The 455,343-nt window shown below is 43.0% G+C and overlaps 5 protein-coding genes, 5 long non-coding RNA genes, 1 other non-coding gene and 1 pseudogene across 39 annotated transcripts; 7 read left to right on the forward strand and 5 right to left on the reverse strand.

Moving 5' to 3' along the window:
* Positions 1 to 16,035: 16,035 nt before the first annotated feature.
* Positions 16,036 to 26,904, forward strand: SKOR1 (SKI family transcriptional corepressor 1). Of its 5 annotated transcripts, XM_084979193.1 has the most exons (10): positions 17,710 to 17,935; positions 18,449 to 19,257; positions 19,741 to 20,648; positions 21,698 to 21,788; positions 22,685 to 22,792; positions 23,275 to 23,346; positions 24,686 to 24,760; positions 24,989 to 25,063; positions 25,576 to 25,641; positions 26,127 to 26,904. In XM_084979193.1, exons 2-10 carry the CDS (start codon positions 18,459 to 18,461, stop codon positions 26,219 to 26,221), a joined length of 2,289 nt encoding a protein of 762 aa, XP_084835319.1. In that variant the 5' UTR covers positions 17,710 to 17,935; positions 18,449 to 18,458; the 3' UTR covers positions 26,222 to 26,904. The 5 variants fall into 5 exon arrangements, 4 of the variants coding, with proteins under 4 accessions (XP_084835306.1, XP_084835315.1, XP_084835319.1 ...); XM_084979180.1 differs by lacking the exon at positions 17,710 to 17,935 and adding an exon at positions 16,036 to 16,108 and having other exon boundaries at positions 18,449 to 20,648; XM_084979185.1 differs by lacking the exon at positions 17,710 to 17,935 and adding an exon at positions 18,043 to 18,055 and having other exon boundaries at positions 18,449 to 20,648.
* Positions 26,905 to 27,014: 110 nt separating this feature from the next.
* Positions 27,015 to 352,264, forward strand: PIAS1 (protein inhibitor of activated STAT 1). 10 transcript variants are annotated; one of them, XM_084979204.1, is made up of 18 exons: positions 27,015 to 27,047; positions 33,883 to 34,011; positions 103,799 to 103,935; positions 109,256 to 109,338; positions 117,727 to 117,805; positions 261,072 to 261,516; positions 298,304 to 298,388; positions 298,640 to 298,687; positions 301,974 to 302,064; positions 302,705 to 302,839; positions 309,898 to 310,003; positions 323,360 to 323,433; positions 335,494 to 335,654; positions 337,576 to 337,706; positions 338,433 to 338,613; positions 343,186 to 343,328; positions 347,304 to 347,341; positions 348,234 to 352,264. In XM_084979204.1, the coding sequence occupies exons 5-18, from the start codon at positions 117,800 to 117,802 to the stop codon at positions 348,525 to 348,527; spliced, it is 1,938 nt and encodes a 645-aa protein (XP_084835330.1). In that variant the 5' UTR covers positions 27,015 to 27,047; positions 33,883 to 34,011; positions 103,799 to 103,935; positions 109,256 to 109,338; positions 117,727 to 117,799; the 3' UTR covers positions 348,528 to 352,264. The 10 variants fall into 10 exon arrangements, with proteins under 10 accessions (XP_084835330.1, XP_084835335.1, XP_084835328.1 ...); XM_084979209.1 differs by lacking the exons at positions 27,015 to 27,047; positions 33,883 to 34,011 and adding an exon at positions 27,395 to 27,568; XM_084979216.1 differs by lacking the exons at positions 27,015 to 27,047; positions 33,883 to 34,011; positions 103,799 to 103,935 and adding an exon at positions 78,416 to 78,489.
* On the reverse strand, positions 31,585 to 31,691 carry LOC146406870 (U6 spliceosomal RNA). Its single transcript, XR_014832517.1, has one exon. It is a non-coding gene; the product is annotated as a U6 spliceosomal RNA (small nuclear RNA).
* Positions 260,567 to 260,720, reverse strand: LOC146406871 (U2 spliceosomal RNA; annotated as a pseudogene).
* Positions 264,101 to 271,170, reverse strand: LOC146406872 (uncharacterized). The gene is made up of 2 exons (XR_014817471.1): positions 271,114 to 271,170; positions 264,101 to 269,223 (listed from the first exon to the last, which is right to left on the reverse strand). It is a non-coding gene; the product is annotated as an uncharacterized LOC146406872 (long non-coding RNA).
* LOC146406873 (uncharacterized) lies at positions 272,341 to 277,135 on the forward strand. The gene is made up of 2 exons (XR_014817460.1): positions 272,341 to 273,522; positions 275,673 to 277,135. It is a non-coding gene; the product is annotated as an uncharacterized LOC146406873 (long non-coding RNA).
* Positions 281,167 to 286,214, forward strand: LOC146406874 (uncharacterized). The gene is made up of 2 exons (XR_014817450.1): positions 281,167 to 281,385; positions 281,939 to 286,214. It is a non-coding gene; the product is annotated as an uncharacterized LOC146406874 (long non-coding RNA).
* On the forward strand, positions 324,283 to 326,759 carry LOC146406875 (uncharacterized). Its single transcript, XR_014817445.1, has 2 exons — positions 324,283 to 325,957; positions 326,238 to 326,759. It is a non-coding gene; the product is annotated as an uncharacterized LOC146406875 (long non-coding RNA).
* Positions 352,265 to 352,315: 51 nt separating the features above from the next.
* Positions 352,316 to 356,396, forward strand: LOC146406876 (uncharacterized). Its single transcript, XR_014817449.1, has 4 exons — positions 352,316 to 352,411; positions 352,967 to 353,125; positions 354,353 to 354,440; positions 355,874 to 356,396. It is a non-coding gene; the product is annotated as an uncharacterized LOC146406876 (long non-coding RNA).
* Positions 354,605 to 364,812, reverse strand: CALML4 (calmodulin like 4). Its single transcript, NM_001244619.1, is given in 5 exon segments — positions 354,605 to 354,917; positions 357,820 to 358,008; positions 360,153 to 360,293; positions 364,460 to 364,490; positions 364,573 to 364,812. Coding segments are annotated over 5 exon segments (462 nt in total). The 5' UTR covers positions 364,576 to 364,812; the 3' UTR covers positions 354,605 to 354,819.
* Positions 364,813 to 372,915: 8,103 nt separating this feature from the next.
* On the reverse strand, positions 372,916 to 391,609 carry CLN6 (CLN6 transmembrane ER protein). 16 transcript variants are annotated; one of them, XR_014805255.1, is made up of 7 exons: positions 391,389 to 391,609; positions 383,832 to 383,946; positions 379,512 to 379,610; positions 378,074 to 378,342; positions 377,704 to 377,759; positions 376,059 to 376,181; positions 372,916 to 374,287 (listed from the first exon to the last, which is right to left on the reverse strand). XR_014805255.1 is itself a non-coding variant. In XM_084958679.1 (7 exons), the coding sequence occupies exons 2-7, from the start codon at positions 383,832 to 383,834 to the stop codon at positions 374,017 to 374,019; spliced, it is 741 nt and encodes a 246-aa protein (XP_084814805.1). In that variant the 5' UTR covers positions 383,835 to 383,946; positions 391,483 to 391,609; the 3' UTR covers positions 372,916 to 374,016.
* A 40,854-nt stretch (positions 391,610 to 432,463) lies between these two features.
* On the forward strand, positions 432,464 to 448,066 carry FEM1B (fem-1 homolog B). The gene is made up of 2 exons (XM_003121751.5): positions 432,464 to 433,363; positions 442,024 to 448,066. Exons 1-2 carry the CDS (start codon positions 433,116 to 433,118, stop codon positions 443,657 to 443,659), a joined length of 1,884 nt encoding a protein of 627 aa, XP_003121799.1. The 5' UTR covers positions 432,464 to 433,115; the 3' UTR covers positions 443,660 to 448,066.
* The last annotated feature ends 7,277 nt before the right edge of the window (positions 448,067 to 455,343 follow it).

A 455,343-nucleotide genomic window follows, 5' to 3' on the forward strand; every position in this document is an offset into this window, starting at 1 on the left:
ACGTGTGGAGTTACCTGGTGGCCTAGCAGTTAAGGATCCGCCATTGTCACTTCAGTGGCTCGAGTCACTGCTGTGGTGTAGATTCTATCCCTAGCCTGGGAACTTCCACATGCTGCAGGCGTGGCCAAAATAAAATAAGAATAAGGTAAAACTGCAGCCTGCCCACATCTGCTTGCTCCCTGGGACTCCTAATCCCCTTCCTGCACCATTGTCCTCCATTGCATTTCTTCCAAACCACTGATTGTATGCATTTATTTCTCTTCTAGCTCTTCCCTTCCCCTCCCCCACATTAGTATGTATGCTGCACAAGGGCAGAGATGCTGGTCTGTTTTCTTCACATGGTATCCCCCAGTGCCAAGAACAGAGCCTGGCCTCACAGGAGCCCAGTAAATGTATGTAGGGTAGTGGAAAGTGGTGGGGCTATGATTCCGATTGTTGCTTAGTGTCTTTGCCCACGAAGGGCTCAGCCTGTGAGAGGCATCCTTTTGCTTCCTGGAGCAGAGTCATCATGTTCTTGGTAACACTTTTCGAGGTGGTTCAGGTCTCCAGCTGCCCAAGGGCCTCAGGCAGTGTTCAACTCCTACTGAGCACCTGCCATGTCCCTGCAGCTGAGAAGATCACAGGACTGGATGAGGCCCGGGCCATCCAGGCTGCTACTTCCCTGGTCAGTGCTCAAGGCAGGGAGAGCTGCAGGGAGCATGTGCTGTGGACTTTTCAAGGAAGAGGCTCTCCCCAGAGGGGCCGGCCCAGCCCAGAACATGAACCAGCCACCATCTAGATATAAAGTCCATCCTTGCTTTCAGAAGATGCACCCAGGCAGCCTGTTATCCCCAAATCCCAAGCCAGGGAAGGGAAAACAGGCAGGAATCCCATGCCAGCACTGTGCTGAGGCCTTACTTTATCCATGTGTTTAATCTCTGCACTGATCACATAAGGTAGGTGGTGTTAATCTGCACATTTTACAGATGGAGAAACCAAAGCACAGAGAGGCTAAGAGACTCGCCCAAGGACACCAGCAAGTAAGTAGCAAACTACCATTTGGAACTCAGAGTTGCGCTCCTAGCTACAGCTCTAGAAGTCAGCTCCACGAGCACTGCTATCTACATGCCAGCGCCACACTTAACCTGTCCTCCAGAACAGAGTTTTCACATGAAATCTGCTGTGCAAAGATACTGGGTCAGTACCTTTGGAGGGGGCCTATGGATCTGCTCTGTGACCAGTACCCGCTGGCACCCCTCATAGAGGTGGAGTGCCCTCCAGTAGCACTGAGAACCCTTGGTTCCTCACCTGTAAAATGGGGCTAACACACCTGGCAGGTGGCTGAGAGGATTACCTGACAGCCTAGCTGTGTGTGAATGGCCGGAGGTGAGTGAGGTTCGCTGGGTGTGAAATCGAGGGACCATCAAGGCCACTTTCAGGATGCTTTTGGACAAAGCATGTCTCTACTGAATCTCAGTTTCCTCATCTGTAAATGTAGGGGTTGACCTCACTGAGTTCCTCCCAGCCCTGGTGTTGCAGAACAGGAATTCTCACCCTTTGGGGCCATGGACTCCCATGAGCATCCCATGGAAGAGACAGACTCTTGCCCCAGAATCACGTGCGCCCACCTGCACACACACACACAGTTGTCCACAACTTAGGGTTCATGGAACTCCTGAAACTAGACTCTAGGTCTAGAGCCCCAGCTTTGGAGCAGCCCCAAGGTCTAAGTTTCCCTTGGATTTGGTCTTCAAAAATCCCTGCAGCTGGTGGGCAGGCCCCTCTTTGGCCCATTTAGTCTCCATCCCCCTAGTCACCCTTGGCCACCCCCAAGGCCAAGTTCCCCTTGCCCTCAAGGGTCATGGAGGACTGAGACCTGGAACACAGAGGGGCAGAATGAGCTCTCCCCCCTGCCCAGAATGCCTCCTCACCCTGCCCATGCAGCCAACCCTCACTCCTCCCTTGAGGTTTCTCTCAAATGGCACCCTTTTCCCTTCTCTGGTACAGACTGTGAGCCCCCGGGGTCCATCACCCCAGGACGACTTGTGGAGGGTGTTCTGAGGTGAGATGGCTAGCAGGCTGAAAGGGTCAGGCCTGCAGGCCCTCTCCCCAGGGCTTTTCACTATCCTATTCTAATCTCTCACCCCAGCCCTAAGTGACACCCATTTGCCTTCTAACCAGAGTCTCCTGGAGACCAGACCCTATAGGATTCAGCCCTGGGCCTCTCAGACCTTCAGGGAAGCCTGGCGTTTCTGGGACAGGTCAGTCTTCATGGAGCCCCCAGGTCACACTGGGAGGTGGGCGTCACCCTGGCTTGGAGGCAAGGAGTCCCCTCAGCACTCAGCCCACTGGACCTTCCTTGTTCTGCCCTTTGATTTCCCTGTCTGGGAACAGGTTACAGGAACCCGGGGCTTTGGAAGTCAGAGGGCAATGGGGACAGAGAGGAAGAGTGGAACCCTTGTTCCCCACATGTGGTCAGACAATGGTCTTGTGGCCCAAAGCAATGTGACCCAGAGCCCAGCCCACTTAGGCCAGTGCAAGATGGACTGGACACTGTCACCAGCAGAGGAAGCTGCAGGTGCCCTGCCTGCAGGCCCAGAACCTGGGGCCTTGGTGCTCACACAGAACAGACCTGAATCTTTGGGGGAAGGCACATGCTTCCAGATCTCTGCTCATTTAGGGCTGAAGGCTAGGCCATAATCTCAGAATGAGGCCCTGGGCCTGCAGGCTGGCAGCTCACTAGACCCCTCAATCGCACAGGTTGGTTAGAAGGGGATGGTCAACTGCCTCCAGGTGGGGTGGAGGAGCCCAGAGGGGGCCGTGATGCTGCCTCAGAGACATCTTCCATCCCCACTGACTGCTGCCCAAATTCCCCATTGGAGCTTCATGCTTTAGCTAGCCTGGGCCCTATTAGGATGAAAGCCTCTGTTCACAGAGTAGGGGGGTGGGGAGGGAGAGCAGGCATCCTGGCATGGGGGAGGGAGGCAGTGCCAGGCCAGCTGGCAGAAGAGTGGGAGCAATGGGAACAGGAGGGCAAGTAGGGAGCCAGCACCCTTAGCCCACAGCGGCCTGGCAACCAGGGGATCCTGACTCCAAACTTGAGACCAGGTGGACTCCCAAAGACTGACCTGGACCAAGTCCCAACTCCCATTGAGGGGTTGGGGTACTTTTACTTCAAGTAGCCAGATATGGCTCAAGCCAACCGCAGGTAGGAGGCTGAGGCCAGGATCAGCTCTGAGGGGCATGTGGAGAAGGCCAAAAGCTATGGTGATGTGGGCTGGAGCTAGCAGGGAGCCTAGGCAGCCGAAGCAGTAAATGGCTCAGGACGTAGCCCCCAAGCCTGGTCCTTGTGTGTGCTGGCTGCTAGTACAGGGTGGGGTTGGTCACCAGCCCTCAGGTGCAGGACTGGATTTTGATGGCACTTCCTGGCTTTGTCACGGCAGAAGCCCTGATTGGCTGAAGCCCTGCTCTGATCCACCTGAGATGCCCATTACCCAAGAGGCTGGCAGGTAGGTACAGCTGGCAGTGGGTGCGCAAGGGGCACCCAGGTGGAGTCCCAGAGACAGCCCAGGCTGGCACAAGCCACTAAGATGGATTAAAAAGTGGACAGGGGAGCCAGCAGAGCCCAGGCCTCGTAATGACAAATTTTCTGCTGAACAACTACAAATATTCGCCGTGACTTTGGACAGAGTCTGAAAAAGACTTTGTTTCCTCCCTTGGCGGTATCATTTGTCTTGTTTTGAAGCCACGAGATTGCAGGCACGAACTTATAGACTAAAGTTTGTCTTAATTGCCGTGGTGTCACCACCTCTCTGGCAGATAACAGCACAATGAACGAGTCGATGGGGCTGAGCCCTCCAGGTCCTTCTTCTAAAGTGAGACAAATTTCCCTCCTTTGAGCCCAACAGTCCATCGGCAGCTCTGTCATTTATTTATCTCCCTAACAGTTTGCATTAACTTGCAGGGGATAAGAAGTCTCTCCTGCCCACAGACTTAGTTAAAAGCATCCAGTCGGGCTGTACTGCTGGTTCTCTGTAAGAATTTGCTTTATACCTCCCACCGCATTGGCGGGGGCAGGCAGCAGAGGCTGTGGTGGTAGGGAGAGCAATGGGGTTCACACTGAGAAAAACAGTGAGGGTGGCAGAATGGGAAAAGAGTGAGAAGGATACCCGGAGTTGCAGTGTTCAGATCACTTTTGTTCTGAGAAAGAAGAGAAACAGTACCATTTGCAGTATCAACTGGCTTGGCAAACCACCTGCAGGCTCACCTTAGCTGGTCCTCCCAGCACCCTGGCAAGGGCACAGTTGCCCCACCCCTGTGTCCCACTCCATGTTCCCATCACGGGGGCCGGGGTTGGGCGGGAGGTGATGCTCTACTCTCTGAATGAGCGGAGCTCTTTCTGCCTCTGAGCAATTGCACAGGCTATTCCCTCAGCCCCGGACACCTTTCCCTACCATCTGTTTTTCTCCTGCCCAGCTCCTACTCATCTTCCAAGGTTCACCTGAAATGCTCCGGGGAGGCCTTTTCTGACTCCCCATGTGACTCTCCATCATCTCCCTCCTGACCTCTCTGCCTTGTCCTCATGGGTTTTCTTGCTTCAGCTGTCTGCCTTGTTCCAGTGAAAGCCCCAGGAAGGCAGGAGCTAGGGCACTACTTGGCATCAAAAGATGCTCAAGAAATAATGGCTAAGGATTTCCATCATGGCGCAGCAGAAACGAATCCAACTAGGAACCAGGAGGTTGCGGGTTCAATCCCCAGCCTCGCTCAATGGGTTAAGGATCCGACATTGCCGTGAGGTGTGGTGTAGGTCACCAATGTGGCTTGTATCCTGCATTGCTGTGGCTGTGGCATAGGCCGGCAGTGACAGCTCCGATTTGACCCCTAGCCTGGGAACCTTCATATGCTGCAGGTGCAGCCCTAAAAAGAAAAAAAAGAAAAAGAAGTGGTTAAATAAATAGAGGGGAGGCTAGTGGGGCTTCAGAGAGCTTAGTGACCTGGCCTCCACTGGCCTGCCGTCTAGACACAAGTCCCCAGTAAATGCTGCGCAGCAATGGAGAGTGGGGCCTCTTTAATCTCCTCCTCCGCTGTTCTGCATTTTCCTAATATATTGCAACAAACATGCATTATTTTATAATAAAAAATAATGTGTTTTAAAGGTATTTTGAATCTCTTTGTCAGCAAGGCAGTGAGAGAGGCAGCATTCAGTGTGAGTCTTCTGATCTTCTGACACCCAAATCGATTCCTTCTTCCCCAACAGCCTCCAGGATCCTTTAGGCAGTCTGGTATGAGAAACAGCAGAACATAGCAATGAAAGGCATGGGCTTAGTCTCACACAGACCTGGGCCTGAATCCTGGCTCTTCCACTGACCTGCTGTGTGACCAAGGGCAGGATGCCTAACCTCTCTGGATGGGCCTAAGTTTTCTTGTTGGTAAAATGAGATAATGATAGTGTCCACCTAATGGGTTGGTGGTGTCATTACTGAATCATTCTGACCATGACATGCACAGAACTTTTCCAAAGGTTTCTTCTGCCTTCCTCCTGCAGGCAGCCCTGCCTCACACACAGACCCACACAGCCACTCCTCAATCCCTGTCTCCCCACTTTTTCATCTGGCCCCTGCCTTCCAGGTCTGGAGAAAGACAAAGGATGAGGATGTAAGACACATCACTGCCAGCAAGGGCCACTGCACAGTTGGTGAGAGGGCCTGACATGGGCCTTCTGGACTGTAATGGCAGTGCAAGTGGGTGGTGACACTGCCCCCCACCCCGCCCAGTGTGATCCTCAGCCCACACCCAGGCCTGCCTCAGCATCCCCAGGAGTTCTGTGCAGCTCGGCGCAATAGCTCCAGGTTCAGCCTTGGCCACACTCAATGGGGCAAAGCTCTGGATTCTGGGCAGTGGCTCTGGAGGCCAAGAGTGGGGACAGAAGCGCCCTCACCTGGATATACACGTGCTCTCATCCATGTGCTATAATCAAGTTCCACATACACACTCCTGCTCCCAGGGCCTCTTTTTTTGACAGACATCTGTAGTAGGCAGGATATACCAGCCCCCCAAAGATGTTCACACTGTGAAACTCAGAATCTGTGAATATATTATGTTGCAGGGTAAAGGAAAATTAAGTTTGCCATTCACCTGACCTTAAAGTTAGATGATTCTTGGAGTTCCCTTGTGGTGCAGCAGGTTAAGGATGTGGCACAGTCACTGGAGTGGCTTGGGTCTATCCCTGGCCTGGGAACCTCCACATGCCAAGTGAAAAAAAAAAAAAGTAAGATTGTGCTGGATTATTCAGGTCAGCCCAGTGTAATCACAAGCATTGTTTATAGTGGAAAAAGGAGGCAGGAGAGGAGAGGCAGGAAAAGATCTGAAGATGCTACACTGCTGACCTTGAAGACAGAGGAAGGAGCCAGGAGCCAAGGAAGCAGGAGGCCTCTAGAAGCTGAAAAGTGTAAGGAAACAGATTCTCCCTAGAGCCTCCACAAGGAATGCAGCCCCACTAAGGCCTTGGTTTTAGTCCAATGAGACCCATTTCCAACTTCTGACCTCCAGGATTATAAAAGAATATTTTTGTGTTGTTTTAAAATGATGTGGTAATTTTTTACAGCAGCAATAGGAAACTAATTCCTCTTCATTATCCAGGCCAGACTGCCCCAGTTGCCTTTGGAGTAGACCCTTCCATGTGTACATCCCTTTACAGTTTACAAAGTCCATATTCCAGGCCCCCATCCTCAGCTGCCCTCTGCACTTACCAGCCTATGCCCTCTCTCTCTCTGCTCCTCCCTCCCTCCCTCCCAGCACCTTGCATCCAGCACCCCCATATCCCATTCTCCAAGATCCAGGTCCCTCCTCCAGCTCCACTGCCCTCCCTTTCACCTCCCTCCCCAGCAGAGCTCAGAGCTCCGTCTCCTCGAACCCTGGAGGCTGACCCTTACAGGGCTTCATGACTAGGGACTCCCACAGGACCTCTCTGAATCCACAGCAGTGCCCAGCACAGACGCTGGAGACACTAACTCATCAGATACTCCCTTAGCATCCCCTGTGTTCCAGGAGCTATGGACCCACTCGGGATTGATGCAAGCTAGTCTCTGCACTCTCCACCTCAGTTTCCTTACCTGCAAAATAGGGATAATGATATTTACTTTGCAGCATGATTGTGAATATTAGAAATGCATTTACGACAAAACAGCTAGCAAAGTAAATAGTATAATAGATAATAAGAGATAGCTATTATTATTATAAGTACTACTTTTTAGCTGTAAGTCATGTAATTTCCTTATGATCTGTGGTGCCTATGGAGGTATAATTAAAAATATATATAAATGAAAAAAAAGCAAGATAAAGGGATAAAGAGAGACAGGATTGGGGCTGGGTTAGCAGCAGAAACATTGGGAGGAGGGTCACTTTCCTATTTCCACTGATACCAGCTAAGAGAACTAGAGGCCCCACTGCATGCCAGGCTCTGGGCTGGGACCTCTCATCTCAGTTAGTTCTCTCAAAATTCCCATGATGCCAGCCCACCCATTTCAAGATTGAGGAAGCTAAGATTCAGAGAGGTGGAGCGATTCACCCAAAGCCACACAGTCAAGAAATGGTAGCCATAAGATTTAAACCCAGACAGGTCAGAAGTGAAAGCTGTTTCCTCAGCAATAGCTGCCTCCCTGTAATTTGCAGACAGTGTTCTTTCAACACTCTCACTCCACTAAGATGAAACATGCCATAGTCACTTCATCCCAGGCCTAGTCGTAATAAAGGCCCATGTTGCATACATTAGAAGGCAGAGGAATTTCTGTTGTGACTTAGTGGTAATGAACCCAACTAGTATCCATGAGGTTGCAGCTTTGATTTCTGGCCCTGCCCAATGGGTTAATGATCCAGTGTTGGCATGAGCTGTGGTATAGGCCAACAGCTACAGCTCGATTCAATCCCTAGCCTGGGAACTTCCATGTGCTCAATAGGGGGAGGGGGAAAGCCTCAACAATATTTGCAGGGATGACTGGTTCCTGATTCCTGAGCAACGAGCTTCCGTTTACATCTGCAGAGGAAGGAGGCTGGCTGGGCCCCTTCTATGGGGAGGCCCCATCTCTCCTGAGGACAGGAAGATAGTCACTTCTCCAGACCAGAAAAGTCAGTGGGGGTGTGAGAACAGTTTAACGGGGAGAGGATAAACTTTTCAACCAATGGTGCTGGGATAACTGAATATCCACATGCAAAAGAATAAATCTGAATCGCTACCTCACATCATACACAAAAAATTAACTGTAAATGGACCATAAATCTCAATGTAGGAGCTAAAACTATAGAGGTCTTAGAAGAATATATAGGAGTAAATCTTATGAACTTGGGTTCAGTAAAGCCTTCTCTCTTGTGACACCAAATTACAAGCAACAAAAAAATAAATAAGTAAACTGGGCATCGTCAAAATTTAAAACTTTTGTGGAGTTCCCGTCGTGACGCAAAGGTTAACTAATCTGACTAGGAACTATGAGGTTGTGGGTTTGATCCCTGGCCTTGCTCAGTGGGTTAAGGATCCCGTGTTGTGGTGAGCTGTGGTGTAGGTTGCGGACACGGCTTGGGTCCCGCGTTGCTGTGGCTCTGGCGTAGGCCGGTGGCTACAGCTCCGATTCAACCCCTAGCCTGGGAATCTCCATATGCTGCGGGAGCGGCCCTAGAAAAGGAAAAAAATAAATAAATAAATAAAACCTTTGTGCTTCAGAAGACACCATTAGAAACTGAAAAGACAGTTCACAGGATGGGAGAAGACACTGGCAAATCATGCGTCTGATAAGAGACTTGCATGTAGATTATATAAACAGCTCTTTTGATTCAATAGTAGAAATACAAATAACCCAACTGAAAAAGAGGGCAAAGGATCTGAATAAACATTTCATGAAAGATGTACAAATGACTAAATAGTGCTTGAAAAGATGCTCAAAGTTGTTACTCATCAGAGAAACACAAGCCAAAACCCCAGGAAGATACCATTTCACACCCACTACGTGGTATAATAAAAGGATAGTTAATAAAAAGTGCTGTCAAGGATGTGGAGAATCAGAACCATCATACATTACTGGTGAGAATGTAAAATGGTGCAGTCCTTTGGAAAATCAGTCTGATGGTTCCTTAAAAAAATTAAACATAGAGTGATGGCCTGACAGTTCTACACCTAACTATATGCAAGAGAAGTTAAGAATCGCTACCACACAGAAACTTGTACATGCATGTTCATAATAGCCAACAAGTAGGAATACCCCAAATATCCATCACTGGATGAATAAACAAAATGTGGGATATCCATGCAATGGAATATTATTTGGCAATAAAAAGGAAGTACTGACATATGCTGCAACATGGATGAACCTTGAAAACATGCTCAGTGCCAGAAGTCAGACACAAAAGACCATATACTGTATGTTTCCCATTATATGAAAAGTCCAAAATAGGCAAATTTAGGCAGAAAGCAGGTTATTGATTGCCAGGATATGGAGTTTCTCTTTGGAGTGATGAAAATATGCTAAAATTGATAATTGTGATGGTGCACAACTCTTTGAATATATGAATATTTTTTTCCTTTTTTTTTCCTTTTTTTTTTTTTTTAGGGCTGCACCCACAGCATATGGAAGTTCCCAGGTTAGGGGTCCAATCGGAGCTACAGCTGCCAGCCTATACCACAGCAACCTGGGATCAAGCCAAGTCTGTGACCCACACCACAGCTCATGGCAATGCCAGATCCATAACCCACTGAGTGAGGCCAGGGATTGAACCCGCATCTTCATGGATACTAGTCAGATTCATTTTTGTTGAGCCACAATGGGAACTCCCAAATATATGAATACTTTAAATAGGTGAGTTGTATGTGTATTTCATCTCAATAAAGCTCAACCTGGTCCAGCAGACAGATTGGACTCCACCAACATTCAGGCCACTGCCCAGAATGGATCTGAGGCTGTCAGGGAAGAGGGAACACACAGATTTTGAGCACCTACTCTGTGCCATCTGCATTGTGCCAGGCTGGGCTATGGGGAGGATTTTCAGGAGTCTGAGAGTGAATCCCTGCCTTTAAATTGCACACCCAGGGCACTCAACCTAGTCCCAGACTTGGCTGTGTGCCATTTACCCAGCACCTTATTTAATCCTTATGATATCTCTGTGAGACCCAAGAAAGCCCTGATCTAGTAAGACCAGGAACTACTTTATAGGTGAGAATTTGGAGACTCAAACAGGGAATAACTGGGATTTGAACCCAAGCCTTGATGACTCCAGAGTCTGTTCTCTTTCCAGTCCCTCCTTCCACCATGCTGGGTGGAGGAGGCCCTGGGAAGGAAGCCCCTGCTATCAGGGAGCACTCAACAAGCCTGCCAGCTGCTCCCCACCAGCCTGCCACAACCCATTCCCTCCTCCTATGAGAACCGGCCTTTAGTTTTTGGAGGTTCTGCCTGAGTAGCCTTGCCTGGATCTGTGTGCAAAGGTAAGAATCCCAGGATCCCCTAGACATCACCAGGGAGCATGGAACCTTCGATTCTTTTTTTTTTTTTTTTTTTTTTTTTTGTCTTTTTGCCATTTCTTGGGCTGCTCCCGCAGCATATGGAGGTTCCCAGACCGGGGGTCTAATCGGAGCTGTAGCTGCTGGCCTGTGCCAGAGCCACAGCAGTGCAGATCTGAGCTGCATCTGCAACCTGCACCACAGCTCACGGCAACACTGGATCCTTAACCCACTGAGCAAGGCCAGGGATCGAACCAGCAACCTCATGGTTCCTAGTAGGATTCGTTAATGAATCCACCACGACGGGAACTCCGGAATCTTCAATTCCTGAAGAACCAGATTGGCCACTAAACACCAAGGGCACCATTCAATCACTATGGCCAGCAGGTCAGTTCACAGCCCTTCAGCACTCAAATGCTCACTTTTTAAAATTTCTTTATTTACTTTTCAGGTTTGCACGTGCGGCATATGGAAGTTCCCAGGCTAGGGGCTGGACTGGAGCTACAGCTGCTGGCCTACACCACAGCCACAGCAATGCAGGACTCGAGCCATGTCTGTGACCTACACCAGAGCTCATGGCATCACCAGATCCTCAACCCACTGAGTGTGGCCAGGGATGGAACCCGCATCTTCATGGATACTAGTTGCATTTGTTTCCACTGTGCCACAACAGGAACTCCCTCGCTCATTTAATAGACATACTGAGCACCTACTGGCACTAAACCCTGTTCTAGGCCCTGAGAATACAAAACCTGACAGTGGGAGAGACAGCAAATAGCCGCAAACAAATCAGGAAATATTAACCGGTGAACAATCCAATGATGAAAATAAAATTGCATGAAACAGAGAGGGATGAGGGTCCAGGCAAGCAGGCAGGCTTAGAGGAGGCCTGTGTAGTGTCCCCTGAGGCTTTGGAAAGGCAGGTGCTGGGAAGAGAAATCAAGATAGCCTGCTTTGTGGGATGGAAGTCCCTTGGGGCCACTGAATTTTCTCCCCTGTTTCCTTGAGTTTCTAAGAGCCCACAGAGTTTCCCCTGTGCTAAGGACCTTAGAAAGTAGCTTGGGGCTAAGCTGGGGCTGACAAGGGGGGCCCTGGGGGAGGGAAGACAACTGAAACCCAAACTAGACGTTTGGAGATGAAGGGGAGTCCTGGAGGTCACTGAGCTACTCACCCACCCTCTTTTACCAATACCTCTGCTCAGGCCCTAGAGGTTTCTGTGTCTGGTTGGTGCAAATAAGTTTGTCCTGAGCTCCCTTCTCAGTCCCTCCCAGCCTAACCTGCATCCGCAAGTACAGAGAGAGCCCTATGTGGGCAGAGCCAGACCCCAAGACCTTCAAACAATTCCAGAAAGACTCCTGGCTCTGCCCCTCACTCAAGCTTAAGCAACCTCAAGCAAGATTCTTCAAGTTACACACCCCCACCCCCACCTCTCACCCACTCGACCCCCTCCCCTCGGGGCTCCTAAAGACTGTTTGCCTGCAATGCTCTTGGGCCTCTAAGTCAGCCCCACACTCCTGCCAAGTGCTGGTCAGTGTGCCTGTCCTACAGATGCACATATTAAGTCCAAGTCAAGGTCCACCTTCACTTAAGTGATCAGGAGAAGACCAGATCTAAGCCGCGATTTTCTCCATCCTTCTGATGTCCCAGGAGCGAGGAGTCTATTGGGAGGAGCCCTGGCATGGCATCTGATCTTCAAGAGGCCTGTCTGGGGCTCCTCCAAGCCCCCACCCCTCCCAGAGTTTCCTATGGGCACCTGAGGTGAGGTGGGCACCCCTGAGTATCATCAGGCAGGCCCTGTGGGCCCCGCCTCCCCCCAGCGACCACACCTCTGCTTGCAGCCACGGCCAGCAGGCCCCGCCCAGCCACCTTCACTTGCTCGGCTGGGCCGCTGGGAACCGGGGCTAGGGTCTATCTGGCCATCGGATTAATATCCAGATATTAAGTAAACAATAAATTAGCAAAACTACAAGAAAATTTTACAGCCCTTTGCATTTGGCAATCATTGAGTGTTAATTAGAAATTCATTACAATTAAAACCCTGCCTAAACAGGGCCTGCGCGCCTTAATTACATCTGATTTTTAATTCAGAATACGTGTTTACACAGTAAGCGCTACGTACCCCATGATTATCCCCAATCCTCTTTATACTGTACTAATTATGTAAATTAAACCTAATTAACTGACGAAAACTGCCGTTAATTCAACTGGTAAAAGATATGTTCTTACAGAGGAGGCGCGGCCACCCAGCCCCAGCCCAAGCGGGAGCCAGAATCGGCTGGGGACGCCAGGCTGTGTGGACATGATCTGGCAACACGGAGGAAGCACGCCTGGCTGGGGTTGAAGGGGAGCATGCCAGGTGTGTCCCTGATCTGGAGTCCAGCTCTGCAATACTGATGCACCCGGGAGTGGGTTAAAGAGAGATTCTGGGCCAGTGAGGGTCAGGAAGGCCAAGGGTGTCAACTCCCGCGGGATCCCCAGGCTCTGGACTGGGCAAGGGACTCAGAGCCCCCTCTGAGCAAGAATGTTCCCATCCTCCCAGGTTTGAGTGTGAGTTCAAGTCCCAGAGCTGCCCCACCCTGGTTGCCTACATCTGAACAAGTGATCTGACTTTGCTAGGCTTGTTTCCTCCTCACGAAGTGTTGTGAGGGTGATCATAAAAGCTCTTGGTGAATGGCGCTGCTGCTGCACACTCCTTGTCTGCCTTTCACTAAGCGAGGCCCTCCAGGCAGCATGCAAATCACATTAGGGTCTGAGAGATCAGCCTGTATCCCTCATTGACCAAAGAACTTAGGTGGGTTGGCTTCTACCCCTTGACCCTCAGTTTCCTGCCTGTAAAATGGGAATAAGTTATCTCTACCTGTCCTCAGGACCGTCCTGAGAAAGGGCTCTGCAAACCATAATATGCTATTCGCCGTGATACTAACGAATCCGATGCTGGTCCAGAGCAGAGCCCAGGCCCAACCTCAAGACCCACTCGCTCTCTGGAGGTGACTGCCCCTCAAGCTAGTGACGCCCCCTCCTCAGCCTCTCTGCATGCGCCTTTAGTCCTTCTCCAGTTTAGACGCGGGTGGGTAGGCGGAGCTAGACCCAGGAGCAGGGAGCTGTCCTCAGCTTGGTGCTGAATGGAGACACCGGGGTGACCTTCCACGTCCCTGGTGGGGCAACCCGCGGAGGGAATTTTGTCTGAGAAGTCCCTGGAGCCCCGCCGCCAGGCTGCTGGGAATGCCCTAGGGGCCGGCATTGGAAGCGTTGCTGGCCCTCGCCGCTACAATAGAGGCTGGACAGGCAGGTCCTACTCAGGGGGACCCTCCCCATCTTCTTTTCACCCCTAACTCCCACAACCCCGGGGTCGTCCTGGCTTCGAGATCGTTGTCACCACCACACCGAATTCAGAGATGCCTCTTAAAAAAATCATTAGAAGGCTAAGAATAATTACCGAAGGAGATTGTAATTATGGGGTGGGGAGACCGGCGGAGGGAGGGGGATGAGCAGGTGGAGGCTGGGGATGGCTCTCGGACTGGGACGGAAATTAGGTTCCTGTTTTCCTTGGAGGGAAGTGGGGCAGGGGGCGGGTAGAGAGCGGTAGAGTTAGAAAGTGACAGAAACGAGCCTGAGAAAGACGCACTAATGATGGAGCCAGTTGTAGAGAGAGAAAAGGGGCTGAGCAGACTCTGAAAGAGAGAAAGGCAAGGGACTCCAAGAGAGAGAAAGTCGGGAACTGAAGAAGGGGAAAGAAAGAGCAAGAGCCCCTCTAGAAGACACTCTTCAGCAGAGACAGAGCCTTAAAACTTAGGGGGTAGTTTCATGGCCTCGGAAAACATGTTAGCTAAGGGGAGAAGGAGATGACAAACGAGTAGTCGGGCCTGGCCGCTCCCTCTCTCCAAGGGTAGGCCTGGGCGATCTGCTCGCATCCCAAGAGGCAGTTCCCAGGGTCCCTTGGAGTCCAGGGAGAAAAGAAAAGTGGAGGGAGAAGTGAAGGAGAAGGGGAGACGAACCCCAGAGGAGCTGGAGTGCAAAAGAGAAGAGAGCCTATAACCCCGAGCAAGAGGGAAAACGAGGGGGCGGGGGCGAGGGCGACCCTGCGCCGCTGGCCGCGGAAGATTTATGGCGCCGCCCGGGTTCCAAGGACGAGCTGCGCTCGCCGCTGCTGCCACTGTCGGTAGCCGCAGTGGCCGCTGCGCCCCCTGCCCCGGCGGCCTGCCGCGCCCCAGGCCATGACTGCCATTATTAACTTCTGTTTGATTAGGGTAATTGTTCAAACTTGGGCCGGACAGTATGATTAATTACAGTTTAATTAACGTGTCCATTAAAGACACGTAATGCCAGGGAGGGGTGGGTGCGAGGGGGCGCCCTGGTGCGGGTAAAGAGGGAGGGAGTGAGACTGGTAACTCAAATGAAGTAATGACGGAGATTGAGAGAGAGGAAGAGGACGAGACCCACTGAAGCAGTTGCGGGGGAGTGGAGGGGGGAATGTGAAGACAGAAATCTGCAGAGAAAAGAGAGGAGTGGCGAGACATGGAGCTCTGGGAAGAGAGACTATGCCAGGTGGCATCTGCAGCATCAGGGGCTAGACCCCCACCACGGAGAAACTAAGTTAACGGGAGAGCTGGAGAGTAGCCTAGTGGTCAGCTAGTAGTTGACCACAGGTATTTTCCAGTGATGACTTGGCTCTAAGCCTGGGCTTATTGGTGTTGATGAGGGAAGATTCAAGGCCCAGGAGCACCCCCCCAACCCAGTTCCTGAATCCACAGTTCTGGGAAGGAGGCAGGAGGTCGCCCCGCCCCACGGTGGAGTTGTCCTGACACCTCGCACCCAAGTCAGAAGCCGAGGGGAACTGGTTCTGCCCCTTCCCAGCTGCCATCTCTTGGTACCCCACACACTGATTCCTGCCCTGCTCCTCACGCTACTGGCTCCCTAGGGCCACCGCCCTGGCCCGAAGTGTAGTACCCATCCCTTTCCTCCTGAGCCTTCCTTAGCCCATTACCCGGCTTTCGTCTCGCTCCTGACTGCTTAGAGGGGAGCATTCGGGCCTTCCCACTTTGTTCTTGGGGGGCAAACTTTGTGGCCCTGGACTCTTCCTCCCTCCTGGCCCCGTTCGCGAGCTCAGGCCGCAGGTGCCGAGTGCTGGGCGCAGGTGTGTGGCCGCTTACCTGGGGCGCCCAGACCTGGGGGCTGCGGGGAGGCGGTGGACGCCGTGCGTGGCCCGAGGGCTAGCGGACCCCCGGAGGGCGCGAGTGACTGTGCAGGCGGTGGGTGTGGCGCTCCGGCTCGCAGCTGTCAGGCGCGCCTGCCCCGAGCTGGCCCCGCCACTCGGGCTGTGACCGCGTAGTGCCAGTCGCCGCGCCATGCGCTCCAGGCTTTGGCCTCCGCTCCGGGCCCGTCCGGAACCTCAGGGGTAACGGCGTAGGGCACACGTCTCTGCGCCCGGGGCCCTGGAGCCCGGCGCCTGCTGAGACCCGCGCCGCGCGGGAGGGGCCAGCGGGGCCGCGGGTTGTGAGCGCAGGGAGCCCGGGAGCGCGGCTGTGCGCGCGCGCGGGGAGGGGCCGCTCTGTCACCCGAAGAGCCCGGCGGATCCCGGACTCCCGCCCGCCGCTCCGCCCGCCGCGCACCTTCGCTCACCGCTCGCCCGGCTCCAGCCGCCGCCGCACGGTAAGTACCTGCGTGCGGTCGCCTGCTTCCCCTGTGTCCCATCTCCACAGCTTTTTTTTTTTCCTTTAGTTCCGATTTGGGTTCTTGGGTGGTTGTTTTTATTATTATACCCAAAGACTGTCACCTCACTCTCTGCGCTGCCTGTCTCCTGCCTTGTCACCCTCTCCAAGCTCACCATTCAAGCCCCAGGAGCCGGCGAGGGCTCCCTGAGCCGCCCTCGCTGCTGCTCCTTGTCGCGGCGCACAGCCTTTTGCCTAGGCTTTCCGCTCTGGTCCTCAAGATTCGGTTCCTTTCCTAGGACCCCCCTCCCTTCGTTTGGCTCCAGGGTCTGGAGCCCCCCGTCCACTCGGGAAAACCCGGCGAGGACTCCAGACCCTCAACGTGGGGAGGACCCGCTGGGCTCAGGGCGCTCCCTTCACTGCATGCGGGCAGGGCACACTTGCCGATTTCGGGGAACCAAGAAGACATCGTCATTTCCCAGAACCGCGGCGCCCCCCCCCCCCACCACTTCCCCAGCCTGCCTGAGAGCCCTTTGGGGCATTCGGGGCTTTTCTTGCTGACCCTTCAGCCAAGGAGTTAGGTCAGTGCTTTTTCCTCCTAAAATGTTAGGAGGGACTTTAACGCAAAAGGAGGGTCAACTAGTTTCAATTTGATCCACGGAGATAAAGATGAAACAGGCAGATAACAGATTAAATAGCTTGATTTAAGAAGGTATAAGGACAGATGGGAGAAAGAGGCGTGAGCTGGGAGAGACAGACACCTTAGGGACAGATAAGATCGACAGATGAGGGGCACCTAGACGGAGAGAGGGAGAGAGATGGACCCTCAGAAGATCTCAGTTTCCTTGGTGAGGCTTTTGAGGTCTGATCCCCTGTCGGGCTGGAGCTGCCCCTGTAAAAATGGATCTGCCTTTCCTGCCGAGTTTAGGGGAGGGGCCCTTAGGGTTGGCCTGCCTGGGCCGCAGGAGCGCCTTCAGCCATGGGGGTGGAGGGAGCCTTCCGTGTCTGATGACACGTGGCAGGGCTGGGTCACCTAGGGGGCCCCAAGCATCATCCTCGTGTCCTCCTGCTGTTGATGTCCCTGGACCTGGCTGCCTCCTAGCCTTGGCCAGAGAGTAAAGCTCAGGACCAGCAGTAACTTTTGACCTGGAGGCTTGTGGTAGCTTCAGAGACCAGCCAGGATTCCTTTCAGCCAAAATGAGTCAGGACAGCCCAGCATGAAGGATACTCAAAAAGATGACGCCCCCAAAAGAGGAAGCTCAGAGCCTGGAGAGACTGCTTTTGGCCTGGGTGGAAAAAGCATATTTGAAGGAGGAAAACTTAGGGAGTGGGTTGCTAGAAGCAAAGGAGAAGTGGCTTCTGAGAAACTTACTAAAGCCTCTCCATCCCACGTGCTGACCCAGAGGGAAACCAGTTTTAGTCTGGAACGCAGCTAAAAATGCAGAAAACGTGGTTAGGAATTGCCTGACCCTGATCCCATCGATGGCTGGAAAGAAAACGAATTATAGAAAACGGCTCCAGCCAGAATCTTTCTGCTCAACGAATGCAAAGCTCCGGGAGTGAGAGGAAAAGCTTGTGTTTGTGGAAGGCAGCGCTGTTTTCCTGGGGAGCCGGCTGGGCACGGAGCTGAGTGCATTGAGGGCAAGCCTGGGGCTGGAAGCTCGAGGCGTGCTTTGGAGAGAGCCGGGTTCAGCACCGTGAACAGCGGTCGTCTCTGCCTCTCCCCGCCTCCCTCACGGCCTCAAGACCCTCCTCCTTCTCCTTGCCTCCCCCCCGCCTCGGCCCCCCGCCCCCCCGCCCCGCGCCGTCCGCCCCCTGCTGTCTGGAGGTGGGCAGAGACCGCCCCTCCCCCCATTCCTCCTGGCGCTGCCCCCGCCCGCCCGCGTGCATGCGCGACTGAGCAGAGGGGCGGCCTGTCCCCGAAGTCCCGGCTTCAGCACCAGGGCGGGTAGGGCAGGCTGTGAGGGTGGCCGAAGGCGCACGGATTCGGGCGCCAGGAAGCGCGGGTTTGGCAATGGCTTTGCTGTGTGGCCTTGGGCAAGTCACTCTCCATCTCTGAGTCCCACTTCCTCCCCAATCTGAAAACCAGATCGGGTTCCTAGCTACCGGGGCATTCCAGAGGTCTCAATTACCCCTACTCCATCTCCAAACCTTGGGGGCTTTTGTTCCAGCGCCAGCACCCGTCTGAATAACAAAAGGCGCCCGTCCAGGGGGCGAATGAGCTTGGACTCCCCATTGCCAAGTTTCCCTGCGCGCCTCACTCGGCGCGCCCTCCTGGGCGGGCCGAGCCGCGTTGGCGCTGAAAATGGCTTATTGGCTCTCTGCTTTCTCTGTTTCGCAGGAGCGGCGGCATGGAGGCTCTCACCACTCAGCTGGGGCCGGGGCGCGAGGGCAGCTCCTCACCCAACTCCAAGCAGGAGCTGCAGCCCTACTCGGGCTCAAGCGCTCTCAAACCCAACCAAGTGGGCGAGACGTCGCTGTACGGTGTGCCTATCGTGTCTCTGGTCATCGATGGTCAGGAGCGCCTTTGCCTAGCACAGATCTCCAACACTCTCCTCAAGAACTACAGCTACAATGAGATCCACAACCGTCGCGTGGCCTTGGGCATCACGTGCGTGCAGTGCACGCCGGTGCAGCTGGAGATTCTGCGTCGGGCCGGGGCCATGCCCATCTCGTCGCGCCGCTGCGGCATGATCACGAAGCGCGAGGCCGAACGGCTGTGCAAGTCGTTCCTGGGCGAACACAAGCCACCCAAGCTACCTGAGAACTTCGCCTTCGATGTAGTGCACGAGTGCGCCTGGGGCTCGCGTGGCAGCTTCATCCCCGCGCGTTACAACAGCTCGCGTGCCAAGTGCATCAAATGCGGTTACTGCAGCATGTACTTCTCGCCCAACAAGTTCATCTTCCACTCGCACCGCACACCTGACGCCAAGTACACGCAGCCCGACGCAGCCAACTTTAACTCGTGGCGCCGACACCTCAAACTCAGTGACAAGTCGGCTACAGACGAACTGAGCCACGCTTGGGAGGACGTCAAGGCCATGTTCAATGGCGGCACCCGCAAACGGACCTTCTCGCTGCAAGGAGGCAGCGGCGGCGCTAACGGCGGGTCGGGTGGGCAGGGAAAGGGTGGTGCTGGCGGTGGCGGCAGTGGCGGCCCCGGTTGCGGCGCGGAAATGGCCCCAGGCCCGCCACCCCACAAAAGCCTGCGCTGTGGCGAAGATGAGGCCGCCGGACCTCCCGGGCCGCCTCCTCCTCATCCGCAGCGGGGACTTGGTCTGGCGGCGGGAGCCGGTGGCCCCGGGGGTCCTGGAGGGCCTGGTGGAGGCACCGGCGTACGCAGCTACCCGGTGATCCCGGTGCCCAGCAAGGGCTTTGGCCTCTTGCAGAAGCTGCCCCCGCCGCTTTTCCCTCATCCCTACAGCTTCCCCACCGCCTTCGGCCTCTGCCCCAAAAAGGACGACCCGGTGCTAGGCGCGGGCGAACCCAAGGGCGGCCCAGGCACAGGGAGCGGCGGGGGTGCCGGCACTGGCGCAGGCGCGGGCGGCCCAGGAACTGGCCACTTGCCCCCTGGGGCGGGGGCTGGCCCAGGCAGCGGCGCTATGTTCTGGGGTCACCAGCCCTCCGGGGCAGCCAAGGACGCGGCGGCCGTGGCAGCGGCGGCTGCAGCAGCCACTGTATATCCGACGTTTCCTATGTTCTGGCCGGCGGCAGGCAGCCTCCCGGTGCCGCCCTATCCAGCCGCGCAGAGCCAAGCCAAGGCCGTGGCGGCGGCTGTAGCGGCGGCGGCTGCAGCGGCCGCGGCGGCGGCCGGTGGTGGCGGCCCAGAGCCCCTGGACGGTGCCGAGCCGGCCAAGGAGGGCAGCCTAGTCGCAGAGGATCGCTGTCCAAGCGCTCTATCTCGCGGGCCACTGGACGAGGATGGCGCGGAAGACGCGCTGCCACCACCGCTAGCCCCATTGCCTCCCCCACCGCCGCCGCCCGCACGCAAAGGCTCCTACGTGTCGGCTTTCCGGCCGGTGGTCAAGGACGCCGAGAGCATCGCCAAGCTCTACGGTAGCGCTCGTGACGCGTACGGCGGTGGGCCAGCTCGTGGGCCGGGGCCAGGCGCAGGGTCTGGCGGCGGCTACGTGAGCCCGGACTTTCTGAGTGAGGGCAGCTCCAGCTACCACTCCGCCTCCCCCGACGTGGACACTGCCGACGAACCCGAGGTGGACGTTGAGTCTAACCGCTTCCCCGACGATGAGGGCACCCCGGATGAGGCCGAGCCCAGCGCGCCCGGCACAGGAGACGTCCCAGACGGCGACCAGCCTGCAGGGCCCCCTTCTGCCACCTCCTCGAGCGCCGACGGTCCCACAGACTCGCCTGACGGCGGCAGCCCTCACCCCCGGCGCCGCCCAGGGCTACTCCCAACCAGTCGATCTGCATTTGGGGACCCGGCTGCCGATGACATGGTGCGGAGATCCGAGAGGAGCTCGCCAAGCGGCGGCTATGAGCTGCGAGAGCCTTGCGGACCGCTGGGGGGCCCCGCGCCCGCCAAGGTGAGCCCCGCGCCTGCCCTGCTGGTGGCGCCTCCTCGCTTACCCCTCGGCAGTTCCGGGATGTGGAATAGGCCCTGGCCAGGTGAAGGACAGGAATTTTTTTCTGGGCGGGCGTTCAAGCAGTAGGCCCCGGCTACTTTGTGTAGGCCCTGTTTGGGAAGTGCGGTGGAGCTGGGCTCGCTGGGATCCTCGACTGAGGGTTTCGGAAGATGGGGGGCAGGGCAAGGTACTGTGTTTTTGTTGATGGGAGTTGGGAGAAGATGTGCGGAGACCGGCAGTCACATAGAGACAAATAAAATGGGTTTGGAAGAAAGGGCCCAAAAGCGCTCTCGAGCCCGGACAGGTAGCACGCCTGCCCGGATGAGGATCAGAGCACTGGGGAAGAAGAGCCGGTAAAGAGAGAAGAAGGCGGCCTCTCCCCAAAACCGAAGTACAGAGTGCTCGGAAACCTTTCTCCACCCCAACTCGTAATTTTCCGAATCTCTTTGAATTCCTTCCCTGGGAACCGCAGGGTTTGTTGACAGGAAGTTGAGACAGTGTGCGGGGCAGGAGAGGAGCTCTTCAGGTTGGCAGGGCTACGGGTGTTCGTGGTGGTTTGTGCAGCTGAGCCTGAATTCTTGGCCATTTGAAAATGGGTGAACACACCTGTACATTTCCATTCGGTCCATTAAAACACGAATCATTAGCCGGATGCGAAAGGCCTCATTTATGCCGGGGACTGGGCGCGGGTGGGTGAGAAGACGCCGAAAAAGAAGCTAGTAAAGAGGGTGGGGCGGCTTTGAGTGGCCCTTGGTTTGGGAGCCGCTTTGTGTTTCGGGTAATTTTCTCGAGGGCGCTAATAATTTCCGGGAAGCTATAGCTGTGAACCTGCCTCGGAGGGCGCAAGGCTGCGCTGCGTGCGTCACGGCCGCCCGGGGCGCTCGGGGCCCACTGGCAAGCGGATCTCCTTCCCGCCCTCATGTTTCCTCCCGGCCGCGGCGCAGGGCTGGGCCGCTCCCAGCCGCCTCCAAGCGACCCCTTAACCGCCTGTCATTTCTCGGCCGCCGCAGGTGTACGCGCCCGAGCGGGACGAGCACGTGAAGAGCGCGGCGGCGGCGCTGGGGCCCGCGGCCTCCTACCTCTGCACCCCCGAGGCCCACGGTAACGCCCCCAGCCGCCCTGCCAAGGTCATGGCCAATGTGATAGGGGGACCGCGGGCAGAGGGCCGGGGCCAGGGGAGGCTTGCGAGGGAAGCCGAGAGGAGGAAGGACAGAGGCAGAGTAAACGAGAGAAAGAGGGAGAGGGAAAGAAAAACTATGAAAGAAAAAAGAAGCTAAGCAAGGACTCCCAACAACTTGCCTCGTTTGGTTACTTAACAACAACAAACCGCCCTCTCCACCACATAGACACCGTTCATGCACACCTCATACACGGGGTTGAACCTTTGAAAAACCACGCCTGGTACCCTTTCAGGTCCTCTCAGTTATTCAGCAAATGTTTTGGCCCCGAGGTCTCCTGTGGTTGTTCGGGGTCCTGGCGGAGGGTGGGGCCGTTGGGCCGCAAGGTTGCGGATCGCCTAAGCGGGGTGGTGGCTGCAACCCAACGCGCTCGGGACCCAGTGGCTCTCAGAGAAGGGACCTCAGGCCTCGGAAATCCAGCAGGCCGAGCCCAGGAGGGTGTCTGCCCTGCTGCGGTCACCCCGCGGGTCGCCGCCTGGGCCGCGTTCTCGGCGCAGGTAGACGCAACGGCCACGCGCGCTCGCGGTGCCCCAGTATCTGCGCGCGATGTAGGTCGCTTGTCCCTGGTGGGCTCGGCTTCTCGTTTTGCTCTTTTCAGAGGGGCTGGGGAGGGGCCTAGAGCCGGAGAGGAGCAGATCGTGCGCGGGGAGGGGGGGGCAGCCCAAAGCCTGGGGGTGGGAGCCCAGGCGCACAGCCGGGAACCAGCGGCGGCCACGACGCTTTTAATTAGGGCTCCGGCGCCCCGACAGCGGCAGCTCTGGCCGTATCGGGGTCACGGTTTCTTTGCCTCTCCTTGAAACTCGGTTTATTGCCTTTAAGAGCCAGATAAGGAAGACAATCACTCGACCGCCGACGATTTGGAAACAAGGAAGTCTTATCCAGACCAAAGGAGTATCTCCCAGCCAAGTCCCGCAAATACAGACCGAGGTGAGTCCTAGGACTCTCGCGCACCACCCCCACCCGGGAGCTGAGGCCCAGGTTGCCCAGGTTTCCACCAGCTCCGGCTTGAGAGGAAAGCTTTCCATCAAGCCTAAGGGACTGGCAGATAAGTATTTCAAAAGTGTGGGCAAGGTTCAGGCCAGGTTCCCTGGGTTGCTTACCTCCTTGATGGGTTTGGGGCTCTTGCGGGTAAAGGAAGGAGGCTCACCGTCACCCACACAGAACAGGTCAAAGGGCACTTCCTGCCCTAAGATAGCCTATTTTTTCTTGGATCCACTCACTTCCAGTAGGTCGCTCTCTAAAATAATGGGTTGAACAGTGGGTAGTATTGGATGCCTATAAATGTCTCTGCTAAAGGCAGAGGGTCTGAAATAAGTTCCCAACTTAGCACAGCCCCCATAAAAGCTCACTTCTTCCCTCCCAAGGCCTCTCCCAGGACAAAACCCCTCTTACTTGCCCTTGTATCCCAGGTGAAGACGGGCTCACCCTAGATGTCACAGGAACTCAACTAGTGGAGAAAGATATCGAGAACCTGGCCAGAGGTGAGGTTAAATCTGTGGAATGGGGGTACACTGTGATGCGGAAGATGGGCCCTTCTTGTAGAGGGGCATTATTACTGTAGGAGTGAGTGTGAGAAGACAAGGCTCTTGGGGACTCAGTCTTCACTGAGCCAAAAGGATAATCCCCAGGACACACTATCCTGGCACTGGGGGGGGACCCCAGTTCCCAAGACTGGGCCTATCTGAATAGCCCAGTGAGAAAGAGAAATGTGTAAGAGTCCCCAGAATTTGATGCCCATGGACAGTCAGACAGGACAAGCTGTGTCCCTCAATCTCATGGGAAAACATGACTTTTTCTGAATAGTAACATTTCTAGGAGGTATTTACTTTAGGAGCATCAAGAGGCTGGTTCTCCCCCCCACCCCGGAATTATTGCATAACTGACTCCATCCCACCCTAAGTGTGGTGAGGATGGAGTTTGTGGAGTGGGATCTCTGGACTGCTGCTCAATCAACTGGAAGGGAAAGAGTGTGGCTTGAGGCCCAGAGAAAGGAACTTCTAACCTCACTTTTGCTCCTCTCTCTCTCCCCCACTTTTGTGTTTTCTGACCACCTGCTAGGGGAATATTTCTCAGAGAGCCTCCCCAGGTGAAGAACCCAAATACCAATCACTCCGTGGTTAGGGCAGCCCTCTGCCACTCCTTTGGAGCAGCTTTTGAGGGCACTTATAGAGCTTGCCACACCCAGTTGCCTCCCACTCTGTGTCCCCAGACCAGGCTAGGGCTTGGAAATTGGTGTGGGGAGGGAGAGAAGCTTTGGTGTTCCACTCTTCCTAGTTACAGATCTTACAGGCTATGCAATTACCTTCAAAATCCTTGGTGCTTTATATGAGGGCTCTTAGCATGGATTTGGGGTCTTGGGACTCTTTAAATAGTTAAAAAACAAAACTTTTGTAAATATATGTATTTTTCCAGGGTGGGGGGTCCAAGGCTTTGACCAGGCTTTCTCTGGTCTGGATCACAGAAGGGAGGGATTTATGTTGTCACTTGAAAGAGTAAACTGAGTCTTCCTAGGCCAGCCTCTATGCTTAGGGAGTTAGGAACAACTTAAAGCAGATACCATGCTGGTTGGCCCCTGGGGCCAGGGCCTGGAAGTCCAACAGGCATTCTACTATCCTGGGCAACCAATCCCCTAACCCCATTTCCTGCCCACATCCTTTGGATGCAAATGGGTAAAATGAGTATGGAGGGCCTCTACCATCAGGTCTCATCCTCCCCAACTCCCATCTCGGGTCTACCAGCCAGGGCAGGACCTGGGTGCCTTATGGGCCCCCTGAGTCCCACCAACCTCCTCCTTTACTTCCCACTCTCGCCCCTTCACAGACGAGTTACAAAAACTGCTCCTGGAGCAAATGGAGCTCCGCAAGAAGCTGGAGCGAGAATTTCAGAGCCTCAAAGGTACACCCATCCAGACCCACCCCACCTCATCGCCAGAGCCTTCTTCCCACACGCCCCCGGGACCCCAGTGCAGGCTGCAGCCGCAGCGCGAGCTGCGGGAGCCGCCCAACCCTCCTTTTGTGGGATTTCCCGCTAGGCCAAAGCTGGAGGGTTGGGGGTGGGGAGTGGGAAAATGGGGCCGAGGGAGGGGGCTGTGCGTAACAGCTCTCACTTAATCAATTTGCACAGATAATTTTCAGGATCAAATGAAGAGGGAATTGGCTTATCGAGAAGAAATGGTGCAACAGCTGCAAATTGTCAGAGGTAAGACGGGAGTCAGGTGAGCGCGTGCACGGGCCGTAACTGCCTCTCGTCTGGCGAGAGCCGCAATGTTGGCTCAGTCATTTGGATTTAAATTGAAGGTAATTTAACAATTATTTTTTTTATTTAATATCCTTTGTATACTCTGATTAGCCTCAGAATGGCAAGCGAGCCCAGCAAACGGCTTGCAGGCATCATTACATGGAGTGATTGAACTTCTTATCGCGGCAATTTCCATGGTTTCTAAATTAAAAATCGAGGCGTAAAATTACCTGGGAAGTAATGCCTAAGTTTGCTTTAATTTTGGTTAGATCCGTCTGCCTTTAAGCGCCATCCTAGGCCATTTCCTCCCTCCGCCAAGCTGCAGTTTGGAGCTTTGACGCCCCCTCCCTCGATCTCTGGGATTTGGTTCTGCCAGGGGCTGAGCGCTGAGAAGGGGGTGAGGCCCGGGCTGTGACCCCAGCGGGCCTTAAGGTGCTCTCATTTCCTCACTGGCTACTTCCCCTGTCTTCCAGACACTCTCTGTAACGAACTTGACCAAGAGCGGAAGGCGCGCTATGCCATTCAGCAGAAATTAAAAGGTGCGGAAGACAGGAACAAAGATAGCAGGGGTGTCAGGCGCTGGCTGTGCTGGCGAATGAATGAATGAACGAATACGTGGAGGGGCTATGGAGAGGGGAAGGCCAGGTCTACATGGATCAGAAGCTGAGAGGAGGGAAATAGGAATTGATTTTAATGGGGAAAAGGTCTAAAACGGTGGGATCGGGAGAAAGAGCCCCTCAAGCTCGGAGCTTTGGGGAAATCTGCCATCCGGCCCAAATCTGATCTTGGGCCGACTGACCTCCTAATTACTGTGCTCAGTTTCCTCTTCTGTAAAATGGGGCTATTGAACCAGGGCAGTGGTTCTGAATCGCCAGGTTCTCTCTACTACCTTCCCACCTTCTGATCCACTTGAGAACCCCTGAGCCTGAACCGGGTGGGTGGGACAGAGGAGGGGGTTGAGCATGGAAGGAGCGGGCGAGGAGAGGCGAGGCACCCAACACGGCCCTTCCAACTGTCTCTCCAGAAGCCCACGACGCCCTGCACCACTTCTCCTGCAAGATGTTGACGCCCCGGCACTGCACTGGCAACTGCTCCTTCAAGCCCCCGCTGTTGCCCTAGGGCCGGCCCGGCCGCGCCCTCGCGCCCTCAAGCCATGCTGCTCTCTTCCTGTAAATACCCGCGGCCGCGGCGGCCGAGAGCGAGATAACAAGCCATTTGGACCGGATCAATGTAAATACAGTCTCCTGCCCGCCCACTCTCCTCCCGGGCGCCCCCAGCCCCTTCTCCGTTTCCAAATGTATATACCACCTCGCCCCACGGATAAACTCCGGGGCATCGGACCTCATGGGGTTAACTGGACTAAAGGGCGTAAGAAAGGGGAGACCGGGGCCTCTCCCTTCCCTGTACAGCCCTGGAACCCCGATTGTGAATACAATGTAGCAACTTCGCTGGCTCCGCCCTCCCCGTCCCGTCCACTTCTGAAACTCTTATTCCTAATCACAAAGTGGCTATGTGCAATGGATATAAATGTACTGTGAGTCTCTTGGTTCAGTATTGGGTTCACTTTATTTATGCTGTAAGTTATTTTACTTCCTTCTCCTGGACCTAATTCCAGTCCCGTTTTACATTCCTCCTTGGGTTTTGCTCTGCCTATTTTTTTGTTGTAACCTCTTGATGTAACAGCACTTTAAAAAGGGCGACAACTGACTCACGAGATGGAGACCACCTTGAGCCTGATTGGGGAGACCACCCTGTATCCGTGACTTTTGTTTTTAATAATAAAAAAAAAATCTGTTACTTCCTGGGGCTGTGGAGATGGGAGTATGCTCTTGGGTAGGGGGGCGGGGGTGGTGGTGGAGGCGGGCTGAAGGCAGCGCTACAGGTGGGGCATGGGGACTGCAGCGCAGGTTCTGGGGCGCTTGGGCTGAGATCCGCGCTTGACCAGGTAGGCAGCAGCGAGCACCCTGATCTCTCCACCAGTCCTTTAGGCACACCCAGCTTGCCCTACAGACCACCCCGCCCCACGTTTAGGACCCTCCCTTGGGCCTTGTTCGGGAAAAGAGAATTACCGCAAGGTCTCTGACTCTTCCCTCGAACGTTCGCGGAGGCCCAGGGTTACTAGTGCCTATTTCCACGCCTACTCCACCGGGGAAGCCACCTCCAAGACCATCAGAGACGGAATTCGAGCCTTGCTGGGAATCCCAGGTTCAACCGGAACTACCAGGGGGCGTGGGCAACCTTGGGCCTGGCCCTGGAGCTCGGGGGCGGGGCGGGGGGGGCGAGGTACTTGGTGTGGGCCTGGACCCCGCAGGCCTGGAAAGGATGAGCGGTTCTCGCCGCTCGCGCGCAGATGCACTCGCGCTAGGCTCGCCGCTAACCCGAAGGGAGGGAACCCTGGTGGTTTCTGATGTTCCGTCCATTTTAGTCCCAGAGGATCTGTGGACGTCGAGGAGTCCAAGGAGGAAGGTGAGGTGAGCCGGCCTGGAGTTCGGGAGCGGGGCTTGGGGTGATGGCCTCCCTTCGGCCTCAGTTTCCACAACTCACCTGCTGCTTGAGCTACAAATAAAGAAGGGAAATTGGAGTGCGCTTTGTGGAGGGAGAGGAAAGTGTTTTGGATTGGGAAAACGCACAGTCCCGGGAATTATTCAGTCCTGGCTTCCAATTTCCCCTCCTTAGCTGACTAGCAGGGGTGCTGTGTCCTGCCCTAATTCTTCCTAGGCCTCTGTCCCGGCCTCTAAAACAATATTCAGGCCTCCGTCCCCAGCGGCGCGTGGACGCGCTCTGGGAGGAAGCAAGCACAGGGCAACGCTCCGCAGCTTGGACCCGCGCGCTGACGGCCCTGCCCTGCAACACTCCGGGGTTCTTTCTGAGCTTCTAGGCTGCCCTGGAGGCGGGCGTCCTGTGCCCCATTGCTGGGGAGAGCAGCTGGGGCCCGGGAGCCCTCGGCTGTGCGGGTGGGTAAGTTTCGTGTGGATCTTCCGGAAGGCCCTGGGCGGAGACAGCGAACAGAGGCGCTCGGGGCCTTCGTGAAGGGGCTCAGGTTGGGAGCCTCGCAGCGTGGTCGAGGCAGGAACTCGGGCCCCGGAGCATCCTGGGCTGGGGCTCGGAGCCCTCTTGTCCCAGGACATTCTGAGGGCTAGACCCAAACGCGACAAGAGATAATGGCGATGAGGGCGCCGGGTAAACTGTGAGATGTCGCCTTGGGGTGAAGTTGCTTCGGCATGCGCGACCTCCTGACAAAGACCTTTCAGGGAGCGGGAACGTTTCTTATGGGTGGAACCAACCAGATCAGTCCTTCACTGTACCAAGGGTGAAACTGAGGTCCAGAGAGAAAGAGACATGCGTCCCCAGGGCGTGCTAGAGGCGAGCGGACCCGGGATCGGGCGGCGAGCGGGGGATGAAGGATTGCACGCTCCTTTCCCCGCTGGGTGGAACCGCTTCTTTAGAAGCCGCACTTTTTCCCCCTGTAAAATGGGATCAACAGTTACTGCCAGGGCAGGAAGTTCCGTGGCTGCGGCCCACGCGGAGGACGCTGGCAAATATTCGTTTTCACCTTTCCTTTCCGATTCCCCCACACAAAGTGGGGGAAAGCGCCGTAAGCAGCTGGGGCCAGCCGGAAAGGGCGCCCCATCTGGACCGAAATTTCTGTGGACTGGAGGTGTAGGCGGATGCGACCCAGAAAGCTCTCGAAAAAACCCTCCTGGGCTCCGATTCCCTTCAGAAGTGGTTTGTTTTCCCCCCAAATGATTGGTATGGATGTAATTATCAATAATTATACGAATTATTGCTGATTGCGGGGCTCGTAGCTACTTTAATTAGTTTACCAGATTCTAATTAAGTTAAATGAAACATTAATAGGGAAAATATGCTTTTAAAAAAACCAAGATTTTTTAGAAGTCTATTTCTCGCCACAACGTTGCCACCTTGCGACACATTTTAGGCATTACAGCCAGCGTCCGAAGGCGACAGATCAGTGCGCTTGGTCTTGGGAGAAAAAGTGGGGCTTGAGGAATTGGGAGCCGACTGTGGGGCACAGGATGCCCTCCCGGCTGTTCTTTCCTGGTGATGGTTCCGCACCTCGACACCCACAGGAGGTAGGGTCCTGGAGTCGAGATCTGGGGGTAAGGAACCAGGTAAACATGTCTCTTCAACCTCCGACTCCTTTTTTAGCAAAGAAACTCCAGACCCCTGATGCGGAGATGCCCGTGGAGCAGGTGTTGTCTGTCTTCACCTGTCCCAGGAAATCCAGGGTGATAAACTGAGCCAAGCTGGAGAAGCAGGTGGAGACAGCATCCAGCTGCTTGATTTTTCACTCCCCTGGGAGAAACCAGTAGGTCGCTCCCCACCTCCCTTTCCTCTGCAAATCGGGGCAAACTGTCGGCAAAAAATACTTGGAAGACCTCTGGATTCCTGGGAGAAACCTCTGTGTCCCTGTGGCACTTGGTTCATGAAGCTGATAGGGTGCTCACCTCCCTGAGTTATCCTTGGTTGTGTGTTTCTATTTCCCATAAAACTGCAAGTACCTCAAGAATTAGAGCCAAATCTTTCTCTTCCTTGTGACTTCCAACACGGGGCCCATTGCATCACATGTACTCAACATGTCTAGATGAATGCATTCCAACTTTGTGGTTCATTTGGGTGCTGGAAATTCTGAGGGAAGGAATCCCTAGGTGCTTCTGGACAACAGCTACTGGGAAGCAATTAAGCTCATTTGCATAGTTAATTAAACACACACTTACTGCTCAGAAGATCCTTCATCAGTAGGATTAGTTTGGGAGGGGGTGGTGGGCAGATGTCATGTAAGGGATTGTCAACCTGAAGAGGAAAGCTCTTGCAACTGTATCCGGAAGAGAATGTTCCTTCCTCTCCCTCTAATTTTGCAAGGTCGCTGGGCACATAACTCTCCACCCACTCCCAGCTAACCTGATCTAAAGTATAGCCTTGGTCCTGTGCAAAAATGTGACTCCTGTCCTTGAATGCAAAATATCAACAAAAGCATGCTCTTTGCATTAATTCTAAGCAGCCTTATCTCCCACTCTACACCCCCAAAGAAGTAGTGTTTGGTTAACTCCATAGCCAGGTTTCCTAGGTCTCAGTCCCTTCTTTGCCATTGACTAGTTGTGTGACATTGGTTGGGTAAGTTTTTAAATATCATTATGCCTCAGTTTCCTCATCTATACCACGAGGAGAAAAAGATAACCTACTTCATAGAACTGAGCAGAGCTGAGAAAGTCAGCTAGGTCTTTGGTTTTATAGCCTGTGTCTTTCCTAATTTCTGCTCTGAGACAGGTTTTGCCAACAAGAAGGACCAAGAATGAGGAGTTTCTTTAGAAGGGGAGAGAGACAGACCAACGCTGGGCATCCCAGCAAGGGACCTTTATCGCTACTCACTCAATTGCTCAAGTGGCTTCTAAGGAACCAGGCATCTCTGGGGAAAGAAAGGAAAAAATCAAAGAGGTGTCATAGATCCCTGTTCTTGGCTGTTACCTGGAAAGGATCATTTCACCTCTACTGAAGACATCAGAAATAGATCCTGATGGAACACTGTTCCACAGCTCTGAGCACCCACAGGAAGGGGACACACTGCTGCCCTGGGGAGGCTCTGGGGCTCTGTGATCCTGCATCTGCCTTGACTGAGGTGACCACAGAGCCTGGGAGTGGGTTGGCGAGGCAACCGACTGGGCTCCCAGAGGGTGTAGAGACTTGGACTACCTGCATGCTCAGGCACCAGCAAAGCACATGCACCAATATTTTTCTATTGGAAAGAAATTGCTATCTCAAAAATCACTGACAAACATCACAGGAAATCTGAACTTCCTTTGCCCCCCTCCCCCGCCCCCCATCTTACCCATCAGGACTGTGCTTTTTTGCAACTGAATTACCTGGGGACAGGATCCCTGTCTTCTCAGGGTCTTTGCCTCTAAAGGTCTTTTCAGGCCTTGCTTTGGCTGTTTACTAATTACATGATCATGCCCAGGTGGCTCTACTCCTGTGACCTGGTGTCAGTAACACCCACAAGGCAGGGCTGTCAGGATTATTAAAAAGAGAAATCCGTGAAGGCCCTGGCACATGGTTGATGCTCAGTAAGGAGTGTGCAGGTATTATTATTTTAAATTCAGAGGCAGCATGAGGGGTCAGCATTGCTCCAAGTCCCTGGTATAGTATAACTTATGCTTATGGTAGCAGTAAGATTCTGTTTTGTTTTGGACGTGAAACGGATCAACTTTAGTGAGACCTTTTCCTTAAGTGTAAGGTAGAGTAGAACCCAGGATAGTGCAAAGGGAAGCAGAGGCAAGATTTGAGAGACTGAAGACTGGGGCCCAAGGGCTAGATGTAAATAGCACGACAAACTGATGAATCTGACTGCCCACACTTTTACTCCATGTCCGGTGACTATAGTTTCCTTTGTGTCAAAAAGTAATACCTGTATGTGAAAAGATTACATCGAGGTACAAACTCTACAACCAGGTAAACCCTAGGACAAAAATATGGAACGCTTCACGAATTTGCGTGTCATCCTTGCGCAGGGGCCATGCTAATCTTCTCTGTATCGTTCCAATTTTAGTATATGTGCTGCCGAAGCGAGCACGACGGCTGGGTCTTCTCAGAGGGTATATAAAGCCAAGAACATAAAAACTTTTTTGATTATGGTGACTATAGAAGAGTAATTTTTTTCAATTTAAAAGTATTCGAGGATTTATGACCTTCTATGTCACACATACTGTCATCATATCTTTGTGATTTTGGGAGAGTTAAGTAGAATTGTCTCTTTAACCTTCTTACATATTATATGCAAATGAAGGGACCATGGGAAATTGGCCCTCTGCCCGCCCGACCTCCGCGCGCCTTACTGTCACGCTCGGTCACGTGGTGCTCGTTCCCCTAGCGCTTCTCTCACTATTGCGGGTCTGCGAGCCCAGCGGTTGTCCCTGGAGTCCTCCTGGCGCGTGGCGGAGGGGGATGCGGCGGCGTATTGTACCCGGAACTACGCGGAGAAGCGTGTGCACTGCGCGAGTGGTTTTTGAGGGCCTGGGACCGTGGTGCCAATGAGGGCCCCACAGAAGTGGAGTCCGTGCCCCCGAAACGTTTGCGAACCGATGGTCAGGCTAGGACCCATAACCACCGCGAGGTCTGGAGCCACCGACCGCGAACCGGAAGAGGCTGGGCGGGGCGGCCTAGGGCTGCGGCTCCGGGCGCCGGTGTCCCGCTGCTTCCTCGGTGGGGGGTTGCCTATTGACCCACCCCGCGCTGGAGGCCAAGGGGAAGAGGGAGGGTGTCCACTCTGGGTTCCTGGCTTTGCTTAGAGTGACTTGGGAGTCGTGGCGCTTTGGGAAATGTCACCACTCTTTAATCTAGTCCCGGGGCAGGCACTTAACCTAATCGGTTTCCTCCCCCAACCCCCTCCGCGCCCCCCAGTTTGAAGGTTAGAAAACTGAGGCTCTAGTTGGTTAAATTATTAAGGCTAAAATGATCCTGCCAGTGGTGAAAGAAGTCGTGATATGGGTGCAAGTCTGCTTTCACGGTGGGATTCAAGAGAGAAAAGATGGGGGCCAAGAGTGTAGCCTGCCTTTTTCTTAAACAATATTCCCAAGACCTTAACAGTTCAGACTTTACTTCCTGCTTTCATTTTTTCACCAAATATCAAGGTCCTATGACGTGAGCGCTGAGGTTGCAGGGGTGATCGAGTGATTAGGGTTGCTGTGGTCATGGAGCTGCTTCTGTTCCAGCAAGGGGAGAGCATTCTCGGTCTTGAGACAGCTTGGAAGGAACATTTGGGACAGAGCCGTGGCTGGGGAATGAAGGCCTGCCACTTCAGTGGGTGGACAGGAGGGAGGGGACAGTCGAGCTGTGGCTTGATGGTGGGGATGCAGCCCTCAGAGGACAGGACAGATAGTACCAGTCAGAGGAAGACCTTGGGGCCACCTGAGTCAGTTTCACCCATCTGGGCTAGTCCTTCAGGGGTGGTCTAGGCTGAGCGCTGGCTCTTCACTGTGAACCTGACTCAGCCCCAGCCAGGGAGCACCTGGCCTGGCCTTTGGGGAATCTGGAGGACCAACTCCTTCCCCCTTTTCAGTGAAATGGAAATCAGGTGCAGGCAGCCCAACTTCTCATTTGACCTCTCTCTAAATAAGCAGCAAGCAAACACAAACCTCAGAATGCTAATATGGCCTTTATTGAGCGAAAAGAGCTAATTTGGGCAATGATGTTTCTCTCAGATTTACAAAAGGGAATTGCAAATAACTAAAAAGCGTATTAGCAATGATGGGAGATGATGCTAATCTTCAATTAGCATCCATGTTTTTATTCATTTATTTAGAAGGAGAGCCTTTTCGACACAGTTGATGTGCACACGTGTCACAGGGACAGGTACATCTCATGGGTTCATAAATGCCTTACTGCAGAAACCAGCAGGAGATGCACCAGGTTGTTCCTGGCTTCTGGCTACATGAGCATGTGTTATTTTGAGCCAGAGGTGGGGTTTTGTTTGTTCCGTTTGTTTTTTTCTAATTGAGCACTTGTGGAACAGAGAAGAGAGATCTGGATTTTAGTTCCCATTCCTCCCTGTGCCTGTCTTTGTGACCTTGGCCAACTCCTTGGACCTCTCTGGTCCTGTTTTATCTTCTGCAAAGTGAGGAAAGTGTCCTAGAGATGATGTCTAACTATTTCTGTCAGCTTTAACCTGCTGTGGTTTTTTTGTAACTAGGTAAATGAAGGACTTTTTCAAGGCTAAAATTAGCAAGCTGTTAACGTTCAACACTATTTTTTGTTTTCTTTATTAGAAGAGTAGAGCATGCTGGTCATCCTTGGGGCATAGGAGATCCCAGGAACAGTCCACAGGGGCAGTTGTGGACCTAGGGTCTGGGACCTGACACCTGCCCCTGAGCCCTGGAAGCCCAGGGAGGAGGAAGGTGAGTTGTGGGGAAGAGACAGTTGCTTTTTTTTTTTTTTTTTTAAAGTTACTACAGGAACTGTTTCTTAGCTACTGTGAATTTTTTCTTAGGTCCCCCCCACCACCTTTCTGAGCTACTATGGGCACTGTTTTCACCTAGAGGTTTTCTGTTCTTTGGGTTTGAGTTACCAAAGGCTGTGGTTAAAATGCAGTTACATTGCTGGGAAGGAACACCACGGGGACTCACTAACTCCTGCTCACTCAGCTTAGTATGACTCCTTGCCCTTTGTGATCAACACAAGCTCTTCTAATGTCCTATTTCATTTTAATGTCTCTGAGAGAGAAGCATGAGGGGGTTTCTAACTTCAGTTTTGCTGATGAGGAAAGCCTAGGCCTAGAGAGGTAAAGTGACACAGCTAATCAGTGACACGGGAATTTGCTCTCAGATCTCTCTGTCTTGGACTCTGACTCAAGAGTTAACTTTGCACCTAGAAGGAATATGAGAATACAATTTGAAGGATTCTGGAATGCTCTCTCAAATCTGGTGTGTGCTCTGAAAGAGGGTTCCAAAGGAATTGCCAAGTCCAAGTACAAAGTCGGCCGGCCTCTCTGTGGCTCTGTCAGTTTCTCTGTGGGACTCAGGGTTGGGGGTGTCTGACACCTCCTCTAAGTCCTCCCTCCTGGGATCCAGACATCACTCACTCCCCCAGGTTACACTGACGGGCAGCTGTGGAACAGAGTCAGTAAGGGGCCAAAGCGATGTCCCAGCAATAAGCCTCAGCTTCCTCCTCTCAAAAATGGAAGTAATGATTTCCCTGCCTGCCTTGCAGTTCCCAAGTCCCCATGAGGAATGCCACGGTAAAGTTTGGTATATTGTCTGCTCAGACACCCATTTGAGCCCCAGGCCGTTAAATGCTTCCCTCACCTGGTGAGCCAGGCCTTTGTGCATCAGGAACCAACCTACAAAATATGAGCGCCAAGATGAACCATCACAATGTATTAATATTTTCACACCACTTAACTCTCATTAAAATGTACTTTGCTGAATTTAATATGTGATTTCAAATGACACAACATATTAAGTGCTTAATATACTAGAAATTATGAAACTATTATAGTCAATGCCATATGAAATAATTAGACTGAATTAAACTTTCGCAGCCAAGTGAAGGAAAGGCTTCAACTTACAGCATCTTAAAGTAGCTTAAGCCACCACTGTAATCCCCCAAATAAATGTCCAGAAATTAGGGGCTTTAAGTAAAAACAGAAATTCAATCTGTACTTACAGTCAGCTCTTCTAGGCTCTGGTGATGAGGGGTGTTGTTGTCTTTGGGAGGTGTGGGCCCTGGGACCCACCCTAGGCTGAGTGTCAGGGTTGGGGCTTCTGCCGCCTCTCCCCAGGGCCTGGCGGGGGGATGACGCATGTGGCTGGAGTAAGGATTAAGGCCTTCTGCTGAAGTGACAGATTGGTTTTCTTTGAGCCCACTTAGCCTGTTGACAGGTTAAAAATGAAAACAAACTCACACTATTTAACATTTATCGAGTGCTTCCTTTATGCCAGTATTTTATATGCATTTTCTCATTTGATACTCATGATACACCCATGTTTATAAGGCACTGTTTTCAGATGAGGAAACTGAAGCTCAGATTAAGTGAGGCGTACAAGGCTTTCCTGTCCAAATTCACAAGGTTCACTCCTGCATCCCATGCAGCCTCCTCATTAATGTGTGTTAATGTGTGTGGTGTGTACACCACTTCCCTTTTTTTTTGCAGGGTGCGGGGGGCAGGGGGGGGAGGCGTCCCACTGCACATAGAGATCCTAGGCCAGGGATCAGATCTGAGCCACGGTTTTGACCTGAGGCAATGCTGGATCCTTTAACCCACTGTGCCAGGTTGTAGATCAAACCTGCATCCTGGTGCTGCAGAGATGCCGCTGATCCCATTGCACCACTGTGGGGACTCCCCCACTTCCCATTTTAATAATGATTCTGTGACCAAACACATTAACCTGTTATCTGACAGTGACTTATGACCCATATCTTTATTGCATTCCAGTCATGGGTTGTAAAAGCCATGACTTGAGAGTCTTACTCTGAATTGGATGCAGCCTGGCTAACTTAGGCAGGAAGTTCTCTGTGAGTCCTTGCTTCTAATTCCACTCAAAAAGATGAATTCATTACCCCTGAGTATCCTGATATTTGGCTATGTGTAGCTGTCACAAACAAGACAACTTCTTAGAGAGTAAAGAATACTTCGTTTCTTAGGGAGCACCTAATTTTAAAGCTATTCAAGACACCGTATCTCAATATTTCATATCAGCATGAAAATACTGGTCCTAGGGCTATTTGAAAAATAAAACTTTACATGTGGATATTTAAATATGTTATAATTTACTGACCAGCAAAAATGATTTTAATGGAAGCAGCAAAACTTAGCTCAAGCAAACATATTAATAATTAACCAGAAACATGTATTTTTCCATTAAGTGTCAGGATTGGGTGGTGCCTCATGTAGTGGAAAACCAAATAACAGTGGCTTTAAGATGACAGAGGTTATGGGAGTTCCCATTGTGGCACAATGGGTTAAGAACCTGACTGCAGCAGCTTAGGTTGCTGTGGAGGCATGAGTTTGATCCCTGCCTGGTGCGGTGGGTTAAGGTTCTATAGCTGTGGTGTAGGTCACAGCTGCAGCTCAGATTCAGTCCCTGGCTCAGGAACTTCCATATGACATGGGTACAGCCAACAAACAAACCAACAAAACCAACAGAGGTTAATTTCTCTCCTGTGTGGAACAGGTTGTCTTTCAAGGTCTGGTCTGATGGTGCCATTGTCACAGAGCCAGGTGAGATCTTTTACCCTTTAGGGCAACAAATCATGATCCAAGACAGCTGCACGAGCTCTGAGTTCCAGGCTTCAGGAAGGAGGAAGGTGGCAAAGGATGCACGTCACTGCCCCGAATAACATGGGTAACTAAAGGAAGAGAATGGCAGTGAACAGGCAATTAGCAGTCCTTGGCATATGACCTGGCCCTCAGGTAGCAGTCAGTAAATGCTCCTCAGCCATTGCTTTTCCTTTTTGTAGAGCATCAAGAAGGGGAAGGAATGTTCACTAACAGCATACAGGGTTTCAGGGTTCTTGCTGGATGTCCTGTGTGGACAATATAGCAGCAGGTCAGGAAGGAGGGGGTGCTGTGACTTGGGGTGAGGCTCTACCCATAAGCTGAAGTAAGAAGTTGAAGGAGGGAGTTCCTCTCATGGCTCAGTGGAAACGCATCTGACTAGTATCCATGAGGATGCAGGTTCAAACCCTGGCCTCACTCAGTGGGTTAAGGATCCGGCATTGCTGTGCTTGTGGTGTAGGCCAGTGGCTACAGCTCCAGTTCAATAGCTTGGGAACTTCCATATGCTCCATGGGTGCAGCCCTAAAAAGCAAAATAAACAAATAAAATTGAGGATAAACTTACCCTATGACTTAGTTGATCTGTTTCTGATTATATACCCTAAAGAAACTCATGCACACTTGCCCCAAGTTACAGGTAAAATATTGAAAGCAGCATTGTTGGTAATGACCTTCACACCGGACACAACTCAAGTGCTCAGTGACAGCAGAGGGGGTATATTCACTGTGGTATATTCGAGCAATAGATTACCACACAGCAACAAAAAGGAGTCAACTACAGCACATCCAGTGTTAGGCCCAATTCTACCTCCCCCACTCCCACCCAATTTTATTTTCCCACCCACCAAATTCATGTGTTGAAATCCTAATCCCCATCCTTCAGAGTGTGACCATATTTAGTTACATATGTAATTAAGTTAAAGCAAGGAGGTGGTATGGGTGAAACCCAATCCAGTGGAGCCGATGTTCTTATAGGAAGAGGAAATTTGGACAGAGACACATACAGAGCTGGTCCTTTGTTGTGGCAGCGAGCAAACGAATACAGTCAGCAACATGGATGAATCTTGCAAACATGATGTTGACAGAAAGTAGACACAACATGTACAAAGTTATACCATTTATATAAAGTTCAAAATAAGGCAAAACTAAACTATATTGTTTAGGGAGATGCATATAGATTGTAAAAAATGCTAAGGAAAACAAGGAAGGTTACCATGAATGACAAGAAATTGGAAAAGAACACATGAAGGCTTCTGGGACAGCAGCAAAATTTCATTCACTTCAGCACTGGTTACTCAGGTATTCTTCCTATAATTATTCATTAATTGAACCTTTGTGTGTTTATTTATTATAAACTCCCCAGTGTTTTTTTCTTTTTTTTTCTTTTTTTTAGGGCCGCAGCTGAGGCACATGGAGGTTCCCAGGCTAGGGGTCCAATTGGAGTTACAGCTGCCTGCCTACACCACAGCCACAGCAACTCAGGATCCGAGCTGCATCTGCGACCTACACCACAACTCACGGCAACGCTAGATCCTTAACCCACTGAGCAAGGCCAGGGATCGAACCTGCAACCTCATGGTTCCTAGTTGGATTCATTTCCAAGTGCCACGACAGGAACTCCGCCCCAGTGTTTATTTTCCTATTTTTTAATTTTTTGTATTTTCAAGGGCCACACCCCCGGCATATGGAGGTTCCCAGGTTAGGGGTCCAATTGGAGCTACAGCTGCTGTTTCACACCACAGCTCACAGCAACGCCGGATCCTTAACCCACTGATAGAGGCCAGGGATGGAACCTGCAACCTCATGGTTCCCAGTTTCCGCTGCGACAGGATGGGAACTCCCTAGTGTTTATTTTTAATAAAATGATGTAAAAACAAAGAGGCAGAGGGCGGGGAAGAGGGAGAGAAGGGGGAAGGTAGGAAAGAAAGCAAAAGAGCCCATGGGCTGACCTCTTACCAGGTGGGTTGGTCTGAGGGTCTGTGAAGGGAGAGTCTCAGGGTCAAGTGTGCCTCTGACTATTACCCCTGAGACTGGAATCTGGAGGAACTCTCTTCTGGAGACGTCTCTGGAATTTTGTAATCTAGGAAAGGCGCTGCACGTCTCTGAGGTTTATTTCTTCAGCTCTAGATGGGGAAGCCTCACTGAATCCTATAAAGGTCTCTGCTCAGATGTCCCCTCCTCCAAGAGTCCTTCCCAGACTACTTCCTGACAATGGCACCTCCTTCCATTCTTTTCCCCATTATTTTCTTCACAGTACTTAATACTGGTGGAAGGTGTTTGCCTCTGAAATTATGTCAAATATTTGTGCATGAGGAGCATGATTCTTGTTTACCATGGTATCCCCAGTGCCTAAAACAGTGTTTGGCACAGAGTAGGTGCTCAGTAAATATTTGCAGCATTACAAAGATGAGGTAACCTAATGCTCTGTGGTGTCTGGCTCTGAGGAGGCACTCAATAAATATGAGTTTTCCCCGTCCCTTTTTGCTGAGACACCCACCCGTGTTTCCTGGGGCTGGACTCAACCAGCCCCCTATCTCATTCCTACCTCCTCTCCAACCTGGGGCTGAGAAAACGCCCTAGACTTACCCCTCTGATCATTTAGGTAACAGAAACCTGGAAGTTCTCAGGGCTGGGATCTCCTGCACGAGGACCCCTCATCCTGGGCCCTGATGAGGGGATAGCAGGAGGGGGTGGGGCAGGAGCAGAAGCTGGAGGGGAAAAATAATCCTCTTACCCAGCAGGTTGGGCTAAGGGTCTGTAAGCACAACTGGCTGTGAACTGTCTGCTACCCACTGAACCCCATGTGATCCTTTTTCATCTGCCCTTCCCCCACAAGCCTTCCGAGTGTCACAGCTTCCCTGCTCCGGGAGGGGACCTTTCCCTCAAGGTGACTCAGCTGCCCCTGGACGACCAGGCTCTGAATGTTGGCGGCACCTTGGAAGTGTAGGGATGTTTCTGCGTTTAGACTTACATTGTGGGCTCGGAGCGAGGTCCCGCAGACTCGCCAGGAAGCCTTCTCTCATCCCTCCATCAGCGTGATTGGCCCCCTCCTCCCTGTCCCGGCCTTGCAGCTCCTATATTTAGCACTTATTTCCTTCTGCTCGTCTTAGACTTCGTTGTTTACTTGCTTGCCTTCCCGCCCCACCTCCGCAGGCCGTGGGCGCCTCCCCAGGGCAAGGGGCCCGGCCTCAGTCATTACTGTGCTCAGAGCACGCGGCGGAGCCCCAGATGTTCAACAGTTTTTACAAAGCATCTCCTATGAAAATAAGGGCTAACAAGCTTTTATACCTCAAATGGCCTTAAACAACTTTCCCTGATATCTCAGCTGCCAGCTTTCCAATTTAAAAGCTAATTAAGACATAGAAAAAGATGAAAACAGAACTTTTGAGAAAAAGTGGAAAAATGATTGGCAGTAGTCCAGGAGGAATTAGTGTGGCCCTGCCAGCGGGTATGGTCAGCAGCTGGTGCATGTTTTACCCTCTAAACTGGCCTAGAGGAGTTCCCTGTGGCTCAGCAGGTTAAGGATCTAGCATTGTCACTGCTGTGACCCATGTCCGGGGTTTGATCCCTGGCTTGGGAACTGCGTGCAGTAGGCCCGGTCAGAAAGAACAACAAAAAAACCCAAACTGGCTTAGAATGTTCAGGTAGGAGGTCAGAGACATGGCACCATAGGAGGAAGGCTTGACCCCCCACTGCTTGTGGGGGGGTTGCTCCAGCCAGAAAACTGGGCAAGTGCTCCCTATCACAAAGGTATGACCTCCTGAAGCGGTCACTTCTGTCGGCCCTGGGCCCCCCATTGGCCTGAGTCTGCCCAGGTGCACCTGGAGACCAGCGAGTAAAACCTATGGATCTGGGGCTGAGCCACACTGGGGACGAGTCCGCCTGGAAGGCTCTTCTGCCTAATGTGCAGATGCTACAAATGGAAAGGATGTACATTTAGCTCTATTTTATATACAGTAAATGGGTGCATTGTGGTAATGAAATTGTGCTTACTCAGTTGGAGGGTCTTTGACTTTTTTTTTTTTTTTTTTTGTCTTTTTGCTATTTCTTGGGCCGCTCCCGCGGCATATGGAGGTTCCCAGGCTAGGGGTTGAATCAGAGCTGTAGCCACCGGCCTACGCCAGAGCCATAGCAACGCGGGATCCGAGCCGTGTCTGCGACCTACACCACAGCTCACGGCAACGCCGGATCGTTAACCCACTGAGCAAGGGCAGGGACCGAACCCACAACCTCATGGTTTCTAGTCGGATTCGTTAACCACTGCGCCACGACGGGAACTCCTGACTTTTAATTTATATTGATTCTGGCAGGTTTGGTCTTATTTTCATGCTTGGGCTTTCTTTTCATGTTTTCATCTATGCTTTTTTGCTTTCTCTCTCTCTCTCTCTTTTGCTTTCTGTGATGTGTACAATTTATTTATTTTTACCTTCTGTGATTTGAAAAGTATACAGTTTATTGTTTTAATTCTGTTTATACCTTCAAGATTGTAAAAAGCTTTCTTGGACCCATGTTTCTCCAACTATCAAATTCAAGAAAAATCTATAAATTTTTGGAGTTCTCATCATGGTATAGCAGAAACGAATCTGACTAGGAACCATGAGGTTGTGGGTTTGATCCCTGGCCTTGCTCAGTGGGTTAAGGATCCAGCGTTGCTGTGAGCTATGGTGTAGGTTGCAGACCCAGCTAAGATCTGGCGTTGCTGTGGCTGTGGCATAGGCTGGTAGCCTGCACTTCCTTGCAATGTAGGGGCTGAGTTCTAAGGGCAAGCAGCCCCCAGAGGGAGAGCCAGATGGAAGCCACATGAGTTTGATGACTCACAAACCATTCAGGGAGTTCTCTTCATGGCTCAGCAGTTAATGAACCTGACTAGAATCCATGAAGATGCGGGTTCGATTGAAGATCCAGCTTTGCTGTGCGCTGTGGTGTAGGTCACAGATGTGGCTTGGATCCTGAGTTGCTGTGGCTGTGGTGTAGGCCAGTGGCTGTAGCTCTGATTCGACCCCTAGCCTGAGAACTTCCATATGCTGCAGGTTTGGCCCTGAAAAGCCAAAAAAAATAAAATCATTCACTGTCATCTTCTGCTATATCCTATTATAATAAAAGTCCACCCAGATGGAATGGAAGTGCATCAGTATCACTACATAAGACAAACGAGTGGGATGTTCACATATGTACATACATGTACATGAATATGTACATATCCACACACATTACATACATATATATGTTGGCATGGTCATATATGAAAATTACGATCAGCCACACTGCATTTCCTTAAAGTCTCCCCCCATTTTAAAAAGTTGTATTGAAGCATAGTTGATTTACAATGTTGTGATAATTTCTGCTGTACAACAAAGTGATATGGTTATACATCTACACACATCCATTCTTTTCCCATATAGGTTATCACAGAATATTGGTAGAGTTCCCTGTGCTATACAGCAGATCCTGGTTGACCATCCACATGGAGGTTCCCAGGGTAGGGGTTGAACCGGAGCTAAAGCTGCCAGCCTATACCACAGCCACAGCAACACCAGATCCCCGACCCACTGAGCAAGGCCAGGGATTGAACTTGAATCCTCTTGGATACTAGTTGCATTCATCTTTGCTGTGCCACAATGGGAACTCCCCCCACTTGTGTTTATGCTTAATTTAATTTTCATTACTCTAGGAGATGGATCTGAAAAGATGCTGCTGCAGTTTTTGTCAAAGTGTGTCCTGCCTACGTTTTCATCTAAGAGTTTTGTAGAATCTGGTCTTCCATTTAGGTCTTAATCCATTTTGAATTTATTTTTGTGTATGGTGTTAGAGAGTGTTCTAATTTCATTCTTTTATGTGTGGCTGTCCAGTTTTCCAGCACCACTTATTGAGGAGACTGTCTTTTCTCCATGTTATATTCTTGCTTCCTTTTTCATAGATTAGTTGACCGTAAGTGTGTGGATTTATTTCTGGGCTTTCTGTCTTCTTCCATTGACCTATATTTCTGTTTTTGTGCCAGAACCATACCGTTTTGATGACTGCATCTTTGTAGTATAGTCTGAAGTCAGGGAGCCTGATTCCTCCATCTTAGTTTTTCTTTCTCAGGATGGCTTTGGCCATACTTTTGCCTTTAAACTGGTTATACCATCCTTCTGGGTCCTAGGTTTATAATGAGTTAGAGAGTATTTTTGTGTTTTTTTTTTTTTTTTTTTTTTTGCTTTTAACGTTTTTTGTTGTTGTTGTTGTTGTTGTTGTTTTGTTGTTGTTGCTATTTCTTGGGCCGCTCCCGCGGCATATGGAGGTTCCCAGGCTAGGGGCTGAATCGGAGCTGTAGCCACCGGCCTACGCCAGAGCCACAGCAACGCAGGATCCGAGCCGCGTCTGCAACCTACACCACAGCTCACGGCAACGCCGGATCGTTAACCCACTGAGCAAGGGCAGGGATCGAACCCGCAACCTCATGGTTCCTAGTCGGATTCGTTAACCACTGCGCCACGACGGGAACTCCGTATTTTTGAATGCATTCAGTATGTTTCTATTTGAGTCATGATTGAAACATTTAAAAAATTTATCTTTCTTGAAAAATCGGGAAAAGGTGTATTCAGCCTTATCTATAACATAGCAGGCATGATTATGATGCTACTCTGGACAGCAGAATGCAAATATATATAGAGTATGATTAAAATTGAATTTAATATTCATAAGAAAAAGACAGTAGAAAAGATACACCAAAATATATTAGGCTGCTTGATATTTTTCTTTATTATATTTTCCCCAAATTTTAAAAGATGAATTATGCTATCTTTGTTACAGGAGTCCAGTGAGGCTCCAGTCTGAACCTTTGTTTTATTGATGGTGTAACAATGGTTTTATGGATTGCGAGGGGCTGGAGAGAGAGCCAGCCTGTTCTCTGCACAGCTCCTGGGGTCAGCAGTGAGTCCTGCTGGTGGGCAAGGGGGGCATATGACATAGTAATAACAATAATAAAATAATATTATTTAATTAATTATAATTAATTAATTATAACTGCTGTCCCTACCTCCAGAAATTGTACTAAGCAATATCTGATTTAACCCTCACAACAGCTCTTGGAAGTAAGTACTATCATTATTCCCATTTTGTGGATGAGGAACTGGGGGAGTGAGGACATATTGGAGGTCAGGTAACTTGCCCAACTCTTAAGTGGTGAAGCAGGAATTGAAACTCAGGCTGATGCCCTTGCTACCCTGCATCATGGGAGAGAGTTGAAAAGGAAGTCTTTGAATCCCTTTCTGAAAAATCACCCCCACTACTGAATCCAAGCCCTCAGAATCAGTTTATCCAGGAAACATCTACTGAACCTCCTCTATGTCCCAGGCACTGAGGACAAGGCCTGGCTAAGTCTTCAAGGAGCTCAGGAGCTAGGATGAGCCCAGAGATGGAAGCAAGAAGGGAGGGCACAAAGGAGGGGCACCCCTGAAGGAAAGGGAGAGTTGGGGGATGCTTCCCAGAGGAGGTGTCAGCCAACTTGAGTCTCAAAGGAGGGCAGCCTGGTAAAGGGGTTGAGGGGGCAGTAAGGGCATTCAGGGCAGAAGAATGGCCAGAGCAGAGGGGTAATAAAGATACACCAGAGAAGCACAGTAAAGACATGCATTCTAGAACTGCTGTCCCTACCTCCAGTACCCCACCTGTCCCCTTCCCTGGTTACCAGAAAGCCATTTTGTACAGTGGGATGGACACTGTTGATTGTCAAGGGTGGTACCTGAATTGCCAGGGTATTTGGACTAGAGTCAGATCACCCCTCCCTGAGGGCTAATGGATTAAGATACAGCTGGGAGAGTTCCTGTTGTGGCTCAGTGGGTTAAGAACCTGACCAGTATCCATAAGGATGTGATCTCTGGCCTCTCCCAGTGGGTTAAGGCTCCAGCATTGCCACAAGCTGTGGCCTAGGTTGCAGACATGGCTCAGATCTGTCATGGCTGCGGCTGTGGCGTAGGCCAGCAGCTGCAGCTCTTATTTGACCCCTAGCCTGGGAACCTCCATATGCCACAGGTGCAGCCCTAAAAAGCAAGCAAGCAAACAAACAAAACCACCAAAAAACAAAAAACAAACCCAAACTTTATTTATGGGCGTTCCCGTTGTGGCTCAGTGGGTTAAGAATCTGACGAGTATCCATGAGGATGTGGGTTCAATCTGTGGCCTCACTCAATGGGTTAAGGATGTAACATTGCCATGAGCTGTGGTGTAGGTCCCAGATGCGGCTCGGATACGATGTTGCTATGGCTGTAGCATAGGTTGGCAGCTGGAGATATGATTCAGCCCCTAGCCTGGGAACTTCCTATGCTGCAGGTGCAGCCCTAAAAAGAAAAAACAAAACAAACACCCCAAACTTTATTTATGGACACTGAAATTTGAATTTTATATAATTTCCATGTCTTGCTATATTCTTCTCCTTTCGGTGTTTTTCATATAAGAACATAAATGCCATTCTGAGCTCGCAGACCAAGCAGAAACAGGCTGCAAAGGGCCAGTTTTGGCCAACCGCTCTCACTCTCGTAGGGCGTGAACCCTCAGGCTAGGAAGGAAGGTCGTTGTCAAAGAGGCTGGGCAGCTGGGCCAGTGGGTCAGGGGTACTGCTGGGACCACAGTCCAGATTGTCACAGGGGAGTCCCCTTCTCTCCAGTCCTTTAGACTGCCCTCTTCAGTCAGCACCCTCCTGCAGACGAAGCCCAGGACCCACAAGAGGGCGCAAGTGCTTGGAGGGGATGACACTTCTAGCCTGGGTTTCCAAACTGTAGCCTCAGACCACCTGGATGCAGCTGCTCCTGATACTTCTACAGGCAGCTGCCCTGTCCCAGCCCCTGCCAGAAGCCAATCATTTAACCCCACCCACCCCACCCCACCCTGAACAATCAAGGGCCTGGCTGGGCTGCGTACCAGAGGCTGGGCCAATCGCAGGCAGAGCACTCGGTGATTTGGGGCCTGGCTTGAAAATACAGGCTGGCCATGGAGAAGTGTCTTAAAAGACCCAGAGGAAGCTGCAGTCAGTGGTGGGCTCTACAGCTGGAGGTTGGGTAGATTCAAGGGCTGGGGTGGCCACAAGGGGCCAGGTGCCAGTTGAAGTCATGGGAGAGGAGAGACTGTGGGTGAAGGAGGAGCTGGGCAGGAAGAGAAACAGAGTGGGGGCCATAGAGAGAGACAGATAGACAGCCTGGCTGAGAGACATGGTAGCCGAATCCCACAACTGCCCTGGGCCTTCCCGAGACTTGACCAGGGGACCTCACTGTATTTTCACAGCCTCCACCCTGCCTTTCTAGGGGTAAATCCCAACACTTTTCCTGGGTGAGTCCAGCAGGTCACTGATACGCTCCATCAGACCAAAAGCCATGACTGAGCAGGTCATTTCTGCTGCTGGCTCAGTTCCTCTCTTGCACAGTAACTTTATGATTTTATGCTTAGAGGGAACTTTAAACTGCAGGTTGGGGACTCTTTGTTGTTTCGTATCAGCAGGTTGGAATCTTGTCTCACTACTAAAATCCACAGATGCATGACCTGGGCCTCGCTATGCTCACCTCTTAAGTAGTCTGTGCCATTTATTATGAGAGCGTTGAGTTTTATCTGAGTCCTGTGCTCTTGAAAGGCAGGGAGGAATAAGAAACTCCCCACCTCCTTAAGTTCTGGGGAAACAGGACCTCCTTGCTCTCGCATATGCCAAGAAAACAACCCATGTACCTCCTTTGTTGCTATTCCCATGAGACTGGCTGATGACTCCCTGGTCACCTGCCTCTCTGAAACCTTAGGCGACTTCCTTTTCTTTAAGACATTTGGGGAGTTCCCATCGTGGCTCAGTGGTTAATGAATCCGACTAGGAACAATGAGGTTGAGGGTTCGATCCTGGCCTTGCTTAGTGGGGTAAGGATCCGGCGTTGCCATGAGCCATGGTGTAGGTTGCAGACGCAGCTCAGATCGGGTGTTGCTGTGGCTCTGGCGTGGGCCAGCAGCTACAGCTCCGATTAGACCCCTAGCCTGAGAATCTCCATATACCACGGGAGTGACCCTAGAAAAGACAAAAAAAAAAAAAACCCAAAAAACAACAAAAAAAAAACCCACCAGACATTTGGTGTTCATGCCCCTTCTCCCTATTCCAATAACTGGAATAAACTCTTCATTGCCTAGGGCTTTTTGCTTTAACGATTACCATAAATTGTAATCATCCACTGGGTGAGACATCTGGAGTCCCAGGTTCCAGTCCTGGTTCACCTAGGCCTGACCTCCCCTTTCCGGCACGTTTCAGTTTTGGTTGGAACTGGCTAAGGGCTCTTTAGTTTCAGGACGTGTGAATGGCAACTCAATCCCTACAGCCCACAGCCCCTGCGCGAGGAGGCGGGGCCTATCAAGCAGCTGTAACATGTGCACGCCGCCACCAGGGGGCGGCGGCTCCGCAGGAGAAGGCCCTCGCCTCTGCTCTGGCTCGCTCTTGCAGAGCCTTTAAAATCCACTTTGGAGGTGGACGCAAGGCAGCGTTTTGAGCCCTCTAGTGCTTTCCTCTGCTACACGCCGCTGCACTCTAGGCATTTGTTTTTTTGCTTCCACCTCCAGAGATTCCTCCTCCGCAGATGCCAGTCAGAAGACTCTCGAGTCAGCCCAAGCGGGGTTCACAAGTCAGTTTCGAGCTTCTAGGTTTCTAGAGCTTGCCTGGAGACCACGTCCCTTCCCTTCGCGCGGCCCTCCAGCCTCCTTTTCTACTTAAGTTGAAGAATCTCTCCGGCTGCAGGGAAATGGAGAGGCAGAAGGGAGGAGCCTGAAGAGGACTGATTTAGGGGCAGCACTTAACCAACCGGTCACAGCCGTCAGCATTTGTAGCATCGCGGTGTCCCCGTAAACTGGGCAAGGCAAGAGCTGTAACGGCCATCTGAAGGATGGGGAAACAGACTCTCAGAGAGCAAAAGTGGTTAGCCTCTGGTCACACAGCTAGTAAATGGCTTCTGCCAGAACGCAGTTCTCCAGGTCCTAAACCCGGAGCCCTTGGGGTGGGTGGCCAGGACCAGAGATGGTTCACCACTTGGAAAGGGGCCCTGGACATCCCTCAGGACAGAAACCAAAGTGCAGCCTCCCAAAAGGACCCAGATTAGCGAGTTTTAAGTATTGACATGGTAAGATGATCACGTTTGCTTTTTCAAGTGTATATGTCTACATTCGCAATGGAAAAGCAAATATAAATACCAAAGCCAAATACGAATTAAAGGCAAATATTAAACAGCCAGACTGTCCACAGTGGACTCTCTCTGTGGTTGGAATAGCAGTAGTGGGTGGAGAGTTTTCATTTTCTCTGTATTGTTCCGATTCTTCAGTCCTCACATATATAAACTAGAAAGGAGAAGAAAAATTCGATATTTCTGTTGGACAAAAAAAAATAATACCTCCTTGTTAAAGAGTTGGAAAATAAAAAAGAGCATGAAGAAAATAAAATTCATCAGTTACCCTTGTTCTTCTTCCCTGTAGACATTGATGTTTTTCTTTCTAACTGGTTTCTTTCTTTACCTAACATGAATAACAGTGTTAATTGCAGAAGAATGTTGTGAAGATTGAGTGAGAGGCTGTATATAATAGCTAACATTCCAGAAGCGTTAGCCATTTTTATATATAACAAAATCTGCCCCGTACTGTATGTATTTTTTATACGCTGCTGTTTTCACTTATAACGTTGTTTCCCATGTTGGCTCTTCTTTAAGAATATTTTTAGTGACTGCACAAAATTTCATTATATTTAAGTAAACTTTATTGAACCTATCCCTGAATGTTGAAACTTTAGATTGTTTCCAATTTTTGCTGTTAAAATAACAGTGAGATTAACATCTTTAAACATCTCTCCTTGTCAGCATTTCTGATTACTTCCTTAGATGGATTTCTGGAGGTAGGATTACTGGGACAAAGGGTGCAAATATTTTTCAGGCTTTTGATTCAGTTTACCAAAGTCCTTCCCAGAAAAATCTTGCCAGTTTACACTCCCACCTGCAGTGCGTGAGAATGCCTGTCCCAAAGCACACAAAGGAGGGATTTTTTGGGGATGGGTGAGATTCAATTATGTTGCTGGAATGAGGAGAAGGATCCCTGTGGGGAGGGAGGGTTTAAATTTCAAGAGAGGAGTTCCTGTCATGGCTCAGTGGAAATGAATCTGACTAGCATCCATGAGGATGCAGGTTCGATCCCTGGCCTCGCTCAGTGAGTTAAGGATCCAGTGTTGCCATGAGCTGTGGTGTAGGTCGCAGATGCGGATCAGATCTGACGTTGCTGTGGCTCTGGCGTAGGCTGGCAGCTACAGCTCTGATTAGACCCCTAGCCTGGGAACCTCCATATGCCACAGGTGCAGCCCTAAAAAGATTAATAAAGAAAAGAAAAGAAAATTTCAGGAGAGAGAGAGGACGTCTAAAGGACCAAGGTCCCTGGGAGAAAAGGATGGTGTTTTGAAGCACATTTATAGGAATTGTCTTAGATTTAAGAAGGGCCACCTCATTGTCAGAAAGAGCTGTGATTGGGTGTGGATAAACTGCCTGTAAGTGGGTAGGTGAGAGTCAAGATTGCTCAATAAAGTAGAGGCTGAGGAGTTCCCGTTGTGGTGTAGCAGAAACAAATCCCGGAGTTCCCGTTGTGGCGCGGTGGTTAACGAGTCCGACTAGGAACCATGGGGTTGCGGGTTCTATCCCTGGGGGTTGAGGATCCGGTGTTGCCGTGAACTGTGGTGTAGGTCGCAGAGGCGGCTCGGATCCCATGTTGCTGTGGCTGTGGCCTAGGCTGTAGGCTGCAGCTGCAGCTCTGATTCAACCCCTAGCCTGGGAACTTCTATATGCTGTGGGCATGGCCCTAAAAAGCAAAATGAAATAGAGACCGAGTCATCTATTCAAAGGTAAAAGGTGAGGAGTTCCCATTGTGGCTCAATGTGTTAAGAGCCCCACATTTGTCTGTGAGGATGCAGGTTCCATCCCTGGTCTCGCTTATTGGGTTAAGGATCTGGCATTGGGGCAAGCTGCAGCTTGGACCCTGCATTGCTGTGGCTGTGGCGTAGGCTGACAGCTGCAGCTCTGATTCAGCTCCTAGCCTGGGAACTTCCCTGTGCTATGGGTGTGACCCTAAAAAGAAAACAAACAAAAAACCCCCAAACAAGACAAAATAAAAAGAAACAACAGTAAAAGGTGAGGGCTAAGGAGGAGCCTCGAGGAAGGGCTAAGGGATTCTACCTTTTTACTCCCAGAGAGTAAAAAGTTGACAGTCTGATTGAAGCAGACAAGTTTGAGTGTGTGATGGTGCCATTCTTTTTTTTTCTTTTTTGGCCAAGGAGACATGCAGAGGCTTGATGTAGGATCCCCGTTCCCAGACCAGTGATTGAACCCTGGACCACAGCAGGGAAAGCACCAAATTCTAACCACTAGGCCACCAGGGAACTCCCTGATGGTACCGTTCTTGAGGGCTGTGTGTGCTTTACAGTGTGCAGGCACCTGGGGACAGAAAAAGTTGTACACTTATTAATTTAAACCAAGTCTTTCAAATCAGGTAGTAAACAGAAAAAAACAATGAGGCTGGAGGAGTCATAGTAGTAAAAGGTTTACAAACTTCTGGTGTTGTACCAAAATTTCAAGGAACAGTTAATTCCTATTTTCCAAAAAAAATTAGACATGAGCAAAAGCTGCCTAGGTCATTTTATGAGGCCAGTATAATCTTGGTTCCAAAATCAGTGAAAACAAAGCAATAATTGAAATGAATAGACTTGTTTCAGCTATACTGTAGATAAAAAAATCCTAAATAGGAGTTCCCGTTGTGGTGCAGTGGTTAACGAATCCTACTAGGAACCATGAGGTTGCGGGTTCGGTCCCTGCCCTTGCTCAGTGGGTTAACGATCTGGCATTGCCGTGAGCTGTGGTGTAGGTTGCAGAGCGGCTCGGATCCCACGTTGCTGTGGCTCTGGCATAGGCCGGTGGCTACAGCTCTGATTCGACCCCTAGCCTGGGAACCTCCATATGCCGCAGAAGCAGCCCAAAGAAATAGCAAAAAAAAAAACCTAAATAAAATAGCAGCTAACTAACCCAATCATATAACCCAGTTATATATTTTAAAAAATACATTTTGATCAAGTAGGATTTATCACAAGAAATTTCAGGTAGGCTCAATATCAGATATCTCTCCATTAATAAAGAACAAAAATCAGACAATTATCTCTATTGAAGAAAAAGCATTTTATTAAGTTCATTATTTATGATCCTGTAATAACTTAGCAAACTGGATGTAGGAGAGAAATTCTTTAAAAAAAATTTTTTTTAAATTATAGTTGATTTACAACATTCTGTCTATTATTGCTGTACAGCAAAGTGACCCAGTTATATATGTTCTTTTTCCCACATTATCCTCTATCATGTTCCATGATGGGTGATTAGATATAGTTCCCTGTGCTACACAGTAGGATCCCATTGCTTATCTACTCCAAATGCAATAATTTGCATCTACTAACCCCAAACTCCCAGTCCATTCCCCTCCCTCCTCCTCCCCCTTGGCAACCACAGATCTGTTCTCCAGGTCCATGAGTTTGTTTCTTTTCTGTAGATAAGTTCCTTTCTGCTCTATATTAGATTCTATATATAAGTGATATCATATGGTATTTGTCCTTCTCTTTCTGACTTAATTTAGTATGAGAGTCTCTAGTTCCATCCGTGATACTACAAATGGCATTATTTTGTTCTTTTTTATGGCTGAGAAGTATTCTACAGTGTACATGCACCACAACTTAATCCTTTCATCTGTCGATGGACATTTAATTTGTTTCTACATCTTGGCTATTGTGAGTAGTGCTGCTGTGAACATAGGGGTGCATGTATCTTTTTCAGTGAAAGTTTTGTATGGATATATGCCCAGGAGCTGGATCATCTGGTAGTTCTATATTTAGTTGTCTGAGATACCTCCATACTGTTTTCCATGGTGATTGTACCAATTTACATTCCCACCAAAAGGAGGGTTTCCTTTTCTCCACCCTCTCTTCAGCATTTGTTATTTGTAGACTTACTAATGATGGCCATTCTGACTGGTGCGAGGTGGTACCTCATGGTAGTTTTGATTTGCATTTCTCTAATAATTAGTGATGTTGAGCTTTTTTCATGTGCCTATTGGCCATCTGTATGTCTACTTTGGAGAAATGTCTATTCAGGTCTTCTACCTATTTTCAATTGTTTTTTTTTTTTTTTTCTTTTTTTGGTTTGTTTGTTTTTGCTGCTGAGTTGTACGAGTTGTTCATATATTTTGGAGATTAAGCCCTTGTTGGTTGCATCTTTTGAAACTATTTTATCCCATTCTGTCAGTTGTCTTTTTTTTTTTTTATGTTATCCTTTGCTGTGCAAAAGCTTTTAAGTTTGATTAGGTCCCATTGGTTTATTTTTGTTTTTATTTCTAGATGGGATAGTCTTAACTTGATAAAGGTAATATGTCAAAAACTTAAAGCAAACATATTTAATGAAGAGACTTTAAGTACATTCTTTTAAAGATCTGGAAAAAACAAAGAATCCAACGATACCATTGCCATTCAACATATACAATAATGGAAGATGTAGACAAAGCTATTGGGAAGAAAGAATAAGCAATAGATGGATTAGAAGAGGAGCTAAAACTATAATCATGTTAAATAGATAAAGAATATGTGATTTATATTATTATGTATACATTGTATATATATTGTGGGTGTGTATACATACACACACAAGGGAATACTATTCAGCCATAACCAAGAATGAAATAATGTCATTTGCAACAACATGGATTGACCTAGAAATGATCATACCAAGTGAAGTAAGTCAGACAGAGAAAGACAAATATCGGAGTTCCCATAGTGGCTCAGAGGAAACCAATCTGACTAGCATCCATGAGGGCTCAGGTTCAATCCCTGGCCTTGCTCAGTTGGTTAAGGATACAGCGTTGCCAGGAGCTATGGTGTAGGTTGAAGATGTGGCTCAGATTCCATGTTGCTGTGGCTGTGGTGTAGGCCGGTGGCTACAGCTAGCCTGGGAACCTCCATGTGGCACGGCTGCAGCCCTAAAAAGACCCCCCCACCCCCCCAAAGAAAGACAAATATCATGTGATATCACCTATGTGTGGAATCTAAAATATGATACAAACTTATTTACAGAAAAGAAACAGGAGTTCCCGTCGTGGCGCAGTGGTTAACAAATCCGACTAGGAACCATGAGGTTGCGGGTTCGGTCCCTGCCCTTGCTCAGTGGGTTAACGATCTGGCGTTGCCGTGAGCTGTGGTGTAGGTTGCAGAGGTGGCTCGGATCCTGCGTTGCTGTGGCTCTGGCGTAGGCCGGTGGCTACAGCTCCGATTCAGCCCCTAGCCTGGGAACCTCCATGTGCCGCAGGAGCGGCCCAAGAAATAGCAACAACAACAACAACAACAACAAAAGACAAAAAAAAAGAGAAAAGAAACAGACTCATAGACATAGAAAATAAACATATGGTTACCAAAGGGGGAAGAGGGTGGGGGAGGGATAAATTAGGTGTTTGGGATTAGCACATAAATGTAATATATATAAAACAGAGGCTTTTGGAGTTCCCATCGTAGCTCAGTGGTTAACGAATCTGACTGGGAACCATGGGGTTGAGTGTTCAATCCCTGGCCTTGCTCAATGGGTTAAGGATTTGGCATTGCTATGGGTTGTAGTATGGGTTGCAGATGTGGCTTGGATCCTGCATTGCTGTGGCCGTGGCTTAGGCCGGGGGCTACAGCTCCAATTCGACCCCTAGCCTGGGAACCTCCATATGCCGTGGGAGCGGCCCAAGAAATGGCAAAAAGACAAAATAAAATAAAATAAAACAAAAAATAATAAAATAAAATAGAGTCTTTCCCAGTGGCCTAGTGGTTAAGGATTTGGCATCGTCACTTCTGTAGCTTGGGTTTGATCCCTGACCCAGGAACTTCTGCATGCTGCAGGCATGGCCAAAAGAAAAAAATAAAAAAATAAAAAAAAAATTAAAAAGATAGGAGTTCCCGTCTTGGCTCAGTGGTTAACGAATCTGACTAGGAACTATGAAGTTTTGGGTTCGATCCCTGGCCTTGCTAAGTGGGTTAAGGATCCGGCATTGCCGTGAGCTGTGGTGTAGGTCACAGACATGGCTCAGATCTGGCGTTGCTGTGGCTGTGGTGTAGGCTGGCAGCTATAGCTCTGATTGGACCTCTAGCCAGGGAACCTCCATGTGCCACAAGTGTGGCCCTAAAAAGAAAAATAAACAAAACCAAACAAAAGAAACAAGATAAACAACAAGGTCTTACTGTATAGCACAGGGAACTATATTCAATATCCTATAATCAATCATAATGGAAAAGAATATGAAAATCTGAGAGCTCCTCTCATGGCTCAGCAGTAAAGAACTTGATTAGGATCCACGAGGATCATTCAGTGGGTAAAAGGATCTGGTGTTGCTGTGAACTGTGGTGTAGGTTACAGACTTGGCTCGGATCCAACTTTGCTGTGGCTGTGGTGTAGGCTGGCGGCTATAGCTCTGATTCAGCCCTAGCCTGGGAACCTCCATATGCTGCAGGTGTGGCTCTAAAAAGAAACGAAGAAAAAAGAAAGAAAATAAATAAAACTGATTCATATTGCTATACACCAGAAACTAAACAACAGTGTAAATCAACTATAATTAAAAAAAACCAAACAAACTCCAAACTATCATCATGTAAAGATAGTATTTTCTTTTTTTTTTTTTTAATCTTCTTAGGGCCACACCCACAGCATTTGGAGGTTCCCAGGCTAGGGGTCTAATCGGAGCTGTAGCCACCGGCCTATACCACAGCCACAGTAACTCAGCATCTGAGCCACTTCTTCGACCTACACCATAGCTCACGGCAACACCAGGTCCTTAACCCACTGAGCAAGGCCAGGGATCGAACCCGCAACCTCATGGTTAGTAGTGGGATTCATTTCCTCTGTGCCACAAGGCAAACTCCAAGATAATATTTTCACTCGTCTTGAAAAAAAAGAGAAGCAACAGATAGACTGTTAAAACTGTTAAGAGAATTCAGTAAAACCTCTAGATACAATATTGCCCCCCCCAAAAAAAAAACCCGTAAAATTTCTCTTCACCAGCAGTAACCAAATTCTACTTACGATAGCAACAGAAAAGCATGTACAATACCTAGGAATGAACTTAACTAAGAATGTCCAGGAAAACAATGGAGAAAACTATAAAATTCTAATAAAGCATGTAGAAATTAACCTGAATAAATTGAGAGAAATTATATGCTCTTGTATGAAATGACTTAATACTCTATAGGAGTCAGTTCTTTACTTTTTATTTTTATTTTTTATTTTATTTTTTTGCTTTTTAGGGCCACACCTGCGGCATATGGAATTCCCAGGCTAGGGGCCAAATTGGAACTGTGACTGCCAGCCTACACGAAAGCCACAGCAACACCAGATCCTTAACGCACTGAGTGAGGCCAGAGATTGAACTCGCCTGGATACTAGTCAGGCTTGTTTCTGCTGAGGCACAATGGGTACTCCCAGAAATCAGTTCTTTATTAATTAATTTATATATGCAATGAGATCCCAATAAAAATTCCAGGTATATTTTCCAGAACTTAATAAGCTCATTCTAAAATTGATGTGGATGAGCCAGATTAAGTCAGCCTTATGAAAGTAAAGAGCAGCATGCTACACAGCCAGGTTATAAGCCAGACAAAGCAAAACAAGAGTTCCCGTTGTAGTGCAGTGGAAGTGAATCTGACTAGGAACTATGAGGTTGCAGGTTCAATCCCTGGCCTCACGCCGTGGGTTAAGGATCTAACATTGCTGTGAGCTGTGGTGTAGGTCACGGATGTGGCTTGGATCTGGCATTGCTGTGGCTGTAGTGTAGGCTGGCAGCTGTAGCTCTGATTGAACCCCTAGCCTGGGAACCTCCATATGCTGTGGGCATAGCCCTAAAAAGCAACAAACAAACAAACAAACAACAACAACAAACAAAACAAAAAAAACCTCAGCAACATCCTTTTGCACAAAAACAGACCAATAGACCATGGAATAGAATAGAAAACTCAGAGTCAGACCATGAGTATATGGATGGGAGGAATCATACATCAATGAAGAAGGGGCAGTTTTAACCAGCTTGCTAGATGGAGAAAAACAAAATGGGATTCCTGCCTGATACCAAGTAGAAAAAGGACACTCTACATGACAAAAAACCTCAATGTGAAAAAATAAAACTCTAAAGTTGAGAGAAGAAAATATAAGAGTTCCTGTTGTGCTCAATGGGTTAAGAACCTGACTCGTGTCTGTGAGGATGAGGGTTTGAGCCCTAGCCTCGCTTAGGGGGTTAAGGATCTGGCATTGCCGTGAGCTGTGGCCCTATAAAGCAAAATGATACTAATTAATAAATTAAAAAATAAAAAATGAGACGGGACAAGTAACTCATGCAAACCTCAAAGCAAAAGAGAGACTTCCAGTTTCCAGTTGGGCAAATGAGAAGCTTGGAAGTCTCTGCTCTGTCCTAACAGGTAAAAAGCTGAACAAATTGAAAATAAACAAGTCTTCTTAGATCTGTCAGAGAAGCGAGGTCACAGGGTAAACTCATGGCTCCAAAAGTTGAGACACAGTAGGTGGATGGTCACAACTTACCAGAGTGGAAAGCCCTGGGTAGCCTCCCCGGGAACCCGCAGTAGGGGAGGCAAACCTCCACTTGGATTGGTGAATTGCTGAAAGCTCTGTGGGGACAAGTCTGAGATTTAAGAACTCTAGGGAGGCCCAGCCTCATAGGGGCACCTACATTTTTGTGAGTGTTACCTCCAGGAGCTCTACCAGGTTCTCACAGCAAATGTCAGAGAAAAATCAGGTCATGCTTCCAGCAGTGGGAAGAGAAAAAGTAACCATTTTGAAATATGTCAGAGGGTTCTTCTTAATGCCCCCAGAAAAAACTCTTTTTTTTTTTTTTTTCTTTTTGGTCTTGTAGGCCCCATCCGAAGCATATGGAGGTTCCCAGGCTAGGGATCCAGTTGGAGCTGTAGCCGCCAGCCTATACCACAGCCATAGCAACAACAGATCTGAGCCATGTCTGCGACCTACACCACAGCTCATGGCAACGCCGGATCCTTAACCCACTGAGCGAGGCCAGGGATCGAACCCCCATCCCCATGGATGCTAGTCAGGTTTGTTAACCACTGAGCCATGACGGGAACTCCCAGAAAGAACTCTTTTACCTGAGCATAACCTGCTGGGGTTTTAACAACGTGGGGAAAGGAAAATCCCCAACTCCAGCCAGCTCTAGCCATCCTGTTCCACTTAAGGGAGTGAAAACAAAACAAAACAAAAAACACCAAAAACCAGCTGAGAAGCACTTGCAAAGTTCACAGTCCAGAGGTACAGGCTCACTAAAGATTGAGACCTCATCATAGAATTATAGGACTCCCCTCTGCCTTCTACCATATGAATACAGGCCTATTTATTGCAGTTCCTTTTATCCAATATATCAGGCCTAGCTTTCAAAAAAAAAAAAAAAAAAAAAGAATTACAATGCATGCTCAAAAGTTAAAAACTCAGTTTGAAGAGACAGCAAGTACCAGAACCAGACTCAGGTCTGGCAGAGCTGTGGGAATTATCAGACTAGGTTTTAATGATTGGAGTTCCCATTGTGGTTCAATGGTAACAAACCCAACTAGTATCCATGAATTTCTGTTTGATAAAAAGTAATACCTCCTTGAGTTCCTGTCATGGCTCAGCAAAAATGAATCTGACTAGTATCCATGAAGATGTAGGTTCAATTCCTGACTCTCTCAGGGGGTTAAGGATCTGGCTTTGCTGTGGTGTAGGTTGCAGATGTGGCATTGCTAGGCTGTGGTGTAGGCCAACAGCTGCAGCTCCAATTTGACCCCTAGTCTGGGAACTTCCATATGCTGCAGGTGTGGCCCCCAAAAAAGGACAAAAAAAAATATAATACAGTACAATAAAATAACTATGATTAATATTCTAAGGGCACTTAGATGGATAAAGTAAACAACATGCAAGAACCGATGGACAACATCAGCAGAGAGATGGAAATTCTAAGAAAGAATTCTAAGAAAGAGATAAAAAACACTATAACAGAATGTGGCACAGCGGGTTAAGGATCTGGCATTGTCACTGCTGTTGCGTGGGTTCAATCCCTGGCCCGGCATGGCCAAAAAACAAAGATTCAAAAACACTGTAAGAGAAATGGATGCATGTGTTAGAAAAAAGAAAGATCTAAAATAAGTGATCTAAGCTTCCATCTTAGGAAACTAAAAAATGGAGAGCAAATTACATCCAAAGTAAGTGAAAGGTAGCAGGTCCTATAGAAAAATTGGCAAATTTTATCAACAAGCAATTTCTAAGTGTGGGAACCCAAACAGGCATATGAAGAGAATTAGTAAGAATTAAAACCATCAATGATGTTCAAAACAATAAGATATCCCCTTCCACTTATTTATTAATTTATTTATTTGGCTGGCAAAAATTGGAAAGCTGGAGAATGCCAAATTTTGGCAGTTACGTGGAGACATAGGCTCTTTCAAGTGCTGCTGGAGGGGATGCAGAGCAGTCAGCCTTTCTGGGGAGCAGTCCAGCACTAGGTAGACACATGTGTTAGATGCATAGCCTAGGACCCAGTAAATCCACTCCTGGCTGGAGAGCCCAAGCAAATGAGCTCACAGATACATTACAGGCTATGGATTAGAATGTTCACTGCTGTATCAGTTCTGAGAGTGGGCAGTCACAGATGTCCAATTGTCCATCTGCAGAGGGGTAAATGGGTAAAATGTGGAAACGCACACAATAGAGTGTTATGCACCAGTTAGAGAAGCAAGGGATTAGACGCATACATAGCATACAGAGCAATGTGAATGGACAGTAAAAACCAAGCTGAGTGACAAAAGTAACTAGCAGAATGAGATAAATAACTATTGCTATAAAGTACATGTGCATACATATACTATATATATATGTGTGTGTATATATATATATATATAGTTTTTGGTGGTTTTTTTTTTTTTTTTTTTTTTTTTGGTCTTTTTAGGGCTGCACTCACAGCATACGGAAGTCCCCAGGCTAGGGGTTGAATTGGAGCTATAGCTGCCAGCCTGTGCCACAGCCACAGCGATGCCACATCCAAGCTGCATCTGTGACCTACACCATAACTCCCTACAACGCTGGATCCTTAACCCACTGGGCAAGGCCAGGGATCGAACCCATGTCCTCATGGATACTAGTCAGGTTTGTTAACCACTGAACCACGACGGGAACTCCACTTGTGCATATTTTTGTAATTTACTGTGTATAGATTATCAATTTAAAAAATGCATACAAAGGAGTTCCCGTCGTGGCGCAGTGGTTAACGAATCTGACTAGGAACCATGAGGTTGCGGGTTCGGTCCCTGGGCTTGCTCAGTGGGTTAACGATCCGGCGTTGACGTGAGCTGTGGTGTAGGTTGCAGATGCGGCTCGGATCCCACGTTGCTGTGGCTCTGGCGTAGGCCGGTGGCTACAGCTCCGATTCAACCCCTAGCCTGGGAATCTCCATATGCCGCAGGAGCGGCCCAAGAAATAGCAGCAACAACAACAACAACAACAGACAAAAGACAAAAAAAAAAAAAAAATGCATACAAGGAGTTCCCATTGTGCCTCAGTGGGTTAAGAACCTGATATAGTGGGGATGAGTGTTCGATCGATCCCTGGCCTCGCTCAGGGGGCTAAGGATCCAGCATTGCTGCAAGCTGTGGTGTAGGTCGCAGATGCAGCTCAGATTTGGGGTTGCTGTGGCTGTGGTGTAGACCGGCAGCTGCAGTTCTGATTTGACCTCTTGCCTGGGAACTTACATGCTGCAGGTGTGGCCCTAAAAAGAAAAAGAAAAAAAAAAAAATGCATTCCAGGGGCAGGGGGAGGGATGAATAGGTGGACCCAGAGGCTTTTTAGGACACTGAAAATACTCTGTAATGATATCATAATGATGGCTACATGTCATTATTCATTTGTCAAAACCCACAGAATACACAGCACCAAGACTGAACCCTAATATAAACTATGGACTTGAGGTGATTATGATGTTTCTGCTGATTCATCAGCTGTAACAAGTGTACCCTCTGCTGGAGGATGTTGTTAACAGGGAAGGCTATGCCTGTGTGGGAGCAGGGGGTTTATGGGAAATCTCTCTACCTTCCTCTTTATTTTGCTGAGGACCTAAAACTGGGCAAATAGAAATAAAGTCTTTTTTAAAAAATAAATAGAAAATTAAAGAATGCATTTACAAAAGACCTGAAGTGGATCATAAACCTAAATCTAGGAGCTAAAACTATATAACTTCTGGAAGAAACCATAGGAGAAAGACTTTGATTAGGGGTTAGGCAAAGATTTTTTTTTTTAATGAGAAAAATAAAGCATGAATGGCAAAAGAACAAAATTGATACATTGAGCATCACCAAATTAAAAACATTGACTTTTTGAAAGACACTGTTAAAGGAGTTCCTGTTGTGGATCAGTGGGTTAAGAACCTGACATAGTAGTCGTGAGGATTCGGGTTTTATCCCTGACCTCCACCAATGCGCTAAGGATCTGGCATTGCTATGACTATGGCACAGGCTGGCAGCTGCAACTCCAATTTGACCCCTAGCCTGGGAACTTCTTCGTGTGGCCCTAAAAAAAGAAGAAGAAAAAAAAAAAGAGAGACACTGTTAAGAAAATGAAAAGGGAGAAGTTCCTTTGAGGCACAGTGGGTTTAGGGTATGGTGTTGCTGCAGCTGTGGCACAGGTCACAACTGTGGTCAGGGTTCTGTTTTTGGCCTGGGAACTTCTACATGCTGTGGGCTCAACCAAAATAGAGAAAGAAAAGAAAAGAAAAAAGAAAAGGAAAGAAAGAAAGAAAAGAAAAAGAAAGAAAGAAAGAAGAAAGGCAAGCCACAGCCTGGGAAAAATAGTTGCAAAACATATGCTAAAGGAGTTTGTGCCAGTCTTCAGTTTTTTGCTTCTCAGATCCAAATCCACCCTTCTTTGTCTGCTCTGTGATGAAAGAGTCGGGCTATACAAATATTTCATCTGTGACATTTGTTATAACGTCATGCCAGTAGAGGATGCTGGAAAGACAGTAGGGAGGAAGGAATTTTCTCCTTTGTTTCCCGTGTCCTTCGGAGCCCAGGTTCTCCTGTGCTGGGCTCCTGGAGGGTGACACTTTCACCATTGCCTGACTGCTGCAGAGGGCACCTTCCCCAGCTCTTAGTCTTGGTAGCAGGGCAACCAGAAAGGCCCAGTGTCTAGAAGCTGCCCTCAGCACCTTCTCCAAGTGATGCGCCACTGGTGAGGCATTTGACTGCGAACAGCTTCTTCAAGCATCCCTCAGGTGACTTTGGAGCAAGTTCCAAGGTATGGTACCTCCCTGTGGACGATTTATCCTATTCTCCCAAAGGGTCCTTTTCTTGTGTCCTCTGATGAGCCATGTAGGTGTCATCCCCACCGCCCAATGTACCACACTGTGCTCTGTCCAACAAGATCTGGAGCTTTTCCTTGGACACCCCATCTCAGCCCTACCAGTAGTGCTTGTCCCTGTATTTACTGTTCCTGTATTCATCAGAGTTCTCTAACTTTCAGGAGTTAATTCTCCATTAGTCCAATCTCCTGTTAATAATTCTCCTGAAGGGACTCTTACTGACACTGACCTATATTTAGAATATATAAAGAAAATTCACAACACAATAACAAGTCAGACACACAGGCTGCTTAAAAATGAAAAAAAGGGAGTTCCCGTGGTGGCACAACAGAAACGAATCTGACTAGGAACCATGAGGTTGCGGGTTCGATCCCTGGCATCACTTCATGGGTTGAGGGTCTGGCATTGCGTGGGCTGTGGTGTGGGTCACAGACGCAGCTCAGATCTGATGTTGCTGTGGCTGTGGCCAAGGCCGGCAGCTGTAGCTTTGATTGGACTCCTAGCCTGGGAAATTTCATGGGCTGTGGGTGTGACCATTAAAAAAAAAAAAAAGCAAAAAAAAATGAGCAAGAAAGACCTAAAGAGACACTTTACCAAATAAGATATAGGGATGGCAAATATGCACATAAAAAATCCTCAATATGATTAGTTATTAAGGAATTTTCAGAGATAGCCACTCTTAGGCACTGCTGATGGAATCCAAAATGGTGCTTCATTTTGGAATATAATTCCTTATAAGTTTACTTATACACTCATGTATAGACCTCATTCATTCAAACTCCTTAATGACAAATGATGTTGAGCATGTTTTATATGCTCATTTGCCATGTGTTTACTTTCTTCGGTAAAGTATCTGTTTAGAAGTTTTGCCTTTTTAAAAAAAAATTTTTTTAAAGCTTTTTAGGGCCGCGCTCATGTCATATGGAGTTTCCCAGGCTAGGGATCGAATCGCAGCTGCAGCTGCAGGCCTACGCCAGAGCCACAGCAATGCCAGATCCAAGCCACATCTGTGACCGACACCACAGCTCATGGCAACACAGGATCCTTAACCCACTGAGCGAGGCCAGGGATCAAATCTGCATGCTCATGGTTACTAGTCAGATTTATTTCTGTTGAGCCAAGACGGGAACTCCTTGGCTATTTTTAAGTTGGGGTGTTTGTTTTTTTTTTCCTCTTGAGTTTTATGAGTTCTTTATATGTTTTGGATACAAGTCCTTTATCAGATATGTGTTTTGTAAATATTTTCTCTTAGTCTGTGACCTTTTCATTCTCTTAACAGCAGAGCAAAAGGTTTTGATTTTAATAAAGTCTAATTTTTCCACTTTTTTTCCTTTTATGAATCATGGTTTTGGTATTGTATCTAAAAATTCATTGCTGGAGTTCCAGTCGTGGCTCAGTGGAAATGAACCTGACTAATATCCATGAGGTTGCGGGTTTGATCCCTGGCCTTGCTCAGTGGGTTAGGGATCCGGCACTACTCTGAGCTGTGGTGTAGGTTCAGACATAGCTTGAATCCCATGTTGCTATGGCAATGGTGTGGCTGTGGCTGTGGCTGGCAGCTCCAGGTCCGATTCAACCTCTGGGAACTTGGGGTCCTCCATATGCTGCGGGTGCGGCCCTAAAAAGACAACAACAACAAAAAATTAAAAAATAAAAATAAAATAAAAATTCTTTGCTAAACCCAAAGTTACCAAGATTTTCTCCTGTCTTCCTTTAGATATTTTATGGTTTTGCATTTACATTTAGGTCTATGATCCATTTTCAGTTAGTTTTTGTCAAAGGTATCAACTCTGTCTCTGGATTTTATTTTAATTTTTTGCATATGGATAGCCAGTTGTTTTAGCAGCATTTGTTGAAAAAACTTCTTTTTTTCCATTAAATTGTCTTTGCTCCATTGTCAAAAATTGATTGACTATTGAGGAATATAAACTGTATTTCAACAAAATAGACTCAAAGAGGAAAAAAATACATGCACTCAACAATTACATATTTTTTAAAAACAGAAACCAAAGTATACTTTAAACACGGTAGAATGATTGCTCAGGTATATGGGAGGATGTGTGTTATGGCTATAAAAAAGAGTGAGTGGGGAGTTCTCCTGTGGCACAGCGAGTTAAGGGTCTGGCGTTGTCACTGCAGGAGCTTGGGCTGCTGCTATGGTGCCGGTTTCATCCCTGGCCCAGGAACTTCCACATGTTAGGGTGCCAAAAAAAGAGAGAGAGAGAGAAGAAATGAACTGAACAAGTGAGGAATCTTGCACAGACCACTGATCATTTTGGTGGATTGATTATTGCTACTAAACTGTCCTCTCCTTCCTGGGCACTGGGTAACCCAGCTAGAAACTATATTTCTCATCCCTCTCTTGCTACTTGGTGTGACCATGTGACTAAACTCTCACCCTTGGGAGGTGAGTAGAGGTGACTGTATAACTTTCAGTTTCATATTATTTTTATTTTTTTCAAATTGGAGAAGATTTTTGAAGTCTTCTTGAAATTGAATTGAAGTATAATTGATTGACAATGTCATGTTTCAGGTGTACAGCACAGTGATATGAACATATATCTTTTTCAGATTCTTTTCCCTCATGGGTTATTATAAAATACTGAGTGTAGTTCCCTGTGCTATGTTGTAGGTTATCTGTTTCATATATAATAGTGTATTGCCTTTTTTGTCTGTTTTTCTTTCTCTCTCTCTTTTTTTTTTTTTTTTTTTTTTTTAGGGCCGTACCTGTGGCATATGGAAGTTCCCAGGCTAGGGGTCTAATTGGAGCTACTGCTGCCAGCCTACGCCACAGCAACGCCAGATCCAAGCCACGTCTTCCACCTACACCACAGCTCACGGCAACACCGGATCCTTAACCCAGTGAGCGAGGCCAGGAATTGAACCTACAGCTTCATGGTTCCTAGTCAGATTCGTTTTCACTGTGCCATGATCAGAACTCCTGTTTTATTTTCTTAGTGGCTGCACCTTCGGCATATGGAAGTTTCCAGGCTGGGCTTAAATCAGAGTTGCATCTACTGGCCTACACCAAAGCCAGGGCAACATGGGATCCAAGCCACATCTGCAACCTATGCCACAGCTTGCAGCAATGCTGGATCCTTAAACCACTAAGCAAGGCCAGGGATCAAACCCATATCCTCACAAAGACAACTGTTGGGTCTCTAACCTGCTGGGCCACAATGGGAACTCTCAATTGTGTATTTTGTTTTTGGTAATCTTGCTTGCATTTCATGTCTGTTTATGATTCTATTTATTTTTTCCCACCTTTTGTTATGCAGACTGTGGTTTTTTGTTTTTTGGTTTTTTTTTTTTTGCTTTTATCTTGCTGTGATTTGGGAGATAGAGATCCTATTTTTCAATTTTACTAGGGCTGAAGTTTCTTAAAATACTTTTTAATTTCAAAAAGACTCATACATCTTTATTATCAATCCTATTCAGCAATATATAACCTAACAAAAATATCAGTGTCTGCCTAAGAAATACATTCTTTGTACCTTAGCACACATACACTGCCTCCTTTTTTGGCATGGGGGTAGCATGGTAAGAGTCTTAGACTTGGTACAAAATAATTATGTAATTTATCACACACATTGATACTAAGTCTAGCTTTGATCTTCTTCAGTGACCCTTTTGAACTGTAGCTGATCTAATTATTAGTTTTATTAGAATCTTGGAGTTCCCGTCGTGGCACAGTGGAAACGAATCCGACTAGAAACCATGAGGTTGCATGTTCGATCCCTGGCCTTGTTCAGTGGGTTAAGGATCTGGCGTTGCCATGAGCTATGGTGTAGGTTGTAGACGTGGCTCAGATCCCTCATTGCTGTGGCTCTGGCATAGCTCCAATTGAACCCCTAGCCTTCCCCTCCTCCACATGCTGCAGGTGGGGCCCTAAAAAGACAAAAGAAAAAAAAATCTACTGATAATGTAATATCTTTCTTTTTTGTTTCTTAGCCTTTTTTACCCCAGTGATATACAAAATGAATGATATTCCCAGACAAAGCACATTTTCATGGGTGTCACCTGTTTTTGAGGAATATCAAATATCTTGTAGACAAGTAAAATAAACAGCCCCTCACATTTTTGGGGGGGCATGCTATTTATAAAAGCATTTACTATCCATATGAGTAGTAAAATAAGCCCTCTAAAGAACTTTTAAAAACCATGTGGAGTTTCTGCTGTGGCAGCGAGTTAAGAATCCGACTGCAGAATTTCTGTTAGCTATGGAAGTGAGGGTTGGATCCCTGGCCTGACACAATGGGTTAAAGGATCTGGCATTGCTGTACCTATGAGTTGGTCACAGCTGTGGCTTGGATTCAATCCCTGGCCAGTGAACTTCCATATGCCCGGAGTGCAGCCATAATAATAATAATAAAAAAAAAAGCCTTGTCATTTTATGAGGAAAAATGCATAAATATAACTTAATTTCTTTGTTACTCTTTTTAGGGATGCACCTGCAGCATATAGAAGTTTCCAGGCTAGGGGTCCAGTAGGAGCTACAGTTGCCAGCCTATGCCACAGCCACAGCAACGTGGGATCTGAGCTGCGTCTGTGACCTACACCACAGCTCATGGCTGGATTCTTAACCCACTGGGCAAGGCCAGGGTTGAACCTGTATCCTCATGGATACTAGTTGGGTTCATTACAACTGAGCCACAGGGGGAACTCCCTAACATAAATTTAAAACATGCAGCTTTATTTAAATTTTAAAATTTAATTTGTTTTTCAATAAATTTTATTTTCCCATCTTCACATTATAGATAATATTAGGAAATGAACAAATATGTGCTGTTGCAGAATAAACATGTGTTCATCTTATTTTAGTATTTAAAGTTATAGCAGAATTCAAATCTATAGATCAGTGTGACTGTGATTAGGACAAATCGCCCTTGCACCCTCAGTTTGTGATATGGTAACAGTTGCTGCCATACTGTTCCTAAGGAAAATGATCTTCCTGCCAGGCTCTTTCTTATGCCTTCTAGAAGGATGCAGCCTTCGTGTTAGATCCCTCTCCCCTGACTCCTTCCCTATTAAGAATTTATCGATGGATAAAATTAAGAATAAAATGAAAGTAAGTATAAGAATCAAGACTCACAGGCACCAAGATTGTTCATAATCCCCACAACTATTTGTGATGCCACTGTCAGGAGTAACTGCCACCAGCTGAGGTTAAGATGAGTTGTAGGTCATGTGCAGTTGTGCGGAGCTCACTGTACCAGCCATGTCTCTGCTTCTCAAGAAAATGCATTTTAGGAGTTCCCCTCGTGGCTCAGTGCTAACAGACCTGACTAGCATCCACGAGGACATGGGTTTGATCCCTGGCCTTACTTAGTGGGTTAAGGATCTGGCTTGCCTTGAGCTGTGGTGTAGGTTGCAGCTTGGATCCTGCATGGCTGTGGCTTTTGTGTAGGCTGGCAGCTGAGGCCGGCAGCTGAGGCCAGCAGCTGCAAATCTGATTCGACCCCTAGTCTGGGACTTTCCATATGCTGCAGGTTCAGCCCTAAAAAGACGAAAAAAAAAAAAGTGCATTTTAGGGAATTCCCTGGTGGCTCAACAGGTTAAGGATCCAGTGTTGTCACTGCTGTGACTGGGGTCGCTACTGAGGTATGGGTTTGATTGCTGGCCCTGGGGAATTTCTGCGTGCTGCAAGGGTGGCCCCCCCCCAAAAAAGAGAAAGAAAGTCCATTTTAGGGAGTTCTCTGGTGGTCTACTAGTTAGGACTCCCAGCATTTTCACTTGTCTGGGAACTGAGACCCCACATCAAGCCACTGCATACCACAGCAAAAAAGGGACAGGGCTTGTAATTTGAGAGGGAGAGTGCTTTATTATACTTAAGCGCACTCTGAGTTTTCACAGTTAATTAATTAGTTTCAAATTAGGAAATACTCCAGGCAATCAAAGAAATACGGTGAGTAATAAGACAAAGAACAGTATATTCTCCACCGAGCTTGAGAGAGAGAACATTAGAGAGACAATGAAAGCTCCTGCTGATTTAAAACAAAACAAAAACCCAAGCCAAACTTTTTTGCTTTTATGAAGTATCATATGCATCTACTAATTTATTTTTATGAATAAGCAATTTTCAAAATTCAGTTCTTGAACCACCCATTGTGATTCATTTATTGGGATGACATTGCCTCTGTTGATGTCACAACATGGTGTTACAATACTACAACTGCTGGACATTGTACTTCTTGAGCCATCAAATTCATAAATGAAACTGTGTCTTTTGACTTTATTCCTTGTAAAGTGTTTTTCCAATGCTTTTTCATTGAATATGTAAATGCCAATAACCAGTGTTCAAAAATATGAGACTAGGGTGTTCCCATTGTGGCTCAATGGGTTAATAACCCAACACAGTGTCCTTGAGGATAAGCATTTGATTCCTGGCTTCCTTCAGTGGGTCAAGGATCTGATGTTGCTGCAGGCTGTGGCATAGGTCGCAGATGTAGCTCGGATCTTGCATTGCTGTGGCTGTGACATAGACTCCAGCTGCAGCTCTGATTCAACCCCTAGCCTGGCAATTTCCATAGGCTGCAGGTGTAGCCCTAAAAAGAAACAAAGAAAGGAAGAAAATAGAAGACTAAATGAAAAGTAAATCTCTTGTCCTTCCCTATCCTCCAGTCACTCAGGACTTCTCCCAGAAGAGGAAGCTATGGGCACTATTTCTTGGGTATCCTTCTGGAAATATTCTATGCACTTAGTGAATTTTCAAGATATATATATATATATATATATATATCTGTCAAGCTGAATTAAACAGAAGGACTGCTATCCCCGCTTAACCAAGGAGGTCTTTATGTTTCTTATTAATGAGAAGTCTGCAGGCAGGCAGTCAGCCTAGGCAGCATCCTCACGGCATCATCAATGTCCTGCTATTTTCCATCTTTCCGCTCGTTCAAACTTAATGTGTGGTTTTGCTTTCTTGTTCATTGTCTCATGGTCACAAGTTGATTCTTCCTCCTTCACTCTCACATCTGTATTTCACTCATCAAGAAGAAGTAGGAAGAAAGAGGGGACAGTGATGCCTGTACTAAAGCAAAAACATTCCCAGAAGTCTCCAGATGGCTTCCATTTATATCTCGTTGGCCACAGTGTTGTCACATAGCCACTTGGAGGGAGTCTGGGAAGTGGAATATTTTTTCTGTGCCCATTGTCACTCTGAACAAAATGTCTCTTACTATATATAGAAGGGCAGCAAATAATTGCATATTATGTCCATCAATCCTACTTTGCTTTTTTCACTTAACTATGTGATTCAACATGCTTTTCCTCCTCAGAATACCAGTGTTCAGGGTCAGACTCATTTATCGATTTATTCATTCAACAAATAAGAATGTAGTTCTCACTGTGGTGCAGCAGGTTAAAGATCTGGCGTTGTCTCTGCGACGGCATGGGTTTGATCCCTAACCTAGCGCAGTGGGTTAAGGATCTGGCATTGTTACAGCTGTGGCATAGGTCGAAGCTGTGATTCGGATTAGATCCGTGGCCTGGGAACTTGCAATATACCACGGGGGCGGCTGAAAAAAGAATGAATTGCTCACTTATGTGGCAGAGACTTCTTCCACTATCTATTTATGCTGTTTTTAGAACCACTGGTTTTTAGATAGATATGAGCATCCTTTCAGTGAGATGTGGCCATGTGACTAAGTCCTGGCCTGTGGGATGAAAGCCCAAATGATACGTGCAATATCCAGGTCCTGCCTTTGAAGGGGACATGCGTGCCTTCTCCTTCCTCTTTTTCACTTCCTGCTGGTTACACTGCAGACTTCGTGGTATTCTGTCTTGCAGATGAGACGCTTTGTGTAACAGTAGTCAAATCTACATCTTAACTAATGCCTCTGTGAATGGGCCAGACACTGAGCTAGGGGCCCAGGATACAAAGGTAAATAAATAAATAGATAAAATTATAAACAAAATGAAATTGGAGTTCCCATTGTGGCGCAGTGGTTAATGAATCCGACTAGGAACCATGAGGTGGCGGGTTTGATCCCTGGTCTTGCTCAGTGGGTTAAGGATCTGGCATTGCTGTGAGATGTGGTGTAGGTCTCAGCCGTGGCTCAGATCTGGCGTTGCTGTGGCTGTGGCATAGGCCGGTGGCTACAGCTCCCATTAGACCCCTAGCCTGGGAACCTCCATATGCTGTGGGAGCGGCTCAAGAAAATGCAAAAAGACAAAAATAAATAAAGAAAAAATGAAATTCACTTCCTGCCTTTAAGGACCTCAAAATCTCATGGGGAAGACCAGTGAGTAAACAAATATCTTTGAAGTCATATGGTCAGCGCTGTACAAAGGCAAAGAACCTTTGGAGCCCATCAAATCCAGTTATCTCTCTCTCCCCCATCTCTCCATTCCTGCAGCTCCCTAGCCATTCAGCCATGTATTCACTTACCTATTTCTCCATAGATCAGTTCATTTACCATCCGCCCATTCATCCTTCCATTCGGTTATCACTCCCTCCCACATAGCTCATGTGGACCCTGCAGTTATTTATTTTTTTATAGAAAATCATGTAGAACCCACTGTGATGTATTTTTCTTAGACTCAAGTCAATCCAAATGGCACCTTTTACCAGTTTTAACAGATGGGTATGAAGATCATCACACACATGAAATAGAATGATGAAACATCATATTCAAAACCACATGATAAATGCTTATTTGTGCACATATTTATATTTCTGTAGATAATAAAAATTATATATTCATTAGACAGTCTTTTTCAAGCAGTCCCTCCCACTTCCCCTGAGTCAACTCAGATCATAGCCAACCCTGGGGAAATGCAGGGAGAGAGCAAGGACTAATTCAGTGTTTGCTATGATCATTTGTGATGCTGAAAAACTAAGGGCTATCCCTAGCTCTGCATTCCCCTTATTCTTGAGGGCTAGGCTGAGGTGGGTGACTGCCAAAGGAGGCAGCAGGCTGCGTTCACCTCCCGAGAGTGCAACTCATTCCCTCCCTCCTTTCTTTCTCACTTAGGTCATTTTTTAATTTTAATTTTATTTTTTATTTTATTTTCTTTTTTAGGGCCACACCTGTGGCATATGGAAGTTCCCAGGCTAGGGGTCCCATTGGAGCTGCAGCTGCCAGCCTATGCTACAGCCACAGCAATGCCAGATCTGAGCCGCATCTGAAACCTGCACCACAGTTCACAGCAACGCAGGATCCTTATCCCACTGAGCAAGGTCAGGGATCAAACCTGTGTCCTCATGGATACTAGTCAGGTTCATTACCGCTGAGCCACAATGGGAACCCCTCATTTGGGTCATGTAAACAAAATTTTAAAAATTCCTCTTAACAATTAAGAGAAAACCAAGGATGCTGAATATGGCAAGAACATAATCGAGGTATGGAATTTTCTGTTTCATTCCATAGAAATGAGAAAATAGGGCTGTTGTTAAGAAATAAAACAGTTCAGCAGTTCCTGCTGTGGCTCAGCAGGTTACCAACCCTACTAGCACCCATGAGGGTATGGGTTCAATCTCTGACCTTGCTTACTGGGTTAAGGATCTGGCATTGCTGAAAGCTGCAGTGTAGATGGCAGATGCGGCTCAGATCCAGTTTGCTGTGGTATAGACCCCTAGCCTGGGAACTTCCATATGCCATAGATGTGGCCCTAAAAAAGAAAAAAAAAATAGTTCACATACTGACCCCCTTAACAAATATTAAATGTTATTTGTCAAAAATGCTATAAATGTATTTGGTTAAAAACATTTAATATCAAACTTTAAAAAAATCACACTTAAACAGTTAAGTCTAATAATGAGCTGAACTGGGTGGGAGTGGGGGCGGTGAGTGCTTTGAGGAGAAGAGCACACTTGGGGGAAGGAAGGGAGGTAAGGGAGAAATTTTTCTTTCTGAAATCAAAAGAACCCTCGGACCTGTAGAAATCCCACTCTGTTCTTGGTGTTGGAGACAGCGTCAAAAATTCAGATCCCCTTTCACCTCCTGCTCAGGTAATGAGCTACCCAACTGCAAAGTCAAGCAGCAGAATGGGATGATCCTGCAAGAGATGTTACCAAGGAGATACATGACACCAAATCGCAATAAGTTTGTGTTCCTTCGAGGGGCCATGGTCACAGTGGGTTGGCAGGGCTGGGAAAGTGACCCCTCCCTCCTCTTCCCTTCCTTCCTCCCCGCCCCAGGCCCTGGGGGATACAGGAAGGAAGAAAACGGAGCAATCTCTACCCGCAAGGATCTCGAGCTCTAGTGGGACAGAACAGACAATAAACAATGTAAACATAATCAAGAGTATAGGATAGTGGTAAGTGCTATGGAAAGAATGAAACAGGGAAAAGGAATCAGGACTGTTGTCAGGGTGTAATTGAAATTTGGTGCTCAGGGAAGGCCCCACAAGGAAGACGACTTGAGGAAAAACTGAAGGTGAGGGAGGGAGCCACGCAGGTAATAGAAGAGCCTTCCAGGCTGAGGGAGCAGTTCCTCGGTGCCACCTGTGTGTCCACAGGACAACAGGAGCACTCCGTGGCTACCTGCCAAACCATCTTTGACAAACCTTTTGCACCTACTGAAGCTGATGACACTTAGGACTTGAACACAGGTTGGGACTTGAACCCACGTTTTTTAAATTAGAATCACTCGCCTGCTATCTGGATTTACAGAAGGTCAGGTTCTTTGTGCCTCAGTGCAGAAGGAATTCAGTGAGAGACAAAGTGATGGGTACGAAATAGATTTATTAAGATAGGATGCTTGTGAGTGATGCAAGCGGAAAGGCAAGGAGGCTGCCCTGAGAATTAGGTGGGCTACATTTTCCTAATCCAAGGCAAGTGGGGAGTGGGACAAGACCACCTCTTCCTCCTTTTCCTCCTTTGCATCCGATAACAGAGCATTTGACCCTATGTGGTCAAACTATTCAAATCAACCAAAGAGTGGTCCTTAAACTCCTGCCCTTGGTCCTAAGGATAATGATCCAAGGCATATCTCGTGCTTTTTATTGTGGTAAGCCTGCATCATTCTGATGGCTTTCTTAAGTGATTATTAACTTACAGTGATCTCCCAAAGTTCCCTAGGTTTCCTTCTCTTTCTATGGTCCCCTATTGGGACTTCTACAACTACCTGTGTAACTATCCTGCTCCATCCCTGTCACTACTACGAAGAATGAGAATGTTTCTTCCTTTCCCAAGAGGCAGTAGATGGAAAGTAACACGGTGGGGCAGGTGAAAGGGGGTTGCCTAGAAGCAACAGCAATATTTGCATTTTTTAAAAATATTTGCATTTTAAAAAGAAGCAGCCCCTTGGAGTTCCTGTCGTGGCTCAGCGGAAATGAATCTGACTGGGAATCATGAGGTTGTGGGTTCGATGCCTGGTCTCACTCAGTGGGTTAAGGATCCGGCGTTGCTGAGAGCGGTGGTGTAGATCGCAGATGTGGCTCAGATCTGGTATTGCTGTGGCTGTGGTGTAGGCTGGCAGCTACAGCTCTGATTTGACCCCTAGCCTGGGAACCTCCATATGCCTTGGGTGTGGCCTTAAAAAAAAAAAAAAAAAGAAAAAAGAAAAAGTAAAAGAAGCAGCCCCTTAAACAGGAGTGATTGAAGTTCAGTAATGACTTCCTAGTCAGTGCGTTGGAGGAATTGCATACAGAAGGCAACATAATGATAGGGCAGATGACCTGCCCTCTGTGGAGACTCTGGGTGGAGATCTTTTCACCAGTATTAGGCAGCAACAGGAGCAGCTCCCCAGCTGGTGTTAGACATCATTTGAAACTCATTAACTCTCCAAAGCTCCTTAGATTACCAGGCAAAGTTGCCTGTGGCAATGTTTAGAGAAGGAAGGACTGTCCTTCCAGGCTAGCCTGTATAATCATACTCTGCCTCCCTATAAACTACCACAAAGGAGGCTACATGCAGCTAAGCTTTGGGCTCTGGCTTCGCCATAAATGAGTTCCATCTCCTAGAACTGAAGCAACCACCCAGTGCCTCAGTTCTTTCATCCCTAAAATGGGAATAATAGTAGTGCACCTACCTCATAGGGTGTCCTGAAAATTACAGCCCTCAATTGGTTGTAACTTTCTTTACTCCGTGTTAATTATTATTAGTAGTAACACTTCCTCAGAATTGTTGCACAGATCACAATATGTCTAAATAAACAGATTTTAAGGGCCCCCTGAGCCTGGAAGTAGAGAGGCAGTATCTGTAGAGGTTAAGAGTATAGGGTATCTGCCTGACTGCCTGGATTTGCAGGATGGACACTTAGGAGCTGTGTGCCCTTGGACAAATTACTTAACCTCTCTGACCTTCTCTTTCCTCCTCTTTAAAGTGAAAATAGGAGTTCCTGTTGTGGCTCAGTGGAAATGAATCTGACTAGTATCCATGAGGACGCAGGTTCGATCCCTGGCCTTGCTCAGTGGGTTAAGGATCTGGCATTGCCATGAGCTGTGGTGTAGGTCGCAGATGTGGCTAAGATCTCGAGTGGCTGTGGCTGTGGCATAGGTCCGTGGCTACAGCTCCAAGAGGACCCCAAGTCTGGGAACCTCCATATACTGTGGGTGTGGCCCTACAAAGACAAAATAAATAAATAAATATTAAAAAAATTTAAAAATAAAGTGAAAATAATAGTGTACATTTCACTTACCTGGAAGGAGGCTGGGCCAGGCTTTCTACAGCCAGAGCATCTGTGCTGTGCAAAGAGAGTATTCATCTACTAATAGAATACTTACAAATACTAATACTTTAGAATACTAACAAGATAATTACATTATTATAGTAACAGCATCTATTTCAAAGTGTTGTAGTAGAATAAGCGCTTGCAGAGGGCTTTACATCGTAGAGGACTTTACAACAGTGCCCGGCAACAACTATGTGCCATTATCGTTATTATTACCCCCATTTTGTAGATGAGGAGATTGAGGACCAGAGAGGCGAAGAAACAGGACGCCAGGGGTATGCAGCTAGCCGCGCGTGCAGTGCAGGGCTGGCACTGCAATCCAGGGGTTCCGCCCGCTGTCCCGTAGCCGCCCAGCCCGGGAACTAAACGACTCCTCTCCCCGCCCTCCTCACCCCACCCAGGAAGGCACCCCGGGAATGGAAAGCTGGCCGCCTTCCAGTTCCCTGGGGCCCTGGAGCCCTGCCCCCGCTCCCCCCTCCCCCAGCCCCAGAACAAAGTACACTCCGCCGCGGGAACATTCCAGCCCTTGGAAGGCCAGGCGGGGCGGCGGCCGGGCCCCCGTAGCCTCGCAGGGCGTCTGCGGCCCCGGCCCGGCCCAGCCCCGAGGTGCCCCTGCCTGGCGCCCTCCCGGCCTCCGCGCCAGCCGAGTGTGCAGACGCAATTGCACCGGAGGAATTCTGCCTTCTTTTCCCCAACGGCTCGGACCCCAAACTGAAAAGGCGAGGGACGCGATGGGCGGAGCAGATGCCGAGCCGGGCGCTGGGCCCCGCGGGCACTGAGCGCGAGCGGCGTCCTTCGCGGCGCCAGCGCGGGGCAGAGCCGGCTCCGGGGCGCGTTGGGCCCCCCGGCCTCACAACATTACTTCTTTATAAGAAATTAACGCATGCTTTTGTTTAAAAAAAAAAAAAGGACAAGAAGAACCAGGAGAAAGCGCTCCATTAATCCTACCATTCTGAGACAACTGCTGTTAATTTGGTTATGATCTTGGAGACTTTTTTCTTCTTTTTTTGTCCTTGCAGACTTTTCTATGCACAAAAACACACGGATGTATATTGACATGAAAGGGATCATGCTGTTTGTTTTTAAAGTAATAGAGTTTGGTTTTTAGAGCAGTTTTAGGTTTACAGAAAATTGAGGCGAGAGTGCAGTTCCCCTGTCTCCCCTGTGCCCGCTCTCACAGTTTTCCACTATTAGTAACATCTTGTGTTAGTGTGGCACTTTTGTTCCAATTGATGGACCAAGATTGACACAGCGTTGTCATAAACTAAAGCCCACAGCTCAATTAAGGTTCGCTGTTTGTGCTGTGAAGTTCAAAGTTTTGATTAACGCACAAGGTCGTCTATCTACCATTATAGTATCACGCAGAATACCCTAAGTCCAGTGTCCCACCTACTCTTCCCTCCCCTGGGACCCCTTGTAGCCACTGATCTTTTTACTCTTTCTCTGCTTTTGCCTTTTCCAGTTTGCCATGTGCTTGGAGTCACACAGTAAGGAGAGTTTTCAGGCTAGCTTCTTTTACCAAAGAATATTCTTTTAGGCGTCCTTCGTGTCTTTTCATAGATTAATAGCTCATTTCTTTTTATCACTGAATACTATTCCATTATATGAATGTACCACTGTTTGTTTATCCACTCACCTCTGGAAGGACATCTTGGTTGCCTTCAGTTTGGGGCAGTTATAAATAGGCTGCTGTAAACATTCATCTGCAGGTTTATTATACTGCTGTCCAGCTTGCTTTTTTCAGTTATGAATGGCTTTTGGTGTTGTAAATATAGATGTATATCATCATTTTAACGACTACATGGGATTTATCACAGCTTACTTAACTACCTCCTTTTTTTTTTTTTTTTTAACTACCTCCTTTTTTGAACACAGAAATTTTTATCTCTGATTCTAGCTTCGTAAACTTGCCCTATTTGGTCTACACTTGACAGTATCTTGTAGTTAAGGCTTAAGTGCCTGAGTCCTGTGTTCAAGTCTCAGATACCCCAGATACTCAATAAGTGACCCAGGACCAAGTTTTTATTCCCTACAACTTACTTCTCTATGAAATTTGTGAAATGGAAATAGCAGTTGTACTTATTGTGAGGATGAAATGGGCTAATACGTGTAAAGTGTTTAGAACTGGGTGAATATAAACTCATACTAAAATTCAGCTCTTATATATATAAATTTTGTCTTTTTAGGGCTGCACTCAAGGCATATGAATGTTCCCAGTCTAGGGGTCGAATTGGACCTATAACTGTGAGTCTACACCACAGCCACAGCAATGCTGGATCCGGGCGGCGTCTTTGACCTACACCACAGCTCACGGCAACACTGAATTCTTAACCCACTGAGCAAGGCCAGGGATTGAACCTGTGTCCTCTCAGATGCTAGTCAGATTCATTTCCACTGAGCTGTGATGGGAACTCCTTATAATAATCTGTTACACACCTACTGTGTGTCCTGAACTAGGCATTATGGAGGTTTTCAAAGACTAAATCACATGTGTAATCTAACCCTCAGGGAACTTTGGTTCAGCTCCCACTGGGAGCATAATGCAAAGTATAGTTATTCTAATGCTTTATGTTGTTTTCTCTGTGCCATGTATTGTTCTAGAGCCTGGAAGAAAGCAGGGATGGCATTTGGACTGAGGTCTGGTTCTAACTACCGCACTGCCCTGTCTGTCTGTACATGTAATTCTGATACAAAATATTAAACAAGAAGGATCCTAGGAAAGTGAGGATGAAGAACTGTGAGAATTCAAGGGACCCAGTGATAGCCTCCAGCTGGACACACCAGGGAAAGCTTTATGTTAAAATCCATTCCCAGGAGTTCCCGTCCTGGCGCAGTGGTTAACAAATCCAACTAGGAACCATGAGGTTGCGGGTTCGATCCCTGGCCTTCCTCAGTGGGTTAAGGGTCCGGTGTTGCCGTGAGCTGTGGTGTAGGTCATAGACGAGGCTTGGATCTGGCGTTGCTGTGGCGTAGGCCGGTGCCTACAGCTCTGATTAGACCCCTAGCCTGGGAACCTCCTTTGCTGTGGGAGCGGCCCAAGAAATGGCAAAAAAAGACAAAGAAATAATAAAATAAAATAAAATCCATTCCCGGAGTTCTCGTCGTGGCTCAGAGGAAACAAATCTGACTAGCACCCATGAGGACAGATGTTCGACCCTAGCCTCACTCAGTGGGTTAAGGACCAGGTGTTGCCGTGAGCTGTGGGGTATGTAGATGGAAGACTCGGCTCAGATCTGGCATTGCTGTGGCTGTGGTATAGGTCGGCATCTACAGCTCTGATTTGACCCCTAGCCTGGGAACCTCCATATGCTATGGGTGCAGCCCTAAAAAGACCAAAAAAAAAAAGCAAACCAAAACAAAACAAAACAAAAACAACAACAATAACAAAATCCATTCCCTAAACATCTGAAGAGCTTATCTATATCAGGCCCAATCCCAAGCACTGGATGAATAAAGAGGCAAATAAAACCAGTGGGCAGTGTATAATCTGGTAGGAGAGACAGGGAACAAAGTCAACAAGCATCAAGTGACAGGTTGTGACACAAATCACAAAAGAAATACAGGCTGCCATATTGGATATGGGAGGGTATAGCCTTAGTCAGCGTGGTGCAGGAAGGCACCCCGAAGGAGGCAACTTTGAAACACTGGGAACTGTGGGGTGATGAACCAGCCACATGAGGATATTATGGCACCAAGAATGAGTAAAGGCCTGAAGGTAGAAGAATTTTGAATTTTGTAAGAAGCCAATGTGGGAGGGAGCAAGGGGACAATGGCTAAAGATAGGGTTGCAGAGTAGAAATGGACTGGTGTCTAAGAACTTTCCAGCTTGAACTCCTGAGAGCAGCTGGGCAGCCAAGAACAAGAACACCCATTCTGTGTGCACCTACTAAGGACTAGGCTCCATGATGGGCTGTTCATGCAGCACTGAATTCTACCAACAGCTTGCCTTACAGGTGAGGAGATGGAGGCTTGAGTTTTATTGCAGGTGAAAGATCAAACCTTTGAAGGGTTATAAGCAAGGAGGTAGCAAGTCTGGGTTGATAGAATAACAGGATCCAGGTGGCTGCTATGTGGGATGTGGTTTGCAGAGGAGGAACAGAGGGACCAGGGAGGAGACTCCTGGAGTCGGCCAGGTAAGAGAGGGAGAGTGGAGACTTGCCTGGTGTGATGCCTGTGGATGGGGAGTGAGCTGGATCAATTTGAGGCTTGAGGTGGAGAGCAGATGTTGATGGATTGGATTGTTAAGAGAAGGAAGGAAGCTGGTATATACTCATTTTAAATGATTCAAATAATTCAGGAGAGTAGAAAGAAGATAATTTCAAATTCTTTGAAATCCAACTTCCCAGAAAGAACAACTATTAACTTTTATTGGAACACCCTTCCAGACATCTTTCTATAACCAGCTAGAATAACTAAATGGGCTCTTTCAGTTGTAAAAAAAAAAAAAAATGCACTCAAGCTTACTTACCTAACAAGGATTTTGCTGTGAGGAATCAGGAGTGTCTCCTAGAACTGCCAGCCTGTCAGGCTTCATGGGACCTGGAAGTCGTGCAGAAAGCAGGAATTCAGGTTACTCTTTTTTTCTCTGCTTCTCTCTATCTGCCTGCTTTGGTCTTTCAGTGTTTTGGTGGACTGAAAGGCATATACCTGCCGTAGCTTCCTTCCCTGGCTTTGTATCTTTTCTTCCAAGTCAAGTATCTAACAAGGCTGGGCTGATATCACTCAGCCAGCAATCCCATTTTCTGGAAGAGGGACTGGGATCCAGTGCGTTAGCAATGAGATGGTTCATCCTTTATCCCCTGAAGAGAGGCCAAGGGTACAGATGCAGATAGGCTGTTTGGTGGTGGGAAGATGAGGTAGTTCCTCAGATTGCTTCTTTAATCTCAAGGAAATGAGTGAGGTTGTTGGCCAAGAGGTTGAGAGTAGAGTGGGAACAAGTATGGAAGCTTTCTTAAAAGATGAGGAGTTCCCGTCGTGGCACAGTGGTTAATGAATCCGACTAGGAACCGTGAGGTTTTGGGATCGATCCCTGGCCTTCCTCAGTGGGTTAAGGATCCGGCATTGCCGTGAACTGTGGTGTAGGTCGAAGATGCAGCTTGAATCCTGCGTTGCTGTGGCTCAGGCGTAGGCCAGTGGCTGCAGCTCTGATTCGACCCCTAGCCTAGGAACCTCCATATGCCGAGGGAGTGGCCCAAGAAAAGGAAAAAAAAAAAAAAGATAGGAAGAGATGAAATAGTTATCTCTGAAAGTGGGCCTGTGAATGTATGAAGATTAGTGCTGATGGCCCACCGGAGGTCATGAACTTGAGGAAATATTAGTGAGCTCAGTTGTGTTTTCCTCCAGCCACATCTAGCTGTGCAGGTGTGGGTATAGGGTGCGGGGAATTAGCTTTTACTTTTTTTTTCAGGACAATAAGATGAGGAAGAGGGGCAAGGAGTGGTTAAGTGATGGAAAGTGGAATCCAAAGGGATAATGAAGAAAGTAAGGAAATAGAGCAAAATGATGGGCAGTGAAGGTGTTGGAGAATCTCCTTGGGGTGGAAGAATTATTTGAGTCAGGATGTAATAAAAGAGCTGGAAAGATTGGAAGGAATGGCCAAGGAACAGGATGCTGGAAAGTGATTTTAAAGGTAGTTAAAGTATTGCTGACAGTCTGGCACGACTATGGCAGTGGGAGGAGGAGCTTGCAAGGAGGACAAGATAATTGGAGGTGAAAAAATGAAGAGCCTGGGTTACTAGCCTCTAACCTGACCTCTAGGGATTCTCACTTGGTGGTATCCACGAACCTTTTGCAGTCTCTCTCAGAGTCAATAGCGCTGACCCATGTAGCTAAAGATTGTGTATGACGTCCAAGGCCAGGGTTGTGAAAGACTTGTGGCTTCTGCCACCCTCTCTTTTGGGAGAAGCCAGCCACCCGTCAGTGTGCCCATGGGGTGTGGACCAGCCAATGCTAACTTGCCAGGCCTGTTTGTGAACCACTTTGGGAAGCCAGCCCTCCTGCCCCAGTCAGCCTTCAGATGACTGCAGATGGAATGCACATCATCAGAGACTCTGAACCAGAATCACTGGTCTAAGGTGCTGCTCATGGTTTTCAGTTTTGTGATAGATACTTTGTTACACAACAATAGATAAAGTGACACAGAACCCGAAAAGCTGGGATGTAGTGTGGGTCCTTGATGGTTGTTAGGTGAAGTCCCAGAGAATGGTTTAGATAGTAATGGTGGAGAAAGAGGCTGAGAGCCAAGCCCTAAAATCATCAAGGATTGAGGCAGAGTAGCAGGGAGGCTAGTAAAGACTTCGGCAGGCATAGAGGTGATATAGCCTAAGGATGATATAGCCTAAGGGCACTAACTTCAAGGGAACAGAGACTTGTGAGAAAAGGAAGGATAATTAGCCTGGAAAAGGCAAAGAAGAGCAGGGAGGATCTCACCCCCGCTTCTGGGCCTGTGTAGGTGGAAAATGAGCTGCTACATAAGACGGCTGCAAGAAAAGTAATGTACCCCAGCAGAACCTGATTTTAATGCAAGCAAGAAGGGGAAATGAATATTTGGAGAAGAGGTTGAGGATTTAGGACATTTTGCTGAGAGTGGGTTCCAGGGTCATAGTGGAAGAATGAGGCAAGGAGGGAGGTATTGGGTTAGATGAAGGGATGTGCACAAGAGTTTGAGTGATGATGGATAACCATCGATAGGTTTTGAATTTTTGTTGCTTTTTCAATTGAAAATCTATCATGTGATGATAAGATTCTTCTTTATCCTGTTCATACATTAAGTTTTAATCATTAATTTCTAAAAGTATACCAACCCTGCACTCTTGGGATAACACAGACTTTCAGATTATCTTTTGCATATATTTGTATATATTATTGAATTCATTTGGCTTTTACATTTTTTTTTTTTTTTTTTTGCCTTTTTAGGGCCACACCCACAGCAGATGGAGGTTCCCAGGCTAGGGGTGGGATCAGAGCTACAGCTGCAAGCCTACACCACAGCCACAGCAATGTGGGATCTGAACCGTGTCTGCAACCTACACCACAGCTCACTGCAATATAGGATCCTTAACCCACTGAGTGAGGCCAGGGATTGAACCCATGTCCTCATGGATATTAGTTGGGTTCAGTAACCAATGAGCCATGACGGGGAACTCCACTTTGCTCTTACTTTGGGGTTTTTTTCACAGCTGTGTTTGTTAGTTAGCTTGACCTATATTTTTCCTTTTCGTTTTTTTTTTTTTTTGTCCTTGTTAGGTTTTAGTAACGAAGTTATGCTGGGCTCGGAATTTGAGTTTGGGTATATTTCCTCTGTTCTATTCTTTGAAAGTGTATGTGTAATTGTGGTATTTCTATTTCTTAAATATTTGTTAGAATTTGCCAGTGAAGCCATCTGGGACTGGAGTTTTCTTTGTTGGAAGATTTAAATTGTAAATTAATTTTATTTAATATATAGAATATTATTCAGATTTTCTATTTCTTTTGTTGGTTTTTGTAAGTTGTAGTTTTCTAGGAACTTTCTCAACTCTTTTACATTTTTAATTTATTTGAAGACATCAAGTTTTTCATAATCTTGCTAATGTGCAGAGGATCCGTAGCAATGCACTTTTTTCATTACTAATATTATTCATGCCTTTTTTCTTGATCAATTTTGGGGCTTTTACATTTTATTAATGTTTTCACAGAATTGTCTTTTGTCTTTGATCAGTCTTTGTATTGTAAGTTTGCTTTTCGTTGCATTAATTTCTGCTCTTATTTTTATGGATTCCTTTATACTTTTAAAAATACAATTTGGGAGTTTCCACTGTGGCTCGGGGAAACAAATCCGACTAGTATCCATGAGGATGCATGTTCAACCACTAGCCTCGCTCAGTGGGTTAAGGATCTGGCATTGCCATGAGCTATGGTGTAGGTTGCAGATGCAGCTCGGATCCCACTTTCCTGTGGCTGTGGCATAGGCTGGCAGCTGTAGCTCCCATTCAACCCCTAGCCTGGAAACTTCCATATGCCATGGGTGTGGCCCTAATAAGCAGAAATAAATAAATAAAATAAAAATATATTTTGTTTAAACATAGAATTACCATATGACCCGGCACTCCACTTCTAAATATACCCAAGAGAAATAGAAACATATGTTCATGCAAAAATCTGTATTTAAATGTTGATACCAACATTTGCCATAATAGCCCTCAAATGGAAACAGCCCAAATACTGCTAACTGATAAGTGGAAAAATAAAATGTATCTCTATACTGTATTTATCTGCTTAGAGCTGCTAGACTGGTGGCTTAAACAACAGAAATTTATTGTCTCACAGTTCCGGAAGCTGCAGGACCAAGATCAAGACTTGGCAGTTTTGATTTCTCCAGATGCCTCTCTCTCTGTCTTGTAGAGGACTGTTATCTCAAATCTGAGATGAGTTCTCTTGAATTTTGTCTGAAAATGTTTTTGTTTCCTGTTCACTCTTGAAGAGTGTTTCTGCTACATGTAGTGTTTCAGCACTTTCATGGTATTATCATATTGTATTTTAGATACTGTATTCATTGTTTTGTTGAGATTTTGTATGTTGTATTACTCCTTTAAAGAACAGTTGTTTATTTTCTAAGATTTTCTTTGTGCTTGAATTTATGATTTGTCTAAGAGTGGTTTTCCTTTTTAAATCCTCTTTGGGGGAGTTCCCGTTGTGGCGCAGTGGTTAATGAATCCGACTAGGAACCATGAGGTTGCGGGTTCGATCCATGGCCTTACTCAGTGGGTTAAGGATCCGGTGTTGCCGTGAGCTGTGGTGTAGGTTGCAGACACGGCTCGGATCCCGTGTTGCTGTGGCTCTGGCGTAGGCTGGTAGCTACAGCTCTGATTAGACCCCTAGCCTGGGAACCTCCATATGCCACAGGAGCGGCCCTAGAAAAAGGCAAAAAGACAAAAAAATCAATCAATCAATCAATCAATCCTCTTTGGGGAGTTCCCCTCATGGCACAGTGGAAACAAATCCAACTAGGAACCATGAGGTTGTGGGTTCGATCCCTGGCCTTGCTCAGTGGGTTAGGGGTCTGGCATTACTGTGAGCTGTGGTGTAGGTCACAGACAGGCTCTGATCCTGCGTTGCTGTGGTTGTGATGTAGGCCGGTGGCTGTAGCTCTGATTCGACCCTCAGACTGGGAACCTCCATATGCCATGATTGTGGCCCTAAAAAGCTATAATAATAAATCCTCTTTGGGAATTGGTAGGAATTCTTTTATCTGTGACTTGGTATCTTTAATCAGTTTTGGAAAATTCTGAGCCATCATATCTTTTTTTTTTTTGCTTTTTATGGCTACACCCTCAGTATATGGAGGTTCCCACGCTAGGCGTTGAATTGGAGCTACAGCTGCTGGCCTACACCACAGCCACGCAAGATCCGAGCCCCCTGCACAAGGCCAGGGATCGAACCCACAGCCTCATGGATGCTGCTCAGATTCATTAACTGCTGAGCCACAATGGGAACTCCTGAGCCATCATATCTTACAGTATTTTTTCTGCATCATTTCCCTCTCTTTTACATATGGGACTCCAATTATACACATGCTAAGCCTTCTTAATGTATTGCTTGCTTTTACTTCCATATTTTATTTATTTTTGACTCCATGCAATCTGGATATTTCTTCAGGGTTTTCTGGCACATTAATTCTCTCCTCAGCTTTGTCTAATCTGCCATTAATTCCACATACTGTTTTTATTTGTCAGGGTATTTCTCATATCTAAAATTGCTATTTTTGTCGTCTTTAATGGATTCTACTACTTTGATGAAGTTCTGAGGGAACACAAAGAGTCACTCAGTACATTTTCAAGCAGGTAGACTCTTGCCCTAAGAATGGCTTTGGAACCAGGAGATCCAAAGGAAGAGCTGTTGGAATATGAACAGCTCTCTATTGACCAAAAAAGAGCTTCTTGGTTTATGGATGGAAGTTTCAAGGTGAGTAGACAGCATCTTGTAGGGAAGGCTGCTCCTCTGATTGAAGAATAAAACCAAATCTGCTCAGTGGTGTGACTTGCATGCTGTTTGCCCCCATGTTTGAGTTCCTACTGACTCATGGGCAATGGTCTGGTCATACAGTTAGGCAGAAGGACAATGGAAAACAGGCCTATGAAAGAGATGTCCATAGGGGTGCAGCCCTATGGAAACCACCTTGGGAATTTGAGCTGTGCATTAAAATAGGACATGTTGAAGTTCATGCTGTGGCACAACGGGATTGGCAGCATCTTTGGAGCACTGGGATGCAGGTTTGATCCCTGGGCTGGCACCATGGGTTAAGGATCCAGCATTGTGGCAGCTGTAGCTTAGATTACAACTGCAGCTCAGATCTGATCCCTTGCTCAGGAACTCCATATGCTGAGATGCAGCCAAAAAAAAAGTGTGAAATAGAACATGTTGATGTCCATCTTATTTATGCCTGGGTTGTCATTTATAAAGGTGACTGATGACGCTTAGAGATTAATGCCATTGAAAGATTTTTTTCACCTATATTTCTTGAGAGGAGGGGGCTTATTCTGCCATACAGGGCCACATAGAGCAGTGCCAGTGTTGGTCAGGTGGCAGAGAGGAGCAAAGGGAAGGCATAGGTCACAGCCTTTATTGGGATTTCTGTGTGAAATGCAAGGCAGGGCAACCAAAATGGGTTAGGATTGGCTGGTTTGAAAAGTTCCAGTACACTTGGAGCACTGGGGCTATCTCTAGTAGTCTGGTATCTGGTCCTGGGATGGTTTAGGACAGGAGAAATATTGGTTTGTTGTGTAAGAATAACATAATGAGGTGATTCAGGGGAGATGTAAACAACCTCTGCTGTTAGTTTGGCCTTGTGATTAATGGATGCCAAACAGACAAATACAGATTCTAAGAACACACAGTTAAAACACCATCAGAAGAACTCCCTTCCATGATCAGAAGGCCATTGTAGCCAGCAAGGAGATATCTTAGTGTGCTCCCTGGAGGTGGCCACCTAGGTCCATGAAAGAAATGGACACAGGAGATACAGCAATGCAGATATGGGCTGAATTTAGATTTATTTCTCTTGCACAAAGGTCAGTAGGAACTATTCCATCTACCAACAAGAGACAGAGCCTGCAAATACCTATGGAGAAGATTCCCTAGAGGGAAGACCCTGGACATAGCTGGCAACTGGGACTGATGCTGGTAGCACTGGGAAGCTACAAATGGGTTCTGACACTTATTCTGGACTGATAAGATGGTAATAATGATATTGATGGTCATTGTGTTGGGAAATTGAGTTAAAAGCCTCCTATCCCATACTGACTCCTCCAAACGTTATGCATATTCTTATTGGAATATTGTCTGTATGTTGTATAAATATTACACCAAATATAGATGCTTAGATAGGGTTGATTGGCTTTTGTTTGTTTGTTTGTTTGGCTGCACCTGCAGCATGCAGAAATTCCCAGGCCAGGGATCGAATCTGCGAATCTGCGAATCTGCGCCAGAGCAGTGACAATGTCAGATCTTTAACCTCCTGAGCCTCCAGGGAACTCCAAGGGTTGATTGTTTTGTTATACGGGAAACTTGACCAAAGACAAGGGCGTGGCCAGTGTTTATAAGAAAGAATCTGTCTGGTCTTTGTCCAGAGTTCCTGGCACAGAGCTTCTAAAACCCTTGGAATTTCCCAAGAGATCCGAATGTCTTCGTAAATTATGAGCCCTTGGATCACATCTGAGTTATGCTGATGAGATGACTCAGGGTGAGTCCTTAGATAGCCTCAGGTGAGGGCTGGTTCCAGCCTGTGATTTTAGCCTGACATTTCAACCTCCTGGGAGGGAATGGAGCCTGGAGATTGAGTTCAGACCTATGGCCGGTGATTGAATTGAGCTTGCCTACAGAATGAAACCCCAACAAAACCTGAGACACTGAGCTCCATAGCACTCCCCGGTTGCTGAGCACATCAGTGGGCCAGGATAGTAACATGCTCTGATTTCCATGTTCGAGGACTTCTCAAACCTTGCCCTATGTGTCTCTCTGCATTTGGCTGCTCTTATGTAATAAAACTGCAGTCCCAAGTATTGTACTTTCCTGACTTCTGTGAGTCATTCTAGTCAAATATTGAACCTGAGGGAGTCATGGGAATGCTTGAATTTGTAGCCAGTTAATCAGAAGTGCAAGCGGCCCTGGGGACCCCCCAAATGTGGCTGGTGTCTGAAGTGACGACAGTCTTGTTGGCAACTGGCTGTGGCCCTAAACCTTTGGGGATGGCTGCTAACTCCACGTTGTTGGCAATAGAATTTCATCTCAGTGCACTCGCTAAACAGATGCCAATTTTTATCCCTTGCCCCAAAGGCTGACACATATTCTGTTCAGCTTCTCAACCTCTCCAATGCCTTTTCTGGGCTCCTCTCTTGCCCACTGGGGAAAAGCAACTCTAAATCCTGAGCTTACCTTTCTAGGTATTCTTTTTCTGGATTTGACCCTCCAAGTTTTCTTCCAATCAGATGTCTTTCATGTTCCGTCCACATTTTCTAATTGTCCTCAGTTTGGTCTGTATACGCAGTTTATCCATGCATGGAAATAACAGATCAGTCTTTTCATAGACTTTTGTTCCTTGTGGCTAAATACACATCAACATAAAATGTATCATTTAAACCATTTTTCAAGTGTGCAGTTCAGTGGCATTTAGCACATTTGCAGTGGTGTTCAATCATCACCACTATCTAGTTCCAGAATATTTTCATCACCTTGAAAGGGAACCCCACATCCATTAATAGTCACTAACCATCGCCTCTCAGCCCAGCACCTGGCCACCACTCATCTGCTTTCTGTCTGTGGATTTGCCTATTCTAGACACTTCGCATAAATGGAATTGTATAACATGTAAGCCTTTTCTGTCTGGCTTCTGTCACTTAGCATGTTTTCAAGGTCATGGATTTTTTTTTTACATGCGGTGTTTTCTTTGTTTTTGAAATTTTCTGCAGTTACTGTTTTTGATTTCCTCTTTGACTCAGAAAGTATTTAGAAGACTATTTTATAATTTTATTCTCTTTATTATTCACTGGTCAGTTTCGGTGCACTGTAGTCAGAAAATATAACTGAATTTTTTTTTTTTTTGGTAAGTCATTTATTTTCTTTATGGCCTATCTATGCTATCAGATTTTGTAGAAGTTTCATGGGGGCTTGAGAATAAAATACGATGGAGTTCCTGCTGTGATGCATTGGGTTAATGATCCAGCTTGTTTCTGTGAAGATGCCAGTTCGATCCCTGGCCCGATGAAGTGGGTTAAGGATCTGGCATTGCCACGGCTGTGGCATAGATTACAGCTTGGCTCAGATTTGATTCCTGACCCAGGAACTTCCATATGCTTCAGGGCTGGTTGAAAAAGAATAAAATAAAATAGTCTCTATATTCAGGATATGTACATGCATATATTCTGTCCACCTATCTAAACAGGCTAGTCAGCTATCTCTCATCAATCTTATTAAATATACTATTCAAAATTTTTAAATCATAACATTTTTTGTCCATCTGATTTGCCATGATCTGAGAGAGATGAGTTAAAACACCTTATTACATTTTTATTTCTATACTTATTTCAGTATTACACTCTGTATATTAATCCTTACAATTGTTATTTATTTATTTAGGCTGTGCCTGCAGCATGTGGAAGTTCCTGGGCCAGGGATTGAACCCACACCATAGTGATTCAGGCCCATGCAATGACAATGCCAGATCCTTAACCTGCTGCACCACAGCAGAAACTTCATAATTGTTATATTTTTACTTTACGGATTTTAATATATTTATTATAGTGTTATTTATTATAGTGTCTCTTAGTTTGAATTCTGCTGCTATTAACAAAATTCTCACCTACTTTTTGTTTGTATTTACATGCAATATGTTTGTTCCTCCATTCATTTTAACCCTCCTGGGGTTTTTGTTTTAGGTAGATCTCTTGTTGATAATGTATAACTGTCTTGCATTTTCTTTAATACAGTGAATTTATGTTAGTTTTGTTCAACTCTTTATCAGGTTTGGTCTACTTCAGTCATATTGTGTGTTCTTTGCTTTATGCTTCAGTGTGTTCTGTTTTTATTTATTGCTTTCTAGAAATTTGGAAGTATTCAGACGGTTTTTAGTTCTACTGGCAGCAACCTTTGTAATTTTAATCAATTAATTAATTTGTTTTGTTTTTTGTCTTTTTAGGGCCGCACTCACGGCATATGGAGGTTCCCAGCCTAGGGGTCGAATCAGAGCTATAGCTGCCAGCCTACACCACGGCTCATGGCAATGCCGGATCCTTAACCCACTGAGTGAGGCCAGGGATTGAACCCACAACCACATGGTTCATAGTCGGGTTCGTTAACCACTGAGCCAAGACAGGAATGCCTGTAATTTTAAATAACATGTTTAACCAGTATTTCTCAATTTATTGTCTTCAGAAAAGAAACTATAATCTTTTCTCTCTCCTAAGAAAAACAAGAAGTCTGGTGACATAAACACTATTCCTTGCACCTGCTTTGAAAACCGTGTGGTAGGAGTTCCCATCATGGCTCAGCAGTAACAAACCCGACTAACATTCATAGAGATGCAGGTTCAATCCCTGGCCTTGTCAGTGGGTTCAGGATCTGGCATTGCCATGAGCTGTGGTATAGGTTGCAGATGCAGGTTGGATCCTGCGTTGCTGTGGCTGTGGTATAGCTTGGTGGCTACAGCTCTGATGTGACCCTCATCCTGGGACCTTCCATATGCCGCGGGTGCAGCCCTAAAAAGACAAAAAAACAAAAACAAAAAACTGTATGGCAATTCTTCAAAAAATTAAACAAAGAATTACTATATTACCCAGCCATCCCACTTCTGGGTATAGAAGTAAAAGCAGAAACTCTAACAGATGTTTGTACATTCATGTTCATAGCAGCATTATTCATAATAACCAAAAAGTAGAAGCAGGTGGAGTATCCATCAATGGATGAATGGATATACAAAATTTAGGATTTGAATGTCATTCAGCCTTAAAAATGAAGAAACTGACAGAAGGTACAACATGGACAAGACTAGGCAACATTATGCTAAATGAAAGAAGCCAATCACAAAAGGGCAAATACTGTATGATAATTCTTATATGAGATTCCTAAAGCAGTCAAGTACTTAGAGATGGGAAGTAGGGCAGTGGTTGCCAGAGACTAGAGGAAGAGCGAGGGGGACTAAGTGCTTAATGGGTGCAGAGTTTCAATAGGGAATATGAAAAAAGTTCTGAGAGTTCCCATTATGGCTCAGTGGAAATGAATCTGACTAGCATCCATGAACATGAAGGTTCGATCCCTCGCCTTGCTCAGCGAGTTAAGGATCTTGTGCTGCTGTGAGCTCTGGTGTAGGTCGAAGACACGGCTTGGATCTGGTGTAGCTGTGGCTATGGCGTAGGCCAGTGGCTACAGCTCTGATTGGACAGCTAGCCTGGGAACTTCCATATGCTGTGGGCTCGGCCCTAAAAAAAAAAAAAAAAAAGTTTTGGAGATGGATGGTGATGGTGATTGCACAACAATGTGACTATACTTAACACTGTAGAATTGTATATTTTAAAAATATTTATTTATCAGAGTTCTGGTTGTGGCACAATGGTTAACGAATCCGACTAGGAACCATGAGGTTGCAGGTTCAATCCCTGGTCTTGCTCATTGAGTTAAGGATCCGGCGTTGCCGTGAGCTGTGGTGTAGGTTGCAGACTCGGCTCAGATCCCACGTTGCTGTGGCTGTGGCGTAGGCTGGTGGCTACAGCTCTGATTCAACCCCTAGCCTGGGAACCTCCATATGCTGCAGGAGTGGCCCTAGAAAAGGCAAAAAGACAAAAAGACCAAAAAAAAAAATTTATTTATTTTGTCTTTTTAGGGCCACACCTGCGGCTCAGGCTAGAAACTGTAGCTGCAGCCTACACCACAGCCACAGCAAGTTGGGATCTGAGCCATGACCTAGACCATAGCTTTACAGCAATGCTGGATACTTTAACCCACTGAGCAAGGCCAAGGATTGAATCTGTATCCTCATGGATCCTAGTCTGGTTCATTAACCGCTGAGCCATGATGGGAACTCCTAGAAGTGTGTGTGTGTGTGTGTGTGTGTGTGTGTGTGTGTGTATGTATATATACATATATATCTATTTGTATATATTTGCTATTTTTAGGGCTGCAGGTGCAGCATGTGGAGGTTCCCAGACTAGGGGTCCAATAGAAGTTACAGCTGCCGGCCTACACCACAGCCACAGCAACACCAGATCCAAGCCGAGTCTGCGACCTACACCACAGCTCACGGCAATGCTGGATCCTTAACCCACTGAGCAAGGCCAGGGATTGAACCTGCAACCTCATGGTTCCTAGTTGGATTCATTTCTACTGAGCCACGATGGGAATGCCTAGAAGTATATATTTTAAAATGGTTAAAATGGGAGTTCCTGTTGTGGCTCAGCAGAAGGGATTCCAACTACTATCCATGAGGTTGCGTGTTCAATTCCTGGCCTTGCTCAGTAGGTTGGGGATCTGGCATTGCCGTGAGCTGTAGTGTGGTGTCAGACTCGGCTTGGATCTGGTGTTGCTGTGCCTCCTGTGGTTTAGGCTGGCAACTGTAGCTCTGATTTAACCCCTAGCCTGGGAAACTCCACAAGCCTTGGGTGCAGCCATATAAAAAAACAAAACAAAACAAAAAGGTAAATTCTATTTACATATATTTTACCAAAGAGAAACAAAAACAAACACTACTCCTTTCCTTCTAGTCCCTCCCACCTCCTTTTTAAATGAAAATTTGGGGATTTCTTACCCCATAAATTATCAACAACATTTTTCCCCCATGGTAACTATAATCATTGTATTATTTTTCTGGTAAATATAATAATTACAGTTGTATGTGCTTTAATTATATATTTAAATAGATGTACTATTCACCATCCCTCCTTTTATACCTCAATTTCCCTCTATGTAAATCCTTCCCCCCACCCTCCTTTGTAAGGCTGCACCTGTGGCGTATGGATGTTCCTGGGCTTGGGGTTGAATCAGAGCTGCAGCTGTTGGCCTACGCTACAGCCACAGCAATGCTGGATCCAAGCCACATCTGTGACCTATGTCGAAGCTGGTGGCAATGCTGCATCCTTAATACACCGAACAAGGCCAGGGATCAAAACCGAATCCACACAGAGACAACATTGGGTCCTTCTCCCCCTGAGCCACACTGGGAACTCCTACCCTCTATATATATATATTCTTTTTTTTTTTTTTTTTTTTGTCTTTTGTCCTTTTAGGGCTGCACCTGCAGCATATGGAGGTTCCCAGGCTAGGGGTCTAATCAGAGCTGCAGCTGCCAGCCTACGCCAGAGCCACAGCAACACCAGAGCCGAGCCACGTCTATGATCTACACCACAGCTCACGGCAATGCTGGATCCTTAATCCACTGAGTAAGGCCAGGGATCGAACCCACAACCTCATGGTTCCTAGTAGGATTCGTTTTCTACTCTATGCCTAGCCTCCCTTCCTTAGTCATCCAGCCTGAGGGCGGCTTCTGTTTCCATCAGGCCTGAGCAGCCTGTGCCTCCTCTTCCTTCCACATGGCCCTGCCTCCTGTCCCCTTTCTGTCTCCTTCCCTTTTACCCCTCCCCCCATCCCTGGACCTCACTATTCTCTTTCTTCCTCCCTTCTCCCTCTCCTTTTAGAGCTGGCTGACAGGCGAGTTTGTAGGCTGGCATATCAGGCTCCGCATCTGGTCTCTGGCTGCCCTGGTCCCTGGGTGGCCAAGAACACAGTATTCCTTTCTGCACTGCTCCATATACTGGCTGGTTTTCAGAACATGCAGCCCATTGCCCAGCCTCTCAGAAGCTCCGCCCCTGCCAGCAACCCGACAGAACTCAAAGTTCCAACCTATGCTTTCTTCCTATAGACAACCCGTTTATTTCCTACTCTGACATCTCGGAAGGGTGGGTGAGACTAAATCTCTTACATCAGTGTCTAGATGGAGCATTTGCAGGTTCAGGCCAAGACGTTATGAGTTGCATTTTTATTGCTTTCCCAATCCCTGTGTGCAGATTTTATTGTGCTAGGAGTTTAAAATGTAATAAACAAGAAGAAAAAAAATTTTTTTTAAGTCACTCTGGCTAAAGACTCCAGCCTAACAAAATCTTAACAGATCCTTGTAAGTCCTGTTGCTGGGGAGTATTTGTCCAACAGACCTGGAACAGTTTAAAAAAGGAGGAGTGGGGGTTTGGTTAACATGAAAGAAACACAAAGATTTTTCATCTGGCTCTCGGGGAGTCCAGAGCCACAGAGGGAACAAGAAAAGAAAGAGGGGATTGAGCATTTTTGCAAACAAATGATAAAACTGCCTTTTAAAGAAGGGGGGGCACCCCTTGTCCAAACAAGATTTTTGCCAGGGTAGGAAATCATTTCTGCAATTGTTTACAATGCTCAAGCAACCCGTCCAAAGTCAACATGGCCTGGGAGCGTTGCCCTGGAGCCTCCTGCTCTTTGCCAGCCGCCTGCCAGCTCGGGCTCAGCTATTTCTGGGACTTAGTTCCCTCCCTTGAAAAACAAACTGTGGCCCTCACTGTCATTCCCAATAAAACCCCCAGTTTTCTGCAGCCTTCATCATGTTTTCCAAAAGAGTTGTCCAGCTGGGGGCCTGGATGCTGGGTGTCTGAGAGCCAGAGATGGGAGAAGCCTTTCATTTGCAAGGTGCCAAGGTGGAAATTTCCATTGCCCTCCAAGATGGCTACACCTGTGGCCAAAGAAATCTAGCATGTCGCCAAAGAGGAGACCCTGGCCAATGGATGTCCTGAAATGTATACTCCTTCCTACAGTTTGTTCCACAAATCCACAGCAGAGTTTGCCTTTACTGAAAAGCGCTGTGATTACTAGTAATTACCTTGTACATCTGGCTAACACTTTCATGTACAAGAGACTTCTACTTCTGTCATCTTATTTGATCTCCACCATGAGAAAGACATTGTTAAACTCATTTAATTAATCCATCTAGGGAGTTCCCCTTGTGGCTCAGCAGGTTAAGAACCTGACATAGTCCCAGTGAGGTTAAGGGTTTGATCCCTGGCCTCACTCAGTGCGTTAAGGATCCAGCCTTATCATAAGGTGCAGCGTAGGTTGCCGGTGCGGCTTGGATCCCATGTTGCTGTGGCTGTGGCATAGGCCTGCAGCTAGAGTTCTGATTTGACCCCTAGCCGGGAAACTTCCATATGCCACAGATGTGGCCCTAAAAGGAAAAAAAAATTAATCTATTTGTTTCTTTGTTTTGTATTAATAATACAGTCTCGTGATGTGAAAATTTTAATGTGAAAATAAAGCCTCTCTTGCACTCTCTCCCCCATCCTGTGTCTACTTGCCCGTGGGTAACCACTGTTGTTCATTTCTTGTATGTCTTTCCTGAAAAGCTTTACGCATTTGTTAGCAACTTGGAGTGGTGCAAGGAAAGAGTGTTGTAACTGAGACAGAAGTATCCCAGGCACTAGTCCTAGCTCTGCCTCTGATCTGCTGTGTGACATTATGCATGCCACTCTCCCTCTCTGAACTTGTGTCACTTGTGAAAATGGGAAAACTGACAGCTAATGTTCCTGAGGCTTGTATGTGTTACATCTGTTGATTGACTTAAGTTCACCACAACCCTCTAAGGGAGTATTATTAGTCCCATTTTTTTCAATGAGAAAACTGAGACACAGAGAAATTAAATGACTTACCCATCTCATAGCTAATTCGAGGACAGCCTGTGTTTTAGGAAGCGAGGCAGTCTCACAGTAGAGCACATTACACTGCCACTCATTGATGGTATTGACAGTATTAATAATGGCTTGAGGCAGGAGGCTGAGTCCGAGGGGTTCCTCCCAAGTCTGATATCTACGGTTCTGTGTCCAGGTCCCGTGAAACTCCGGCCAGGCAGCTCTGACTCACGCAAACTCATTTAGATAGACAGCTGGCAAAGAGCTCCAGGCAGCAGGAAAAGGCTCAGGCACAAACCTGTGTCAGCCCAGTGTCTCCCTCTCTGGGAGGACAACTCCTTAAAGACAATTTTTTATAAATTTTCATCAAAATTACTAATGTACATAACTTAGTCAGCTAGTCAACCCCAACTATTTGGAGTCTTATAACAAAAAGATAGCATTCCAGAACAACCCCTTAACCCTTCTAGCTACTTTTTTATGTATTTATCTCTATTATTTGAAATCTGGGATTTCTGTAAAGGGCTGAAGTAAATGCTTTTAGCTTTGTGAACCATATGGTCTTTGTTGCAACTACTCAGCTCTCTTTGTAGTTAGAAAACAATGTAGGCAATATAGGTAAATGAGTAAGTATAGATATGTCCCAATACAAATTTATACACAAAACCAGATTTACTTGAAGTTCTCTTGTGGTGCAGTGGGTTAAGCTTTCAGCATTGTTACTGCAGCAGCTTGGGTCACTACTGTGGTGTGGGTTTGCTCCCCACTCTGGGAACTTCAACATACCATAGGTGTGGCCAAAAAATTTTATTCTATTTATAAAAACGAACTTGACATGTGGGCTATAGTTTGTTGACACCTGTTCTGATTGCTTAAACTTCTATTTCTTAATTTTCTTAATTTGTAATTTTAGGCAGCACCCATTGATTTTCTATTAGAGCAGATAAGAATGTACCTTCTCCAAAGTCATTTATCCTCCCAAGTCATCCTGATAGAGTTATGGCATAATTATCAGTTAAATCAACATTCAATGTTTGCATTATTATGACTGAGTAAATACTGTTCTCAGCTGAGTCAAATAGTATTATCATGTGACATTTCCTTCCTCAGACAGCTTTTGTTTTCACTTGGCATTAATAACTATCTCATTTTTTTTTATGTTTTTGTTTTTTTCTTTTTTTAATTGCATAGTTTCTTTGACCTTCAATACTCTCTCTCAGACAGTTTTCTAGTTGTGGTTAAACAGATAGCGTATCAGTGTTTTGTTTTGTTTTTTCCAGTGCCATTGTTTTACTGAAGTCCCTCCTCGAGCCCTCCAGCCCCCTGCCCCACTGTGGTCTGGGTACTCTCTGGGTTTGGGCTCAGTTCTTATCCTGGGAAGAAAGGAGAAATCTACTTGATCTCATTTCTGTGTTGGATCTCTTTTTTCCCAGATCTTATGTCTTCTTCTCTGAGTTACTGTCTCATTTTGCTGGAGCACATCCTCTCGTAACTTCCTGAGAAAATGGTACATGGGAGGTAAAATTTTGAAATTTGGTATAAATGAAAACATCTTTAATCTACCATCATTCTCAAATGATAGTTTTGCAGGGTGTAGAATTCTAGACTGGAAATCATTTTTTTCTCAATATTTTGGAGCATACAGGTTGTTAGAAGTCTGATACCTTTTCGTTACTCAGTTCCCTTTATGCAGTCTGTTTTTTCTTCTGTAGAACTTTTTACATTCTTCTCTCTATTCTTAATGTTCTGTAATTTCAGCATGATGTAACTTGGTGAGGCCTAACTTCTAGACATTGTGCCAGGCATTCTGTGGACCCTTTTAATTTGAAAATTCATGTCCTTTATTTCTGAGAAATTTCTTCATGATATTTCTTTCACAATTTCCTCTCCTCCATTTTCTCTTTTCTTTCTTTCTGAAACTCCAATTCATTGGCTTTTAGACCTCTTGGATTCATTCCTTAATTCATTTTTTTTCTGTTTTCTGCCTTTATCTTTTAAATTTATTTTTGCTGGAATTTCCTAGACTATAACTTCCAATCCTTCTATTTAAATTATTGTTGTTGTTGTCTTTTTAGGGCCGTACCTACGGCATATGGAGGTTCCCAGGCTAAGGGTCAAATCAGAGCTGCAGATCTACACCACAGCTCATAGCAACATTGGATCCTTAACCCACTGAGCAAGGCCAGGGATCAAACCTGTGTCCTCATAGATGCTAGTCAGATTCTTTTCTGCTGAGCCACGATGGGAACTCCTCCTCTAAGTTCTTACTTTCTGTTTGTTTTATTCTGTCTTTAATGTTGGAGGCTTTCTTCAACTTATCAGAAATCTTTGTCTATTCTGATTAAAGAGTAAGTCACTGAAAATTTTTCTGTATTTGTAGAGAAGTTGTCAGCTGGTGGGCTACAGCAAAGGGAATAGGTCAGAGAGAGTATTTTTTGGAGAAAATCCTTAAGTGTTATTATCAACCAGGCCTCTTACTTTTAGCCTTCTGCATTACCTGGTACCCTAGTGACTGAGTGTTTCCAGGTTTCTACAGGGTAAATTAGCTTGTGTCTCATGGTACCATCAATGTACAGTTTCTTTTTTATATCTATCTATCTATCTATCTATCTATCTATCTATCTATATTGATCTATATCGATCGATCTATCTATCTAACTATTTATTTTGCTTTTTAGGGCCACACCCATGGCACATGGAAATTCCCAGGCTAGGGATCAAATTGGAGATGCTGGCCACAGCCACAGCCACACCAGATCTGAGCTGGGTCTGCAACCTGCACCATAGCTCACTGCAACACTGGATTCCCAACCCACTGAGCAAGGCCAGGGATCGAACCCATATCCTCATGGATACTAGTCAGATTCGTTTCTCCTGCACCGCAACAGGAACACCAATGTACAATTTCTTAAGAGGTGGCTTCTTCTGCCCTGGTAAGACAGACTGGATCCCTGTATCGGCTTTTCATCCCCTTAACATATTGGTAACTCTTTCTCCTGATTGTTTCCATTCTTTATACTCTTGTCTTTGTGGGCCTAAAGTTTGCTCTTAACTGCAGTGCCCCCTAACTGGTCTCTTGCTCCCATCCTTGTCCCTTTAGACTCTATTTTCTATTGCTTTAGAGAGCAATCCTTTAAATGTGTAAGTCACAATACCAGAATGTGGACATGCCATAGCACATTGCCCTAACCTTTTTGATGGTCAAAACATCATAAAAAGGGGAGCGTGGGAGTTCCTGGTGGCTCAGCAGGCTAAGGATCCACCATTGTCCTTGCTGTGGCATGGGTTTAATCCCTGGCTACATGCTGCAGCCAAAAAAAGGCAGGGGGGTGGTGGTGGAGTGAGGAATGGGGTGAGAGACTGTCCTAGATTTAAAATATTTAGAAAACATACTAAAAAAATGCAGCGTCTGATCCTGCATTAAACAATCCAACGCATTTTGGAATAATTGGTGAAATTTGAATACAGGTATGAAAATCATTAATTTTGTCAGGAACAATCATGATATCATCATTGTGTAGGAAATGTCTTCATTTTCTGGAGATGCATATTTAATTATGAAATGTTACAATATCTGGACTTTCCATCATGGCTCAGCTGTTAACGAACCCAACTAGTATCCATGAGGACTTGGGTTTGATCCCTGGCCTCGCTCACCGGGTTAAGGATCCAGTGTTGCCGTGAGCTGTGGTGTAGTTCGCAGATGTGGCTCAGATCTGGCATTGCTGTGGCTCTGGTGTAGGCCAGTGGCTGCAGCTCCGATTCCACGCCTAGCCTGGGAACCTCCATATGCCACGGTGCCATGGGTGCGGCCCTAAAAAAAAAAAAAAAAAAAAAAAAAAAAAGACCTTTCCTGACCTTTTGTCTAAAATAACATTTCCCTTCTTTGCCATGGCATTTCCTGTTCCCCCTTTCCTGCTTTTGTTTATTCACACCCGCCTTTTTAAAAAGCATGCTAAAATGTACCTAAAGTGAAATTTACCATTTTAAAGCATACAATTTGGTGGCAGTAATTACATTCACATTGTTGTCAAACCATCACGACCATTGATCTCCAGAACTTTTTCGTCTTCCCCATCTGAAACTCTGTACCCATTAAACACTAACTCCTCATTCACCCCTCCCCCAACCCTCTCTCACCACCCTTCTACTTTCTATCTCTTTGAATTTGACTGCTGTAGATACCCATGTAAGTGGAATCATGCTGTGCTTGTTCTTTTATGTCTGGCTTATTTCACTTATCATAATTTCTTCAAGGTTCATCTATGTTGTAGCATGTGTCAGAATTTCATATCGCCTGGCAGAGCTTCTGTGCCTGCCCGCTTGCATCTCTCATACGCTTCCTATCTTAATAAATCTATTTCTTGCCTATCGCTTTGTCTCTCGCTGATTTCCTTCTGCACGGAGGCATGAAGCACCTGAACCTCAGTGATGATGTGGTCATCCCTGAAGGCATGATAGCAGACTTTGTCGCAGGCTTGGCCACCATCTCATTGGGATCCTGCCAGTAGCAATCAGGAAAAGCAGTTCAAGGAATAGTCCTGACAGCAGCCAGGTCAAGTACTCTCTTGCTGGATACCATGGAGGAGCTACTACTCCAAGAAAGAGGAAGAGGGAGTCTTTTCCCACACTCCACTTTTTCCTTGGATTATAAAAGTATAGCCCACCTAATCCTCGGGGCAGAGCCTCCTTGCCTGCTTGCTTGCATCTCTCACAAGTGTCCTATCCTAATAAATCTATTTCTTGCCTTTTTTTTTTTTGCTTTTTTGGGCCATACCCTCGGAGTATGGAAGTTCCCAGGCTAGGGGTTAAATCAGAGCTACAGCTGCCAGCCTGTGTCACAGCCACAGCAATGGCAGGATCTGCGCCATGTCTGCGACCTACACCACAGCTCATGACAATGCTGGATCCCCCACCCACTGAGCAAGGCCAGGTACTGAACCCACATCCTCATGGATACTAGTTGGATTTGTTTCTACTGTGCCACAACGGGAACTCCATGCATTTTGTCTATTTCTTTGTTCATTTGCTCATGATCATTATTGCCTCCCCTCCCAGTCCCTGCTGAGAGAGAAGGGTGCAAGAGCTCTGTCTGTTTTTCTTGTTCATCTAGAGCAGTGCCTGGGCACAAAGTAAGCATTCAGTAAATATTTGTAGAGTAATTTGCCTTCAGTTGTGGCAATTTCCTTTTTTTTTGCATAGAGCTGGACTTCTTCCCTGAGCATGACTTGTTCATTCAGCAAGCAATTTTTAGCTCCCACTATGCTGAACACTCTGGGGGATAGAGAGATAAGCCAGTGAAACCCATGTGGCTGGGAGGTTAAGAGTGATAGGGTAGATAACTATTTTCATGGTTTTTTTTCTGTTCACCACTTACTCCCATTTTTTTGATAATAACAATGAGATTTGCCTTTGGGGTATCTCCCTCCAATTCTCAATCTAATCTATGTGGTTCTTTTTTTTTTTTTTTTTTGTCTTTTTGGGGTTGCACCCATGGCATATGGAGGTTCCCAGGCTAGGGACTGAATCAGAGTTGCAGCTGCCGGCCTACACCACAGCCACAGCAATGCCAGATCTGAGCCTCGTCTGCGACCTACACCACAGCTCATGGCAATGCCGGATTCCTAACCCACTGAGTGAGGCCAGGGATCGAACCCACATCCTCATGCTTCCCTAGTCAGATTTGTTTCCGCTGTGCCATGACAGGAACTTCTCAATATATGTGGTTCTGATGGACCCATCTTACCCTCTGGCTTTAAGGAAACACAAGCAACCTAGGCCTGCCGGTAAGACCCAAGCCTGGGACTTTTGTTGTAATCACTGTGAAAAACGAAGCCATTCCACTGAGACTGTAGAACTGGGAGAAGATTAGCCTTGAGTTATGAAAACCCGTTGTATTAAAAGTTTATGTTTGAGGGAGTTCCCATCGGGGAGCAGTGGTTAACGAATCCGACTAGGAACCATGAGGTTGAGGGTTCGATCCCTGGTCTGGCTCAGTGGGTTAAGGATCTGGTGTTGCAGTGAGCTGTGCTGTAGGTTGCAGATGTGGCTTGGATCTGGCGTAGCTGTGGCTGTGGTGTAGGCCGGCGACTATAGCTCCAATTCGACCCCTAGCCTGGGAAGCTCCATATGCCTCTGGTGCGGCCCTAGAAAAGACAGAAAAAAAAAAAAAGTTTAAGAATGATAATGGCACAGGAGAAAACAGAATGAAGAAATGAACAAAATGAGGAGTTCTCTAGTGGCCTAGCATCTCTAGAATCTGGCATTGTCACTGCTGCGGGACAGTTTTGATCCCTGGCCCAGGAACTTCCACATGCTGTGAGCATGGCCAAATAAATAAAATAAAATGTTAGCTCTGTTTAAAAAAAGAGAGAGAGAGAGAGATGGACAAAATGAAACTAAGTCTTAATAACACTGATTTCCTGGATCCAGCCATGCCTGAAGGCAAAGATCTAGTTCCTGGGATTGTCAGCTTTGTGAGCCAATAATTTCTCAACCCCTTCCCACTTATTTGTTATTAGTCAAAGTAATTTGACTTGGGGAGTTCCCTTTGTGGCTTGATGGTTAACAAATCCAACTAGGATCCATCAGGGCATGGGTTCAATCCCTGTCCTCACTCAGTGGGTTAAGGATCCGGTGTTGCCCTGAGCTGTGGTGTGGGTCAAAGATGAGGCTCAGATCCAGTGTTGTTGTGGTTGTGGCGTGGGCTGGCACCTGTGGCTCCGATTCAACCTCCAGCCTAGGAACTTCCATATGCTGCAGATGTGGCCCTAAAAAAAAAGGAAAAAAAGAAAAGAAAAGGTAATTTGATTTGAATTGGATTTCTATTCCTGACTGTATGAGGGAGGTGGAAAAATGGGAAGTGGGTTGACTCTTGGGAAATGTGAAAGGAAATCCCTTCTGCAGAGGGAGGACCAGCTGCTTTCTGTGTTAGGAATCTCAGAACTGTTATCCAGGAAAAAGTAAAGGAGCTTGGGTGTTCACTCAAGGAAGAGAGGCCTCTGGGAGACAGGGCTATATCTTTAAATATGTAAAGAGCTATCATATGGGAGGGAAATTAGATTTACTTTAGATGATCAAAAGGGAATACCAGGAACAACAGATGAATGTTTTCAGGAAAATGATGTCAGTTGAGTTCAAAGAAAAAATTTCGAGGAGTTCCTGTCGTGGTGCAGTGGAAACGAATCTGACTGGGAACCATGAGGTGTCAGGTTTGATCCTTGCTCAGTGGGTTAAGGATCCGGTGTTACCGTGAGCTGTGGTGTAGGTCCCAGATGTGGCTCAGATCTGGCTTGGCTGTGGCTGTGCCATAGGCGGGCAGCTCTAGCTCTGATTCGAGTCCTAGCCTAGGAACCTCCATATGCCACAGGTGTGGCCCCAAAAAGAAAAAAAAACATAAAAAGAAAAAAATTTGAGATCTGAGGAGCAGCCCACAAGTGGTGAATTAGGAGAAAATGGGTCCAAGGGTGGGACGTATACAGTAAGAAAAAAGGGGAGCCCTGTATGGGTCTCATTCTAGACAATCCTTAAGTTCCATTTGGTCTGGAGCTGGGGACTCTACCTGTGGTGACTAATGCAGGCAGAGTAAGTTTGTCCTGGGACCCCACACCCTTCCTGAGGCAATGCAAAGGTCTATAAAGAGGCTGCAAAATGAAACAGGAGGGCAGTGAGCAGGGCAAACCTTTAAAAGAATGACATAGCTCTTGAGGACGAAACTGGTTGGAACCAACTAGGTCCAAGACGGTGGTTCAACTTCCAGTAGACCTGGAGCTTCATTACCTGATCATTGTTAATACATCAGCCTGCACAAGGACATGCCCACAGGTGCCGTGACAGTTCCAAGGCCAAAAAATGGGTGGTGGCACAATTCCTGGAAATTCCCGCCCCTTCCCCAAATAGTTGGAATAATCTTCTCACTAGCCTATGAAATTACCCAGCCCATAAAAACTGACCACTCCATATTTCAGGGCCACTGTCAAGCCTTTGGGGACAGACCATATTCAGTCTATGGAATGTATATGTTCCAGCTTTCACCTTCTGGGATGGCCCACACTCTATCTATCTCTATCGGTAAATTTACTTATTGGAGTTCCTGTCATGGCTCAGCAGAAACCAATTTGACCAGCACCCATGAGGACGCAGGTTTGATCCCTGGCCTTAGCTTAGTGGGTTAAGGATCCAGCGTTGCTGTGAGCTGTGGTGTAGGTCATAGATGTGGCTCGGATCCTGCATTGCTGTGGTTCTGGTGTAGGCTGGTGGCTACAGCTCTGATTCGACCCCTAGCCTGGGAACCTCCATATGCCACGGTTGCAGCCCTAAAAAGACAATAAATAAATAAATAAATTACTTATTACCTAACACTTTGCCTCTTGCTGAATTCCTTCTGTGCTGAGACATAAAGAACCTGAACTTCAGTAAGTCCTGAGCTTAGGTGTGTGATTTCAATTATAAGACGGTGGGTTCATGTTCTGTGGGTTCAAGTCCCAATCTGAGTTACCTGTCTCCCGTGGTCCCTCAGGCCTTGCTTTTGAACCAGTACCCAATGGTCAGAAGGTGTTTCTGGATAAGAAGAAAAGCTACAGTGTCATAGAAAATACATTTTTCTGGGGTTATTGTGATGTAATAGGAATAGTTTGGGCTTTGGAGTCAGACAGAACCAGGTTCAAACTCTGATTCTACTTTGGATCGGTCAGTCAATTTTCCAGAGTCTCCATTTCCTCATTTATAAAAGGAAGATGAAACTTTCTTTTTTTGAAAAAGGGGGGGGGGTTTCACACTCTGAGAAGTTCTCAGGCCAGGGTTCAAACCCGAGCCACAGTAGTGACAATTCCAGTTTCTTAATCACTAGGCCACTAGAGAACTCAATTTCTTAATGGGGTCTTTTTGTAAGCAGATAGGGTAGGGGGTTCCCAGAGTAAGAGAACTCTTTTTTTTTTTTTGGTTTTTAGGGCCACACCCGCGGCATATGGAGGTTCCCAGGCTAGGGGTCAAATCAGAGCTGTAGCTTTCTGCCTACACCATAGCCACAGCAACATGGGATCTGAGCCGTGTCTGCAACCTACACCACAGCTCATGGCAACGCCAGATCCTTACCCACTGAGCAAGGTCAGGGATCGAACCTGCATCCTCATGGCTGCTAGTTGTGTTCATTAATGGCTAAGCCATGATGGGAACTCCGTAAGAGGACTCTTACATTATGTTTCCTGATTTTGGCCTAAGCCATTTTGCGATCTAAGTCTGGCTACAATGCTTGTCCTTGAATAGGTCTCAGTAATTAATGATCTTAAGGGAACAAAAGAGTGTAGGAACACATGACTGTTATCAGGTAAGAGAACTATCAATAGCACAGATAATGTATCAGTTGTGGAGACTCCCAGTTCTCTTTCAAGGGTAAAGTTATCCTCAAGTTCAACCACCAGATCAACTAGAACCTAAGGGATGATGATGTTGACTTTTTTGACCCTTGTGACCTCAGTCAACCAAGGCTTGGACTCTGTTGAACTTTGCCCCAATTCTATGCTTAATTCATCTCTGCTCAAGCTCCTTCACGAATATGCATACATCTCCCAAGCCCCTTCATAAATATGCATGTACCCTTAGCTTAAAAATTCCCCAATTTTGTAGTTTGGGGAGACAGGGCTTTGGGAAAGCTCTCCAGTATTCTCCCTCCTAGGTGCAAGTAATAAAGTCTTCCTTTTCCTTATCTTTGGCTTGGTTATGTCTTTTGGCTCAACACTTACCAGGAGGTAAACCCAGTTTTCAGGTAACATTTTGAGGATAAAGATGATACTATTAGATACTCAGTACTCAGTATAGAGAATGGATGTAATTGGAAGAATGGAAAAATATTTAAATAATGATTGCTAGAAGACCAAAGGACCTTCAAAACCCAAAGGTGGCCTATACATAGTTGGTTTTTAGGTACAAGGAGGCTAGTGTGAGAGAGAGAGATATTTTAGGGGGAGGGTGTCTAAGAGAGTATCAAGAGTAGTTGGAGGTTTACAAAGCTTTGTGTGGGAGATTCTGCTTGTTGCCACCAAATCCATCTCCCTCTTTCCTGGGCACATAGCTAAATTGTATTTCCTTCCTTCCCTTGCGGTTAAGAGTAGCCATGTGGCCAAATTCTCCCCAGTGGAGTGGGAGTAGCATCTGGGGGGGTGGGGGGCTCAGGCCTTAAAATCATGGACATATTTCCTCCTCTTTTCTCTTCCTACCAGATGCAACCTAGATGTGGCTGGAAAACCAGCCTCAATCAGGCAAACAGCCTCCAGAGATGACAGAGCAACAACTTGGAGGGAACCTGGGTCTTGACAAACTGTGTGCAGCCTAGCTGCCAGCCATCATGGAGTATTATGTGAGTGAAAAATAAACTGTTTTGCTCTGTAAGCCATGGTTTTATCAGATCCCTTTAAGGCAGTTGAGCTTTGCCTTAATATCTGGACCATCTTTTTTTTTTTTTAGGGCTGTACCCACAGTATATGGAGGTTCCTAGGCTAGGAGTCGAACTGGAGCTGCAGCTGGTGACCTACACCACAGCCACAGCCACATAGGATCCTTAACCCACTGAGCAAGGCCAGGGATGGAAACTGTGTCCTCATGGATACTAGTCAGATTCGTTTCCACTGAGTCATGATGGGAACTCCAGGACCATCTTATGTAGGGCATCAATTTCTCAAAGTTGGTTTCCTTTCAATAAACAGAAGCAGTTGTGATATAGTGGGGAAAGCCCTCCACTCAAAGTAAGAAATTTGGCTGCATGGTGGAAATAGTTTGTGCTTTGCATTATAACTGGCAGAAATTTCCTTTTCTGAGACTAGTTTCCTCATCTGTGAAATAGCAAGCACAGAAGTATGAGGAGTATCAGAAAGTCTCATAAATTGCTAAATGTCATATAACCTTGAGGGTCTCTCAGCGGAGGGCACTAGACCTGCTCTATCTCAGCTGAGAGGCGAGGTGGGGTCATCTGAAGAAGGGCTGGGGAACAAAAGTGGTTGGAATCTGCTGCCTTGTCTCCTGGACCGATTGGTATGCCAGAGGCCAGTGGTGGAATGTATGGACTCCTAGTCAGCTAATCGTAAAAATATGCAGAATTATAGATACAGCGAGAGCCCGTGTAACACCTTACAAAGAACAGTCTGCAGAGGAGTGCTGCCCTGAAGAACAGCCACGGCCGTCATGAGGCTGCGTCTGAGATAAATACTGGAGTTTGGCTCTAAATGCCAACATCCTTAGCTAATCTAAGTAATGCATGAGCAGGAAGAATTTGGTGGCTGGGAGCCCAAGTGGAATTGTATAAAGAACTCTTAAGAGCAGCTGGTAACCTCGGAGGAGAAGGCCCAAGTGCATGATGGGAAATGTAACATTTAATCAAATCTGGGGGGAGAGGGGCTGCCGACAAGGTTGGGGAGGGGGGATGGGCTCTTGGCAAGAGGTAGGCTGCTAAGGGGCCTCTCTGGCAGGGTCTCCACCACACCACAGATGGTTTTTGTCTCTGTGGTTCATTTATTATGAGTGAGATGGGCCCTTTCCGAGTCAGGAGTCCCAGATTAGAAGGTCCACCATCCTCTTGTTAAAGAGGCCTGGAGGGGCTCAGCCAAAAGTTGGGGGAATAGATGTTTCTTTGATTGAGAAGGAAGGCAGCCACTTATCTCTGATGTGATGGCCCTGTGATTCTTTTTTTTTTTTTTTTTTTTTTGAACTGGAGAGTCCTAGAGATTATCTCATCCATTCCCCACCTCCCCCACTGCCATCTCCAACTCTCATTTTGGAGTAGGAAACTGGGGCCCAGAGTGGGGAAACACAGTTCTCAAGGTCACACAGGAGAGTTGGGGTCCTTGGAGATCATTTCATCCAATGCGAACCATCCCACTGGTCCCTTCCCTATTATTTTACTGACATGATACCAAGGTACAGAGAAAGTGACAAACTCAATTCTAGGGCAGAAGGGAGGGTAACTGCCAGGTTTTCTGGTCCAAGTGCAGGGGATTTTGACCACCACCATTCAGCATCTTCTCAGCTGAGAGTGATGGTTGTCAAAGGACCCTCTCTGATCTGGCTTCCTGGGTCTCCTGCTGTTAGCAGCTGGGGAAGGGGTCCCTGCAAGACAGAGTCCTCTGCTGCTCACACCAGGTCAGATGCCTGCCCTTAAACTATTCATCTGTGGCCAGAAGACAGGATAATTGCAGATGGTGGCAGATGATGGCAGCTCCTACTGCCATCAGGTGGATGGAGCAGGTGGAGAGAGCTAAGAGGAGATTGTTCCCAAGAGAAGAGGATGCTGATTAGTCAATTCCCATGGACACATGTTGCAGCCTCCTTGATCTCAACTCTCTTCATCTGTAAAATGGGGACAGTGATTATGCCACACCATACAGCTGTTTTGAAGAGTAAATTGCATAATATATGTGAAGTCCCTTTTATATAAGCACCTAGTACATTATTCTCTTATCCCTTTGTTTTTTTCATGAGTATTTCCATAATTAGAAGCTGTCACTTTTTTTTTTTTTTTTTATCTTTTTAGGGTCACACCCGGCAGCATATGCACATTCCCAGGCTAGGGGTCAAATCAGAGCCATAGCTGCCAGCCTACGTCACAACCACAGCAACGCCAGATCCGAACCACATCTGTGATCTACACCACAGTTTGTGGCAACACCGGATCCTTTAACCCACTGAGCAAGGCCAGGGATGTAACTGGCATCCTCATGGATACTAGCCAGTTCTTACCTCACTGAGCCACAATGGGAACTCCTGGAAGCTGTCACTTTAAATTCACTTTAAAAGAGAAAGTGAAGGTAATAACCCAACTAGTATCGATGAGGTTGCAGGTTTGATCTCTGGCCCCACTCAGTGGGCTAAGGATCTGGTGTTGCTATGAGCTGTGGTGTAGGTTGCAGACACGGCTCGGATCCCATGTTGCTGTGGCTGTGGCTGGAACTGCGGCTCTGATTAGACCCCTAGCCTGGGAACCTCCATATGCTGCCGATATGTCCCCCACCCCCACAAAAAAGAGAGAAAGTGAGTTTGGCCTTAAAACTTCAGTTTGAAGAAGGGGAGCAATGCGATCTAATATTTATATTTTATATTCTTTGGCCACACCTGCAGCATGTGGAAGTTCCTTGGGAAGAAGTCAAACCCGCACCATGGCAGGGGCCCAAGCCACTGCAGTGACAATGCAGGATCCTTAACCCGTTGTGACACAGGGCACTCTTTAATTTTTAATTTTTAAAGATCCCTCTGGTGGTTGGGTAGAAAACAATCAGGCAAGGAGGTGTGGGGGAAGCAGGGAGAACGGTTAGGAAGCTATCACAATAGTCCAGACAACAGATGCCTGTGGCCTAGTCCTGTGTAGGAGGAGTGAAGATGGAGAGAGAGAAATAAGACAGATTTGAGATATTTTGAAAGGAGAGTTGATAGCACTTAGAGGTCGGGAATAAGAGGCAGGCACAAATCAATAATAGCTCCCCAGTTTGAAGTTAGATTAATTGCTTTTTCAAAAACTTCATCTTAATTTTCTTTTTCCTGGGTGGTTTATTGATTGATTTTTTTTAAAAAAAATTGTGCTCACTTTTTTTTTTTTTTTTTTTTTGTCTTTTGTCTTTTTGTTGTTGTTGTTGTTATTGTTGCTATTTCTTGGGCGCTCCCGCGGCATATGGAGGTTCCCAGGCTAGGAGTTGAATCGGAGCTGTAGCCACCGGCCTACGCCAGAGCCACAGCAATGCGGGATCCGAGCCGCGTCTGCAACCTACACCACAGCTCACGGCAACGCCGGATCATTAACCCACTGAGCAAGGGCAGGGACCGAACCCGCAACCTCATGGTTCCTAGTCGGATTCGTTAACCACTGCGCCACGACGGGAACTCCCTGTGCTCACATTTTGAATAGTCAACAGTTTCCCATGATACAAAAATCAGGATATAAAATGTGTGCAGTGAAAAATTCTCCCTCTTCCAAGCAGGTCTTCTCCCTGGAAGGAACCCAAATTTAATGTATACAGAAGCAAATACACACACACACATATCACATATACATATGTATATATATATATACATATATATATATATGGACCACGCCCATACATAGGCATAATGGAAATATTTCTCCCTTTTAATGCAAATAAGCTACTCATTTTTCTGCACCTTGATTTTTCTACTTAAGAATACATCTTGGAAATTCCCGTCATGGCTTAGGGCTTAATGAACCCAACTAGGAACCATAAGGTTGTGGGTTCGATCCCTGGCCTCACTCAATGGGTTGAGGATCCAGCGTTGCCGTGAGCTATGGTGTAGGCCACAGGTGCGGTTTGGATCCCGAGTTGCTATGGCTCTGGCATAGGCCAGCAGCTATAGCTCCGATTAGACCCCTAGCCTGGGAACCTCCACATGCTGCGGGAGCAGCCCTAGAAAAGACAGACAAACAAACAAACAAACAAAACATCTTGAAGATTATCTCCATCCTAATTATCTACTGCTGTCTAAAAAATTACCTCAAGACTTAGTGGCTTGTGATGACAATATTACATCTCAGTTTCTGTAGGTTGGAAACCTGGGCACTGCTCAGTTGGGTCCTCTGCTCAGGGCCTCTCCCAGGCTGCCATCAAGGTGTCGACTGGGATCAGATGCCAAGCTCACTTGTAAGATTGTTGGTAGGATTCAATTCCTTGGGAGTTGCTGAACCCTTGGCTTAGTTCCCCTGAAGTCCTGGCCACATGACCACTCCAACAGGGCAGCTTACATCATCAAGATAGGCATGCTGCGAAGGAAGAGAGCAAGTTGGAAGTCCCTAGCTTTTAGAGCACAAGCTCCAAGTGACATCCATTACCTTTGCTGCATTCTACCTTTTGGAAGAAGGCATTAGGTCTGGTTGCTCCCTACCCCCACCCCAACCACCGCATGCATGCGCCCACACACAGGGAGGGGATTACTGCAAGCGTGTAAATCCTAGGGGGGTGGGGATCACTGGGAGCTGTTTCAGAAACTGTGTACCACAAGTCTCTCACAGCACAAAATAAAAAGCATGCTCAGTCTGTCCCAACTTTCCATCATATGGATGGGCCCTTGTCCCTTTAACCAGGCTCTGCCGATAGGCTGACAAGTTAATGTCTGTATGCCCACTGGTGAGGAAGCTCCTGAGAGCAGGGGTCTTGCATGTGTGGTGTGTGTAGCTGACACTCGGCTACTACTGTGCTCTTTGGGGTGTGTGGAGGGTGGAGAAAGTTTTCCGGTTCTGTCTTAAGAATGCACTGGACCGGAAAATGTTGCTTCTTCTTCATGGACCTGTGGGTGCTTTGAATGAATGTTTTGGAAGATTTGGGGAACTCCAACCCAGAGGGCTGCAAAAAACACATCTGAACATGCTTGTCACCTGGACAAGAAACTATGCAAAGGGACTATCAGCTGCGACCAGGCTGAACGTACATAATGTATACACGATATCCTGGACTGTCCTGATTTTGGGCTTTCCACATGTATTCCTGTAGTTGTCCTGCTGTTGGCAAAGAGCAAGGCCACAGCCTTAGGAGGGGGGTAAATTCCACTAAAGGAAAGTTCCTACTGCCAGTCATCCTGGGAGGAAGACTGCCCTGGGGCAGAAATTGAGAACTCAGGATGCAGGACTTTGGGAGAGGGCAGTTCCACTCTCTCTCTGTTTTAAGAAAGTTGCATCTGTTCTACAGGGAAAGATGTGGTCCACGCAAACCCCGGAGGTGGTGCTGGGTGGGGCCCTGCCATGTGGAAGAAATTGGGGCTGACCAGATAGGTGGCCCTCTGAGATCACCTGGGTACCAGCTGGGATCTGTGGGCTCTGAGAAAACACAGTCAAGGTCATGAGTATTTCTTTGTTTTACTCTTCTTCCATGGTCCCCTAAATTTTGGCAGCTCCTGCTGGAAGCAGTACCCGGTTTCTGTTACATATGATGCATTGAGAAAGGGCCGTGGTCATGCTTGGGGCTGAGTGGCTCAGAGGAGGCCAGTGGTGGGCACAGTGGTGGCAGCCACCGACAGAGGATGGCCATGCCCAGAGGGTGTGGGGACCACTGAAGAAGCTGGAGGGGAAGAACACGAAGGGTGAGGTCTGAGGCTGTGTAACCTGGCACTGAGGGGCTCTCCAAGATAGCTTGAAACACTCTGCACCGGCTGGGTTCCCGTCACAGCCGGTAAGGTTCAGAGTAAATTGTAATTTGAGTATTTAAAGGAAATAAGACAGTTTATTATCATTGGCTGGGGAAGTCTCAATGTTGTAGTGAAAGTAGATAATACTAATAATCTAGTGTGTCAACTTTTTTTTTTTTTTTGCTTTTTAGGGCCCTGCCTGCGGCATATGGAGGTTCCCAGGTTAGGGGTTCAATTGGAGCTGCAGCCACCGGCCTATGCCTCAGCCATAGCAACCAATGCAGGATCCAAGCCATGTCTGCAACCTACACCACAGCTCACAGCAACATCGGATCCCTAACCCACTGATCGAGGCCAGGAATTGAACTTGCTCATGGTTACTAGTTGGGAACTTCTAGTGTGTCAACATTTTAATAGAGCTTTTCCCTTTACAAAGCATTTTTACTAACTGATCTTCAAATAATCCTACAAAATAGGTAGAACAGGTATTAGATTAATTGTTCTTATTATTTAACAGGATGAGCCATGTGAAATCTCTGTATTTATCAGTCACATGTGGTTAAATATCAACTTACATGGTTCAGATGAATATTATTATAGGAACCATAACCTATAATTATTATTGAAAACAGTAATAATAGGTACCTTTTAAAAATTAATTAATTAATTTTTTGGCTGTACCTGTGACATGCAGCTACAGCTCCGATTAGACCCCTGGCCTGGGAACCTCCATATGCCGTGGGAGCGGCCCTAGAAAAGGCAAAAAGACAAAAAAAAAAAAAAAAAAAGCCATTACATGCCTGAAGATTGCTAAGCTCTTATCACATTTTCTCCCTTTCGGTTCTCACAAGAACTTGCTGAGATGGAACTCTAGGATGTAGCAGGGTTCCTCCTTGGCATTCCTTTAGGTCCATAAACCCCTTCCCAGCATCTGGGGATATTGGATACTGATGTCTCAGTGCTCCTTCCCTCACAGGGTCTTGTTCTGACTACAAGTCATTGCCTCCACAAAGAAGAGGCCCGGTCCCCAGGGCAGTGTGCAGCCAGGGACTGGTTGATATAGGGATGGCACGCCTTAGCCTCTTTGCCTCATTCTGCAACCCTCTGAAGGGCCGTCCCATCCCAGCTCAGAGCTTCCTGCAGGATCAGCTGAGGCCTCGGTTGCAACGACATTGGGATCAGCTTCTCCCTCTTTCCAGTCCTGTCCTCTCAATGTACCTCCCAAGAGCACTGCTTGATAAGTCTTCTGTAGACAATTCTGTCTCAGAGTCTGCTTTCAGGGAACCCAAACCAAGACAGTTTGGGCCAGAAGTGGTCCTAGGAAGCAGAAATGGGAATTTGAAGGAGAATCATTTGCCAGCCAGCCTTCAGTGAAGAGCCCCATTGCAGGTATAGAGTAACGTTAGTCCCTGGCATGCCATAGTTTCATGATTGTTAAAACTCACTTCTGGGAGTTCCCATTGTGGCTCAGTGGAAATGAAACCACTAGCATCCATGAGGATGCGGTTGATCCCTGGCCTCGCTCAGTAGGTTAAGGATCCGGCATTGCTGTGAGCTCTAGTGTAGGTCGAAGACATGTCTTAGATCCCACATTGCTATGGCTGTTGTGTAGGCCAGCAGTTGCAACTCCAATTCAATGCCTAGTCTGAGAACTTCCATATTCCACAAGTGCGACCCTAAAAAGAAAAAAAAAGCAAAACAGAATTCATTGCTGGTGGAGTTCCCATTGTGGCTCAGTAGGTTAAGGACCCTACGTTGTCTCTGTGAAGTTGCAATTTTGATCCCTGGCCTCAGTGGGTTACCGATCTGGAATTGCTACAAGCTGCAGCATAGTTTGCCCATGCAGCTCAGATCATGTTTTGCCATGACTGTGGCGTAGGCTACAGCTGCTGCCCTCATTTGACCCCTTGCTGGGGAACTTCCATATGTCGCAGGTGCAGCCTTAAAGAAAAGAAAATAAAAGAAAAAAACAACAACCAAAAACTCACTGCTGGTGAATTGGGTTGGGATATGGGTGTAAGGGGTCACACTAGCTGGTGCAATGTCTTTGGCAATTGAGGGAAGTAGTGAGATTTAGGACTGTGGAAATGAATGACTTTGCTGAGCCCATTGATTTGCTAACAAGGGGTAATGACAGTCTTTGAGAGAAAAATCACCCAGGCAAAGGCAAAAGTCAGAGGAACTCCTGGGCAACATTTGAAGAAATCCCACCTTCAGAGGGAGGACCAGGATTAAGACTTAATGGCAAGGAATTCCCTTCATAGCACAGTGGAAAGGAATCTGACTAGGAACCATGAGATTGTGGGTTCAATCCCTGACTTTGCTCAGCAGGTTAAGGATCTGGCGTTGCTGTGAGCTGTGGTGTAGGTTGCAGCCATGGCTCAGATCCTGCGTGGCTGTGGCTCTGGTGTAGGCTGGCGACTTCAGCTCCAATTGGACCCCTGGCCTGGGACCTCCATAAGCTGCAGGTGTGGCCCTAAAAAGACAAAAAAAAAAAAAAAAAAAAAAAGACTCAATGGCAAGGCAGGTAGAGCTTCTGAGGTGAAATTCCTAGTTCTGACAGGCCTTGTGTGTCAAGGTCAGAGCGCTATTACGAAAGGGGTGGGAACCGGAGACCTGGGTTGGCTATATATGAGTAAAGGCAGTTGTGAACCTTGACCTCTCAAATTCTTTTGAACCCACTGGGCATGCAGATGTGACTCACTTTTTGTTGGCAAATAATGGTTCCCCTTCTAGGAAGATTGCACATGGTTTCCAATGAGACAGGTGCCCTCTAAGTTAAAGCTCTTCTCCCTCAGAGCCTCCCTCCACCTCCTGTCTTGATGGACAACAAGAGCCAAATCCCAGCTGTGCTGGGCCTGCTAGGGGAGGAGAGGATTATACCCTAAAGGAGCTACAGGATCTGGCTCATACATAGGGGCATGAAGTGTGTGCAGAACTGAATTCTGAGGGGTCAGATCAAGAGGGAAGGAGGGCGAATTTGGCTGAGAGCAAGTGTTGATGCAGAAGCACTCTCCTGTGATAGGGATTTAGCATCTGGCCAGGAACCCAGAATGTGGTGCTAACACACTAACACACTTTAAAGATGCATTTTTTTTTTTTTTTTAATTTAGGGCTGCACCTGTGGCATACAGAGTTTCCCAGGCTAAGAGTCAAATTGTAGCTTTAGCTGCCAGCCTATGCTGTAGCCACAGCAATGTAGGATCTGAGCTGCATCTGTGACCACAGCTCATGCAACAATGGATTCCCGACCCACTGATTGAGGCCATGGATCCAACATGCGTCCTCATAGACCCTAGTTGTGTTCGTTACAGCTGAGCCACAATGGGAATTCCAAAGATGCATTTTAGAAGCTTTGGAAAAGCATGTGCACACGAGTGAAGTAGAAGTAACAGAGCTGCTAGGGCAGACAGTGGAGGAAGAGATCAAAAGGCTCAGAGGAGGGAGTTCCCATTCTGGCCCAGTGGAAACAAATCCGACTTGTATCCATGAGGACATGGGTTTGATCCCTGGCCCCACTCAGTAGGTTAAGGCTCCGGTGTGGCTGTGAGCTGTGGTGTAGGTCACAGACGAGGCTCCGATCTGGTGTTGCTGTGGCTGTGGCATAGCCTGGCAGCTGTATCTCTGAATTGACCCCTAATCTGGGAACTTCCACATGCCGCATGTTTGGCCCTAAAAAAAAAGGCAATAAACAAACAAGCAAATAAATAAATATTAAAACTTTGGGCTATGAGATTAAAAAAAAAAAAAAGGCTCAGAGGAGTGGACATGCCAGAATGTTTGCAGTACATGAGGCCAGAAAACCTACCAGCCACTCCTCTGGGAGGCCCTGGAGAATACCCTTTGTTGAAAGGGGTGGGAGGAGCTGGTGAGGGAGGGGCACAGGAGATGCCATTACAGAAGTGGGCTCTCAGATACCCATGGAGATTACAGAATCCAAGTTTAACAGAGGTCGGGTGGCAGTGCTTAACCTAGAACCCAGGTAGGCACAATTATGCAGAGAGCAGAAAATCCAAGTGGCAGTCGGGATGGCCTGACTGGCAGAGGCTGTGGAGATGGTTAATAGAACACAGTGTTCCCGGAGGCAAAATAGTGCGTGGCCAACAGTTGTGTTGCTTAATTTAGACAATCAAAAGAAATCAGGAGTTCCCGTCGTGGCACAGTGGTTAACGAATCCGACTAGGAACCATGAGGTTGCGGGTTCGGTCCCTGCCCTTGCTCAGTGGGTTAAGGATCCGGTGTTGCCGTGAGCTGTGGTGTAGGTTGCAGACGCGGCTCGGATCCCGAGGTGCTGTGGCTCTGGTGTAGGCCAGTGGCTACAGCTTCGATTAGACCCCTAGCCTGGGAATCTCCATATGCCGCGGGAGCAGCCCAAGAAATAGCAACAACAACAACAACAAAAAAAACAAAAAACAAAAAAACAAAAAAAAAAAGAAATCAAGGATGGATGATCAGGGGGTTGAAGGCAGCTGCCCCCAGTACAATGTCATGATTCCTTAACCTGATCCTGGGCCTGAGCCATTGATTAAAGGACATGCAACATCATGGCACAGGTATTCAGTGGTATCCCCCCTAGTCCTTTTCCAAGAGAATCCATGACCATTTACTTGTGTGACTGAGCGTGAGGAAGGGAGGAATAGCAGGACTTGGGAGAATTGCTGGTGATAGGGTCTGAATTGACACTGGCATCTGGTGACCGAAAATGCCATCATGCCCCCCATTAGACTGAGGGAGTGTGGGGGGCCTGGGAGTAATGGAGCCCTGGCCTTGCTCCAGCTCACAGTGAGGTCACGGGGCCCACTGTGGTTCTATATCTATTGGATGCACATGGGAATAGACACACTTGGTAGTTGGTAGAACTCCAACATTGGTTCTTGGACCTATGGACTAAGTAAGAGCTAGTGTGGTGAGGAAGGCCAGTGGAAGTCTCTAAAATGCTCCCTCTTGGGCCAGGATGGTAAGTCAAATACAGGACTGTCCCAGAGAGAGATGGCAGGAATTAGTGCCTCCCTCAACAATGAAAGAAAGCAGGGATGGTGGTCTCTGTCATGTTCCCATTTATGTCACTAGTTGGGCCCCTACAAAAACTGGGTAAAATGGCGGATGAGAGTAAACAAGCACAAACTGAAGCCCTAGCCACAGTTGTTGCTGTTGTGCTAAGTACGGGGTATTTGCTGCAGCAGAACAGCATGGCCTCCAGTGCATGGTGCATGCCCATTGATCTGGTTATTGCTTCATTTTCTCTCTCTCTCTCTTTCTTTCTTTCTTTCTTTCTTTCTTTCTTTCTTTCTTTCTTTCTTTCTTTCCTTCCTTCCTTCCTTCCTTCCTTCCTTCTCTTTCCTTCTTTCTTTCTCTTTCTTTCCTTCCTTCTTTCTTTTCTTTCTTTCCTTCCTTCTTTCATTTCCTTTCCTTCCCTCCCTCCCTCTCTCCCTCCTTCCTTCCTTCCTTTCCTTCTATCTCTCTCTCTTTAAGGCCACACCTGCGGCATATGGAGGTTCCCAGGCTAGGGGCCCAATTGGAGCTGCAGCCACTGACCTTTGCCACAGCCACAGCAATGCCAGATCTGAGCTGTGTCTGTGGCCTACACCACAGTTCACGGCAGTGCCAGATCCTTAACCCACTGAGCGAGGCCAGGGATTGAACCTGCATCCTCATAGATGCTAGTCAGGTTTTTAACCTGCTGAGCCACAACAGAAACTCACTTCATTTTCTATTCCTAGCAGAAAGGAGACTCAAAGCAATTCACATTCACATGGAGCAGAGGATGGGATACATTTGTGTCTTGTACCAGGACTGTGTTAACCCTCCCGACTTCTATCATAACGGAGTCTGAAGGGACCAGGACCATCTGGACATTCCACACAACATCACATTCATGCACCATATCAATGACCTCACGTTCATGAGGCCACATGAGTAAGAAGTGACAAGTATGATGCATTTAGGGCCTGACACATGAGTGAAGTGTATAGAGGTTGAGTGGCCTGGGGACATCCCCTCCAAAGTAAAGGATGTAAAGAACCCATGGTAGGACATTGCCAGCACAGAGGAGTCTGAGCCTCCAGGAAATGGTCCCCTACAGCTGCAGCTGATATCACAGGTAAACTCAGGGGCTAGTCATAGGGCACCACAGGTGTCTACTGTATCCCATTTACAGATGAGGCGACTAAGTCTCAGAGAGGTTAAATAAACTTCCCGAGAACACAGAGCTGCTAAGTGATGGATTTGGATTAAAATCTAGGTCTGCCTGACTACAAAACCCATCTTCTTTAATACCTGCATTGCACAGCTAAGGAGCCAGGGAACCGAAAGTGGCCTCTTGTTGCATTTTGGGCTCCCTGGGAAGCAGGCTCTGTGGCAGAGGTAGAGTGGCCTGTGGGAAATTGATTGGGAAGTTCTCTCAGGATTGACACCCCTGGGGGAGTGCTGAAGGCAGGACTGGGCCGAGAGAGAAGCTGGGCTGTGATGTGTCACTCCAGAGGCCTTGGGAGAGTCCCACAGGAGGTTCTGGAGCTGGGCTGGCTCTTCAAGTTTGTCCCTGCTGGCAAGTGGGGGCTGATGCTTTGTGCTCTTGCCTGGGGGCAGTCCTGGGGCTTGAGGGAGGTGGTCCTTTTCACCCAAGGGCAGTTCCCTCAAGGGACCCGGCTCAGGGTGACCAGCCTTCAGCACTTCCAGCTGCTGGGGGGAAGGATTGCCTCAGCCCTGCAGGGGGCGCACTAGGCTCTGGGCTCTAGCTAGTGGCTAAGCCGGAACCCGCTCGTAGGTCCTCTTACTCCAAACCTAACCAGGTTAGCCCTGTTTCTCCAGCTCCACCCTGGGTTCCCCATCTCAGGGTGCGTGACCAAGACCATGAGCTCCAGCTGGGGGTCGTTGATCAAAAGAACAGTATCCCAGGCAAACCTGGTCAGTCAGAGGGAGGAGGAGGTGTTAAAAAGGAATCTCATCTTCATCTAAGGAGAGAGGAGAAATTTCATTCACGTAAAAACATTGATGGAGGAGTTCCTGTCGTGGCTCAGTTGGTTAACGAATCCGACTAGGAACCATGAGGTTGTGAGTTCGATCCCTGGCCCTGCTCAGTGGGTTAAGGATATGGCGTTCCCGTGAGCTGTGGTGTAGGCCGCAGATGTGGCTCAGATCCCACATTGCTGTGGCTCTGGCGTAGGCCAGCGGCTATATCTCCGATTCGACCCGTAGCCTGGGAACATCCATATGCCATGGGAGCGGCCCTAAAAAAGACAAAAAGACCAAAAAAAAAAAAAAAAAAAAAAAAAATTGACAGAGGGGTTACTATATTCCAAGAAATGAGAAGAAAGTCACTGGAGCTCCCATCCTATGGAGCTTCCTTTCTCTGGAGGAGGACAAGGAGGAGGCCAGCTTGGGTCCTCCGGGGCTCCCAGCAGCCTTGTCTACTTGAAAGAAGGAGGAGCAAAATATATGTCTTGTCTTTTCATAAGATGCCTATGGGAAAATAATGCCCGGTCAGTTTCTCATCTGATTTTCTGCCATATGTAAGTAAGTAAGGAAAGGATGTTAACAGTGGCCATCTCTGGGAGGGAGTAAAAGGATAGAGTGGGGCAGGAAAGGAGAACTTTAATTCTCAATCTCTCTCTCTCTCTGCCCTTGCCCTCTAATCTCCCCATCTTTGCACCACCTCTTTATTGCCTGGGTGCCCGGGGTAGAGCTGCTATGCATGCAGGCACATATCTAAGGCAACCCTGTTTGCTCCTCATCTCTGGTTTCAGCTGGAATAGCAGGTATAGTTCCTCGACCCTGTCCCCTCTTGTTTCTTCAGTCTGTGGACTCCTCTGGCTGTCTGCTGAGAAGGGAAAAGCAGGTGCCTGGAGATCCCATGAAATGGGGCCCAGGTTGGCGGGGATGGGGAGGATGAAAGGGAGTCCTTCTACAGACTTTAATTTTTTACACTGTATAGTCCTGTGCTACTTGCATGTTTTAGAATGTGTGCTGTGTGGGTTGCATGTTTAGTGTTGCTGCTGTGAGTTGCTCCACTTGTTTATAGCTGTTTTGGGCATTGCAGGAAGAAGACTCTGGCAGACACACCAGGCCTAGCTCCAGACACCTCTAGGCCAGCACCTGCCTTTGGCCAGATTATGAAGGTAATCAGGCTGCCTACAGGAGCCCAGGCCTCTCTGTCTGGGCTTTCCCTCCATGGGCATGTCCTCTCCCCTCTCACCCTGAAACCCTTTCCCTTGAATGATTCTGATTGTGGGTCGTCCTGCTGAGGACAGAGTTCTCTCCAGATGGGCTTCCTCTTCCCTGGGGCTTTGTACTTTGTGCTGGGCTGTCTCGATGAGGGTGAAAGACTCTGTGTCCTGAGAAAGGAACACTCAGCAGCAGCTGGTGATCTGGTGATGGCAGACTCTCTCTAGAGAGGACCCATGAGTCCCTTGGGGAGAGCCTGGCTGGCTTTGGAGACAAGTCATGGATAACTTTTATTTATTTGCTCGCTTGTTGGTTTGTTTGAGGTATAGTTGATTTACAACACTGTGTCAGTTTCAGGTGTAGAGCATAGTGATTCAGTATTTTTATAGCTTATATTCTGTTATAGATTATTATAAGATAATGGATATAACTCCCTGTGCTATATAATATATCCTTGTTGCTTATCTATTTCATGTATAGTAAGCAACAAATATTCCTAATTTGTCCTGCCCCTCTACCCTCTCCCCTTTGGTAACCACAGATTTGTTTTCTATGTCTGCGAGACTCTTTCTGTTTTGTATAGAGATTCATTTCTATTACTTCTTAAATTCCACATATAAGCGATATCATATAGTCCTTGGCTTTCTCTTACTTCACTGATCACAATATTTTCTAGATCCATTGTTGTGAATAGCTTTGAATTGCTTCTGACCAGCAGACCGAGGCCCACCCTTCAGGTGACAGCACAGTTTTGCCTTAGTAATTGACTCATCTTTCATTTGATACAGTTTTGGTGGGACTGTCCATCGAGGGACCCTGTCATTCCTGGCCAGATGGACCATGTCACCCAAATTAGGCAAATTGGATACTCTGTCCTAGGAAGTTAAATTTTTTGAGGAGGTGATACAAAACCAGAAAATGTTTGGGGCCAATTCGTCCTAGTTCTGGTCATTACCCCCTGGTGTCTGCTTCCCAGATTCCTGGAACTGCCCTGCTGCGCATCCTTCTGGCTTCAGCTTTTCCTGGAGTTCTCTGTTTCCTCATGTCTTCCTATAAAGTCCTTTCTGGGTAAGTTACGCAGATTCAGTTTCTATTGCTTACCATCTAAGACCCTGGGCTAATGTGGCACCAATGTCACTTAGGTCTTTCAAGCCCCATTGCCTCCCCTAGCAATGGTTAAGGCCTCTCCATGTGTGTGCATATGTGGGGTCCTGCTGTATTTTATTTATGCTGTGGATGGAATGTGGGCAGTGGTCGAAGGAGGCCAGCCAGGTTGGGTGTTAGGAGCTAAGAGAGATGGTGAAGTCAGACAGATTCATCTCCTAGGTCCTTAACCAGACTGTCAGATTGGACTTGCACAGCCATGGGAGGAGGCTCATGGCAGATCCAGGAAGCGCATGAGGCCACAGGCTGAATACACTGTATCTTGTCAAAGTGCCAATGTGAAGATTTTACGGGCGTAGGGAGACATCGTAGAGTTTTGTTGTTGTTGTTGTTTTTAGTTTTAAAGAAAAAATATATATGTATTGGGCATAGGAATAAAATCTGCAGGAATTTTTATGAGAACACGAGTGTGTTCTAAGAAATTTCCTGCTGGCAGAGAGCCAATTCCATATGCGTATCTAAACCTCTTGGCAGTACATGTTCTTCTCTGCTGCTATAAAGGGTTCTTTGGTGGAAATTTAGAGAAACACAGACTAAAGGTGTTGGGAGCTTTGATTCAACTACACAGACTGTTCTAATCCAGGTCCCCTCCTCTGTCTAACCCTCAAATTCCTTTCAGGGTTAAGCTAGAAGTGGAGGCCTCACTGAGGCCTATTATCCCTGACATCTTTCCCAGACTCTCATTACTGCTGCCTTCTTAAAAATGGTCAAGCATGTTAAAAGTCCTTCACCAGGGAAATACAGCCTCATCTTCCTCAGGTAAATGCAAAAAGCTTAAAATCAGAGTGATGGGTCTTATAATGGAGAAGGAAATCAATAAAGAAGGCCCAAATCTCTCTTGTGCCTAAGATGCTAAATATATGGATTCCTATTACATTCTAGGCATTTCCCACAGTTAATCATTACCTCCATAAAGCAAAGATGGTGTTATTCTCAGGCTATCGATGAAGATACTAGAGCTCAGTGAGGTTGGGTCAGTAACCCAAAGCCACACAGCGAATAGGCCATTTTTCTGAAATACATTTTTTTTCATCCCTCTCCCCTTTTGAGAGTGTACTAATTAAATCTGCAAAACTTCAGCCCGGATGGGCTTATTGTCTGTTGCCTTCCTCATAAGAGGTAGGATGTGTCCTTACCCAAAGGACCCTGGCTTCCTGGGGCTGGGGTACTGGAGAGTGGCCCAGAGAGGAAGAGGGCGCCTGGAGGCAGTTCCTCCCATGACCCTGTACGGCAGAGTGGAAGATCATGGGCTTTGTGAACAAACAGAGCTGAGTCTGAGACTCCACTCTCCTACTTATCATAAGAGGGACAGGCCGAGGGTACAGAGCCAGAGAAACCCACCACCACCAGCCCACCACAGACTCCCTAGGTCACAGTTGGGTTCAAAATCCACCCTGTTCCTAGTGTCTCTGCCAAAAAAGAACAGTGGCTGCTACACCTCCCACAACATCTGACCAAGTGTCCTGCAGAATGTTACTGATTCCAGAGAAGCTGATGGCAAAGTGGCTGTGCATGGGGCTGACAGCCCAGTCCTGGCAGAATCTGCTCTCGTGACCTCATCCTGACCTGAACCGTCCTCCCTGCAGGTGCTCCGGCCCCTTCCCTGACCTTGCTGGCTGAGGATCCAGGACCAGTCCAGGGCAGAGCTACAGGGCAACCGTCCTTGACTCCTGGGCTGGAGTCCGAGGGGCTGACCGCTTCTTGCCAAGGTCCCTTTGGTGTCAAGGGTTTTGTCTCCCACCCCAGCTTTCCCAGAACATCCTGTTCAGCAGGGGCTGATAACACTGTGCTCAGGGCCCTGGGGCAGACGGTCCCATGTAGCTAGGCCCTGAACTCTCTGACCTGAGCATGGGACTCTGGCAGCTGGGGATCTGGGATCATGATACCCTCTGCACCGAGGAGTGAGAGTCAGCTACTTTATTGCCAAGTTGAAAGAATTTTTAAACTTCCTTTCCATTGTATGTTTCTTTTAAGGAAGAAATTCCATTATACATTGTAACACTGACCATTTTTATGCCGTGCAGAGTCTCAATGGGGACATTTCTGTCCCTCCAGGAACCACTAGGGTTTCCATTGCTGGATGGCAGGGGCCCTGTCATAGAGGCGTGGATACTTTGCCTGGAAAGGCCTTAGAGATGATCTGGTCCAGCCCAGAATGGAGAGAGTTTTTTCAAGAAGCCTTGGCCTGCGGGACCTGAGCTAATGCAATGCCCCACATAGAAAGGGGAGCTGGGTCTGTTGCTCAGCACTGCAGGTGCGCCCCCAGCACAAGGCTTTGCCCCTAGTTGGTTCTCAAAAAAAAAAAAAAAAAAAAGTGATAAAGGAAGGAATGAACAGATCAAGACCAAGCAAGCCTGGAGGCTGTTCTGCTTCAAGGTTGGACAGTTGCCTTGACTTTGCCTTGCCTCTCAAAGAGTCGCTTTGACTAGGGTTCAAGGCCAAACCAACTGCCTGGGTGGCAGCTAAGCTCTTCATGATGCCACCTGTGACTTTATCAGTTGGGGCTACATCTCGGCATCCCCATTCCCAAACACAGTGGCCTTTGCAGAGAAGATACACAGAGGAACTTTGCCCAGCAAAGGGGTTTGACGGATGGGTATGTGGACAGGACATGGCCCTCCTTGCAGGTTCCCCACCTAGAGATCATGGAGGTGGTTGTCCTCACTGGGATCTCCTTAAGCAGACCCTAAGTGCAGGGTTTGGTGGTAATTACTTATTTAGGAGATGATCCCAGGAAATCTAGGTGAGGGGTTGGGGAAGTGGAACAGGGAAGGCAGAAAAGTCACTCCTTTATTAAGGGGTATTGATGAGCAGGTTATTCCTCTGGGCTCCTGGAGACCCTCTGAAGGGTCAGGAAGCTGTTATCAATCAACAGCTATTCCTCACTGGGTGAGGTTTACATCATGGGCTCTTGATTTTCTGCACCCTCGGCCTTCCCTGTGCTTCTGTTGCTGGAGAGAGCCCTTGGGTAGAGAGAAGCAGGCTTTGACGTGGAAGGCCTGTGAATTCAGGGACTGGCCTTGGGGCTACAGGGAGGCCATTGGCAGCATCTGCTGGAGGGGCGTCTACACTGTCATCCCCACCTCCTCACCACCAGCCCAGGCTGTCTGCAGGTGCAGCGAGCCCAGAAGGCAACAAAACTATCTGATGGTTACAGCCTGAGTCTGAAATCCTGGCCTCATCCCAGCCACGCAACCATCTCCCCAAAGGCAATTCCAGAAGACCCCCCTGAGTTGATGGGCCCAGCTGCTCTGAGGGGCTGGTGGGTAAAGAAGATATAGCATTCTCTTCTCTTACGTTGCTGTGAGTCTTCAAAGATTAGGGAACTTGGGCAGTCGGTGAGGAATACACCCTAGAATTGTACTGTCAACTAGCCTGGCTGTCACTGTCCCTAATTCACTGAGTGGCCCTGACAAATCTTGTTCACTCATCTGGAGTCTCCTATGAGCTCATATAGGCCCTATAGGCTTGAGGCGGCTATTTTTAACCCTATTTTTTGGTTGAAACTGAGGTCTAGAGAAGGCTAGTGAGTTTCTTAAGGTCCTACAGCTGAACATGCCAGCACAAGGTCCTTATTTTGCTCTTCCTATTTAATATGAACCCTACCCTAGGGCCAGTCTTTTGTGAATAAGGTGAAGAAAATGGAGACAAGAAGACATGTTGAGTGATGTGGTGACACTCAGTCAAGGATAACCCATTACCTTTAAAAACATTTTAAAAAAAATTATGGCTGGGGATTTCCCATTGAGGCGCCATGGAAGTGAATCCAAATAGGAGCCATTAGGTTGTAGGTTCAATCCCTGGCCTCACTCAGTGGGTCAAGGATCGGGTGTTGCTGTGAGCTGTGGTGTAGGTCGAAGACATGGCCTGGATCTGGTGTTGCTGTGGCTATGGCATAGGCCGGCGGCTACAGCTCCAATTAGGCCCCTAGCCTGGGAACCTCCATATGCCGCGGGAGCGGCCCTAAAAAAGACAAAAAAAATTAAAAAAAAAAAACTATGGCTGCATCCACAGCATATGAAAGTTCCCGGGGAACTTCATATGGGCCAGGAATTGAACTTGAGCTACCTACACTGCGGCTATGGCAATGCTGGGTCCTTTAACTCACTGCGCCAGACTGGAGATTGAAACCGTGCCTCTGCAGCAACTCAATCCGCTGCAGCCAGTTCTTAACTCTCTGCACCACAGTGGGAACTCGTAAAAACATTGTTTTGAACCTTGGTGAAAACATTGGTTTTTCCATTCATATACTTATTCATGTGTTTCTACATAAAGCAGCATTGGGGAAGGCATCAAATATATACCAGGCATGGTGAAAGGCGTGGGGGATGAAGAGAGTTGAGAGTCCTTTGTGCCTGGGTGTGGGGGGTGTGCCTGAGACATTCGCTGAGATCAGAATCCCTCCCACCACATTCCCCACCACGTCTCCCCAGTCACAGGAACTTTGTAATCACATCCAGCCTGAGAGTTAACCAAACACAGCATTCCACCACCCTCTGCAACCTCTTTGTTTGATCTTCCCCCTGGAGACACAGGTCAGGAGGAAGAGAAGGGGGAGGGGAGGCAATCTGCAGGAGCGCGTGGGGAGCTTCCAGTGAATCGTCTTTTAATTCAGGAGCTGAAAACAAGATGCCCCTTTTCCGAGGCCTCCCTGAGTTAGCAATACCTTGCCTTAATGGAGCTCAGCCACAGAAACCCAGAGCACAGTCTGCTTAAAAGGTCACTAGTCCAACACGCTTGGTTTATAGAGCCCAGAAAGGGGCAGCAACGCCTTTGTTGTCACACAGCAGAAAGAAGCTTTGCTATAGGTGGCCACCCATGGCGCAAGATTTCAGAAGCCCCTAAGGAGGAGATTTCCACTTCAGGGGCTTCCCTAGCAGTTGCCAATGCCTAAGCTGCTTCCTAGTCCACCATCAGAGATCAGCCTAACCAGCAAATGCAGTGGGGAGGGAGCATGATAACAGAAACTCATTTACACTAGGGCATAGATGACTGATAGGCATGGATGACTGATAACATGGTTTTTGACACCAAGAGATGTAGGTAGGGGGGCCGGGGAGGGCAGATCAGAGGAGCACTGGATCCTGCAAAGGCAGGAGATGACGGGCTCGGTCTGGAGGGAGGAGGGCACAGAGCTAGGAGGCTTGAGACACCAAAGGGAAACTTAATACCTGCTTTGTAAGCCCTGGGTCCTGTGCCTGATTTTCTCTTTCCTCTGGGAAGGAAGCTGGGAGCTTTCTAAAGTGTCAGATCACTCTTCGAGTCTAATCCTATTGCCTTCTAGAGAGAATGTGTTTTAGATTTATTTTCAGGCTGCATCTAAAGGTATCAGCAGGGTCATTCATTTAAGCTACCTGAGTCTGGTGGAGGCCTCAGCTCTCAGGCACAGCACCACAGGCACAGCACCACTTCCTTCCTCCAGCCCTGTGGGAAATGAGGTATTTCTTAGGGTGAGCTTTCTGTTTTGTCTTGTTTTGTTTTTTTAATAATTTAAGCTCCCTGCTTTATGTATCTAATCTCTTCATATTTTCGATATGAACACAGGTCCAAGGGGCATTTTATATTCTCTGCCTGTGTTGTAATTGGTGTTCATAATTTAAATTTAATTTTTTTCTTTCTTTAGTGTTTTTAATTACTTAAGAAATACATACTCTTGGTAAGAGATTCAAAAAAAAAAAGAAAGAAAGAAAGTATGTGAAGTACCAAGTAAAACATCATTTTATCATCTTCTATTGCTAGAGGTAGCCACTCTTAGCACTTTGGTGTGTATCTTTTTTCCATTTTTGTTTTTCCTTTTTTTAAAAAAGCAAAACAAAACAAAACAAAACTGGATCATAGGCTTTAACAGCAGATCTCAAAGCATGTTCTTAGGAATTCCAAAACGTCCCTGAGACCATTTCAGAGGGTCCACAAGGCCAAAGCGGTTTTTGTCATTATGCTAAGGTATTATTTGCTCTCTTCACAGTTTTGACGTTTGCACTGATGCTGCAAAAGGCAAAAGTAGGTAAAACTGCTGGTGCCTTAGATTAAGGTGGTGGCAGCAAATTGTCCTAGTGGTCATTGCATCCTTTGCCACTACCCTCTGAATAACAGGAATGCTAGTTTCCTTAGAAATGCCCTTGATGAAGTAGTAAAGATGATTAATTTTATTAAGTTTCAACCCTAAAGTACCTGTGTAAGATTCTGTATGATGCAATAAGAAGTACACATGAAACACTTCAGCTGTTTCAAGGTACAGTGATGGTCTGGAGGAGTAGAATTTAGGCAATTGTTTGATTTGCAATCTGAATTCAATTGTTTGTTTGGGTTTCAGGGGGAGAAATTTTTTACTTGAAATAATGACTAATAAGCAAGCTATGGTGGGTCAGATTTGGGCATTTTTCAGACATTTTCTCAAAACTTAATGAACCTGTCACTTCAAGAAAATGGACAATGTTTATTACTAATAATGAGATTCAAACTTTCAAGCAAAAATTAGGATTTTTTTTTAACAAAAAAGCGATTATAAGCCACCTAGCTGTTCTCAAAGGGTGCTCTATGACTCGCATTTGTCATTGTGATCTGACAACTTGCCAACACTTAACGACTCTAGTGATGAGATTGGTGGTGATATTGACCACCAATGTGATTTTTGATATTGTTAATCAAATATGTCAATATATAAGACATCTATCTAACTCAGTGAACCAGTGTTGTTTAAATGACCAATGCGTGATGTCACAAAATCATGCATGGGTAAGAGAATCATTCAAAGTGGAAGACTGACCAATGGATTATAATGTAACAATGTAGGAAAAATTTATTGATACAGTTTCAGAATCCACACTGCAACTCACCTTTGAGAAGCCACCACTTGTAGAAGTTTGGTGATTTCCCCAAGAATATCTACAATGATCTGAAAAGGCTATTAAAACTATCCTCCCTTTTCCAACTACATATGAGTATGAGGCTGGATTTTCTCTCTGTACTTTATTTATTTTATTTTATTTTATTTTATTTTTTGTCTTTTTGCATTTTCTTGAGCACTCCCTCGGCATATGGAGGTTCCCAGGCTAGGGGGCCAATCGGAGCTGCAGCCACCTGCCTACCACACAGCCACAGAAACGTGGGATCTGAGCCACATCTGCAACCCACACCACAGCTCAAAGCAACGCCTGATCCTTAACCCACTGAGCAAGACCAGGGATGGAACCCGAAACCTCATGGTCCTAGTCAGATTCGTTAACTACTGCACCATGACAGGAACTCCTCTCCCTGTACTTTAATCAAAACACCATCTTATAAGTGATGGAACGTAGCAGATAGGAGAATCCAGCTGTCTTCTATTTAGCCAGATATTAAATACATTTGCAAAAATATGAGTTAATACCAGTCTTCTCACTAAATTATGCTTTGATATAGTACATTTTTATAGAGAGGGTGTGACTGACATAGACATGTAATGAGTTTATTGTTGTTATTTTAAGTAAATTAAGAAGTACATTGGAATTGCCGTCGTGGCTCAGTGGAAACACATCTGACTAGGAACCATGAGGTTTTGGATTCAATCCCTGGTCTTGCTCACTGGTTGAGGATCTGGCGTTGCTGTGGCTGTGGTGTAGGCCAGTGGCTACAGCTCCAGTTTGACCCCTAGCCTGGGAACTTCCATATGCCACAAGTGCGGCCCTAAAAAGAAAAAAAATCAAAAAGTACATTTTTAAAATGACTTAGAAAATTTTGAATATGGTAAATACCAATAGACATAACTTATACAACAAAAGCTCTTTGGGATCCTAATTAATTGTTAAGAGTATAAAGGAGTCCTGAGACCAAAAACATTGTGAACCGCAGCTCTACATATTGTTTCGTAAGTATCATTATTACATGGCAGTAAACAGAGGTCTAGGGGGCTCTTTATTCCTATCGCATGCTTTTTCATAATTTACTTAATCCTCCCCATACTGAGGCACATTTAAACGGATTATACTTTTTTCATTATTATTTTTAGTGGTCAATGTGTGTCTTTTGTACTTATATCTTACACTTTTGCAAGTATTTTCATAGGACAAATTCCTAGAACTGTTGAATCAAAGACCATGCACATGTAGAAAATTAATAGACACTTCAAAATTACATTCTTAAAAGATTGCATCATTTTAAACTTCTATCAAAAGTGTGCAAGAGTGCCCACTTTCTTGTCTTCTTAAATCAAATATTTTATATTTATTCTTTCCCTTCTTGTTTGACCATTTTGCCTGAGAAAGGATTAGAATGGGTTTACAATGCAAGTCAGAAAGAAGGATAATTTAACAAAAGCCAGGTAAGGGGTAAGCCTGTGGGGATGGGTTATACTAGAAATCTAGATAAATGGAAGATACTGTAGCTAAGCATTAAATTTTGCTCTGCCCTACTAGGCAACTAAGCCACAAAGAAGCATGGTGATTTATCTGTCTTGCCTTATCAGATAGCAGGAAGTCAATGAGAAGCCAAAGACAGAAAGATCTTTTCTTAAGATTCAAAGATTCATATGCTGAGTATATCTTCGCAGGGATTTTTTTTCCTTAATTATCTTAAAGTTTTTATTTTATTTTGCTGTGTTCTATTTTATTGAGTAGACAATATGTTTGTATGGTTTAAAAATCTAAATAATATTTAAAAGTACATGCTAATACTAAAAAGTGAGCAGTCTCACTTTCATTCCATCCCTGTTGACCCTGTTTCCCTTGTCTAAGAAGTAACCATTTTCATTTATCCTTTTAGTGGTTATGAGCAAATTAATACAAATATAAAGAGCTTTTTTTTACTTCTCTCCCTTTCATTCACAAAGAGTAACATCCTCTATACACTGGTTTACACTTCCTGCATATTGTTTTTTCACTTCACAATCTGTCCTGGAGATCATATGAGAGCAGTGTCCATTAAGATAGCCTATTGGCCACATACGGTTATTTAACTAAAATTCATAAAATTAAAATTTAATTCCTTGGCCAAACTAGCCACATTTCACAACCTCAATAATTGCATATGGTTAGAGGTTACCATATGCAATTATTGAGAGTAGAAGTTTCCCATCATACTAGAAAGTTAAATACAGCTAATGGATTCAACTGTACGGTTGTAATATAGTCAATGCTACCAGTTCTATATTGCTGGACATTTGGGTTGTTTGTACTATTTTTAGTGTCATAAACAGTGCCCTATTCTCACATGAAATTTTTTTTGAAGTTTTTAAAAAATTTGCTGTACAAAGAGCTGGCATTGTTTATTCACTGGGTGGGTATTTAGATGTCATGGGTAATCCATTCAAAGAAAACCACTTAGTCCCACTTGATGAAGCCTGTACCCTCTGTGTACTGATAGAAACTCCAGTGTCTCATAATGAAGCCATATTTACAAGATCAGACCGTGCTGGTTTGTGCAGACACAGCAAGAGTGAGAACCCTGGCTGAATTTTCCCAGGTGGCCCTAGTAATGCTGCTAGTGACCTAGCTTTGTTTTCAGGAGTACAAGGAGGCAAAAGGCACATGAATTTTCATAGAGGGGGCTCTGTAATAACAAAAAGCTTGGTAAGATAAGGATATCACACAAGGCAGTGATTTCTCTGCAGGGTGGAACCTCTCCTTTCATGGGTCTATCCAGTCCTTAGCTTTGCAGGCCTGGAAATGCTCAGGCCCGAGTCACTTTAGCAATACTTGTAAGACACTGATGGGCATCCAACTTTAGCAGTTGATATCAAGTGGAGGTGATTCTGTAGATTTACTGAAATCCTCATGCCTGTTGCCTTCCCCAGAAGGCATCTCTTACCTGGGGGAAATGGGTGATATTTCATCCAGACATGATCAGTTCCTGTCTTCAAACCAAGTATGACTCCCCTTCGGTCAGATAACTTGTATCCACTGGGTTTTCCATTCTCTGTACAGTATTACAACTCTGGGCCATCTTGTTTTTTTTAAGTTATTTATTTATTTATTTATGGCTTTTTAGGGCCACATCTGCAGCATATGGAGGTTCCCAGGCTGGGGGTTGAATCAGAGCTGTAGCTACCGGCCTATACCACAGCCATAGCAATGCCAGATCCAAGCTGCGTATCTGACCTACAACCCAGCTCACAGAAACGCCGGATCCTTAACCCGCTGAGCAAAGCCAGGGATCAGACCCACGTCCTCATGGATGCTAGTCAGATTTGTTAACCGCCGAGCCACAAGGGGAACTCCTGGGCCATCTTCTCATAGAAGCCTTGGACACCAGCCCTCTCCTGTTAACCTGCTCTTTCTTCAGACAGAGCACAGTATACTTGGGAGAGTTCACCTTGCTTGGTGATAGTCAAATTTCAGTATAAATCTTCCCGAAGCTCTTCAGGCAGATAACCACAATATCTTTGGTATTGTTATTATGACAGATGGTGTTTTTAGAATATGTTCACATATTCTTTAAGATTCTCAGTAAAAGACAAAACTTAATCCCTGCCACGTATCTGCTGCCCTCCACAAGTGTGGGCTGGGCTTTGCGACTTACGTCTAATGAATATCATATGGCGGAAGTGATGGTGTATAACTTGTGAGACTGGGTCATAAAAAGCACTGTGGTTCCCCCCTGCTTTGCTCCCTTGGATCACTCACTTTAGGAGAAGACAACTGTCAAGTCCGGAGGACACTCTACAGGTCTTGTGAGAGCTCCATGTGATGGGGAACCGAGGCCTCCTGCTGAAAGCCAGCTCTCACTTGCCAGTTAAGCAAGTGAGCTGTATAGGAAGTGAATCCTTCAGCCCCGATCAGGCTTTCAGAGGACTGCAGCCTTGGCCAACCTCTAGACAATCTCATAATAGACCCTGGGCAAGAACCACCCAGCAAGCTGTGCCTGACCCACAGAGACTGTGTGTAATAATAAAAGTTTATTAGTTTATACTGCTAAGTCCTGAGGTAATTTGTTAGCAATGACAGATAACTAATATATCCTAGATGACTGAGGTCACCTTTTTTTTTTTTTTTTTTCATTCTTATGAATTTCCTTCTCAGAAGGTAATCTTAACTTCTGTTCTACGGGAACACTGAAGGGCACTGTAGCCTGTGAAGTACCATTTCCCCAACTGCAAAAGGCAAACTGGTGTGAAGGGTGCAAAGCAGGGGCTCACATGGAAGGAGTTATTAATGTTGTTGCACTAGTGGCAGAAGCACTGGACGTCTTCTATTTGCCCCTCTATGTCCACCCCCTCATCTTTTCCCACTCTATTCTGTGCCCCAGGAAACTGACCTCCATAGACTACATCTCTTACACTCAGGCTTTTGGTAGATTTTGGCAAGTAGGAGAGACTGGAGATAAGAGGCCAGAGGGGAGTGAGGAGAGAGTATATTTCCTTGGTTTTCTCTCTGCCAGGTCACCATGGTTTGGCTTTGTGCCTCTAGCTAAGGCTACAGCTCCTGTCAGCGGACACACTCCATATACACTCACTGTCGTGGTAGGCGTCACCCCTTCCTCCCCTCTCCCCTCTAGGCCTAGGGATGGTAACTGCTCCCCAGGGTGCTGCACAGTCCCATGGTAGTTTCCCTAAACTCTGCCTTCATACTTTTATATATAGTTCATTTATAAACTCTCCTCACATCTCATAGAAACATCCTAAGTGACACATATAGCTTAGAAATGATGTAGAGGAGTTCCCATTGTGGCTCAGCAGTAATGAACCCTACTAGGATCCATGAGGTTGCAGGTCTGATCCCTGACCTTGCTCAGTGGGTCAAAGATCCAGTGTTGCTGTGAGCTGTGGTGTAGGTCGCAGACGAGGCTCAGATCCCATGTTGCTACAGCAGTGGGTAGGCCGGCAGCTGTAGCTCCGGATTTTTTTTTTTTTTTTTTTTTTTGTCTTTTGTCTTTTAGGGCTGCACCCGAGGCATATGGAGGTTCCCAGGCTAGGGATCAAATCAGAGCTGTAGTTGCTGGCCTACGCCACAACTCACAGCATCTCGGTATTCTTAATGAGGCCAGGGATTGAACCTTTGTCCTTGAGGATACTAGTCAGATTCATTTCCGCTGAGCCACGAGGGGAGCTCCTGTAGCTCTGATTTGACCCCTAGCCTGGGAACATCCATATGCTGCTAGTGTGGTCCTCAAAAGCAGAAGAAAAAGAAAGAAAGAAGGAAGGAAGGAAGGAAAGAAAGAAATAAGGAAGGACGAAAAGAAAGAAAGAAAGAAAAAAAGGAAAAAAGAAAGGAAAAGAAATGATGTAGAAATGTTAATTATGGCTGTTTTTAATAATAATCTTGGATTTAAAAAAATGATATAATCTGAAAGACTGTTTTGAATCCAAATAGATATTAGGTTGAGATTAGAAAGATCTCAAAAAAAATGGTTGTTCAGAATATCCCACATTGAATTCTCTGGCAAATGTCTACACTATGCCTGATGCCTGCACTAAGATCCCACAACTGGGCCCGCAGGTGACTGTGGTCAGTGGAGTGAACAGGTGATGACAGTTCAATAATTACAAAACTGAAGTTCTCAACCACTCAGTAGGGTCTTTAGAACCCAGCTTAACAATTCTGTGGCTCAAGTATTGTTCTGAATCTCAAGTGTTATTCACTGCTATAAAATAGGAGTGGACTGGCATTACCAAGGGTGCAAGTCTTGTCATTACACTATGTGGACCCATTCGGTAGCTTCTTGAGCTCTTATATCCCAGTTACACTTTTTTGTATTGTAGTTTGGGGCCTATGTCCTCACTAGAGGCCTTAAGAAACCCTGTCTTACTGCTTGGAAAATGATAAGTGTTGAAATGTTAGCAAATGTTGGTTGATGAGTAATGTTTGACTAATGACTATAAATGCTTTCTCATCTTCCATTTCTCCTCTTTGACATTAGCTACTTCTAATCTGCTATAAACAGCATAGCCAAATGTCAGACTTGTTGCAGTGGGTATGCTGCTGGAAGGAGTCAGTATTGGAAAGCTGCTTATTTTACTTCTGGGGTTTTAATGCCCACATGGAACTCTTTTTGAGGAAAGCTAGCTATGCGACCCTGCCACCAATGAGCTGAGCTGGGCAGCAAATCCAAGATTGATCAGCAGTCAATGAGACAACCTCCAAAGGACTCCAGTAACTAAATGAACCACTCAGACCCCCATTTCTTAGGAGGGTTTGAGTATGAGTCTCAAGAAGGCATCCCATGCCGAGGAGGCCTGGGAGGAGACAGGTATCTACAGATGTGCAGAGAGCAGAAGCCCCAAGGTAGAGCAAAGCTGTAGGAGTTGTAAATGCTGGCACAGAGAGTAGCTGTATTGCCTGATGGTGGAGCCCCAGAGTTAGGGCCAGTGGACCTTTAGGCAGTGCTCCAGGCTTCAGAGCTGCAGTAAATCCCCAACGACCCCTTATACCACATCCTGTACACCTTGAGGGCTATTTCAAGGAGAGAGAGCTGGTGCAGGGTAGGTGCTCCCATGTATGTGGTGGTCTGGGCTATTTCTGTCTGTTTATTTAGGAAGATAAACCTTGGAGACATAGGGAACTCAGACTCACTTTAACCAAAAGTATTGTTAATTGCTTGATTTTTTTTTTCTTAAGCATTTGATCTATGGAGCCTGGAATACCTATTAAAATTTACTCAAGAAGAGACATACTTTTGAGCTGAGGTCTGATTTTCCAATTCCTTTTTCTTGTATTTTGGGTCTGGCAGGAGCTTTATAGATTGCCTCCCAGGTGTGAGGACTAGCCAGTATGTAGTGCTTGTAAAGAATGAAATGAGCTTTGAAAAAAGCTAAACAAAATTCCTTTCCATGATGCTGTTGGCTCTAAGAATCCTACTCAGAGTATCAGTGTGACTTTTAGAGGCTCAAGTCAAGGTCATGAAATTCCTCTCCCTCCTCATCTCTGCTTTTTCAAGCTTTCAGCTACACCAACAACCACCCCAATTCTTCTTCTTCTTCTTTTTTTTTTTTTTTTTTGTCTTTTTGCTATTTCTTGGGCCACTCCGTCCGCATATGGAGGTTCCCAGGCTAGGGGTCCAATCGGAGCTGTAGCCACCGGCCTACGCCAGAGCCACAGCAACTCGGGATCCGAGCCGCGTCTGCGACCTACACCACAGCTCACGGCAACGCCGGATCGTTAACCCACTGAGCAAGGGCAGGGACCGAACCCGCAACCTCATGGTTCCTAGTCGGGTTCGTTAACCACTGCGCCACGACGGGAACTCCTCTTCTTTTTTTGCTTTTTAGGGCCACACCTTTGGCATATGGAGGTTCCCAGTCTAGGGGATTGAATCTGAGTTAGAGCCACCAGGCTATGCTATAGCAATGCCAGATCCGAGCCTCGTCTGCAACATACATCATAGCTCACCAGCAACACTGGATCCTTAACCCACTGAGAGAGACCAGGGATCAAACCTGCAACCTCAGGGTTTCCAGTCAGATTCATTTCCGCTGCACCACAATGGGAACTCCTACCACACCACTTCTTGCACTGCCTTCTCAGACTGTCTTGGCTCCTCCACCCTTGACTTTCTCCATGTTCTTCTGATACAATGTAATATTTTCCAGCACCAGACATTATTATGCAGTGTTAATAGATAAGGCACCCAAGGTGCTAGCATGAGGGACAGACCAGGCCTCAGTGAGGACATTCTTTGCCAGCTGTCACCTGGGAGTGGATGGAGAATATAGCACTTGGCTTAGGAAAGCCAGAAAACAAAGGCTTGCTACACAACCCAAAAAGAAATCCAGAAGCCATAAGGGGAAAATAAATACATTTGACTCCATAAAATATTTTAAATTTCTGAATGGCAAACAATGCCACAAATAAAGTCAGAAGGCAAAAGATAGATGGAGGAAAAATATCTGCAACCCATGTAACAGACAAAAGGTAAATGTCATTCCTATTAAAAGAGTGCTCTAGGAGTTCCTGTTGTGGCTCAAGGGTTAAGAACCCGACTAGAATCCATGAAGATGCAGGTTTGATACCTGGCCTCCCTCAGTGGGTTAAGGATCCCTCATTATAAGAGTTCTCATCGTGGCTCAGTGGTTAACGGGTTAACAAATCCTACTAGGAACCATGAGGATGCAGGTTTGATCCCTGGCCTCGCTCAGAGGGTTAAGGATCCGGCATTGCTGTGAGCTGTGGTGTAGGTTGCAGACGCGGATCAGATCTGGCATTGCTGTGGCTCTGGCGTAGGCTGGCGGCTACAGCTCTGATTCGATCTCTAGCCTGGGAATCTCCATATGCTGAGGGTGTGGCCCCAGAAAAGACAAAAAGACAAAAAACAAACAAACAAAAAGGATCCCACATTATTGTAAGCTGTAGTATAGATCACAGATGAAGTTTGGATCTGGTGTGGCTGTGGCTGTGGCATAGCTGCAACTCTGATTTGACCCCTAGCCTGGGAACTTCCATATGCTGCAAGTGTGGCCCTAAAAAGATTTTAAAAAAAAAAAAAAGGACAGAGAGAGAGTGCTTTGTAATTTAATAAGAAAAATAGAAAAGTGGGTTAAGGTTTGAACTGGCAATTCATAGAGAACAAAATACAAACCTCTAGAAGATGTAAAATGATGCTTGTTCAGAGAAAAGCAACAAAACAATGAGATATAATTTTTGGCCAACAGATTGGAAAAAAAGAAAAAGACAGTTAATACCCAGTAAGGAATGGCTGCACTCATATATTGCTCATGATATATTAAATGAAAAAAGCAAGTTAGCAAATTAAATAGATAGACAGCATGATTTAATTCCTCTGTATTAAAAAAGCAGAAAGAGGATCCAGTTAAACTCGAAGAAAATAATAAAGAGGGAGATACAGCAAATTGTTAATTTGGGAAGTGGAACAGCTCTTTGTACAGTTCGTTTTAAGCATTGCTGGGTTTTGTGTGGGTTTTTCTTTACGTGTTTTCACCAATTTTCAACCAAATTATAAAATGCAATATCACTTACAAAATATGACGTTGTAAGGGTGCTTGATTGATCTGTAATGTGTCTATATTGCTTTAGGTTCTGTGCTGGAATATTTTCACATAGTAGTTTATTTTATCCTCATAACCCCCTAGGAAAAACACTCTTAGAACAATTTTGCAAGTGAAGAAGATAGAACTTAAGTGTTGAGACTCTGTCTGTGGTCCTGGCTGATGCACAATTCAAATCAAGGATGAGGTCAACACCCAGTTTTTCATAAGGACTGAATCTAAAGCCTCCAATGTGATGAACCCCCTCTGAAGTACATGAATAGTCCTTAAAAACTGGGTCTCAATGTATCCTTCCCCAGCTGAGGTCAAATCCCCCTCCTTTTGACTTTTGATGTCCCAGCTTCATAGAATTGTCGTACTTCCCGGAGAGCCAGGGGAGGGTGAGTGAGGGTAGGGGTTTGAAGTCCCAAGCAATAGAAGGCAGCTTTGCTTCCCACCCACTCAATCCTGGATTAAGCAATACCAAACAGTAGTCCAGCTTGTCCACTGCCCACATTTTCAACACCACTTCCAACTCTTGCCACCTCTTTCTTAGGATAAGTTCCCAGCTGGGAAGTCCCCAGAAGCCCCCTTACACAAAGCCAGCAGCCCTTGCCCAGGCCCCCAGACCTCTGAGGAGTCCAAGTTTTTTTTGTTTGTTTGTTTTTGAGGAGTCTAAGTTTTTATATAGGGAAGGGGAGGCGGAGGAGTCTGTGCATGGCCACAGCTGCCAGGAGGAATTGGACCCAGGGGGGCCAGTGACATCTGAGAATGGAGGGGGTAAGAGTAGCAGAAAAGCCAGGAGTTCTGAAATGAGTCTTCATGGGTCACTTTAAAGGTGGGGGAGACCCTCCTGCATTGTTGGTGGGAATGTAAACTGGTACAGCCACTATGGAGAACAGTATGGAGGTACCTTAGGAATCTATACTTAGAACTACCATATGACCCAGCAAATCCCACTCTTGGGCATATATCCAGACAAAACTTTCCTTAAAAAAGACACATACACCCACATGTTCATTGCAGCACTGATCACAATAGCCAAGATACGGAACCAACCCAAATGTCCATCAACAGATTAGGAAGATGTGGTATATATACACAATGGAATACTACTCAGCCATAAAAAGAACAAAATAATGCTATTTCCAGCAACATGGATGGAACTAGAGACTCTCATCCTAAGTGAAGTAAGTCAGAAAGAGAAAGACAAATACCATATGATATCACTTATAACTGGAATCAAATATACAGCACAAATGAATCTTTCCACAGAAAAGAAAATCATAGACTTGGAGAATAGACTTGTGGCTGCCCGGCAGGGGTGGGAGGAGAGGGAGGGAGTGGGAGGGATTGGGAGCTTGGGGTTAACAGATGCAAACTATTGCTCTTGGAATGGATTTACAATGAGATACTGCTGTGTAGCATTGAGAACTATGTCTAGATACTTAGGTTGCAACACAACAATGGGAGGAAAAATTATGTATACATGTATGTGTAACTTGGTCCCCATGCTGTACAGTGGAAAATAAATAAATAAATAAATAAAAATAAAGGCAGGGAAGGTGGGGAGTTCTCTGGTGGCCTAGTGGGTTAAGGTTCTGGTGTTGTCACTGCTGCCTTGTGGGTTTGATCCCTGGCATGCCCCCCACCCCCCAACAAAGGCAAGGGAAAGAGAGGGCTTCTGGAGCAAAATAACCCTGGGGAATAAAGTAGTGCAGAAAATATAAAATACTGTGAAAGAGATAGCCCAGCACCTGAGACAGGCCCTGGGTTCACTCCTAAATGATTCCAGTATGTGTTTTATGTGTAAAGGCAGGTGCGGGACTGGGTAGAGGAGTCTCTAAGTTCTGTGGACTTGATTCAGGCATCAGGGTACCTGTTCCACCCTTTGAATCTCCCTTCCTACCAGCCTCCAGTCCTGGTGTGGGCCACTGTCCCAGCTTTGCTGGGGGATGGGCAGGTTACCTGAGATCAGTCAGTCAGTCCTGCCCACCAAGTCAGGTCTGCTTTCCTAGGGCAGGTAGCCCTCCTCAGCTCAGCTCGAGAACTTTGGGAAAGCCCCTGGGTGTTACCAGATCATGGACTTCAAATTTTTATTGCAACCCTCACCAAGAAATACATGTTATATCACAACTCATCACCTAGGTGCTCACTAGCACTTGTGCATGCGTTCACACACATACAAGTACAAATACACACATACATACACATATACTGAAAGTGAAGCTTCAACAAACAATACTTAATATTTACCTTAGGAGTTCCCATTGTGGTGCAGTGGAAATGAATCCAGCTAGGAACCCTGAGGTTGCAGGTTCGATCTCTGGCCTCGCTCAGTGGGTTAAGGATCTGGCGTTGCTATGAGCTGTGGTGTAGATCGTAGACGTGGCTTGGATCTGATGTTGCTGTGGCTGTGGTGTAGACTGGCAGCTGTATCTCCAGTTGGACCCCCTAGCCTGGGAACCTCCATATGCCATGTGTGTGGCCCTAAAAAGCAAAAAAAAAAAAAAAAAAAAAAAAAAAAAAAAAAAAAAAAATCCTTAATTATCTATGCTGTACTCTGATTGTTTTTTATTCTATTCTTTTTCACGTTTTGAAATAACTGCTCACAACTCATTCAGTTGTTAAGACCAGCAGTTCGATATACACTCAACGACAACCAAATTATGCAGGCATTTTGGAGAGAAAACCGTAGTTTGCCATGGCCATGTGTACTACAGGAGAAACCAGGATGAAGGGCAAATTGTGGCCCAAGGTCATCTCTTGGACCCTCCTCGGTGAGAGATTCTCAGTCCCCATAGGATTGACTGTATTAAGTCATATGGTAAAAGGGGCCACTATAATTCTAGAATAAAAATAAGATTAATTATTGAGGGCTTTCTACATGCCAGGCATTTTCTAAGCACTTTACTGCAATAAGTGCATTTAATCCTCATGACACCACCATGTAATAGGTAGTATTATTAATCCCTAGTGTCTAGACCATTTGAGAACCTACCCTCCAGGAAATAGCTAGGAAGTATGGATGCAGGAATCAAAGCCAGGCAGACAGGGTCCATAGCCCCCAACTCCTAAGCACCACAACCTATCCCCTCTCTACCCCAGACATTCTCCGGCCCTTTGCTACCGGTTCATTTTGTCATCTTTCAGAGAAAGTCATACAGTGCTGAGCTTAGCAGGCTCTGGATAAAATTCAGTGGACATAGACTAGACTTGGAGCTCTGGCGTAGTCACCAATCCAGAACCCCTGCATTCTGGTGGCCTCGGCTCACCATTCCTTCAACACAAATTTATGAAGCCTCAAACTCAGGATATAGGGCTAGAAGACATCTCAGAAACTATTCAGTTGCTTAGGGACTTTCATATGATGTAGAAGGGACAAAGGCACCCCCACCCCAGGACCTCCACTTTTATCTGTTTCAGATATGGAGTTTCTGCATAAGCTCCTACTTGAACAAAATCATTTTGCTGTTTAAACAAGTTTGTTTATGGAGAGGTGAGCAAACATTTTAGGAACCTTGCTTTCTTTTGGAAAGCAATTCATTGAACATTTATTATTGTGGTAAAATACACATAATATAAAATTTACCACTAGCAACAATTAGAACAGTCACAATGTTTTATAATATTCATTGCTATCTTGTCCCAGAATATTTTTATCACTCCAACTGTAGATCTCGTGCCCATCAAACACTCTCCATTAACCTCTCTCTCCCTTGTTCATGGCAACCACTCATGTACTTTCTCTGTCTCTGGATTTGCCTATTCTGGATACTTCATATAAATGAAATCATACAGCACATGGCCCTTTGTGTCTGGCTTCTTTCACTTAATACAGTGTTTTCCATGATGTAGTATGTATCAGTTCTTCATTCCTTTTTATGGCTAAATAATATTCCATTGAGGGATGTTTGAATTGTTTCCACATTTTGCCCATTGTGAATAATACTGCTAATGTCAGTTTTGTATAAGTTTTTGTTTGAACATATGTTTTCAATCCTTTGGGGTATATATCCAGGAGAGGAATAGCTGGTCATATGTTTAAGTTACTAAGGAACCCAAAGTGTTTCTATAGTGCCTATACCATTTTACATTTGCACCAATAATGTGAGTGTTTTGATTTTTCCATGTCCTTGCCAATGTCCTTGTTAACTTCTTCCATGTCCTTGTTAACTTCTATTTTAAAAAATTATGGCTATCCTAGTGGGTGTGAAGTCATATGTTATTGTGGTTTTGATGTGCATTTCCCTAATGACTAGTGATGTTGAGCGTCTTTTCATATTCTGATTGGCCACTGAGTATTTTCTTTAGAGAAATGTGTATTCAAGTCCTTTGCCTATTTTTTAATTGGGGTGTTTGTCTTTTTGTTGATGAGTTGTAGGGGTTTTTCATATATTCTAGAAAAAGTTCCTTACAGACATATGATTTGCAAATATTTTGCCTCATTTTGTGAGTTGTCATTACACTCTCTTGGTAGTGTTTTTAGATGTACAAAAGTTTTTAATGTTGCTGAAGTCCAATTCATCCATTTTGTTTTTTTATTCTTTGTGTTTTCAGTGTTTTTAAAAAGAAAAAAAAATATTGCCAATTCTGAGGTCATGGGGATTTTCCCCTATGCTTTTTAAGAAAATTTTTTTTAAATTTTAATTTTTTCCCCTTTGCTTTTTTTTTCTAAGAGTTTTATGCCTTTTAGCTCTTACATTTAGTTCTCTGATTCATTTTGAGTTTTTTTTTTTGGTCTTTTTTTTAAGGGCCGCACCCATGGCATATGGAGGTTCCCAGGCTAGGGGTCCAATTGGAGCTGTAGCTGAAGCCTGCATCACAGCCACAGCAACGCCAGGTCCAAGCCATGTCTGTGACCTGCACCACAGCTCATGGCAACACCATATCCTTAACCCACTGAGCGAGGCCAGGGAGCGAACCTGCAACCTCATGGTTCATAGTGAGATTCGTTAACCACTGAGCCACGACAGAAACTCCTATTTTATTTTTTAAATTAGAGTTAACTTACATTATTGTGCCTAGCAATATTTTTAATGTAAGTTTTACATCTCACTGGTTATATTTATTCCTAAATATTTTTTTAATTTTTTTTTTTTTTTTTTTTTTGTATTTTTAGGGCCACACCCACGGCATATGGAGATTGGCAGGCTAGGGGCCAAATTGGAGCTGTAGCTCCTGGCCTACACCACAGCTCACAGGAAGCCCGGATCCTTAATCCACTGAGCAAGGCCAGGGATCAAACCTGTGTCCTCATGAATGCTAGTCAGATTCATTTCTGCTGAGCCACAACAGGAACTTCCTAAATGTTTTTTTAAATTAATGGACTTTATGGGGACATTTAAATTTATAGAAAAAAATGAGCAGAAAGTAAGGAGATTTTTGATAGACCCTCTTTATTCTTTTTGAAACTATTGTAAATGGAATTTTTTTCTTCATTTCCATTTCTGGTTGTTAATTGCTAGTGTATAGAAATGCAACTGATTTTTGTGTATTGATCTTGTACCCTGCAACCTAGCTGCATTTATTAGGTCTAATTGCTATTAACATGTGACTGTCGCTCTAGCCCACACATCTTCTTTCACCCCTGTTTAATTGTTGAAGAATCTAAGTAGCTGGGACTTACTAAAGATTCTACTGCCTCTTATGGCTGAGCTTTCACCCAGTTTAGCACTCCAGTTCACCCCCATAATTGAACCCGGGATTTTTAACTGTAATACACAGACGTAAAATCTACTGAGTTTGTTCCACCAAGTCCCCTGTCCGTCCCTTCTAGTTCCCCAGTCTCTACCTCCCATTTGCCTCTTTTTAACCTTTATCAAGGGCCCTGCTAGACTATTGCCTTGACACTTGCTGTCAGCTCTGGCTGCCTGGTCATGAAAATAACTCTCAGTAAATGAAATCCGAGGACCCTTTACCCCCACCCTCCTACGTGGAGCAGAGAACTGCTGGGGGCACCCACTGCCTTTGTTGTCGCCCCTCTACCCACACCAGCCCCTGGCAACCCTGGTCTCCAAGGAGAGAGCCCTGGTCTCAGGCCTCCCCGAGCTCTGCAGGCACTGCCCTGGCAAGGTCAGACCCTTCGCCTGCAACACAATTTTTTTTAGCAGGCAAATTCAGCATGCAAACCCGGATTGTTTTAAGTTTATAGAAAAAATTAGCAGAAAGTGAGAAGATTTTTTTGGATAGACCCTCTTATTTTATCCTATTAGGGGGTCCATTTGGAATCTGGTTTTCATGCTCACAAAAAGGCAGCCTTAAAGATAGGCCAGACCCAGAGAAGCTGTGGACAGACAGAGGGGGTGGGAATGTGGCCTGGAGTTTGAGCGAGTGGGAGGGAGAAACTGCAGGCCCAGTGCCCTGCCCAGTTGCCTAGGTGATGCAGGGGGATGAGGGAGAAGTGGCAGAGTGGGCTGAATTGATTGATCCAAGCATCTCAGAGCTTAGCACCATCTCGTAGCATCCATCTCTGCTTCATCTCCCAATAGCTCAGCCTCGATAGGGATGCGAAGTCTTCCCCATGCTTTCACCCTGGCGCCGGGTGTTCTGTAGTTCATAGAGAAATAGAATGTAAGCCCTGGGAAAAGGTTTGCAGAGTCACCTGTCTCAGTAGTTTTCAAGCAGGTTTGTAGCCACAGATCCTTATTTCAAAGAAGTCTTATCCAGAACCCCAATATACAAACCAAGCGCACAGGGAGCTGCTCACCCAACCCAACCCTGTCCAGGACTCTAGGGTTGTGGCACCCAGAATGTGAAAATCTCTGCTCTGGGCCCTAACCCCCATAGAACAGATGGGAAAACTGAGGTGCCCAGATGGCCACTAACTTATTCAAGGATACCCAGTAAATGAGTTTGTGGCAGAACCAGGATAGGACATGGCCTCCCCAGAACCATGACGAAGCCAGCAGAAAGAAGCAGAACCCTTGCGGTAACAGGGGAAAAAACAGAGGGCACAAGCTGTTTTGGAGCCTAGAATTTCCAGATCTGCCAGCACAACGCAGGTCCTCAATTTTACAGAGGAGGAAGCTCAGGCCAGAGACAGGCAATGCCTTGTTAGTGGTGTGATCCTAAGAGGATAATATTCCCTTAGAGAGAAGATAAATTTGAGCACTTGGCTCCTTGGCTAGCTCAAGCAGTCTTTGATGAGATTCCGAGGTGCCAGATGGTGCAGGGGGAGGAGCACTGGCCTGGGAGTTTCATCCCCCTCGTTACAGACAAGCCCTGTGACCTTGGGAGATTTATTTTAAAGAGCCAGAAGGATCATCCCCTGGTTTATAAGAGGTCCAGAAGAGTAATAGGATTAAATGGTGCTTCAGAGTGGTTTATATTATTTCTAAATGTCAGGGCCTCATTTAGTGGGAAAGGGAGTCAGTACACTCCTCTGTAAAGACTGAATTTGACAGCAAGTTTTTTTAAAGGCTCTTTATTTTTATTTTCCATTTTCATGGCTAATTGTGAAGTAACACATGGCTATTCGAGAAAATGTATAAAGTACAGGAGAAAAAAAGCAGAAAGCAAAATCAGCCATAAACATGTCACTCAGAACAGTTGTTCAACATTGTTGTACATTTCCTTTCAGTCTTTTTTCTATGCTTTTTTCCTTATACAGAGTATATTATAATCTTAAAAATAATTTTATTTAATGATGAATAAAGCCATTCCTGTTACCTGGTACATCCTGTCTACCAAGAAAAAAATTACAAAGCATGCCAAAAAGCAAAGCAACAACAATAACAAAAAATACTTTGAGAAGACAAGGCAATCATCAGAACCAGACATGGCGGGAGTATTGGAATTGTCAGATTGGGAATTTAAAATAACTCTGATTGGTATGCTAAAGGCTCTAACAGATAAAAGTAGACAGCATGCAAGAACAGATGGGCAATGTGAGCAGAGAGATGGAAATCCTAAGAAATCTAAGAAAGAACCAAAAAGAAATGCTAGATTAAAACAACAACAACAACAACACACGTAACAGATGAATGCCTTTGATGTGCTCATTTGTAGACTGGACACAACTAAGGAAAGAATTTTTGAGCTTGAGGATATCTCAATAGAATCCTCAAAACCCAAAAAGCAAAGAAAACAAAGATTTTTTAAAAAATAGAACATCTGAGGTCTGTGGGGCCACTATATAAGGTATAATACCCTGTGTGTAATGGAAATACCTCAAGAAGAAACAGAAGAAATGTTTATAAAAATAATGACTGAGAATTTTCTCAAATTAATGTCAGATACTCAACTACAAAGTCAGGAAGCCTAAATATTTAAAAAGTGCATCATGGAGTTCCTGTCATGGCTCAGCAGGTTAAGAACCTAACTAGTATCCATGAGGATGTGGGTTCAATCCCTGGCGTTGCTCACTGGGTTAAAGATCCTGCATTGCCATGGACTGTGGTGTAGGTCACACATGTGGCTCAGATCCCATATTGCTGTGGCTGTGTCATAGGCTGGCAGCTCCAGCTCCAATTCGACCCCCAGCATGGGAACTTCCATATGCCAGGGGTGCAGACCTTAAAAATAAATTAAAAAATTAAAAAGTGACTTCTTGGCTTCTTAGTTTTAAATTACAGAAAATTAAAGATAAAGAAAAATCCCTGAAAGAAACCAGAGGAAAAAGACACTTAACTATAGCGGGGGGAAGGGGGGGAGGTAAGAATTATATCCCAGGAGTTCCTGTCATGGCTCAGTGGTAACAAACCTGACTAAAATTCATGAGGACACAGGTTCGATCCCTAGCCTCGCTCAGTGGGTTAAGGATCTGGTGTTGCTGTGAGCCATGCTGTAGGTCACAGACACAGCTCAGATCTGGCATTGCTATGGCTGTGGTGTAGGCCAGCGGCTACAGCTCTGATTCGACCCCTAGCCTGCAAACCTCCATATGCCTCGGGTATGGCCCTCAAAAAAGAAAAAAGTGGGTTAAGGAACAGGCTGAAGCTCTGATTTGACCCCTAGCCTGGGAATTGCATATGCTGTGGGTGCGGCCATAAAAAAGAGAGAAAAAAAGTCATAGAATTTGCATGTGACTTATGCATATCCTTCTGTATACTTTAAAGCATCCCTAGATTACTAATACCTAATACTATATAAATGGTATATAGATAGCTGTAAATACAATGTAAATGCTATGTAAATAGTTGCCAGGGAATGGCAAATTCAAGTTTTGCTTTTTGAAACTTTCTGGATTTTTTCCCCAAATAACTTCAATCCAAGGTTGGTTGATTTATAGATGTGGAACTCATGGATATGGAGGGCAAACTCTAGGTCAAAAACTCAGATGTACATTGGAAAAAAAAAAAAAGCTTGAAGAAGGAATAAGTGAAGGCCAAATAAAACTTGTTTTTCTTATTCTTTTTTTTTTTTTTTTTTTTTTGTCTTTTTAGGGCCACACCCATGGCATTTGGAGGTTCCCAGGCTAGGGGTCAAATCGGCCTATACCACAGCTCACAGCAATGCTGGATCCTTAACCCACTGAGTAAGACCAGGGATCGAACCCCTGTCCTCATGGATACTAGTAGGGTTTGTTAACCACTGAGCCACAACAGGAACTTCTTTTTCTTATTCTTAATTGATTTAACAGATAATAGTTTGCTTAAAATAGTAAGAGCTACAGTGTTTTTGATTCTGATGCTCATAATAATTGGAGATAAAAGCAATGATACAAGGGACAGAATGAAGGAATTAGGATATTTTGTTGTTATAAGGTTATACTATCTGTGAAGTGTTATAGTATTATTTGAAAATGGACTTAGATTAGTTGTAAATATATATTGCAAACTTTAGGAAAACCACTAAAAAAAGAATAACTGATTTGTTAAGAAAGGAGAGAAATGAAATTAGATAAAATGCTTAATTAAACCCACAAAAGGCAGAAAGAGTGAAAAACAAAAACATGGACAAAGAATAAAGGCAAGAAGTAGAAAACCAGTAAAAAATACGGTAGATTTTTAAACAACTATGTCAGTAATCACTTTGAATATCATTGGTCTAAATGCACCAATTAAAAGACAGATATTTTCTGAGTAAGTCAAGAAACATGACTCAACTATGTGTTGTTTACAAGAAACCCACTTTATTATTTTTTTTAAATTATTATTATTATTTTTTGTCTTTTGTCTTTTCAGGGCTGCACCCATGGCATATGCAGGGTCCCAGGCTAGGGGTCTAATCGGAGCTATAGCCGCCGGCTTACACCAGAGTCTCAGCAACTCAGGATCCGAGCCATGTCTTCCACCTGCATTACAGCTCACGGCAACGCCGGATCCTTAACCCACTGATGGAGGCCAGAGATCAAACCCGCAACCTCATGGTTCCTAGTCAGATTCGTTTCTGCAGCACCATGACGGGAACTCCAAAAAACCCACTTTAAATATAAAGACACATATAGATGAAAAATAAATAGATGGAGAAAATATACTATGCTGACGTTAGTGAAAAGAAAGCAGGAGTAGCTATATTAATTTCAGACAGAATTAACTTCAAGAGAGTTATCTGGGATAAAGAATGGCATTACATAATAATAAAGAGGTCAATTCTCCAAGAAGACATAACAAGTCTTGACATGTATGGGCCTAACAACAAAGTGTCAAACTACATGAGGCAAAAACTGATAGGACTGCAAGGAAAAGTAGATGAATCTACTATCTTAGAGATTTCAACTCTTCTCTGTCAGAAATGGACAGATTCTCAGGCACACAATCAGGACACAGTTGAACTCAACAATACCATCAATCAACCGGGTATTATCTATAGGCTACTTCAGCAACAGAAGAATAAACATTTTTCTTAATGTTCACATGGAATATTCACCAAGAAAAGAAGATGAGCAGTTTTCCCTCTTTATCTCTTGTCTGAAAGAGTTTTTATAAGATAGGGGGAGTTCCTGCTGTGGCTCAGTAGTAATGAACCTGACAGGTATCCGTGAGGATGCAGGTTTAATCCCTGGCCCTACTCCCTGGCTTAAGGATCTGGCATTGCCATGAGCTGTGGTGTAGGTCACAGACGTGGCACAGATCCTGCGTTGCTGTGGCTGTGGCATAGGCTGGCAGCTGCCACTCCGATTAGATCCCTAGTCCAGGAACTTCCATATGCCACACCTGCAGCCCTAAAAAGCAGGGGAAAAAAAAAAAAAAAAGGAATTATTGGTCCCCTTATGGTTTAGTAAAACTCTCCCATGGAACTACATGGATCAGAATTTTTTTAATGGGTAGATCTTTGACTATAATTTCAATTTCTTTTATGTTTGGTATTTTCTATTTTCCTGTTTTCCATTTCATCTGAGTTTCTTTTTTCTTTTTTCGCACAATGTGTATAGCAGTTTTTTTGTAAATTTTATAATCTATTCTGAGTCAATAGTTGGTAGTTTGACCATTTTGTCCATATATATAACATTAATTTTCACTCTCTTTGTTTCACTTGATCGAGTTCTTTAAGTCTTAGAAGAATCACTAATTAACTTTTCCCCTATTTTATTGCTTTCTACTGCAGTCTTTATGATTTTTCTTTTTCTTTTTTTTTTGTTTTTTTGTTTTTTTGCCTTTTCTAGGGCCACTTCCGGCGGCATATGGAGGTTCCCAGGCTAGGGGTCGAATCAGAGCTGTAGCTGTCGGACTACCCCACAGCCACAGCAATGCCGGACCCAAGCCACGTCTGCGACCTACACCATGGTTCATGGCAATCTTGGATCCTTAACCCACTGAGCAAGGCCAGGGATCGAACCTGCAACCTCATGGTTCCTAGTTGGATTCATTAACCACTGCACCACAATGGGAACTACTGTATGATTTTTGTTTTTTCAACTTTTTTTATATTTCATAGGTTTTTTCCAATTCTTTCTTCATGTTTCTTTTTAAAAATTTTATTTTTATTGAAGTATAGTTGATTTACAGTGTTTCATCAAATTCCGTTGAACAACACCACCTTCTTTTTCTCATACTATTGGCCATCATGTTCTATCCCAAGACTAATTTATTTATTTTTATTGGAAGCTGTGCTGGATTGACTAGTGTCTTCCAAAATTGATGTCTATCTAGAACCTATAAACATTACTTTATTTGGAAATAGGGTTTTAGCACATGTACCCAAGTTCAAATGAGGTCTTGCTGGGTTAGGATGAACCCTAAATCCAATATGACTGGTTTCCCTGTAAGAAAAGAGAAATCTTTCTCTGGATCCAAAGAGACACATAGGGAGAACACCATGTGATGATGGAGGGAGAGAGTGAAGTGTCCAAAGAGTGCCAAGGATTGCATGCAGGCACCAAAAGCTAGCAAGAAGCAAGGAAGTATCCTCCCTCCAGCCTTCAGAGAGAGCAAAGCCCAGCCAACACATTTATTTCAGTCGTATAAGCTACTAGAACTAATAAACAATAAACATATGTTGTTTTAAGCCACTTCATTTGTGGTAATTTTTTATGGCAGCCCTAATGCAAAAGCTAAGTTCATCCATCATTAGTCTTTCTTTTATAATAGTTTTATAATAATTGCTTCTCAGTCTATATATTTCCTTGAAAACTACTTTGCATCCCAAAGTAGTACTTCATTCAATTCTAATTTTATTATGATTTTCCTTCAACCCATTAATTATTTAGAACTGTGTTTTTAAGTTTCCAGTGGTATGCAGGTTTCTAGTCATCTTTACATTGCTGTTGACATCTAATTTTATTTCTGTGTTGTCAATAAATGTTTTGTATTACATCAGTTTAAAAATATTTTGGAGACTTACTGTGCAACCTAATAGTCAATTTTCGTAAATTTTTCATTTGTCTTTGAAAAGAACATACATTTTTCTTTTGGGTTCAGAGTTATCCACTAGGTTCACAGGTTATTAATTACTGTGTTGGAGACTGGCTAACTGATAAACAAACTTATTTCTACCTTCTTTCCTGGGCACACAACAAGGCTATCTTTCATGGCCTCTCTTGCAATTAGATGTGGCCATGTGACTGAATTTTGGCCAATGTGTCACTTCCAGGACTGGCTCACGTACAATTCTCCATTCTCTCTTTTACTATGTCTGCCTGCTAGGTCTCAACACTTAGGAGACCATGGAAGCCACATTTTGAAGTTAGCAGAGTATCTATCAGCTTGAATCCCTGAATGACTATGTGAAGCAGAGACCTTTTCTCAGTACCCCATGATCTAAGTTGAGACTGTACATGAAAGAGAAATAAATCTCTATTGTGTAAGGTTAAAATCCTGATATTTAAGGTTGTTTTTTGTTGTTGTTGTTATAGATGCTAACATGACCTAAATTGAAACATTTTTACTCTCATATACTCCATACCTTTATACTCTTTGTTTTACTTATTAATCAGATGTGAGGGATGTGTGTTAGAGTCTCTTAATATAAATATTGATTTATAAATTTCTCTTAGTAATTCTGTAAAATTTTCTTGTATATTTCACAGCTATGCTATTAGGTGCACACAATCTCTTAAGTATTATAAATGTTGAGTACATTTTCCTGTGTTTATTAACATTCATTTTTAATGCAGATATGTAATATATTTTTAAAAGAATTAATTAGGATCTATATCCTCATCCAAACAAGGCAGAAATGCTGAAAGAAACTTTTTTATTTTCCTTTACTTTTTGTGGGATATTTCTTCACACATTTACTTGGTTGACACCTGAAATTTAATTCCAAGTAGTTATTTTATAACTTTCCCGGGAAGTTCTTATGATTTCTTAAATTCTTTGTTCATTTTGGTCTTTGCATGACAGTTTCCTCTTGGGTTTACTTATTTTTTCCTTAACTGTAACACAACATTGAATTGGTTTTTGTTTAATTTTATTTCATTTTCAGAAGGGATCTGGAGAAGAGAGGTGAGTAAACCTTCTGAGTACCTTTTTGTGTGTGTGTCTTTTTAGGACTGTACCTGTGGCATATAGATGTTCCTAGGCTAGGGTTCAAATTAGAGCCCTAGCCACGGGCCTACATCACAGCCACAGCAATGCCAGATCCTTACCCACTGAGCGAGGCCAGGGATTGAACCCACATCCTCATGGGTACTAGTCAGGTTCTTCTGAACCACAACAGAACTCCCTGGAGTACTTTTTAATCCTCACATTTAAATAATAATTTGACTACTAAATACTAAATTCAAATGTCCTTATGGTTAGCATTTTGAAGATATTGAACCGATGTTGCCAAAAAGAAATCCAACTTCATTCTTTTGCAGTTGGTAAATCTGATTTTTTAAATGAACTTTTAATTTAGAATGTCTACTTTGTCCTTCATGTTCTGAAATTTCACTGTGATGAGTCCAAATGTGGGTTTAAACATTTTATTGGTACATGATGGACCCTTTCATTCTGAAGACTTACTTTTTAAGAAAATTCTGGTAATCTGTGGTAATAAGGCAATTATTTCCTTAAATATTCCTTTCTATGATCTCTTCTCTATATCTCTAAAACTCTTATTAGATAAATATTGACACTTCTCAGTCTATCCCCTATATTCTTAATTTTTCTCTTTACCCTCCATCTCTGTTATTTGTGCTGCATTTCAGAAGAATTCCTAGATCTCATCATCCAGCTCCCTGATTTACTCTTTAACTTTGTTTGCTATTAGCTCATCTATTTTTAATTTTAATACTTACATTTTATTACAAAATCTGTAATTGCTTCTTTTTAAATTTTTCTTAATTACAGTTGATTTACAATGTTCTGTCGATTTCTGCTGTACAGTAAAGTGGCCCAGTTATACATACATACATACATACATATATATATACACACATACATATATGTATACGTATATATATATACACACACACACACACACATTCTTTTTTGTCACATTATCCTCCACTGTCATCCATCACAAGTGATTAAATATAGTTCCCTGTGCTATACAGCAGGATCTCGTTGCTTATCCACTCCAAATGCTATAGTTTGCATCTATTAACCCCAAACTCCCAGTCTATCCCACTCCCTCTCCCTCCCCCTCGGCAACTACAACCTGTTGTCCAGGTCCATGAATTTGTTTCTTATTTGTAGAGAGGTTCATTTGTGCCATATATTAGATGTAGGTGATATCATATGGTATTTGTCTTTCTCTTTCTGACTTACTTCACCTAGTATGAGAGTCTCTAATTCCATCCATGATGCTGCAAATAGCATTATTATTATTATTATTTTGTCTTTTTAGGGCTGCACCTTCGGCATATGGAGGTTCCCAGGCTAGGGGTCGATCAGAGCTGTAGCTGCCAGCCTATGCCAGAGCCATAGCAACTCAGGATCTGAGCCACATCTGCGACCTACACCACAGCTCACAGCAATGCCAGTTCCTTATATTTTGCTTTTTTTTATGGCTGAGAAGTATCCCATTGTGTATATGTACCACATCTTCTTAATCCATTTATCTGTCAATGGACATTTAGGTTGTTTCCATGTCTTGGCTATTGTGAATAGTGCTACTATGAACGTAGGGTGCGTGTAACTTTTTCAATCAAAGTTTTGTCTGGATATATGCCCAGGAGAGGGATTGCTGGGTCATATGGTAGCTCTATATTTAGTTTTCTGAGGTACCCCCATACTGTTTCCACAGCGGTTGTACCACTTTACATTCCCACCAACAGTGTAGGAGGGTCCCCTTTTCTCCACACTCTCTTCCGCGTTTGTTATCTGTAGACTTACTAATGATAGCCATTCTGACTGGAGTGAAGTAGAACCTCCTTGCAGTTTTGATTTGTTCTTCTCTAATAATTAGTGATTTTGAGCATTTTTTAATGTGCCAGTTGGCCATCTGTATGTCTTCTTTGGAGAAATATCTATTTAGATCTTCTGCCCATTTTTCTTTCTTTTTTTTTTTTTTTTTTTTTTTTTGCTGTTGAGTTGCTTGTGTATTTTGGTGATTAGGCCCTTATCAGTTGCATTGTTTAAGAGTATTTTCTACCATTCCATAGGTTGTCTTTTTGTTTGTTTGTTTGTTTGTTTGTTGTGGTTTCCTTTGCTGTGCAAAGCTTGTAAGTTTGATTAGGTCCCATTGATTTATTTACTTTTATTTCTATTGCTTTGGGAGACTGACCTAAGAAAACATTTGTACAGTTGATGTCAGAGAATGTTTTGCCTAAATTCTAGTTTCATTGATTTATATGCTGCTGTCTAGTTTTCATAGCACCACCTGCTGAAGAGACTGTCTTTTTACCTTTTTATAGTCTTGCCTCCTTTGTCAAAGATTAATTGACCATAGGTGTCTGAGTTTATTTCTGGGTTGTCTCGTCTGTTCCATCAGTCTGTATGTCTGTTTTTGTATCAGTACCACACAGTCTTGATTACTGTAGCTTTGTAATATTGTCTGAAGTCTGGGAGAGTTATGCCTCCTGCTTGGTTTTTGTTCCTCAGGATTGCTTTGGCAATTCTGGGTCTTTTATGATTCCATATAAATTTTTGGATTGTTTGTTATAGTTCTGTGAAAAACGCCATGGGTAATTTGATGGGGATTGCATTGAATCTGTAGATTGCCTTGGGTAATATGGCCATTTTAATGATGTTAATTCTTCCCACACAGGAGCATGAAATATCTTTCCATTTCTTTGAATCCTCTTTAAATTTCCTTTATTAATGTTTTAGAGTTCTCAGGAGTTCACATCATGGGTCAGTGGAAATGAATCTGACTAGTGCCCATGAGGATGCAGGTTCAATCCCTGGCCTTGCTCAGTGGGTTAAGGATCCGTGTTGCTGTGAGCTGAGGTATAGGTCACAGGTGTGACTTGGATCCTGTGTTGCTGGGGCTGTGGTATAGGCCAGCAGCTACAGCTCTGATTTGACCCCTAGCCTAGGAACCTCCCTCCATATGCTGCTGGTGTGGCCCTAAAAAGCGCCCCCCCCAAAAAAAATAAAGTTTTATAGTTCTCAGCATATAAGTCTTTCATCTCCTTGGTCAGTTTTGCTGCTAGGTATTTAATTTTTGGGGTATGATTTTAAAAGGTATTGTATTTTTATGTTCTTTTTCTGATATTTCATTGTTAATATAAAGAAATGCAACTGATTTCTGAATGATAATTTTATATCCTTTTTCTTTGCTGAGTTCATTGATCTGTTTGAGTAGTTTTTGTGCAGAGTCCTTAGGATATTCCATATATGGTATCATGTCATCTGCATAGAATGACAATTTTACCTCTTCTCTTCCAATTTGGATACCCTTTATTTCTTTTGTTTGTCTTATTGCTGTGGCTAGGACTTCCAATACTGTGTTGAATAAAAGTGAGAGTGGGCATCCTTGTCTTGTTCCAGGTTTTAGTGGCAAGACTTTCAGCTTTTCTCCATTGAATATTATATTGGCTGGGTTTGTCTTAAATGGTTTTTATTACGTTGAGGTGTTCCCTCCATACCCACTTTGGTAAGAGTTTTTATCATGAATGAATGTTGGATTTTGTCAAATGCTTTTTCTGCATATATTGAGATGATCGTGTGGTTTTTGACTTTTGTTAATGTGGTGTATGACTCTGATTGATTTGCATATGTTGAACCATCCTTTTGAACTTTGGATGAATCCTACATGTTCGTGGTGTATCATCTTTTTTATATGTTGTTGGATTCGGTTGGCTGAAATTTTCTTGAGAATTTTTGTGTCTGTATTCATTAAAGATATTGGCCTATAGTTTCCTTTGGTAGTATCTTTGTCTGGTTTTGGTATTAGGGTGATGGTGGCTTCATAAAATGTCTTTGGGAGTGTTCTTTCTTCCCGAATCTTTTGGAAAAGTTTAAGAAAGGTTGGTATAAGATCTTTGTATATTTGGTAGAGTTTGCCTATGAAGCCATCTGATCCTGGACTTTTGCTTGTAGGGAATGCTTTTATTACATATTCAATTTTGTTTCTAGTGATCAGTCTGTTCAATTGATCTATTTCTTCTTGATTCAGTTTTAGCAGGCTGTAAGTCTCTAGAAAGTTGTCCATTTCTTCTAGGTCATCAAATTTCCTGGCATATGTTATGGTTTTTTTTATTTCTGCAGTATCCATTGAGAGTTCTCCTTTTTCATTTCTTATTTTGTTTGAATTCTTTCTCTCCTCTTCTTGGTGAGTCTGGCCAGAGGTTTGTCAATTTTGTTTACCCTTTCAAAGAACCAGCTCCTAGTTTTATTGATTTTTTTCTATTGTTTTTTGAATCTCTGCTTTATTGATTTCCTCCCTGATCTGTGTGTTTTCCTTCCTTCTGCTGACTTTAGGTTTTGTTTGTTCTTTTTCTTATTTTTTTAGGTGGTAGGTTAAGTTGTCAATTTGAGATTTTTCTTCTTTTTTGAGAAAGCCCTGTATTGCTCTGAACTTCCCTTTAAGCACTGCTTTTACGGCATTGCATTGATTTGTGTGTGTGTGTGTGTGTGTGTGTCTTTTTAGGGCTGCACCTGCAGGATATGGAGGTTGCCAGGCTAGAGGTCACATTGAAGCTATGGCTGCTGGCCTACGCCACAGCAATGCCAGATCCGAGCCATGTCTGCAACCTCCACCACAGCTCATGGCAACACCAGATCCTTAACCCACTGATCGGAGCCAAGGATCTAACCTTCGTTCTCATAGACACTAGTCAGATTCATTTCTGCTGAGCCATGGTGGGAACTCCCATCCCATAGATTTTGAATTGTGTTTTCATTATCATTTATCTCAAGATATTTTTTTAATTTCCCTTTTGATTTCCTCATTGACCCATTGGTTTTTTAGCAGCAATTGCTTCTTTTTTGCAACCAGCTCTTCTTGTTTCATAAATGAAATACTGTTTCTTATCTCTCTGAGGATTTATCATTACATTTATTTTAAAATCTATTAACTCTCTTTCCTCATTTGTGCATTTATCTGCTTGTCAGGCCTATGTTCCCTTTTTTATAATATTGCCCATCTCAAACAATTGGTGATTCTTGACTGTGTATGCATTTTTGCAGTTGCAGTGTCTGGTTAGCCTGACAGCTGCCTCTGGTTGAGCAGTTTGCTTGTTGAGAGGGGAAAACAGCTGCTAGAACTTGTACTCCACACTTCTTTGATGGGCAGGACCTGCTGCTGGGTGGAACCTCAGCAGCTGGTCTTCTGGGCTTAGATGTTTTTCATTCCTTCCAGACTTTAACAGCCACTCAGTACATGGCCCTTTCTCATTAATCTAATACTCTCCCCCAAAGCTCTTACATGTAGGCTACATGGAGAAATGCAAGGTCGGTGGGCCTGGCTGCTCCTGCCGCATTTCCCCAATTAATTCCTTTATCAATTTCCTCCTGGGAACTTTTTTTTTTTTTTTTTCAGTTTTCTCCCTTCACTTTGGGACATGGAATACTTTGTTAGCCTTCTCTCCTTTGGGGTAGCTCACTTCAGCTATTGCTGCTACTAATTTCCTTTCTAATTAAATCCTGCCTGCTTTCAGTCTCATGGAGATCCTTTACACCACTGGGCCATAAAGAAAGCCCCTTCTTGGAGTTCTCCTGTGGTGCAGCAGGTTAAGGATCTGGTGTGGGTTAGATCCCTGGGCTGGGAACTTTTATATGCTGCAGGTGCAGCACCCCCTCACCTCCAAAAAGCCCCTACTTGTTTTTGAACATATATCTTGTCCCCCTATCTTTTCTAAGGCTGGGTGTGGGCTCAGTCAGCTGTATATATATATGTAATTCTGTATTTTTCCACTTAATATTTTGTTAAAAACATATTATCAGATATGCCAGTATAAGTGTGTGTGTGTGTGTGTGTGTGTGTGTGTGTGTGTGTTTCCTAGCTGTGTCTGCTAACAGGGCCCAGAGGCAATGGTACTTTAGCAGTAAAGAGAATACTTGTCAAAATCCTGGTTTCTAAATATTATTAGCCACTAAAAGTAACTAAGTCTTCTTTGGAGAAATAACTAACCCTAGGACTGAGGCATGGACAGTACAAAATAAGCCTGGAACATCTTGTTGCATCAAATAGTATGGAAATGCCAGGAAAAATGATGAGGTTCTGGAGTTCCTGTCATGGCTAAGTGGAAATTAATCTGACTAGGAACATGAGGTTGCAGGTTTGATCCCTGCCCTTGCTCAGTTGGTTAAGGATCCAGTGTTGCTGTTAGCTGTGGTGTAGGTTGTAGACACAGCTTGGGTCTGGCGTTGCTCTGGCCATGGTGTAGGCCGGCAGCTGTAGCTCTGAGTAAACCCCTAGCTTGGGAACCTCAATATGCCGCAATTATGGCCCCAAAAACCAAAAAAGAAAAAAAAAAAGATGATATTCAATCAAAAGGATATAGGAGTCAGTGGAAGGGGTTCCCAATGGCCACATCTGGGACAAACTGAGCTTCAAAATAAATGATATAATAAATAATAACTCCTAAAATAATCCATGCTGATAAAATCCATGCTGATAAAAAAAGTGAATAAATATATAAATGGAGGAGAAGGAAAATTTCTTCCTTAGGCTAGAATTACAACCAGTAAAAAGAAAGGATTGATGGAATCAGAAAAAAATCACCATTTGGCAACCACCATAGTAAGAAATATTTCAAACAAATATCATCAACAGATTCTAAAACTAGTAGGTAAAATATTACAAGAAATAAGATATTTGCATAGTCTCAGAGTATCTCTCATAGATACTTACTAATTACAAAGGGAAGAGGAGTTAAGTTTACAGTGGAGAAACCTGACAGTCACCACCTTGACTGAGTAATTACTTCACCAGTAATGTGACAAGAAGCCACCATGTGCCTCTTAATTTGATAAGGACCACCGCCTCTGTCATGGTTCCAATAAAAATGCATGATCAGAATCTAATCATGAGGAAACATCAGATTAAACCCAGATTGAGGGACAGTCTGCAAAACAACTGACTTGTGCTGTTCAAAGTTACCAATTCATGAAAGATAAGAAAGGGGTGAGAAACTGTTCAGGATTAAAGGAGACCAAAGTGGCATGACAAGAATTCCCACCGTGGCTCAGCAGTTAACAAACCTAACTATCATCCGTGAGGACTTGGGTTCGATCCCTGGCCTCGCTCAGAGGGTTAAGGATCCAGCGTTGCCATGAGCTGTGGTATAGGTTGTAGACACGGCTCAGATCTGTTGTTGCTGTGGCTCTAGTGTAGACCAGTGGCTACAGCTCTCACTTGACCTCTAGCCTGGGAACCTCCATATGCCGCAGGTATGGCCCTAAAAAGACAAATAAATAAATAAATAATAAGGTGACATGTCAACCAAAGGCAAGATGTGATCCAAGGTTGTATCCTGAACCAGAAGAAACATTTTTCCCCTTTGGTATAAAGATCATTACTGGAGAGTTCCCTGGAGGTGCAGAAGGTTAAGGAACTGGCGTTGTCACTGCTGTACTTCAGGTTGGATCCCTGGCCCGGGAACTTCTGCATGCCACAGGTGTGACCAAAAATTTAAAAATTAAAAAAAAGAATGTTACTGGGACAACAGTGGAATGTTTATGTCTATGGATTAAGTGATGGTATCATATCATTTTATTTCCTAACTTTCTTTGCTTATTGTTATGTAAAAAAGTATTTTTAGAAAAAAATCACACTTAAGTATTTATGGATAAACACACACACACACATACACAAAAGCACATATTTTTATGCCATCAAGAGGTGAACACCCAGCGTAGGACCTGCATAATACTCCACTGGCTAGCTATGCTGTAATTTATTAATCATAACTTACATGCTGGACATTCTATTATTTCTGATTTTTCCCAATGATAGATAGTACTGAAGTGAACATGCTTATATTAAATACTCTGTCCACATTTCAGATTTCTTCCTTTGGATAAATCCATAAAAATATTCCTTACTGTCCAGGAGTATGAACCTTTTAAGATTCTTAATACATACTTGATTCAGATGAATTGGAATAACCCAATCATGTTCATGTATGTTCTTTTTTCTTTTTTTTTTTTTTTCATTTTTGGCTCCCTGTGGCATGTGGAGTTCCCAGGCCAGAGATCAGATCTGAGCTGCACTTTTGACGTAAGCCACAGCTGCAGCAACCCCTGATCCTTAACCCACTGTGCCAGGCCTAGGATTGAACCTTCGTCCCAGCATTCCCACGATGCCACTGATCCTGTTGTGCCACAGTGGGAGGTCCCATGTATGTTTTCACTCATTTAAACATTTTGCTAATTTAAGAAGGGAGAAGGGAATTATATGTCTTTCTTTCTTTCTTTTTTTTTCCTGGTTTATCCCTCATCCAGGAATCAAACCCATCCACAGCAGTGACAGTGCTGGATCCTTTAACTGCTAGGTCACCTGGGAACTCCAGTTTTATATATTTAAATGGGCATTTCCTTAATCTTTAAAAAGGATGTTTTTTTTCCCTCTAAGAAGTGTGGATTTTGTGTTGGTTCCTGGTTCCTGAAGGGATTCATGACAGTCATATATTTCTCCTGGGGGTAAGAATAGCAAAGCTGCTTGTAACTTCTAAGAAGTAATAAATAGTGATTACCATAGTAGAGCATGCAGTCAAATCATGTGTGACACAACCACATTACTACACAAGATTGAACTGACAATTTAGACTCCCAGAATGAAGAAACACTATCTCCAGGAAAGGGTGAAGAGTGGGTGACAGGAGGAGGAAATAATTTCCTTACCTGTTTGTTTACTTACCCACCTCTTTCCCTCTTCACATCCTCCCCACTCCTCCCTTCTAAATATATCCATGCATATGCCATCTACTGTGTGTATATGTATATACACACATAATATATACATTATAATAAAATGTTATGTATTATCATTATGAATATGATATAATCCATGATAATGTAATATACACATGACGTCACCAGGCATCAAGAAAATTCAGGGAGGTGAGGTCAGCTGTCTTTCCTCTGGGGACACACATTCTAGTGAAGGCAATAAGATACATGCCTCATGATTCCAAGCCAAGGAGGGGTTAAGCCTGGCCCCAGCATTCTTTATAGACCTTTTCATTGCCCACCAACCTGAGCTCTGCCTTTTCTATAAATCCCTCCTTGCTTTTCTTCCTCAGAGCCTCACTTACTTACTTACTTACCCATTGATCGAGGCCAGGGATTGAACCCACAACCTCATGGTTCCTAGTCGGATTCACTTACTTACTGCCTCTCAACTAACTAATCATCCTTCAGGGCTCACTCAGATGCCACCTCTTCCCAAAATCCTTCTCTGACTTCCCACTCTTAGATGCAGTGATATGTGGCTTCTTTCTGCACTCTGCCTGCTCCTGAGGCACCTGGCACTTTAGACTTGACACTGCAGCTGTTATTGCACTTGTCATAGGCCTCAATTAGGCTGTGAGCTCCTAAAGGGCAGGGCCTGGTCTGATGCCTCCCTGAATCCCTATGTCACCTGTCACAGCTCCTGGCATGGAGAGGGCATCAACCTCAGGGCAAGTGAAGGAATGGACACATCCATACCATATTCTTGAGTTTCACAGTTTCCCCACACCACCTGCGATGTGCACAATGTGTGTACGAGAGTGGGCTGTGTTACACCTCTGAGCGATAGCACACAAATTGGTCTCTGGGCAAGTTCCGAGAAGAAACTTCATTACCTTGTTTAATCCTTGCAAAGGTAATAAGAAATAGGTGTTATTGGAGTTCCCTTCATGGCTCAGCAGAAACAAATCCGACTAGAAACGATGAGGTTGTGGGTTCAATCCCTGGCCTTGATCAATGGGTTAGGGATCTAGTGTTGTGAGCTGTGGTAAAGGTGGCAGACGTGGCTCGGATCTGGCATTGCTGTGACTGTGGCGTAGGATGGCACAATTAGACCCCTAGTCTGGGAAACTTCATATGCCACAGGTGGGGCCCTAAAAAGCAGGGGGAAAAAGAAAAGCAAACCTGATTAGTATCCATGAAGATGTGGCTTTGATCCCTGGCCTCACTCAGTGGGTTAAGGATCCAGCATTGCTGTGGGCTGTGGTGTAGGTTGCAGACACAGCTCAGATCCCACATTGCTTGGCTGTAGCATAGGCTGGCAGCTGCAGCTATGATTTGACCCCTAGCCTGGGAACTTTCATATGCCTGGGTGTGGCCCTAAAAAGACACACACACACATACAAAAGATGTTATTGTTCCTATTTTCAAGATAAGAAAATATTGGCTCCAAAAAGTTGATATGAAGGAAAAGCCAAAATTGGAATTCAGGGAGTTCCCATCATGGCTCGGCAGTTAATAAATCTGACTAGCATCCATGAGGATGCAGGTTCAATCCCTGGCTTTGCTCAGTGGGTTAAGGATCCAGCGTTGCCATGAGCTGTGGTATAGGTCACAGACACCATTCAGATCCCATGTTACTGTGGCTATGGCATTGGCCAGCAGCTGTAGCTCCCATTCAACCCCTAGCCTGGGAACTTCCATATACCTTGAGTGTGGCCCTAAAAAGCAAAACAAACAAACAAACTGGAAATCAGATCCATGACTTAGGACTCCAGCTCTAGGAGGCCACCAAAGGCCTCTGCCTCATTTCATTTCCCACCATCGTGTCCTCCCTGCCGCGCCAAGGGATGCCCAGACACCCCACTGCTTGCCTTCTGTGGACCTATAGTTCTTTACACCTAATTCTCTATAACTGGCATCTCTTCTAGTGCTACCTTTCTTGGAAAAGTCTTCTTATTCTTCCACATCTACATCCAACTTCACCTTCTTTGCTCTCCCTGGTATTCTCAATCATAACTTCATTTGAATGCTTATCAGGACAGACTACTATTTTATATTTACACATCTCTTGTCCTCTCCGGATTCTGAATTTCATGAGAATCTGGATTTTATCTTATCTTTATACACCCAGAGCCTAGCACTGTGCCTGGCACATAATAGCTGCTCAAAAATTTGGGCTGAATGGATGTGGAAGATCTATGAGTCTGCCCTTGTTCTGCGTGGCAGAGAATATTCAATGATGTATGACGGTGTGATTTATAATTTCATTGAAAAGATAAGAAAGACACGTGGAGGCAAGTAGGAAACAAAATCTATGCAGCTGGATGGCAAACTGTGGTTTAAAGAGGGATGAGATCTTTGTGGCTGAGATGTCAGAGGAGAATTTAGGGATCTGAAACAGATGTGGGTATGGGACAAAGCCCTCCCCTCAGTGGGCTCCACAATACTTTTTATGCAATGGTGCTAGTTGGCCAAATAAGCTGAAGAAAGGCTGAGCAGAAGGAATACATTGATGCACAGAATGAATTTCTAAAAGATCATGGAATCTTAGACTTTCTAACTAGTAAAAAGGGTAATAAAAATTGTTCTGCCAAACAAAGGAGGGAAGAGAGGCCCAGAGAATTAACTCCTATTCATTGCAACCAATGTTCTTTTTGTAAAATTTGATTTGTTAGAAGCTCAGTGTATTTTTAAATGTTCAAAGTACCTTGATGTATGATTAGAATTTTAATAATTAATAACTTCAATATCTGATGATTGAGAGTTAAAATTTGATAAGCTATTTAATTTCTAAAGCTGATACCTCTATTTTCTCATCAAGTGAAATGTGATGGGATTACTCTCTGGGCAAGCACACCCTCCTTGATGTGTCATTGAGAAGGTCACTGATGGTCATAATTGTCTCTGCCTTAAGGTGCCATTGTCCAGCTGAGCCTTTCTTGAAACACTTTATTCTTGTCTAGAGTTTCTAAACCTGTCAATGTCAATTACTTTCACTCTTAAATTGACACACATTGTCACATGAAAACATAAAGCCCTTTTTGTGAAGAGATGGGAAACTATTATGGGTCCTTACCAAGACTATGAGAAAAAAGACACCCTCTACAAAGATAGGGTCATAGCAAGAAGAAGATTCACTCTGGATGGTTCACATGAAGGCATTAGATGGACAGGAATACTTAGAGAGACAGGAGCAGAATTCAGGGAACCAACAAGGGATGGTGGGGGTCCTCAGAGACTAGCATCTGAAAGAGGGAGAGAAGCCGCTTCCACCCTTAGATCTGAAGGGATCAAAGGAGTAAATAGTGTCACTAGAGCTCAGTATGAATTGGATCTGCAAGAAGGGACTGCCCATCAGGAGCAATAGCCATAAAGGGAGGCAGCCACTGCCAAGGACAGACCATCACAGCAGGGAGAGAGGGAGGGCAAAAAAAAAGATCTGACCCACATCTCTGCCTGTCCCCAGTTTCCTGCTAACCAGAAGTAAACTGGCCTGGGAGAAGCATCCACAGAGGTAGACTTTAGGGCACAGAGGAGGGCAGAGATGAGGCCTGGGTAGTGTGTGTGTGTGTGTGTTGCCAGGGAGTAGAGGAAGGCTAGCCAGTACACTCTTGGAGAGCCAAACTGGAAAAATCTACACATGATGGAAGCCATCAGCTTCTCTAAAGCAGCCCTTGATGGGTGACTGTAAGGGTTGAGTAGACCCAGGACTTCAGTTAAGGCACTTGATTAAAAATTGATTGCATTGTATCCAATTTGGGAGTCATAAGAACTCTCAGTAGGAGTATAGGCAGCTGGGGTGAGATCTCAGAGAACAGAATTTGACCACATGTCTCAACCCTGTCAGGGGAGAAGGTGGGCTCACTGTCAGCCCCCCTGCGAGCCTGCCCCCAAACAGAGATGGATGGATCAGACTGTCCTAGCTTAGTAACACCTGCTGTGAAACCACCTGCTCCAACCCATGGCTCTGGTTCAGAGTCTCCAAACAGCCTGCGTTTAGCATTTGACTTCCCATATAGCTTTTCCTCTGTAGAGAGAATGTGCTGATCAGCCCACAAAATGTTCTGATGCCCTTGACCATTATAGCTCATGCTAAATTAATAAACTGGCCTCTGGTGTATCTGGTGAACTTGGGAATTCTGAATCAGGGCTCTCTCTATAGTTCCCCACCACTTTTACTTCCATTCCCAGAACCCAGTCACACTCAGATTCAATAGCCAAGTGTCTGAAGCTCTACTTCAGAGGACAAGATTCTGGAATGAGGGCCTTGCCTCTCTGGACAACCAACCAACCTCATCAGATCATATCTTTACTTCAGCTCTCCAGCTGTGGTGAGCAGCTGATGGGCTACCCTCTACCTGCTTTCTCTCTCTCTCTTTTTTTTTTTGGTCTTTTTGAGGCCGCATTTTGTGTATCTTCCATGAACTTAATTGTCAGTGCTGTTCATTTGATACCAAAGAAAACCTGATAGAAGAAATACATTAAACACTAAGGAATAAGATTTTGCCAGATAAGGTTGAGCTTTTCAGGGCCATAAGCCATTGTCCTGTTTTAAGACTGTTTCACCACCAGAACCAATGTTCACCCTCTTGAGTGTGAAGAGAATGCTTGAGTTAGTCCAAGAGCATCATTTTATGGATTAGAAAGATACCGAGAGCTGGAGGAATAGTCACACAAGGGGATTAGGTAGAGCTGGAATGAAAACCAGCTTTTCAGATTCCAAGCCCAGGGCCCTTTTATGTCATCCAGGAACCTTGCTCACCAGTCAGTGTGAACTGGGTCCAGGTTCTGCCAGCCTTGATGCTCTTTGACTCTCAATTTTTATTGGGAGAAAAAAAAAAGTCTTCATTGTGCTATGGAATGTACCGTGATTATTAAGCTGTGTTACAGTTGCTCCCCAACCCAATTTCCACTGTGGCATATAAAAGCGGAGAGCTAATTATATGATAGTAATTACCTGGAAATTATATGTTTATTGGTTTTCCACTAGCAGATACTACTCTTTTCGAACTTCTCATTGCTCTGCTCAGCGACAGGAGTCACACTGTCTCTACCCCAAATGTGCCCTCCAATCCCATGATTAGCAGACTGTTTAAATGGAGCCACTGCTGGCAGCAGGGAGAGCCCCCAGGTAGGAAAGGGGGCACGTTGACTCCTTCCATGCGGGAGGTACCCGGAAGTCTCCATGGCCCATGTTCACGTGCATCTCACTTCTTGACAGGAGCCTTTAATCATACAGTGCTCAGCATCCTCCGGTCTAAATGAAGCACATTCCTATCTTTGCCCTTGGATACTGGGAATAGTATCCAATAGGAAAGGGCCGCATCTACCACCGGATATATTTATCTACCCTTCAATTACATGCCTTGGTTAATTGTCCCTTTTCTACCAGCTCTTCTTACGACAGAGATCCTGAGCCTTGCCTGTAATTATAGTGAGGAAATATTTCTACGAGCTTTTAAAGGGAAGCCTAAACTGGGTCAAAACATTGAAGTTGGATGGTCAGGGAGCAAGGCTCAATGTTGGCTTTACTCTGATGTGTTGGTTTCTTGGGGCTTTGAGCGTTTGCTGCCACTTGAGGGCCCTGGCCTGAGTTGCTACCATCAACATCTCATTTGACTGTTGTTATTATTACAATTTGGATTTTACAGTTGACATAGTATCTTTTTTTTTTTTTTTATCTTTTATCTTTTAGGGCTGCACCCAAGGCATATGGAGGTTCCCAGGCTAGGGGTCCAATCAGAGCTGTAGCCGCCGGCCTACTCCATAGCCACAGCAACATGGGATCTGAGCCTCATCTTCTACCTACACCACAGCTCACGGCAATGCCGGATCCTTAACCCACTGAGCAAGGCCAGAGATCGAACCTGCATGCTCATGGATGCAGTCAGGTTCACAAATTGCTGAGCCGGGACGGGAACTCCTACATGGTATCTTTTACTTGACTGTCTCACTTATCTTAAAAAGTGCTGAGAGAAAAAAAAATTGCTGAGAGCAGTTAGGTGACTTGCCTGTAGTTACTTGGCCATTAAAATGTATCTCCTTCCCATCTGGAAGGGCCAGAGGGCAAGCTGTGTCCAGCCCTCTTTATGCCTCAGTGTGGTTTAGGAGGCATCTTGCAGCACCAGTCACTCTGCATGTGTTTTCTGTTCATAGTAGGACTTCAGCACCTAGCACAGTACCCAACTCATGGTAGGACGGAGCAAGGGTTTATTGAGCAAGTGATTGCGTGTATCTAGCACAGGGATTTATAAGATTATTTTTAATATCTGGGTCATCTCCTTGTTCAGTACGTGCTCACCTCCATGCCTTTGCTGACAGTGCCTCCTTGGAACCCCTCTTTGTTTACCCAAATGTGGCCATCAGCTTTGCATTAATTCTACTAACTTAGAGACCTTCTTGGGGCCACGGACCCCCAGGGATCCCTTCCTATTCTGTACTTTTCCAGCCTTCCTCACCTAAATCTTCATTCCATTTGCTTAGCCTTGACCTGAAGTTGGAAATCAATTAATCACCTGCCTAACCACTTCATTTAACAGATGAAGAAAGAGGTCTGCAGAGGGAAACCGTTTTGCCCAAGCCTCAGATAGCCCAGGGAGTCAATGGCAAGGTTGAAACCTGAGTCCTTGTCTTTTGATTAGCCATTCAGTCTACCTTCCATTACACCAAACATAGGAAATAACTTTCATCACAATCGTCATCTTAGCTGAGGCTATGGTAGCTGTCCAGAGTGAGGGATTGAGATGGCTTGTGAGGGGGTAGCCTGCTTGGTGGGGAAAAGTGCTGAGATTGTCTAATCATGTCTGCCAAGCTGTGGGAGTGAGTGTGTGGGATGGAGAGTGGCTCACATTGCAACATTTGGGACCTCCAGTTAACCTGATCTCAATCTTCTATTGCAACTGATGCTGTTGGCTGCCCCAATTGATTCTGGGCAACTCCTTTTGCTCATGCTGAAAAAAAACCCCACAGTCTGAAGGCCGATGCCAGAGCCGGGTCAGGACCTATGTCCTGCTCAGCTGGTGACAGGGCTACAGTATTGCCTCTCCTTCCCCACCATCTTACCCCAACCCCAGAGGTGATTTCAAAGCTTTGTCCATGTGTGTGTATCATTAGAAGAGCAACCTTTAAGAGAAAAGCCGCTCCGTAATGGAATTTTAAAATGCCAACAGAGCCAAGGAAGCTTATCTGGAAGAAGGAAGGAGGGGTGAAGGAAAAGATCAAACTCACTATAGTCATAATATGCAGCACCAGCTCCACTGAGGGAGAAGCAGGTTTGCAAATTAGGGGACAATTAGGAAAATGTTTCTCTTCTTCCTTGTGGGTCCGGAAGAATAGTTGCAAACACAGATGCCTATAGAGGCAACACAGATAATAGAAATGAGTGCATTAGCTTGAGTGTAAGACACTAGGGAACAGAGGGGACTGTGGCTAATGGAGAGGGTATGGCCTACCTAAAGGAGTTCAAATTCTCAAATATTTTCAAAAACATAGCACTCGCCAAATAGTAGATGTTAGCAGATTTCATTTGGCTTTAGGGCTTTAGCCTGAAAACTGTCTATTAGAGATATGTGTATGTCTGCTCTAAAGTTACTAACTGGTTAAATCAGAAAAATAAAGAAGCCTACATGATAGTAACAAGGTAGTGGTAATGGGGGTTGGGGGTGTGGGAGCTCTAAAGGAGACTGATGAGGCCCTCCCAACCTCTGACTCTTTTATGGAACAGAATGTCATTACCGCTTGCGGTCTGTCCTGCTGACCCTCTGGCTATCATTCCAGACTGCATAACTCACACTTAAGGAACTGTACTGCTGGGGTGGGGAATGCTTTAAAGTGAGATCAAGTCCTGGTGTTTGAATGTGGCGTTTCCTAAAACAAGGGAGCAGATTTGCAAGGCAGAAGTAAAAAGGAAGGCGCTTTCTCAGAGAAGCCTGAAGCTGGGGCATAGGGTTAGGGACTGGCGGGGCTGAGCTGTGCCATATGACGGTTTCGAGGGCTTGTGGTACCCACAATCATACCTGGGATGACTTCTTGGCCCTAAACTTCTTAGTTTAACTTCTTGGCACTTGCTTGCAATCTATGAGGGGAAAATCATATTTAGCATGCATGCTTAAAATTCTTTCCATTGCTGCATTGAGATTGTCCCTAGTTACCCTGCTTCCCTAGTTGAGCCTCATGTGATGATGCCATAGAGAATAAAGGGAGGGGGCAGGATGGTGAGAGTGGCCCACCCCTCCCATCTGGAGCAGGCAACTTGCTCTCAAGGGGGCCATGAAAAGGTCCCAGGAGGTCCCAGGAGCTGTCCAAGAGGAGTGCATGATGCTGGAGGGGATCCCTGCCACTCACACCCCCTCTTTCCTAATGTGCCATGGAGGACTGTAACCCCCAAAAGGGGAAGCTGCTGACATTTGGAGCAACCTGCCCGATCTCCACCCAAATCCTCAGAAAGAGCCGGTGGTAATAAATGCTCCAGCAACCTCACAGGAGGGCTGGGTGACTCAGTACAGTGGAAACTGTAAAATGCTTAGGAAAATAGAGCCCTATAAATGCAAAGTATTATTATGAGCCCTCCCTTCCCACATGCTTTTCACTTTCATGAGATGTTTTCTTTAAGGCCCAGTCAGAGTGCTTTGAGTTATAAGATTTTTAAACTCAAGCAAACTGACAAGCAAGCATCCAGAGGAACCCCAGGCCCTTGGAAATAACAGCCCTCACATAGGCCTTGCCTCTCTTCCCTGGGAGGAGAGAGAGTATGGGCCAGTGGGAAGTGCATGGGCTGGGGCTACTGGCAAGTCTGGGTTTGAATGTTTTTTGCTTTTTAGGGCTGCACCTGTGTCATATGTAAGTTCCCAGGCTAGGGGTTAAATTAGAGCTGCAGCTGCCAGCCTAACAACACCAGATCTGGCAACACCAGATCCAAGTCATACGTGTGACCTACACCGCAGCTTGCGGCGACACTGGGTCCTTAACCCACTGAGGGAGGCCAAGGGCCAAACCCACATCCTCATGGATCCTAGTTGGGTTCTTAACACCATGAGCCACAACAGGAACTCCCTGGGTTTGAATCTTAACTTCATGAACGGTGGAACTTCCCCTCTCTGGGCCTCCATTTCCTCAGCTGTAGGATGGGTGGTAACACCTCCCTCACCAAGCTGCTGTGAAGCTAGTTGAAATAGTCCCTTAAACTTTGAGCAGCCTAAAATGGTGTTACAGGTAAATTTTTACACAGATGGGAGGGAAAGAATGGCTGTTGGATTCTCAGATGATGTTTGAACTTTCAGTACAATTCAGCTATTTCCTCAAAGAACAGACCAGGGACACATGAGCTGTGTCCCTAGTAAGATAACATTCTTTCATTATAGAAGATATATTAGGAGTTCCCATTGTGGTGCAGTGGTTAACGAATCCGACTAGGAACCATGAGGTTGCAGGTTTGATCCCTGGCCTTGCTCAGTGGGTTAAGGATCCAGCGTTGCCATGAGCTGTGGTGTAGGTTGCAGATGTGGCTTGGATCCTGTGTTGCTGTGGCTGTGGAGTAGGCCGGCAGCTACAGCTCCAATTTGACCCCTAGCCTGGGAACCTCCATATGCCATGGGAGTGGCCCAAGAAATGGCAAAAAGACAAAAAAAAAAAAAAAAGATATATTATTTGTCCCAAGGGGCCTGTGAAAACTGCCCCACCCCTGGATAGTTAGACTCTGAGGCTCTTGAGAGCCCGAGAGGCCAAAGGTCAAGGCCCAGGGAAATGGCCGCATCCCACAACTTGGGACAGTGGGACCACTTACCCTCCTGAGGCCCCTTGGGTATGGTCAGCAGGTACTGCTGCTGTGTGCCCACCTCTGTGCACTCTCTTAAGCAACGAATCCTTGTGACTGGAACATCTGCAGCCCTACTCAGCACAGAGGCAGTGATAGAGCAGCACACAGCTTGCATCCATTTCCTTGTGGCTTGTCCTCTGGGACACAGAAAAAAGCATGGCCACCACCAGCTTTCAGACAAACCCAGTAAGGCAATGAGAGCTCCTGAGTTCAGAACCACCCCTTCTTCATTGAAAAGAAGGTCTTCTCCATGGTTATAGGATGCATTTTAAGGCCTGAAGCCTGCACCCAAGGCTCCCCCCACATGGCTCAAGCCCTCTGGCTCAGGCTTATTGGTACACACAGCCCCTTTAGCCCAGAGCCCAGCTCCTCACACATTTCCTGCCTTTGCATTCATACTGCTTTCTTCCCCATTTCCACCAGCTCTATAGCTGCTTATTTGTCAGTGTCTCTGAGAAAACTTCTTTCCCCCCCAAAAGAGCAAGATATTCTCTTCACATCCTAAACCAGCAAACTTGGCTGATCCACCTGCACATCACACCCCTTACAAGCATGTAAAGCAATCAAAACAAAAGCACAGGAGTTCCCGTCATCGTGCGGTGGAAACGAATCTGACTAGGAACCATGAGGTTGCAGGTTCAATTCCTGGCCTTACTCAGTGTGTTAAGGATCCGGCGTTGCTGTGGCTGTGGCTGTGGCTGGCAGCTGTAGCTCCGATTAGACCCCTAGCCTGGGAACCTCCATATGCCATGGGTGCAGCCCTAAAAAGCCAATTAAAAAAAAAAAAAAACAGGCCCAGTGCAACTCCATCCTGTCCCTGGTGGGCCATCTGAATCTACTGGTTGCTTGATCCTGGAGAGGTCCCAGGGGAGAGATGGGGATAGAGAAGCAACAGGGAGCAGAGGAGGGGTACTCAGGCAATTATGGTCAATCTGCACCATCCCCCCTTCCCAGATCTGTGCTCCAGCACTGAGTGTTGCCTCTGAATCCTTTATCTTGTCCATCTCAGAACTTTCATTCTGTCTTGGGCCTTTGGCTTTCTGCTGGACCCTGGACTTGGTTCAACCTTCTGGTGGCTCAACTATCTGCAATGGGAATTCCCTGCCCCAGCCTCAGATTCTCAAGACCTCACCCTGGTTTCCACCTTCAAGGGAGGAGTCAGGCTTCTCCCTCCCCTTTGCTTCCCACCTTTTTTGATCTGGAACTTAGCACTTTATCTTGTAACTATTTGTTTATGACTGAGCCCCTCCCTGGACTGTGAGGGCTTTGAAAGCAGAAATATGACAGGGTGAGAGTTTATGTAGTGGTTCAGCAGAAACAAATAGTAACCACGAGGTTGTGGGTTCGATCCCTGGCCTCACTCAGTGGGTTAAGGATCCTGCGTTGCCATGAGCTGTGGTGTAGGTTGCAGATGAGGCTCAGATCTGGAATTGCTGTGGCTGTGGCGTAGGCCAGCGGCTGCAGCTGCGATTCGACCCCTAGCCTGGGAAACTCCATATGCCATGGAGTGGCCCTAAAAAGCAAAAACAAAACAAAACAAAACAAAAACTAAAAAAACATATGGCATGGTGGATGTTAAAACATATTTTTTTCCTTCAGAGTTTTTATTTTATGGAGATATGGTTGATTTACAATATTATATAAACCTCAGTTGTACAACACAGTGATTCACAATTTTTAAAGGTTATACTCCATTTATAGTGATTACAAAATATTGACTATATTTCCTATTTTATACAATATATCCTTGTAGCTTATTTATTTTATATATGATAGTTTGTACCTCTTAATCCCCTACCCTTTCTCCCTGCCTCTTCTCTCTCCCCACTGGTAACCACTAGTTTGTTCTCTATATTTGTGAGTCTGTTTCTTTTCTGTTACATTCACTGCTTTGTTTTATTTTTTAGACTCTGCATATAAGTTATATCATATGGTATTTGCCTTTCGTTGACTTATTATACTACCATAGAAGTATTACTGACACAATACTCTCCAAGTCCATCCATGTTGTTGCAAATGGCATAATTTCATTTTTTTTCTGACTGAATACTATTCCATTACATATATATATACACCACACCTTCTTTATCCATTCATCTATTGATAGACAGTTAGGTTGCTTCCATATCTTGGCTATGATAAATAATGCTGCTATGAACATTGGGGTGCATGTATCCTTCAAAACATATTCTTAAAATGAATACATAAATGAATCATGGCCAGTCTGATAATAATGCAAATGATATCTGAGCACAACGAACTACATAGGATCACTTTTCTCATCCATGACTTCCATTTCAAGCCTCCCAAGGAGGAAAAAGAATCTCTACCTGTCTGGCCCCACTTGGAGTCAAAAGGAATATTTTAGTTCTTTTCCCTGTATTTTTCTAATGTGACCACTTTCTTTAGGGTGTGTCCATCTTACTACCTACTGTTTGCATTTGGATGAAGTCTGCTGCTTGGTTATGCATTTTGAACTTCATCTTAAAGTGGTCGTGGCTCATTGTGATGGCTTCACATTTCATCTGTTGTGTTTCCTCTATTATTACTTTTCTATAGGTTGTGAGTTAGGATACTAAAGTCAAGATAAAATCACCCCAAGCCACTTGCAGCTCTGGGAAACTGGCACTGGGCTGTCCGAGGCTGGCTGGGTGCCATCAAGAGGAGGAAATGTTCTTCCATGTCACCAGCCTTAGGACTCCTAGTAACTTCTTGCCAAAATTTTAGGAAGATGATGATATACTGCCCTGGAGCTATCCTGTGTTTCTATAGGTGGGGAGTCTTTCAACAGCTATTTTGACTATAAATGCCTCTTATGTTTTTTCGCTGGATTAAGCCTGTAATTTGAGCTCCATATTGTGAAATACTGACATAGAGATAGTAATCACTGTTCGTAGTTGCGGTATCACTGTCATAATCATCAGCCACTCACACTAACTCAGTGTATGGAACCCCATTCAGGATATGCTCCTGAAAGAATAATTGGGGACTTTTAATCACCAAAATGTTCTTTTTGAGGGAATGAAAAGCAGGGAGAATGGGAAGAGCTGATGAAAAGCTGGTAGTTAATCACAATCTCTTCTTTTAAATATTTACTCTCTATCTCTTCATCTTTTTGATGGCAATTCAGATAAGAACTCAATTCAGATAATTCAGGGCATTTCAGGGTTTTTCTTGTTTGGTGGAGGAATTTGTCTATCTGGACTGGGCAAACTGAATTTCAACTTCTTAAGTATTGACAGGCTGTAGCCTTAAACATGTCTTTCCCCAATCAACTGACCATCAATCAACTATGCCTACTAAGCCCAGACTACGTGCCCAGACCTGTGTTTGGAAGGATACAGAGAGGAATAGGGCATTGTTTCTTCTTTCTCTTTATCAGTTTATATTCTAGTCAAATAGTTCTGGGTTCAAATCCTAGTTCTGTAACTTAGTAGCAAAGTGGAACTTTAACAAGTGATGTGATCATTCTGAGCTGCTGTTGTTATCATTATCCCATTTTGATAAACAAAAAAAAACAAAAACTAAAAAAACATATGGCATGGGAAGGGTGGAAAGCGTCCAGTGGAAAGGGTCCTAGGGCCCGGTGTGAAGGCCCTATTTTCAAGGCCATTACCTCGTGGTCACGTGAAAGCAGGATCATGGTGGCTAGCCTGCAGCAAAGGCTGTAAACTGGCTACCTGCGGGCCAAAGCCAGTCTCAGTTACTTCTAATTAGTTCTATGTGATGTAAAAAAAAAAAATAATAATAATAATAATAATGCAATCTGTTGTCAATGTTTAAGTATCAGAAGATATCCATAAAAGCTTGAATTAGAGGATTTTCTTAAAATTCAGAAGATTCTGATCTTTGACACTCAGATGGGATCACCGGAACTCACCTTCTTTGAATGGATCAAGGGCTGTCCTGATTGCTTGTGGTTTCCCACAGGGAGATGAGCTGTGGTGGAAAGGCCACCATTTAGATGAGATCCAATCAGAATCCAAAGCCAGGAATGATGAGCTAAAGCAGCAGGAGCCCTAAGGAGATCCCTGGGGAGAGCAAAGGCTTCCTTCATTCGTTTGTTCATTCATTCAACACATATTATTACTGAGGGCCTTAATGTGCAAGCTGCAGTGTTGGCCTTTAGAGGAAGAACATTTATTAAGAAGCTGCTTTGTGCCAGGCTCTAACATGAGACTGCAATACACTGGACAGGCTCCTACAACAAAAAGTTATCCATAAAATGTAACAGCAAGGTCAAGGTTGAGAAACTCTGAATTATAGGCATTAATGTAGATGAATATCATAAATACAATGTTGAGCACAGAAAGCATGTTGCAGAATACTATTTTTTTAAGTTCAAAGGCAAGAAACAAAAAGAATACATTGTTTAGGAATTCACACACACACACACATATATATATATATAGTAAAATTATACTGAAAGCAAGAGAAATAAAAACAACAATAAAATCAGTTTCTTTGGTGGGGAAACTTGGGGATGGGGTTGGAAAGGCATATGCAAGAAAATGCAGGGAGTTCCCTGGTGGTTAGTGGGTAGCACCTGATGCTTTTACCACTATGGCCCTGTTCAATCCCTGGTCTGGGAACTGAGATCCCACATCAACCCGGACACATTGCAGCCAAAAACATAAAATAAAATAAAAAAAATTTTAAATGCGATGCTATTGGAATGTTGTAAATCTTTTCTTTCTTTCTTTTTTTTTTTTTTAAAGACCTGCACTTGTGGTATATGAAGGTTCCCAGGCTAGGGGTCGAATCAGAGCTGTAGCTGCCGGCCTACACCACAGCCACAGCAACACAGGATCCAAGCTGCGTCTGCGACCTACACCACCGCTCACGGCAATGCCGGATCCTTAACCCACTGAGTGAGGTCAGGGATCAATCCGGTGACCTTGCGGTTACTAGTCAGATTCATTTCTGCTGCTCCACAGTGGGAATTCCCTGGAATGTTGTAATTCTTAAAGTGGGAGATGGGATCATGGTTATTAGTTTTATGCTTCATAACTTACATATACATTATATATATTCCTTTATGAGTATCAAATACTTCAAAATTAATGTATTAAAAACATAATTTTGGGGTTTTTTTGGTCTTTTTAGGGCCACACCTGTGGCATATGGAGGTTCCCAGGCTAGTGGTCCAATTGGTTCTGTAGCTGCCAGCCTACACCACAGCCACAGCAAAGCAGGATGTGAGCTGCGTCTGCGACCTACATCACCACTCACAGCAACGCCAGATTCTTAACCCACTGAAGGAAGCCAGGTACTAGTTGGGTTCGTTAATCACTGAGCCACAACAGGAACTCCAAAACATAGTTTATTTTTGAAAGAGTATGTACTATTCAGTTTACAGTGGTATGTCTAGGGATCAAGTTTATGGGGGACTTTCTCTTTCATTTCTAAATTGTTTTTATCCTTCATGTTTCATATGCAAATGTTTGTATTGGGAGGAAAACAATAAGGAAAGAAACAAGGAACAAATACATTGGAGTTTCTTCACCCACAAAGACCATGTTACAAAACCTCAGATGTACCTAAATGCAAATACTACCACCATGATTCATCAAACCCAAGATATCTCAATTATGAAATACATCCATCATTTTATGTATTGCTAACAGTGAACAACGGGAGTTCCCATTATGGCTCAGCAGTAATGAACCCAACTGGTATCCATGAGGATGTGGGTTACATCCCTGGCCTTGCTTGGTGGGTTAGGGATCTGGTGTTGCCATGAGTTGTGGTGTAGGTTGCAGATGAGGCTTGGATCTGGTATTGCTGTGGCTGTGGCATAGGACAGCAGCTGAAGCTCTGATTCGACCCCTAGCCTGGGAACTTCCATATGCCATGGATATGGCCCTAAAAAGACCAAAAAAAAAAAAAAAAAAAAGATGAACAACAAAAAATATTGCCAAATAAACTGCAACACAGTATTTATCCCTTAGATTTTCATCTTACACTTATTGAAAGAGCTCTCTCAGACTCATTTAGACACTCACTACATATAACTCATACATAAAAAGGGAAATATAGGCAAATAAATTGGCTAAGCTATTCCTGAAATACCTTCAGATTCCAAGGCTAACTCTCCTAGATTATTTTTTAACGGAGAGTGAGTGACGTCTGTGTTTTCCATACAATGGTGTTCTCTCTGCCATGAAGACATTAGTGATGCAATGTGTCCTCAAAGAGTGTCTGCGATTGTTACTGGGATTTTCTTCTAAGCCCTTGCCTCCCATTCTGTTAGTTAATCTTGCCAGAAAGTGCCAACAGAGGTTTTAGACAATAAGCAGGACTCATGGTTCTTCCCCAGATGTCTTTTAAATGGTTTGTTGATGGAGACATTGGCGGTTTGCAGCCATCTATGCAGGCCATAGGAAGTAACAACCAAGTTCACACATGTGTGGGTGGTGCCAACTGTACCATGACCCCTCTCTGGCCAATAACAATCTAAGATGGCTTTGATTGCCATAGGTGTCTCAGTTTCAGAGATGTTATAATGTGAAAGTGTACATATCAGAATTGATGAGTTACAGAAAAGCAAATGTTACCATCCCCCAAATGCTTCTCTATCCCAAAGTAGCAAATAATAAAAATTAAAAAAACTAAAGGGCAGAGGACTGCAGGCAGGTCACAGGCCTTCAAGGTCTCCTACAACAGGGTGTAGCAAGAAACAGTGTTGGCAGCAATCTTCTCTGGGTACTGGCCTTGAAAGGATGGGCTCTCTCTAGAGAAGCTAAAAACAAAAATAAAACCTTAGTTCTAAGGATCCCTCTGCTTTGTATTATGATGTTCTGACAATTCTAAACAATGTCCAAGATAAAATAATCCTCCCTGAAAACATATCTTTTGTTGGTCAAAGATCTAAATAACTGAAGCAGTTTATGCTTGAGTTTTAATTCTAAACCCATGAATATTCAAAATTGGTGTTATGATTACATATCCTTTAATAAACATTGTATTCTACATGGAAGTTAATTTGGAGAACTCCTAGTTCCACACTTGGCAGACTCAGCTACAAGTGTTCAGTTCAAAATCCATAATCATAAGCCTGCTTTGGATCCAGTTCAGGTTGCCAGCCCTTGTGGTACTACATCTTCCTGCATTCAAACAGCACATTTACAATAAATAGTGATAGCACAGTGCCTGTAAGAACTTGAGTTATTTCAGTTCTGTCATTCTATATCATGTACAGTTTTTGTGTTTAAAATATAAAACATTGGGCATTCCCATTGTGGCTCAGTGGGTTAAGAACCCAACTAGTATCCATGAGCATTCAGGTTCGATCCTTGGCCTCACTTAGGTTAAATGATTCCAGTGTTGCTGTGGCTGCAGTGCAGGATGGCAGCTGCAGCTCTGATTTGACCCCTAGCCTGGGAACTTCCATTTGCTATGGGTGTGGCCCTAAAAAAATAGAATAAAATAAAATATAAGACATTGAAACAGAGTAAGAAATGTGAGATGGAATATTTTAATGTAATAAGTAGAAATTTTAGTTCAATCCATGAATGAATTTAATAATTTTGAATGATACATTTTAAATGTAGTTATCTTTTTAAATTGTTAAGTATTTAAAGAACAAATCAAGAAAACAGAAACTGTAATGATATTTTTGATTACTAAAACAGATTGGTAAGTAGATGTAAGTTTTTTCTTCTTTAAAAAAAAAAGATACATTAATGTAATTAAGTATTGCTCATTTGTTTTTTCCCCTTTCATTGTATCATTTTTCCCTGACATAATTGTATATATGAAGTTTAATAGAAGAAAATTTTTATTGACTGCCTTTTTTCCTTTTTTCAACTCAATGAATTTTATTACATTTATAGTTGTAGAATGATCATCACAACCCAATTTTACAGCATTTCCATCCCAAACCCCCAGCCCATCCTCCCCGACGCCCAGTCTGTCTCCTTTGTAAACTGTTTTTCAAAGTCTGTGAGTCAGTATCTGTTCTGCAAAGAAGTTCATTGTATCCCTTTTTTTAGATTCTACATGTAAGTGATAGCATATGACATTGGTATCTCACTAACTTTACTTAGCATGATAATTTCTAGGTCCATCCATGTTGCTGCAAATGCCATTATTTCTTTCCTTTTAATGGCTTGATAATATTCCATTGTGTATACATACCACATATTCTTTACCTACTCCTATGTTGATGGACATTTAGGTTGTTTACATGTCTTGGCTATTTTATATAGTGCTGCAATGAACATTGGAGTACATGCATCTTTTTGAGTTAGGGTTTTCTCTGGATAGATATCCAGAAGTGTGATTGCTGGATCAAATGGGTAATTCTATTTTTAGTTTTCTGAAAACTTCCATACTGTTTTTCACAGTGGTTGCACCAATTTACATTCCCACCAACAGTGTAATAGAGTTCCTTTTTCCCCACACCCTGTCCAGCATTTATTGTTTATAGACTTTTGGATGATGGCCATTCTGGCTGATATAAGGTGGTACCTCATAGTAGTTTTGATTTGCATTTCTCTAATAATGAGTGATGTTGAACATCTTTTCATGTGTTTTTTGGCCACCTGTATATCTTCTTTGGAGAATTGTCTGTTTAGATCTTCTGCCCATTTTTTGATGGGGTCATTTGTTTTTCGGTATTGAGCTACCATCAATGAATTTGGCAAAGTCACAGGATACAAAATTAATACACATAAATTGACTGCATTTCTATACACTAACAACAAAAGATCAGAAAGAGAAATTAGGGAAACAATCCCATTTACCATCACATCAAAAAGAATAAAATACTTAGAAATAAACCTACCTAAAGAGACAAAAGACCTATACTCTGAAGACCGTAAGACACTGATGAAAAAAATCAGAGATGACACAAACAGATGGAAAGACATACCATGCTCTTGGATTGGAAGAATCAGTGTTATCAAAATGCTATACTACCCGAGGCAATCAACAGATTCAATGCAATCCTTATCAAATTACCAAGGACGTTTTTCACAGAACTAAAACAAAACATTTTAAAGTTTGTTTGGAAGCACAAAAGACCCAGAACAGCCAAAGCCATCTTGAGAAAGAAAAATGAAGCTGGAGGTATCAGGCTCCCTGACTTCAAACTATACTACAAAGCTATATTCATCAAAACTGTACAGTACTGGTACAAAAACAGAAATATAGATCAGTGGATAGAGATCCCAGAATTAAACCCACACACTTACAATCAACTAATCTATGACAAATGAGGCAAGAATATACAATGGAGAAAATATAGTCCCTTCGATAAGTGGTGCTGGGAAAACTGGACAGCTATATGTAAAAGAATGAAATTAGAACACTTCCTAATACCATACACAAAAATAAACTCAAAATGGATTAAAGACCTAAATATAAGACCAGATACTATAAAACACTTAGAGGAAAACATAGGCTGAACACTCTCTGATATAAACCACAGCTATGTCTTCTCAGATCCACCTCCTAGAGTAATGACAATAAAAACAAAAATAAACAAATGGGACCTAATTAAACTTAAAAGTTTCTGCAAAGCAAAGGAAACCCTAAATAAAATGAAGCGACAACACAGAATGGGAGGAAATATTTGCAAATAAAGTGACTGACAATGGTTTAATCTCCAAAATTTATGAATACCTCCTACAGTTCAATGACTGCCTTTTTTTTCCTGACCATTAATATTTGCTTTTTGGAGTTCCTGCTGTAGCTCAGGGGAAACAAATCTGACTAGTATCCTTGAGGATACAGGTTCAATCCCTGGCTTCACTCAGTGGGTTAAGGATCCAGGGTTGCCGTGAACTGTGGTGTAGGTTGCAGACTTGGTTTGGATCTGGTGTTGCTGTGGCTGTGGTATAGGCCAGCAGCTATAGCTCCAATTTGAACCTTAGCCTGGGAACCTCCATATGCCATGGCTGTGGGCCTAAAAAACAACAAAAAAAATTATTTAATTACTGTTATTGAAAAAAATTGTCAAATACAGGAGGGGAATGTTAAAAAGTGATCATATTTATCACAACTCAAAGGAGCCTAATGAGACACAGCTGCTAAGTGCAATAAGGTATCCTGAATGGGATCTTGGAACAGAAAAAAAAAAGATGTTAGATTAAAAACTAAGGAAATCTGAATAGAGACTTTAATAATAATGTATCAATAGTGGTTCATTGGAGTTTCTGCTGTGGCACAGTGGGTTAAGGATCCAACATTGCCACAGCTCTGGTGTAGGTCACAGCTGTGACTTGGATCTGATCCCTGGCCCAAGAACTTCCGTATGCCACAAGTGTGCCCAAAAAAAAAAAAAAAAAAAAAATTGTTTCATCATATGTAGCAAACACACTATAATAATGTAAAGTGCTAGTAATGGGAAAATGTTTGTGGAGTATACATGAACTCTCAATTTCTTTAAATCTGAAATCACTTTAAAATTAAAAGTTCCTCTGATGTAGGCTGGCAACTGTAGCTCCGATTAGACCCCTAGCCTGGGAACTTCCATATGCCTCTGGTGTGGCCCTAAAAAAAGGACAAAAGATAAAAAAAAAAAAAACAGAAAAAAAAACATCAGCACAAAAATAAAATGATCAGCTCCTGAGTCGGCTATGCTGGGTACAGCATTAAAGACAATCAAAACTTCTGTTACAGGGAGTTCCTGTAGTGGCACAGTGGAAACGAATATGACTTGTATCCATGAGGATGTGGGTTTGATTCCTGGCCTCAATCAGTGGGTTGGGGATCCGGCGTTGCCATGAGCGGTGGTGTAGGTCAAAGACGCAGATTGGATCCTGTGTTGCTGTGGCTGTGGTGTAGGCCAGCAGGTGTAGCTCTGAATTGACCCCTAGCCTGAAACGTCCATATTTTGTGGGTGCAGCCCTAAAAAGAAAAAAAAAAAAACTTCGGTTACAAAATCTGTCTGCCTTAGGGATCTTCTATGGTCACTTCCAAGGACCCTGTGTTTATATTTCTTTGTAGTTCCCCAAATCCCTCCTCTAGGCCATAATCCTTTTAGTTACAACTTGTTGTTTTCTCTAGTCCAGCTGCTACAGAGTGTGGTTTGTGGACCCTTGTTTTTTTAATTTAAAAAAAAATTATTGGAGGAGTTCCCATCATGGCACAGTAGAAATGCATCTGACTATTAACCATGAGGTTTCCGGTTCAATCCCTGGTCTTGCTCAGTGGGTTAAGGATCTAGCATTGCCGTGAGCTATGATGTAGGTCACAGATGTACTTGGATCCTGTGTTGCTGTGGCTGTGGTATAGGCTGGCAGCTGTAGCTGTGATTCGACCCCTAGCCTGGCACCCTCCATCTGCCAGGGGTGTGGCTCTAAAAAGAAAAAAAAAATTGGGGTATAGTTGACTAATACTGTTGTGTTGATTTCAGGTGTACAGCAAAATGATTCAGTTGTACATATACCTACATCCATTCTTTTTCAGATTCTTTTCCCCATGCAGGATATTGCAGAATATTGAGTAGATTTCCCTGTGCTATACAGCAGGTCCTTGTTAGTTATCTATTTTATATATAGTAGTGTGTGTATGTTATCCCAAGCTTCTCATTCATCCCTCCCCTCCACATTGCCCCTCTGGTAACCATAAGTTTGATTTTGAAAACTGTGAGTCTGTTTCTGTTTTGTAGGTAAGTTCATTTGTATTATTTATTTTACATTCCACACATAAGTGATATCATATGATATTTGTCTTTGGCTTACTTCACTTAGTATGATAACCTTTAGGTCCATCCATGTTGCTGCAAATGGTATTATTTCATTCCATTGTATGGCTGAATAATACTCCATTGTATATATGTACCACTTTTTCTTTGTCAGTGGACACTTAGGTTGTTTCCATGTCCTGGCTATTGTACATAGTGCTGTTATGAACAGTGGAGTGCATGTATCTTTTCAAATTACAGTTTTCTTTAGACATATGCCCAGGACTTGGATGCCTAGATCATAGGGTAGTTCTATATTTAGTTTTTTTGTTTGTTTGTTTTTTGTCTTTCTTTTTAGGGCTGTACCTGCGGCATATGGAGGTTCCCAGGCTAGGGGTCAAATCAGAGCTGCAGATCTAACACCACAGCTCACAGCAGCGTCGGATCCGAGCAGAATCTTCCACCTACACCACAGCTCACGGCAGCACTGGATTCTTTACCCACTGAGGGAGGTGAGGGGTTGAACCTGCGTCCTCATGGATGCCAGTCAGGTTCATTAACGACTGAGCCACGACGGGAACTACTATATTTAGTTTTCTGAGGAACCTTCATACTGTTCTCCATAGCACCAATTTACATTCCCACCAACAGTGTAGGAGGGTTTCCTTTTCTCCACGCTCTCTCTAGCATTTATTGTTTGTAGACTTTTTGATGATCCTTTTCTGTGCAAACGCTTTTAAGTTTAATTAGATCCCATTACTTTATTTTTGTTTTTATTTTCATTACTCTAGGAGGTGGATCAAAAAAAATATTGCTGCAATTTTTATCAAAGAGTGTTCTGCCTATGTTTTCCTCTAAGAGTTTTATAATATCTGGCCTTAACCTTAGATCTTTAATCAATTTTGAGTTTGTTTTTGTGTATAATGTTAGAGAATATTCTAATTTTATTCTTTTGCGTGTAGCTGTCCAGTTTTCCCAGCACCATTTATTGAAGAGACTGTCTTTTCTCCATTGCATATTCTTGCCTCCTTTGTCATAGATTACTTGAGCACAGGTGGGTGGGTTTATCTCTGGGATTTCTATCCCATTCCCTGATCTATACTTCTGTACCATATTATTTTGATTACTGTGGCTTTGTATAGTCTGAAGTCAAGGAGTCTGATTCCTCTAGTTTCATTTTTCTTTTTCAATATTGCTTTGGCTATGTAAAGTATTTTGTGTTTCCATACAAATTAAAATATTTTTTGTTCTGGGAGTTCCCATTGTGGCTCAGTGGTAACCGACTTGACTAATATCCATGAGGAGGCAGGTTCAGTCCCTCGCCTTGCTCAGCGGGTTAAGGATCTGGCATTGCCATGAGCTTTGGTGTAGGTTGCAGATGCATCTCAGATCTGGCATTGCTGTAGCTGTGGTGTAGGACAGCAGCTGCAGTTCTGATTACCCCACCACCACCACCACCACCAGCCTGGAAACCTCCATATGTCACAGGTGTGGCCCTAAAAAGATGAACAAAAAAAATTTTTTTGTTCTAATTCTGTGAAAAATGCCCTTGGTAATTTGATAGGTAATTGGTATGTACAGATTCAGTGCAATCCCTTGGGTAGTACAGTCATTTTGACAATATTGATTCTTCCAATCCAAGAACAAGGTATATCTTTCCATCTATTTGTGTCATCTTCAATTTCTTTCATCAGCATCTCATAGTTTTCAGATTAGAGGTCTTTTGCCTCCTTACATAGGTTTATTCCTAGGTCTGTTATTCTTTTTGATGCAGTGGTAAATGAGATTGTTTCCTTAATTTTTCTTTCTGATCTTTCATTGTTAGTGTATAATAATGAAAGAGATTTCTGTGCATTAATTTTGTACATGCAAATTTACTGAGTTCATTGATGAGCTCTAGTAGTTTTCTGGTAGCATCTTTAGGATTTTCTGTGTATAGTAGGATTTTCTTGTATTATGTCGTCTGCAAGCAAAGACAGCTTTACTTTTTCTTTTTCAACTTGGATTCCTTTTATTTCCTTTTGTTTTCTGATTACAGTGGCTAGGGCTCCCAAAACTATATTGAATAAAAGTGAGGATAGTGGACACTTTTGTCTTGTTCCTGATCTTAGCAGAAATGCTTTCATCTTTTCACTGTTGGGAATGATGTTAGCTGTGGGTTTGTCATTTATGGCCTTTATTATGTTGAGGTAGGTTTCCTTTATGCCCATTTTTTGAAGAGTTTTGATCATAAATGGGTGTTGAATTTTGTCAAAATTGTGGACCCCTGTTCATCCCCAAGACCATTCCAGGGAGTCTGTCAAAACCATTTTCATAATAATACCAAGGCATTATTGGCTTTTTTCCCCAAGGTTGACATTTGCACTGATAGTGCAAAAGCAATGATGTGATGGTGCAAAAGCGATGGTGGGAACAACTGCTGGTCCCTTAGCATGGATTAACACAGTGGCACCAAACTGATAAAATATCACCAAACTGATTTATCACCAAACCTGATAAAAGTTGCATTTTTCACCGCTCTGCACTCTCAGTTTGAAAAAAAAAGAAAAAAAAACCCCAGATTCACTTAAGAATGTCCTTAATGAAGCAGTAAAAGTATTACTTTTATTAAATCTTGACACTTGCATACCTGCCTTTTTAATGTCACCCTGTATGATGAAATGGAAAGCAAAGTAAAGCATTGCTACTAAATACTGAAGAACAATATTTGTCTCAAGGAGAAGTCAAGTTGTTTTGAGTTGCAAACTGAATTCTCTGAATTTCCCCTAAAACACCATAATTTTCTGGCCACACCTGAAGCATGCAGGAGTTCCCAGGCCAGAGATCAAAACTGTGACACAGCAATGACTCGAGCCACAGTAGTGACAACTCTGGATCCTTAATCCATTAAGCCACCAGGAAACTCCATGAAACACCATTTTAACTTGAATGAACTCAAGACTGACAAAGATGGTTACTGAAACTTGAATATTTGGCAGACAACCTCTTAAATATAAAGTAGTCAGTTACTTTAAGGAAAACAACTGATAGCACTTGTTGCCAATGATAAAATTCAAATTCTTAACTGAAAATGTGTCATTGCCATTGAGAACTTGACAGCTTACTGACACTTAAAAACTTTTCTGATAAGTTTAGTGGTGGTATTAACAAATGTGATTTTAAAAAATATTACATAATGAACTATGTCAATATTTGGAAGATCCATATAACTTAGCCTATATTTTCTAAATGACCAAAACATATTGTTCCAAAATCACACATGCGTAAGATGATCCATAAATGGATTTTAATATAATAGAGTAGGGAATGTTCATGATGTGTAATCCACATTGCAACTAAAATTTAAGAAACTATCATTTAATGTGTAGTAGGGTGGTAGCAGATAGAAACATTCACAATTACCTGAAAAGGCTTTTAAAATACCCCTCTCTTGGGATTTCCCTTTGTGGCTCAGTGGTTAACGAACCCAACTATGATCCAGGAGGATGTGGGTTCAATCCCTGGCCTTGCTCAGTGGGTTAAGGATAGGCGTTGCTGTGAGCTGAGGTGTAGGTTGCAGGCGCAACTTGGGTCCTGAATTGCTGTGGCTGTGGAGTAGGCCAAGGGCTGCAGCTCCAATTCAACACCTAAGCCTGGAAAGTTCCACATGCTGCAGGTTCGGCCCTAAAAAGCAAAAAATAAAATAAAATAAAATACTCCTCCCGGGAGTTCCTGTCGTGGCACAGTGGTTAACAAATCCGACTAGGAACCATGAGATTGCGGGTTCCATCCCTGCCCTTGCTCAGTGGGTGTTGCCGTGAGCTGTGATGTAGGTTGTAGATGCAGCTTGGATCCCGAGTTGCTGTGGCTCTGGCGTAGGCCAGTGGCTGCAGCTCTGATTCAACCCCTAGCCTGGGAACCTCCATATGCCGCGGGAGCAGCCCAAGAAAATGCAAAAAAAAAAAAAAAAAAATACTCCTCCCTTATCTGTTTGAATAACTGTGTGAGTCAGTGTCTTCTACCTGTACTTCAGCCAGTACATTTCGCAGGTTGAATGCAGAAGCAGATATGAAGATCCAGCTGTCTTCTGTTAGCCAGACATCGAAAGTGTTTGCAAATGCCACTTATCTCACCATTTTTTTGGTGTGGAAAATATATTTATTTTTCATAAATGATATTATTATGTTAACATGTAATGAGCTTGTTATTGCTATTTTTTAAAGAGTAAAACAATAAGTACTTACAATGTTCTCAGTTTTAATTTTTTGATACTGTATATATCAACAGAGCCCAAATAAACAAAAGTTCTTAGGATCCTTGATAATTTTTTAAAATTAAAAATTTTTTTTTTTTTTTTGCTTTTTAGGGTAGCACCCACGGCACATGGAGGTTCCCAGGCTAAGGCTCTAATTGGAGCTGTAGCTGCTGGCCTACACCAGAGCCACAGCAACGCCAGATCCGAGCCGCATCTGCAACCTACACCACAGCTCATGGCAAGGCCAGATCCTTAACCCACTGAGCGAGGCCAGGGATCGAACCTGCAACCTCATGGTTCCTAGTTGGATTAATTTCCGCTGCACCATGACGGGAACTCCAGGATCCTTGATAATTTCTAAAAGTGTAAAGAGATCCTAAAACCAAATGGTTTGAGAAGAGTTGCCCTGGTCTATGACAGATCTATTTCCTTTATCTCCTGTCCCATTTTCGTCTCTGGAAGAGTTCCATTTATTGAGTGCTTACCATGGGCAAACACTGGTTTAAAGTAGGATGAAAGAGTTATGAAATTCACAGGACTTGGCATCTCATTCTTTGACTCCTATCTCTACTTTCAGCTAATGTCTAAGTAGATTTTCTCCAAGTTACTTTCTTTCTCCTCCTTTCTTTGTACTCATTCATGTAGTAAATATTATAGAACACCCTTTAATAATAAATAAAATCAACTAATCAGTATCAAACCTTTGCCTGACTCAGACACTATACTTCATTTGAGTTGGTTATCTCATTTAGTCTTTCAACAACCGTATGAGGCAGGTATCATTCCCATTTTAGAGGTGAAAAATGAAAGGTTAAATGAGTGAAGCGAGTTGCTCAAGGTTATGCAGGAAGTAAGATGTTACAGAGTCAAGACGTGGCCCCAGGCCTCATAAGCTTCATATCTGGGTTTAGCCCCTATCTTACATGGACGTAAAATTGTGTGGGAAGGATATGAATATGTTGAAAAAACATAGTCTCTGTTGGGATTTCCCACTGTGGCTCAGCAGGTTGAGAACCCAACTAGTATCTATGAGGATGCAGGTTTGATCCCTGGCCTCACTCAGTGGGTTAAGGATCCAGTGTTGTTGTGAGCTGTGGTGTAGGTCACAAATGCAGCTTGGACCTGGTGTTGCTGTGGCTCGGACCTGGCAGCCTGCAGCTGCAGCTCTTATTTGACCCCTAGCCTGGGAACTTCCATATGCCTGGGTGCAGCCCTAAAAAGAAGGGGAAAAAAAAAAAAGATATAGTCTCTTGTTTAGGAGCTTATAGAATAGTATTGGGAGTTCCCGTCGTGGCGCAGTGGTTAACGAACCCGACTAGGAACCGTGAGGTTGCGGGTTCGGTCCCTGCCCTTGCTCAGTGGGTTAACGATCCGGCGTTGCCGTGAGCTGTGGTGTAGGTTGCAGACGCGGCTCGGATCCCGCGTTGCTGTGGCCCTGGCGTAGGCCGGTGGCTACAGCTCCGATTCGACCCCTAGCCTGGGAACCTCCATATGCCAAGGGAGCGGCCCAAAGAAATAGCAAAAAAAAAAAAAAAAAATAGTATTGAAGATTAAACAATTTTGTAAACATTTGGTATTTAAAAATTTATTTCTATCCTGTCTTGTTCAAGAAAAAAAAAATTTTTTTAAAGAGGTTTAGTGGGAGTTCCCTTTGTGGTTCAGCAGTTAATGAACCCAACTGGGATCCATGAGGGTGGAGATTCAGTCCTTGGCCTCGATCGGTGGGTTGGGGATCCGGTGTTGCTGTGAGCTGTGGTATAGATTGCAGACACGGCTCGGATCCCGAGTTGCTGTGGCTCTGGCGTAGGCCGGTGGCTATAGCTCTGATTCAGCCCCTAGTCTGGGAACTTCCATATGCCATGGGTGCTGCCCTAAAAAGCAAAACAAAAAAAGGTTTGGTGGTTTGTATTCATTTACTGTCTGATTCTCCCAAATATTTGGGAATGTTAATAACCCCTCTCTGAGGATTAACTATGTACTGAGCAGTTCATTGGGAGAAAAAAAAAAAAAAAAGGTGGCCTGCCACGTTTTGGGGGGAGGGGGTTGGTGGAAAGGCTCACAAATAGCTAAAACATCGGGGAGAATGAGATAAGTTCAACCAAAGAGGCACACCATCTAATGTGGGGACAGAGATTACTGGATGGAGAGAGAAAGTCTGATTGGGTACCTAGGCAAGGCTTCTTAGAAGAGGTGGCATCTGAAAGATAGGATGAATTGAGGCAGGAAGAGGTGGCAGAAAGTGGGAAATCTAGGCGGGCAGAAGGATCCGTGCAATTGCCAAAGCATGGCTTCTCTAGAAGCAGAGTGTATTAGAAATTAATATCTATAAAAGGAAGGGAGAGGCAGCAGGAAGGGCAGAGGAAGTAGAGGAATTGCAATGCAGACTTGACAAATCTTCAACCAATGAGGTGGGGAATTCTGCCAGGCACAGAGTCTGGCTGTGCTGTCCCGGGTCAGGTTGCAATGGCCAGACTTTTAGACCCCACCTCCCTTGGTTTCACTGTAGGGCAGCTATAGGCTGCCCTGGGGCATTACCACTGGTGAGGTGACCCTGCAGCTGAGGTGAAGTTGCTGGGTGAAAGTGACCTGATCAGAGCTCTTGTTTGGGACAACAGTCCTGTAGCAACTTGGCAGACAGATTCAAGGCCAAAGACATAAATTCATCCTTGGGTTGTTTGTCCAGCTGCTCTTCTCTGGGAATGGCCCTGTGCTGTCCTCATGGCAACATTGCTCCATCATGGGCAATCTTTGGCACAGTGGGATGCTGTCCCCAGCACACAGTTGAGTGGTCCCAGGGTAGAGGTAAGCCTACCTCTAATCAGAGTGTCTTGCATGGGAATTTGGAATTGAGCTTGAGAGATTCTCATCCCTAACTGGTGTGGTTTCTTGGAAGCAGATGTAAAACTATGGATCAATGGCCATGATTTCCTCCTTGAGGTCTGAGGAACAGGAGAAAAAAATGCATAGAGCAAAATCACCAAGGAGTTCATAGAAACAGGTAACAAATAAGCCTTGGTGATTTTTCTTGTCCATAACTCTAGCTTTTTTTTTGAGTTTCTGTAGGTTATCCTTGTAATCTTTTCATGGATTTTCCCGCCAATCTTTTTTCTTTTCTTTCTTTCTTTCTTTTTTTAAAACAGTCCATTTCCACTGTTGGCTCCATGAAGTCAAGAGGATTTTGGAGTTCCCGTCATGACACAACGGAAACGAACATGACTAGGAACCATGAGGTTGCAGGTTTGATCCCTGGCCTTGCTCAATGGGTTAAGGACCCAGCGTTGCCATGAGCTGTGGTGTAGGTCAGCGGCTATAGCTCCAAGTGGACCCCTAGCCTGGGAACCTCCATATGCTGTGGGTATGACTCTAAAAAGCAAAAAAAAAAAAAAAGAAAGAAAGAAAAGAAAAAAAAGTCAAGAGAATTTTAACAAGGGGGCCAGGGATGGGAACGAAAAGAGGATTACTTAGAGAACCATTTAGTTTGGCAGCAAACTGAGGGTGGGGGGGACAAAAAAGAGAGAGAAAAGGAAGAGCTTTGGCGCCTTTGTGACAGGGAGGATGGCAGCCCCAGAAACCAAAATAGGGACATCAAGGAGTTTTCCTATGGTGCAGTGAGTTAAGGATCCAACCTTGTCACTGCAGCAGCTTGGGTCACTGTTGTGGCGAGGGTTCAGTCCCTGGTCCAGGAACTTCCATATGCTGCAGGTGCAGACACAAATTTTAAAAATCAATCAATTAATTAATCAATCTTCCAAAATAGGAATGTCAAGAAGAAGAGCTGGCCTGGAGTGGGGCAGGGCCTGGGGTGTGTCTTGTGCTGGCAGGTACTCCATGTGCATCTCACTTTGCTCTGGCCTTTCTCCTGTCTAAACACCAACACTTCTAAACAAATGTCCTACCTGCCCTCTACTCCACCCACTCCCCAAATTTTCATAATTCCATTCTTGCATATCTAATCATCCAGCCCTTGCAACCCGAGTCTTCAATTCCATTTATTCCTTTTTTTAATTATTTATGCCCATAACATTCAACAGTAATTTGTCAAAAAACCACTGCCAGCCAGATACTGGGATACAAAGGGGATGAAAGAAGCATCCCTGGATCACAGACTAAGAGAACGACACACCAGGTGTGGCAGGATAATGCACAAAGACAGAAACATATACAAGTCATCAATGTATCGACTCATGCATTTTCACAGAGTAAACATATCCAAATCAAGAAAGAGAACAAACCAGAAGCCCATTGGGTCACCACCCCTTCTCAAGGACTCATCTACATTTGTAAAAGACCTCTCTTGCAGCAGCTCAAAAGCTGGGTCCAAGGGGTTGAAACTGAAGATGAAGAAATTTGTTCGAAGGCAACAGAAACGGTACATGCATGAGATGGTGAGGCCTGACTCAGGCTGGCAATGGCGGAAAGGAAAGGAAGGGTCAGATTTAAAGATTTGTGTATATGATGGAATTGACAACATCCTCTCTGCAGGAAGGTCTGCAGGATTGTGATCTGACCCTGAGAATTTTCAGTGGTTTCCCTTATAATTTAAAGGTACTCAAGACTTAAGAAGAAGCAAATGCCTCAATGCACTTCGGCTTTTAAAGGGAGTGCTTTGGTTCACTTTCTGGGTTATTAAACAACAAAGACTAAAGTGGACCTTGTAAAAAGAGACTACAGATACTTCCTGAGTATCTTCAGCCTGGAAGAGTCTTTTTGCAGGTTGGAACTGCTCACTGAGGCACACTGGCAAAGCTATGTGGCATGGACTCAAGCCGTTTAATTTTGCAAACACCCACACAATATTACAGGGGAAAAAATTTTAAAGCAATAAAAAAAAAAAAACAACGAATAATTGCTATACATGTGTCTGCAATCCTGACACAGTAATAACTTGCTTGTAAACACCTTCCTTAAAGAATTGGTTAATAGGATGCATAATACATGGCAAAGGAAATCATTTATCCCACAAAAGCTTTTTCTTTTTTTGTCTTTTTGCTATTTCTTGAGCCGCTCCCTCGGCATATGGAGGTTCCCAGGCTAGGGGTCCAATCGGAGCTACAACCTACACCAGCTCACGGAAACACTGGATCGTTAACCCACTGAGCAAGGGCAGGGACCGAACCCGCAACCTCATGGTTCCTAGTCGGATTCGTTAACCACTGCGCCACAACGGGAACTCCCACAAAGGCTTTTAAAATGGACCATTCATTTATTCTTCCTGTGAGGCTGGAATGATTCTAGAAGATTGGAGAGAGTCAAGTGACAACTTTCTAAGGATAGAGGGTAGAGTAGATGTCTAAGACATAGAAATGTTCCTTGACCATGGTTGTTTCCTCAGCAAAATGAAAGCACAGATTGAGACCTGTGGGGTTTTTTGTTTTGTTTTGTTTTTGGTCTTTTTAGGGCGGCACCCCCTGCATATGGAGATTCCCAGGCTAGGGGTTGAATCAGAGTTGTAGCTGCCCACCTACACCACAGCCACAGCAATATGGGATCCGAGCCACGTCTTCGACCTATACCACCACTCATGGCAACACCAGATCCTTAACCCACTGAGTGAGGCCAGGACTCAAACCCATGTTCTCGGGGACACTAGTCAGTTCGTTTCCTGTTGAGCCATGATAGGAACTCCAACCTGTGGGTTTTTGATTTTGATCTGTGGAGGTGGGTCCATGGACCTCTCTCTCAGCACCACTGTCTCCCCTGCTTTAACTAGAACCTCTCTGTTCTCACCTATTTAAATGTTTCTTTGTGAGATTTTGTTTGAAGAAGGATTGCAGAATGGAAATAGAGTTCAAAAACCTCTGGATGAGATAATCTCCAAGGTCCATTACAGATTTAAAATTCTAGGAATTTAGGGAGTTCTCGTCATGGTGCTGCAGATACGAATCCAACTAGGAACCATGAGGTTGCGGGTTCGATCCCTGGCCTCGCTCAGTGGGTTAAGGATCTGGCATTGCTGTGAGCTGTGGTGTGGATTGCAGACATGGCTTGGATCTGGCATTGCTGTAACTGTGGTGTAGGCTGGCAGGTGTAGCTCTGATTGGACCCCTGGCCTGGGAACCTCCATATGCCATGCAAATACAGCCCTAAAAAGAAAAAGGAAAAAAAACTAGGAATTTAGAATCCATCTAACATATGCCTGACTTGTGAAAGGTGCTGAAGGATAATGCAATCCCCATCTATATCTATAAGCAGGTAAGTTAGGGGATCCCCAGAGGAAGAGAAATAGGCATGGCTTTCTTGACATAAGAGAAGCCATTTTGGGTGCTAAATCATTTTGTGATCTAAGCCTGGCCACAATGCTCACCCTTGAACAGGTCTCAGTAATCATCAATCTTAAGGGAACAAAGGAATGCAGGAACAGAGAAAAAGCAAGCAAACAATAGTGCAGTGATAAAGCAGAGTCCTATTTCCTCCCCAAGGGACTTACACAATAGTATATCTTCAAGTTCTGTGGGAACTAAGGTCCCCAACCTGGTGGAGGATGAAATGATGATGTTGATTCTCCAGCCTTCAAACAACTAAAGCTTGGACTCTGTCGATCTTTGCCACATTTCTATGCTGGATTCTCTGCTCAAGCACCCTGATAAGGAGTTCCTATCGAGGCTCAGAGGAAACGAATCTGACTAGCATCCATGAGGATGCAGGTTTGATCCCTGGCCTCGCTCAGTGGGCTAAGGATCCGGCATTGCCATGAGCTGTGGTAAGCCAGCAGCTATAGCTCCGATGTGACCCATAGCCTGGGAACCTCCATATGCCAGAGGTATGGCCCTAAAAAAGCAAAAAAAAAAAAAAAAAAAAAAAAAAAGGCCTCTCATGAATATGCATGTACCCTTAGCTTAAAATTTCCCCAATTTTGCTGTTCAGGGAGAAAGTGCTTTGGGAAACATCCCTGACGTTCTTATTTGCTGCAAGAAATGATAAATCTTTCCTTCTCCTGATCTTTTGCTTAGTATCCCTTGGCACATACCCGCCAAGAGGTGAACTCCATTTTGGGGGTAACACTAGCATAAGGTGTGCATGTGAGTGTGTGGAAGGTGAAATAGTAATTTTTTTTTGGCCACGCCCATGGCATGTGGATATTCCCAGGCCAGGGATCGATCCCCAATTCCAGTATGTATAGTATTAATGATAGAAACATGATGGGGCCTAAGATGGAGGTATGAATCAAATGTTTGGGAGATGCTTTTGGAAGATTTTTAGAGAAAATAACATTTAAGTGAGTGTTAAGTAAAGAATAGGAGCTTACCAAGTCTAGAAAGAGGAGGGGAGTTACTGGAGGCAGAAACCAGTACGAGCAGAGTTATGGAGGCCACAAGAGGGTGCATGGTTGGCGAACTACAGTTAACTCATTCTGTTCCCAGCACCCCCAGGGAGAGTGACTAGAAGTGGCCAAGAGGCTGCTGAGGGACCAGCTGAAGAGAGTAGAGGCACTCCTCCCAAACTCCTAGATCCTGTGTACTCTTTTGGGGCTGTTGCTAGATTCTGCAAGAATAATAGGTTGTTTAACCATTGACGAGCCACTCCTTCCTTCTATTATTTTGCAATTCCACGAAGTTAAGTAAAAGAGGAATGTGTTGATAAGACAATGGTGAGTTCACAACAAAAGCTTAGAAAAGGGAGAGTCAGAGCTACCTACACTGGCAGTGCTGGCCCCACACTCCTTCTGGCAAAGAGGAGACCTGGACCAGGGATGTGACCTGCTCAGACCTGGCCAGGGCCAGGATTCTCCTCTATGCCAAATAGGTTGCTTCAACCTTCCAGGCTAAACACCTTTCAGAAAACTAGACTTTGTGTAGAACTCTGAAACTAGTTCCTCTGGGAGAAGAAAGTCTAGTCTTCCAGGGTTGAGAAGGCAGTCCATTTCTCCAAGACAGGGAAGGACTGAGTGTTGCAGAATAACGGATTCATGGGTGGTGAGCAACCACTGGCACATGGTGCCCCAGATTGAAGGTGACCCAGGGAAGCCAGACCCTAGGCACTGTAGCCTGGAAGTCTAGGTGAAAGATCTTAGTGACTTGCTTGAATCAAAGAAGACAAAGTTGCCTCAAAAACTGGGTAAATATTTATCTCAGCAGCGAGTGACCAAGATAGACCCAGAAGGGCTTTCCCCACCATTTCTGGCTTGTTGGAGCCTCCAGGGATTCTTGTATAGTTTGAGGAAAGAAGATCTTTGATAATAAACCACTCTCTGGAAAATGGAAGCTCAAGGTCAATTTCATTTGATTGAGAAAGATAATGAGATGCCATGATTCTTGCATCCAAATATTGTCGTACAAACGCTTGCCACTCTAATGGCTTTTCAGTGGGTATTAAGACACAATCAGACCTGTCTTTTGGAAAGATCACTCTGGTAAGTGCAAGAGGATGTTCTATAGGAGCAGGGACTGACTGTGGGGAGACCAGTCAAGAAGCAATTATGGAAGTCCAGGGAAGGGGTGATGGAGCTAGGAGAGTAGAGATGAGATTTGCAATGGGGTTGGGAGACATTTTAGAGGCAGAATTGACTGGTCTTTGGCAGCCAGTTTAAAATAACAAACGAAGTGGGAGTAGGTAAGGATGACACTAAAGCAGTGGTTTGTACCTTGGCTGTACATCAGAATCACCTGGGAATCTTTTAAGCCTCCCCTCCCCTGATGCCCAGGCCACACCTCACACCAATTAGACTGAATTGCTGCCTGTGGGACTCAGGTGCACGTACCTTCGAATGTAGCCAAGTTTGGGAGTCACTGTACTCAGAGTTCCACCTTAATAAATAGAGTGAATTGAGATGTATTAAATGAGATAGGGAACAAATAGTTCTTTGTGGTTAGGGTGTAAAATAGGCGAAGGGGGGGTGGAAGAGCAAGTTCAGACAGAAAATAATGAGTTTGGTTTCGGATGGGCTGACTGCAATTAATGACCTGTTGTCCTTAGGAGATGGCTGGGAGCTGGAACTTGGGGGTAGGGGGTGACAGCTTGGAAAGGGTGGGGCATCACTTCTTTTGAAAGAAGGATGGGTGAAATTGAGAATCACTTCCAGGGGGGATGAGAAAGTTCTGGCTTGGAAAAACAACCACATAAGAATGTATATGTCTGTGTGTGTTGTGTCAAGCGCTATCACTGAAGGGTTAGGTGACATTACTCTGTATTAGCTACTATATTAACCCAGGAGTAAACCTGTATGTGATTTTTTTTTTTTTTTTTTTTTTTGGTCTTTTCTAGGGCTGTGGCATATGGAGTTTCCTAGGCTAGGGGTCTAATCGGAGCTGTAGTCACCAGCCTATGCCACAGCCACAGCAATGCCAGATTCGAGCTGCGTCTTCGACCTACACCACAGCTCACAGCAACGCCAGATCCTTAACCCACTGAGGGAAGCAAGGGATTGAACCAGCAACCTCATGGTTCCTAGTCAGATTCGTTTACTACTAAGCCACAACGGGAACTCCAACCTGTATGTGATTTTGGCCAACATTCATCTTAATCTGTGTGTGCTAGAGCCAGCTTGTACCTGTTTGCAAAAACAGATGGTCAAATTTGCAGGAATTTCAGTTATTAAACAGCCATTATTAAAATTAAGTTGCTTAAATTGGAATATATTAAATACATTCTATTTAAAACAGAAGCGAGAAATGCTTATTTAATACTCATCACTTCCTAATTATTTTACTACATGTTACTGTTACTGATACTCTGGAGGTAATTTACATCTTTTGTACATGTTTCATTGAACCACTGTATAATAGTGAAACTGCACACTTCAGATGGGACTCGAACCCACAATCTTCTAACTGAAACTGCACAACTCATCTTAGGACTTAATGAAGCTTGGGGTTCTTTATGTCTTGGTGCAGAAGGAGTTGAACAAGAGGCAAAGTAATAGGTAAGAAGTAGATATATTGAGAGAGACACACTCCACAGGCAGTGTAGACCATCTCAGGAGGCAGAGGCCCCAGGATATGGGAGTGGTTAGTTTTTATGGGCTGGGAAATTTTATGGCCTAATGAGCAGGAGGACCATTCCTTCTCCAGGGAAGGGGTAGAGATTTCCAGGAATTGGGCCACCGTCCACTTTTTGCCCATTTATGGTTGGTCTCCAGCTTTCATGGCCCCTGTGGGTGTGTCATTTAGCATATGCAAATATATTACAGTGAATATATAATAAGGCTCAAGGTCCACTGCAAGTTGAATCTTCTACCATCTTGGGCCTAGTAGGTTCTAACTAGTTTATGTCGTATCCTCAACAACTACGTCATTCTTTTAAAAGTCATCCCCTGCCCCCTTCCCTCTCTTCTTGGTAGTATTCTTCTTCTAACTCTGTATGCTGTCTTAACATTGATAGCTTCAAATTGGCCATGAATGGAGTAGTTACACTTTGGAAATTGGAAAATGCTACAAATTAAGGCTGACCCTTCCCATCCCCCCACATATAAAGCCTGCTGTTAAACATTCACCAAGAAATCATTGACCTGAATCCACTGCGCAAGATTTTCTTGATAATGTCCTAGCATTGAATTGTATGTGCTCAAATTCCTATTGCAATTTATACTTGCCACAATATTGGCTGTGTATTAGTTTTGAATCTTTTGACTAAAAGATTAAGCCAAATTTGTAGTAGAATAAATATAATTGGTAATTAACAATTTGGCACTAGAATCCAGTTTATGCCAACTTAAGCAAAAAGGGGGATTTACCATGAGGATACAGAAAATTCTCATGGTATCTCAGTAAGTAGCCAAGTCTCAGAAAAGAACAGGGAATGTTGGCAGAACTTCTCTCTCATTTTTCATCCTCCCTTTCCTTTTTTCTAACTGCATTTTGGCTTTTTTTGTTCTACTGGCCATGTTGCAGAAATTTCTAGTCCCAGATACTGGGTTCATAAGTCCAGTCTATAAACCAGTCACACTGAAAATGGAATCTTAGTCTTGGTTCTAGATTCCCAGGGAAGGAGCTTATTGGCTCAGCTTGCTCCAGATGCCCAGCCCTGGGCCCACCAAACTGTCTTCTTATGTACAACACGGCTGAGGAAGCCAGACAGGAAAATACTCTGCATCTTTCTGTCCATTTTTTGCCTTAGGAGGAAATGCATCATTTGTACTCAAGAGTCCACTGGGTGTTGTAAAAGGTGACAGCTGTCCTGAGACCAGCCATCCAGAACATCATAGCAGACCTCATTGTTCTTACCTCCAACCTAAGATAAAACCAAGATATCACATATGTCTCTCATCTCTGCCAGAGAAGAATAGCTCCAGAGGGCATCGGGCAAACAAAGTACATTAGCCTAAGTGGCAATTTTTTTTTTTCTTTTTAGAGTCACACCCTCAGCATAGGGAGATTCCCAGGCTGGGGCTTCAATCAGAGCTGTGGCCACCGGCCTACATCACAGCCACAGCAACACAGGATCCCTCACCCACTGAGCCAGGCCAGGGATTGAACCTGTGTCCTCATGGATGCTAGTCAGATTCATTAACCGCTAAGCCACGACGGAACACCTTGCAATTTCTAATTTTAATGGCCCGGCTGCTTGCCATGGTATTGTGGGAGACATTTGAATCTAGTACTGTTTGCTATAAGACTGAATTTCCCCCCATCATTCACTGTGAAATGTCTGTAGCTGAACAGTCTAGTTGATATTTAGGACAGTTGTTTGGTTTAGGGCTTGGCTGATTTCTTAGTCCATTAACTTCTCATTGACCAGTTCAGGTACAAAAGACGAAGCCCGTATCTGTGGACTTAAACAAAAGCTAAGGTTAAGACAGGAATGATACACTGTTTACTGTCTTCCAACATTAGATTGTAAACAATTGAAAGCCAGGCTGTCTAGAATCTAGACTTTAGATTACCTTTACCATCTTATCAAGTCTTAAAATACTAGATTTTGATGTTTTTTTTTTAAGAGGAAACAAACTGCTCCCAATCCCTATAACTGACGAAACAGAAAACACCCCCAAGTTTGCGGTGAGCAGTAAGAATTTTTGCAGTTGATTCTGTCTCCACACTAGTCATGGGAATGTACATTATGTTGACCAATTACTCAGCAAATGTCTCTCGAGAACTTTCTTAGTCAAGCTGAAGAATTATCAAGTCCCTCGAGAAGGAACTGATGTTCTGCTCAGGGGTGGTTAGGGACTAGCTATGCTACGTTTAAACTATATCTGGATTACTAATTTTCAGAAAATCTGATTATAGTAAGACATATTTGGCACTGAAACTCTTGGGGCCATAAATGAGTCTTTTTTTGATGACCTAGCAGGCATATTTGTACCTTCTTTCATTTAACAGATTTTGAAACATTGAGTGTCTCTTATGACACTTGTGAGGCCTTGTTCTAGACCTTAGAAATAACAACGATAAATAAGACTGCCCCTGTTCTCCAGGAGGTTGCTAATTTAGTTGAAAAGGGGAGGCTGAAGGGGAGGAGGAGTAGGCTGATGGGCTGGTGAAGGGGGGACATTTCAGTACTAACAGAGCAACATACATGTAGGGGCTGCCCTGAGAAGGGGTGTGTCACCCAGACATTTGCGTGGGGCCTGGTCTAGGAAGGGCCTTCAGAAGTGGTGACATTTTGGGAGTTCCCGTCGTGGCGCAGTGGTTAACGAATCCAACTAGGAACCATGAGGCTTCTGGTTCGATCCCTGGCCTTGCTCAGTGGGTTAAGGATCCGGCGTTGCCGTGAGCTGTGGTATAGGTTGCAGACGTGGCAGATCCCGCCTTGCTATGGCTCTGGCGTAGGCTGGCAGCTACAGGTCCGATTTGACCCCTAGCCTGGGAACATCTATATGCCACGGGAAGCGACCCTAGAAAAGGCAAAAAGACACAAAAAAAATTTTTTTTAATACATAAAAAAATAAATAAATAAACAAGTGATGACATTTTATATGGAGACCGGATCAATAGGAGTTTGCAAGGGGAGGGGAGGGTGGAGTGAGATATTCCAGGAAGGGGGACAGGGGCTGAGATAGATGCTGGAGAGCTCAGCCTCCAGGACTGTAACTGCCCTTGAAGGGCGTGGTTATTACCTCTGAAAGGGCTAGTTGTTATTGTCCTTCCTGACATTATTCCTAAACCCAGATATTTATTATCGTATACTTCATCTCCATTATCTTCTTTTGTGCAGGAACCCTGTGATGTAGGTGTTGTGGCTCCATTTCACAGGTGAGGAGCCTAAGGCTGGGCATCATCACATGGCTCAGGAGTCTTAGGGAGTCTGGGGCTGTGCCAGCCTGAGCTCCTTCACCAACCACCCTCCCCCCAGCTGCCTCAGGAGGGGTCACCTGAAAGAGTACCTGGTCCGCACCCATGCCTCTGGTATCAGTCACTCCTCAGGGAGCTGATGGAGGTATTAAAGCACTGAATTTCAGCAATCCTGCGGCATAATTGGGGTGGGAGGGGTGTTAAGCCAACAGAAGTGGTCTTGAATACAGGCTCTGCCATGCATTAACAGCTGTGTAAATGTGGGCAAGTGACTTAACTGACTCCAAGGCTATCCTGCTGTGACTTGAAACTGAGTTCCCTGCTTCACTAGCATGGGCGGTGCCACACAGCACCAGAATCTCCCCCAGTGCCAAGATGGGTGTGAGCAGCAATGTGCTCCTATCAGACACATCATACCACTGAGACAACCATTGGCCCTGCCCACATGGTCCCTTTAGGCCCAGCAATTCTGTTATCTTTGTGCCACATTGGAGATTTGGGCATCTTTTGTGAGTCTCCTTATAATCACCCATCTTAGATGAAGCCAATAGCCATTCCTCCCTGGGGATTTGCTACCTCCCAGAAATAAGAACCAGGCTCCCTGTGGATCAGGGCCCTCCCCCCACCAAGGAACTCTATTTTTGCCCCTAAGCATTATCTATACCTGCAAATAGCCTTCTTCCTTTCTTTCCTTTGCAAAACCTCTAATTTTCCCTCCAGCTCATTGGGTTTTGGGAAAACAAAAGCCAAAGAGCTTTTCCTCCTTCTGCCTTCTGCTCTACTCAAACCTGTCTTAAGGTTTCAGAGTTCAGAGCTGACCCTCTGGTTGAACAGGAGGAAAAGAGAGGAGCAAATAAGAGGAGGGGGGGTGCTGACAACATATTAAAATCTTAAAATGTAAAATCTAGTTACATAGTCAAGAGATAACTGAGGTCGCTGAACTGTAGAAGTAGGGTGGAGATAGAAGGAGATAAATAAGGTCAAGAGATGTGGTAGAAGAGTCATTCATTTTTTGCCAACCAATTCAATGTGGGAGTCATGGAATGCACAGGTCAATCAAACAAGGTGGCGAGTAGGGAGTTCCCGTCATGGCTCAGTGGTTAACAAACCCAACTAGGATGCATAAGGATGTGGATTCGATCCCTGACCTTGCTCAGTGGGTTAAAGATCTGGCATTGTGTGAGCTGTGGTGTAGGCTGCAGACATGGCTCAGATCCTGCATTGCTGTAGCTGTGGTGTAGGCCAGCAGCTGCAACTCCGATTAGACCTCTAGCCTGGGAACCTCCATATACCGAAGGTGCAGCCCAAAAAAGATAAAAGACAAACAACAACAACAAAAAAACCCCAAGGTGATGAGTAGTTGTCATTTTAGGTTGACTTTGAGTTACCTGCAAGTAAATTCATTGATTTGTCATCTCTTGACTGTACTTACTCAAGTGAACATGGTAGAAATAAATATGGATGTTTTAGATAGATTAGGCTGGATCTTGGGTACATGAAGTTTCATCATATGATTTCTTTTGGGTATGTTTAAAATTTTACATACTAACGTTTGAAAAAATAAGTACATAAATCCATCTTAAAAGCAAATTTTTACAATCCATCAACTTGTATATTATGACCAGAAATATTTGAACTAATATTTCAGATTCAATGTGAACACTTTATTCTACTAGTTAGATGTTTTCCATAACCCTTAGTTCTGACCTAATGAATCAGTAAAATTTTAGAAGGTCTCTTGCTAAAGGATGAAACAAGCAGACCAAGAGAAGAAGAAGTGAGGGGAAAAAACCTACAATTCTAAGAAACCCTGTCTGTATTTTCTTAGAGGTGAAACTAAAGCCAAAAAGGAAAAGGAGATTATAGAACCTTAGTGTACTTGGCTGTACCCTCAACATCATGGGGTAATGGGGAGAGAAGGGGAGCCAGAGCCTGAGGGCATGGAGCTAGAGAGAATGACCCTGCCATCAGACTAGCCCCCAGGGGAGCTGGCAGCCATCCAAGACAGTGTCCAAAGGGACATGTGGTACTCAGAATCAGACAGGCGGAAGCACCTTTGTTCTGGGTCATCAGTTGATTCAGAACAAGACAGCAGCCAGAAGTCAGGTGTTTAGAGAATTTTGGCCAGTTCCTCAAAGAGAGAGGCTGATGAATGTGGGCAGAGTGTCCTGGTCACGTGGTCCCTCAGTCAAGGCAGGAAGTGGCAAGACAATGAGGACACAAGGCAGATGCCTGCTGATTGTGGTCCTAAGGCTCCTTCTGGTTGGAAGGAAAGGAAACAACTCAGGTTACTCAACTGCTTTTAAGAATGCATCGGGAAAGTGCTTTGAACCCTCTCAACATTTCTTCTCTCCTTTTCACTGTAGCTTGTGACTTCTGAAAGGTTTCTATGAGGACATGGGGTCTGCAATCTCATGCCTGTTGCTCACTGTCTTCTCTGAATGTGTCTGGGCTTCTGTTCTACTGTCTGCTTCCCCTTCTGGCTTAGAATTCCCAAGGAAAAGACTCTGAGGTGGATATTTGTACGTAGGAAGTTTATTGGGAAGAATTCCCAAGATTGACACCTATGAGGAGTAAGAGACAAGGGAGAGGTTGGACTTTGGTGCAATCCACACAAAGGCCTTAGCCAACCATATGGGAATTCTGAAGCTGGGATGGCCTTTCAGAGGTGCTTCAGACTGAGACAATGGAGCCAGGCCTTTGTACTCTCATAAGGTTTTAGATACGGGCTGCTCCTGGGGAAGGAGTACAATCTGGCTGAGGGCAAGTCTAGGAGAGAGGTGAGTTGTGAATAGCCAATAATACCTGCAGGGGGGAAAAATGAGTGCCTCAGTCCTAAAGGAGGGTATGTGGTGCCATATCACAGCATCCCCTATATCTTCTGTTTGACTGTCCCCAAAAGAGTAATTCTGGTGGGCCCACTGGTCCCTATGCTGCAGAGAAATTTCCTGTTTGTCAGAGTTCTCATGCCTGGCACTCTACAGACTGGGCTTTACCATCTATCTAATCATATGGGGCCATAGGTTGCAGAGCTACCTGGCTCAGAGCAAAACAGCTTTCTCAGAAGGGCCCTAAAGAATGGCATCTCATGCTTCCAGTGCGATGGGTGTTGGAGAAACTCCAAGGCCCAGAGGCCCCAACAAGTGTGCAGAAGATCACCTCATCCCAAACCCACCTGCCTGAAGGACCTGTGGAGGCTAATGCCCTCCCTATGTTGGTCAGTATTGGCCTGGAACCCGTGTGGAGTTGAGTCTGTACATTGTGGGCTTGATGGTCTCAAGGTGAGAGAGCCTAAGGAAGCATTCTAACTCCACAACTTACTACTTTTAAGCAAGTCATTGGCCCAATTTTAGTCAGTTGGTAAATACTTAGTTAGCACCTATGTGCCAGGAAATACGCCTCGCATCGGTGAGTCCCTCTCTGGGCCTCAAGTTCCTCTTCATAAAATAAGCGTGTTGGGAAGTTCCTGATGTGGCTCAGCTGTAGCAAGCCTGACCAGTATGCATGAGGACGCAGGTTCAATCCTGGCCCCACTTAGCATTGCTGTGAGCTGTGGCATAGGTAGGAGACGTGGCACGGATCCTGCATTGCTGTGACTGTGGTTTAGGCCAGTGGCTGCAGCTCCAATTCAACCCCTCGCCTGGGAACTTCCATATGCCTCACATGCAGGCCTAAAAAGCAAAAATAAAATAAAATAAGGGTGTCAGAATAGATGATCTAAACGGATTTAAATTGTGGCCATCTTCTCAGAAATAAAAATCTACGATACACTGTCTGCCAATGTCAGATTTGATGTTAAGCATGCCCCCAGAAAATCCAAGATGTACAACTTTGCTGGACACCTATAGATGGACTCCATTCCCGGCTCCCCACCTTTATTTGTTTTCCCCAGACATTCCACATAGAATGACTTGGTCCTCAGAACTAGGGGTGGGAGCTCTAAGAATTATATGGTCTCCTATCTTGCTTATCTTTAAAATCATTTAAGTGTTTACCCTTATTTTTTGCATTCTTTACAATTTAAACCATCTGAGTTTAAATAGTCCCAAACGCATTCCTCAAACACTCTTCTTTAAACAAAGCCACGCCGTGGTGATTACACAGCCAGGTCTGTTTCCAAACCCTTGAGACTTTATAACTGTTTTATCTTCAGGACAAGCATGCATACCTCCTAAGAGCTTTGCCTTTGGTCTTTCAGAGACTGGTGCCACAGCTGCACTTCTCTCTAGCACTGTCCATAGTAGTTCAGGCAGAACTAAAGTGGGGCCACTAGCCACTGCTACAGGTGCAGCCCTAAAAAGACACACACACAGGGAGTTCCCATCACGGCTCAGCAGTTAACGAACCCGAATAGTATCCATGAGGTTTCGGGTTTGATCAGTGGGTTAAGGATCCACATTGCCATGAGCTGTGGTGTAGGTTGCAGATGCTGCTCAGATCCCGAGTTGCTCTGGCTCTGGGGTAGGCTGACAGCTACAGCTCCGATTAGACCCCTAGCCTGGAAATCTTCATATGCTGAGTGTACGGCCCTAAAAAGACAAAAAGACCAAAAAGAGAAAAAAAAAAAAAAAAAAGAATAGAGCTGTATTAGGTGGATCAGGAGGACCCATATTAGAAAGGTACAGAGGGACCTTGAATTTTTGTCATTATTATTTTTTTCTTTTGTCTTTTTAGGTCCACATCTGCGGCATATGGAGGTTCCTAGGCTAGAGGTCAAATCAGAGCTGTAGCTGCTGGCCTATACCACAGCCACAGCAACATGGGATCTGAGCCGAATCTGCAACCTACACCACAGGTCATGGCAACACCAGATCCTTAACCCACTGAGCAAGGCCAGGGATCGAACCCATGTCCTCACGGATACTAGTCAGGTTCGTTAACCACTGAGCCGTGAAGAGAACGCCCCAGGCTTTGAATTTTAAATAGGTGAGCCAAGTGGTATCCCTGGGAAAGTGACATTTGAGTGAGATGGAAGCCATCAGGGTGTTTATAGTTTTTGTTAATCTGTGTTTTTTGGGCATGCCCATGGTTTACGGAAGTTCCCAGGCCAGGGATCAATCCCACCCAAGCCATAGCGGTGACCCAAGCTGCAGTGACAATGCCAGATCCTTAATCTGCTGTGCCACAAGATAACTCCTGTGTTTTTTTTTCTTAATATCCTTTTTAAAAAAAGGAAAAAAATTATTTTTTATTAAAAAACTTTTTGTGGAGCTCCCACTGTGGTGCAATGGGATTGGTGCCATCGCTGGAGCACTGGAACACAGGTTCAATTCCCCCCGCCCAGCACAGTGGGTTAAGGATCTGGTATTGCTGCAACTTTGGCTTAGGTTGCGACTAGGACCCAGATCTGATCCCTGGCCCGGGAACTCCATATGCCACCAGCAGCCAAAAATGAAAAGAAAAACTTTTTGTTATAAACAACTCAAAAAGTACATGTAGTACCCAGCGAAATTTTCCTTGTGTCCCTTATACTTATTATGCATGCTTCCTCAGAGGTTCTTATTTTTCTTTTTAATTTTTTAAAATTAAAGTATATTTTAAAAATTATAGTATAGTTGATTTACAGGAAAACTCCTGTTAATCTGTGTTGTAAAGTAGGGATTGGCAAACTTTTTCTATAAAGGGCCAGATAAATATTTTATCCTATGTTCGCCATGTAGTCTTTGTCACAACTACTCAAAAAATTGCTGCTCTGGTGTGGAGGTATAATGTGTGAAAATAAGTGTAACTTTGGTCCAACAAAACTCCGTTGTTGTGCACTTTGGAATTGTGTTTAATTTTCATGTGTCACAAAATATTATTCCTCTTTTGATTCCCCCCCCCCATCTTTTGAAAATATGAAAACTATTCTGAGCTTACGGGCTGTATTTGGCCTTACTGATTTGCTCACGGACAAGGAATGACAGGGTATAATTGAGCTTCTGCCAGAGCAGCCTGGCCGCTGTGTTGAGAAGAGATTGGAGGGAGAAGCACCGAGACAAATGGAGGTCATGGCTATCAGCTGGAGGAAAGGTGCTGCTGATCCTTGGACCAGCAAGGTCACGGCAGTTACATTCTCATTTATCCTCCACCATCCTTGGAAACAGATATTATAATGATCCTTCATGTATACTCAGGCTCTCACAGGTAAGTGACTTTCCTAAGGATACAATACACACACATGGTAGAGCTTAGATGTGAAGCCCAGTTCAACTGCAAACCATGGTTCTCAACAGTCACACCTCTATGGTCATGTCACGTGGACTGTATTATACCAAATTGCACACGAGAACACTGAGACTCCAAGAACTCAGGAAATTTGCCCGAGATCAAGTAGGTCTTAGTGATTCCAAAGCTATTACTCTTATTACTAACCGAGGCTATTTCTCAACCTAAAATGGGATTTTTGCCCACAAGGTGCTTCTATTCTAGGTGAGAGGATTCTTTTTTTTTTTTTTAATTTTATTTTTATGGCCACGCCCATGGCATTTGGAAGCTCCCAGGCCATGGGATCAAACTGGTGCCTCCAGAGTGATCTGAGCCACGCAGTCAGGCTCTTAACCCACTGTGCCACAGCAGGAAGTCCGAGAGGATCCTTTATATGAGTGCCTCTGAGGTGCCAATAAGGTGACCAGGGCATGCAGAGGAGGTGGAGTGACATTCACCTGGAGTGGGAGGAGGAAGGGATTGATGGAAATATTGCTGTTTGCCACAGATGTTAAAGAATAGCTAGCTCTTAGGCGATTCCTATTGCCATCAGGACTGCTTACCGTTTTTTTTCAGAGCTAGTTTGTTTCTTTTGCTTGTTGTTTGGGATGGGGAAAACAGTATCTTAGGAACAGTATTATTCCTCTGAGGTCATGTGAGAAAAAGCAGTGGGGCCCTTAAAATGCATCTCATTTTATATATATATATATAAAATAGAGAGAGAGAGACAGCAGCAGCAGTATATATCTCAATATTATATATATCATATATATAACTTTTAACAGGTAGAAGGAAATACAATTTTTAAATAAAAATTGCTCAAAGGGAGTTTCTTCTATGGCACAATGAGTTAAGAATCTGATTACAGTGGGTTAAGAATCTGACTGCAGTGGCTCAGGTTGCTGTGGACGAGCAGGTTCATTTACCAGCTGGCTGCAGTGGATTAAAGGATCTGACATTGCTGCAGCAACATCATAGATTGCAGCTGTGGCTTGGGTTCCAAATGCTGCAGGTGTGGCCATAAAATTTAAAAATAATTACTGGGAGTTCCCGTCGTGGTACAGCAGAAACGAATCCATCTGGGAACCATGAGGTTGAAGGTTTGATCGCTGGCCTTGCTCAGTGGGTTGGGGATCCACTGTTGCTCTGAGCTGTGGTGTAGGTCACAGACGTGGCTCAGATCCTGTGTTGCTGTGGCTGTGGTGTAGGCTGGCAGCTGTACCTCTGATGAGACCCCTAGCCTGGGAACCTTCATATGCCGTGGGTGTAGGCCCCCCATAAAAAAAAAATAAATAAAAACAATCACTCAAAATCTCATACCCTGAGATAACCGCTGTTCAATATATTAGAGTATGCCTGTGCATGTTTTTTCCATGTGTAAACACACCTTTCGAAAATGGGACTACAGGTATATATTGTTTTATAGTGAGATTTTTCCCACTTCACATATTTTAACCATTTTCCCACATGATAAAATGTGGAAATTTCATTCTATAAAGTCATTTGTAATGGTTGCAAAGTATTCCATCATTCACTTCCTCTGTAAATGGTAATTGAGCACCTGCTGTCTGAGAGGCCCTATCCTGGGCTCTTCGGATACATCAATCAACAAAAGTGAGAAAAATCCCCATCCTCATATAACTTACATTTTAGCAAGAGGAGACCCGATATTTTTAAAAAAAGAAATGTAGTAAGTAAATAAATATAGGGCCTTGTTGGCCATTGTAAGGATTTTTATATTTGCTGTGAGTGAAATGGGGAACCATTGCACTGCCTATTGTGTGAGTATGTAATTTATTCAACCAGTCCAGGCATTGGTTGAATATTTAGATTATTTCTAATATTTTGCTACTGTAAAGTACATATTTTTATATACAGATACACGAGAGACACTTTTTATTTATTGGATGTTTGATACTTTTATCATAAAAGTAATATATTCTAATTGTGACAAGTGAAACAATATGGAGATATATATAAAAATTTTAATTATCTCCTCACTATCCTCTTTCAGTTTCACTCTTCTGAGATAAAGTAAATCTATCAGGAAAATAGAAAATACATTGATATTTTAACAGAGATAATTTTATCTAGGATGGAGTTGATATGCTAGGCGTGTACTTAAGTGCAAAAGTTGGCCACATCTCATCCACAAGCTATTTTTGTAAATAAAGTTTTATTGGAACAGAGCCAGGCTCATTTTGTTTCTGTATCATCTATGGCTGTTGCCATGCTACAACATCAGGGTTGAGTAGTTTTGACAGATACAATATGGCCTGCAGAGCCTAAAATATTTACTGTCTGTCCTTCATAGCAAAAGTTTGCAAATCCCTGCTCCAGGGGATTGGAGTGGTAGGCAGAGTAATAGTCCCCAAAGAAGTCTACATCCTAGTCTAGGTAAACAGTTATTATGATACTTTACATGGCTAAAGGGACTTTGCAGGTATGGTAAGGTTTAGGATCTTTAGATGAAGGGAGTATCATGGATTATCAATGTGGATTCAATGTCATTGCAAGGGTCCTTACAAGGAATAGAGGGAGGCAGGAGAATCAGAGATTTGAAGATGCTATGATGCTGTCTGTGAAGGTGGAGGAAGGGGTCACAAACAAAAGAACCAAGGAAGCTTCTTTTGTTTTTGTTTTGTTTTTTTTGTCTTTTGTCTTTTGAGGGCCGAACTCGCAGCATGTGGAGGTTCCCAGGCTAGGGGTCTAATCGGAGCTTTAAACACCAGCCGACGCCACAGCCACAGCAACACTGGATCGGAGCCACATCTTCGACCTACACCACAGGTCACGGCAATGCGGGATCCCTAATCCACTGAGGGAGGCCGAAACCTCATGGTTCCCAATCAGATTTGCCTCCGTTGCGCCATGGCGGGAACTCCCGAAGGAAGCTTCTGGTAGCTGTAAATAGATTCTTTTCCAGCCCCTTCAGAAAGAATGATAGCTAGCTGACTCCTTGATTTTAACCCAGTGAAACCCCATTTTGGACTTCTGGCCTCCAGAACTATAAGATAAATTTATGTTACTTTGGAGTTCCCATTGTGGTGCAGCAGAAACAAATCTGACTAGGAACCATGAGGTTGTGAGTTCGATCCCTGGCCTCCCTCAGTGGGTTAAAGATCTGGCATTGCTGTGAGCTGTGGTGTAGGTTGCAGATGCAGCTAGGATCCTGAGTTGCCGTGGCTGTGGCGTAGGCTGGCAGCTGTAGCTCTGATTTGACCCCTAGCCTGAGAACCTCCATATGCCATGGATTCGGCCCTAAAATACAAAAAAAAATATGTTGTTTTAAGCTACTAAGATTGTGGAAATATATTAGAATAGCAGAAGCAAACTAATCCAATTGACTTAACAGGTACGAAAAGACTCAGGAGGCATGGGGGCATTGAGATAACAGAGAAACTGCAGGAAGTGGCTCACCACCCCCAGGACTGGGGAACCGAGGGAAGTGGCCAGGGTTATTTAAACTCAGAAACTGGGAGAAGAAGCCTTGTGGAGCTGGGACCCCGACCTGTGAGGAGTAGATACCAGAGTAACCATGCTCTACGGTGGCATCACTAAGCTCATTCTGGGGATGTGGAAAATACTGGAAATTGGAACCAGCTGTTGCTGCCAGAGTGAAAAAATTACTGGGGCCCCTCCAACAGGAAGAGAAAGCCATCAGAAGGCAAATAGGAAGTCCTTCCTCCAGCCTTCCTGTCTCCCTCCAGCATCCCTCATTAACAGAATGTAACAGACAGAAGCTGGCAAAGCAGAAGTGTGGTTTGTGTCAAGTCTCAGCTCTGGCATCACAAAGCAGAATTAAAGGTTTTTGACCTGAGACAATAGTCTGTAACAAGTACACAATGGTAATGATTTTGTCCGTATGTTACACACTTTTCTATATGCTCATACAGTGATCTGTCCCATGTATTACAGGATTTTCCGTTTTCTTTTTCTTTTTTTTTTAGGGCCCCACCCGTGGCATGTGGAAGTTCCCAGGCCAGGGGTCCAATCGGAACTACAGCTGTTGGCCTACACCACAGCCACAGCAACACAGGATCCGAGCTGCGTCTGAGACCTACACCACAGCTCAGGGCAACGCTGGATCCTTAACCCACTGAGCGAGACCAGGGATCGAACATGCAACCTCATGATTCCTAGTCAGATTCGTTGCCACTGTGCCACAACGGGAACTCCCCTCCCTTTTCTTAGAAAAAATGTGGTCATAGTATACACACTGTTTGGAAACTTGCTTGCTTCATTAAACTATATATCACGCACACCTTTCCAGGTAAGCTTACTAGAGCAATTTCACGTTTAAAAAGCTGCTCAGAGAGTTCCCGTTGTGGCTCAGCAGGTTAAGAATCTGACTGGTATCCACGAGGACGCAGATTTGATCCCTGGCCTTTCTTAGTGAGTTAAAGGATCCAGTGTTGCTGCAAGTTGAAATGTAGGTTGCAGACACCGCATGGATCTGGCGTTGCTGTGGCTGTGGCGTAGACTGACAGCTTCAGCTTCGATTCGACCCCTAGCCTGGGAACTTCCGTATGCTGTAAGTGCGGCCCTAAAAAGACCAAAAATAAATAAATAAATATTTGAAAAATTAAAAAGCTTCTCAGTGATATCTCATGGAAATGCCACAATTTATCCAGTCTCCCAATTTCAGTGATTGGTTAGTTTGGCATGTGACTCATTCCAGTCTGGGGTCCATTGGGGCTAAGGATGTAGCCAAACCTATGTAATCATGTGCCTGAGAGTATGAGGAGGGCAGTTCCTCCAAAAGAAAATCTATGTGCTTTGGGCAGAGGGAAAAAGAGTGCTGGAGAAGGAAACAACAGGAGTTCCCGTGGTGGCGCAGTGGTTAACGAATCAGACTAGGAACCATGAGGTTGCAGGTTCGGTCCCTGCCCTCGCTCAGTGGGTTAACAATCCGGCGTTGCCGTGAGCTGTGGTGTAGGTTGCAGATGCGGCTCGGATCCCGCGTTGCTGTGGCTCTAGCGTAGGCCAGTGGCTGCAGCTCTGATTCGACCCCTAGCCTGGGAACCTCCATATGCCGCGGGAGTGGCCCAAAGAAATAGCAAAAAGACAAAAAAAAAAAAAAAAAAAAAAAAAAAAAGGAAACAACAAATGTCTGCTACAACTTCCTCATATCTTTTGCCTATTGTCCCTGTTGTGTTGTTTTGTTATCAATTTATTGATGGTCTTTGAATATAGCTAACATTAGTTAATTCTTTATATATGTATTGCAGATGTTTTCCCATCATATGTTTTCTTTGTCTTTTACCATATAAAACTTAAAATTAGTATATAGTCCAATGCAGCTTTTTCTTTTTCTTTTTTTTTTTTTTCCAGGGCCATACCTGCGGCATGTGGCAGTTCCCAAGCTAGCAGTCCAATCGGAGCTATAGCCCCTGCCCTACGCCACAGCCACAGGAACGTGGGATCCAAGCCAAGTCTGTGACCTACACTATAACTCACACCAACGCCAGATCCCTGACCCACTGAGCAAGGCCAGGTATTGAACCCACGTCCTCATGGATACTAGTTGGATTCATTTCCACTGTGCCAATGTTGCTTTTTTCTTCTTCTTTTTCTTTTTTTCTTTTTTAAACTTTATGGCTGTGGCTTTCCTTTCCTGTTTAATGTTTTCTTCCTACAGAATTAAGTACTCTGGTCACTATACTGGTGAGGAGAGGTTAGAGGTACTGTGGCAACAAGAAAAAAAAAAGCCCTAAAATCTCAGTGGAATAGCTCAATAAAAGTATTTCTGCTTACAATACATTTTGGATTGGCAGAAATCTGTACGGGTTGTAGTCACTCAGGGGCCCATAGAGGCTGCGTGTTAGTTAAGATGTGCTTCTACAAACACAAACACAGAGGGAAGGAGAGGAAGAGGAAAGGATGAGTCAGCACTGGCTCTAAGAGCTTCTGCCCCAAAATGACATCCATGACTTCCTTTCATATTTTATTGACTAAATTCAGTCACACAGTCAGGATTAATTTCAAATGGAAAGGGGAAGTACAATTCTTCCATGTGTTTGGAAGAAAACCAAAATAATTGTGAACAGCCATGAGGACTACTATAATCCATATTTTAGCCACCCAATGCCTTTCCCACAATAAAAATCTTCTCACTCACCCTTTCTGAAGGGAGTCAACCCCCAAATCCCATTCTGCTTGGACTTTTATTCTCACATTTTAATCCATTCAGAGATTTAAGTGTAGACATAAGGTCAATAGCCTTGATCAGAATCTTACTATAAGATTGAGGGTTTTTGTTTTGCTTTGTTTTGTTTTTTTCTGTTTTATTTTGTTTTTTTGTTTTGACTATACCTGTGGTGTGTGGAAGTTCCCGGGCCAGGGACTGAAACCCACGCCACTACAGTAATAATGCCAGATCCTTAACCTGCTGCACCACAAGGGAACTCCTGTAAGACTGAATTTTCAATGTTTGATCTTTTATCTTATTTGTAATGAAAAGCACTCTGTCCTTCAACTCTGCAAATCTCTGAATTTCTGGACTCTCCTTTGTCTTTCATTCCTACTTGCAAACCACCCAGTCCCCCACCACCACCCAATAACTTGTCAAATATAGTCAAACCATACTGTTAATATTATGTTTTCTTTTTTTTTTTTTTTTTTGTCTTTTTGCTATTTCTTGGGCCGCTCCCGCGGCATATGGAGGTTCCCTGGCTAGGGGTCGAATCGGAGCTGTAGCCACCGGCCTACATCAGAGCCACAGCAACGCGGGATCCAAGCCACATCTGCAAACTACACCATAGCTCACAGCAACACTGGATCGCTAACCCACTGAGCAAGCGCAGGGACCGAACCCGCAACCTCATGGTTCCTAGTCGGATTCATTAACCACTGCGCCACGATGGGAACTCCAATATTATGTTTTCTAATTGCTTCTTCCAGAGCTACATGTTCATTAGATACATAAGCTACCTTCCAAATAATTTCAGGCAAACAATTTACCAAATATTTCACCATTGGGTAACATGACTCACCGTCCTTTTCACCGCCAATGACACTTTTTAGGTTTTTGTTCTGGTAGCATAATATTTTAGGGATTAGGTCAAAATAAAGTATGTTATGCTATAGTTACAAACTCCCAGATCTCGATCACTAAAAACAATAAAAGTTTTTGTCTTGCCTCTGCTACATGTCCAACATGGGTCAACAGGGCCATCTGTTCACTGAAGTCACTCAGGAACCTTAGCTGATGAAAGATCCACTTTGAGCATGTGCTTCCACAATTATCACAGCAGGGAGGTAGGGGGATATGGCACAGATCCATGGCTCTGCCTAGAAGTGACACATCTTCCTTCTCCTAACACTTGGGGTATTTGTGAACAAACTTAATGACTATCACAGGTTTGTTTTGTTTTGTTTTGGCTGTGCCCTGTATATGCATAAGTTCGCAGGCCAGGGATTGAACCCAAGCCACAGCAATGACAATGCCGGATCTTTAACGGGCTAAATCACCAGGGAACTCCTATCAGGGGTATTTTTGTTTTAAAGGTTTCTTGCCGTGAAATAGAATATAGGTGGCAGGAGTTCCCGTCGTGGCACAGTGGTTAACGAATCAGACTAGGAACCATGAGGTTGCAGGTTCGGTCCCTGCCCTTGCTCAGTGGGTTGACGATCCGGCGTTGCCGTGAGCTGTGGTGTAGGTTGCACATGCGGCTTGGATCCTGCATTGCTGTGGCTCTGGCGTAGGCCGGTGGCTACAGCTCCGGTTCGACCCCTAGCCTGGGAACCTCCATATGCCGCGGGAGCAGCCCAAAGAAATAGCAAAAAGACAAAAAAAAAAAAAAAAAAGAATATAGGTGGCAATAATAATCTGGTAGCAATAACAACCTCTCACTATCCACATCACTGGGTCTAGTTTTTTAACTCCAAGTAGGACTTTTGCTACTCTATTTTTGTGGTTCTGAGGGCAGGCCACCAGATTCTCAGCCCACCTTTAAAAATTTTTAATTTTGCTTTAAAGCTGAATAAAAATATCTAATCCTTAAGAATGAGTTCCTTTTTACTACATCACACTCACTTAAAATAACTCATAATTGGGATATCTCCTTATTCTTTCTTCCTTACCTGATATTTAGTTCTGCAATTCTGTTAAAAACTGAAAACCGGAGTTCCCGTCGTGGCGCAGTGGTTAACAAATCCGACTAGGAACCATGAGGTTGCGGGTTCGGTCCCTGGGCTTGCTCAGTGGGTTAACGATCCAGCGTTGCCGTGAGCTGTGGTGTAGGTTGCAGACGCGGCTCAGATCCCGCGTCGCTGTGGCTCTGGCGTAGGCCGGTGGCTACAGCTCCGATTAGACCCCTAGCCTGGGAACCTCCATATGCTGCGGGAGTGGCCCAAGAAATAGCAACAACAACAACAACAACAAGACAAAAGACAAAAAAAAAAAACAAAAAAAAAAACTGAAAACCGTGGTTAGTAATGTATTTTGCAAAAGGGTCAGTAAAGATAAAGTAAGTGTTTGTTTGTATTCAAAATGAAAAATCTTATTTTGTTTTTATTTAAAAATTTTAAATGGCCTTTAGTCCACAAAAATAGAGGATATTCATGAAGTTATGATGATCTGCTTTGTGGAATGGAAGAATGTTAGTGAGAGAGAAATGTGAACTGTTGTTTAGCAACTAAAAGGTTAATATAAATATCTGGGCATATTTGAGAAGTAGCAACATGAGGCAGCTTTCTAATATTTCATCCTGAAATTAGATCCAAGGTCTATCTTGAAGCTAGGCTCCCTAAATGCAGGTTTCTTAATCATTGGTTGAAAATGACTTGACAGAAATTATGTTGTGTTAAACATTACCGGGAGGATGGCTGCTGAAAACTCCTTGCGTGTAAAGAAACAGACCATTGAGAACTATGTCTAGATACTCGTGTTGCAACAGAACAAAGTGTAGGGAAAAAATAATGTATACATGTAAGGATAACTTGATCCCCTTGCTGTACAGTGGGAAAATAAAATAAAATAAAATAAAAAAGAAACAGACCAGACAGCAGGGAAGCAAGCAAAGGAAGCATTCATTCATTCATTCATTTATTAAGCTGGTATTCACTGAGTTCCTGTTACCTGTCGGGTTCTGTTCCCAGTACAGTGGAAAGTAAGGCAGATATAAACCCTGACCTCTTGGAGCTTACACTTAGGTATAAGTCAGCACCAAGTAGACAAACAGATAAAATAATTACACAATGTGATAACTACAGTGAAAAAAAAATGAACCAGAGAATGATGGCATCAGACAGGATTCTTGACTGCAAGCAAGAAAATCTACTTAGGTTAGAAAAAGAAAAAAAAAAGTTATCAGAAGATAACTGGGGGAGTTCCCATTGTGGCTCAGCAGTTAACCAACCCACCAGCATCTATGAGGACTCAGGTTCGGTCCCTGGCCTCGATCAGCAGGTTAAGGATCTGGCGTTGCCGTGAGCTTTGGTGTAGGTTGAAGACATGGCTTGGATCCACATTGCTATGGCTGGTGTAGGCTGGGGGCTATGGCTCCAATTGGACCCGTAGCCTGGGAACCTCCATATGCCACGGGTGCTGCCCTAAAAAGACAAAAAAAAAAAAAAAAAAAAAAAAAAAAAAAAAAAGAAGAAGAAGAAGAAGAAGAAGATAATTGGGAACTTTTAGGATCAAAGGGAGCCTGGACAAGTGGACTTGGAACATGAATCAAGAACCCTGAGAGATCCGGAAATGGGAAAGCAGGAACCACTGAGAAGGTGGTGCTACAGAAAGCTGTGCTTGCTGGGTCTCTGCCCTTATGTCTCTGTGTCTCTCCAGAGAACCAGAGGTTTTGCCTGAATAGGCTTGGTTCACACAATTGTTCCCCTAGCTGAACTGAAAAGCTATTCTTCCTCTGCTTCTGGCCTTGGTTTGGGTAGCTAGCTCTGAACACTCACTTCCCACCAAAATTTTCACTATGGGGAATTCCCTCTGTGAGGTCTACTTTACTGGATGTGGGTCAGCCAAAATTAGGGCAAATACTGACTAGAGGTGAAATACACTCTACTAACAGTACTGTCTTAGATATCTCAGAAAGAGTAACAATTAAGCTGAGCCAAACCCATTCTTTTGCTCTTCCCAGATTTGCCACACTGTGATTTTAACGAGTGTTTCCCTGATTCTCAGTGGGTTAAGATCTGGCATTGCCGTGAGCTGCAGTGTAGGTGGGAAGCTGCAGCTCTGATTTGACCCCTAGCCTGATGAAGTTGAGGATCTTTTTTATACATCTATTGGCCATTTGGAATATGCTCTTTAGTGAAGTGCCAATTCAACCATCTTGTCTGTTTTTGCTCTGTTGGGTTGTCTGCTTTTTGGTTGTTGTTGTTCAATTGCTTTGAAGAAGTTTTATAGACTTTTTGTATAATATTGTAAATGATTTCTTTTGTTGGATACATGTATTTCAAGTATGTTCTCCCACTAGTGGCTTGGGTTTTCTTTCTGTGTGTGTGTGTGTGTGTGTGTGTCTGTGTCTGTGTGTGTGTGTGTCTGTGTGTATGTCTTTTTAGGGCCATACCCTTGGCATATGAAGGTCCCCAGGCTAGGTGTCGAATTGGAGCTCTAGCTGCTGGCCTATGCCACAGCAACACCAGATCTGAGCCATGTTTGCAAACTATACCACAGCTCACGGCAATGCCAGATCCTTAACCCACTGAGCGAGGTCAGGGATCGAACCTGCTTCCTCAAGTTTACTAGTCAGATTCATTTCTGCTGAGCCAAGACAGGAATTCCAGAAATAGAACTGTTTATAGTATTCGTTTATAACCCTTTTTATTTTCATGAAGTTGATAACAATGTCCACTCTTTCAGTTTCTGATTTTGAGAGTTCCCATTGTGGCTCAGTAGTAACAAACCCTACTAGATTATAAGAAAGGAAGGTTCAATCCCTGGCCTCGATCAGTGGGTTAAGGATTTGGTGTTGCCATGAGCTGTGGTGTAGGCTGGCAGCTGCAGCTCCAATTTGATCCCTAGCCTGGGAACTTTCATATGCTGTGGGTGTGGTCCTAAAAAGAAAAAAAAAAATTCTGATTTTAATAATTTGAGTCTTTCTTTGTTTACCTTAGCCAATCTAAGATCTAAAGATTTGTCAATTTTGTTGATTTTCTCAAACAGCCACCTTTCAGTTTTGATGATTTTCTCTATTTTTCTGTTCTTTGTTTCCGTTATTTCCACTGTAATCATTATTTCTTTCCTTCAGCTATCTTTTGATTTAGTTTGCTCTTCTTTTTCTAATTTCTTAAGATGTACAATTAGATTATTGATTTAAAATCGTTTTCCTTTTTTGAATGTATCTCTTTATAGCTAAGTATGTTTTTTATTGCACCCCATAAATTTCAGTATGTTGTATTTTGTTTATATTTGTTACAAAGTATTTTGTAATTTCTCTTGTGGTTTATCCATATATAAGGTCTTTCTTTGCCTCCTAGAAACTTTCTTTTTTTTTTTTTTTTTTTGTCTTTTGTCTTTTGTTGTTGTTGTTGCTATTTCTTGGGCCGCTCCTGCAGCATATGGAGGTTCCCAGGCTAGGGGTTGAATCAGAGCTGTAGCCACCGGCCTACGCCAGAGCCACAGCAATGCAGGATCCGAGCCGCGTCTGCAACCTACACCACAGCTCACGGCAACACCGGATCGTTAACCCACTGAGCAAGCCCAGGGACCGAACCCGCAACCTCATGGTTCCTAGTCGGATTCGTTAACCACTGCGCCATGACGGGAACTCCTGCCTCTTAGAAACTTTCTTGACTTAAAATTTGTCTGATAATCATATAACCATTGCAAGTCCCTTTTTTGTTTGTTGGTTTTGTTTTGTTTTCCCAAGAAAGCAAAGTAAGGGTTATTTAAGTGATAACATGTACTCAAGAAGTGGGCAGTCTCAGGTGAGTAGCTGTAGCAAGTCTCTTTTGGTTATTATTTGTATAGAATATTTTTTCATCTTTTTACTTTCAACTACTTCGTGTCTTGTATCTAAAGAGTGTCTCTTACAGATAGTGTATAAATGAATCAGGTTTTAAAATACATTCTGATAATCTCTTTTAATTAATAAGAAAAGTCCCTTGGAGTTCCCTTGTGGTACATCAGGTTAAGGATCTGGTGTTGTCACTGCGGTGGCTTGGGTTGCTGCTGTGGTGTGGGTTTGATCCCTGGCAAGAAGAAGAAAGAAGGAGAAGGAGAAGGAAGAAGAGGAGGAGGAGGAGGAGGAGGAGGAGAAGAAGAAGAAGAAGGAGAGAGAGAGAGAGAAAGAAAGAAAGGAAAGAAGGAAGGAAAGAAGGAAGAAAGAAAAGGGGTTCTGGCTCAGCAGTAATGAACCTGACTAGTATCCATGAGGATGGTGTAGGTCCCAGGTGCAGCTCAGATCCTGCATTGCTGTGGCTATGGCTAGGCTGGCAGCTGCAGCTTCAATTCCACCCTAGCCTGGAAATCTCTATATGCCATGGCTGTTGCCCTAAAAAGAAAAAAAAAAGAAGAAGAAAGGAAAGACTTTCTTTTGCCATTTAACTATTTATCTTCTATATGATCTATATACTTTTTTTTTTAGGGTGGCATTTGCAGCACATGAAAGTTCCCAGGCTGGGGTCAGATTGCAGCTGCAGCTGCTGGGGATTGCTAACCCACTGAGTGAAGCCATGGGTTGAACCTACATCCTCATGGATATTAGTTGGTTTGCTACCACTGAGCCACGATGGGAACTCTGATTTATATACTTTTTATTCCTCAATTCCTTCACTGCTGCCTTAAATTTTTTTTGGTTGATTTTTGTGTAGTATTCTGCTTTAATTCTCTTCTTCTTTCCTTTTATGTACATATTTTAGTGATTTTTCAACCTAACCTGAATAGTACCAACTAAATTTCGATAATATACAAACACTCTTGTTCTCGTGTATCTCTATCCCTCCTTCTTTATGTCGTTATTGTCACAAATTGCATCTTTATACTTTATGTGCCCATTAACATAGATTTATATTTATTATTTTATGCATTTGTCTTTTACAGAGAAAAAAATTACAAACCAAAAGTACAGTATGATTGACTCATATTTATTTATGTTTGTTCCTTTACCAGTGTTCTTTCTTTATTCACATGTCTAAGTTATTGTTTACTGTGCTCTCACCCCAAAGGATTTCCTTTAGCATTTCTTCTAGGACAGATTCATTAGTAACAAACTCTCTTAGCTTTTATTCATCTTAGAATGTCTTATATTCTCCTTCATTCTTGAAGGATAGTTTTGCTGGATATAGTATTCTTGACAGTTTTTTTTTCTTTCTTTTAGCACTTTAAATATATTTCCCTTTTAAGTTAGAGCTTAAAACAAAAAACACCTTTCCTGGAGTTTCCTCATATTTCAGTGGGTTAAGGACCTTGTGTTGTCACTGCTCTGGCTCTGGTTACAGCTGTGATGCTTGGTGGATACAACCCCACAGGCCCAGGAACTTCTGCATGCTGTGGGCAAGGGCAAAACAAAAACAAAACAAACCAAAAAACCAAGCACATTTCCCAGTCTTTGCAGTTGACTCTGTGTGGTGGTATTCCTTTAATACTTAGCCAGGCCTTTTGAAATTCTTCCTCAGCCTTCACTTCCTGGTTGTGAAACAGAAGGAGAGGGGGCAGGGCACAACAAAAAAAAAAAATGACAGCCATTGAGAACCTGACAAAAACTGGTTAGTCCCAAGTTAGCAGAAGATTCAGTTTCCACTAGACCTTGAGGCTCATTATACCCTCATTGTAATACATTAGCAAACTAAATAATACTCCTACAGGTGACATGACATTTCAGAGGCTGGCCATAAAATACCAAAAAGTTGGCAGTGGCTCAGTTCCTGGAAATCTCCTCCCCTTCCCCAAAAATATTTGGGATAATCTCCCACTCATTAGCCTATGAAATTACCCAAGCCATAAAAACTTATCTTCCCATGTATTGGGGACTCTTGCCTTCTGAGATGGTCCACACTCTTTGGAGTGTGTTTCTCCCAGGGCTGCCCTCTCACCTTTTTTTTTTTTTTTTGCTTTTTAGGGCCACATCCTCGGCATATGGAGGTTCCCAGGTTGGGGGTCTAATCGGAGCTACAAGCTACCAGCCTACGCCACAGCCACACCAGATCTGAGCCGAGTCTGCAACCTACACCACAGCTCATGGCAACGCCGGATCCTTAACCCACTGAGAAAGGCCGGGGATCGAACCTACAACCTCATGGTTCCTAGTCGGATTTGTTTCTGCTGCGCCACGATGGGAACTTCTCTCTCGCCTTTTGAGATGGACCACATTCTGTCTGTGGAATGTATCTCCCACACTGCTCTAGCCTCCTGAGTTGGCCCACACTTGGTCTCTCTCAAATCTACTTCTTACCTATCACTTGGCTTCTTGCTGAATTTCTTCTGCATAGAGTCATCAGAACCTGATCTTCAGAATGTTATGAGACCAGGTGTGTGATTTTAATTAAAAAACAGTGGGTCGAAGGCCTAGTCTGAGTCTTGGCTGGATTAGAATCCCAGTCTGTAGAGTCAAGTCCTGGCCAGTGGGTTTGAATCCCAATCTGAAATGTGTGGTTTCAGTTGCACTGAACATTTAGATCAGCCAGTGGTAAAATCTTCGGGTCTTCTCTGGTCTTTCCTTAGCATGCATCTTGTCTCAGGCACATGCGTAACTTTCTAAATGCTTCCTCTATGCACAAACACTTTTGAATTTGAATGCTCTAATTTCTTAGCATGTTTATCTCCCCAGCTTTTACTTCCAGGATTTAGTCGTCTGTTGTATGTACCAGCTATAATCTTTGGGCTCAGGCAGGTGCAGTTTATTTGTTCACCTTACAGTGTTTTCAAGCAAAACCCACTGCTTTTCTGTTTTGGATTCACGGTTTGGCAAAAGACCAGTGCCTTGAAGTTAGCCTCCAAAACAGAACAGACAAACTCAATGATTACCAGGAATCAAGGTTCCATGATGGGAAGGTAGACTTCTATCTTTAAGACTGCTGCTGGAGTTCTGGTCATGGCACAGCAGAAATGAATCTGACTACGAACCATGAAGTTGTGGGTTCAATCCCTGGCCTTGCTCAGTGGGTTAAGGATCCAGCATTTCTGTGAGCTGTGGTGTTGGTCGCATACATGGCTTGGATCTGGCATTGCTATGACTGTGGCATAGGCTGGCAGCTGTAGCTCCGATTAGACTCCTAGCCTGGGAACCTCCATATGCTGCAGGTGCGGCCCTAGAAAAGACAAAAAAATTAAAATAATAAAAATAAATTAAAAAAAAAGTATCCCATGGTATAGATGTATCAGCTTATCTAGATGTTCACTCATTAAAGGATATTTGGGGAGTTCCTGTCATGGCTTAGCAGTTAACAAACCCGACTATTATCTATGAGGACATGGGTTAAGGATCCAGTGTTGCCATGTGCTGTGGTGTAGGTTGCAGACATGGCTCAGATCCCAAGTTGCTGTGGTTGTGGCTGTGGCTGGCAACTGTAGCTCTCATTCCACCCCTAGCCTGGGAACTCCCATGTGCCATGGGTGCGGCCCTAAAAAGACAAAAAAAAAAGTGATATTTGGATAGTTTCCAGTTTGGGTCTCTTATAAAGCTGCTATGAACATTCTTGTATAGTCTCCTGCATGAAAATAAGTCCTCATTTCCATGGGGAGAATTCCCAAAGATATAATTGTTATATTATATGATAAGTATATTTTTAATTTTCTTTATTTTCTTTTTAGTTTTCAAAGAAATCGCCAAACCCTTTTCCAAAGTGGCTATATGATTCCCACCAACAATATATATGTGATCCATAGCCAAGGAAACTGCCTAACTCAAGGTCATTGAGACGTACTCCAAAGTTTTCTTCTAAGAGTTTTATAGTTTTCATTTGTTTGCTTTTTGTGGCTGCACCCACAACGCATGGAAATTCCAGGGCCAGGGATTGAATCACAGCTGTGACCTATACCGTGACTGTGGCAACACTAGATCCTTTATCCCACTGTGCCAGGTAAGGGATCAAACCCATGCCTCCACAGTGACTGGAGCCACTGCAGTCAGCCTCTTAACCCACGGTGCCATAGTGGGAACTCCAAGTTTTATAGTTTTAACTCATATTTAGGTCTATGACTCATTTGAGGTTAATTTTTAAGTGTCAAGTGAGACCCACAATAGTTTTAAGGTCCCACAAAAAAATGTTTCAAATGTTTACAATCAGAAGAAAAAAATGAGTACATTCAGCTTGGATTACATTAGTTTTATACTGATGCAGATATAAACTATAATTTTTTAAAATTTTTTTCTAGAAGAAGGGACCTCTGAGATTACTTCTCACATCAAATATGTGGAGTCTTTCCACAACAATTTTCCAACACCAATTTGGCATCTAAAATTCAGTTTTGACAGTAACTACAAGAATAAGTTCAGACTCCATAATAAGTACTTAATCTCAATCTGAAGGTTTTATATACCACATATGAATTTCCTATAATTCCCTCTGTAGTTTTTTTTTTTTTTTTTTTTTTTTTTTGGTCTTTCTGTCTTGTCTTTTCTAGTGCTGCATACGGCATGTGGAGGTTCCTAGGCTAGGGATCTAATTGGAGCTGTAGCCACAGGCCTATGCCAGAGCCACAGCAACGCCAGATCCGAGCTGCATCTTTGACCTACACCACAGCTCATGGCAATGCCAGATCCTTAACCCACTGAGTGAGGCCAGGGATCAAACCCGCAACCTCATGGTTCCTAGTCGGATTCGTTAACCACTGAGCCATGATAGGAACTCCCCTCTTTAGTTGTGATAATTCACTGAAATGACAGAACTCAGGAAAACAGTTTACTTACCTTTGCCAGTTTATTACAGAGAAAATAACTCAGTTAACAGCCAAATGGGAGATGCAGAGAGCAAAGTACAGAGGGAGGGGCTGCAGAGCTTCCACACCCTCTCAGGCATCCTCCTAGTACTTCCCTATATTCCTTCACCTCTTTCTAATCTTGTCTGGTCTCCTGGAGACCAGCACCCATCCCAGGAGCCCCACCCTAAATCACCTCATTAACATAAATTCAGGTGTGGTAGAAAGGGGCTCATTATGATTAACAAAAGACAATCTTATCATTCAGGAAATAAGAGTTTTAGGAGCTCTGTGTCAGAAACCAGGGACAAGTCATCTTTGTTAATATACCGGAATCCCTAGAAGGCAAAAGTGCCTAGGGCCTCATTGCCTCATCAGTTGAGTAGTCTTCCTAGCAGTACATTTTTGAAATTGTGGCAGACTGCAGTTAGGGTGACAATAGTGAAAACAGTGAAATGGGCAGACCTGGGATATGTTTTAGAGGTAGGGTCAGCTGGACTGGCTGATGGGTTGGATATGAGAGGCTATTGAAAGAGTGAAACCAAGAATGAGTTCCAAGATTTTATCTTCAACAGGTGTGTGGATGATGATGCTATCCTCTGAGAATAGCGAAAGGAGCAGGATTGGGGATAAAATAAAGGCAGTTTTGCTATGATGAATGTGAGATGACTATGAGCCACGAAGGAGAGATATTAAGTAGCCAGAAGGATTTGTGAATCTGGCTTTTTGGTGGGGAGGTCTGAGCTGGACAGAAATCCAAGAGTCATGAGTTGGTAGACTTAAAGTCAAGGAGTTGCATGAGATTCACTTGGGAGGGAGTAAAATAGAAAAGAGGATAAGAACTGAGCCCTGGAGCACTACAACATTTAAATATTGAGCCAAAAAGGAGAAATCAAAGGATTTTGAAAAGGAAGCCAAAAGAGGGAATAAGAAAATCGAGACCATAAGATACTGAAGAAAGTTCGGAAGGGAAAGTGTTTCAAAAAAAGGAAGCTTGTCAACTGTTGGCAGTTCTGCTGAGAGGTCAATTTAGATAAGACTAGAGAATTGGCAATTGACTTTGGAAACCTGGGCATCATTAGTAATCTTGATAAGTGATCTAGGTGAGGGAATTCCAAGCTGGATCAGAGTTGGCTGAGAAGTGAATGTGAAGTGAGGAAGTGGGGAAACAAGCACTGTACAGAGCTCTTGAAAAACCTTTTTCAGAATTTATGCAGTGAGGAGAGCAGAGAAATTGAGCAGTTCTGATTTTGCAGTCATGAACGTTTGTTTTGGATGGGAGAAATTTCAGTATGTTTATATGCAGATAAAAGTAATTTAATAAGAAGTTCCCTTGTGGACAGTGGGTTAAGGATCCCAGTTGCCACAGCTCTAGCGGGGGTTTGACTCCTGGCCCAGGAACTTCCACGTGCCATGATGCAGCCAAAAAAAAAAAAAGGTAATCTAATAGAGAGGGCAGAAAAATAATGATGCTGGATGCTGGAGGCAGGGTAGAAGTAAAATCTTTAGGAATGTGGGAGAGAAAAAAAATCCAGATCCAGTAGAGGGATTGGCCTTCATAGTTGCAGGGACACTTCATTCATAATGACCCAAATGCTACTATGCCTATGTGTAGTTTTGGTAGTGAGAAGACAAGGGACTTAGTATTTGGTTTATTTTCCATCAGATATGAGACAAAGTTGAGCAGTAAAATGTGGAGTTTGGGAGGAGGAACAGGAGGCTTTTAGAAGAGAGGAAAAGGTGTGAAATAATTCTTTTATCATGTCTACTTAAATGGTTTAGTGGTGAAAGCCCTTCCAGTATTAAGCACATCTTCTCCCAACCCCGTTTTCTCTCACTGGACCGTTTGCTCATTTTTGGTATTCTTCGCCATTTGTAATTGTATCTTTATTGGTTAACTTGTCTGTTTCCTTCATTAGAGAACTACTGAAGGCAGAGACTTTATTGTTTTTAACTTCCCAACGTATATATATCAACATAGCCCCCAGAAACAGGGCTGGTACAATGTCACTAAATAATTATTTGTTAAAACAAAAAATGAATGAACGACTTCAGAATTTTGTCTTAGGGTAACTTCTTTTAAGTACTTGTTTGGGCAAGTCACTTTTCCCCTCTGAGTTTTTATATCTGAATATATATACCACAGGAATTGTAATCTCTTCCTTGCCTGCCTCACCGCGTCGTCATGAGGAGGATCTGAGCTAATGAACCTGGAAATGCTTCATCAAGTGATCCTTAAAGATAACGGATTGTTATTTTTAGCCCACGTGTAGCATCGCAGGTAGCAGGTGCTGAAAAGGACTTGCTGATTGGGGGAGAGGGGCATTATTGTTTCCTGAGACTGCAGGCAAAGAAGCTTTGCAGAATGGTTCCGCAGGCCGCGGAGGGGCGGGTTTCAGGCCAGCAGCCCTCTGTCTCTGGCCTTTCCCCTAAGGCGCTGGCCTGGCAAGGATGGGGGGCGGGGAAGCAGAGGGGGGGAGTAACTGTCAAACCTCCCCGCTTGGCGCCATTATTTAAATAGTACGTGGCTGTCTCGCAGCTGTACGTGCCCGGGGCGGGGCTGCGAGCACGGGGAGCGGGGCGGAGGCCGGGGGTGGGCGAGGGAGGTGGAGGGGCAAGAGGGGACGGACCGGGGCGGGGCCAGGCTGGCTAGAGGGGCGGGCCTAGCGGCGGCCCCCGACGAGATTCACTGCGCTTGCGCTGACAGACGCAAGATGGCGGACAGTGCGGAACTAAAGGTAAAGCGCAGCTCGAATTCACTTCTAATATTCGGCCGCGGAGACGGCGCGGCTGGTGCCAGGGGGAATGGGTCCGACCCTGGGGGGCCGCTCGAGCCTGACTCCATCCAGGCCTGGAGTTGTAGGGAGGAGCGGCGCGCCCGGCCCTGGCAGAGGGGGCCCGGCAGCGGCGGGCCGCGGGCCCCGGGTGCCTCGGGGGCGCTGACGGGTCGTCCCCGGCGTGTTATTGTTGTGGGCGCCTCTGGCGGGGGTGGCGGGGGAGGAGATCGGGAGTCGGGAGGTGGGGGCCGCGGCTGTCCTCGGGGCTCGGCTTCTTCACCTTCCAGTCAGCCTCCCCGCCCCCCGTGGGGAGCGGGGGCAGGGTGTTTGTGTAGGGGGGATTGGGAAAGCTCCTCGCCGCCGCTTCCTCTTCCTCCTTTGCAGTCCCGGGCTCCTGTCAGGCGCTCTCCCCAGACCCCCGGGAACTTGGCTCCGGCCGCCCCGCCCCTCCGTGGCTCCCTGCCGCCCCCGCCCGGGACTCGGCTCTCCCCGGCCGCCCGCCTGTCAGGAGGCGCTTGGGGTGCCCCACTGGTGGACAGCAAGATCCTGGGGGCTTAGGGGTGGGGATGTGGGGAGAAGCTCCGCTAAAGTTTAGTGAACCCCGGGCTGGCGTTGGGGTTCGACAGGGGGGTTAGCGGGGGAGTTTGTCGGGGCGGGACGGTACTCTTTCTGATTCTGGGCAGCGGCGGGGCTTTGGGGGTTGAAACCCCCTCGGAGGGTGTGTATTTGGAAGCAGTGGTAGGTGGTGGGAAGCAACTACTCCCCCTTCTTCCCTTTTGGCTGGTGTGGAGGGTGAGAGGAGCCTTCGGGGGTCTCTGCACACACCATGATGGCGATGCTATAGCTGATGGAGGTGAATGGTTCGTGTTTATATCCCCCCGTTGCCTTTTGTTTGTAGGGACATCTTGCTGGCCATGTTGATTTGAACGAAATTCTCCCCTCGTCCTACTTCAACTCCCAATAAATAGAACGTTCCTCCGTTCCTTTCAACTGTACCAGTTACTCACGCCTCGCGAAATTGGATGAAAGGGTGCCCCCTTTTCCCCGCTTTTTCTCCCACCCCAAGCTTCTTTACCTGATGATGGCTTCTTTACTGAAGCAGATACACCACTACACAAGCAGCTGGGGAAGGGGGGGTGGAACCCTCCTGATTGGATTGTGACAAATGGGGCCCCGCTTGAATAATTTTGCTTTAGTACCAATCAGTTTTTAACTAACGAGTATTATTTCGAGGCTGTGAACGCGATATTCCCTTCTCTGTGGCTTCCTGTGTGTGAACCGAGCAGCTGGTCGTATCTTGACCCAGAGAACTGACATCTCTGTCAGAATGGAGATGGGATATACAGTTGTAAATCTTTGGGGAGAGTTGTCGTTTTATAATTAATAAAAATTACTTAAAAATTATCTCTGTTACAATGAAACAACTTCCAGAACAACCAAACGTCAGGTTTGTCTCTGGAGTTTTCCAGTGGAAAGCTTCCCTGGGAAATCGTTTTCCACAATAATTTTTCACTGCTAACATTCCAAAATTTGTGTGTTTAAGCTCTGCTTTTGAGTGTCATTCTTTTTAAATTTACTTCTAATTGCAAATTAAGGGAGAGCAGATTGAATAGGGATGCTTTCATTTTTTCCAGTCACAAACTATTGACTGAAATGAAAAAAAAAAAAAAAGCCTCAGGGAATTTGAATATTTGGAGATAATTAACTCTTCAAATAAAAAAGTACGAAACTTTAAGATACATGTTTTCTATAGTTTTACTCTTAAAATGTAGTTGCTATGTTGCTCTGATCTTTGCCATCTAATGTTTATTTTGTTAGGAATCCTTTTGAATGATAACTAATCAGTTCTGTTATACGTGGACTGCAGAGTAAAGCTGAAAAGCCTGTGCTGGCTATGTTGTCACTCTTGATGGTGTCCAAAGAAACTGGTATGGAAAGCACATGCTGGGAGATTTCCTCCTTTGTTCTTTCTCATTTTAAGAAAGTGCCTTTGGGGATAGATCAGATCCCTGGTGTGAATCTTGTTAGGTAAAGTTTCTCTTTACAAAAATGAGCCTGCATCAGATAAACACTAAACACTGGGGGAAGGGGGGCATTATTTTTCTAAAATTGGTCTCCTTTTTCACTCTCTTCGAAATCTACTTGTTTTTCTAAAGGAGTTTTTTTTTCCCCTACTATTTTGTTCTGTTGTATAGTTTTTTTCAAATTATAATAACTACTCTAAACATACTGGTCAGGCATTGGGCACTGTGTGTGACTAGTACTTTGAGGAGCTGTGATAAATTGCTTGGAGCTGGGATAAATTGCTTAGCTAGTGATAGCTGTGTTAAACATTTTGTATATATTTAATTGTGGTTACATTTGCTGGGTTTCTGTTTTTGTTTTTAGAGGAGAAGATCTTAGAAATGCCTCTACCATAGTTATTTGAGAATATGTGTATGTAATTTTCTGTGCAGTGAGCTTTGGAAGGTATCCCTTTTGGAAATTATATTTTATGAGTGTTTTTTATTTATGGTTTTTGGAGGTAAATAGCATTTATTCCTAATAAGGAATGAAAAATCAGAGTAAGAATGAAGAAAAGCTCGGATTTTTCAAAGTTTTAGGTGAAAACACAATACTCCAAATTTCCAGCATGAGGCTTTGAGTAAATACAGTGACTTTTTATTATATAAATTTACAATCCGCATTTCATTTTGCTGTGGTTTGTATTCATGATTATTTTCCTCATGGCCCATTTTAGTGAGTCCTTTTAAATCTGTTAACAGATCTGCAAGATCAGATGTGGAAAATGGATAGACCTGTATCCCCTTTAGGAATAGTGCAAGTGGCAACACTTAAAGATATTGCCCATAAAATTAGATTGTGAGTAATACCTATCAAAAAATTCTCTGTACGCATTTGTTTATGAAAGGTTTAATTTTTCATTAGGGAAATACCCATAAATGACATTTGTAAGAGTGCGGAGAGTGAGCATTTTATTATTTTTAGGAACTTAAAAACAGGAGGGTGTGATGGCCGGATGATCTTGGAAGTTATCTAACAGCTTCATGTAGTTCTAAAGTACTTTTTAAAAAATTACAATTTTTTTTTTTTGCATTAAAACTCAAATTGAGTTATATTGCCATTTTTAGTCACAAGAGGAACAGTAGGAAGAAAGAATTCCATTATAATTTTAGTGGAGTAAGTAATGGAATTCAAGAAGAAGAAAAATCATATTTTAAAAATCATACTTTTAAAAGTAGTATCTATATAAGTTGCCAGTAAATTCTGTTGTCATATACTGCCTCTCTTTGTTCAAGAAATAGCCACTTAATTTTGACCTTTGTGGTGTAATTTGTCTGCTTTTATTTCAGATAGAAGCAAGTAAATGTGACAGTTTATTCATGGATTTGATTTGAATCTCCATAATTTGCTTTTCTCAAGTGCCATATTTGGATGGCTTTTTAGTCACCATTTTTTGAACAGTTTTAAAAACAATTTGTAGAACGCTTTAGTTTTTAAGTATTTCCTATAGTTGTTTTGAAATACCACCTTTCCTCTGCTGTTTTCTTCTGTGTGATTGTATTGTCTTTCTCTTCAAAGAGTCTCTTGTAATCCCTGTTGATTGCAGTAGTGCTTAGTGGTGAGTCCATAGCTGATTAACCTTGGGTTTCTCCTGGTTGAACTCCATCAACATGCTGCTAGGGTTCTTGCTGAGGCTTTTTAAAAGTTCAGTGTAATTTGTACCCTTTCTTGCTTGTAACTAAGGATAAGAAAAGGAAATGGCTTAGAGTTGTAGTAGGGGCTGGGAAGAATTATCTAAGTTTCTGAAAAACTGGGTGTTGATGAGATGTAGCCTTTAAAAACAAAACCCATTCAATACTGTTCAATTCTGTGAAGTTGATTGTAGTGTGTTCTGTAGTATTCTGTTCTGGCATTAAACACAAAAATTTTTTTTGAGTAATATCTTATGATTCATAATGTTCCATAATATATATGATTCAAAATAATATATTCGCAGTTCATAATGTATCACATTATCTCATTTGATTTTTCCAACAATTCTTTGAGGTAGGAAAGGCAGGTGATATCTCCCTTTTATCAATAAAGTAAGCCCAGAAAGGGTAAGTGACTAGCTCAAGGTCATACAAATAAAAGTGGCAGGGACTTCAGCCTAGGTCTTGTCATTTCAAAACCGTGTACTGTAGGCTTCTTTAAAGGTGCCCTGCCAGTCTTGGAGCCCTCTAGGGTTCCTTGCTCACAAAGAATTCTAGTAATGTTGTTGCTAATACTTTCCTTCTTGCTCTATGCCAGGGTATTTTTGGATATTCCTTGGACTTTTTGCAAGGAAGACTTTGGAGTTTGTTAGAATTATAGATGTTAATTCTGCAAATATCATTTTACTTATGAAAGTTTCAGAGAGTACTGAAAAGTAAGTAGAAAACTAAATAGCACCTGCAATCCCAGCACTTAGAAATAATCATAGTTGACATCTGGGTGTCTTGCCATTTAGACCTTCTCTCTGTAAGCAAATGCATATGTATATTCATCACAAAAAGAGATTATACTGTTTATTTGTAATCTTTTTTTTTTGCATTTTTTTTTTTTTTTTTTTTTTTTTTTTTATGACTGTACCCATGGCATATGGAAGTTCCCAGGGCACGGGTTTAATTCAAACTGCAGTTGAAGCAAGGGTGAATCCTTTAAACCATTGTGCTGGGCTGGCTCAAACCCACACCTCTGGGAGTTCCCATCTTGGCTCAGTGGTTAACAAATCCGACTAGGAACCATGAGGTTGCGGGTTCGATCCCTGGCCTTGCTCAGTGGGTTAAGGATCTGGCGTTGTAGTGAACTGTGGTGTAGGTTGCAGATGAGGCTCGGATCCCACGTTGCTGTGGCTCTGGTGTAGCCCATTGGCTACAGCTCCTATTCGACCCCTAGCCTGGGAACCTCCATAGGCCGTGGGTGCGGCCCTAGAAAAGGCAAAAAAAAAAAAAAGACAAACCCAAAACACAAAAAAACCCCCCACACCTCTGCAGCTAGCCAAACTGCTGCAGTCAGATTCTTAACCTACTTGCCACAGCAGGAACTCCCTGATTTTTTTTTTAATGCAGAAATTATTTATATTTTATTCAAATATCACTATTAGGGTATTCTGCCTACGATCTTCTAACCACAGTAGCAGCCTGTGAGGTATAACTTTAATGATTAACTTTCATTAGTAATTTTTTAGAACAATTGGAACATATAACACACACACCAAAAGTTTGATATTCTGAGTTGAAATTTACATTATTATATAATGTAATCTGCTGTTTTTGTAGCTGTCTTTCCAGATTAGTAAATATAGATCATTTGAAAGTTAACGTTAGGAGTTCCCATCATGGCTCAGCAGAAACAAATCTGACTTAGCATCCATGAGGATGCAGGTTGGATCCCTGGCCTCGCTCAGTGGGTTAAGGATCTGGCATTGTTATGGCTGTGGCATAGGCCAGCGGCTACAGCACCAATTCGACCCCTAGCCTGGGAGCCTCTATATGCCCTGGGTGCAGCCCCAGAAAGACAAAAAAAAAAAAAAAAGTTAACGTTTATTTTATTCAGCTAGTCCCCTATCATTGGACAATTAGATTACCTCCAATTTTTTTTTTTTTTTGCTATTTTAAGCAGTGTTTTGACAAACAGCCTGATAAAAAAGTTTGCAAAAATGTTTTATTCTAATTATATTTATTTGACAGACATTTTTTTGTGCTTCAGGGAACAGTGCAAATAGAATTTTGATTAGATGAGATGTTGTGATTGAAATAAGTAATTTTTGATTTGTTCATTGCCTGTACCTTTATTGTTTCTGTTTCTGTAAACCTGTCAGATAAGATTATTAAATGATGGTGAGATAGACTTTATAAAATATAAGTAAACATTGCTGCTGAATCAGAACATTTGATAAAGTATGAAGTAGATTATGAAATAGCATGTATAACTTATTTCAAATATGTTCAATTTGGAAATTATTGTAACCTAATATTTCAAGTTTATGTGTCTTATTTAGATGCCCACCTGTTTTTTTTTTTTTTTTTTTTTTGTCTTTTGTCTTTTGTCTTTTTGTTGTTGTTGTTGTTGTTGCTATTTCTTGGGCCCCTCCCGTGGCATATGGAGGTTCCCAGGCTAGGGGTTGAATCGGAGCTGTAGCCACCGGCCTACGCCAGAGCCACAGCAACGCTGGATCCGAGCCGCATCTGCAACCTACACCACAGCTCACGGCAACGCCGGATCGTTAACCCACTGAGCAAGGGGCAGGGACCGAACCCGCAACCTCATGGTTCCTAGTTGGATTCGTTAACCACTGCGCCACGACGGGAACTCCGCCCACCTGTTTTTAAACAGGTATTTTTTTAAAAAGGCAATGCTGAGCATTAGTATAAAGAAAGCACAAATGAGAATTTTTGCCATACCCATATTTTTAATCTCAAAGCAAAGTGTTGCCATAGTATAATATTGGTAGGTAACATTGTTTCAAGGAGGACCTTAGAGAAAGGAGGTTACATAGGCCAATGAAAACACTTTTCTATTTTAAGAACCTTTGTGGGTTAAATCAATAAATGCATATGTGAATTGAGTTAAGAATGGTATTTGTGGAGTTCTGTGGTGACACAGAGGGTTAAGGATCCAGCATTGTCACTGCTCTGCCTCAGAGTATACCTGTGGCGTGGGTTCACTCCCTAACCCCAGGACTTCTTCATGCCGCCGCCACAGCCTAAAAGAGAGAGAGAAATATTTGTGCAACATCTGAAAAGTTTTAAACTTTTAATTTGCTTTGTTTTATCCTCTTAATCTTTTTACTCATCATTTTTAACGTCTCTTCTCCTACCTTTTAATTTTAATTACATTTTCATTGTTTTGTTTCTTCTTGCCTGTACACTTTTACTTTGTTTTTATAATTGCCTTTTATTAAGAAGAAATGGCTGATGTAATTACGGATATGAAGTTGATCACTCTGTAAATTGATGTGTTAAATTTGGTCCTCACATAAATCTTTACCATTTATTTTATTTTATTTTATTTTTATTTTTATGGCTGCACCTGCAGCATATGCAAGTTCCCAGGCTAGGGGTTGGTTGAATCAGAGGTGCAGCTGAGGCCTACACAACAGCCACAGCAATGCTGGCTCCTTAACCACCTGAGCAAGGCCAGGGATTGAACCTGCATCCTCACAGAGATAATGTGGGGTCCCTAACCCACTGAGCAACCACAGGAACTCCAGTCTTCAGCATTTATGTAACAAATTGTGTCATTAGAATTTTATAGAAAATAGGTGATAGACAAATTTAAAAATACTTAGTTGTCCTTTACTGTCAATTTCAGGAATAGTACTAATTGCTGTGTACTTTTTGCTAGTCTTACTACAAAATGTTTGCAACAGTACTATTTCCCCTTCCATGTTAAAAATTGTGGAACTTGGAGTTCCTATTATGGCACAGCGGAAACAAATCCTAGGAACCATGAGGTTGTGGGTTCGATCCCTGGCCTCACTCAGTGGGTTAAGGATTCGGCTTAGATCCCACGTTGCTGTGGCTGTGGAGTAGGCTGGCAGCTGTAGCTCCAATTGGACCCTTAGCCTGGGAACCTCCATATGCCGAGAGAGCGGCCCTAAAAAAAAAAAAAAAAAAAATTAAAAAAAAAAAAAGTGGGACTCACATTCCTTTTTTCTTTTTTTTTTTTTTTTTTAAGGGCCGCACCCATGGCATATGGAAGTTTCCAGGTGAGGGGTCAAAACAAAGCTACAGCTGCCAGCCTGCACCACAGCCACAGCAACAAGGGATCCAAGCCATGTCTGCGACCCATACCACAACTCAAGGTAATCCTTAACCCATTGAGCGAGGCCAGGGTTCGAACCTGCATCCTCATGGATACTAGTCAGGTTTGTTACTGCTGAGCCACAATGGGAACTCCCAAATTTATTGCCTCTGATTCCCTTTACTATTGGTTTTAGGGTATCACATGAAAAAATAACTCCTGGATTCCTCCCTTCCCTCAGAATTCTCTGGTAAACCTTTATTCTTAGGCATGAACTTATAAAATTCATCTAAATGAAGAAATCACCTTTTCCTTCACTGCTTCACCTTAGATCAAGCAAAAAAAAACCAAACATAAACCCTTTGAATATTAATTAATAACTTTGAAATATCAATAACTCACAAGACTATTGTATATGTTCCTATTTTTAAAAAGTCACCTCTTTCTTACTTTTCCTGCTATTCCTTGCTTTCAGTTTACCCTTTGGTTGCCAAGTCAAATTTCCCAAAACTCCTTTCATTCTGTCACTTCATTGGCTTTCCATCGAAAACAGGATAAAGTCTTAGCTCTCAGTTTGGTATTCAAGATTTTCTGTAGTCTGACTGACCCCAGAACATTTTGTGTGTGTGATTTGTTTCCTCCATTATGCAGCAAAAGTCTTTAACTTAAAGCCAGAGCTATTAGTTTGCTTTTTGTTGTTGTTGTTGACTGGTATTCTGCTTTGTACACTGCTCTGTAATTCCCCATCCCTACTCTATGAACACCCTAGGTGCCTAAGATGTATTTGTCAAATGAACAAATTATGTTCAAGATTTCTTTCTGTTAGGGGGCAGAGTCTCATGTTTATATGACAGTCTAAATTGTGAATATTCTGAGGTAGTCATATCTTCACACTTTTCATCATGGCTGCTTCGTAGATGAATTTGAATAACATTAAATCCAGAATAATTAATGAAAGACTGTTTTAAGTTTGCCTTTTACATTTCTTTTAAGTTATATAGATAATATTGTAATGATAAGTAGCAGAGTAAAAATTTTATTTTATTATTTTTATTTTTTGCTTTTTAGGGCTGTACCTGCAACATATGGAGGTTCCCAGGCTAGGGGTCTAATCGGAGCTACAGCTGCCAGCCTATACCAGAGCCACAGCAACACCAGATCCAAGCCACATCTGCGACCTACGCCACGGCTCATGGCAATGCCAGATCCTTAACCCACTGCCCGAGGCTAGGGAAGGAACCCCCAACCTCATGGTTCCTAGTCGGATTTGTTTCTACTGCGCCCCGATGGGAACTCCCAGAGTAAAAATTTTAAAGTGGGATTAATCTTCTTAAAAAAGTTGTGTGACATCACCACAATTTCAGAACATTTTTTTTTTTATCCTCCCAAAGAAGTCTTGCACCCTTCAGCTATCACCCTCATTGCCCACAACTCCCTCCACCATTGGGCAAACACTAATCTACTTTCTTACCTGTAGATTTGCCTGCATTGAGCATTTTGTATAAATGGAATCATATAATATGTGGCCTTTTGTGTCTGACCTATTCATTATTCTTTGGACACTTCATTATATATGTCTGTATAACATTTATTGTATGTGTGTGTATATGTCTAGATTCAGAACTAGAGACAAAGACTAAACTCTTAAGTACTCATTAAAAGAATGCATACACATCACTATATATAATCATGCTATACTTACTAGACATAGTATCCTTTTTTTTTGTCTTTTTTTAGGGCTGCACCCATGGTGCGGCATATGGAGGTTCCCAGGCTAGGGGTCTAATCAGAGCTGTAGCTGCTCGCCTACACCACAGTTCACAGCAACGCCAGATCTTTAACCCACTGAGCAAGGCCAGGGATCGAACCTGCAACCTCATGGTTCCCAGTCGGATTCATTTCCGCTGTGCCACAACAGGAACTCCTAGACATAGTATCCTTTGACTTGCTTTTTTCACTTAACAATATGCTATATTTAAGCTCTTTCCATGACATGTCCCAAAATGAGATGGTCTCATTCTTTTTTACCATACAGGTATTTCTTATGTATGTTTATATAGGTTTACCTCTTAAATTCATCAGTGTCTATGTCAAAAAGTTCTTAACTTGTTTTGATGATTTTTTTATTTTTTTTTAAATTGTTACCACATTTAATGTATCCACTATAGTATTAATATTGGAGTTTTACTTAAAAATTGGAATTACATTTGTAACAGGTAAGGGTTGTTTGGTTTGAGGAGAAATGGAATGTAGACTCTTTATGGGTTTCTAGCAGTACACAGCCAAAGCAATTCATTTTGTATTTGGATTTCTGAATGTGAGCAAGCCTGTTTTTAGCTTCATGGCATAGTGCTTAAAATAGAATTTAAAGATGCTATCTTGTGCTTTATGGTGAATTTTAAGATTTTTCTTGCAGCCATGAAAGTTTAATCTTAAAATGTAAGATCTGAAAGATTTCAGGGTAAATATTTTTCTCATATATTAAAATCATCAATCTGGTCTATGGGCTTCTGTGATTTACCCAAGAAAGGGAAATGTAAAGGCTCCTAGCTCAGAGTCTGACTTATGATAGGTATTTGGTAATTATTTGTTTTTTTTATTCAGGAAGTACCAGAGTTCCTGTCGTGGCGCAGCAGAAACAAATCCAACTAGAAACCATGGGGTTGCAGGTTCGATCCCTTGCCTCACCCAGTGGGTTAAGGATCCAGCGTTGCCGTGAGCTGTGGTGTAGGTTGCAGATGCGGTTCGGATCTGGTGTTGCTGTGGCTGTGGTGTAGGCCATCGGCTACAGCTCTGATTAGACCCCTAGCCTGGGAACCTCCATATGTCACGGGTGTGGCACTAAAAAAAAAAAAAAGACAAAAGAAGTATCTTATTCTGTAATTAATTCTATGTTTGAGTTTCTGATTGTGTGAAATACCAGATTATCAGTGATTATCAGTATAATACCAGATTATATGTGTATTTATTTAAACACCCTTGTTACAATGGAATATGTAATAAAAAAATTTTGTGGGAGGTGGCTGCTCCTGAGGCATGTGGAAGTTCCCAGGCCAGGGATCATATCCATACCATAGCAGTAACCTGAGCCACTGCAGTGACAACACTGGATCTTTAACCCACTGAAGCACATGGGAACTCCAAAATGTGTTTTTCTTAATCATTCAAGTAATGCATCAGCTATTTCAGTGATTTTCAAAGTCTATTTCCCAAACTTCTGGTTATTCTCCAGACTTTGTGGGGATTCTCTAGATCAAAACTATTTTCTCAATAAAAGCCATGCGTTATTTGCCATATTGACATTTGCAAAATCAATGATGGGTAAAATTGCATGAATTAAGACAGTAGCACTAAACTGTACTAGTTTAGGACATCATTGTGCACTTGGAATTAATTTTTTTTTTTTTGTCTTTTTGCCATTTCTAGGGCCACTCCCATGCCATATGGAGGTTCCCAGGCTAGGGGTCCAATTGGAGCTGTAGCCACCAGCCTACGCCACAGCCACAGCAACACGAGATACGAGCTGCATCTGCAGCCTACACCGCAGCTCACGGCAATGCCGGATGCTTAACCCACTGAGCAAGGCCAGAAATCGAACCCTCAACCTCATGGTTCCCAGTCGGATTCATTAACCACTGAGCCACAACGGGAACTCCTGCACTTGGAATTAAAAGATAAATTCCAGGGAGTTCCTGTCATGGCTCAGTGGGTAATGAACCTGACCTAGTATTCATGAGGACTCGGGTTCACTCCCTGGCCTCACTCAGTGAGTTAAGGATCTTGTGTTGCTGTGAGCTGTGGTGTAGGTCACAGACTTGGCTCAGATCCTATGTTGCTGTGGCTGTGGTTCCCTAGCCAGGGAACCTCAATGTGCCACAAGTGTGGCCCTAAAAAGACAAAAAAATTAAAAAATAAAAATAAATTCTAGGCATTCCCACTGTGGCACAGTGGAAATTAATTGGACTAGTATCCATGAGGATGCAGGTTTGATCTCTGGCTTCAGTCAGTGGGTCAGGGATCAGACATTGCAGTGAGCTGTGGTGCAGGTCACAGATGCAGCTCTGCGTTGCTATGGCTGTGGCATAGGCCAGCAGCTACAGCTCCGATTCCTAGCTTGGGAACTTACCACATGCTGTGGGTGTGACCCTAAAAAGCAAAATAAATAAGTGAAATAAATTCTAGTTATACTTTTATTGATGAAGTAATGGAACTTATTTCTATTGTCTTACTCTATGTTTTAAATTTTATTTTGTGTAATGAAATGGAAAGTCTTGTAAACCACTTTTTACTAAATACAAAATCTGATGGTTAATTCAAGGAAAAGAACTAGTGCGGTTGTTTGAGTTGCATGCTGAACTAGCTAATTTTTTTAATGAAATACCATTTTTATTTGAAAGAATGGCTGACAAAGTATAGTTATAAAGACTTGTGTATTCGTTCCACAGACATTTTCTCAAAACTAAACCAGGAATTCCCTTTGTGGCTCAGCGATAACGAACCCAACTAGTATCCATGAGGATGTGGGTTCCATCACTGGTCTGGCTCAGTAAGAATCCAGTGTTGGAGTTCCCATTGTGGCTCAGTGGTTAATGAATCTGACTAGCATCCATAAGGATGCAGGTTCAATCCCTGGCCTTGCTCAGTGGATTAAGGCGTTGCTGTGAGCTGTAGTGTAGGTCACAGGCACCACTTGGATCCTGTGTTGCTGTGGCTGTGGCAGTGGCATAGGCCTGCAGCTACAGCTCTGATTCTACCCCTAACCTGGGAACTGCTGTATGCCTCGGGTGCAGCCCTAAAGCAAAAACAAACTAAACCGAGTGAGCCTGTTACTGCAAGACCAACTGTCAATATTTGTGAAAATAGAAATTTGGAAGACTTGTGTTTGCTATTTTAAGCTTGATAGGTCCCAATACTTGACTTATAAATAACCAATGCATAGTGTTACAAAAAGTCATGCATGTGTGCTCACTTCGGCAGCACATATCCGAAAAAAATTAAAAAAAAAAAAAAAAAAGTCATGCATGAGTAAAAGGATCCACTGAAAATGGAAGATAATCAATGGATTTCAATATATCAGAGTAGGAAATGTTCATTGATAGGTTTCAGATTCCATGTTGTAACAGCATTTAAGAAACTGCCACTTGTCGAGTTTTGGTGAAAAATCAAAAAATATCCACAGTTATCTGAAAAAGCTATTGAAATACTCCATTTTTCTTCCCACTACACATTTGCATGAGGTTGACTTTTCTTCATATACTTCAGTTAAAATAATGTGTATTGAATGCAAAAGTGGGTATGAAAATCAGGCTGTCTTTATTAATCTAGACATTAAAGAGATTTGCAAAAATGCAAAAGAATGTTTTGCTAATATTTTGTTTGAAATAGTTTTGTAAATTTAATATTTTGATTTTGTTAACAAGTAATTATTTTTAAATGACAGTAAGTCTAAAATATTTTAATAAAATCATATGGTAGTTAAAAAATTTTTATTATAGTTGATTTACAATGTTCTGTTAATTTCTGCTGTACAGTAAAGTGACCCAGTTATTTATATACATATATATATATTTTCTTTTTCTCACATTATCCTCCCTTATGTTTCATCACAAGTGATTAGATATAGTTCCCTGTGCTATACAGCAGAATCTCATTGCTTATTCACTTCAAATGCTATAGTTTGCATCTACTATCCCTGAACTCCCAGTCCATCCCACTCCCTCCTCCTCCTCCCCCTTGGCAACCACAGGTCTTTTCTCCACATCCCTGAGTTTGTTTCTTTTTGTAGATAGGTTCATTTTTGCCATATATTAGATTCCAGATATAAGAGATACCATGTGGTATTTGTCTTTCTGATTTACTTAATATGAGAGTCTCTAGGTCCATCCATGTTGCTGCAAATGGTATTATTTTGTTCTTTTTTATGACTGAGAAGTAATCCATTGTGTATATGTACCACATCCGAAGCCATTCATCTGTTGATGGACATTTAAGTTTTTATGTCTTGGCTATTGTGACTAGTGCTACTATGAACACAGAGGTGCATGTATCTTTTTGTATGGATATATGTCCAGAAGTTGGATTGCTGGGTCATATGGTAGTTCTATATATAGTTTTCTGAGGTACCTCCATAGTGTTTACCATAGTGATTGTACCACTTTACATTGCCACCAACAGTGTAGGAAGGTTCCCTTTTCTCCACACCCTCTCCAGCATTTGTAATTTGTAAATTTACTAATGATGGCCATTCTGACGGTGTGAAGTGGTACCTCATTGTAGTTTTGATTTGCATTTCTCTAATTAGTGATGTTGAGCTTTTTTGCATGTGCCAATTGGCTATCAGTGTATCTTTGGAGAAATGTCTCTTCAGGTCTTCTGCCCATTTTTCAATTGGGTTGAATGTTTTTTTGCTGTTGAGTTGTATGAGTTGTTTGTGTATTTTGGAGGTTAAGCCCTTGTCAGTTGCATCATTTGCCATTATTTTCTCCCATTCTGTAGGTTGTATTTTATTTTTTTTTTTAATGGTTTCCATTGCTGTGCAAAAGCTTTTAAGCTTGATTAGGCCCCATTGATTTATTTTGTTTTTTATTTCTATTGCTTTGGGAGACTGACCTAAGAAAACATTTGTACGGTTCATGTCAGAGAATGTTTTGACTACTAAAATTTTCTATTTTAACTTTTTTTTTCTTTACAATTTTAAAATTAAAGTAATATATACATAACTTAAACTTTACTATTATATCCATTTTTAAGTGTGTATGGTTCAGTTCTGCTAGGTATATTTACATTGTTATGCAGCCAATCTCCAGAACTTTTTTTTTTCCTTTTTTGCTTTTTAGGGCCTCAGGTATGGCATATGGAAGTTCCCTGGCGAGGGGTCGAATTGGAGCTACAGCTTCAGCAACACGGGATCCAAGCCAGGTGTCTGCAGCCTACACTACAGCTCATGGCAATGCTAGATCCTTAATCCATTGAGCAAGGCCAGAGATCAAACCTGCATCCTCATGGATACAAGTTGGACCCATTACCACTAAGCCACAACTGGAACTTCCCAGAACTTTTTACAAAATTAAAATTACATATTGACTAAACAGCAACACTAGTTTTAACTTCTAAAATAGAAAACAAGGGTAGATTTAATCAACAGAAATTGGGGAGGGGGGAATCCTTCCATTTTCAGAACTATAAAAGAGTTCAGAGAAGCCGAAACTTTGAGAACCTGAGCAGTCTTTTCTTCCCCCAGAACACTCTTTTTTTTTTTTTTTTTTGTCTTTTCTGGGGCCACTCCCGAGGCATATGGAGGTTCCCAGGCTAGGGGTTGAATCGGAGCTGTAGGCACTGGCCTACACCACAGCTCACAGCAACGCTGGATCCTTAACCCACTGAGGAAGGCCAGGGATCGAACTGGCAACCTCATGGTTCCCAGTCGGGTTCGTTAACCACTGTGCCACGACGGGAACTCCCAGAACACTTTTTATTGAGTCACAGTGTAAGAGTCTGTAGTTTCTTCTTATTTTTAGAGCTGCATCCATACAATATGAAAGTTCCCAGGCTAGAGGTCGAATTGGAGGTGTAGCTGCAGGCCTACACCACAACCACAGCAACTCGGGATCTGAGCTGCGTCTGTGGCTTACACTACAGCTTAAAGCAATGCCACATCCCTGACTCACTGAGCAAGGCCAGGGATTGAACCTTCATTCCTCATGGATACTAGTCAGATTCTTTTCCACTGCGCCACAAAGGGTGCTCCAAGAGTCTGTAGTTTAAAATGAGAATAATATCCCTTTCACCTTATTTATGGTATATTTTTATAATTTATAGATAATTAGTGATCCATTTACAAGGCAGGTTTGCTCAGCAGAGCTGTTTAATTGTATCCTGTGCCTCTGTGGTAAAAATACTAAGCAGTAATGGCTTGCATTGCATTATATAAATGTTCTCCAATACTTTGTCAGTAAGGGTGTAGGAATTATATATTTTTTTATTTTTTCAAGATTATGTTTCAACCCTTGATTACTTTTTTTTTTTTTTTAACGTCCTCACCCACAGCATATGGAAGTTCCCAGGCCCAGAGATTGAATCTGAGCCCCAGCTGCAGCAACGCCAGATCCTTTAACCCATTGTGCTGGGCCAGGGATCAAACCTGTACCCCCCACTGAGCTGAGCTGCTGCATTTGGATTCTTAACTGATTGTACCAAGGCAGGAACTTCTGTCCTTTTTTGGGGGGTAGTATGAGATGGCAATAGCTTGGATAAATGAAAAATTCACACAGATATATCCTAGTCTGATTTTAGCCAGTAATTTCCTCTTTAGCAGATCTTAATAGCTTTACCAAATATTTAAGGTGATTGATTTGCATTTGACCTGTTTTGCTTTCTTCCTTTCCCTGTTGTGGGATTAATAGAGATTATAAGAATGAATGCTTTTCACTTTCCACCTTTTTTTAGGGTTGTGTTTGAAAAACTTCGACCTTTATATTTCTCAAACATCTTTCTTCAAGGCGTCAAACTAAGACTGGGAAAGGAAGTTTTTTTTGTTTTTTTTGTTTTTTTTTGGTCGCAATTTATTCTAATATGTGATTTCAAAATAAAGTAGCATTTTAGAGGTGACAGATCTTTTTTTTTTTTAAAGCATCTTTTGTCTATATGCATCATTTTAGGATTGCTATTAGTTTTCAATCTTGAATTTAGACAGTAATGCCAGCTATAGTTCAGACTAATGGGGATGATGAACAATTAAAATTAATAACCCTTAATTTTAGGCTTTAAAAATTACTTCTTGGTATATGTGGCAAGTATTGTTCAATTTTTTCCAAGTGGCAACCCTGTTATGCCCAATGAAAAGAATATTAGATAAGATTCATTGGTAATTAGTAGCATTTGTGTTATAAATCAGATGGGTTATAACTACTGATTAGGTTAAGCTTTGATACTCATAAATTGATTGATAATTGTTTAGGACATATTTTCTTGTAGGTGAATACTGAGTTATTCTCTGGAAACTAGTGTTTTTTTTTTTTTTTTTTTTCTTTTGTTTTCTTAGGGTTGTACCCCTGGCATATGGAGGTTCCCAGGCTAGGGGTCAAACCAGAGCTGTAGCTGCCAGCCTATACCACAGCCATGGCAACTTGGGATCTGAGCCACATATGCGACCTACACCACAGCTCACAGCAACACCAGACCTTACCTCCCTGAGTGAGGCCAGGGATTGAACCTGAGTCCTCATGGATGCTAGCTGGGTTTGTTAACCCCTGAGCCACCTGAGCCATGACGGGAACTCCATGGGAACTACTGATTAACAGGTGATTCTGTTGAGGGTGGAGGGTAATCCTGAAGCTTTTGTTTTGCAAACAGACTTGTTTTATTTGTAGCTTTGGTAAAAGTGATGCATTTTTTTTTCAAACACATGTCATCATAACTGCATAATCCATTTGAAGGAACAAGGTTTGAGGGTGATAGTGTTTGTGTGTCTAAAGAGAGGCTGGTGTGATAGTTGCAGTGGGGATGCTGGGGATACTGTTGGAATTCAGAATTTGTCCTCTGTATGAAGGTAATTCCACAAATAAAGTTAATTAAAGGAAAAAGTGATATTGATAAGAAATGCAAGCTCTTATAAATTAGCTATGAATTTAGAGTATTTGAAGAAGTATATAATGCCTTATGAATATGAAAATTTTTTTATTTGATTTAAAAGTCAATATTTTCCCTTTTATAGTCTTAGTTTGTTAAAAACATGGTATTGAAGAAAATTTTACTTCTATATAGTTAGGCCTTTCCATGCACTCATTTATTTATTCAGTAAATATTTGTGCCTGGTGCTATATTAGTCAGTCAGTATACAAAGATAATTAAAACTTACTTCCTGATGGAAAAGAATTCATTGTGGTAGAGATGGATACATACTATCTTGCATCATGAATCTGCTTAAGGTGAATAATAGAGCCGTGTGTGATTGATCTGTATTTTTTACTTAACTTTTTTTTTTTAATTTTTTCTTAACTTTGAATCTCTACATTTCTGATATATTTAAGAAAATTACTTCTCAGTTTTCACATTTGAATGATTTAGATTAATAAAAAATTAGTTATCACTAACTTATTTTTTGAAAAACTTAGGTATTAAAGGCTTTTGTTCTGAGATATGTTTGTCTTTTTTTTTTTTTTTTTTTTTTTTTGTCTTTTGTCTTTTTTAGGGCTGCACTGGCAGCATATGGAGATTCCCAGGCTAGACGTCTAATCAGAGCTACAGCTGCCAGCCACAGCCACAGCCACAGCCACAGCCAGGCCAGATCCGAGCCTCATGTGCTGCCTACACCACAGCTCACGGCAACGCTGGATCCTTAACCCACTGAGCAAGGCCAGGGATCGAACCTACAACCTCGTGGTTCCTAGTCAGATTTGTTTCTGCTGCGCGATGAGGGGAACTCTGATTTCTGTTTGTCTTTTGTCCAGCTACCTGCCCCTTGCCCACAGCCCTTCTTGCTCCATGGTTTTTAAAATATATACTTCATTTTTAGATTATTTACCAACCTAAATTAAAGTAACCAAAATCTTTAGGAGCAAGAAGAGTTTAGATAAAGTTAACATTGAATTTTAATAATGATTTTAATGATTTTACTCAAAGCTAGTTAAATCTTTGACAAATCTTAGCTTTTTAGGAAATTTTCTTTAAAGACTAATTTTATCCCTTGAATAAACTCTAGACAGTTTGAGGTATGATATTACTTTTGAACATTTAGAACATTTTCTCTTCTGTACTTTTGCCTTGTAACATAAAGAGGTACAGGGTAAAGAGTGACATTTCTGTTCTTGAACCTTTACATAAGATTTGTTTGGAGGTTTTAGGATGTTTATTCCTAATGTGCTCAAACTTCATGATTTGGAAACTTTGGGAGGGGAGGTATTTTTTCAGTTATTGTGCTAATATGGTATCTGGTGGCCCAGTCTGGAAACACATGTCCTTAATTTCTGAGAAATTTCCTTATATTAATCCTTTAGTAATTTTCTTTCTTTCCTTTTCTCTGTTTTCTCTAGTCAGAGGAATGGACCTCTGCATTTAAAAAAAGAAAATCTATTATTGTCTTTTGCATTTTGTGCTTGTGAATTAATTTTAACTTTTTTATTCCTTTATTCTTTTTGTTCTTTTTAGGGAGGGAGTATGATAGATGTTTGTATATGGTCAGTTTGTATTTCACTAGTGGACATTCTAAACATTCTGCAAAGTTCATGATACAAACTATATGATAATCATTTTTAAATATTTCCAGTATAGAATTAGGATTTATATTGAGTGTTAGTAGAAATTGTGTTCTTTTCTGAGAGAAAGCCAGGTTCCTTTGTAAAAAAATAAATGTATATGGAATTCCCTGGTGATCTGTTGGTGAGGACTTAGCACTTTCACCAGTGCAGCCCAGATTCAGTCCCTTCTCTGGGAACCGAGATCCCACATCAAGCCACTGCATACTATGGCCAAAAAATAAAATAATATACAAAATAATATGTATAGCTTTATAGAAGAATGTATAACTTATAGATGACTAATAAAACAAACATCAAACTTAGAGTGTTCCAAAACTTTGAGGCTTTCTTTTGTGCACCCACATCCTGTCTCCTCCCCACTTCCTCCATGTAACTTTATTAATAGGTTACTTTTAAAATCAAAGGTAGTAGTGAAATACTAGTTTTGTATACTATTTTCTTGTGAGGTTGTTTTTAAGTTATTGCTCCTAATTAAACGTATATCACAGTCTTATAAGTTTCTAAATTTGATATGGCATTCTTTGAAGAGGAGGATTCTGTAGTGGAGAGGAAAGTTTTGGAGATCTTATTTTGAAAATATGCGTTAACTGTGGCAAATATACATGTCCATAGAATCTAGCAGTTATGCTCACTGATTTTCAGGAGAGAAAAGGGGGCTTAGGTTAATTGCCACAGTGATCCACACTTTTGTAAGTCTTGAAAAATGTCTAGATTTATCAGTATCTGGAAGTTCCCATTGTGGCTCAGCAGTAACAAACCCAGACTAGTATCCATGAGGATACAGGTTTGATATCTTGCCTCACTCAGTGGATTCAGGATCTGGTGTTGCTGTGAGCTGTGGTGTAGGTTGCAGATGGGCTCAGATCCTGAGTTGCTGTGGCTATTATGTAGGCCAGCAGCTGTAGCTCTGATTTGACCCCTAGCCTAGGAACTTCCGTATGCCACAAATGTGGCCCTAAATAGAAAAAAAAAGATTTATCTGTGTCTGTGGTGTAGTTAGTATGTGAAGAAGTTAAATATTAGAGTTATAAGAAATGTCTAGCTTTGTGGTAGAAGCATAAACCATTGTAAGCTATGTTTTACTTTCTATGATTTTTGTCATTTTGTTTGATATCTTTTTTTTTTTTTTTTTTTTTTTTTTTGGTCTTTTTGTCTTTTAGGGCTGCTCCTGCAGCATATGGAGGTTCCCAGGCTAGGGGTCCAATCAGAACTGTAGCCACTGGCCTATACCAGAGCCACAGCCACACAGGAACCGAGCCATGTTTTCAACCTACACCACAGCTCATGGCAGTGCGGGATCCTTAACCCACTGAGCGAGGCCAGGGATCGAACCCACGTCCTCATGGTTACTAGTCGGGTTTGTTACTGCTGAGCCATGAGGAGAACTCCCCTATGTTCAGTATTTCTGAACTACATACTTCCTCTACTTTCAAGTCTTGTCAAATCTTTCTTAATGTTATGCATTCCTTTCCTTTCTTGCTATCACCCTCGTTATTTCAGACTCTCATAGTTTCACGTTAGGTGTTAACAGTTTCTAAATTGGTCTTATCAGAAGTTCTCTGATGGTACAGTAGGGTTTGTCTCTGCTGTGGTTTAGGTTTGATCCCTGGCCCGGGAATGTCTGCGCGCTATGGATGTGGCCAAAAAAATTGCTCTCATATGTTAATTTCTCTTTTTCAATTTATTTACTCTTTAATCAGATTGAGTTTTTGATTATATGTCAGTCTCTTCCCATTGGTTGTAGAATTAAGAACAAACTTCAACTTACCTGTCCAAACTAAGTAAATTATTGCTTGAATACAGTAACATGCTAAGTAGGCACTGAGCAAAATTATATAATGTCCTTATTTGTGGGAGGTAATGTGTATAATTTCTGATAGGTTTGAAATACCAGTATGGCTTATAATAACTGAGATGCCAGAACATCATTACTCATATCCATTGACAGTGCATAAGACACAGTTTGTACAGACAGAGCTTAATTTGGTAGAGAATAGACAAGTAAACAGGGCTTCTCTACACTGTGGTTTATATAAGGGCTGTATTGACTTAAATTGGGGAGCACATAAGAACGTTGAAGTTAGCTAGAAAAAGGTTGAGATGAGAGAGAGAAGAGTTACCGAAAGAAGAGCATGTATATGAGAGTCCTGGAGGATGGAGAGCTAGTTTAGGGGGTTAATGGCAATGGCTAGACTGGATCATGAAGGATATCTTGGGCCATGTTAGGAAATTTGGCCTTTATCCTGAGTATAGTGGGTAATCATGAAAGATTTAAGCATGAGAATGACATGATCAGATTTATATTTTAGAGAGATCAGCAATGTGGAGAGTGACTTTAAGGAATAATACTGGAGACAGGGAGAACATTTGAGTTTCTTATAGACATCTAGGGAAGAAATCACAGTAGTCTGCATTAAAGTGGTAATAGGAACTTAGGTATTTTAAGGTGGTAGGATTCATATGACTTGGTAAATGTGAACAAAGGAGAAGTTGGTATAGAAGTTTCTGGTTTGGGGCAACTGGTTAAGTGGTTTGAGAGAAATTTGATTTGTTAGGTTTGGACATGTTGACCACTAGGACACGGGGTGCTTAGCAGATTTGATTTGTAATTCAGAAGATAAAGGCTAAACTGGAAATGAAGATTTGGGAATTAATAGCCTAGAAATGCCATTTTGGAAGTCATGAGGTGGAAAAGGTCACCCTGGAAGACTGGACTGAGTGAAAATAGAGTACATAATAGAGTGTGTAAAGGAACGGGGAATTAACTTCGTGGCTTGGTGAAAACGAATCTTGCTGGCATCCATGAGGATGCAGGTTCGATTCCTGCTCAGTGGGTTAAGGATCCAGCGTTGCCATGAGCTGTGGTGTAGGTCGCAGGCGCCACTCAGATCCCATGTTGCTCTGGCTGTGGTATAGGTCAGCAGCTACACCTCCGATTCACCCCTTAGCCTGGAAACTTCCATATACCGCAGGTGCAACCCTAAAAAGACTAAGGAACTTGCATAGTTGAGGCCTAGAATAATCTTTAAAAATACCCTTTAAAACATCTTCTGTGGATTTGCTTTAATATTTTTATGAGATTTCCACTTTTTTTTTCTTTTTTCTTTTCAGGGCCTCACCCATGGCATATTGAAGTTCCCAGGTTAGGGTCGAATTGGAGCTACAGCTGCTGGGCACAGCCACAAGGGATATGAGCTGCGTCTTCGACCTGCAACACAGCTTGTGGCAACTCTAGGTCCCCAACCCACTGAGCGAGGCCAGAGATCGAACCCGCATCTTCATGGATATTAGTTGGATTTGTTTCTGCTGTGCCACAACAGGAACTCCCAAACTGGGACACTTTTAGAGTAGAAGGAGGTGCTTTAATAATGTTGCTAGAACAGCAGGCATAAAATGAAAAATTTGAAGATCTTGTTCTTTTTTTCCAGAATTCTTTTTTTGTGAAGTGCTAAAAAATGAAATGACAATAGATTAGAGTGTTAGTAATAAAAAAGCGTCTTTTGGCCAAGTAAATTTGCAAAATGTTGGATGCAAAGTTAACATATTTCTTTCTGTGGGACTTTTTTTTTTTTGTGTGTGTGTCTTTTTGTTGTTGTTGTTGTTGCTATTTCTTGGGCCACTCCTGCGGCATATGGAGGTTCCCAGGCTAGGGGTTGAATCGGAGCTGTAGCCACCGGCCTACGCCAGAGCCACAGCAACGCGGGATCCAAGCCGCGTCTGCAACCTACACCACAGCTCACGGCAACGCCGGATCATTAACCCACTGAGCAAGGGCAGGGACCGAACCCGCAACCTCATGGTTCCTAGTCGGATTCGTTAACCACTGCGCCACGACGGGAACTCCTCTGGGACTTCTTAGGACCTTTAATGTGTTAATATTATTCGAGAAGGAAGGGCATGGTGGGGAATTACAGAATCTTGAATTTCCTGGACTTGTTTTTGTCACCGCACCTTGTTTCTCACAATGTCTTATGAACCTAGTTTGGAAAATGCTGATTTAGAGTATCCTATCATTTAAATTGGAGCTTTTCAATATGAAGCTCAATCTGATTGTTTCTTAGTTATAAGTTTTATTTGGGAATTGTGATTTGTCATGTTTAGGCAGCTAAGTTTATTAAAATAAGTAAATTTTGTAGTTAAAAAAATACAGAATTCCCATTGTGGTGCAGTTGGAATGAATGCAACTAGTATCCATGGAGATGTGGGTTTGATCCCTGGCCTTGCTCAGTGGGTTAAGGATCCAGCGTTGCCATGAACTGTGGTGTAGATTGCTGATGCAGCTCAGATCTGGTGTTGCTGTGGCTGTAGCATAAGCCCTCAGCTGTAGCTCCAATTCGACCCCTAGCCTGGGAACTTCCATATGCCACAGGTGTGGCCCTAAATAAAAGCAAAAAAATAAAAACAAAAATAAATACAACCTCAGTTACATTTCCCTGAAAAACATTGCAGTTTTGTTATTGGGGGAACTTTTAGGATTGAGTGCTAATTTAATGAACAGATTTTGGAAAGGGCCTTTCAGGAGTTCCTGCACAGTGGGTTAAGAATCTTACTGCAGTGGCTTGTGTTGCTACTGAGTTGCCGGTTCAATCCCCAATCTGGCACAATAGGTTAAAAGATTTGGTCTTGCCACAGCTGAAGTGTGGGTCACATCTGTGGCTCAGATTTAATCCCTGGCCCAGGAACTTCAATATGCTGTGGGTACGGCTATAAAATAAATTAAAAAAAAAAAAAAAAACTAAACACAAAAGCTGTTTCAATGTTATTTCTTCTAAACTAGGCAATACGCCTCCATTTATTTCTTCCTTTTTCTCGTTTTAGACTTCGAATGCAGTGATAGGTATTGTTTCTCCTTGGTCACAAAATCTGTCTCTATGTTTTTGATCCTCAAATGCTGACTTCTAGATTTAGGAAAGAAAGAAGTGAACTTCCTTTTTTTTTCTTTTTTTTGGTCTTTTTGCCTTTTCTAGGGCCGCTCCCACAGCATATGGAGGTTCCCAGACTAGGGGTCCAGTCGGAGCCATAGGCACCGGCCTATGCCAGAGCAACGCCAGATCCGAGCTACGTCTGCCACCTACACCACAGCTCACAGCAACGCTGGATCCTGAGCAAGGCCAGGGATCGAACCCTCAAGCTCATGGTTCCTAGTTGGATTTGTTAACCACTGTACCACAACGGGAGCTCCTGAACTTCCACTTGTAAGAATATTAGTTGCGTTGAGTATTTGGAGAAATGCTCTGGAATTTGATTAGTTATATGTTTAAGGAATGGCATTAAGTTTCTGCTTATTCTTCATGAGTATGATAAACTCATTTGTTTCTTTTAGGACAATTATAGTATATTTCTTTGTTTTATTGTCCTCTAGATGTAACAAACTTTTTTGGAAATATTTTTGTGCTTCGAAAAAAAAATTACACTTCGTTGACAGTAACTCTGGCATTGGCATTTTGCCTTTTTTGAGGGGGTGGGTGAGGGGTGGTTAATGTTTTGAATATATTAAAATAGATGCTGTTAGGTTTTTGACATCAGAGACTTGTTAAGTAGCCAATCTTGCCACTCGATAAATTTCAGGAAGAGCGTGTAGTATGTTTTCATGGTCTTCATCTTGAGATGTATTTTTATGTGCATTAATGAAATTTCTTAAAAGAGTATGAGCATTTTTTTTTTTTTTTGCTTTTTTCTCTCCATTTTTTTTTAAAAATATATATATATTTTTATTTTCCCACTGTACAGCTGTACAGCAAGGGGGTCAGGTTATCCTTACATGTAGTATGAGCATTTTTAAAAGCTTGCTTTTACTGTAGGGAGTTTCCGTTGTGGCTTAGCAGTGACGAATCCAACTAGGATCCAAGATGACGTGGGTTGACCCCTGGCCTTGTTTAGTGGGTTAAGGATCTAGCGTTGCCATGAGCCGAGATGTAGGTTGCACACTCAGCTCAGATCCCAAGTTGCTGTGGCTGTGGCATAGATCGACAGCTACAGCTCCGATTTGACCCCCAGCCTGGGAACTTCCATATACCTCCGTTTGGCCCTAAAAAAAAAAAAACAAAAAAAAAAACAAAAAAAACCAGAAAAACCACTTTGCTTGTAAATATCTGTCATACCAGTCTGTTCTGAAGATAATGATCTGTGTAAATTTCGTAGTGCATTAGCAGTTTTACTTTATGTAGAATAAAAGATGCTTTTGTTGTTTCTTTTACCCGTAATTTATAGAATAATCAGGTGAAAGTACTCTGTTCTGTGTAGAAAAGGAAGAGGTGTTATCATTAAATTGGTTTCTGATAGGATTTAAATGATTACTTAGGCAAGCTGTCACTGCAAGACTTGAACAACTTTTCCTGTTTCTTTCCTTTTTTACTATTTTTTTTTTTTTTAATATGTCTTCGTAGTTTGTGAGGAATCATACCCAGGGCTGTTAGAACATTTGTATGATGCACCCCAGTGTTCATAGCAGAACTTTTTACGATAGCCAAGACATGGAAACAACCTAAATGTCTATCAGCAGATGAACACACAGACACACACACACAGACACACACACACAGACACACACACACAGACACACACACACACACACACACACACAAAATAGAATACTACCCAGCCATAAAAAAAAGAATGAAATAATGCCATTTGCAGCAACATGGGTGAACCTAGAGGTTATCATACTAAGTGAATTAAGTCAGAAAGAGAAAGATAAATACCATATGATATCACTTGTATGTGAAATCTGAAATAACACAAATGAACTTATTTCTGAGACGAATAGACTTACAGACATTAGGAAACAAACTTACGGTTACCAGAGGGGAAAGAGGATGGGGAGGGGTAAATTAGGAGTTTGGAATTAACAGATACAGACTTCTGTATGTAAAATAGATGAACAGCAAGGTCTTATTGTATAACACAGGGGACTACTTACAATATGCAGTAGTAAACCATAATAGAAAAGAATATAGGAGTTCCCGTCGTGGCGCAGTGGTTAACGAATCCGACTAGGAACCATGAGGTTGCGGGTTCGGTCCCTGCCCTTGCTCAGTGGGTTAACGATCCGGCGTTGCCGTGAGCTGTGGTGTAGGTTGCAGACGCGGCTTGGATCCCGCGTTGCTGTGGCTCTGGCGTAGGCCGGTGGCTACAGCTCCGATTCAACCCCTAGCTTGGGAACCTCCATATGCCGAGGGAGCGGCCCAAGAAATAGCAACAACAACAACAACAAAAAAGACAAAAAAAAAAAAAAAAAAAAAAGAAAGAAAAGAATATAAGTAAAAAGAACATTTGTGTATATCTTTTTCTAAGCTTGTTTTTCTCTTAAATCTTAAGATTGAAATATGGTAAGCTTAATTGTTTTTCTTGTGCACCCTGGGCAGTGTTTATTGAATAATTACCTTAAGATTTGGGAATCGTGGGGAAAAGTAGTCATCTGAATCCTAAGTAGTTCAGTAATCTTATTTGTAACCTTAAACTTGATTGGAAGGGAATTTCTTATCATATGCCACTGGGCTCTATAGTCTTGACAGTTTTAAATCCCAAGTTTTAAGGGTATGAATATTTAAGAAGCAAAACTCTCAGATTTTGCAGGTGACACAAAACTGGGGAGAATATGTTAGAAGACAGAGTCAAGAGGAATTCATCATCATCAGCATCATTTCCTGGACACTTATTAGATGATATCTACTGTACTTAGAATAGGTGATGTGGAGAAAACTGTCCTTGAAAAGCTCAAAGTCTAGGAGAGGATATAGACTAGAAAATGAACTATTTACAACACTGATAAGTTCTATAGTGCAGGGTGCAATTCTTCAACAGGGTTTTGAAAAGCTGGAATGATGAACTTGGGGAAAAAAAGGAAAGTTTAACAGCATTAAATATATAAAGTTCTTTTTTTTTTTTGTCTTTTTGCTATTTCTTCGGCCGCTCCCGCGGCATATGGAGTTTCCCAGGCTAGGGGTCGAATCGGAGCTGTAGCTGCCAGCCTATGCCACAGCCACAGCAACTCGGGATCCAAGCCGTGTCTGCAACCTACACCATAGCTCACAGCAACGCCGGATCCTTAACCCACTGAGCAAGGGCAGGGACCGAACCCACAACCTCATGGTTCCTAGTCAGTTTCGTTAACCACTGCGCCACGACGGGAACTCCTAAAGTTCTATTTTTATCAATTTTTAATTTTTTTAAATTTCATTTTAATTTTTTTTGACCATGCCCATGGCATGCGGAATTGAACCCATACCACGGCAGTGACCCTAGTCACAGCAGTGACAACACCAGATCCTTAACCCACTAGGCCACCAGGGAACTCCTAAAGTTCTGTTTTTATTTTTTATTTTATTTTTTTAGGATTGCACCTGCAACATATGGAAGTTCCCAGATAGGGGTCAAATCTGAGCTGTAGCTGCCAGCCTACACCACAGCCACAGCAACTCTGGATCCAAGCCATAGCTCACAGCAAGACTAAATCTTTAGCCCACTGAGTGAGGCCAGGGATCGAACCTGCATCCTCATGGATACTAGTCAGGTGCTTAACTTGCTGAGCCACAACAGGAACTTGTAAAGTTCTTTTTGTTTTGGTCTTTTTAGGGCAGAATCTGTGGCATATGAAGGTTCCCAGGCTAGGGGTCAAATGGGAGCTGTAGCCGCCAGCCTACCCAGCTGCCACGGAAAAGCTGGATCAAAGCCACCTCTGCGACCTGCACCACAGCTCATGGCAATGCTGGATCCTTAACCACTGATCAAGGCCAGGGATTGAACTTGCATCCTCATGGATACTAGTCAGGTTCCTTTCCACTGAGCCACAGCAGGAACTCCTGACACTTAAATTTTTGAAAACATTGTTAATGGATTTCACTAACTATACAGGATTATATTTCCTTAATTATAGAGGAGTAGAAGAATGAGAATATTTTATTAAATAGAGTTAAATTGTTACAGTTTTTTTTGGGGGGCACACCTTTGGCATATGAAAGTTCCCAGGCTGGAGGTTGAATTGGAGCTGCACCTGCCGACCTATACCATGGCTCACGGCAACGCCAGATCCTTAACCCATGAGCAAGGCCGGGGATCGAACCCGCATCCTCATGAATATTAGTCAGGTTCATTACTACTGCTGAGCTACAACGAGAACTCCATGTTACAGAATTTTGAAATTTTAAGGAACCTTTGAGAATCTATCATTTTTTTTAAAAAATAGCACACCTCAGGAGTTCTGTTGTGCTGCAGCAGGAACAAATCTGACTAGTATCCAGGTTCTATCCCTGTCTTCTCTCAGTGGGTCGGGGATCTGTCATTGCCCTGAGCTGCAGTGTAGGTCACAGTCTTGGCTCAGATCTGATCCCGCATTGCTATGGCTGCTATGGCTGGAAGCTGCAGCTCTGATTCGACCCCTAACCTGGGAACTTCCATATATGCCATATGTGCAGCACTAAAATGTGAAAAAAAACCCACAAATACTTCATTTTTTATTTATTCATTTTTTGGCCACACTTGCAGCATGTGGAAGTTTCCAGGTGAGGGATCAAACCCATGCCATAGCAGCAACCTAAGCCACTGCAATGACGATGCCAGATCCTTAACCTACTTAGCCACAAGAGAACTCCCAAATTTGTCATTTTTGAAGTGAGAAAATAAAACCTGAAAGATTGAGGTTCAGTAAATTAGTGGGTAAGTCAGTACTAGATTCCAGATTGTGTGTATAGTAGTACTGTTTTATATTGTATTTTACCTAGCATATAGTAGGTATACAGTAACTTTTCTGAATTAATTTGATTACTTGTTTCTGTCTTTGAAGACTAGCCTATCTTTATATGTTCATTGTCCCTATATTCCTCTTTCAGCAACTCATTTAGGTTTCACTCATTGAGCCAAAAAAAAAAAAAAAAAAAAAAAAAAAAAAAAAAAACCAAACCAAACACATTTATTGAATCTCTCTGTGCAGAGCAGCTTTTATTTATTTATATATTTTGGCTTTTTTGAGGCCACACCCGTGGCATATGGAGATTCCCAGGCTAGGGGTTAAATTGAAGCTACAGCTGCCGGCCTACACCACAGCCACAGTAACGTGGGTTTGGAGCCGCATCTGAGACCTCTACCACAGCTCATGGCAGTGCCAGATCCTTAACCCACTGAGCGAGGCCAGGGGTCAAACCCACAACCTCATGGTTCCTGGTCAGATTCGTTTCCTCTATACCACAACAGGAACTCCCCAAAGCAGCTTTTAAAGTTATATCTTCCTACCTCTGTGTGAGAAGTTTGATACTGTGTTAGAATTTTAAACTCTGGAGTTCCCGTCGTGGCGCAGTGGTTAACAAATCCGACTAGGAACCATGAGGTTGCGGGTTCAGTCCCTGCCCTTGCTTAGTGGGTTAACGGTCTGGCGTTGCCGTGAGCTGTGGTGTAGGTTGCAGACGCGGCTCGGATCCTGCATTGCTGTGGCTCTGGCATATGCTGGCGGCTACAGCTCTGATTAGACCCCTAGCCTGGGAACCTCCATATGCCACGGGAGCAGCCCAAGAAATAACAAAAAAAAAAAAAAAAGAATTTTAAACTCTGAATTAACTTTTTTATTGTAAAAAGTATTTTATCTAAATTTTAAAAGGTTTTTTTAAATTCAGGTTTGTTATTTTTAGTCCTCAAGTTATTATCTAGAAGGAGCTTTTTGAAGGACATATCCATATGTTTTATAAAATGTAGTACATAAATGGGGATGATGTTTAAATTATCAAAAATCAAAGCCATGGTTTGCCATTTTAAGAGTGTTTATTCTTGGCTCGAAGGAGAATTGAATCTCCCTCTTTTATTTTGTGGGAGCTAAATGCTTCATTTGTGATGGAAGAGACAAGGAGAGGAGGAAGATAATTGGCTCGAGGAGTAGGCACTACAAGTCATTTTTCAGTCATCTTAATTGAGAAATAAATAAAAGATGAGAAATTGGGTGGAACAACATTATGGAGAAGTATGTAACTAGCTTGACTTGCTGCTTTAGTAGAAACTGTCTAACTAGGTTTTCTGGTTGAACTGGGCATTGTTGACCAATTGCTAGTCTAACAGCTGCTTATTAACTACTTCAAGTGGAGAGAATTAGAAATGACCCAAAAGTCAGTTCCATTGAATAAAGAATCTGACTCTGAAAATAATGAATAAAATATTTAATGTATGCACTAAGAGAATTTTTGATGATTACTTTTATGGGTAGAAAGCAAAAGTATAAATGAAATATTGTTAAATTTGTTTTGTCTATCTTTAGAATTCATTTTGGTTTACAGTTGGTTACAAATTGATGCTAGATAAAGGTTCATAATATAGAGTCTGCTTTATGACTAATCCTCTGAAATGCTGCAGTGGGATGTGTAAACAAGAGTAATCATGTGGTTCAACAGAAAGTACCTAATTCTTATTCATGATTTACATATGACCTTTGATTGAGACAATAAAATTGTCTCAGAAAGCACTCTGTCCTTAATACTTGTTAATATTGCTTGATTATTGTCTTGTATTTATCTTTCTCAGAATATGGTCCCTTCCTTACATGCATACACACGCATCTACATATGTGTCTTGATGTGTGTTTGTAAAATCTTACGTATCTGAGGAGGAGATTTAAGTTGAAATGTCTTCTTATTGAATGGCTAGAATCTCCTCTACTCTGCCCTGAGAACATTGAAAGGCAGCCAAATCAGGATTTTGGATAGAGGATCCCGCTCTGTCAAAAGTTATCAGATAAAAGGAAAAAAAGAAATCCTCAAGATAGCCAAGTTCCCAATCATCCTAGAATGAAATACTCTGGTCTGCTCACCCACATAGTTCATCTGATCATCTTTTTTTTTTTTTCTATCTCTTTTTTTTCTTTTTGACTGCACCCAGGGCATGTGGAAGTTCCCAGGCCAGGGATCAAACTCATGGAGTGGTTGTGGCCTGTGTCACAGCTGTGGCAATGCTGGATCTTTAATGAGCTGCGCCACAAAAGAACTTCCTGATCAACTTTTTAGTGTCTTACTCATAGATGTACAGCCAAGACATCCCTCTTATTCAAGGGAAGTCATCAAGAGCAAGAAAGGCAGAGACCAAAGCAAATAGCAAAAAAGAACTCAGAGATTACAGAGACAGTGCAGTCAGCTGAAGAAAACAACATCAAAAACCCAATTTATTTATATCCTCAAGAGAAAAAAAGATACTGCATTCATGAAAAATAAGAACAAAATGCAGAGGGAAAAGAAAAAGAAATACAGAGCAAACAAAAAAGAGCTCATTGGAATTAAAATTTTAATAGAAGAGTTAGAAGATAAAGTTGGGGAAACTTCTCAGAAAACAAAGCTAAAGATAACAGATGTAAATGCAAGAGGAAAAAGAAAATAGACCAGGAGTTCCCATCTAGTGCAGTGAAAGCAAATCGACTGGGAACCATGAGGTTGTGGGTTCGATCCCTGGCCTCGCTCAGTGGGTTAAGGCTCTGGCATTGCCCCGAGCTGTGGTGTAGGTAACAGACACAGCTCGGATCTGGCATTGCTGTGGCTGTGGTATAGGGAGGCAGCTGTAGCTTCGATTCTACTCCTAATCTGAGAACTTCCATGTGTGGCGCCTAAAGCAAACAATACAAAACAAAACAAACAAAACAAAACTTCCCGGAATTGAGGAACATACATCTCTAAATGTAAAAGATTAGCAATTATCAGTTCATACAATTAAAAAAAAAAAAAAACCTAATCCAGGATACAGTGTTGTAAAATTTTAGAACACGTGAAGAAAAGGTGACTGTGAAGGAATGGGGATCAGATTGTGCCAGGCGTACTAAGATGATGAGGAAAGGCCTTCAGAATTCTCAAAGAACATATTTTCCTGTTTGGAATTCTATACTGAGCCAAATTCAATTATTAAATATGGGTAAATGAAGATATTTTCAGACAATGCAAGGAATAAAAAAGGTGTATTTCCCATGCCTCCTTCTCAGGAAGCTACTGGAGAAAAAACCCCCGCTATAAAGAGGAAATCAAGAAAGGAGGAAGTGAGATCAAGGAAACAGGAGTCTAACATGAAGGCAGACAAGGGAATTCCCAAAATAAGTTAAACGGAAATTCTATGAACATAGTTTTGTACTGCGTCTAGAGAGTAAGCAGTCCAAATTGGTCATTTTTTTCCCTGACAGAGGGTTGTAAGAGGTATATTTTTATTTATTTATTTTTGTCTTTTTGCCTTTTCCAGGGCCGCTCCCACGGCATATGGAGGTTCCCAGGCTAGGGGTCTAATTGGAGCTGCAGCCACCAGCCTACGCCAGAGCCACAGCAACACCGGATCCTTAACCCACTGACCAAGACCAGGGATCGAACCCGAAACCTCATGGTTCCTAGTCGGATTCGATTAACCACTGCGCCACGATAGGAACTCCTGTAAGAGGTATATTTTTAAGAAATGCAGTGATTTACCTGAATATTTGAATATGTCGAGAGGAAAGTTATTCTTTTAGTAGTTTACAGATAAATTAGTAGTAGCATAGAAAACTAAGCAAATGCAGAAATGGTGCAGTTATTAACTAGAAGGAAAGCAAGCTCATACGTAAAAGGAACAGTAGTCAGGATGTACTTTTGGTATAGCTGTGAATATTATTTATAGCCATAGTAATAATTAAACACCAACAGTTGATTCAACCAGAAATTTTGATGGGAAAATGGAGGTAGAGGACATGTAATAGATCTAAATTTTTTTTTTTTTTTTTTTTCCTCTCCATTTTTGGCTGCCCTGTGATATACAGAGCTCCCAGGCCAGGAATCAGATCTGAGCCACAGTCACAACCTAAGCTGCAGTTGAAGTTACACGGGATACTTAACCCACTGTGCTGGACTGGGGATTGAACCTATGTCCTGGAGCTCCCAATATGCCACTTATCCCATTGTGCCACAGTGGGAGCTCCAGATCTAAATCACTCTTTTAGTAAGAGGTCATTTTTTTCCCTAAAAGTAAAAAATTCTAAATAGCTTTAAAAGATCTACTATATAGTGGAAATAGTGAAAAATGGCAGTAGAAATAGCTAAAAAGACTTGAAAGTGGATGCCTTAGATTTATGAAAAATGGGTAGGGCAGAGAAACATCTGTTTTCCTTTAAAACTATTTGACTTTTAAAACTGTGTGCATGTCCAGACCTGAAGAACAGACTTGTGGTTGGCCAAGGGGGAATGAGGAGGGAATAGGGTAGACTGGGAGATTGGGGTTAATAGATGCGAAGTATTACATTTAGAATAGATAGACAATAAGTTCCTACTGTATAGCACAGGGAACTATATCCAGACCGTGATGGAAAATAATATAAAAAAAGAATATATATGTTTATATATATATGCATGTCTGTGTGACTGAGTCACTTTGCTATACAGCAGAAATTGGCACAACTTTGTCATTCAACTATACTTTAATAAAAAATAATTTTTAAAAAACCATGTGCATATCTATCTGATTTAAAAGATTCATTTAAAAAAGATGCCCCTCAGGAGTTCCCATTGTGGTGCAGCAGAAACAAATCCGACTAATGTCCATAAGGATGCAGGTTTGATCCCTGGCCTCACTCACTGGGCCAGGGATCCCGTGTTGCGGTGGCTGTGGTGTAGGCAGGTAGCTGTACGTCCGAGTCAACCCCTAGCCTGGAAACTTCCATATGCCAAGGGTGTGGCCCTTAAAAAAAAAAAAAGGAGGGGGGCAGGAAAAAAAAGGTGCCCCTCATAGTGCTTTCTTTACAGAGTATACCTATTTCTCAGGCATTCTAAGTTCCCTAGGATCCTGAGAATTGTATCATTTGGGGATGTAGAGTTACCAGAATGCTATTTGAGGAGGCAGTGATTTCTAGTAGCAGTGGTTGATGTTATCCTTACTTATAAATATTCATTTTGTTGTAGTGCTAACAAATGGAGATTTGTAAACACATGAAAAATGAAAATATATTGCGTTTCAACATTTCAGATGTGTTTAGTTTTTCTCTGTGTTGTCAACACTTTACATTGTGAATTGACTGCTGTTCCATGCTTCCCTGAAGCTTTTTGGTTTAGTGATAACTTCAGATGTTTGTTTTTCCCGCTTTCTTTTGTTTGGTTTTTAAATACTGTATGCTTATTACGGTCCTTAAAAAAGTATGCAGCAGCTGCTCCGATAATAGTAGATAGCACTTCATCTTTCACTATACCTGATAATAAGGTGCAATGGTTAATTTGAATCCAGATGTTTTCTTTTATCTTAACCATCTTGATTGATTGATTGATTGATTTTGCCTTTTAGGCCTGCACTTGGAGCATATGGAAGTTCCCAGGCTATTGGTTGAATCAGAGCTGCAGCTGCCCATACCACAGCCACAGCAATGCAGGATCCAAGCTGCATCTGTGACCTGTGCTGCAGCTTGTGGCAATGCGGGATCCTTAACCCACTGAGCAAGGCCAGGGATCAAACCCGCAACCTCATGGATACTAGTCATTAACCAGTAATTGTTTTAAAAGCCGAAATGGGGAGTTCCCGTCATGACTTAGCAGAAATGAATCTGAGTAGCATCTATGAGGATGCAGGTTCAATCCCAGGCCTTGCTCAGTGGGTTATGGATCTGGTATTGCCATGAGCTGTGGTGTAGGTTGCAGATGTGCCTCAGGTCCTGCTGTGTCTGTGGCTGTGGCCTAGGCTGACAGCTGTAGCTCCGATTTGACCCCTAGCCCAGGAACCTCCATATGCCTTGGGTGTGGCCCTAAAAAGCCAAAAAAAGATAAAAATAAAAGCCAAAATGTTGAAGTTTGAGGTTGAGATGGAATGTTAAATAAATTGATCTTTTAAAAAGTTTTTCTGTTTCCTAGTTAAAAGGCATGTGGCTTGTTTTCTCTAAAAGACACTAGCAATGTAAAAGTACCACATTTGGAGTAGAATTAGTTGTGTAACATTCAACAAATTTTCTTCCTTCCTTGTCTTTTTAGGGCCACACCCTGGCATATGGAAGTTCCCAGATTAGGGGTCGAATTGGAGCTATAGCTGCCAGCCTATACCACAGCTCACGGCAACGCCACATCCTTAACCCACTGAGCAACGTGAGGGATTGAACTCACATCCTCATGGATATTACTTGGGTTTGTTACTGCTGAGCACTGACGTGACCTCCCACATTCAACAAATTTCTTAACCTTCCTAGGCCTCAGTTTTCCCATCTGTAAAATGAAGACAATACCTACCTCATAATTATGGTGATTAATTATGCATCCTGTGAGAGCAAAAACAAAAATTATACCTATGTCATTAACTTTTTTCTTCTGATCATCAAGGAAGAGATTTTATTTTATATGAATTGTCAATATGTTCTTCATAAAAAGAACAGTGATACATCTGTGCTGCATTTAAATCCTTATACCCAAAGAGTCAGGACAAAAGCTGCCTTAAGTTTACCGTAATTAATGAATTTCAGTTTTTGATTGTGTTTGACTTCGAAGAGTAGAGTTGAACTGAAATGGAAAAACATTCTTCTCTTTCTAAAAATTTACCTTATTTTCTCTTTAAAACAAAATGCATTTGACCATTGCCAACTTAAATTTGTTTTTAACCTATAATCTTTGAAACATAATTTGTGTTATTTCTCTAAGAGTAAAAGCTTACTTATTTTTTTTTGTTTTGTTGAATTACAGTACTTTTTATTGAATATAACTGAATTTATACGGAATTTTCGCCATAGTCACTCTCCACTCTAATTCCTGCTATAAAATACTGTAGGTTCAAGATTTCTACACATTTTTCTCATTTCTCTACTTAGTCTGGATTAACCCCTTATTGCCTACAGGATACAAATCTGTGTAAGTGAAGAGAAACACTACCCGACTTCACCCCTTTCTTAGCCTGTTTCTCAGTTCCTCACAAGGCTCCCTTTGGCAGGGTGGTCTCAACCTGAACCCTGCCCTGGCTGTCCACTTGAGCTTGTGCTACTGTCTCCACTCCTACTCCAAACTTCCTCCTGTTTCTTTAAACCACAGATCCTAAATCTGTTAAAATTCTCTGCCTTCACATGGACCGTCCATTCCTAGCAATCAAGCTAGATCTACATACTCCTGACTTTCCCAGTTCAACTCCCCTTAGCGTCACCACCCAGCTCATCCAGCTCATCTTCTGCTAGAGCACTCTTTCAAATTACACTGCAGTTTCCTAGAATGAAAGAAGTCTAGAGCAGGGTTCTCTTTGCAAATCCCATGAATGTGGGCACGTACAACTTAAGTGAAAATATACTTTCTAAATGGAGAAACAGTGATTTATGACTTTGCATCCAGGAGAAGCTTACTTATTAATACAGTGCCTGTATTGCTGAAATACCTGTTCCTTCTTAAATAAGTAATAAAAAAAAAAATCTTAAGAACTATTTTGTACTCTGAAGACAGTTTGGAGAGTAGGGAGAAGTTGATATCTTCTGACATTATAATCTCTGATGACATACTCTAAAAAGAGAAACATTTATAGGATTTGGGGTAGAATTTGTTTTTAAAGCCTATGTTATATCTTTGGATAAACATAAGATTTGGGTTTGCATTATAGTTATATGTATAGTTATCATTGTAGAATTCACCCCCACCCTTTCTTCTGGTGTGACTTTCTTATTTTGTTGATTCATTTATTGTCCAGGCATTTGATGAGTTACTTATCAGATGTACCATAGTGTTAGAATGCTGAAGATAACATGACATTGTACCATAGAGGACTTCAATCTGGTCACGGAATTATTTGTAAAAAGGAAAATTATAATATAGCAAGATAAGTGCTAAAATAAAGATAGGAAAAATGGCCAGTAAGAGTTGTGAGAAGAGAGTCATTTAGTTCTGCCAGGCTTAAGAAGCAAGGCTGACCAAAGCTGAGCTTCACAGAAATAAAGCATTTACCAGGCCATAGAAGGCAGGGGAATGGTTCATACTACTTTGATTAACCAACTATATTGCATATAAAGCTCTTTATACACTTGTTTTTCACACTGTTTTGTTTTTCTTAATTGTTTTATAATCTGAAAATAACTTCTAGATGATTGGCTTGGGATGAGTGTCATCTCAGGGAGTGCTGGTAAATTAGGGCAGCTTAGCTTTTGCGTTATGATATTTGGGATGTGGTGAGGGGATACAACAGTTGGGGAAATAGCAAGTGTTAATCTCATATGTGGCTTTCATCCTGACTCTTCCCTGTCAGTGGTGGTAAAGTCAGGATTCTGCTGTTAATACCTGTATGATCTTGGGTAAGCTGTTTCTTCCTTTGGATTTCATTTTCCTCAGCTTTATTTATTTATTTATTTATTTATCTATTTATTTATTTATTTTTGCTTTTTAGGGCCACATTGTGGTATATGAAAGTTCCCAGGCTAGGGGTCGAATCAGCTACAGCTGCTGGCTTACGCCACAGCCACAGCAACCCGGGATCTGAGCCACATCCGCGACCTACACCACAGCTCACAGCAGTTTCCTCAGCTTTAAAATGAGAGAATTGATGTAGGTGGGTATTTTCTGTTGGTAGTCTCTTAGTAATTGGGGAAAAAGGTGAAAGAGTGACCAAATAAGTTTGGAAACACAGAGTTAAAACTTAGAATTTCTTTACTACAGCCTTATATGTTATGGTGTTAAATTCCTGTACTTCTTAGCCTGGCTTTGCCAGTAGAGTGTCAATAATACGGTTTAGTGGGAAGATCATAGGCTTTAGAATTATACATATCTGGGTTTGAATCCTGATTGATATTTAGTATCAGTGTGGCCTTTGTTAAGTTGCTTAACTTTTCTTAACTAGTTTCTTCATATATAAAGCAGGAAGGATAATACCTGTGGAGTTGTAAAGATTTAATGACAACCCATATGAAAATATCAAATATATTTGGCATATAATGGGTCAAAAAAAGTATAGGTTAAACCTTATAAATTCTGAAGTTAGTGTTGGATGTAATATCTGATGTTATTTGTATCCTGCCTACATCTGATGTTTGAAGTAGACTGTTAATGTAATTCACATATACTTATTTAATTTTTCCCCAAGAAAATAAATGTTCTTGAGGGCTCATTACTTTTTGCCATCCGGAATACACTCAGCACTGTCCTGGAGACTTAGTAAGTGCTTGATAAATACCTGAGAATTTCATTGTAACAGTGGAATGAGGTGAGATGTGGTTCTACGTGGTGTATACTTTTACATCTTATATAACACTAGGTAGAAGTCGGTGAATTTTTGAATATTTATTATAAATTTCTTTAGCTGGAGTTCCTGTTCTTTGGCTCAGCAGTAATGAATCCGACTAGTATCCATTGAAGATGTGGGCCCAGTTTCTGGCCTTTGCTCAGAGGGATAAGGATCTGGCATTGCCCTGAGCTGTGGTTTAGGTTGCAGATGCTGCTTGGATCTATCTTTGTTGTGGTGTAGGCCAGCGGCTGCAGCTCTGATTTGCAGCTCTGCAGCCTTCCTAGTCTGTGAACTTCCATATGCCACAGGTGCAGCCCTAGAAAGAAAAAAATAATAGATTTTTTTGGTTACGTATATTAAATGGCTAAATTTTAAGTTTGAATATTCAGACTACTGTATATAGAACACACTTGATCTTAGCCAAAAGGCAGAGAAGCAATTACTATATATAGAATAGATGGTAATGGGGACCTACTGTATATAGCACAGGAGAATTTACTCTGTACTGTATGGTAACCTATCTGAGAAAAGAATTTGAAGAAGAATGGATGTATGTGTATGTATAACTGATTTACTTTGCTATATGCCTGAAATTAACATAACTTTCTAAGTCAACTATGTTCCAATAAAAATTTTTAAAATATTTTAAGTTTGAAATAACTAGAATTGACTGTAAATGAGCTGACCTTTAAGCAAACCATAAGGAGAAAGTATTTATTATAACACTTTGTTTAATGTTGTAAATTATATTATTGGAATACTAATGTTTTACATTTTGTTTTGTCTCTAAGCAAATGGTTATGAGCCTTAGAGTTTCTGAACTCCAAGTACTGTTGGGCTACGCCGGGAGAAACAAGCACGGACGCAAACACGAACTTCTCACAAAAGCCCTGCATTTGCTAAAGGCTGGCTGCAGTCCTGCTGTACAAATGAAAATTAAAGAACTCTATAGGCGGAGGTTCCCCCAGAAAATCATGACGCCTGCGGACTTGTCCATCCCCAGCGTACATTCAAGTCCTATGCCAGCAACTTTGTCTCCATCTACCATTCCACAGCTCACTTATGATGGTCACCCTGCATCATCACCGTTACTCCCTGTTTCTCTTTTGGGACCTAAACATGAACTGGAACTCCCACATCTTACATCAGCTCTTCACCCAGTCCATCCGGATATAAAACTTCAAAAATTACCATTTTATGATTTACTGGATGAACTGATAAAACCCACCAGTCTAGGTAAGATTATTCTATAATGGTTATTTGGTTACTTTTGGAGGAAATATTTTCTTTTTCGAGTTTGACCCAATTTATTATTCATAATGACAATTACATTTGGTAGTAGCATCCAGATGGTAATAAGGATCTTTCAATTTTATTTCTTTTTTTCACTTTTTTGGGGGGAATCTTTCAATTTTAGACAAAATCAAGAATGTAGAAGCTGTCTTTTAGACAGAAAAAAAGTATATTCAGGTCTGCAGTGATGATTGCTGACACAGTAAATGTTAAAAAGTTTTCAAGAATATAAAACTTGGAGTTCCCGTCGTGGCACAGTGGTTAATGAATCTGACTAGGAACCATGAGGTTGTGGGCTCGGATCCCACATTGCTGTGGCTCTGGCGTAGGACTGTGGCTGCAGCTCCAGTTCAACCCCTAGCTTGGGAACCTCCATATGCCGCTGGAGCGGCACTAGAAAAGGCAAAAAGACAAAAAAAAAAAAAAAATATATATATATATATATATATATATATATAAAACTTTTTAAAGTCTTAACATTTTAGATTGTTGATTAATATTTTACAATAACCCTTACAAATTAAATAAATTAAAACCCAGTAATTACTATCAGTCTCTGAATTCACTTTTTAATTTTCAAGGGTTGATGACATCTAAAGCAAATTACTCTTTTTGATTCTTTAAATGAGTAAATGGTTTTAATTATTATAAAAGGATATTTGAACCCTAATATATAGTATTTCAATTTCAGCTGACTTTTTCAAATGGATGTGTGTGCTTTGCAGGGGCACACATGATCATATTTATATAATACTAATGAATACTTGAAATTTCATGTACTGTGTTCTACCATTTGATTTGTGTCTAGAATATGCTGTTAATAATTCAATGTATTAACTTGAAATTTTAATTTATATAATTCTACCTTTATTTAGGGTAGAATAAAACTTACCCTATTGTGATCTCTGATACTTTTGGTGTAAAATATTTAAAATATCAGACTTCCAGATGCTGGTTTGTTATTATAAATCAGTGGTTGGCAAACTATGGTTGGCAAAGCAGATGCATCCTGCAGCCTTTTTTCTGTGGATCTGAGCTAAGTTGTTGTTGTTGTTTTTTAATATTCCTAAAGAGTTATAAACTAAAACGAAAACGAAGAATATGCAGCAGAGATCATGTATCTGCAAAAGCTAAAATATTTGTCTGATCCTTACAGAAAAAGTTTTCTGACCCCATTAACAGATCATTAAACATTTCAACTTGGGGGGTTGGTGAGTGTTGAATTTTTGAGAACATTTACAGAAGCTCTTTGAACTAGGAAATGTTTGTTTTAAATTATATCAAGTAGAATACCTGAATAAATTAACATTATAGGAGTCATTTTCAAACAACATGAATTTTATGTCACTTTTTTAAAATAGCCATTAATAAGAAAAATTAACACTTGTTGAGAATCTGTCCTAAGTTTTTAAAACCTATACATGCTCATTATAAAAAATGAAAGTGCTGAAGTCCCTTCCTCATTAGCAGTTTAATATCTATGCATATGTGAGCAAGTTATGTTTCCTGTTCTTAAGCAGGAATCGTATTAGACATAGTATTCTCTGACATGCTCTTTTTTTTTTTTTTGGCTTTACTAGTATAGACAGTTTTCCTTGTCTTATTCTTCATTTTTAATTGAAGGCCATATATACACAATTATATATATATATATATATATATATTCTAGCTCATTTCTTATTAAAGACTGTGTTCTTTTCTGTGTTCTAAATAAGTCCTCTATTAAAAGGCATATTTTTCTAGTTTTTCACTGCCAAAAACATGCTGTAGTCAACCTCATCTGAAATTTGAAAGAAAAAAAAGATGTTAGTGGCTTTTATTTGATTTGATTCCCAGCTCTCAAATTTTTCTTCTGGTCTTAATAATTAATGTATCCTGTTTTCAGTTTCACTAATGTAAATTTCAAGTACCAGTGTGAATAGATGATGTTTACATACATATCTAATTTTGTTATGAAAAGTAGAAATGCAAACTAGAAATACATTATGGTTATGTTTGATAATATTTTAAATAAAAATTGAGCATTTTAAATTTATTTCACAGAGGTACTTTTCTTGAATATATGTTATGTCTTCATTTCTAATTGTCTATACTTTTTTTAAATGCCTTTGTAGCTTAATATATCATAATTTATATCTTACATCTTGTTGTTTTAATACTTTAGGGTACTTTATCCTTTTGAAATTTTTAATGTGTAATAGTAATGGGAAAATATATCTGATTTCTCCCTAAACACATATTTGAAGTAGATAGTTCTTAAGAAATTATGTTATTAAAGCTGACAATAGTATTTGCTGTCTTTCTATAGTATTTTCCCTCTAATGACTATTTTCAGAGAATAGTCAATAAATTTTAAATAATTTTTCTTGCTTGGAGTTCCCTTTGTGGCACAGTGGTTAACGAATCCAACTAGGAACCATGAGGTTGCAGGTTCGATCCTTGGCCTTGCTCAGTGGGTTAAGGATCTGGCGTTGCCGTGAGCTGTGGTGTGGGTCACAGACGAGGCTCGGATCCCACGTTGCTGTGGCTCTGGTGTAGGCCGGTGGCTGTGGCTCTGATTGGACCCCTAGCCTGGGAACCTCATGCCGTAGGAAGCAGCCCTAGAAAAGGCCAAAAAAAAAAGACAAAAAATAATTTTTCTGTCTTTACTCCCAGCTGAAAACTTATAGACTGTTTCATGGGGTGTTTCTGAGTGACAGTTTAAAAACAATGTCGTAAAGTTTTGCCCATTCTTTATAACCAGTAAGTAAACCCTTGCATTTGCAAAATTGACACTGGGTTGAAGTATTAAAATACTTCCCACGAGATTTATTTAATTGGACTTTCTTTGTCTTGTCGAGCCTCATCATTTGCACATTCTGTATTTGTGAAGTCTGCTATCTCAAACTTATTTGTAAATCCAAAATCACTACTCAGAACAGTTCTATAGCTATTTATAGACATGCACAGAGCTGCAAAAGGTTTGAGATGGCTGATGTGTGCTTTCCCACACATGAACCTGTGGTTGAACTATGTGATTCTTGCCTTCTTGTTTTCAGCTCTCTTACCATAAACAAGTGTCCTCTTTGCATGTTACTTAATGCCACATTTTTTGCGTTTCTGTGCTTTTTGTTGGTGATTGCTTGGTCTAAAATGGCCCCAGGGTTTCACTGGTTAAGGACTCCGTGGTTAAGGACTTGGTGTTCTCACTGCTGTGGCTTGGGTTACTGCTGTGACTCAGATTTGATCCCTGGCACAAGAACATCCACATGCCGTGGGTGTGGCCAAAAAAATAAATAAATGACCCCCAAGCATAGTGCTAAAGTTTTGTCTAGTGTTCTTAAATGCAACAGAGCTGAGTTGTGCATTATGGAGAGAATACATGTATTAGATCAGTTTTGTTCAGGCATGAGTTACATTGCTGTTTGCTATGAACTTAGTGTTAATGAATCATCAGTATATATTAAATAAGGTGTCTTGAGACAGAAACACACATAAAACAAGATTAGATATTGATCAGTTGATGAAAATGTGACCAGAGGCTTGCAGGAACCTAATCCTGTATTTCCCCTAAGAGCAGTGGTTCAGTATTCACTAATTCATTGTTTGTGGTGACTTTATAGAACATAATTACCACAAATAATAAAAATTGACATTTAAAGTGTAATTGTATTTGAATACCAGTTTTCATGAATAAATCCATTGTTTGTGGTATACACACTAAATGAATAGGTAGGGTAGAGTTTTGCTTGGTGATATTGTAAATAGATTTCTGATTTCTCATTATTATCCTAAAATTAAGATAAAGGCAGACATTTTGGCTATCCATGAAAAGATCTACCAGAAAGTAATTTGTGGAAGTGTATTGATCCAGCGAATATTTGAGATGGAAATACTCACTGGATCTGGAAGAGATTGAGAAAAGAGTCTGAGTAATCTGCAGAGTTTAAGCTGAACATTTAAAAAAAAAATTTTTTTTTTTTTTTTTTTTTTTTTTTGCTTTGTTTTAAGGGCCACACCTTCAGTGAAATGGTAGTTGAATCGGAGCTGTAGCTGTCAGCCTACACTGTAGGTCATGGCAATGCTGGATCCTTAACCCACTGAGCGAGGCCAGGGATCCTCTTAGATACCAGTCCAGTTTGTTACCACTGAGCCACAAGGGGAACTCCTAGGATGAGCATAGGCCCTGTTAAATTAAAAATAATTGAAAAAAAGAATCTAAGATTTTTAACATTGTTAAAGGGCTGTCTCTGTACTTAACTAAATGAAGTGACTACTTCACAGAATTCAGTTTTCTAAAGGGTTACTTTTGCCGGTAGATTACTTGTTTTGAATCTAGGAAGATATTTTCAGACAAGTTAAATACCTTCCACCATTCTTTTTGTTTCTAAACATACAGATGTTTAAAATCATCACAAACTTTTAAGAGTTTAGTTATGACCTATTGCATAATAGCATAATTCATCACAATCACTTGAGTCCAGAATGTGATGGAATAAATTTAATTTTTTATTTTTTTCCCTCTTCTTTATCTTTTTTTTTTTCATCTCTTTAGGGCCACACCCGCGGCATATGTAGGTTCCCAGGCTTGGAGTCTAATTAGAGCTGTTGCTGCCGGCCTACGCCATAGCCACAGCAATGCCAGATCTAAGCCATGTCTGCGACCTACACCACAACTCATGGCGATGCCGGATCCTCAGCCCACCAAGCCAGGCCAGGGATCTAACCCAAAACCTCATAGTTCCTAGTCGGATTCGTTTCTGATGCGCCATGGCAGGAACTCCCATTTTATTTTTAAGAACTAGATTTAAACAGATTTTAAGATGTTCCAGTGTAAGCTGAATGTTTTTTATGTGTGATTCATGTTTCTAACTAAAATCAAAACAATGGTTTTGGTATTCCCCTGTAATATTATTAGATAATATTTATCCATCTTTATAATCATGTTGTTATTTCTTTAACTGTAAGTAATTTTAAGGTTTTTATTCATTTTGGAACACAAAGAGAAATCTTTTCATTGTCCGTAGTTAACTAGAAGAATTGGGAGATGAAGTGGAGTAGTTGTAATGTAAAATGCTTGATTTACTCAGTATTTTTGTCTCAGTATTAAAATTCTGTTTGTTCCCTGAGGCCATTTCTAATGTTTAAAACCTTTTCCATTAATCTTTCTAAGATGCCCCCCTTATATCTGACAGTTCTTACCCCCATCCAAATCAACTTGACTTTCTTTCATGCTCTTATAACATTTTATTGTTGTTAGTTCCTCAAAATGGTAGGACTCTGCTTGCTGTATTCATCTGTATATTCCCATAATAGATAGCTGTGAACCTGCTATGTGGTAGTTGTTCAGTAAACATTTATTATCTCTCCAATTTATTTAAATACAGTGTTGAAGAAGTAAGAGTCTGTTCTTACATTTTTGCAAATTATTTGGATGCTACAGACTTAGGAACTTGAAACACTGAGACATTTTAATTGATCATATGGATGTCATTCTTAAGTTTGTGATAAAACAAGTCACTTATTTTATCTGTTTTTTTTTTAAGTCTTGGAAGATGGCTTCTATTTAAATTTTAATGTTTGTCAAACAATCTTTTCCATTAAACACCACAAATTTCTCTGTTACGTATGTTTGATTTTCCTCACCTCAGTTACAGGTAGTTCTAATTTGATGTGAGTCAGTACCTGTATTTCCTATGGAAGTGTACTGGGTTTATATTCTCAGTATTTTAGAGAGCTAGATCAGTCTCTTTCCCTTTTTAAAGTAGAACATTTCTGTATGGAAAATTACAATTATTTTGGGCTTGGGAAGATGTATGAATAATTTATAGAAAAGATTTGAATAAAAAAATTGTAAATTTGGTTTTTTGCCTTAGGAAACAAGGCAGCAGATGCTTCAGCACTCCTAAATAGTTAAAATGATCCATCTTATTTTGTGCAGTGCGGGTAAGGTTTCTGCTACATCTTAATAACATTGGTTACCAGTGTTTTCTGCCAAGGGCTCCTCTGGCATTGGATTAGATTTCACAGTTTCCTTCTCCTCTCATTTTTTATAATTGAGTTTGCCTTCCTCCACATGCCTAATAGCCAATGCCTGGAGATCAGGTGATGCAAATTCAGGGACATAGGCTCTGATAAGTATTGGAAAGGGCATTCAAAGGTTTTATGATTCACTCTACTTTGCTTTTAGAAAATTTGCCTTCTAACAATTCAGCACAAACTGTGCTCCTCTCTACTTGAATTTTGGAAAATCAAACGCAGTAATTTTTTCTGTAGATGGGTTTCTTCCCTAGAAACTTCTCTTCCTAATTTGGCAGCACTGGTTTCTGATTTATGAGACAAAATCTAAGATTTACTTTTTTAATCTACATCCCTCTGTAGATAATCTGTCTTTGTATCTGGTGAATTTGATTTAATATTCTTATTATCATCTGTACAAGAGGCCAGAGGCCCGAAGAATCTGCTGTGTTTTTAATAAAAGAGGTCTGTGTTCTTGAGTGTTACCTTGGGAACTAAGATTGATGGACTTTGTTGTTGTTGGGAAGAAATCTTGACAGTAAAAATCAGTAAAGAATTGTTCTGTATAGTTGTAAAAATGACATTAAAGCATTTTAATTGTGAGATTAATAAGCCAGCCATTTAGGTTTAGAAGGAAGCAAGTACAGTTTCATAGAGAAATCCAATATAAAAGATTTTACTGGAATGAGATGTAAAGATCAAATATGTAGTATATGTCATGTTTGAAATACAGTATTTCAGAATTTGCTAATGAATTCTATACCACTTTGGCCCAGTCTCCCAAGCACAAATTGAGTTAGCATAACGATTTGAGATTAGCCAGCTGGAGAACTTGGTTGTGGTAATCATAGGATAGGTAAGATGGTGCAACAAAGGGAGAACCCATTTTTAGCATTCCATTTCTTTCCATTTTTTTTTTCTTTGGCTGCGCCTGTGGCATGCAGAAGTTCCCAGGCCAGGGATTGAACCTGCATCACAGCAGCAACCTGAGCCACATCAGTGACACCAGATCTTTAGCCCACTGAGCCACCAGGGAACTACCTTTTCCTCTTCCTTTTTCTTTTTTTTTTTTTTTTTTTTTTTTTTTGAAGAAAAATATTGTTGATTGATATCTGAGGGATTGGAAGGTAATTTTAAGCCATTCCCTTTTTTGAGCCTTACTATTTTGGTGTTGACAGTGCTTGCAGATGACCGCAATAGTTTTGAGCAGTAATTAGTCATTCTGGTTCTTTGGTACTACTGCTGCTAAATTTATGAACATTAAAATGTAAACAAGCTTTAGATGTGCCAAAGATGGGGATTTTTCAGTGTAAAAGAAGCTGGATGTTTAATGTAGTATTAGAATTAAATCACTTTGCAATAGGTAAAAATAAAAAGGCTGAATTATTATTATTATTATTATTTTTTGTCTTTTTGACTTTTCTAGGGCCGCACCCACGGCATATGGAGGTTCCCAGGCTAGGAGTCTAATCGGAGCTGTAGCCACTGGCCTCCGCCAGAGCCACAGCAACGCGGGATCTGAGTGGTGTCTGTGACCTACACCACAGCTCACGGCAACGCCGGATCGTTAACCCACTGAGGAAGGGCAGGGATCGAACCCGCAACCTCATGGTTCCTAGTCGGATTCATTAACCACTGTACCATGACGGGAAACTCCAAGGCTGAATTATTTTTTAAAAATACGTTAAGTCTGTCACCTCTACACAATCTGTACAGTTCTTAGAATTTTATTTCAGTGTTTATTTCGGTGCTATAGTTTATATATTTATATATATATAGTTTTATATATATGTGATATATATATTTTTTATTTTTTTTAGCCAAGGCATATAATGGCTTAGTGTGGGGTCTCAGTTTCCAGACCAGGGATTGAGCCCAGGCCACAGTGGTGAAAGTGGTGTTGAATCCTAACGACTAGACCACCAGGGAATTCTCCAGTGGTGTATTTTTCAATGTTTTATTTCTGCTCTTAAATTTTATCATTTTAATTTTAATATTATTATATAAGATATGAATTAGATGGGAAAATCACTTATCTATAAGTACTCATAGCATTTTATGCTTCTTTTCACCAGCTTTTCATGTAAGTTTAAATATAAAGTTACCAATTTGTTTACATGCAATTTAAGAAATCTCAAAGGAAATGATGGAGTTAATTACATGAAATTGTCAAACCCCTATACATCAGGGGGTTTTTTCAGTTTTTTTTTTTTTTTTTTTTTTTTTTTTTTTTTTTTTTTTTGCTTTTTTTTGTTTTCTTTTTGCTTTTTAGGGCTGCACCCGAGGCATATGGAGGTTCCCAGGCTAGGGGTCAAATCGGAACTACATCTGCCGGCCTATGCCACAGCAGTGCTGGATCCTTAACCCACTGAGCGAGGCCAGGGATCGAACCTGCAACCTCATGGTTACTAGTTGGATTCCTTTGTGCTTGCCACAACGGGAAAGCCTACATCAAGTTTTTTTAAAAGCCCAACTGTAAGAGTAAATACCAAATAAAAAATATTTGAATTAAACATAGAATTACAAGAAAGAATTTGCAAATCAAAATGGGGGAGGATACTAAAGACTATCCGGCAGTGTGTGAAAAGATAAGTTATTAAAGGGGAAATACTGGAGTTCCTGCTGTGGTGCAATGGGATTGGCGGCATCTCTGCAGCGCCAGGATGCGCGTTCGATTCCTGGCCCCTCACAGTGGGTTGAAGGATCTGGTGTTGCCACAGCTGTGGCATAGGTCACAAGTGTGACTCAGATCTGATCTATGGCCTGGGAGCTCCATGTGCTGCTAGGCAACAAAGAAAAGGTGTGTGCATGGGGGGCGGGGGTGGGACACTTACAACTAGGAAACATGAAAAGTACTCACTTTTACTAATTCCAAAGAAAATTCAAAGTAAGTCAACCATGAGATTTTTAAGTCTTGTCTATAGAGCTTATATTAAAATATATATGGGAGTTCCCCTCGTGGCACAGCAGAAACACATCCGACTAGGAACCATGGGGTTGTGGGTTCAATCCCTGGCCTCGCTCAGTGGGTTAGGGATCTGGCGTTGCCATGACCTGTGGTGTAGGCTGGCAGCAACAGCTCCGATTACGCCCCTAGCCTGGGAACCTCCATATGCCACCGGTGCGGCCCTAAAAAGACAAAAAAAAAAAAAAAAAAAAAAGTAGATCGGTTTGGACCTGTGTGAAATTTATAGTACATATGAGGAATTCTGATTTCTGATTTATCACTTCTAGATCTTAGTCACTAGATTTTTTTTAAAGTGTTAAAATTATAGACCCTTCATAACTCAATACTTAAATATTTTAAAGAAAAATTCATTTTTTTAGTCCAATCTAGATTTCAGGTTTTTGCTTAAATTCATTCTGTTGACTTGTATATGACCTGTATAAGTAGGTAATTTCAAAATCTCCCTGAAGGGTTCCCCTTGTGGATCTGGCGTTGTCATAAGCTGTGGTATATATAAGTCACAGACATGGCTCGGATCCTGTGGCTGTGGTATAGGCCGGCAGCTGCAGCACCGATTTGACCCCTAGCCTGGAAACTTCCATATGCTTTGGGTGCAGCCCTAAAAAGCAAAAAAAAAAAAAAAAAAAAAAAAAGTTATTGACAGAAGAAGCATTTTCCCTCATTGCATGGTAAGAGTTAAAATCTTAATAGATTGAATAATTATGGTTGTGAGAGAATTGCTGTCAGATGCAGAAAAATACATTTACTTTCCTTAGTGCTTTCAGATTATTTCGAAAGGTCTCTGTAGAATCCAAAAGCTAACAAACAAGTCATTCAACTCAAGGTAGGAAGGGTAGGGATAAGAAAGTCTGATGAATACATTGTGAATTGAGTTAAAACTCAACCAAGAGAGTGGAGCTATAATAATATTTAACATGTCAAATTGCAATTTCATCCATTTAGTAGATTAGGAAATTTGTATTTTCAAGTTCACCTAGGACCTGATTGTTAACTTCCTTTTTAATAGAAATAACAGATTATTCTTTAACAGATAACCTTGATGCCATAACATAAATTTCCTTTTTTTTTTTGATAGGCAAGAAATAGATTTGTTAAGGTAGGATGCTTGTGAGAGATGCAAGCAGGCAGGCCAGGAGGCTCTCTCTAACATAAATTTCTACTTAAGGTTGAAGTTTCTCTAGAATTCATCCCATATTACTTTTAGATAAAGTAAATCAGGTCATATGTTTGTATTTATCTTTTTTTTTGTATAATTTGCTTATGCTTGTGTGGATTATGGTGTACTTGTGAAGTCAATTTTTAAAGCCAAGATTGTATTTATGTAAGTGATTTTTTTTCCCCCTCAGGGTCGCACCCTTGGCATATTGGAGCTTCCCAGGCTAGGAGTTGAATCGGAACTACAGCTGCTGGCCTACACCACAGCCACAGCAACACCAGATTCGAGCCCAGTCTGTGACCTACACTACAGCTCAGGGCAACGCTGGATCCTTAACCCACTGAGTGAGGCCAGGGATTGAACCTGCATCCTTTTGAATGCTAGTCAGGTTCGTTAACCACTGAGCCACACCAGGAATGCTAAGTGATGATTTTTTAAAATACTGATTCTCTCCTTCCTACCATAAGATCTAGATTTGCTAAATCAGAAGACTATCTAGAGGAGAAAGATACTTTGTGTGACTAGAATTAAAATGCTGGCGCTTTTATTGCCTAATGAGTAATCTGTATCAGCCTTTCTAAGCCTATAGCTTTCTACTTTGCTCCCCAATCTAGCATTTCATCTCTAGCTTTTCCCCCATTATGCCTTTTTTTTTTTTTTTTTTTTTTTTGTCTTTTTCTCCTTTTTTTAGGGTCGCACCTGCGGCATGTGGAGGTTCCCAGGCTAGGGGTCTAATCGGAGCTGTAGCTACCAGCCTACACCATAGCCACAGCAACGCCAGATCCTTAACCCACTGAATGAGGCCAGGGATCGAACCTGAAACCTCATGGTAGTCGGATTCGTTTCTGCTGCGCCACCACAGGAACTCCCATTATGCTTTTAAAATATCTTCTGAAATGTGTTTTAATTTTATTTAAAATGAAATTATATTTCTTAGTGATAGTTTGTTATATCTCTTATTGTCCTACATATATTAGATTTTCAATATAAAATTCCGGGATAGACACTAATTTTTTTGACACATAAGAAATCACCTCACATAGTTAAACATTTTACCCTTAAAAAAAAAAAAAAAAAGAGGGTTACCAGTCTAATTCAGTTCTTCATTTGAGGGTCATTGTAAAGCATACTTCTGCTGTATGGCAAACTATACTTTAGATACTGACTCAATTAAAGGTAACACTTATTTTTCCAGTTGATTTTTTTATACTCTAGTTTGCATGTATACGCATTTGCATACATGAATATGTGTGTGTAAAAGAGTGCATTCATTTGCATCCACAGTTGGAGAGAGGAAGAGAAATAAGTGAGAATGTATAATTAGAGATATTAGACTATTTGCATCCCCCTTTTCTTCCCCATCAAGGCTAAAATGATGGTTAAACACCTGTCTCTGTGCCCATGAGGAAAATGACCTTTGCTTCTAGGCCTTCTGGATTTTCTGAATAGAGGGTCTTATGGTACAGGAAGGTGAACTTGAGCAGCAGGAAGAAAATATTCTCTTCTCTGTGTGCAAAACTGGCCCAGGCCAAATTTCAGCAGAAAGTTGTCTTTGGCTTTTTCCCATTTGTCTTTCTTCATGCTTCTCCCACTTCCTTCTGCCTTTTTCTTAAGTGTTGAGTGTCTTTAGCTCCTTACTGTGGTATTTTTTCCGGGCCTGCATATGTACTCCTTATTAATCTCCCACAAACCCCCTCCATTTTCTTGCTAATATTGTCTGTAAAATAACAATTTGATCTATAGAGTAAAGGGAATTGCGAGTTTTTTTTATTTGTTTTTTTCATGTGTTTTTGTTTGTTTGTTTGTTTTTGCTTTTTAGGGCCCACCTGTGGCATATGGAAGTTCCCAGGCTAGGGGTTGAATCAAAGCTACAGCTGCCAGCCTATACCACAGGCACAGCAACAGGCAATCCATGCCGCGTCTGCAACCTATACCACAGCTCAGGGCAGCGCCGGATTGCTAACCCACTGATCAAGGCCAGGGATCGAACCTGTATCCTCACGGATACTAGTTGGACACATTTCTGCTGCGCCACGATGGGAACTCCCGGGAGTTGGTTTTAAAAGTTAGTGTATTAGCCTGACTGCTGACAATTCCTGAAATTTTCTATCAGTTACAATAGTGTAGCATATTTAAATAGATACACAGCACAATAAGCTTTCCTCCAGCATTGGGTCAGATTGCTGTTTCTTTGGTTGAACACAGATGAAATTGGCTTATGTTGTGTGAAAAATCATTACTGGATCTTTAAAAGGTTAGCATTATAATCAGTATGGTGTGAGGTGCTCTTGTTAGGAGAGATGCAAAGAAACAGACTGACAAAGGGAATCACACTCTTCTCTTCACCTGGGACTGTGGTCAAACAGAATTTCTGGCATTACTTATGATTATTTGGCACCACAGTGAAAAGGTGGTTTTGAGCAAGGAGCTAAACCTAAAAAGCCCACTTTGTTGGCTTTCTTCTAGATCAAATTAATGAAATTAATCTTGATACTCATAATTTATTTTTCTATTTTTGAACCTTTCTGCTTAGGGTTGGGAATCCAGGATAGTAGTAGCTATTTGTACATGTTTACATATTTGTAATTTAGGTGTTTGTTAGGAATTATTCATTAACTTAAAACTATTTCCTTCTGATCACTGTTCACATCAAGTATGCTTGGGTATGGGCTCACTTGGCACCACATTCACCTCATGAGTCCTCTTAATCCTTATCAGAAGGAAATTCCATTTCTTCCTGTGGGAAAGTAAACATAGTCTGTAAGATTGAGTTCTCTTAAGCAGTATATTTCAAGAGTAATCAGTATTTACCTAAATGCCTAGAATTTTTAGTTCATCTATTATAAATATAAAATCAGTTATGGATAAATGTGGTTGAATTAATGATGTTTATATGAGAGAATAGTCTTTGGAGCCTTTTTTGAGTTCATGAATTTAGGTTGCTACTCAAATTTTAATATTTTAACACTTTATATTTCACTTGAGAAAGAAAGGATAGTGTAGAATGGATTTGAAAATGGCAGTTAAACTAAATCTAGATATAGTAGTTATGCATGATGACAAGTAAAGTACCCAGCATTTTTAAAGAAGAAAAAAAGTTCATGGTTAATACTTAATGGTTATATCAGCTAGAGAAAAGATACATAGAGAAAAAACTAAGTGCATTCACTGTGTTTCAGTCTATATTACCAGGCAGTTAATGAAACATTTTAAGTAATTTCCCTTTCTAGTCTAGAGTTGTAGTGTAGTTAGAAACTTCTAGCTGCTTTTATACAAGAACTCTTCTGTAAGAAAACTACTAGAAAATCAACTGTGAGGAACCGTTAGAACTAATTAATAGTTCAGCATGAGAGCTAATTGAAAGTTGCAGTGAAAAAAATCAGTGTTATTTTTGCTACAAATGATAGACAATCCACCTAAAACTGGCATGAATGTAAAAACTGATCTATTTATATAACCAAAGGATAAGAGTCTTCATGTGGAGCTCCATGAACATCACCATGATCCTTTTCTTGATCCTCTACTTCCCCTGCCAGCTTTTACCCCATTGCTTTTCTCCTCATTGTGGCAGGATTCCATGAACAAGTAGAAACAAGTGTGGTTTCTACCTCCATTTCCTCACTTTCCATTCTCCTGTAAGTAAACTCCAGCCATGCTTTTGTTCCAGTTACTCCACTGAAACTTCCCTTGTCAAGAAGAGCTGTGATACCAAAGCCCATGATCCCTACTCAGTCCCTAGTTTGCTAGTTCTGTTAGCATCTTTTAAAAAATTTTATTGGAGGAGTTCCCGTCGTGGCGCAGTGGTTAACGAATCCAACTAGGAACCATGAGGTTGCGGGTTCGGTCCCTGCCCTTGCTCAGTGGGTTAACAATCCAGCGTTGCCGTGAGCTGTGGTGTAGGTTGCAGACTTGGCTTGGATCCCGCGTTGCTGTGGCTCTGGCATAGGCCAGTGGCTACAGCTCCGATTTGACCCCTAGCCTGGGAACCTCCATATGCCGTGGGAGCGGCCCAAAGAAATAACAAAAAGACAAAAAAAAAAAAAATTTTTTTATTGGAATATAGTTGGTTTACAGTGTTGTATTAGCATCATGTTTACAGCAAAGTGGGCCAGTTACACATATACATATATTCATTCTCCCCCCTGTAGTTTATTACACAACAGAGTAAACCTCCATGCACTATACAATATAGCCTTGTTACCTATTTTTATATATAGTAGTTTGTGTTATGTTAATCCCATCCTCCTAATTTATCCCTCCCTGTTAGTAACATGTGACACAGTTAATCAGATTCTCCTACTTGCAACACTTTGTCGGTGTCCTTCAATCTCGCTGGTCATTTCTTCTTACACTTCTTTTGTTCCTCTTCTCCCAGACCTGTTTCTGTCTACATTTGCTTCCTCGGTGATTATATCTATTCTCAAGGCTTTTAATAGTAACTAAACATTAATAACCCTAAATTTATGTCTCTAGCCAAGTCCCCTCTGAGTTCCAACTGCCCATACATATGAATCACTACTCATATGTCTGTCTCAAACTTAATATGTCTAGGAGGGAAAATTTTTGTTCTTTCTTCTAAAACAAATTCTGCCTACAGTCATCATCTTGGTTAAGGGCATCTTCCATCTGTCTAGTTTTCAGGCTAAAATGTTTAAAGTCACCCTGGATCCTTTTCTGTTATTATGTCCCAGTCTAATTAGTTAAGAAAGTCTTTTTCACTTCACTCATAGCCTTCACTGCCACTACCCTGATCTGAGCCGCCACCACCTCTTCCCTGAATTATTATGTTGATCTCTGCTGTTACCTTTGTCTCCTTTACAATATTTTCAACTTAGCAGCTAGAGTGATTCTTTTGAATGATCCTTTTGATCATGTTACTTCTCAGTTTAAAACTCTCTGATGTCCTCTCCTGTGATTCAGAGTAAAATCCAAAACTGTTATGATTTAGCCCTCTGTTATTCATTGGATATCGTCATTTACCTAGTATTCTCTTTAACTTGGCTCTGACCATTCCTCAGATACACTGTATGCTCTTATCTTGGGGCTTTCTTGCCATTCCTCAGATACACTGTATGCTCTTATCTTGGGGCTTTGGCATGGACGTTTTCTTTACCTGGAATGTTCTTCCTAAGATAGTCACATGGCTGTCTCCTTTACTTCCTTCAAGTCAAGCTATTAATACGTTTATTTAATAAGACTTACCTAGACTACTCTATTTAAAATTTCACTTCATTCTTTCCAGTTCCTATTACTTTGTCTTGTGTTTTCCATAATGAATATCACTTTCTGACATTTATTGTATCATTTATTAACTTTCTTTTTCCCTTAGAATATAAGTGCCATAAAGGCATAGGTTTTGGTTTCTTCTTCACTGATTATCCTAAGCACTTGGAGTAATGTCTTATGCATGTTAGGTTCTCAATAAATATTTGTTGAACAAATGTTTGTATGACAAATCTGTTTCATGTTCTTTATTTTGTAACTGCTTCCTTGATGTTGGTCTCAATTTTTTAGGCATTCTGTAGTTCCCAGCAGTTCCTGGACTCCTTCCAGATTTAAACCTAGCCCCAAAGAGAAAAAGTCTTTGTCCCAGCATTTCCAGGAAAAGTCCTGAGGTTCACTATGATCGAACTACTTTAAATACCATGTCCAGCTCTTGACCAGTCAACCCTGCAAGAGAGTGCAATGCACTTTTCAGCCTAAACTTTGGTCATATGTTCCATTTTGAGGCTGGAAGTAAAGTCACAAACAAAAATGTCTATTGCAGCTGAATACAAGAAATGTCTATTAACTTATATACCACTTTTTAACAAAATCTGATCCTTGGATACTGGTTCCATGGGATGTTAGTAGGTACTCTTTGACCATGTTGCATTAAGGGTAGAAACTTAATTTAAATGAGCTTTATTGTTGCACAATTTCTCAGGGTTTTAAATATGATTATGTACTCTACGAGTCTCTAAGTGAGAGATGTTTTATGCTGCAACTTACCAAAATTCTTTGAACATAGAATCCCTTTCCCTTTAGAACATCTCATGGTGTTTTCTCATTGCCCATACTATAAAAAATATTATGTTTGCCAAGAACTAGTTACAAAATTGAAGGAAAATCTCATGCAAGAACAACCAAAAGAAAAAAATACAGAGGAATACTCATCAAATTTATAGGATTTCGGAGTTCCCTTGTGGCTCTGTAGATTAAGGACCTGGTGTTGTCACTGCTGTGGCTCTGGTTGCTGCAGTGGCTCAGGTTCAATCCCTGGCCCAAGGAATTTCCACATGCTACAAGTATAGCCAAAACAAACAAACAAACAAAAACAACAACAAAAAAACCCCAAGATTTAGGAGTTCCCGTCGTGGCGCAGTGGTTAACAAATCCGACTGGGAACCATGAGGTTGCGGGTTCGATCCCTGCCCTTGCTCAGTGGATTAATGATCCGGCGTTGCCGTGAGCTGTGGTGTAGGTTGCAGACGCGGCTCGGATCCCGCGTTGCTGTGGCCCTGGTGTAGGCCGGTGGCTACAGCTCCGATTGGACCCCTAGCCTGGGAATCTCCATATGCCGCGGGAGTGGCCCAAGAAATAGCAAAAAAACCAAAAAAAAAAAAAAAAAAAACCCAGGATTTATTTGAAGAAAAATTGTGTTTATGATACCCCTAAGAACTTGACTATATAGAAAGACACAGTTTTTAAAAGATGTCTATTCTCAATAAATTCAGCATAGTTGTAATTACAAATCAAATTTATTAGAGAGGGAGATGAAGGGGAGAGAAAGATGAAATGATTTTAAAGTTCCTTTGTGTGATAGGGTGGTTTTTTTTTTTAATACAAGGAAGGGTAGTACCTCATGCTACTTAAGAAAGGTTTATTGTAAGGCTATATAGAAATTAAAACCAGAATTAGAAAGTTATGGTTATGTACTTTGCCTGATTATGTGCATTCTCCTCCTCTATGGTACGTCTTTATCTTTCTAAGCATCTATTTTGTTTGCCTCTGGCTACAAAGAGCTCTTGGAGACCCTCTTTATGTTTCACACTCCAAATCCTAGAAGCTAGTTTGAATTGATTTTAGTTAATGTGTCGCTAATGGATGGATTCCTTCAGACACAGTCATTTTATGGGTTGCCCGGTAGATACACCCCTGGGAAAATTATGCTCCCTATTGCTATCAATGGCTGTTCAGTACAGAAACAGCCTAGAGCTGCTTCCCTGGTAGAAGGTGTGGGCTGGGAAGATTCAACTAGGAGGGGAAGTTGGTTGTGGTAGATAGCATGCCTAAAACACCCAGTATAAATTGGAAGAAAATATAGGAATTCTGAAAAAGAGGTATATGGCATAACACATATAAAGTCCGCTGTCTATATATGTGGCAAAGGTATAGTAATTGAAACTGTGGAATTAATGCCTGAATAAGCAGCTAATGAAGTGTAAATACAATTTTAAGATAACGTAAAAGTAAAATTTCTAATTAATGGTATGTATTAGATATTAAATTGTTCAGGAGTACCTAATTAACCTTTGGAAAGTAAGGTTCCTGCCTTGCAGCTTGTCAGAATAATAGCAAAATGGTTTGATGATTTAAATGGTTAAAAAATAAAACTAAAGTGATATCAGATATATAGGTTGCATTTAAATAAGTGCATAAATAATGTATTAAACTATATAAAAATATTTAAAAATTGGGGTTAGGAAGGAATTTTCCTTCAGGATAGAAAACATTAAGATTTCATTGTGAGAACTCAGATTTTTTTTTTATTACATTAAGTGACTAAATAAACCAAGGGAAAGTATTTATAATTTATGACCATATTATATATCTTTAATACATAAAAGACTGTTAGAAATAATTTCTCTGTGGTCAGGAGTGCTTAATCCTACCCAGCTATCAGACAGTGTGACCCTAATTTATACACTCTTCACACTTTGCTGAGTGACTGTTTCATTTAATCGTCTCACAATACACGGTTCTGTTACAAACAGCTGTTCTTCCTCTCTCTTTCCCACCATCATAAGTACCTTAAAGACACCCACCTGCAACTTTTCCCGTATGTTATATATCTTCTTCTGTGACTCTGAACGAATTCTTTGATTTCTGGACTAAGGCCAGTCCTTACACGTGTGTATTAGATCCCATTTGCTTGGTTATTCAAGGACGTTGCCTAGTAATTCTTCCTTTTCTCTCCTACATCATCTGTTTTTTGCCTATTTACCAGATCACTCCATTAATACACAATTTTATGCTGACTTCCCCATCTTAAAAAACAAACTACTTTTCTCCAAATTTCCCTCCAACTGTACCCACATTTCCCCATTTTCTTTTCCTTCACCACAAAATTCCTTGCCGGTTTTTGTTTGTTTGTTTGTTTGTTTTGTTTTTTTTCTTTTTGAAAGGGAATTTTTTTCTTTTTTTGTCTTTTTTGTCTTTTTTTTTTGTTGTTGCTGTTGTTGTTGCTATTTCTTGGGCCGCTCCCGCGGCATATGGAGGTTCCCAGGCTAGGAGTTGAATCGGAGCTGTAGCCACCGGCCTACACCAGAGCCACAGCAACGCGGGATCCGAGCCGCGTCTGCAACCTACACCACAGCTCATGGCAACGCTGGATCCTTAACCCACTGAGCAAGGGCAAGGACCGAACCCGCAACCTCATGGTTCTTAGTCGGATTCGTTAACCACTGCGCCACGACGGGAACTCCGGGAATTTATTTTTAATTAATTAATTAGTTAAATTACTCATTGAATTTCATTACATTTGTAGTTGTACAACAATCATTGCCAGGAGTGTTTTGATTCATTCTCTTACCTTCCTTTCTCTCATGAACCCTTTCCAAATAGGTTTTCACTTAACCCATGCCAAAAGAAACTGCTGTTGTCTAGGTCATCAGTGACCATTATGTCACTAAAAGCAATGGTTGGTTCTCAGTTTTGAAGCATCAAAAGAAAATATTAAAAGATGACTGATATAAGTAGAGTGACTCACAACACAAAGCCAATGAGGGTATGAAACGTAGGAGTTCCCATGTGTGGCACAGCAGAAACAAATCCGACTAGGAACCATGAGGTTTTGGGTTCTATCCCTGGCCTCCCTCATTGGGTCAAGGATCTGGCACTGCTGTGAGCTGTGGTATAGGTCGAAGAATCGGCTCAGATCCTGCATTGCTGTGGCACAGACCCACAGCTGTAGCTCTTATTGGACCCCTAACTTGAGAATCTCCATATGCCTCAGGTGTGGCCCTAAAAAGCGCCCTCCCCCCAAAAAAAGAGGAGGGGAGTATGAAAGGAGTCAACTTACAAAGTAGCCAAGAAATCCAAATTTAAGATAAGATGTTTTTCATCTATTGCCCAGTGTTGGCAAGGAACTCTGCAACTCTCATATACCATTTACTTATGCATGTGAATAACATTTCTGGAAGCAATTGGGCAACTTGTACAAAAGCTTTAGAAATGTATATATTTTGTGACCCTTCTATTCCTTTTCTAAGAGTATGTCCTAAGGAAATAAAGATCATACAAGTGTACACCCCCACCCCCGCCACCCAGGGAGAGAGGAAAAAATTCATCAAGACATAGTTTCTAAAAAGAAAATTTGGGAGTTCCCATTGTGGCTCAGTGGTTAATGAATCCGACTAGGAACCATGAGGTTGTGGGTTCAATCCCTGGCCTGGCTCAGTGTTTAATGAATCCGACTAGGAACCATGAGGTTGTGGGTTCAATCCCTGGCCTTGCTCAGTGGGTTAAGGATCCGGCATGGCCGTGAGCTGTGGTGTAGGTCACAGACAGGCTCGGATCTGGCGTTGCTGTGGCTCTGGCATAGGCGTGGCTACAGCTCCTATTCGATCCCTAGCCTGGGAACCTCCATATGCCACTGGAAGCGGCCCTAGAAAAGGCAAAGAGACAAACAGAAAAAAAGAAAAAAATTTGAAAAAAAAAACCTAAATGTCCAACAATGGAAGATTGGTTAAATTAAATTAAATTGCAGCATATCTGTGTAATAGAGTAATACCATGTAGCCACTTAAAATGATGACAGAGATAGGTTTATTTACATGAAAAGATTTATATATACACATACATATATATTTCTTTTTTGGCTTTTTAGGACCACACTAGTGGCATATGGAAGTTCCCAGGCTAAGGGTTGAATTGGAGCCGCAGCTGCAGGCCTACACCACAGCAACAAGGGATCCAGCCCCACCTGCAACCTACACCACAGGTCACTGCAACACCAGATAGAGACCCCACCCACTGAGTGAGGTCAGGGTTTGAACCCACCTCCTCGTGGTTACTAGTTGGATTTGGTTTTTTTTTTGTTTGTTTTTTTAATATATATATATTTTTTATTTTCCCACTGTAGAGCAAGGGGGTCAGGTTATCCTTACATGTATACATTACAATTACATTTTTTCCCCCACCCTTTCTTCTGTTGCAACATGAGTATCTAGACATAGTTCTCAATGCTATTCAGCAGGATCTCCTTGTAAATCTATTCCAAGTTGTGTCTGATAAGCCCAAGCTCCCGATCCCTCCCACTCCCTCCCCGTCCCATCAGGCAGCCACAAGTCTCTTCTCCAAGTCCATGATTTTCTTTTCTGAGGAGATGTTCATTCGTGCTGGATATTAGATTCCAGTTATAAGTGATATCATATGGTATTTGTCTTTGTCTTTCTGGCTCATTTCACTCAGGATGAGATTCTCTAGTTCCATCCATGTTGCTGCAAATGGCATTATGTCATTCTTTTTTTATGGCTGAGTAGTATTCCATTGTGTATATATACCACATCCTCCGAATCCAATCACTCTGTCGATGGACATTTAGGTTGTTTCCATGTCCTGGCTATTGTGAATAGTGCTGCAATGAACATGCGGGTGCATGTGTCTCTTTTAAGTAGAGTTTTGTCCGGATAGATGCCCAAGAGTGGGATTGCTGGGTCATATGGAAGTTCTATGTATAGATTTCTAAGGTATCTCCAAACTGTTCTCCATAGTGGCTGTACCAGTTTACATTCCCACCAACAGTGCAGGAGGGTTCCCTTTTCTCCACAGCCCCTCCAGCACTTGTTATTTGTGGATTTATTAATGATGGCCATTCTGACTGGTGTGAGGTGATATCTCATGGTAGTTTTGATTTGCATTTCTCTTATAATCAGCGATGTTGAGCATTTTTTCATGTGTTTGTTGGCCATCTGTATATCTTCTTTGGAGAAATGTCTATTCAGGTCTTTTGCCTATTTTTCCATTGATTGATTGGCTTTTTTGCTGTTGGGTTGTATAAGTTACTTATATATTCTAGAGATTAAGCCCTTATCAGTTGCATCATTTGAAACTATTTTCTCCCATTCTGTAAGTTGTCTTTTTGTTTTCTTTTGGATTTCCTTTGCTGTGCAAAAGCTTTTCAGTTTGATGAGGTCCCATGGGTTTATTTTTGCTCTAATTTCTATTGCTTTGGGAGACTGACCTGAGAAAATATTCATGATGTTGATGTCAGAGAGTGTTTTGCCTCTGTTTTCTTCTAGGAGTTTGATGGTGTCCTGTCATATATTTAAGTCTTTCAGCCATTTTGAGTTTATTTTTGTGCATGGTGTGAGGGTGTGTTCTAGTTTCATTGCTTTGCATGCAGCTGTCCAGGTTTCCCAGCAATGCTTGCTGAATAGACTTTCTTTTTCCCATTTGATGTTCTTGCCTCCCTTGTCAAAGATTAATTGACCATAGGTGTCAGGGTTTATTTCCGGATTCTCTATTCTGTTCCATTGGTCTGTCTGTCTGTTTTGATACCAGTACCACACTGTTTTGATGACTGTGGCTTTGTAGTAGTTCTTGAAGTCTGGGAGAGTGATGCCTCCTGCTTGGTTTTTGTTTCTCAGGATTGCTTTGGCGATTCTGGGTCTTTTGTTGTTCCATATAAATGTTTGGATTGTTTGTTCTAGTTCTGTGAAAAATGTCCTGGGTAATTTGATAGGGATTGCATTGAATCTGTAGATTGCTTTGGGTAGGATGGCCATTTTCACAATATTGATTTTCCCAATCCAGGAACATGGAATATCTTTCCATTTCTTTACATCTTCTTTGATTTCTTTGATTAAAGTTTTAGAGTTCTCGGCATATAGGTCCTTTACCTCCTTGGTCAGGTGTATTCTGAGGTATTTGATTTTGTGAGGTGCAATTTTAAAAGGTATCGTATTTTTGTATTCCTTTTCTAATGTTTCATTGCTGGTATACAGAAATGCAAAACTGACTTCTGAATGTTAATCTTATATCCTGCCACTTTGCTGAATTTATTAATCAGTTCAAGGAGTTTTGGGGTTGAGTCCTTAGGGTTTTCTATGTATAGTATCATGTCATCTGCATACAGTGACAGTTTGATCTCTTCTCTTCCTATATGGATGCCTTTTATTTCTTTTGTTTGTCTAATTGCTGTGGCTAGGACTTCCAAAACTATGTTGAAGAGCAGTGGTAAGAGTGGGCATCCCTGTCTTGTTCCAGATTTGAGTGAGAAGGCTTTCAGTTTTTCCCCATTGAGGATTATATTTGCTGTGGGTTTATCATAAATGGCTTTGATTATATTCAGGAATGTTCCCTCTATACCCAGTTTGGCGAGGGTCTTGATCATGAATGGATGTTGAACTTTGTCAAATGCTTTTTCTGCGTCTATTGAGATGATCATATGATTTTTGACTTTTTTTTTGTTAATGTGGTGTATGATGCTGATTGATTTGCGTATGTTGAACCATCCTTGTGAACCTGGGATGAACCCAACCTGGTCATGGTGTATAATTTTTTTGGTATGTTGTTGGATTCGGTTGGCTAAGATTTTGTTGAGAATTTTTGCATCTATATTCATCAATACTAGTTGGATTTGTTTCTGCTGTGTCACAGTGGGAACTCAGGCATGAAAAGATTTTTATTATACATTTTTTAGAGAAGTACTTATGTGTGTATTACACTCATTGATGTACATACACATGGAAGAATGTATATATACCAAAGTGTTTTTTAGCTGCTGTCATCAAGTAGCAGGTTTTTTTCTAACTTGGATTGGTTGTATTGCCAACAACAGAAAAAGAAGAAAATGAAAAATGTTTGTAAAAGAAAGAAAACTAACTTCCAATTATAGTCTGTTTCCTTTTTCTACTTTTTACATTTAAACATTGATCATCAGACTGAGTTCAAAGCTGGCTGGCTTGGTTTGACCCAGTCTTGTTTCTTAACTCCCCTGGACTTAAAATAGTCTGATTGCCTGCCAGCTGTGAAAGAATAGATAGGCCAGATAAAATATTTACCATACTTTTAGCTTTAAAGTTAGTCAGGAATCTGTATAGGCTCATTTGATTAATCGATCAGGAGACCAGCTAATATATCTGAGAAATTACAAAGACAAAATAAATAGAACAGGTAGAATTAAACTTCAGAGGAAAAAGATGATAAAAAGTATTGTAAGCTTAGTGAAAATGGATTTGTTAGTAACCTGACATTAGGATATGATAAAATGGAATAAGAGTCTTTTGCAGAGCTGGAGTCCAATAGAATTGCATGTTATGGTATTGCTTCCTGTTTCTTAGTATTGGTAATTTTGTTCTATATGAGTGGAAAAATTCATGTATGGCTTTTGTTTTACCCCAGAGAACTTTAGCCACATTTTATTGTGAAATAATTTGCCACCATGAGAATTAAAATCTAGCGATAGACTATTATAGCTGTATGTTTAATGTGTGTGTGAATTCTGTATAAGATATGTAAAACAAATTATTATAAAAACAGTGCAGGAGTTCCTGTTGTGGTTCAGCGGCTTAAGAATACGACTAGTATACATGAGGATGCAGATTCGATTCCTGGCCTCGATCGATGGGTTAAGGATCCTGCGATCTATGGGTTAAGGATCCTGCGTTGCTGTGAGCTGCAGTGTAGGTCGCAGAGGTAGCTCAGATCTGCTGTTGCTGTGGCCATGGCGTAGGCTAGCAGCTATAGCTCCCATTCAACCCCTAGCCTGGGAACTTCCATATGCTGCAGATGGGATCCTAAAAAAGCAAAAATAAATAAAAAATAGGTAAAGTTTTCTAAAAAAGCAGTACATACTCAATATGAAAATAAAGTTACAATGAAATCAGTTTTTGCTTTTTTGATCTTTCATGCATGTATATATGCACACATATAATTTTACTTATTGCTGTACATATCAAATTTATATCTTTTGCCCTTAACATTTATTTTGACTGTGCTCTCATATCATTATATATTGTTTACTTAAAATACTTCCTGTGTTGGAGTTCCTGTCGTGGCTCAATGGTTAACGAATCCCGACTAGGAACCATGAGGTTGCAGGTTTGATCCCTGGCCCTGCTCAGTGGGTTAAGGATCCGGTGTTGCTGTGAGCTGTGGTGTAGGTCACAGACACAGCTCGGATCCCATGTTGTTGTGGCTCTGGTGCAGGCCAGCACCTACAGCTCCTGTTAGACCCCCCAGCCTAAGAACCTCCATATGCCATGAAAGCGGCCCTAGAAAAGGCAAAAAAGACAAACAAACAAACAAACAAAAACCTTCCTGTGTTAAAGATAGGTAGTCAGAGCAATGTGAATTTGTTGATTTATTGGAGAAAACAAATTTTCTGCAACCTTCTGTTTTAGTGGAAGTTAGCAGCCTAATGATGAAATTATGTAATTCTAGCTGTGTTTTTAAATTTACCCAGGTTTTTGTTTGAATAAACGAAAATGCTTATTAAAGATTTTAACTGACATTTGTAGATAGGTACTTTAGTTTCAGTTTCCTCAAGACAGCAAAAAATATTCTGTAACAGAAAGATTACTATTTTTAGCTTTTCTTTCTGCTGGTGAGGTGGAATAGCGAATATTTTTAGAGCAGTTGAAAGTACAACCACTTATATTAGCTCAGTGTTTCTATCATCAGAATCTCAATAACCTTGTTTATTTCATGTATCTAGGTTTTTCCTTCCAATGTTTTTAGTTTATGTAATATACAACATGATTCTTCTTTCTCTTTTTAGTCTAGTTCATCTTTCTGTGGAACAATATGTTTTAAACAAAGGTGAACTTTTTAAAACCTTAGCTTTCTCTGCCCATCTTAGGTATTTTGAATGATAATTATATTCTGGTTATTATGGGCAATGCTTTTCTTTCTTACAGATGAAACATTAGTAATTAACACTTACGGCGTGGGGGGGTGATTATTGAAAAATCTTCTCCCATGAATACAATAAGCCCTTAATATTCACAAGAGATATCCTCCATGACCTTTGTAGATTTCCTTAATTATGAGTTCTACTAGAACATTTCATTCTTTCTTTCAATTGGACTATAGACTGTATGTGACTGTTTTTACCCTCATTGAGAGCTACTGACAAGTATACAACAATTCAGGCCTCATTGAGAGTCTCAATTATTACCCAGAGGATACTCATATTACATCCTCAAAACAGCTAATATTCTAACTCCCCGCCTAGAAAAATTTCAAATTACTGTACTTGGCAGAACGTTGGAGGCCTTCAAGATTGGCTATAATGATTCAAAACAGCATATTAATGAATTCACAATCTGAGATATTAATATGATTTCCTATTGCAAATGTGAAACAAATATATTTAAGTGTTAAAATCAATAACCATTCATACCTGAATCTCTTACAATCTGGCTTTTGTTCCACATTTTACTGCAACAGGTTCAGCCAAGATCATGTGTGACTTGCTAGTTATTAAATTTAATTCTTAATGAAACTAACCTCTGATCATTTAACACTGTCACTTTGAAATTCTCTCTTCTCTTGGTGTCAGGGACACCATTTCCTCCTGTTTTTCTTTCTGAATTTCTGGCTATTTTTTCCTTGATTGAGCCTTAAATATAGTACAAGTTCCTCAGGGTTCTACTGTTTACTTCCCCTCCCCATCTGCTTTTTTATTTTTGCTTGAGTGTGTGTGTATGTGCAGGCATGCATCATTTTGTTGTAGTTACTAATTTTTAAACAACTTTATCAAAATATCCTTGAGATACCATAAGCTGCATAAATTTGAAATCATCACCACCATAAAAATAATGAACATAACCATCACTCCCCAAAGTTTCCTCATCCCATTAGTAATCCCTCCCTGCTTCCCCCTCCGTTCACACCCAGACCTAGATTAGATGTATTTTCTGTCACTATAGATCACTTTGCATTTTCTAAAATTTTATGTAATGGAATCATGGAGTGTATACTTTTCTTTTTTTTTTTTTTTTTTGAGGAAGGCCAAGATCCCACTTACTTCGCTCAAGATTGTATTCTAAGATCTACCCATATTGTGTGTATTACCAGTTCATTCCTTTTTATTGCTGAGTGGTATTTCATTTTATTTATTTATTTATTTATTTTTTGTCTTTTTGCTATTTCTTGGGCCGCTCCCGCGGCATATGGAGATTCCGAGGCTAGGGGTCCAATCGGAGCTGTAGCCTCCAGCCTACACCAGAGCCACAGCAATGCAGGATCCGAGCCGCGTGTGCAACCTACACCACAGCTCACGGCAACGCCGGATCGTTAACCCACTGATCAAGGCCAGGGACCGAACCCGCAACCTCATGGTTCCTAGTCGGATTCGTCAACCACTGCGCCACGACGGGAACTCCATCATTTTATAGATATAACACTATTTATTCAATTACGCATTGATAGACATTTGAGTGGTTTCCAGTTTGGGGCTGTTGAGAACAAAGCTGCTGTGAAAATTTGGGCTTAAATCTTTGTATGGATATATGTTTATATTTTTCTTGGGTAAATTACTTAGGAATAGAATAAGTGGGTCAAATGATAGATACAGGTTTAACTTTGTAAGCATCTGCCAAATTGTTTAAACTGTTGGGCCATTTTATATTCTCACCTGCAGCGTATGAACTTTGCAGTTGCTCTACATCCCTGTCAACAATACTGTCATTTTAAAGATTTTAGACATTCTAATAGGTGTATATCTCATTTTGTTTTTAATTTTCATTTTCCACAGACTAAGGATGTTGAATATCTTTTAATGTACTTTTTTTGCCATCCATATACTTATCGTCTTTGATGAGGTGTTTGATCAGATCTGCTTGCCCATTTTATTTTATTTTATTTATTTTTTAGGGCCACACTCGTGATATATGGAGGTTCCCAGGCTAGGGGTCCAGTCGGAGCTACAGCTGCCAGCCTACACCACAGCCACAGCAACGCCCCATCTTCAACCCACTGAGGAAGGCCAGGAATCGAACCTGCAACCCCGTGATTCCTAGTCGGATTCGTTTCCACTGTGCCACGACAGGAACTCCAGATAATTTTTTTTGTTTTTCGTTTTTTAGGGCTGCACCCAAGGCATATGGAGGTTTCCAGCTAGGGGTCTAATCGGAGCTATAGCTGCTGGCCTACACCACAGCCAGAGCAATGCCAGATCCGAGCTGCGTCTGCGACCTACACCACAGCTCAGGACAACCCACTGAGAGAGTGGCAGGGATTGAACCCACAACCTCAAGGTTCCTAGTCAGATTCATTTCTGCTGCACCACGACAGGAACTCTGCCCATTTTAAATTGTGTTATGTTGTTTTCTTTTCATGTTAGTGACCTCTAAGTGTTCTTCATATATTCTGGCTACACGTCCTTTAATGGATATGTGATCTGTAAAAAAATTTTTTCCAGTCTGTGGCTTCTCTTTTCATTTTTTTTGTAAAATAGTATCTTCCTAAGAGCATAACTTATTAATTTAGATGAAGTCCAATTCGTCAGTTTTTAAAAAAGGATTGTGCTTTGGGGCCCTATCTGAAGAAATCTTTATCTGACCCAGGATTATAAAGATTTTCTTTTATGAGTTCTTTTAGATGTTTTGTAGCTTTAGGTTTTACATTAAGGCCTATGACAATTATTGTAGTAAGAAATAATATAAATAAAATTTGTCATTTTATTATTAAGTGTATAATTCAGTGCATTAATTACAATCAGGGTGTTGTGCAATGATTACCACTATTTCTGAATTTATATCATCCTAAATAACTTTGTACCCATTTGAGCAGTAACTTCCCATTTCCCCTTCCCTTCAGCCCCTAGGAACCCCTGATCTACTTTGTGTCTCTATGAATTTGCCTATTCTATATCTATAAGTTGACTCATAATATTTGCCCCTTTGTGTCTGCCTTATTTCACTTAGGATAGTGTTTTCAAAGTTCAAACATTTTGTAGCATGTATCAGAACTTCGTTCCTTTTTATTGCTGTATGAGATACCACATTTTGATTACCCTTCATCTGTTGATGGACGCTTGGGTTTCTTTTACCTTTTGGTTATTGTGAATAAAGCTGTTATGAACAATGGCATTGCAGGTATCTGTTTGAGTCCATGCTTTCAGTTCTTTGCAGTAGTATATACCTAGAAATGACATTGCCAAGACTAAATGATAATTCTGTATTTAACTCTTGGAGAAACTGCCAAATTGTTTTCCACAGCATCTGCCCCATTTTAATATTCCCATCCTCAGTGTGTGAAGGGTTCCAATTTCTCCATATCCTCACCAACTCTTATTATTTTCTGGTTTTTTTTGGAGGATTGTTTTTTTTTAATTATAGCCATCGTAGTCAATTTGAAATGGTTTTGGTTTTGTGTATGTGGTTTTGATGTGCATTTTTTATTTTAAAATTTTTTTAGGGCTGCACCCATGGCATATGTAGGTTCCCACGCTAGAGGTCAAATCAAAGTTGTAGGCACTGGCCTATACCACACCCTCAGCCACAGCATCTCAGGATCTGAGCCACATTGCAACCTACACCACAGCTCACAGCAACGCTGGATGCTTAACCCACTGAGCGAGGCCAGGGATTGAACCCGCAACCACATGGTTCCTAGTTGGATTCATTAACCACTGTGCCATGACGGGAGCTCCCTGCTGAGAGTTTTTTGAAATGAGGAATGGATGTTGAATTTTTGTCAGATGCATTTTCTACATCTAGTGAAATGACAACATGATATTTATTTTTTGGTTTGTTAATCTAGTTAGTGACTTGAGTGTTCAACCAACCCTGCATTTTTTAGATAAATCTCTCTGGTTCTGATGTATTATCTTTTCTTTTTAGGGCTGCGCCTGTGGCATATGGAGGTTCCCAGGCTAGGGGTCGAATTGGAACTGGAACTGCTGGCCTACATCACACCACGCCACAGCAACCCAGATCTGAGCCACGTCTTTGACCTACACTACAGCTCATGGCAGTGCCATATCCTTAATCCATTGAGAGAGGCCAGAGCTCGAACCTGTGTCCTCATGGATCCTAGTCAGATTCCTTTCCGCTGCACCACAACAGAAACTCCATATTATCCTTTGTATATATAGTTGGATTTGATTTGCTGAAGTTCTGTTAAAAATGTTTGTGTTTATACTCATAAGAGGTAACAGTTGGTAATTTTCTTTTATTGTCTTTGTCTTGTTTTGGTACTGGAGCAGTATTCTCATAGAAGGAGTTGAGTATTCCCTTTTTATTGGGGGAAGAGTTTGTCTAGAATTCGAATTACTTCTTTTTTAAATGTTTGGTAGAATTATTCAGTTTTTGGAAACAATTTATGTAGAATTGGTACCATTTCTTTCTTAAATATTTGGTAGAATTCCACAGAGAAGACATCTGGGACTAGACTTTTTTTTTTTCAGGAAAGATATTTAACTACAAATTTAAACATTAGGGTATATATAGGGCTATTGGAGTTATCTATTTCTTCGTGAATACACTTTGGTAGTTTTTGATTTTCAAGAAATTTGTCTTCTTTAAATTTTTCTTCTGCTTTTTAGGGCCACACCCACGGCATATGGAGGTTCCAGGCTAGGGGTCTAATCTGAGCTGTAGCTGCCGGCCTACAGCCATAGCCACAGCCACAGCAATGTCAGATCTGAGCCACCAGATCTGAGCCATGTCTGCAACCTACACCACAGCTCACGGCAACGCCGGATCCGTAAGCCACTAAGCGAGGCCAGGGATCGAACCCACAACCGTGTGGTTCCTAGTTGGATTGGTTTCCACTGCGCCACAACAGGAACGCCTTGTCCTTTTTTTCTGAGTTGTCAATTTTTTGGCAGAAAGGTGGTTATGACATTTCCCTGTATGCCCTCATTATTTATAAAATCTGTAGTGATGCCACCTCTTATTCCTTATTCCTATTTGTGTGCTTTTTTCTAATTAGTTTTGCTAGAAGTTTATCAGTTTTATTGATCTTCAAAAAGAAAGTAGCTTCTTGTGTTATTTTTTTCTCTTATGTTTTTGGTTACAGAGTATTCCATTATATGAAAGTTTATTCATTCATTCTGTCAATTGATATTTTGCATAAGAATAATCTTAATGGGAATTATGAGACTAATTTATATGATGAAAATAATAAAATGTTAAGGATAGGAGTAAATGGACACAGGTATGGTACTCCAGGATGGGAAAATTAAAGATGTAATGATATGAAGATGTCAGGTCCAAAATAATTCATGGGTTGGTTGTAATTCTACTCAGAATATTATTGGGCTTTGGGAATCATAGCAAAAGGACCCAGAAGTTCATCTAGATGATACAACATTTGAGTTGATACTAAAGTTCTGAAAAAAGAAGAATGAATGGAGAGACACCTAATAGAAGATATTAAAACATAGTGAAACTATAACAATTAAAAAATAGAGTGCTAGCACCAGAATAAAAGAGGCTAATGAGAAAATAGCCTGGAAATGGAACTTGTTGGATATAAGGATTTAATATATGATAAAGGAAGCACACATATCCATTGGAAAGAAGGATTATTTACAAATAGTGTTGCTATAACTGTAAGCAATTTGGAGAAACAAAAATTTAGATTTTTCTAAATATCACGTACTCAATTTCTAGATGGATTGATAATTACATAGAAATGACAAGCTAAGGAATTGAATTGTATAATGACTGAACCTAAGAAGGGAAACAATAAGAATTTATAAAGGAGTTGGCTGGCAGATTATACTGCATAAAACTTAACTTTTACATCATCCAAAAATATAACCAAAGTGAAAAAATAGACTGGGGGAAGTATTTGTGCCAAATTTCCAAGGGTTAATATTTTTATATATGAAACTCTTGTGCACATATAAAAATGGGCATAGGACAAGATTAGACAACTAAATAGGAAGTTCAAATAGGATTTTTTTTTTTTTTTTGTGGTGGTGGTTTGTCTTTTTTTAGGGCTGCACCCACGGCATATGGAGGTTCCCAGGCTAGGGTCAAATCAGAGCTATGGCTGCTGACCTACGCTACAGCCACAGCAATGCCAGATCCGAGCCACGTCTGCCACCTACATCACAGCTCACAGCAACGTTGGATCCTTAACCCACCAAGCAAGGCCAGGGATTGGACCCACAACCTCATGGTTCCTAGTTGGATTCATTTCTGCTGCACCATGACAGGAACTCCAGGAAAAAAAAAATTCTAAATGCAAATTAAACTACTAAGTAGTTACCCAGATCCACCCCTTAAATTAGCAACAACTCCCATGCAGGCCAGAGTAGGATGCAATTAGTAGATGCATACATTACTAATGGTCTTATATATAGTGTTACAAGCATTTGAAAACCATTCTGGTGATATGTCAAGATTCATTAAAAAGAATTTCCATACTTTTGACCTAGAAACTGACCAGGAAATAGATCCAAAGAAAATAATAATGCCCCCCCCAAGAAAAACAAACATATAAGTTCTTTTCACAGAGGTGTTTCAAATATTGAAAAATTAGAACCTAATGGCTAATCAAGGGAGTAATTATATTTTTCATATACCCCATAGATAGAATACAATGCATTAATTAAAATGTGGTAGTAGAGATTATAAATTTTTTAAAAGCAGGCTTTCAAATTATATATAATTCGATTGGAAAGAAATATGTAAAAATGGCAAGCAATTATGAGAGTATAGTGGGTAATTCTTTTCCTGTTTTCTATGATCTAATATAATGCTAGACTGCGTTAATAGAAGTATAACACCTAGATCAAAGAAGCTTCTATGTTATAAGAAGAGTGTAGGTTTTAGAAATGTATAGATCTGAGTCCCAGTTTTGCTTCTACCTAGTATGAGGCCGTACATAACTTTTGTGAACCTCAATTTCTAAATCTGAAAAAAGAGCATTACCCTTTCTGCCTGATTGTTGTGTGGATTAACAATAGTAGAAGGTAGTTGTTGATAAAAGTATTATTCTAGTCATATCACATCTAGAATAGTACACCAGTCAACATACAAGCAGTCATAAATTTCAGTGACAGACAGCAAAGATATATTTCTCACTTAATGTTACTTATTTAGCTGCAGGTTGGTTGTGCCTCTGCTGTATGGTCTCTTCAATCTAGAATCAAGGCAAACTGGGAAGAAAGATGTTAACCCAAGGATAGTTCTGAAATGTCTGCTTGGAAGTGGTACACTTCCGCTCATATTTCATTGACTAAGGCTAATATCAGGGGCACTGGGTCATAATCCTCCCATGGGGGTGGGCTAGTACAGAGGGCAGCAGATATCTGGAGAAATAGTATATGCTGTGACAGAATGTATTCAGTTCTGGCTTTCACTTTCCAAAAGAGTGATAATCAGGGATATGTCCAGAGGAGAAACATCAGAGGATGGTAAGTAATTCTGAAATCTTCCCTGAAATACAGTGGGAAGAGTCAATGGAGAGAGAGGAGCACATTAATGTTGTCTAACCTGAAGGTTGATTATGACCTGATATATGCTATATGACATCAGTGGGTAGGAGTTTTATAGCATTATATATTTTGATTCAGTGTAGGAGCCTAAGAGAAAGGGAGACAGAAAAGGAAATTGGTGCTTATTTTAAATACCTTACCACATTTATATTTAAAAGTAACCCTAAAAAGATTTTGTCTTTGTGTGTGTCTATGTTTAAATGTTGAAGAAAACAGACTTAGAGTGGTTAAGTACCTAAGGTCATATGGCAGATAAGTGGTAAACTAGTTTGGAATCCAGGTCTATGAGGTCTCATCAGTTCCCACTAAGCTTTGCTTTCCTGTTGTGCTGCAAACCTTCTTCTTCTTCTTCTTTTTTTTTTTTTTTAGAGCTGTACCTGAGGCACCTGGAGGTTCCCAGGCTAGGGGTCTGATCTGAGCTGTAGCTGACGGCCTACGCCGAGCCACATCTTCGACCTGAACCACAGTTCATGGCAATATTGGATCCTTAACCCACTGAGCAAGGCCAGGGATCAAACCTGCATCCTCATGGATACTTGTCAGATTCATTTCTGCTGAGCCACAGCAGGAACTCTTGTAAACCTTCTTAGAATTACATTGTTCATCACCAGTCATCTTCTGCCTGACAAGGTAATGACCACTCTTCTCCCATCTCTAAAAGGATTCAAAGTATAAAGGGAAGAATTGAAAGGAAAGTTGAACTCTATCTAGATCAGTGGTCTTCAGACTGACTGCAAAATAGATCGTTTTATCCCTTAGCAAAATAATTTAGCTTATACTATATATATGCTGTGTGTAGATATTAAACTATTATCCTAATGTATGTTATAAAACATACCAAAAATAGTTAAAAAAAGTTAAGATTTGACATAAAATTTTAGATGTTTTTGTCAATTAGGTTTTATGTGAAATCTCAACTTTTTATAACTTCTGTTTTATAGGTAGATGCTTTTTTCCCATTTATCTCTACAAATTGTCTTTGTACCCACTGAGAAGCATACCCTCAATTGACATTGGAGGTCATTGTTTTAGATGGTTTGTAAGACTCCTTTTTCAGTATGAAGATTCCATAATTCTGTTTGGCCTGAATTTTTCTGAAAGGGATAATGATAACTTAATTCACTTTTAGAAAAGTTTTTAAAATAATCTATTATCTAAGACCAAAATGTAATAAATTCATTGGTATTCATAGCAAATTAAACCTGAAAATCAAATAGCACAAAAGATGCATTTTCAGGTAAACAGTAATAACCCCATGAGCATTCCAATCTACTATATATAAAAGAGGATGTAAAAAGGGGTTCTATTAAGTAATAAACCTGATTTTTGTATGTGGCTCAAGAAACAGCTTCGTTATTTTAGCCATGTCTTCTCTGTCTAAATCTGCCTGTGTGTGTGTGCAAAACTTACTAGGCTTATATATTCTAAAAAGAATCTGAAATTTTGCCTACAGAAAAATTTTAATTTTAGTACTTGGGAAATTATTTTAGCACTGTTTTAGAACAGAGCCAGAACTCTAAATCACACTAAGCCTACTGGACTAAAAATTTTTTTACAGATATCTCCTTTAAGAAGCAAAGGTGTTACTTTCATTGCCTGACAGAGTTTGCTTTTCTACATTCTGGTCCTTGGTCATCTGCCTTTTTTGCCAGGTTGATATTTGATAATTAAAATAACTTTCTGGTTAAGAACTACTTCTTGGCAATAGTGTCTTTTAAGAAAAAATCCTTCCCAGTTGACAGAAAGCAGAAACACCAATATAGACTTTAAAAGATACTCCTATATTGACATGACATTGTAGATCACCAGTGCTCTTTTTCATTTCTTTCTCATAGTGAGACATTTGTAAAGCTTTCTTAGCAAGACATTTGTGTTTGGTGGTTGTTTTGAAGGAAGTGTTGCTTGCCAGTAAAAGATAGCCAAGTTGAGCTACTTTTTCTGCACAGGTTTAAGTGGTCCACAGGCAGGGAGTTCCTTGATAATAACTTTCAGTGATCCATTTGTACTGGAAAAGTACAGTTTAAATAATTTAATGTGGTATTTCTTAATTTTCAGTCTTTGTTTCACACTCTGGATCATTTGGGGGGGATTTTTTAATTAAAGTATAGTTGATTTATAATGTGCTAATTTCTGTTCTACAGCAAAGTGACTTAGTTATACACATATATGCATTCTTTTTTTAAAATATTCCTTTCCATGAATGTAGTTCTCTGTGCTATGCAATAGACCTTGTTGTTTATTCTCTCCATGTATAATAGTTTACATCTGCCAACCCCAAACTCCCACTCCATCCTACCCTCTTGGCACCCACAAGTATGTTCTCCTTGTCCATGAGTCTTTTTGTTTTGTAGATGAGTTCATTTGTGTTGTATTTTAGATTTCACATATAATTGATATCATACGGTATTTGTCTTTCTCTTTCTCTTATTTCACTTAGTATAATAACCTCTAGGTCCCTCCTTGTTGCTGCAAATGGTATTTTTTTCATTCTTTTTTATGGCGGAGTAGTATTCTATTGTATATATGTACCACATCTTCTTAATCCATTCATCTGTCAATGGACATTTAGGTTGTTTCCAAGTCTTGGCTATTGTGAATGAACAAGGAACATTGCATGAACTGCAGTGAACATTGGCATGCACGTATCCCTTTGAATCATTGCTTTGTCCAGGTGTATGTCCACAAGTGGGATTGCTATATCATGTGGTAATTACGTTTTTATTTCTCTGAGGAAGCTCCATACAGTTTTCCATAGTGGCTATACCAATTTACATTCCACCAATACTGTGGGAGTGTTCTTTATTCTCCAGAGCCTCTTCAGCATTTGTTATTTGTAGACTTTTTAATGATGGTCCATCTGACCAAAGTGAGGTAATACCTCATTGTAGTTTTTATTTGTATTTCTCTAATAGTTAGTGATGTTGAACATCTTTTCATATGCCTGCTGGCTTAATTTTCAGTCTTTTCTTCGTTTGGCAAACAGTTATTCAGTGCTTCTTTGTGCCAAGCACTAAAGAAACACCAGTGAACAAGAGGGATATTGACCACTGATTTTTTAAGATATATATAATGTGTATTAAAAGCCAATAGATCCAATAATTTTTTTTAAAGCCAATAGAACTATTGTTACTACTCACAACATCATTTTGTAGGAATCCCAGATCTATACTGACCTGTATTTTCCTGCCTCTTGCTTTTTTCTCTCTCCCTATCTCCACATTCCTCCTTCCCTTCTCTTTTTCTTAAAACTTTTCCCTCATTTGAGATAGTGACCACAGGCAAATTTTAAAGTCAAGCCATCTAAGCACTGGAGAAACTGTAAATGATATTTATTATGTAAAATTTGCATGGTATAGTTAGATGGGAGATGATAAAATTCTTAATTTACCTTAAAAATCAAATGTCATCTCATCTGTGCAGATCCTCCTACTATTAAGTAAAATTCACATCATGTTTTTATATGTGTGCTTTTTATTTTTACTTTTTTTTTTGTTTGTTTGTTTGTTTTGTTTGTTTGTTTGTCTTTTTGTCTTTTTGTCTTTTCTAGGGCCGCACCTCCAGCATATGGAGGTTCCCAGGCTAGAGGTCGAATCAGAGCTGTAGCCACCAGCCTACACACAGCTCACGGCAATGCCGGATCCTTAACCCACTGAGTGAGGGCAGGGATCAAACCCACAACCTCATGGTTCCTAGTCAGTTTCACTAACCACTGAGCCATGACAGGAGCTCCACAAGTGTGCTTTTTAGGTGCAAACATTTATATGATTAAATATTGGCACATTTCTTATTTTTCAGTGCCTTGTTATCTAAACTCTAGAATCTGTCCTAGTTAATTAAAGGCATGTGAATGGTTGGGGTTTTGGTTTTGGTTTGGGTTTTTTGCTGTTGTGTTTTCTGTTGATGAATTTGAAGGTAATTAAAAGTGTAATTATTTTCTTCTTTAGCATCAGACAACAGTCAGCGCTTTCGAGAAACCTGTTTTGCATTTGCCTTGACACCACAACAAGTGCAGCAAATCAGTAGTTCCATGTAAGTTGTCAAGTGTAACTTGAAGTTTGACCTTTGAATCCAGTTTTGTCTATAATAAGTGACTTTTTAAAACAGTGTATTGGGTATTAGTGTCATGCAAATATTAATATTATGTTACTATTATAGTGTTAGTTACCTTAAGAACAGTATCTCTGATAAATTTGAAATAGTTTCTGGAGTAACAGTGTCTTTGAATCAGCTTTCATGTGCTATCTTTAAAATAATTGTAGTTCTTACTCTGTCTTTTCTAGGGATATTTCTGGGACCAAATGTGACTTCACAGTGCAGGTCCAGTTAAGGTATAGTGTTGACTACAGGATATATATCCAAAGTTTAAAAGCTAACATTTCTTAAAAGATTTTTTTTTTTAACCTACCTAATTTTCAATAAGTATATTGAAAGTATTGGGTTTAGGCATTTGGGTGAGGGAAAACCTTTTCCTGTTATGAAATACCCTAATTATTATCCAATTTAGATTTTTATATTGCAGGTCATGTACCATATACTTAACCACATTCTTGATTTTTGTTGCCCTTGGTTGGTTTAGAAGCTCCAGCTAATGATATGTTTAAATATAGTGATCAGCTCTTCAGAAGTACCAAGTTTTATGAAAGCAAAGATCTTAACTGCATGAGTGGCAAACTACTGTACTATAGATAAGAAACTAGTACTTGAGTTAAGTTTACAGTGTCTTATGGATTAGCAAGAGCTAAAATAGCCTAATTTGCTTTGGTCTGTATTTTAAATAATTGATTTAAGTACTCTCTAATTTAGATTCCATGTGAGACATCTCTTCATAGTTTTGCAAAGACAAAAGGAAAATTTTCCAAGATGGTACTGCCCCATATTATTTCCTTTCTTAGCCCATTTCTTCTAAGAATATCTAAGAAATCTTTTATGTTAATATGTCTGTTTCTCTTGCTTATGTAAATCATCTTATGCTGTTCTTTTTACTCAGTGACTATCCTTGTGTAAACCTAAGTGCCCCACACTGTTCTTGTTACAGTAGTTGTTTTCCTCAACAAGCTGTTTTCCCCATATAGTGGGAAGGATCAAACAGATGGCCCAGTCTCAGTAATCAGATACTAAGTGGTATGTACAGATTATAAATACACTAGGAGATCAGGAAAGAGATTAAAGCACCAGCTCAGTGCCTCTGTGTAAAGCTCTGATGTAGGCTTTAAAATAGTGTGATGAAAACTGAGAAAGCAGAGGAGAGATTGCTTTGGGTCTTGGTTTTAGAAGGCACCAATAAAGGTGTTTCTATGTAAAAGGTACTTTACTCTGTCAGGGAAGACTATGATAATGACTGAATAAATGAAAGGACTAGAATCCTGGGAGCATATAACTACCTGCTATCCTAATCATAAGTCTTTTTCTAAAACATGAAAACAATTTGGTTAGAATTAGATATTTTCTCTATTAGATTTCTAATCTATTTTTATTTAATCTGTTTTCTCTCCCCACTCCCATGAACTCCTATATAGAAACTTTCTGCTCTTGTTCCCCTTTTTAAAAATCCTTTTTTCTCTTTGGTTTATTAGGGTGGTTTTGATTTTCACTTTTTGTTTAATCGAAAGTCAACTCGTCATATACATTATTCTTCTTCTGTAGGTTCAGGCAGCCAGGTCCATTTTTAAAATTTATCACTGCATTGGCATAATTGATTTAAAACTTTATGAGAGTTCCCATTGTGGCTTAGCAGCTTAAGGACTCGACACTGTCTTTGTGAGGATGCAGATTCAGTCCCAGACCTCGCTCAGTGTGGTTAAGGATGTGGTGTTGCTGCAAGCTATGGCGTAGCTCATAGATGCAGCTCAAACCCACTGTTGCCATGACTATGGTGTGGACAACAGCTGCAGCTCCACTGACCCCTAGCCTGAGACTTCCATGTGCTGTAGGTGCGGCCATTTAAAAACAACAACAACAACAAAAACCCAAAACTATGGCAGTCTCTTACTGTTGCACTGTAAAGAACTGGTCTGTAATAGAAGGTTTTGCTAGGGCTAGAGGTGATCCTATGAGCTTTGACATCTCTTTGCTAAGTACATTTTGAGGAAATCTTTTTAGATTAGTAAATCTCAACCTTTATATGGATCTTTAATCCCTTTGAAAATCTGATGGAGTATAGGTTGTTCCTCCTTAAAGATGATATACGTAGGTACCCATTAAATTTTACATAGCAAATTGTCCCATTTTGTGGACCTTCCCACACAGATTCCATGGCTGACAGATCAAGATGTTGAGAGAAGATGTTTGTACATGGTGACTTTCACAGAATTCAGAGATAGTATTGTTCTTAACATGTAACTCAAAGCTGCTGTGAACATTCTGTAAAGGTGGAATAATCCTCAGATTTATGTTAGTAATAAGGATGTAATTATTGAGTTGCAGGTTTGGTCCCTGGCCTTGCTCAGTGGGTTAAGGATCTGGTGTTGCTATGAGCTGTGGTGTAGGTTGCAGACACGGCTCTGATCCCACGTTGCTGTGGCTCTGGCGTAGGCCAATGGCTACAGCTCTGATTGGTAGGGCCTGGGAACCTCCATGTGCCATGGGAGCAGCTCAAGAAAATGCAAAAAAGACCAAAAAAAAAAAAAAAGTTGTTTTAAATAGCAGTTAGTAATTTATTTCTTGATCTATGAGTAGAATGAAAATTTACAAATTATTTGGCTGTCCTTGGTTTTCCCAAAAGCTCAAGCATTTAATTTAGAAATAAATGTTTTCATAAGTTTCTTTTTTCTTTTTGCCATTTCTTGGGCCGCTTCCACAGCATATGGAGGTTCCCAGGCTAGGGGTCGAATCAGAGCTGTAGCTGCCGGACTACCCCACAGCCACAGCAATGCCGGACCCAAGCCACGTCTGCGACCTACACCATGGTTCATGGCAACACTGGATCCTTAACCCACTGAGCAAGGCCAGGGATCGAACCCACAACCTCATGGTTCCTAGTCGGATTCCTTAACCACTGAGCCATGACAGGAACTCCTTCAGGAGTTTCTAAAATAGTATTCTAAATACATGTGGATATAATACAAATAATGTTATTGTTCAGTATCTTCAGTTTGCAGGGTATAATGGAGTATCTGGGTTTAGTGAAAAGAATTTGATCCTATAGGTGGTCTTTAGCATTTTCAGCTCAGAACCAGAAAAAAAATGCTTCATAGACAAATAAATTTGAGATGCGCCAAATATTTCCCTATTAAAAAGTTATAGTGCTTATTAGCCCCACTCTAGGAAGTTCTATATTAAGGAAACTTGATTTTTTGATTCAGAATTTCTTAAATTTATTCATAGAGCGCCTCCCCTTCCTCCCTTAAAAAAAAACAGGCTTAAATAAATGATTGGAAATATTATAAACTACTTGGTAGTTGTGACTACTGAAACTCTACAGTGACAGAATTATTTATTTTGAACCTGTTCAAAAATGTTTTTTCATCTTGCGAAATGTCTAGTTTTAATAGGTTTTTTTTTGTTTATTTGTTAATAAGTTTGTCCATCTCTAGATTAGCTATGGAACTGATAGCTCAAAAATATTAATAAGGCCATCTTTTAATAATGAAAATTAAACTTACCTTTATTGTTTAGGTTTTGTTTATCAGAAACCAGTTGTCCACAAGAAGATCACTTCCCACCCAATCTTTGTGTGAAAGTGAATACAAAACCTTGCAGCCTTCCAGTAAGTCCTAAAAGCTGTTTTTTAACTGCATTGACAGCATAGCTAGCAAATGTCATCACAGCTGTTGTTAATCATAGTTTTTCATTAAGAAAAACCTCTTTAGATATATATTCATGTGACTAAGTGAAACACTTGTATAATTAACAGCTGTGACATTAGCTATAGAGATAAAGTCTAGGACTTGGAGTTGGATGTGGTAGCTTTAGTGTTGTACTGAATTTTGGGAAGAAGAGATTATTTCAACAAAACCTCGGACATATTTGTGTGAATCTGGAAGCTTGTGGTAAAATAGAGATTTGAAGAATGCTGTGCCTTTAACAGAGGAATGGGGGTTGCTATTATTCATCTTTAAAATCGTTTTTAAATACTTACTCAACTCTTTTATGAATTCAGCTGGATTCTTAAATTTTAGAGAATTTTCAGTTCTATTGCCAATATTTTTCTCAGGCTTACTGTAAAGAAGCTATAGAGTTGTTTAGGGAAACATACAGGTAACTCTTCTAAATATTTACTTAGCTACTTTTAAATGAAAATACTCATATTTTCTAATATGTAGCTTGTAGGATTTTTTTTTTTAAGGAATGGAAGTTGAAATGACTGTGGAAATATTAAGTAAAAATAAATTGTATCTCATCCTTAGGGTTATCTTCCACCTACTAAAAATGGTGTGGAACCAAAGCGACCCAGCCGACCAATTAATATCACCTCACTTGTCCGATTGTCCACAACTGTACCAAACACCATTGTTGTTTCATGGACTGCAGAAATTGGGAGAGTAAGTAAATTTTTATTTCTATCAGATTTTTGTATTATAAGGAAGGGTTAATCTCCAGGGCTACCTGAACTTTATAAAGAAGTGATATTATAAAATGAGTTACAAAAGGATTTATTTTTGTCTCATAATGAATTTTCAAAATTTCTCTTTAAAAAAAAATGGGATCTTGGAGTTCCCCTCATGGCTCAGTGGTAACTAACCCAACGAGGATCCATGAGGATGCAGGTCCCATCCCTGGCCTTGCTCAGTGAGTTAAGGATCTGGCATTGCCGTGAGCTTTGGTGTAGGTCATAGACGTGGCTCAGATCTGGCATTGCTGTGGCTGTGGTGTAGGCCAGCAGCTGCAATTCCAATTCAACTCCCAGCCTGGGAACTTCCATGTGCCGCACCTGCTGCCCTGAAAAGACACACACATACACAAAAGGGATCTAAAAAAGGTATCTGGCAGTATCCAGTATTTTATAACCTGATAACTCAGTCATTTTCATAAACACCATCCTATGTCATTTTGTATTCATCTGTATGATTTTTAAATGGCTACATCATATTACAATATGAGTATCCGTAATTTAGCCTATTACCTAATGTTAACATTTATTTGGTTGATTCATTAATATTTCAAAGGACATTTTGAAGACTATCCTAGTAGTTAGAACTTTGCATACATACATGTTAATTTCCTTACAGCGAATACCCAGAAGTTGAATTGCTGCGTCAGAGTATGCAGAATTTAAAGAAATTTTGTGTACATTGGCAGATTGCCTTACCAGAAAATGTTGTACAAATTTATTCTCTGACTTTCAGTGTTTATTCACATGCCTGTTGACTGATAACACTGAGTTTTATTTTCTTTAACATCTCTACTAATTTTAATAGGTAAATAATGGTACCACATTGCTTTAATTATTACTCCTTTTATTATTACTGAGATTGAACATATTTGTGTTTGTGATTATTTACATTTTTAAATTATATCAATGTCTATTTCTCTAGTGCTGCTTTTAATTCTTATTGATTTATGAGTTCTTTATATATTGGTTTAACCCTCTTTCACATGTTACAAACTTGTTTCTAATTTGTTACCTCTTATTTTTATTTATATGATTATTTAATGTGTAGAAGGTTTAAATTATTATGGAGCCAAATCTTACTCAGTTTTGTTTCTCTGTAGTCTTTCCTCTCAACCCCCATCATGCTTAGGCAATCTGCCCTTCTCAGTCTTACATAAATATTTGTTTATATTTTTGTCTCTACTTTTCAGTTTTCTTATTTTACCTTTACATATTTAATCCATTGTAAATTTGTGTGTGGTAGGAAATAAAAATGTATTTTAATATTTCAAATAGCTAGTTCTAACACCATTAACTAAATAGATGCCAATTCAGAAACTACCATTAATATATATTTGATTTTCATTTATCTTAGGTACGTTTCAGAACTTTTTTATATTGTTTCTTAGCCTAGCATTCTTTTGCTGGCACAGTTTCAGAATGGTTTTCATTATTACAGTTTTTGATACGAGCTCATGTTATGTTCACTAACTCATAAGTACTATAGAGGAAAGGTATATGGTGGTTTTAAAGCATATTAAAGGACACTTTGAACCAGAGAAAGGTCAGGCAGGGTTTCCCTGAGGAAGTAATGACTGAGCTAGGAGCTGAGAGAAGGGTGGAAGGAATCAGTTAGGTGAAGTTCAGAGGAAAACAACCTTCAGAATAACCCACTGGCAGGAGTGAGCCTAGTTCTTTTTAAGAAAATGAAAGGGAACAAGTATGGGCTACAGCACATAGATTGGGGAAGAGCAGTATACAAGATGAGGCTAGTAGAGGGGTAAAAAAGGGCCAAACCATGCAGGCCCTTTGAGGTAATAATGTTAAGGATATATCTCTTTTTAAGCAAAAAGTTTATACGGCTATATTTCTCTTTAGCAAAGGCTACTCTTCAGAGTAATGAACAGCTTGAATGGAGGCCAAAATCCTGCAGAGAATTTACCTCTTACAATTGCTGAAGTATTAATGAGAGAAACAGTATATTAAAGTGGTGGCATTGAGGATGGAGGTCAGTAGGTAGATCTGTAGGACTAAGTGATAGATCAGAAGCAGGGCCTAAGAGAAAGGGAGAGATCAAGGATGACTCCTTGGTTTCTGGCTTGAGGGACAAAGTAAATGATGATATTGCTAACAAAGAGTAAACACTAAAAAAGGACTGAAATCAGGTGTGTTTTTGCTTTGCTTTGAAGGATGGAATATTAGAGGACTACATGAAGACAATCATGAGTTCAGTTTTGAAGTTTTTGAGTTAGAGATGCCTTGAGACATTCTGAATAGACAGTTAGGTTATCCAGGTTCAGAGGATAAGTTTAGGCTAGAGGAAAAAAATGTGAGCCATCTGCATATTGGTGGTTATTGGAGCCATAAAAGCAGGCTGACATTGTTTATAGAGAAAATATATTGAGTAGGGGAAAAAAGAGTGTTGAAGACTTATTCTTGAGGAACTATAACATTTAATACTGAATAGAAGGGAATGAACCTGCAGAGGACATGGGGAAGTAGTACTGGAGAGGTGGGGCAGAATGGAGGGTGGGTATGAGAATCCAGGGAAAGAGTTTCAAAAAAGGAGATGGTAAGCAATATTGAACAGATGTTGAAAAGTCAAGTATGTTGAAGCCTAAAAAAATACTTTTTGAGTTAGAAACTGAAGGTGACTTTAGCATGAGCTGTTTTGATGTCTGATGGGAGGAGAAGCCAGATTGTGACTAGGTGGAGGTGAGGCAGTAGAGTTAGTTGTAGATGTGTGGCTTTGCAAAGAGGTAAGTGTGAGCTGGAGGGAAATGTGAGATGAAAGTTGTTTGCTTTCATGGGAGAGTCTTAAATGTGTTGTCATCATCATCATAAAAGATGATGGCAGGTATCTTCTTCAGAGGAAGAGATAAAATATATACAAGAGAGAGAAAGGATAATCAATAGTTAATTGCATAGTAACTCACTATAGTTAGGAGGACTTCTTTATTAAATGGAAAAAAAAAAAGGACTGGATGAGTGAGTATGATTGGTACTGGAGAGATGAGTAAACTTTGATCTGCTGACTTCTCTTATGTCTGTGAGATAGGAAGTGAGATAAGTCTGCTATGAGTGAGAGAAGAAATGGGACCTCGAGGAAAGTGGAAATATTGGGAAAGTAATTACTGGGAGTAAGACATGTTCCCCCTGCATTATTTCCCCAAATCTTTCTGGGAATGTGAATGAGATTGCTTTTAAATTTGTATATCAACCTAGGATTAATTTATTTACAATATTTAATGTTCTTATTCCATGAATTGTATGTTTCTCCATTTATTAAAATCCTCTTTTATGTTCCTTAGTAATTTAATAGGTTTCTTCTTATAAATCTTTTTTATTGATTCCTCTTGTTTATTTTTATTACTGCTATTATAAATCTTTTTTCTATTACATTTTATGAAAAATATATTTATTGTTTGTTTACTTAAAAGCTAGTCATTGTTGAATATTCACTTAATACATAAATTCATGTATTGGTTCTGATAGCTTTTTAGTTTTTTTCTTGGTATTTCCAGAAAGGCAGTTTTGCATTTGAGATATATCATTATACAAATAATGATAATCTTAATTCTTATGCCATAATTTATTGTTCTTGTTCTCTACTGCTGTCTAAAACCTTCAGAACAGTGTTAAATAGTGTGAGTGCTAGTGGACTGCTTGACTTGTTCTTTATGTTAATGAGAATACAACTAGTGTCACAACATTAAATAATGTGATTGCTATTAATTTTTGATAAAATTTAATTACATCAATAACATATTCCCATGATCCTCCTTTTTACTGGATAGCTTTGAGAGAAATGGATTTCAAATTTTATCAAAATCCTTTTTTTTCATTTATTAAGCTTATTTTTTTTCCTTTACCTAATTAATATGTCACCATTAGGTTTATAAGATTCTTTAAAATGGTTCTTTTCTAGTGCACCTTTCCCCTTTTTGTCTTTTTGAAGAGAGTGTTGCACATGTTTTGGATTTAGTCTGTTTGTGATTAGTATAGCCTACCAGGGAAGTGTATAAACACCAGGATGTTTACAGTGAACTATGAAAGAAGTGTGAAACTGAAAGAGTAGAGAGGTGTGGTTGCTGATATATAGCACTGGGGGCGGGAGGGATAGGATATTCTTCCATGGGAGGCCTTCTGCATCTCAGGAAGAAAACAATATCTACAATGATTTGATTAGTCTACCAGGTGAGATCTTTGTGTAGACCCTGATCACAAGTTGGAGACCTTCTTTTTAAAGTAAAACATTGAAAGAAAATCAGTCTTTCTCTAAAGCCCAGAAGATAACTTATTAGATTAGTTTCTGATCACTAGTTTTAATTCAACTTGTGAAGATGCTCTGAATAATACATGTAGGATCTCTTACTGTTTGGGGGAATTAACGTCTATTATTAGTTACCATTGAGAAATGTTTGTATTATGTCTTCAAAGGAAGTAAATGGAAGAGCTGGTGCTAGCTAATGCTGTGGTTGTAATCATCTTAGACTATTTAATTATGAAATCAACACTTACACAATGTTATACATCCATTATAGCTCAATTTTTAAAATTATATATAAAAAGAGTTGGTACAGTGCTTGAAGGAAATAAGTGAACTATATTGAAACTTCTTATCTTACCTCAGGGTAATCACTGCATCTATCATTTATTAATCTGTCACTGTTTGTAGAGTTTTTTAGATACCAGTGTAAAGGGCACTTAATGAGTAGATCATATCTTAATAATGAAGAAAATGTCCAATGAACCTGATAGACAGTTTTGAATACTTCTTAAAAAGCGTTTGACAAAACATCAGTGTAATGCAAATCCAGTAGTTGGAGTTAGGAAGTACTTTGAAGGGTTAGGAATAATATGATATCATCTACCCAGAAGAGATACTATACCACTGTGAGGATGGGGAGAGGGGCTTGGTTTATGTGTCATACAATTTAATTCCATGTTATCGGTACAGTGGTGTTAGTTAACACCTGACCTTTTGCTGCTGCTGCTTCTTTTTGTTTCCCTTCTTTTCTTATCAGGTTACATGTTTCAACTAGAGTGAACATACCTTTTCACTGAACTTGTAGTTGTGGTTTTCTACTTATCTCTCCTTAGAAATTTATATAAAGCCTTAGGGTAATTCCTAATTCTGTAAATTCAAGCTGCCACTACAAATTTTACAGTGTTAATTAGCATTTCTCTAGTTTCTATCATACTTGAAACCTTAATCAAATTATAAAAGCGAATAAGGATTTTTTATTTCTAATAGAAGCCTTTTAGTTTTAAAATTAGATTGGTATGTTGTATGCTCTAAAATTTAGGCAAGTTTGGAGTTCCCGTTGTGGCTCAGCAGTAATGAACTGGAGTAGGATCCATGAGGATGCGAGTTCAATCCCTGGCCTTACTCATGGGTTAAGGATCTGGCATTGCCGTGAGCTGTGGTGTAGGTCACGGATCTGGCATTGCAATAGCTGTGGTGTGGGCCGGTAGCTGCAGTTCCGATTGGATCCCTAGCCTGGGAACCTCCATATGCTATGGGTTCGGCCTTAAAAAGCAAACAAACAAATAAATAAAATGTAGGCAAGTTTTAAGGTTACTTGTTCCTCATTAATAAATTGTGAAATTTATTAATGAAAGTAAATTAGCTTTTTTTGATACTTCATTTTCTTCCCAGAAAAAAATGTGTAGCTTAAGAACATGGATAGGTTTCTGAACTCTAAATGAAAATTTGGTCTTCCAGAGGGTAGTGTGGGATATGTTCTCTTGTTTCCATAAGGGAGGAATGCATTTTCCAAAATAACTCAGAGTTGGAATGTACATTCAGTTAGGTTATGGAGGGTCAAAGCAGGGAGTGTATGAAATCAGCTATAGAGAACTACAGTGGCCTTGGTCATTAGTCAGTTGTCCTGACATCTTACTTTTTTCCCTTGGTTTCTAGGGCCATTTTGTCACCACGCAGGTGCATGATCTTGAGCAGATTACATATATATTTTAAATTTAGAATTGAAACTTAAAAAATTTGGGGGTACCTCTATATCATCATACTTTCATTTGGAAATGTACTTACCCTACCTGTCTCTTATAGGCCTTCTTTGAGGTTTAAATAAAGTGGATAGTATATGTTAAGAGTGCATAGAAAACTATATATAGCTATAAGTAGAAGATGGCTGTAATTATTTTATCTTTTGCCTCTTTCCAAATCTCTTGATCTTCCTCTTGATTCCAACACCAAATGAAAAGTGAGCCTTCTCACTTAGATCTCTCTCTTAACCTTCATAAGCCTCAGACTTCTTTTCTTTCTCTTATCCAGTCATGTCCCGTTTACTTTGCCTTGGCTTGTTGACTAATTATTTTCTTTATCCCCTTTCTCCTACTACCATCTGTGGGTAGTCCTTCTGCTGGTAATGAATATTCATCTGTTCATTTGCCAAACCAGAAGCTTCCCTTTGAAAATGTTTAATATTCCCTCTGCTGGTTGTGATAATGGCCCAAGTAGGTAGGATCTTTTCAAGAACTAGTTAAAGGCATATAGAGAGATTAAATGATAAAAAATAGGATGCCAATCTAATTTGTAATTTTAAAAATAACTACTATTTTAGATATATGTTAGCTACCAAATATATTTTATGATGACTGACATCTTACTGGCCTTGGTTTTTATTTAGTTTTAAAATGTCCTTTTGTATAAGTGCCTAAAATTGATTTGCTTCAAGTGTAGGTAGTATAGAAGTCAGGTAATATACAAGTGGCTTTATTGTTTGCAAGTTGTAAAGTTAGGGCAAGTTCTTTTACTTCTCTACACTTCACTTTCCTCACTGATAAAAGTAGGATTACGTCAGCAGCTTTTTGATTAGGATTAAACGAATTCCTGTTCATGAAGACACCTAAAATAGTGCTTGGCACACAGTAGGTGTTTTAATAGGCATTAGTTCTCTTTCCCTATTATTGTGGGATTAAAATAGATGTACCTATTTACTTACATATGTTGTTTGTTTTCTACATCTTTTTTTTTTTTTCCAGAACTATTCCATGGCAGTATATCTTGTAAAACAATTGTCCTCAACAGTTCTTCTTCAGAGGTTACGAGCAAAGGGAATAAGGAATCCGGATCATTCTAGAGCTTTAAGTACGTATGATAACCTTATTTTATTTATGCAGCTGAACTATTTTGGTAAGGTTGAGAATAGTATTTTCTCAACTCAAGAAATTTTAGGGGTTTTTGGGGGGGGGGTTTTGTTTGTCTTTTGCTAGAGTTTGTCACAGTGGATGAAAACACTGAAAACTTTGTTTCGCAAGCTAAAGTAAATCAAAACTTAAGAATAGTTTTAATATCTTTGTTATGATCTATATTTCATAATTTATGTTTTACTGATCTTTAACTTTGTTAAGTCAGTACATGGACACTGAAGAATATTTTATCAGAGCGTCTTAGAAATAAGTAAGTGTTCAGGAATTGTAGGAGATGGGAAGAAAATCTAGGCATATATTTTACAATTTTTTTTTTATGTTTAAGTTTATCCAGGATATGTGATGACAGCATCCTTACATTAACAAAGTAAAAAGAGAGCCAGTGAGATGGCAGATATAGTAATGAAATAGGAGTTCCCATTGTGGCTCAGTGGAAATGAACCCGACTAGGAGCTATGAGGACTCAGGTTCGATCCCTGGCCTTATTCATTGTGTTAAGGATCGGCATTGCTGTGAGCTGTGGTCTGGGTTGCAGATGGGGCTCGGATCCTGCTTTGCTGTGGCTTTGGCGTGGGCCAGCAGCTATAGCTCCAGTTAGACCCATAGCCTGGGAATGTCCACATGCAGAGGGTGCAGTCCTATAAAGCAAAAAAAAAAAAAAAAAAAAAAGGTAGATTCTGCTTTTAATCAATTATGTGGCCTTAGACAAATCACTCTACTCCTCTAAATCTCTTTCTCCTCATCTATAACAAAAAATTTATACTACATGATATCTAAGACCCCTCTAAAATCTGGGCTCTTAGGTGTGAATAACTAGATGGTTCATTTTGTCGTGTTGAATTCGAGAGGTGTTAAGGTGCAAGTTGACTGTTCAGACTTCTGTGGATTATAAGGCCAGAGGCTGGTGACGTTTCCAAAGAGGTAAACTAAGTGCTTCCTTTATTCTCTGTGAGAGAGATTTTCATGGATGGATTTGGAAATGGGGCTGGGCACTTAGAGGACAAAGTTTTTACAGACCAGGGTTAAATAATTAGCTGTCCTTTAGGGATTTTTGATGTGAGTTGATTAATGAAGCTCAGTATTGGGTTTGTAGTTAGGAACACCAAGGTGGAAAGAAGCTAAAGTAAGGCCAGCTTTCCTCTCACTTGCCTTTGTGGCATGGCTTTTATCTTTTTTTCCAACTTGTTTTTATGCCAAAGATCCCACTGATACTGAATTTCAGTATACCCTTAAGAGTTCATTGAAGGATTTTTCTGTATTAAAAGGCTCTTTAATTTTTTTTTTTTTTCCTTTGGGCCCCACCCGCGGCATATGGAGGTTCCTCAGCTAGGGAACTAATCAAAGCTATAGCTGCCGGCCCACACCACAGCCACAGCAACACCAGATCTGAGCTGCGTCTGCGACCTACACCACAGCTCGTGGCAACGCCAGATCCTTAACCCACTGAGCGAGGCCAGGGATTGAACCCACAAACTCGTGGTTCCTAGTTGGATTCATTTCCGCTGTACCACGATGGGAACTCCTAAAAGGCTCTTTTAAAAATGCAAATGTTCTGGGTGAAGAGGAGCACATTAGTGGCTAATATCTCTGTGGGTATTCCTTGATATACAGTGGGGAGCTAGATTGACAGCACTGGTTTGGGGACCAGAGGGGTAGAAGCACCATTTGGCAAGGACAAGGAGATAATAGAAGATCCTGAAAGAAGAAAAAGGTCATTCATTCATTTGAAGGAGAGTGCAAGAGCAGGGTTATTCTTTTTTCACACTCTATTCCTAGTCATTCTACTGAGAACCTTCATATTTGCAACATAGTTTTAGAATGTCATGTAGTTAGAAAGTATTGTGGAATTATGTGGGCCAGTGTGGAAAAGTTCATACCAAGAAATAAAACTGATGAAGCTGTTATATTTAACAATAATAATAATAAAGCAGGCTGTCTTTGCTTGAGCTGTAAACTCTCTCCACCTGTAGCTGTAGCACCATCTGGAGGGAGAGTGAGAAGGTGAGCCTAGAATTGTTTTATTTTCTAAAGCAAACCACCAGTAGTCACTGTTAAGCAGCAAAAACTCCTTAATTCAGAAGCTATTTATTTCATCTCTAGTACAGTCTAGAGGTAGAGAGTAGTTGCAAATTGGGTAGGTTATTTGTGGCACTTTGTATCTGATCTTACTTATTGGCTTGGGGAACCAACAAAATGTTAATTTGGATCCTACCAATAAAATATTTGTCATAATTGACTGAAAAACAGATTGTTTGCCTTTATGCTATTCTTAAAGAAATAACTTTCCTGGTGTTCCCTCTATAATACAACAGGATCAGGGTTGTCTCTGCAGCACCAGGAAGCAGGTTGCATCCCTAGGGCCCAGCACAGTGGGTTAAAGGATTCTGCATTGGCCAGATTTGGCCTCTGGCCCAGAAAATCCATATACCATGGGGCAGCCAATGAAAAAAGAAAGACCTTTCCCACCAAATAATTATGCACTTGAAAGATTGTGTGAAACAACTTGACAGAAGAACATGCTGGCAGGCTTCTCAGGTTTTTTTTTTTTTTTTTTTTTTTTTTGTTAGGGCCACACCCATGGCATATGGAAGTTGTCAGGCTATGAGTTGTATCGGAGCTACAGCTGCCGGCCTACACCACAGCCTACACCACAGCCACAGCAACACGAGATCCGAGCCGTGTCTACAACCTACACCTCAGCTGATGGCAGTGCCACATCCTTAAGCCACTGAGCAAGGCCAGGGTTGGAACCCATATCCTCATGGATACAAGTTGGATTGTTTCCACTGCGCCACAACAGGAACTCCCCTCAAATTTTTTTTTTTTTTTTTTTTTCTTTTTAGAGCTGCATCCTCGGCATATGGAAATTCCCAGGTTAGGGGTCTAATCGCAGCTACAGCTGCTGGCCTATGCCACACCCACAGCTATAGCAACTCAGGATCCAAGCCATGTCTTCGACCTACACCACAGCTAATGGCAGCGCCTGATCTTTAACCCACTGAACGAGGCCAGGGATTGAACCCAAAAACGCATGGTTACTAGTTGGATTCTTTTATGCTGCGCCACAATGGGAACTCCTTAGATATTTTTGAAGAATCAAATTATCTACAAATATGTTCAGTGTTAAGTCATTCTTAATCTTATTAATAAAGTCTACTGGCAAAGTTTTATAGTCAAATCAGGTGCTGTTCTTGAAATAAAGTCAATAGTATTTATACTTTGCATAGAGAAATCCATTTTCTGATTCATTTGATTTAGTGGATTTTTGTACTATTGTTTCTGTCTTTGTGTAGAGGTATCCTTTCACAACTATCACAAAACAGTCCTTTACTAATTCTTGGTCAAGTTCCTGACTCTTCCCCCTCTTCCCTTTAGTAATCACATCAGATCTTGACCATGTTTAAACATTATTCCTCCTCCTCAACATACATTGTCAGTGTAAGAAAATTGTTACTACAATGTGTGACTTCTCCGGGGAGGGGGTTGGGGAGGGAGTGGGATGGATTGGGAATTTGTGGTTAATAGATGCAAACTCTTGCTTTTGGAATGGTTAAGCAATGAGATCCCTGCTGTATAGCACTGGGAACTATATCCATTCACTTACAATGGAGCATGATAATGTGAGAAAAAAGAATATATACGTGTATGTGTAGCTGGGTCATCTTGCTGTACAGTAGAAAACTGACAGAACGCTGTAAACCAGCTATAATGGAAAAAATAAAAATCATTATAAAATAAACAATACACTCTGTGCCTTCTCTAACTGCCCCTTTCTTCCTTAATCCTTTTTTTTTTTTTTTTTTTTTTTTGGCCTCTTAGGGCCGCACTTGTGCATATGGAAGTTCCCAGGCTAGGGATTGAATTGGAGCTGTAGCTGCCAGCATACCACAGCCACAGCATCATGGGAACCAAGCTGCATCTATGACCTATACCACAGTCACAGCAACGCAGGTTCTGAGCTGCAGTTGTGACCTATACTCTAGCTTATGGCAGCACCCACTGAGTGAGGCCAGGGATTGAACCCGAGTCCTTATATACTAGTCGGGTTCGTTACTGTTGAACTACCACAGGAACTCCCTTATTTCTTAATCTTAATGTCACGTAACTACTTTTCCACTTACCTTCATTTGTACCCATCCTTACTTACTCTCTTCAATATTCTTCTCATTCAAGAAATTATATTAAGAGTCTGCTATGTTCCAGGTACAGGAGAATATAGCATTAAACATAGCACACACTACCTCTTCATCCATCAGAAGTTTGCAGTTTGGTGGGAAAGACCAAATTAAATGATTTCATGAGTCATTAATGAATTATAGTTGTGACATGTCCTAAGGAAGAAAGACAGGGAGCTCTGAAGATAACAGCAGGAGGACATAGTCCTGTCTGGTGCTGTGATATTTAAGTTGAGACTGTAAGGATGAGGAGGAGTTAAGCCCGAACATGGAAGGGGGATATGCCAAGAGACAAGGCCATTTGAGTTGGAGTAGAGAGAACAAAGGGGGAAAGTGGCCAGAGAGATAACCACTCACCAGAGTTTATATAGGTGATAATAAAGATAGATGATAGAAGATCCATGGATTTTTAAGCAGAGTAGTATGATCAGATAAGGGCAATAAAAAATCACTTAGAAGACTGAATTGAAGGGGAGCTAGGCTGATGTAGTAAGGCCAGTTAGGAACCTATTATACAGATAAGAGATGATGGTGTCTTGAACTAAAGTAATGATGGAAATAGAGAGCAGTTGATGGCTTGAGAGGTGTCAAAGGGGAGAAATGGTGACTACACGTGGGGAGTAAAGAACCAGAAGTGAAGGAGGAGTAAGTTTCTTACTAGCCAACAGGTTACATGGTAGTGCCGTTTACTGAAATGGAAAACAGTGTTCAAAAGATCAGGTTGTAGGGGAACAATCACAGTGGACTTGGTATTTGAGACGTCTGTGAGGCATCCAGATGGAGATGCTCAGAAGTAGTATTATGTGACATGAGTGCTTCACTTATCTGCTCTCTGTCCTGTATTTTCAGTTCCTTCCTCTTTACAGGCTCTGTCAGCCTTCCCTGTCAAGTCTGTTTCATCCTTTAAAAAATACAAAACCAGGAGTTCCCGTCGTGGCGCAGTGGTTAACGAATCTGACTAGGAACCAGAGTTGCGGGTTCGATCCCTGCCCTTGCTCAGTGGGTCAACGATCCGGCGTTGCCGTGAGCTGTGGTGTAGGTCGCAGACGCGGCTCGGATCCCGAGTTGCCGTGGCTCTGGTGTAGGCCAGTGGCTACAGCTCCGATTGGACCCCCAGCCTGGGAACCTCCATATGCTGTGGGAACGGCCCAAGAAATGGTAAAAAGACAAAAAAAAAAAACAAAAAACAAAAACAAAACCAAACTACTCTAGAGCTGTGTTCCTCCTATGGTTCTCTTCCTAGTTTCTTCAAAAAGTGGTCTGTACTTCCCTTTCTACCTCCTCACTGCAACCCATTGTGAACTTTTAACTCCCATCGTTCCACTGAAACTGCTCTTGCAGATGTCACAAGTGGCAGTCTGCCACATTTAAAGTTTTGTCTTTTCAGTTTTCGTCTTAGGTATTTTTGCTACATTTCATATCAACTTTCTTCTTGAAATTCTCTTCTCTATTTTATCATAATCACTTACCTTCAATGGATTCTCTTAAGGGAAGCATCTTAAGTTTTTGTTTTCGCTGGGTTTTTTTCAATCTTTGGGCCACTTCTCTACATACTTTGCCTAGAGATAACCACATTCGCTCCTGTGGTTTAAATTAGCACCAGCTCCCAAATAGATGTTTCATCCCAGACCTTCGCCTGGATTCCAAAGGTAGATTCATGTAGCTAACTGTCTTCACTGAAACAAACCACTGGTTCCTCACATTCAAGTAGTTAAAACTGAACTCAAAAAGTTTCATCAGACATGTGCCCTAAATATTTCTCAGATCTATCCAGTTCTCTTTTTCCCTACCATCACTGCCTGCATTTAAGCTCCCATATGTTGCCTTTATTTTATTTTTGTATTACTCAATGAATTTATTACATTTATAGTTGTACAATGATCAATGATCATCACAACCCAATTTTATAACATTTCCGTCCCAAAATATGTTGCCTTTATTTTAAAAACCTATTCTTAAATGATAAATGCCTCTCCTTTCTTGGCCCCCCTCTTCATATCTCTCTTCTGGTACCAATCTAAGTGGTTAATACAGATCTAATCTTAACATTCCTTAGCAATCCATGGCCTCCCAATACCAGTGGAATAAAAATTCTACTTTTGGAGTTGCCGTTGTGGCTCAGTGGGTTAAGAACCCAACTAGTATTCATAAGGATGCCGGTTCGATTCCTGGCCTCACTCAGTGGGTTAAGGATCTGGTGTTGCTGTGGCTGTGGCATAGGCTGGCAGCTACAGCTCCAACTTGATCTCTTGCCTGGGAACTTCCATATGCTGCAGGTGTGGCCCTAAAAAACAGACAAAAGAAACTCCACCTTTGTTAGCAGGTCATCTTTCTGGTGTCACCTCTATATTCCAAAAGTAGTGAATTCTTTTCTTTCCCTCAGTGTTTTGCCAGTATTGTTCTCTATGCCTCAAAAGTTCCTGTTGCCTCTTTTTCCTAACTCTAGTTATCTTTCATGTTTTATCTTTTCTAGGAGGTATCTCAGAACCCCCAGAGTAGATACATTAATTTTTAGCTAGCTTCCATCAGAGTGTATTACAGATGATCTCACTAAGTGTCTTTGTTTTCTACTGGCCTATGAGTTCCTTTGGGCAGGAATTTAATCTTGATTCTTAGCACAGTGCCTGGCACATAGTAGATCATCAGACTTTTGTTAAGTAAACTGATGAGAAGAGGTCTTGAGTAAAAGATCAGGTTTCTGTGCTTCTATCTTCTTGCTCATAAGATGAAGTATTCTGTTTAGTATGTTAACTTATTTCCAGCCTAACATTGTAAAAAGGCTAGAAATTATTTTTATAAACCTAGTACAGGAGTTCCTTCTGTGGTGCAGTGGAATCAGTGGCATCTCTGGATCAATGGGATGCAGATTTGATCCCTGGCCTGGCACAGTGGGTTGAGGATCCAGCATTGCTGCAGCTGTGGTGTGGATTACAACTGCAGCTCAGAACTGATCCCTGGCCCGGGAATTCCATATGCCACAGGGCAGCCAAAAAAGGGGGGGAAAAAACTGAAACAAAACCCTAGAACACACCATCTAATAGAACAGTCTGTGATGATGGAAATGTTTTATATCTGCACTATCCTGTATGGTAGCCACCAGCACCATGTGTCTATTGAGCTCTTGAAATGTGGTAGTACAACTGGGAAACTGAATTTTAAACTTAATTAAATTTAAAGATAGCTGCATGTAACTAGTGGCTAACTCTCATAGTTCAGGACAATGGGGATTTTAAAAGATTAATTTTATTTTTATTTATTTGTTTGTCTTTTTTTTTTTTTTTTTCTTTTTTCTTTTCTGGGGCCGCTTCCCGCGGCATATGGAAGTTCCCAGGCTAGGAGTCGAATCGGAGTTGTAGCTGCCGGCCTACGCCAAAGCCACAGCAACACCGGATCTGAGCCGCATCTGCGACCTACACCACAGCTCACAGCAACGCCAGATCCTTAACCCACTGAGCAAGGCCAGGGATCGAACCCTCAACCTCATGGTTCCTAGTCAAATTCGTTAACCACTGCGCCAGGACGGGAACTCCAGAAAGATTAATTTTAAATGTGGCTAGCTGTTACTTTATTATAAGTCATGTAGTAAAATATTGTTACCACTGCAAGCTCACAATGACACAAGAGAACCTGAATACCTGGAAGACTTACCAGTTATTGGTTGTTGTAGCAGGTTGAATATTATATCTTGCTTTTATTCTTCATTCTCTGTCCCACAAAGGATGAATACTTTGCTTTTCCTCCATACTTTCTTGTAAAATTTAACATAATGATTCCCACCTCCTACCTTTCTTCTTTCTTTACTTTGGTTATATTTATTGAAGTAAAATTTTCAGTCAGTAAAAACTTACCTTCTTAAATGTACAGTTTGATGAGTTTGACAGGTATATACAATCATGAACCACATGCCACAATCAAAATATGTAACATTCTTCACCCCAGAAAAGTTCCCCTGTGGCCCTTTGCAGTCCGTCTCATCAGTTTACCCCCAGTTCTTGTAACCATTAATGTGATTTCTGTCTCTGTGGTTTTCCTTTTCCAGAATATCAGATGTTTGAAATCCCACAGCTTATAGCCTTTTGTTTCTAGTTTCTTTCATGTAGTATAATGCTTTTAGGTTCATCCATTTAGTTTGATCCTCTTTATTACTGAGTAGTGTTCCATTTATCTGTACTGTAATTTGTTTATTTATTTATCAGTTGATGGACATTTACGTTGTTTCCAGTTTTGCATTATCATGAATAAAGCTGCTAAAACTATTGCATTTTGCTTATGTATATCTCAGTTTTTATAAGTGCATAGTGCACATTCCATTTTTACATTCCCACCAAAAATATGTGAGATTTTGAGTAGTTCCCCATCCTCACTAGCAGTTGGTATCATCAGGATGCTTTGATTTTAGCTATTCTGGTCACTGTATAGATGATACATTATTGTGATTTTTCTTTTCTTCTGGCAGCACCTGTGGCATGCAGAAGTTCTGGGCCAGGGATCAACCCAAGCTTCAGCAGTAACAATGCTGAATCCTTAACTGCTTGGCCACCAGAGAATTCCCATTGTGGTTTGATTTGCATTTTTCTCATGACTAATGATGCTATGCATCTTTTCATGTGCTTATTTGCTACCTTTATAACTCCTTTGATGAAATATCTATTCAAATTTTTCTCCCATTTCATTAACAGTTTGCGCTTTTTGTGTACTATGATATCATTGCCTAACCCAAGGTGACAAATTTTTTTTTCCTAGAAGTTTTATTGTATTAGCTCTTTTATTTAGGTCTACAATTTAATTTTTATATATGACATAAAGTAAGCTAAGAGGTTCATTTTTTTTCCCAATGTAGATACCCAGTTGTTCCATAACATTTGTCAAAATTCTCATTTTTCCTCTTTTAAATACCTTGGCACCTTTGTCAAAAACCAGTTGGCCGTAGATATATGAGTTTATTTCTGGACTCCATTATTTTCCATTGACCTTTTTGTCTATCCTGTGACAATAACAGTCTTAATTATTGAAGCTTGATAGTAATTCTTGAAATCAGGTAGTCCTCCAACTTTGGTTTGTTTGTTTGTTTTAAGAATTACTTTGGGAGTTCCTGTTGTGGCTCAGCAGGTTACAAACCCAAGTAGTATCCATGAGTTTGTGGGTTTGATCCCTGGCCTCGCTCAGTGGATTAAGAATCTAGTGTTGCTGTCTGAGCTGTGGTGTAGGCCAGCAGCTGCAGCTCCAGTTTGACCCCTAGCCTGGGAACTTCCATACGCTGCACCTGCGGACCTCAAAAAACAAAAAGAAAAAAAAAAGTATTTAGGCTAAGTCAAAAAATTTTAAGTACAGTATATAAAAAGATAATACATAGTGATCAAATAGAATTTATTCCAGGAATACTAGGTTGATATGACATTCAAAAATTAATCAATATAATTCACCTTCTCAGCAAACTAAAAAAATCACATAATCATCTCCATAGATGCAGAAAAACCATTTGGTCAAATTCAATATCCATTACTCAGCCAAAGAGAGAGAAGGGAATTGCTTCAATGTATGTAATAAAGGGTATTTACAAAAAGCCTTTAGCTAATGTAGTTAAGGGTAAAAAGTTTCAATGCATCACCCCTAAGATTGGGAATAATGCAAGAATATCTGCTCTTTTTAAATTTATTTATTTACTTATTTGCTTTTTGAGGGCCACACCCACGGCATGTGGAGGTTCCCAGGCCAGTGGTCTAATCAGAGCTACAGCTGCTGGCCTATGCCACAGCCACAGCAACACCAGGTCTGTGACCCACACCACAGCTCACAGCAATGCCAGGTCCTTAACCCACTGAGCAAGGCCAGAGATTGAACCCACAACCTCATGCTTCCTAATCGTATTCATTTCTGCTGTGCCATGACTGGAACTCCTATTTATTTATTTTTATGGCTATACCCATGGCGTATCAAAGTTCCCAGGCCGGGGACTGAATATGAGCCACAGCTGCAGCTTATGCTACAGCTGCAGCAATGCCAGATCCTCTAACCCACTGGGGACCAAATGTGTGCCTCCACAGTGACCCAAGCCACTGCAGTTGGATTCTTAACCCTTTACGCTGCAGTAGGAACTCCAAGAATATCTGCTTTTAATACCTCTATTCAGCGTTGCCAATAGAGAACCTAGCTTGTCAAATAAAGACAATAATTATTATTCCTATCTAATCTGTATGCTTTTTTTTTTTTTGTCTCGCTGTGTTGGCTTGAGATCCTAGCCAACATAATGAGGCAAGAAAAAAGAAGCATACAGATTAGATAGGAGTAATAATTAATTTTTTTATTTGAAGGTGACCTCATTGTGTAGGAAAAATCCCAAGGAAAAAAAAAGCTATTATATCTAATGCGTGAATTTAGCAAGGTTGCAGAATACATGGTCCTTTTTTAACAACTATATTTCTACTAGTTGTGAACAATTAGAAATTGAAATTAAAAAAATAAGAATTTACCATATATCAAAAAATATGAAATACTTAGGGATATGTTACACCAAATATGTACAAGATTTGTATGTTAGAAACTATAAAATTGTTGAGAGAAATTAAAATAAGACCTAACTAATCGATCAGAACACTCAGTATTGTTATTGAAGATATGTCAGTTCTCTCCAAATAAATCTATAGATTAAATTCAATCTAATCAAGATCCTAAAATGTCAAAAGTATCTTTACATGAAAGAATTAAGATTGAGTCTATAATGGCAAAAGTGAAAGGCAAAGCTTTTTTTTTTTTTTTTAGTAAAATTGACAAGCTGATTCTAAAATAATTTCAGAAAATTCTTTCACTTCTGAAAGAAAATGAACATACAAATAACATTTTAAGTCGAAATTGGAGGTTCCATTGTGGCTCATAGGTAATGAACCCAACTAGGATCCATGAGGACGTGGGTTCGATTCCTGGCCTCTCTTGGTGGGTTAAGGATCCGGCATTGCTGTGAGCTGTAGATGCGGCTTGAATCTGGCATTGCTGTGGCTGTGGCATAAGCTGGCAGCTACAGCTCTCATTTGACCCCTAGCCTGGGAACTTACATATGCCCCAGGTGCGGCCCTTAAATTTAAAAAAAAAAGAGAGAGAGAGAGAGACATTTTAAGTCACAATAGCTGATGTTTATTGAGCATAATGTAAGGTTATTTTAAAGCATTTTTATGTATTAACTCATTTAATCCTTAAAATAATACTATGGGGTACTGTTATTTCCACTTACTAGATGGTGAGATTGAGGCACAGCAAAGTTAAATGACTAAGGCTGAATTCTAACCTAGGCTGGCTCTAGGTCCTGTATTCTGAACCACTACCTCCTGTTGCCTCTCCTCTTTCATTTCTATTTGAAATACTAACACTGAACTTTGTTTTACATAAAGCTGATACTGTGATCTATGGTATTGCTTGGTTTAAGTGGGAGTTTAAATAGACAAAGCCTAAAGTCAATTACTGTTCCCATTACTGTGTGTATGGTGGGTATTAGAGGGGTAGTTGGTGAAGACATGCTGAATGGTTAATAATCACATTAGCATTCTATTTACATTTTTGTTTTCTATGGCAATTGTTGGTCACCTGTAAAAAACTATTTATTAAATGTATCTTTATAAGAAAGGATTGATTAATATTGGGTCTGTGATGGCAAAAGCATACTTTTCATAATTTACATGTAATACTAATTCACGTAAGTGATGGGATATCTATTGTTTCCAAACTAAAACCCAAGGATTGTATGCCTTTTTACATATGATAAAATTTAAGATTTTGGAATTTCTAGGCGGTGAAATGACTTCTTAGTCTCTCATCAGAATCACATCTGGAGCTTTTTAAAAATGACCCACCCATTAGTGTCCCTCTTCTCCGTTCTGATTCAGTGGACAGTTGTAAGATAGTTCTGATGTGCATCTTAGTTGAGATCCACTAGTTTAGAACATCTAAGATTTGGACCATCTCAAAAAAAAATTTGTACTGTATAATCATCATATTTAATAAAGGCAGAATTCTTAATTCTTATAAATGGTTATCAGTTCAACAGATGTTTTCTCTGAAATCATTTTTCCTTATCCACCAATTTTTCCCTTCCTCTTCTCCCTCCCTCTTCCCCCCCCCCCCTTTCTTCCTTTCTACCTACCTACCTACCTACCAGTCTATCAACTACAACTATCAGGTCACATCCAGTTGTGCCTCAGCTCTGAAATTCTGTGATAGACTGTGCACAACTACTCAACTTGAGAGCACCCTCACCCATATAGACTTTTAAGTTACTTTGGAACAGTTTCTAAAGCTATTGGAATATTACATTAAGGCATTTTCGGTCTCACTTCTATGTTGAAGTTTAAAGTTCTGAGGTTTTGAGAAGTAACTTATCTCAGGTTTTCAGATGAGAAGTATAAAGTTAGAGTGACCGAGAGTTATAGAATGGCTTTAAAAGTAAAATTACCAGTGTGTCCTCTCTTAACAACAATAGGAAATTTGAACTGAGAAAACTTAGACTTAACTAGTCTGGGCTATTATTTTGCCAGAAGTAAAATTAAATTCAGAGAGAATTGATTTGCCCAAAGTAGCATAATTAGTTTATGGATAAGTAAATGTAAAACAAATAATTACATAGTAAAAAAGCAATTGAATGTTTATAATTTGAAAATAGAATTAATTTGTTTACAATGTTTTGTTACCTGAGCTTTGTAAAAGCTTGTGTTAGTTTTATAGTTACTTTCTTTTAAAGAATATTGTCATAGTTTAAAAGAAAGAAACCTTTATCCAGAATCTTAGGGTTATAAAAGAAAAAGAGTCTGCCATCAATTGAATATGTCAACCTGCTATAGAAATTTTCTTATATTAGTATAATACAGTTTTTGTTTCATGGGTGAGAAATAGGAAACTTAAAGGAAATGTGGTCAATCTATAGAGAGACCATTGTTTTCTTTCTTTTGCTTATTGTAGTGCTTATAAACTATATAATTGCTTTTATCTTTTCATTCAATTTATTGGAAAATACTCTGCAGATCATTTTTGAGTTCCTTTTTTTTTTAAGTTACTCATTTTAAGTTTCTTATTTTTTTCCTTTTGTTGCATCAGTGATGTCTTTAATAAACTTCTTCTGTTTGTTTGAATGTTAGTTAAAGAGAAATTGACTGCGGATCCAGACAGTGAAATAGCTACAACCAGCCTGAGGGTTTCTCTACTATGTCCAGTAAGTGTTAATACTTGCTCTCCAGACGGTTTAATGTATATTTTCTGTTTTAAGTATTTCCAGTATTTGAAAAATTCTGTTAACTTGAAACATGCCCATTTTTGTTAGAGTATATGAAAAGGGAAATACATTGTTATTTAGTCTTAAGATTTGAAATCTAAACAAATTTATGTCTGTAAAAATTTTCTACTCTAGGGGTTCCTGTCGTGGCACAGCGGAAACGAATCCGACTAGGAACCATGAGGTTGAGGGTTCGATCCCTGGCCTTGCCCAGTGGGTTAAGGATCCGGCCTTGCCGTGAGCTGTGGCGTAGGTTGCAGACATGGCTCGGATCTAGCGTTGCTGTGGCTGTGGCGTAGGCCGGCGGCAACAGCTCTGATTGGACCCCTAGCCTGAGAACCTCCATATGCTGCTAGTGCAGCCCTAAAGACAAAAAGAAAAAAAAAAATTTCTACTCCAACAAGTTAGACTTAAATATTGCTGTGGTTATTAATTGACTGTCTCTCAGACATAAGTGTAAAATCTCCAAATAAGGCATGTTTATTTTCTCAGTGTATTTATTAAAATTTCATTTTTAAAAATAGTATACCTCTGAATAAAAATTTGGCCATGATTGTTGACATATTCTTTTTTTTTTTTTTTTTCGTCTTTTCTAGGGCCGCACCCAAGGCATATGGAGGTTCCCGGGCTAGGGGTCCAGTCAGAGCTGTAGCTGCCGGCCTACGCCAGAGCCACAGCAACACCAGATCCGAGCCGCGTCTGCGAACTACACCACAGCTCACGGCAACGCCGGATCCTTAACCCACTGGGCAAGGCCAGGGATCGAACCTGCAACTTCATGGTTCCTAGTCGGATTTGTTAACCACTGAGCCACGATAGGAACTCCGACATATTCAATTTAATCATTTTTCCAATAGTGACTATATTATACCAATCCACCAATTAAAAACTTATTCTATTTAGCCTCAAGAGTTGAATTGGCTATGCATATAAAAATGAACTTTAAAAAAAAAAAAAAAAAGAGTTCCCATCATGGCTCAGTGGAAACGAATCTAACTAGCATCCATGAGGACACAGGTTTGATCCCTAGCCTCGCTCATTGGGTTAAGGATCTGGCATTGCCATGAACTGTGGAGTAGGTTGAAGATGTGGCTCAGATCTGACATTGCTGTGGATATGGTGTGGGCCAGCGGCTACAGCTTTGATGGGAACCTCCATATGCTTCGGGTGAGGCCCTAAAAGGACAAAAAATAAAATAAAAAATAAAAATGAACTAGAAATATTTTTAAACCAGAAAATGAGATCAGTTTCAATCATTTCTACAAAATATATATAAGGCCTAAGACATAGAAATCGATTAAAGTATGTGAAAAAGTTTCCAACCATGTGCTGTTAAGGTTTATTTCTTAACTAGTCTGATGTTAGGTCCACCAGTAGTAAGAATGGTGGTTGAATGATGCTTTCATACAAAAATATGTGAAAAACCAAAAGTAAATTATTTGATGTTTTGATTGCCTTTTCTATAGTTAATCAAATTAATTATATATAAGTTGGGAAGAAAGTATGAAAAATGAGAGGACACAGATGTTTCCTGATTTGCTGAGATTGTTCAGGCAAGCCTGATAGTGAAAGCTTTTAATATTGAAATCCTACTAACCTAAGGTGATGATGTTTTTTATTCTTAAAAATTTTAAGCAAAAATTAAATGTTATTTGTCTTATATTTTAGTATTTTATAATTATAAAACCTCAAGCACAATATGAAAAAGTCATTAGCTCATGAATTATTTTATAATATAGTATTTTGCATGGCTCTTTTTTAAAAAACTTTTATAGTGCATTATTAAACGTCTATAAATTACAGAGGGGGGGGACCCTGGTGATGTTAATAAAAACCACCAAATGTGTCCTTTTGTGTATATCCTTCTTTTTATTTCTTATTGTAGCCATTCTTTAGGGAAATTACTTTGATTCTAGACATTTTATGTTATTGTTTTAAATTTTGAAATTTTTTTTCCCCAATATATGATGCAATCATTGATAGAACTGAAAGGAGAAATATATGGCAGCACATCTATTCAGTACCCTACTTTCAGTTATGGATGGAATAATGAGACAGGCCAACAAGGAAGCAAAGGACTCAAGCAACACTATATACCGATTGGACCCAACAGACATATACAGAATACTACATCCAACAAAGCAGATTATATATTCATCTCAAGTATACATAGAACATTCCAAAAGAGAGCACATGTTAGGTCACAAAACAAGTCGTAACAAATTTAAGATTAAAATTACATAAAATATCTTTTCTGATCACAGTGGAATGAAACTAGAAATCAATAGCAGGAGGAAAAGAGGAAAATCCACAAATATGTGGAAATTAAACAACGCATTCTTAAACAACCAGTGGGTCAAAGAAGAAATCACAAGGGAATTTAGAACTTATCTGAAGACAAATGAAAATGAAATGCAGTATACCAAAACTTACAGAATGAAGCAGAAGCAGCAAGAACAGGGAAGTTTATAGCAGTAAGTGCTTATATTAAAAGAGAGATATTAAAATGGCAGCCTAAGAGTTCCCGTCATGGCTCAGTGGTTAATGAATCCAACTAGAAACCCTGAGGTTGTGGGTTCGATCCTGGCCTTGCTCAGTGGGTTAAGAATCCAGCATTGCTGTGAGCTCTGGTGTAGGTTGCATATGAGGCTTGGATCCCATGTTGCTATGGCCCTGGTGTAGGCCAGCGGCTACAGCTCCAATTCGACCCCTAGCCTGGGAACCTCCATATGCCACGGGAACAGCCCAAGAAATGGCAAAAAGACCAAAAAAATATATAAAAAAATAAAATGGCAACCTAATTTTTACACCTCAGGAAACGAGAAAAAAGAAAACAATCCCAAAGTCAGCAGAAGGAAATAATAAAAGATTAGAAGAGAGATAAATGAAATAGAGAGTAGAAAAACATTCCAAAAAAATCATGAGACCAAGAGTTGATTTTTTGACAAGATCAGCAAATTTGACAAACCCTTAGCTAGACCAAGAAAAAAAAAGAGGGGAGTTGTAACTCAGGGTTAAGAACACAACATAGTGTCCATGAGGATGCAGGTTTGATCCCTGGCCTCGCCCAGTTGGCTAAGGATCCAGTGTTGCCACAAGCTGTGGGGTAGATCTCAGACACAGCTTGAATCCATCATTGCCCAGCTATGGTATAGGCCTATAGCTGCAGCTCTAATTTTTCTAGCCTGGGAACTTCTATATGCTGCACATGCAGCCATAAAAAGAAAAACAAAAAGAAGAAAGAGGGAAGACTCAAATATCTAAAATTAGAAATGAAAGAGGAGACATTTTAACTTATGCCAAAGAAATAAAAGGATTATAAGAAACTACTATGCCAACAAATTGGATAATCTAGAAGAAATGGATGAATTCCTAGAAATCTGCAACTTACCAAGACTGAATCATGAAGAAATAAGAAATTAGTGAGAAGTTTAAAGCGGCAATGAAAAGGTCAGGTCTCTAGAGCTTTACTAGAGAATCCCACCAAACTTTTTTTTTTTGCTTGTTAGGGCTGTACCTGGGGCATACGAAGGTTCCCAAGCTAGGCATCATATCGGAGCTATAGCCGCCAGCCTACGCCACAGCCATAGCAATGCAGGATCCAAGCCACATCTGCAACTTATACCACAGTTCATGGCAATGCCAGATCCTTAACCCATTGAGCGAGGCCAGGGATTGAACTTAACAACCTCATGGTTACTAGTTGGATTTGTTTCTGCTGCACCACACTGGGAACTACCCCTACCAAACATTTAAAGAATTAACACCTTTTTAAAGCTCTTCCAAAGAATTGAAGACTATTCCCAAACTCATTCTGTGAGGCTAGCATTACTGACCCCAAAACAAAATGGGAAAAAAAAAAAAAACATGAAACCCCAGAAAACTGCATACTAATATCCCTGATAAATATTGATGCAAAACCCCTAAACAAAATACTAGCAAACTTAATCCACCAGCACATTAAAAAGATCATACACCAGACCAAGTAGGACTCATATCTGGAATATGAGGATGGTTCACAGAAAAATAAATCATTGTGATATACCACATTAACAGAATGAAGGACAAAAATCACATGATCTACTCAATCCATGATCTACTCAAAAACATTTGATAGAATTCAGCACTCTTTCATGATAAAAACACTCAGCATACTACGAGTGGAAGGAAACTTCCTTAGTATAGTAAAAGCTGTATATGAAAAGCTCACAGTAAACATCATCCTTAATATGTAAAGACTTGAAAGCTCTTCCTCTAAGGTCAAGAACAAGGCAGGGATGCCCACTCTCACCACTGCTGTTTGACATAGTACTGGAAAATCTAGCTACAGCAATTTAAGAAGAAAAAGTTTGGGAAAAAATTAAAATATCTGTTTCCAGATGTTAATGATATTTTATGTAGAAAACCTTAAAAATTCCATACACATACCAAAAAAAAAAAAAAAAAAAAAAACTATTAGAACTGAATTCACCAAAGTTGTAGGATACAAAATCAACAGTCAAAAATTAGTTGCACTTCTATACACTGACAGTGACCAAATTAAAAAGGAAATTAAGAACACAGTCCCATTTACTATAGCATCAAAAAGGATAAAATATTTAGGGAAAAACTCAACCAAGAAGATTGAAAACCATAAAATGTTACAAAAATAATTCAAAGAAGATAGAAATAAATGGAAAGATATCCCATAATTATGGATTAAAAGAGTTAATATTGTTAAATTGTTCATAGTATCCAAAATGATCTACAGATTCAGTGTAATTCCTATCAAATCCCAATAACATTTTTTGCAGAAATTGAAAAAAAAACTAAAATTTCTATGAAATCTCAAAGGACCCAGATTTCAAAACATGTTCCAAAGCAATAGTAATTAAGATGGTGTGGTACTGACATAAAGAAAGATGAGGAGTTCCCATTGTGGCGCAGCAGTTAACGAATCTGACTAGGAACCGTGAGGTTGCGGGTTTGGTCCCTGCCCTTGCTCAGTGGGTTAAGGATCCGGTGTTGCCATGAGCTGTGGTGTAGGTTGCAGACGTGTCTCGGATCCCGCGTTGCTGTGGCTCTGGCGTAGGCCGGTGGCTACAGCTCCCATTAGACCCCTAGTGTGGGAACCTCCATGTGCCGTGGAAGTGGCCCTAGAAAAGGCAAAAAGACAAAAAAAAAAAAGAGAGAAAGAGATGGTATGGACCAGTGGAACAAAATAGAGAACCCAGAAACAAAGTCTTGCATGTATGGTCACATGCCTTTTTATAGAAGTGCCAAGACTAATGAGGGAAAGACGGCCTCTTTAAATAAAATGGCACTGGGAAAACTGGATATTCACATGGAAAATAATGAAGTTGGACCCTTAGTATACAGTGTATGTAAGAATTATCTCAAAATAGATTAATGACCCAAAGTGTGTTATACTCCTAGAAGACATGGGAAGCGGGGGGAGTTTCACTTGAATTTGTCAAAAGCTTCTTGGATATGACACCAAAAGAAAGCACAGGTAACAAAAGCAAAAATAGAGAAAGGGGGTACACCAAACTTAAAAAAACTGTTAAAGGGAACAATTTAGCAGAGTGAAAAGACAACTCAGGTATGCAAGGACATAATTGAAAATTGTATAGCTGTTAAGAGGTAATTACTCAGAATATATAAGGAACTTTTATAACCCAACAACAACAGAAAAACCGCCTGATTAAAAATAGGCAAGAGGAGTTACCAGTGTGGCTCAGTGGGTTACAAACCTGACATAGTGTTGGCGAGGATGCAGGATTGATCCCTGGCTTCACATAGTGGGTTAAAGATCCAGTGTTGCCACAAGCTGTGGCATAGGTGACAGATTTAAAAAAAAAAAGTAGGCAAAAGGATTGAGTAGACATTTCTCCAAAGAAGATATACACAATGGCTAACAAAGCACATCAAAAGATGTTCAGCATCACTAATCATTAAGAAAATGCATATCAAAATCCCATGACCCATCACTTCATTCCTTTCAGAAGAAAAAGAAAACAAATGTCAGTGAGGATACCAGAGACACCGGAATACTTGTACACTCTTGGTGGGAATGTAAAATGCCGTAACCATTATGAAAAACAGTATGGAATTTAAAAATTAAAAATAGAATTTCCATATGATTCAGCAATTCCTCTAGGTATATATCCAAAAGAATTCAAAGCAAGATGTCAAATAATTTGTATACTCATGTTCATAGCATTATGCATAATAGCCAAAGGGTAGAAACAACCCAAATGTCCATTAAGAGATGAACAAATAAAATTAGGTATACATACATACAATAAAATATGTATGTAGCATTTGAAAAGAAGGAAATCCTATCCTATGCTACAACATGGTTAACTTCAAGAACGTTACAATAAGCAAAATAAGCTAGTCACACAACCATGAATACTATGTGATTCTACTCATGAAATAGTCAAAAATCATAGAAACAGGAAGTAGAAAGGTGGTTATCAAGGGCTAAGGAGAGGTGAATTAGTAGGTATAGAGTTTCAGTATTGCTGGATGAAAAAGTTCTAGAGATCTGTCAAACAACAGTGTGAATATATTCAGCATTACTCACTTACATCAAGATGGTTATGGTGGTAAATTTAACATCAAATTTTTTTTTACTACAATAAGAAATATTGCTGGGGGACGTGGGGTGGATTCTTAAGTAATTGGATAAATGTTATAACAGACTATGGTGTAAAGATAGGTGATGTTTTTTAGCATTTAGAAAAATGGTTCACAGAACAAGTAAATGGAGGATGGGAAAAAGAGGTTGTTTGGGGGGTTTTTTTTTTTTGTTCTTTTTTGGCTTTTTAGGGCCGTACCCACAGCATATGGAATTTCCCAGGCTAGGAGTCAAATCGGAGCTGTACCTGCTATTCTACACCACAGCCACAGCAATGAAGGATCCAAGCCACATCTTCAACCTACACTGCAGTTCATGGCAATGCTGGATGGATCATTAACCCATTGAGCAAGGCCATGGATCGAACCCATGTCTTCGTGGATACTAGTGGGATTCGTTAACCACTGAGCCACAATGGGAACTCCAGAGTTATAAAGGTGAGTGTTTACCATGCCCTCTTTTCTCCAAACATCTGTTCATCCACCCTCCCCCTCCCATTCCATTATAAAACACCAGTTTAAAGAATATGAGAGGAGTTCCCGTCATGGCGCAGTGGTTAACGAATCCGACTAGGAACCATGAGGTTGCCAGTTCAGTCCCTGCCCTTGCTCAGTGGGTTAAGGATCCGGCGTTGCCGTGAGCTGTGGTGTAGGTTGCAGATGCGGCTCGGATCCTGCGTTGCTGTGGCTCTGGCGTAGGCCGGGGGCTACAGCTCTGATTCGACCCCTAGCCTGGGAACCTCCATATGCCACAGGAATGGCCCAAGAAATGGCAAAAAGAAAAAAGGAAAAAAAAAAAGAACATGAAAAATTTAGCAAAGTGCATAAGCTTTATTATCCACTGAAATCATTGGAAGGAGTCTCGTTTTTCTGCGGTCTCACTTTTAAAATGTTTATAATTGGCTGCTATATGTGGTGTTTATTTAGATGAAGCATTTATTCATATAAATAAGCACAATATAAATCTTGATGTTTTATTTATAGAACTATTTTTGAATATCATAGTTAAGATGATCTTCTTTATTAGAAAATGTTAATCACATTTTGCTCCTCTTAATGGGCCACTTTAAAATTTTTCTTTCCATCTCCCTTCTTCTCATTTATTTATTTATTTGTTTATTTATGTCTTTTATGTGACTGTTCCCATGGCATATGGAAGTTCCCAGGCTAGGGGTTGAGTTGGAGCCGCAGCTGCCAGCCTACACCACAGCCACAACAATGCCAGATCAGAGCCACGTCTGAGAACTACACCACAGCTCACAGCAACTCTGGATCCTTAATCCACTGAGTGAGGCCAGGGATCAAACTTGCATCCTCATGGATGCTAGTCAGATTTGTTTCCGCTGAGCCACATGAAGTCCAAATAGTTTTGAAGGGTTTTTTGTTTGTTTGTTTTTTGTTTGTTTGTTTTCTTTTTAGGGCCATACTCAAAGCATGTAGAAGTTCCCAGGCTAGGAATTGAATCGGAGCTAACATTGCCAGCCTATGCCACAGCCACAGCAAGTAGGATCCAAGCCACATCTATGATGTACAGCACAGCTCATGGCAATGCAGGATCCTTAACCCACTGAGCAAGGCCAGGGATCAAACCTACATCCCTATGGATACTAGTCATACTCTTTTCCTCCGTGCCACAATGGAACTTCTTTTTCTCTTTAGTTTCAACAGTTTTAGCAGTTTATTTTAAATTGACTTATGCTTTCAAAATTCATATTACAGGAAAAACATACATATAATCCATAATTATTATACTTTGATGGATTTCTATTTGGCCAAAGGGACAATCCTTTTACAATTATTCTGGAACAGTAGGCAATATATTTTAGGTATGTTTTTACTCTAAAAAGTAAAACTTAGTAATGACAACTCATCTATATATCAAATTTATAGAATAATAAAAGAGATTTGTTCCTTTGAAATATGTAAATACGATGTCTGACTGTGCATTTGAATTGCCCTTGTGATATACACAGCTCAAAATAAATGAGTTTCTGTTGTTTATTTGCCATTTAGCTAAAGGCAATGAAAATAATTAAAAATGTTTTTGCTCTTTGGGAATTTTTTAGTTCTGATTTATTAAAAATAGAGCTAGAAAAATATTTGAGAAACCTGCTTAGTGAGATACTTCATACACCTGAGACACTTCCTAGACCTCTAAACTCACTTGGAGTTGATAGAAGGAAAACAACAAGATATTTGGAAATTTATTCATGAAATATTTATGATGATGATGATAGAAAAGTTGTGAAATTCTTAAAATCATACTATTCCTTTTTATAAAGAAAAAGTATATATATTACTGATGTTTTTAGGTTCCTTTTGGTACAAGCTGGTTTGAACTTATATATCTAGGTAGGGTATTTTTCTTGTAGTATCATCAGTTACTGTTATGTTATGGAAAGATTAGTGGCATTAGAAAACTACCTTGAGAGTTGTTTTCAAGGTGATTATTTGCAAATGATGCTTCTTTTCTGATACCAAGTTAGACAATTCAGTGTCCATTTGTAGATAAGTATTTAGAAGTTAGTGATTGTTTTTAAAAATCAGGAATATGAGGATTATCATATGACACTATTTTGTGATTCTTTGAAGCAAGGCATTTGTGTGACAGCTAATAAACTGCATTTTGAATTGAACTTTTCCTTTCTCATACCTGTTTGTAAATATCCTTCCTGTACCACTCATGTAGCAGTGTTCCATAAAAACTCTGTAGGTAAACTTGTCGGTGTGGCTTATCATAAATGTTTGAGAGTTGCTCTTTTCACCAAAAAAGATGTCACTGACAGCTGGGGATAATAGTACTGAAGGGATGTGAGATGACAGTCTTTGGAGAATAACTACTTTTGAGAGTATAAGTTTTATGGCCTATGGCTTGGATTCTGAAACAGTATTTCTAATTTTCTTATCCATTGTCTTCATGAACTATCAAAAGTAGCCCACTAGATTTGCAGTTACATTAAACCTTGTCTACAGTCACTATGTTTGTCTAGGATTTCTCTACTTAGTATTAAGGCAGTGGCAAGTATGCCTCCTCAGTAGGAATTTGCACTTCACAGATAAATTAAGGTCTTAATTTGACTTAAGATGTAAAAATTTAATTTAGCACCACTGTTTAGATCATTTGGCGAATGTTTTCAGACTAATGCAGCATGTCTTGGCTAATGGTAAATAGATGATTTTTCTGTTATAGGAGTTAGTGTGTGTGTGTGTGTCTTTTCATCAGGTACTTAGGGAAATCAAATCATGAAAATTGTATAGAAGTATAAAGTAATGAAGTTGTTGCATACTGTGTGAGCTCAGACTAGAAGACTGACTGAGCTGAGATTTGAGTGGGTCTCTTGCTCACTTACAGAGTGAGTTGAAGCAAATATGTTTCTGTACTTTATAATGTGGGACATATATTGAGCATTTACTGTGTGTCAGGCCTTGTGCAATAAATATAGTTTAGACCCCTCAATCTTGTAATAATAGTCTAGATGCTGTTTTTATTTTTTATCCCCATTTAGTAAAATTGAAGCTCAGAGAGACTAAATAACATCCAAGATTCACACCCTAAGTAGTAGGGCCAGGATTCCAACCTAGGTAGTCTAATTCCAGAACTCATACTTAGGGCTGCCTCATGAAGAGCTGCATACACCCTGCACGCTGTCCATGAATAGTGCCTCCTGGCACTGCTCAGTGTACACAGACAAAGACTGATGAATATGGAGTTCCCTTCGTGACTCAGTGGTTAATGAACCTGACTAGGATCCATGAGGATGTGGGTTCGATCCCTGGCCTTGCTCAGTGGGTTAAGGATCTGGTGTTGCTGTGGCCATGACTGTGGTGTAGGTCAGCAGTGTTAGCTCTGATTAGACCTCTAGCCTGAGAACCTCTATATGCCTTGGATGCAGCCCTAAAAAAAGCGGGGGGGGGGGGGCAAAAAAAAAAAGACTGATGAATACACCAGACTGTCTTTCTGCTGTATGTATAGCAGATACATTTCCAGGTGTCGAGGATTAGGAGATGAGCCCAGTGTGTTGCTAGCATGAGAAGAAATGCATAGATAAATAGTGTAATCGTATGCAGGGTAGAGTTGGGAGCACAGAGAAGGGAGCCGTCAGTTTTCTCTACATCCCTCCTGTCCATACTTCTGATACTGTAAACTGGCATTACTCCCTTCTCATGAAGTGATAGCACATTCTGGGTCCTTTTTTATTCTTCATCACTACATCCTGTTGAAGTAAGGAGGAAACAGTGTTACCTCAGAGATAGAAAATGCAGCCCAGCAAGGTTAAATGCCTTTCCTAGAGGCACAGTAAATCATTGGTACCCGGACAGTAATTTAGGGCCCAAAATGAAATTGCACATTTTCCTGAAATTCTCCTAAGCCAAGATCCTTTTTTTTCCCCTCATTTAACTCGTAGCCTTATCAAGTCTTTGTATTTTTCAAGCTTGCAAATATGTGAAAGATCTTATACTAATGTTTAACAGTGTGGTTACTGAAAGTGGATAATTTCTATCCTGTACAGTTATTGTGGCCTCTGGGGACCCTACAGTGATAATCCAGCTGTACTGTATGAGGTGTCCTCCATACAAGGAGGTCATGACATGGTAGCTCCCTGGGCAGGTCTCTGGAAAGCTTCTGTGCTTTGGGCCAAAGCTAGCAGTTCAGGGACCAGAAGAAGCAGATTTTGTTGTTCATAGGACAGACTCAACTTCTGTCAGCTTAAGCATTAATTGCAGGGCCATAAGAGCAAGTCTAATAACATGTTAGAGGTCCAGAGGTGTTTGCTGAATGGCCTGTGATGGTGCCCAGTGAGGGAGGAAATACAGGGAGTGCACAGTCCTGGCTTTTTCTCAGAGCTTTGCTTTGGCAGTTATGCCAGACATTGTGGGGAATACTTACTCTGTTTTTGCCTGTAAGTCACTCTCATGCAGAGATCAGATTGATGTATGTTTCTATGTTTTGTGGCGTTTAATAAAGCATTCCTTTTTCCTTTCCTAATCCCTGGTAAAGTGTTTCTTCACTTGCTTGGATTAGAGACTACTGTGAGAATTTGGTTAAAGCACTCTCTCTGTTAAAGATTTTGCATATGACTTCGCCCTATGGTCCTAGCCCCAAAAAGCTGATCTGTGAGCTGTGGATTGAGGGTAAATAACTTTTGCTGTAGACTTTTCTTAGTCTCTGTATTTTAATATCCAAAGAAATACTATAATTTTTTAACCTGTAGATGTTCCACAGAAAATGTGTTTAATGTTCTTCCATGCTGATGAAAAATAAATACAATATGCTTTTAAATCAGAATACATACATGTTGTGTTTCAGGAAGTTTTTATCAGAACTAAAATATTTGAATAACAGTTTCTAGTATTTACTTTTGTCTCCCTCTTTTAAAGCTTGGGAAAATGCGGCTGACAATTCCATGTCGGGCCCTTACATGTTCTCATCTGCAGTGTTTTGATGCAACTCTTTATATTCAGATGAATGAGAAAAAACCAACCTGGGTTTGTCCTGTCTGTGATAAGAAAGCTCCATATGAACACCTTATTATTGATGGGTATGTCAATTTAAAGTTTTTCCTTGCATCTCAAAGTAATCATCTGTTACTGGTTTTGTTATCCATTAGGTTTGGGATAAAAATTTTACAGGTAGTGTTTTCTGAGTTACGTATTTTTAAGAGTTTCATGACTGTAGAAATCAGTATCTTCCTAAATAAGTACTTAATATTATGAACATTTTTCCTTTTTAACATTATGTCCTCTTATTTTGAAAATGTGTGCCTTACCGTCAGTGCCTCCTGACATTTACCATTTTAAAACTCTAATGGTTCTGAGCAGGTTGTGTTTACCCCTTTTTCTAATATGAATCCATCTATCCCTAGACATGTAGACAATATCAGAAAAAGAATGAAAGAATTATGAAACTCTGGTTAACTTAAGCTGACCCAAAAAATCAGTCTGCTTTTGGAGATTTTCTGGTACATCATACCTAGCCTGTCTTTGTTTTCCTTCTCCACCTATAGAATCCCAACAGTAAATTAAGGTTTGTTTGTTCATTTGTTTTTTAACACTGTGGTGTTTTATGTGTCCTTCCAGACATCTTGAAATGTCCCTCCCTAAAATTGTCTCCTTTTCTCTAGCCTCATTTTTTTTTTCCCTTTTTGCCACTGAGCCAAGGTAAATTGTGAAAAGGAGAATCTTATTGAGATCACCTGCACCCTCAAGCAAAACACTTAAGGCAGTTTTTCCATAGCATTTGAGAAAACGTAGGAGCCTAAAGGTGTAATGTAAGGAATAGAGTACATTTAACAATCCAAGTGTAACCTAGAGCTTGAAAAATGTCAGACCAATCATATGGGGAAAAGTAAACATGTGACTTAAATGTTTTAAGTTTAATTTTTCAGAGATGACAGTGATCACCAATAAATCTGAATTGAATGATAATTTACCAATTCTGTGTATTATATAGCTCAATTGGGATTTTCTTTTCTTATTAGAAAAGCCATATACACAACACACCTAAAACAAACACACTCACTCCTAAAAAGATTTGGAAACCATAGAAAAATGAAAAGCTTTTATGTTGTGTTATTTTGATTTTTTTTTTTTAACCTAATTGTGATTATGTAGTATTAGTGTTTTTTATCCTTTGGGTTTTTGTTTTTTGTTTGTTTGTTTTTTGTCTTTTTAGGGCTGCACCCACGGCATATGGAGGTTCCCAGGCTAGGGGTCCATTCAGAGCTGTTGCTGCTGGCCTACTCCAGAGCCACAGCAATGCCAGATCCGAGCTTCGCACAGCAACACTGGATCCTCAACGCACTGAGTGAGGCCAGGGATCAAACCCGCAACCTCATGGTTCCTAGTTGGATTTGTTTCCACTGCGCCATGATGGGAACTCCTCCTTTGGATTTATTTAACATTACAACCTAAGAATTTGACCATTAATTTCACAGATTTCATTTCTTAGTATCAGTATGGTTTATTGAGGAGACTTATCTTTCAAAACATATTTTTTAATATATTGCTTAAGTTTATCAAATGATATGTACTTTATTGCAGGCAGTTTGGATTATGTAGAAAAGTATTAAAAAAAAGAATAAATATCTACAATGTCGTCATTCAGTGTTAACCACTATTTATATACCACTCACACATGGAATTTTATTTTTAAAATAGTTTTCTTGGCCTATTCCCACTTTTTGTGAACATATTTTTCTCTTCATATTATTAAATGTCTTTGGAAACCTCTTTTTTCGTAGGTTACGTATTATTTTCTTGCATGAAGCTACCATAATTTAAGTAACTGTTTTCCTATTTAGTCCTAGATTTTTGAGAACAAATATACCTCATCTGTTCCACTTACTTTCTCATCTATACTTGTATAAGACATAGAAAGTTGAATGTTTTTTGAACAGTAATAATTCTATCTAGTCTTAATTTAGAATGTGATTATTCAAAGAATAAATTGTTTTTTTATAGCTTGTTTATGGAAATCCTAAAGTACTGTACAGATTGTGATGAAATACAGTTTAAGGAGGATGGCTCTTGGGCACCTATGAGATCAAAAAAGGAAGTACAGGAAGTTTCTGCTTCTTACAATGGAGTCGATGGTGAGTGTTAGTTCTCCAAAAGGGTGGGGCAGTCTCCTTGCTGTTGTAAGCCTTGGTTTTCAATATTAAAAAGCATAAATTTTTTAAAAACACTCAGCAGTTTATGGATAGCTCAATAACTGTTATTAAACTATTGATTAAATGTTCAGAAGTAGTGAAACTCTTTTTAAAATCACTTTTTGCCAGCTTTAAAAATTTTGTGGTGTAAGATTTCAAAGTAACATAATCTTATAAGTTATTTGTTGAGTCATGCTTTTGAAATGGTGTCCTTTTAAATTTTTAACAGACTTGATACAGGTTAGTAAACATTCCTTTTTCATTTACATTTTTTTCACTGGCTGTTAATATGTTTCTGCTGGAAGGAAGCTATGACTTTTTAAAAATCTTTTCATAACATTTCTCAGTATATCAGGTAGTGTACAGGTAAATAAGTGTAATATGTAGTTTTTGCCTTCAGACTGCTTTTATTCTGAGGTAGACATACATTTTATTTTGGTTGTTTGCCCTATTTGGAATTGTTTTTCAAAAAAATCCTTAAAAGCTGATAATAGTAGTATTACGCTTAGGGGAACAGAACCACTGTTGCTTTTCTATTCTCTGATCCCAGTAATGTAACTGTAACTGATAAAGTCTAAACTATAACTGCTGAACTAATCCGTAGGCACACTGAGAAAAACAGAAGTCATGGGTCTTTTTTGCCTTGTGTTTTTAATCGTTTGCACACAGGATGCTTGAGTTCCACATTAGAACACCAAGTGGCTTCTCACCACCAGTCCTCAAATAAAAATAAGAAAGTAGAGGTGATTGACCTAACCATAGACAGTTCATCTGATGAAGAGGAGGAAGAGCCATCGGCCAAGAGAACCTGTCCTTCCCTATCTCCCACATCACCGCTAAATAATAAAGGGTAAGTGCTGAGATCTTTTTTTAAAAAGTCATTCTGAAAGTTAATTTTGCAAATAGGATAAAAGATGTGCCAAGTAAAATGATTATGCATGATTGTAAAACTTTGTAATCAGAACAGGTTGACTTTTTCTCAGGTTCGTTATATTCTTTTAAGAGGTTGGGATAATGTATTAAAGGGGTCACTTAGATATGATATTCATCATACCAAAAGATAAATCCAGTACAGTGGTTCACAAACTTTGATGTACATCAGAATCAGGTCAAGAGCTTACTTATTAAAACACACATTGCTGGAGTTCCCGCTGTGGCACAGCAGGTTAAGGATCCGGCGTTGCCACAGCTATGGTGTAGGTCACAGCTGTGGCTCAGATTCCGTTCCTGGCCCAAGAACTTCCATATGTCATGGGTGTGACCATTAAATGCATACACACACACACATTGCTCCCCTATCCCCTCATGTCTGATTCAGGAATAGGAACTGAGAAAATTTGTATTTCTGATAAGTTCCCAGATGATCCTAATGCTTCTCATAGGGTTAGAATATTTACTCAAACTGGAAATTGTATGCTATAAAATTAACCCTATGTATTTCAAGTAGAAATCAGAGGAAGACCAGATGAATGCTTGAAACTGCCTCAGAATGTATAAGACTGGCAGTGAAAGAAGTCTAAGGAGTTCCTGTTCTGGCTCAGTGGTAACGAACCCAACTAGTATCCATGAGGATGTGGGTTTGATCCCTGGCCTCATTCAGTGGGTTAAGGATCCGGCATTGCCATGAGCTGTGGTGTAGGTCGCAGACATGGTTTGGTGTAGGCCGGCAATTGCAGCTTCGATTCAGCTCCTAGCCTGGGCACTTCCATATGCCAAGGGTTCAACCCTAAAAAGACAAAAAAAAAAAAAAAAGACAAGTCTATAAGACTTCTGAGTTGCAGTACATAGTAGTTTCCGTTTGAAAATTCATTTCCCATACTTCCCATTAGTCTCATATCAGTAGTAGTGTACCTTGGTTATGCTTCAGTTTACTTCATGAAACACTTTTATCTACTTTATATAAAATCAAACGGGAGATTATAAAGTAAGTACAGTCCTAACCTTAAAGAGTTTAACATTTTGTAGAGGTTGATCAAACAAGTAGCTAACTTTAGCTATACTCTTAAACGGACTGTTAGTCTCATGACACTTTGGGAATTCCTAGCAAAAAACTTCATGTTCTGGGAGTTCCCGTCGTGGCGCAGTGGTTAATGAATCCACCTAGGAACCATGAGGTTGCGGGTTCAATCCCTGGCCTCGCTCAGTGGGTTAAGGATCTGGCATTGCTGTGAGCTGTGGTGTAGGTCGCAGACGCGGCTCGGATCCCACATTGCTGTGCCTGTGGCATAGGCCGGCGGCTACAGCTCTAATTCGAGCTCCATATGCCGAGGGTGCAGCCCTAGAAAAGACAAAAAACAAAACAAAACTTCATGTTCTGCTGAGGCACAGTTGTTGCACACTGAAGTAAATCTAGAAATAGATGTGACCCCTTTAGGTATATATATCAGGAGAGTTATGTGGCCTGATATAATTGAATAAGAGTTATTAAAATCTTCTGACGAACTGTAGTGCCTGAAAGAAGAATGTGAGAGGAGGGAAGTCTGCAGAAGTTGTAACAGATTTCAAGGTTTAAGAGGGGAAGTTAATATCAGACCAGGAGAGGGCATTTCTGTGCGAGTCAGATTATTTTCAGGCTTGATACTGTTTTGAAGGTAAAAGATCTATTTAAATATATTTGTAGTTACTTGAAAGATGAAGTTGCAACAGTAAAAGCACACAATCATGATTTGTAGCTCCTCTCATTAAAGGACTTTGACTATTTCAGGAGTCTTCATAATACAATCAGATATATTACACATTGATATTTTCACTCCAGAGTAGCTTATTTCAGCATACAAACAAGTACACACATTAAAAGCAGTATCATTATTTTAAACAAAATAAATATTTGAACACTAATTCTGCTTCCCATCCTACTTCATGAACATCCACCTCTGATGAAAGCCTACCTTGATGGCTATTATCCACCAAGCCTGACCTTGTTATTACACCAACTTCCCCAGTTCAGGGATCGAACCTGAACCAGAGCAGTGACAATACCAGATCCTTAACCCTCTGAGCCACCAGGGAGCTCAAACACCAACTCTTTTATAAATCTGAGTGGGAGAAAAAGAAAAGTCAAAATACCAAAAGCTGGCATAGTTAGAACAAATTTCTATTGAATTTTAATTCTAAGATATTTTATATTTAATAATATATATATATTTCAGTACAGTATGACTGTATTTAACATAGTATGGCCAAAAACATATCATCATATTATTACTTTAAATGCATTAAAAGATATTTTGTAAAACTGGTTATAGAAATACTTTATAGATTAAATACATCATTTTATATATTTCACTGTTTAGAATATTGATAGTAGTCATATGCATGTAAACACTTTTCCTTAAAGGAAATTTTTTGAGTGTTTAGAAATCTGATTTTTCTTTGTCAAATATTTGCTTTGCTATTTTTCCAAAAATAGCTTGTTTATTATATTTGGAAAATTACATTAGATGCATTAAGTACTTCCTGAGCTTCCCAGTGACTAATTGAACCCAGAGAGAACATTTGCAAATGCCAGACCTTTTTCTCTTTTCAAATAAAAATAAGCAACTTGAAGGTTTATGGCATTTTTAGAAGGATACCACTACATTCAGTATCATTGACTGTTTTACAATAACGACTAGCCAATAGAAACCTAAACCCAGCATGTTGTGTTATTGTTCTGTGTGAAGGTGGAAATGCGTTGTTAGAACATTATCACAAAATTGAAAGAAAAGGAGCCAGCCAGGAATTAGAAAGAGGCACGCATCAGCAAATATAAAACATTTTGCTGCCTTCAACCACTGTTTAGTATTTATCCAGAAATTTCCTTCGCTGTTTGGTATACCAAGATGTTTTCAAAGACAAGCATTTCAACTGCTTTAGTCTCTCTTATAATCCCTTATGCATTGTCAAAGGAGATAGCTAATGGAAAGTGGTACTTTTTATAGATGTAAGAGGTTTAATTGAGCTTCCATTAGAGAAAACATTTTTACGAGGTGGATGAGAGAGAGTATATTTTATGCTTCATATCCCATTGATAAAAATATGGTAGAAGGTCATAGCTAGAACTCCATTCCAATCTTGGCAACTTTTGAAATATTCTTTACCATTGAAATTGCATCTCCATACCCCCTCCCCTGTACCTTACATGAAGATTTAAAAGCAAAAGACAACCTCTTTCTGCCTTATTTTCTCTTTACTTTCTATAACTTATCTGTTAGCCTCTTGTATGATTGGGATAGTATATGACCCTTATGTTTTCATTCAGGACTATTAGAATCCTTTCTTTTTCTTTTCAAAATAATTTTGGTTCTTCCTTTCCTTTTTCCTTTCTCCCTCCTTTTTGCTTTTCCTTAATTTTTTGTAAAGAAAGGGGGGAAAAAAAAAAAAAAAAAGGAGTTAACTAATTAGCTACTTAAATATTTCGTTCTGCTCTTCCAGAATCCCTCTCTCTGTTCTTTTTTCTTTTTCCAATTATACCTCTTTTTAAAAAGGCTTCATGGAGTTCCCGTCATGGCGCAGTGGTTAACGAATCCGACTAGGAACCATGAGGTTGCGGGTTCGGTCCCTGCCCTTGCTCAGTGGGTTAACGATCCGGCGTTGCCGTGAGCTGTGGTGTAGGTTGCAGACGCGGCTCGGATCCCGAGTTGCTGTGGCTCTGGCGTAGGCCGGAGGCTACAGCTCCGATTCAACCCCTAGCCTGGGAACCTCCATATGCTGCGGAAGCGGCCCAAGAAATAGCAAAAAAAAAAAAAAAAAAAAAAAAGACCAAAAAATAAATTAATTAATTAAAAAAATAAAAAGGCTTCACCACTCTTGTTCACTCTGGAGCACCACTGCTACTTGTCTTGCTGTCCTCCTTCATTCAGCAGGCATTTTGTGCAAACAGTGTGCTAATGACTGTGCTGGGCAATATATATATCAGGATAAACAGTACCTAGTTTTTGTTCTCATAAATCTTATAAGTCTAGGGGCCAGCTGTGAACTCCTCACTGCAGATTGATGCATTCCTCTAGTCTTGTTTGTATATATTTTCTTTATAAGGATTTACCTATACTTTTTACTTGTCAATACTCTAGTGCTTATTTTTTAAAGGTTTCAGAATTCTGTCTGCTCTAGATTCTTTTCACTCGTATCCCATTGAAGTGGTTCAGCCATGCCTTCCTCCTGCATTCTGAAAATGTAGATGATGTTCCAAAGACATCATGTGATATATGAATGTTGGATGCCATTGCATCTATCTCTCTTTCCCTGTTGCCTCTGCAAGATGCTATTAAGTTTACAGATTATTTCCTAATAATTATGGTAGTCTAAATTATATATTGCTTTGCTTATCTTTTGTTTTTATTTACAGCACAAAAACTGGGACTCACTGTCAGATGCACCCCTTTTGTTAAATTTAAAAGTTCAACTGACTCATGAAAATTTTGCCCACCTTTTCTTCTTCTAGCATATTGAGTCTTCCACATCAAGCATCTCCAGTGTCACGCACCCCAAGCCTACCTGCTGTAGACACAAGCTATATTAACACATCCCTCATCCAAGACTACAGACATCCTTTCCACATGACACCCATGCCTTATGACTTACAAGGTGAGTCAGTGGTTCTTCTCTGTTGTCACATAGCATTATGAATGCCTTTGATCCCTATAAGCTGCTTTTGTGCAGTCTAAGGAAGAATTGAAAGATTGAGAAAAGAGGAATTCCCTTTGTGCAGCAGAAATTAATCCGACTAGTAACCATGAGGTCGTGGGTTTGATCTCTCGCCTCGCTCAGTGGGTCAGGGATATGGCGTTGCTGTGAGCTGTGGTGTAGGTCCCAGACGCGGCTCAGATCCCATGCTGCTGTGGCTGTGGCACAGGCCAGCAGCTGCAGCTCCAATTCAGCCCCTAGCCTGGGAAGCTCCATATGCCATGGGTGCAGCCCTAAAAAGCAAAAAAAAACAAAAACAAAAAAAACCAGAGGGTTGGATCTAGGAAACTGGAGGAAATATAATACTGCAGTCATAAATAAATACAGACTCAGTTCCTTGTTAGTACCTTCATCAATAGCCAGTGTTTTACACCAATGGTAAAAAACAGTGCAATGACCTTTAGGTTTTATGGCTTCAAAATAGTCTGCAACCTGTTTCTGAATGACTTCCTGCATGTTGCTTTGAATTTTGATATTTATGAAAATTATGTTTTGGGAGTCCCTGTTGTGGCTCAGCAGTAATGAACCTGACTAATTTCCATGAGGATGCAGGTTCAGTCCCTGGTCTTGCTAAGTGAGTTAAGGATCTGGAACTGCCATGTGCTGTGGTGTAGGTTGCAGATCCTGCATTGCTATGCCTGTTACGTAGGCTGGCAGTTATAGCTCCAATTTGACACCTAGCCTGGGAACTTACATATGCCGCAGGTATGGCCTTAAAAAGAAAAAATATTTTTTATTCCCTGAATCTGGTTATAATGCAGCAGGATTTGTGGGTAGTTATGTTGTGTTATCTTTTAGATAATGCAGAATTGAAACAATGGAAAATTTTAATTTTTGTTCTGGTGAAACTGACTTTTCTTTCTGAAAGTAATTTGAAATGTCATTATACTCAATTCTACAATGTATTTTGAGTCCTTAATCACTTACATTTACATTATGCAAAAAATTTACTCTCATCTTTGTAATTGAATAATTTGTATAATAGCGAATTGAATAATTTGTGTTTGAATAATCTAAAAACATTTTTTTAAAATGGCCATAAACGCATAAAGTAGAACTTTTCCTCCACCCCTTCCCTGCACTGAAATTCAGGGTCACTGGCAAGGATTCTTGGGAACTGAGATAGTTGAGTAGATTTTTTTTTTTTTTTTTTTTTACCTTCTAGGAATATTTAACATATTTATTCATACAAATGTTCCAAGGAATATGTACATGAATATTTCCTGTAGTATTATTTACAATAAAAACCCCTGATAATCTGTTTTTATTTGTTAAAATTTTTTTGAAGTATAGTTGATTTACAATATAAACTTCAGTTGTACAACATAGCGATTCAATATTTTTACAGATTATTCTCCATTTAAAGCTCCCTTTAAAGTCATATAAAACACTGGCTGGGAGTTCTCTTGTGGCTCAGTGCCTTAAGGATCCAGCATTGTCGGTCACTACTGTGGCCCTGGTTACAGCTGAGGCACAGTTCAATCCCAGGCCTGGAAACTTCTACATACTGTGGAGATGGCCAAAAATAAATTAAAAACAAAAAAAAATGGCTGTATTCCCTGTATCCCTGAGAATATCTTAAAACCCATTAGATAAAATACAACTAAACAAAGAAATGTTGTATAACTATTAAAATGAGTAAGATAAATCTATGCATTAATATATCTACAAGATGAGATGAGGACCATATGAAAATATTTTGGAAAGGGAATTTCTTAAAAAAATGATTTTTGACTATCCATGGTTTATATTTGTAAGCGATCATGTCTTTTTAATTTTATACATTTTACCACATTAAATTAAAACCTTTTCATCAAAAGACCCCAAAAGGATAATAGAAAGAAAAACTGTAGTGTGGGAGAAGATATATGCAACCTACATGACAACAAATGACTAATATTCAAAAAGTATAAAATACACGTATGAATCAAAAAGAAAAAGACAGAAGTTCCCTTCGTGGCTCAGCAGTTAATGAACCTGACCAGGATCCATGAGGTTGTGGGTTCTATCCCTGGCCTCACCTAGTGGGCTAAGGATCCGGCATTGCCATGAGCTGTGGTGTAGGTCACAGACAAGCTTCAGATCCTACACTGCAGTGGCTGTGGCACAGGCCAGCAGCTGCAGCTCCAATCTAAGCCCTAGTCCGGGAACTTCCATATGCTGCAGATGCAGGCCTAAAAAGCAAAAAAAAAAGGTAAGAAAGAAAGAGACAGATAACTCAGTAGGAAAATGGGCAAGAAGCTTGAGAGGCACTTCACAAATATTTTATAATATTTAAATAATTATGAAATATTTCATGGAGTTAAATTATTCCAGTCAATATTGAATTCCATGATATAAACATTATGTCATTAATAATCAGTAAAAGGCAATTAAAATAACAATGAGGACACAGTCTTTAGGGCATTAGCCTGCTGTGGCCCCCTTTGCCTAGCAAAGCAACAAAGCTATTTTTTCTTCTTTGCCAAAAAAAAAAAAAAAAGAAATACCAATGCATACCAACCTGATTGGTAAAAAATGGAAAAGTCTAATAATACCAGATATTGATGAGCTGCAGCGCAAATAATTATCCTCAATGTTAGTGTAAATTATTAAAACTACTTGGAGAACAACTTAGTAGTAAAATCGAATACATACATACCCTGTGGCCCAGTAACTCCCAATATTAGGTGTGTTCCCTAGAGAAACTCTTTCACTTATGCAACAGAATACAGTAATGACATTTGCCAAATTAGTATTCAGTGGAGTAGATTTTTAGTGATTGTTATGAAGCTGCCTTTCAGCTCTGTTCAATAGAACTTTCTGCAGTGAGAGAAATGTAATCTGTACTGACCAGTACAGTAGCCACTAGCCACCTGTGGTTATTGAGGATTTAAAATATGGCTACTGTGACTGAAGAACTGAATTTTTCATTTTACTTAATCTTAGTAAATTTAAATAGCCACATCGGATGATGAGTGGCTACCCTGTTGGACAGTGCAGCCCTATTTCTCACTTAGCAGACTGCTAAACTCATGATCACAAGACACAGTAGTATACATTTTACAGATCCTTATATATAATCTGTTCTAGTGTAGGCAGTGAGTGGATCCCTGAAGTATTTGTGGCATTGTCATATTTTTATCTATATCTGCTTGTTGTACTTTTGTCCAAGTTTAGGTATCCTAATGATGTCTTTTATTCACGTTGCTTTTCTTGCTCTTTGTCATATTACATGCTGAGCAATATGGACGTGAATGTGAATTGGAAGAGGCCAGCTTGTAGTGACTTCCTGGCAGCCAGGGATGAAGGCTGGTCTTTCTGTAATAACCTCCATGCCAGCAGTCAGACACCTCTCCAGATCTCTTGCCCCCTCATGTCACTCAAGAGTCTTAATTAGAATCTGGGACAGATAGTGGAAAGTGAATGAATTTGAGAAAGAAAACCCATCTTACAACTTGCTTAATGACTTTCAACTTCAAACTTTCTCATCCACAAAATGAGGCCAAAAATAATGACATACCTCATGGGTTACTTGTGGGGGGGTAATGAGAGTAGTTTGAAAGGTTGCTTAGAGGAGTAAGGGAGAGCATTTTGTGAAAAGTGTTGTATCAGTTTAAGGGATCAGTGTTAGATTTAACAGGTCTCACAAATGGAGTCACTGGGAGCCCAAAGCACTGCTAAAGCTTGGACTTCAGCCTTAGTAATCTAGAGATGGGAAAGACATAAAACATTCAGCTTAACTCTCTTTGTTTAAATAAAATTCTAAGTGAATTTAGATTTAGCTTTTAAGATTTTTTTTTTTGTTTTTTTGTTTGTTTATTTTTTGGTATTAGGGCATTTGGGAGGGTGTTTTCTTTCTTTTTCTTTTTAACTAAAATATTTTTCTCCCCACAGGATTAGATTTCTTTCCTTTCTTATCAGGAGACAATCAGGTATGTTATATGAAAAAAAAAATTACTGTTATTTTAATTCTACATTAAAATACTTTAAAGTATAATATATAGCCAAGAGAAAGAAAATAAATTTCCTTAGAAAATTCAAAATAGTCATACTTACTATTGTTAAGGTTTTAAATTTTTAGTGGCGTTCCTTTTGTGGCTCAGTGGAAAAGAATCTGGCTAGCATCTATGAGGATGCAGGTTCGATCCTTGGTGGGTTAAGGATACGGTGTTGCTGTGAGCTATGGTGTAGGTTGCAGATGTGGCTCGGATCCTGCATTGCTGTGACTATGGCGTAGGCTAGCAGCTGCTGCTCCAATTCAGCCCCTAGCCTGGGAAACTCCATATGCCTTGGGTGTGACCCTAAAAAAAAATTTTTGATTGAATTAAAAAATAAAAAATTTTTTAAAAGTCCCTTTGTTTCAGCTTTGCCTGAATATATAGTAAGAACAGTGTCTATTTGTTGTTTCCCAGTACTGTTTTATAAAGAAGCGGGGCAGGGAGTCATATTGACTGATAAATTTCTTGGCCAACTATCTTCAGAAGAGAAAGAAAATGGACTGTCCTCTTTCCTGCTGCTTCTGAGCATATGTCTGTTTGGAAATAGCATTTTGAGAACTGCTTGCAATACAAATTAAAACAAAAAACAATAAAACTTTTATTTTGATATCTCCCCACATTTCAGATATAAAAATGTCTTAAAATCAATGATATGATCCTTGTATAAGGCCCATTTATTTGATTTTGCAAAATGTTTCACTAAATATTTCAGAAACATCAGGTACTCAGAAATGTTAAATTTAGGACTCTGCTCTAGTGAGAAGAAAGTTTGTTAATTTATGAGTATAATTAACATTATTTTTTGTCTTTTCTTTCCCCTACCTAGCATTATAACACCTCCCTCCTTGCTGCTGCAGCAGCAGCAGTTTCAGATGATCAAGACCTCTTACACTCGTCTCGGTTTTTTCCATATACCTCCTCACAGATGTTTCTCGATCAGTTAAGTGCAGGAGGCAGTACTTCTCTGCCAACCACCAATGGAAGCAGTAGTGGCAGTAACAGCAGCCTGGTATCCTCCAACAGCTTAAGGGAGAGCCATAGCCACACCGTTGCAAACAGGAGCAGCACAGACACGGCATCCATCTTCGGCATCATACCAGACATTATTTCATTGGACTGATTCTCTTGCCCCTGCTGCTCCCATCCCCATCCCAGATTAAATGAACTTGGCAGAAAGAAGAGAACTTTGTGCTATGTTTTACCTTATTCTGTTTAGAAAAGTACACAAGCGTGTTTTTTTTCCTTTTTTTAGGGAAAAAATTAAAAGAAATGTACAGAGAACAAAACTATATTTTCAGTTTTACTTTTGTATATAAATCTAAGACTGCCTGTCTGATAAAACACTTGTTTAAAAAAAGAAAAAAAAAGGAAAGAAAAGAAAAAAAAAAAAAAAAAACAAGTACCCACAAACCACCTTCGGTTCATTTTTTCTGGATTCTGAAGATTTTTTTCATCATTTGTCTTATGGTTTTGGTTTTATTTTACTTCAATGGCATTATTTTATTTGCAATAACAGAAAAGGAATTGCATGTATGAAGTTTTAAATTGTGGGCTTTTCTTTGTTATGGGGAGGGGCTGGGGGGATAGTTTTAATTTCTATTTTCTAGAAATGACAGACTTGGATTCTGTTTGTGTGTATGCATATTTTATCCAGCCTTAAGTTATAAAACTCATCTGTCCCACTGCATTCCCTATGTATTTTCAGGACATAGCTTGTGGGTGTGTGTGTTCAATGTGTGTGTCTGTGTGTATTTTTCTGTCATTACTGTTCCTTCTCCCGAATTTGCATTCGTTGATAAATCAGTTGCCTGCTTCTTTCAAAGTGCTTTGAAGGTTTTGAACTCACATATGAGCATTTTTATTGACTATCCCAATTGCATGTTCTCCATCACATATTCTCTTTATTTGCTAGATACCCCCTGAGAATATGTTTCAGAGATTGGAATAAAGCCGTCTGGGTAAGGAGTAGGTTTAGCCGACCTGTGAATAATACACTTTAGTCTAGTTCTTTACTCTAAATTTGGATTGCCAGTATTATGTATTTAAACCAAGTCTGTGAACACCTGCTTTTTTTGGCCACAGAGTAACAAGTTTTCATGTAGGATCTTCATACCAAAGTAGGAAGTAAAAATAGCTTAGAAAACCCTGTTGGGTGTCCTGTGCAGCTAACAGAGGTAAGGCTAAATCACCTCAAAAAAGAAAGTCAGTTATCCTGAAAGTAAATTCTCTTCAGAAAATACTATGCACCATACATGTCAATCTGTAGAAATCTATCCATCTGATAAACAGTTGAAATTCAAAATGAGCTTGATCCTTAGTAGTATTTACTCTCTGGTTCCAAGTGTACTTATTTTTTTAGCCTAGTTATCTTGTTTGGTTTTTTTTTTTTCTCCTTCACCTTTTAAAGACAAGCATGACATAGGAAAGTCAAATTTTTTTAAGAATTCATGGATCTGTCTGATCTATTATTAATAATGGAACATGTAAATATGTTGAAACTGTTTTTCAGGAGATTGAGTGAGGGTTGGAGGGAAGGAAAACGTGGTTTTACTTGTGTTCCAAAATCCTCGTCAGAGAAGATGACATTCTTCAGGTAATAGCTGAAGGTGTTGAAAATACTTTTTAGCTGATTGGTTAAGCAGGTTTAACAGAAAAGGTAAAGAAGGGGCATAATGATTACCACTTTTCCAGATTGGATTTTTTTATATCACAACTGTCAATGTTCTCAGAGTTGATGAAGGACCACCTTTGTGTATAAAATTGTCATTTTAAACCTTGCAGTGGTAACAGATTGACCTACTACTTTAATCCAGTTAGAATTCATGATGGCTATATCTTCAATTGTATGATAAAATGAATGGTTCACATGACTGTGTGGCATCTAAAAATACCTATTTTTACAGCATCACTCTGCCACTAAATTGTTGACTTGAATTTTGAAAAACAAGTTGGTATTGATATGTATATGTGTGTGTGTATATATGTATTTATAGACATATGTGCGAGTGACAAGTGAGTTATATAGTCTTCCCCTACGCATGTGTATTTCACACATACATGGCTGAGTTATAGTCACTAAACAATTTGCAATAAAAAAAAGTTCTTTGTCAGTTAAAACAGGAAATAGTTAAGTTTTTAATGAATCTGGTGTTATGGTGAGTAAACACTTTAGAGTTCTCATTACCATCTTAACTTAGGCTAATATCTAATAGTATTATAATTTGTGTCTAAATTCAGATTGGGGTAGAAATTGAATTGTGGGGAGTTGCTTCTTACTTCATGTTGTAATAGGAAATGTTTCTATTAATTCAGCTACCTAAGATAAAATGAATAGTTTTGGTTTTTTTCTTTTCTTTTTTATGTCATTGTTAGTGAGCTCAAAATTCTGATCAATAACTTTGTGTATGATGCTGAATTACAAACTCTTTGAATGATCCAGTTGAAAACCCATCCCTCTACTTTCTTCAGCCCAGTTTTGGAGAGGGTTATTTTCCCTCAGTGTCCTGTGTTACACCAACCCAAGGGAAGAACAGGTAACAGGGAGAAATAAATGTCTGTCTAGTGGCTTTGGTCATGTCTCCACAAGAGAAACTAACCATTCAGTTGTCTTTTTATTTTAGTTCATTCCACTCTAAGGAGTTTGTTCCCTTCAGTTGTTAAGACTTTGCAGCAGCAGCAGCAGTAGTAGTTATCACTCTGTTGGTCTCACAGCCGATATGTCAATGGAAATTTTATGCTCCATAGTAATTATTAGTGGAGTCATGCACTGCATCTTTATCTTCTAAGCTAAAAAAAAAAAAAAAAAAATTACGTAATCATTTATTTTTTTCCTTAGCCCACCATCACTCCCACACCCATGCTAATAACACTGACATGCTGTCTGTGGACAAATAAGTCTCAGAATCTTTAGTCAAGTTGCCACCACCCCCCTTGCTTTGGTCATTCATAATAGGTGTGCATAAGTTTGTGTTTCTGTATAGTACCCTCTGTGTGTGTGTGTGTGTGTGTGTATGTGTGTGTGTGTACACACACACATCTTTGATAAAATAGCTGTTTGACTAGCAGGGTTGAAGTGGCTTTTAATTATTTTGTGGGCATTATTTGAACACATCTTTTGAAAACAATCTGGACCTTAGCCATGCCACACTTGGTTGACTAATTTATTTTGAGTGTTAAAAATTTTCTACTTCTTTTAATTTAGATTTATCACAGTTCTCTATTATTACTGACTTACTTAGCAAAGATTCATTTAAGCTTCTGAAAAATGTGATTTCTTGGCAGATTTTCCTTTGACTCAAATGTCTGAAACTGAATGAAAATGTATCCTGAGTTTTAATTCCTAATTGTGGGAAAAAAAACATTGTTTTTAAACAGTTCCAATTTTAAACACATAAAAAACACTTCAAGATCTTCAGGACTTTAAAGCATATTTGAAATTATTTTAGTAAGAATTTTGTTTTATCAATACATGTTGATTTCTGTTTTTTAATTAAAAGAAAACAAAGATTTCAGAAAGAGGGAGGGAGAATAGCTGGTGGTCCGGGAGTGTGCTGCTGTTAATTGTTTAATTAACAAAGGGGAAAATGTATATAAACAGATATAAAAGTTACCATAAATTCCATGAACTTAAAATCTGTGATTCATTGCCTTAAAACTTTCTCTCTTAGAATTTCCATACCGCATGCCAAACCAGTAAAATGGCTTTTAAAAATGTATAGTAGACCAATGTCAGTTTGTATAAAAGTACCAAGTGAAAATATTTATTACATGCATTGGAAAAAAAAATTGTTTACCTATTGAATGTTACCTGTTTATGTAGAGCTCTTTAGATGTAATAAAAGAAAACCCTTCAGTTAATTTGTCTTCTGTAAAATGCACTGCTGCGTATACAAGGTAAAGGTCCCTGTGAGAAAAAGTGACAATGCTTTGTGCTTCCAGGGCCCCTTTGATCCAGAAATTTCAAAGCAGGACAAGTAACCCATTCTCTTGCAACATGCTTTGAGGGTAAGTAATGAATATACAGCCATCGTTCCCCTTTCTTACTCAAATTTGGCTAGCTTTGTAATGACCCAGAGTCTATTTAGTTTTAAATCTGTTTAATTAATCTGCAAGTTGATTGTTAAGAGCACTGTGGCCTTTTTTGCAAACAATACTAGGTGCTGGGTAAACCAAGTGGAATTTCAGGAATGTGCATGAAACCTGGACATGGGGTGGTGTCAAAGCCTTTCCTGGAGTAGAGATTTAAGTCACTAGAACATCTAAGATCTTGGAATCCTACCCACTGAACATCCATAATTAGAAACACAGTCAGTGGACGCGAGCCCCAGGTTCTAATGGCCATTGCACACCACTTGGGTGTTTTGGCAAGGTACACTTCAGATTCTTGTTAGGCAAATAAGATTAATAACATGCGCTTTAAAACCATACAGGTACCATTGTATGTGGCATATCAAGATGTAAAGTTTTGGAGGAACATACCCTCACTGTTATAGCCCAAAACTTGCTTTGCCTCTACCATCTAAATCACAGCTATCTACTATCCAATCTTTCACATTCCAGATTGGCTGTGCAGGACTAACTTCCTCATATCCATGCTGAGTTAAAAAGAGATGTGGAGCTAGGACCCTTGAGCCTTGCCTAAAAGTGAAATAGAGCGGTTGGTTCTCCGTGGGGTGCCAACATCTAACCAGCCAGCTCACAGGTGGAGTTACCTTGAAGGTAATGAAGTTTGAGCACTGGGGCCCCTCACTTGCTCCGGCTTCTTCCAGGTCCTTAGACCCCACAAAACCTGGATCTCTTGTAACTGTGAACCTAGGATCCCCAGCTAGACAATCACAACTTCACTTACTTTGTGGTTTAGGAGGCTTTTTATTGCCTCCCCCCACAAAAGCCTGCTCTGCTGCTCCTAGGAATCCCTGCTCACTTCCATTGGCAGTTACGCTGTTAGGGAAACAAAAGCAGCTCTCCTTTCTCAGGCCCTCCATTTGGTCTGAAGCCATGCAGCATTGTGAGATAGTTGCACCATGACTGTTTTCTCCCCTGCAGTTTCCTTTGTGTCTGGCCCTTAGATTTGTGTCATGGGTAAATCTCTGAGGGACACACCTCCCTCTTAATTTGGTTTTCTTTTGCTTTAGCCACTACGGCATCGTTAGATGAAGCCACAGCCCAGAGAGCCCAATTTCGATACATATAAGGATGAAAATCTCTGTCCTTAGAGTTCTGCCCTGCTCCCCCTTCAACATGCTGGTGTGTGACTCCAGCCCTTTTTAGGGCTGTCCTGACACTAGCAGTGGATCCACAAGTTTGATGAGTGCACAGCCAGCACCAGCCTGGCACCTCCTGGTTACATAACTAACTTAAAAAGCCGCTTGAGCTGGAAAAGCTCCCAGCAGGACCAGTACCCCTACTGCTGTTTTCTGGAGCTCTTGCTGTGCCATGGCAATGGCCTGTTCCACCCCTTATACTTTTCCTTTAGTCCTGAGGAAATGGCTTGAACCCTGTGATCAATTCTGCCCACTTGAACAGACCATCCTAGTTCCGTGAACCTCTCTGATGTGCCAGGGGAACACTCAAAATCCTGAAGTATCATTAAGGGTCTTCTCAAACTCAGCAAAGCCTCAGTGAATGCACCTCATTACATCTGGTTTCCTTTGGTTTGGGGTATAAAGTAAGATCATGCTTCCCAGGGTTTAGCTGATGCTGCCTTGTTTTAACCTGTTTTCGCCCATATTCTGTTGAGGAATGAGTCTTCTGAACATCACTATGCATTGGGAATGAGAATTCGCATGTGGCCCTGTGGTGCTCCAAGAAATGTTGCCATGGTTTGTTTGAGCTCTTTGCTTGTTGCTGTTTCTCAGCTAGCACTGGCTTTATCTTGGGAATGTGCAAGATGGTTCCAGAACCCAGATACGGGATATATTTCTTTTGGTAAATTGCCCTTTTTAGGAGGAACCTACCCTGGCAACTGAGGATTACACAGTGCTCTGCAATTTGCAAAGACATTTTCAAGACCATCCTCAACAGGTTCCATGAGGTAAGAAGTAGGAATCCAACTTTATTGAGGATCCTAAGGTTTTAAGGGGTGAAATGATTTGCCCAAAGTCACGTTATAGCTGGGAAATGGCAGCCAGGACTGGAACCCTGGCCCACCTTGAAACCATAGGCTCATGCATGTGTAAAGGGCCGGACTCAGGGTAGTAAAGTCAAAAAAGTCTTTTATTAAAATACATGCTGTTTTAGCTAATACCATAGCCGAAGTCATTTAGTTTCCTTACTAAGCTATTCTCCGCTGTGGTCAGCTCTGTGTGCTTGCTGGGTTTGCCATCTCCCTCCAGTGAAAGGAACACATTTCTTTTTAAAAATGCATCAGTTTGAGTTCTCAGGCCCAGGGGAGGCTCTCTCCTTCTCTTGATTCAGTAGTCCTGCACGGGAATGGTGACCTTGTGGATGAATTCGTCATACTTCACTTTGCCATTAGGTTCAATATCTGCTTCCTTGAAAAGATCATCCACTGCAATAAATCACATTAATTTTTTAGTTTGGCTTTAGTGTTAGGCTATGGGACATCCAGTTCTTGTGGGTTGGGGATGGGGGGCGCCCTCCCCAGAGGTCTTCCCTGAGCATCCAATTGACCATTCCCATAGACGAGGAAGTAAACCAGTGAGTAGAACAATCCACCCTCGTCCCCTTAGAGACTATGGATTCAACTTTGAGTTAGGCTTTGTGCAAGGACCCAGGTAGCAGGTATACTGGTAAGGAATCAGTCACTCAAGTCATGGTACAGGTTTTTTTTTTGTTTCTTTCAGAAAAATATCTGACCCCTGTGCTAACATTTCCAGGAAGCTTAGGCATGAATTTACCTTCCACAACCCACCCTCAGCCCCCTGCAGAACAGACACCCTTTGCCACTCCGTCATGCCACTCCCCTTATCAGGCTTTGGCCTGTCCCTAGCCTGCGTGCCTGTCTTTCCAACTTGAAGTCTCCCACCCCGGGGGGGGATTTGTGACAATTATCTGCCACCATCACCCCTTTTAGAAATGTGTGTTTTGGGAGTTCCCGTTGTGGCGCAGTGGTTAACGAACCCGACTAGGAACCATGAGGTTGTGGGTTCGGTCCCTGCCCTTGCTCAGTGGGTTAACGATCTGGCGTTGCCGTGAGCTGTGGTGTAGGTTGCAGACGCGGCTCGGATCCCACGTTGCTGTGGCTCTGGCGTAGGCTGGTGGCTACGGCTCTGATTAGACTCCTAGCCTGGGAACCTCCCATATGCCGTGGGAGCGGCCCAAGCAATGGCAAAAAAAAAAAAAGACAAAAAAAAAGAAAAAAGAAATGTGTGTTTTGGATGTGGGGGTAGTATAAGAGAAAATAAATTCAACTGTGCCTAAGCACAAAGCCTGTAAAATTGCCCTTGTTCTCTGATGTTTCTCCAATATTAAAAAAAAAAAAAATTCATTTACTTGTTTCTTCAGGTTCTGGCTTCCTGGTACAAAGTACTAGCTTGTCCAAGAAGAGCCATTCCAGCTTATATCTTCCCCCAGTGGCCTCTCAGGACCATCCTCACCGTCATACAACCCTGTCTCACTGCTCCCGCATAATTCTGGGCAGTTAGTTAGAAAGTATCCTGTGACTTCCTGCTTAACCATCCTCCTCCAAAGTATAATTACCTGCTCTGTGCTTAAGCTGATAGTACTTCTCAGCATTTTTTTTTTTTTTAAGATTGAGACTGCAGTTTATATTATTTATACCCATCAACCACTTGGTTAAACTGTCCAAATGGACAGGTCCAACATGAGTTCCAGCACCAACCACTACAGCCTGTAACTGTCCTGAAGATGAGCAGCAGAAACTAAGGATGCCCTCTGAGCAGAATGGCAGTTCCTTGTAAACCCATAGAGCACCTCCCTGGCAGCCATCTCAACTGCTCCAAGGATGCTTCTGTTATCAAACCGAAGCTTTTTCATCACCGACAGTAAAGGAGTCTTACTTCTAGTATCATCTTTCCTATTTCCCACAGCCAACGGAAGGGACATCAGTCTCTGCTTGCCTGCAACCCTGGCCAATTTCTTTGAAATGTTTGTTTTCTGGTTAAGTGAGAGATGTGTTTAGTTTGAGGGCTGTTACATTGCTTTAGAGATCATTAACCATAAGAATTAAGGCCCCTCTGCTAACACTCCACCTGGTACATAAAAGGCCAAGCAGTGTCCACAGAGCCAGGGAGGGAATGAGAGCCCGTATTTTCCTGTTCATACAGCCACAAGGAAAGATGAGATCGTGCTAGCTGCCAGCCTGAAAAAGCTGGTGGCGGTGGGGGGGAAGAAGCTCCATCTGCCTTCTGCAGCGCTATTTTTACATGCTTTGCACTGTGCCTTTGTGACTGCAGATAAAATCTCAGCAGACTGCTTTATACAATGTTAGCTCTTGGAAGGACCTTAGTGATTATCTATTGTAGCCTTGTTTCCCAATGAGAAGACAGAGGAGGGTGAGAGAGGTTAAGAAACTCATCTGAGGTCTTGTAGAAGGAGGGGGAACCAGAATTCAAATCTAGTTCAAACCACAATCTTAAACACCCTCCAATGGTTTGTTGTGATTTAACGAAAGACTAAAGGCTCATTGCTACTGAAGCCTTTTTCCCTCTACTCACTGTGTCCTCCTCCCCTGATCATAGGCAAGCCCAGAGCCCTAACTAGAAATCCCAGCCTCTGGTGTTGGTGGCTGTGGGCTCTGACGGTGACCTGGGATGACTGCTATGGCTGGACTGGGGAGCCCATCCGGCAGGCTGGAAAAATGCTGGAAAAGGGCCCAGCACTGGGGTCGCCCTTTTCCATGGACCTCAGGCTTTCCCAGAAGACCTGAGTCCTTCATCCTGCTCTGAGGCAGGAGGGCAGGGAAGGTGTGAGGCAATGGCCACCAGAGACACCTTCTGGAAGAGCTCTAAAAACTGGCTTGGTCATGAGGAAAGGAAGCAAAAGTAACACCTCAATTTAGAAACTCTTGGCAGCCACGGAAACTCTAGAAGATAGCTATGGTGTGAGGAAAGAGTCTGAGGGGTGCTGGGGTACAAGTGTCTAATAGACTTGCATGCAGCTCCAAGCTCTGCCGCTCATAAGCTACACACTGCACCTACTGCTTTAACCAGTATGAGGGGGGCACTAGTGTGCCCAGGAGTGTCACAATCTAAATGAAAGCACACAGTGAAAGTTTTAACACGGAGTGATGCCCAAATAGATCCCAACTTGGTTTCCCCAGGTTTAAGGCCAGAATTCACCAAGCTCAACATCTAGTCACGGCCTTCTGAGGCATCCATTGGATGCAGAGCCTGCACAACCTTGGTGACATGGATTGGGCTTTGATAGCCTTCCGCCAAACTCCCTAATCATCTCTTGCTGTTGGGGGAGGAGGGGGATCAGGCCATTACCTTCCTTGTGGGTGAGCTTCTCCCCCAGTTTCATGAGTTTGGACCGAAGTTCAGATGCCATGATGTATCCTTTCTTCTCCTTGTCTGCCATCAGCATGGCCAAAAGAATTTCCTTCTTTGGATCCTCTTGTTTCATTTGCATGTGCATGATGGTCAGGAAAGTAGAGAAATCCAGCTCTCCATTTTTGTCTGGGGGAACCCCAAACACAGCAGAGTGAGCAAAGAGGAAAAGGTTCCTCTTGGGGAAGCCAAATGGTCTCCTGCCCAAGCCTTCATGGCCAGCTCAAGGGCCACCTAACTCTGGAAGCACCATGGTGGTGGCAGTGGTCATGGGGAAGAGGATGCAGCCTGTTCTGCTGAGTTCCCACCACCGGTATGCCTCACTTAATCCTCCCAACAAGGTTATCATCTCACTTTGCCCACTAAGGAGACAGAAGAGCTCAGAGTGTAGAGTCACCTCTGAGCAGTGGCAGGACCAGAATGAAGCACTGCCTCCTCTACTCCCTTCTAGATGCTTCTGACCTGAACTGGCAGGAATTGCACTGACATGTCTGTCCCTCTTTAGCAGCTACTGTGGCACATCCCTAAAGACGGATGGATGACCCCCCCCACCTGGGGCCTCAAGCCTCCAACCTCAATCTCCTCCCCGGGATGTTTACCTGCCCTTCCCTTCATTGCAGCCTCCACCTCAACCTCCCCAGCCCCTGCCCTTCCTCCAGGCATGCCTGGGGGCCCTCAGCCCTGGCTCTCGCTGGACGGCAAGTGCAGGAAATCAGAACTGCCTCTGACCACAGTTTCCTGTTTGGAGGAGACAAACCAAAGAAAACCGCCACCCTTCAGAGCTGGGTCTCAGTCACTGAGGACCCCATCACTGAGCTTAAGGCCTTCAGAGGCTCCTCCCCACCCCTCCCGAGGCTGGGCTCCCAGCACTGTGGCAAGCGCCCTCCAATGGGACCTCAGGATAACCCAGCAGGCAGGTTGGGAGAGGTGAGGAAAGGAAGTCCAGACAGGTGCTGAGCAGGAGTTCTTTCCAGGCCACCCCATCATTGTTCCTGCCTGAGTGTCCACCTGCCAATGCAAACAGCCATCCCAGCCTCTGACACCCCTCTCTCTTTCTCTTAAAACAAAACCTTGTTTGTTTCAGGTTTTAAAAGTCCTGTATGGGAGTTCCGGTCAAGGCTCAGCAGTAATGAACCCAGCTAGTATCTATGAGGACTCAGGTTAGATCCCTGGCCTCTCTCAGTGGGTTATGGATCTGTCATTACTGTGAGCTGTGGGGTAGGTCGCAGATGCGGCTCAGATCCCATGTGGCTGTGGCTGTGGTGTAGGCCACTGGCTACAGCTCCGATTTGACCCCTAGCCTGGGAACTTCCTCCATATGCCACGAGTGTGGCCCCAAAAAAGCAAGACCACAAAAAAAAGTCCTGTATGTTCCCATTGTCAAAAATACAGGAAACAACAAGGGAATGAAAATCATCTATAATTCTATCACCAGAGAGAAACACTTGGTAATGTTTTGGGTGGGTTTTCCTATATATTTTTTCTTCCAGTTTCGCACTGTTTTTAAGGAGGTCAATCCTGGAAATTAGAATTGGAGGTCAATCCTGGAAATTAGAATTGGGTTCCAGGAGTTCCCGCTGTGGTGCAACAGGATCGGTGGCATCTCTGCAGTGCCAGGATATAGGTTTGATCCCTAGCCCAGCACAGTGGATTAAAGGATCCAGCATTGCCTCAGGTCGGGTATAAGTCACACTTTTGTGGCTCGGATCTGATCCCTGGCCTGGGAACTCCATATGCCAAGGGGCAGCCAAAAAAGGAGAGAGGGAAAAAAAAAAAAAAAAAAAAAGAACTAGGTTCCAAGCCTGATCCCAGTGTTGGCTTAAGCACTCGGGCAAGTTACCTAATGTGCTTTGCATCTTGATCTTAATCTGTAAAACTTGGATTAGGATAATGCCTCCCTCACTGGGTTGTCGAGCTAAGCACATGACAAATAGTAAAGAGCCATTGTTCTCTCAAAACAATGTTAGCGCTGTCTGGACTGCAGGTTCGCAACAACCTTGTTGGAATGGCCTAGATCCCCTGGCCCTCCGAGACAGGGGTGGCACTGGGGCTGTGAGGATTCAAGGAAGCCAGAGCCATACACAGCACATCTAGCCATGTGTCCACAGCTCCCAGCCCTGAACTCTGACCACCACCTGCCCCACAAATTTCTGAGCTGTTCACACCCCTACCATCCGCCCCCACCTGTTGGGCCCTCCCCAGGAGCACTGCTGTTAGACCGAGCACCCACCCACCAGCCCAGACTCCTCCTTCTCTGGCAAGTACCTACTTACCTATCTTGTGAGTCTGCAGGTGCCTCTGTGCCTCCACCGGCGTCGGGCTGGCCCCCAGGCACCTCATCACAGTCAGGAGGTCAGTGGCCTTAATCTTCCCTCGCTGCTGCTTGTCGTACAGGGAGAAGCATTCCTTGTACTCTGCCACAGCCCAGAGAGAGAGTCAGGAGCACTCTCTCACCCTCTGCCCCCCCATCCTCTCCCTGGCCCTCCCCCCGCTCCTTTGGCCTCCTCCTGCTCCTCCCCTCCTAGAGCAGTCAGATACAGCACAGAAAAATACAGGGCTGCCCAGGTAAAGTCAACTCGAGATAGACAATGACTATTTTTTTATTGTTAAGTCAATCCCAAGTTTTGCGTGGGGCTTACTTTTAACTATGCAGTAGATATTGGTTTATCTGAAATTTGTATTTAACGGAATGTCAGCCCTATCCCTTCCCTCTACTGACTTTCCTTCTTCCGCCTCTCTCTCCCTCCTTGCTCCCTTCCTCAACTGACAAAAACCTCTGCAAAGCCTCTCTCAGCCTTGAGAGGCCCAGCCCAGGGAGATCAGTAGCCCACAGCAAGGGGTCCAGACTCGTAGGAGGTTTTGCAGGAAAACTTATGTGATAAAAAGTACCTCTGGGTTATTGGAGGACCAGCAATCCCTTCTGGGAAGGCCTGGCAGAGAGTCTCTCACATGTGGTGACAATAATCACAGCTGTGAGCACTTCTTCAGCCACCGGCCTCCAGGCTGCTGGACTCTCAAGATATGCTCTGACACAGGCCCTGGCCCTGCTTTTTAAGACTTCAAGGGACACTGCCAAACAGGCCTTCCAGGCTCTGCCAGGATCCTGCCTGCTGCTCTCCCCGAACCCTCTCTCCCCTGCTGGAGGCAAAGTGGCTGTCAGAACCAAGGCCTCCAGATCCACAGCCCCTGAGTCCAGCTGAGCCGGCCCCCACCTGCATCTCCCCATGGCCTCAGCCCTTGATGCACAGTGAGGTCAGCGAGTAGCTGGGCAAGATAAGGGGCTCCTCACAGGTTCTGACCAGGCGTAGGGGTGGTCCTGGGGCTCTCATCAGAATTGGTCAAAACTCCCATCTAATCCCTGGGGCCTGCGGGGTGGGGTTCCTGTTTGAGGACCACTTGACAACGTGCAAGACCCTGCATGATCCTTGTCAGCGCCCTGCTCTCTCCTGCTTCTCACGCCACCCAGCTAGTCCCTGAGGCCTGGGCCAGCTGCTCTTTAGCTGATGGTAACAAAGCTAACATGGCAGCTTGTACTACTGAGCACTTTACCCCAAGGCCCTTGAGTAATCCTCACTGTGACCCTACGATGTGGTACCTTTGTTGTTCCCATTGTGCAGAAGGGCCAAGGAAGGCTGGAGCTGCTGAGGGTCTGCAGTGGGCAGCCTGCTTTGCCCTTGAGGCCACACGGGATCTCCAGTCCCAGGCAGAAGCCACCAGAGGGCAGCAGAGCAGAAGCGAGAAGGCAGGCCCTGCCCCCTAGCCCAGACCTAGGTAGGGCCTCTTCATGTTCCCTAATGAAGGCCTCCACTGGCAGCGCAGGAGTTCAGGGAAGTTGCTAAGAAAAAGCAATCTGGCCAGCAAGGTTTAGGGACAATTAGCTACTTTTGTGCCTGTAGGGAGGTTGAAGGGAAACTGCCCACCTTTTCAGAGCCTGGGCTTCTGGAGGGGCAGACCACCATCAGGACCTGGTGGCAGGGACTGGAGTGGCCCAGGGGAAGCAGAGCCAGAGCCTGGCCTAACCCCACCTTGGGTTCCTGCAAAACCTAATTCCCTCCAAGAAGGCCCAGTGCCGGTGGGGATGGGGTCAGAGAGGGCCGCCCTGCAGGAACTCAGCTCTCCCCCTGCCCCTCCTGGGGCCCTCTCTTGGCCACCCTGCTTCATCTTCCATCTGGGTTTTCCTCTATTGAGCAGTGGGCCTTCTGCCTTCCTGAGAATTCATCCTATGACAGCTGTCCCCACCTGGCCATTGTCAGGAAGTGATTGTTACACTCTTGGAGCCTAGAATCCACCAGGCTCTACAGGCGGGTAAACTGCCCCCCTCCCTCGTGTCCTACATCAGAAGGGCCTGTGGCCCCTGGTATCAGAGGGCTGGGGTCAAACAGGGGCCCATCTCCTAACAGTTACATAAAAAATGTTCTGTCTTCCTGCCTTTAAAGATCTGGAAGGATGGATCTGACCTTGGAATCCTGTGCTGGAACAACACAGCTCCTCTCCTTCCACCCTCTCCCCGGCCCCACACGACCTCCACACTTCCTTCCCCTCCTTCCCGGCTCTTCTCCCTGCAAGCTGCCCATCTAACATCCTGGGTTTTTTTACTACTTCCCTTTGTTGTCCCCTCCCCCTGCAAGGGGAGCCCCATGAGCACAGAGATTTGGGGCTCTTGTGTGCACTGCTGTATTTTTAATGCCTAGAGCTGAGCTGGCACAAAGAAAGGACTCAGATTGTTGAAAGAACAAGTTGGCTTCAATAAATTGAATTTAAAATCCCCTTTAGGTTCTCCCCTTGCAAATACCAATACCCCAAAGTGAGAAAAAAATCCTACCCTGGGACCTAGGATAAGACCAGTTTTGTGCTGGCGAATGTAACAACCAGCTCTGGTGATATATGTACGTAGCATAAGATTTATAGACTTAGGATGTGCGGCTAATTTACAAATATTCAATATTCTTGATTATACATTCCATCTAGCTAATCAGACTCTGAGTTCTGCCAGCTCTTGTACCCTTTGCCAAACTCAGTTTCAATTTAACCGTGACAGGAGGTGGCATGCTGGTGAATGCAACTCTTTTCCCAATGACCATGTTGTCATTAAGCCTGATGAGTGACCTTCTATTAAACTATGTTACCTTTGCGCAAATTATATTCATTAAATGGAAATCTGTCAAATCTTCAGCACTATTGATTGCTATAAAGCTATCTTAAAATGTTTTGTAGCAGAGAGAGAGGTTGGAACATTCTTTCATCTTCCATTATTTAATGGCTGATTTTAACAACCTGCTCCCAAAAATTCCTAAAACTGTACCAGCTGGCTCAAGCTAGGCAGGGAAAGCTGGCTCCAGCACACATCTAGGTGACACCTAGGCCCCATGTCAGGTTCATGGCTGACATCCTCTGTCTCTCATGGCAGCCTGGTGAGGCAGTGTCTTTGTTCCCACTTCACAGATGAGACAACTGAGGCTCACAGGTGACTGGAGCCAAGATCTGCTGCCTCCAAGTTCCCTGGGTCTTCCCACTCCATCCAGCCACCCTATCTAATCATTCATTAAACATTTGTTGTCACTTTCTTTGTGTCACATATTAGGATACAAAGGGACTCACTCTTACCTTCTTCCTTCTGGGAGAGTCAGAGGCCCCAGAGGGATGGTCACTGAGGCTCAGAACCAGGTATTGGTGGGGTGATGGGGCTGCAGTGCAGCTGTCAGCCTCAGTGAGACTCAGCCAAGTCTTGCCTTGAGATCTGGGCAAGAGAAGCCCCTGCTCTGGGCCCTCTTTTGGGGTAAGGATATCCAGCGGTCTATGCAGAGGTGCCTACTGGGAACTTGCCATCCACCCACCCATTCTCCCTCTTAGATCAAGCTCCTGGTACCCAGAACTCGGGAATCCCTGCCCAGGCAAGCCTCAGTTTACCTCCCAACCTGAGCCCTGCTGGGCCTCCCCTATCAGATCTGGGCCCCTGCGTTCTGTGTAACCCAACTCTCTGGGCTTGGCCTTGGGAAACAGAACCAGGCACAGTGAGAAATAAAGGGGACCCGGGGGATAAAGTGCTCCCTACACCAAACTAGGCTTGGTCACAGGGCAGAGGGACCTCAGAGACCACTTAAGCTGATCCCTCTTTACAGATAAGGAGACTGAGGCCCTGAGAGTAGATGCAACCTGCCAGAGAATGCAGACCTGGGCCCTTTTTCTCAGCCAATGACAAAGCCCCTTCTTTTTTCAGGCCCTCAGCTGCAGCCAGTGGCTGGCATCTCTCGGTCCACCCCCTCTCCCCTTCCCTCCCTAAACCCAACCAGCAGGTTCTGGAGGAAAACCTAGTGAGCGCCCTCTTCCATCACTGTCTTGTAAATCACACTGACAACATAACACTGACATTTCCTTCCTCCAAGCCTTGCCCCTCCCCACTGCAACCTGCCTCCACCCAACAGCCATCCCCTTGCCCATGGGTGGGCCCAGCTCTCCCCCTGCCCTGAAGCCGAAGCTGTAGCCGCCTTCCTACCCACCAACAAAATGTGAGCAGAGCAACTCGCCTAATGAGACCCATATTTCGCTGTGAGTTGCTAGTGAAAAAGAAAACTCAACCTACCATTAATTTGGTCCTGGGAAAGAAACTTGGCCTGGAGCAGAGAGAGAAAAACCGTCAGGGAGGGACCCACGAACACCCCCTGCCCCTGCCAGGCTACAGTGACCCCTACTTACCATCACGCAGGGTCCTCCGGCTGCCACCCGTGCACTCTCTGTCCCCTGCACCGCCTTCTCATTCCTCTTCCTCTCCACTTCAAGTCAAAAGTCCACCAAGCTGGGTGGAGGCCCGGGTAATAAATCCACGGCTGCCATGGAGACCAGGCCCAATGCCAGGGGTCAGATTCCAGCTTCCTGTGCTCTGCTGATGTTCCAGGCCTGCCTGCTTGCCTCCCTGGGCCGGGTAGCAGCTTGGGGTTTGAGAGGCCAGAGCTGCACAAGGGCTTCCCCTTCATACAGTCCTGCATCCGGAAGTTGATGCTCTGTAGCCAAGGGACAAACGCTATTGTTCCTTCCTAGGAACCCTCTGTGGACACTAAGAAGGGGTTGGTGACACACAGAAGGGGATGCCAGGGTCTTTCTCTCTGGAGGCTGGTAGACTCCACCTAGGTGTCAGGCACTTGGCACACTGCCTTAAGGCTCTTCATACACCATCTTGTAGGTGAAAGAAAACCCGGCCCTGATGGCACCCCTGTGACAGCCACCTCCACCCCCAGAGTCAGGGGATGCTATGGACAGAAGGGACACAGGCCCTGCTGATCTCAAGCCATTTGCTGAGTGACCTTGGCATGTCATTACACTGCTCTGTGCCTCACTGTCCTAGCCGGACCTCATCATAGGGCTTTTTGAGAGTCAAAGGCCAGAGTGCTGTCAGTTCTCATGTGTGAGAGTTCCCTCCCCTCCTTCCAGGGACTCAGGCTGGGTCTGGGGGTGAGGGGTAGGTAACTGCACTGGGAGATCTGGCCCCAAGACAGGCTACCCAGGGGGCTTAGAAGGGGCCTCTTAGGTGACTTTCTCCACCAGGAAGCCTCCCACTTTCCTTCCTTTCCCTCCTCTTACCACAGCAGCCCCCACCCTTCCTGCAGAAGCTGCTGACTCCCCATTTCCTCAGTGGTGTGAGCTCTACCCCCACAGCTGCCCATAGCCCCTGAGGATGTGAGTGGAGCTGCTGGACCCGGCACAGCTGGGCTCTCCCCATTGGGCACCCAGATACCTGCTGTATCCTTGTCCACGGCTGGTGGCTGCCCGGCCTGGGGGCCCCAACTCCAAGGTCCACCCACCTTATTAGGACCAGCACAGAAGGCAGCACAGGTTGTGTGCAGCACCAGAGCTCCCAGCCCAGGGACAAGTGAAGCCTGCAAAGGGGCTGCACATGCACAGAGGAGGGACCTGTTGCTAATCTGTGGGGACACATGGACAGGTGGGGCCCTCCTTTGCCCACCATTCTCCCTCCCTCCTCCAACCGCCTCCATATGGAAGGTTCCCTTTACCTCTACACTATCAGTCACCTTCACACCCATTTCTAGACCTAGAGATGTTCAGCTGGAGGCTTCTGACCCCTCCCTGTTGGGGCTGAGAAGAGGAAAGTTTGGTGGAGAGCAAGAGAGGAGGGGAGCTTCTCATTAACAGCCTTGGGGTGGGGGGAGGTGGGGAAAGGAGATGGGACCATGGAAGTGCGAGAGGGGCACAGAGTGGCAGCTTGGGGGCCAGGGGGTTGGGGGGGGCTGGAGTGTCCAGGCAAAAATGCACTCAGAATCGTCCTGCCTTTGGAAAGGGACTCTCAGGGGAGACGTGGCTGGGCTTCATCCAGCTAAGGGCCAGAGACACCAGTGATTTACTGGACAGGGCATCTTGTCTGAAGCCAAGTCCTGGAGTGGCACCCCACTGTGTATGGCAGATGGCAGGTAGGACATTTCTTGCTGGGGGGTGGGGGGGCATGGCAGAAGCTACTCTTTATAGGGGGAGTTGACATTGGGTTGGCTCATCAGGTACCAGGGAAACCAATGGCTGGGGCAGGGGGCAAGTGAAGAGGCAATTACTAATTAAGCCCTATGATTAAGAGGATTGGATAGTCATGCAAGTAGGATACAGGTGAAGCAGGAAGTGGTCGAGCAGGGGCTGTGCAGAGAGCAAGAGAACAGCCATCTTGAGTGGCTGACCATACACTCCATCCCTACATGCCCTGCAGTCTCAGCCCACTCTTTTCCACTATATTCCTGGGGGGAGGAACAGAGGTGCACTGCAACCAAACCCCACAAATGCAGTGCAGACAACTCAGCAGCTAAAATATCAAGAGTAAGATAGTCAGGATACTAAAGATAGTAATTCACCGGGGGGGGGGGGGCAAATTTTGGAGCCAGGTGCTTATTGGGTCGATTTTTCATGAAGTCCAGAGGAGGATGACAATGGCGTCTCGCTGTAAACTCAACAATCAGATTCATTTCCAAGTGAGGCCACCGCTGTGGCCCTCCGCTTGGGCTAGGGATGAAATTTAAGGCACAACACAGGAGAAACCATAACCATTAAACCAAACACAACCCGTACCAGCATCCTGAGAAAATAGCATCCCTGCCCGTGGGTTTGTCCTGGCCAGGAGGACCACACCGCCCATCCACCCTCAGTTTCCACAGCTGGTGCCAAGCACTGCAGAGATGATATACCAACTAACCCTGGGGTAATATAATGGTGCCATTCTTAGCAGCCTGGATTAATTACCTTAGTGGTCTTAGGTGGGGCCAGGTAGAAGATACATGAAATCACTAAATCCCTTTCTAATCCTACTCCCCACAGGGCAGCAAACCCCAGCCACGGGGATGTACCTGCCAGACCCAGGGCCATTTTCTAGTGTGTTCCCCTGGGGGGCGGGGGAGTGTTAGAGTCTGTGGTATGGGCAAAAACGAGTTATTGTCCGGATAGTTGGCAACGGTCCTTTGGGAGTCAACAGTTAAACTTGGATGGTATTGACTAGCTGCTTCTGAGTTAACATGGCATAGACGCTGGGATGCTCAGTTACGGCTCAGAGAGCTTGAGTTAGCCTCCTGGTCTGCATGTTGGGAGAGCGAGTGTCCCGTCTCAACTGTTGTGCAAGTAGTTCATCATTTCAGTTAGTCCAGCAGCAGTGGGGTCGGGGGAAAGGGGATGTCCGTGACCATCATTTTTTTCCTTTTGCTTTTTAGGGCCAACAACCATGGCATTTGGAGGTTCCCAGGATAGGGGTCTAAGTGGAGCTACAGCTGCCGGCCTTCGCCACAGCAACAGCCACGCAGGATCCAAGCCGTTTCCGCAACCTACACCACAGCTCACGGCAATGCTGGATCCTTATCCCACTGAGCGAGGCCGGGGATCAAACCTCATGGATCCTAGTCAGGTTCGTTAACTGCCGAGTCATGAAGGCAACTCTGTCCATCATTTTTACCACCCCATTGCTGAACGTCCTGGCTGGCAAAGTGGGTTCCTTGGTCACTTTCGAGGTCCTTTCCCTGTAGGAGAAGCCCCGGAGTATATCTATCCATATCGTGTCCGTCACAGGCTGGTGGCCCCCGCTGTCCACCCACGTGAGTTACCCCAGGCCGACACCAAGCTTCCGAAGGGGTGGGGCCTCCACCTTCCTTCGCTAAAGATGGTATCTCGGGAGGATCAGCTGTCTTGTCAGGCTGGTGGGGGCCCCAGTGATGCATGTAACTGGACCTAAGACAGCATGTAACTCTACACTCAATGGGCTGCTAGATAAAGTGCTATGCAGACTTCAATAGGCATGGTACTTAGCTACTATGGTTTGGATTGGGGCAGGCCTGGACTTGGGCTTCTGGAAGGCATCCTCTACCACCCAGCTACAGGATAAGTGACTACATACAAGTTACTAGGGTACCTTTCGTGATGTCTTTCACCTGCTGTCAAACATTGTGTAGATTGCACACAGCTGTTGCTCTATCACGCTACATCCTTCTGCGCCCTTCTATTGCTGGGGCCAGAAGCCAAAGGGTACTCTTGTAATTTTGCCATCACCACAGGCCCCAACCCAATCCTTCCAGGTAGCTGGGGTCACATTCAACTTAGAAGCCTGTCCCCGAGTTAATATCCCTAAAGCCTGTGTCTGTTTAACAGCCACCTGGGCTTGGGTGAAGGCATGTTCCTCCCCTGGATCCAATCCCAATGAGCCCCCTTCTTCACAAGCCTATACTGTTGCAAAGGTTGGGCCAGATGAGGGATGAAAGGCCGTCAATAGCCATGGAGCCCTAGACATGTTTAATTGTTTAGAGCTGGTGGGATGGGGGTATGCTTGCATTTTGTCAGTAACTGCTGAGAGTGCCACTTTTGTCTCACCCCAACCAGATAACACCCCAGTATCTGACAGATAATCCAGGTCTTTGCACTTTGTCTGCATTCACCAGCCAGCCCTATGCGGTCATGGGAGCCTCGAGCGTGGAGGCTGCTACTCTTTTTCCCATCTCAGTTCCTTCCATCTTTATAGTAGATGATCCGAGGGGGCTGCAGCTTTTATCCTGGAAGGCGACCCCAGGGTTATCGGGATATCATCAGCGTGATGGATGAGGGACATCTCTCCTGGTGGTCAGCGGCCTCCGCTCTGGGGCGGGGATCGGCCCTTCATCTGCATCCTGTGGGACGGAGGCTCTCAGCAGGATCCCACAGCTCGAGGGTCCCCCCATCTTTTTTTTTTCTAGGGACACACCCATGCTATGTGGTGGTTTCCAGGCTAGGGGGCTGAATCTGACCTGCAGCTGGCAGCCTACACCACAGCCACAGCAATGTCAGATCCGAGCTGAGTCTGCAACCTGCACCACAGTTCAAGGCAATGCTGGATCCTTAACCCACTGAATGAGGCCAGGGATCAAACATGCACCCTCAATGATACTAGTCAGATTCATTTCCACTGAGTCACGATGGGAACTCTGAGGGTCTCCTTTGGATGGGCCATGACCACTCGAGCCTTCTTTCAGGGAAGCTGCCTTCCTTCAGCCAGGTCCCTCGGCAGGCAAACATCTCTACTTCCCATTTTATTTCCTCAATCTGGCCATTAACGATTCAGCAGTTTCGGTTTGGGCCGGCCTAGAGTTCCTCTTCTAGGCTCCTAACCTCTGCCTTGGCCACTAGCTCAGTGTCTGTGGCCTTTCTCAGCATCCAAAGCAGTGGCCAGCTCACAGCCACGGGCACCGCCTTGCTGTCTAGGTTCTTTTCCCGACAGTAACAGCAGCCAACAGTTCACAACTCCCTTAGGGAGTCAAGGGACTTCCTGTAGTCTCTTGTTTTTTTTTGTCTTTTTGCTGTTTCTTGGGCCGCTCCCACGGCATGTGGAGATTCCCAAGCTAGGGGTTGAATCGGAGCTGTAGCTGCCAGCCTATGCCAGAGCCACAGCAATGCGGGACCTGAGCTGCGTATGCAACCTACACCACAGCTCACAGCAACGCCGGATCCTTAACCCACTGAGCAAGGGCAGGGGTCGAACCTGCAACCTTATGGTTCTCACTTGTTAACCATTGAGCCACGATGGGAACTCCCGATTTCCCGTAGTCTCTTGGCGGCCCCCATTCATCAAGGAGAGATGCCAGGGTTCCCTGGTGGCCTAGCAGTTAAGCATTGGTCACTGCTGTAGCTCGAGTTCAATCTCTGGCCCAGGAACTTCCATGTGCTAGGAGTGGCCAAAGAAAAAAAAGAAAAGACAGATGTCACAGGGCTCCATACTCGAGTAGACGACCACCCCTAGTTTCCCCTAAAACTTTCCATTTTCCAGTGTTCATGGGAGCTTTGTTGGCCTCTTGGCTGGCTTGCCCATTGGTGGCCCAGCCTTCAGACCAGAGAAGGAGCCTGGAGACAGTAACAGAGAAACCAACAATTTGTTGGACGGGAGAACTTACCCATCCAAAGCACCATCCTGGAGCTGCACCCCTACGGTGAATAGCAGGCAGAACAAAGCAGCAATCCTCTCCACCCCCAGGACCAGAGGCTACCAGTTATAGGGGGAGTTGATGTCAGGTGGGCTCATCAGTTACCAGTGACTAGTTAAGCCTTATAATTAAGAGAATTGGATAGTTATGTGAGTAAAGCAGGGGCCAGTTGAGCAAAGGACAGAGAGAGCAAGAGGACAGCCATCTTTTTTTTTTGTCTTTTTTGTCCTTTTTAGGGCTGCACTCTCAGCATTTGGAGGTTCCCAGGCTAGGGGTCTAATTGGAGCTGTAGCCACCAGCCTACGCCAGAGCCACAGCAACGCCAGATCCAAGCTGCGTCTGCGAACTACACCAAAACTCACAGCAATGCCGGATCATCAACTCACTGAGCAAGGCCAAGGATCGAACCTGCAACCTCATGGTTCCTAGTCGGATTCATTTCCACTGCGCCATGACGGGAACTCCGAGGACAGCCATCTTGAATGGGCTGACCACACACATGACATTTCCTTGGCTTTAGGTCAGTGTGTGCTGGGGTTTGGGGCTGTGTGTCTCCAAAGGCACCCCAACTGACATACCCTTGCCAGCTCCTTTTTTCTGTTTTTAGGTATCGCTCCTGATTGAAAACACCTGCACAGGGTGGTGGTTCCCTTCGGGTCCAATTACACAAAAATTCACCAAGCTGTATGCTTTACTGTGCTGTATGTGTGCTACACTTCAACTCAACCTGAGAAGCAAAACCCACCTCAACATAATTTGGGGGCAGAGATTTTAGTCACCTGAAGGGCCCCGTCGCCAGAATTTCTGATTCAGTCAGCAGAAGAGCAAGAATTTCCATTTTCCTCTGCCATCCAGATGCTGCCCATCAGGGCCCCACTTTGAGGACCACTGACCTAGAATCTTCTAGGCAGGGTGAAGCCAGGTTGCAGTTAAATATTTCTAGGGAATGGTTTTCACTAAACTGCCCAAAGAGACCTTGGTCAAGAGAAACACAAATCTCCAAGGCTCCAATAATTTGCTGTGATTTCCTTTCAATTCTAAACATCATTTTTAGATGTAATTTATTATTCACTTTTTTTGTTTGTTTCTTATCAAGCATCCCCTAAATTGTATAAGCTTCAGACCCCACCTAAGCAGGCCTGCACCTGCTCAGAAGATATCTATAAAGAACTTCTGTGGAGAATAGGCCCTGGAGAGGCTTTGGAGGAGCAGTGGCTAGAGGTGGGAAGGAGTCAAATGAGGTTGCTGGGCAGGTGGGGGCCCTTGTGTGTTGAGAGGCCAGAGCCCACCCTGAATTAAGAAAATGCAGATTATGACCTGCTGAGTGAGGGCACGATCCACCCACATGGGGGCAGCAGGGAGCTCCCTCCACATCCAGCTCCCACTTTGGGGAAGTGAAACCCATGGGGTCATTTTGACTGAATGCACAGTCTCAATATATCCCCACAAAGGAAGTAAAGTCACAAGATTTATTATTTCAGATCCCAGAATCCAGGGGGCACAAGGAGCCGAGGGAAGGGCCATCCTCCATCCCAGGCCTTAAGGGAGCAGGAGATGGAGGACAGCAAGCACCTGGTATTTATAAGGTGGGGGTGGGGACAGAGGCTGCTAACTTTTCATGGGTTTAAATTCTTAGGTGGTTATTTTATTTATTTATTTTTTTAAGGACCACACCCACAGCATACGGGGGTTCCCAGGCCAGGGGTCGAATTGGCGCTGCAGCTGCCGGCCTACACCACAGCCACAGCAACGCCAGAGCTGAGCTGGATCTATGACCCACACCAGAGCTCCCGGAAATGCCGGATCCTTAACTCACTGAGCAAGGCCAGGGACTGAACCTGCATCCTCATGGATGCTAGGCAGATTTGTTTCTACTGTGCCATGATGGGAAATCCCTTAAGTGGTTATTTTAAAAGGTGCCCGGGAAAAGCAAAACAGGAACTCACAGCTGGAATCCTAAACTCCAATCTTTATGTCCAGACTCTGGGTGGGAGAAGGGTGATCACACTAGAATGCAGAGGCAGCAATTCTGAAAAACAAAGCTGCTTTCATCAAAAGGTGTTTTTCTCATCACAACATGGCCTATGATGGTGCAAGCATTTCCTGTCCCATGCAGCCTCCTCTGTGTTTTCTGCTAAGAGTAGCTCAGTAAGTCCCTGGTGGCTGCACGGTGACTCTCAAAGACCAAGAGCTGAGGCTCCAAGGGATCAAGTGATTTGCCCAAGGCTAAGTGCCAACTTCCCACAGACCAGCCTCCCTGCCTTTCCGCCAAGGGCACCCTCTGCTTCAGCCTCTGGAACAGGCTGGCAGCACAGCCCAGGGGATCAGAGGAGACATCTCTGAGGGGCAGGTCTGGAAAGGCCCAGTCCCAGCCCCCAGACGCCTCTGAAGACAGCTGGCACTAAGAGGCCTTGCTTCCTGGCGGCCCCCCAACCTACTAAGTGGCATGGATGGCAGCACCTGCTCTCAGATGGGAGCATAAGGGGCTGAGTGGGCCCTCAGGGTCTGCCCAGGGCTCCTGCCTAGGCCCCAGACCAGCCACTCCTTTCTCTGCTTCACCCTCCTCCTCCCAAATTCGCACCCCAAGAAGCAGCAGCAGCAGCAGCAGCAGGCAGGCTTGGATTCACACCACCTTTATTCACACCCCTCAGCCCAGATGCTGCCAGCAGACAGGACTCACGGGGCTGGGAGGGACCCCTACATGAAAGGAGAATCTGAGGCACAGGGCTCCCTGAGAGCACAGGGGAGGAGGCGGGGCCTCTGAGCCGCCCGCAGGATTCTGCTGGGAGATCAGCTGTGGGAGGAGACCTGGTCCAGTGTCTGGGGAGGTGGGGGCAGAGGGGGTCCCAGGATGAGGCCTCCCTCTTCTGGGCGCAGGGCCTTGGTGTGGGGGAAGGTGTAGATTCAGGCTGAGACAAGATGTCCCCGTCCCTGCTGAGGGGCTCAGGACACAGTGCAAGTAGGGAGAACTCTGCCTCCAGCTGCCACTAAAAACCTGTGGTTGCGGGGAGAGGGTAGAGACAGCTGCTGGCAGAGCTACGTGGCTGGGGCATAGCCACTGCCAGGCGCCAAGATCAGGTTAGGGGAAGGGCTGGTCTCTGGCTCCCCGCAGCCTGAGGTTCGGTGAGGATCTGGGGTGTGTACCCTCCCAGGGTAGGAGGGGGCAGGGGCCGGGTAGAACCACTCATCCCTCCCGAGGGGTGCACTTTGCTCATGAACACACAGCAAGTTCATGTAACCTGTGTCATCCGGCCTCCAGGGTCGGGGCGGGTCTGAGCAGTGAGCCAGGTCAGGGGGTGACAGGCCAAGTCCCCTCCTGACCTCTGCCCCACTCAGGCCTCTCTTGTGCAGCTACTGGAAGACCCCCAGGAGAAGAGACAGCCCTGAGCAGTGGGAGTGAGGGCCTGACTCCAGTCAGGTGCACAGGAGGACAGGGCCCAGGGCCTGGCCGGGACACACTGCCTCAAACCAGATCCCGTCCTGAGAAGAGCCAAACCGCAGAGACTTGACCAAAACAAGTGACTCTCACAGTGACACTCACTGTACGTGCACAAGCCAGCACACGCACACACCCCATCCATGTGCACAACGCAAACTCACGCACCCGTGCTCTCAGCCACGCACACATGAGACAGACACAGACACACACCCACATGCTCAGACACCCTCAATGGCCCACCTCCCACCCGGCAGAGCACCAGCAGCCAGGGCCGGGGGCTCAGTGTCGGCTGCTGACATGGAGCGTGTAGAAGGCCCAGGGCTCAGGGACGTAGATGACACCTGGGTACTTCTTCCTTAGTACAGGGTCATTCCACAGCCAGGCAACCCAGAGCGCTACGAGCAGGAGCGTGATGGCAAAGGAGTAGAAGAGGAAGAGGCCGTTGCTGTCCAAGAAGAGGCGCTTGCGCTTCTGGTGCAGGACCAGGGCCAGCATCGCGAAGAAGGTGAAGATGAAGAGGATGAAGATCTGGCCCTCGGTGACCAGGTACCTGAGGAGACCAGTGGAGGAGGGGAGGTGATCGCCACCATAGCCCACCCTGCCCACATCCCTTCCTCTACCCAAGTACCAGGCTGCTGGTCCAGTCAGTCCCAACAGCAAGTGCATCGAGTGAGGAACCACGTCGCCCTGTGCTGTGGTCCATATGCAGCATAATGATTTGCCTTGGAGAGTTACTGTTATTTATTTATTTACTCACTTATTTTTAGGGCTGCACCTGAGGCATATGGAGGGTCCCAGGCTAGGGGTCAAATTGGAGCTACAGCTGCCGGCCACAGCCACGGCAACATGGGACGCGAGCCGAGTCTGTGACCTACACCACAGCGCATGGCAACGCCAGATCCTTAACCCACGGAGCGAGGCCAGGGATCGAACCTGCAACCTCATGGATACTAGCTGAGTTTGTAACCTGCTAAGCGACGATGGGAACTCCTAGAGTTACTATTCTTTAAAAAGCGAAGTTAGCTGCCAATATTCAAATGGATCACCTGCAGATGAGGAGCTCTGGTTTTCATGGTAGGCTTGTATTCCCTTGTGACAGGGAACTGATCAGAGGAGAAAGCAACAGCTGTTCTGCAGCTTGCCACAGTCCCCACCATTCCCTACTGCCTTGCTTGATGCCTGCTTGATGCATTTGAGTTTGGGGATGCAGTTTCAGTGTATGGGGTTGTCATTACTGTCTCCCTGTGGACTGGGACAGTCTTATCTCCCAGGGTTCCCTCCAGCTCTTAAGGCAGTACCTACACATGGCCAGGACTCAGAAACACTTGGGAGAGGGCTTCTGAGAAGCTATCTGGTCCACCTGCCCCTAGAGAAAACCACAATGCTGACCCATAGCTCTGCAACCTAGTGGCTGTGTCACCTTGGGAAATTCACATGACATCTTGGAACCTGTTTTCTTACTCATAAAGGGGGCATACGTGGCCCTATCTCTCAAGGTTAATGACAAAAAACCATACTCTTGGAAAAGCATATCATTCAATAAGCAGCCTTCTGCAGTCGCCGCTGCACTAATGCGCCGTGGGTAAGAGCGGGCCGAAGCTCCTCTTGCCTCCCTCTTCCCCTCCAGCTGTAACTGCCACCCATTCTTTTTAATCCTGTCCTCAGCAGGTGTACAGATTCGCCCTGGCACCCCTGGAGGTGGGTTGGAGCTGGCCCCAGGACAGGAGGCCCGTTTCATTTGGCTGGAGACTCCCCACCAGAGAAGGGTCAGTCCTTGACAGGATACCCACAATTCCCAGAGGAGCCTGTCCCCAGAGCGGAAGTGAAGAGGAGGGTTAAGAGCCTGACTAAGGCCTGGGTCCTCTGGAAGGGGAAGAGAGAGCTGGAGGGAAAAAGAAACCAGGCGGGGAGCCCCTAAGTCCACAGAATCCCCCCACCCCATCTGTCCTTGTCATCTCCATGATGCTTTACAGTTTATGGAGCCCTCTTCTCTCTCCCGGATTCTCACTGTGTCCCACAGAGAGACAGGCAGGTGTTTCCCCCACTTCACAGAGAAGGAAACTGAGGCCCCTACAGGCCTTGGCACTGCAGATGGATTCTATTGGCCCCAAGACAGCACTCTGAGACCTGGCTTTCTGGTAAAGAACGGTCACCATAAGGCAGTGTCACAGTCCCCATTAGAAGAAGAGAAAGAGCAGGGACCTAAACGGGGAGCGTCTCACCCGGGGTCACACAGCAGCTCTGTGCTCCAGTGCACACTTCACTACCTGGCTCACCGAGTGCCCCGCCCCTCTCCCACCCCAGGTCCGACGTCCACTCACCAGTAGTACAGGCCACTGGGCACCACCAGGAGCAGGGCCGCCCCCGGCATCACACTCTCAGTTTTGGTGGGAGTGAAGCAGCCGCTGAAGTACATGAAGAGGATGAGGAAGAAGGGGATGTACCTGCAACAGGGAAGCCGGTGTCTCTGAGGCCTGCCTGGCTGCCCTGCCCACCTGCCCACCCAAGGGCCTCGTCCCCACCCCTTCTTGTACTGGTTCCCCACACCATCCCAGGCAGTGTCACTTAACGGTTTACAAAGATGCCTGATTTGGGTGAGGGCGCTCTTCCCTGACAACCCTTCCCAGGTAGGGGGTCCAGAAAGGAAGCAGGATGTTGGGTGGGCCTCTGATCCCTGAGCACATGAGGATCAGAGGCCCACAGGCTAGGGGGTGCGGGTGGGGGGCAGGTCCCTCCCATACTGCCCTGGCCACCTCGCCCACTCCATGTGCAGGTGGGGTACCTCTGCTTCACTGACGCACCCAAACACCAGCAGCCTCAGACTCTCACTGGCCTGGAAATGGGTGCACCCAGCAGGGCTGAGGAGGGAGAGGTCTGAGGTCTGTGTTTTAGAAAAAGGGTGGGGGGCAGAGCACCTGTTGGAGGCCTCCAAGGAGCTCTGTGAAGACACAGCCTCACCCTCTTTCCAAACACACGTCTGGTACACTGTCTCCTGCCTCCACACACAGGCGCTTGCCCACCGCCTGTGCTGTCTCTCCCGAGCCCTCCCTCTTCCCATGCACCACCTGGTCGCATGACCCGCTTCCCTCTGCCCCGCCTGGGGCCTCCACGCGTTCCCACTCCTCTCGGCTCCTTCATTTCTCCAAGCCTCTGCTGCTCTCTCCTCCTCCTTTCCCCCTCCTTCCAAGGGTAGGGTCCTGTGGCCAAGGCCGGGGAGAACTGCCAAGAGGCCAATCTATCCAGGGACCCACTGACTTTCCAGGCCCCCCACAGACCACGTACAGGGCACATGTGACATGAGGGTCACTAACTTCAACCCACGGGTCACAACCCCGCCCACAAGATGCCAAGCTCATCTTGTTTATAAAATGGGGGTCGGAACAGATGCCTGCCCCCAGCCAGGGCCCTGAATCTCCTGTAGCTGAGCCTGCATTTGTGAGGTTTGTGCCACAGTGGGTGAAGGGGTAGGAGGAAGAAGCTCCTCTGGGAGTTTGGAGGAGCATGGTGGGGTGGGGGGGCGCTGACAGCACCCCCACTCCCACCCGGCCCCCCAACCTGGTCCAGCCAGCCCTCCTCACTCAAAGCTTCCTCTCCTCCTCCACGCCTAAGACCCCAAGACCCAGACCGTGGCCAGACAGGGCGGGGTCCCCTCGCCTTTCTCATTCCCATCCCCAGAGCTGGGAGGGAGGGGGTTGTTTACGGCGCAGCAGCCTCAGCCCAGGGAGCACAGCCGCTCGCTGCCCTCTAGTGGCCACCGCGGGCACCGCGGGCTGGAAGGGGCGGAGGGCTTCGCGGCTGGAGCCAGGGTCCGGCTGCCCCGCGCAGCCCAGGCGCGGCGCCCCCACCCCCACCCCCGTAAGTGCACGCCATTCCAGCCGCTGCGCTGGAGACCTGGAGACCCAAGGCTTCGGTGTCACCAAGGCCTGCGAGGCAGAGCTGGCTGGGGCCATGGGGCCCATCACTCACCACAAGGAGTGGCCCAGGTACTCGTCGTAGTAGTAGAGCAGCTCAAAGGAGTCGATCTGGGGGCAGCAGAGGCGACACAGGGGAGAGGGGGAAGGGCTTCAGCGAGGGTGCCCAGGCCCGCGCAGCCCGCGGGCCACCACTCCCCTCCCCCACACCCAGGCCTCCCCAGCCGCTCTCAGTCCCTCCCTACCAGGAGGAGGGAGCCCAGGTGGGACCCCGTGTGCCGTCTCCTGGTAACACAGGAGCATCCTGGCCTGGCCACTGACCTTCCCTCCCCAGGTCACCGGGATGGGTAGGGCAGTCTCTCTGGCCTCCAGGACAGACTGTGCCCGGAGGGCTTGTATGCAGTGAAGCGGTCAGGGGTGCTCACCAGCGTCTCTGGCTTGAGATTCTTGATGATAGGGTTCTCTCGGACCGACAGGTGGTTCTGGTAGCCGCTGAAGATCAGGCGGTGGTTTACGGAGTCGCCCACCAGGTGGATGCTGGCGCCCATGATAAAGGTGATGATGCTGACGTAGATCATGGAGCGTGGCAGGGTGCGGGGGGACCGCTCGATGAGCTGAGGTCAGAGGGAGGCCGGGCAGCATGACCCCTGCCCCTGTCAGGATAGGAGACACCCTCTGCTTCCCTCCCTCACACCTGCAGTGAGAAGGACGCCACCAGCTGGAAAGTCACTCTCAAACTGGTGGGTCCCTTTAGTGGGGGCTGGTGAGTCTCCAGAGTCTCACTTGTTCCCTGTGAACCCAGCAGGGGCTGGGGAACAGCGCCTTCTTTTCCCAGAGAGGAAACAGACTCAGCTGGGCCAGCTCATTGCCCAGCATCACACACAGCCATGTCCTGGAGGTGACCACCAGGCCTTCAACACAGGCATCCAGGCTCCAGGCCTTGCCCTCCCACCACTCACAGTTCTGCTCCCGGTTGGGGCTGGCCTGCTGAGACCCACTTCTGGTTTTTTGTTTGTTTGTCTGTTTTTTGTTTTTTTCTTTTAGGACCGCACCTACAGCATATGGAGGTTCCCAGGCTAGGAGTCTTATCGGAGCTGTAGCCGCCAGCCTACACCACAGCCACAGCAACGCCAGGTCTGAGCCATGTCCGCGACTTACACTACAGCTCACAAAACGCCGGATCCTTGACCCACTGAGCAAGGCCAGGGATCAAACCCGCAACCTCATGGTTCCTAGTTGGATTCATTCCTCTGTGCCACGACCGGAACTCTGACCCTCCCATTTCTGAGCAACTGACCAAACTACTTAAAGACTCCTCAGAATTCTGACATTATATCTTCTTACTTTCTGGAGATTTGAAATGTTTCTCTAAAAACAAAATGATAGGGATAGTAGAAGGTGATAGTTGTTTTAAAAGCCCTTATTTGGCAAAACACAAAGCCAGTAGATCTGCCGGGAGCTGTGGTGGAGGTGGCATCTCCCAGCGCCCTCTAGGAGCAAGCTCTGTGCTCCCAGAGGTCTCTCAGGTAAAGAGTTCACCCTCCTTTGCTGCCCTTCCTGCCATCTGCCCCCCACCCCGCCCACCTTCTCAGCTGGTCCCTGACCTCTCCCTGGGCAACCCAGCCACCCCTTGTGCCTGAGCCTCCCCAGATGTGTTATGGTTCCTCAGGCATGGCCTTGTCTCAGGTCTTCCTGCCTGAAGGTCTCCCCCAGGCACACCAGGTGGAGGCCCACATCAGAGCCCCTCCTTGGGGAGGCCTTCTCCATCCCTGCTGGGCAGAGACAACCCTGCCTCTCTGGGGGCCCTCAGGGTAGAGGAAGGGGTGAGGCTGGGAAGCGGGGGCAGGGAGCCTAGGAGTATACCTTGAGCAGGAGAAAGGGTGTGATGATGTTGTAGGCCATGTGAAAGTAGTCCCCCACACTGGGCTTGCTGAGCGGAAACCATTCAAGAGGGAACACCAGCTGCGGAGCAAGGGGAAGAGTGACATTCACCGGGCACAGCCCCAAGGCCCTCAGAACCTCCTTGGCACCCACTGAATTCTCTGCGATCTCTGGGGATCCTCTCAGCAGCACTGAGGTGAAGGTGTCTTCAGACAGACAAACTGAGTCCCAGAGAAGGTAAAGAGACTTGTCCCCAGGCTCATGGCCTGACCCAGTGTCCCCAACTAAAGGTCCCTGGGTTCCAGCCTTAGTGTGGGAAACTCCTTTGGTGGCAGAACTCTGTTCTGCCACCAACTTTCCGGGTGACCTGGGCAAGTCCCTCCCCTCTCCAGGCCTCGGTTTCCCCATCTATAACACAAGAAATGTGGCCCGGGGGTCTACATGGACTCTCGGGATCTGGCATGATAATATGATCTCCTGGCCACCTGGGTGTAGAAAAAGACCCTATCCCCTGAGCAGAGGGGCCACTTCCACATCAGGCTGAAACTACACATTATGAAACAAAGGAAAAATAAGTTCTACACAGCAGCTTCAGTTCTTCTTTCCCTACCTTCCCCAAGAGAGGCAGGGGAGCCAGGGCCGTCCCTCTGTCTGGAATGCCCTTGTTCTTCCTACTGGTCTACCCCAGGAAGTCCCAGCCTTGTCAGGTCAGTGTGAAAACCCCTATTTGGGGTCAAAACACTTCCCCACCCTCATCCTGCCAAACTGTACCTCCCGTATCTGCTGACTGAGAACATGTGTAATCATCATACATTTCAATCAAAAATTTAAATATTTACCTCTTTTAATGAAAAAAATGCCATGCTTGGAGCTCCCATTATGGCTCGGTGGTAATGAACCCGAGTAGTATCCATGAGGATGCAGGGTCGATCCCTGGCCTTGCACAGTGGGTTAAAAGATCCGGCATTGCCATGAGCTGTGGTGTAGGCCACAGACTCAATTCAGATCTGGCATTGCTGTGACTGTGGCATAGCCTGACAGCTGCAGCTGTGATTTGACCCCTAGCCTGGGAACCTCCATATGCTGAGGGTACAACCCTAAAAAAGAAAGAAAAAGAAAAAAATGCCATGCTGGATAAAGCCAACTTACAGAAATAAAACTCCCAGGATACAGGAATCTCAATCTCTTTCTTACTTGCTGTGTGTTTGCATCTCTGTATCTTTATCTATGGCAAGATATATATTGTGGCTGAAATACTCTTTGTGATAGAAAAATACCAGAAATAAACAAGTCTTCAACCAAACAGGGCTAGCTGAAAGCACTATTTTTTTTTTTTTTTTTTTTTTTTGCTTTTTAGGGCCGCATCCGTGGCATATGGAGGTTCCCAGGCTAAGGGTCAAATCAGAGCTGTAGCTGCCACCCTACGCCACACAGCAGTGTGGGATCCAAGCCATATCTGCGACCTTAACTCACTGAGCAAGGCCAGGGATTGAACCCACAACCTCATGGTTCCTAGTCGGATTTGTTTCCACTGCACCATGATGGGAACTCCTACTTTTATAATTTGTAAAAAGTTTTATTTTGTAGTTATTAGAAATTTGGAACTATCATGTATACATTTGAAAAGCTCCAGTGTATACACAAGCTTTTCAAATGTATATTCTTCTGCTGAGCCTACTTAGGGTTACAGTGGCTACAGCAACTCTGAGCAGGGGGGGGAAGTGATTTGCCCAACAGGAGATCTATTAGGCCAGATGAGGCTGAATCCTAGTGAGATGGGACAGCCATGGAGCTCACACCTGGTCTCATCTCCCCTCTCCCTGTAACACAAGTTTGATGGGCAGCTCCTTTGTCCCTCAGTATCTGGGACCTTCATGCTGCAAAGGGGCTCAGAGCAGTTAGTCCAACCAGTCCTCTTAGAGGCGAGAGAACCAAAGCCCAGACAACAGTGATTTGCCCAACATCACTGACAAACCTGACTGGTTGCACTGACTCATGGCTCAGTCCCTTTTCTTTCACCCGTATTTTTTTTTCCTTCTTTTTTGACACCCTGTGACATATGGAATTTCTGAGCCAGCGATCAGATCCAAGCCATAATTGCACAGTTGCAACCTATGCTACAACTGAGGCAATATTGGATCCTTATCCCGCTGTGCTGGGCCGGGGACTGAACCCGCATCCCAGTGCTACAGGGATGCCACCAATCCCACTGAACCACAGCGGGAATGCCTACCTTTTTTTTTTTGGCTGTGCCTTTGGCATGTGTAATTCCCTGGCCAGGGATCAAGCTGGCACCACAGCCACAACCCAGGCCATGCAGTGACAACACTGGATCCTTAACCCACTGAGCCACATAGGATCTCCCTCACCTACATTTAAAAAGCAACATAGAAACCTTATGGAAAGCTTGCAGAAAGGAGACCCAACATCTGCCATACCTCCTTCCCAACACTGCAGCCAGGAAGCTTTTCTTCTTCCCTTTCAACACCTTGATCCAATGTGTACACAATTATCAGCGTTGTTACTGACTGGACATCAGTATGCATGCCACTTAGGCATCTTTTTTCTCCTTAAATCTTCCAGGCTGTTCTGTAGTCTCCACAATTCCTGTTTAATCCCCAGGGAGCATCCCCTATACCGCATGTAGCAAAGTTGATTTACCAGTCCCTACCGCTGGACAATGAAGTCACTTCCAAGTTGCTATTGTAAGCAACACTGCCATGAACACCTTTGGTACAGAGACTGTCTTCTTGCTGATTATATCTCCAAGGAAGATTCTTGGAAGGGGTCTTACTGAGTCAGGAGAGATGAACATATTAGGGTTCTGGATATTTACATGACAAAAGCGGGTGGCTCTAGGGGCAGATGCTGGCTCCTTCACTTGCTGGTTGGGTGACCCTGAGCCAGTTACTTACCCTCTCTATCCTCAAGTCTTCTCAATTATACAGCTGAGATTAATAATAGCATTGACGTGAGAACTACCTACGTTTAAACACATAAAAAGCTTGGAACAGACTAAGCACTCAATGTATGTTAACTGCTATTTCTACCTTACTGTTGTTATTAATATTCATTCAGTACAAGTATACTGAGCTCATCTCTTGCTAGGCACTATTCTAGGTATTAGTTATCACCTTGACAAACTGCCTTCCCTACGGGCTTTGCATTACCACATTAGCATGTATGAGGTGTCAGTTTCAGTGTTGGATATTGTTATTCTTACCACCCACATGCAACAATTAACTCATTAATGAACATGACGTTGTAAAAGAGGACATCAAAAGCATAAAATGTGGGGGAAGTAAGAAAATGCAGATTCCCCCCCCACCCCGCTATGATGTATTTGAGCCTGTATGACTACCAGTCTAAAGCAAGTAGCTATAGGAAAGGGTTAATATATTTGAAAAACAGGGCAACCACAAATCAAAAACATACAGTAGATTCACAAAAAAAGCAAAAAGAAGAGGCCATAAGCATCTAATGCAAAAACACACTTATAGAGAGCAGACTTGTGGTTGCCAAGGGGCGGGGCCGGGGGGGAAGGATTGGGAGTTTGAGATGAGCAGAGGCAAACTATTATACAGAGGATGGATAAACAAGGTCCTACTGTCTAGCACAGGGAACTATATTCAATATCCTGCGATAGACCATAATGGTAAAGAATATGAAAACTGAGTCAATTTGCTGTAGGGCAGAAATTAACACAACACTATAAATCAACTACGATAAAATGTTTTTAAAAATTAACATCTTGGAACATGGTGGTCCTCAATTTTTTCACCTTCTATCTATCTATCTATCTATTAATTACAAGTCAGGGGCTTCAGTGGCCTTCCAGTATTAATCTCTGTAGAGGCTACTGCTGTACCATGATGCATGAAATAGCCTTACAGGGAAGGGGACAGTTTCACCAGAAGGCACTAAAAATTACTCAAGACTCAAGTCATACGATATGCAAAGTCAGCCTATACCCTTCACCTCCAGAAAAACAATACAATCCTAAGGCTCGGGGACGGCTGATGGGATCCTTTCCCATACCTCACTCTCTGACTTGGTGCTTTGCTTAAGCCTGGATATGGGATATGGGGGAGGCAGGTGCACAGTATGACTATTCAGGCCCTCCAGACCCCACCCTCCTCAATGATGGCTGGTCCCAGATGTAGAACTAAAGGACATGAAAGCATCCAGGTCTATTCTCAGTTTTCTGGTAGGGGCAATGGCTGGTCTGAGGCCACTCTCTTAATTCATGTCACTCTGTCTCTTCACTGCTGGCTCGGGCTCTGTCTACAACTTCACACTCACCATGGCAATGGGGCGGCCAAAGTCCAGAATCCAGTTCTGCAGTGTGAAGTAGAACCAGAGATCAAGGTGGAAGGGAGCTGTGCTGGCAGCCTCATCAGCCTTGACGGAGCTGTGCCTGGGAAAGGAGTGGATGAGAAGGCTCAGCTTTTCTCTCGTGGGAAGCTTCACTCCTCGGATGAGCCAGAGATTTGGAGGCAGGAGGAAACACACATGATTAAGTTCTAGGAAAAGGTTCTGCTGGAAATACTGTGGTCTAGGGGAAGGCATCCATCTGCCCTAACCTTAGTTCCTCTATGATTCAAAAAAGAAAATGCCCAACAGGTAAACCTGTTGGGCTTCCTCACCTATAGAATGATGGAGAAGTCAGATGGGGCAAAGAATGCAAGTGTGGCTGAAAAACATGGTGATGGCTAATCTTCATTGAACACTTTCAATATTCCAGGCACTATTACAGCTGTTCACATGTGTTATCTCAATTAACTCTCTTAATCCTCAAAGAAACACTAGAACACTACTCTGATTTCACACATGAAAAAAATAAGGCCCAAGATGTTAAGTAACTTGCCAAAAGCTATAGAGCTAAATATTTGATCCTAAATGATGACATTCCAGAGCTTTTTTTTTTTTTCATATTTTGTCTTTCTTTCTTTTTTTTTTTTAAGGGCATATGGAAGTTCCCAGGCCAGGGGTCCAATCGGAGCTACAGCTGCCGGCCTACAACACAGCCACAGCAGCGTCAGATCAGAGCTGGTCTGCGACCTACACCATAGCTCGCGGAAACGCTGGATCCTTAACCCACTGAGTGAGGCCAGGGACTGAACCTGTGTCCTCAAGGATACTAGTCAGGTTTAACCACTGCATCATGATGGGAACTCCCCAGAGCTTACTTTTTTTAACCTCTAGCCCATCACCATATCCCCAGTGATTGGTCCACAGGATGGGCATGTGACCTGAGCTGGACCAATCAGAGCCCTCTAGTGAGACATGCCTTATAGACTACAGACTGGGATGAACAGGGGGCCTCCCTTTCCCTTGGTTTCTGAACCATGAGGAGGTCGGAACAGGGCTCCTGGTGTCCTCCTTCTCAGCAATCCAAAGTGAAACCTAAGAAGGAAGTCAGCAGGGACAAGGTGAAGCGAGAGACAAGAGACAGATCACCATCTGACAACACATCTTTGGATGCCTATCCCTCCTGCAACAAACAGATCAGCTGAAGTTCAAAGAACATGCCTGTGCCGCCACCTCCAAGAATGCTTCCTTGAGAAAGCTTTTCCCAAAGCTCACCACAGGGAGCGCTTCATCCCTAACTCCCAGTCCGGCCATGACGTCACAGAGCTGGAGATTTGCTCTTATCTAGACCCTCAAGAAGGGTGATTTTAAGGTTCTCTCAACTCACCAACTTCCCCAACAGAGGACAAATCCTCTTTACAGCGTCCCTGCCACTACGTGCATAAGCAGCCCGCTACTCCTAAGATGACGGATGTGTGAGTTTTGGTGCCCTGTTAGTGCCAAGACCAGGAGCTATGTCATGTGACTCTGCAGTCTCCAGAGCCCTCAGTTAAGTACCTGATTACGGGCCAATATAAAACAGTCTCAATCAGCAGTTACTCATTCTTTTCAGTGGCAAACATCAGCTTAGAGGCACCGTGAAGGTTTTCCTCTGTCAACACTTACTGCTTCTATAACTTTCTGGGGCCCCTTTCAGCCAGTTCCAAGAATGGTCCATGCTGGGCTGTAGAGCAACCCAGAGACAGGGAGGCAAGCTCTTAGGGGATCTCATCATCCTCTGGTGGCCACAAGACAGATAGAAGGGGGTCTTTCCTAGGTCAGCTAAGTCTGCCTGTCCCCTCCTCTACTCAGCACTCCAGCACTTACTGAGTGCCGACTGTGTGCTACGCTAGGAGCTTCATCTGCACCTTCTCATCTAATCCCTACAGCAATACCGGGAGGCTCCCACTTTGCAGATGGGGATACTGAGGCTTAAAGGGTTAAGGGCTTAACCAAGGTTACACCTCCAAGAAGAAGCTGCATCACCTATTCCTTTTTCAGCCTATTTCCCACTCCTTGCTTCTTCTGGTGAGGTATGATGTTTCCTGAGCCACAGGGAGGCCCAGTGATCCAGGCCAGCCCAGTGGGACTTTTTCAACTAGAAGTGGAAAGAGCACCTTCCTTTCTGGTATGGGGGTGCCAAGGATGAGAGCCCAGGGCTGCCTGTGGCCAAGGTTCCAGCCTCAAGGGACAGCCAGGCAAGAACGAAGCAGCCTTGCAGAGAGGAGCAGGGGAAAACTACAGGCAAAGCCCTGAGAGGGTTCACATTCCCAGTTCCAGGCATCCTCAGGGCCATGGTTTGGTCACGTGAGGCAGTACATTCTGTTTTGCGAGGGGCGCTTTCTGTTACTTGCAATCCAGGAATCCTAAAGAGCAGAGAATTCAAATCTGGGTCTATATGGATTCAAAACCCGTGCTCTAAGTAGCGTGATATTCTGTTTCTGATTATTATAAGCTATGTGGCACAGCAGGAGATCAAGATAAGAGAGGGATCAGTGTGGCCTGGAGCAGGATGCCTAGCCTGCAGGAAGGAAGGGAGCCTGGGAACCCCAAAGGGTGGAGGTAACTAGGCAGAAAAGCAGCAAGGGAGCAGGATCCAAGGCCTGGAGTTGGAAGTGAGAAAGACACAGCAGGGAGCAGAGCTGCCTGGCTTAATGCAGAAGGAAGAGAAGGGAAGGGAGGAGCTGCTGGGCCTTCAGACTGGGCAGATATTCAGAAACTAACCCTGAAGAGTGTCTGAGATGCATCTAAAATGAGGGACTGATTTTTGGTTCTATACACACAAGGGTGAAATACCTGACCTGATGAAAAGTGGGGCCCCACCCTGCCCCTTGCCCTCAATGACCATCAGGGCAAGACCTCACAAAGCCACCGGTGACAATCCCCAAGCCTGAAGAACTTGGACAGAGACGGAGTATAACAGCCTTCAGTCTTTCATTCTGGAAACCTCCAAACTGGGCCAAGAGCAGGATGTCTGGTACAGGAAATAAAGGCATTTGGAGAACCTGGGGAGCACCACAGGGTGGTCTCGGACAGGGTGGTGTCCGCTGTGGACACCAAGCAGAGACTAGGGGCAAGGGAACTATTTCCTCCTCCACTTCAACGGGCAGCTCGGTCAGTGGGGATCCCTGGCATGTGTCCAGCCTGGCTGAACAGGGCAGGAAGGAAAAGAGCAGGTGCAGGGCAGACACCAAGCTTGGGAATCAAGATTGGTGAGCATCTGACTGGTTTTTGTCTGCTGGGACTCTGAGCAAGGGAGGCAGATCAAGGAGGTGAAGGTGTCCTCCCCCGAGTCCCTGTCCTGGCGTTGAGCACCTTCAAGCCCAACCCAAGTTCCTCACTCCACAGACTCCACACACTGAGCCCCCAGACTGCCAGCCCGAGGCCTCCATCATCAGAAACTCCTGATGAGAGCAATGGTGAAAGCACTGTGGCAGGTAACCCAAGACAAGGATGGCCTGTGCTCTCCGCCACAGCTTTACAAGTCTCCCATCTGGGAAAGCGGATACCACGACAGTTGGGGAGCGTATACCATACAGCACACAACACACAGATGAAACAAAGCAGCAGCAGCACCTGCAGGACCACCTGGCAGAAAACGGAGGCACCTCGGCCGTGGTGAGGTCAAGCAGGGACCAGTGAATGGGGACTACAGAGGAGCCGATTTTGGTTCTGTATACACAAGGGTGGAATACCTGACGTGATGAAAACTTTGAACAAAAAATGAGAAAACAAAGGCAGAAAATGAAGGGGAAGAAAAAAAAAAGGAAAGGCAATTAGCAACGCCAGGAAAAACAAAAGTAATATGAGAAAATAAATGTTAAACATTACTCCATTATTGCAGGGAACAATATTTACATGGCTTAACTAATAAAAACATTGTATAATGATTTTCAAAGTTTAGACTTAACAATATATGGAAATGCTTAAAAAAAAAGGAGGAAATACTGTCAACTTTGATGACTTGAAAGTAAAATTGCAGATGACAGGAGTGGAGAAAGGGTAAAGAAAGGTAAAGGGCTGAGTAGGGTACTAATATTCTCCTTCTAAAAAGGAATCGAGATACTGCCCTTATTGTAAATCCACTATACTTCAGTAAAAAAACAAACTTAAAAAAAGAGAGATAGTCTCATAGTTGACTAAAAAAGAAATAATGGTATATACATATTCCCTAAGGCTACAAAAGTAACATAGAGCAAAACTAAAAATGGTGATAAAAAGAACCATCTCGGAGTTCCCGTCGTGGTGCAGTGGAAACAAATCCAACTAGGATCCATGAGGTTGTGGGTTCGAACCCTGGTCTTGCTCAGTGGGTTGAAGATCTGGCATTGCTGTGAGCTGTGGTGTAGGACAGCAGCTGTGGCTCCAATTGCACCCCTAGCCTGGGAACCTCCATATGCTGCAGGTGCAGCCCTAAAAAGACAAATGACAATAAATAAAAAGAACCATCTCATGAAGATGGGGGACGTAGAAGTGAACCAAATCATAACAGAAAATTAGTTGGTAACATTAGCTTAGAGGCTAAAATTGATAAACTAAGAAATAGTAATTGAGCACAGCTTTTAAGAGCATGGACTTTAGAAACTTCCTGGGTTCATATCCCAGCTCTACCAGTAACCAAATCTTGAGCAAGTTACCTCTTGGGCCTCAATGTTCTCATCCGTGAAATGGAGGATAACAACACATCCTACCTCAAGAGCTGTGGTTGAATTGATACATACAGAAACTTAGAACAGGGCCTGGTCCATAGAAAGTGCTACATACATAGCACTTGTTACTATTATTTAGAAATAGGAATTTAATTCTGATAGAAACAGCTAGGAGTTCCCTGGTGGCCTAGGAGTCTAGGATCTGGCATTGTCATTGCTGTGGTGTGGGTTCAATCCCTGGCTGGGGAACTTCCGAGGGCCACAGTGCAGTCAAAAAAAAAAGGAAAAAGAAACACCTAAAAGAAGCTAACGTGGTTGTCTCTGGTGCTAGGGAGAGGTGAACAAAGGACCACTGGTTTTTGCTTTAAGCCCAACTGTGCAATTTTAATCATAGACATATACTACTTTGACTACAATAATTAAAACAAAACAAAACCAAAAAAAACTGTCGCCATAGCAGGCAGAAGCTGGAATAGGCTCCACTGAAAGGTAGTGAGCACCTTGTCATTAGAGGTAGGTAAGCAAAGTGTGGAAGCATCAGTGGAAATCCAAGCATCCTAGGAGTTGGACAAGATGATTCTGTCTACTGTCTTCTGCAGTAATAATACTGAGAATCGGCCTAGAGGCAGCCAATGAGGGGGGCAGAGACACCCTGGAAGAGAGCCAGCCCTACATGCCACCCTCATTAGCACCCTGGCTGGTGGGGAGCTCATGCAGAAATAAAGAGGGACATCACTTCTCAGCAGCCAGAATGGAGTAGTGAGAGCAGAAGCCTGAAATCAGAAGCCCTGGGGCTAGGCCCTGGTTCTTGTACAACAAATGATGTAACCTTCTCTAGACCTGTTTTCATATATACAAAATACAAAAAGACTGAGTAGGATTCTGCATGTGGAAACCCCACACTTGAGATAAAGTGCTGACCATATCTGATATTCACAGACCGTTCCAACTGGGCTATCCCAGTTTAAGGCTGACTCCTAAGTTGCAGGGGATCCAAAACAAGAGCTGTCCTTCAGTAGCGGAAGAAAGCTACTCTCAGCCAAGTGTCTCAGATTTCTTCCCTCAGCCCAAATCATACCACAGACTTCCTAAAATTGACTCTGAGCATGCTACTGCTCAAAAACCTGCCATGGCTCCCCTGTGCCCTACAGAACAAAAACTGCATCCTTAACCTGCCATTTAGGGTGAGGCAATTAAGGCACATAGGCCCAACATTTAAATAGGCGCAAGGGAGCCATGGAAGGTTTTTGAGTGTTCCAAGAGTGAGCGTCTCCTTAAATTTTGCACTCTAGGCTCTCATTCAGGTTCCAGCCTGCAACCAGTCTGCATCCTCCTGCCACTGTACACATGGAAAGCTCCAGCACCACTGCACCGCTTGCCTTTCCTCAAGCTGGAACAGCCTTTCTTCCCCTGTCACCTACTGAGTATTTTGAGATGCACCTCAAATGCTACTACCTCCAGGAAGTCCTCCAAGATAACCTCTCAGCCCCTGCTTGGATTCTGTCCCTCCCAGGTCCTTCTGGACTCTGGGACTCTCCGGCTTCACCTCATCCACCATTTCAGCGCCTGACACAGAGCGGGGCACACCAGAGATGCTTAATGAATGCCTGTAATAGGCAACGAATGTTTCGGGATGAAGGCAGAGTGGAGGGAAAGATTTAAAAGTTGCTTCTGGCAGAGCCTCCTTGCCTGCCCGCTTGCACGTCTCACTAGCGTCCTATCTTAATAAATCGATTTTTTCCCTGAAATAAAATAAAATAAAAATGACTTCTGTACCTTCCCCCGCCCCAAGTGCCTCGTCTCAACTAAATAAACCATTAACTTCTTCCCGAGAGAACAGCAACCTTGTGAGAAAAGCCCTTCCTCATTTTCTCCCGAGGGGAGCTTCCACACTTCGCTGTCTTTCATTTACATTCCCACATTCTTGGGTTCCTTGAGGCAAGGAGTGAGCCTCATGTTAACACCAGAATCCAACTCCTATTGATGGCTGAGGGGGCAGGAGAACTCGGGGTGGCGCCTGGGGCTTGCAGGAGCCTTGGGGACTCAAGTGAGCGGGGGTGTCCTCTAGGCTCACCACCCCCACCCCTCCAGGTTTCTTGGACCCCTGAAGACGTCCCTTAGCTGACAGACTGTCCCAAAGCCGGTCAAGGCTGCTGAGCCTCCCTGGGCGGAGGGCTCGCCCGGGAAGAGAAAGAGCGCGGAGGCGGGGCCCAGGCGAGTGGGCGAGAGAGCAGCTGCAGAGCCAGAGGGGGAAAGACCCATCCCGGGCTCCGCAGCCCCGGCGCCGCGATCCCGCCCGGTCACGTGGTGGGGCCGCGGTTCCGCTCCGCCGCCCGGCGCGCGCCCACCTGGCCTGCAGGAAGGAGGCGCCCGGCTGCGCGCCCGGGCCGCCCGCCGCTCCCGGTTGCTGCCGCCTCCGCGCCGCCGCTTCCATGGCTGCCCCGCCGGCAGGCCGGGCCCTCCACCACGCTGTCCCGAGCTGGAGACTGGCTCGGTGGGCCCGGCGGCCGCTACAACACAGGCCAACCGCTGGGGCGGGCCCTCGGGAGAGCGCGGAGAGGGGAGGTGCGGGCCGGAGGCGGGGCCCCGCGGGGCGGGGCGAACGGCGGGTGCTACTCCGAGACCGGTGGATGGAAAGGGAGGCGGGGCGAGCTCCACACGAGGAAGTCGGGGCGGGAGGTAGGTGGCGTCCCCAGCGGGGAGCGGGGGCGGAGGCAGAGGCAGGCGCACCCTGCCTCGGGCCAACTGGGGCTGGGATTTGCTGGGATCCGCTCCTGACAAGGGGCGGGAGGCTTTGCCTAGGCTGCCTGAGACTCAGATATTGGTCTAAGGCAGACTAAGCACGTGGGAAATGACTCACCCGACCGGAATGCTTCCCTGAGGAGGAGGCAAGGCGAGATTTCCTTTGTCCTTGGGGAGAGGGGTTCATGTCCTTTCCCCACTGTGCTACGCACCTTCATTCCGCAGATGGAAGATGTCGCGTCTGAAAATGTCAACTTTGTGGCACTTGACGCTAGGCATTAAATAAGCCGTGGGATAGGAAGGTCGGATGCACAGGAGCAGAGACTTTTTTTCCAAGCTGGGGGGCGGGGGCGTGGGATGACGCAGATTCCAATTCTGGCTTTGTCACGCTTGGGCTCAGTGGATTCGGAAAAGTTACTTCCTTCTCTCCCATTAAAATTTGTATTAACTCTTGCTGTGAGCAGCGCACTGCGCATACAAGAACAGATGAATCTTGCTGTAGTGGGGCTTACATTTGAGGGGTGGTGGGAGGAGGATTGGTAAGTGATGTGCTGGGGAAAGTACTGAGTATTGTGTGCGCAGAGACTTGGAGAGGGTGGGTTCAGACAGGCTTCTGGAGGACCCAGTGGGTGTGCTGTGGACCTGCAGCAAAGTCAATCTGCTGACACCAGGTTCTGGTGAAGGATAGAGGGTTTACTGCAGGGTACCAAATGAGGGAGTGAGAGACAAGCCTCGCTCAGTTCCACTCCAATTTAGTCATTGAGTTAGAGGAATTTTTTTTGTTTTGTTTTCCAAAAGAGAAGAGCAAAGAAGCTGTAATTAATCAGTGTCTTGTGACATTTGTTAATTGTAGTTTCAGGAATCAGGGTAGCCCTAGTTTAAAATTCTCTGGCAGGGTGATCCATCTTGCCCTGGAGAAACGACCTGGGTTTGTATATTCATCATGACATCTATAATAGTAATTTTTGTACATTAATGACTGTCAGTTGAAAAAAAGCACAACCTGAACGTTGAGAATTATGTTGTATTTGGGGACCTTCCTGAGGGTTATAGTGGCAGCTGGTAGCCTCTCAGATAGCTCTGAGAAACTGTTCCACCCACAGAGGTTAAGGGAGGAACCAGGATAATAGAAATTTTTGCTGAAAAAAAAAAAAAGAGTCAAACATCAGAAGATTACCATTAATCAAGTGCTTTTCTATTTTTTCTCTTTTCTACTTTTTCTGGACTCATTGAAATCATTCCTTTGATGTGTCCCTTAACTATCAAGGGCCATTATCCTGTTTTTCTCCATCCTTAATTCACCTCAGGGTGCACCTTCGGGGCAGCTGCCATGGCTCGTGACTTTATGGCTGCAACATCCTTTGTTTACTGAAATGACAGGTGACATTTTTTTGACCACTTGATGTTATCAACAGTAACAATTTTAGTCACCTGACTGGTTGATCAGTGTGTTCCATTAGCACAGAGTTGAAGTCAAAGTGGGCTAGTTTGGGATAGATTAATCATGAACTTGGTTTGGGGTACTTGATTTCAGATCGACATTCTAGCTGTGACTTTGGACTTCTGAGCTGACAGTGAGGTCTGAGCAAGAGTCAGCCTAAAACACAAGGGGTGGGTAAGAGCATTCCTGGCAGTCAGAACAGCCAGTCAGGAATCCAGAGAGACCCTCTTGTTTGGAGGAAGGTAAAGAAGGTCAGTGAGTGCAGCAGAGGGCCGGGGGCCAGGGAAGAGCCACAGGAATTCAGCTGGAGAACAGACCAGTGCCTTTATCTTGAGAACAGTGAGAGGCAGTGCAAGGCTTTGGGGCAGGGGAGTGGCACACACGCAGTATTTGGAGTTTAGACCCTTCCCTCCAGAGCACGGGGCAGGGGCAGGGGGTGAGAGAGAGGGAGATGGAGGAGAGGAGGCAGGACTGGAGACTCGGAGGTAGAGCACTGTTGTTCTAGTGAGGGTCTTGGGCTGGTTACAGGGACAGTGGGAAGGAGAGACATGATGACATCAAGAGTTGTAGGGGAGGGAGTTCCTGTTGTGGTGCAGCGGAAATGAATCCAACTAGGAACCATGAGGTTGCAGGTTCCTTCCCTGGCTTCGCTCCATGGGTTAAGGATCCGGCATTGCCGTCAGCTGTGGTGTAGGTTGCAGACTTGGTTGGATCCACGTTACTGTGGCTGTGGCATAGATAGGCAGCTGTAGCTCCGATTGGACCCCTAGACTGGGGAACCTCCATATGCCATGGGTGTGGCCCTAAAAAGCAAAAAACAAAACAAAACCAAAAAAAAAAAAAAAAAGAGTTGTACGGGATGCTGTGACTTGGATGTCAGGGGTAAGGAGGGAAGAACTTAGGTAGTTGCCATGTTCTGCAGCTGGGTGGATGGTGGAGGGGCCCCTTGGGAAGTGGGTTAGAGCAGGTTGAGGCTAACTGAGAATTCATCCTTGGACACATTAAGCTTGAGATGGGTCAGGAAGGCTGTTGGATCCATGGACCTGAAACTCAGGCCAGACTTGGGAGCTGGGCAGATGGACTAGTAAGTCATGGGATATAGAGGAGAATTAGAACCTTGGAGGATGCCTAGGAGATAGCATCCCCGTGAGCAAAGAGAACAAAGGGCAAAGAACTATCTGCCAGGCCGACTGCCTGGGTTTCAATTCTGGGACCCTTGCTAACTAGCTGTGACACTTGGGTAAATTGCTCAGTTTACTCATCTGTAACAAGGAGGAGCCTGTTGCATCTACTGCATTGGCGTTGTGATGATTCCATGAAATAAGGCACCTGAAGCACTTGGCACAGAGCCTGGCACTTCTGGGTTTGTTAATTACAATGGTCTGTCTTTGGACCTGAGGTCTCCCACTATGTGTGAGTGGTTTGAGCTGTGCCTAATTCCATTCTATTTTCTTTCCTATCTTTTCTTTTGAGAGATTTTTAAAATTGGGTTTATTCCTTCTCCTTTTGATTGAGCCCACATGTCCCATCTTGGTTGTGGCTGGTGCCCACGTTGAGGCCATTTTCCATCAGCCCCATCTTGGGCTCCAGCAGCCCACAGACCATACCCCAAGGCCCAGCTCTGCCTCACTAAAGGACAGGCTTTATAGCTTGCTTTCTTCGCCACATCATAAGCAGAACAGGGGCTATTCTATTTTGCAGCAGAAAAAGCCAGTGTCCTGAGTGAATTAAAAAGGAGCTGTACGAGGTCAGCCTGTAACATCACTCAGATTGGATCTCAGGATTAATTTTGGTGCGTCTGATCTTCCATCTACAGATTGATCTCTGCATACACCAGAGAAGAAGGATTGAGGCTTCCCACTCTGAGCCGACTCTCTCATTCTCTGCTGGCTTTGGGAGCCTGCTGGGCTCCAAAGGAAGGGGCGTGCAGTGCCCTGGGATGTAATCATTGATTTAATAATACTCAGGGGGTGGGCTTCCAGCCATTAGAGGATGAGACTGTGTGGTGGGGGCCTCTCTGGCCTATTTAATCCTCCAATCCCTTAAATACCAACAAATCTGCCTTCTGTCTGGAGCCAACAGCTGCCCCTTGAGTGGAGTGGAGTCCAGGCTGGCAGGGAGGCCAGGACTTTCTGAATGAACAAAATTAAAACTCCCCCCACCTGCTTGGATTATCAGCCCCCCTCTTTCCTGTCCCATCGGGACTCTTTAAAAACACCATCTGCCTTAGCCTTCCTGTTGCATGGGAATTGGGAGATGCCAGGGGATAGAGCCAAGTTGGCACCAACTCTTGGGCACTGAGGGGTACAAATTTCCAGGGAACTTGCTTGCAACTCCCTGGGGACATGGTTTCTGACCACCAGAAGGGCTAATGGTCTCAGGAATCTGAGCTGCCATTTCAGTGACCAGCAACAAAGAAATTTTCAGCTGGGTAGGTCCTTGGGGATTATAGAGCCCAGCGGTTTTGACTTTCATTTTAGCAGATGTTTGTGCCTATGGCATGCAGAGGTTTCTAGGCCAAGGATTGAACCTACACCACAGCAGCAACCCAGGCCACAATAATGACAGTGCCAGATCCTTAACCTGCTGAGCCACCAGGTTATGAGCTCCTTTTTAATTTACTGCCTAAGATCCTCAGCTACACCTGTCTTCCAGGTCTTGCCACTTGTTTCCAGCACAAGCAAATGGCAACCCCATGCTCCCCCAAACTCCTGGCTTCAGTGCAGGAGTGTCACACACCCCATGGGTCTCATCTTTGACCAACAAAAACAGGGGTGCGCAGATGAATTCCTTTCTCTTCCTCTTTCTTGGTAGCCTGTCCTAAGGTTCATATGGCCTCTTTAAAGAAGGTCCTGCAAGATCTAGCATCAGGGTATAAGCAGCTTTTGGCAGGAAAGAGCTCTCTGCAGGTCGCCCCTTGGTCTTGTCTCTAACCTTAAACCAGGCACCCCTATGCTCTACTCCTCTGGCCCTGGCACCCCTCTCAGATCTTTTGAACACACAATACCTTGCCTAATCTGTTGGTTCTTTCTGTAGATCAAAGAAGTAGAAGTGAAGACGAAATAATTAACAGATGGCCATATCTCCTCCCTAGCTTCCCCTCCAGTAATCTCATGAACAAACTGTGTGAACAAGATAGTACCAAAAGAAAAATCACAGGAAGTCCAGAAGCCTGCACAACAAGCCTGCACACGGTGGGGGACAGCAATGACTCTGACCCCATCTCAATGATTAGCTGAAATCACTTCCCCTTTTCCCTTTAAAAACTTTCATGGCTGAGCAGACTCTTCGGAGATGGTTCCTGGGGGACGATGAGTCAGTCCACCATCCCCCCAGAATGCCAGCATTCTGATTCAAAGCAACTTGTCTTTCTACCAGCTTTTGCAAGGGTTGATTTTTTTCAAGTGGTGAGAAGCCAGACTTGATTCAGTAACCAGGGGATGCTTATGGCAGCCAGCTCAGCAAAGCCCCTGTACCATCTCCTTCTCTCTCATCCCACCTTTTCCTCACTTAGCTTCCTGGCACGGTGCTTTCTCATAGAGTGTTCACATGTGTGCTTCTGTCTCAAGATCTGCTTCTTCGGAAACCTGGGCCAAGACAACATCAAAGAAGGATACTCGGTGTAGAGAGCAGATACTCCGCGTGAAGGGAAACGGGGCCCCAGGGACCATCTCTTTTGCCCCTTACCATTTCCAAGGTGCTGACCGAGGTGCTCTCCAAAGGCTCCCAAAAGCCTTTCATCACCTTCAATTCTGCCATTCTGCTGCTGGGGAAACTGAAGCTGGAAGTCACACAGTGAGTCAGAAGCAAAGCCAGGACTAGTCTCATCTTCTCACTCCTAATCCAGTGAGATTAATCCTCATGTCTCTATGAAGTTTATGTAAGAACTTAAGAACTTCTGGAAATTTTTTCTTTTCCCAAAACATCAACCTTCCAGGTTGACCCCTGGAAGGCTTCCCCCTGTCCAGCTTTGTTGAGAAATAACTGACATAACATCACTGCACAAGGTTAAGGCATGCAACATCTTGATCTGATTTACATATAGTCTGAAGTGATTACCTCAATAGGTTCAGCTATATCCATCATCTCTCTGGAAGGCTCTGAAATCCCGTTAGACTGTAGCCACCACCTGGGAGGCCTGATGCACAGACCTCTGAACTCAGAAGTGGGGACTCAGGAGAGCAGACAAAGAGGAAATGGGACAGAGACGGGGAGAAAGGTGGTCAGGAAAGGCCAAATTTAGGGACCTCTGCATGTGAGCAACTGGGCTTACGTGGTTTGAAGGCTACACAAGGACAGACCCCAGGGGAGAGAAGACAGGCCTGGGGAAAGGGGGAGGGACTGTGGAAGGAGGTGGAGACTGGCTCCCAACCCTCCCCCAACCCCCTCGGCCAGCTGGGGTCACCTGTAGGACACCCTCCTCCAGGCTGAAATCATGCTTAAATCATGCTTAAAGAAGCTGGGAGGGTGACCTCACTGTGGGGAAAAAGACAGAAGGAGGTGTTTGCTTCCAGTTGTTTTCATAAGATTCCTGTGGTTGTGACTGCTAGAAACAAGTTGGGGCCAGGTTGATGACAAAAAGCATTTTTTTTTGGTTTTGTTTTTTTAGGACCACACCCAGAACATATGGAAGTTCCCAGGCTAGTGGTTCAATCAGAGCTATGGCTGCCGGTTTATGCCAGAGGCACAGCAATGTGGGATCCGAGCTGCAGCTGCGTCTACAACCTACACCACAGCTCACTGCAATGCCAGATCCCCGACCCACTGAGAGAGGCCAGGGGTCGAACCCATGTCCTCATGGATGTTAGCCAGGTTTGTAACCTGCTGAGCCACAGTGAGAACTCTCAGCCATTTTATACTATAACAATAGAGGGGCTTCTTAGGGAATCTAAGTACAAGGATGCACTAAAGCTCCTTGGGGAACAGATAAGAACCAGGGCCTGAACTCAGAGAACCCAGAAAGCCACCTCCCTCCAGCTCTGCTTCTGTTCCAGCCTTTTTTCTCCCTGAAACTGGCTTGCCCTGTGTCCTAGGGAGCACTGGCAGCAAATGGCCTCAGCTAGCAGCTTCCAAGTTTACTTTGCTTACATCCAGGAGACAGGCAGAATGAGCCTGGACTCCTCTGAGCCAATTCTAAGTTCTCATGGAGGGACTGAGGCAGGTGCTCACCCCAGGCCAGTCAGTGAGGCCAGATGCTGTACAGTCACGGCTGCTCCCTCTCTAACCAGACAGGCCAGGGAAGGAGTGGACAGTTCACTACTTTGGGCCTGTGTTTTTCAATGAAAGCCCCACGAGGAGGTTCTGTGCTCTTTTGCACTACCTTAATGGAAGAGATCAATCTTTACTACGTGTGTTACAAATTCAGACCTTGTCCAGAAGTCTGCCTACCCCATCGGAGCCCAGCTGAGTTGTTCTCAGCCAGCCCCTCCCCCTCCCACCTGCTTCTGGTGGGGTTGTGGGGGCTGAGAGGGTCCCAGGGCTTGCCACTGCCATGATGCCACATCTTGAGCTCTCACCTGAACATTAGTTAAGTTTACTTATGTTTAATCTTAGACTTTTTTTTTTTTTTTTTTTTTTTGGTTTGTGGCTGCAGCATACAGAAATTCCTGAGCTAGAGATCAAACCTGCGCCCTAGCAGTGACTGGAGCTGCAGCATTAACACCAGATCCTTAACCCAATGAGCCATCAGGGAACTTCTTAGACTCATTTTTAAAGGCAGGTCAGTGGGCCTCAAATTTCTCCCTTCTAAAGAATTTCTAAGGACCTGCTTCTGACTGAGCCCATGATGGAAAAAACTGATGCAAGCTTCTAAATCCAGAACTTACATGGTGTTTCCTGCTTCAGGAGTTCAGGGGTGCAAAGCCCAGAGAAGAATTCAGGGTCCTTTTCTTTCACTCTTAACAATGGACATTTATAGCACAGTTGCTGTATGCTGGGCTCTGCTTTATGTGTCTGACCTCATTTGATTCTCGCACTAGCCCTAAACAGGAATAACTTTTGTCTTGCTTACAGAGGAGGAAACTCAGGCACAGAGAGGCTGAGTCACCCGCCCAAGACCCCACAGTCTGTGCTATTAATGGTATAGTCCTCACTGAACCAGGCAGCCAGCCTCTGGGGCCTGCACTCTTTAGATACCACCATACGAACTGTCTGACCAGGCAAGCCATGCAGTTTTCGTGATGTGGAAGTTCCCAGGCCAGAGATCAAACCTGTGCCCTAGCAGCGACCTGGGCCACTGCAGTGACAATGCCAGATTCTTAACCTGCTGTGCCACAAGGGAACTTCAGGCCATGCAGGCTTGCAGGAGGTTTCTCCGTGGCCATGGTAAGCAATGAGCGGTATCTGCTTTTAAAAACTGCTTAGGAATTGTCAAGCCCGAACTCTGTGTTATTAGACTTTCAAATTTAATCATCTGTTCAAGAGACCCAAAACCGTCAGAAAATCTACACTAGTCTTTGGAGGCACATTCATAGGCCTGATCTTTAAAAAGTAGAAAAGTCATCCCTTCAAGTGGATAGCCACACTGCAAAAAGCAACGGCTTTGAACAGAGAGGCCTTAAATAGGATCTGGCCCCACTGAGGCTGCTTTAGGCCGTGTGATCTGGGAAAAGTCACCTAAGCTCCCTAGTCCTGGTTTCCTTACCTGTAAAAATGTGATGATCATAACAACCCCCTTCCAAGGTTACTGGGAAGCTTTACGATGGTGATATAAGCCTGGACAACTCATGATCACTGTCCTGGTGGCAAGAAATGTGTTTCCCTGGGCAGGAAGCACTGGGAAGGCAATGCTCAATCCAGAGGGAGCAGGAAGACCAAAGTTCAGGAGTTCCTGCTGTGGCGCAATGGGATTGGCAGCATCTCGGGATGCAGGTTTGATCCCCGGCCCAGCATAGTGGGTTAAGCATCCAGTGTTGCCACAGCTGTGGCTTAGGTCATGACTGTGGCTCAGATATGATCCCTGGCTCGGGAACTCCATAGGTGACAGGTGGCCAAAAATGAAGGAAGGAAGGAAGGAAAGGAAGGAAAGAAGGGAAAGAAAGAAAAGAAAAGAAAGAAAAAGAAAGAAGGGAAAGAAGGAAGGAAGGAAGAAAAAGACCAAAGTTCGGCACCAGTTTGGGGGCCACCTGAAGGCCAACTTCCTAGATCCCCTCCAACCCCACCAGGTGGTCAGTGTCCTGCTTCACATCGTAAGAGGGATGGTGGATTCCTTTCTGGGCTTTGAATCCATGGACTACTGAAGTAGAAAACATCAGGAAGTTCTGGGGGGTTATTTTTGTTATTTTTGTTTGCTTTTTGGCTGGACCCATGGCATGCAGAAGTTTACAGGCCACAGTGGCAACCCAAGCTGTAGCAGTGACAACACTGGATCCTTAACTTGCTGAGCTACACAGAAACGCTACATAAGGTCTGGTTTTAGAAGTCCACATCAGCCTTTCCCACCAGTGGCTCAGAAGCAGGTCTGAGGCCCACTGACCTGCCTAGAAAAGGAGTCTAAGATCAAACTTAAGTAAATTTTGCTAGTCTCAGTCTTAATTGAGAGAGAAACATGATAGCTTCCAGTCACAGTTTTAAAAAACTTAGCTATGCCTTGAGCTGTGGTGAAGGTCGCATATGTGGCTCAAATCCCATGTTGCTGTGGCTGTGGTGTAGGCCAGCAGCTGTAGCTCCAATTCGACCCCTAGCCTGGGAACTTCCATACACCACAGGTGCAGCCCTAAAAAGAAAGGAAAAAAAAAAAAAAAACAGCAAAAAAACTTAGCTATATTGAGGTGTAATTTTCACACAATAAAACTCTTTCATTTTAAGTATAATTCAATGATTTTTTTTTTTTTTTTCTTTTTAGGGCTGCACCTGTGGCATATGGGTTCCCAGGCTAGGGGTCAAATTGGAGCTGCAGCTACAGGTCTATGCCACAGCCACAGAAATGCTGGATCTGAACTGCATCTGCAGCCTACACTGTAGCTTGCAGCAATGCTGGATCCTTAACCCAATGAGCAAGGCCAGGGATCAAACCTGAATCCTCATGAATACTAGTTCTTAACCCACTGAGCCATAACGGGAACTTCTCAATGAATTTTGGCAAGTGTATATTCTCATGTCACTACTACCACAGTCATGATACAGAATAATTCCATCACCTCAAAAAATTACCTCCTGCCCCTTTATCATCACTCCCTTCTACCATGACCAGCCCCTGACAACCTATGATTTTTTTTTTTTTCTTTTTACGGCAGGTACGAGATATGGAAGTTCCTGGGCTAGGGGTAGAATCAGAGCTGCAACTGCAGTTGACACCACAGCCACAAAAACACGGGATCTAAGTTGCATCTGCGACCTATGCCGCAGCTTATGGCAACACTGGATCCTTAACCCACTGAGTGAGGCCAGGGATCAAACCCACATCCTAATGGAGACAGTGGGTCCTGAACCCACTGAGCCACAATGGGAGCTCCTGATTTTCTTTAGTCATTACAGTTTTGTCTTTTCTTAAATTTCATATAAACAGAATCATTTAGCTTTTTCATTTGGATTTTTTCACTAGTATGATGCTTTTGAGATTCATTCATATTGTGGAATGTTATCAAGAGTTCAGTTCTTTTTTTTTTTTTTTTTTTTTTTTGCCATTTCTTGGGCCGCTCCCTCGGCATATAGAGGTTTCAGGCTAGGGGTCCAATCAGAGCTGTAGCCACAGGCCTACACCAGAGCTACAGCAACTCAGGATCCGAGCCGCGTCTGCCACCTACACCACAGCTCACGGCAATGCCAGATCGTTAACCCACTGAGCAAGGGCAGGGACCGAACCCACAACCTCATGGTTCTTAGTCAGATTCGTTAACCACTGTGCCACGATGGAAGTGTTCAGTTCTTTTTATTACTGAGTGGAAGTCTATTGTCTGGGTGTACCACATTTTGTTAATCCATCTGAAGGACATCTGCATTGTTTCCAGTTTGGGGCTACTATGATAAAGCTGCTAGGAACATCCATGTGCAAGTCTTAGGTAAACACCCAGGAATGGGACTTGTTGGCTCCTATGGTAAGTATACATTTAACTTTATAAGAAACTGCAAACTGTTTTCCAAAGTAGCTAGAGCATTTCAAGGTATCCTTAATCTTAAAATAATTTCAGATGCCTTCCCTCGAAGTAGGAGTCCAAAAAGATTACCTTCTGGATGATAGCAGAGGTAACCACGGCAGCTTCATTCTGCTGATGAATCAGGTTGAATGCTTAACTCCCACGGCCTGGAGGTGCCTCATCCCTGTGATGTGACAGGGAAAGTTCTAAACTGGGTCATTCACCCCCATCCTATGTCTCATCCTCCCCCACCTTTCCATGATCTTCCCGCGCTGGGCTCTGGCCTGAGTGCCGAGTGCAGAAGCAGGTCGAGGCAGCCTATACATAATGTATGCCCTCTCTGGGAATTAAGTTTCCACCCAAAGCAAAAAGTCCTAGTTGCCTGACTTTAAATTAAATATTCATTTGTTTGGCTACAGGATCCCCCATTGAACAAAGGGCAAGTCGTAATTCTGAATAGACCCTGCAGACGAAGCGGGATCCCTTTTCCTAGATGGACAGCTAACCAGAGCCAGTTCTCAGTTACCCAGTCAGCAAGCATGTGTTGAGCTGCACCAGGATAGTGCATATGGAACCAATATTTCTTGCAACCTTACTGTCCTTGCCCACCCAGTCTGTGGGAATGGCCATTACTCCTTGACAGATAATGAATCGGTAACGGGGAGATATAATGCCAAGACCACCCAGCGGAAGCCAGAATGGGCTCCCAGGTCTTCCTGCTCTGTTGTCCCTTCCCTAGGGAACATGTAAGGTAGCCAGGGTTGGGTTGGACGGGGGAAAAGCTGAAATGCACGAGATGAGACAACCCAGTTTTTCCCCCAGGGCACTCCTGAAAAAATTGACCATTGCATAAAACTGCTTTCCCCATAAGACGAATGAGTTGGGAGTTTCTGATTAAGGCCTTGACATAAATTAAGTGATGAAAATGTCTTACAAGTAAGGCTATTACAAGCAGAAACCTTTATAGTAACTTGTTAGTAAAGCCAGGCTTAGTACTTGTGAAACAGACATGGAGGCATCATAGATATTAATTACACAAGGGTCCTCTTCTACGGCAAATTTTTTAATGCAACATGAAAAACTTAATATAATTTAAAACTAATATGCTAGAAATGGTGAACAGTGAATATTTAATTAGAAACGTTTTTATTTGTGTTTAGAAAAGCTTAGGAGGAAAATACCAATGGCTTTGGCCTCTTTTGACCTTATTTCTCTTGTTGGTTCTTTCTCTCCATGGACAAGGTCCTCAGATGGGCATCAGGGGACTTTGGAACACCTGAAGTTGTATGCAACATGTTTTGAGGATACATATTTTTCTGGAAACTTAAGCTTTCAAAAGATGCTCACAGGCCTCTGTGATATAGCCATAAGTTTGAATCACTTATACCTTGGGTTTCTTTCTGTTGTGAGCAATGGCATTAAAATTATTCCACAGACTTTAGAGCTGTGGTCAGAGTTGGAATCATTCTTTTATTTATTTATTTATTATTTTTTGCTTTTCAGGGCAGAACCAGAAGCATATGGAAGTTCCCAGGCTAGGGATCAAATTGTAGCTGCAGCTGCCAACCTACACCACAGCCACAGCAATGCCAGATTGGAGCCGTGTCTGCCACCTACACCAGAGCTCACGGCAACGCCAGGTCCTCAACCCACTGAGCAAGGCCTCAGATGGAACCAGAATCCTCATGGATACTAGTCAGGTTCATTACCACTGAGCCACAATGGGAACTCCTCTTACCTTCATTTTTAAATTTTTAAAAATTTTTTTGCTTTTTAGGGCCACACCCACGGCATATGGAGGTTCCCAGGCTAGGTGTCTAATCAGAGGTACAGCTGCCAGCCTATGCCAGAGCTACCGTAATGCAGGATCCGAGCCGTGTCTGCGACCTACACCACAGCTCATGGCAATGCCAGATCCCTGACCCACCAAGTGAGGCCAGGTATCGAACTTGCAACCTCATGGTTCCTAGTCAGATTTGTTTCTGCTGCACCACAACAGGAACTCCTCCCCTTTCTTTTAAAAGTAGCCTGAAGAGTTCTCTGTTGACTCAGCAGGTTAAGGAACCAGCACTCTCACTGCTGTAGCTTGGGTAACTGCTATGGTGCAGGTTAGAAAAAATTAGGTCGCCTAGATCTTCTGTTCTTGGCAGTGTGATGGACTAGATTCCTAGAAGGGCTTCCCCCCCTGTAAAACAACTGGATTCTAGGAAAAAAATAATTTTAGTGCATTGTTTTGTGTATGCAAATAGTAGAGGAAATCACCAGGGTTCCTCACCACTAAAATTAAACAAACAAAAATTATGGACGTGAGACTGGAGGAGGGAGTCCTGATTAGAAAGCAAAGGGAAGGTTGGGTGGCCTGAGGACAAATGCCCATTTCAGCTGGTCCTGGGAAGCCTGCCCTGGGGCCAGTGGCAATGTGGGGGATCTGCCCCAGGACTCCACCTTTGCTGAGGTCTCTAAGGGACTGTGTATTGTTCTGGCTCCCCTTCTGAGATCTCCTTGGCATGGCTAGGGAGAAGCAGAAACTACATTTCCCAGAATCCTCTGCCTCGTGGGGTTCCTGAAGAAGCTGCAAATGAGAGGCCCTTTGGCAAGATCAGGTAGGCAGGTGAAAGGGAGGAGGCACAGTCCTCCAGAGCAGTTCACAGTAGCTTTAGGATGTGCTTCTTGAAAATTACCTGCAATGTGCTGCTGCCTGAGAGTGTGGGTGGGCACCTCCCAGAGGCTCTTGAGATTAGAGTGTTCTTGGGGCAAGCATGAGAACTGCCTGTGTGGGTGCTGCACTGAAGTTGCAGTTGAAGGCTCCCTTACCTGTGCTCACCCAACCTTTCCAAAGGTTGTATAAACCTTTATTTCCCTGTATCCAAAACTGGTACTTGGCATGCCAGCTATCAGTTTATTGCCTCTTGTTCCAAATTTACTTTTCAATACCTGTCCTGTGATTATGGGCAAAATTCCTTTAAACATACCCCCTTTTTTAAATTACTCAATGAATTTGTTACATAGATAGTTATACAATGATCATCACAATCCAATTTTATAGGATTTCCATCCCACAACCCCAGCGCACCCTCCCACTCCTCGAACTGTCTCCTTTGGAAACCATAAGTTTTTCAAAGTCTGTGAGTCAGTATCTATTCTGCAAAGAAGTTCATTCTGTCCTTTTTTCAGATTCCACATGTCAGTGAAAGCATTTGATGTTGATGTCTCATTGTATGGCTGACCTTACTTAGCATGATAATTTCTAGGTCCATCCATGTTTCTAAAAATGCCGGTATTTCATTCCTTTTAATGGCCGAGTAATATTCTATCGTGTATATGTACCACATCTTCTTGATCTGCTCCTCTGTCGATGGACATTTAGGTTGTTTCCATGTCTTGGCTATTGAAAATAGTGCGGCAATGAACATTGGAGTACATGTGTCTTTGCGAGTCATGGTTTTGTCTGCATAGATGCCCAGGAGTGGGATTGCTGGATCAAATGGTAGTTCTATTTTTAGTTTTCTGAGGACTCTCCATCCTGTTTTCCAGAGTGGTTGCACCAATTTACAATCCCACCAACAGTGTACTAGGGTTCCTTTTTCTCCACACTCTCTCCAGCACTTACTGTTTGTAGGCTTTTTGATGATGGCCATTCTGGCTGGTGTAAGGTGGTACCTCATAGTGGTTTTGATTTGCATTTATCTAATAATGAGTGATGTGGGACATCTTTTCATGTGTTTTTTGGCCATCTGTATGTCTTCTTTGGAGAACTGTCTGTTTAGATCTTCTGCCCATTTTTTGATGGGGTTGTTTGTTTTTTTGGTATGGAGCTGCAGAAGGTGTTTATAAATTTTGGAGATTAATCTCCTGTCAGTTGATTCATTTGCAAAGATATTCTCCCATTCTGTGGGTTGTCTTTTCGTTTTGTTTAGGGTTTCCTTTGCTGTGCAGAAACTTTTAAGTTTGATTAGGTCCCATTTGTTTGTTTTTGTTTTTACTGTCATTACTCTAAGAGGTGGATCTGAGAAGATGTTGCTGTCATTTATGTCAGAGAGTGTTTGGCCTATGTTTTCCTCTAAGGGTTTTATGGTGTCTGGTCTTATATCTAGGTCTTTAATCCATTTTGAGTTTATTTTTGTGTGTGGTGTTAGGGAGTGTTTTTTTTGCTATTTCTTGGGCCGCTCCCACGGCATATGGAGGTTCCCAGGCTAGGGGTCTAATCGGAGCTGTAGCCACCAGCCTATGCCAGAGCCACAGCAACGCAGGATCCAAGTCGCGTCTGCAACCTACACCACAGCTCACGACAACGCCGGATCATTAACCCACTGAGCAAGGGCAGGGACCGAACCCGCAACCTCATGGTTCCTAGTTGGATTCGTTAACCACTGCGCCACGACGGGAACTCCTAGGGAGTGTTCTAATTTCATTCTTTTCCATGTGGCTGTCCAGTTTTCCCAGCACCACTTTTTTTTTTTTTTTTTTTTTTTTTTTGTCTTTTTGCTATTTGTTGGGCCGCTCCCACGGCATATGGAGGTTCCCAGGCTAGGGGTCGAATTGGAGCTGTAGCCACCGGCCTACGCCAGAGCCACAGCAACACGGGATCTGAGCCGCATCTGCAGCCTACACCACAGCTCACAGCAATGCCGGATCGTTAACCCACTGAGCAAGGGCAGGGACCGAACCTGCAACCTCATGGTTCCTAGTCAGATTCGTTAACCCCTGTGCCACGACGGGAACTCCCCCAGCACCACTTTTTGAACAGGCTGTCCTTTCTCCATTGTATATTCTTGCCTCCTTTGTCATAGATTAGTTGGCTATAGGTGCATGGGTTTAATTCTGGGCTTTCTATCCTGTTCCACTGATCTATATTTCTGTCTTTGTGCCAGTACCATACGGTTTTGATGACTGTTGCTTTGTAGTATAGTCTGGAGTCAGGGAGCTTGATTCCTCCAGCTTCATTTTTCTTTTTCAGGATGGCTTTGGCTATTCTGGGTCTTTTGTGCTTCCAAACAAACTTTAAAATATTTTGTTCAAATTCTGTGAAAAATGTCCTTGGTAATTTGACAGGGATTGCATTGAATCTGTAGATTGCCTTGGGTAGTATAGTCATTTTGATGATATTGACTCTTCTAATCCAAGAGCCTTGTATGTCTTTCCATCTATTTATGTCATCTCTGATTTCTTTCATCAGTGTCTTATAGTTTTCAGAGTACAGGTCTTTTGTCTCTTTAGGTAGGTTTACTCCTACATATTTTATTCTTTTGGATGTGATGGTAAATGGGATTGCTTCCCTAATTTCTCTTTCTGATCTTTCATTGTTAGTATATAGAAATGCAGTCGATTTCTGTGTATTAACTTTGTATCCTGCAATTTTGCCAAATTCATGGATGAGCTCTAACAGTTTTCTGGTAGAGTCTTTAGGATTCTCTAGGTATAGTATCATGTCATCTGCAAATAGTGATAGTTTTACTTCTTCCTTTCCAATTTGGATTCTTTTTATCTCTTTTACTTCTCTGATTGCTGTGGCCAGGACTTCCAAAACTATCTTGAATATCAGTGGCGAGAGCAGGCATCCTTGTCTTGTTCCTGATCTCAGCAGGAATTCTTTCAGCTTTTCACCATTGAGAATGATGTTTGCTGTGGATTTGTCATATATGGCCTTTATTATGTTGAGGTAGGTTCCCTCTATGCCCACTTTCTGAAAGGTTTTTACCAGAAATGGGTGTTGGATTTTGTCACAGGCTTTTTCTGCGTATGTTGAGAGGATCATATGGTTTTTATTCTTCAGTGTGTTAATGTGGTGTATCACACTGATTGTTTTGCAGATATTGAAGAACCCTTGCATCCCTGGGATAAATCCCACTTGATCATGATGTACAATCCTTTTAATATATTGTTGGGTGTGGTTTGCTAGTATTTTGTTGAGGATTTTTGCATCTATGTTCATCAGTGAAATCGGCCTGTAGTTTTCTTTTTTTTGGTGGTATCTTTATCTGATTTTAGTATTAGGGTAGTGATGGCCTCATAGAATGAGTTTGGGAATATCCCTTCCTCTGCAATTTTTTGAAATAGTTTCAGAAGGATAGATATTAGCTCGTCTCTAAATGTTTGACAGAATTCACCTGTGAAGCCATCTGCTCCTGGACTTTTGTTTGTTGGAAGTTTTTTATAAACATACCCTTTTACTATGAGCATGACAGTATGAGATTTTTCAGTAGACAGCACTGGAAAGACACTGGAGGCGGAAGGGTTTCTCTTAATGGTTCTGGTGCTCTGTCTTTGGGTAGTGGTATGTGTGAGAGCAATTCCAGTGTTGTTCTTCCCAGCTGCACACCCAGAACACATAGTTGCTCAGTGACCTTGCAGCCCCTGCTGAGCCTGGAGATCCCTTCCCAGGACACTGCAACATAGGCAGTGGGTGTTCCAGGTCTTCCTCCTGCAGTGGTGCCAGATTCCCTTTGTGCACCTGCAGGCCTGACCACCTGTCCCCAACCCCAGCCCCCTGGCACAGTTCACCTGTGCTCCAATAGATTGCTTCTTGCTTTTCCAGAAACTGAGGACAGGCTCTGGACCAGGTCAACTTGCAGACTTCTCTGCCATGTGGGCTGCAACCACATCTTCTCCAGTGAGGTCTGAACCCCAGCTTTGGGCAGAGAGCTCCCTTCAATGTTTGTCCTTCCTTGGGTACTTTCTCTCAGCCCTGCAGTTCTTTTTATATCTCATAGTTACTCTTTTATCATAGCTTAATAATTTGTTTTAAACATCCCCTGTTTAAATCACTGTGTGGTTTCCATTTCCTGACTGGACTCAGGTGGATACACTTGAAATACATAGTGTATATGGCTTCTGTTTTCAAGGACACCCTGAATGATAGAAGCTAACATAGTCCTGGATCTGTAGACATCTTGGCCCTGAGTAGAAGCAAATGCGTATCTTCTCTGGGGTTTCCTTCCTGCTTAGGTCCTCAGAACTCATTTGTTCACTCAAAGATTTGCTAAGTACCTGTTACCTATCAGTCACTGTTCTAGATGATGGGGATATAGCAATGAACATGAGAAAAATCCTACCTTATATTTTCACAAAAATGTATCATCAAATATAGAAGGAAATAAGTCACCATGAATAGAAATAAAAAACCTCACATTTAGATCCCTATCATTTTTAGTTATTGCAATTATCCAGATAGAATAAGATATAAAATAACTAGATAGGAAATGTTTAAAGAAATAAAAGATGGGATCATATGAATAAGCAAGAGATCAAAAAGACAATAAGAATTGTTGGGGAAGATACGGAAAAATTGGAAGCTTTACAAATTACTAGTAGGATTGTAAAATGGTGCATCCCCTTTGGAAAACTTTCCAGCAATTCCTCAAACTATTAAATATAGAAGTACCACATAGCATAGGTATATGGGTATACAACCAAGAGAAAAGAAAATATGTACCGACACAAAAACCAGTACATGAATGTCCATGGCAGCATTACTCTCAATAGAAAGAACAAAGGTAAGAACAACCCAAATGTCCATCATGGTAAATAAATGAACAACACAGGGTAGACCCATACAATGGAATATTATTCAGCCATAAGAAGGAACAAAGTACTGATATTTGCTACGATATGGATGAATCTTAGAAACATCTTGCTAGATGAAAGGAGCCAGTTACCGAAGGCCATATATTATATGATTCTACTTATATTAAATGTCCAGAATAGGCAAATCCATAAATAGGGAAAAGAGAATTAGTTATTCAGGGGAGATGAGGGTAGAAGGAAATTGGTAGTGACTGTTAATAAGTACAAAGTTCCTTTTAAGGATGATAGAACTGTTCTGGAATTAGTGGTAATTCTTTCACAATTTCTGTGAGTATGCTAAAAACCAACGAATTGCACACTTTCAAAGGGTGAATCTTATTTTTTTGTGAATTATACCTCAATAAAGCTGTCTTTTTTTTTTTAATTAGCAAGGCAGAGACTATTGTAAATGACCAGACATATCTAAAAAGGAAGCAAAAAAACTTAACAATTTAATTGTTGAAATAAAAACTCAATGGACAGGTTAAACAACAGATTAAAAACAGCTGGACAGTGAATTAGTGAACCAGAAGATAGATCTGAGAAAACTACCCAGAATGCAGTACAGGGAGTCAAGAAATATGACTGGGAGGTTAAGAGAAGGGAAGATGGAATGAGAAGATCTAAATAAAGTCCAGTCAGAATCCCAGAAGGAGAGAATAAAAGAGAAGGAGTATTTGAAAAGTTAATAGCTGAGAATTTCCAGAGCTGATAAAAGATGCAAACCCATGGAAAGGAGAAACAGACAATGCATCAAGCAAGTTAAAAAGGAAAGAAACCCACACCTCTTTATATCATAGAGAAACCACAGAGCACTAAAGGCAAAAATGTTAAAAGCAGTTAGGGAGAAAAGAAAGATTGTCGTCAAAGAAATAAAATCAACAGTGACAGCAACATTGAATCTAAAAAACAGAAAAATTATCTTCATAGTACTAAGAGAAAATAACTGTTAACCCAGGATTGGATACTCAGAAAAACTATCTTTCAAGAATGTGTGTGAAACAGACACACGAAGGTGAAATAGGGACTTTTTTTTTTTTTCTTTTCTTTCTTTTTTATGACTGCATCTGTTGCATATGGAAGGTTTCCGGCCTAGGGGTCAAATCAGAGCTGCAGCTGCCGGCCTTTGCCACAAACACAATTCGGGATCCGAGCCACAACTGCAACCTATGCTTCAGCTTGCAGCAACACTGGATCCTTTACCCACTGAGCAAGGCCAGGGAGCAAACCTGCAACCTCATGGATACTATGCCAGGTTCTTAAACCTCTGAGCCACAGTGAGAATTTCTAATAGTGACATTTTTAAAAAGAAAGAAAAAACAACAACAACAACAGAGATTTTACCACTAATGGACCTTCACTAAAACAAATAGAAGATGTTCTTCATGACGAAGGAAAATGAGCCCGGAAGAAAGGTCTCAACTGCAAGAAAAAATAATGAACAAAGAAGTCGGTAAATTAGTAGATAATTCCAAACATACTGTCTGTAAAAAAAATTACTACAAGATGGTGATGGCATGTAACTTGTGGGGTTGAAAAAGGACAGGCACAAATATAAGACAATAATAATTTATAGGTGGGGAAGGAGAGGTGAGGTTAGTGAGAGGAGGTAGAGTGTTCTGAGTTCTTCTTGAAAAGATTCAGGTATTGTTCACTTTAGACTTTGTTAAAGGTGCTTGGTGAAATTTCAAGGGTAGTTACTAAAAATAGAAAAGTATGACTTCCACACCAGTAGAGGAGAAAACAGAATAAGGAAACAAAAACAAAAAGTCAATTTAGGGGGAAACAAGGGAGAAAGAAGTTTAGAAAAGGAGAATAAATAGGAAATAAAAAGTAAGATGGTAGAAATCTAAATATTATCAGTAATCACAATAGGTATAAATGGGATAAAAAATTAAAAGTCAGATTCTCAGACCTAGATTTTAAAAAAATCTAGAATAAAAGGACACAGGGGTTCCTGCTGTGGCGCAATGGTTAACGAATCCAACTGGGAACCAGTTACAGGTTTGATCCCTGGCCTCACTCAGTGGGTTAAGGATCCAGCATTGCTGTGAGCTGTGGTGGAGGTCACAGTCGCAGCTTGGATCCTGTGTTGCTGTGGCTCTGGTGTAGGCCCGCAGCAATAGCTCCGATTAGACCCCTGGCCTGGGAACCTCCATATGCCTCGGGTGTGGCCCTAGAGAAGATAAAAAGACAAAAAAATAAAAAATAAAAAAATAAAAGGACACAGAAAGGATGAAAGTTAAGTGATGAACAAAAATATACTAGGCAAATGCTAATTAAAAGAAAGCTGGTATAATTATATTAGATAAAATAGGCTATAAGGCAAAACATATTATTAGGGCCTTTTTTCATTATAATGATAAAAGGTTTAATCCATCAGGAAGATATAACAATTATAACATTGTGGGTACCTAGTAAGATAGTATCCAAATACCCATAAATAAAAATGTATAGAACTATGGAGAGAAATTAACTAATCCACTAACATAGTGGGAGATTTCAATAGAATATTCTCAATTTTTGATGGGTCAAAGAAGATTTGAAGGTGTTCCAGTGGTGGCTCAGTGGTAACAAACCCCAACTAGTATCCATGAGAACGTGGGTTCGATCCCTGGCCTTGCTGAGTGGGTTAAGGATCCAGTGCTGCCATGAGCTGTGATGTAGGTCAAAGACATGGCTTGGATCCTGCGTTGCTGTGGCTGTGGTGTAGGCAGGCAGCTGTAGCTCTGATTCAACCTGACCCTTGGCCTGAGAATTTCCATATGCTGCAGGTGTGGCCCTAAAAAGACCCCCCCCCCAAAAAAAAAAGAAAGAAAAAAGAAGAATATTTGAATAATTTGAATAACACAATTAACCAGCTTGATTAATGGATATTTATAGATTACCCTACATCCAACAATCAAGGAATAGACATTCTTTTCAAGTGCACATGGAATGTTTCCAAAAACTGACCATATAAAGGTTCATAAAGACAGTTTCAACAAATTTCAAAGAATCTGATTCACATAAGCCAATTTTATGACCTATGACCAGAGATATAACTTACGCAATTAAATTAGAAGTCTTTAACAAAAAGATAAATTACACTTTCCTAAGTTTTGAAAATTAGAAAGTAGACTTCCATATAATTTTTGAATCAAGTAAGAAATCATAATAGAAATTGAAATGCCAGATCCTTAACCCACTGGTGGATGGGGAGTTCCCATTGTGGGTCAGCAGGTTAAGAACCTGAAATAGAGTCCATGAGGATGTGGGTTCAATTCATGGCCTTGCTCAGTGGGTTAAGGAGCCAGTGTAGCTGCAAGCTGTGGCTCTGATTCAATCCCTAGCCCAAGAACTTTCATATGCTGAAGGTACAGCCCTAAAAAGAAAAAAAAAGAAAATCTGGTGGATGAAGCAAAAATGACAATTATACGGAAACTTTAGCTTTAGATGCTTACATTAAAAAAGAAAAAAGGCATGGAGTTCCTGTCATGGCTCAGCAGTTAATGAACCTGACTAGTATCCATGAGGATGCAGGTTCAACCCCTGGCCTCACTCAGTGAGTTAAGGATCTGGCATTGCTGTGAGCTCTGGTGTAGGTCGCAGATGAGGCTAGGATCCTGTATAACTGTGGCTGTGATGTAGGTCGGCAGCTACAGCTCTGATTCCACCCCTAGCCTGGGAACCTCCACATGCTTCGGGTGCAGCTCTAAAAAGACAAAAAAAAAAAAAAAGGCTGAAAATTAATAAGCTAGCTTCCATTCCAAGAGGGGAAAAAAACACAGTAAACAAAGTTTAGAAAAAGATATAAAGAGCAAAAATTAATGAAATGAAAGAAATATATAATAGAGATGATAAATAAGTCAAAGTCAGACAAAATAGACAAATTTTTGGTAAGTATCATTAAAAAAATAGGGTAGTAGCATGCATAAACAAGCAATAAAAGGAATGGAGATGGAAGAAAGCTAGAAATACAGAAGAGATTAAAAAGATAAGATGAGCATATGATGAATAACAACACCGGCGAATTTCAAAACTTATTAGAAAGGGAAGTATTTCTAGAAAAATATAACTTATCAAAGCTATAACAAGAAAACTTGAATTTCCAACAGTATTAGATTGAATCAACAGCTTAAAAAAAAAAATCAAGTCTTGCTGGTTTTCAGCAATTCCTAGCAGATTTTCATAGAACAAATGATTCTAATTTCACACAAAGAATATCAAAAGAAGCAATACTCATCAACTCATGTGAGGTTAATATAACCTTGAAATAAAATCAATCAAGAAATGTATGAGGAGTTCCCGTCGTGGCGCAGTGGTTAACGAATCCAACTAGGAACCATGAGGTTGCGGGTTCGATCCCTACCTTTGCTCAGTGGGTGAACGATCCGGCGTTGTCGTGAGCTGTGGTGTAGGTTGCAGACGCGGCTTGGATCCCGAGTTGCTGTAGCTCTGGCGTAGGCCAGTGACTGCAGCTCCGATTCGACCCCTAGCCTGGGAACCTCCATATGCCGTGGGAGCGGCTCAAGAAATAGCAAAAAAGAAAAAAAAAAAAAAAAAAAAAGAAATGTATGAGAAAAAAAATAACAAACCAGAATCCCTCTTTTTTTTTTTTTTTTTTTTTTTTGTCTTTTTGCTATTTCTTTGGGCCGCTCCCACGACATATGGAGGTTCCCAGGCTAGGGGTCCAATCAGAGCTGCAGTCACTGGCCTACGCCAGAGCTACAGCAACAAGGGATCCGAGCCGCGTCTGCAACCTACACCACAGCTCACGGCAACACCCGACCGTTAACCCACTGAGCAAGGGCAGGGACCGAACCCCCAACCTCATGGTTCCTAGTTGGATTCGTTAACCACTGCGCCACGATGGGAACTCCCACCAGAATCCCTCTTGATCATTGATGGTTTTATATATATATATATATTTTTTTTTTCTGGTCTTTTGTCTTTTTAGAGCTGCACCCATGGCATATGGAGGTTCCCAGGCTAGGGGTTTAATCGGAGCTATAGCCCCCAACCTACGCCACAGCCACAATAATGCTGGATCTGAGCCTCATCTGCGACCTACACCACAGCTCACAGTAACGCTGGATCCTTAACCCATTGATTGAGACCAGAGAATGAACCTGCAATCTCATGGTTCCTAGTTGGATTCCTTTACGCTGAGCCACAATGGGAACTCTGATTGATGGTCATATTATAAACAAAATATCAGCAAATCAAATCCAGTAGCATGTGATAAAGGCAATTCATCATGATCAAGCTGGATTTATTTCAAGAACATTCAGGAAATCCATAGTGGCTCAGTGGTTAATGAATCTGACTAGGAACCATGTGGTTGTGGGTTCAATCCCTGGCCTTGCTCAGTGGGTTAAGGATCCAGCGTTGCTGTGAGCTATATAGTGCAGGTCGCAGATGTGGCTTGGGTCCAGCATTGTTGTGCCTGCGGCATAGGCTGGCGGCTACAGCTCCGATTAGACCCTTAGCTTGGGAACCTCCATATGCTGCGTGTGCGGCCCTAGAAAAGACAAAAAAAAAAAAATAATAATAAAAAAATAAAATTTCAAGAACATTCAGATGATTGAACATAAAAACCTGTAATTTTAATTCATCACATTAGTGGATTAAAAAAGTTATATGATTATCTCAAAAAATGTAGTAAAGGCAGTCAGTAAAAGTCAACATCCATTCTTGACAAAAAAAAAAAATAGTAAAGCAGGAATAAAACAAAACTTCCTAATGTTAAAAGGTAATTTTTAACAAAAAGCCTACAGTAATCATCATTCTTAATGATGAATCATTGAAAGCCTTGTTCCTTTAAGAGCAGAATAAGACTAAGTTGTCTGCTATTACTTCTTCTCCACAGGGCAAGAATAAACAGATATGAGGCAAAAGAAGGAAACAATACTGTCATTAGTTGTAGCTAATGTAATTGTATACGTAGAAAACCTCCAAAGAATTTGCAAATTATGAAAATTAATGAGTGTTTACCAAGTTTGCTAAACACAGAAACTGATATATATCTCCCTAGATTAAGTTCTTAATATTAAAATAAGAAAAAGACAAACCAGTAGAAAATGGGCAAAAGACAGGAATAGGCACTTTACAAAAAAGGAACCATAAATAGCCAATAAAAATTAAAATATGCTCAACCTCATTGACAACCAGGGAAATATAAAGCAAAGCCAAAATAAGAAACCATTTTCTAACTCCATTGGCAACAATTAAGAAATTTAGTAACACCAAGTGCTGGTGGGACCTTTTATATACCACAATTGGAGTGTATATAGGTACAACTTTGAAAAACACTTTGGCTATATGTATTTTATAAATCTGAACTAGATATATTACAAAGACACTCTTGGAGTTCCCATGATGGCACAGCGGGTTAAGGATCTGGCATTGCCCCAGCTGTGGGTCAGATTTAATATCTGGCCCAGGAACTTCCATATGCCTCATGTGCAGCCAAAAAGAAAGAAAGAAAAGAAATTCTTGTATATGAACATATAAAAATATTCACTTCCATAGTGTTAAAATAGCAAAAAATTGGGGGCTACCAGTGTCCATAGATAGGAGACCGCATAAATAGATAGCTGCCTATTCCTACAGTCAATTAACTACAGCTACTTACATAACATGGTCAAATATAATACATGAAAAAGGCAAGTTGCAGAAAATGACACAAAATCATGACACTTTTATAAAGCTCAAATGAGTAAATTAAACAATATTTTGTTTAGAGATGCATATGAAAAAACAACCTATTTTTAAAAATCAAGGGGGAATTCCCATCGTGGCCCAGTGGTGAGGAACCCTACTAGTATTCATGAGGTCTTAGGTTCGATCCCTGGCCCTGCTCAGTGGGTTAAGGATCCGGTGTTGCTGTGAGTTGCAGTGTAGGTTGCAGATGCAGTTCAGATCTGATGATGCTGTGGCTGTGGTGCAGGCTGGCAGCTGCAGCTCCGATTTGACTCCTAGCCTGGGAACTTTCAAATGCCGCAGGTGCGGCTCTAAAAAGCAAAAAAAGCAAAAAAGCAAAAAAAAAAAAAAAAATCAAGAAAATGATCAATATTAACTTCAAGATAGCATTACCTCTGGTGAGTAGGTAGGATAAAATAGAAAAAAGGCATACAGGTGAATGTATCAATAGGCAATTTTCTAGTTCTCAAGTTGGATGGTTTGTTTCCAGTTGTTTATTTTAATGTTGCATTTATTATTTTGATGTATCAAATAATGCTCGGTATATGATTAAAAAGTGGCCTGTAGTTTCTCCCTTTCACCACTACATGGCAGGCAAGTCCTTCAGTAAAGTAACTCTTGACTGGGAAAGGAAAATGGAACTGTACCTAATGGCTGTGTTCTAGTAGCATTCAGTTTCCCCTACAGGAGCATATGTAAAACAGGGCTTTTTGTTCTGAGTGTTTACATGCATAACCAGGGCAGTTCAGGGGCACCTTACTCTGACGTGGATCTTGCAGCCCTGTGGCCAGGTTTGGTTTTTTTTTTTTTTTCCTTTCTTTTTGCCTATGTAACCATCTTTGCAAACTTAAAAGTATATCTGCTTAAATGCTGATTTTTATTTCTCAGAACTTTTCAATTATTTTCCAAGGTGTTCATTCCTAAAATAACAACATGGAACATGCGGTTGGTTATTTGGCTTCTTTCTTGGCAATGGACACATCTAAATTCTCCTTCTAATGTGTATTGACTACTGGCTGTTTTTGCTGTTTGTTAGTGTTTTTTTGGCTATGCCCAAGGCATGTGGAAGTTCCTGGGCCAGGGATCGAATCTGTGCCACAGCAGCGACCCAAGCCACTGCAGTGACAATGCCAGATGATTAGGGACTGTTTTGTACCATTAGCATTATAACCACTGTATAATGAATTCTGGCTGGCACTGTTACATACAGGAATATTTTAAATTTGGTAGCAATGATAAAATAGCAATACCATAGTCACAATCATCATTACAATCACTCACAGGAATTCTGGTGCCAAATTGCACCAGTCACAGGAAGGGACTGACAAACATTGGTAGGTATTTCTGTTTCAGCAGCATATGTTATGTCACCAAGTGGCAATAGCACAAACCTTTCTCCAGCCACCCACTTCCATTTTCATGCTCTAGACCTGCCCTGTCCACTCCATCAGCCATTAGCCACATGCAGCAACTGAGTACTTGGAACTAGATATTTCCTAAACTATACACCAGATTTTGAGGACTTAGTATGAAGAGAAAAAGTAAAATGTCTCGGTAATTTTATGATAATGTTGAGATGATAACATTTTGGATGTGTTAGGGTAAATAAAATATATTAAAATTAATCTCAGCTGGTTCTTCCTACCTTTTTAATTGGCTACTAGAACATTTAAAATTACATACGTGGATCGCATGTGTGTCTCACATTTTATTTCTATTGGACAGTGCAGCTCTAGAGGTTATCAACACTTGTGATCCTCACCTACCAAAGTCGGCTTCATTGGTGTGTGGCTGATGCAGTCAACACAGGGAGCCCCCATCTTCACAAGTGCTTCGCCTTTGATTTAATTCTCTGCTGTAACTGCCTTGAAATCCTTAATTGCTATTTTTGAATTTGCGTTTTAGAAGGAAAGCTCCCAGAACAATGGAATATGCGCTAGGGGGGCTGAAAGCCTTGATTCATGCGTCTTCACGGCTTCAGTCAACTCCCGGTGTCCCTGCTCCTGCCCCGCGACTGCTGCCACCTTTGGTCTGCGTCACGGTTCTGGGCGCGGTTGTGGGAAAGGTCAGGGGTGTGATGGTGGCTATCCCGTCTCCGGGCTGACTGTGCAGCGTCTCTCGCCCACCTTGACCCAGGGGCGAGAGCGCCACCAGCGCCGAGGTCGCAGAACCCTTGGGAGTCGCCTGTCTGCCCTGGTTTGGGGGGGTGGGATCTGGGGAAGGAGAGACACCTGGCCTGACGTCGCTAGACTCCTCCCACCAGGGCGCGGCGCTGTGGTCAGCTGCAGACGGGGACCGGACCCTGCAGCCCGCAGGGCTGAGCTCACTCGCAGCCGCGGGGAGGGATGCGCGCCCACGCGCAGCGGAAAGACGCTTGGCTAAAGCGCCTGAGAGCATCGGGAGCGCGCCCTAGTCTGGCTCCGACCTTGAGGGAGAATTGCGAGGACCGTTTCCTCCTTCCAGTCTTCTGTTTGTTTCTTCTGGACAGCTCAAGGCACCCCCTGGGGACAAAACGTAACTCACAAATTGTGTAATTTCTGTAATTGATTCCACGGGAGTCACTATGACGACTGAAATACTGTGATATTTGCACTTAGAACTGCCCTTGCACAATAGAAAGATGAATGGTAAAATTCACACTAATAATTACAACTTAAAATTGTAATTCACTTTACATTTTTAAATGATTAAAAAATTGAAAGTTAAATTGTGGCAAAATAGACAAGGTAAAATTTACCATCTTAATTAACCATTTTAATTGTATAGCTCAGGAGTGTCAGGTATTTACATTGCTATGCAGCCAATCTCCAGAACTTTTTCACCTTGCAAAACTAAAGCTCTACCTGTCAAACATCAACTCTCCATTTCTTACCCTGGCAACCACCATTCTACTCTCTGTTTCTATGACTTTGACTGAAATCATGGAGCCTTTGTCTTTTTACAACTGGCTATTTCACTTAGCATAATGTCTTCAAGTTTCATCTATGTTGTAGTGTGTGTCAGAATGTCCTTCCTTGTTAAGATCGAATAATATTCCACTGTATGCATATTTTATTTATCCATTCATCCTTCAATGGGCATATGGATTGCTTCCACTTTTTGGCTACTGTGAATAATACTGCTATTAAACTATGTATAAATATCTTTCCATTTTTTTGCTAAAATAAGACTGCAATGGATACCTTTGTACACATAGCACTTTGCATACCTGTAAATGTATCTGTAGGGTACATTCCTGAAAGTAAAATTGTCGGGTCAAAGGAAACGTGTAAATATTGCCAAATTGCTGTCCATAGATGTTGAACCATTTTACACAGCCTCACAAACACTGTATGTTTTCAGACTTTTGATCTTTGACAATATGATAGATTAAAAGTGGTATTTACATCAATAAGAATGAGCAGAAAAATGTGAAGTCTGTTTAAATCCATAGGTTTGTAATAATACAGTAAGCACCTGCCAAATCTTCAGTGTTAACTTTTGGAAGATGCTAGGAAAACAATTCATTATTTTGAAACAAACAAAGGAAAACAGAAAGAATCAAGTACGACCTGGCTTTTCTACATGGCATAAGCCATATGTCAGATAGCTAAATAGTCAATGAGAGGAAGTTTCTTTTTATAAAAGTATTTTCATTATTACATAAAGAAATAATGCAAATACTAAGGAAATGATGGATGTAGGCTATGATCATCAATGGTTACAGAGAGAGACCAAGGCAGAGAAAGAGATGACCAGACATCCATTCTATACCTTCCTTATAATAGGAGACCACTGTGCTACCTCTCAACTACTCTTGCCTAAACATTCGCACTTGAATCTGATCATCATCAGGTCTAATGGCCAACAAGTTACAGAAAATACAGCATAAGAAGAACATGTTAAATCACACACAAAAGGGGATACAATCAGCAAAATTCAGACCGTACTAAATGCTAGAGGACAATTACTATTTCTTCAGTAAATAAGAAAAAGGAAAGAGAGGGAATTTCTAAATTAAATTCAAGGTACATAGCAACCGAATGGATCTATATGGGCCTTATACAGATCCTGATTCAAACAGAAAAAAATACGTGCTGTAATTTAGGTTGGGAATTTGAACACTGATTGGATATTTAATGATATTAAGGAATGAATGACTAATCTCAGGTATTATGGTCTTATGCCATTTTTTAATATGATATTTTAGATAATGTGTTATTTTTCAGATTTATGGTATTATGGTTAGGTTAAAAATTTTTTTTTTTAAAGATATATATGAAAATAATTGGAGTTCCCTTCGTGGCTCAGTGGGTAACAAATCTGATTAGGAACCATGAGGTTACGGGTTCGATCCCCGGCCTCGCTTAGTGGGTTAAGGATCCCGTGTTGCCGTGAGCTGTGGTGTAGGTCAAAGACGAGGCTTGGATCCCGCATTGTTGTGGCTCTGGCATAGGCGGGTAGCAACAGCTCTGATTCGACCCCTAGCCTGGAACCTCCATATGCCGTGGGATCAGCCCTAGAAAAGGCAAAAAAGATTAAAAAAAAAAGATATGTATGAAAGTAATTATTAATGAAATGATACATGTCTAAGATTTCCTTCAAAATAATACAATGAGAATGTGTGTGGGAGGGGGTATGGATGAACCATGAATGACTATGAACTTATGATTGTTGAATCTGGGTGATGCGTACTCTACAGTTTTCTCTACTTTTGCTTATATTTGAAATTTTCCAAGTAAAAAAGTTCATTTCAAAAAAAGAGAATGAAAAGAGAGTAATTAGAGGCAATGAATACAGATAGCTCTCTTATTTTGAAATTTTGATGTAAAAAGGAGCAAAAAGGAAAAAGAATCAATAGCTATCAGGGTCAACAGAAGGGTATTTTTATTTTTATTTTTTTTAATTGTTTTGTTTTTTTTGTCTTTTTGCCTTTTCTAGGGCCTCTACCGCGGCATATGGAGGTTCCCAGGCTAGGGGTCAAATCGGAGCTGTAGCCGCCAGCCTACACCACAGCCACAGCAACGCGGGATCCGTGCCGCGTCTGCGACCTACACCACAGCTCATGGCAACGCCTGATCCTTAACCCACTGGGCAAGGCCAGGGACTGAACCTGAAACCACATGGTTCCTAGTCGGATTCGTTAACTATTGCGCCACGATGGGAACTCCGAGAAGGGTATTTTTAAAAAAGAAACTTAGTTATTCAAGTACTACATACATATTCAAAAGGAGTTCTCAAGAGTTCCCATGTGGCTCAGTGGGTTAAGGACCTGGCATTGTTATTGCAGTGGATTGGGTTGCTACTGTGGTGTGAGTTCCATCCCTGGCTTCGGGAATTTCTGAATCCTATGGGAACAGCTAAAAAAGGGAATTTTCACCAATAACTCCATGTATGAAAAAAGGTATATTATTTATTTTTGTAAGCATCTTTGTTGAAGTATAACTTACATACAGTAAAGTGCATAAACATTAAGTATGCTAAACTCCATGAATTTTAAGTATGCTAAACTCAAATGAGTATCCCCATGTAACTAGCTACTCAAGTCAAGAATGCTAGACGCTTCCTCCATGCTTCATCCCAGTCAATACACCCTGCAAAGGTAACCTCTCTTCTAACCTCTACTATCAACAGTTAGTTTTGCTTTCTTTTGAGCTTCATAAATGGACACATACAGTAGTTAATCTCTTGTGTGGTTTCTTCTGTATCAGAAAAGAAGGGAGAAAAAAAGGGGAAAATTATGAGCGAGCCATTGTACCAAACTGTGAGGACAATAAACTATGGACTGAGGAGTGTGATTTATTCACTCTTTGCACCTGAGGACCTGAGCTCCAATTTAAAAGAAAAAGAAAACGAATAATTTCAAAAATTAAATATAGCTGGAGTTCCCACTGTGGTGCATTGGTTAAGGTTGCAGCTGTGGCTTGGATTTGACACCTGGCTCAGGAACTTCCACATGCCATAGGTGCAGCTGAAAAAAAAAATTAAATATAACTATGGAACAAATATATGAAAAATCCTAACATTTTTAGGAATCAAACAAATACAAATCCATATAATAATGAGCTATCACTTACACTGTCAGATTACCAAGTATTAAAAAAAATTAATTTCCAGTGTTATGGAGTTTAGTGAAATAGGGTTCCTTAAATGTGGCTAGAAGGTGCATAAATTGGCAAAATTATTTAGGAACGTGTACCATTTATTAAGATTCCAAAAATATTGGTGTTCCCGTTGTAGCTCAGCGGAAACGAATCTGACTAGTAACCATGAAGACACAGGTTCAATCCCTGGCCTCACTCAGCAGGGTAAGGATCCGGCATTGCCATGAACTGTGGTGTAGGTTGCAGATGTGGCTTGGATCCCGCATTGCTGTGGCTGTGGAGTAGGCCAGCTGCTGTAGCTCCGATTCACCCCCTAGCTTAGCCTGGGAAACTCCATACGTAGCGGGTGCAGCCCTAAAAGAAAGAAAAGAAAGAAAGGAAGGAAGGAAGGGAGGGAGGTAGGGAGGGAGGGAGAGAGAGAGAGAGAGAGAAAGAAAGAAAAAGAAAGAAAGAAAGAAAAGAAAAAGAAAAAAGAGAGAGAAAGATTCTAAAAATATTTATAACTTTGTTCTCACTAATTCTATTTCTTGGAATATGCTAAGGATATATTCCCTAAAACCCAACATTCAATAATAGAACCATTGAAAAGGTTTTTATAAAGCTTGTATAATATGATGAGAAATGTTTATGATACAATGTGAAGATTTTTTACAAAGCAGGAAATAAAGGTGAATATTATAACTACTGTATATTTCTACACTTTGAGTAAAATATATAAAAACAAACCCTCCATCTAGGAGTAAAAGATTGAGCCCCCACCCATGGCCGATTCACAGTATGGAAAAGACAGACAGCAAAAACAGGCAAAAATAGGCAGACCTCGACTTTTGTGAGAAAGAGGATTTCATGCTAAGAAGTTGGTCTTGTTAAGTAAGAACTGAGACCACCCATGTCAACATGACACAACGGCTCCAGGAAACACTTGTCCAGGAACACAAATAGAGTGATGATTTGCTTCAAGAAATTAACTTATCTGAGCAAATAGTTTGCTCATCTGGGATAGGACAGATGATTGTCAGGACCACAGACTGCCCAGAGAGGCAAAGAGCTCACACAGGTTTATTTAACAAGACTTGCATCAAGACCCCTTCTTCTTCTGTGTCTACGAACACCAAACTGTCTTAAATGTCCCAAACTGTGTCCAAACCCCATCAAGGTGGGGGTTCTTGCTTTGAAAAACCACCTTGAACAGCTTGAGCCTAGGCCTCCAAACCCTATAAACATCCTTTCTTGAAATCCCCCTTCATAGAAACTACATGAATCCTCTATCAAGATGTTCTTCTCCTTTATTGTAGTAAATAGCAAATTAATTTGGACTTCTTCTTGATCAACAGGTTTTACTGGCCTTCTTAGGAGGAGCTGGCAGTAGCCAAGAGCTCTCATAAAACCAATGAACTTGAATGAGAAAAAATCAAAACAAAACTGACATTTTCAGAAAACTTTAACTGAAATTGAGCATTTCCTTCAATGATGACTGTAAACAACAAACCACGGTGACTTTTTCAGCAGAAAAAAATTACAGGTCTTATCACTCTGTGTTATAGCTGTTATACTCAACACTACTTTGAAATTAATGGTAGGGTCAGAATTGTGAAGGTTCTGAGATTTTACCCTCCCTACAGGCTAACAAGTAAGCCTGCCAAAGGTTCCTGGACAAGGGCAAAGAACACAAAACTCCTGGATAAGAGATGTAAGACTATCACTCACAGAAAAAGGGGTAGCTAGAGTGTCAGCATATTTGTGCTGTTTCCCTGAGCTCTAATTCCCATGGGACAAGACAGGGGCCAGGTGCCTCAAGCACAGCTAATAGATTATGTTACAAAAAGGGAACACAGAGCCAAGGGCCCAGCACTTTTTGAGAAAGCAGCAAACAAGCTAGTTTGTTTCTTAAGTAACTATAGCCACTGAAACTACAGCTCAGTATTACAAGGGTGGATTCAGCTACAATATACAGGAAGGAGTTCCTGTTGTGGCTCAGTGGGTTAAGAACCTGACATAGTATCCATGAGGATGCGGGTTCAATTCCTGACTTCACTAAGTGGGTTAAGTGGTATTGCTGCAAGCTGTGGTGTAGGTGGCAGATGAGGCTCAGATCCTGCATTGCTGTGCCTGTGGTGTAGGCCGGCAGCTGCAGCTCTGATTGGATCTCTTGCCTAGGAACTTCCATATGCTGCAGGTACAGGTAAAAAAAAAAGAATGTACAGGAAAACTCAGGACCCATGGCAGACTGCCTTTCCTCCATGACTACTAGATCTTGTTACTGATGCATTTATAAAGGACCAGATGTATCACCCTATTATTATTTTGCTTTTTTTTTTTTTCCTGTCTTTTTGCCTTTTTCTAGGGCCGTTCCTGTGGCATATGGAGGTTCCCAAGCTAGGGGCCTAATCAGAGCTGTAGCCACCGGCCTACACCAGAGCCACAGCAATGCCAGATCTGAGCCATGTCTGCAAACTACACCACAGCTCATGGCAACACCGGATCCTTAACCCACTGAGCAAGGCCAGGGATGGAACCCACAACCTCATCGTTCCTAGTTGGGTTCGTTTCCACTGCACCATGACAGGAACTCCTTATATTTTTAATATAATTGGTTTTCTTTATAATGCTATGCACTTTTTAATATACATATGAATATATTATTTGAGAAGTGGTTGGTAGGCTTAACAAGGCTGTCATGGCACAAATAAGGTCAAGAAACTGAAGATTTTCAAAAATATTTTCACCAAGAAGTGTGGATATGAACAATTTTATATACCTCCATTACTCAGGAAAACCTTTTCAGGGCTCTTCTTGTTTAGAAGGCAGAGAGGGAAGGGCTCTGGCACCAAATCCAGGACATTGGAGTTTGACTAGTTGTAGTTACATAAACTCTAGTTACATAAACTCTAGTTACGTAAACTCCAGCTAGTTACGTAAACTTTCTGTGCCCAGTTTTCCTCATCTGTCATATGAGATGCTTGTTACCTAGCTCACTGGCTCAAAACAGAGACTGAGATGTATATTGTCGCTCATTGCTGCTCAGAGGATCAATGGAATACATTATTATTATTATTATTATTTTGTCTTTTTAGGGCCACACCCGCAGTATATGGATCCCAGGCTAGGGGTCAAATTGGAGCTATAGCCACTGGTCCACACCACAGCCACAGCAACGCCAGAGCTGAGCCTCATCGGCAACCTACATCCTAGCTCACGGCAACGTGGGATCCTTAACTCACTGAGTGGGGCCAGGGATCAAACCAGTGTCCTTATTGATACTAGTTGGGTTCCTTACTGCTGAGCTACAATGGGAACTCCCTGAATACATCTACACCACAGCTCACGGCAATGCCAGATTCTTAACCCACTGAGCAAGGCCAGGAATCAAACCCAAAACCTCATGGTTCCTAGTCGGATTCATTTTTGCTGCACTACGATGGGAACTACCTAGGCCTCCAATTTTAAATGACCTGTAAATGTACATAGGCTCAGAAAAAAAAAAAATTACTGAAAATGCTATTGCTAGTGGTATATTATATACATATTTGACATTTTGAAATTTACATTTAAAAACAGTTTCTAGTATTCCTCAATAAGCATGTGATGCTTTGTAATAAGAGAAGCAAGTTATTTTAGAAAGCAGCTCAAAATTGAAGTCATTTATGTGAACTGCTATGAAAATCACATTGTGCTACACAATTGTGAAATGTTACTAGTGTTTTTCTGGGGCTTTAGAGGCACGGTTGGATTCATATTTAAATCAATAAGTTTGACTGCAAGGAAGATAAATTGGTCAGTGGGCGGCTGGTTTTTGTGTAGCCTCTCCGGCAGGCAAGATTCCTCTACTCCTTCCTGGCTCCCCACCCCCTGCAGCCCAGCAGCTGTGAGATCTGCCCAGCTCTAACCTGTTTGCTTTTCTTCTTCATCTCCATCCACCGACCCAGCCCTCCTTTCTCTGGTGCAAGTCTGTCTGGTCTTGTCTCCTGGGCTGAATCATGTCTTAGAACTGGAAAAAGCCTCAAGGCCAGGGCCTGTCTGTTGGGGCCCCGCTTGAGGGTGACATGAATGTACATAATGAGAGTTTTGCTGCAGATTCCAGGTTAGAGGGCTGCATGGGCAATGCCATGTTTATGGGCTTCTGAGCCCGAGCCCTGATGGAATGCCAAAGTTGTCTTTTCTTGTTTTTGTTTTTTTTTAACTTTCTTTTTTTTTTTTTTTTTTTTTTTGTCTTTTCTAGGGGTCTAATCGGAGTTGTAGCCACTGGCCTAGGCCAGAGCCACAGCAACGTGGGATCCGAGCCACATCTGCAACCTACACCAGAGCCCACGGCAATGCCAGATCCTTAACCCACTGAGCGAGGCCAGGGATCGAACCCTCAACCTTATGGTTCCTAGTAGGATTCGCTAACCACTGAGCCACGATGGGAACTCCCCAAAGTCATTTTGACACAGGTGAGGAAAAAGCCACTTCTATGGTACAATCTGAGGACATCCTGTAACCTCCTTTACCCCGAGTTCTCTGGCGCCAGCTTATTTTCTCCCACTCTTGACATCTCTGCCACAGGAGAAAAGGCTCCTGTTAAAATGTACATGGATTATCTGGGGTAGCACCGTATCCTAATATGAAGACTGAGGCTCTGGAATCAGACTCAGATTTGGATCCCAGCTCCACTACTACTTGGGGATGTCACTTGGTGTTTCTGAGCTTGCGTCTCTTCATCTACAAACAAAGACAAAAAGCACTTACATACAACAGGGATATGCCAAGTACAAAACCACGGGTCTTTCTTATATTAACTCATTTGCTCTATGCAACAATCTTATTTAGGCACATGCTGTTATCATCATGCCCATTTTACAGATGAGGAAACTGAGGCCCAGGGTGGTTAATTAGCTTATGAAGTCTCACAGGATCAGCACTAGGATGAACCCAGGTGGTGTGGTTCCAGAGTCCATGTTTTTAAGGACCATGTTTGGGAGTCTCACTGTAAGATGGAACAACAATGGTAACTATGATTTATTAGGAGCTTACTTAGGGCCAGGCATTGTGCTGAAGGCTATACAGGAATTTCTTATTAGTTCATCCCATGGCCTGGATGAAGGAGGGACTATTGTTATTTGCTAACACAAATCTGTCAGGACAGCCTAGTGTATACAAGGCCTTCTATTAAGGGCTGGACCTTCAGGGGTTTCTACAGCACAGAAGTTGGATGTGTCCATAAATAACCACGATTCATGGTAGAATCAGAGCTTGATGGAGCTGGCAGAGAGCTTAGAGATTATCTGGCTTAAACTTATTTTTACTGATGACAAGAACGGACTTGCTTTGTTTTTTCCCACAGGTTTTGGGGACTTAATGAGATAATGATAACAAGAGCCAACACTTAATAAATTGCTTGCTGTGTATGTGTATGTGTGTGTGTTGGTGTGTGTGTGTGTTTGTCAATCTCATTCAACCCTCACAACAACCAGATAAAAAGCACTATTATTATCCCATTTCACAGATAAGAAAACTGAGTTGGAGAAGTTAAATAAGCAACTTGCCTGGTGTTAGCAAGTCATGGAGCTGGGATGCTGGTAGAGCAGGCTCCAGAACCTGGAGGCTAAACCTCATGTTCTGTCACCCCATTCACAGAAGGTGGTTAAGAAGCCTAGGAGGCAGGGGCTGGATTGGGTGGATCAGAAAGTGTCATAGACTATAAAGGGCCACACAGACATGAGCTATTATTAGAAAGAGGCAAGGTCCCAAGAGAGGAATAAAGTGGAGCTCAGTGCAAAGTCAAGGAAGATCTCTAGGATGAGAGAGCATTTGTTTCGGATTTGGACCTGTGTTCCCCGGTAGGAATAAGGAATGCCCAGGGGAGTTCCCACTGTGGCTCAGTGAAAGTGAAACCCACTAGTATCCATGAGGATGTGGGTTTGATCCCTGGCAGTGGGTCAGGGATCTAGCATTGCCATGAGCTGTGGTGTAGGTGGCAGATGCAGCTCGGATCCTTCGTGGCTGTGGCTGTGGCTGGTGGCTACAGCTCCAATTAGACCCCTAGCCTGGGAACCTCCATATGCTGCAGGAGCGGCCCTAGAAAAGACAAAAAAAAAAAAAAAAAAAAAAGTCAGGAATGCCCAGGGTGTGTGAGGGTGGCCAGGTGGGAAAGTTTCCTTTAGGTCTCCCCCATTAGCACAGCTTGGATGATTGGATTACCTGATTGGCACCTGGCAAAGTGATCAGGACCATAGAAAGCCTTGGGACCTCCAGCCCAGCAGAGAGCACTCAGAGGGAGATAAAGAGGGAACAGAAGTCTGGTAGCAGGGTCAGGGGTAGGGGGCTGACAGCTGACACCCAAATCCTCACATTCTACCACACTCTAGTTATGAGGCCATGGGCAAGTTACACAACATTTCTGTTTCTTCATCTGAAGAATGAGAATGATAATAACGGCATGTCCCTTGAAGGCTTTTGCAAATTTAACATGCTAATCTGTGTAAAATGTTTACTGTGACAGCTAGCACAGGGTAAGCACTCAATACAAGCTGGCTCTTGTTATTTCTGTTATTATAAGCCCAGGGTACCCGACTAATCCACAATTCAGGGAGGAATGGGGTTAGAAGGAAGACACATGTCTGCTTCAGTCTTCTTTCCTGGTAAACCCAAGTCTGGGAGGGGTGAACTGGTTTGGGAAACAACACAGACCAGCTGCCCCCTCTCCTCCACCTTAGGTTTTTTCTTTGAAAATCATTACATCTGCTTTTCAGGGGAAGGCAAGGGGAGACAGGAGGAGGAGACAAAGGCCAGTGGGTCGCTAGTCTTCTGAAATTGGGCAAATAGAGACTGGTCACCAGTGATTTCTTGGTCATCACTGATTTCTGACATCTTCCTTTCCATGGCTTTGTTACAATTTCTGAGCTCTTGTCAATTACTGTCCCCAGCCCCTTGCATACTATGGATTTACTCTCCATATGTGTCCAGAGGTGGACACATTCCTGCAGGAAAAAGGTAGATGGGGTGGGAAGTCCTTTCCTGAGCAGGTTAATGGCACAATAGCAGTACGAGTGTGGGGTCAGAGCTAGGGTGAAGGGAAATATTATGTGCTGACAGGAACTCCTTCAAGGACAAGGCTGGTGAAGGAGCTTGCATGTCACCATCACACCAGCCCTACAAGGAAAGTATTTATTATCTCCATTGTATAGATGAAGAAATTTGCCCAAGGTCATAGCTAGCCCATAGAGAAGGGGGTCTAACCTCAATCTATCCAACAAAAGTCATCTTCTTGCATTAGAGTACGTGGGAAGGTTGCAGGACTGAAACAAGTATCTTTACTAGTGCCCCAAAAACGACATTTCGAACATACTTTACACAACATCAGAAAAACTCCATTGACTCAGAGCTGTAGGTTGGGTTGACTTGGTTTGGCAAAAGCAGTGCTCCATGGAAGGTACAGATAAGTCTGCTCAAAGGTCACCTCCAATCTCCAGAAAGCACAGTGCTGGAGGCTGGTGCTATCTTTGGTCCAGGTAGAAGGTTGCCATCAGCAAATCAATCTCCATCATGATATAACTATTCGTAGTTATGTTTTGCATGGTTCGTTTGTCAGTGGCTTTCTATTAAGGGGAAGGGAATAGGTCAGAAGCAGAAGGAACTATTCCTGGGCTCTGGCTTTTTAGGAAAGCCACCTTGTCCTGTTTACACATCCTCTCTCCCCGATTCGCCCAACCTAACTGCAGACATGTCATCCTCCAAGCCCAAGTAAGACAGGCAACCAAACAGTCTCCAGTCAGTCAACGGCTATTGTACAACCAAGGGGGCCCAGAACTCTATCACCTGTGATAAAGGAGAGAGCAGCCCAAGGCTCCTGACCTTGGGCTGTTGGAGGAGAAGTGTATTCCCACAAAATGCAAGTTCTGGGCTCCTCTCTGTCATGACTCTTGGTTTAGCCACCCCTCCTGGCGCTCACCCAGTTACACCAAATTGTGTGTCAGCACCAGGATGGACCCTAGTTCAGCTTGAAAGGGTGAGAGGAGGAAGAAGTAAGTTTCTTAATCAGCAATGAATAGCTGGATGAATCAGGTCTCCTTCAGAAAATGGAACCAAAGGGAAGAAGGGGCCTGTGTCTGGATCACCTTCAAAAAGTCGGGTGTGAAAAGAATGATGCAGGGCAAAAGGCTGCAAGAAGAGGGAGGAAGGAAGGGGGAGGGAGAGAAAGGGAGAGAATGTGAGGAGCCTGGTTGCACTGCAGAGCCTGGGAATAAAGTCAGTTGGAAGGCAGCACCCAGGTCACACATCTGAACGTGTCACTGCCAAGTGCCCAGAGGCCAAAAAGCCTGGGTCAGCCTGTCAAGAACTGGAATTTTTTCCCTAACCCTGAAGCCCTAGATTGATAACAACTAGTTTCGCCTTCTTTTCCACCAGCTATTTCAGAGACTCTACAGGTAGAATCTCATCTTCAGCTCTGATTTCCAGTGTTGGTTTTGTTTGATATGGAAGGGAGAAAAAAAAAAGTTTGTGTAGAGATCTGAGAATAGGTAAAGTTGTGCTGCAGATGGAGAAGATGGAGAAGTGGCCCAAACCCCAGACAGCCCAGCAACTGAGATGAGGCCTTCATCAACTAGGACTGGAACCGTGCGGTTCAAATGAAATACTTTATGTGAATCTGTTGAGTCCAGCCGGTCCCTTGGGACCAAATAAATGTATTTGTTCTTTTTCTGTGGTAGATATTGTCCTGTGTGTGTGTGTGTTGGAGGTGGAGGTGTAGATATTGTCCTTTGTGTGCATGAGGACAAAATGACCTCCATAAGTTGTACTTTTTGTGACTGTCCCACCAGCTTCATTACCTGCACTCCTACCACCCTAGTCCAAAACTTTATCTCTTAAATGGCCTTCCTGCTTTGACTCTTGCCTACCAGAGTTTATTCTTCACACAGCAGACAAGAGTGACTTTTTAAAAAACATAAAATTTTATCTTGTCGCTATTCTGTTTAAAACTCTTCGAATGGAGATCCTGTCATGGCTCAGCAGTAGCGAACCTGACTAGTATCCACGAGGATGTGGGTTGGATCCCTGGCCTCGCTCAGTGGGTTAAGGATCCGCACTGCTCTGAGCTGTGGTGTAGGTTACAGACCTGGCTCAGATCCCAAGTTGCTGTGGCTGTGGTGTAGACCAGCAGCTACAGCTCTGATTTGACCTCTGGCCTGGGAACTTCCATATGCCCCCGGGTGCCGCCATTAAAAACAAACAAACAAAAAACCTCCTCAAATGTCCCCACCACACTTGAGGAGATTTTAAACACTTTTATGGGTTATTGGGCCCTAACATGACTTGCACCCAGCAGATTTCATCTCCTATTACTTCTATAGCTCACTCTGCAGTGGCCACCCTGACCCTCGTTTCTGAACCCACCAAGACTGTTCCTCCTCAGATTTGTAACAGATATTCCTTCTGCCTAGAATACCCCCAGCTCCCCTCACCTGTGGGAGGTCTCTGAGCACCCTAGCTAAATTAGCTCCGCCCTTCACCCACCCCCCACTCTGTTTCTTTTGCTTCCTAGCAAATGCTAATGATATGAACTCAACCAGTCTTGTCTATTATTTACTTGTTTATTGTCGGTTTTCCCTTCAACAACAGTCCCTGAAGGGGCACTGTGTCTCTGTGGCCTATCACCCAACCCCTAGTGCCAAGCCGCGCCTGGAACAAAGTAGATCTCTAATATTCGTTGGATAAATGATCTTTTCAAATCCTAAGAATCTTGAGAGGTCTGGGAGAAACCCGGAGTTTCTGTCAGGCTCAGGATTGGAGTCCTGTCTGTCTGAGCACAGCCCTCGCCTTCCTTCCCAGGGTATCTCGCCTCTTTCCACAGTTCCCTATCTCCCCCCACCTTTCTCACACACTCAATCCTCCTCTCCAGAGCAGACATGCTGACTTCTAGTCTCTTTTCAGGGCTTGGTGCCGGTCCTCCAAGCCCTCCCACATTTCGGGGGCTCAGAGACGCCACCCTGTTCCTAAAATGGACCCTGCCGGCTGCGCGAATCCCCCTCCCTGGGCCCCCAATCAGGGGCTGTGAGGGGTCCCACAAGGTCTGTGGTAAAACGGAGAGCGCCTCCCTAGCCCACCGGTAGTAACGGTTCGGCGCCCTCTTTCCCACTCACTGGCCAAGTACCTCCAGGGCCTAGTGGGGGTGAGTTGGAAGCTCCAGGAGTCAAGGGCAATGAGGACATTCAGGGCCGAAATGGGTTTGGGCCACCTTCGCGCAGCAGAACCTTTCTTCATCGGGTCTGGTTTGCCGGCCGGTCGGCTTTGTAAGAGACACCCCACTTAATCGTCCCCCGCTCGCACCCTCCCCCTCCCGTCCTTATCTGCGGAGGCCCGCCTTCCTCCCGGTTCCGAGCCCAGGGGCTGCTGCCGCCCGAGCGTTCAGCCTCGCTCCGGGGGTCTCGCCAGGCGCGGACTTCCAGGCCATCATCAGCGTCTAGCGCTTCTGAGCTCCAGTGGGCTAGGGCCTGCGGGATTCCTCCAGCTGGGGAGGACGGAGAGCGGAGGCAGAGGCAGAAGCAGTTTCAGGCCTTAGGCCCGGCGGTCCGGGTTGGGTGAGACGCTGCCATCATTCGCCATCTGGGGCACGCGCGGGCCTCTTGGGACCTCGCTGGCGACCCGTAGCTCGGGCACGCGCCTGTCGCAGCCCGCAGGAAGGAGGGGTCCGGCCTGAGGCCCGGGGCGGCGGCCGCCATGGAGATCCCCTCGGCCCGGGGCCGGCGCCTAGGGCTTTGGGGGCGGCCCTGACCGCCCTCCTCAGTGCCCGGGCTGAATCGCGGACGTGCCCCCGGCGGCATTGGGCCACCTCTGCGTCTCCACCCTCCACCGGCCGCACTGCTGCCTGGGCGCGGCGGCGGCGGCGGCGGCGGCGGCGGCGGCGGCGCCCTGTTGAATGGGCTGTGAGGGCCCAGGTTTGAAGCGCTGGCGAACGCGGCCTCCGGGGGCGCAAGGCAGCAGCAGCGGTGGCGACCAAACGGGTATTGGAGTTGGCGGCGGCCATGGAGGGCCTGGCTGGCTATGTATACAAGGCGGCCAGCGAGGGCAAGGTGCTGACTCTGGCCGCCTTGCTTCTCAACCGGTCTGAAAGCGACATCCGCTATCTGCTTGGCTATGTCAGCCAGCAGGGAGGGCAGCGCTCCACGCCCCTCATCATCGCGGCTCGCAATGGACACGCAAAAGTGGTGCGCTTGCTGTTAGAACATTACCGGGTGCAGACTCAGCAGACTGGCACCGTCCGCTTCGACGGGTAGGTATATTCTAGTCCCAGCCTCGTCTCTATCGCGCTCGGACCCATGACTCATGGGTCCTCCGCTCCCTCTCTCTTTCTTCATGGAGGTAGCACTTCTCCCATTTTGTACCTCCTGACCTGCCCCATTAATGCCCACTTCGTCTTCTAAGGCTAGTACTCCATCCCATGTTTTGCTGCTCATCCTCATTGGCCCCTACTCATTATTCCCTCCATAGGTAACTAGCCACACCCTCTGTCTTGATACCTAATAGGCATTCTGTATTCCTTACTAGATGGTCTGTGAACAAGCAGTATGGGGGAAGTTGCTGCCCTTTCAGGTTTTCCCATTATCAGTACCGGGGTTGAAACCGAGGTCAGAAATTAACGAGGTCATCAGCTAACATTGAAGACCTCTGTGGAATTATTTGGTCACCCAATTTTTACTCCTTTGAGTGTCCGATAAAGTCCTTAGCGGGTTGCGGAAGCTTCATGTCAAAATACGCCTCTAGAACTAGCATCACCATCAGCTCTTGAGGGATTGTCATGCAGCCAGACATCCCAAGACATGATTCTGATTCTCACATTGCTGGGGGTAGATATGTTGGCTTTGAAAATGGCACTGGACCTGGTGTAGGAGGAATGATGCCGTTGTTTCATAGGTGTTATCTTGTGATGTTGTGGGGAAGCTTGATAATTTACTGTTATTCCAGGTGGGAGGGGGGTTCAAAAATTCATATTGTTACAGTTAAAACTTGCCTTTTAGGTTTAATTGTACATATTTTGGGGCATGATAATGTTGAGTACAGGATTGTCAGGTTTGACATTATCTTTTCTGTGCTGGATGATTGTAACCTGTTTTACAGATTACAACTGCATGAAAATTTTGCTTCATTGATTGCATTTGTTTTTGTTGACTTGTGGCAAGATATAAGCTATTCTAGGATTTTTCTTCTTTTGAGGTAGATGTGGTCCAAACATAAAATATATATTTTTAATTTTGGTGATTGAAAACTGTTTGGTTAAAACCTGATTAAAAAAATAATTCTTCTTGAAGATGACTACGGCATTGTTGGATTGTGATTGATCCTTTTTGTAGGTTAAAATAATAAGAGTTTTTCTTCTGTTTTAGATGAGAGGGAAATAGTTCAGAGTATTACATTTTACTGAAATGATAGCCCCTGGGTGGTGGTTAATCTCTGGTACCACCTTTCCAGACATTAAGGAGATGGTCTTTTTCATGTTAACCAGAGATGGCAACCTGATTCTTGTTTGTTTTTCCTTACTGCTTCTGTGTTCTTTCTGTAACTCCCTGCATTCCCACAGCCTTTACTATACCCAGAGGAGTGAAGCAGAATGACCCCTGAACTTCCAGCACCATTCCCATTGTATAGGCACAAGCATCCATTGAAATATGAATCTGCAATAAGAGCTGCTTGGGAACACGACTGCTAAGGAGCTTGCTGAGTCCTGTTCTGATGAGGGGAGAATAGTGGCAAGAAAAAATAGTTTCCTAAAACATTTGGAAAGGCTTTGCTTTCCTTTCTTAACCATCAAAGGGAAAGGTATTTTGTGGTGGCAATTGAAGAGAACCTGAAATGACTAGAAATGTAGTATTGAGCAGGTATATTGGTTTACCTTGCCCAGTATTCTGCACTGGGCAGTGAAATTGGGAGGTTCAATAAGCAAACGTATTTTGAACACTTACCACCTTCCATGGTAGGGATTAGGTATGCAGAGATGAATAACACTGTTCTTACTGCGGAGGAAGACAGTCTGGTGAGGGAGGGGGGTGAGAAATGGATGAAATGAGTAATTGCAGATGGCATGTCATTCAGGATTACAGAAATCTTTTGGACTCCGAACGGAAGTGGACAGGAAGAGGAGGTGCTCAGCTTCACCTGGGAGAATCAGGGAAGACTTCACAGCTGAGGTGATGCGTGAGCTCAGTCTTAAAAGGATAGTGGAAAGTGGAGAAGAGGGGCAGCAGTAGGGTGTATTTGTAATGACAAGTGTTTCAGTGCAATTGCAGGGAGGGATTCAAGCCCTTGAATTAAGAAAGAGATTGCGAGAGACTGTAGTGAGCTAGAGGCCAGATTTTGATGATCTTTGTGTAAAATATCAAGTCAGACTGATGAGACTGTAATTGCAAACATTTCTATCATTTGAGATTTTGTCTAAGCCTTCTTCAGTCTTTTGTTTATAGATTTTTGCAATTATGAATTTATTAGCCGCTTTGTCAAAGGAGTTTAGTTTTTTGTTTTTGTTTTGTAATTTATTAAATGCCTGTGATGGCCTAGCCCTGTGCCACTCAAATACTATGGATATAGTAAAAAGATATAAAAAAAATGTAAAGTTTCTACTTTCGAGGAGCTTACAAATTAATTAACAGAGAAGAAGAATTGAAATTTATGGCCACCTTTCTTCCCACTCACACCACTCTGTGAGGTAATTTTGCAGTTTGTTCCAGTTATTTAGGCATTTCAGAAATAGATGTGGAGAGTGTTATTTGCAAATGTCATGATTTCACTTTACATTCATTCTAGACACTGTGAAAATGTTAGTCTGAGTGAGGTGTTAATAATGTGAAGCTCACTCACTCCTTGGGGACTGGAATTTTAGAGGTACTTAGCCAAACCCCTTTCTTTAGATTCCATTGGTACCTGAGACCCATGGCCAGATAGGGATAAAAAGGTTCTCTGTGTGCTAGGTGCATTAGTGTTTTCTAATTTTCAGTAATTTATGTACCATCTTCACGCTTTTTTTTGCCAAATTGTGTACCATCTTGCTCTTTGCCTAATATTAAAAAAAAGAGGACTCATTTGTTAGCTTGATCCTAAGCTACAGTATCTGTGTAATTGTGGGTTTGATATGGCACACTGTGTGTGTATATGTGTTTAAGAGAGAGAGACACACAGAGACATTAAAAGCAATAACTTATTTTTTAAAGTCTATATTCTGCCTAAAAACTTCTGTAATACCTTAGAAAACTAAAGTGGATTTCTAATAGAGCCTCAAGGGGAAGGGACCACCCACCTAGATTAAGCCTCATGCTGATATTTGAGTCCTTGTCATATCTTTAGGATAATATTTGAGATTATTTTATTTATGGCTAACTGTGTAAAGACTAAAATTGACATAGATGAATGGATAAGAAGAGTCACATAAAAGGGAATGAAAGCAGAACCTTTAAATGGAGAATGGGAAGCTTTAAAAATGTTAGAGAAATGGAACAGAACAAAGGGGAGGTGTCATGTGACCATGGAATGTTGTGCTGGCTAGAGTTCTAAGGGTCTGATTGCTCTGTGTCAGGGTATGTTGGGAATTCTTCACTCTTGTGTGAGAAGAGGTTTGCTGACATGGATGCAAAGGAGAGCAGGACCTCTGGGAATTCTGAGGATTTTCTTGAGCGGTCCCAAAGTCAGTTCTAATACTAATACTTTTAGTAAATGTCCAGGTGGAGGAAAGGCATAGGGGCACAGCATCATTTGAAAAGCTATTTCCAGTATATATTTCAAGGAAGTACATATGATCTAATAAATGACTTTAGAGACTTTGATTAAAGGGCTGGTCATTTACATTTTATGAATTATTTCCATTTAAAATGCTTGAACCAGACATTTTTATTTCAGATTGAACCAGGAAATAGATGAGTTTAGTTTTGTGATCAGAAATGTTATCTTTCATTGGGAGACGTTTCCATCATCTGATGCATACATTTTGTTTAGAAAGGTGAATATCAGATTAAAGTTTCTTGATTTTTAAGGTGAAATACCTAATAGAGAATTTGCATTGTGATTTTTAAACTGAGTCTAGAAAGGTCATTGTTTTATAGTGCTTCCCCCATAGGCATTAAGTAAATATTGCATTAATTCAATTATATTTTTATTTATTTTATCTTCATTTTTTGTTATAAATGTGTTTGATATTTTGTTTTGCGACAGTATTTGGCTATTTTAGCTGTATTTTATGGATGGAAATGTCATAGATGTTAGGATTATAAATTCCTTTAATCTTTTTAATGTTTTTGTTTGGACATAGAAATTTAAAAATCACTAAGGCTAATGTATCTGAAGGACGAGTCATTTTATAACACATTTTACAGTGAATATTTTTATCATAAACTGTTGAAAATTTAATTGCCTCAATAAAAATAGATAATTGAAACTTTTTTAGGCTCCTGTCACATTACTGTAGGGAAAATGGACATTATTAGATTATACCAGGAAAAGTATGAAATGATTATTAAAAAAACAAGTGAAGTATATACTTCTAATTTAATTTTTACTCTTATGTCATTAATTCTGGTAAATGAGGCCAGAAAAAACTTTAATCATTTTTTGCTCTTTTCTCCCCCATCTTGAAATGGGGGTCCTATTTATCTTGTATAGTTATTGCAAGAGTTAAAGATAATGTATGTGAATGTCTATTTTAATGTAACATTTCTTCAGTCTTTATTTAGTTTAGGTTCATGTACCTGGTATGTAACAATTTTATATTTTTAAAGAGTATAAGGAAATATTGTAACTATGTAAATGTAACTGTATATTAATTCCATAATGATTTCTTGATAGATTATATTAATAAGCAGTTTGAAAAAAAGCTTTTTTTGTTTGTTTGTTTGCTCTTTAGGGTTGTACCTGTGGTGTATGGAAGTTCCCAGGCTAGGGGTCAAATTGGAGCTACACCTGTGGGCCTACACCACAGTCACAGTAACTCGGGATCCAGGCTGGTCCACTACCTACATGACAGCTCACGGCAATGCGGATCCTTAAACCACTGAATGAGGCCAGGGATTGAACCTGCATCCTCATGATACTAATCGGATTCATTTCCACTGTGTGGCAGTGGGAACTCCCTGAAAAAAAGCTTTTTAAATTGAAACATGTTTGAGCAATGACATACTGTTTCTTTACATATGATGCATTATGTAGTTTTCAAAGTACTTTTGTATTTTTTGAACACAAAAGTATTTGTATTTGAATAGGCTCATGTAAGCCTTTTAGTTATATATCTGTAAAATGGGCATAATATCTATTTTAGGATTATTGGGAGAAGATTATGAGAATTAAATGAGATATACTGCATATTAAGCATGTAACACAGTGCTTAGCATATTGAAAGTATTTATTAGCTATCTGTATTTATCTAAACTTTTTTTTTTTTTTTTTTTTTGCCATGCCCCAAGCCACAGCAGTGACAACACTGGATCCTTAACCCACTGGGCTACCAGGGAACTCCTTAACCTTTTTCTTTAAATGGATTTGTGTCTCTTTTGTTTTTGTTTTTCAATTATGTAAATTAACTTTAATTAAATTGGATATAGAAATATGTATTTTTAATTAGTTAAGGTCACATCTAATAAAGTGCATAAATCTTAAGTGTACAGTGTTAAAAAATATTAATAGTTTACATCCATGTAATCACCTTCTAGATTAATATGCAGAATATTTCTGTCACTGTGAAAGTTTCCCTTGTGCCCTTTCTCAGTCAGTTCTCCTCCCCCACCAAAAGTAATGATTATTTTGACTTTTATCACCATAGATTAGTTTTGCTTGTATTTGAACTTTCTATCAATGGAATCATGTAGGGTACTCTTTTCTGTCTCACTTCTTTTTGCTTAACATAGTATCTATGAGCTTCATCCATGGAATCACATGTATCAGTGGTTTATTATTTTTATGCTTTGTAGTATTCCATTACATGAATATATGGCAGTTTATTTATCCTGTTGGTCGTTTCTAGTGTTAGACTATAATGAACAAAGTTGCTATGAATGAACATTTTTGTATATGTCTTCTGGCGGACATTTGCATTTATTTCTCTTTGGTATATACATCAAGGGGCGGAACTGCTGGGTCATAACGTTAGTGTACGTTTAACTTTAGTTATTGTCAGTCAACCTCCAAAGTGGTTGAACCAAATTACATTCCCACTCTATCAATGAGAGTTTGAGTTGCTCTACATCCTGGCCAATACTTTATATTGTCATCTCAGTGTTATTATTTCAGCTATTCTACTGAATGTATATTGGGAACTCCTGGTTTTAATTTGTATTTCCCTGGTAATTATCTTGAACATCTTTTCATATGTTTATTGGTTATTTCAGTATCTACTTTTGAAGTATACTTGTTCAGTCTTTTCACCCATTTTTTAATTGGGATGTTTGCCTTTTTAGACATTTGTCAAATAAATCTATTGCAAATGTCTTCTCCCAGTGAGTGGAATGCCTGTTTGCTTTCCTCACACTGTCTATTGATGAAAAGAGGGTTTTTTTGTTTTTTTGTTTTTTGGTCTTCTTAGGGCCACGCCTGCAGCATATGGAGGTTCCCAGGCTAGGGGTTGAATCAGAGCTGTAGCAGCCTGCCTATGTCACAGCAACTCAGGATCCCAGCTGCATCTGCAACCTGTACCATAGCTCATGGCAGTGCTGGATCCTTAACCCACTGGGCAAGATCAGGAATTGAATCTTATGGATACTAGTCGGATTTGTTACTGCTGAGCCATGATGGAAACTCTGAAGTTTTAAATTTTAATGAAGTCTAATCAGGTTTTTTCTTTTATGGTTAGTGCTTTTTTTTTTTTTTTTTTTTTTTTTTTTTTGCATTATGTTTGAGAAATCATCAACCACAAGATCATGAAGGTTTTCTTTTCTTTTTTTTCCTGCTTTTTAGGGCCACACCTGTGGCATATGGAGGTTCCCAGGCTAGGGGGCCAATCGGAACTACAGCTGCCGGCCTATACCACAGGCACAGCAACCACAGATCTGAGCCACCTCTGCAGCCTACACCACAGCTCATGTCAATGCCAGATCCTTAACCCACTGAGAGAGGCCAGGGATTGAACCCGAAACCTCATGGTTCCCAGTTGGATTCATTTCTGCTGAGCCACGATGGCAACTCCTCCACTTTCTTTTCTTTTTTTTGTCTTTTTGCTATTTCTTTGGGCCGCTCCCGCGGCATATGGAGGTTCCCAGGCTAGGGGTCTTATCGGAGCTGTAGCCGCTGGCCTACGCCAGAGCCGCAGCAACGCGGGATCCGAGCCGCGTCTGCAACCTACACCGCAGCTCACGGCAACGCCGGATCGTTAACCCACTGAGCAAGGGCAGGGACCGAACCCGCAACCTCATGGTTCCTAGTCGGATTCGTTAACCACTGCGCCACGACGGGAACTCCCCACTTTCTTTTTTAAAGACGGTTTTTATTATTTTGCTTTCCACATTATAGGTTTATGCCACTTCTCAAATATTTGTGCATAGAGTCAAGGTTAATTTTTTTCCAAGCAGGTATCTAGTTGCTGCTTCCTCACTATTTATTAAAAAGACTGCACTTTCTACCTGTACTTTAAAAAGTTTTTATTGAAGTGTATTTGATTTGCAGTGTTGTATTAATTTCTGCTGTACAGCAAAGCAATTCATTCACACACACACATATATATATATATGCATTCTTTTTAAGTATCTCTTCCATTATGATTTATTATAAGACATTAAATACAGTTCTCTGTGCTGCACAGTAGGATCTTATTGTTTATCCCCTCCATGTATTATAGCTTCTATCTGTTAACCTCAACCTTCCACTCCATTCCTCCCCACCCTTGGCAACCACAAGTCTGTTTTCCTTATCCATGAGTCTGTTTCTCTTTTGTAGATAGGTTCATTTGTGTCATATTTTAGATTACACATATAAGTAATATCATATGATATTTGTCTTTCTCTTTCTGACTACCTTAACTTAGTATAATACTCTCTAGGTCCATCCATGTTGTTGCAGGTGGCATTTTTCATGGCTGAGTAGTATTCCATTCCAGTAGTATACCCAGTGAGTGAGGCCAGGGATCAAACCAAACCCATGTGGTCATGGATACTAGTCAGGTTTGTTACCACTGAGCCACTATGGGAACACCCAAATTTATTTTAAGTCATGACTTCCATTACAGTGAAAAGCACAGATCTTTTGTGTGAGGTTTGATAAGTTTTTTTCCCTAAATATTCATCCATGTAGTCACTACACAGATCAAAATATAGGACATTTCTAGTTGCTTTAAGCCTTTTCAGAGTCAATCCTATACTCTCCCCCATAGGTAACCCAATAGGTAATTGTTACCGTGAATGTTTTGCCTATAAGATTTTTCACCATTATTTGGAACCGAAGAAGTAATTGCTTGAATGTTTATAAAGTGGGTCTTTTATTTTCAGCAGAAGTGATAGATGGTGCTGTTAATCAGGGTTATCTGCCTGAATGCTTTTCTTCCCAAAACAGTGTCTAACACAGTGTTATTGCAGAGATTGGGGTGGCTTTCTTGCTAATGTATTAGAGAAACTATGGTACCTAGAGGGTGCTGGGAAGGAAGAACATGTTGTGCTCCTAGGAGACAGCGAATCCGCATACATCTCCTCTTTGTTTTCTGAAATTTATTTGCTTTTGCTAGTAGAAAGTCAGTTATTCTTCCTTTCTTTAGGTTTTTATACTTTAGTAGTAATAGCTAACGTTTACTGTGCTCGTACAAGTACTATGCAAAGTGCTTTACTTAAATTACCTGATTTTATTTTCACCCAAGCTAATGTTTTACTAGTGTTTCTGTAGATTGAGGTTTTGGTCAGAAAATAAATGAATACATCCTTTAAATTTGTGTTAGGGCAGGTGACCTCCATTTTCTAACTGTGTTCTCTTCATGAACAGGTATGTCATTGACGGCGCCACCGCTCTTTGGTGTGCAGCAGGAGCAGGACATTTTGAAGTGGTTAAGCTTCTAGTCAGTCATGGAGCCAATGTGAACCATACCACAGTAACTAACTCGACCCCCCTGCGGGCAGCATGCTTTGATGGCAGATTGGACATTGTGAAATACTTGGTTGAAAATAATGCCAACATCAGCATTGCCAACAAATATGACAACACCTGCCTAATGATTGCAGCATATAAGGGACACACTGACGTGGTCAGATACCTTTTAGAACAACGTGCTGATCCGAATGCTAAAGCACATTGTGGAGCTACAGCGTTGCACTTTGCAGCTGAAGCTGGGCACATAGATATTGTGAAAGAGCTGATAAAATGGCGTGCTGCTATAGTAGTGAATGGCCATGGGATGACGCCATTAAAAGTAGCAGCTGAAAGCTGTAAAGCTGATGTCGTCGAACTGTTGCTCTCTCATGCTGACTGTGACCGGAGGAGTCGGATTGAAGCTTTGGAGCTCTTGGGTGCCTCCTTTGCAAATGACCGTGAGAACTATGACATCATGAAGACATACCACTATTTATATTTAGCTATGCTGGAGAGGTTTCAAGATGGTGATAACATTCTAGAGAAAGAGGTTCTTCCACCAATTCATGCTTATGGGAATAGAACTGAATGTAGAAATCCTCAGGAACTGGAATCCATTCGGCAAGACAGAGATGCTCTTCATATGGAAGGCCTCATAGTTCGGGAACGGATTTTAGGTGCCGACAACATTGATGTTTCCCATCCTATCATTTACAGGGGAGCTGTTTATGCAGATAACATGGAATTCGAACAGTGCATCAAGTTGTGGCTTCATGCCCTGCACCTCAGACAGAAAGGTAACAGGAACACCCATAAGGATCTTCTTCGATTTGCCCAAGTGTTTTCACAGATGATACATTTGAATGAAACCGTGAAGGCCCCAGACATAGAATGTGTTTTGAGATGCAGTGTTTTGGAAATAGAGCAAAGTATGAACAGAGTAAAAAATATTCCAGATGCTGATGTCCACAATGCGATGGACAATTATGAATGTAATCTCTATACCTTTCTGTATTTGGTGTGCATCTCCACCAAAACCCAGTGCAGTGAAGAAGATCAGTGCAAAATTAACAAGCAGATCTACAACCTGATTCACCTCGATCCCAGAACTCGTGAAGGTTTCACCTTGCTGCATCTAGCTGTCAACTCAAACACCCCTGTTGATGATTTCCACACCAATGACGTCTGCAGCTTTCCAAACGCGCTTGTCACGAAGCTCCTGCTGGACTGTGGTGCTGAGGTGAATGCTGTGGACAATGAAGGGAACAGTGCCCTTCACATTATCGTTCAGTACAACAGGCCCATCAGTGACTTTTTGACCTTGCACTCTATCATCATTAGTCTAGTTGAAGCTGGCGCTCACACCGACATGACAAATAAGCAGAATAAGACTCCACTAGACAAAAGTACAACTGGGGTGTCAGAAATACTACTTAAAACTCAAATGAAGATGAGTCTCAAGTGCCTGGCTGCCCGGGCAGTTCGGGCTAATGACATTAACTACCAAGACCAGATCCCCAGAACTCTTGAAGAGTTTGTTGGATTTCATTAAGTGACTGGATATGTAAAATCGTTTAATGTGGTGCTAAAAAGTAAAGGACTTTAATCACAGACAATAGAATTATGTGTTCATAAATTCTACTTTTCTTTCCACTACTCTTCCTCCCTACCCAGCCTTCCTTAGTTTTGTATGTGGTCTTCTTGCCTCATATGGTAATTGATTTCAAATATACTTTAAACAAAGCCACATTGTTTAGGTGTAACTATAATTTAATGTGTTTGGATATTGGTCACTTAACTTTTTTTTTTGAGGAATGGATATAAAATATTTTGTTTATGTAACAAAGGACATTTATGATTTGAAGTTGATAATGTTTTTTTTTTTTTTTTTTTAAAAACTGCCTACAAAAGTATTTCTGTTAAGCCTGTGTCAGCATGTTATCCTTTGCAGCAGTTCTGAGGATTTCATGAAGAAAAGCAACTAAAAGTAATAGATTATCCAGATGTTCTGCACATGCCAAACTGCTATAGGTAGTTTTCACTCTTCCATTATTTATGTGAAGTGATAACAACACATTAGAACATCAGGAGGGTTTTAAAAAGTATAGCTGCAGATTAATCTGAAAAAATGTGCTCACTTAATAATAGTTACAAATTTATAAAGTTAAATCCATTGAAATTGTTGAATTATGCTGGGTGATACATACAAAATAGTAGTATTCTTAAAGCAACTTTTCAGAGACTATTAATGGACTATTTGCTTTTAGGCTTGGATTCTAAAATTTGTGGAAATCTCAGTTTTAATGTAATTAATCTAAATTGTAACAGCCTGCATTTGAGTCAGCTCACAGACATGTAAAAATTATGAATGCTTTGTTTTCTTATGAAACAAGTAGTTATACATTCTATTTTTGTCCCCTTTGCCCTTTCCTCCTATGTGGTATCTTTTAAAATTGGAAACTACTTTTCCAGAGGGCATTATTTGTGCCTCCCTAAGATGGTGTTTATGACAGATGAAGAGGAACTGGATATTTTTAATGTTTTCACTTCAGTCTGTGATAATAAGTAGAAAAACCACTAGTGTGGTATAGGAAGTTCAATGTTTTTGATGATGAAAATAATTCCCAATGACATTTTGAAAGATACTTCTGTTTGAGGGCAGCACATTTTGCAACCACAAAATGTTACTTTTTCTGACAGGCTATATGGAGGTCTTAATGTTTTTTGGTTTATTTTTAATGGCAACACTTTAACTGTCAGACTAAAAGAATATTCCGTGATTATCTTTTAAGCATCACAGAAATTCAAGTAAAGGTACACAGCTATTTCTATTGATGTTAAAAATGATAAATAAAATTAGCTATATCTGTATTTTTCTCTCTAGTGCCAAATGAATGCCTTAGCTACTCATAGTGCATGGTACTGTAAGTGAACACCTGCAGCTTTTTTTCTTTAATGAAAAGCACTATAAAGATGTAACAACATCAGATATAAACAAACAAAACTTGTAAAGTTTCAGTTAACATTTTATGTATGGCTATTGCTTTGTGAAGTGTAAGAAAAAGTTTGCAGTTGGACAGTATAGAACATAATGACCAAGCCAAAATCAGCACCTAGGGCCTTAAATAAAATAGAGAAACCCCATGAAATGAAATACTTTGAAGGGTGGGAGGGAATGGATGGAGGGACTTTAAAAACTTCTCCCCCCAAGAATGCAAGATACTTTTACTGTTGTAGTTATACTCTGCGTGTCTTCTTGCCTTAGGAGTGTTTTGATGGTGAGTTCTGTCATGGTAATATATTTGTGTTTCTAACCTGAGATTTTTACAAGGAAGGTTTTTTGGATGGTTTGAGTCAGACCTAAGTTGAAAATTACTGGCCTTGATTCTTGGCAACTCTCATGATCTGAAAGAGGAAATGCACATTTTCCAGGTGAGTGAATCACACCTTTTTCACAGCTCAGATCAGACCTTGTATTTTTTAGACTTCAAGGCCTGCTTTTTTGACAGTCTGAGGAATGGCTATGATACTTGGTATTTACATGGTTCCATTCTTAATGTATATTCTTTTTAAACATAATATCAAAACTATCAAAACTTAAAATATCAGATTATGTTGCATGTTTTAAAAACCATTTCATCTCTTTGGCTACCCAGGACCAGAACTATTTTAGATATTTATAAAATGAGGATAATGATTATCTGTACATATTCAGACATCAAAACTTAATGACATAGTTTTTGAGACAGGAAGACTGAATGCTGGAGAGATTAAAACTGCTGATTAAAATGTTGACAGAGTTGGAGAAAGAATTTGAAGACAGTGGAATAGACTATGAACTCTGCTAATGAATGGTAACTGACATTTTTTTTTAAAAAACTATAGTATAGCAGTACATTGTACACTATATTGCTAAGGATCTAATTTTGTCTTGTAAAATAAATCCAAATATGTATTGTGAAACACCTGTATAAAACCATTCTTGAAACAAGTGATCTACATGCCTGTTTTTTTGTTTGTTTGTTTGTTTGTTTTTTGGTAGAATTATTTTAAGATATGTTTAGCCAAACCCTTCCAAACTTATTTTGTTTTGTTTTTAAGGAAAATAGATAGGTAAGCAAGGTGATAGTTGTGTATCTCATCTCTGAGAGCACTAGGCTATTGCCACTTTCTAGCCACTTTTGTCATTTTTATATTTATTATTAGTAGAATTATGCTTTGGATAAGTCTTCCTTGATAACATTACAGATTCAGTCAAAACTTCTTGGTCTTGCTCAGTAATTGTCATATAAATTTGGTTGAACTAGAGGCCTGGGTGGATGAATGCCTGGGCAAACCATGTGAAATCTGGGTGGGTTTTGTACTTCAGAGTTGGTAAAATTGAACTCTTGAGTTTAGGTAAGGAATGGGCATCAAATCCATCCCTTCAACTGCTAAAGAAGGGGAAGTTTTTTGACCTAAGAATTTGGACACTTTAGTTTTCAGTCTACCTTGGATTGCTCTAGTAGGCCACGGTCTAAGTACCTTCAGGTTCTGTGCTGTGGGACCTTCAGACAAACAAACCAAAAGGCAAGCTTTGGTCTTGCTTCTGGGAAGGGTTTTATTTCATTACACGAATAGTTGATTCATAACTGGTAATTATGAGAAACTTAGGTATGATAGCACTGGTTGAAGTAAAATATAATTTGTGGGCAGCAGCTCCATAAGTATCAACTCTGTATTTGGCAAGTGTTTTTGAAAATCAAAATCCCAAGGGAACAATATCCTGTTATAGGTCTCCTCAGTTGAGGCAGCTACTTTAGGGATAAGGCCACTTTGGATTATTCAAGCAGAAGCATTTCTTATTTGGGGAGTGGGGCGGGGTAAGGATTGAGTTGTTGGACTTTGGATTACAGTTTGCTGGTTTTAGAAGCAGCCAGTGATTGAACAGAGAGTGGATGGGTAAAAGTTTAAAGGACCTGTTTTTATGGTAGATTTTTCTGTAAAAATCTTAAATGTTCCTTTTCAGGCTAGCCAGATATATCAATGTACAGATGACTACTCCATTTTCCTGACTATACTATAACATTAAAATGAGTTAAAACCAAACTCTGCGTTTTGCTCTATGAAAAGTTATTAGTCCATAAGATTTTAAGCTGTGTGTTCACTCCTACTCTGAAAATGCACAGCCCTGCTCTGGATACCTTTTTGGAAAGTAGAGGGCTCCTAATGTGTATGGCACATTGCTGGGCTTTCTCATACATTCCTGGCAGACTTGCCCAAATCCTCAGATGGGCTGGGTTGTACAGTATCTTTTCCCCCAAATGTGGGATCTGAAATAAATACTACATGGATAGTGGTGATAGATATATTAATTTTTAAAGCTATAAAGTAAATGTGGTCTTTAGTCCTAGGTTTGTGGTGTGTTCATTTGTGTTAACGTGTAGGGAAGGGACACTGACTCGATGGTTATGGGGAGTGTTATCTTGATTATGTGCAGGGGTGCGAATTGCTCAATTATTAACAGCTTTTCATTTAGGGGTGAGTCATGTGATGAGTGGCCTAATCAGAAAAATGAAGGAATGAAGATGCAAGCTTTGCCAAGTGATCACGTGAACAAGGTTTTGTATCTTTTTAAAATCAGGTGTTGTAAAATTTGTGCATGGCCTTTTTTGTTGTTGTTGCTTAGTAATTGATAGAGGAGAAAAAAATGAGGGGGACAAAAAAAAAAACCCCTCGGCTTTGCTAACCAATCTTTTCAGAGATACATGGCTGAGGAGTAAAATCTGACTGGCGTAACGTGTTGAAAGATCCTCTATAATATTCACCCTATCCTGCAATCTTCCATATAGAGGACATACATTGTTGTATTCTAGTAATTCACTGTGATTTATAACAAACCAGTGATGTCATTCTATTGTGCACTTTTGTCAAACCATTTATGTGACTTTAATAAACATAGTAAACTTGCTGACTGCAACCAGAGGTCTGTTAGTGATTTATATATTGCATGACATTTTCTATTTGAGTTTGACTATTTTTAATTTCATGATAACTGACAGTCCTAATAGCCCAGCTAATTTGAAACTAACAATATTGCTGTGTAAAAGGAAAAATTGGTGTTTGTGTTCAGTAAATGTTTGGAAAAAAAAACTACCTTGAAGTGTGTGTCTTTATTGTTCAGTGTGCTTTAGTTGAGATGATCTTCTGTTGAATTCATTTTTAAAAAGTTGTCAAGGTTATATATACATGTGCCTGGGGAAAAAATTCAGACAGTAAAGAAAACTTCAAATATATATATATGTGTTTTTTTTTTTTAAAGTTTCCTTTTCTTGTCTCCCACCTGGACTCTTGAGAGGGCACTCACTAGTTTTTTGAGTAGCTTCCCAGGATTTTTGTGTGTGTATATGTACTTTTTTTCTTTTTGTTTTTTAAAAAATGCAAATAGACTTTTACCTTTCCTACACAATTCTGCATCTTGTCTTTTTCATTTAATGTATCTTGGATTTTTTGTTTCATTGTGGTATGTATTGATTTTTTTTGTTTTTTAGGGCCGCACTCACAGCATGTTGGAGGTTCCCAGGCTAGGGGTTTAATTGGAGCTGTAACTGCCGACTTACGCCAGAGCCACAGCAATCCCAGATCCGAGCCGTGTCTGCGACTTACACCCCAGCTCACAGCAATGCCGGATCCTTAACCCACTGAGCAAGGCCAGGGCTCTAACCCGCATCCTCATGGATACTGGTTGGGTTCTTTACTGTGGAGCCACGACGGGAACTACCTGTATAGATTTTTTAAAGAAACGATTTTGTAGCATTTAATTCTACAGAAGTACTTTTTTTTGGCCGCTCCAGGACACATGGAGCTGCTGGGCCAGGGATCAGATCTGAGCTATAGTCAAGACCTAAGTTGCAGCTGTGGTAACGCCAGCTTAACCCACTGTGACAAGCTGGGGATTGAACCCACATCCCAGCACTCCCAAGAGGCTTCGGATCCTGTTGTGCCACAGCAGGAGCTCCAGGATGGATTTAACATTTATTTAATCAAGGCTTACTATGGGATTTTCAGATTTCAGTTTATTGATATTCCAAATACTGCTTCAGTGAACACACTTATAAATTGTATTCAGAAGAACAAATTCATTGCTAGCCCTGGAATGTCTGGTTTAGTGACCAAGTATTAAGAACCTTGACAGGTGATCCAGTTCCCTTCCACCTCCCTGCATTCCTGTGGGCATCAATGTTATCTAGTCATTTAGTTTTGGCCAAGATGATTAATGGAAAATATTATCTCATAGTTTTGATATGTGTTCCTTAATTATGAATGGACTTGACAGATATTTACTGACATTTTGTATTCCTTTTGTTTGCTTTTGGGTTGTAGTCTTTTTCTTGCTAGGTGTTAGGAATTCCTTGGAAGTTTAAGGCAATTTTCTCTGTCATATGTCACAGTTTGTTATTTGACTTTAAATATAGTAGTTTTTATAGGTACTAAGTTTTTATCTTGCTTGTAAACTTGCCTCTATTCCGAGTTCATATGTATTTTTACCCATGTTTTCTTATAATGCTTTTATGGCTTTTCCCTCCCACTTCTCTCTTCCTTCCCCTTCCTTTTTGCTTTTTTTCTTTCTCCCTTCTTTTTTTTAAATCTTTTATCTACCTGGAATTTATTTTGATTAGGAGTCCAGCTAGCCAAGAACTCTGTCCATTATTTTCCACTGATTTGAATCAAACCAAATCCCTTTAAGTGATATGGATCTATTTCTGGGTTCTCTCTTCTCTTCTGTTTGCCTATTCTTTTCTGTTGGTTTTCTGTTCTATTCTGTGTGGTGGAACCCTGGGGATATTGTCTGGGCTCTTTTCATCACTTATTAACTCTGTGACCTTGGGCAAGTTAACTTTTCTATCCAAGGCTCAGTTTTTGTGCATTGGGACAATAATACTTACCTAAGTTGTGGTGAGCAAATGGGAGAATTAAAATGCTTAATGTTGTGCTGACACATAGTGAAGGGCCAGGTAAATATTAAGTATTAAGATTAGTTGGGGCTAATGTTTCTTCATTTGTCCTTTTTTAAGGAGGGGGAATAATTTTTTCATTCTTGTATGTTTTTTTCCCAGATGAACTTTGGTGTCATTTTACCACATGGAAAGATTTTTGTTTAGACTTCAATTAAGAGTTTAATTTAGGGAGACTTGCCATTTCTAAGTCTGAGCCTTTTTATCCAAAAGAAAGATATGCCCATTTAGTGAAGTCTTAATGTCTCTATCCAGAATTTTTTTTTTTTTTTTTTTTTTTGTCTTTTGTCTTTTCAGGCCCTCACCCCGCAGCATGTGGAAGTTCCAAGGCTAGGGGTCGAATTGGAGCTACAGCTGCTGGACTACACCAGAGCCACAGCAACGCCAGATCTTTAACCCACTGAGCAAGACCAGGGATCGAACCTGCCTGCGTCCTCATGGATACTAGTCAGATTTGTTTCTGCTGAGCTCTGACAGGAACTCCTTAAAGTTTATTTTTAGTGAAGGCCTTACAGTTATCTTCCTTTTATTATCATTAGTTTTTCTGTTTATATTGTGGATAGGAGCCTTTCTTCCATTAGGTATACTTCTAAATGTTAATGTTTTTATACAACCATTTTAATGGATTTTCCTTTTTTATTTTATTTTTTTATTTTTTTGTCTTTTTCCTATTTCTTTGGGCCGCTCGGCGGCATATGGAGGTTCCCAGGCTAGGGGTAGAATCGGAGCTGTAGCCACCGGCCTACGCCAGAGCCACAGCAACGCGGGATCCGAGCCGTGTCTGCAACCTACACCACAGCTCATGGCAACGCCGGATTGTTAACCCACCGAGCAAGGGCAGGGACCGAACCCGCAACCTCATGGTTCCTAGTCGGATTTGTTAACCACTGCGCCACAACGGGAACTCCCGCTTTTTTTAAAAAAATAATTTTTTCAGTTGCTCCGTTTGGATGTCCCAGATATACTAATCATGATTTACAGGCAATATTCATGCCTCATATTTCTTTCTTTTACCTAATTATAATAGTTAAGGTTACCAGAAGAGTAAGAAGAGTATTAAATGGCGGTACTGGAGCATGTTTGCTTTCAAATTTAGATTTAGGGAGTCCCTTTATGGAGATCTGAAAAAAATCATTTAGTGCAACTTTCTCACTTTATAGTTGAGGATTCAGGCCCACAAAGAAATGACTCATACATCTAAGGTCACACAAGGACCAAGTGTCAGAACTGGGGTTAGGCCTTGGGTTTCTTGACCCACCGAACAGTGCTCTTTCATTGTAAGACTCTCATGCCAGTACCAGAGCTTATCTTAGGATTTCTGCCAGGTCTGTATTTGGCAGCAATATCCAACTAGACTGCAAAAATCACCCGAGAAATTCCAAATCTTTTTTTGTGTGCTTCAAGTAATGCCTGCTGTATTAAAGTGATACCCACCAGCACTCCCACTCCTGGGCATATATCCAGACAAAACTACAATTCAAAAAGATAATGCACACCTATGTTCATAGCAGCACTACTGAGAAGAGCCAAGACATGGAAACAACCTGTCCATAGACGGATGATTAAGAAGATGTACATATGCGTAATGGAATACTACTCAGCCATAAAAACAATGAAACAATGCCATTCTCAGCAACTAGAGATTATCATACCAGGTGAAGTAAGAAAAGAGACAAATACCATATGGTATCGCTTACATGTGGAATCTAAACTATGGCACAAATGAACCTATCTACAAAATAGAAGCAGACTCACAGACATGGAGAACAAATTTGTGGTTGCCAAGGGGGATGGAGGAGGGAGTGGGATGGACTGGGAGTTATTAGATACAAACTATTACATTTAGAATGGACAAACAATAAGGTCCTACTGTACAGAGCAGGGAACTATATCCAATCTTCTGGGATAGACCATGATGAAAAATAACAAAATGAAGAATGTATATATGACTAAGTCACTTTGCTCTACAGCAGAAATTGGCACAACACTGTAAATCAACTATACAATAATTTTTTTTAAAAAGTAACACCCAGACTAAAGAAAATGCTGGCAGTAATACATTTCATCAGATACTTAATCTGGAAATTTTCAGTATGAATGCAAATTTCAGGTAGCTCACAAAATCTTAACTTTTTGGCCAGCTTAGAAAAAATTATGTTATTCTAATTTGGCTGTGGTTTGTAAATTTGATGTGTGCTCAGTTCTGGCTATGGTTTGCTTCTGCCTCATCTAGTGGGAACAAACTTGGAAATTCGTGCTTATTGAGCACCTACTGTGTATCAGACACTATACCAGGGATGTGCATGCCGAAAGAATGATTCTCTGCCCTCGATAAGCTTGTTGTCCAGGTGGATGCCCTTATTTGAAATCTGATTTTCTATTTTTCCTGAGATTTTAATTTTAAAAGTTTATGATGTTACCTTTGAACTATGGCTTGGGCCACCTCCTGAAAATGTTTCAGAAAACTACTATCATTTTTTATGTAGTACTAGGGAGCCAGGAACAAAGAACATGCAGGACTGATTGGAAAGGATGAGTCCTTAGGGCATGGTGTCCTGCGCCTATCTCTGTTATTTAAAAAAAATATTTTTTCTGCTTATACCCTACTTTGAGCCTCTTGAATTGGCTAGGTACATTTCAGTCTGTATCTTATTGAAAAGCTTCCGAGGCCAGGTGCCAGGCTTCTAGCCCTCCCTTCACACTAGAGCAGCAAAGCTCCTGTTCCGGTTTCAGTTTCCGTTTGGAACATGTTGTCCTACTTCAGTGTGATGTCGAAGCTAGTGGAATAGATAGTGATACAAAAAACACCCTGCAGATTTAATGGGGTCGATTAAGCTTGACTGTCCTTTGAGAGGAATCTAGTTGACATTAATACTAATAGAAGGATAATTTGGAGGGACTTTTTTTTTTTTTTTTTTTTTAAAGGGTAAGAAGTAGTGGAGAATAAAGGGCAACATGACATTAGCTGAAGGTAAAAACAAAGGCCAGTGTGGTGAAAACGGGACATTCACTTCTAATGGCTGTACTGTCACTCAGGGCGTATCTGGTGGTGGAGAAACCTGGCCACTTGTTTGGGGAGAGGTGTGGTTGCGGTGAGTCACTATGCCGGAAAAATAGCACAATGAAGCCAGGTGCTTCTGATACAGGCTGCCCGGCATCTTAAGGCTTAAAGTCCAAAGTCTAGTGTCTTATTTGGGGAGTGTATGGATGCTAAAAGCTCCTGAGTACGGATGGAGAGAGCAACTTGTTTTTTCAAGACCTAGGAAAGGCGACTTCCACGTCTCATGGGAGCTTGTCCACATTTCCCTGAGAAGAGTTATTCTCCCTCTGTTGTGGTTGTGTTAGCACTTTGCCCCCTTCACCTGATACCCACCTGTTAAGAAATACCACCTTCCTTAACGAAAACCCAGAAGCTCTACTGTTGGCCCTGGAAGGATGTCCCGTGGGGGTCTTGACTGATTACTGCTGCCACCAAGATAGGCTGAAAAGGCAGCTGGGAAAGGCCAGCTGTGAGAAACTGATGTGGAAGTCTAGAGAATAACAGAATCTAATGGCCCTAGATTTTGCTGCTTCTATACGCTTAATGTGCTTAAGATCATCTCACAGGATTGGACCTGCGGATGGGGTAGAATGTGGCCTGTGCTTCTGATTTAGGTAGCCCTGGGACCCCACTTTGAGAAGCTCAGCCCTGGAGAGATCCTCGGCTTTAAGAGGCACACTTGGCCATCCAAGCTCTCGCGCCCACACCATCTGATGCCAGAAAGAAGTGCTCTTACCTGGATTCCTTCTTTTCAGCTCTCAGCCGACTGGCACTGAGGGATGCTGTAATTGATATGCTCTTCCCCACAGAACACCAGACGATGGCACAAGGGCCTGAAGCCTCTCTCGAATCTACCCAAGGTGTGCCCTTCGGCTTCTGTATCTTCTCTGAGGGCCGGTGCCCCTCCGGCATGGGCCTCACCATTTCAGTCAACAAAGAGACCCCCCAGAACCTCCTGCACCTCTCAGTTCACGGCTCCTTGTTGGAGGTCTTTCCCTTCTATAGACAGAGAGCCTAGAACTGAAGAAATCCTGACCAAACTCTAGAAGCGCCTTGCTGTGGGTAACTTGGTTTGCAGTCAGACCTCGGCCCAGGCACGCCGTCCTCCTGCGCACTGGCTGCAGAACTGCCTTAGTACCACGGCCCCACCTGGAAGTCGGCGCAGCTGTTCGGAGTAGTGTCCAGGACCAGCTGATGATGCTTTTAAAAGACTGAATCGTTTTTAAGTTGATTATGCTTCGTGATAACACTGGAGCTCAGCCCTTAGCTCCATCATAAATAGTACTTCTTTTTTTTTCTTTGTCTTTTTAGGGTCACACCCACAGCATACGGAGGTTCCCAGGCTAGGGGTCTAATCAGAGCTACAGTCACTGGCCAGAGCCACAGCAATGTGGGATCCGAGCCGAGTCTGCAACCTATACCACAGCTCATGGCAAAGCCAGATCCTTAACCCATTGAGCGAGGCCAGGGATCGAACCTGCATCATCATGGATGCTAGTCAGATTTGTTCCTGCTGAGCCACGACGGGAACTCCCATAAATAATTACTCTTAACCAGCAGACAGCATTGCTAATAACGTCCCTCTATGAACCATAATATGATTTTTATGTTGATTTGAGGTTGTCGTTTGGCTACTTGCCACCAAATACTAAAAATGCTTCAGAGACTGCTGTCCATCTCCCCTTCTCAGACATTAGCAAATGTGCCCCCAACTCCTCAAGGAGCCCCCTAGGGGCTCTGAGGACCCTGGAGAACTGAGTGATCTCCTACAGCAAATTCCACTCTGGAGACTTGCTAAACAAGAAAGTTTTCCAAACTGGGCTGGAGCAGAGTAAACCTGAACAGCAGTACGATGACAGCACAGCTCCTATTCCTCAGCATAGAAGGGTACCTGTGCATGTTTTCTAGACTGTCCATTCACCTCTGTCGACCTCATCTCTCAGCGCACTAGTGTTGCCTTTGAAACAAAAATGATGCCCTGGCCCTTCTCCCAACCAATTAAATCTGACTCCCGGGGATGGGCTCTGGCATAGGTAGCCTGTAAAGCTCTCAGGTGATTCCGATGTGCAGCCAGGCCTGAGAGACACTGCTCTGGCATGAGGCGCTTGGCTCCCGGTAAAATGCATCTTCTTTGCTTGCCCTACCAGCACTTAAGGCCAATCTTGGACATTTATACCCCAGAGCAAATAATTTCAGAAAAGG

This window comes from Sus scrofa, chromosome 1, assembly GCF_054392235.1.
Source record: "Sus scrofa isolate SSC_HxYL_T2T_F1_AM1 chromosome 1, Sscrofa_HxYL_maternal_Yorkshire_Landrace_v2.0, whole genome shotgun sequence".
NCBI lineage: Eukaryota > Metazoa > Chordata > Mammalia > Artiodactyla > Suidae > Sus > Sus scrofa.

Coding starts and splice junctions, on each gene's coding strand:
- SKOR1 (XM_084979180.1), top strand. CDS start 18,459: ATGGAGGCTCTCACCACTCAGCTGGGGCCGGGGCGCGAGGGCAGCTCC. Junction 20,649..21,697: donor GGGGCCCCGCGCCCGCCAAG/GTGAGCCCCGCG, acceptor CGGCCGCCGCAG/GTGTACGCGCCCGAGCGGGA. Junction 24,761..24,988: donor AGAATTTCAGAGCCTCAAAG/GTACACCCATCC, acceptor CAATTTGCACAG/ATAATTTTCAGGATCAAATG.
- PIAS1 (XM_084979195.1), top strand. Junction 298,389..298,639: donor CAGCAAATCAGTAGTTCCAT/GTAAGTTGTCAA, acceptor TGTCTTTTCTAG/GGATATTTCTGGGACCAAAT. Junction 302,065..302,704: donor CAAAACCTTGCAGCCTTCCA/GTAAGTCCTAAA, acceptor TCTCATCCTTAG/GGTTATCTTCCACCTACTAA.
- CLN6 (XM_021095640.2), bottom strand. CDS start 390,962: ATGGAAGCGGCGGCGCGGAGGCGGCAGCAACCGGGAGCGGCGGGCGGC. Junction 378,263..383,831: donor TTGGCCGCCCCATTGCCATG/GTGAGTGTGAAG, acceptor CTCTGACCTCAG/CTCATCGAGCGGTCCCCCCG. Junction 376,182..377,703: donor TACCTGGGCCACTCCTTGTG/GTGAGTGATGGG, acceptor TCCCTGTTGCAG/GTACATCCCCTTCTTCCTCA.
- FEM1B (XM_003121751.5), top strand. CDS start 433,116: ATGGAGGGCCTGGCTGGCTATGTATACAAGGCGGCCAGCGAGGGCAAG. Junction 433,364..442,023: donor GGCACCGTCCGCTTCGACGG/GTAGGTATATTC, acceptor CTTCATGAACAG/GTATGTCATTGACGGCGCCA.